General features: G+C 37.2%; 24 protein-coding genes and 1 long non-coding RNA gene across 39 annotated transcripts; 15 read left to right on the top strand and 10 right to left on the bottom strand.

Moving 5' to 3' along the window:
• Nucleotides 1-5,584: 5,584 nt before the first annotated feature.
• LOC121734394 (titin-like) lies at nucleotides 5,585-16,434 on the top strand. 3 transcript variants are annotated; one of them, XM_042124992.1, is made up of 6 exons: nucleotides 5,585-5,643; nucleotides 5,741-6,015; nucleotides 9,510-9,586; nucleotides 9,825-10,004; nucleotides 10,130-10,176; nucleotides 10,265-16,434. In XM_042124992.1, exons 2-6 carry the CDS (start codon nucleotides 5,843-5,845, stop codon nucleotides 15,758-15,760), a joined length of 5,973 nt encoding a protein of 1,990 aa, XP_041980926.1. In that variant the 5' UTR covers nucleotides 5,585-5,643; nucleotides 5,741-5,842; the 3' UTR covers nucleotides 15,761-16,434. The 3 variants fall into 3 exon arrangements, with proteins under 3 accessions (XP_041980926.1, XP_041980927.1, XP_041980928.1); XM_042124993.1 differs by having other exon boundaries at nucleotides 5,593-6,015; nucleotides 10,265-12,398; nucleotides 12,534-16,434; XM_042124994.1 differs by lacking the exons at nucleotides 5,585-5,643; nucleotides 5,741-6,015; nucleotides 9,510-9,586 and having other exon boundaries at nucleotides 9,831-10,003; nucleotides 10,128-10,176.
• Nucleotides 16,435-16,674: 240 nt separating this feature from the next.
• On the bottom strand, nucleotides 16,675-66,137 carry LOC121734395 (synaptic vesicle glycoprotein 2B-like). Of its 3 annotated transcripts, none has more exons than XM_042124995.1 (12): nucleotides 66,025-66,137; nucleotides 37,381-37,498; nucleotides 35,179-35,235; nucleotides 33,793-33,885; nucleotides 31,268-31,401; nucleotides 26,839-27,029; nucleotides 25,262-25,410; nucleotides 24,310-24,712; nucleotides 23,121-23,214; nucleotides 20,875-21,043; nucleotides 19,884-20,043; nucleotides 16,675-17,422 (listed from the first exon to the last, which is right to left on the bottom strand). In XM_042124995.1, the coding sequence occupies exons 2-12, from the start codon at nucleotides 37,415-37,417 to the stop codon at nucleotides 17,239-17,241; spliced, it is 1,671 nt and encodes a 556-aa protein (XP_041980929.1). In that variant the 5' UTR covers nucleotides 37,418-37,498; nucleotides 66,025-66,137; the 3' UTR covers nucleotides 16,675-17,238. The 3 variants fall into 3 exon arrangements, with proteins under 3 accessions (XP_041980929.1, XP_041980931.1, XP_041980930.1); XM_042124997.1 differs by having other exon boundaries at nucleotides 33,793-33,882; XM_042124996.1 differs by lacking the exon at nucleotides 66,025-66,137 and adding an exon at nucleotides 51,398-51,584.
• A 35,720-nt stretch (nucleotides 66,138-101,857) lies between these two features.
• On the bottom strand, nucleotides 101,858-185,827 carry LOC121734094. Of its 3 annotated transcripts, none has more exons than XM_042124507.1 (23): nucleotides 185,724-185,827; nucleotides 185,255-185,334; nucleotides 183,424-183,491; nucleotides 182,626-183,120; nucleotides 131,229-131,405; nucleotides 130,690-130,822; nucleotides 124,671-130,434; nucleotides 124,094-124,281; nucleotides 123,563-123,701; nucleotides 122,787-122,952; nucleotides 122,125-122,281; nucleotides 121,560-121,660; nucleotides 118,284-118,625; nucleotides 117,557-117,872; nucleotides 115,857-116,071; nucleotides 112,082-112,181; nucleotides 111,237-111,394; nucleotides 110,432-110,665; nucleotides 109,805-109,974; nucleotides 109,007-109,109; nucleotides 108,261-108,428; nucleotides 107,697-107,828; nucleotides 101,858-104,918 (listed from the first exon to the last, which is right to left on the bottom strand). In XM_042124507.1, the coding sequence occupies exons 3-23, from the start codon at nucleotides 183,487-183,489 to the stop codon at nucleotides 104,769-104,771; spliced, it is 9,474 nt and encodes a 3,157-aa protein (XP_041980441.1). In that variant the 5' UTR covers nucleotides 183,490-183,491; nucleotides 185,255-185,334; nucleotides 185,724-185,827; the 3' UTR covers nucleotides 101,858-104,768. The 3 variants fall into 3 exon arrangements, with proteins under 3 accessions (XP_041980441.1, XP_041980442.1, XP_041980443.1); XM_042124508.1 differs by having other exon boundaries at nucleotides 107,709-107,828; XM_042124509.1 differs by lacking the exons at nucleotides 182,626-183,120; nucleotides 183,424-183,491; nucleotides 185,255-185,334; nucleotides 185,724-185,827 and adding an exon at nucleotides 169,540-170,331.
• Nucleotides 185,828-190,206: 4,379 nt separating this feature from the next.
• Nucleotides 190,207-191,159, top strand: LOC121734099 (tRNA-uridine aminocarboxypropyltransferase 2). Its single transcript, XM_042124516.1, has 2 exons — nucleotides 190,207-190,387; nucleotides 190,457-191,159. The coding sequence occupies exons 1-2, from the start codon at nucleotides 190,305-190,307 to the stop codon at nucleotides 191,118-191,120; spliced, it is 747 nt and encodes a 248-aa protein (XP_041980450.1). The 5' UTR covers nucleotides 190,207-190,304; the 3' UTR covers nucleotides 191,121-191,159.
• A 505-nt stretch (nucleotides 191,160-191,664) lies between these two features.
• LOC121734102 (40S ribosomal protein S15) lies at nucleotides 191,665-193,287 on the top strand. Its single transcript, XM_042124519.1, has 4 exons — nucleotides 191,665-191,730; nucleotides 191,886-191,971; nucleotides 192,226-192,448; nucleotides 193,095-193,287. Exons 1-4 carry the CDS (start codon nucleotides 191,722-191,724, stop codon nucleotides 193,218-193,220), a joined length of 444 nt encoding a protein of 147 aa, XP_041980453.1. The 5' UTR covers nucleotides 191,665-191,721; the 3' UTR covers nucleotides 193,221-193,287.
• Nucleotides 193,288-203,581: 10,294 nt separating this feature from the next.
• LOC121734095 (bumetanide-sensitive sodium-(potassium)-chloride cotransporter) lies at nucleotides 203,582-253,930 on the top strand. Of its 3 annotated transcripts, XM_042124511.1 has the most exons (22): nucleotides 203,582-203,750; nucleotides 214,891-214,892; nucleotides 218,229-218,349; nucleotides 219,147-219,432; nucleotides 228,112-228,183; nucleotides 228,543-228,723; nucleotides 229,245-229,504; nucleotides 231,312-231,420; nucleotides 233,263-233,402; nucleotides 240,050-240,274; nucleotides 240,651-240,882; nucleotides 241,870-241,991; nucleotides 244,764-244,899; nucleotides 247,053-247,264; nucleotides 247,995-248,236; nucleotides 248,595-248,821; nucleotides 249,205-249,386; nucleotides 249,849-250,006; nucleotides 250,299-250,441; nucleotides 250,989-251,122; nucleotides 251,573-251,688; nucleotides 251,742-253,930. In XM_042124511.1, the coding sequence occupies exons 3-21, from the start codon at nucleotides 218,336-218,338 to the stop codon at nucleotides 251,684-251,686; spliced, it is 3,189 nt and encodes a 1,062-aa protein (XP_041980445.1). In that variant the 5' UTR covers nucleotides 203,582-203,750; nucleotides 214,891-214,892; nucleotides 218,229-218,335; the 3' UTR covers nucleotides 251,687-251,688; nucleotides 251,742-253,930. The 3 variants fall into 3 exon arrangements, with proteins under 3 accessions (XP_041980445.1, XP_041980446.1, XP_041980444.1); XM_042124512.1 differs by lacking the exon at nucleotides 214,891-214,892 and adding an exon at nucleotides 204,366-204,368 and having other exon boundaries at nucleotides 203,582-203,754; nucleotides 251,573-253,930; XM_042124510.1 differs by lacking the exon at nucleotides 214,891-214,892 and having other exon boundaries at nucleotides 251,573-253,930.
• Nucleotides 253,931-253,992: 62 nt separating this feature from the next.
• LOC121734098 (tyrosine-protein phosphatase non-receptor type 9-like) lies at nucleotides 253,993-353,832 on the bottom strand. The gene is made up of 15 exons (XM_042124515.1): nucleotides 353,772-353,832; nucleotides 340,815-341,036; nucleotides 339,083-339,172; nucleotides 337,711-337,851; nucleotides 279,159-279,367; nucleotides 273,650-273,762; nucleotides 270,489-270,603; nucleotides 268,274-268,350; nucleotides 261,586-261,772; nucleotides 261,069-261,232; nucleotides 258,050-258,279; nucleotides 257,584-257,720; nucleotides 257,015-257,091; nucleotides 256,645-256,802; nucleotides 253,993-255,973 (listed from the first exon to the last, which is right to left on the bottom strand). Exons 1-15 carry the CDS (start codon nucleotides 353,802-353,804, stop codon nucleotides 255,902-255,904), a joined length of 2,025 nt encoding a protein of 674 aa, XP_041980449.1. The 5' UTR covers nucleotides 353,805-353,832; the 3' UTR covers nucleotides 253,993-255,901.
• LOC121734104 lies at nucleotides 254,931-274,105 on the top strand. Its single transcript, XR_006036662.1, has 3 exons — nucleotides 254,931-254,988; nucleotides 262,259-262,271; nucleotides 274,095-274,105. It is a non-coding gene; the product is annotated as an uncharacterized LOC121734104 (long non-coding RNA).
• A 2,258-nt stretch (nucleotides 353,833-356,090) lies between the features above and the next one.
• Nucleotides 356,091-356,961, top strand: LOC121734101 (probable 39S ribosomal protein L23, mitochondrial). The gene is made up of 3 exons (XM_042124518.1): nucleotides 356,091-356,161; nucleotides 356,385-356,664; nucleotides 356,744-356,961. The coding sequence occupies exons 1-3, from the start codon at nucleotides 356,148-356,150 to the stop codon at nucleotides 356,900-356,902; spliced, it is 453 nt and encodes a 150-aa protein (XP_041980452.1). The 5' UTR covers nucleotides 356,091-356,147; the 3' UTR covers nucleotides 356,903-356,961.
• Nucleotides 356,962-365,969: 9,008 nt separating this feature from the next.
• LOC121734100 (mitochondrial import inner membrane translocase subunit Tim29) lies at nucleotides 365,970-366,835 on the top strand. Its single transcript, XM_042124517.1, has one exon. The coding sequence runs from the start codon at nucleotides 366,044-366,046 to the stop codon at nucleotides 366,641-366,643; it is 600 nt and encodes a 199-aa protein (XP_041980451.1). The 5' UTR covers nucleotides 365,970-366,043; the 3' UTR covers nucleotides 366,644-366,835.
• An 889-nt stretch (nucleotides 366,836-367,724) lies between these two features.
• On the bottom strand, nucleotides 367,725-383,276 carry LOC121734097. Of its 2 annotated transcripts, none has more exons than XM_042124513.1 (13): nucleotides 383,069-383,276; nucleotides 382,884-382,987; nucleotides 382,650-382,795; nucleotides 381,747-381,922; nucleotides 381,140-381,192; nucleotides 379,580-379,733; nucleotides 378,739-378,929; nucleotides 378,245-378,331; nucleotides 377,519-378,047; nucleotides 374,323-374,528; nucleotides 371,970-372,113; nucleotides 371,199-371,358; nucleotides 367,725-369,707 (listed from the first exon to the last, which is right to left on the bottom strand). In XM_042124513.1, the coding sequence occupies exons 1-13, from the start codon at nucleotides 383,115-383,117 to the stop codon at nucleotides 369,631-369,633; spliced, it is 2,076 nt and encodes a 691-aa protein (XP_041980447.1). In that variant the 5' UTR covers nucleotides 383,118-383,276; the 3' UTR covers nucleotides 367,725-369,630. The 2 variants fall into 2 exon arrangements, with proteins under 2 accessions (XP_041980447.1, XP_041980448.1); XM_042124514.1 differs by having other exon boundaries at nucleotides 371,199-371,355.
• A 21,375-nt stretch (nucleotides 383,277-404,651) lies between these two features.
• LOC121734093 (2-oxoglutarate and iron-dependent oxygenase domain-containing protein 3-like) lies at nucleotides 404,652-406,102 on the top strand. Its single transcript, XM_042124506.1, has 4 exons — nucleotides 404,652-404,787; nucleotides 404,866-405,295; nucleotides 405,386-405,538; nucleotides 405,805-406,102. The coding sequence occupies exons 1-4, from the start codon at nucleotides 404,705-404,707 to the stop codon at nucleotides 406,075-406,077; spliced, it is 939 nt and encodes a 312-aa protein (XP_041980440.1). The 5' UTR covers nucleotides 404,652-404,704; the 3' UTR covers nucleotides 406,078-406,102.
• A 290-nt stretch (nucleotides 406,103-406,392) lies between these two features.
• Nucleotides 406,393-409,008, top strand: LOC121734091. 2 transcript variants are annotated; one of them, XM_042124502.1, is made up of 3 exons: nucleotides 406,393-406,527; nucleotides 406,631-406,759; nucleotides 406,990-409,008. In XM_042124502.1, the coding sequence occupies exons 2-3, from the start codon at nucleotides 406,638-406,640 to the stop codon at nucleotides 408,515-408,517; spliced, it is 1,650 nt and encodes a 549-aa protein (XP_041980436.1). In that variant the 5' UTR covers nucleotides 406,393-406,527; nucleotides 406,631-406,637; the 3' UTR covers nucleotides 408,518-409,008. The 2 variants fall into 2 exon arrangements, with proteins under 2 accessions (XP_041980436.1, XP_041980438.1); XM_042124504.1 differs by lacking the exon at nucleotides 406,393-406,527 and having other exon boundaries at nucleotides 406,539-406,759.
• Nucleotides 409,009-411,135: 2,127 nt separating this feature from the next.
• Nucleotides 411,136-418,363, bottom strand: LOC121734092 (ubiquitin-like protein 7). Its single transcript, XM_042124505.1, has 9 exons — nucleotides 418,295-418,363; nucleotides 417,909-418,101; nucleotides 417,515-417,729; nucleotides 416,428-416,656; nucleotides 415,808-415,941; nucleotides 415,384-415,486; nucleotides 414,802-414,915; nucleotides 412,626-412,745; nucleotides 411,136-411,403 (listed from the first exon to the last, which is right to left on the bottom strand). Exons 2-9 carry the CDS (start codon nucleotides 418,057-418,059, stop codon nucleotides 411,342-411,344), a joined length of 1,128 nt encoding a protein of 375 aa, XP_041980439.1. The 5' UTR covers nucleotides 418,060-418,101; nucleotides 418,295-418,363; the 3' UTR covers nucleotides 411,136-411,341.
• A 5,023-nt stretch (nucleotides 418,364-423,386) lies between these two features.
• Nucleotides 423,387-428,670, top strand: LOC121734498 (protein SMG5). Its single transcript, XM_042125119.1, has 4 exons — nucleotides 423,387-423,701; nucleotides 424,091-426,266; nucleotides 426,658-426,853; nucleotides 427,897-428,670. Exons 1-4 carry the CDS (start codon nucleotides 423,628-423,630, stop codon nucleotides 428,325-428,327), a joined length of 2,877 nt encoding a protein of 958 aa, XP_041981053.1. The 5' UTR covers nucleotides 423,387-423,627; the 3' UTR covers nucleotides 428,328-428,670.
• Nucleotides 428,671-429,223: 553 nt separating this feature from the next.
• Nucleotides 429,224-432,166, bottom strand: LOC121734499 (protein ENL). Of its 2 annotated transcripts, none has more exons than XM_042125121.1 (3): nucleotides 432,027-432,166; nucleotides 431,732-431,922; nucleotides 429,224-431,417 (listed from the first exon to the last, which is right to left on the bottom strand). In XM_042125121.1, the coding sequence occupies exons 2-3, from the start codon at nucleotides 431,913-431,915 to the stop codon at nucleotides 429,388-429,390; spliced, it is 2,214 nt and encodes a 737-aa protein (XP_041981055.1). In that variant the 5' UTR covers nucleotides 431,916-431,922; nucleotides 432,027-432,166; the 3' UTR covers nucleotides 429,224-429,387. The 2 variants fall into 2 exon arrangements, with proteins under 2 accessions (XP_041981055.1, XP_041981056.1); XM_042125122.1 differs by having other exon boundaries at nucleotides 431,732-431,926; nucleotides 432,082-432,160.
• Nucleotides 432,167-432,486: 320 nt separating this feature from the next.
• On the top strand, nucleotides 432,487-433,093 carry LOC121734501 (39S ribosomal protein L34, mitochondrial). Its single transcript, XM_042125124.1, has 2 exons — nucleotides 432,487-432,651; nucleotides 432,794-433,093. Exons 1-2 carry the CDS (start codon nucleotides 432,614-432,616, stop codon nucleotides 433,026-433,028), a joined length of 273 nt encoding a protein of 90 aa, XP_041981058.1. The 5' UTR covers nucleotides 432,487-432,613; the 3' UTR covers nucleotides 433,029-433,093.
• A 436-nt stretch (nucleotides 433,094-433,529) lies between these two features.
• On the bottom strand, nucleotides 433,530-435,756 carry LOC121734500 (solute carrier family 25 member 46-like). Its single transcript, XM_042125123.1, has 7 exons — nucleotides 435,414-435,756; nucleotides 435,200-435,297; nucleotides 434,877-435,055; nucleotides 434,707-434,763; nucleotides 434,411-434,626; nucleotides 434,064-434,274; nucleotides 433,530-433,850 (listed from the first exon to the last, which is right to left on the bottom strand). The coding sequence occupies exons 1-7, from the start codon at nucleotides 435,583-435,585 to the stop codon at nucleotides 433,563-433,565; spliced, it is 1,221 nt and encodes a 406-aa protein (XP_041981057.1). The 5' UTR covers nucleotides 435,586-435,756; the 3' UTR covers nucleotides 433,530-433,562.
• An 827-nt stretch (nucleotides 435,757-436,583) lies between these two features.
• Nucleotides 436,584-439,380, top strand: LOC121734450 (cysteine-rich motor neuron 1 protein-like). The gene is made up of 5 exons (XM_042125063.1): nucleotides 436,584-436,701; nucleotides 436,780-436,937; nucleotides 437,833-438,084; nucleotides 438,771-439,022; nucleotides 439,232-439,380. The coding sequence occupies exons 1-5, from the start codon at nucleotides 436,653-436,655 to the stop codon at nucleotides 439,358-439,360; spliced, it is 840 nt and encodes a 279-aa protein (XP_041980997.1). The 5' UTR covers nucleotides 436,584-436,652; the 3' UTR covers nucleotides 439,361-439,380.
• A 1,537-nt stretch (nucleotides 439,381-440,917) lies between these two features.
• On the top strand, nucleotides 440,918-457,495 carry LOC121734262. 2 transcript variants are annotated; one of them, XM_042124753.1, is made up of 12 exons: nucleotides 440,918-441,131; nucleotides 441,203-441,354; nucleotides 441,864-442,084; nucleotides 442,717-442,863; nucleotides 445,373-445,487; nucleotides 446,331-446,436; nucleotides 447,448-447,559; nucleotides 447,860-448,018; nucleotides 454,380-454,506; nucleotides 455,264-455,364; nucleotides 456,410-456,520; nucleotides 457,082-457,495. In XM_042124753.1, exons 1-12 carry the CDS (start codon nucleotides 441,086-441,088, stop codon nucleotides 457,164-457,166), a joined length of 1,482 nt encoding a protein of 493 aa, XP_041980687.1. In that variant the 5' UTR covers nucleotides 440,918-441,085; the 3' UTR covers nucleotides 457,167-457,495. The 2 variants fall into 2 exon arrangements, with proteins under 2 accessions (XP_041980687.1, XP_041980688.1); XM_042124754.1 differs by having other exon boundaries at nucleotides 455,264-455,372.
• Nucleotides 457,496-463,065: 5,570 nt separating this feature from the next.
• On the bottom strand, nucleotides 463,066-470,781 carry LOC121734449. The gene is made up of 8 exons (XM_042125062.1): nucleotides 470,670-470,781; nucleotides 470,192-470,328; nucleotides 469,433-469,956; nucleotides 466,563-466,679; nucleotides 466,083-466,176; nucleotides 465,187-465,285; nucleotides 463,885-463,944; nucleotides 463,066-463,133 (listed from the first exon to the last, which is right to left on the bottom strand). The coding sequence occupies exons 1-8, from the start codon at nucleotides 470,779-470,781 to the stop codon at nucleotides 463,089-463,091; spliced, it is 1,188 nt and encodes a 395-aa protein (XP_041980996.1). The 3' UTR covers nucleotides 463,066-463,088.
• Nucleotides 470,782-472,237: 1,456 nt separating this feature from the next.
• LOC121734258 (voltage-dependent calcium channel subunit alpha-2/delta-3-like) lies at nucleotides 472,238-514,653 on the bottom strand. Its single transcript, XM_042124744.1, has 28 exons — nucleotides 514,399-514,653; nucleotides 513,599-513,863; nucleotides 513,144-513,309; nucleotides 512,449-512,580; nucleotides 511,642-511,792; nucleotides 510,237-510,375; nucleotides 501,190-501,419; nucleotides 500,811-500,940; nucleotides 499,733-499,825; nucleotides 498,267-498,407; nucleotides 495,924-496,016; nucleotides 494,044-494,067; nucleotides 493,916-493,942; nucleotides 493,456-493,536; nucleotides 493,109-493,183; nucleotides 491,115-491,222; nucleotides 484,071-484,330; nucleotides 483,625-483,779; nucleotides 482,602-482,730; nucleotides 481,471-481,664; nucleotides 479,533-479,667; nucleotides 478,308-478,430; nucleotides 476,392-476,538; nucleotides 475,718-475,814; nucleotides 475,003-475,169; nucleotides 474,591-474,752; nucleotides 472,671-472,805; nucleotides 472,238-472,354 (listed from the first exon to the last, which is right to left on the bottom strand). Exons 1-28 carry the CDS (start codon nucleotides 514,629-514,631, stop codon nucleotides 472,244-472,246), a joined length of 3,903 nt encoding a protein of 1,300 aa, XP_041980678.1. The 5' UTR covers nucleotides 514,632-514,653; the 3' UTR covers nucleotides 472,238-472,243.
• A 700-nt stretch (nucleotides 514,654-515,353) lies between these two features.
• On the top strand, nucleotides 515,354-525,783 carry LOC121734448 (extensin-like). The gene is made up of 3 exons (XM_042125060.1): nucleotides 515,354-515,360; nucleotides 515,414-516,303; nucleotides 525,697-525,783. The coding sequence occupies exons 1-3, from the start codon at nucleotides 515,354-515,356 to the stop codon at nucleotides 525,781-525,783; spliced, it is 984 nt and encodes a 327-aa protein (XP_041980994.1).
• A 6,271-nt stretch (nucleotides 525,784-532,054) lies between these two features.
• Nucleotides 532,055-540,296, top strand: LOC121734163 (mucin-2-like). The gene is made up of 10 exons (XM_042124599.1): nucleotides 532,055-532,170; nucleotides 532,251-532,699; nucleotides 534,802-535,245; nucleotides 535,455-535,898; nucleotides 536,108-536,551; nucleotides 536,761-537,204; nucleotides 537,424-537,867; nucleotides 538,086-538,514; nucleotides 538,993-539,409; nucleotides 540,155-540,296. Exons 1-10 carry the CDS (start codon nucleotides 532,164-532,166, stop codon nucleotides 540,236-540,238), a joined length of 3,606 nt encoding a protein of 1,201 aa, XP_041980533.1. The 5' UTR covers nucleotides 532,055-532,163; the 3' UTR covers nucleotides 540,239-540,296.
• Nucleotides 540,297-547,961: 7,665 nt separating this feature from the next.
• On the bottom strand, nucleotides 547,962-560,859 carry LOC121734108. 3 transcript variants are annotated; one of them, XM_042124525.1, is made up of 4 exons: nucleotides 560,822-560,859; nucleotides 557,453-558,059; nucleotides 557,101-557,122; nucleotides 547,962-556,716 (listed from the first exon to the last, which is right to left on the bottom strand). In XM_042124525.1, exons 1-4 carry the CDS (start codon nucleotides 560,826-560,828, stop codon nucleotides 547,984-547,986), a joined length of 9,369 nt encoding a protein of 3,122 aa, XP_041980459.1. In that variant the 5' UTR covers nucleotides 560,829-560,859; the 3' UTR covers nucleotides 547,962-547,983. The 3 variants fall into 3 exon arrangements, with proteins under 3 accessions (XP_041980459.1, XP_041980458.1, XP_041980457.1); XM_042124524.1 differs by having other exon boundaries at nucleotides 547,962-551,347; nucleotides 551,381-558,059; XM_042124523.1 differs by having other exon boundaries at nucleotides 547,962-558,059.
• Between the last annotated feature and the right edge of the window lie 6,965 nt (nucleotides 560,860-567,824).

Raw genomic sequence — 567,824 nt, 5'->3', positions numbered from 1 at the left:
GACGGTCACTTGTTGCTCCACCGTACCCTTGAGAACAATAGCAAAACAAACCACCTGGGGTTGAGCCTACTAAAAATTTAATAGTATTTTTGTTTTTGTATGAGCTGTAGGTAGCTCTTTGAGACAGGTGATTGCTTGGTTTGTTGATAGGTATTTCAGTAGCATCAATAATTATTCTTGTGCTACTATTTTCTTTTTTAAATAATTTTGGCATATAATAGTTCACTAAATCCCTTTCTGGCCAAATATCAATTAGGGACCACATATCATGCACAAAATGTATCCACGTTACAATTATATTAGAGACTTCTGTTTTGCTTATGTTGAACATAGTCCCTATTTCTATGTCTGGTTTATTTCTCCTTAATTTTATAAGTAACATTAAAAATTGATCTTCAATGGACACACCCACTACCTGACTCCATCTATATTTCAAATTATTAGCCATAGGCAATAGCATGTTTAAGACCAAAATAAATTTTGAATAGTTCTCTAGACCAGTGTAAAACATAACTAATGAATCATCACTTTCTAATAAATCAGTACAAAATATTCTTAAGCTTACACTCGTTTGTGTGCCAAGAGACCTATAGGTACTACTATGAGTAGTACCGCTTTCAATTTCTGAAAAGTTGTTTGTTGCTTCTATTTCTTCTGTTGCTTCAACTTCTATACATATATCATCACACTCAGAATGAAGACTTTCAATTATATTATATTCTTGACCAGATAAACCCGAACTACACTCAGTGGAATCTGTTGTAACACCAGTTTGATGCACTTCAAACAAGTTTTTTCTAATATTTCTATTAATAAGGCGTTGATCTCGTTGTTGAGCTTCTGCTGAGAGTGTTTTATTACTCCACGGAAAGATCGATGGTATAGCCGTCTTCTTCAGGTATCTGTGTTGATTTTTGAGACCTAAAATTATAATTTTATGTTATAAAAACATGTAAGTACATAATATATTGACTGGTGACAGCGAGTTACCCAATTTTTGTAGAATCATCCATATCTAAACAAACTAGGTACGTCTACTTATATATATATGATTTACATACAAAATATAGTTATAATAATAACATACCTGTATAAATACTTATGTTTTGGAAGTCGGAATCATGGAAATGTTTACGACATAATTTTGAATTTCTTTGGGGCTTAAAGTTTTTCCTTCTTATAGCTTTCAGCCACACCTTAGCCATACTAGGATCTTTTGGGAAATTGTGGGCACCTATTTCTTTACAAAACGGGACTTCACACATCTTAGGCATGTTATTTATTTAAAATAATTGAAAATTCCTTGAAATTTCCATACAATAAAACAAAAACAAGGTAAAAGCTATTACAGCGCCACTTTGACAGTTGCCAACCCCATTGGCAAAAAAGGTGACGATTGAAAAGTAGATACACATTTTCGTTTGGAATAATTTTTCAATCGTCATTCGTCGGATATGTTATGACATGAGGTACTTATAGGGGTAAATAATATACACATAACACATTATAAAGTTACTTATTTATTACTCAGGTAAAATCTTTCTGGTAAATCAGCCCTTACATTGAAAGTAAACGTTGAAAGTAAACAACACACATAGTATATTATATTTTATTCTTAAATTAAATACATATTATAAAATATCATAATATTTTTATTACAATTATTTTGAACCGACTTCCAAACAGGAGGAGTCTAGACGTTCGCCTGTGGATATATTTTTTTATGTATGTTCAACGATTACTCCGCCGTTTATGAAACGATTTTCAAATTTTTTCTTTTGTTTGTTTGTATTGTTCCGAGTAGGTATCATGTTCACAAAAGTGGTGGTCTGGTGATGGAAACAATGAGAAATCGAGGTGACTCCTTGATATTCAAATAGGAACATAATAAATGGTCCCAGAAAACGTTCAAAATCTTTCGATTAATAAATTTAAAAAAGTAGTCAAAGAACGTTTTGTGCCAAAGCCAAAATGATTTCATAAACGATGGCACATCTTGTGAGTAGAATGCTGAATGACTGCTTGCAAGGCTACTTCTACATGACTTACAATTATTATGTATCTATCTATGTTTACATTGTATAATTTTTAGTTACAGCATTGTAAATTTTATTTTAAAAGATTATTTTTTTTCTCACTTTTTTTGGTAAAATGTGGGCCCCGTGCGAGTTTCTTAAGCCGGTTCCTCTCGTCGGCTTAGTTCCCGAACCGGTGGTAGGCACCATGTATTCTGAAAATATATTTTATTTTAGATTTGTTCAGAAATAAAGCAATTTTGATTTTGATTTTTTAAAACACCAACTGTAAGTATAGAAAACCTTAAGGACAGCTAAAAGAAGTAAAATTATTATTTTTAAACAAAAAATTAAAACCGACTTGCAAGGTAATGACAATAGTAATATTATACTTAAATGAACTAAAAAGTATTAAATAATTCTTATTCTGTACTCAGTATTAATTCTGTTCTCAATCTTCATTATTTTGCAATCGGTACCAGCTAACCTAATCGCCAGTTCTCTGACAGAATAGGTATAACAGCAACTTATATACTTAGGACTGGTACCGACTTCAAAATTATGAAGATTGAGTACAGAATAAGGATTATTTCATACTTTTTAGTTCATATAAGTATAATCTTAAATTAACTAAAAAGCATTAATTGCTTATAATTGCTTATTTTTAATAATTGCTTCAGTAACAAGTGCAACAGTATGTCAAACTTACTGGCGCAAATAAAGTTGGGGTAGCTCCTTTAACCAAAATAGTATTTATTCTAATTTTTCTTTAAAAATTTTCAATGAAATGTTTGCTACATATTGTTGAATTTTTCTTGGGATTCCAACCAACACGCCCAATTAATTTCAGCCATTTTCCTCTTATTAGAGGATCTTGAGGGAATCTGTAAAACAAATGATTATGATATACAAATATAAAGATTCCTCTAGTTTTAGAGTCACTCTATATTATATTAGTTATATTATATTAGCTATTATATTAGCTATATTATACTATAATATATAATATTAGTTAAAAAAAGATAATATGTCCTTTTTAGTCCGGCCGCACATTTTCCGACTTTCTGATCACAAAAATGCGGACGCCCCGCCCCGCTCATACATTTTGACACGTCAGAAATTCTTTTAGTATGATGGGTCTACAACAAAATGTATGAACAGAGTGCGTTCCGCCGGGCGTCCGAATTTTTCTGTGCGACCGGGCTTAAGGTGATAAATATAAAGGAACTTAAATGATTTTTATTTTAGATTTATGTTATTGTAAAATATCGATAAGCATATCGATAAATTTGATTCAAGCACTAGCGTATATGTAAAAAATTTTGATGAAAAATTTTTCTTCAAAATTTGTGTAATATAGGAACAATAGTACCTTTAGTTACGCAAAATATGAAAGTAAAAGGGAGGATTCACAATATTTTGTTTGAAATAGAGAACTAAAGACAGAATATAGCAAAAATAAACACATCGTAGCAATTAGGACATGAAGATTAATTACGGGTGAAATGTATATTTTTCAGGATTATTCCTATGATTTACACTGCAATCACTCACAGCACAAGTTATTATTGTTATATATAATAGTATTTGTTGAAAATAACATAGGTACGATTTACCGAAAGGACATAAAAACGATTGACGACTTTTGACGACCTGTCAAATAAAAGTTGTTACAATTTTCATTAGACTGCCTCTCTCTTTTCATCTTGTTATAATTCCATAAAGGATTTTCTTCTCTCTCGCACTCTTTGTTGGTCTTTAGCATTATAGGTTTATGTATCTACATGATACATCTCAATTTCATTACTTTTTTATCATGAAAAATTTTATAAGCTATGAAATTGAGCTTTACTCTTTCTCGAAGGTCAGGTTGCCCTTCAGAAATGGATACCTCCTAAATATGGAGGGTAGATGGAGGAGAACTATCTTATATGGGGGATATTTGAAAAAGTGTCCAGCTATACGCAGTAAATAACAGTTGAAAAATCCTTCGAGTGGCGCTAGCTGCAGCAAAGGGTATGGAATGAATGTAGCCGTTGGTGACAAAATATAAATTGAAGTTAGCCGAATAGCCGAGTCACAGAATGGGCATTGTCCAAAAAAAATCACATGTACTTTTTATATTTTTTTTCGTTAAAATAGAGTATTTTAAGAATATAAATTAAATAATTTTGAAATTCATTGGCTAGTTTTTTCTCAATAAATTTTTAAAGTTTCGCTCTGACGTCATCATCGGCCGCCAATTGACCTCTGCATATGTTTTAAATTTCCTTTCAATCTTATTTATAATGGTGGGTTCGTCAAATGCAAGTTCTCATTATGTGAAAGCTGATACGAGAAGCTTACCAAAAGTTCGAAACGTAATGTTGGTCGAATTTATTGCTAATTTAACGCCATTGAAGGTCAAACAAAGGTTTTTTTTTTTCGTTTATATACAGAAAAACGATCACTGACCTTATTCCTCGAAATGTTTTTGTAATGAGCAAAATTAAAAAAAAATGGACAATCCCCATTACTGGGTTAATACCAAGTTAATACCAATATATTTTGAAAAATATAACCTAAAATAGCTGAAATAAAAGCTGCAAATGATTTAAAATTTACCCTGTTGCTACCAAAGAGAATATAATCACTACATGTTGCTACTGTAGCGCCACCCTAATTTAACGCATTTCAGCGGACACTTTTTACATGACAGTTCGACAAGGCTAATTAATTTCAGTTAATGTGCACAGTGCGCTGCTGCCAGCTGGTAAAGGAGAACTGCCAAAAATGACGTTTTTGTATGATAGAAGCGTTAGGTAGTTCTTTTTCTCGCCACGTTCATAAACAGCCTTGTCGAACTCTACAGAGATGTAGTTCTCCTCCATCTACACTCCATACTCCTAAAGTAACCGCGACCGAAACGTCATAGTTGCTGGTCTTTCTTTTATTATATACCTCTGTGAAGGTCACAAACTGCAAGTTAACTTTCAGCTTTTGATATGAGAAAATATTATAGAGTTTTTGGCATCTAGAACTGGCCCGGGGCAGGGCAGGCCAAATGGATATGGAAATAGCCGAACAAAACCGGTGATCCACGAAGCACTTAGATTAATAAATATTAGTACATACTAGCTAGTATTTACGTAGTTTATACTTTATGTAGCAATTTAATTAAACTATGGCTATTTCCGTATCCATTCGGCCCGCCATGCCCCGGGGCAGTTCTAGATGCCAAAAACGCTATTAATTGACAAGAAAATGAATTGGAAATTAATAATAATATCCAACGGTAAATCACCTAGTTGTGGCAAACATCTCTAGAAATATGCTATAAAAAATAAAGTACACTTTTCTGATATGGCAACATTAATTAATTTTTTTAGTTTGGTACTGCGCGCTGACGCTGAACTTATGTGCATTTCCGGTAATCTTGTAATAACTTTTATTGCTGAAATAAAATATTAACTGCATTTTAATAAATATAATGTATTCAGTATTTTCCCCCTTAATTTTGAAAATTAATAATGTTTCAAGTAACTTTTATTTTGTGGTTGAGTATTTCTAATTTGATACAATATTCAGTTCTGCCAACCGTAGTATCTTATGAAATAATTTCCTACGCAGTCGGTGAATTTATTTACAAGTACTATTTTGCAACTTGTTTGACAATAAAGAAACACAATATAACACCTTTATTTCTAGGATCTCTGTTACACAAGTTACTGTAACAATATTGTCAGTTTTTAGGGCGGTCGTCCATGTTATGGTAACAGGCACCAGGCAACCTATAGTGGCTATAGAATAAAATATGGTAGTGCGTGTCGTCTAAGCATACAGTGGTGATGTGTGAAGAAAGCGAAATCACTTATTTGGACGGTGATGTGGTGTGGGTCAAACTCGGGTCTTGCTGGTGGCCCGGGGAGGTCGTGGGTCCGGATAAGTTGCCACCCGACCTCCTGGCATCATTCAAAAAGCCACCTATTGCTGTCGTGAAGTTTTACCAGGAGGACACATAGTAAGTTGTAAACACTATCCCAACTTTTGTTATAAACTAAAGCAGTGCCTAAAATTCTTATGAATAAATTACAGTCTATGTGAAATTAATATTTATTGCCAATGCTCTGTTTAATGTTGGTTTCAATAATGTCGGTCAATCCTTGTTAGATCCAGTCTAGGTCCTAACAAACAGCAATGGTATTACAATACCTATTGTTATCAATTTTATATATCAATGTTCTATTGCTGAATAGCTTTGTTCAGTTCTATTTGGATGGACTATTGTCAATGGAAGAGTAGCTCTTAAGTATAGCTTAGTTTTTAAAGAAGAAATAGTAGAACAAGATGTCATCAAGTTTCTTGGAGGTTTTGTTACTTCTTTTCAATAAGAAAAACAGTATAGTCCTCACAAATACCACCCGGCCATTTAACCCATCAACCCCTAAGCGGCAGACGGCTGCCGCATAACAATTTAAAATCTATTGTGTCTGTGATAGCCACAATGGAGATGTTAATATTTAGCAGAGCCTAATTTTGCCTTTAAATAACAATAGGTACTGATAAGAACCTAATGGGATGAATTATGCAATATTTTATTTTCATGTATTAATAAGTACCATGCTAAATTGAAAAAAATCTTATTTTTTTGTTAGCTAGCGATTTGTGCAAATATAAGTAATATAGATAATCTCAGATTTTTCAGAAGTAAAAGCACTATAATTATGTAAGGACATAATATGGGCCAGGTCCCATAGTGTTTTAAATAAAATAGGTCCAATAGTTTTGGAAAGTAATTCTGCAAACAAAAATATATTTGTTTGAATAGAGCAATGTTATGTTATTACTAGATGACGCCTGCAACTCATTTGTTTATTGCACTGGAATCGTAAATTTTTCATTCAGACAAGGCCACACGCAGTGACTGCTCGTCGTCTCTTGCATACATCAAACTGCTGACACTGGCACATTCACACATACATCGTCCCTACAAATAAAACACCCTATTTACAAAATTGGGAGTTTGTTAACTGAGGGTGTTGCCAGCTTATAATGAAGCGTGGGGAATGGAGCATTATTATCGAGGATAAAAAATGTGAAAGCCTGGTACTGTTGAGAGCATGAAACGCTACAGGAAGTCTTAGCCTTGATGACAATTGTGATAAAAATGGTTCCTTTATCAATATCAATGTATAATACTTTACTACATTTGATCTCTATTCTTGTTGTTAACGCTATGACTGTAAGGCATCTTGCCTCTAAATATTTATATGCACAACAGTTTGAATTTCAATATCACTTCTCACATATGAATCCATTATGTATGAGATAAATTTGCCTCCATTTGATTATGGTGTTAACATGTTGGTTGATTCTGCAAAATAATCATAAAATAATACAGTTTAACCCATCAACTCCCAAGCAGCAACCAGGTGTTGTTGAAAATCTACTGTGTCTGGGATTCTTACGATCGAGGTATTACATCACAGAAAATGCTCTTTTAAAACGAACAGCCAATTTATTTGTGTTCTGATTGGTCAAAATTCTAAAAATAGTTTTTAAGCAAGAGAATATACTATTTCACTTTGTATTACAAGATTAAAGAAGGATCTTAGCTGTAATAATCCTAGATAAAAATATCAGAATTGCAGTAATTGTCAAACATAATTGCTGTGGACACAACGATAATGATGGCAGCGATATTTAGGAAGTTAAATCGCCACATGTACGGTCTCTTTGACTATTATGTTTATAAGTTAAAATAATACGCGAACGAAAAACTTTGTATCCCTTTTTACGAAAAATTGGGAAACGTAGGTGCATGAAATTTTGCACAGTTATAGTTTATATGGTAAAGGAGTGCATCGAGCTAATATTATTTTGAAATTATGCTTGTATCATACATTTTTTTAACAAATAAAACATTACACACACTACAACACACACACATGAGAAATGACAGATTTTTGAGTGACAAGCCTATACATACGAATTATACTCTTTTATTTATGGTTGAAGTCTGTTGACAACAAGTTGACAAATTGAAAATGGATTATAGTTTTATCTATTGAATTTAAGATACTATTAGACAATGCTTTGGAGACAATTATTCTATACGTGGGAGAGCCATGCTTCGGCACGAATGGGCCGGCTCGACCGGACAAATACCACGTTCTCACAGAAAACCGGCGTGAAACAGCGCTTGCGCTGTGTTTCGCCGAGTGAGTGAGTTTACCGGAGGCCCAATCCCCTACCTAATTCCCTTCCCTACCCTCCCCTTTTCTCTTCCCTTCCCATCCCTACCCTCCCCTATTAACCTATTCCCTCTTAAAATGCCGACAACGCACCTGCAGCTCTTCTGATGCTGCGAGTGTCCATGGGCGACGGAAGTTGCTTTCCATCAGGTGACCCATTTGCTTGTTTGCCCCCTAAAAATATTTTCAATGCATTGTCAGAACAATGCATAAGGATATTAATTAGGAACAGATGTTTGTCTAATAAACTAGCTAAATGGAATTTTAGAATCATTATTTTAAATAAGTTAATTTTTGTATATCTAATAACAGAGTTCTTTTAAGCTATTTAGTTACAAAAAATGGTTAGATCATAATTTTAACTTACTAGTCATAAACAGACAATAATTATGTTATTATAAGATAAATTTTAGCCTGGACTAAAAATTATAATACATTTTATTTTGAAATTACAAACTGTATGAGAATTTTGTTTATGTAAGGTCAAATTTGTTGGGAATTTATGCTTTCTTGTTCAATTCCAAGGATTTTTTAATAATAATATCATGCTTAAAAATATTAAAATGCTTTTAATATCTATCATAATATTATCAATCTGGCTCTGTGCTAAATATCAAATAATTTTGACCAAAAAAGTATATTAGTCAATTAGACTAATATAAATTGAAACGCATATTGTATAATATTCCTCTGAAGATTTTGTGACCCTCTTTTTTTTATGAAATATGGGGGCAAACGAGCAAACGGGTCACCTGATGGAAAGCAACAACCGGCGCCCATGGACACTCCCAGCATCAGAAGAGCTGCAGGTGCGTTGCCGGCCTTTTAAGAGGGAATAGGATAATAGAGGAGGGTAGGGGTGGGAAGGGAAGGGAATAGGGGAGGGTAAAGAAGGGGATTGGGCCTCCGGTAAACTCACTCACTCGGCGAAACACAGCGCAAGCGCTGTTTCACGACGGTTTTCTGTGAGAATGTGGTATTTCTCCGGTTGAGCCGGCCCATTCGTGCCGAAGCATGGCTCTCCCACGTATTAAAGCATTGAACCACTTATCTACCATGTCATATCATGTAGTTTTATTTTATTTGAATTTTTGCTAGGGTTTCCTTCCTTGGAAGTTGTATAGACAAAGAAAAGTGTATGAAATTAATATTTAAATCAATATCAATATTGAAAATATTTTAGCTACGAGTGTTTCATTACTTACCGACAGAGCACTGATGATCTAGGTTTTTCCTTAATTTTTTAAAATTTTCTTTTCAGTGAATATGTCAAGAACCATAACTCCATATTTAAGTACAACTGTAGCCGCAAAAATGAATTTATCAAAAAAGGAATGTGTAAGTAGTTTTTTCATTTCAGAATCTTTGATTGAGTTTTAGGATTAGGAAATTGTGAAAATTTGAAAGTAATTTTTACAATAATTATTATAAAAAAGCTTGTGATAAACATTATAATTTTTGTAATAGTAATCATTTGTGACTTGTGCGGCTTGTAACTTACAATACATCAATGTACTTACATTAATCAAATACTATAATTATAACTATGTATATCAAGATTTTTATATTTTTCTAGATATGTATAGAAACAAAAAGGGCAACATGGAGAAGTTTCCTGATGATGTGGTCAGAGCCGAGGTTGCAGTTGACGGAGACAAAGATATATTAACTCGTGAAGAATTTCAAGAAGAGAAGAAAGAAAGCTATGCAGGGCTATTCGGAGATCCTAAGAAAAATTATGACACTGCCAAAAAAGGTAATTGCAAGATACATTGCATTTTATAGAACTATTTGAGCTGTGCGAATATTTTGTTTAAACATTGTTGTTTGCAGTGGCTTTCAACTTTAAAAATTCACACATCATTTTCTTTTTAATTTCAGGAAAAAGCAGTAAAGGACGAGTGTCTGAAACTACACCAATACACAGGGTATGTTTATATGATCATAGTATCCATTTTCTAATATGTATTTGACAAAAACTGTAGTATGCTAATTATAACATCGATATTGTTGCAGCTACGACATAAAAGCGACTACAAAGTACACATTCTGGTGCAAAATACAAAGTCTCCGCGACAATCAACAGAAACAGCTCCATCACCGTCTACAAGTCGCGCCGGCTCTGAACCGTTGGACTCCACACCACAACAAGAGTCCAAACCACAGAGCGAAGAAAAACCTGTTAACAGCACACCCATTGCGTCCACCCCGGGGACGTATGCATGCCACTCCTGCAATTTTATAACAACTAGATTAAATGTCCTGATCATGCATAATAAATCACACAGCTCCACATTCTCAGCATATACTCCATCACCGATGTCTTTTAAAAAGAAGCCTGTAGCCAAATCTCCTAAAGCATCACCGGATCCTACGGCCACGCCTAAATCGCGAAAACCAAAGCAACAAAATGTTGAAAAAGCCACTAAGAAGCAAGCTAAGAAGCGTGTCGCAGAGCCGGCACCAGCCGACCCCGAAGTTAAGAAATCTAAAACAGATGTTGAGATAAAAAGCAGCCTGTTGGCTGATTGGGATGATGCAGAAGAAGAATCTAATGATGAGTCCTCGACAGCTATGGCCGGCTCCCCAGAAATACCAGTTGCTTCAGAATCTCCTGCAATTCCTACTGAAGCTGAACTGCCTAGCGCGCAAGTCCCCGAGGAAGAAGTACCTCCAAAAGCTGAAACCCACGATGAGCAGTCCACTGCACCCGAAAAGCCGGAACTTTCAAACGATGCCAAGTATGATTTTTGTGAAGACGAAGATTGGCCTGTTGAAACAGATGTCGGGCGAAAGATTCCTCGCGTCAAAAATCCTTCAAAACGGAAAGAAGACTCAAAAAGTCTCAGTATTGATGATGATGAAATGGCTAAAGAAGTTGCTGAGCTTTTGAGTAAATCGACCCTACCAGAGCTTCCGGCAATACCGGAAACATTTAAAGAGGAGGAAAATTTTCCCGAGCCTTCGATAGTAAAGTCACCAGATAAACAAGTTGAAAAAGTTCAGCCTCCGATAGCTGAAACAAAAGGTCCAAGTGAAACGCCACCTACAAAAACTATATTCAAAACGAAGACGTTTTTTCGGAGTAGACATTCTCGAAGCCAAGATGCAATAGGAAAGTATGTTGCGGAACAGCTGAATGCAGCAGAAAGATTAGACATGTCAGAAAATGACATTAACGGTGCTGATATCACGTCACTAATTGAACCAAGGATTTCGCCGCCAGTAGAACATGTTAAAGTTGCCCGATTAGCTCCAAAAATACAACTTAAGAAAATGAAAGCTGAGGCTGCGCAATTGCTTGAAAGGGAAAAATATAATAATAGCCACATGATTAAAGAGCAATCAGTCTTAGATAGTTCAATTGTTTTAGAAACTGTAGAAAAACCAAGTCAAGCGGCAGAAGAACCTGCGAAAACAATGAACGAAGAGAATATTTTATGTGAAAATAAAAATACAGTAAACAAAAATGTACAATTGGATACAACTGAAATAATAGAAGACAACAGAAAAGCATGTGAAATTGAGTTTGAGAGTGTTGACAATAAAGTTAAAGATATAACTGAAAAAGAAATTGTAAAAGCAGATAATATTGAAGATAAAAGTGAAAAAGTACTTGAACAGATTACAGATGTACCAGAAAACATTACTAGTAATGATAAAGATAACACTACTTTGGTTACAATAACAGAACCTATGGAAGTAATTAAACCGTTTATGAGTGAGTCTACTGCCTCAGCAGTAGATGCTTTATTGAGTGTATCAAGAGAGACTGATAGAGTAACTAAAGTAATAAGCGATGACCCGCCGGAAGATTTATTTGAAGATGACAATAAAGACAGCAAGCCTTTTTGTGTTTCTAATGGAATAAATGAAAATCATCATGAAAATGATGTACCTGAAAGTATGGATATATGTCCAGAGGTGCATTTAAAGGAAAATATTGCGAATGATAATATAATTAACGTGGAAGACAATAGCAAGGTCAAAAACCTGTCAACAGGAGATGAAGAAATAACAAAAGACACGTCAGTTCCAACATTAGAAGATTCATCCTTTAACAAGGACAAAACAGATACTGTATTAGAAAATAATGATACTATAGCAGCTGAAAAAGATACTGAATTAGAAAATATTGATACAGTAGTAGCAGAAATAGACAACGGTACGATTGAGAATAATTTATCGACTGAAATAGATAAAGACAATGGTACGGTTGAGGATAATTTATCGACTGAAACAGATAAAGACAACGGTACGATTGAGGATAATTTATCGACTGAAACAGATAAAGACAACGGTACGATTGAGAATAATTTATCGACCGAAAATGTGCCATCAGAGTCTGATTTACAAGTCGCACAAGCTTTGATTAATTTACCTTCCACTAATTCTGTTCGCAGTAAACTGGTGATGGACTCTAAAATTATTTCACCAAAAAACAAACCCGAATCGTACACACTTCTTAACACCATTTTAGACGAGGGATTTAAAAGCGCTAAGGATCGTCAAACAATTTTAACGAACACAGTCAGTGCAGTGGTGCTTCCAGACGGTGAAATTTCGCCCAATACTGAAACACTATCTAGTCGTTTTGAAACTGAACAAGAGAAGTCTGAAAATTTAAATGCCGCGCAGTCGTTAGTGCAAATGTCAGAATCTATCGATCATAAAATGAACGTCAAAGAGATCAACATTTTAAAAGATGAAATAATGAAACCAATTTCCACATCACTCGCACAAGTAAAAACGAGTCAAAAAGTAGACCATGTGACGTCAACTACGACTGAAATAACCAGCCAACCTGCTGTAAGTAAAAGCATATTAAGTAACACAAATTCTCCTAAACTACTTAAAATGTTAGAGGAACCGGCTCTCCAAAAAATTGCGCCTGCAAAGAATCCCGTCACTAAGCATGTCATAGTTTCGGGAAATGATAAGATTCTTAATTTTGATATTGGAAAATCGTTAAAAAATAAAACGACCAAACAGAAGATCATAATTCGTCGTGCTGCGCCGTCGAAGACGCTACTCAATAATGTGACAGAAAGTCCTTCGTCACATAAAATAATACTAACACCCAGTAACAAATCACAGGAAGGTAATTCTGTGACATATTCTATTAAACCCGCACCAGTCTCACCCGACTCTAACGCTATTGTATATCAACAAAAAATTCGCAAGATCTCAAAACCGGTATCAAAATTACAAAAAATTAAGCCCCAGGTGCTACCAAAAATTGAACCTAAAATTTTATCATCTCCAATGAAAGATACGAAAGTCGATGCAGACAAAATGAATACAGATGCGATGTTCGATATCAATTCGATGCCAGTCGTGTTATCGGACGATATATTAACGCCCGAATCGATAGAAAAGATGCCAATTGTCATGTCAGATGGAAATATCATATCGACTACGAGCAACCCTACCAAAGTCATCAAAAAGCAAGTAACCAGCGTCCGTGAAAATGTTTACCTCAGTCCCACTCCCAAGACCGAGACGAAAACGCTTCTAGTGAATTCCGTTACCGAAACAAAAGTGACGTCGACACCTAACATACTCTCAAAGTCCTCAAAAATTCGAGGGACGAAGCCCCTGCTGGTGATAGACAAAACGGGAAAACAGAAGCTCGTAATGCCCAAATCTGAGCCCCAAGTGAAAGAAGTAAAGTCGACCACTCTCCTACAACCCGCACCGCAGTCGCCGAAGACAGAGAAATTTATAATATTACCGACGACTAGCGCCCAGCGCCCCGTCGTCCGAACGCAAAAAATCGTTATCGACCCGCAGACTCGAAAAGCTCACGTTTTGGTGGGCAAGGGGCCGGAAGCCGCTCCGAACGTCGTCGACAACAAACCCGTCTCGGCGAAGTTGATATCCTCCGCAGCGGAGACCAACTCCTCCGGCAACACCGTCATGATCATCACCAACGCCCAGGGCGCCCAGTCGAGGATCGTCCTCACGTCGGAGCACGAGAAGATCCTGTTCCCCAACAAGCAGCAGCCGAACGTCACGCAGCTGAAGAAAATAGTTCACCGAATATCCCCCAACAACGGCGCGGCGCCGAAGCAGCCCATTGCCGTCGCGCCGTCCCCGAAAACCGCGCCGAGAATCGTGCAGAAACAGAAGGGCACCGTCATCACTTCGAAGGGCCAACTGATCGCGGGCGGCCGAGCTCCCGCTCCGACGCCGAACATAGCGCCCGCACCCGCGCCGCTACCGGAGATACGTCCGGCGGCGCCGAAGCGAATCATCGCCGCCGAGCCCAAGAAACTCGTTCAGACTATTCAGAAAAATTCATCGGAGCCGCTGATATTCCTGCAGCAGAAGAACGGCTCGGTGATGCAGCTGACGGTGGCGCAGTTCGAGCACCTCCAGAGGACGGGCCAAATCGTGCAGAAGGCCCCGCCTCCACCTCCGCAGGAGAAGATCGTAGTTCAAAAGTCCATAACCATCAAGCCGCCCGACAAGCCGGCGTCGCCGGTTCCGAAGCCGCGGGCCAGGCGGCAGGTCGCCGAGACCGCCCCGGCCGCCAAGAGACCCAAACACGAGCAGCAGCCCATCGCGCCGGGGCGACCCGTCATCACGCAGATGCCCTCCCTGGCGCCGCTCACCGGCACGATAGCCCCGGCCGCCGCGCTCGGGTCGAGCTCGGCGGTCGGCGGGGCGGGCGACAACTTCGGCGAGCTGGACAACTTTGAGGAACTGCTTCCGTCGACCACGATAGCGCGCCAGCCGGAGCTCGTGCCCGCCCCGCCGGTACCGGCTCCCGCCCCCGCCCCCGTCCCCGCCCCCGCCCCCGCGCCCGCGCCCGCCGTGCACGTCGACGGCCAGCTACTGGCGATCCCCGGGGAGAACTTCGGCGGCCCGCCCGGCTCCTTCTACCTGTGCGTCGAGGACAACGGCACCCTCACCCGAATCGACAACCGGCCGCTCGTCCTCGAGGACAACCAGCTGGTGCCGATAGCGGACGCGGTGGCCGCGCCGCAGCCCGAGCGCCGGGACATCCTCGAGGCGGCGCTGGCCAACAGCGACGTGTTCCACGCGGAGCCGCGCGACGAGGCGCCCGACTTCCGCGACCTCAACGCCAACGTGTCGGTGCACTGCCGCGTGTCGGAGACGAGCACGACGCTCAACCAGCCTATAATGACGCCGGTGGAGGTGCCGTCCAAGATCGGGGGCTCGCCGGCGGCGACGGCCAGCCTGGAGGCGGGGCTCGCCGTCATCGGCGTGACGCCGCAGACCGTGCCCACCTCGCTCGAGCTGCCGATCACGGTGACGGACCCGCGGATAGCGCCGCGGACGACGGACCCGCTCGGCAACGGCGGGTACGGCGCGCTACTGGCGTCGCCCACCACGGGCATGACGTTCGTAACGACGGACGAGGTGCAGGTGTCGGCGGCGCCCATCTCCATGCCGCTGCTGACAGACGACGACGAGCTCGGCAAGTCCATGCCCATCCTGACCGACGCGCCGCTGCCCGCAGCCGATCTGGCGCACACCAGTTAAAAGAGGCCCCCTCTCCCCTGAACTATTTATTCGTAAAGCGTATAAGAATATTTATGTCTCCTGATGTGCAATAGGCTAACCGCTAAGGGATCCTTGTGCCAGTGTGTACTTTGAGTACGACGAGGCGAAGCATCCGGAAAGTGAAGTTTTTAATGACAGAGTTTTATGTTATGGAGCGGGCGGCGAGCGTTCAAAACGCTCGATGTGAAAATTGTGTAAATAACTATTTTAAATAGCGTCTACGCGTGTCGAGCGAAGTCGAGGCGCTCACGACACGATTGTATGTACATTTATATATTTTAATTATGATACCGTTGGGTCGTCGATGTAAAATATAAATCTCTAAGTATATTATGATATTTTTATATCTTTAATGAAATTTTTCGATATCACAATTGCGTACGAACACGTTTTGTACTCGAAATTGATTTTGATTGTTATTTAGAGGGTACCGTTTGATTTTCATGTTACTATGTATTATGTTGAACTATTAAGCTATAAGATATGTTGTGTAACTCTCGATAGTCGGTAGTGTTAACGTTAAGCGCAATGTTGGTGTCGAGGCACAGGTCGTTTGTCGGTCTATCTCACAATCTAGCGTGGACCGAGAGAATTGACTTCTAGTAGTGAACGTCTGTGTAGCGTAAGGTTTTTAATAAATTAAAAAAATCTTATTAAATGCTTTTTATTCGTATATCGCTTATAATATTAAGGAAATATATTTTCTTATATGGCAATGCAAAAAATATTTCTAAATTTGCAACAGTTTTAATCGTTTAACAATAAAAGCGGGCGTTTGCGCCCTTACATAATATTCAAATATAAATTCGTGGTAACAACACTATTTGAATTTCAACTAATTTCGCTTAACCTATAATACTTCGGATAAAGTTGGGGTGATTTAAACATTTTCGACTAACGTTCTAGTCTCAATTCAATCGCATTTAAATGTAACTTATCTATAAAAGTATCTTACAAAATTTTATAAACAAAATATCTACAGCGATTCGATTTCCTTCGGCGGACCCCTACAGTCAAAACAGAAATGTATGGCGACAATAAAAATATAGCTTTAATTATTTACAATTGGTTTGTAGTTCAAAATAACATTAGAACACAGAAGCTAATTGACAAAAACTTAAGTTATACATTTTTGGGTCCGCATCAATAAACTGCTCTCACCGCTGGGATTATGTTCAAGATCAACTATTTACTAGCACGCAACTGTGCTGTTTAACTTGAGAGGCTGTTTTTTAAGTTAACTTGATTTATAGTGTTACAAGTTCTTGATATCTAATTAACAATTTATGTCCGCCTGACTGGAAGTGTATTAAAATCGGTTTTGAGTACCATCATCATCACCGAAGTTTGGCGGTCAGCATTTTAAATTTCTTCCGGTCTTGGGCTTTAATTTTGGGTAGCTTAAGTTGAGAGCGGTTTATCAACACGGTTTCGGACTACTCAGGGGCGGATATCGGTTACGTGAGGGCCTGTCGTGTGGTGTTGGGTAACATTAGGCACATTAGGCCACCGCCGGCGAGCAGGGCCGCAACTATGAATGTGGGCGCCGGGCAGTACGTGTCCAGGAGCGTAGCTATCACCACGTTGCCTATGATGCCGCCCAGACGAGCCGCCACCATAGATACTGCGACACCGGTAGCTCTGTAAGTTGAGGTTTAAATGTTAGGATTGAATAAGAAACAACGACTATAACTCCACTTAGATTCATTTTAAAAATAAGGAGAGCTTAGTAGAATACTAGATACCAATTGAAGACGCAGTGGAAACCGTGCGATTTTCAGTTCTAAGGGCCAGGCCACAACAGTGCGTTGCGGCGTCGCAGACGCGATGTAGCAAGATTTCCGATGACATTTTTGCGTTGTGACAACCACTGACCTCCATTATACAAGTACGCTGGACTTATGATACCCTTTGAAATGACAGCAATTTTTTTGTGCCTATTTGAAGCGGAATCAGCGCCCCAATGCGGGGGGAAGAGAACTAAATCTGATGTAAAAATTATGGAGTGTAGATGGAGGAGAACTATCTCTGTATGTAAAAAGTGTCCGCTGAAATGCGTTAAATTAGGGTGGCGCTACAGTAGCAACAGGGTAAATTTTAAATCATTTAGCAGCTTTTATTTCAGCTATTTTAGGTTATATTTTTCAAAATATATTGGTAATAACCCAGTAATTCTGTGACTCGGCTATTCGGCTAACTTCAATTTATATTTTGTCACCAACGGCTACATTCATTCCATACCCTTTGCTGCAGCTAGCGCCACTCTTGGAAGATTTATCAACTGTTATTTACTGCGTACAGCTGGACACTTTCGAATATCCCCCATATAAGATAGTTTTCCTCCATCTATCCTCCATAGTAAAAATGACGTTTGAAAGTCGCCATATTGGCGCTGATAGCAGTAGTGGGAGTACTTGGAGCTAATACTAGTTTCTACAACCAATAGCTATTAAGTGGCCATTTGCAAGTTACGTCAGATTTAGTTCTCTTCCCCCGCATTGGGGGCGCTGATTCCGCTTCAAATAGGCACAAAAAACATTTGAGTATCTATGATACCCAACTGTTTTTTGTTGAGGTAGTCTAGCGTACTTGTATAGGCAATGGAGGTCAGTGGTGACAACGCATCGCATTTCTGTGCCATGTTGTTTTTGCGATGCGACGCCGCAACGCAGTGTTGTGGCCTGTCCCTAACCCTTACGTTTTAACGCACACGTGAAAAAAGTAACATTTAACGTGCAAAGATATTATTCAAAGTTAAAATTAAACTAAACAGCGCGATTTCTGCTGTGAGATGTATTTTTAAGTTTCAATTTAGATAAAAACTAGCGGTGCCCCGCGGTGTTACCCGCGATTTATTAGGTAAACTAAATTGTCTATTAATAGGTAAATAGTTATTGGTAATTAGAGACAAAATGAATTGAGTTTGATCATCGGAAACATCAATTTTTGATGACTGAGGGATGGAAGTTGATTAACTTGTCATATGCTATTGTTTTTAACTGACTTCCAAAACGAAGGAGATAAAAATATATGTTTTATGTTCAGATGTGATTTTTTCATGATTTATGATTAACTTCGCTGTCTGTGAAACGATTTCCAACATTTCGCAGTGTAAAGGACTGTGAAACGAAGGACGGGACGGACGGGCGGCATATCTATACTAATATTATACCTAAACCTGAAGAGTTTGTTGTTTGAGCAGGCGACAGGGTGAAAGCCTATTAATCAATTTAAAAAATGAACATAACACCTGCTCCGTTCCGGAAGTCGGTTAAAAATGTAGACCATGTGTTAATACAGGATATCAGCTAGCGGCTTGTAAATTTTTGTCGAAATCGGCTCAAAAACAGCAGAGTAGTCGTTGAACAAAAAAAAAATCAAATGAAAACGATCATAACATCTTACTTTCGGCTTTATAATATTAGTAGGAAGTAGGATTACTCAGTTTGTTTCTAAAAAGGATAATTAAAACTCAGCACCAATGACGCGATACCATTTCGTCAAAAGCAACAGTTCCAGGAGGGGGGGGGGGGGGGGGAGGTTTGGGGGGGCGCAGCCCCCCCAAGCAGACGACAGGGCGAAAGCCTATTAATCAATTTAAAAAATTAACATAACACCTCCTCCGTTCCGGAAGTCGGTTAAAAATGTAGACCATGTGTTAATCCAGGATATCAGCTAGCGGCTTGTAAATTTTTGTCGAAATCGGCTGAAAAACAGCAGAGTAGTCGCTGAACAAAAAAAAATCAAATGAAAACGATCATAACATCTCCCCCATTTTGAAAGTCGGTTAAAAATGTAGCCTATGTGTTAATCCAGGATGTCAGCTACCTCCTTGTAAAATTTTGTCGAAATCGGTCCAGCCGTTTAAGCGTGAAGAAGTAACAAACATACAAACTCACAAACGCACAAACTCACAAACTCACATACTTTCCGCTTTATAGTATTAGTAGGATAATAGTAGAAATTAGGAGTTTGTACTGCACGATTTGTTGCAGTACGGTACAATCGAAGTATGAATGATAAGACATATACTGCAAAAAACGTGCAGGATTATGCCGTGTGAACTGTATTAGTTACATCATGTTAGTAACATGAAGTTTACCTCAAGTTGGTAGGGAAGACCTCCGTGATGAGACAGTCGAGCGAGGCGTTGCCGCAGGATATGACGGAGCTGAATATGGCGCTGACGATGAGATTGTTCGTCTTGTTGTACACGAAGTACATCGCCGCCGAGCACAGCCCAGCAGAGAATGTCGCGAACACTGGAAAGAACAAAATAAGCAATGTACAACTTGTTAAAAATTGGGCAAAACTATCAAACACTGAAGGTACTGAGTACGCTATGAAAGTAGTAGCACTGAAAGAGTTATTTGGACTTATGGGTATGTTTCTATAAAATTATAAATCTAGCTGTGCCCCGCGGTGTTACCCGCGATTTATTAGGTAAACTAAATTGTGTATTAATAGGTAAATAGTTATTGGTAATTAGAGACAAAATTAATTGAGTTTGATCATCGGAAACATCCATTTTTGATGACTGAGGGGTGGAAGTTGATTAACTTGTCATATGCTTTTGTTTTTAACCGACTTCCAAAACGAAGGAGTTAAAAATATATGTTTTATGTTCAGATGTGATTTTTTTATGATTTATAATTAACTTCGCTGTCTGTGAAACGATTTCCAACATTTCGCAGTGTAAAGGACTGTGAAACGAAGGACGGGACGGACGGGCGGCACATCTATACTAATATTATAAACCTGAAGAGTTTGTTTGTTTGAACGCGCTAATCTCATTAACTACTGATCCAATAAAAAAAAATCTTAACCCATTTTCCCAGGAAAGCTATATTAGAGTGTATCAGGAGTTTCCAATCTTTTTGAGGCTGCAGCGCAGTTACACGTAGGAGACAGGACGAAAGCCTATTATTCAAAAGACACTCAAAATCCGTATCCGGTTTGGGGGGGCGCAGCATTGCTTTGGATAATATAATATCTAAAAAAGCAAGGGCGCAGTTGTAGAAGCTCGCACAGGGCGCAAAAAAGACTGTTTACGGCATTGTTTACAACCCGTCCATACAAACAAGCCAACATACCCAAGAAGAATTTCCTGCCCAGTCTATCCATGCCGAGCACGGCGAAGATGTTGGAAGGTATGGCGGCGGCCACCGTGATGAGCGAGTCCATGAACACGTCGGAGCTGATGTGGGCGTCGCACGCCGACTCCGCGCTGTGCGTACCCAGCTGCGTCACGTAGCGGGTCACCTGGAATTGTCAAAATATTACGTGTAAAGCTCTTTCATATTTTGATACCGCACACGACACCGTCAGGAAACATATTTTTTTTGTTTTTTTACTATAAGGGACTTATAGTAAAAAAACAAAAAAATATGTTATAAAAAAATATGTTAAATGGCGCTACAGTCAATTTAACGTGATGCCATGTAGCACGGGCGTATATATAGCTTTGATAAGGAGGGGGTCCCTAACGTAAAAAAGCGGCCAAGTGCGAGTTGGACTCGCCCATGAAGGGTTCTGCAGCAGCCTAAATACCTACTCTGCCTACGGACACGCTCCACAGTACAATAATTATTATTATACCTATTGTAAATAGAAAAAAAATACATGTACCTCGCCGATGAAAATCTGTGGGTACATTTAATATATTATCGATTGGACAAGTAGCCTATAACCAGCGGACAATCAAGAGGCTTCTAACGACACCTCATATTTTGTCCAAAATAAAAGATAAGTAGTTTTAAAGTTACGAAGAAATGGATGCACATCCATACCCACATACATACAGGTCAACATCATAACCTTCCTTTTTGCTTCGCCGTAGTCGGGTAAAAATACTACCTAGATCACCTAGACGACGATCGCAACTGTTACGCCAACATGGATCATGTTGACGTCCTTACTAAGTATATTATCTAGTACTTTATCTATAAAATTAAAAATTAAGAAAACAAATTCTTGCCATTTGTTTGCAATACAATATTTTTACAACAAAAAATAATTAATTTTGTATTCTTTATAAACACCTAGCTTATAAAAAAAAATCTGATTTGGGGAGGCAAATCAGATTTTTTTTTATAAGCTATGATATTCTACTGTCAAAATAGCTAAAGTATACTAATCGTGCAGTGTCTTCGTCAGAATTTCCCTAATCTTTCTGACTGCATATGCTGCAGAACTGAGTCTATCTGCGAGTTTAGCAATATGAGGACCCCACTGTAATTTACTATCTAGTGTAATACCTAAAAATACAGTAGTGTCCACCAAATTCATTTTCTCATCATTCAATAGTACATTGGTTTGAATTTGCCGTAGGTACATTGGGCAAAGTAAACTTTAAACATTTAGTTTTCGTAGATTTCAAAAGTAAATTATTAACATTAAACCAATGTACTATTTTTGAAAGAGTACTGTTTACCTCGTCGTAATTAGACTATTGTCTCTTCGCTTTAAAAATAAGTGAAGTGTCATCAGCAAAAAGTACTATTTCATTATCATTATCCTTAACTAGATAAGGTAGGTCATTTATGTAGACGAGAAAAAGAAATGGGCCTAAAATAGATCCCTGTGGGACACCTAATTCTATTTTGGTTCCATTTGATCTCTTATTATTGATTTCAACCCTTTGAGTCCTATTTTTGAGGTAAGATGTCAAAAGGTTGAGTGCTGAGTCCCTTATGCCATAGTGGTGTAATTATATACAATATCCAATCGCATTATCAGTTATATCATACTTTTGTTTTTTTAAGCGTTAAGTGACGCGTGACCGTAAAGTTGAATGCCCTTGAATTTTCCATTGTTATCCACATGTTTTCGCCTTATGTTACTGAGCAGGCTACTGACGATTTGTCAGTCGACTGTCTTCATCGACAACCCCAATTTTCAAAATTATCAGATACCAGCCACGTGCTTTCTGATAGCTGAAAGCAGAACTGTGAAGAAATACCTAGAACGTCAAACTTGTCTCTGCGTGGAGCGTGTTATATTATAATACCGGTTTGTACGCCCATGGCAATGATAAGAAAGGGATATAAAACTTTTTTAGGCTTTGTCATAATCGACGCAATTTACCAAAGGCATTATACGTAATGCCAAGTACTCACATACGGTTTTGCTCGATAGTTTTACTCCAAATCGAGTAATAACCACCGTGTGGACCGCAAAACTGACAGCTCGAAGGCTCGCTTCGAACTGGCTCGATGGAATTAAATATATCAAATACGAGTACTTATGTCATTTCCATTCGCAGTAAAACTATCGAGCAAAACCGTATGTGAGTACTTAGCATAAGGTAGTTATCTTAAATCTGGAGAAAACAACTAACCTGACAGACGTCTGCCTCGGCGTTGTCGTGCGCGCGCGCCCACTCGTCGAAGCGGTTGAACATCTCCGGGAACCACATCATCAGACCGTAGTAGCTGGTAAAAGAAGATTATCTTAAGATTAAGGGCCTGTTTCACCACTTTCTGATAAAGTGCCTAATAGGCTATTCACAACTTTTTTGACAGATTCTCCATACTTCTGTCAAGTGAATTGGTGGATAGCCCTATCAGGAAGTGGTGAAACAGGCCCTAAGTCTATTCATAACAAGATCGTTGGTACCATCAAAGAAATTGATTCATAGGCAGTTGACGGACCTTTTTTTAACATGGGGAAATGCTTTACGTATCCCCGGCAAATTTGGGATATCGGCCGGGGTATGTGGGACTCCTGTTGCGGGTACGATGGAACCTACCGCAACTGTACCAGCAGGCAGTTGACGGACCTACGTCATTTTGTCCGGTTGGTTTATTCTTTATGTCAATTTAATATCAGTCGCGATCTGTCGGCTGGGATTGAAATAACGCGACCAAATTACGCGGGTCCGCCATCTGCCTATGATCAACTTCTCTGATAGTAAAATGAACAACGAGGGCCACGCAAATTCGTTGATTCAAGTTTACCATTTAACCAACGAACAACGACGCACCAATACCATTGGTAAAAATTGACGCTCAATGTCTTTCATGAAGTCGATCAAAGCAAGTATGTAAGGTTTAGCCTTATTAACCATTCTTTATTGAAATGTGCTCTGATTGTTGACGCTGGACATATTGATTCACTACTGCATTTTACATATTAATACCTACATCGTAATAAAACGCGATTGACAATTTACTAGGAACATCTGACACTTCATTGTCATCACTGAAATTTGGGGGGGGGGGGGGGCGTTCACTCACTAGTCACTATACTAATATTTTTGTTATCTGCGCCGGACGGTTCTGGGTTGACAGCTGTCTAAGGTCGGACGCAGTGGTGGTAAGGGGATAACTAGCCTTTTATTATTTAGCAAGATTTTGAGATTTTTTAATTTGACCTTCGATTTTGGGGAGGGTCATGTCCCTTGTGACCTTCGGTCCCCCCCTTCGGTCCGCGCCTGTGTCAATCGCGGTTTCCGTAGAAAATGACAAATTTTTGACAGAGAGTCAATGAAATAGTATAGTTTTAGCTAAGTTGCTGCAAGCACTTACCCAATATGGAAAGTGAAGTTGATCGTAATAGAGATGGACGTGAACTTGAGTATGGGCGGCACAAACAGCTGTTTGCTATGCTCTATGATGTCGCTCAGCATCCTCCGGACCTTGGACTTCGGCTCCTTCACATCCTTGATCTCCTTCTCCGGCTTCACGTGAGCCGGTACATCCATCAGGATCTGCTGAACGGGGTACTCCTCTTTGCTCCTGCCGGTATTCATCATGTATATGCCCTTGAACACCTCCAAAGCCTCGTCATGTCGGCCGGTGGATATCAGGAACTTGGGAGACTCCGGTAAAAGGAACAGCAATGCGGCGACCAGGAATGAGGGCAGTGACATCACCAGGAGGAAGATACGCCACGAGTTGTAGACGAAAGCGCCGGTTGTTACGCCGATACCTGAAAGGAATCAGAAATGACGTTAGTGGAAGACGCAAAGTAATAACTAACCTTCGTCTTAACTTACATGTAAGGTTCACTTATCAGAGTAGAATCACATTCTTAAGAATTGTTTAGATCCTAAATTCTTAAGTTTCACATATCACTAACCCTACAGAAGCCGAGTAGTCAGGAAACTCAGGAAGCTATAAATAATTGTAGACCTAGTTTTTAGCGTCTCATTTATGTCGAGAAAAATAGCATCAAGTCTCATTAACCAGGGGTAGTTTTGCATTTGGTATTGCTCTCCATAATGTTTATACCTAAGCATTGTTAATATAATATGTCAAATCTGCCAATGAGCACATGTTTAGCGGGCCTCTAGGGTCTAGACGATCAATATCATTGTGCAATATCACGTATTGTATAATATTATTGACCGTCTAGGGTTGATATTGAACATCGCGCGACTTTGCGCGCGTCACATAAACTGAAAATAGAAGCGTCATATTGAATTATAAAATTGATCGTCTAGGGGCCCGCTTGGATATAAAATCGTAGCCTACTTACCACTAGGTATGATAACCCAGGCGAGCCCGGCGACAAACAGGTTGCCGAGCGTCCAGAAGGCGGCCATGAAACTCAGCATGGCACCGCGCTTCTTCTTCGGCTGAAACTCCGCGAAGTACGACCAGATCACCGGACCGGAACCACCCAGACTGGAAGTGAAAATAAACGTTTGGGATTCAATCATCCAAAGAAATTCATTCAAAGAAAAAAAGAAAGAAAAAGAATTTATCATCGAAATGGCCGGTCAACATTCCACGTCCGTGTTCGTGCTTCTGTTTGGATAGGAGTAGGACATGCTTGTATTCCATGATGTATTTGATATTAGTAGATATAATACCATAGAAGAAATTGATTCGTAGGCAGTTGATTCATAGTAAAGTCAATGTAATTCGTGATTTTGAAAATCACGAATTACACTGAACTCACATAATCCGACCAAATGACGTAGATCCGTCAACTGCCTAGGAATCAATTTCTTTGATGGTACTATAATTAACAAAGTAGGTACGTTTCATTAATACAATTATTTTTCAATTTCAATTAAGTAAGCGATAGAACCCTATTTTCCTGTTCTGAGGATAACCATTTCCAGAACCATTCCCAGCACTAATGTAGGTATCTATAGTTCAAGTTTCTTATAATATAATGTGTCTTTTCCATTCCAATTTTAGTTAATTCTAGTATGAGGTTGGTGACCTACTGATAAAAATTAATTAATGAATGAATAAATGAGTAGCTCATAATATATTTTCATTATTTTTATGTACTTAAGTTAGAATTTAACATACTTAATAGATATTCGGTATATTACATTCTATAACCGGTGGTAGGCACCGTAGCTAATATTAACATTCTGAAAGTATTTTCTTAAAATCTACTCGGAAATAAAACATTTTTTTTTATATAATTTAAATAGATATTTAGGCAAATGTATGTAGATTGTAGATACCTAACACGTTCACTCGTCAGTGCAACTCATATCATCGTTACATTAATAATTATAGTCCTATGAATAATAAAAACTATAGTCTGAACTCTGAATTTATGTATAATTTCTAAGGGTGGTTTAATTTTACTATTTATAAATACAAATACTACTTCACTAAATAAGATAGAGATAGAGCTAGATACAACTATTAATTACCTACTGACTTACATGTGAGACAACAAGGTCTGCACAGAGCTATATATATTACAGAATATAATATATTATTAGTAGTACCAACTATAAGATAAGCCTGACGATGATGAATACATGAAATATCATACTTTGCTGGTACGTCATACTATTTTCATGATTTTTGGACCCTCCCCCTTCTTGTCACATTGATGAGACCCCTGCCTAGTGTGACGTCACAAAATGGCAATTTTACATCTAGAAATTGTTACCATCTCAATATATTAAATTTCACTATTCAATTTATTAAATTTAAAATGTGATGTCACAAAACTAAGGACCTTGTCACACCATGTCACACGTCAACCCCCTCCCCCTTCCCCCCTCATTAGGTGTGAGTGATGACATACTTTATGGAATGACCCATAGGTTTCATTCTTCGTAGCGGCAAGATACTCACGCAGCACCATTGATGAACCGGAACAGCATGAACAGCTCGTAGTTCTGCGTGAAGGAGGAGGCGACGATGGCCAGCGCGTTGACCACCGAGATGGCGATGAGCACGCGCTTGCGGCCCAGCGTGTCCGCGATCGAGCCCCACGCGTACGCGCCGAACATCATACCGATGAAGATTATACTGTTCAGCCATCCCTGGAAGAATAAAGTTTATTCCAGTTAAGGTGACGCCGCGTTAAAGTAAAAAACCGTGTTGGATATGTTTTAGATTGCTTGTGAGAGGCCGGCCCGGCCTCTCATAGAAAACAAGCAATGGAACAGCAAAAAATGGAAAGGGTGTAAGCGACCAAATGGTTTTTGTCTCGTAATTTAAAAACCATAAATATATTCCATATAAGCATATGGGCAAATTAAAGTGTATGCTTGAACCAATCTATGTACAAAGGAAACTTAAATCACTCTCCTCTGTTGGCAAAATAGGAATCCCTTTTTTACAGAGGTCTTTTTGATTGATTATTCTGTGTTATAAAAGTTGACCAATCGTGTCATGCTATGGGTAATTCAAAGACAAAGACATGATGAATACTGACAATGTAAAGTTCATTGTTGTTCTTAGCTTTAATCATTGCTGAGAAAAATCGATATCGCTACCGCCAAATTATCAAGGCGTCGCCTTAAGTTTTAGTTAGAAAGGTTGTCTGGCGGTAACGGCTGTAAGCAATTACACCTATTATTTGATAGAAGTTTTTGATTATTTGTGCATTGTTTTCCTATACACTATTGTGTTTTTAAAGTTGTACAAATAAAGAATTTTCCATTTTATTTCTATTTTTAAATCTTGACAGCTATTTGGGAAGTGATGTCAAAGGATGTACAAATTATGAATTGTCGGCAGTATATTTTCCGGACCAATGTGATCTGCAAACCTTCAAGAAAAGAGCGCATAACGCACTTGCAACTTTGACCCTTTAGCTCGTTTGCCCTCAAATATAAAAAAAAAACAACAGCAGCAGGAGCTGATGAGTGATGATTGCTGCAAGATTTCTAGGCATTGGCCACGCGCCAAATGAACATGTGTTGAGTTGGGTACATTCTTCAATTTTTATCTTTTCAATTTTAAATTTCGTGTTCTGCCCAAACGGTTAGTTCGCTGTAAATATATGCCCTGGAAAGCTTTCCTTCTAAATTTTAGTAGTAGCTAATATACTATACTATTAACTATTTAGACTAGGGTCACATTTTTCATAACTGCTTTAATGTATCTACGTACTTGTAGCACAAAGGCAAACATTTTTTTATGAAAGGATAATCCTGAGGAAAACCGCAATATTTGGACATCACAAAAACATGGTTATATTGGTTAGTTTTGTTTGTACAAGCAGTTAGCTTGTTCCGTCTCAGCTGACTACAGTTTTTGCCGTCCGTATTTTTTACATACAAAAATTCATAGATTCTTTTTTATGCTTTTGTGTGTGCAAATTATAATAAAAACTAATCTACTAGCTTATGAGTTCTGGCCGTAGCGTCGCTTGATTATTATACATACAACATTACTCATTGAGATATAAGTTATTATTCGTAGTAAGTATATAAGACATCACTACACTTTTTCGGTTCGAAAAGTGTCTTGTCATCTTGTGTAATAATCATAAAGTTAATATACTTAGCGGTTAATATACCAATTTCGCTAGGTATATATAACTTTATGGTAATAAGCCACAACCTAATCTACTATCATACCTCATTAAAATCTATTCATCAGTTGCTTGAATAATTTTAAGCGAATTCTTTGCTGCCTGTCTTCATTTCTTAATTTTGACTTGTACCTGATTATATTACTACGTACTTACCATTGAAGAAATTAATTCATAGGGAGTTGTCCGTTGATGGTCTGATGGACCTACGTCGTTTGGTCGGATTATGTCAACTCAATGTAATTAGTGTGACGTGTCTCGTGATATGGCTGGGTTTGACAAAACGCGACTTATTTACGACCAGTGACGGATTAAGACTACTTGATGCCCTAAGCAATCCATGCCTGTGGGCCCCCCTATCCGTATGTCAACCAAAATTGGTCTAAACCTTTACCGCCTAAAAAACATAGTTTTTTTTCTAGAAACTTTTTTCGTGTGAAAGTGAGAGTGATGGACGGACGGATTTTTTTGTGCTTCCTCTGGTTCCACCACAGACGCGATGCCCTAGGCAATTGCTTAATTTGATTAAGGATTAATCCGTCACTGTTTACGACGTAGGTCCGCCCTCTGCCTATGAATCAACTTCTCGTACGTTCAATGTCAACTTTTTTGCTGAAAAGACAAAAAATATACAAAATAATAGATATACTAGGTATGTATATTTGTATATTTTTTGTCCCGTCCTAATAGATACTAGTTCTATAATACAGGAAGGCACCCAAGGCGCTCCACACTGAAGTTCAATCGCACGAACGCAAGGCTAGCGACTTTTAACTACCTCATACTTGGAACGGGCGCACGTGATCCATGACGATTTACGATAGTAAACATATTGTTGGGAAGGCCTATTTTATGAAACGAGCTAACGAATCGCCTATTGTTGCTTAATGCAATAAAACGTTACGTTCTTTAACTACCACAGTTGGTAATATAATTTTGAATGCAAATTAACTACGCGCTGTGAAAGACTATCGTAAGTAGTCGAAAATAATTGTTTTAGCTCGGACAGTTAAAAATTTAGAATACTGAGTCACTCCCAGGCTCTTAAAGAAATTTCTCTATCGCTTCAACAATCGCTTTGCCGATCAAAATTTATGAAATGGACATTAAGTTTGGGTTGCACCAACTAACTTTAACTATAACTGTAACTTTAACTACAATACAAAATGTCAAATCTTTGGTTGAAGTTAAAAATGGACGCCATCAAGACGCCATATTTAACCCAACCTAAGGGTGGGTTGCACCAGAGGCGTAGTTATAGTTAAGGTTAAGGTTGTCGTCAAAATATATGGCGTCCATTATGGACTTACTAGGAATTTGACACTTCATATTTTGACATTTCGTTATGGTTAAAGTTAATGTTATAGTTAAGTAAGTTGGTGCAACCACAGGGTGCAACCCACCCTTAGGGTTGGATTAAGAAGTTAGAAGAGAACATGTTATGGTTAGAGGGTCAATTCTTGTTTAGGTAGCCGTAGGTATATACTATACCATGCAACTTGCAAGTGGTTAAAACATCTTATTTTGTATTAGAAATATAATTATACCAAACTGCTTAAAAATTATCGTATCGACCGAATACCTACTTAATTCTAAGATCATTTTGTTTAGAAACAATTTATATGCAAAACTTTATTAAATGATAATATTACTAACTTGCACCATGGTAAATGTGTATTTTTAACAATGTTACCTTGAATTTAAATTATGAATTCGTTATTTTCGAAATTCGAACACCGATGATGTTATAATGTGGTCCTTCGAGACACTTAAGTAGTTGAGTAATGCGTTGATTATGATGAAATCCGAGCATAGTTCACGTCAAGTTTGTGATAGTAGATTAAGTTAAGCTCGTCATTAATTAATAATATGGATAAGATGTTACCAATAACCCATTTTGCACAGAAATTATAGTATTACATGGCTACCGTTCATTTTGCCAGGAATACTTTTCCTCCTGAACTAAAAAACTTTTCAAGTTGACTTGACCTTTCCCGGGACTAAAAAACTTTTCAAGTATAAAGTAAATTTTATCAAAGACAGTTAGAAAGATTAATATACAAACTTTCCCATTGAAAATATATTAGAATGCATTAATATTATGACCATAATACCTTATTAAAATTTTGATAGAAGTCGGCATACTTTTTATTTCATAGGATGCTAAATTTTTGCACTGTGTTTTATTATTGTAATATTTATTTCGTTTTCCGTCAGTTTTATGTATACCTACCGCAATTTTATTGCACTATAAATAGCAACCCTGAGAGTGACCCGTACCATAAAATCGCGTTGTTCGCAACCGCTCAAAATGCGGGTAGAGACAATGAACTATATCTTCATATTATATCTTTAAACAGCTCACATATTGAGGTATAGTAACTACAGTAAATATGTGGTAACACCTAGACATCCATACTAATATTATAAATGCGAAAGTGTATCTGTCTGTCTGTCTATCTGTCTGTTATTTCTTCGCCCCAAACCGCTAAAGCGATTTTGCTGTTTGGTGTGGAGATATTTTTAGTCCCGGCAAAGGACTTTTTTATGAGTATAGGTATAGGCCAAATTAATGTTGCTGCTAGAACGCTGCCGCCCCGCTAGGACGCCAAAGGACGCTGCCGCCCATAGGCCATGATCTATACTGCCTATACATAAATTCGGTGCTGGTGTATGTCTTATGTGACTGGAAACCGCGCATTTGCCTGCATGGTTAGAGATATTTCGGCCATATCTTACCTTGGTCTGCGTGGTGAGGTCTAGGTCGCACTGCGCGGAGGGCAGGATGAAGGACATGGAGATGACGTCCATCTCCTCCGACGTGCTGACCAGGCCGCACACCGCCAGCAGCAGGTAGTGGAAGCGCCCATAGCCTGATGGACAAAGAGATATGAGTTTTATGATGGAATAATAACCCACACGTCATTTCACGTTTGTTAAAGTAGGATTCTCGTTCGATTGTTTGAGTCTCAAAATGGTTTCGTGGTACGGCCTCAGGCCGCACGAAGGAGTAATTTTATTGTGCCCAAGTGTGTGCGCAGTACACAAAAGCTCTCTCTATTCCTTTACTATCATAACCCAGTGGGACGGATGACCGACAGGACTGGCGAGAGATCAGGCGCGGGAACGACCTTTTACATAAATATAGAGTTCACTGTAAAAGTAGCAGCGCTGAAAGGGCTTTTTTTGTGATTTGTATGAGCAATCCGCGTCATGAATTTTCCATACAAAAGTACACAGTATAATAAACTAGTAATTCAATAGGTACACATCCTAAAGTGTAAAATTGGAGTCACGTTCCACCATTATTATATGAGATAGGCTACTGCCTACTAGGATGTAAACTATAAAGCATTAGTCCGAAATGTCAATGACTCACAAGTCACAACCAAAACATTTACTGGCAAGTGGCTTCCCGTCCTGTGGCGTGATAAACATACCCTTCCCAGAAGCTCGTGTTTACAACGTCACACAGTAATAATGACATACAGTACAGTAACACAGCCGTGTCATTGAAATCAAAATTGCTGCACACAGAGACAAGTTTTATGCGCGTGTGACGTTTCTGCGTTCTCCAGCTACTCATATTTAAGCACAAACCGCGCGGATGTGTGCGTGCGCGTGATTTAAGCGGCGTAGTATGACCATGGTCTACTCTTTACACTTATACTGCGGCAGTTATGCGACAGCAGTTTTCATTCATTGTAATCTGAATACTACGGGTTTGTTTACAAATATAATTACACGTGCCACGCCTTCTACGGAGGCTTCGACGGGAAAACAATGTGAGAAGTACTTAATGTGGCTGTAAAATGAGGAGCCTGGAGCTACTGTTGTGTTTACAAGCTACTATTTTGATTATTTACCTACATAGAGTATGCAGCATATAATATTATCTGTAATTTACAATAAATGCTGAAGTATTATGTTAAAAGGTACGCTCCAAAGCCTAAACGCTGCGCACATGGGAATATAAATTCCCAAAACACATCTGCGGAACATTTGACAAGCGGGCAGTACAAGCTCGCAGTATTTTCAAGTGGAGAATTTTAGCAAAAAGCAATTCGAATTTATACAAAATGTTAGTGTAAATACCGTTACCCTTGAAACCATCACATGAGCCCGTCAAAATGAACAACTTTTTCTATGAGAACAATGCTGGGAATTTAAAAAAAAAGCCGTCTTCATACCCATACGTATGCCCAGATCGGCAATTTGTAACGATGTTTACACGAACACACTATATAATAGTAGGTATAGTGTAATGATACAACATCGATATTTCAATTTTTAACTACCCCTAACCCCGCAGATATTCTGTCATTGGTCTAATGCGGGAGAAACAGATAAGCAGCTCTAGTGGTCTAAGGGTCAATTCAGACCCCTGCGACGCGTAGAATCATTTCTAAATTTGTATTGAATTGACAGACTTCAATAGCATGAGCCGTCTTGCAAATCTGTCAAATCTATACAAAAGAAATGCATCTACATGTCGCGTTGCGGTCCGAATTGACCCTAGAGCTGCTTATCTGTTTCTCCCGCATACAAACTAAGTAAGTATCTCGTTGTCACCAGAAAAAAATCTTCGAGTGTGAAACGAGTCTCCAGAGTCCAGGGTGTAACAAAACTAAGTGATGATATTTAGGGTGTGTATGTGTTCACTGTGAAAGTGGCAGCGCTGAAACAGTATTTTTTTGTCATTTGTATAGACAAGCGCCGCAGCGTCATGAATTTGCAACTACAAATCACAAAAAAAAAATTTCAGCGCTGCTACTTTTACAGAGAACTCTAGATAGAGAACACATAAACACCCTAAAGTAGTTATTATCACTTAGTTTCATTACACCTTGTAATCGCGGTTTTGAGGAAAAACCATGAAATCATCCGTCAACTTTTAAACAGAGGCATAAGCGCCGACAGGGTGGTGCCAGGTGGTGCACTTGCACCCCTTGGGAATCTCGGGATCAACAGGAATTATTGAAATAAAAAGCCGTCCGTAACTCTATTACCATGCCGTACAAAGACAGTTCGTAATGTTTCGACGCTAAATGTATTCTGTTGGCGTACATAGACAGTCACTGTTGTTCGTAAAAAGTAAAAAGAAAAGAATAAAACTAAACTCTGCACCCCTTGGAAATTATTTCTGGCGGCGCCCATGAACAGAGGATCAATGACTGGATCAATGACATCGCCTCTAACTACCGCATAAACTATAGTAATGATAATATTGTATTAAATATGTTAATAATATTATGAAGGCATACCGGTTAGTTCGATCGCCCGCTCGAAGTCAGCTTTCTCGGAGTTGGAGCCTTTCTCAGGGTCGACCTTTGTCTTCAGTGGCGGGACTACGCCTGCTGGGAAATAACATTATTTAAGCTAAAAAATAAACAACAAAATATAATTTTAATCATATTAATATCATAAATGGAAAAGTGTATTTGACACTCTATTATTTCTTCAGTCTTCACTCATCACGCTTGACCTAATTAAGAACTAACTAATTTTAGTGATGAGCAAAATCGGTCTTGCAGCCTTAGTCTTGGTCTTGCAAAAAAGCAATGCCAAGAGTCGAGACCAAGAATCCTAAAACTAAAAAAACCAAATCCAAGACCGAGATCAGGCAGATTTGGCCAAGTCTAAGACCAATATTGTACTGAGGTACCAAAACCAAGACTGTCTGAGTCCTTTTTTGCTCATCACTATTTAAAAATGATTTTATACGTAAAGCTGTCACTTTCAGTTCGTACAAGGACTACAGTCTACATATAATGTAAGAAAAATGCACGGTTTCCGCACTATTTACCAATTTTTGGGTACAAAGTTTTGGGCAACATCTCAAACACTATAACCAATAGTTAAGCCCAATTAAGGCCTAAGGGAAGGAATAACTAAGTCCGAAAAAACAAAATAATTCCGATTCTCGCAATGTATGGACGAAGTTACGTGAAAAATCTTGTATTATACAAGAGACTGAAGGCCGTAATAAATTTATTGGCATGAAAAATTCCGATTAAGATAATACTAAATGGTTTACACCAAGGTTTACATACAAAAGAAAAGTGAAGATAAGGACCCCAATTAGTAGCAAATAATTGCAACAAATTCAGATTAAAAAAGATTTTTATTTAATGGTTATTATGACGTAAATAAATCATGATAGAGTGCGATTATTAATTTCCATGTAAAGAGTTAAATCGGAATATAATTTTATGTTTAAAAAGTCCTGGGAAAAGAAACTCTATATATTTTAAAAGAGGTTATCTCTACGAATATAAGGGTTGACAACTTTTCACTCCTAAAATGATTCAGTCCTTTTATTAAACATTACTCATTAAATAAAATATGAGTAAAAGTTATATAAAAATATTTTAAGTGACTGCCAGAAGAGGAGAAGATTTTATATTCACTAGATGACGCCGGAAATCCGTTGCGCCTAAAATTCGTCTATCGCGCACGAACCGTACATTTTTTCCGGGATAAAAAGTATCCTATGATCTTTCTCGGTACTCAAGTATCTCCATGCCAGATTTCAGCATAATCGGTTCAGCGGTTTGGGCGTGAAGAGTTCACAAGCGGACAGAGAGACACACTTTCGCATTTATAATATTATTAGTATGGATAGATAGTATATATAATTTGCAACGTACCAAGTTCGTAGTTTTTAGCACCAGGGCCGTTTAGGTGTTCAGTTTTTACATCACAATCTGAAATAAAATATTACGTAATGTAATATAAAAACTATCAGAGAAGTTGATTCCTAGGCAGATGGGGGACCTACATAGTTTGGTCGCGTTACGTCAAACCCAGCCAACAGATCACAAATAACATTGAATTGACATGATCCGATCAATAACCGTCAACTGCCTAGGAATCAATTTCCTCGATCGTACTTTAAAAGTTAAATGAAGGTTATCTCTTCTCTATCTCTCTCTAAAATGAGAGGAGACTGGACAAGACTGAAAAGACCTAAGTGGAATAAGTCCTATTAGCTATGTCCACAGTTCCACACTGTGCACTTTTATCTTCAATTTTCGTCATCAACTTTCATATTGACGCATTCAATAATTTAATGCGTCAAGGAACGCAACGCGTTATTGTCATTTTTGAAGTTTTGGATACGATCAGAGGGCATGCTTCGCGGGTATGCCTCACGTTCGCTGTTGACTGCGCTATAACGCATGCCCTTGACGAACAGAAAAAGGCGCAGTGTGGACAAAGCTATTCCCAAATATGTGAAAGTTTGTGTAGGTTGTCTTATCTCATCCCAAAACTATAGCACTGAATAGGTTTTGAATTTTGATGAAATTAGGTACTGTACTAATTAGTATATAATATCTATGGACGCTTCACACCACGTCAGTCTGGCCCCGTGCTAAGTACCTGAAGGACTTGTGTTACAGTTACCAGACAACGGAAATATATTTAAGTAATTATTACTTTTATACTATACATATATTTAATATTTTTATTATATCATACACATATTTAATACACATCCAGACCCGGGAACATTGAAAACTTTTTGTTCCGTCGGCGGGATTCGAACCCGCGACCCCCGGCTTGAGCTACCAACGCGCTCACCACTGAGCCACAGAGGTCGTCAAATGAAATGAATCACGTGGTGTGAAGCGTCCATAGATATTAGTATATTAGCTGGCCCTTATAATGCCACCCGTACATTTTGCTTATTGCTTAGAATTATTAGTATAAAAACCTCTACACTGTAAGTTGGAAAAAAAATCTAGTATATTTAGTATTTACGTTTTAAGTCACAAGTATTATAATCATATTTTTTCAAAATTTAATATTTCCTGACTCCTGTATAAAACATTACAGAATTACGTTGTAATTACGCAATTCTTAAGTATTTTACCTCAAATGTACAAATTCGAGTTCTCTGGCTCTACATTTCCTGGGTCAATAAACTTAATTTATTTTCTTAACCCACATGCATTTGGGAATTGTACCCAAAATTATGATTGATTATAAACTTTTAGCAATAAAATATACATATTACTTAATAAGAATATTTTTATGCTGTGTAATTTGTAAAGGAACGCCCACAATAAGACGAGTCTTTTCCACGCATTTCGATATTCTTATATGCACATAATATATTATTAATAAAAATTAATAAACAGAATAAGGGTGTTTGTGCACTACATGGAATTTTACCGTGCGGCGTTTATAACTTTTATGTTTTCCATATCAAAAGGTTAGAAATCAGCCCCCGTAGACAAGTGACAAAACGCTAACGCTAACGCTAGCGCGAGCGCTACAAAATGTATGGATTTGACATTAGTATTCGCTGGCGAAGCGATGACTTATGTGATATGTCAAATCGCAAACATTTTGTAGCGCTAGCGTTAGCGTTAGCGTTAGCGCTTTGCCACTTGTCTAGAGGCCCAGTAGTGCTAGCACGGCGACCAGCGGAAATGCGAAAGTATGGACAAACTGTGGAAATAAACCTAAGGTGCCGTTCCGATCTTTTTTCGTTCCGAAAAATTGACTTAAAATGTCACTTTATGACAGACTATAGTTCTAAAAATTCAAATAATATCCTACATTATGACATATACTATAGTGTGTCATAAAGTGGCATTTTAATTGAATTTTTCGGAACGAAAAAAGATCGGAACGGCACCTTAGGTTTATTTCCACAGTTTGTCCATACTTTCGCATTTCCGTTGGTCGCCGTGCTACCGCTACAGGACGCCCGCGTCGGGCCGGCTGTTGGTAAATTTCCGTGTAGTGCACAAACGGCCAAAGAACATAAAGCTGATAATAAGAATTAAGAACACTCGATTACGTCAATTTTTCAACTTTAAAAATAATAAGAGTTAACTCACTGTGAGGTCTCTTAGGCCCAGGGTCAGTTTCTACCATCCTATGCGGGCGGGCAGCGGGGGTGTCGGTCTCGCGGACTAGAGTTTACAGGGGGTTCGATTCCGGCGGCACTCGGCTCGTCTGAAACAAACATAATAAATAATTATATTGTATTATTGTTGTTATTTTTAATAACTCAAATACAAGACTACAACATGTTGTATTATTAATCACTATAGCGATACGCCTGATGCCTGATGGTGAAACATTTAATCAAATAATCATTTACTCTGGTGAAACCTGTATGGGTAGCGATAGTTATTATATATAGGGTATGATATTATTATATCATCATACCCTTACAATCACTTAGGGCCTGTTTCACCACATTCTGATATAGTTCCGAATAGGCTATTCACAACTTTTTTGACAGATTCTCCATACTTGATCTGTCAAGTTAATTGGTGGATAGCCTATTCGTCACTTATCAGGAAGTGGTAAAATAGGCCCTTAGTTTTATTATTAGCTTATCCAGAAGTTTCGTTATTCGATAAAAAGTTATATAAGTAACTCAGTCTTTTCCGTAGAGAAAAATATACTTAAGAGGATACAACAGGGGCTAGAGAAATGAAAAAAAAGTACGTGTAATATCTATAGCTGTCTCCCTTGCCTCAAGCCTATACCGCAGAACGCGATAGAGACAACTGCAGAAAATCCAGAAAATCAACGATTCGTTGTCCCCTGATTCCTTCTCCAAAACTTAACCGATTTAAGTACTTAAAGATTAAAAAAAGGCTTGAGCTGTGTTCCTATGTTTTGCTTTTTTTGTATAATCTAGCCAAATCTGTTTTCTGGACGTTTGAACACAGTGGAAAATCTGGCCATTTTTTTTGGGTTTTTGAACGTTCATATCTTATTTAATAATTAAATTATGAAAAAAAAGAAAACATAGGGACATTGTATTAGTGGCCGTAGATATTCAGGAAAAACATTATAACTCTACTAGCATTATCCAGGGAGGAAACAGGGGACAACGTTTGTATGGAAAAAAGGGCGGTGTGGACTCCTCTTAATAAATAATTAATTTAGTGTCCGGAAAGTACATAGGTACGATATTTTTTCCCAAAAAACTGTATAGCTCTCAATATACAACATCTTGCTGATAAGAAAAACCATTTCATTTTATTTATTTACTAGCTGTCCCGGCAAACGTTTCTTTGCCATATAAAGTATTTCGATCGTATTATTTTATTGAAGTGACTAAAATAAGTATGTCACCAATGTCACCATGGCAACGTCCGTCGCTATCCCGTCGCACAAAACAATGGTCGCCGTTAGTCTCGAGTTGTAATAATTTACTATTATATAATCAACAAATGCACTTATCAATATAAAAAGTACCCAGTAGCTGATTCTCAGACCCACTGAATATGCATATAAAATTTGGTTAAAATCAGTAAAGCCGTTTCGGAGGAGTATGCGGCCTAACATTGTGAGTTGTGACACGAGAATTTTATATATAAGATAATTTTTCTTTGCACATACCGTATTAGCTTTGTAATACATCTTGAATACATCTAATAAGTAGTTATTTCATTTATTTTATTTGTGCCTAATACCTAATAATTTATTTATATTATTAATTTATTAGGTACCCAGTACCTACTCATAACTTACATAAATTACATTAGTATTGGCCATGGGGTATACTATAGATAAGGTTGCACTTGTAGTACAAACGAAGGTCCTTATTAATCGTGTGAACGATTAATAATTTGTTTCGTGTTAACATCGAGTAATCGTTAACATCGTAATCGTAACACGAATAGTTAATTATTATAATCTTTATATTCAGCCGTGTAAATGCATGTTAAGTGATTAAAAAGTGTTTTTTTTTTTAATTTATAAACGTTTAGATTGTGATGATTGAGGTTAAGTAAATACAAAAATTAAAATTTTGGCCAAAGTTGCGGTATACTAACAAAGTTTCCGCTAGTATGTTCTAGTAAATTAGTACTACATCTAGTACAAACTAGTAGTATTAGTCATAGTAAGTTTGTATCAGCACATCTCGCCAGCACAATAGTCCCGCGAGATAATATCTACAAGCTATTTGCCTGATACAGGGATCCTGAACTTTTTATACACATTCCTACATATTTATCTACATTCTACATATTTATAAAAAATATTTCCGCAGAGTATCATAATATTTGATTTCCGCTTTCTATGTCCGTCATAATATTTAAATGTTTCCAATATACCAAATTGGATATTCATTCATATGAAAAACGAAATGTATCACATTTCGTTATTCATGACATTTTAACAAGCTGTTAGCACTAACAAAAGTTTGTGAAATTAGGCCTTAGACAAACAGACCTTAAATAGTTATTCAAGATGAAAATGGCAGTTTATGATAAAATAAAATTTGGACGCGCTTAAAGTTGTTTGTTTACATTGCATTGGCAAGGTGATGAAGCAGATGTGAATGAATTTTGCCGCTAAAATAAATGACGTAAATGGAAATTAGCTACTGATATATGACAAAATAGAGAAGTAATAGAGATGAAGTAAGTAAGAACTACTGATAACTGAAACTATTTAAAATGGTAGGCACCTACTATAGAATCTTTGTTCTCTATGAAATGCTCAATTTATTTAATTCAAATCTTATCAAGACGGTAACAGCATGCAATAGTGATGCAAATCAAATTATTACACGCGTTAAGCAGCTAACAAGTGTATTTATAGTTTCTGGGGATTTTTGTTAAGAGTTTATCTCTTCAATGACTTAGTTGATTGGTTAACGGCTTCGACGTTAGCCAATCAAGGAAAGTTGTCAAAAACCTTAGAAACTAGGAATGAGTAATTTTAACCCTCTTCTTTTCCCTGAACTTTGGTTGAAAATCATGATTTCTCCGTCGATCTTCCTATCAATGAAGAGAAAATATATAACAAAAGATTTGTAAAATATATCCACGTTGACGTTAGCAGGCCATGAATCATATTAAATACAAGAATACATTATCTTTTAAAAATTTTATGATGAAAATGATGTACAAAACATTTTTTGGCAATTGTAATCTAAAAATTTCAGACAAAAGGTTAATCACACCTGTCAACACAATCGAGGAAGAACAAAATATATTGAGTGAGGAACAATGGCAGGCGATTTGCTCGACTTCTGTAAATACGATTTGTAATTAAGTATACAATACAGGTGTAGATACTCGGTTTTTCAACATGTTCATGTAAGTGATGCCAAAGCAAGATCATTGGTCGGCTACGCAGCTACAATGGAACCCTTAGAAAGCCTATTTCGATCTTTGAAAACCCGCCTGCGCTACAAAATCTACAAACTCTTCTATGTAAATAATCTTAGCTACACCAGAGACTAGATTTTCCTTAGTCTATGGCTACACTCAAGGTTCTTCTACTTAAAAAATACTTATTCAATTAACAAGTCCAATCAATGGCTTAAATACAGGTCTAATTTAATGCATTGAATCACTTGTTTTGTAAGCCACCAACAATGTTACTCGCACGAGTGGTTTACTGATTCGAGCAAGAGAAATAGTATAGTGTTTAATCTAGTGACATTCGAATTATGAGAATCAGGCCTCCCGCCCTAGGCATACCATGAAAACCAGCTCTTATCAATGCTGTTGAACTATATAATAATATACTATTATAGCTGTCCCTGCAAACGTTGTCTTGCCATATAAAGTATTTCGCCCATATTATATTTTTATTGAAGTGACTAAATATAACGCACATGGCAACGTCCATCGCTATCCCGTCGCACAAACAATGATCGGCGTCAGTCAGCCGATTCTCAGACCTACTGAATATGCATAATATAAAATTTGGTAAAAATCAGTAAAGCCGTCTCGGAGAAGTACGGTAACTAACATTGTGACACGAGAATTTTATATAGGTACAGGTGTAACAAAAATAATACGTGGGAGAGCCATGCTTCGGCACGAATGGGCTGGCTCGACCGGATAAATACCACGTTCTCACAGAAAACCGGCGTGAAACAGCGCTTGCGCTGTGTTTCGCCGAGTGAGTGAGTTTACCGGAGGCCCAATCCCCTAACCCCTACCCCATTCCCTTCCCTACCCTCAACTATTCCCTTCCCTTCCCTTCCCTACCCGCCCTATTACTCTATTCCCTCTTAAAAGGCCGGCAACGCACTTGCAACTCTTCTGATGCTGCGAGTGTCCATGGGCGACGGAAGTTGCTTTCCATCACGTGACCCGTTTGCTCGTTTGCCCCCTTATTTCATAAAAAAAAAAGTGATAATGATAATACTTTAGGGTGTGCACGTGTTCCTTGTAGATACAAGGATAGAGGAGTAACACACTGTATAAGACGTTAGATGAAGCCCGCAACTCCGTTGCGCCAAAATTCGAACAATAATAAAATATATTTTTTTTGGGATATAATATAACTATTCTAAGGTCACCACAGAGTGGGTACCAGAGGACGGACGACATCACCATGAACGGCCTCGAAAAAGATGGCGAGATAAACTGGATGCCTACTAGCCAGGCTGGCCTGCGGTGGCGTTGGAGACAGATGGAAGGAGGGAGGCCTTTGCCCAACAGTATAGGCTAGTAAAAAAAAGTACTGTATGTCCTTTTTTAGGACTCAAAGTATCTCCATACCAAATAGCAGTATCAGTCCAGCGGTTTGGGCTTGAAGAGGTAACAGAGTACGGTACCAACCGACAGACGAGATACACTCAGATTTACAGTAGTAATACGGATGCCGAATATGCCATAATGTCCAAAAACTTACTCAAACTCAATTTTTTTTTATTTCTAGAATAATTTTTTGCAAATGTTCTCTCAAAGTCAACATGATTCCTACCACCGGTTCGGGAACTAACCCTGCGAGAAGAACCGACGTAAGAAACTCATGCAGTTGTTGCGGTCAATTGTTTTGTGCTTAAGTAGTTTGAGCCTATTGCAAAGTTTTGGATCTGGTCGAGCAATAAGCATCAACTTTGTTAACATTCTAGGACAATCACTGCAAAAATGCATTTTTTAATTTACGGCAACGTACGACGGTATATCTGTAACTTACATTCTCTGTTTACATGGCTGACAACTTTTCAGAATTTTCATTTACTGACGTTGGTCATACCCATAGACTTATATACTGTCGTATAGACCACCTGACAACCCGAAAATGCGTGACCATTTTCGATCTGTCAATGTGTGCGTGTGCTAGTGATGTATATTTTACTATCGATAGTATAGTATTTTGCTATCGATAGTATAGTCCGTTCGAGTTATTTTACTTGAGTTTCTATAAGAAATAAATAATATGCAACTTTGACAGATTTGTATTTCAAATTAGGTATCATAAATTTTAGTAAAACTAGTTACATTAAAATGAAGTTTTGTGACTCTTCTAATTTACTGTAAACGATTTATTATCTAGAGAGGTATTGATTGGTATTTAGATGAAAAAATTGGACTATTGGACTAGTTTTCATGAATTCAATTGTCACTGTACATAAAGAGTAGACCACGCGAAGGAGTTAGGCTCCTTTTTTGCTGGAAAATGTACAGTGTTCTCGCGGAATCTTATATCTTTAAACGAGCAATTCTTATATATATATATATATATATATATATATATATATATATATATATATATATATATAAGAATTGCTCGTTTAAAGATATAAGATTCCGCGAGAACATATATATATATATATATATATATATATATATATATATATATATATATATATATATATATATATATATATATATATATATATATATATCGGCTCCAACGATTTTCATGAAATTTAGTATATAGGGGGTTTCGGGGGCGATAAAGCTTGGAATCATTTTCAGAAAATGTCTTTTTATTCGTGTTTTATCGATAATCGATAAACTGAAAGATATGACTCTTCCTGACATCTATTGGCGAATAATAATACTATTTTGTTAGCAACTAATTGTTTTAACGACCAGCAGATGGCGTTATCAAGTAACACGAAGTCAATGAGTGTTTGATATACCGAGCAAAGCAAAGCAAAGCTCGGTCATCCAGTTACTTCTGTACTTAAGCGGGCAGAGCCGCGCGGAACGTCTAGTAAACAAAGAAGTGATATTGGTTATAGCATCAGCTTAATACTTAGGTAAATCAGCCTCCATTCGGTTACTTTATTGGCCGATCGGCCATTGTGAATTGCAGATAACATACTCTGTAGACAATACTGTATGTACCGAGCTATAAACCTTGACTTTATTTTGCATGTCACGCCTCTATGTGTACCTAATCTGTAAGCAAATTTTAAGTTTGCTTTTTTGTTATCAAATTATTCGTCAATTATTAGGTGCTAAGGGTCATTTGTACCATCGAGGAAATTGATTCCTAGGCAGTTCACAGACCAACGTCATTTGGTCGGATCATGTCAATTCAATGTTAATTGTGATCTGTCGGCTGGGTTTGACGTAATGCGACCAAACTACGTAGGTCCCTCATCTGCCTAGGAATCAACTTCTCTGATAGTACAAAGACTCGCAAAATGACGCGTCGCAAAATACATAATCACTGCCGCATTATGTAAAAGACTACCCTAGATGCGATAGCGTAGTAACTATTTAATAATCTATGCTCCAGACCTGATCCTACGTATATTGTATACTTTATGAGTTATGACCTGATTACTCTGAGTAATTTAGGTCTTGAGTTTCAAATTTTACTCGCTCACTTGAAACGTAACATAAAATATTATTATTGTAATACTGTGACATGACGATATACTAAATTATTTATTCTAGAACAGACACAACTGTTTTAAACCATTCGTCTTAACAATATGAAAGTATTAGCTAGTTGTGTTCACAATACACCGAAAGCCAACACCAAAACCCGTTGTGGGATTATGCGTGGTGGCCGAAAAGGAAGATCTTTCGACCGAAGGCGGTGGTATACTCTGAATTATATTTATATTTCTGCTGTGGTAACTGGTAGGTATACAGTGCGTAAAAAACCTACGTTATAATACTTTAGGATGGGCCAATTCGCCGGTCGTGGAGGGAGTCCTGTGTTAGACAAATCCAAGACATCCCTCAGTATACGGCTGAAGGCAAACCGCAGGTGGTTGTCGTGGGTAAGCCCGACGTCGGGAGTCCCACACACTCCCGGGGTGCTTCAGTAACTGAGACACATCCCCCAACCCGGGGCACCTATGATGGGTTTCCCCTGCGCATCAAAAAAAAAAAGAATGAGCCAGTTCATGACGCCGGAGGGCTTGCCCATACAAATCATAAAAATAATTGCTCTTTTAGCGCTACTACTTTCACAGTGAACACTAACTATATTATTAGAAACACACGCATCCTTAAGCACCCTGTATAACCTACACCATAATACTGATGGAAAAAGAGAGCTGAGCTTAACTGGGTTTTAGAGCATCGGAACTGGCTTTAAAAAAAGTAATGACCCATTTTCTGAGTGACCCAATAGTTGTATTAGTTCAACGACTTACTACGCAGTACTGTCGCAAGACTAACGACTCACATCCACCGTGACTCACTGTCAACAGGATTAAATTGTACTTTCATTGCTCCTGATGAAATGCTCAAGGAAAATTACTCTTTGCATATTGATAGGGACACGACAGTCTCAAAAATTTAGTAAGGCGGACTTATGCGACCGCGCGAACGTGAGTTTTGGCCGCTGCACCGTGATGTTAAAGCGGCGCGGTCGCTCTATTATTTAGAGCCTTCGCCCACTGCGACTTTTAGTAGCGATGCAGTTGCGCGACTATGAAGCGCACGAGATACGACTGCATCACTATACTATCGCGCGTTAGTCGCATTTGCAGCTCCATACAAAACACACAGCTAGCGACTGTATTGCGACTGTATCGATGCAATATGCGACAGTATTGCGACTGCATCGCTACAAAAAGTCGCAAAGGGCGCACGGCCTTACATAATAATTATAATAATATTACATTTGCTTGTCGTCTCGCGGTGTAGCCACCAAGCCGCGCGTTTGGGCCGCCGCAAATAAATCCAACCGAAGGAGTAAGGACTAAATCATACTGCAAAGAAACCGTGCGAAAGCTAACTGTTATGTTTTAAAATATTAAGTATATGGACTTGGGGTTAAATTTCACGGCTTTGGAATGACGTATTTATTGCATTGTAATAACTAATAGGTGTAATAGCATGTTCGTTTATAAGGCATTACTTGCCATCTTACTTGTGAAATCGTGCCCCTTACCAAAGCTATATATACGCTCGTGTGTAACAGTAGTTAGTTTGGTAATAATTATTGGAAATAATTGGACTCCAAATTAAATTTTGTGTACTTATAATAAAAGTTATTTGTATTTGCATAAAAATAAAAAAGTATAACACGATTTTACGACGAGTTATAACGCGATAAAATAAAACGTGAGGTGTCCTCAAATGACCCCAATAAGTTTAGTGGCTCACTTAATTTGCACGTTTAGTCGTTAGTCTAAATAGTCAAGTTACGATTATTTTATGGATGTCGTGATTTTTGTACTGTATGTAGTACTTTTCCCACAAAAGTAATTGAATGTAACGCAGTTAAATATTAGTCACCGAAGATAATGAAGGCACTGGGTTTACTATTTTGTACGCCTAGGTTACAAAGTTACAAAAACTAAAAGTGAGTTTCCGATATTTACGCGGCTAGCCGCGACCGACAGAAAGTCAAATAAAAAGACACTTACGGCCGTTCCCAATATTCAATCTATCTCTGGTTTGACATACAACCGATCGCAGCTAACATAGAATTGACATAAAATATATGTCTCTAATGTCTAATGTGAGCTATTCCTATCTCTAGTAGGGCAAAACCAGAGATAGATCAAATATTGGGAACGGCCGTTAATGACATATAGGTATCATTAAGTACTATAGGTATCATTTTCTACTGACATGTGTGTGGCGACCCATCACCCATGCTGCCGCCGCTTGTGGCGTAAAAGCTAGTGGCGCAGGCGTAGAGTAAAATGAAGCCTATGTCATAACACGGCATTTTATTTGAATTTTTGTCGGCGCGGGGGCTCGCAGCAAAAATCGGAAAGTCATCTTGGCTGAATTTATATGCGACGGCGCGAACGCGCGGTCCAGCGGCTACGCCGCGAGATTACAAGCAAATATATTAAGTAAATGAGAGCACAACCGCGCCGTTATTTAAATAAATCGTAAAATACATTTGATTTGATGTAATTTCGCATTTTAGCCGCCAAACCGCGCGTTCGGGCGGACGCATATAAATCCAGCCAGCCCAAGGATTGCATCAAAATCAAATACTTAATTATTTTTTATCTGAAAAAAACTACTTTAAGTGAAGATTTGTTTTAAATAGAACTCAAAATATTATATTAATATATTTTAAAAGGAAGGAATACGTCTTGACGAACAAAAGAAAACATTTCGTAGCACTTCGTAGCAAAGTTCGTAGCTTGAAATTTGACGGTATTCAACTAATTATTTAGACCAAAGTTTAAGTCCTTCGTCTCTCTTGCGATAAAACTAAACTAATATTTGCTTTTAACCGACTTCCAAAATAGGAGTTGTATGTTTGGCTGTACTTTTTTTATCAATTAAAATATTTTAAAAACTTAGTAGGCAAAATAGCATTGAATAGGTAGTCCTAACTAATATTTTGTACTAACATAAGCATGAATTAGTTTTATGAATCATTTCGTCGTTCAAACTAATGTCAGATTACCAATTTTGGGATTTGTTTATGTGACTTGCTTCCTGGTTTGGACCGTGGTTCCTACTGTAAGAAACCATTGTAAGGAGTGAGCATATCAGATTCTATGGAGCGGTGTTGTAAATAAAATAGTTTGTTTACAATAACGTAACGTAAGTGAGTACCGTTGTACCACAGGAAGTAATTAGAGTACAATGTTTTGAAGTGGCCACCTATTTAGTATTTAGAGAACTACTGCTTATAAACAAGTGATTAGAACCTACTAAGATCTACAGAAATAATATTATACCTCTTACCACGGACGTAAAAAAAATACGGACGGATCGCCATTAAGAAATGAGTGAAGCACCCTTAATAAGCCCAGGCGATCATATGTACACATCTTGCACGCACACTCGCACTGAAATAAGCCGATCGTACCGCCATTACGCAATTAGACTGCATCGCGGTGACACATCTTTGTCATTCATAAATAAAAATAAATATGCTATCTTGTGTTGTAAAATGGTGCAAGAACAATACAACCTTACACAAAAAACACCAAGGAATAATATTTCATAGGTAAGATAACATATTTTTAAAGTATTTTGATAAAATAATGTAAATATTAATTCAACTTCAACAGGTCAGTAATGTCCATAACAAAGTGGGGAAATTTTCCCCAAACCGGGGAAAATTTTAAATTATTTTTAGATAATCAAATAATTAATTTTATTGTCTTTTATTAGTGTCATGTAAGTATTTAGCATACTATTGACCAGTAATTAGGCAGGAATACAATAATAGGGGTGTAGACAGTAAACGAAATCTAATACAAATTATTGTTTTTTTGACAGTTTGTATTATAGAATTACCGAAAATGGACATATTTTACTTAATAACTTTATAATATTTTTTATATTTAATAAGTGATTTTTTAAATTGAAATAAGAGTGTATTTATTTTTTATACATATTTTTAGGTGTAACAAAATACTTATGTACTATCAGAGAAGTTGATTCCTATGCAAATCGGGGACATAAGTAGTTTGGTTGCGTTACGTCAAACCCAGCCGACAGATCACAATTAACATTGAATTGACATAAGTATTCGACCAAATAACGTTGGTCTGTCAGTTGCATAGGAATCAACTTCCTTGATGGTCCATCTGTAAAATAAATATATTTCCTAAAAATAGTCTACACCCCTATTAATTTCTTAATTTACAAAAGTGGATATAACTGTTGTTTGACGACCTCTGTGGCTCAGTGGGTGGGCTGTCGGTCGCTCAAGCCGGGGGTCGCGGGTTCGAATCCTGCCGACGGAACAAAAAGTTTTCAAAGGTCCTGGGTCATGGGTGTGTATTAAATATGTGTATCATATAATAAAAATCTTAAATATAATATGTATAGTATATCAGTATTAAATATATATCCGTTGTTTGGTACCCGTAACACAAGTCCTTCAGGTACTTAGCACGGGGTCAGACTGACGTGGTGTGAAGCGTCCATAGATAAAATTGTTGTCTTAGATTTCCTTCAGTAGTAGGGGAGGGAAGGTGCTATTGGTGTAGTCACCCGAGCGTCATTGAGACCTAGTAGGAATGAAAATATTGAATGGACCTCTAGACCAGGAATAAATTTAACACCATGTTAGGTGATTTGATTTGAAGTTAGCGCATGGTAGAACTCTCGATAGTTCTAACAGGCCGTTAACTGATTTAACAAGCCATTATTTATTTAACATTACTTGATTGTTTGAAGATAGGTACGGGTTACGGGACTTAAGTATCTTATATCTTTTCGTATACAGGTTTCTTATATAGGTTTCGGGGGCGATAAATCTGTCTAGCTAGGAATTATTTTTAGAAAATGACATTTTATTCGTGTTTTATCGAATACCGAGCAAAGCTCGGTCAAATAGCTAGTAATAATTTTATTATTGTAAATGTTTGTACATAATCATTATTACTAATAATGTTATGTAAATAATATACTTCTCCGTACGTAATATGTGTTTTTTTTTTCTATCTATAGTGTCATAAAAATAATATTTTCATTATGACATCTTTAACAACCGCTTACATTTCTGAAGCGAAAAAAACATAAAAATATGTATAAGTATAAAAAATACATTTAACTTGTCTGAGTTTACAAAATTTAAAAGTAGGGAAATTTATGATTTATATGGCAACCCTCATATCACGCACACGTCCTACACGGGCGGCCATAACTAGGCTTCACTCGTGATTAGAGAAGGTTACGTCCGTACTTTTTTTACGTCCGTGCCTCTTACTAGTAAAAACATCCACGTTATATTTACGCAAAGTGGCGCGTGCTCTTTGCATGAAATGACCGCATTAGATTTTTTTCACCTTTGGCAAAAATATTTGAAAATAAAACATAACCATAAAGAATTAGATAAAATGCAAACTCGTAAAATGGTGAGGAATATTTCGATTTTATTTGAATAATATTAAAATATTATATCTTATGAAGGAAGTATTCATTTCAATAATATATTATATATTCTTAAGAACAAAGTAATAAGCCATTAGGAGATTTTTAAATATTTCTAGATAAACGACTCACGGCTAATGATGATGCGTAATGATAGTTTGTTAGTAAACAATAGATGTCAGGTTCTTTTATTAACAGCCACATGCAGCTACGTAGTTTTTGTTCAATTAAACAGAGCTAACGCGGTAAATACCCCATTTGCTTATTACCGTATTTATTAAATAATAATTAACGTCCTTTTTTATTTAGACTAGAGATCGCCCAATGGCTATGGCGGATGGCCAAATTTAATTATTATCTTCTTCTTTTGGCTGCCCGTTTAATTTATTGACTATTTCAGATTTAATAAAAAAACAACAATCCATTTTAATTTGACAACAGACTTCAACCATAAACAAAAGAGTATAATTCGTATGCGGTATGTATAGGCTTGTCATTCATAAAGTAATAATATTGTAATAATAATAGTGTGCACATTGTAGTGTGTGTAATGTTTTATTTGTTGAAAAAATGTACCTATGCTAAAAGCATAATTACAAAATAATATTTAAGCTCGATGCATTCCTTCACCATATAAACTATAACTATGCAAAATTTCATTCACCTACGTTTCCGCATTTTTCGTCAAAAGGAATCCAAAGTTTTTCGCTCATAATAACGTTGACGTTAAATAAAAATAACGAAACTTTTTATTTTTATTTTAGATCGTTACTCTTAATATATAAATTACAGGAAAAGAACTGCATTTTTCAATTATTGTTAAAAAAATCGTTTAGCGGGCACTAGACGTTGTAACACAATTCGTGACTTCGTTGCGCGAAAATTATTTTACGTACGAGAACCGTCCTTTCCCGAAACTCAAAACGAAATTTAATAAAATTCGGTCTTTTATCATGAAATTCGTCTAAACTTTTTAGATAAGGAAATTATACCTGCAAATTAAATGTGTTAGACTTCAAATTCTCTATTTGTGTTCGAGTGTAATGTAAATGGTCATTTAGTTGAAAACAAATTTATTGCCTTGGAAACACATTTATTTTTAAAATATTAATTATGTACACTGGTCTAACATTCCAATTTTAAAATTCGATCTTTTGAGGTCATTTTATTTTCGTCGACTAAAATTCTCTCGACAAGGTGATATTATTTTAGAGGTAGTTATTTATTTAATAATATAATCGTTTAAGTTTATAACAATAAATAAAATTATTTTAAAAATTAAGTTAAACAATAGGAAAGCCATTAAATCTTTTAAAATATTCTTAGTTTACAAGAAACTTTGGTTACTCGTAATGAAATTTATATAAGTACATCTGATAATGCATTTTATATATTTTTTGTTTTTGTTCCCTTCCGTGCACTAGCCGTGACGTTTAAATCATAAAAAGAAAATTTCTTTAACTCAACGGAAAATCTGTAATTCACGAAAGAAGGATAAATTACACAATATTTTTCTTAACTTTTTAATTTTAAAATAATCAACTTAAAATTAACTTGTTATTTTACTTGTAAATTACATAAAGTCATTCAATAAAACTAATTAATCATTTCAAGTACACGAACACAACTACTAGTAAAAAATAAACCTGTTCGTAGCGTCATACAAAAAATTGGTAAACGAAGAAAAACGTGGGAAAAACGTTCCCAACTAATTTCAATCCAGTGTATAAAATTAACTAATGATTGCTGTTGTAGGTATATTAACCTACTCTATGTAAGTCAATATCTACTCTACATAAGATAAATACTTAGTATAATATTCTCTAACTGTAGCATTAGAAAGTTAAATTTGAATAAATCTTACCGAAATCTATCACAGATGGGCAACAGCGACCATATCCACAAACAAACAGTCAAAAATAAAGTGAAGATCACAAACCAAAACAAAATCCACGTCAAATATCACTCTCATATAGCATTTTTCTTCGCGAGTCCGTTTAGCGAGCATAGGTTTTTTTAACGTCCAGATATGATTAGGATCTAGGATAACACCTATTTATTTATCTTAGATTTGTTAAGTTTTTGTTTATTCTATAATTGTAATTAAAAAAAATGTAAGCAAACAACTTTGTAATTCGAAACGAAACTTTTTTAATTTTAAATTTCGAACACCGACGTGTTGACAATAGTAAATGGCGCGACTCTGTGGCGTTTAAAAAATACGCGCGCTACGTTTTGCATCTCCCGCGAAACTAACGCGCCCCACCCAGCGCGTATCGTTTTAACCAATTATCCAGTTTTAAGGCTGTTTCGATTTCCACTATCCTATTCGTCTCAGGGAAGTTGACAAATGGAGTTAGCGAAACGAAGGTCTGTTATGAAATTTACGAGATTATAGCGTTGAGAAATAGGCTCTACAATTGTAACTTTTCATAGTTGAAACAAGACTATATATATTATGTAGAGCAGTAAATGGTATGCTTATGAATGAAAATATAGTGTATTACAGTAGCGTGAAAAATGAAAATTGATATATAAGTAGTATAAAATAATGTAGTAGATTTACATATCCCACATTCATAAGAACAAATGTAAAGTAGTGGTATTATATCCGCGTATTAAGTATTACTAGCTATTTGACCGAGCTTTTCTCGGTATTCGATAAAACACGAATAAAATGACATTTTCTAAAAATTATTCCTAGATAGATAGATAGATCTATCGCCCCCGAAACCCCCTATATACTAAATTTCATGAAAATCGTTGGAGCCGATTCCGAGATTCCAATTCTTGTGTATATATACAAGAATTGTTCGTTTAAAGATATAAAATTATATTATGTAGAGCACATTTTGTGTTGCCTAAAAATTAATGTAGGTAATCGTAGATAACACTCAATTTAGTATTAATTAATTCTGAAGAACGAAATACTCAAATAAGTATCTAATAATATGATAAGGTCGCTTCATTTAGTTCTATTTAGCTAAACGTTAAAATATAGAATTCAGACGAATAATGTAATAGACATGGCACATCGTGGCAAAAAGCACAGTTAAAAGAATCATGGAATATAATAGCTTGTGAAAAAAGAGTAGACACTGTACGCAATTTTTAAATCATGTTAAAAATATGAAAACTTTATTTAATCGTATTTATCGTATAAGCGTTCTCTATGGAAATACATAGAGAAAAAAACATCTTTTGAGCGTGATTATCACTGATTACGGTTACAAAATTTTCTACTGCGTCTACACTTTCTTGACAGACTGTAATATTGCCTAACTGGGGTTGGAGCTATTTTGACATTTGAAGAATGACATAATGGCATTTTTTTTCTAATGAAAGAACATTTTTCTAATGTTTCTAATGTTTTTTTTGGTTGGATGTGTGGTTTAGTCTGACTCATCAGATCACCTCTACAATTTACATGTTTACTAAATTGCATTTATAGTTTGTGTATACTCTTTAAATTAACATACTAAAACAAATAAAAGTGATGATGTATGATTGTAGGTCTAGTTTTATTGGAAAAAGAATAAAAAATATTTATATTTATATTTAGTTACTTGCAGTCAGTGTATTTTGTATCTAAAGATGATTTTTTAAGCTTAGGCCAAACCTACGCGAACAGGCGTCTGCGAAGCGGAGCGTCAAGTTGTCAAATGTGTTTTTTGTAAGTATACAAAACACACATTTGACAACTTGACGCTCCGCTTTACCATCAGTAGGTCAAGTTAACACAATTTTTTTTACGTCCGTGTATATGATCAATTAATTAATAATTATTGAGGGTTGACAACTAATGATCAATAAACAACAATATTTCTAACTATATATTGTTATTTTGCGAAGGTAAAGTGAATTAAACTACACATAGTAATAGCACCTAGGTAGAACAGCCCATGCAGTGACGCATTTAAGTAGCACGGGGTACTGTTAGTAAAATAGCATTGGCAGTAATTAAATTAATTGTACTTGCTAAAAATATGATTGCTAATATTATCGTGTATAGCAATAGTCTGCGATCATGATAAAACGTCTGCGCTGTTAGGCATCCATTACACGGTAGGTTTTGCTGTCAGTTTTACCACAGCCATGGCTGTAACTGATGGATAACCTACTGTGTAAAGGTTGCTTTCGGATCTTTGCCGCGAGCGACAATTTCAAACGAAATGCCACTTTATGACATAGGCGGTAGGTTTCATATTACTCTACCTACTAGCTTTTACGCCGCCGCCGGCGGCAGCGTGGGTCGCCACCATAATGTCAGTAGAAAATGACACTTATATTTTATGTCATAAAGTAGTATTTTATTTGAATTTTCACCGATCGCGGTCGCTCGCGGCAAAGATCCGAAAGCCACCTTAAGATGACAGACGGTTACAAGAAGTTGATTGACGAAAATCTGGATATCTTGATTTTTGTTTTAATGCAACCATCAGTCACGAATTTTGAGTGAGTGCTGTCATATCTGACAAAATAGGACAAACATTAGAAACGTATACCTTTGAAAATTTTAGCTTTGACTAACATAAAACTGAAGAGAATTGAGTGACCGTGAAATACCATTCGTCAGTCCATGAGTCACCATCAGTCAAACATAATTCATGATTGACGGAATTGACTGTCGCTTTCATAAGCGTGTAATGAATGCCTTACGCACCGCGGCGCTAACTGTGAATGAATTGCTATTTTTCACTCGATGCGAAATAACACCTACCTCGTCGCGAGCGGTGCGATTCGAACCGATAATTCACAATGCCGCGTTTTTAGCAAATAGTAAAACAATAACACGTAGCATGCTGTGACATTAAAATTAGCATGTTAATGAAATTAATAGAAAATAGCATTAATTCCCATTACTAGCATAGCGCCTGTAGCACATTATGGATTAGGTTCTTTCGATTTTCAAGTTAAAGGGTAAACAGAACCCTAGCTATTTTTTTATATTAGAATTGTAAACACGAAATACCTACCTACAGGGAACGAGCAGTTCACCTTTTTTAGGGTTCCGTACGGCGTACCCAAAGGGTAAAAAAGAAATTACTAAGACTGATGTCTGTCTGTCCGTCTGTCTGTCTCCAGGGTGTAAGTATTTCAAGAACCGCTATAGCTAGACTTCTGAAATTTTCACAGATTATGAAAATCTGTTGCCGCTACTTGCCGCAGTAATAAAAAATACTAAAAAGGAAACAAATTAAATATTTAAGGGCTCTCATACAACAAACTTTTTTTTTTTGCTATTTTTTGCTCGATATCAATAATGGCAATAGGTAGTCATTTGAAATAGTCACAAAATACTCGGTTGTATATTTTATACTTTAAAAATTAATAATAAAATTTAAATAAAATAAATAATTAAGGGGCTCCCATACAAAAAACCACATTTTTTACCTATTTTTGCTCTACAATGGCACGGAACCCTTCGTACGCGAGTCCAACTCGCACTTCGCCGATTATATTAAAAATATATTGACGACGTCAAAACGCAAGGGTCGTAGCAAGTGCTACAGAGATATATAATTATTATGTATTGTAAATCCGGACCTAATTAAATTTCAAACAAATCTATAATCTTTTCATAAAAATAGTTCTAAAAAATAAAAATTATGTTGGTAGAGCCCTTAATATTTATTTTTTTTTATAAAAGGAAAATCGAGAAAATGGTAAACAGTCAATCAATCTTGATCGAATTATTTATTTGGGTCGATCGCTTTTTCCCTGTAATTTTAAACACTATTTTAATTTAGTTATTCAAGGATCCGCAGTGCATTACAAATTGTGACGAGGCTGTAATAAATTATTACAATTAATAATGAAAATTACATCAGATTCATTATGAATAAGAAATATACTGTTTATTGAAATAATTATTTAGTAGGCTGAACTAGTGGACTATGATGTAAACCAACACAATGAATGATAAGTAAGATCTTCTTAAGGCGCTAAGATGTCTCCTTTTAAGATGTCGCAAATGACACAAATGAAAAAACCATGGAAAACGTGTTATTAGTATTTTTTGCAATGCAGGATTTATAAATATTAAATACATAATATCTAATTTATTAAAAAATTAAAATATAAGTATATATTTTTATGAGTGTTGGCCACTTTATTTCCGCTGCCCCATGTACGAATTCTACCGCTCCCCTAGGACGCTGCCGCCCCTAGGCCGCAGCCTATACGGCCTATAAACCTAGGACTGGGTATTTGGTAACTACTAACATCACCATGACGTCACATCGGTGCTAGGGCGCCGGAGGGCGGGCGGCTTGCTTGTGCGTTTTGGGCTGGGGGGAGGCTAATATTACCGACAAATTTGTGGATAAATCTTCTCAATTTAAATTAGGAAAGAAAGTGGGTGAAACAATGGGGGCGCTAAAACATAATATTTTGTTCTCAAAATGGGACAAAATAAGTTTAGGAACCCCTGGTAGACCAGTAGCCCTAGCACGGTGACCAGTGGAAATGCGAAAGTATAGACAAACTGTGGAGATATGGTGGAGATAAACTTAAGGTGTCGTTCCAAACTTTTTTCGTTCCGAAAAATTCAATTAAAATGCCACTTTAAGACAGATTATTATAGTCACAAACTGTGGAGATAAACTTAAGATGACGTTCCGATCTTTTTTCGTTCCGAAAAATTCAGTTCAAATGCCACCTTATGACAGAATATAGTCCTAAAAATTCAAATAACATCTTACTTTATGACATATACTATAGTCTGTCGTAAAGTGGCATTTTAATTGATTTTTTTGTCGGTCGCGATTAGCCGCGGTAAAGATCGGAACGGCACCTTAAGTTTTTATGTCCACAGTTTGTCTATACTTTCGCATTTCTACTTTTCGCCGTGCTAGCACTACTGGGCCTGTAGACAAGTGGCAAAGCGCTAACGCTAACGCTAGCGCTACAAAATGTATGCGATTTGACATATCACATAAGTCATCGCTTCGCCAGTTAATACTAATGTCAAATCCATACATTTTGTAGCGCTAGCGTTAACGTTAGCGTTAGCGTTTTGCCACTTGTCTACGGGGGCTGGTAGACCCGGCCCTACAATTTGCCATACTCTAGAGACTATGGCAACTGTTAGGGCCGGGCCACAACGCTGCGGCTCGCATCGTCAAAATCTACGTCGCTGCAGAACGCATCGTGGAAACTGATGCTACAGCGCATCGTATGCGGGCTGATATCTTGCTTATCGTACACTGTCTATGTGTCATTTTTGCAATGCGACATCACATCGCAATTCTGCGCGAAGTTTGCATGCTTTTGCGACAACACGCCGGGTCGCAGTGTTGCCTGGCCCTTAGTCCTTAGAGCCTACGGCTGTATAGTGTAATATTTTTTATAGCAAATTGATGTGATGATGACATATATTTGAAATGGCGCGTATTTCCGCAAGTTTCTATATAAAATAATTGCAGAGGTGTCATTTCCGTGATCGGTGAATCTCCGAAGACGTTGCAAAATGTATTGATTGATTTTTGTAATGATTGATTAATTATTGTAACTACGACAAATTATGTTTTTTTGTTGCAACTGACAAGATTAAGTGATAAGACCTACAAAGATTCCTAGATGATTGATGCGATATTCAAATTTTAATACATTACCGGCATCTTAACTAATAAAACAGTCTACGAAAATTATTGAATCAATAAATTTCAAAATATCGTATAGCTTCCGCGTGATATTTATAAAGTTAAATTATCCACAAAAGATAAAATTCTTAACTTGGCAATACTTAATTGGCAATTTAAATCATTTCATCAAATTCGTGCATCGAATTAAAAAAAAATGCATCGATATTTTGAATTTCGAAGTGTCGAGTTTAGCAAAGATCATTTACGACGCACAGAGTGAACAAACGGAAACAGGGCGTCAGATGCAAGGTTGTGAGATTAGATAGACTGTATATCATCGGTAAGTTTTATGTTTGCACTTGATTTGACTTCAACCTTTGCCTTGACAGACCGGTCCTGCATAGCACGAGACGAGCCGAGGTCGGGCCATTCAGTCTAACGTATTGTCGCATGGGTTTTTCGATTTGATGCTATACTGGATAAACTAGACTCAAATGACTTTGACTAAAGGTTTTTAAACTTCTTTTGTCATCGCTTGTATTGCAAGAACTGCAGAGGACATTATTTTTAACAGCTTTTTCTACTATAATATTACATTAAGAACCCTCGCATTTAGTACGCACACTTTAACAAAATTAAATGGCTTATGGAATCAAGCAGCAATGCAGAACTATAGGAGATAGGTAGCATAATTTTGTGCATATGCAAATTCGACAGTAATTCACTAAAAACTAAAAAGTTATTTTCATTTTGAAGGACAATGCAACGTAATTACTAAATGTACCTACACTTTAAATAAGTGAGACAGTACTTCAGAAGTTCAGTCCGGAATATTGTTCTCATCTCTGGGTAGGGGCGCCAAAATACCAACTGCTCCCTCTGGATCGTCTCCAACGAAGGGCCGCTCGAATTGTTGACTGCCATGATAGTGTTTCAAACAGCTTGGACCCCTTGGAATAACGCCGAGATGTAGCTTCACCCTTCATCCTCTATCGGTTGTATCACGATCCTCCTCCGGATGTCCGGATGTGACCTCTATCGGATGTCCCACGCGAAAAACATACCATCCTCATCACCTTGATGAGTGGTGCGTTTTTTTAGGTCCACCGTGCGTTTTTCGCGTATTTTCGGACCTATACGACCTGCAAACCTTCAAGAAGAGAGCGTATTCCCCCTTAAAAGGCCGGCAACGCACCTGCAGCTCTTCTGATGTTGCGAGTGTCCATGGGTGACGGTAGTTGCTTACCATCAGGGACCCGTTTGCTCGTTTGTCCCCTTATTTTATAAAAATAATAATTATTATTATTAAATCCTGATATTCGAAATCCATCAACAATTTACGATGTTTGTAAGCTATTGCATTGCTCTTAGCACGGCTCTGAGCTAGGCAACCGAATCAAAACATTCCGTAATGAAAAAACCTGGGAGTGTTAGGTATTTTCGACCCTGTCGGTCGGCACGGAGTTTGTGTGCGTGCGACAAGACGTATGCGAATATCATTTATATTATGTAATACACGAGCGAAAAACTTTGGAACCCTTTCTACGATAAATGGGGAAACGTAAGTGAATGAAATTTCGCACAGTAATTATAGTTTAAGTATATGAAGAAGGCGTGCATAGAGCCAATATTGTTTTAAAATTATGCTTTTATGATACATAATATATATAATAAATAAAACATTACACACATAATAAATAAAAAATTACACACACTACAATGTGCACACTATAGACTATGGTCTACTGCAGCTTTGGTCTACTGTCTATTCTATACGTCAATTTTACTGTCCTAATAAAAATAATTGAATTTCCATTTTTTTTAAAAGGAATCTTTATAGATTCCTTTTAAACCATAAACTACCGACACAGAGTAAAATATTTAAATAATGCTTTGAATTATGATTATAAATTACAAAATTTCGCATCATGAACCGAAGCGAGTCCTTGTCAATATACACTTATTAGTTGACAATTAGAGCAGACAGCTTAATTATAGTGTACTTATTAGTTATTACTCTGGCAACACTCTGTTTTCCTTAAAATAATATTATTTATTGCAATATTATACCTTGAACTAAAAGAATTCGCACTATTTTAAAATTAGCATTAGAGTCATTGAGAAATCTATTTATGGTTAAAAAGAAATTGATTATGATAGAGAATGATAGAAAAATAATTGAAGATTTTTCTTTAAATTTACTTATTAAATTTTGAAAATTAAAAAATTTAAGTAGGTAAAGTATTATTTTTTATTACGATTAATAACTAAATTTCTTTTTAGTATTAAAGAGTGCTAAGAGAAAAATAACCTGCAAGGAACTAATTGGTACTAAAACATAATATGATATTCTAATGCACATGTACTTAAAATAATAATATTAACAGTAATAAGTTGAAAAAAAAATTGCAATTTTACTTGAAATACTCTACGGGTGAAACACAAAATGTTCGTTATATAGAGTTCAGTGTGAAAGCAGCAGCGCTGAGAACGCATTTTTGTGATTTGTATGAGCAAGCGTCCCGGCGTCATGATTTTGCCCATACAGAAGATAAAAAAGTTACTCTTTTTATCTCTGGGGGGTGAGCCAAAATCTTTTCGTTTTCGCTTCGTAATATTTATATACTGAATAGAATCGCCGATGAAAATGTATGGAATTGACATAAGCTTTCGTTAATATTACGTTGACGTTCGACTCGTCTAAATGTCAATTCCATACATTTTGATCGGCGAGTCTATAACGAAGCGAAAACGAAAAAGTTTCGGCTAAATGGCCTGCTTCTTTCCGAATGATCCTATATACAGGACTCATGACACATCCTTATTCCTAAGTAACTAATACTTGCTACACACTGTATAATTATAGTCTCGTAGCAACAGCTACGGTTTTGTTTATTGCATACGGACTCCTTAAAAGGAGAAAGTTAAGCGATATTAGTGACACAGTTACCTTTATTATAATTAATATATCTTACCCTACTTTTATTCGATAGTCTCTAGGAATATGTATTAAACATGTTTTTTCAGTTTTTCAAGGTTTTTTTTCAGTCATCTAAGTAGATTAAGTTCATGCAAAGTTTTTTTGTTTTATGAAATAAGGGGGCAAATGAGCAAACGGGTCACCTGATGGAAAGCAACTTCCGTCGCCCATGGACACTCGCAGCATCAGAAGAGCTGCAGGTGCGTTGCCGGCCTTTTAGAGGGAATAGGGTAATAGGGGAGGGTAGGGATGGGAAGGAAAGGGAATAGGGGAGGGTAGGAAAGGGAATAGGGTAGGGGATTGGGCCTCCGGTAAACTCACTCACTCGGCGAAACACAGCGCAAGTGCTGTTTCACGCCGGTTTTCTGTGAGAACGTGGTATTTCTCCGGTCGAGCCGGCCCATTCGTGCCGAAGCATGGCTCTCCCACGTATCAAGTTATCAAAACACAGGATATTGCAATGTATCAACAAAAATTACAAAAATAGAACGTTAAAATAATATTAATTATGCCAAAAGGCCAAAATGGCCAAATTATGGGTATAATTTAGGTTTTTGTGGCCATTTTGGTGGTGACAGGTGGTCAAAAGAATGGTATTTTCTGCACCCTTTTTGCATAATTTGGCTTGTAGGTTTTGTATACGTGGTATTGTATACGTGGCTACATTCACAGAATACATAATATTAGTACTACATCGCTAAAGTGATTGAAAATATATAATTTTATGAATGCCAACTATTCATATAATGCTATTTCTTAGTCCAAGTCTTATATAATTATATATTAATTTATATCTAAAGTTACATCATTCTATTGATGTATCACCATGATCTAGCGAAACTAGTTCTTAAAAATATGCTTTAGTTTAAAAGAAATCTAATGATGACTGCGAGTTTTGGTCTCTACTTGCGAAAATGTATGGGTTAAAACTTAAAATAAAATAAATATTTAAGGGTCCCATACTACAAACGCATTTTTTTGCCTTTTTCGCTCTATATGAATAATAGCGACATGTAAGCACTTTAAATATTCACGAAATACTCACTTAATTGTATTTGAACTTTAATAATTATTTATAATAAGAATTCAATAAAATAAATATTTAAGGCCTCCAAAAATAGGCAAAAAACACAATATTTTGCCTATTTTTGCTTAGTGGTATCTACTGAACAACAACTTTTTTTACAAAGAGGTTGCTAGGGACATCTAGTATTTTAACATTTGAAAGTAGAGTTTGTTGACTTTTTTAAACCTAACCTTCACGTGGCAGACTCGTGATCGCTTCTAATACCTGTTTCTATTGAGCCAATAATAATAATCAATAAAGATTAGCGCCGTTCGTGTTCAGTAATTAATATACAGTGTAAATGATAAAGTATTTTCCATATTATACAGGTGTAACAAAAATAAGTGATAATACTTTAGGGTGTGTACGTGTTCCTTGTAGAGAGTTCACTGTGAAAGTAGCAGCGCTGAAAGACCAAAAATTTTTTTCACTTTTGTATGGGGAATCTCGTGACACTCGGGCCCTTACCCATACAAAAGTGAAAAAAAAAATGTCGTCTTTTAGCGCTGCTACTTTCACAGTGAACGCTCTACAAGGAACACGTAGACACCCTAAAGTACTATCACTTATTTTTGTTACACCCTGTATAAACTTCCTCGCTAGAAGTCGTTTACGCAAATTGTATGATGATTGTCACGTAGAGAATGGTGATAAATAACTAGGTTGTACATAAATTTTAGATCTATTAGTAGACCTTCAGGAGGCTAGGGGCGCGTACCATCGGAGATTCAGAGGCTGATGGCGAACCTACTTAGGCGACGCGAAGCCTTGATAATTTGGCTGCAGCGATATCGATTTTTCTCAGCAATGACTAAAGCTAAGAAATTAAAGTTCATTGTCAGTATTCATCATGTCTTGGTCTTTGAATTACCCATAGCGTAACACGGTTGGTCAACTTTTATAACACAGAATCAAAAAGACCTCTGTAAAAAAGGGATTCCTATTTTGCCAACAGAGGAGAGTGATTTAAGATCCCAAAATTTGTACATAAATTGGTTCAAACATACACTTTAATTTGCCCATAGCTTATATGAAATGTATTTATGGTTTTTAAATTACGCGACAAAAACCATTTTGTCGCTTACGCCCTTTCCATTTTAAGCAATCTAAAACAGATCCAACACGTTTTTTTTACTTTAACGCGGCGTCACCTTAATTTGGTCGGGTTGTAACAAGCTCATCTGACAGCCAGCCTAGAGTAGGGACAACAGTAGCAGAATTAGTTGTCATTTATCAATAACGATCCCTCTATCCATTTTTGCAGACCGCACAGTGTTGTGTCGTGACTCGTGTCGCTTTAATCCCGCCAATAAAGTCCACCGTAAAGTTTCAACAAGGAAATAATTAAAAAATAAGTATTGAGGACTCATATATTTTGATGTCTAGAATGTTTAGGTTATGTTGTTGATGATTTCGGAAAGCGATTACTTTCTCTAGGAGCCACTTTCGAGACCCAAATACCAGGAAAAATCAAATACTCCTTGTTTAAACTGAGCATTATTATTTCGTGAGTCATTCTACTCTTTGCTCATGATTTTATGCAAACTACTTTTTATTTGCATTTTATTTATGAATTTTGGTATCACCTAATGATAATTTTTATTAAAAGTTCACTGCCTTTTATCTTTAGAGGAATCATTGTCATTTACTTGTTCAGTTTGTGAAGAATAAATTTCTTTAGTTCTAATTTTTGTAAAGCGGGGAATTCACTACCGGGCTGCCCTCGGGCCGCCCGGTCTGGCACAAGTCTGCCGCTTGCCCCTATTGAACACACACAGAACAGGCAAGTCAGTCGAATAGATAGAGGGCTGCAGCTCGGTCGTGGAGACTCATGGACTCAATCTTCTTTGCAACAAATAATAGATCAGCATCGGTATTGATTTCTTTGGATTTTTCAATAAGTTCGCTGTATTAGCGGCATTAGGTAGATCGGTGTTCATGTAATCCTTGCTTTTAACTTTCTACAAACAAGGATACGGTAGACAGGTAAATGGAAATAAACGAATGTCAAAATTGTTTTTGTTCCTTCATCCCTAAGTTTAGTGTTTGTATTTTTTACAATAATATTTTAAGTGCACTCCAATAGTCCAGTCGCTCTCCAAGGTGCGAATGACGGCGGGCCGGCCGTCGCGACCATTCATGTATACAGACTTGCCCGTGCCTGCGCGGGAAAAATGCGATCTCGCGGGCAGGCTGCGGGCACGGGCCAACGGGCATGTATGTGCCCGTACCTAGGAATTGACGAGCAGCCATGCGACAGACCTACCCGTGACGGGCGGCCCGCAGCGGGCGGCCCGGTAGTCAATTCCCCGCTTATACGGTATTTGGTATTATGCTGTTATTACAGCATTTGCCTTCGCGTGCTAACCTTGCACGAAAGAAAGGCGATCAAACTTCGTCCGGTTTCTCTGTTAAGTCTTGACAACATTCATCATGCTAAATAATCGCTCTATATCAGCGTTAGAATGCGGCAAAACGAATAAAGATAATAATAATATAATTAAGTTTCCAGTGTGTGTCTTCAAGAGTTAGAAACATAAAAAAAAGCTAGTGGTTTAAAGTCGAAGCTACCACTAACTTAAATAATCTAATCCACTAGCCACTAAAACCAAATTTTTCCCGCCGAAAGGTACGCCTAAACTACCAAATCTAGTGGAAATTCCACTAAGTTGGCAACACTGACGATTCGATGTTTAAAAATAGAACAGTCTCTTTTATGTAAATGGTTTTTCGTATCTTTTGTTTCACTTATCTGTCAAATTTGTCAAAGTTTGCAATTTTGAATTTGAAAATTGTTCGGAAGAGATTTAAGCCGGAAAATAGTATGGACGTAACATATCTGTATAAGTAGAATATCATTGGACTATAGCATCATTTCACGTGATACAAAGACTCGTTTGAAAAGTTTGTTATAATAATATTACATAAGAATTATTATTGATTATTACGTAAGCTTATTGTCTAGAAGTTTAGGTAAGTAACTATGTTGGTATTTTAATGTTATAAAGTATACAATTTTGTTCTACTTATACGATTTTGCATGGAATATCTTATAAAGTTTACTTAATTTTTTTTATCAATTGATAAAATAATTAAATTAATATATATCAATGATGAAATACTCAAAGCAGATATGTTACTACCGCGCGCGTTGTGAAGATTCAAATACGGCCCAATTGGGCCGTCTGTTGTTTAGTCTGCATCGAGCGCAGTCACGAACGTGCCGCGTCTTGTCTTACCTAAATAAATTGAAAATGACGTCGTGCGCGTTTCGAAAATGTACCAATTATGACTCAAAAAAGAATAAAACATATGGAATCTCTTACCACATGTCTTGATTGCAATAAATACCAAGATTATTTACATTTTCAATAATTTTTTCGAACAATCTGGAAAAAATCGAATTTTCGTCATAGCTCAGGCGAAGAAAGAGACAGCGATACGATTCGACGTTTAAAAATAGAACTGTCTCTTTTATGTAAATGTTTTTTTGTATCTTTTGTTTCACTTATCTGTCCAATTTGTCAATGTTTGCAATTTTGAATTTGAAAATTGTTCGGAAGAGATTTAAGCCGGAAAATAGTATGGACGTAACAGATCTGTATAAGTAGAATATCATTGAAATATATGGTACTTGGTTCATTGAAAAAAAATACAATCACAAAATGGTAAACATTTAAAATTAGAACCTGAAGATTCCCACGAATCCTAATTCTATATTATCCTTAAACAAGTAGGTGTTGTCATACACAAAAACTTTGTTTGTTGAATGACGTGTGTTGTTGACGATTGACGAACTACAGCTACCTGACTTGGTATCACTGGCAAATATTCTCAGCAAACACTTCTAGGAAACATTATATAAGAGCGTTGCAGTTACTCATACAAATTTTAGGAAGACATTATAATTTGCACTGTGGTAATAATAGGTAGATTATACTAGTAAGTGGAAAAGTTTATATTGGTATGTTTGTAAGTTAAGCGTAGGTATACAACTAATTGGCTTAAAGTTTCGTCATTTTTGGTTTTTCCAGAGAATAAGCGCCGTAAGATTTTTTCCTTTTTTCATACGCTTAAATAATATAATTTAAGCTCTATCAAGAATATTTTATCAAGTTATGTTCTTGGACTGTCACTGCATTTATATAAACACCAAATTAGAATAATATTTATGGTAATTTCATCACTAAACTATTCTTATTCCTAAAATTTAGCTAGTAAGCCACTTTGAAAGTTCTGTGAAATTAATTTTAACATAAAATACCCAAAAACAGAACTTACTTTATGCTATATAGTAACGGAAATTTTACAATAATAAATGTACTTGTCACTTTCAAATCTATTATCTAATATACTTAAGTACAAAGTTATAGTGTTTATTTCGTTACTTACTAGATCATGACGCCCGCGACTCCGTTGCGCCAAAATTCGTTTAACTTCGGAACCATACATTTTCCGGAATAAAAACTATTCTATGTCCTTTTCCGGGACTCAAAGTATCTCCATGCCAAGCAAAAGGTTTGAGCGTGAAGAGGTAACCGACAGACAGACGGACAGACACACTTTCGCATTTATAATATTAGTATGGATTGTTACTTGAGTCACTTTGAAACGTCCGTAGAATTTGAATTAATTCGAATTTGTTTTCGCGATTTGGAATGTAGCTTGGGTCACTGATGAGCGTCCGTGTTTCGCAACGGTGTTTGTGATGTGGGGCGCGATAATGTCGTGATAATGTGACTGATCGTGTCAACATATTTAGCACCTGGCTCCTAAATCTGTAGCTAGCACTCCTAGAGATTCTAGCGCTCCTAGCAACTCTGGCACTCCTAGCAAGTATAGCACTTATGTTCACTTACCGGTCGTTGATGTAGATGGGTGTTCGGCCACAGAAGTGGCTATGAACAAAATGGAATGATACACACAAACACTCTCCGAAGAGTGTGATACTGGTGCGGCGGCGGCCTATATATAAAACGGCAGGCCGCGTTCAGTCAACAGAGACAATCGCACGGTAAATACGCCGGGACACGTAAACTATTTGATTATGGATTTCAGACGTCAGTACGTTTTTCCGGGGGAATGGACGAAAGGGTGGGGGCTTTTATGGACTTAAAATTTCGCCAGCAGTATTTTCAATCCATTCCAATCTTACGAGTTACGACTTTCAGACCTCAAAAAAGGATTTGCATTGATTTGACTGACTCCGTTGGGCAATGGACGTTGGTTATATTCTGCTTTTACATTAGGCGATATGTTTGCTTGTTTGCAGACTCCTTCTATTACAATAACCGAAGCTTGTAATATATTGTAGAGTATTATCTCAGCACTGCACTTTATCTACTTTAGATAGGTAGATGCGCATAGCTATAGTTCCAAAACCTTATTTCAAAAGAACGTTTGAATTCTATGATAGAGTATTTATTAAACTAATACAATAAAACTAAATTACAATAAAAACTAGCGTATATAAGTAAAAAAAAAAAAAAGAGAACAGTTTAAATATAAAAAAGGTTGTCATCCAGACTGCTGCCTTTAGGGAGAGTGCCCAGAATACTAGCCACATTGCCCCGCTGTAAGGCCAGGCTTAATCGCTGGCCAAAATACGCTCCAGCCCTCTGGTCACCTGTGCGATCTATGAGGCGGGATGATATAAGATTGAAAAACTTTTTCATATCATCCCCCCATGGGCCTAACGTTTCAAACGCAAGCGGCAAAAATATGTAGTCACGGCTTAAAGATACATATTTTCGCCGCTTACGCGTTTGCGCTTCGGACGCCGCCGCACCAGCGAATTATAATGGAATTTATTATATTCTGTTTGATATATTTTTCTTCTGGTATTTGATCTCATAGCCGACTTCAAAATAAAATAACATTCTAAATGGGAACTCAATCATTTAGAATAGTCTACGACCGCGCCGGTTCGGGAACCAACGAATATGGAAGGTTCTCAAATCATGATAAAGATATATTAGTATCCATGGGCGCCGGCAGAAATAATTTCCAAGGGGTGCAGATTTTATTTTTCTTTCTTTTCTTTTTTACTTTTTATGAACAACAGTGACTTAGTACCGAAACATTACGAACTATCTTTGTACGGCAATCGGCATGGTAATAGGGTTACAAAATATTCCATGTTCCTGTTAATCCCGAGATTCCCAAGGGGTGCAAGTGCACCACCTGGCACCCCCCTTCCGGCGCCCATGTTAGTATCATCAGTATCTCATGCGGCCTTCAGCAATAACATGGACTCATCACAGTGACCACGAGAGAGCAGCGTCCTCCTTATTGTCGTCGATATGATGCATTGTGGTGTGTGATTTGTTTGTTAATATCGCTTTGCTTGCGGTTGTATCGGTATTCCTATTTTTTTCGGTAAAGGATTTCAACCTTTTGTGAATCCAAATGAGAGCAAACGAAAAATAGTGAGCAGGCAGGTAGGTGGGGGGTGAGGGGTGGTGGTAGAATGATGGTGGAACCATGCCTTTGCAAAAATAACGTTAGAGACTTTCACATACTATTGTGCATGAATGACAATCTGGCTGGCCGCATACACACGTTTTCCATATTCGATTTCCCTATTCGTTTTCCGTATTCGGAAATCCGAACGGCACAAGTTCCGCACGTGTACGTTTCGAGTGCTTGGGCGCCGGCAGAAATTTCCGAGGAGTGCAGATTTTAGTTTTATTTATTTTCTTTTCTTTTTACAAACAACAGTGACTGTCTATTTACGTTAACAAAATACATTTAGTGCCGAAACATTACAAACTACCTTTGTACGGCATGGTAATATGCAGGTTACAAAATGTTGATTCCGAGATTCCCAAGGGGTCCAAGTGCACCACCTGGCACCCTCCTGCCGGCGCCCACGTTCGAGTGCAAGCCAGCGCGTTCGCGAGTGAAGAAAAATGAACGTTTGCGCTAGTCTCACGGAATTCCGAATCGAAATTCTACATTAGGGAATTAAATACGGAAAACGTGTGTTTACTGCTTTCCATATACAGGCTATAATAAAAATAAAGTGATAATAATTTAGGGTGTGTACGTGTTCCTTGTAGAGAGTTCGCTGTGAAAGTAACAGCGCTGAAAGAAAAATTTTTTTTTCACTTTTGTATGGGCAAGCGCCCCAGCCTCACGAGTTACGCCACAAAAGTGAAAAATAAATTTGGTCTTTCAGCGCTGCTACTTTCTCAGTGAATTCTCTATAAGGAACACACCCTAAATTATTATCACTTATTTTTGTTACACCTTGTATAATGTAATCACGTGAATAATTTTAGGTTTTGAGATTTTGTGGCAGGAGTTGATTAAATCAAATTACTAGTACTTTTGTTGGCTAACATTAAAATGCTAACCAACCAACAACGCCATTGCAAGATAAACTCCTGTTAAAAATATCTTGGAATCATGCTGAATATACATACATATATATATCATAACATATACATCTGGAGACATATAGGTACACCTACGAGGTAGTTCCTCTACCTCGTAGGTGTACCTATATGTCTCCAGCTTTAGCCTGAGAAAAAATTTGATAAGTAGACGTATTAAAGTTTAGTTATATTTTGTTGTTTATTACATAGCAAGACGGTAGTTTTAGACACGTGTCGTACATTAACAATATTCAAACATTATCATAACACGTTCACAATTCACATCGATTACTGTGGTGTTAGTACTACGCATCGTAAAACCAGGTCGTTAATTATGGTCATAGAAGAAAATGTTTACGAAGAAACATTATAGTCCAAATCACGAGGTTAGGACTATAAATATGTTATACTAGATGTCCCGCGCGGCTTCGCCCGCGTAAATTAGGAATTTTACAGAAATCGTACATTTTCCCATAAAAAATATTTCCCCCGTTTTTCCCACATTTTCCTGAGTTTCTTCGGTCTTATTAGTGTTAGCGTGATAATATTATAATATAACCTATAGTCTTACTCGATAAATGATCTATCTAACACTGAGATAAGTTTTTATATCGGACCTGTAGTTCCTGAGATTGACTCGTTCAAGCAAACATACTCTTAAGGTTTATAATATTAGGTAGGTATAGATTTTTTTTAATTATCGCTTGACAAACTCGAGTCTCGATCTAAAAGACTATGAAATGGTATAATATGGTAGTGATGATGATGATGATGATGAATGAAATTTGCATAGTAGCATATGCTCTCTGTTCTTAAAACAACGCCGAAACTCCCAAACTTGTATCTATAAAGAATCAGGAGTTCTCTCAGCACCTTTCGAACCACGGTATACCAGGTATATCTCGGTGCAAAATCTTGCTTGTTGGTAGCATATGCTTAGAATACTTCTCACGAAACCGAAGTCACCACATGTTTCCCTATAAGTTTTGAGGAGTTCCCTCGATTACTTATGGATCCTTCATCAGATCACCACTTTTGTGAATATAATACCAAATTGGGATGATACCCTATATACCAAAAGAAAAATTTTGAAAATCAGTTAACAAACGGCGGAGTAATTCCCCCCCATTTTTAAAGTCGGTTAAAATTGTAGCCTATGTGTTATTCTGATGTATAAGCTATATTATTGTAAAGTTTCATTAAAATCCGTTCAGTAGTTTTTGCGTGAAAGAGTAACAAACATCCATACATCCACACATCCATACATCCAAACAAACTTTCGCCTTTATAATATTAGTAGGATTAGTAGGATAATAATATAACCCAACGGAAATACCCTCTTCCCGTTGGGTTATATTAGATGGCTATGATTGTCGCAATATTATGTGGATTTTTGATATTACATATTTTGCCACAAGCGGGGTCACATGGTCAAATTTAGCAATTCTTCTCAATCAATTCAGCAAATGAATTGTCAAAACTGTCAAACTAACGAATGTCAAATAATTACGAATTACTAGACATGAATTGCAAGCAGATAGTGACCATTTTGCGAGTTAAAAAAAATTGAATCATAGATCATATTGATTCTCCAAAGCGACCATTTTAGCCCCGCAGGTGCCGCTACGTGTAGCCTTAGGGTACTGAGTACTATTATATTATGTGCTTAGGGTCTATCGAATCAAGTCGCTGTCATATGTCACGATATAGCTGTCATAATATGTTTATTTCACACGAAATATCCTACGGCTACAGCTCCATCTGGAGGCAAATGAATTACCGAAAACCGGCAGCTGTCTACAACAAGCACAAATAATATGTCGCAGCAGTATTCCCGGATCAATACGACCTGTAAACCTTCCTGAAGAGCGTATTCCCTCTTAAAAAGCAGGAATTAGGAAAGGCAGCAAAATTTGATACGACCATGACATGACCCCCCCCCCTGTAGCGTATTGATAATAATTAGAGATGTGCTGAGTAGTCGCCGACTATCCGGCCACTTTTGTAGTCGGCGACTAGTCGACGAATAGTCGGCAAAAAGCCCCGACTAATCGGCTTTTTACTTTTTTGCTATTATTGAAATTACATTAAAGAAAACCCTTGATTATTATTTATAATGTGTTTAAGACACCACACTCGATCCGTGTTACACAATTTAAAATTAAATGAAGTGTTTCTGAAATAACCTGCTAGTAAAGAAATTATTTTTGTAAATATAATCTTAACAACAAAGTAAGTACTTATGTATTATTAAATCGAGATTTCATGTTCATGAAATAGGTATTTAATGAAAATCATCAATCATCATAGAAACAAAATAAAGTAACGCATGTGAAGTACCTAAAGTCCTAAACATAACACGATTTGACACGTTTGCAGGCGGCGTGTGCGACTTACCCGCGACACAGCAGTAAAAAAACGTTACGGAAACTTCCGAAACCACGATCGGCTTGGCCGACTAGTCGGCCGATTAGTCGGCTTCTTTGCAACCGACTAATCGGCTAGTCGGCCAAAGTCATGATCGGCACATCTCATTAATCTATACTAATATTATAAATGCGAAAGTATCTCTGTCTGTCTGTCTGTCTGTCTGTCTGTCTCGCTTTCACGCCAAAACTACTGAACCGATTGCAATGAAATTTTGTACACAGTTATTCTAGAGTCTGAGAAAGGACATAGGCTACATTTTGATGTGGGAAAATATCTTATTTCCATGAAAATATCGATGAAAATTACTTCGCATTGCGCGTGGCCAGCGCTCATCCCGGGGGTCCTGGGTTCGAGTCCCGCAGGCGGAACAAAAAGTTTTCAATGTTCCTGGGTCTTGGATGTGTATTAAAATAATATTTCAAAAATCTTAAATATATTTTATGTATAATATTATAAAAAATCCAGAAATATATCGACGCGATGCAATGAACATTTTAGTTGTAATACGATTCAACAGATGGCGCTTTTTTTTACTTCGTTGTAACATAGAACTAATCATACTTATTAGTTATTAGTTATTATGTTTTTGTTTATAGTTTTTAATACGTTAGAATATTATGTTTAATAATATTATCACTTGCTATAATAATAATCAATCTATCTTATCTTATAGAACTCCTACTGCATTTCTAAGGAGTTCGAGTGTGTTGTGTTGGCCTATATTCCATCCAGAAAATATATCAATGCAATCAACATTTTAATTCTAATATATGAAAACAGATGGCGCTTTATTTTTTACTTCATTATTATAACAGAACTAATCATACCTACTTTATTATATATTATTGTTTTTATTCATAACTAGCTGTTGCCCGCGACTTCGTCCGCGTGGACTTTAGTTTATAGCGCGCGGTGTCAACAAAATTTGTGTCAAATTTAAAAACTTTTTAAAACCCTGGTAAGTGGTACCCCTCTTAGGGCCGCGCAGCGCGCTACACCGGAATGGCAGCGCTGAAAGTGCTCGCCTCGCCGCTGCCATTCCGGTGTAGCGCGGCCCTTAAGAGGATACAACAGCGGCTAGAGAAATGAAAAAAAAGTACGTGTAATATCTATAGCTGTCTCCCTTACCTCAAGCCTATACCGCAGAACGCGATAGAGACAACTGCAGAAAATCCAGAAAATCAACGATTCGTTGTCCCCTGATTCCTTCTCCAAAACTTAACCGATTTAAGTACTTTTTTCATTAAAGATTAAAAAAAGGCTTGAGCTGTGTTCCTATGTTTTGCTTTTTTTTGTATAATCTAGCCAAATCTGTTTTCTGGACGTTTGAACACAGTGGAAAATCTGGCCATTTTTTTGGGTTTTTGAACGTTCATATCTTATTTAATAATTAAATTATGAAAAAAAAATAAAACATAGGGACATTGTATTAGTGGCCGTAGATATTCAGGAAAAAAAATATAACTCTACTAGCATTATCCAGGGAGGAAACAGGGGACAACGTTTGTATGGAAAAAAGGGCGGTGTGGAATCCTCTTAATTAATCAAAATACCCAAAAACAGCTGTGCAGTGTGCACATAATCTGTACTAATATTATGAATGCGAAAGTATCTCTGTCTGTCAGTCTCGCTTTCACGCCAAACGCCAAAACTACCGAACCGATTGTAATGAAATTTTGTATACTGATAGTCTAAAGCCTGAGAAAGGACATAGGCTACTTTTTTACTGGAAAAAAGGGTTGTAAGGGTCGTAAATTTGTTCAAAAAATTCATAATAGATGGCGCCGTGCGTCTTCTACATCGCACTGACGCTTGCTCAAAAGTCTTTCTATAAGAGGTGGTATCATCTTACATTTAAGTCTCGATTTTTTTCGATTGTTATATCTATTCTACGGTATTAAATAACTCAGTACTTTATCTGTGCAGGCAGTGACGTAACCTTAATACCAAATTTCACCAACGACTGTTAAAGTTAATGCTCGAATTAGTATCACGTTAGCTGTTTCGTTTTTCATATGAATGAAAGAGAAGACAGGATATTTTAACAAGCTGTTAACACTAACAGACGTTGGTGAAATTGGGGCTAAACCTATCAATGATAAATAGTTTATGGGTAAAGTTGTGTAATTGGGGGGCTAAATAAGCTTTAAAATTTGGCATAATATATAAAGTTTAACATACAAAAATGAAGTACTTATTGTTTGCACACTGCACAGCTGTATTGATTTAATGGGTACCAGGGTTTTTTTATGTTACGCGCGATGTCAACAAAATTGGTGTCAAAAGCTTTTAGCTTTTGACACCAATTTTGTTGACATCGCGCGCTATAAACTGAAGTCCACGCGGACGAAGTCGCGGGCAACAGCTAGTAATTAATAAACTTAGACACGCCCTCTGGCTGTAGTAGTGGGGTTGTTGATATATAAAAAGATGTCGCTCGACATTCCCCCCTTCTATCAGCTACGAGCCCGAGTGGTAGTGTTGAGTGACATAACAGTGTTTGATTTACTCTCCCTACAAGATTGTACAAATTGTACACCCCCAAATAACAGCGATTTGTTTTTGTGTGACCCCCTCCAAAACTACAGGCTGCGACCGCGCCTGCTGTCCGCAGTATTATGATTTCAGGGGGCAGCCGGTTTAAGATTGGATTGTGGATGGAGGGGATCCGCAGACACATCGTACTTGGTAGAAAGTAGTCACAGATACTTAGTGCATCTACAATCTATAACCAAACCTGAACAGCTATCCATCCTTAACCTAATAATAATAATAATAACGCCCACACCGGTTTCGTTGACGGTGGCCGGTTTCATTGAAACCAGGCCAGTTACACAGGAGTAATTTTATAGTGCCCAAGTGTGTGCGCAGTACACTCTCTATTCCTTTTACTCTTATAACCCACAACATTAAGTGGGACGGAAGACCGACACGACTGACGAGAGGTCAAGCGCAGGACCGACTTTTTACATACCCATCCGACGTATGGATCATCTTACTTGTCAGACAATCAGGTGATCAGTCTGCATTGTCCTAACCAAACTTGGAAATAACATGTTTCCAACGCGGGAATCGAAGCCAAGACTTCCGAGTGAAGAGCCATGCTCGGAACCACTGGACGACAGAGGCGTTATCTATATATTAATACGTGAGCCAAAAACTTTGTATCCCTTTTGACGAAAAATGGGGAAACGTAGGTGAATGAAATTTTGCACAGTTATAGTTTATATGGTGAAGGAGTGCATCGAGCTAATATTATTTTGAAATTATGCTTTTATCATACATTTTTTTAACAATTAAAACATTACACACACTACAACACACACACTAGGAAAATTACAGATTTTTGAGTGACAAGCCTATACATACGAATTATACTCTTTTATTTATGGTTGAAGTCTGTTGACAACAAGGTGACAATTTTTTTTTATTGAATCTTAGATACTATAAGACAATGCTTATTCGGCCAGTCTGAGTCCCAGAGACAATAGATGAAAAAAATGTGATGAAGTCAATATTTTTTTACAAAATATAGGTAGTAGACCTAATGTCGTTGAAACTAAGGTCGAATTTCGACCATTGGGCGATCTCTAGTCCTACCAATATAATGAATGCGAAATTAAATTTTGCACTCAGAGACGAATATTAATTACTTAACTATATTTTATACAATTAAATGAACATTATCTTCATTAAATTGAAACACAACAAACATTAAATTGAAGTTTAATCGTCATTAAAATATGTCTCTGAGTACGGCCGTAATAATTCTAAATGACACATACATTCGATAATTTCATCATTGAATTTAGCAAACTGCAAAACATAATAGGAATTCTAGGCAGTACGCATCACAAGTGCCAATAATATTATGTTATACTTAGCGATGCGATATTATATCAAAATGTTTTTGAGTCTGGACTTTGCTCTAAAAAAACATCGAAAGCAGAATTATAGGGAACTAGATGACGCCCGAAACTCCATGGCGCCAAAATTCGTGTATCGCGCGGGAACCGTACATTTTTCCCGGATAAAAACTATCCTATGTCCTTTCTCGGGACTCAAAGTATCTCCATGCTAAATTTCAGCAAAATCGGTTCAGCGGTTCGCGCGTGAAGAGGTAACAGACAGACGGACAGACAGACAGACACACTTTCGCATTTATAATATTAGTGTGGATGTGGATATTGTTCCGTGCAAAAAGAGGATGTCGATACCGGTGATGGAGTCATTGCGTGTCCTAGAAGAATAGCTTAATTCCTCCAAGTATAAGGAGGAAACAACAGGTAATGGATCTCGTTTGCAACATGCGAGTATGAATATGACCAGGAAGATACTAATAGCCGCACACAAAAAGTTTTACGGTCTTACTACAAAAGATTTAAACACCTGTTTAACAGTTGATTAGAAAAAAATATACTAGTACAAAATGGTCGCAAAACAATAGATGTTTAAATCTCTTGTAATAGACCGTTAATGTTTAGTGTTTACTTAGATGTGCTCCCTCACCGGGAGCATTCGCTTGTAATGTAACGTTACAGAGTTGAGCATTACATTAGTGAGGCAGGAGAGCCGAGCATTATAATGCGCACCTTGTATGATACAACGTGTAATATCTTGATACAACTTGTAACATCAATGCTACGTGACTTACTATGGAATGATTAAAATCGAATCTATAATGTTACATTACAAGCGTATGCTCCCGGTGATACCTTAATGAAGAGTTTGACATAAACTTCATACATTTTCTTCCAGTCTTCATGTAATTAAAGTTAAGTGATTATTAAATGTCCCATATTATGATAGAACAGGGGTTCCCAGTCTTTTTGAGCATGAGGCGCAGTTACATGTCACAATATTTTGTTGTATACTCTACCTAGCTATTAAAAAAAGATACATAACTAAAAACATTTAATGATAGTTAGGCTAAGCAGGTAAATGAGGTAAGTAATAATAAACAAATATTTAATCATCCTCCTGCTTTATATAATTAAAATTATAATGTTATTTTATAAAATTTGTGGTTTCGGAAAATGATGGAGGATCGCCTGACGGCGGCAGCACACACTTTGGGAACACCTGCCATAGAACATATTTAGTCTTTAACATCCTAGAGGTCGCATTTGAACTGGTATGCATCATCACTGAAAAAAGTGAAAACATTTTACGTGTATATCAAATACGTAAACATTTCAATGAAAAGCATTGACGTATACCGTGATAACAATATCAAAGTTACATTATTTAGCAATAATCAGAAAAACCTCGTAATACCTCGTAAACCTAGCATAAATATTTGACAGCAAAGTGATCGTTACGAGTTATATTTCTTAATATTGATGATAACGCGTATTATTACGTTTTCACGCTAGACGGTAGCAGGGCCTGATTAACCCTTAGGCTAATTAGGCTGCAGCCTAGGGCGCGAGGATCGGGGGGGGCGCTGAATTCGTGTCTTCGCAATTCACGTGCACTTATCCAGCATCATTGCATCTACTCTACAAATTTTAACTAGACCGAGACAAAACATTAAAATTAAATGCGCTTGAGAGTCCCAAAGTTCAAAAGTTCAAAAATTGTAACACACCTAGCGGGGGCACGTCTTCATAATTAGCCTAGGGCGGTCAGAACTCTTGACCAGTCGCTGGACGGTAGCACCAGCAGAGATAGTTAACAAAAAGGTTGGTTCGACGTTTGACAACGTTTCCGCCAATATTCCCATAATAATATCCCCCACACCGGTTTCAGTGACGGTGGCCGGTACAAATAAAATGACATTTTCTAAAAATGATTCCTAGCTAGATCGATTTATCGCCTCCGAACCCCCTATATACTAAATTTCATGAAAATCGTTGGAACCGATTCCGAGATCCCAAATATATAAAATATACCTTTATACAAGAATTGCTTGTTTAAAGATATAAGATATAACGTGTATAATATCTCGAATTTTGCTCGGATTATTTACTGCATATAGTAGCACCCTTTGTGTCGACCATTGCATAATTTTCCCCTTATTTTTCTATGGTTAATGAATTCTTTGTTATCATGTCGCCGTGAAGGTGCATAAGAAAAAAATGTACAAACACGAATACTTTGGTCATTTCGACGATGAAAAGAAAAAAAACTGTATAAACAACCATCATACTATTATGTTGTGATTCGTAAACTCGACAAACACTGATATACTTACACTGATACGACTGTTGACGGAATGGAAATAGGTAACTTGTTTATCGCCTACTGTTTGGTAGAGTCTTAGTCATCGCTACTTCGCTACGAACCGCTTTTTATTATAATATGAATCTGAGCCCGTACCACGAAACTCTTTTGAGACTCAAACAATCGTACGAGAATGCCCCGTCCTGCTCTAACAAACGTGAAATAACGTTCTTGGGCATTTTCAAAAAAATGTGTACCCCTGGTTTTTACCTTGTCCCTTGACTTCGCTACAGATTATTTGTAAAAAATTACATACTAACATTTTGTAATTTTAATGTAGGAGCAAAAACAAGTTTTCTTTTATTAAAATACATTCACGTTTGTATAAAATTTTATTTAGTATGAGATTTATAAGGGTTTTTAAGTACGGAAACCTATTAAATTCACCTGTCCCCTTCCCAGAAGTTGTAACAAAATCTTTAATAACTATTTTTTTTCTTAAAGTAAGTTACTTAAAAAACATATGTTAGATTCTTAAATACTTAATGTATCAATTGAATGTCTCGTTATTGAAAAATCTAACATAATTTAACTACAAATTAATTAAAATTATAATCATGAAAAAACAACCCGGCCGGAATGTTCGGTTTAGTGACCGTTTTTTTTAGTTTTATAAACATACTACAAAAATATTTTCGGCACTAAATGATAGCACTATATTTCATTGTACATCGAGAAACTTCAATTTGAATTTAGTAGTTAAAAATCTGCTACAAGACGCGGACGCAGGTTGGATGGTTCTTCAGGAACGGTTTATTTGTTCAGATAAGTGACCATATTTTGTAAGCATTATTATATTTTCTCCAACTGTTTTTACTGTTAACACGTTGCAAAATTAGCTTAGTATTTAGTAAAAAAAATGAAATTGTGATAACTATTATCGGTTATTTACAAACACTTTAAAAGTAAAAGAAAGTAATATTACGTGACTTCCGACTTGTGACTTTTCGTATGGTCACATATAATGGAACGGACAAGTCACAACCGGCGGAAAGCATAAGGCTTAGTTCACATTTATATAAATTATTTTTTTATTCACAGATTTTATTAAGAAAATTGGAGATTTTTAAACTGGTACGATTAACTTACAATTAATATATTTTTTATTACTTATGTGTTAAGGTGACGCCGCGTTAAAGTAAAAAACCGCTTTGGATATGTTTTAGATTGCTAGTTTTCTATGAAAGGCCGGCCCGGCCTCCCACAGAAAACAAGCAATGGAACAGCAAAAAATGGAAAGGGCGTAAGCGACAAAATAGTTTTTGTCGCGTAATTTAAAAACCATAAATACATTTCATATAAGCTATGGTCAAATTAAAGTGTATGCTTGAACCAATCCATGTATAAATTTTGGAAGCTTAAATCACCCTCCTCTGTTGGAAAAATAGGAATCCCTTTTTTTACACAGGTTTTTTTGATTGATTATTCTGTGTTATAAAAGTTGATCAATCGTGTTATGCTATGGGTAAATCAAAGACAAAGACATGATGAATACTGACAATGAACTTTAATTTCTTAGCTTTAGTCATCGCTGAGAAAAATCGATATCGCTACAAGCAAATTATCAAGGCGTCGCCTTTCCTTAACAATAACAAATATACTTACTATTTAAAATTTAAGTAAGTACATAAAAGTTTTATTTTTTTTTAATAATTTTGATTTTATTTCCACTACTTTTCTATCAGTAAAGTTGAAAATCATTTTGTGTCATTGATATTTGCAGATTTATAATAACTAGACATCAGATTATATGCATTTGCATACTTGCATATGCAAATGCATATAATGTCACTTTTTAGGCGATAGTGCATATTTTGGAAATTTTTCGTTGATAGTGCATATTTCGGTAGTTTAACTTCCATGGGTATTAAGATTGCAATCGGAAAATGTTGGTAGAAAATTATTATTGGCGTATAATAAATAAATAAAAAGTCTTTATTTCAAGAAATTAAAAATCCTGGATTTTATGAAATTACAAAAATTGGCGCTTTTATTAATGTCACTACCGGAAAAGTCTTCAAAAAAATAATACATTTTAATATTAAGTGACTTTTTATTGTGCATATTTTGTGCATATTTCGACCATTTTTCGTGCATATTTGCATGGATATTTCGGCACTTTGATCGTGCATATAATCCGATGTCATTAATAACTTAGGAATTCGTAGACATGTGAACACATCTTTATGATTATGAGATGTTCGTCCCTCTAATTATTGAAGTTAAATCTATGAAATCAAAGAATTTTTTACTTTTATAAGTAGTGCAACAACAAAAATGTTTAAATAAAAGGTTTTTGTGTTATATAAACTTCTTTAAATATGTTAAATATTACTTACTCATGTAAAAAAATGAAAAATAACCTAGTGGGTAGGTCACATAGTCACATTATGGATTAAAAATAATTGCTACTATTGTTGATCCTTGAAATTATCTATATTTTTTTTAATAAACAATTAAATATGCATTTAACTAGATTAAATAAACGAAGAAATCCATTTATTGCTGTATTTTTTTGTATTAAATTATATTTTACATTTAGTCGCACAACGGAATCTGATTCGTCGAAAATTCGATTTTGTTTCAATAATATCAGAATAATATAACGTTTTCAGCGTTCTTTTTAACTTATTCCATTAGTTCAATATTTGTACTTGTATATGACATTCAAATAAAGGTAAATAAATGACCTTAAAAAATATAGACATATTTTTGCAAGGGTACACGTTTTTTTGAAAATGCCCTCTTAGAGTAGGACCTCATAGAAATCATGTTCAATCATGCTTGTTGTAAGTGTAAGTGTAGTTGTAAGTACACATATTTTTACACACAGATGTAAACCAATTTCGGTTTCGTTTGACAGCTCGAGATTGTTGCTCTATTCCGCTAGGTATATCAACTTTATGGTTTAACCGCGCTTTATAGAAATACAATGGCACATTAGGTCGAGATTAAAGTTATTATTCACATTTAGATTGTAATAAACAAATTGAATTATAATAGAGTACACGTTTGTCATTTTAATACTGTAGATGCTGGAAATAGGAACTTATTACAGTGATACTATCTACATCTAGCAAGTTACTGTATAGTGTATGAATATAAATCAGTATACAAAATAATATTGTAATTTGTAATCATTATTAAAAGGTAAATTCAAACTATGCCTATGTCCAGCAGTGGACGACTATAGGCTGATATGATGATGATGAAATTCAAACTAAGTTTATCTCAATAAACAAATGAAATAATATAAAATATTGATTTCATAGGCAAACAACTGTTTATAAAACGTTGTGCTACGTTGCGTAGTGCATCGTAGCGAGAAAAATCGGCGTAGCGCGTACGACGTAGCGGCGTAGCACGCGCGTAGCGGAGACAAAATCACTACGTATTTTTTGTTTATTTTTTATTTTTCTACCAAAATTGTGTAAGTAGGAAGCCATTTTTGCAGTTTTCTAGTTTAAAATAAATTTTTTTCACCTTCATTCGTTCAAATGTATTTTTTTGTAAAATTAATGATTGTTGCCCGCGTAACGAATTCTGCCGAAACCTTCAAAAGAGTACGATGTATTGTTATACCTCTACAATTAGTTGCTATCCATTTAACAATAGAACCTAATATCACTTAATGACTACGTATATTTGTAATTTGTATGGTCGGATTCGTCATTTTGGACATAATAGTGGTTAGATGTTTCGTAGTTTATTTTTTCGTTTTTCTTTACAATGGAAATGTAATTCTAATATTATAAAATGGTATTTTTTGTTTGTTTGAATCGAAAAACATCTTTTGATTGCAATTTTCCAAGTGTAGTGTACGTACATCATGCATATAAGAGGATGGACTACAGTTTATCACAGAAAAAGTTGTTGTGATATTACTGTACTCAAATTCTCGTGTCACAATGTTAGGTCGCGTACTAGTCCGAAACGGCTTTACTGATTTTAATCAAATTTTATATGCATATTCAGTGAGTCTGAGAATCAATATAATAAGTACCCAGTAGGGTACTTATTATATTGATAAATGCATTTGTTAATTGCATTCAACAAATTTTGTTCAATAAATAATAGTAAATTATTACAACTCGAGACTGACGACGACCATGGTTTATGTGACGGGATAGCGATGGACGTTGTCATGGTAACATACTTATTTAGTCACTTCAATCCATACTAATATTATAAATGCGAAAGCGTGTCTGTCTGTCTGTCTGTCTGTTACCTATTCACGCCCAAATCGCTGAACCGATTTCGCTGAAATTTGGTATGGAGATACTTTGAGTCCCGAGAAAGGACATAGGATACTTTTTGTCTCGGAAAAATGTACGGTTTCCGCACAGTAAACTTTTATGATTTGCGCGTAAACTATTCGATCGATTTTGATGAAATTTGGTATGGAGACTTTAAGACATAAGAAAGGACAAAGGATACTTTTTGTCCCGGAAAAATGTACGGTTCCCGCACAAAAAACTTTTATGATTTGCACGTAAACTATTCAATCGATTTGGATGAAATTTAGTATGGAGATACTTTGAGTATCGAGAAAGGATATAGGATACTTTTTGTCCCGAAAAAATGTAACGGTTTCCGCACAATAAACTTTTATGATTTGCGCGTAAACTATTCAATCGATTTTAATGAAATTTGGTATGGAGACACTTTGAGTACCGAGAAAGGACGTAGGATACTTTTGTCCCGAAAAAATGTACGGTTTCCGCACAATAAACTTTTATGATTTTCGCGTAAACCATTCAATCGATTTTGATGAATTTTGGTATGGAGATACTTTGGACATAAGAAAGGTCAAGGGATACTTTTTGCCCCGGAAAAATGATACGGTTCCCGCAATATAAACTTTTATGATTAGCGCGTAAACTATTCAATCGATTTTGATGAAATTTGGTATGGAGACACTTTGAGTATCTTAAGACTTATGGTTTGCGCGAAAACTATACAATCGATTCTATTCGATTGTATGATTTTATATTCTGCTGCGCTGGCTGCGCCCCCCCAAATCCTGGGATATCTGCTTACATCATAATGATTTCGCGTCGTTAGCTTTGAGTTTTAATTTTCCCTTTTAAGAACAAAGTTATTAACACAACCAAAACTAAACATACACTTTTCGGCTGTCATCCTACTAATATTATAAAGCCGAAAGTATGTGAGTTTGTGAGTTTGTGCGTTTGTGAGTTTGTGAGTTTGTATGTTTGTTACTTCTTCACGCTTAAACGGCTGGACCGATTTCGATAAAATTTTACAAGGAGGTAGCTGACATCCTGGATTAACACATAGGCTACATTTTTAACCGATTTTCAAAATGGAGGAGATGTTATGATCGTTTTCATTTGATTTTTTTTTTGTTCAACGACTACTCTGCTGTTTTTGAGCCGATTTCGACAAAAAATTACAAGCTCCTAGCTGATATCCTGGATTAACACATGGTCTACTTTTTTAACCGACTTCCGGAACGGAGGAGGTGTTATGATCATTTTTTAAATAGATTAATAGGCTTTCACCCTGTCACCTACGTGTAACTGCGCTGCAGCCTCAAAAAGATTGGAAACTCCTGATACACTCTAATATAGCTTTCCTGGCTAAATGGGTTAAGATTTTTTTTATTGGATCAGTAGTTAATGAGATTAGCGCGTTCAAACAAACTCTTCAGGTTTATAATATTAGTATAGATGTGCCGCCCGTCCGTCCCGTCCTTCGTTTCACAGTCCTTTACACTGCGAAATGTTGGAAATCGTTTCACAAACAGCGAAGTTAATCATAAATCATAAAAAAATCACATCTGAACAAAAAACATATATTTTTATCTCCTTCGTTTTGGAAGTCGGTTAAAAACAAAAGCATATGACAAATTAATCAACTTCCATCCCTCAGTCATCAAAAATTGATGGTTCCGGTGATCAAACTCAATTCATTTTGTCTCTAATTACCAATAACTATTTACCTATTAATACACAATTTAGTTTACCTAATAAATCGCGGGTAACACCGCGGGGCACAGCTTGTAAAATAATATGGGCGAAATACTTGTTTAAGTGTATTATGGCAAAGCAACGTTTGCCGGGACAGCTAGTTATACTGTAAAAAAAATAACTTTTTTTTTCGTAAATAGCGTTTTGCGAAGGCTAATATTTGTCTTTCAAGTCGCAATTTGAGGCCTTGCTTAAGCAAAACAGAAGCAATCTACGCATGAAAAATGAAATCCTCTTATTTGTAAAGGCTTTACCGTAGTTATTGAGATAGCATATCACGTTGAATTATAAATTATCACACCTAAAACCTTTATCTATCTTCGGTAAATAAAATCATTGTAATGGAAAATACAAAAATAAGACACTACAGTCTACAATGTAAAAGCGCGATAAGAGCAGACTGTAGGCGATTCTCATACTGACAACAGACTCTTTTGAGGAAAAGCGTAATTATTTGTAACGATGATTATGAAAGTTTTTAGTCAGCTAATTCTAGTCTGTACTAATATTTTAACAATTTTTAACGCTTAATATTTTCTGTCTGTCTATATTCTACCTATTCAAGCCTAAACTGCAGAACTGATTAAGATGAATTTGCGTGAAATTATGATAGTTCTTTTGTGTCAAAATGTACGGTTTACGCGCGAATTCTGTGTGAATCAAAATCATCGTTTTTCTTGATAAAGACACACAAACACATCAATTAATAATACTCTCAGTATGAAGATAACAATAATGCCTATTGCTTTATTTTACTTATTTTGCCATTCGCTCTCACTGAAAACTTATAGGAAGTTTAACTGCCTGTACCTATAATACTGTTCAGATATATTATGTGTAATTTATGAAGGTGAGACTCATATTATGAAACAGACTATTGGAACTATTTCAGCGAGGCCTTACTTAGGAATTGGATGTATATGATGTCACATTCAAATAACACAATGACAAAAATTTTCAATGTAAATTCAAATTCAGTAAAATATAAACCATTTGTTTCAGGTTTCTTGTATCACACTTACGTAATAAGCGAAAGTGTGTAAGTTTGATTGTTACTTCTTTACTCAACAAGACAACCTTACAAAAACTTTAAGGGGAAAACATTAAGCAAACCGGTCACCTGATGGAAAGCACCTACCGTCAACTATGGACACTCGCAATGATATGTTACAAATGTCACAATTTAACGGCTTAACAACGCATTTTTAGACTGAGAACGCTATTTAATGTTTGGGATATGTTCAATAAAAGTTCCCAAGTTTTTGTTTTTCGGAATAATTGCCACCCTTGTTCCCTGGCTGCCATTGCAATTGTAAAGTGACAACATAGTATATTAAACTATATAACTAAGTAGTATGTAGTTTTATTTGTTGATTACATACAGCATACACACATTATACGAGAATGTAGAGATAGCGACTGATGTTTACCGTCTTTCTGTTATGGTAACTGTCTCTATTAAATTATTATTGCATGTCACTTAAAGTTTCATATAATTTACTGTATAATATTTAAAAAAAAATGATTTGATTTAAATATTGTTTTTAAAGCTCCGAAAATGCTTTGTTTCTATGCCGGGAAAACAAAAGAAGAAAAAACCTCGCGATTTTTTTCGAGGTTTTAAAAGAAGGCAAAGAAAATGCTAGAACTATTTAAATGGAGGGCGCCTTTTCTGCAAGACTTTATTTTGATCTAATTCCAAATGTCATAGATAGTGAAAACACGATAATATTAGTTTATACTTGAAACTACCCGCATTGCAACCTAGAATTACCTAAAGTGTTACTAGTGTTTGCCACCCGTATGTTTGTACAAGGAAGCCGTAATAGCCGCATTATTTCACACTCGGTCTTCGGCTACAATGTCACATTGTCTTCAGTCAGCAATTTATCAATAACGACAGTATCAAGAGTTCCGGCTGCGGTATTTTGGCCATCAGCGCCGCATCCGCTCGAGATACGCCATTACCCGTAACCTTTATGCCGACCGCATAAGGTTCGAAACCATAGACTTTAGAGGTAGTATATCTCTGAACGGTTTGGCGCTACGCAGCGAGTAGCACGGCTCAAAATGCTTTGGTCACGCTACACTACGGGTGTGTATTTGGATAATCTAGTGAACTTATATTTAGATAAAGAACTATATTTATAACTAGACATTCCGCGCGGCTTCGCCCGCGTAAGTAGAAGGAATAGGAATAGGAATTTCACGGTAACCTTACATTTTTCCGCAAAAAAAATGCCTATGTCCCTTCACGTTCTCTGTATCTGTGTAACATAAAAATGGCTCCAGTAGTAGTTTCAAATAATTTTCCCCGTTTTTCTTTTTACATTTTCCTCTGTTTCTGCGCTTCCATTAGTCTTAGCACGATAATATAATATAGCCTATAGCCTTCCTCGATAAATGAGCTATCTAACACTGAAAGATTTTTTCAAATCGGACCAGTAGTTCCTGAGATTAGCGCGTTCAAACAATCAAACAAACAAACTCTTCCGCTTTATAATATTTGTATAGATCTAGATATAGACTAAAATATAAGAGGTTTGTCGATGATGCAGTTAGGTACCTATTTACGTAGTCTAAACTCAAACACTCAACTAAAATATTCAATGGGCTATGTTTAAAAGATAAGGAAACTTGGTTTTTCTCTAGACAAGCTTAAATGAAACAATTTAAAATTAAAATTAACTAACCTCACCAAACTTTAACTACAATACTCAGTTTTTTATTTTATTTATTTTAGGTCGCCCAATTAACAAGGTCATTAGCGACCACACAATACATTTTGTTGCAGTGGGTAATGAAAATTAAAAAATATATCTTACATTTTGAGGTAATGTAGATAAAACGCTCAAAATAGTTTTCTACAAATTCTAATTTTTAGGTCTTGCATTTTTAATTGTTATTAACCTAATTTTAATACTTACGAAGTGAGTAATACAATTGCTCAATGTTGCATAGCAAAAATATAAATACTTTAGACCCTAGAATAATTAGTACTTACTTTAACTAAAATAGTTGATACTATAAAAATACTATCAAATATAACTAGTTAATATTCAGGTACAATAAAACCAATGTTTTTTTAGAAATAACGTAAAAGAAATTAACATTATTTAGTAACATCCTAATTGTTTACAATCACGTGATAAAATTAAGTCAATATTGAAATGTATTCGTACTATCTTTCATTATCAAAATCATAAAATAGTTAATACCTATCTGCTAACTGCCTGATACGCAAAAATTCTACGGCTCTAAGAATAATTGTTTTCCAAGATGGAATTTCTTGATAACAAAAATAGGTGGTTGTTTATTCTACGTAAAAAATATAATCCCATATTTCATTCATTTTTTCGAAATAAAAATTAGCGCATTTTCTTTCCTATGGTCAACTCTATATCTGTGCGGACACATATAACTATGCTCCACTAGAACATTAATTAATCCTGAGAAGAATAGGACGAAGATGTAGTTTTGGTTGCGATTACGTTCTACTAGTATTTAGGAATGGACTGGAATAGCATTGTGTAATGAGGTCCAATTGTGACAAGTAGCTTAACACACGCTGAGCACAGAATACCTAATGTGCTCTGAGTCTTAACCAGGCCACGATCAAAGGTATGATAGGATATAGATATGATATGATAGGATATAGATATGATATGGACGACTACTATAATATTAAAATCTGGTAATAGATGTAAGGCTCGTACTACAAGTGAAAAGCTTTATTGCTGTCAACTTTACCTACAATTCATACATACTTTTCTCATTCATAGAGTATGAATTGTAGTAGGTAAAGTCAACTTGCCCCCCCCCCCCCCTGCGCCATCGGCTGGCGACGCCCTTGGTAAATGCCGACTGAAGATATAAACTAGAGTAAAATGACTAGTGATTGGATAGAACCAGTCATTGGACAAAGCGCAAAAACATAATATTTATAAAGGTTGCTTTAAAAACTGCCTATTTCTAAAGTTATAGAACGCCTGATTTTAAAGAAAAGCAGGTAGATTTTAAAGCAACCTTAATAAATGTGTTTTTGTGCTCAGTCCAATGACTAGTACTGTCCAATCACTAGTCATGTTCACCTTAGTTAGTTAAGTAAATATATCTATGTATGTATGTACCTACATACATACATAGATATATTTACTTAACTATATCTATGTATGTATGTAGGTATATACATACATAGATATATTCGTACCTATGTAACGAAAAAAATATATATATCCGTTGCCCGTGAATTCGTTTGCTAGAAAAATTGTTTATCCCATGCGAACTCTACAAGGTGTAAGAAAAATAAGTGATAATACTGTAGGGTGTGTATGTGTTCATTATAGAGAGTTCACTGTGAAAGTAGCAGCGCTGAAATACCAATATTTTTTTTCACTTTTATATGGGCAAGGGCCCGAGCGTCACGAGTTTCCCCATACAAAAGTGAAAAGAAAAGTGGTATTTCAGCGCTGCTACTTTCACAGTGAACTCTCTACAAGGAACACGTATACACCTTTAACTACTATCACTTATTTTTGTTACACCCTGTATTAATTTAGTCGGGATAGAGCTACTGAATTTCATCTAAATCGATTTAGTGGTTTCAGAATTAAGAGGTTATAGACACAATTTTGCACTGGTAACTAATTAGTATGGAAGGATGGATCACTATTATTGTAAAGGAAGAATAGCTGTTAGAAACGTTTACGACTTATGAAAATCATTTTTATGTCTTACGTAGGTGTCTGGGTCATAAATAAATAAATAAATAAATAAAATAAAATAAATAAACTTTAACTAAATAATACCTATATCCACTACGAAGGCGAAACTTTTTAGTGTATTTGTTTCTTACTACTTAAGTCACAGATTAAACAGTTGACCGTTATTTGAAGCATAATAATTGAGATAGGCACATCCGTTTCCGTAGATTTTACCTCCTTTTCTTTCCTGAATGTTGGTAGCTCTGTCAACCTTGGCGCCATCATCGAGCAGGTAGAGGGAGAATTCCCGCTCGAATATGATCATTGGCGTTTTGTTTTCCGCACCGCACAGTAGTGCTCAGAAGTCATTACGTATTATACCTCCTTATTATATAACTCCTAGTTATATAATTTAAGTAAAAAATTAAATAATTTCAGTGTTGTGTTTTTACCGTTTTTCAAGTGTTTTGGTAATTCACGTAAGTTATATTTTTATACATTTTTTCTTAAGAAAAGATGAACATTTCATATTAATAACGATTTATCGTTCGTATCGTTACTATAACGATTATAAATTTAAATACTACATTTAAATTTTTAAATATTAATTTTCTAGTTAAGTTCTTGTGTTTGTGTTCTTTCCTAGGTTAAGGTAGCTATTAATAATGAATAACGAATGTGAATTTGTTCATGATTCGGTAGTGACACCAGCTAACGTTAGATTTGAAACTACCCACTAATGTGGTTAATAAAAAAGGCCTTGTTCTCGTGCAAGGTCATCTAATAGTAGTAGTTGAACAAATGATTCGAGCTCGTCATCGACTTCTACTTCACACAGCAAACTTCACAAAGCAAAAACCGATCTATTTTTCAAGGTCATGCAGTTGCGTCGACGATAATGTCAGTCGGGAATTGTATAGCAAATCAAATGAAAATGAAATTACCGTTAGCAATTCTTTATAACCGAATCTTGCTTTTGAAATTGAAACAAAACTTAAAGAAACGTCCGTTACGAAAACTTCTCTTTTGGGGGTTTTGGTTATATTAAATAAATATTCAACATACTAACGAATGGTCAGAAGTTCGTTATTCTGAAGTTCAAGAATCTTATAATCATATACTAGTTTTTGTTGATTTAGAGATGAGCTTAAATTTTTAGATCTCACGTGCACAAATCATACGCGGCATTATTATATTGCGTATTTATGCAGCGCGGAGCATTGGAATCTGCTCTTAAGAAATTGTTACAATGGTCACACGCTTCAAGTTTGACCCCTGAAGGTTAAATGAAACCGTTAAGGATTTGTATCACAACGTCAGAGTTACTTCAATTAATTTGTGGTCTGAGCTGAGCTTTGAGATAGAGCTGAGGTTCTCAAATGAGACGAAATGCAATTATCAATTTCGTTCACGACCCAGTTCTTGCAATCATTTTATCTAAGTTAATTCCAAGTTGCTGGTGTCACTACTCGAAAAGACTGAGGGAGCTCGCAAAACCTTTGTTGCGAATAGTCGGAATAATGTTGCTGCCGCTGCGCAAGCGGATTCTAGAGGAACAGTTTGACTCGCCGCCACCCGCAGGGGCAGGCTAAGAGTTGTATATCTGCGCAGGGTATGTCTCATGGATGTTGTGCTAGCTCGCACATTTCTCATGCTGACCAGCCTGCGGCAAGGCTGTTCTTACAATCGTCCCCCGCAGGGACAAACAATTAATTCTGAACCACGGTCAATGCCTAGCAATGCACGAAGTTCTTTTCACTCGAGAGCTTAGCCTACCCCCGCAGGGGTAGAAAAAGTGTTATATACCCGCGCAGGGTATGTCTCAGGGATGTTGTGCTAGCTCGCACATTTCCCATGATCACCAACCTGCGCAAGGCTGTTCTTACAATCGTCCCCCACAGGGACAAAGAAATAACACGGTCAATGCCTGGCAATGCACGAAGTTCCTTTCACTCGATAGGAGCTCGATTGGACAACTGAGGGAACTTCCACGGCAAAAGTACCCGTGAACGTGCCGCTTCTCTTTCGGATCTCGGGAATGCCAAAAAACGTAAGTACTGACAATCAAAAATTCAGAGCGGGTCAAACTTTGAAGTTTTACCGCCGTTTCTCGTTGGCAGCGCCTAGATGCTCCAGGTTATTATTATAAAGATTCTAAAAGGGTACCGCATACCATTCATGGAGAAACCACCTCGGTTCATTCAAAAAATAAACCAAAATCATTTTTTTTTACCACAGAGTCGGAGGATATGTAAGTATCTCCAAATTCGACAAATGATATTCCCAGCATATAGTTGCCAGCCCCTAGCCAAGTTTTATTTCGACAATGTTTCTGGTCCCTAAGGTCGACGGGTCCTGCCGTCCTATTTTCAATCTTTCCACTCTATTCGATTATGTTTTGACTCAGCCATTCGGGCTCATAAATGTTCAACTAATGACAGTTTTGTTTTGCAACCCAAAGATTAGCTTTGCAAAATATACCTGTCCCAAGCTTATTTTACCTGGCAGTCGCTCCATCGCACTGACGGCTCCGACGTCTGTATACAAGGGACAGTTGCTGCAAATTACTTGCTTATTGTCCGGTCACCTGCTTCCCTGACCAATCGGGTTAAACAAACCCTCAGAGAGCAAGTTCTGCCTATCATCGTTTATTAGGACAATTATCTTATTGCTTATTAAAACAAAATAATCCTACAGAAGCATGTCCAGATTTTGCTTCAAAGACGAGAGAAAATGTCTAAAATTCATCAAAAGTTTTGACCATTTTTTTTACCAGTCCTGAGTCCTGACAAAGAGACTGGTAGATCTAAAGACCTTGCAGTTCATCCTCGGTCTCTTGAACTTCGCCAGTTTCATAGTACTGAATGCTACATTACCGAGCTCTCTTGTCTCTTCTCATAGACTTGGATAAGTCCGCATTTCCGTATCGCTGCTCTCTACCGAGACAAGCGTTACGTTTAGCGACGATCTTCGGTGGTGGTTGCAAAGTCATCATCTATCAACTTCCATTCATTGGAGCCCACCATCGCACTGCTTGACAACAGATGCGTCGGACCTAGCTTATGGTGCTCAACTCGACCACCTTTCCTTAACGGGGACATGGTCAGCATAAGAAAATTTCATGCATTACAATCAGAAAGAGCTTCTAGCGCTCTGCTTCTCCGAGGTCAGCACCAGACTCTGCTCGCTCGACAGTTCTTTGGCAGAACGACAATCGAACAGCTATAACCTATATTTGGGACGAAGGTTGCACCAGGTCAGATGCCCTGATGGACATAACCATTCAGATTTTTCGAGTTATAGGATCATTCCCAAATCTGTTAACTTTTTGCACGGAGAAGATAAAAAAATGCGGCTTACTTGTGTGACCGATCTATTTGCTTCCGCCGAAGCTCGTGTAATGACTAATTATGTAACTCTCGACCTGACCGATCAATCAAGTTTATATCACGATACCTTTTCTCATGAGTACCCCCTAGCCTAGGTGTTTAATTAATACCCAAAGTCCTGGCTAACCTAAATCAGGCTCAAAAAATTTATCTCCTAGTGATTCCACGCTGGGAACGAGTATTTTGGCGGGCAGATCTCAAGTTGAGTGCAATAGCAGCACCGTATACGATTCGCGATCTGGAGAAATGCACAATCGACATTTCAACGGTCTCTTACGGTCCCTCTTCCAAAGATCAGGAAATGACCCTGGGAGTATAGAAATGCGGGGGTGGTCGTAAAATTGTAAAATTTCTGAGGCTGAGATGATAACCATATAAAATTATTGTTATTATCATGGCGACCTTCTACTCTCAAAACTTATAAAGTTGCCTGGTATAGATGGTTATCCTGGTGTAAGTTTCACAGATGTGATGCTATAATGCTCACAAGCCGACGGCCACAGTCCTTGCAAAATTCTTAGCTTATCTATTTTTAATAGATTGAGGTCTCTTACTTACACTATTTTCTTACATAAGTAGATAATATCTTTCATGTCTGATACAGAGATTTCTGGCCCTTTAAGTTCTTACGGTTTGGTAAAACATGTTAAAATCTATTGCATTGAAAAAGCTTGTACAACATAAATTAAAAACTTATTGAAGTCTTATACTGTTGACGCCAGTTGACGCAAGTAATTTATTTGTATTTTCTAGACATACAGATATTTTGCTTTTGTTTTCGGCGGGCAGACGTGTACATGATCTTACACACTTTAAGAATACAGTTGTTTAAAATTATTTAATGTGATTAATTTATTTAGTCATAACTAAAACGAACAGTTTGATTCTAGGCAATCTAGCTGGAAGATTTTAAGCAATGCTGTAATCACTTTTTTCATCGCAGGCGTAGCGATTATCGAAGGTAAATGAGCAATTTATTTACGAGTTTGCGAGGAAAACCATCTGTCGCCTTTAGCTGGCGGTATCAAAGCGGTAACGTCCGCTCAGCTATGGCTGAAAGTTGGATAGACAATGTATCCATTCATGAAATACTTTTGGGGCCGTTATTGAAAATCGGTACAAAAAACTAGTACTTTTATCTAATTCTAACGATTTAAGGAATTATTTTGTTCCTTTAGTTGATTTCATTATGTCCATATCAAAGCTTTTACAAGTTGTATTTTTGATTTGTCAATCAGTTTTTAGTGTAATAATTGTGTAAAAAAGTTGTTGAACACTGGATTTTCTATTCCATCACTCTTATATCACCTATATATTCATTTATAAAGTTTTTTAAGTATTCCCACAAGGAATTACTATTTTTATTTTATATTGTTATATTTTCTTTTCACATTGGCGTCTTACTTTTATTTGTCACATTGGCGTACATCATCACCAGGCGATAACAAACACGTCTCAATTATTATGCTTCAAATAACGGTCAAGTGTTTAATAGCAGCGTTTTACCCTGAAATAAAACGCTTATTAAATACTTACCTTATTTGAAGCATAACTTTTTTATTTCTGCCTGGTGTGATTTCGACTCAATGATACATCAACGATCATAGTCTAGCGGGAATTCTCCCTCTACCTGCTCGATGATGGCGCCAAGGTGACAGAGCTACCAATATTCAGGAAAGAAAAGGAGGTAAAATCTGCGTAAAAAGGGAGTGCCTAAATAAATTATTATGCTTCAAATAAGGTAAGTATTTAATAAGCGTTTTATTTCAGGGTAAAACGCTGCTTTTACTAAACAGTTACTACTAAGTATATAGTACTAGCTGTCCTGGCAAACGTTGTTTTGCCATAAAATGATTTTCCCTGTTTTCCTGCTTTTCTCTTGAAGTTTTTTTCTATAGACTTTACGGAGCCCGAGACCTTTACAACGACTGCCAAACCGTGGAAATCGGTTCGTGCGTTCTGGAGTTGTAGTGTCAGAACGGAAAACTCGACTTATTTTTATATATAACATAAATGATACATGTGTGCATTTCTTTCAAATTGGCCTAGAAGTTTTGTATTTACAAGCAGTTTTTTACATCTAAAGTAAAGGTCCAGGGATTTCAAAGTATATTTACTATGTATATTGTATGTACTAGGTATCCATAATCTATACGAATATTATAAAGGGGAAGAGTTTGTTAATTTGTTTTTTTGTTTGAACGCGCTAATCTCAGGAACTACAGGTCCGATTTGAAAAATTATTTTAATGTTAGATAGCTCAGTTATTGAGAAAGGGATAGAGGAAAATGTGGAATAACGGGGGAAATTATTTGACAGGGCTTATCTCACGAACTACTAGAGCATTTTTTCTGTTATTTGGATCAGATAAGCAGTAGACCACGTGAAGGGTCATAGGCTTTTTGTGGACTAATTTTTCTGTGAAATAAGTATCTACTTTACGCGGGCGAAGCCGCGCGGAACGTCTAGTAATTATTAATAATAGAGAAAGTACATAGTAACTAGTAAGTACTGTCAAGAAACTGGACGCTTAACCAGACATACGATGTTTAACGTTTAATTTTTAAATTTTATCACCACCGTCGTCGCTTTTACTTTGGTAGTCACTGTGTAGGTATGCAAGGTATCGTGTGTGTATTTCATGCACATAAACTAATTATTACTTACGCATACATTTACACACGTACTTGAACATGTATCTTGGGAGAATCTTGTGTTTTTGTTCATGCCTCGTTCTGGAACTGTCAATTCACTACGTGGCCTGCGCGTACGGGGCACTGAGCTCGGACTGACAAAATAATGGCACCGATTGTCCACGTCCTGCGGACCGACAGACCCATAATGACTGTTAATTAACCAACAATAAACAACCGGAATCTCAGCCTACTTTGTTGGGCCAATATGACGAGAGCAAAGGAAATAGGGGCGAAAGATTCAGTAAATGTAACTGGAAAACCTTTTGAACGTAAGCCGCCTTCTTGCAACAGAAAGAAAGTGTGTCTGAGTACCTTCATTTAATATTAGTTTCAAATTAGTACTTTTCTTCCATTTCGGAAGCACAGAATAGAAGAATAGATATCCCGAAAGTTTTAATTTAAAACTTTAATATTTGAATAGAGATGTTACCTTTATGCATCCAAACTTCTCGAAACACCGAAAAGTAAAGCCTATTTTAACCTGACTACAGAGAAACTAGTACCTAGTACCATCTAGTACCTAATAGCAGTTAACAGCAAAACTACACTGCTGAAGCTTGAAAGAAAGGGTAGTTATGTAATAATTTGAATTCCAATAAGTGTCTAGTACACTGTTAATGTCCACCCATATTGCATTAATAACAGGCGATTTCCAAAAATCGGACGACTGCAGAAAGACATAGAGATCATCTTTGTCATACGTGATTGTAGAGTCGTAGACACCTGTAATATTCCTTGAACTACAATTTTGTATCTGATGTCATATTTTTTTTATTTTTTTTTTATAAAATAAGGGGGCAAACGAGCAAACGGGTCACCTGATAGAAAGCAACTTCCGTCGCCCATGAACACTAGCAGCATCAGAAGAGCTTATAAGAGGGAATAGGGTAATAGGGGAGGGTAGGGAAGGGAAGGGAAGGGAATAGTTGAGGGTAGGGAAGGGAAGGGAAGGGAAGGGAAGGGAAGGGAAAAGTTGAGGGTAGGGAAGGGAATAGGGTAGGAGTTAGGGGATTGGGCCTCCGGTAAACTCACTCACTCGGCGAAACACAGCGCAAGCGCTGTTTCACGCTGGTTTTCTGTGAGAACGTGGTACATATCCGGTCGAGCCGGCCCATTCGTGCCGAAGCATGGCTCTCCCACGTATAAATAATATGTTGTCAACAAGATCCTTAAGGACTAGGAAGATTTATAAAAGTTGTACCTGTGTTACCAAGGATATAACAAGGACCTACAATGTTCTAAGCGTCAGACTTCGATATCGGAATTTGTAATTTAAAACAGGTTATCCAATTTATTTTATTAGGTGGTCGCAGGAGCGGTGTTCCAACACGCTACCCACTACTCTTCAAACTATCGTGATCTTCTTATCTTGTTTCTTCGTATTACTTTATTTACGTTTAATACGGTGTATACTGTATACTTAAGTATGTTAGTAAATCCATTGGCATAAGGCTGTACAAATAATTCCCTTACAACCTTAGTTAAGCAACAAAACTTTCTTAATTCTTGCAAACAGAAGACTCTACCAGTCTATTATGATAGCCGTCTTTACATACAGTTTATTAGAATTTAAAACATATATACCAATCTAATATAAAGTTAATAAGTATAAAACTAAACTATTTTAGAAATAAACACTAATATACATACACTATAAGTAAATATACTTTACATACATCCATATTTTAAAAAAATCCAAGAGTTTAGTAGAATATTCAGTAATATGTATGTACTATCAGAGAAGTTGATACCTATGCAAATCGGGGACCTAAGTAGTTTGGTTGCGTTACGACTTACGTCAAACCCAGCTGACAGATCACAATTAACATTGAATTGACATATTCGACCAAATAACGTTGGTCTGCCAATTGCATAGGAATCAACTTCCTCGATGGTACCTAGTAATTATTATGACAGTTAGGAAAAGGGATCATATTTATATATCTAATAGCATAAATCTGCTCACACAATCATGACTCCGGCACGAGTGCATTGCAACGTGCGACAAAAAGCGAAATAAATCATAGTAGAATATGTTTTATTGGCAGGGCCCGGCCTCTGACTTCTGAGGCCGTCGCGCTGGGGCCACCTCGTAAACATGAATTGTTCTAGAAGGTCACGTGGATCCTGATTTTACATTGGCCTCTACTGACTGGCTATGGCCTTTAAATGCCTGGTACTAACATAGGTAACCTGCTAGTCATAACTCATAGCCAACTAATATGAACTATGTACTTACAGAGACGTTGTCTGTGGAAAAACCACCATTCGATCGTGATTTCGTTTAGAACATTTTGTTTGCGTCTCTCTTTCTTGACTGTCTGAACTTAATTTATATTCAGGTCGTTTAATTGGAATTTAACATTCAAGCAAAACTTATTTACGGACAATTTTGAAGTTTTACTTGAAGGTGTTTATTAGGCGAGGACTGACACCGAAACCTCGTAGTTCTTTTTTTTTATGAAATAAGGGGCAAACGAGCAAACGGGTCACCTGATGGAAAGCAACTTCCGTCGCCCATAGACACTCGCAGCATCAGAAGAGCTACAGGTGCGTTGCCGGCCTTTTAAGAGGGAATAGGGTAATAGGGGAGGGTACGGAAGGGAATAGGGGAGGGTAGGGAAGGAAATAAAAGAGGGTAGGGAAAGGAAAAGTGTAGGGGATTGGGCCTCCGGTAAACTCACTCACTCGGCGAAACACAGCGCAAGCGCTGTTTCACGCCGGTTTTCTGTGAGAACGTGGTATTTCTCCGGGCGAGCCGACCCATTCGTGCCGAAGCATCTTTTCTCTTGTATCTAGTTTTCTTCAAAAACTACCTAACTGCCTAACTGCAACTGCAGATGGTACCTAGTATCGGTTTAGCGGTTAAAAATAATCATAATATCGAACTAGCTATTTGACAGAGAATTGCTCGTTTAAAGATATAAGATAAAGGTAAATTCCATACAAACAAGATTTTCCATTCAGACAATGTTACTCTTACCACAGAATATAATATATATCTCTTACATAACTGGTAGTTGACGTGGTGCGGTATCAAAAGAACAAACAAATAAAATCGCCTTTATCTAAATAATGAATCCTCCAAAATACTTTTCACGTTCAGTCCATGACTCCACTGTGATTGTTAAGAGGAGTCCACACCGCCCTTTTTTCCATACAAACGTTGTCCCCTGTTTCCTCCCTGGATAATGCTAGTAGAGTTATAATTTTTTTCCTGAATATCTACGGCCACTAATACTATGTCCCTATGTTTTCTTTTGTTTCATAATTTAATTATTAAATAAGATATGAACGTTCAAAAACCCAAAAAAATGGCCAGATTTTCCGCTGTGTTCAAACGTCCAGAAAACAGATTTGGCTAGATTATACAAAAAAAAACAAAACATAGGAACACAGCTCAAGCCTTATTTTAATCTTTAATGAAAAAAGTACTTAAATCGGTTAAGTTTTGGAGAAGGAATCAGAGGACAAACGAATCGTTGATTTTCTGGATTTTCTGCAGTTGTCTCTATCGCGTTCTGCGGTATAGGCTTGAGGTAAGGGAGACAGCTATAGATATTACACGTACTTTTTTTTCATTTCTCTAGCCCCTGGTGTATCCTCTTAAGCGCTCAACTAGTTACGTAGGTTGTTTTTCGGACATACCAAAGATTCCCTTCCCTTCCCTACCCTCCCCTAGGAGGGTAGGGAAGGGAAGGGAATAGGGCCTAGGCCCTATTATATGGATGGCCCTATTCTCTCCTAAAAGGCCGGCAACGCACCTGCAGCTCTTCTGATGCTGCGAGTGTCCATGGGCGACGGAAGCTGCTTTCCATCAGGTGACCCGTTTGCTCGTTTGCCCCCTTATTTCATAAAAAAGAAAAAAATGTTACAAAAATGTCATGCCTGAAATCTAAATTATAAGAATCAAATTTTTAATTATTCTTTTAATTAGGTATTTTATATTTAATTTATTTTTATATGTATATTAAAACTTACACAAGGAAAAAGTTAAAAGTTAATTGGCTGGGCTTACGGACACTATAAATTCTATTAAAACGTATTGATCACTCTGATTTTCTATGAGGTCGTCGTATTTTCTACGGCATAAGTACCAGCCCTGGATTTATAAATACTTAATAGGTAGGCGTAGATCGTTTTAGGCCACGGCGGACGACCTATGGGACGGCAGCGGCGGCGTCCATATAGAATGATAATATAGATTTAAATAGATACAAATCACGTACATAGGGCGGCGGAAATAGTGGCCTACTCTCATAAAAAATATAAATTCGGCACTGCTATAAATGCCAAATATAAAACGAGTAAGGTCAACTTGGGGAAGTCCGTCTGAGGGGTAAGTCCATCAGCGGCAATTACTTCTATATACTTATTTTAAACGACTATAGTTTTATATGGCTTAGTGGGTAAAACAGTATTTGCAGAGTTAGTTTGACCTTAGAAACAGACATGTAACTACTTGTTAAAAAAAAAACGATCGGCAATTTTTTCCCGTTTTGTAATCGCATTCGGAGTGTGTCCAAAAAAATAAAATATAAAGGAAATACGAAGGAGTGATCCTTTTACTTATTACTGGTGTTCAATTCGTTAATATCGCTTTAATTTGTTATTTGGTTATTATCACCTGCAAAATATTTCTAACCTAAAAGTGCAATAGTGGGGAAGTCCGTCTAGCTTGCATAAGGAAAGGCCGTCATATGCCGGTCTTGCCTCCAATCAGATATTGTCAATCTTTTCAAACCTATTAGATAGCATAGTCCAAATTTTACTGCCGAAAACAGTGTACCCCTTATTAAAAAGTCGGCAGCGCACATGTGACTCCCCTGGTGTTACAGGTTTCTAAATTCCAAGGACGACGGTAGTTCACTTACTATCAGATCAGGGGATCCGTTTCCTCATCCACCCCCTGTATCGTAAACAAAAAAACTTGTAAAATTAACCTTTTCATGACATAATTATTACTTATTCGTTTCAGATTTATACACCTCATGAAAAGATACCAGATCTACTAAGTACTTAGATGTAAAAATTTTTACAAAAAAAAATAATTAATAAGTTTGAACCAACAAATTTTAAAGTGGTCTGGTTCACAAGTGCCCTCGATACCTGACCTCCACCACCGAAAATTATGATTTTGGGCTCAGGACCCGATCTAGCCATTTATCCGTTCCAGGCAAAGATCATTTTCGCCGCCCTTTACATATACAGGAAACATGGGCGTACCCAGGTTCTGGGCCGGGGGGGGGGGGGGGGGAAATAACCCAGGTTCTGGTGCCAGAGGGGGGGGGCAAATCACCCAGGTTCTGGGCCAGGGGGGGGGGGCAAATCAGATTTTTCATAAGCTAGGTGTTTATAAAGAATAAAAAAATTATAATTTTTAGTTGTAACAATATTGTATTGCAAACAAATGGCAAAAATTCGTTCTTAATTTTTATAGACAAAAGTACTAGATAATACTATTGTGGGATATGCGCGTGGTTGCCAAAGAGGAAGATCTTCCGACCGAGCGAGGTGGTATGCTCGGTCAGGCCTAAGCCCTCGTGATACATTTCAGCTGTCGTATATATACCGACGCGCTCAGAAAACTTCGATAGCGCGATGCAGGAATGTTAGGCGAATTGTGCGTACCGCCACATCACTCCCCCCGAAGACCGAAGGTCGAATCTTGAAGTCTTGTCGCTTGAGTCGCCAGTGCCAGTGAGTTCCAGTGAGTCGGAACTGATACAGTGAGTCCCAGTGAGTCGGAACTGTAAGCTGCTGCACGGGATCCAGTGAGTCGGATAAGCTGCCGTGCGGGGCCGATGCTACGTGCTGACCAGGAGAGATGTGCTCTGCTTGCTGACCGGTCGGTGTAGTGAGAAAGCCAGATGATGCTGATACGGAGTCGCCCAGGCCGCGGTACATTGCGGCTAGTGGACGAGGTACCCCGATGAGGCGATGCTGGCTGGCGCGGTGCGGAGGGGCGGGGAGTGATGATGATGAAGGAGGCGTGTTCTGTCGAGGGTCACCAATGTGGGATATGAGCGTGGTTGCCAAAGAGGAAGATCTTCCGACCGAGCGAGGTGGTATGCTCGGTCAGGCCTAAGCCCTCGTGATACATTTCAGCTGTCGTATATATACCGACGCGCTCAGAAAACTTCGATAGCGCGATGCAGGAATGTTAGGCGAATTGTGCATACCGCCACACTATACTTAGTAGGGACGTCAACATGATCCAGGGGAGGGGCTGCCCCCCCTTGCCCCCCCCCCCCCCTCGGTACGCCCACGACAGGAAACATATTTGTTGGGGGAAAATGGGAGGAATATTTAAGTAAAATACTCAAATATTTCCACTTGCAAACTTAAGGTAGGTTAGCTGGTAAAATTCTCAAACTTAAGTGGTGGATAGCTAGGTTGGAAGATACGAATAAGTCAATTTCGCCGCCCCTCATTTTTGCCGCTCTGGGCCAATGCCCGGCTCGCCCCCCCCTTAGATCGGGCCCTGTTTGGGCTCATAACTTTATAAGTAAATAATATGTTCTCTAACGTCTGTATTAGGTTTATAAAATATTACTTTGTCATCTACTGTGAACACCGTCTTTCTAGAGTCATTACAAAAGAAATAGGGGCAGCTCAAAGCCAACTTCAAATAAAGATGCCGGTCTTCCCCAAGATGTCCATTAATTAAAAATAAATCTTTTCATCAAAACTCTCAAATCGACGTCCTAGACGTGCATACCAACAATTAACACGACAATTATTTTGCTGTCTCTACGGTAGCCACTAGCCAGCTGGTTTCAGTTGGGTTTTCGCCGGAGGTGTGCAATTTTCGCCCCGAACGAGGAAAACCGGAAAAAGCGATATTACTCGGTGCCTTCGTCATGATGATTACTTGAGAGGCCCACCAGTTTCTTATTATTGCTAACAGATTGCCTTCTCTTTCGTATTTATGTTTGTAAGGGAGGAAAGAGATGACATGATATTAATTCAGCATTTTAATGCGTTGGCCGGGGGTGTGATATATTATTAGTAAAACAATCTAAATTACACCTTTTATTGTATTCAACACATAAAAAATAATCACTCTTAAATCTTAATTACGGACTACGAACTAGTCGAGTCGGTAGCGCGCGGGAATCTGACGGGTGCGTCTCGGACGCGTTTGGGACGCGTCGCCTGTTGGAGCACGCTTGAGCTTTCCGAAATTCCCGGAATGTGCGAGTGAGAGGGCACGCCATGTGTTGCGCTCGTTACAGCATTTTACTAGAGCCTCAGATTACCTAATAGGAAGGCTTACTACGTAACTTGGCTCAAAGATCCAACACATTATGTTGGACAAAGGTACCCAAGTTTTGATTGTCATGTGGTCAGAATGCACAATCTATGTCGATAATAACTTATTATTATACTTGGCTCAAAGATCCAACACATTATGTTGGGCAAAGGTACCCAAGTTTTGACTGCCATGTGGTCAGAATGCACAATCTATGTCGATAATAACTTATTATTATACTTGGCTCAAAGATCCAACACATTATGTTGGACAAAGGTACCAAAGTTTTGACTGCCAAGTGGTCAGAATGCACAATCTATGTCGATAATAACCATAAAGTTAATATACCTCTAGGTATATTAACTTTATGGTAATAACTGACGATCATCATAGACGAACATTCGCCACTACGGCTGTTTACACACACGCCGCGGCGGCGCTGCTGCATACATTTCTATGGGCCCTTTTCACACGGCCCCGCCGCCGTAATCACTTACCGACGTTGCTGCATAAAGGTCAGCGCTGACCCTAAGATTTAAGACTTATCAAATATTAATTATCATAATTCGTTTCATTAACACTTATTCAAAGTAACTTGTGGAATGCAAATAAAATACTGATAGATTTTGATTGTAATTTAATATTAAAACATGAGTTTACAACAAATGGCATGTTAAACAAAATCCTACATACAAATTGTAAAGCTGCGCGATATTATAACAGATGCGTTAAACCATACTACGTGCCCACTTGAATATTATTGGATAGGCTCCGTTCACATTAGTGCAGATAAGCTAAGAGTCATGTGAACGAGACCTTAGACAATATTAAATGCGTTTTGTTACTGCTATTGTTCATACATCGAAGATATTTATATAATAATGTTCAAGTGGACATGACGAATTTTTTTATATTTTACCAAATATGTTAAGAAAATTTTGATCCCAAAACTTGATTTAGCATCCGGGCAGAAACACTAACAGTTACCACACTAGAAAAGCAAATCTGTATCTATAACTATAACTATTGACATCTAGAAATGTTTAAGTACGTTGGAATTTGTATATTATGTGTTTATTAGGCTCGCGGTGCTCTTTGTGCATACAAAATGATTTAGTGTATCCTACTATATCTGTATAATACTTTACAGTAACAAACAATATTATCTATGAATTGTCTAGGATGTCTACTATATTATGTACTCGTTTACAAGCATAGACATGAGAGGAAAAATCGGTGGAGTTTTGTACTAGGTATTGGGATCAACATATCACTCCGGAAAGCTTAAATAATACCGAACCACGATCGACAAACTTACAAATCACTACCAAAATATCAAAAGAGCTAACGGTAATTTACAAATAAATAAGAAACAAAAACAATTTGTTCAGTAGAATCACATCAGCGAAGCAACGAAGAGGGGCAAACGAACACACAAGTATTTCATTCGTGTACAAATAAAATCGCTCGACCACATCCTATATACAACTTATCAAACTAAATGTGTAAAAAAAATAGAGAGATTTTAGTATGTGTAAGGCATGACGGAGTGCAGTCACTCTCGGGTATAAATGACCAGAATTTTAAAGTAATATTTAAATCTACCCTACTGGAAGGTAATTTAAATCTAATAAGTAATACAAACACTATATTAACAAACCTCAAACATCTCCGCTACTAACCATTATAAAAACTTTCAACGCTCAACATTCGCACCACTGGTCGTTAGATTGATTTTTTAGACATATTAATATTTACACTCGCACAGGGAATTAAAAATGGCCGAAAAAATTCATAATATTGTGTATAAACGGAAAATTATTTAAAAATCAAAATAAACGTAAAACATAGTGTCGCTACAGATAAAAATCAATACATCTAAAAAATCAGCCTCCAAATTAATTTCATTACCCTAATGCCTTTCAGCACAATAATAAATAACAATAATAGCCTATAAAAATATATTTATAACTAGAAAATATATCGCCGCTTACGGGCGGCCTTACAACGGAGACACCTACAACTATACTCTTGAGATTGCCGGAGCGTAAACAAAAAGATTTTAGCGGGGCGATGAATTATGCTACTTCAATAAATAACTTAGTCATTGTACCGAACTAACGTTAAAACACTTGATATTTTAAAATTACGCGATTAACCTTAACATCCAAAAATATATTAGTAACAATGACGCTATCATATATACAGTTGGAGATTCATACGATCTGCGCTCGGCTCCGAGGCCAGTTATTGTCTTACATCTCCATACGCCAGGGAATGTATTACTTCTTAAACGTAGCACTTAAAAACTATCTTACACTTAAAAAGCATTTAAAGTAGTCCTACAAACTAAAGAAGTCAAAAATCTTACTTTAATACAAATGATATCGTTAACTGATATAATGTAATAATACTATCTCTGCTGTTTAGTTACAAGTATGATAAAAATATTAATCAACTTTCTAATACAATACGTAAGCGATTCCTGAATAATACTATTTCATACATAGGTACGTTTATTTGCAAACCTACACTAACCCTCATATAATGAAAAAGATCTTTAAGAGAGAAGAGAGTTACACGAATTTGTAACAAAGGAGTATTTCTCGTAAATAAAATATTCGATTTGCATTAACACTCTAATCCCCAGTTTCTTTTCTAACTCGCACGCAGACTTCGTGCGTGTACCAAAACCATACTGCAAATTGAATAAACTTTAATTATGAGAATTACGTTTGCTGTGTCATTTTATTAATTAGCATTTTATCAATAGACGATAAATAATATTATGTATCTATCTTATAACGAAATATTTACAACACTTATAAATAAGCAGATTTTTTATAGAATCAGTACAATAAATAAGGCGGAGATACCAATTCTAGCAACATTAAAATCATAAGCCAGCTATCATATTAAAGTTTTAAAATGTTATTATTTATCATCGTCTATGTGAATAATTGATTTTACAGAATGACTGACAGAAAACTAAGTGTACCAGCACTATTAGCACTATTTTCTACATACAAGTTGCATTTAAGGTGTCTTAATATGAATGATTATGATGTATTACACAGAAAAAACAGACTAAACAGTCTCGTGCAAATTTGGAATTACTTGTACAGTACTAGACCTTACCACACTTAGACAACAATTAGACGAATATTTTACAATAAGCACATCGGTATAGAGTGGATCCACTCAGTTTATGAGCGTAGGAGTTGCACCTGCAGTCACATCTGTTAAGGTCGCACCGTTTGAGTAGTCTTGTGTATTGCGTACACACTTGGGCACCTTTAAAAACGACTGTTCGGTTTTAGCGAAACCGCGCCCGCAACAGTGACGTTATTACATCACCAGTTAAATATTTATGTGCACATACACACCAGGGCACTATAAAAACTGTGATGTTAGTTTTCGCAAAACTGATTGTCCTGTTAGTGCTGGTATTCGCTACAGTGACGTCATCACTGTGTTGCGCACACACCGCACTAGTGTCCGGCGCAGGCGTGCGGGCAGGCGAGGCAGGCACGTCAGGAGGGCGGGGCGCGGCGGCGGCGGCGGTCGGGCGGGGCGAGCAGGTAGGAGGCGTCGAGCGCCCGCCCCCCGCTGCGAGCGAGCAGCCGTCGCGCGATGCCGTTCACGCGCTCCTTTTGCTGCTCGCGTCGCGCTGCGCCGGTTAGCTGGAAATTGATATTAATGATTTAGACACCTTTAAAGTATACAGTTGTGGGATATATGCGTGAAGGCCGCAAAGAAAGATCGCTCGAAGATGTCGGAAGAGATCTTCCGACCACCGAGCCTTCGATTCGAGCGAGGTGTGATACTCGGTCAGGCCCGAATACCGAAGCACTTAGAAAACTTAAATAGCGCGATGCAGGAATGTGACGCTAATTGTGGGTATCGCCACACAGTCATGGCTTTTTGTGTAGATGTCTAATAAAAGTAAACACTTTATTCGAACAAAAAATTAAAACTATTCAGAACTTCAAACTTCAAAATAATTTATTCAAAATAGGTTTACAAAAACACTTTTTGACGTCAAACATAATTACAATTTAGATTTAAAGTACAATTACATTAACCATAATATCAGGGCAACATAATTAATAATATATTAAAAAATTAAAACATTAACATAATTTATATAAAATCACCAATGTATGAGGAGCAATGAGCAGAATTCAGGGAAATATGATACAGATTTACACCCAATTAATATCCTTATCATTTAAGTAATTATCAACCTTGTAATATGCTTTTCCGACTAGCACTCTTTTTAATTTTTTTTTTAATTTTGTTTCTGGCAAACAAACATGGGGTATTTTATTATAAAATCTGATACAGTTGCCCATAAAAGACTTATTTGTTTTAGTTAAGCGAAATTTAGGAACATGCAGTTTATTTTTATTTCTAGTGTTTCTATTATGATAATCACATTTTTGTTTAAAAAGGTCTATATTCTTTCGAGTGTACATAATTATTTCGTATATATATAATGAGGGCAAAGTGATAATTTTAATTTCTTTAAATTTTTCTGTAAGTGAATCTCGACATTTCATTTGATATATAGCACGTACTGCACGTTTTTGCAAAATAAAAATACTGTCCAAGTCGGCTGCTGATCGCCATAATAAAAGCCCATAAGACATTAAACTGTGAAAATACGCAAAGTAAACAAGCCTTGCTGTATCTATCGATATAGAATTTAGTTGGCGTATTCTCCTTACAGCATAAGCAGCAGCACTAAGTTTAGACGAAAGGTGTTCAATGTGACTATTCCATTGTAATTTCGAGTCCAATCGAATGCCTAAAAAAGAAATTGAGTTAGTCAAATTATTTTTTTCGCTCTCTATTATGATTTCGGATTCGATTGTTTTAACATTAGGTACAGAGAATCTAACACAGTTCGTTTTTTTCGCATTAAGAGCAAGATTGTTTGCTTTAAACCACTTAGCCATTTTTTTAGTGTGTTGTTAACATGCAGAAGCTGACTATTTTTCCGATCTACTTTAAAAATCAGTGAGGTATCATCTGCAAACAATACAATGTCATCACATTCGTCAAGTACATAATATGGAAGATCATTAATATAAACTAAAAACAAAAAAGGACCTAGTATAGAGCCCTGAGGCACACCGATCTGAACGAATTACCCTGACGAAATAGCATGTCCAATGCCTACACATTGTTTCCTATTAGACAAATAAGATTTTATCATATCTAATGCTTGGCCACGTATTCCATAATAACTAAGTTTCTTGAGTAGTGTTTGATGATCCACGCAATCAAAGGCTTTGGAGAGATCACAAAATACTCCAATGGCATCCTGTGAGCCCTCCCAAGCCTCCAATATCAATGATATTAGCTTGAATGCAGCGTGAGTTGTTGATCTCCCTTTTGAGAAGCCAAATTGCTGGTTATGAATAATTTTGAATTTAGAAAAATGTGCTAATAACTGGTCAAGCATATTTTTTTCAAAAATCTTGCTTAGTGAGGGTAGTATTGATACCGGCCTGTCATTTGAAGGGTCTTCTCTACAACCATTTTTAAAAAGCGGAATAGTTTTACTAATTTTAAATAAATCAGGGAAGTGCCCTTTTAAAATACTATCGCTAAATGCCACTGCTAATATAGGCGCGATAACATCAATAACCGGCTGCAATACCTTGACGGAAATGCCCCATAAATCTTCAGTACTTTTCAATTTCAGTGTTTTAAAAGCTTTTTTAATATCCGCTTGATTAACTGGTGTAAATTGAAAATTTTCTGGCACATGAATATTAACATTACTTTCCAATAATTCTAGTGCCTGTTTAGATGAACCCTGAAGACCTTCAGTTATTTTTATGGGTATATTTGTGAATTACTCCTCAAAGCATTGTGCCACTTGTAATTCTGGTGAAATAAATGTGGAGTAATTCTGGTTGGCTCTTTAAATACATAATCTAGATTAAAGGACTTAAAAAGTGATAATAGATTGTTCCTATGCGTAGATTCTACTAGAATGTCGATATTAATGTCTCCACACACAACCAGTGATTTGTTACACATAAAAATGTTACTTAATATATCTTCAATTACAGTGAAAAAGTGTATATAGTTAGCTGCTGGCGGTCTGTAAATGCATTAAAATAAAAAGTCATTAATTTCTGCACATGCAACCTCACACACCCTCTCTACAGTATAATTGACAATGTCATTGCGTTCTTTGAATTTAATGTTATCCTTAACAAGTATTAAACAACCACCACCCTCTGATGAAGCTTCTTATTTTCTTCAATGATTAGATTAAGTACTAAAAGAAAACTTCCAAATTTGCGGTCTTATATTTAGAAGCAGTTTCTTTCGGAAATCGTTAAGTATATTATTATTACTCGTATATTGCAGAAAATGATTGTTAATAGTAGTAATAGTAGCTACAAAACTTAAATATAATTTTAGTTTGTTAGTTTAATTACCTTGTTACTTACAGGGGCGGCGACAGCTTGAGTCTGTTTCTTCTTGGTCTCCTGTGTGGTCTTGTTCTTGTCAGCGGGCGCGGCGTTCTTAGCGGCTCTGCCTTTGAGGTACTCCGGTAACACCTCATGCGGCTGTAAATATTTAATGTAATTATTGCAAAATATGTAGTAAAAGTGAAATGAAGTATTGTAATATTACAAAGAACTACCTAAATATTGTAGAGATGAAGAGTAAATATTGCAATATTGTAGAGAACTGGGTATACACTGGACATTATAGTTATGCATTGTTTTATCCTTGTCGTAAAAAACGTACCGTAAAAAAGTCTCTTGACAAACAAGTACATAACATAGTCATTTTATTACAAACATTATATTATTATTATTATATAAGATAATAGATAACGAAGTATCTATGTTATCTAGAGTTATTTTGCAGGTTGTTCAACCTGTAACACTAAAAAGAAACGTGCTTGAACAGCCGCACCGAGCGGTACGCATGCGCATCTCCCGTGTGTGAGCGAGTCAGCATCATCTGGTTATCTCTGTCTGACTAATACGTACCGCGTAAGTCCTGGTGACCTTGAGCCGCTGCGGGAACGTGTCGAAGGCGTAGGGTTTCGTGCAGATGGGGTACTTGGGGCGGGAGACGCGCGTGAACAGCCGCGCCGAGCGGTCCACGCGCAGCTCGCAGATGTACACGTGTGCCTCGGACGAGCCCAAAGGACGACCCTGTAATATTAGTAATAAGTAAGTAAATCACATTTTCCATGTGATGGGGCATTTTATGATAGAAGCCACTGTTAGCACAATGACCATCGAAAATAAACCTTGATAGTTTCCTCCTACTAATATTATCGATTATTGATAAAATGTATCTTTTCGTCTTGCTTACTCAGGCAAACTTCATGGCGTTCAAGTTAAGAGTTGTCCTTGTCATCTAGCAAAGCGAAAAAATTAGAGCTTGGAAAAATGAGGGCTGTCAATTATTTTAATTAGCGTTTCATGAGTTCAACGACATAACAAACTAGCTTTTGCCCGCGGATTCGCCCGCGTGGAATTCTGATAACGACATAATTTCAGGAAAAAAAACCCAACTATTTAATACATAAAATGTAGCCTATATCACTCAGGAACACACTCAGCTTTTTATCGGTGTTAATTTTTTTGCAATCGGTCCAGTAGTTTTAGAGATATAAGAGGTATAGTTTGATTTTTTATTTGTAGGAACAAATAAAAAGTCAAACTATACCTCTTTATTATATTAGTGTAGAAGTGTAGATGAAGACTATAAACAAAACACTAGGTACCTTGCAGAATGTATTGAGGTCCATGACCCAGCACTGCGACATCACCAGCTCGATCGGCACCGCCTCGTACAGCGGCACTCGCATCACCTCGTTGTGGAAGAATCTACAACAGAATACAAGTTAGCAACTTCAAGCAGATATAAGCCGTCATTACACTCCACTTTTTCAGAGACCGTCGGAATTGGCCTTACTCCCTAAATCCTATTACACTGCCCTATATTAGGGTAAGTGTCATAATTTCGTAAAATTAGCAAGTTTAATAACAATTTTAATAATATTTTTGGGCATGCGTGTAAAAAGGTGCGTTACGTTACTAAATTTATACCATCCTCACGTACAATGTGTATTTTGTAGTGAGTTTGAATTTCGGAGAGCATTTTGTGTTTACGAGTACGCGTGTAAGTGTGTACTCTCTGTATGTACACGTTCGTGCCTGTGTACATGCGTATGGGTGTCCGTGAGAGCGTATGGGCGTGCCTGAGTACGTATATGTATACGCGTACGTGTAATTGCGTATTTGCGTGTGTGAGTGCGTTGAGAATTGAGATGCATTTGTGCGTTCATTCGTGCTGGTAAAGGGCTCCCACACAAAACTGTGAATTCGCGTCGCATCGCAAATATCTGCGACAAAATTTATAATAAAATGACATTACGATGCGATACGATGCAAATTTGCAGTTTTGTGTGGAAACACTAAATGCGTATGAGTCCATTTGGCGTGTTAATGAGTATTTGCGTGTGTGAGCGCGTTGAGATTCATTTGTGCGTGTATTCGTACCGGTAAAGTCGCATACTCACTTCCTAGTGGGCTCGTGGAATGTCTCGTGCGGTCGCAGGTAGTGGTGTCCGTACACGTAGCGCTCCTGCGTCTCGCGGTGCTTCCATAGTCGCTCCACGCGGAATATGTCGAGCTCCGACACCGGTACCGCGCCGATCGTCTGATACGTGTGCTTGCGGACGGCTCCATCCTAAGAAAAACAATCAAATGTAAAAATTTAGTTTCAAACCAAAATATCAGAGGTATTAAAACAAATATTTTAACACGTCTTCATCAAATTGTGGACCTACTAGCAGGGATGGCAAAACATTTTCGAATCAACGTGCCCTTTTCTGAAGAAGTCGTGCCATTTAACCCGTCGATCGTAAAAAAACAAAACACAATAGAATTTTTATTGTGTCTCGGTCACCGGTGACCGTATGGGGCTTGATGAATTAATTTTGTTTTTTTGGTGCGTATTTTAAAATTTAAATTCATACATTATGCAGAGGTGGATCTATAACCTTCATTGTTGGTAACATAATTTCGATACTAGTTTTGTGACCAGAAGCGTGCTCCATTATGTCACGTGCCACTGCACTGGTGGTACGCGTGCCATTGGTTCGCCTTCCCTGTACTAGCCTTGTTGAAATTTTATGAAAGTTTACCTTGGTCGTCGAAGTCTCCTCTTTCCCCTTCGTCTTAAGCTTCTTCCTATCTGTCCGCTTAGTCCTGCTCGTCTGTGTGTTAGCACTGAGGTCAGGTCGTCGCTCGTCTATCGGTATATCACGGAGGACGTACACCGTGTCACCCTGACGCACTTGCAGCGAGCCCCGCATAAGAGAGAGATAGAACTGGTGACCCTCTTCCGTGTACTCGTCTAGAGGTATCTCCCGGTCCACCTGAGAGAGAAAAGAAATGTAATAAATAATAATTAATAAGTAATAAATAATATTATAATACATAATATTTTTACAAGTCATCGTCAGTAATTTGAAGTTTACAGTGTTTTGTTAACTCTATAATATTATAGCCTTGAATAATTTGACATCGCTTCTATAAAGTATAGTAATCAAGTTACAAAATAAAATAAAATAATATGTAATTTTAAAGCAGCAATGGGTAGTTTCTTTTGTACATTATAATCTTAAAAGTCTAAGGTGCACCACATAGCACGGACATTCAGGGAAATTTTGTGCGTCGTATCACTCATTTCGTGACTCGTCTCACTATATTATATGTAGTAGTTTAACGAAGTAAGTGGCGGCCGAAAAGGAAGGTTTTCCGACCGAGCGCGAGCGAGATAGCATGCTCAATCAGGCCGAAGCGCACTGACGTCATTTCAGACGTTGTATACATCTTGCCGCGCTCAAAAACTCCGATAGCGAGATGCAGGATTGTTAGGCTAATTATGGGTACCGCTACAGTAGCGTCACTCTTGACCCTCTGGTCTGTAGATAATTCTAGTCTCACCTCAGCGGGCTCACAGTTGTGACAGTGATGCGCGGCGGCCGGGTCGCCGGAGTGGCGCATGCACCGCGCGTGCTGCCACACGCCGCAGCCCGCGCCTCCGCACTGCACCATCAGACCCTCCTCCACGTGCAGACCGCACACGCACATTATCACCTCGTCTGTAACGATACACGTTTTAGTAAAGTCATAGTCCACTTACTGCCGCACTCAGAGTGGAACATAATTTACTTAATTGTAATTAATTCAAAATTTTGACATAAGCCCCATACATTATCTGTCAAACTCTTCATTAAATTCAAGGTTAATCGTAATTAAATGTCTCTGAGTACGGCGGCTAGACTTCAGAGTACTACGAAGTTTTTGACAGAGATCCTTGCATAAATAAAATTAAGAGGACAGACGCACAGGTAAGAACTAAGAAGCACTCAAGACTAGACATTGTGAGAAAAAAGATAAAGTTGGATTAATGATGAGTCTTGTAATGTGTTTCCCTCGCAATACTGGTGTGACATTATGGTGTGCATTGTGACATTAACCTGTTGCTATGGAGTAGTTACGTAGATGGACGGAACGCAACGGAATTTTTCAATAGGAATGTTTCAAGAGATACACATAAAAACCATTCTATACTCCACTCGGGCTAACTGGTCGCTAGCGGTCATTGACTCCCTGTCAAAAACTTGTCATTTTCCATATAAAACCACGATTGACAATATCTGACACTTCATTGTCAATCGCGGTTTAAATGAAAAATGACAAGTTTTTGACAGGGAGAGTCAACGACCGCTAGCGGCAAGTTAGCCCGAGTGGAGTATAGAAAATTTATAACGCTCTCAAGTACTCACCCGACTTAGATTTTTGCATAAATCCAGGTGGTAAGGACTCCGGTGAACCCAGTATCTTACTTAAGTGTTCCGCAAAATCTGGTTTTGTGTTGTTGTACACCTGAAATTACAAACAATTGTTAGCTAATACTTAAATAGGTAGTTTGATTTCAGAAACTTGAATTATAAGGGCGTTCGCTGCGTTGAGCGTGTGCCCGTCGCGGGCGCCCGCGCCGTGCGCTCGCCATAGTAATCGTGCGACGGCTGACCCGCAGCGCTGCTCTATGGGATGACACGAAACAAGCACGCCTCGCGGGTGGCCGCGCCGAGCGCACGCTTAACGCAGCGAACGCCCTAATGGTTGTTGATTACATTTTTTATAATAAAATTTCAATTCTGAAGTTCGATAGATACCCGCTGCCCTAAACTAAACTACGAATATAAATATTGCCAAAACTAAAGTTTTGGCAATATTTATATTCGAAAAAATGAAACGAGTCCAGCCATATTAGTTAAAAATGCCGAGATGCTAAATAAACTAGTTTAATATTTTCACTTTTTGTGGTTTCTATGTATAGTTTCTTTTAATTTTTTGCAGTGATTAAAATATATTACCAAAATGTAAACCGAATAAGAAGTAAGCTTACACAATTTCATCTAAATGTATTAAATAGTAATTATGATGTCATTTGCCTGACGGAAACAAACCTTAACAAAAGTGTATTCGATAGTGAAGTAGTTGATTCTCGCTACAATGTCTTTAGACGCGATCGTATAGATACTCTATCGAAAAAAATCGAAGGTGGAGGAGTCTTACTAGCTATCCACAAAAAGTACCATGTAATCCGTCAGGCATCTTGGGATAGTGATATGGAGGATATCTGGATAACTCTTTTGCCTAACTCACACACTGAATCACGCTTCCATTTATGTGTTTGTTATCTGCCACCTGACCTAAGCCATAATCTTCTAGAAAGTTTCTATAACCACTGTCAAAATTTGCTTATTAATTGCTGCCCTGCTGACAACTTCATGCTTGTGGGCGATTTCAACACCCCCAACTACTACACTGCTTGGTGTAATAATACGCTTAATACAGCGATACCTCATACACACAATAAAAAGCTTTACCTTCTAAGCGAATTTTTGTCTTTTTGTAACTTAAAACAGTACAATAATGTCAAAAACTGCAATAATCGTTTTCTTGATTTAGTTTTGTCAAACATGGAGCAGGTAAGTGTTAACGAAGAGCTCGCATTAATCCAAGTGGATAAGCACCATCCCTCAATTCTTATTAGTGTATCTTTACCTAAAATGTCTAAAGAGCTTCGCCAATGTCTCACTGAACGGCTAAATTTTAAAAAATGCGACGTTTTAAACTTAAAATCTGAGTTAAATCGTGTTAATTGGCAGGATATTTTGCGATCTAATGATATTAACTCGTGTACAGATGCCTTTTATGACACACTGTTTAAAATAATAAAAAACCATACTCCTACCGTATCTAACAAAACTTTATCATACCCTATTTGGTATAGTAGAGCTTTAATAAAATGCAACCAAGAAAAAAATAAATATCATAAACTTTACAAAAAATTTGGAAACCCCCGCGACTATGATGTGTTCTCTATGCTTAGACATAGGTGTAAAGCTCTAACTAAAACATGTTATGACAAATATATTTCCGCGACCGAGAATTCTCTAAAAACTAACATGAAATCATTTTGGCGGTATGTAAATAGCAGAAAAGGTAACGTTTCAATACCGAACACTGTCAAATTTGATGGTAAATCGTCATCAAACGGTCAGGAGATTTGTAATCTTTTTTCCAGTTACTTTGTTTCGGTTTTTGACAGCAATGATGACCTCCAATGTGATTATCACTATTGCACTAGCTCTAACAGCAATTGCATACCTGACACGTTGTCCAATATATTAATTAAACAAAGTGATATAATATTAAAAATAAAAAAACTAGATACTAATAAAGGTGCTGGACCAGATTTGTTACCCCCTTATTTTATAAAGCTGCTTGTTACGGAGTTATCAATACCTCTAACTATCATTTATAATAAATCTGTAGCCAGTGGAGCTTTCCCTGACCGTTGGAAGACAGCACATATTATCCCAATATTTAAAAGTGGCGATAAGACAGATTGCAGAAATTATCGACCTATAAGTATTCTTTCCTGTTTCGCTAAAATATTTGAGTCTTAGTCTATGATCATCTTTATAGTCACATGAAACCACTTCTTTCACACAAGCAACACGGTTTTATAAAGGGTCGATCAACTGTCACAAATTTATTGGAGTATAAAAATTATCTCTGCCAAGCTTTTTCCATTGGTGGCCAAGTAGACGCCGTATATACAGATTTTACGAAGGCCTTTGACAAAGTAAATCATCGCCTACTTTGTCGTAAATTAGCGTCCTATGGTATTCATGGAAACTTGTATAGATGGATATGCTCCTATCTAATGAACAGGAATCAACTAGTAGCGTTGAAGGGTTTCATTTCCTCACCAGCCAATGTTACATCGGGAGTACCTCAAGGTTCCCACCTAGGGCCTCTATTATTCGTGATTTTCATAAACGATTTAATACTTGAACTGTCTTGTAATTGTCTATTGTACGCAGATGACCTTAAGATTTTCAGATTGGTATCTAAAAATGAAGACTGCTTGGCCCTTCAGCGAGACATTGACAAAATATCAGATTGGTGTAAAGCAAATCGTATGTACTTGAACGTTGGTAAGTGCTCTGTTATTTCATTCACTCAAAAACGTAATAAAATTAACTGGATATATAGCATTGATGGTCAAGCACTTACCCGCGTTCAAGTTGTTAAAGATTTGGGTGTCCTTTTTGACGAGAAACTTTCCTTTCGTGCTCATTATGAACACATTATTTGCAAAGCCAATCAAATTCAAGGATTTGTTTTAAGGACAACTAAAGATTTCAAAAAACCTAACAGTTCTCTATATCTATTCTTAACTCTCGTGAGGACTATCTTAGAGTATGGGAGCCCCGTATGGTCTCCTAATTATAAAGTCCACGTAGAGGACATTGAGCGCGTACAAAGGAAATTTGTCAAGGTTCTTTTTTACCGTTATAACCCAGGACGATCTAATTTAAACTATCACGATAGGCTTATTAATCTCAAAATACAGACTCTTGAGAATAGGCGCATCTTCTTTGATCTTCTTTACTTCTATAAAATCATAAATAATTTATTAGACTCACCTAACTTGCTCTCGCATATTAGCTTCAATATTAAATTTAGTGCTCGTAGAGCAAATAACATTAACCTGTTTGCCTTGCAAATATACAAAAATAATATATCCTATTTTAACCCCTTAACACGCCTGGCTCGTCAATACAATAATTATTCAAAACAAAATAAAAATTTAGACATTTTTGATAAGCTTCAATTGTTTATAAAGATTGTTAAAGACATCCTCCATATCACCTTAGAAGGTTCCAAATAACCTATTTTTATTGTTCACCTTTTTTTTTCTTTTTCTTTTTAAATACATAAATTATAAGTATTAGTTAATGAGCTAATGTTATAGTTTAAAAGTATTTTTTTTTAATAGTGTGCACATATGTTACTTTACAATCCAGGTCATAAACTGTATTTATCATGCTATTTCATTTCGATTGTAATGTGTTTTGTGCATTAAAATAAATAAATAAAATAAATAAAAAAAAACTTAAACCATTGGCTTGGACACTTCGAACGTTAGAATGAAGACAATGTTTCTAGTATTTCTATATAATAAAGCGTTGAATTTACCTTCTTCAGTAGCGCAGCGGCGGCACCCAAGCTCGACGTCTTGCTGTGCTCGCGAATAATACTCGAAAATACTCCACTCATGTCGCTGTCAAACTGAGCCACTGTTTCATAAGCGCCGTTGTCGATGTTGCTCAAAATGGACGACAGGCTCTGTGCGTTCTCAGTCTTGGGTTTCAACTTGAGGAGAGGAGTACAGACGAGTTGGTCGTCTTCGTCTATAAATAACAAGAATTATTTTTTTATAAAACGTCATAAGGAATAATGTTAATGTTAATGTTCCGTCGACTTTACCTCGTAAAGTCGACGTTAAATAACCCGCAATTGCATTAAGTTATAGCTTTATGAAGGTAGAATAATTGACCAACCATAAATTTATCACCAACAACGCATAATGAATAAAACATGAGTAGAATGACTGCAATATCAATCATAAAGGGTAGCAAACAACAGTAGCTATAAAACAATTTATTACGACTCCAAGCATATAGAACACTTTAGAAATGTATAATTTATTGATTAAAATACCTAACGAATAACAAATCGCAGCAATACCCATAACAATAGCTACAAACAACAGCAGCTATAAAACTTTTATTGTTCAGTTAGTAAATGACTCTAAGGGCCTGGGCAAAGAGTACGTCAGACTACGAATAATAAAAACTAAGGAAAAGTAACATGTAATAATAATAATAATTTATTGAAAACAACAATACATCTGATACAAAATATTTTTACAGGACGTTTTACTGCCGAGTTTCTTTGATGTCTGCACTAGGCTGAGCCTGTCCTGCAGATCACCAAAATAGTATCTTAATTAAAAACAATTAATTCTGTAAATAAAAACAAAGTAACTAAAATTTATAGAATTTTAAATAGATCATTGCCGCGCTGTGTGTGTGTGTGTGTGTGTATGTTCTACAATACTTGTCAAAAATATATACCTAGGTACACATTTTCAATACATTTGCAATATTTAGGTGGCCTTCAGCGGTATCAGGCTGACGTTACACAACAGTTCGAAAGGAACCAAATTTAACCCGTCGATCGTGGAAAAACGAGACACAATAGAATTTCTATTGTGTCTTGGTCACCGGTGACCGTATAGGGCTTGATGAAATAAAACGGTAATAGTATAGGAGTTAGGAAGTTACGTTTCCTTAGTTTTTATTATTCGTAGATGTCAGACTTATAATTTACTGACACTAATTAAGCAACGAAAACATAACATTTATTTTATTAATTCTATATTTTAAAGTAATATATATTTATACATTGTCACAATATTTTTTAATTTTTCACATGTTTTATTAATTTAAATATCAATGTAATAATTTACGAATTTTATATATTGTCATTTTAGATTTTATTCATTTTAATCATTAATTAGTATACTTTTAACTATTTATATGTTTGATTATATCCTATGTGACTGCTGTTTATTTTATTTTGTGTTTTTTACTATTGAATTGCTATTATAATTTTTGTTTCTTGTAATTAAGTATAAATTAATTTTACTGTTAGTTTTAGTGAAATTAATTTTTGTGATGTTATAATATTCTGCCTGAACTTGCTATTGTAAACGCTGTGTCACCTACTAAGGTACATGCATCAGCTCTTCTTGACTATTTATGATCATTTCTATAAGTTTTTAATGTATGTACTGTTTGGTGTCCTTACAACAATAAACAATAACACAATACCTTTAACAGTAGCCACAGACTCGTACAACGCTCGGAACACTCTCGCCAATCTGCTTTTAGTATCCATAGTCGCATCATCTTCGCCCTTCAACAGTTTCCGCGCGGTCTCTTCTCTCTCCGTTCTTATAGATCGCAGTCTGTTCAGGAACACCTCCGGCTTCATAGTGTCCGGTAACACTAGCGGGTCGACGGTGACCACGGCCGGATTTGGTGCCGGTGCCGGTGCGGGGGACGGCGACGGCGACGGCGATGGTGACGGTAACCGGGGAGCCGGCGGTGAGAGAGGTATCGTCATCTTCTCTCTTATGCGACGCACCTGAAATGTTGACATGTTTGTTGAGGTATGTTTACGCTTTAGTAATTTTTAAAGTTCCTTGAATGGAGTATTATACGTAATATGTTGAAAGATTGACGCATACTGGTAATCTCACAAATATTTCACATTTGTAATGAAATGAATAAAAAAAATATGAGACATGCTTGTAACGACTACTACAATCTAAGTTATAACTTACTATGTTTTTATAACACACAAAATTCATTAATATCAATATACAAAGTAGACCTTGTTTACATTTAAATTATTTTATCTCCCAATTGGTCTACCAAGGTTAAAATTAACCCCCGGTAAGAAGAAAAGATCGAAAGATGTAAGTGATATTTATCCAAGTGCTAACTGTAATACTGTTCCAGTCAATTAAATTGCAATAAAGTATCTAAAACTCACATGCTCCAGATTCCTCAACAAGAAGCATTGCCGCTCCTTGACTATCGTCTTCTCTTTCGGCGTGAGCGCCTTCACTTGCGGCTCCTGCCACAACTTGTTCAGGTGTTGTTGGTACTTCAGAATCGATATGCTCTTGAGATCGCAAGCTATGACCGGTTCGAGCTTCTTGTTGCATTTCACCGCTTTCCTCGGCCGGCCGACTCGAGAGTGCCCGTTGGAACCGGCGGACTGATTGGACGTGTTGGACGGCGTCCGAGACTGCGTTTTAACGGGCAGCTTGGTGATACGCTGCGATTTTCCACCGATGACGCCGCGGCAGTCCTCGGAATCGCACTTGCATGGCTGAAATGTGAGTTTTATTAGGAGAGAACGTAAATATAGAAATTATTAGCACTTAAGAGTCCGTATACGAAATTTTGCCGATTTCGCTGATTTAACAGACGTGATTTAACAGTTAAAATACACTATTTCTATAAGTTTTAATGCACAACATGTAAGATCATTTCAATTATAATCTAATGTTGGAGCTAGTTTTTTTTTAAGTATTTTTAAATAATCCAACTCAAACCCGCGACAGTTTTGTGATTTTTGCTGTAAAAGGTTTAGAATATCACCTGTTTATGGATTGTATTGACGTCTTAACTGACGTTACTGTTGACAGTACATTGTACTTTTTTCATACCGTAATTCCAACCATAGACATAATATAATGCTAAAGACCAACAAAGAGTGCGAGAGAGAAGAAAATCCTTTATGGAATTATAACAAGATGAAAAGAGAGAGGCAGTCTAATGAAAATTGTAACAACTTTTATTTGACAGGTCGTCAAAAGTCGTCAATCGTTTTTATGCCCTTTCGGTATTTGCAATTTATTATTTCAATCGTATGTTATTTTCAACAAATACTATTATATATAACAATAATAACTTGTGCTGTGAGTGATTGCAGTGTAAATCATAGGAATAATCCTGAAAAATATACATTTCACCCGTAATTAATCTTCATGTCCTAATTGCTACGATGTGTTTATTTTTGCTATATTCTGGTCTTTAGTTCTCTATTTCAAATAAAATATTGTGAAACCTTCCCTTTTACTTTCATATTTTGCGTAACTAAAGGTACTATTGTTCCTATATTACACAAATTTTGAAGAAAATTTTTTCATCAAAATTTCTTACATATACGCTAGTGCTTGAATCAAATTTATCGATATACTTATCGATATTTTACAATAACATAAATCTAAAATAAAAATCATTTACCTTTATATTTATCACCTTAAGCCCGGCCGCACATTATCCGAAATTTCTGATCAGAAAAATTCGGACGCCCGGCGGAACGCACTCTGTTCATACATTTTGTTGTAGACCCATCATACTAAAAGAATTTCTGACGTGTCAAAATGTATGAGCGGGGCGGGGCGTCCGAATTTTTGTGATCAGAAATTCGGAAAATGTGCGGCCGGACTAAAAAGGACATATTATCTTATTTAACTAATATAATATAGTATAGTATAATATAGCTAATATAATATAACTACTATAATATAGAGTGACTCTAAAACTAGAGGAAGGTTTATATTTATATATCATAATCATTTGTTTTACAGATTCCCTCAAGATCCTCTAATAAGAGGAAAATGGCTGAAATTAATTGGGCGTGTTGGTTGGAATTCCAAGAAAAATTTAACAATATGTAGCAAACATTTCATTGAAAATTTTTAAAGAAAAATTAGAATAAATACTATTTTGGTTAAAGGAACTATTCCAACTTTGTTTTGAAATAATTTGAAAATCGGTTCATAAACGGCGGAGTAATCGTTGAACATACATAAAAATATATCCACAGGCGAACGTCTAGACTCCTCCTGTTTGGAAGTCGGTTCAAAATAATTGTAATAAAATATTATGATATTTTATAATATGTATTTAATTTAAGAATAAAATATAATATACTATGTGTGTTGTTTACTTTCAACGTTTACTTTCAATGTAAGGACTGATTTACCAGATAGATTTTACCTGAGTAATAAATAAGTAACTTTATAATGTGTTAAGTGTATATTATTTACCCCTAAAAGAACCTCATGTCCGACGATTGAAAAATCATTCCAAAAGAAAATGTGTATCTACTTTTCAATCGTCACCTTTTTTTGCCAATTAAAATTTATGATACCTAATTTGAAATACAAATCTATCAAAGCTGCATATTATTTATTTCTTATAGAAACTCAGGTAAAATAACTCGAACGGACTAAACTATCGATAGCAAAATACTATACTATCGATAGTAAAATATACATCACTAGCACACGCACACATTGACAGATCAAAAATGGTCACGCATTTTCGAGTTGTCAGGTGGTCTTTACGACAGTATATATTATGTCTATGATTCCAACATTGTATAGACGACTTTCTCAAGAAAATGTTGGAATTACTTTTTACCACTTTAATATGAAATAGTTGAGTAAAAAAATATGTAACTCGGCAAAATTTCTATACAATGTTGGAATTACTTTTTACCACTTTAATATGAAGTAGTTGAGTAAAAAAATATGTAACTCGGCAAAATTTCTATACAATGTTGGAATTACTTTTTACCACTTTAATATGAAGTAGTTGAGTAAAAAAATATGTAACTCGGCAAAATTTTAGAGAAAATGGGCAAAGAATTGCTGTTAATTTCGTTAACTTTCGTTAACTTGGAGCTGTAATTCATAAAAAGAAAACGACAGAAATAATCTATAGATAAAATTCTATCCAATTCGAGAAAAAAGAAAAAAAAAAAGAACAGCAAATTGTGCCAAAAAACACGATTCAAATCTCAAGGCTGCCTTGCGGCGAGTAATATAATGTGAGATTTAGGTTGTTTTGAACCGTGTTTTTTGTCACAATTTGTTTTTTCTCTTTATTTTTTTCTCGAATTGGATAGAATTTTATCTATATAGATTATTTCTGTCGTTTTCTTCAAAATTTCGGCAAAATTTCGTATACGGACTCTTAATATTAGAAATAGTGTGTGAAAACTAATCCTACCCAGAAAATATGATTTTGCACGTTGGTGATGCTTACAGTATACAATTTAATACACTTCTCTTGACAGTCTCTATAAGGTTGATCATTATTTTTTATTCCTCATTTACGTGAAATACGTCGAAATTCAAACGACTGACATTTTTAGAGTTTTGGCTATGCTTTAGGCGTAAGTATTTAGTATTTGTGTACAATGGATCTACACAAATACCAAGTAGAAGTACAAGAAATCTATACACACCTGTCCTACAGCGGGATTGAACAGGGAGAAGTTGTAATCGTAAGTCAACTCCTCGCCCGGCTCTATGTCGCGCAGAGCGAACAGCGCCATGCGGAAAGTGCCTGCACAAGTAAACTTTTTAATTTAACTTGTTGCATATAAAAATTACAGCTAGGTTATTTCATTATTTCTATAATAATAATTCTAGTATTCAGCAGCAATGGTTTCTGAATTAAGGAGCTGGCGAACGAAACCGGACAAGTCCACCAGAGTGCGAAATATATTTTTTCGAATCGTCTTCTCTTGACCCATCTGCGTCAATCCCTGTTAATATTTTCAATCAAAATCGGTTAAAAAGGCTTTAGGCCATTTTCAAACAAAACCGGATTAGTTCAGTAGTAGTAGTCTAAGTTGATACTAGTTTTCTAGCCACTGTGTAATTTTTTTTCTCGCGGACTAATCCGGTTCTGTTCGCCAGCTTCTCAATTATTAACCTTTACAATCAACAAGCTATCAAAGGGCTATGGATAAAGAGATTTCCACCAATCTATCCCTTTGCTCATAAGTCATATCGCAGACGACGTACCATTAGCAGTCCACTTCTGCATCTCGCAGTTGGGTCGACAGGAGTGGTTGACGAAGCGGCCGTCGCCGCCCATGCGGTGTCCGTCGATCACGAGCCCGCCGTCCAGGTGTAAGCAGTAATGGTGAGTGTCGCGGGCGTAACGCGTCGCCATGCGCTCCTGTAACACACGATTGTTAAAATCAAATATAGACACACAACACCTAGATATAAGCCTGCAAAAGTCTGTCACCTTTTAACATAAAAACCGCAGAACAGACATTGATAAAATGTTTTTTTTAAAGAAGGCAGGACGCTGTAGGCCTGACGTCACTGCGACCCATTACGATCTATTGTGACTCCTTCGCACTAGACTTCATCCCCAACCCAATACTGCTCATAAGTTGAACGATATGGTTGGGGTTGGTGCCACGAATTTCCTCTGTGGATGAGTATTCGTGGCGACCAAGGTGCCTGTATTTAATATTATGTATTAAAGATAGTTTTTTCAGAATATTGTATGATTCCCACGCGGCATACTAATTCCTTAGCAATTATAGTATAATACGTAATAAAAGTTGTGGGCAACATCACTTACCACAAATACACCTTACATAATCATTAATTGTCATCAGGAAGGACGATCATTTTGTATGATCCATTTATTAAATAATCAAATTTCCCACCTTAAACTCCTTATCGGACACGACCTCCCCAACATACTCCAGTATGAAGTCACCGGATGTGATCTTGTGTTTGGTCCGCACGCCCCACCCCTTGTTTTCAGTCATGAATTTCTCCAGCCCGGATGCCCATTCGTGACGTTGTATGCGTTGATTCTTGCATTTGTCCCTAAAAGAAATATTGAAATAAATTAATAATTACGTATATTATAACTTTAACTTAGGTTTATTATAACTTATTATGTCTTATAACATAGTCGTAGAGTACGGACAATTTAGTATGTTAAAATGATAGACTAGGGACTAAGTAGCTCATTTAAAATTACATCACAATACGGCGGTTGATGCAGTCCTCGGCGCATGGCGTAGTACTAACAGCGTTACAGTCATAAAGTTAATATACCTAGCGGAATAGAGAAACAAAGGACTGAGCAAGAGAGATGTCTCTATCAGTAACACTGCGTGTTAAAAAGAGACGTGTGATACTCATGTATCACTTACTTACTTATGCTTATGCTGTCATCAGCAGCACTCTTTTTTTGACGTCCAGTCGGCACGTGCCGCACGTTGACAATTTAATCTCATAGAATTAATGTTCAATCATGCTTGTTAAGTGTATACGTATTACGTACACATATTTTTCACACAGATGAAAACCAATTTTGGTTACGTTTGACAGCTCGAGATTGTTGCTCTATTCCGCTAGGTATATTAACTTTATGGTTACAGTATATCTGTCTCACTCACACTTAACGTTACAATCTATCCGTCTCACTCACCCGGCGGGGCAGAGCTGCGGGCTGCACTCGGAGTACACGAGGCGGTTGATGCAGTCCTCGGCGCACGCGCTCGCCGCTGCACAGTTGCACGCCACAGACTCGCACTCCTCCGCTGATGGTTTCACATCGTAGTACACATCTGTAATAAAAGATAAGTTAGAAATAATGACGCCGAGTTTTAAAACAAAATAATCAAATCTTACGCTGTGTACACAGACATTATAGTTGATGATAGGGAGATGTACCTCTATATTATACACTTATTACTACCAATTGAAAACCAGCGTTGCGAATCCGTTCGCAACGTTGCTGAATGGGAACCAACTTGGTATTACTTATGTAAATTTTATATAGTTATTTTGTAAAATTTTATAATACCAAATAAATTTATTTTTCTTTCTTTCTTACATTCATATTCAAAAATACACATAATAGGGACAAAAAATTCAAAATATATCGACCATTTAGCGACCATTACGAAATAGTAGCAACACTTCTTTCTCACACGCTTGTCAGCACAAAAACACTCACTTGTCCTAATCTTCTTATAGTTCCACGACGGTACCGGCTGATTATAGTGTTGCTGCCACCAGATGTCGTAAGGCAGGGCGAAGTCTTGCGCGCGGCGCCGCACCCATCGCTCGCAGTAGGGGGGCGGGGCCAGCAAGCCCGGACCGAAATCCGTAGCAACTGCCTTGCTCTTGTTCTCGGGTTTTGGACTGAAATTGAGTAGAGTATTGTAGAAAATTCTAAATTCAAAAAGTGTCCAAAGTATGCATGAAACCAGCAAGTAGAAGATTAAAGAAAGGTGTTAAGCAAGATTTCAAAAAAATATGTTTACAATATTGTCATAACCTTAGTTGATATAATACAAATAAAAAAGATTTTAATATTTATACAAGTGTAACAAAACAACGTGATAATACTTTAGGGTGTCTGTGCTTTTCCAAAAAAATAAATGTGAAAGTAGAAGTGCTGAAAGAATTACTTTTACTTCATTGTTTCTACACACCCTAAACTATTATCACTTAATTTTGTTACATATTGTATAGCTTCTGAAAATACAAGTTATTAATAAAAATATTACAACACTATTAAAAATACTTACTCTTCCTTGTAGTAGTCTGAGAATAGTCCAGCTACTAGGAACTTTTTTCTGAGCCGGGGATTCTTCTTGGACACGGTAGGTTTGTCCCGGTTGTCGACGCTGCTGGCTGGACTCTCATCACGAGAGGACGCGACGCGTTTCTTACAGATGATGCTTTTGGATAGTACGTCGATGCTCTTCTCGAAATCTATCTCTTTCTCGTGCAAAGGAAGCGGCTCATTTTCGTCGTTATCCTGCAAAGTGTCTAGCGAGGGTTCTCGAGATTTAGGTATAAGCCTCTGACTGGTGACCGTGTCTAGAGAACTCTCTCGAGAGCTGGACTGAGCCTCATGTGCTTTTTTGTGCGCTTGACACGACCTGGACTTTCTTCTGGTCGTTATACCTAAAGGTTTAGCGATTTTTTCCTCCTCGACTTCGGACACGAGTTTTTTGGTCTCCGTCTTCCGTCCCTTCGTCTTGCAATCTTCGGAACTCCTCGTCATCCTCCGTTCTCTCGGGTACAATATCGCCAAACTCGACTTAGGTCTCAATCCCACTTTGTTGTTCTTCTCTACGTTCTTTCTCTTGGATAATATCTCCTCTATTTCATTCGAGGGTGACAACGCTCGCGTCTTTCGCTTGAGCCGATCTAGATTATTATCTAAACGACACGCAGGCTTCGAAGCTTTCAGATGTAGCAGACTCAAAGGAATACTATCTTCTGGATCGTTGCCTAACGAGCTCGTCAAAGAAGGAATACTGTCGGTTTCACTTAAAACCTCCCATTTGTTGACGTGATTCTTCAGTTCTTTGTCTGGTTTTGTCTGTTTTAATTGCAAAGATGGAGCTCTTAATATCGAGGAATTTGATTTCTTTTCGGTGCTCTTATCAGATGGAGTCGTTTTGTTATTGTTATCTTTTAACACGTCCTTGCCTTGTAATTTTTCTAGCGACACGACAGTCAATCGTCCTTGTTTAGGCATTTCGTCCTTATTTAAAATAACTTTAAGTTCCGCTTTTTTGCTGGTTGTTCTTTCTAAGAAGCTACTCATCGCCTCACCATCTTTCGGAACTCTTTCAAAAACGGAGTGGTCTGTATCTTCAGATGTGAGCTGGTTATCTGAAACGGCACTCTGATTCGGCTCCACTTTCTTCTTTTTCTTTTTAATGTTCGGGAATCCAGTTCTGTTGATGGCTTTGCGCCGCCTAGGTTTCTTTTTGCTCGAATCTACATTCTTATTTTCATTTGTATCACTTTTTTCGACAGGTTTGTTGAGGTTGCATTTTTTATTTAGCTCTGCCATCGACAGCCTCTCAGTCTGGACCTTAGGCACTAAGATTTTAGGTGGTAATACCAATTTACTCTCTCTTATAATACTATTGCCCGTTTTCTTCTTTTTCTTGTCATTTGTCTCGTCGTTATCGCTGTTTAAGTTTCGTTTTGGCTGGCGCAGATTGTGTCCGCCGGTAGTTTCTTGAATTTTATCGGATATAACGGCCGCAATCGACTCGCTCCTTTTTTGCCTTACGATGGGTTCTGCAATTTCGGATATCAGCGACAGAGGAATTTCCGACTCCACATCCAAAATCTTATTTTTATCCTTATTCGAGTCCATCAAAAGGTTATTTACGCAAATCGAAGACTTAGGAATTTGGTCCTCTAGGTCAACCGAGGGCTCAAAAATCCCAGTCGGCTTTTCTAAATTGATTAGGTCGTTATTTCCTTGATCCTCCGACTTCTGTTTCTTTGATTCGATAACTTTACCTTTTGACACGGGTGATTTGATGACACTCGCTCTAGTGCTGACTTGAGGCGAATCTCTTCCTTTATCATCACTCTTACTAGAGCTACAGCTGTCACTACCACTCTTTTCTTTTTCCAGAATTCTTGATTCTATTGACTTCCGAATATTGTTATTCAAGAGGGTATCCAATACTTTTGTTGCTGCACTCGGATTTATTTTTGATACTAGGTTACTAGTGAGACCTTCCAATCTGTTCTTCTTTCTGGTCATAATTTCAGATTTTTGAGCTGGTAGTATTGAACTTTTGTACAGTGATCGAGCTGACATAGTCTTGAGAGGATCCGCAGTTGTGTTGTTCGATGAAGATACACTGCTTGGTGTCTGGGGTGTTTTTTCTGATTCAGTCGATTCATCTTTCGATGAGGTATCCTTAGCAGAGCTGCTGCTTGAAGTTTTATCCTCTGACAGCTTTTTAGAAAGTGATTGGACGACTTGATCTAAACTGGAGTTGGCGATCACTTTATCGGCTTCGAGCCTGTGACGCTTTTTCGGTGTTACTATTGGCGCCGAATTTCGCACAGGTGAAGCTTTTCTTTCCGACCTGGGGGAGGATGTTTTATGTGTCTCTGATTTCAACGACTCAACCTTGGAATCGCTATCTTTGGATTTCGGCAGTGATTTCTCCAAATCATTAACCATTTTATGAACAGCCTTCAGTTTTTCAGATGTCTCATAAATTTTCTTCGACAATTCGGACTGTTCGGCCGAAGGTTTTTTAATAGTTAGCTCCTCAGTACTTGCAGACTGGTGCGTGGGTGATGTCGCAGCGTTCTCATCTTTACAAGCGGTTGAATCTGAACCAGTCACTTTAGAAGATCTCGGAGATCCCTCGATACGCTGTTCTTTTGAATCGCTTGTATTAGTTTTCAAATTCTCAGAGCTTTTTTTGTTTTTCTCATTTGGTTTTGTTTTGGAGGATCCATCACTGTCGTTTGTTTGTATGTCACCCATGCAATCGGTTTCGGTACACAAAAACTTTTCTGGGCTACCCTCAGTTTTAGAATTTTCATCAAATTCGGCGGTGACTAGACTCAAGCTCAAAGAATTATTTGTGGATGAGTTTATATGATAGTGCCTTTTCTTTAACGGCAGCTTGTGTTCATTTGTGTCCTTGCCTCCTTTATTTTGGGACTCGGTTAACTGTTTTTTATGCCTCCTCTTTGACGTGGGTGTCGTTATTTCTTGATTGTCTGAAGTCTTCCGTTTTTTAGACGCTCTCTTATTTACTTTGGGGGGAGGCAGTTCAGCGGGTTTTTCTTTTTCAATTACTTTTTGATGGCTCGGTGAGGCAGAGGCGATCATTTTTGGGGCAACCTGACATAGCTTTATGAAATTTGAAATCAACGTATCCATGTCTTGTGTAAACTTTTGGTCTATTGATTCTACTGAATTTCTATTTGCACATGAATCCCTGGATCTCGATACCGATCTAGAACGATGTCGGCGTTTGCTTCTGTGTCTATGGTGTTTACTTTCAGTTTTTATTGTAATTCTCGAAGGTCGTTCAGTGGGTTTAAAGTTGATTTTAGGCGGAGCTAGAACCACTGTCCTTCTTTGTTTTTTAATGTTATATGTGGGTTTAATGTTGGGTTTCTTGAAATTCAGAAACACATTTCGCGAAAGCGACTTATTCGGTATATAACTGTTTTTGGCCCTTTCAAAAATACTTGGCAAGGCTTTTAAGGCATTTTCCTTTTTTGAGGATGTTGACGACGTCTTTGCTTGTTTGCGACTTTTCGGAGACGAGGTCCGAGGCAGCTCGCGCAAAACATCTTTTTCTTTTTTAGGTACTGTCTTATTGTTACCACATATAGGTGATGCTCCAAATTTATGAGTAAATGCTGGCTTCAACGAGGGTAGTGAACTATTGACATGACTAGTTTTAGACGGAGGTTTTAGTAGGGTGTTGTTATTGTTATGACTAAGTTTAAAAATGTTGCAAGTAGTGATCGGTCTTTGCAAGCCACTAAACACTGGACCAGGTGCAAATGGGTCAGACGAGTTTAGCCTCAAAATATGCTTTTGGCTTGATTTTGTGAAGCCGTAATTGTGTCTTGATATGAATGGATATTTCGTGCAAACGCTCACATATTTAGGGCTCGCGCTTGGCTTCCTCAAAAACGCTTCACATTCCGAATCACTGGAACTGTGGCCCAATGTTAGGCTACTGAATGTTTTATTCGTCAAGAGTAAAATCTCCTGATCAGATACGAAATGTTTTTGATTTTTGTAGTACGATCTGTTTCTGACGGACCGAGTTTTCTTGAACTTTCTTGTTCTTCTTCTCGTACTTCTCGTGCTATAATCGGTTTTGTATCCCGACTTATCACTTTTGTATCCCGATCTGTGGTCCGTTTTGTATCCCGAGCGGTAGCAATCACTCTTGTAACCCGATCTACAGCCGTAGTCACTTTTGTAACCGGACTCTATCAGTTTACTGCAACTCTTGTATGGTTTGAACTCGTAGTCACTTTTGTATCCTGATAGTATGTCCTTATACTTCGGGTTTAGGTCGATCTCCTTCCACGTCGGATCTAATGGATCGTCAGCCGCCGCTTCGTTCTCGCTTTGGTGTTCCCGCCACGAATTGCTCACTGGCTTGCTTTTGTTACTTTTAGGCAAATTAGAGAGTTTACTGTTTAACTCCTTCCTTTTAGCGTAAACTCCGGAAAGGACAGATCTATTCGATGGTAAAGAATCATCGTCGCTATCAGCAGAGTCATACTGATTTTTATCCTTTAGAGTTTTGGTTGTAGTTTTAGTTGTTCTAGATTTAGTTTGGGGCTTCCGACCTACCTTCTTCCGAGGAGGATATAAGACTCTGTCTGTGGCGTACAACATCCTATCTAATGCGGCTATATCTAGCTTGTGATCATTTTTCTTAGCCTTATCAAATTTTGTGGGTTCCTGTTTTAGAGGAACCGGTGACGGTGCTTCCGTTTTGATTTGTTTAATTTCATTTTCTATTCTCTTTTTTTGGAAGTCGCATTCGCTAGAATCCGATCTGGGGTGGGCCCGACTTCGAGATTTTGAACGCATGCTCTTTCTCTCTACTGTGGTGTTTTCTTTTTGTTGTGATTTTTTACTGTGGCTTCTATGAGTTTCTGCGACATCATGTCTACGCATCGGCGAATGGGTGGGTGAATTGTTATTAGATAAGATTCCTGAGTCCGGAGATACGTTCGGTGGATCGTTATTATTATGGAAATCATTAATAACATTAACAACAGATTTATCCTCTTTCTGAGATTCATTATCTTCAGTTTTCCTAACTTTTCGGGGACGCCCGCGTTTTCTTCTAGACTCGACTACGACATTCTTAACGTCCTCCTGAGATTCTATCGAATTCATACTGCTAGCGTCTAATTTTTGAGAGTCTATTCTATTTAGGGCGTTCACATCACTATTGACGACTGTAATTGGAGAACTTTTCATAAGGTCGCTCGCGCTTCCGATCTCCGAACCGCCCGAGGCTATGTCCAAGTTCATAAAGTCGTTATTATCCACGCAGTCATCCAGACCAGGCGGATTGGGAAGGGACATCTCAACGGAGTCAGCGACGGAAGTGATTTCCTCGAGAGCCTTATTAATTTGGGAAAACTCCTCCGTTTGCTGGGGACTTAGATTTTGGGAGCCGCTCAGATAGTTTGTAGCTATAGGTTGTATTTCTGGGAGGCTGTTTATTTGTCCGAGGACGCAATCACTGATGCCCACGCCTTCTATCGGGTTCGTGTTTATGTTGCACGATAGGGAAGACGACGAGGGTGTATTTATAGAGTTTAGTGGCGTGGTGCTGCTTAGCAGCTGTGTTCGCGCCACAAACTCCTGTAAAAGGCTGGAAGCATAGTGGGACGCGTTTTGGTTCACTATGTCGGAGTTGGAGCACTCGTTTTCCGATCCGGAGGAATCGGCCGTCGCTCTCTGTATAGCGGCCGTCACGAGTTGGGGCGTCAGCTCCATTTCGCTGCTGGACCCGTCGCCTGTAAGGAATGATTATAAATATTATAAATGCGATAATGTGTCTGTCTGTCTGTTACCTCTACTCGTTTAAACGGATGAATCGACTTAGACGAAATTTGGAATGGAGATACTTTAATAGACGGGACAGGATAGGTTAGTTTTTGTTGCTATTTTTGCTAAAGTGGTATTTTGGCACAATAGAGTTGCGGCCGTCATCTAGTTTATTATAAACGTAAGTTCTGAAGTGTTTACAGTGATATGATGATGTATCTCACCGTTGTCCGCCACGGACTTGTCGTCGTTTTCTGGCGCGTTATGCACGGAGAAGGTCGTGAAATTGGGCTGTTGCGCCGGCGCGCTCGGCGTCTGCTCCGGAAATAGTTCTGCGAGGTCCGCGTCGTCGATGACCTGCACATATTAGAATAACACTTCTAAGATTACTTACTACCACTTAATATACCTACATAATATTCTCGTGTCACACTTCCAGCCTCCGAGGTTCAAATTTAAACCTTTAAAAGATATTTGACAAAAACATACGGGATCAATATGTCATCTAAGTTTTATGGGATATTTGCCACATGGGGTATGTGTAAGATCCCAAACTTAAGAGGTACTTGACAGAACTTATACAGGGTGTAACAAAAATAAGTGATAATACTTTAGGGCAGTGCTTTTCAATCTGTGGGTCACGACCGAGACGAGCGACGTATCGTCGACGGATATGCCGGCGGGGACACCTGGCGAGTCCGAGTCCGACGACGAGGACGATGATGACGACGAGGATGTTCTAGTAAGGGGGATTTGACCATACCTGTAAGGGACACGCCGCGACGAGCGACGTATCGTCGACGGAGACGCCAGCGGCGACATCTGGCGAGTCCGAATCCGACGACGACGACGAGGACGACGAGGATGACGATGACGACGACGACGTAGACGAGGATGTACTACTCCCGCACGCGCCGCTCTCAGCCGCCGGCGACGCGAACTGCAACAATTAAGTTTGAAAAAAAATATAAAAAACACGATTTATTATTATTATTATTTTTACAAATTATTTTTGCACTGTCATTGGCTCTTAATATGCAAAGTTTCGAATTAATTAAACTACTGGAGATAGGTAAAAATTGTGCTCAAAGATTCCGTTACATACATACAGCCCATTAGCTAATAAAAACGTTAAAATATATTTTGTTAGTGACCTCAGTTTGATAATAATTAGATACTTTATCAAATAGGCACGGACATGTTACTGAAACTAAACTTAAAAAACTAAATACAATATCTTTTTAAATGTCATGTTGTTTTCTTGATCTTTGTATTTAAGGATAAGCATTTTAGAGTTATTTATGAAGGTGCTTTAAGTACTTATGCCAGAAGTTAATCTTTGGATTAATATCATATTGTCTGAGTTAATGTGAATTGGTTCTCTCTTTCGTTCTTCGTAAATATGAGGATATTTTAAGATACGATTACAATCATTCATGTAAATTATTATAATCTTAAAATAAGCCATTCGCTAATCTAAGCGTATGACGTACAAAGAGACAGGTCTGAAGACACTTCTTGAAATAAATTAACTTTTGACCCTATCAAAACTTTAGTACTCTTTAGTACTACTCTTTACTACTTTTAGGGCACGAAACTCATAATTACTATTATTTATATGCTACTATCACAATATTTCCACGGATAATTAAGTGAGAGGTCTAAGCCTGGCTGAGATTGATCTGTGTCGTAATCCATCGGGCGTACTTCGCTGACCGCAATTCACCCATTCAGTTCTCTAGTAACCCAACATCGGATTTTGCTACCGGCTAAGTGACATGTACCTATTGCAAATCCACTAAATAGTTCTTTAACCTATTGGTCATTGCACTTGGTGCTTTGAAATTGGAATAATTCACACTCGTAAGGCTTTTTTATTTTTAGGGACATCCCTGAGATTAAATTGTGAATCAAAGTATTTTTTAATTTGATTGGTTACCGCTATCGATTCTAGCTTACCGCACTTTCAGTGGTGGATATATTATGTGGTACCTAAGTTTATTAAAGCTATAGCAGTAAAATTTACAATTAATATTTAAATTTATCGACACAAGTATCAATAATCGGCTTATATATTTATTTTATAGACTACTAGCTGTTGCCCGCGACTTCGTCTGCGTGGACTTTAGTTTATAGCGCGCGGTGTCAACAAAATTTGTCAAATTTAAAAACTTTTTAAAACCCTGGCAAGTGGTACCCCTCTTAGGGCCGCGCTACACCGGAATGGCAGCGCTGAAAGTGCTCGCCTCGCCGCTGCTATTCCGGTGTAGCGCGGCCCTTAATTAATCAAAATACCCAAAAACAGCTGTGCAGTGTGCACATAATCTATACTAATATTATAAATGCGAACGTATCTCTGTCTGTCTGTCTGTCTGTCAGTCTCGCTTTCACGCCAAACGCCAAAACTATCTCTGTCTGTCTGTCAGTCTCGCTTTCACGCCAAACGCCAAAACTTCCGAACCGATTGTAATGAAATTTTGTATACAGATAGTCTAAAGCCTGAGAAAGGACATAGGCTACTTTTTTTACTGGAAAAAAGGGTTGTAAGGGGGTGAAAATGCGTAAATTTGTTCAAATTAAGTTAGTTCCAACAATTCATAATAGATGGCGCCGTGAGTCTTCTACATCGCGCTGACGCTTGCTCAAAAGTCTTTCTATAAGACGTGGTATCATCTTACATTTAAGCTTCGATTTTTTTCGATTGTTATATCTATTCTACGGTATTAAATAACTCAGTACTTTATCTGTGTGTGACGTAACCTTAAATCTATCAATGATAAATAGTTTATGGGTAAAGTTGTGTAATTGGAGGGCTAAATAAGCTTTAAAATTTGGCATAAAATATAAAGTTTAATATAAAAAAATGAAATACTTATTGTGTGCACACTGCACAGCTCTATTGATTTAAGGGGTACCAGGGTTTTTTTATAAAAGCTTTTGACACCAATTTTGTTGACATCGCGCGCTATAAACTGAAGTCCACGCGGACGAAGTCGCGGGCAACAGCTAGTACATAAAATATGTTTAAGATTTTTGAAATTTTATTTCAATACACATCCAAGACCCAGGAAAATTGAAAACTTTTTGTTCCGCCTGCGGGACTCGAACCCAGGACCCCCGGGATGAGTGCTGGCCACGCGCAATGCGAATTCATTTTCATCGAAATTTTCATGGAAATAAGATATTTTCCCACATCAAAATGTAGCCTATGTCCTTTCTCAGACTCTAGAATAACTGTATACAAAATTTCATTGCAATCGGTTCAGTAGTTTTGGCGTGAAAGCAAGACAGACAGACAGACAGACAGAGATACTTTCGCATTTATAATATTAGTATGGATTAAACATCATATTCTTACGTATTAAAAACTATAAACAAAAACATACTAACTAATAAGTATGATTAGTTCTATGTTACAATAAAGTAAAAAATAAAACGCCATCTGTTGAATCGTATTAAAACTAAAATGTTCATTCCATCGATATATTTCTGGATTTTTTATAATATTATACATAAAATATGTTTAAGATTTTTGAAATTTTATTTTAATACACATCCGTGACCCAGGAAAATTGAAAACTTTTTGTTCCGCCTGCGGGACTCGAACCCAGGACCCCCGGGATGAGCGCTGGCCACGCGCAATGCGAATTTATTTTCATCGAAATTTTCATGGAAATAAGATATTTTCCCACATCAAAATGTAGCCTATGTCCTTTCTCAGACTCTAGAATAACTGTATACAAAATTTCATTGCAATCGGTTCAGTAGTTTTGGCGTGAAAGCAAGACAGACAGACAGACAGACAGACAGACAGACAGACAGACAGACAGACAGACAGACAGACAGACAGACAGAGATACTTTCGCATTTATAATATTAGTATGGATCACGGTAAGTAATCGCTTGAAAGTGCTCCTCGTAAGTATATAAATGTCGTATGACACCTGGTAATGCTTTCTGTACACGGCAGCTGCTTTTAAGATTTTGTTTCTATGGAGAGAGCAGTCATGTTTTAATTTCTCAAGTCATTTACGATATTAATGATATCAACACACCGGCCTGCATGAACATTTGTTTTATAAGGTGTTAAAATAATTGCAAAATATATTTTTACTTGATACTTGAGTAGATAAAACAACAAGTTAAACAGACCAATTTACCTATTGCGATGGTAAAAGTAGTAGCAATAGTAACTTTATTCGGTCCCTCCACTTTGGCTCATGATGGATCAATACCTACAAACGATTAAGATCGTGCAGATGAGCGTATATGCGTCTATGATTGTCCATGATCAACATCGATTGTATCCTATATATATTTTCACAATCATAGTTATCCATCATGGACCAATGAGGAACCTTAAGAGTTACACTAACGTAGTACCAAAGTCAAAGTAAAACACATAATTCTCATTTATCATCCCACATAGAGCTGGAATTATAACATCGATCGTGACCACCGCCACTACCGGTAGCGGGCAGCGCTGCAGCGGGATAAAACTTAAAATATCTATCAGATATACGGCCCTAGTTAATTTTAACTCCTATTCGGATTAGCTCTTAACCGGCTACCTCACGACTCACGATCCGCCTGACTTAATGCTGAATATAAATATTACAACACGAAACTAATTATAACATACATCTTATTGAGTACGAGCCTAGGTTCAATAAATCTTGTTCAGTTTAAAATTGCTTTGGATCTACAGACTATATTTTAAGGTTGGGTTGCACCAACTAACTTTAACTATAACTTTAACTATAAAGCTGTAACTATAACTTTAACTACAACGCAAAATGTCAAATCTTTGGTTAAAGTTAAAAATGGACGCCATCAAGACGCCATATTTAACCATAACCATAGAGCTCGACAAGGTTTTAAATGCACGTGGCGAAAAAAGGAACTAACGCTGTCATCATACACAAACGCCATTTTTGACAGTTCTTTACCAGCAGCGCCCCGCCCACGTTCATTTATAACCTTGTTGGACCGGCTGTCATCTGTCAATTTCTCCGGTCAAAGTTAAGGTTAAAGTTAAAGCTAAATTTAGCCTTAACTATAACCATAACTTTAACCTTAACTTTAACTTTAACCACGCCTCTGGTGCAACCCAACCTAAGTAACAGTAATACATCTAAAGTTAACGATGCACATTGGTTTTTGAGACATTTCCAGCTTGTTGACTTTAATGGTTAATTTAGAGACGATTAAGCTGAATTTTCTCGAATACTTAAGTTGCCTCAAACCATAATTAATGAGGATATGTAAATAAGACAGATCATATTTTTATTTTTACCTGCGACTCCTTCACGAGCTAAACCATGCTGAATACGCCAAGAACGCTCTACCTTTACAAGATGAAGCTCATGCGTTAATTTCAGAGCCTTAAAACTACTACCATACCTTTAATAAAAATTTGCATCAAATCAAATCATTAGATAGGAAAAGTAGTAAACAAACACCTCACTACGGCTTTTTATAAGTGATAGTACCCATTTTGACTATAAGTACTTTACTAGTCTACCTACTGCAACTTACGCTGGACGCAAACACTTCCTCGCTAGTCAATATTAGCTTGTATGTTAACATTAGTAGGTGTCGGCAATCAATAAGTAGCCGGCAGGCAGGCAGGAGCCAACGAGGGGTTCAAGTGTCGCGTGGTCGCTTATCAGGGCTCACATATCAAACATCCGGACTAACCCCCAGCCCCAGCCGACTCATACAAAAATACCGTCTTTTATACACCTTTTTATTGTTTCAATCACGCGTACCTGTTTATTCTATGCGCAATCAATGATGTTTGCTTAGCATAAACTAACAAACACGAGCGTTTTATTTTAAGCCTAGTGCTCTTCAATGTCCAGAGATCGTCCATTCTAATACAAAATGGTTTTCTTATATTTATAAGACGATTGAAGAGAGATTATAACCTCAAAAGTGTTTTAAATTCCAGATTCAGTCATTAACATAGCATACATGTAAGAAGCTCTATTAATGTAGGATTAGAATAACATAAGCGATATACATACAGAAAGTTATCATATACCTATCATATAATATGTAGTTTCAGTGACGCAATTATAGAAAACCTTCCAAATTCCAATATCATCCAATGCAAATTCAAATAGCACAAAATAAATGCCTAATATTGAAAATAACGTCGAAAATGATAGAACACGGGACAGCATAAACTAATATAGAAACGCCCTAAGCTAAACACGATCGACCGAAATTGTAACTGACCAACCATTCATTGTAGCTAATATAACAACTGACAAATATGAGAATGCTGAAATTGACTCCCATTTAGTCACAATAGGTTAACGGCGCACTACCAAAATGAGACGCTCGCCGACACGAATAACGCATTAGCAACTTGATCTGCTGTGATTTATAACTCCAAATGATCTAGGCAAAATACCGCTCGTTATGACGCCTGCGACGGATGCAACGGAAAGTAAAATTAAAAGCGCTAATATTTATTTAAATTCGTCCATTTGCGCAACAAGTCCAAGCTTTTGAGATTAAAAAAATTGAGAACTCTATAGCTCAATTATGAACATAATAATATTATAGTGTTACATATTGTAACAATGACTGAGATATTTCAGAAGTACTGTCGTCGAGTTTCCGGTCGCTATCACGACACGCTATTCTAGAATCACCCGTAGATGAAATATTATGTGCTTTCTTTTACTTTTTATCCGATTAAAAAAATCGCATGGGTATTGCTCTTAGTGCCCCAATAAGAGACGAATATTAATTACTCAATTGTATACTCGACAAAAATGGAAGACTCTGGGGGAGGCCTTTGCCCAGCAGTGGGACAGCATAGGCAAATTTAAAAAAAATAGTGAAGATTTTGACATAAGCCCCATACATTATCTGTCAAACTCTTTATTAAATTGAAGGTTAATCGTAATTAAATGTCTCTGAGTACGGCGGTAAGTGCGGCCGATAGTTCTTTAACTAAAAGGTAGCCACAACAGACACACACATATTCAATTTTAATCTAAACGTCGCATTTATCCAGTTGCAAAATATTAATCTTCAGCGCAGCTTCGGTGGCATTATCAACTAATTGGCATATGCGATTATAATGTCACGTTAAGACATAATATGCGATGCCCGTCATGCAGACCGCCGTGTCAAAATGATAAATAATAAAGACATTTAAATGTTGCCGTCGACCTGACGGCAGAAATACACCTTCCAAATTATTGTTTATTATCATGATGGACAAATACCTCCTACAGGCGATTACAAACGCAGCATATTGGTTTATGATTGCCCACGATCGTCTTCATTCGTGCATACTGTTGACGTCGTAGCAATCATGATTACCTACTCATTATGGCTTTTAAATATAATAAATCAATCGAATGGTAGCCGTATGAGTCGTTATCACATTTGAGTATTAACTGCAAACGTAACAGCACCTAACAAAACATACCATTAGCAATCTTTAATAATGATAAAACACTATCTATCCTAGACATAAAACATGCCATAAGCCATAAAGTTAAATAAAAAAGAAAAAACGTCGCAACATAAAATACAAAAGCACTTTAAAAATCGAATAAAAAATATATACCTAATAATATACGTGGGAGAGCCATGCTTCGGCACAAATGGGCCGGCTCGACCGGAGAAATACTACGATCTCACAGAAAACCAACGTGAAACAGCGCTTGCGTTGTATTTCGAAGAGTGAGTGAGTTTACCGGAGGCCCAATCCCCTACCCTATTCCCTTCCCTTCCCTACCCTCCCCTATTACCCTATTCCCTCTTAAAAGGCCGGCAACGCACCTGCAGCTCTTCTGATGCTGCGAGTGTCCATGGGCGACGGAAGTTGCTTTCCATCAGGTGACCCGTTTGCTCGTTTGCCCCCTTATTTCATAAAAAAAGACGGAGAATATGGTACATACAAACTTAATCGTGGAGCCTATAAGACAATGAAATCTTAAGAAGAGGCTCGTGACACCACACAACCGGCAGATTGTGGGATCGATGACCCACGCCGAAACAGAACAATACTAGCGATGGCAGCTCATAATGATCTCAATAGATAAACAGTTAGAAAAGTTCGCGAACAAATATAGCCGGAGCACACAATCGCTTTGTTCGTCCAACTGAATTTTGATCTTTAGATTAGATTTGTGTACAATGGATTTACATGTGCCAGAAGATGTAAAATAAATGTTAGTTGAGCCTGAATTCTATACGCTTACCTGAAGAACGATATTTCGAAAACAATCTCATTTTAACGTCTTTTAGATCTATCTTCAACGAACCTCTCTCTCAAAAATACACAAATCATTTATTTTAAATGCGTTTATTTTATTATATTTGAGGATAACGGACAAGTGATAACCTAAAAAACAAACACAAGTGAAAGATGATAATAACCTCCAAGTAAGAATATACAATAGAAGGGTAAACAAACTGCCACGACCGTGAACTTGGCATTGGACGAAAACCGCGGCGACCCGCAATTAATAACCACTTAGGAGGTGTCGCTCCAATATGTTCTTCTGATTATTATATGACGTGGATATGGAGGCATATTGAAACAAATTTATAAATTTGGAAAGCAAATCTACATCAAATAAAAAACAAGATAGCGCACGGCCTTTATTACTGAGGTCGCTACGCTAACACGTGCTTACACACACTAATAATTGTGCATCGAACCGCACTAGTCTGTCAAAAAAGTGAAGAAATTAAAAAGTGGCAACATCGTAGTGTCATCCCTTTTTTCTTAGGCTGGCTTCTCACGGCGTGTGATATCACAAGCCGCGCCGCGCCGAGCCAGCTATTACGAGCGAGCACGAGCCACAGGCGAGCTCGAGCCACCCCTTCTCACGGCGCGTTATATCACAAGCCGCGCCACACTGACAAACATTCAAGTAAAATTAAACTTTATTAACACGAAAATAGATATCATTTTGCTCTAAGTCACTACGTAAAATAAGTAAATTTTAATGAAATGCAACTTTATTCAGTAGGAAACTAGATTGCATTTCAATCTATGCCGCTAATTATATTATATTAAGTTTAATTCCTTTATTTTGATAACAGATGCCGCTGCTTGGCGGCAACATCGCGCTATAGCTAGCACGAAGATATTTGTTATATGTATAAGGTGATTAACTAGTATGATATTATTTCCATTCACACTCACTCTTGTAGCCCTAGCATGGTAACCAGTGGAAATGCCAAAGTATAGACAAACTGTGGAGATATGGTGGAGATAAACTTAAGGTGTCGTTCCAAACTTTTTTAGTTCCGAAAAATTCAATTAAAATGCCACTTTATGACAGACTATAGTAACAAACTGTGGAGATAAACTTAAGGTGCCGTTCCGATCTTTTGTCGTTCCGAAAAATTCAGTTCAAATGCCACTTTATGGCAGGATATAGTCCTAAAAATTCAAATAACGTCTTACTTTATGACATATACTATAGTCTGTCATAAAGTGGCATTTTAATTAAATATTTGTCGGTCGCGATATCGGCTAATCGCGACCGACAAAACGGACGGAACGGCACCTTAAGTTTACGTCCACAGTTTGTCTATACTTTCGCATTTCTAATTTTCGCCGTGCTAGCACTATTGGTGTAGTAGATAAATCATACGGTACAGACGGATTTCGTGATGTTGTGCTCGAACAGAAGCATCATTCTTCCACCAGTTTATACGTGGGAGAGCCATGCTTTGGCACGAAAGGGCTGGCTCGACCGGAGAAATACCACGGAATTTCTCACAGAAAACCGGCGTGAAACAGCGCATGCGCTGTGTTTCGCCGAGTGAGTGAGAATATCAAACGCGCCTGCTCGAGCCAGCCCGAGCCACCCCTTTACACGGCGCGTGGCTCGAGCGGGCGCGACGCGGCATGCGATAATACGCGCCGTGAGAAGGCACCATTAGATTGATTTGAAAGGGATGACACCGCGATGTTGCCACTTTTTAATTTCTTCACTTTTTTGACAGACTATACTTCGCTCTATATTTCGCATGCGACTTGCCGTAAGTAGCGTAGTTTGACCCATGAATTAAAACTTCATTTTCATAGAACTCTCTAGATACTAAAAAATTTATTAATATCGAAGGAACTCAAATAAGATTACTATTAAAATTCTAAAAGCATTCACAAACTAGTAAGATTGCAGATAATACTTTAAATGCAGTAAGCAAATTATAACAAGTTGTGGCTGTTGTGCACTCACAGCGGAGTGCACAATGCACAAACACAACGCAACAAACATCAGAACCTTAAGCGGCAATCGGTTATTCGTACCACGTGCAAAAATATCCACAATCTCTTGCAGAAATCGCCACTCCGGCATCCTCATACCGCGAGGTCGTTCGGCGTAATTGGGAGGGAATAAAGATTATGAGAGGATTTATGCAGTCGACGAGCCATAACTCGAATTAAATTCAATTCAAATCGAAGCGGAGGTATAAGCGTGACATATTTACGGAGCCATTTTAATAATAATATAGTGGGCACATAATTGGCGACTGCCGGCAATCTTCTCATTCACTCGCCTCTCGACCGCCTATAATTCTATACCTGTATACCGGTTAATTATTGATTTTGTGCATTAACATTAAAGGCAAATAAACACTACTTTGTCGGCGAGTATATTCCGAGAAACGCTTCCAATTGCAGGCGAGTTACGACATTCTAGACGTTAAAATTATATTCGAAAGGAGTAGACGTAATTGTTGCATCGATATCGCTTCGTTTGTAGAGTTTATTTATTATTCGTTTATGGGGGTAATTTGTTTTTTACGCGTCTATTATCATATAACACGATGGTAGAGATAAATTCAGGTGGTGTTTCACTCGGAGGAGTTATCTAGATGCATATAATAATGATCGGTTTACATATAGGGATAATCCGCGAGGAGCGCGTCGAACACGACATTAATAGGCCATTCGCGCCCATTTATCTGCGATCGCGACCGACGACAAAAACTGGGACACTTTTTGCCGTCACACTTGCCCACCTATAGCAGGGTTGCAATTGCAACTCGTTATGGTTTAGAACTATTTCATAAAACATAGAGAACACCCCTTAGAAATTTATTGCTCTATCAATTTAAAAAAAAGTTTTTCTTAGAAGAAAACCTGAGAAATATTCGGGATTTTGATGTGACGTCCCAACATTAACCAACCATCAAATCTATTGAATGAATTATTGTCAAAAAACCTTAGACATCGGGCGTTGATAAATGAAACGGAATTTGTTCATTTCAACAATCATTTGCTTGCTCTAGATATTACATACATCTTTATTCTTTACACAATATGTAATTCGTATCATTTAATCTCTACTCAAACACGACCTCCAAAAGTAGTCAACATCACTAGTTTTTGTAACTTGTGAGCTGTTTATCATATACTGGCATGTCTTTGTTCGCGTCAATGCATTAACAAATATTAAAATTTTATCCCGTTCATCCACTTCTTCCACTGACTTTTCGCTCCTTCGCTTCTGACGCGATGTTAAATAAAGCCTTCGATAAATGAACTATTGAACACAATTTTTTTCAAATCATACCAGCCGTTCCTGAGATTATTGCGTTGAAACAAATTATATAGCCTACAGACAACCCTGGACAGGCGTTTATTCAGTGGCGGTTGATTGTACTCATCAAGGATTTCTCGTTCAAGGACGCTAGACGATCGTGGCTCGAACTTATTATTTTTCTTAGACACATCTCGTTTTTTGTATCGACTAATTTGTATTCACGATTCACAGAGGCGGTTAATCTCTATAAATTATCCCGAGTATCTCACGTAGGTATGGCCAATGTCCTCTTGGCATTTTATATTTTAATTTATCAAATCTAGTCGGATATCTACTATCTGGTGTATTCGCTTTGATTTACGGCCAGCAAGTCTCGCATGGCTTATTAGCGACAAAGTGGTACAAGTATTAAGAACGTACACGTAGAGTTGTTTCTAGAATCGAGTAATTTAATTAAACAAATATTGTTTGATGTTAATGCTTATATTATGTAGTTACAAAAAGGGATTTGGCAAATAGAAAAAGAATTAAGTAATTAGAGTTATTTTTTAAGTCAAAGCTTCTTCTGCAGCCAATGTAGATTGTAGAGTATAAAATAATTATCGCACTCAGAGTGACAGTGAGTGAGACACTTGACATACCTAAACCCCTGAACCACAATAGACATAACTACCAGTAGTTCGACTGCAAAGAAACGGACAGGTTTCAATATCTGTCAAATTCGTAGGGTTTCACTAGGATTATGAACGGAATGTGCCTCGCGCTGGCTGATATAATTTATTTTTAAATATTTAAAATAAAGATTTCAAAATTGGATTCGACAATTTTAATCGCATGTGCCAAAACACAAACAACAATACGACCGAAGAGGAACACGTCCAGCGAATATGTCATAGTTTTAAATTTGTAGGTAACAAGTTGACAACCCTAGCGATGTCAACCCTGTCATTATACGTCAAATTTAAAAATTTCAACATCAGTTCTGAGTCGGTATACTCTATAAGTCTGTCTACTCTGCCTAAACCCCATACAATTTATGTTTATGTCTACATTAAACACTATTTAAGTAATCATTAAACGTTCTTAATTTTTTGTACATGTTCCTTTCTCTTTATTTAGTTCACAAAGACTAAATTCACCATTGCAATGAATAAAAATATTATGAAACACAGTTTAATACCTAAAATTAAATAAAGTTTTTCAAATAACATAATGCAGAACATGGTATGTATGAATTTTTATTTTGTAAATGTGTAGATGAGGAGATTATTGGATTCAAACATTATGTAAATCTTATCTAGGTTAATAATCGATTTGTATAATTCGCTCATGAAAATTTAACGAAGAAACACCAAATTCATCACGACAGCGATAAACAAATTAACGTTCATCGGAATATTAATTCCTCGCCGAAAACAGTCTGAAATGGCTCAAATGGGCCGTTTCCGAGCCAAGGTCAGTCGCATGAGCACTCGTTAGGGCTGCCAACAGTCCTGTTTTCTCAGAACATGTCCTAGTTTTTGTAGTGTTATGGGCCGTCCTACATAGTTTCTAAGCAACGTCCTGGGATTACTTTAACCTTACTGTTGAATCGATAAACTTAACAAATTGAAAATAAATTACATACTAAAAAGAATATTTCATCTAGTCCTAACTTGTTATAATGAATTTTACTTAGCAAATTTTCGCTAGATATTATTTTTCTATTGTAACTCGCATGGATTTGCAATAGAAAAATTTAAACGCAATTTTGCCCTGATTTTCCTGGTTTCCTACTTCAAACCAGGCTTTTTGCGGTTGACAGCCCTAGCACTCGTAAAATTCGACATGTGCGAAGAATTAAATATAGGCATTGAATAATCGCTAGTACCTACCTCTCGGTTCTCATTGCTCGGGATCGTTCGGATCGCTTTTTGCTCGTGTCGACAAAAACATCGTCTATGATCATTTGGTGGGGTTCACTGACCCCGCCGCCGGGCTTTAAAGCCAATATTTTCGTCTAGCTTTTGTTCATTGTTATGAGACGCGGTACAGTGGAAACTTTATCTCGTAATTTGTCATACATCCACAGCTGCTGTAATTGCTGAACATTAATCAACATATTTTGTATTGTTTTTATTAGAATTCTAATTTTACGTAGTGATCTTAGTACCTGAGGACCCACGGGAACAATATACTAATTCGGTATAAAAAACAACATATTTGTTTATCTAGAGCCTCTTACTTACATTAATAATTAAGTCCTTAAGCAGAGCTTATCAAGATTTCTAGACTTATGACGTAACCGGTAGCTCCTACTCTACATTCTAAGGATATTAGCGCATTGAACGAATTTGTGGGACCAAACTTGCTCGAATCCTTTTCTATTAGGCGCTGACAGTACAGTGTCTAGTATCGAATATCGGATCATCTCGAGCTCACAATGCGCACGCGCACGCGCTCTCGATCGTATCGCACAATGCAAATACTTTTGACGAGGCGTCCAACGCCTCAAGGATATATGCAAATAAACGCGTTAACAAAGCGCATTGCGGACAGGCCCAAAAAACGGATCAAACACAAGGGCACAGTGACAGATTCGTGGTACAGTTCCAGGGAAAAATAATGCATGAGCTTAAATAGGTATGCTCTATAGTCACAAAATATATAAACCGAGCTATTTAAAGCCAGACTTTTGCTGCTAAGCGATGCAGGCCAGACGACGAACGAATATCAGATACTAGATTCGTCATAAATACATAATCTTTGACAAGCGTCAATAGTCAACTAGGCTCAAGGCTCTAGTTGACTATAATTGACGTTGACGATTTACTAATAAATAATGCACTCTCATAATTCAGCCATTAATTGCAATGTCAACAACAAGCTATTTGCCTCTGGTGCATCAGGTTGATCAATCAAATCAAACATAAAATGATACGTGTCCACTTATCTCGATCGTAATCATTATAAAATAACAGGTTCCAGGACCAGGGGTTCCAGGGGTTCCTAAGTTTTTGAGATATTGAGGGGTAGATACGCTCTAGATCAGGTTAATGCTGACTACTTTGTAAATCACTTGCTAATGCCCGGTGTCTAAGGTTCGACAGAGGTTTGTTGACTACCGCTTTCGATTGGCTAACGTCAAAACATCAACCAACAGGCACACTCGAAAAGGTTAAACTGTAGTCAAAAAACCTCAGAAACTCACATTGGGAGATCTTGCGATCGATTATAGGCTGTGTATACTTTTATAGCGACAATTATGCAGTTACTTCAACATGGACGTAATTTAGCGGTCGGACGAGTCATTACATTGACACGCCACCGGCCGCATCGCCGAGACAGAAATAATCTATTAACGTGTTTGTACAGGTAGGCAAATAAAATTATCTATCCATCACCGTACTGGTCACTCGACTACACATGCCAACATCGCGTATTTAAAAATCGATTTAAATAATTTTCCAATTTAAAGACCCAACCGGAATTTTGACAACAAAATTTTTCGAACATTGCTAATTAATTCGTTAAATTATAGCATTTCTTATTTTTTTAACAGTTCGCATGATTTATACGATGAATCAAATTAACATTTCTGTCAACTTATTCAATATCTTGTTATTTTATCTCTTTAGAGACCGTTAAAATGAATCAAATCTCCATCTGCTTCTTTATTTATTACAGTTTTCAATTGAGAATTTTTGGTAGCAATATATATCTTTAACTATGTTTAATTTAATCGAGATTTACTCATTACTACCATGAATATACATTCATGGTTATGGTATAAAAGGATGATTAAGATTTAAGATGGTAGCATATCCAAACCACACAAAATCTGTTATGTTGAAGAAAATTTAAAAAATCTAGGGGTTGAAGAATTAAACATTTTAAACCCCTAGATTTTCAACCCCCAGCCAACATTGCATATAACCAGGGTTAAAAAGATCAAACATTACTTTGTCCAATGTTTGATCCATTCGAGCTATACTATGCTACCCACAAATGATAAACTGGTTAAGCCGATCCGAGATCATATTAATCTTGGATTTGCACGATAAACATACAGTTAACGAGGTAGCGTATTGACGTCCATCTGCTCGCATAAAACACGTATCGAGTTAAATATAAAACCGACCAGTAACCCATGAGAAACATTTTATATTCGTCGCCTGTTTATTACTAGCTGTCTGGTTATACGACGTAACTACGCAACCCTAAAAACATTGTCATCGTAGTTTTGACTTTATATTCAACTTACATTTGATTTTTATTCAAGGTTGTCGCTAAGAATAGCAGGTAGTCTATTTTTTATATCTTTACATAAGTTTTCTAGTTCTAGTTAGGTACCTATTTCCGTTCTGTTTCCAGGGAAAAAATAGTATAAATCATTTTCCGGGACTCGAATTACTTCTGCCTGAAGGCGACAGACACAAAGACAGACACTGCAGGCATTTATAACATATACAGTAGAATTGTTGACTGCCCCAAAAAAAAGGGGAATCCTAAAAGAAATAACCAGAATCGATAAATCAGGAAAAGCTTGAACTGTGAAAATCCTTGAATTAACATTAATGATCGATTGTACCTACATGGCTTTAATCATTATTTAAATAAAGAGTTACAATTAATTAGCACGTAAGCCGCTGATTATATTATTATTTATATCTAATTTATACAATAATGAATAAATGAATAATTATGTATAAATTAATGATATTATGTAGGTACCTTATGCCTACAACAGAAGATAAAAGTAATGATAACATAAGTGATGAGTTTTTTGACATTGTTGATTTAATTATGAGTTTGTAAATAGTTGTAAATTGATAGTTGATTTGACATTTAAGTTTCAAGGCCGGCTGCTATTTGACTAAACGCAAAAGGAAGATTAGAGAAAACATTGAGTAGGAAGTAGAAACTCTATGATCTCTACATTCTACATTCAGATCCAGATATCCATACTAAGTAATATTATATGTAAATGCAAAAGTCTGACTGTTTGCCCACCCCTTGACTACTCGAATCGCTGAACTTACTTTAACGTAATTTGGTTTGGTTTCTTCCAATTTTCTCCCAGTAAAGTTTCACGATTCCCGTGCCGTTAACGTATTTCTGCTAGACAAGATAGACAAATTGTTCATAAATGCATAATATATAAATAGTTGAGGTAGAGCAAATAATTACTGTAGATTATCTACACAACGATTAACAAATATAAAAACAATCGATTAATCAGCTCAACATTGTTTATTTGTTACATCTAGCTGGTATGACGTAAACTTAACACCAACGTACAGTCGAGGATACCTGTGAGCACATATGAACCTTACCTACCGAATGCAATAAGGTTGGAACATGCAACTCGAGATTGATCGTCGACTGTACAAACCGCAAGATTAGCGCGCACTGAGACGAGAATTTGCATCGCACAAACAGTGGTGTTTATGTAATATTATTATGTATAATGTATATAGAGTATGGACTATAAGGTTAACTATTGACAATATTATATACACAGTCATGAAGATGATCTACGCATACCTAACATCCAAACTTGCAAATCTTCAAGAAAGAAGCCTTAAAACGCCGGCAAAGCACCTACAGCTCTGCCTACAACACCTACAATGTTGCGTGTGTGTTGGTCGAGTTGAAAAACCTTCTCCTTTTTTGGAGTCGGTTAAAAATTACGCAGGATTTCCTGGTTTACCAAAATGAAATGACTGCATGTGTAGTTTACTTATGTGCTAAGTTACATACAAAGCGTAGTCGTTCACAACGCACAAACCTTAGTTTTCAAATAGCACATATTTTCATCCATATTTTGAGGCTAGACTATTAAAAAAATGAATAATTTGCATAGACAATAAAACTTTTTCCGTATACCTACTTACATTAATATTTCAAAGTCTTCAGCAAATACATGCAAAACAGTTGATGAGGAAAATTATAATAAAATCAGACTGCGTAAAGTTTTTCAACAGTAGATCTTAACATAGTCAAAAAAAACATTGTTCACTTTACACTTATAAGGATAATGTTTTAAGCTTTGTCTTAAGTCTCCGATAGGTATATTGTCCATCAAAAACAAATATGACAAAATATACCTGGGTGTTCCAAAACAAAAGGAGTGCATTGCGGTCGCCAAATAACGAGAATGATCAAAACAAACAAACGGACAGTGATTTGTGAAGGTCGATCCTCAGATAATGTGACCTTCAACGACCTTGAAGAACCCTCATCCCTCATCCGGTGCCACAGTATAAATATCACATAGTAGAGTACTTTATAAACAAACTCGCTAAACTTAGAGACAATATTTAGGCACGTACGACGTTAAACTGAATTAATTTTATGCTACTTCATGTTTCTGCAAACCCAATTTGGGAAGTTTTATATATAAAAACCAATAAGAATCTTACAATAGTACTGCAGCATGTAAATTGTAAATATAGAATAAAAACCCCTAAACTAATATTATTTGCAGAATTATTTAGGAATGAAACTCCAACACATAATATAAATAGCTAGACACGATTATTACCCAAATAACGAAATACCAAACTGTTGAGTATAAACCTAAAACCATAAAATTTAGAATTATTATACAAAAACGGCGCAGTGGTAACAAAAAAGGGTTAAGCTTTATAAATAACGATTAATAATTCATTTTCATTACGTGATTAAAATTAGGGGCAATGGATATAAAATTAATTGTTCTGTTTTTAAATAATAAGCACTAATACCCCCTTTTAAACAAATAACTTTTATTACTGTTTGTTCGCGTTTGGAATTTTTGACGATTTTCAATAGTTATTATTTTAGAAAATGTCATTTTATTCGTGTTTATCGAATACCGAGCAAAGCTCGGTCAAAAAGCTAGTTGTTATTATATATGTCGTAGGATGATTTTCGCGAAAATTCGATTTATCAAATCATCCTACGACATCGTAGGATGATTTGATAAATCGAATTTTCGCGAAAATTCTAGGGATTTCGCGAAAACACGGATTTATCAAATCATCCTACGACATATATAATTAAATTTTAAAAGATAGTAAATATCTTTTAAAATTTAATTAGTTTCATAGACCACATTCAGCTAATAATAATAAATCAAAGCTCACAGCATACATGAGAAAACCTGCATTGGAACAGGCAGAGTAAAAACCCACATTAGAATTATGGGCCTGCCAAACTGGTGTCTATTAGCCATTTAAAACATAGCACAAAACATTTGAATTGAATTCGTATTGGTAAACTTGTCTAAATTTTGTCCTTTTATTAAATAATTTAGCAAGTTCTGCGGGGTTAAAATGGTCGCTTTGTAGAATCATAATATGATTCATTTTCTTAAAATTGCAAAATCTCTGCTTGCAATGGGGATTGTCCATTTTTATTTAATTTTGCTCATTACAAAAACATTTCGAGGAATAAGGTCAGTGATCGTTTTTCTGTATATAAACGAAACAATACCCATTAGTTACTTATATTCTTGAACAAATGTGTTTAACCTTAGTTTGACCTTCAATGGCGTTAAATTAGCAATAAATTCGACCAACATTACGTTTCAAACTTTTGGTAAACTTCTCGTATCAGCTTTCACATAATGAGAACTTGCATTTGACGAACCAGCCATTATAAATAAGATTGAAAGGAAATTTAACACTAGAAAGACCGGAATTCTGAACTTCCTAGAAAGACCAAGAGCGGTCAAATGAGCCATCGTATGTTTTTACATTTTTTTGTGTGTCTTACTATTTTGCTTTTGCATTTTATTGATCGTGTAATTATTTATAAATGTAATTAAATTAAATTATAGAACAAATATTCTAGAAAATTATTTAAAAAAGCATTTTATAGACCTGCTACTGATATAATGACATTATAATGACTTCACAAGATTTATTGGTTTTGTTCCTGTATTTGAGCATAAAATACCGTTTTTTCAGATTTTATATTTTCTCATTTTAGCAATAGAATGGTAAAGTTACTCTTATGTACAGTAATTCACGTCTAGAAGCCATGAACAACTTGATGAAAATACCCTATTTGAGGATAAAACTATTATTTTTCGCGTCGCACTTTTGGTCACAATATAAAAATCTTTTATCACTAAAACTAAAAAAGTTCAAAAAATTTGCTTTAGAAATGAAATATACTTAAAATTAGCATAAATATATTTTTTTTTATCATATTTTCATATAGTTCTACAATTTCGCAACCTTTAGTTTGTTATTTGCTTCGTTTGTGTAGGTAAAACAAAAAATAAAATTAACTCAGCATAAATATTTCATTGAAATTCAAACTACTAATAAACCCTGGCTGTGTTAGGTCAACTCAGGCAACAATACTATGAAAATTGACACAGATTTTTGTAGTAACGTTGATAATTTTCAAAAATCAGGATTTTATTAGGCAAAAACCTTGAAATACGTTACAATATCAAAACAGGCAAGGCAAAAGGTTTTATTTGTGTACATACTATATTTATAAATATATTACCATTATTTTTACATATAAAAATGTGAAATTTTAGACCATTTATGTAAGTTAAAGTATTTATTCCACTTTTGTCCTATGAGTCATTGACAAATCTATTTCAGTTTCGAGTTTTTTATAAATTTTAAATGAAATTTTAAATACAACACGCAAACAAAACAATAATAAATAATAATAAAAAAATTGAAAGAAAAATAGAACTTGCAAGAAAAACCCTTTCTTTAGAAATTTTATTCAAGCGGTCAATTGACCGCTGCGGTCTTTCTAGGTAGGTTGTTATTTAAAACTTATAATTATTGAGCAATCATTAAAACGCGTTATCACAATTTAAACAATCGAAAAGTATTAAATGTCACGAGAGGAAAACGAATTTCACGCAACGGTAACAAAAATATCGCAAATTAAAAACGAAAATGCGGTCCGGTCTTTCTAGTGTTAAAACATTGCAGAGGTCAATTGGCCGCCGATTATGACGTCAGAGCGAAACTTTAAAAATTTATTGAGAAAAAACTAGCCAATGAATTTCAAAATTATTTAATTCATATTCTTAAAATACCCTATTTTAGCGGAAAAAAATATAAAAAGTACATGTGATTTTTTTTTGACAATGCCCATTCACGTCTACAGATCGACAAGGCTGCCATTATACAAAAACGTCATTTTAAGACAGTTCTCCTTTACGTGCAGCGCCCCCGCTCACGTTCATAAAAAGCCTTGTCGATCTGTAGTGATTCGTATTTCGTACTAATTTGACATTTGTCAGTTTGACAGTTTTGACAATTCATTAATTGCTGAATTGATTGAAAGGAATTGCTAAATGCGACCATTTTAGCCCTGCTGCATTATATCAGCGATCGATCCGATTGGAATGATCGCAGGCCGAAACTTGATATAATCTGATTAACAAAAGGTAATTTTAATACATTTTGTCATTATATTATCGTTAAACCCTATGATTACACATGGTTTTAAAAATTATTAACATATTATACACCAACATAACATAAATAAGTATTATATACCAATAACAATACAAAAAGCCACGTAATGTAATGAATAAAATATATCTAGTAATAAAAATATAATTTACGACCGAGCAACACTGCGTCGTAGAAATTTATTAATAGTCATAATTAAAACCACATTTCAAAGTTTTATATTTCTTTAAACATTAGACTTACACAACGAGGGTTACCCAGACGCGACGTCGGAACTCGGAATAGTCCCACAATGTTATTCAATTTGTATTTACTTAACATTTTAACTATGCAAATTATTAATTAGCAAATAAGTTTCAACAATCCATGGAGAATGGCAACCGTCAAAGGAGCTTGTTAGTAAGGACTTAATTGCTGCCTTTTAGCAATGATTATAAAGTTATTATGTGATTCTATGGTATAATGTTAAAAAAATCTTATACTTTGTGTGGTTTTAAAAAGGAAAACTAATTCTTTTATAGTCAGAAATCAGAATGTGCCGCCAACCAGTAAGCTGTGCATATACCGAATACATGCATACTTTATGCATGTATTCGGTACACAATTTCATGTAAATATAGTAGTGACAATTAATGTTCGTTTTGAGTGTGTTTTGTTGCTAATGCAATATTTTAATATGCGGAAAGGAACCAAATTCAGAACGGTTGAAGTATGGGAGTAACGTTTCCTTAGTTTTTATTATTCATAGTCATTTTATTTTATTTATTATGAATAGGCGATCCAATTTGTATGACGCCGACCTCCTAACTCCTAAGACACTATTGAAATCTTGGGAGGCTAAATAGCTCATTGTAATGTATGCTTAGGTGGCCGAATATGGACAGTATGGGCAGTCGTTAAGCAAATTGGTCCATTGAGTCATCCACATTCACTGATTCAATTACACGAACAGATAAATTATACGTTATTAAAACGCACGAACACTCGCCCTGTTCAATCTCTTTCATAATTAGGTAGTGTGATTGTCCGTTACTGTACCAATAAGAAACATCGTTGACTGCGAGCATTCAGTTGCAAATATTATGTATGTGTATGTGTATCTGTATTTCTGTCAGTGTCTCTGTTACCTTAACACACTCCCAACGCCTGAACCAATTAACCCATCAATCCCTAAGCGGCACCCGTTAGTACGGGAGCCCTAGAACATTTTTATTATTACTATCAAGCAAATTTTTTGTGAGTACATAGTACATAGCTTCATTTTAATAAGACGAACAACATTTTTATTTGCGAAAAATCTCGAAAGTGATAGCTAACAGAGATAGAAGGAATTTCATACTTTGAATTGATGGTCCTATAATATGGACAGTTTTATTTGTAGGACAATGTTACTCTTATATTATATGACTATTACCCTATCAATATACAAAAAATCAGTTTGTAAGTGTTCCGTTTTAGGGTTCAGTAGTCAACCAAGTTTTGTTGATTACAGAACCCTATAACGGAACCTTAACGAGCTGATTTTTGTATATTGATAGATTAATAGTCATATAATATAAGAGTAACATTGTCCTACATATAAAACTGTCCATATTATAGGACCATCAATTTAAAGTATGAAATTCCTTCTATCTCTGTTAGCTACCACTTTCGAGATTTAAAAATGTTGTTCGTCTTATCAAAATGAAGCTACTCACAAAAAATTAGCTTGATAGTAATAAAAAAAAATTGTTCTAGGGCTCCCGTACTTCGGCTGTCGCATAACAATTGAAAATATATTGTCATATTGTGTCTACGACTCCCACGATCGATGTATTACAATGTATATGGAGATTCTTGGATTTTTCTGGATGGAAAGAATCCTGCCGAAATTCGTTAATTTCCAGCTTAATTATCAAATTTGTAGACAAAGCATTCAAAGCTTTTGCTTAAAGATTTTAGAAGCTTTGGCCCAGCAGTGGGACCAGTAAAAATATGGTTTGCTTCGCAATACTTCAGAGAGAGCGGCAAATATTCTTCGTATCGGTGGCAGTTACGTGTAGAAAAAGTTTATATTAATTCACTACACGGCACACATGCACACAACATAAAGTCATGAACATTCCCCGCCTTCAAAACAAACCCGCCATTACTCATTTCAATTGCCATCTTGTCAAATTGCGTTTAAGCCCTGTTTGTGCTAAAACGTACACATTAACGAGTGCACTCCAGATAATAATACATTTTTGTACGGACAGGACATACACACAATACAAGTTACAGTAGTGTGACTTAGGTTCTTTTTGAAATTTAACTTCATTCAACGTAGAGACAAGTTATTCGCTCGCCACGCGATACTTCATTCTTCTGTGGGGCTAAAATAGTCACATTTAGCAATTCCTCTCAATCAATTCAGCAAATGAATTGTCAAAACTGTCAAACTGACAAATGTCAAATCAGTACAAAAATACAGAAATGAATTGCAAGCTGAGTTGCATTTTGCGATTTTAGAAAAATGAATCATGTTATGATTCCTATCACGATTCTTCAAAGCGACCATTTAAGCCCCGCTGCTCTGAGGTCATTCTTATGTGTGCATTTGCCCGAATCAGACAATCAATTAAGAAGATGATACTGTATTTCCTTTACAATGTGGCACAGGCGTCGTGATGTCACTTGTCACGTAGCCCCGCAAATACAAATGCTAAACGAGTAAAAAACTTCACATCGCATTCATTTTAAACGCTGCACAGAATGAGCACAATGAAGTAATAAAGGGAACATTCAATTCATATACTTGTTAACTTATCAAACACAATCGTGTCGATGATTCAGGAAAATGCCACGAATAACTCTTGCACGACTGCATTTGAAGTCATTTCAATTACCTTCCTCAATACGATATCAGTCGCGAAGTTTTTGTTTGTTTTGATTTTAGATTCCATTTTCATTTGGATAAGAAACTATGGGCCTGTTTCACCACTTTCTGATAAAGTGCCGACTGCCGATTAGGCTATTCACAACTTTTTTTCATACTTTATTTTTTTCTTTCCAGATTCTCCATACTTTATCTGTCAAGTTAATTGGTGGATAGCATATTCGTCACTTATCAGGAAGTGTTGAAACATACATTAGGCTATAAGAAAATTGTCATAGATTCTATTAGATGGAGTTTTAAAACAAAGTGATGTTCCTCAAAGTGAACATCAAAATGTTGCTAATGTTATAACTGGGTCTATGGAAAAAAATGTTAAATGTAGAGCCACTAAAACGTACAAACCATCAATACATGCACAGTGCACATATGGTTCGATATTATATACGAGAAAATGAGATAAATATTACTAAGTTTCATGTTTATGTCAATATCTCCGACTGTACCTACACTTGCTGAGCCGTCTAATGCCGAAGTTTAAACATCACAGTTGCGAAACATGCCAGCAGTTACGTTCCTGACGAGTTACTCAACAATAAATAACCTTTCTTCGGTCGCCGTTCGGAGAAGTTACAACATTAATAGGTAATGAGCGGTTACAGAGTTATTCTAATTAACACGGCTGGTTAAACCCAAATAAATATAATTAGCACCGCTAATAAAAGTAAATTAATGTCGTGTAATTTGTAAAGTAAACGTGATAAAAAACTCACTTATCGCACGGACACTGCGTAATTTTAATACCATTAATGCGGAGTGCGGCGTAGGACGGCGCCGTTGTCAATTTGTCATTAGTTACAAATTGTACCACCGTCTACACACGCAGGACTTATGCCCTTATGCCCAGTTTGTCGTGCTTTTCATTGGCTAACATCAAAACATTATCGACACTGTTGACTGGATGTCAAAGATAACATCAGAAGCCGGACGTATATTATGCAAATGATGTTGGCTTGTCAATCATTTCAGAAAAGATTTGGTCTGTCTATTGCTCTTTTTAACTCTATGTGTAATGTGACCTAAATACACTCACAGGTGTAGAGTTAGACACCAAAATAGATACTTTGTAATACAAAGTTTGTATCGTATAGTTGACTGACTGACGATTAAAACTTGCTTTATAATTATAATTTTTTATACGTCTGCATCTAGAAATAGCGTCATGAAATTACATTATTCCTTATAACGCCATATTTTGAGACAGACGTATAAAAAAAGGACTTTCTACCGCCAACATTGTGCGCTTCGTACTTTCTTAATACGAAATATGCTAATCTGTTGAATATGAAAAAATTAATTGCACTTAATTACGAGTAGTAGATACATAGCATTTTAATTCGACACGGGTTGGCAGTGGGTTCGAGTCGAGGGGTTGTTCCGAGCGGATGAGCAGCGATGCACGTTGCGCCGACGCACGTGACAGATCCCACTAGGCCCACTAGGCTCACTGGGTAACCGGGTGAAACACGCCTATTGATTGCTTCACTTGCATCCCCAACCTTGAGTTTACTTTTTGCGTCAATTTTAAAATTTCTTATATAGCTTCGGCAAAATCTGGCGAGAATTCCTTGGTGAATCGAAAACTTAAAGCTAGGAGGCGGACGAAGGGAGGAGTTGGTGGAGGTTAGAAGAATATGTAGAGTTATTTCATAAAAACCAGCTGAAAGTTTTTTGTATTATGAAAAACTCAAAGCTTCAATGGATCTCTTATCTGAATATCAAGAATAGTCAAAATCAGCCGAGATATCCGAGATTTATCAAGCCTGCTTATGTGTTGAGAATTGAGATCATACAAATAGAGTTAATTTTGTAATTAGCTTTACGAGGGCTGCTATTTATGTATCCGGAATTAAAAAAAGAAACAAACATATATCATTTAATATGGTTTTATTGCTTTTCAAAATATTCGCCGCGATGATCGACACACTTTTGCATACGCTGGAACCAATTTTCATAGCACTTTTTCCATTCTGATTGAGGTATCTCCAAAACGTGCATTTTGAACGCATCAACAGCCACTTCGCGGCTCGAAAAACGTTGACCACGTAATTTGTTCTTCGCGTATGGAAATAAAAAGAAATCGTTAGGTGCCAAATCAGGGCTGTACGGCGGATGACCAGTCAATTCGATCTTTTGACCCTCCAAAAACTGAGTTGTTTCAGCTGAGGTGTGACAGCTAGCATTGTCGTGATGTAATATGATTCTGCGTTGTCGGTTGTCCTTTCTTATTTCTTCAAAGACTTCTGGTAAACAAATGGTCGTATACCATTCAGAATTAACCGTTTTACGATTCTCTAATGGCACTGTAGCCACATGTCCATTAATTCCAAAAAAACAGGCGACCATTTGCTTCAAAGTACTTTTTGCACGAGTAACTTTTGTTGGTTTCGGCTCATCTTGGAACACCCACACCGTTGACTGTTGTTTAGTTTCGGGGCCATATGCATAGATCCAGGATTCATCACCTGTGTAGATATTATAAACGGCTTTTGACGTACCACGGTTGTATTTTTTTATCATTTTTTGCACCAATCGACACGAGCCCGTTTTTGATCGATTGTCAAGTTGTGCGGAATCCAACGCGAACATATTTTTTTTACAGCCAAATGTTCGTGTAATATCTTATGTATGCTCGTCGTACTTATGCCTAAGGACGCCTCTATCTCGCGATATGTAACATGACGATCACGCATTATTAGTTCCCGCACAGCATCTATATTTTGTGGGACAACAGCTGTTTTTGGGCGACCTTCTTTATTTTCATCCGTGAGCATAGACCGCCCACGATTAAACTCACTGTACCAGTGATAAACAGTGGTTTTTGATGGTGCTTCATCTCCAAAAGATGCGGTGAGTTGAATAAAGCACTGTTGTTGATTTAGCCCACGCCGAAAATCGTAGTAAATCATTGCACGAAAATGTTCACGCGTTAAATCCATGGCAAATGAAGACACGCAATTTTCAAAATGACGCCACAATGGAAAAATAATTGACAGTCACATGAAACAAAATGTATTCTTCAACCAAAGAGTTCTATTTTCAAATGTTGTAATTACTTTTTAAATATTGTTCTTGTAAGTGGCCAGTTCCGGATACATAAATAGCAGCCCTCGTACTTAGGTATATTTTAGCGTCTGTAATGCTTTCCAAGTTACAGCCAGAGTAGCATAAAAAAGCGGAAAACATACTGTAGAATGTGCGAATTAATTAGTAAAAGCACCTATAAATAAATGGTTAAAGCAATCGGAACCTCATATTCTGGCTATGTAATGAATTAATATTGGTGTTTTTACCTTATCCACCTATTGATACACGGTAAATACACGTGTGTTTGGGAGTGGGGCGAGTGGCGACCACTGAGTCACGGCCAGCGGTATCGCGCACTCGATCAAACTCCACACTCCGGCTCCTTGCTAATTAAACCATATCACTTAGGGTGAGAAACACCGGCAGCGCTCCCTAATTCTTTAAAATGCATGAAACTCGTTTTCGGCTGCCTTTTTAGTGGTAACATTATAACATTCGTTTCGTTGCTCAGTTCGGGTTTTTATCGTGGGGCAAAAGCGACGGGAAAAATCCAGTAATTAGCAGTCGATTCGTCATTGTTCAGATTAATACATTTGTGATTTTCCTTATTTACAAAACAACATTAAAAGATCATAATATTGATTAACGTGGGAAAGGCATACCTACTTTTTGAACCTACCCACTTTTGACTTCCTGATAATTTTCGTAAATCAATGGATTGAGCACGTAAAAGATCTTTAAATACTTTTTGACTTACCTATTCTTGACTTTAGTAAAATCAATTGACGATGTAAGTAGTTAAGTACACAAGCATTTTTTCAATATAGCAGTGATAACATTTTTGGTAGAGTGTTGGAAGTTTTTTTTTTTTTCGAGGACTAGCAAGACCAAATGATCAGTCTACAACCTTCAAACCGATCAATTTCATAAAAGCGACTTTATTTTACTCCAGACTGGCTGGAGGAGTTCTCAGCGATGACAAGATAGTCCGGGGTTTCCTTATCCGTTACGCGATATAATCGCACTAAGAACCTTGTCTTATTTGAATAACCAACGACTGCTTTTTATATGTGTGCTGGAGTGACACGAGGAATTTTAAACGTATGCATTCCCTATCGTTCGGATACATCTGTAACTACTTTTAAATGAGATAATTAAGCTGTAAATATTATGTAGTTTATTACAGCAACCGAAATTCAACCATAATTTAATTGTGTGTTTGTGGTTTTAATAGAATGCGGTTTATGTGTAATACATTGTAATAAATTTAAGTGGAAAAGATTTAACCGATTTCAGTGGTGTGGTGAAATTCACGTTAGGTATAACTAGTAGTAAAATTATGCCAATTAGCCCAATTACGCATATTCAATATTCCTGAATTCTTTGCAAATGATAATCTTAAATACATATTTCTTCGTGTGTTATTGGTACTTAGTATACAGATGGTACAAATTATCGAGCTGGTTTTACTGGTCGCTATCAACAGGCAACATAATGACCACCGGCTTTATATTTCCATGAAAATATTAGAAGTAATGTAGAGCCGATAATGGGTACACAATCAAATCGCGATTAAGCGAGTGCCATAAATACCATATTTAATTACTAGGGGCGCATTATCGCGCACTCGCAATGTGTGAGCTCGCGATCGTTCAATAAACGTTTATGAAGGTACAGCGAGCGGTATATCAGGGGAAGCCGCCATTAATATCTGTTGCAGCATTTACGTCGGAATTCTGTAGAAACTCTCCCGGGTTCCCGCGAGGTTCAGATCGTGACTGCGCGGAGTCGGCCGCAATTTGCTTAGCCATACAGCGCCGGTGCGCTCTAATCACGTGTAAAATATTACCGTACCTCGTCACCGAGCCACGGAATCGGGACGGCACGTCAAAAGTCACATACAGAACGTTGCGAGATTAATTGACTGCGATAGAGGCCGCACGATTAGCGGCCGTCTGCGCTCCGCGGTCGCCGCAGAACGTGATCGCCTACATGCCGAACTCGCGTCCGACCTGCATAATGCTATTGTAAATATATTTAAACACGAACACCATTCGCGCTCGTTAATAAGCTCGAGAAAGCTTTCGACGGCTTCGAGCGGCACGTCTCCTCTCTGATTAACACGATAGCATCAATCACATTTTATAGTGTAGACTGTAGACTGTAGACTGTAGATAATAATCCGCAGCAAAACGCAGTCGAAGCAGTTAACATAAAATATATCGATGGAGCCGAGATAAACGGCCGACCTCGAGTTATCGAGTAACGAGAGGGTGTTAAGAGGCGCGAGGAAGCCCGGGGCCCATTAAACAATAGTAGCACGCAGAAACGTGCGACCATAAAGTTGCACTCACCAGCAATAAACTTGAAAACGCATGAATACATGACCTGCCTCAACCTAGCGTGCCGTCCGCACCCGCGCCCGCCGCAATCACGGCGATAGTTCGCGGCCACGATCATCTATTTGACGTTTTAACTGGGGTTTCAACTGAATGTGATTCGACTTTAACTGCACAACTCATCAAGTTATTAATTCACGTAGTCGATATAATCACTGCTACAATGAGTAAATAAGTTTTACAAACAAAAGCTAAAACATGAGTAAAAAGATGAGGGGATAAAAAGTTGAAAATACACACAAAGAATCGCTCGCTTCCGTGGTTAAAAAGATTTTATTAAAATTGTTTAAAAGAGTGGAACAACAGGATTCCCACGCAGTCGAATCGCGGATGCTCCGGTCCCTACACCGTCAGCCGCCTTAATTGTGAACAATTTTACCAAGGTCCCAATTTATAACTATAAATAACTGCATGTGTTTGCGTCGTTTTATTGTTCTGCAACGACTGTCTTTACATTTTAAGCCGTATTATGGAGCGAAGACAAAGAAATATTGCGACTCTCAAATTAAAAAGATCTGTTTTTATGTGTCTCTATGTTAAAACATGAATTCCTATATTTTAGATTAGGTATATGATCACAATCACGACACTTTGGAAATGTGTACAGTGCCAAATTTTTAAATAGGATATTTTGTATGTTCGATGTCTGGACTCTGGATAATGTTTGAAAAGACGGGATAAAAAATGTTAAAAGTTTCCTTCCAACAATAACAAGCCAACGTGGGTTATGTACAGCAATTACATTAAATAATAATTGACAAGGTAAGGAGCGTCCACCGTAACGTGTAGGCGATAATCACACGCCTTATCTGCACTAAGCGTCGTCGTCCAATTGATCGCTGTTTGCTTCTTGACGAAACACAGAAAAAGGGTGAAAAGGTTAGTAAATTCAACTATTCATAAAATTATAATGTGCATCAGAAGTGGGATCATAAAATGCGGTTGAGGAAATGGATTAATAAATTTAAAGTCCGACTTTCTATATAAAAATATTATGCGAATGCTTATGGTATCCATTTAATTACGACTTCCCATCAAGAAGAATAAAAAGAAACTTAATAATATACTTACAGAATTAAAATGTGCATCAGAAGTGGGATTGACATGGATTCATATCTATGTTTTATGAGTTAATGTCAGATTTTTCAATGGTAATAGATAATATTATGTATAAGAATGGTTATGGGATTACTACTTCTTATCAAAACAATATACTGCAAGCATATAAGCGTATGCGCATTAACGTAATTAGACCACGATCCTTAATTACATCCTGAGCAACCGTTTAAAACGAAAAATGCCAATGCAATTTGATAATTACCGAGAAATTGTGGCAGCTGTTGTTACTATAAATATCGTAATATCATCGCAACGTTCATCATCATTCATTCTTGCCGTCCGGTCTACGTAACGATTCACGCTTGGAACTTTAAAAACATAAGATTAATTTGCAAACACAAACAGAAAACAACATGTTTTAAGATAGCGTTGGAAACAGACCACCACTTGAATGTCATCGTATCAACTATCACCTCATTAAAAGAACAAATTCCAATGAAACAATTGCAATATTTTATTGAGGCACTTCATGGTGCTCTGTTTGTAAAAATGCTACAAAATGTGATAACATGTTACTGTACAATAAAGATTATGTATCTATTCGAAAATGATTTGAATGTTTATAAATTTCCAAATTAGTATCAGATTACTATACGAAAAACTGGCTTAAAATATTTTATTGAATCATCTGCTTCATAACGTGATAATTGTTTTATTAATTATTGTAATACGGTGTGGTCTAGATATTTCGTCAATTTTAGGATAAAATTTAAAATCAATAGTTGTCATATAAATTCCTGAAGTATTTTATTCTTGGCAACGTTAAACGTTAGTGGAATCAAGTCGACAAAATTTCCTCGTTAGTTGAAAATATACTTTATGCCGTTTACGCGTCGACCGCATAATGGGTAGCGTATAAAATAAGACTTCGTCGTGAAAATAAACAGTGGTCAATTACTGTGGTAGCGCCCGGCTTTGTGGCGTTCAGAAACAATCGAAGCGGTGCGATGCCGAGATATCGGCCCATAATAACTCTAATGGTGAGATAAGGCCGCCACCGAGCGGGCCCCGACCGGCCCGCACTAACATTGTGCGTACACTATAATCAGATGTGGTATCCAGCGCTCGATGTATCGCCTCTACATTAAGTCGTGGGAGTTATTTACTCGGCTGTGTTTGCTTTCACTCGACAATAAACTTTCAGTGTTGACGATGTATTTGTTAGCCGGCGACTTTAGACTCGAACGGTATCTCGACTTACAGGTTACTATCTAAAATTATGTCTAAAGTAGAAAGGAGCATGTGAGTTGGGACTTGTCAGGCAAATAACGTTTATCCCAGATTAACTTAAGATTACATGTTGTTTAGATCTTTCCTATTTCATTTGGAATGGAATCTATTAACATTTTTTAAAATGATGTTTCCAAATCAGCATCGATGACTCCAAAATCTAAATACGAATGAAGCATCTAACATTATCTGGAGGCGACAGTGACGTTGAGCATGAGGAACATCATACATCTAATCCGATCAAAGCCAAGCTGTAGGCAACAACAATGTTTATCCAGGTATTAAAACGATATAATCCGCGATGATGGTACGACTGTAGATGGCCGCAGTCCTACCGATCAACGCGGGCAACAGGGACCAGTTTACGCCGACAAGCATGTAAACGATTTATTCCCGGGCGCGTTTGCATTAACCGATCCAATTGCAGGGCTGTTAAGTGTTAACGTATTCAATTACACTCCATATAATTATAAAGTTGTTCAAAGGATGAAATATAATTTTATGGTCCAGGAATGAGGACCTAAAAGAGTAAAAGATGAAGCGTAAAATAAATTTAAGTTATTGGGAAATGTTGCTTTCACGCTATTCTTTAATATTGATCCTGTTTTGTTTTGTAGTGTCAGATTTTTATGACTTTATGACAATTTGATAATATTTGTTGACCACATCAAAGCTGACGACGATTTTTATGGCATACTTTACACACACAACAGGTCTTCAATCCTGTGCGTTTAAGAAAACAGATTATTTACGTCCACAATGCATTAATCTCCGTCCCATTATTTAATAACAAAACCGCAGCGAAAAACAAAGTCAGCGTGGGAAACGGTTACCAGTGGCATATTTGAATAAACTATGAGGCAGGTTCAAAGATATGATAACGGGCGATTTATATTCAATGGCTATTCATGCCGCTATGCAAACAGGTATATCATGGCTGTCAGCCCTATAGAGGCGTGCAGTTGTCGCCGGGGCTAAACGACGCCCGTTGGACCGGCTCAGGATCCCCGGTCTGTTCTCGACGCGTTCAATACTTAACAGCCCGACTCACTCGCATTCGCTGCATAATGGTAATGATATCATTAGATAACTCCACAATAGTACTGAGAAGTTGATACAATTTTTATTGGAAGGCATAGGTGGGCTGTATTACATCGTGCTACATGACAAAATTGTCGTGATAAAAATCAGTGAACATCGAATTAACATTTGCCTTTACACAATAATAATTAAAAATAAAATCATTTAGATTCAAAATCAATTAAAATAAAAGAATTAAATAAGCAGTTTAAATTAATTAACAAGTTAAACTAGGTAATGAATTCATTATTCATGCGTTCAAAAGTAAATTGACTACTAATTTAATTGTCACTTTGGTAAAAACAAAATAAGCTTAAATGCACAAACAGGTGAAAGAATGCAACGGAGTTTCGGTAAACGATAAACACAGGACGCATCAGGAGAGTACAGAAGAATGGCTCTCATAAATATTTAATTGGCGGAGGCGCATTGAAAGCGTTTATTATAAACCCGTATGGGGGTCGGCGAATTATTTGCAAAGGATTTCAATACAAGTATACGGCAATAGTGCGTAATCGATGTAAGTACGCGGCGAGCTGCAGACGCTCATACAATCAAACTGCATTCCCCCGCAGCTTTTACCTGTCTCACTCCTTACACCAACATTCGTGTAATTTGCATACTAATCGTCGTTTCATCAAACGCGCGACAGATTTCCATAGGAACGAGTACGTCCGAACTCCGAGTGGGAATGCAATGGCAGCGTCTATTATCGCCTAGCCGACCGGTTATTTAGCCGGTATCGGGACGCGTAACGATCAAGTTTAAGATCGTTTGCATCGAGCGCGGTTATCGGCGCATCGATTGAGTATCTCTCGGGAATTTCGCGTGTACTTTTTGCGGATGTCACCGAAGCGGCCGCGTAAGGTGTTCGACCGGTTTGCGTTACCATCTCCGTTCCGTCATAAGTGCGTCTGCAAATTCAACACTCGTCAAATACCGCAACGATACGACCGAATTGCCCTTGCTCGACGACTACTTGCCGATAAATATTACGTATTTATGCAATACTTTATAATATTTTAAAATAGCTACTTATTCATCGAAGGGTTTCTTCTAATTTTTGTTAGCTCCGAATCTTTTTATGGCTTTTACATTATTCGCAATATTATAAAAGCTTTTTAATATGTAATATGACGTTACGCTCTAAAAACTTCCACGTCCAAAAACACCTTTAAAAGTTGCGTAAATACGTCCAATTAATCTTTAAGTTATTTCAACTATTCCAATAGAATTTTTATATTAAAAGCCTAAAGATAAACATGTGTTAAATAACGTTCTTGAATAATAATGACATTAGTTACTTAAAAAGACATACAAAATTTACATAATATAATTTGAGCTTTTTTCCAACGATAAAAGCTTTACTTACTTCAAAACAAATGAAAGCTTTTTTTCGTTTGTAGAAATGAATATTGTGTTGTTCAAACTTCAAAAGAATGAAAAGGGTAGCTGATAAAATAACAACAGACAAGACAATGTTACTGTTAATTTTAGCGGTTGAATATTTGTGAATCATATACCTACCGTTTTAAACACTTGTGTAAATTGATCTTGAAATAACCCAAGCGTTAAGACAAATTTAGCCAAGACTTTTTATGTAAATAACAGAAAAAGTCAATTAGTGTATGTGAATGATATATGAATAAACCTTGATATATTGTAAATAGCTGATATTATATTAGCTGAAAAAAACTATTGTGTTAGCTTATTGTAACAAAAAAAAATTGTAAACAAAGCGTCAAACAACAAAACGTTCGCCCCGTGCACCATTTGTTAAACGATAAAATCAATAATGATCAGGAAGAGATGTAAATAGAACTAGAAAGGTACCGTAATCTCGTTAAAGCTATTAGAAGGGCAAGATAAGATCTGTGGCTCAGCGACGGGCATCAATCAGTAGCCAGAGCCAGTGCTTGCCCACTCGCTCCCGTACCTTCTATAATGATCTAGTTGTGCAACAAAAAATAAACGCACACAGAAGCCGGACCGAACGACTGTCGCAACTCGCAAGCGACTCTATTAACGTCATTATCCAAGTCATATATTTTTAATGACAAGTTATTATCAGTAATGGTCACCTCCAGTTGCTGCGTTTTTACTTCCTCAACCCCGATTAACTCGGTTTCCTCGTCTTAATATCTTTATCGGTGTTTAACATCTTTATTAAGACCCGATGACATCTAGATAAAATCTCGATGACGACCAAATTCCACGGCCACACCTCGCGTCTCCACCTTTCTTTATGATTTTATTATCATAACATATTTGACATTTTTTAAATTTTCTGATTTAATCTTCGAGCCACCTTTTGTTTCTAGCGATAACATTCTCATTATCAACACCATTGCGACTCTACTAGAGTGAAATTTTATGAAATCCAAATGCGAGATTATAATAATACATTAACATTAATTAATACATTTGAACCGAACATTGACACCGGGCGTCCAAACAACAGAGATATTAACGATAACTTTTTTCCTAAGCAGCCTATTACTAGCCGGACTTTATTGTATAAATTGATCGACTGTGTCGCCTGACTCCTCCTGAGTGATCGTTAAATCCATCATCGGCGGTTTCTCAAATCGAATTTTGCACGATGGTTTTGAAAATAAACAGTCATTCATATTAAGTTATTATAATCAATCAGCAATTAGAAGTGAACATCAATTATATACAACGTAACGCGATATAGCGTGTCACTACAAAGGTTAATTACTTAATGCGTCTACGTCGGTCACGGGACAAGATTGAAAAAAAAAACAGTCAAGTGCTGCGTAAATTATTTTCGGATATAAAGCAATGAATAAGGAAACAGATGGAGGCGACATAACTACAAAAAAGTGTGGCCATATTGCCAAGAACTAAACATGGCGGTCTATAGTGATGGGACACTCGGTTGATATTTGTCGAGGACATCGATAAACTAACATGTTATAAGTGAGCGTCCTGTTATATTACATATTATATTGATATCAAAAATGATTTTTTTTATATTATATAAAAAAATATCATTTTTGCCTATTTTGTCTCTATGTACATAGAGACAAAATAGGCAAATGTGGTTTTTTTTTAATATAGGAGCCTCCTTAATTTTAATAAAACTATTTAATTTATTTTAAGTTAAGAATAATTATTATTTAAGTTGCCATTATTGATATCGGGCAAAAATTACCAAAAAATCGGACAAATACTAGTTGTACTCGCGTACGAAGTGTTTACAGTTTATTTTAATTTTACCATCAATTATTATTATTATTAAAGTATGTATACAACTGAGTATTTTGTGAACATTTCAAGTGCCTATTTGTGTGAACATTTCGCGATATATCGAGACCGATATTGATATTTTTTCAAATATCGATGTATCGATATATCGATATTTTCTTTCAATTTCGATATCCCTATAATACGACACTGACAGTTTATGTACCTCGGAGGACCGGAACATAAAATAGCGGACCGGCCACAGTATTTTGATTTGGTAGAGACTATTTTTTTTAAATAATAATATCTATGGACGCTTCACACCACGTCAGTCTGGCCCCGTGCTAAGTACCTAAAGGACTTGTGTTACAGGTACCAGACAACGGAAATATATTTAATACTTTTATACTATACATATATTTAAGATTTTTATTATATCATACACATATTTAATACACATCCAGACCCGGGAACTTTGAAAACTCTTTGTTCCGTCGGCGGGATTCGAACCCGCGACCTCCGGCTTGAGCTACCGACGCGCTCACCACTGAGCCACAGAGGTCGTCCTCGAGAGACCATTATGCCGAGTCCACTTATAAAAGTCAATGATATAAAGACACTGCAAAAAACATTTAACTATAATACTACTTGCATCAATCAGTGCCCTAAATAGTAGTGTTCCCTAAAAGATCAATGAAGACTTTCTACATAATTAAAATATAGTCCTATAGTAAGCGTATTTTATTTATATTAGTGGGTATACTCATATAATATACAAAGTATAAATAGAATAGTAATCAGGACCGCGATTCTACGAAATCTAGCAACGAACCTGAACCGAGCACTAGACTAGAACAATAGTTTCCTTTGGATCAACAAGGCTACGAGATGTATCTGCATCGACGATATATCCACGTCTAAGCACGCGACCGTCACGCTGTACGCGCACAATTTCACGGTCAAATGAAGCAAGTTTGATCTGCCCATTACGCGCCTCATCCCGCCAGCAAATAGGTTCAACGATCAGCGAATGACAATCATAATTGACGAATCGCGGAATGCCGTCAATAAACGTGGCGTGTAAAAAGTTGAATGCTCATTTGCTTCCTCCTATTGGCAAGATTATTTTTCAAGGGAAATGGTTTATTAGTCGTTCTTACCAAAGGTGATTTTAACAGATGCAGGATTGCAAGAGTTGGCAACTTTCGTAGCAAGCACCTACTGAAGCATTTTCTTCGGTTTTATCTTAACAAAGATCAGATAGAACAGTATTCGAATGATTTCAAAAGATAGGATTTTGATTATTATTAGAGAAGGATAATATTAGAAGCAACTGCCTTTTTAGGTTCTACAGGTGAAAGTATAAGATGCCCGAGTTTTAAGAATGAAGGTTTCAATTAACTAGACATAGCTGCTACTACTTTGTTTAAATTAGGTCTGCAAGGTTTAAATTAAGTTCTAACCTAATTATCGATCGCGTGTTTGAATGTGATTAGAATGGAAGTGTAAGAATGATATGTTTCTTCGTAATGATTCCTGGATTATAAAAAGCAATTGCACTTTGTGTTAGCTTTTACGATGCCACAGAAATGATCTGATGAAGAGGAAGGAAGACAATCATGAATCTTTCCTGTGTCTGAAGTGCTTTGAAGCTAACTTTTGTGGAGAGCAAATTTCGGTGTTTTTGATCCAGATAACACTAAAGTTAATGTAAAACATTGATATCACGCGGTACAAATATTTGGTTAAAAATACCATCCAGCTAAGTAAATAAGTATTGACGTCACAAATGAATAATGAGATTGTCGCTACGGCGTAAATTAACTCATAGTAACTTTTAATGCAGGTCGATATTACTATCTGTTATGACTAATGACTCATAATAATATATTACGATTTATTTTGGTAATTTTGGTAAGTACTCCGGTTTCCGTGTCTGGCCAAAGAACAATATAGAAAGCTTGACCTTTAGGATTTAGTGCAAAAACGAGAGAAATTGAAAGCATCAGTTGGTTTGACCTTTGCAACCAATAACGAAAACGAAATAGAAATAGAAAAGCTTTTCAGAGTTTTGCTGTCGGCTGTCGCTTACTTGCTTAGGTGACAGTGACAAAACATTCATGTAAGCTATTTGATTCTTATCACTTGGTTGTTAAACAGGCCCTTAAAATAAAAAATGTTTACCAAGTGATGATGTTATGAAGAATAAACGTTTACTACAAATGTGTAGAGTAAATGTTTATCAGAAGCTAACTGTGAGTTAGTAACGATGGACTAATAACGACAACAAACAATAACATTGTGAAGCAATTACAAATCATTATATTCCTATTTTATTGGAAGATAATTATAGTAAACATGCAAAGCATCAGTGTCTGGTCATACAGGTAGGTTATAATATGTGGCCTGATATAAATAATAAATAACTAAAGGACATTCTTTGCAAACTTGAGGTCTGCGAGGAAAAACTGACATTGATGGTGTACGTACATCAGTCTACTGCAAAACTTACTGACTGAATCTTAAACTCTTATATGATAAGAGTTTTGGATGTCAAAATACATACTTACCTGAAAAACGCCAAATTACTAAATAGAGAAAATAATGTCTAGTTCTCAGATATGGATTTATTTGGTCCAACAGTGAGGGACATCGGGCAAGGCACTTACTAGTTACTTGGTTCGTTTCGTCAAATCATCCATATCTAAGCACATCTTCCACCAAGACGCTAGATACGTCTAAGGGCTAGTATTTACTTCGATTAGTGCGAGTATAGGTAGTTAGTGCAGGTAATTAGTGATTAGGAGAAATGAAAGGACTTGCACTAATCAGTTGCTGTCCACACACGCATTTTCCTGATTATTAATCACCTGGCCATTTAGCCGAAACTTTTTCGTTTGCGCTTCGTTATAGAATCGCCGATCAAAATGTATGGAATTGACATTAGACGAGTCGAACGTCAACGTCATATTAACGAACGCTTATGTCAATTCCATACATTTTCATCGGTGATTCTATAACGAAGCGAAAACGAAAAGATTTTGGCTCACCCCCCAGCACTAATCACCTGAACTTATCACTAATCAAAGTGAATACAGGCCTTAAGAGATCGCTAAGATTAGTATATCTTCACCTGAAAATCATGTTGGTCGTGGTAGGAGTTGACCAACTGCTTGACGTACTCCCACACCTCGCCGGGCGCGCTCCACGCGGATGTGGCCTCGTGCCTCATCATGCCATCACACTCTTCCCCCAGTCTCACCACCTCACCGGCCCACGTTGACGGGCTATTTATATTGTTTTATCCTCAATCACGCGCAACTAGGTCGCGATCCACATAGCACTGCGCTAAAAACTATTCCAGATTGTAAACACTATTATAAATACTCGTTAACACAACGCCCGCCAGGATCGACGCGCACAGAAGCTCGAACGAAGATTTATTAAACGTTGATGCTCCACGAGATAACACTAATCGTAATATTCAAAAATAAAATTGCATCGTTGCGCACAATCACAGAATAAATCCATCGGATCCGCACAGAGGAGACTGATAACGGGCGACCTTGGGCGCGCTCGTCGATTGATAACAGAATTTCGGCGAGCCAAGATGCGCTCGCTCTCGGCTTATGGCCCAAATTAATTTCACGCCGTATTTGTGTCACATTAGCGACACGATACAACAATATCACTATTAATTATCAGATGTGTCTACTAAACTATTGTTATTATTAACTATTAACACTTAAAAACAGATCAATGTCGCATACGATGTCTTCAAATGAGATACTTTAATCCTTTTGTCACTATTCACTCGATCACATCATTCGACGTATCGTACGCAGTCCGCGAGTGGCGCGAAAACGCGTACGCAGTTGAGAACGCGCGCGCGCCTCGCCGCGAGTCAGCTAATGACCGGCGTGCGGCGTATTCGCGACCCCCACTCCGCGCCGTACTCGCTATCAAACCAGTTTACGTGAAAATTTTAATTCCTCGGTGCGGGTGACGACCGGTCGCGCTTTCCTCGCGCCCGGCCTCCCCCGCGAGGAAAAGCACAGCGCCCCCGGGGCCGGAAGTGCACGGCCGGCACGCGAGCCGAGCTCACCCGCCTTAATTAAATGCTGCACGCTGCACCCACCCCCGACCCACCGCCCTATCACTCACGTGCATTGTTCGTGATAACGCAGCGACGGGACGACCCAGTCGCCACCCAGATTCGCATTCCGTCCCGAGTCCCGACTCGCGAACGGTGCTCGATTATGAAATTTGCCGCCCAAATTGTGCGGCCCGAAGGCTCAGAATGTCACCGCAGTAAATCTGTAAGCGGCCAATATGTCAGCGCCGACGATGAGTATTTTATTCGGACGAGATGTGAATGACCGACGCCAGATATCATAAGTGGGTGGTATTTATGTATTTGCTCTTGTCTTGGAGATGAACGAGATACGTATGGTCGAGTATAATTTATGAAAGTTAAATTAGTAGACATTTGCAGTAACGATAATAGTATCTACGTAGAGACTTAATCGTGAGCTTGTAGCTCAGTAAACGATTGTGAGAAGTAAATACCCAATCGGAAGATTTAAATTTGAGGTAAAATAAAAGTTCCAAAAGCAAATTAAAGCAATTACAAATGGAGCTGGGTAAAAAGGTGAGCCCGGTAAACAAAGGCAAATAATTATACTGCAACACAAAAACACAATTCAAGCCGGCACGGCCGTAGCCACTAAACGATAGGCGGTTTAAATACTTGGCAAACAAAATTAGGTTACAAATGAAATTGTAGCGTAGCTTTCTCTGTAGCGCTAAGTGAACAATGCGCTAGTCGCTAGTGAGTCAACGATCAATCATATTGCTATGTTCTCATTTTAATATTATTTATGACTGTGAAATCGAATCACATGCAGCACGAGTCGTGTTATGCTCTCGATTGCTTTCATTACTGCGAGAATGATTTGAGTAATCTAAACATTCCTGTTTAAAATGTCAATGTTTGTTAAATCCGTACACTGATTTATAGCGTTCCAATATTAAAGGTTTTGCGTTCAGTTATCAGAACTTTTTAATATTAAGAGGATACACCAGGGGCTAGAGAAATGAAAAAAAAGTACGTGTAATATCTATAGCTGTCTCCCTTACCTCAAGCCTATACCGCAGAACGCGATAGAGACAACTGCAGAAAATCCAGAAAATCATCCATTCGTTGTCCCCTGATTCCTTCTCCAAAACTTAACCGATTTAAGTAGTTTTTTCATTAAAGATTAAAAAAAGGATTGAGCTGTGTTCCTATGTTTTGCTTTTTTTTGTATAATCTAGCCAAATCTGTTTTCTGGACGTTTGAACACAGCGGAAAATTTGGCCATTTTTTTGGGTTTTTGAACGTTCATATCTTATTTAATAATTAAATTATGAAAAAAAAGAAAACATAGGGACATTGTATTAGTGGCCGTAGATATTCAGGAAAAAAATTATAACTCTACTAGCATTATCCAGGGAGGAAACAGGGGACGTTTGTATGAAAAAAAGGGCGGTGTGGACTCCTCTTAAGTACGTAATTCGTCTAATTCAAAATAATTTTGGAAATTGGACGATCCCAATTCCCTCAGGACCCTATGCGTATAATTTACATAATAATTACATTACACTATTGTATTTTTCATCAAGTCACGATTTCCTTCAAATTGGGGTTTGACATGATTCTCACATTTTCAGTTTCGTTTTTTGGAAAATCCTGCTGGCCTATGTATTTGCTATCAGCAATCTTTTATAATATTAGTCACACGTTGCACGTGTCCGTAGACTAACTGATTAAACGTCATTAATCTATATAAATTACATACTTGGCCAAAGGCTCTAAGCTTGTCTGACTTTTGGACAAATACGCCTTTTAATTGAAGGGGTCCTTAATCCGTAACAAGTGTCTCTGCTAAGTATCCGACTTAGAAGCTTTGTGATTTTTCTTAAGCCTTCCATATCTTTATCAATCCTATTCCCTGTCCAAAAAAAGTAGGTGAGCCTAATAATGCAGTAGAGGTATGCCGTATGCCGTATGTAATCTCTACTCCTTGCCAAAAATCTCGCAACGGTTACTCATTATATTGCAATAGGATTAAGTAACGCGTAGTATTTTCACACTTCACTATATCGACCTTGGCTCGTACGTGACTATTTTATTTATGTCACCTAACATGGATAAAAGTGACCATTAAAATAGCTATAACAGTTGGGTCATCTCTATGTAGGTTCTTGCTTTGCACAACGTTGGTATTGTATCAATTTTTCTAACTTCATCCCCAGGTTTGAGTAAAGGGAACAAAGGCCGAAAGTTTGCCAATGTCTGCTTGATTTTCAAACTCGGCTAAGCCCTATGGGAGGTGCAGCAATAGTCTGTTACTTACTATCCTTTTACACTTTTGATCGATACAAAAACCACATATTATGCTTTTTGGCTAAGAATTCAGCCAATCCGAGGATAGAACCATCGAATTTGTATTCTTCAGTCGTCATATTCTAGAATTCCAATTCAGACGAAACGTTTTTGTATAACAAATCCAATATTACGACAGCATCAGTCTTCGATGTAGTATGACTATTTATAGGCATATTTTAATTAAGGCCAAGATGCTCCTCTGCAACTGATTAGCTCATTGTCGGCAATTAAACACTAGACAACTGCTTGACAAGAATGCATCACCATCAGCCTATGCCCTTATCATTTGACTGGTTTTAGGAGGATAAACTCCCTAGAATCTATGTCGATAATAATAACGGTACCAAACAGGGCCGGATTTATATTTTTTTACTAGGCCACTTTAATTTTGCCGCCTCTATGTACGAACTCTGCCGCCATTCTAGGACGCCTATAGTTTATACTGCCTATACATAAATCCGGCGAGGTACATATATTATTGTCGAAATTGGACAAGTAAGATGGATAGTAATGGGGGGGGTCCGGACCCCCAGGACACCTCCCTTATATACGCCCATGGAGGAATTGCAAAATGCGACCATTTTAGCCCCCCAGCTATGTCTAGTTTTGAGTTCCCCTGATATCATAGAGTTTTCGTGGTTGTCCACTGGTAATTCTGGTGACACAGCGGTACCTATTCCCGTCAAAAAATTATGGCAATAATGAGCCAAATTGCCCGTAATTTTTCTTCAAAATTTTTCTGCAGCAAAAAATCATACCTACTTAGTACGTATAACTGTATTTAGATTTGCGTACTGCACTCGCTTAACTGTCTGACGTCAGCCGTTTGTTTGCGGACTATTATGCTCCAGAATAGCCATTGAGAACAAAAACTGACGCGAATAAACGAGGACGTGGTAAGAAATGGATCTAGACTTCTAGATGTCTGTTTCATGTCTATGACCTGAATTATCATGGGATAATGGGATTATAGTCATGTGTTTTTTATGTATTGTCACTTACAAGGAACATGAGTCATGACATATCACATAATATACTCTATGACATAAAGTAGTATTTTATTTGAATTTTTAGGACTATAGTCTTAGTCTATGTCATAAAGTGGCATTATATTTGATTTTTTGTCGGTTGCGGTTAGCCGCCGTAAAGATCGGAACGACACCTTCAGTTTATCTCCACAGTTTATCTATACTTTCGTATTTCTACTGTGGCCATGCTAGGGCTACTGGATCATTCTGATTCCAGTCTTTTTGGTTATACTAAAAATGTCACCTCATTTATAACAGCAACGGTCGACCAAACACATATCATACATATACACAAACATACAAAGCATAGGTACATGCAAAATATTTCCTTTTCTTTTGGCCGAACTTAGTTACATGGACCTAAATTTTTAGTTAAGTATTGAAATCACACGTGTTTAAAGTATGTAGCACAATACAACTTAAAAAAACATGGGGTACCGAGTCTTATAAACTTGAAAATGTGGCGCAAGAGTGTACTGGATTAAGTCGACGCCTTGATATATTTGGCTGTAGCGATATCGATTTTTCTCAGCAATGACTAAAGCTAAGAAATTAAAGTTCATTGTCAATATTCATCATGTCTTTGTCTTTGAGTTACCCATATTCGCTTCACAAACAAGGATAAAAGATTATTGTAAGGTTAAACATTTTGTAAGTAAGGGAAGTATATGAAGTTATCTAAAGACGACCTTGACAGAAAAATGAAAATAGAATTTATGGATGGAATCGTAATAACTTATGGAACGTACATATAAGTTATTACGACTTATTTTATTCATACCTAGTGTATACTCCTTCCGGTGGATTTTTCCTCGTAGTTGGGTTAGTAAAGTAACTGTTATGTTGTTTTTTTTTTTAAACGTACGTGGGTCCAAAAACCTCTAAATGTTAAGTTACAAAAAATACAGTCAAATAGAATCTCCTCTCTCGTTGGAAAATGGAAGCTATTTAAAAATACAAGTTATGTATCAAATTCTGTGAATTGTGCCTCGTGGCTTGGAGGTTGATTTAACAAAATAAACTGTAACAAACTGGTTTAAAAAAAGTGTAAGTGTTGACTTAATATCACCTAAACAAGATTGCCCTTTATACGGCCGGTGTCATTCACGTTATAACATTATTCAATTTAATGGGGTCTTCCCATGAATAATAATCTAAATACACCACGGTAAACGCGAATAACTACTGTTTAAAATTCAATAAGATTAGTGCGACAAAAGAACTGGGGCACCCTTGAGTGTCGACTGTAGTGTATGTACCCCTTTATTAGTCCCCTCGATAGATAAAGATAAAGGTGAGCTCTCGATGCATGCGCGACTTAAGACCGCGACTAAAAAAACAGCGAATTAAATTCTTTGACCAGTTGTCGCGAGACGTTTTTTTAGAATGTCTCTAGTGTACTCAGTACAAATGTGGTACAGTTAAATTATATTTAGACGTATAATAATTGAAACGCATTTTATGTCTCTGTCTGTGAGGAAACCAGTTTGGTTTCCTTAAAGAGAGATAGTTACAGAAAATGAGGTCCAAACGATTTTTTGCCCACACCGTAAAAATAAATTATAGGTTATCTAGTCATAACGCTGTCTTTTGAAAAGTCAAACATGAAAAAAGAATGCAAAAGAACCAGAATTAACGTGATAAAGAATAAAAATAATGTTTTTTTTTTCTATACAAATGCAACGAAGGTTTAGGCGCGTGCGTCGATGAACTCGATACACTGCATTATTTCGTTACTTTAATTTGTATAATATCACCCATATTAGATAGGAATCCAGATGAGAGACGTAGTATGACAATTGACAATGGTGTATTAAATTATATTCATATTAACCAAAAAGTCACGTGCCAGTCGCTGTCGCGTTCGCGATCGCGGTCGCATATATCGAAGTGCTACCTTTACAATAACATATTGAATAACTTTGTACAATCGCAGTATAAGTTTTGTCTTGTTTATGTAATCGTTGTCGGAATTAGGCAGCTGTTATGTATACCCCAAGTCCCATTAAGTGAAGGCTAAACAAATGCTGCATGCGTTTATTTTATTAGCGTTTCGTACGGCCCCGTTAACATGTAAACAAATAATAATTATTATATACATTTTTGTTTTACATATCAAGGACGCCTTGTACAATGTACGTGAGCTTTTGAATTGAGGAGGAGATCTTGGTTATGATAGCAAACATGGTAGAAAACAAATACTTTAATAGACCCTGAAAAAGAAAAAAAAGGAGGGAAGACTTGATTGATGTGATTTTGACAGCAATGCAATTACAGGTGATAATATTGTACAGTAACATTCAGTGAATGAGGGTTTTCGATATTCTATTTGTCACCAGGTGCCGCTATGTAGTAGCCTAAAGTTGGTTTCAGATTTATAATTTTCAGATTTATAATGAGCTATATACTAAGAGTATGCTATTTATTACATTATAGCGTAATCTGAAACCAGCTTAACCTCTCGAATACCGGGAAGTCAAAATTCTACTGAGCCTCAAATACCGCGTTCTGTGGCGCCATTTAAATTTTTCAAGTTTTACAAAATTGCGCCAATCAGGGACTAATTTATTGCGTTCTTTTTGTAGCCAACTTTATACTTTTAAAAATAATGCATAGAATAAACGAAATTAAATCTTATACACGCTAAAATAAGTAACAAAACAGCGTGAGGTCGAGTGCATCAGGTTGTTCAATATCGAGCCGATGGTACACAGATTGGGTATTTTTACGGGTGGCTAGTTTTGGTGTCGGTGGGGTTCAAGAGGTTAAGGTTCTATTATGTCAAATAGGTATATTATCGTGACCACAGATTTTAGAAGTAAGAGATATGTTATAGAGCTTGTCACATGTCGCCAAATCCTGCCCATATGGGCACAAATTGTCAGTCGTATGTCAATCACTCCACGGCAAACACGTTTTCACTACGCCGTAAATTGCGAACAAAATGCTGACTTGTGCTATAATTACCTACAAAAATTGCAGCGATACTGTGAATTTCAAAAATAGCGGGATCATCTATCACAGCCAACTGTAATTTATACGACTTTTTAATTTAAAAATCAATTATTCTTCACGAAAAATGTTCCGTGAACTATCAAATTAAGGCACTATATAATATTTTTATCGACATTTTTTATGCGGTTGCGTTATTATCTACATTAATATTATAAAGCTGAAGAGTTTGTTTGTTTGAACGCGCTAATCTCAGGAACTACTAGTCCGATTTGAAATTTTGAAGTATTCTTTCAGAGTTAGATAGCTCATAGCCAAGAAACTGAGGAAAAACTATACTTCTATACTAATATTATAAATGGGAAAGTATCTCTGTCTGTCTGTCTGTCTGTCTCGCTTTCACGACAAAACTACTGAACCGATTGTAATGAAATTTTGTACACAGATAGTCTAAAGCCTGAGAAAGAACATAGGCTACTTTTTTACCGGAAATAGGGTTTGTTAGGGGGTGTTTATGCGTAAATTTGTTCAAATTAAGTTAGTTCCAAAACTCATAACAGATGGCGCCAAGAGTCGCCTAGATCACGCTATAGCTTGCTCATATATTATATTTCTATATAAGAGGTGGTACCATGTTGGACTACGTTTTTCAAGTCTTTCGATATTATGCACTAAATCAAATAACTTACCTACCTACCTACCAACATAGATATCAGAAAGTAGAAACAACAGCATACCAATAATAAATACTAAATAGTTTATGGGTAAAGCTAAAGTTGTGTAATGCAGCTAAGTTGTGTAAAGCTATAATAAGCTTTAAAATTTGGTATAAAAAAGTTTAATTTAAAAAATAATAATATTATGTGCACACTACACGGCTGTTTTGGGTATTTTGATTTAAGGGGTACCAGGGTTTTAAAAAGCTTTTGACTAAAATTTTGTTGACACCGCGCGCTATAAACTGAAGTCCACGCGGACGAAGTCGCGGGCAACAGCTAGTGTGGAATAAACGGGGAAAATTATTTGAAAGGACTTATTTCACGCACCATCCAACAATTTTTATGTTGTTTGGCATAAATAAAAAGTAGACCACATGATGTCATAGGCTATTTTTGTGGGCTCATTTGTCTTTGAAATTCCTAATTTACGGGGGTGAAGCCGCTCGGAATGTCTAAATTTATTATAAATATGCGGAAGTTTTATTTTATAGTCGAAAGAAGTGGTGCTTAATGCTTACTCATATAATAACTTACAATAATTAGTGCAACTTTGTAGAATGATTACCTTCATCGCTTTTAGTCCTATTTCAGTTTTCCCAAAGACGCAAAATTCAAAGAGATATGTATGAATAAAATCGGCCAAGTGCGAGTTGGTCTCGCGCACGAAAGGTTCCTTATCATAATAGAGCAAAATTAGGCAAATAATGTTTTTGTACGAATCCTTAATTATTTAGTTTATTTTAATTTTACTATTAATTGTTAAAGTATAAATACAATGGAGTACTTTGTACTTTTCAAGTGCCTATCTAGTACCTGTTCCCATTATTGATATCGAGCAAAAAATAGCAAAAAAATCACGTTGTGTGGGAGCCCCCTTAAATATTAAATTTAATTTGTTTTAGTATCTGTTATTTTATCGGTAACAGACATACACAATCTGTGAAAATTTCAGAAGAGTAGCGGTTATTGAGATATACAGCCGAGACAGACAGACATCGAAGTCTTAGGAATAGGGTCCCTTTTTTCTAAAATAATTTAACTGCAACGAGATGAAACTGCATTGCCGTTTTACGTATGAATCTATACTAATATTATAAATGCAAAAGTATCTGTCTGTCTGTCTGTCTCCCTTTCACGCCAAAACTACCGAACCGATTGTAATGAAATTTTGTATACAGATAGTCTAAAGCCTGAGAAAGGACATAGGCTACTTTTTTACTGGAAAAAAGCGTTGTAAGGGGGTGAAAATGCGTAAATTTGTTCAAATTTAGTTAGTCCCAAAAATTCATAATAGATGGCGCCGTGTGTCTCCTACGTCGCGCTAACGCTTGCCCAAAAGTTTTTCTATAAGAGGTGGTGGTATTATCTTACATCTGATTTTCGATTTTTTTCGATTGTTATTTCAAAAAAAAATCAAAAATCAAAATATTGTTTATTCAGAGTAATTTTTTTACAAAAATATTTCTGAACGTCGATACTAAGGTGCCTACCACCGGTTCGGGGACTAACCCGGCGAGAAGAACCGGCGTAAGAAACTCGCACGGGGCCATCTTTTACTAAAAAGATGGAAAATTACAATTTGAACATATATAGTGCACCAAGCCTTCAAATGAATATGTCAATGGGCGCTGCTGGTAAAGAAGAACTGTCACAAATGACGTTTTTGTATGAAAACAGCGCTAGTTCCCCCTCTCGCCACGTTCATTTACAGCCTCGTCGAACTGTAACAATATTATGACTTAGATCTATTTACAACAGGAATTATAAAGACTATTCAAGTAGCCTGTAAGAACCACCCTACACCACCATTTCATTTTTACGTTATTTAATAAATCAGTACTTTATCTATGCAGTGACGTAATCTTAAACCTATCAATGATAATAGTTAATTAGTTTCTGGGTAAAGTTGTGTAATTGGGGGCTAAATAAGCTTAAAAATTTGGCATAAAATATAAAGTTTAATAAAAAAAATGAAATATTATGTGCACACTGCACAGCTGTTTTGATTTAAGGGGTACCAGGTTTTTTTTTATAAAAGCTTTTGCCACCAATTTTGTTGACATCGCGCGCTATAAACTGAAGTCCATGCGGACGAAGTCGCGGGCAACAGCTAGTATGAATTATACAAAGCAGGCAGAATATAATTAAATATTTGATATTATTATTTACTTGCTTAACCTAACTATAATCATTAATGGTGTTTATTTATGTATATTTTTGTAATAGCGTAGAGTAGGGCGCCGTGACAAAATATTGAGACTTGTTACTGCGCCGCAGGCTGAAAAAGATTGGGAATCCCTGGCTTAAGCTATTAAAACAGTAGAGGGAGACGGAGACGTGGGAGAGCCATGCTTCGGCACGAATGGGCCGGCTTGACCGGAGAAATACCACGTTCTCACAGAAAACCGGCGTGAAACAGCGCTTGCGCTGTGTTTCGCCGAGTGAGTTTACCGGAGGCCCAATCGCCTACCCTATTCCCTTCCCTACCCTCCCCTATTCCCTTCCTTTCCCATCCCTACCCTCCCCTATTACCCTATTCCCTCTTAAAAGGCCGGCAACCTACCTGCAACTCTTCTGATGCTGCGAATGTCCATGGGCGACGGAAGTTGATTTCCATCAGGTGACTCGTTTGCTTGTTTGCCCCCTTATTTCATAAAAAAAGCTTATTGTTGACAGGTAGTACACCAGTATATTTTCTGACGCTTTTGATTTGTGAGAATATGCGTAGTGGCCAAAAAGGAAGATTTTCCGACCTAGCGAGATAGTATGCTCGGTCAGGCCGAAGCCCACTCACGTTATTACAGTTGCTTATGTCTTGACCTTTGCCGTTTTCAGAAATTTCAATAGCACGATGCAGGATTGTGGCGCTAGTTGAGAGTACTGCCACAGATTGGTTAATGTCAAACACGTTAACCAATCAAGAATTCTATAGAATATAGAAGACATTTTTTTTTTCTTTATTTAGAAGCTTTGTCAAACATGACGATGTCGCTTCATTGGACTCAAAGATAGAAGACATATTATAAACCATTGTCAAAAGCCTTAGAAAATAGAAAATTATCGAAGCGAAATATTTGGTCGTTAGAGACATCTGGTATCTATTTTTTTATTCATCAAGCCCCATACGATCACCGTTGACCGAGACACAATAGTCTAGTGCCTCCCCGAGCAGCCCAGCGCTGCATGCCTATCCCGCGAAATTATAAAGGTAACTACTGTATTACTATTACTATTTAATATTTATCTACTACTAGCTGTTGCCCGCGACTTCGTCCGCGTGGACTTCAGTTTGAAGAAAGCTTCAGCTTCAGAAATTGGTGTCAAAAGCTTTTATAAAAGAACCCTGGTACCCTTAAATCAAAACAGCTGTGCAGTGTGCACATAATATTTCATTTTTTAAATTAAATTTTATATTTTATGCCAAATTTTTGAAGCTTATTCAGCGCCCCAATTACACAACTTTACTAACCATAAACTATTTATCATTGATAGGTTTAAGGTTACGTCACTGCATAGATAAAGTACTGAGTTATTAATTAATAACAATCGAAACAATCGAAACTCGAATGTATGATGATACCACCTCTTATAGAAAGACTTTTGAGCAAGCGTCAGCGCGATGTAGGAGACGCACGGCGCCATCTATTATGAATTTTTGGAACTAACTTAATTTGAACAAATTTACGCATTTTCACCCCCTTACAACCTTTTTTTTCCAGTAAAAAAGTAGCATATGTCCTTTCTCATGCTTTAGTCTATCTGTATACAAAATTTCATTACAATGGGTTCGGTAGTTTTGGCGTGAAAGCGAGACAGACAGACAAACAGAGATACTTTCGCATTTATAATATTAGTATAGATTCATACGTAAAACGGCAATGCAGTTTCATCTCGTTGCAGTATGAACTTAGGCATACTGCCACACACATGACTCACGAAAGGAAAATTATTTTACTTAATTACAAAACAAGATTTTGACATAAACCCCAACTGTTTTTACTAACTAATTTATTATAAAACAAATAAAGCAATGGTTACTGAACAAATAAACGTGTTTGTTTTACCTTATTTATAATAAATATAGTACAAAAATTGCAGTGATTGAATTGACGATTCCCATCCCTAGCCTGCATGTTTAGAAACGAATGTTGTCAGCACACCCTGCGCCACGGTCGGAAAAAGACGACCGCTTCTGAAGTCATAAGCGAGTGTCGCCTTCTAGAATTTTCCACTAGTGTTGTGCTTATGATGATGCTATCGATAAATGTGATTGTAGTGGATACTCAAATTAGTAATAAAATTATAATAAATTACAAAGTAACGCTTTCCTATCTGTCTGTCTGCTATGACATTTAGATGAAATTGTATGCTTGTAAAGGGGATGGGATATCAATCTACTATTGAAAATCTATATTTGTAGTAGGTTATATATATAAACAACTCAATTATTTAATCCGTGGAAACTATGAAATTAATATTATTTGAATTAATGTAATAACAAATATCGGGAATTATGTCACTTCACTATTCAAGCTGTTTTTATCTAATGTTTTTGCCAGCGTTATATATTTACTAACAACAACAGGATTCAAATACTAGATATCAGTTTATACTTTATATAAATTATAAATTAAGAAATGAATTATCGACATCGAAAAAGATAAGTATTGCACATCACTATTTGTTGTAGGTATAAATTTTTCGATTTATGGTGCCGGCGCTAGAGGCACGACAATTGATTTTAAGCTCGGCGGTTAAAGGGTTAAAAGAGTTATTTTTGACATTCATGTCTATGTAGCCCTATTATATCTATTATTATTATAGTTATTATAGAATATAGATCATCATGTAAAGCAGCCTTTCCCAAAGTGGGCGATAACGCCCCCTGGTGGGCACTGAAGGTCTGGAGTGGGACCCAAAAAAAATATGGGGGTGTTGTGTAGAGGCTTGGGGGGTGATTTATTTCATCAGGATGCATTTTAAATTGAAACAATGGGGGCACTAAAATATAATTTTTTCTTAAAGTAGGCGGTAAACAAAATGAGTTTGGGAACCTCTGATGTAAAGTATTATCATGCCAAATCACTTACCCGTCTCTGGCGCCCCTGCCCTTTGCTGCCTGAAGATTCTTGACTATCATTGCCTTTCTTCACTCCAGTATTGTTCTTACATCCCTTGTCCTTGCCATTCTTGGAGTCCTTAGCGTCACACTTGTCATCACTGTCACTCTCGATTATATTTCTGCCATTCTTGGACTTCGGTACCAAGGTTTTCTTTACCGCTTTCAATGGCAAATCATCTTCACTGGAAGAATCAGACGAGCACTTGCTACATGACGCCGAACTGGAACTACTCTCAGACAATCTCTTCTTTTTCCCAACTTTTTCTTTTGATTTTGTATCAATTTTCTTTTTCACAGTTGGTTTATTGGGTTTCTTTGATGGTTTAGTTTGTGGTATGGCTGCAATTTTCAACTTCAAGCCGCTGTCTGAGGATGTTACGGAGAAGTGAGGTTTCCTTGCGTTTGTTTGTTTACTTCCCGAACATTCCCACTCACTGGCAGAAGATTCACTGGAGCTGCTGTTCTGTAATATTAATGAAGGAACATTTTATTGTAAGAAACACACATAAGAACATTAATGTATTAAATGTAAACAGCAGATGAAAAGCTGAACATAAATAGAAATTAAAATAATAATGTTTCTTTTAAAATGTCCTAACCTTTTTTACTAAAAAGGTTAGGACATACATTACATACAACCACCAAGTTTGTTCATCTAATGTCAAAATTAGATGAACAAACTTGGTGGTCCATGGCTAGACTAAATTTTGAGCAAATGGCATGTCCATAACTGTAAATTTAAATATTACTTAAATGTAATACTTACATCAGAATCAGTGTTAGAATCTGAGTGCCCACTTGAGTCTTGAGTTTTTGGCACCTCGGTGCCCATTTCTGAAATAACACATACACAACAACATTAATATTGCATGTAAACATAAGGGGCTAAAACATAACATCCATAAAAATATCTCATATTAGGTATATGTATATGTCTGTGTGTATATCTTTGAATGAAGCGACTCATATAATAATGATCAAACTTCACTTGGTAAGTGTTTGATCATCACTACATAATATTATAAAACAAAGTCGTTTTTTTTTCCCTCATGTCCCTTTGTTCCCTTTAATCTTTTTGATGTGGTTTTCTTTTTTAGAAAGAGTGATTAATGATGGAAGGTATATAAGTATAATAACATTCAATAAATAGTGAAGAACGCAGGCTTAACCATACGAGATTTATCAAAATAATATACTTACTAAGTATTGTACACTATGAAAAGGTCTACAGAAAACTCTGTGATGGAATATGTCTATCTCTTATGGATATCCCACAATAAATTTTTTTGTCATTTATTTACTTTTAACTTTAAATAATGGCTAATTTTCGAAGCGATTTTAACCAATACGGCAATAATCCTTGTTCAATTAAATACTTTAAATACATTATTGATTTAATATAGATGTATAAGGGCCTGTACAGCATATGATTTTAATGAATATTTTAGAAGATAATACAGATTTAAAACTTTGCGGGACGTAGCTTTTGCGGCGGTACCTACCAATGCGGGCCACGGGTAGTAATTAAAAACTACTGAATCGATTTTCATCATTTCTTCAGTAAGTGACATTGGCTATAATATAGTTTATACCGGTGCAATGCAGGGGCGGGTCGCTAGTTTATTATACAGACATAATATCTATTTAAAGTCGTCACTGGACCAATTTGAATTTTAGATTTGCAAGTTTCTTTTTATTTTGGAACAAATGTTGACATTTTGAAATACTAAGAATGAAATAATAGAAGCAATTATTAAACACTACACACACTATCATTTGCAGATTATGTAAGTATTTTCATGACAATTTTATAACAATAATTTATTTCACATGATTTGTGAGCAAACCCATAAAACTCAACATCAATCAATCAATGAGTAGTCTCATACTTCAGTTTAAAAAAATATAAGTATACTTTATTGTCTATCAAATCAAAAGCGCTCAAAATAAATTTGTAATTGTGTATTGATGAGAGCTTTTTTGTAACAATTTAACTCAAGATACTTGTTGAGTAAAGACAACTACTCAACTGTGTTCCAAAACCACTTAAGAAGTAGGTACAATTTCTATAAAGCTTTTTCCAAATAACATGAAAGTATTGTCTAACTGTAAAGACTTTGTAGAAATGTAAAATAACACAATGTTATCCCATCAATCCCCAAGGGGCACCACGCTGCCACATAACAATTGAAAATCAATTGTGTCTGCAATTACCACGATCGAGGTATATACAAAAACATTATTATAACGTAACCATGTTTTATTGTTTATTGCAGAATAATTCAAATGTTCATTACCATTTACCTCACAAATGATTAACAAGATTTTTAGGTGTCTTTGACATTCAAGGTATAGTGACTGCATTTAAATTCTTTTAATACTATACTTTTAACTATGTTGTAGATAGTTTCTAATAGCGTGAACCTGCTGTGATATACAGTTGTATTAGAAAACCAGTCTGACAACAATAACAAAACATGTAAAGTACAAGTAGCTTCATAGATTCCATGTAAGTTTAATAAGTTTCAGTTTGTTTCCACGCCCGGAACCGTAATACACCGCATTAACTGTTAAATAATACACGAAATGATACTCACTTCAAGGTTGGTCAAGATGTACCCAAACACAAATCTATCAAATTCTTCATTTCATTTGGAAATCGTAAGCGGAGAGTTTTCTGAAAGGCACAAAAACGACGTTAGCGAGCGATTATATCGCAAGAAACATAGATGTTGGCGAATAAATAATTAGTTACGTTTTCTTTACAAAAATAATTTGTGTCGGAATGACAGATCTGACGACACTCGCAAGACCAGTTTTAATTCAACATGAAGGAAAAACTACGCATATCACAAGAGTTTCACAGGGGTAAATTAGTACTTTTACTCAATATGATACAGTTTTGATGCATAATTTTAGCATAAATGCTGCGTTTAACGGTTTTTTATGACATTGGCGCCAATCATATGCATACGTTTACGTATTAAATCTGAAATAACTCTCTGAAAAGGTTAGAATTGTTTAGCATCGTAGAAGTAATATAATATTGAACACAAAAACACTTACAAAACTCTAAAAATCACACCGAAATAGTATTCAACTATATTTCTCAGATTTGCATTAACATTATTTCTCTTCGGCCACCATGTTTACAAATCTTTCTCATAAAAATTTGGTACCACACTACGTACCGAGAGAAAGCTATAATTTACTTCTTTTATCCTTTTCTTTCAAAGTAATTAATGTTTATGTGTGAAAGAGACATAAAAATAATAAAGTTTTTTTTTGCGGCACAAAAGCGTCGACGCAATAAGCGATTTGGCCAGATTTGACGCACTATACACGGTCAAATTATAATGGGTACCTAGCCGCTAGTCGCTACCAAAGAGGATCTATTATTTAAACTACGTAACAGCCGCTACTCGCTAGCCGGTAGTCGCCAGTCGGGACTCGGGAATCCGGATATAGTTTGGCAAGCCGCAGCCCGCAAGACCATCAATGGGCAATGTCGGGTACTCCGTACTTAGGTTGGGTTGCAACAGCTTGCACCAGAGGCGTGGTTAAAGTTTAAGTTATTTTTATCGTTAAATATGGTGTCCTTTAGCTTTAACTCTAACCTTAACTTTAACCGGAGAAATTCATGTACCGTATGAGCCGAAGTAAGGACGCCATATTTAACTTTAACCAAAAATTTGACATTATGCACTGTAGTTAAAGTTAAAGTTACAGTTAAATTTTAGTTAAAGTTAGTTGGTGCAACCCAGTCTTAGGGGTTAAATTTTATGGGGCCTCTACACGATGGTCCACGATGGACAATCACAAGTGATCACGATCGTGTAGAGGGCATAATCGTTTTCCATGATGGGCGTCGATTGTGCGTAATCGCCGTTGTGTTGATTTTTCGCACAATCATCAAAGGAAGTTCGGCCATGATTGTAAGCGTGTCCACACGATCACCGATTATTAAGTTCGTAATATATTTTGTTTACAGTACACTAACAAAGCTATCGAATTCTCCGGATGGTCCTGTTAAAAGCTCAGCTAGCTGATTATTCATACTTTTTCTGAAAAAGTAAACCCTTAATATTTATAATTATATAACTGTAAATTATTTATAATGTTATTTATTATTCATAATTATTATATTTTTATTTAATTTAAACAATAATTTATTTATTTTATTTTTTATTATTGTTTTATTCTTTAAGAGTAAACATTTATATAATAGACAATGTTTACTCTTTTAGAGTAAACTCTTATATTATAATGGACAATGGTTATAGATGTCGTAGGATTATTTGATAAATCGAATCATCTCAAAAATTCTAGGGATTTCGCGAAAACACGGATAATTAGATAATGCTGTTTATGTTTTTCAATCTTTGCCTTAGTAACTTTGCGCATTCTTAACGCTGATTGGCTTGATTTTTGTTTACTGGCCAACTCTTATTCTGATTGGTTACTATCTTTTTACACCACCACATTGGTATTAGACCATAGAATTATAAAGGGTAACAAATGATAATGCCTTTTCATAGGACTTTACTTTTTATTTAACCTTTTTCTCATCTCAACCATAACGTCAAACTAATTCTAGTTTCTAGTTCTGTTGAACTTTCAGCACTAATTTCACTTGTATCAGTCATTTTTAGATAACTCTCCGCACTATTTTTCAAGTCCCACTGCAATTTTAAAAACATTAAAATATATATCAAAAACTGCTAGCTTGCTTACAAAAACAGCCACAAACAAAACAACGTGAATTGACATTTAAAACGTCAAGTTTTCGTCAACCAATCAGAGAAGATGTTGTTGTGGGGTGCTTAAACCAACCAATCAGTGATTTTTTTCAATAATAACTAACGATTCGTTTCGCAATCTTACTGAGGTGACTCGCGATTTCGCGAAAAGGTAGTGTACCTTTTGTCAGTAAGGTTGAAAAATGTAATCACTATTGTCTAATTATCCGTGTTTTTGCGAAGTCCCTAGAATTTTCGCGATAATTCGAGTAATCAAATCATCCTACGACATAGACACTAAATAAGTAAATAGTAGCAGCTGCTAATGTTTCGACGTCCATTGTTAACCGATGACAATAATTAACAAATGGAGGTGCAGCGATCGTGTAGACAGATCTCCTGGGCGGCAGCAACTGCCCCGGCGGGAGACCCGCCGTGGGAGCTGGTTGCAAGGGTCTTCGCTGAGTTGCACCTCCTCGTTTCAGAGAGGAGGTCGCAGGTCGAAGGCCTGCAATGGGAGGGGCTCCGGCGGGTCCGAAGGCTAGGAGAGCAGTGGCTGCTGAGAAGGTGGGGTGAGCCGCACCGCCACGATCTCGTGGCGGTGCTAGGTGAAGACCTCTCACTTCCGAGAATGGTGCGCTGCATGCTCGAGAGTGACGAGGCTTGGCAGGCGGCGGTCTCTTTCTGTGAAACCGTCCTTTCACAGAAAGAGGCCGCGGAGCGGAACAGAGGAACGCTTTAGTTTGCCTAAGCGTTCTCTAACTTGGTGGAAGTCCGGTCCCTTGTGAGGTAGACCGGCCGGTCGTGGAGGGAGTCCTGTGTTAGAGAGATCCAAGACATCCCTCCGTATACGGCTGAAGGCAACCGCAGGTGGTTTTAGTGAGTAAGAGTCTCACATACCCCCGGGGTGCTTCAGCTTAACTGAGGCACGTACCCGACCCGGGGGACCCATGATGGGTTTCCACTGCGCACCAAAAAAAAAAAAAAGGTTAGGTTAGGTTAGGTTAGGTTAAGTTTGTATATATATATTAACGCACACATTTCATAGAACACACATTTCTATATACATTAATAACTAAGTTAGCGATCAGGGTTGCCAGATTGGGCGACAAGTAGCCAATTGGGCTATTTTGCGGTCCTCCGCGGCTACAAAAAATTTGGAATGGCGACTTATCGCCTGTTGGGCGACACGGTTTTTTACTTATCGCCTATTGGGCTACTGCCTACTATTGTATTTTCGTGAACGCGGCCATAATATCAACGAACGCAGCGATGCGTTGTCTATGCGCGGCCACTTTCACTCATAATCTGTGGTTCGCCACGTGGGTGGCTGTTGAATATCATTCTGTTCAGGAGCAGAGAGAGCTCCGGTAGAGTGTTAGTGTTCTGTGAGAGAGAGGCAGTAGATATCATAGATAATCTATACTAATATTATAAATGCGAAAGTATCTCTGTCTGTCTGTCTGTCTCGCTTTCACGCCAAAACTACCGAACCGATTGTAATGAAATTTTGTATACAGATAGTCTTAAGCCTGAGAAAGGACATAGGCTACTTTTTTACTGGAAAAAAGGGTTGTAAGAGGGTGAAAATACGAAAATTTGTTCAAATTAAGTTAGTTCCAAAAATTCATACTAGATGGCGCCTTACGTCTCTTACATCGCGCTAACGCTTGCCCAACATCTTTCTATAAGAGGTGGTATCATCGTGAATTTGAGTTTTGATTTTTTTCGATTGTTATTTCTTTTTTACATTATTTAATAAGTCAGTACTTTATATTATATTATATATACAGTGACGTAACCTTAAACCTATCAATGATAAATAGTTTATGGGTAAAGTTGTGTAATTGGAGGGCTAAATAAGCTTTAAAATTTGGCATAATATATTATAAAGTTTAATTTAAAAAAATGAAATATTATGTGCACACTGCACAGCTGTTTTGATTTAAGGGGTACCAGGGTTTTTTTTATAAAAGCTTTTGACACCAATTTTGTTGACATCGCGCGCTATAAACTGAAGTCCACGCGGACGAAGTCGCGGGCAACAGCTAGTACATATATATACTGAGTAGATATGTTGGATCGTAATTTGCTCGACACCATCCAACTTTTTGCAGCAGATGACGATTAATATGCATAAAACATTTTTTATTTGTAAATACATAATTTTAAAATAAATACTATGAATTATAGATTTTCATTGCTAAATGTCACTTTTATAGTTGGGAAAAAAACCCCAAAAAATAAAAACAACTCGTTACCACTAATGCAAATTTACAAGTATCCAATTAAACCAAGAATCTTATGTTATATTATATAAGCTTCTTGAATTAAACGAAGCAAGTCTCCTTAAAATATTGATAAAATTACATGTAAATACATAACTCTAATGTAATAGAACAGTAGCATATAATATTATTCATACGTTTTATTGACATTACGTTTAACTACCGTGTTTCTTTTTTATTGGGCTACTTTGGGCTATCTTTTTATCGCGAAGTGGCGATTTGATCGGTCTTTGATCTGGCAACCCTGTTAGCGATGCGGAATCCGAATGCAGTGGACGCTCCCCATCGGCATTTCGTAAATGACGACGCTCCGTGCGCTCCGTACGCTCCGATTCCAATGCAGTGGACGCGCAGCTTAAAGATATAAGATTTAATAAGGCATCGGCATAATAAAAATTGAGTCCACTGGATAGGTAGGTATACGAAGAAGGAAACGAGGAACATTTAAAAATGACATTGACAGTTTTCCTATCGTGAAATGTCAATGTCATCTCATTGACATTTTTACAACTCAAGTAATACTTGTAAATCGCATGTATTATAATTCTTGTAAATAATACATTATATTTTATGAATTTCCTAGTAACGGTAAATAACTACCAAGACATTCTTAGATAAGTATGAATGAAGTAGAAGTATGGGAAGATCTCTCAAATATATCGGCAGAACCACCTGTAATGCGAGCACTGTGCGAAAAGTGCGAGTAAGTACTCAAATATTATGTTGACACACCTGTAACCTTATTGAATATGATTTGGACTTTTATTTACAGGAGACCATCAATAGTGTGCTGGTGTTCAGCTTTACCCTCCGAAAGGCTTCAGCCAAAAAGTAGAATCATCTTGCTACAGCATCCAGCTGAAGAGAAGCGATGTCTACGCACAGCTCCCATGCTACAGCTAGGCTTAGCCGAGAACAAGTGCCTTATTTACAAGGGGAAGAAGTTTCCCCTACCTAAACATGAAAACTTAGAAAATATTTTATTAGAACCTAACACAGTGTTGTTGTATCCAAGTAAAACTGCCGTAGACATAAGACAACTAGATAAGAATGATGATGCCTATAACATTGTGCTCATTGATGGAACATGGCCACAAGCTAAAGCTATTTATGCATCGAGTCCTATTTTAAGTAAAATAAAGCAAGTAAAATTATTAACGAGCACAACAAGCAACTATATTATAAGAACCCAGCCAACGGAGGGATGTTTGAGTACATTGGAAACAGCCGCTGAAGCACTTTCACAATTGGAAAATAATTCAATCTATACGGACCTCTTAATCCAGCCTTTACATGTTTTGTGCAAATTCCAACTTGATAATGGAGCTGTAACACATCAATCTAAAGAGTTTTTAATAAAATCCAATATGTATCCAAAATTAATAGGAAAACGATTGTCCAAATTATTGAAGTCTTCCAATGAATATGTTATGTAGGATACCTGAAATCTGAAAAAGTAAAACATTTTAAAATATAAGCTTTCTTTTTTTTTTATAGTAGTTGATGTTCCCATTTTAGTTAGTTGTTGCATTTCTTTTAGATGCAATGTATTATAACAAAACTTGATAATTTAAAATAAGTAATAACTGAGGTAATTCTTGAGGTAAGACTAAAGGTGTATCCTATATGCAGTACAGAGTACCTAAACATATTTTGTATGCAGCCTGATTTTTTAAGAAATCCATTAGATATAGATTTTTATTGCATAGGGATATATACAGGAAAATATTTAGCTTGCAACTTGGCAAGATACAGTAATATTTCAGTGCCCATCTTACATTGAGTCTTGTGATCAATTTTGTTACTTGCTATTGTAATTATTTGCTGTTATTTTGGAGATTCATATAACCAACTCCTTTTTGAAAGTCGGTTAAAAATGATTTTAAAATTATGGAATTTAGTAGCCTGTATATTTAACGGTTTGTGCACGTGTTTATACAGCCACTTTTAAAAAAAGGTTTAACGTCAATGTCACTTTACGTCAAGTCGTCTTTAAAATTCGAATTCTTTTAGTTCTTTCTGTCAAAAGTGTAAAACATGGCTGAGGTTAGTTTTAAGAAATTTTGTGATTTAATCGTGAAATATCTAAGAAATCTCTATGCCGTATAGATGATTAATAATGTGTCGTAACATGTGTTTCACTCCAAGTCCGCCGATAATCGTATTTGTGCGATGTGTTTACAAAAACTCCTTTTTTGCAGGTCGACGAAACTTTGAAAAAGAAGCGTACCTTCAGGAAGTTTACCTTCCGAGGGGTTGATTTAGATCAGCTTCTAGACATGCCCAAGTAAGTAAACGTATTGTAAACGTAAACAATGTATTTTTTACTCATTACGGTCTTTAGTTTGACGTTTCATACGAACATCTTATGAACCTTATCACCGCGTATTTATGCGATCAAGTCGCTGTTTTAGACGATAACTTAGACTAGTATGTAAACAAGATCATCCAATTTTTTTAGGCACCTACATTTATATGCTATGCTCAAAATACAACTCATTTCCTTGGTCGTCTGACATAAACATAACCTATAAATTACAGTGAGCAACTTATGGAGCTTATGCACGCTCGCGCCCGCCGGCGATTCGCCAGGGGACTGAAGCGCAAGCCGATGGCACTCGTTAAGAAGCTGCGTCGCGCTAAGAAGGAGGCTCCACCAAATGAGAAGCCCGAGATCGTCAAGACCCACCTGCGCAACATGATCATCGTTCCTGAGATGGTCGGATCCATTGTTGGTATTTACAACGGCAAGACATTCAATCAAGTAAGTGCATGTTTTTTTTATATAAAATGCCATATAATGTTACAATTTTCTATTAATTTGGATACGTCATATGTAAACAAAAGTCAGTAGGGGCGGCTAAAACACAATTAATTTAAATGTGATGTGATTGTGCAGTAAAGTTATACACTTATTTCATTATAAATGAATTGAACAAAGTATAAAGACTAGACAAACTGAACAAATTATGTCTCTTACATGGTAACTTGAAATAGTTTTATTTTAATTAATGTTGCTTACCTGTGTAGTAATAATAATATATTGAAAAGTAGTAGTAAAGTGGTTCTACAATATCAAAATCTACAACCTACTAGATTGAAAAAATAAAGATCTTGAGTCACAAATGACTCTGTACTTAAAACCTCTATACCAAATGTGGTGAAATTTGGTACAGGATACGAGTAGCAGGAGATCAACCATCTTGGCGTTTATTGAGAGAGGCCTATATCTTGCAGTGGATAAATATAGGCTGATTTGATTGGTACAGTGATGTTTTTAATTTGGAATTTGAAAATTAGTATTATTTACATACTAACTTTGCACAATTTTGTCACCAATTCATGGTTTGGACAAAATGTGTTCCATGAACATTTTCTTTGTTTTAATATCATGCCTCGTTACTTTCCAGGTGGAAATCAAGCCTGAGATGATCGGACACTACCTGGGCGAGTTCTCCGTCACATACAAGCCCGTCAAGCACGGTCGGCCTGGTATTGGTGCCACGCACAGTTCCAGGTTCATTCCGCTCAAGTAAACCCTCGTTGTTTGCTTAGGTTAAGTGCAAAAATGCTTGCTGAAGTACAATAAATGTATTTTGGTGATATTTGGTATTTTATTGTAATGATCCATGTAGAAATTAGATGTGTAGTTATTGGTGTAGTTTAAGGTAGTTGTGTATTGGTAGTTAATTTGTTAGTAATAAGTGGATTTAAAACTCCATAGTTGCTGGTCGTTGTTACCTCTGTAGAAGTCATATACAAGAAAACTTTCAGTGTTAATAAAGTGACGAAAGTCGTTCTGTCACTGGCTCTTGGACCACATAATACATATAAGTCTTTACTATCCTATTATGTTATCATCGGGCCCTGAATCCATGCTGCTGATACTGCTATATTTATTCCTTTCAAACTATTTATAAATTAAATTTTTTAAAGGGTTACCGTAAGTTCTCTATATTACGTCTCTTGTTCTTCATTAGACACAATGTAAAGGGAATAACTGGTTTCGGTAATGAGTGTTGTATTGAAACCAGTCCAGTTACGCAGGGCAGGAGTAATTTTATAGTGCCCAATATTATTAGTGTGTGCACAGTTCACAAGAGTACTCTCTATTCCTTTACTCTCATAACCCAGTGGGACTAAAGACCGACACGACCGGCCGTAGATCAGACGCAGGAGCGACTTTTTACATGCTCTACACATGGATCATCTTACTTGTCTGACAACCAGGTGATCAGCCTTCATTGTCCATAAACTTGGAAATAACATGTTTCCAACGCGGGAATCGAACCCACAACCTCCCGAGTCAAGAGCCACGCTCTAAAGTCTAAACCACAGCTGGACCACGGAGGTGTTAGTATACTTCTTCTTACAGGATAAGCGCATTAAGTCACTTTTAGAAATTGTTATTATTATAGCCTTTTGTTCAATTCACCACCCAGTAAATATTACAATAAGAGTTGTTTAATTAGCAATAGTTGAATATGGTGAAGTTTGCCCCTTCTCTGTATACCCGAGCCTCCACCAGCCTTCTCTATCCATGGCTTTGTCAATCCAATCTTTTCCAGCTATTTGGACTATATCGTGCGACCAATTTTGTTTTGGTCTGCCTACTTTTCATTTTGCCTGTGGGCCCTTTCCATTTGGTCCTACGTTGAACGAAAAGAGACTACAAACAACTTTTAGAAATGCAGGTAAAACATTACGCATTGTTTATCCTGCGGCCTGTTAAAACTTATGCTTACCTTTAACATCTGTGATGCTTTGTTTGGGTCGTAAGAAACACGTCGAGATGACCATCTGACATTAATAATAATAAACGTGGCGATCTTGAACTAGCTAGACCTAGATATTCGATCTATCTAGCTCAAGGACTGTATCAACAAATCCCACATCAATAATTATTATTATTGTCATCAGGTTTAGAAGTTAGAACGGAAGAAACTCTTATACTCGATTTACACTCGCGCGCGAGCCACGAGCTCGCGGCTCGTCTCGCGGCGCGGCTCGCGTCGGGAGCGGTTTCCAAAGGAGCTCGAGGGGCGCGCGAGCTTTGTGTTTACACTCGCGCTTCAACGCGAGCTGCGACGCTCCACGAGCCGAGCCACGAGACGCGAGTATAAATCTCGTATTAAAATAGGGCTACCTTCACATTAAGTCGCGAGTAGTGCGGCAGCCGCGAGACTTCTATAGTCTATACCCGCTATCCCCAACCAGCGGCCCGCGGGCCGCATGCGGCCCGCCGGACTTTATTTGTGGCCTGCGTGATGTTAAACAATTTTGAAATTCACGCCCACCGGCAAATTAGGTCTACGTGATAGTCGTTAAATTTTTTCCACTTTTCGAAGTCCCGCGGCTGCCGCACTACTCGCGACTTAATGTGAAGGCAGCCCTAAGAACTCACGGCGCGGTTTTTTCCCGCGGCCGCAGCGGTTGCGGGCCCGCAGCCTTTGTTTGCGGCTCCCGCTGCACCGGCGGGCGGCGCACAGTGGAAAATTTGGGTCCGTATCGAATCAAAAATCTGTAACTTCAAGGTTTTTCATCGTATTGTATTGAGATTTGGCACATGTATATAGTGATATATAAAGATTTAAAAAATAATCAATTTTTGTATTTTTTTCAATGTATTACATATTTATTTTAGGTTAAAAAAAAGAAAAGAGAAAAAAGTAATACGAGTAGTATTTATATGTTTCTTTTTTATAAATAAGTACTAATATGAGTAAAATTAAGAAAACTTAAACAATTACTTATCACAATTACAACCATAATAAAATACATAAAATTATAAAATCATATAGTACCTACCTATCTATACCTCACAAACAACAAAAACGACAAATCTTAGAATATTGGTTCTTTTTTTTTTTTTATTATAAAATTGGGACCGTCTATGGACTGTCCGTCCATATCCTTTTTTTGTTATTTTATTATTTAGATAACCGCTCATTTGCGCGGGCCCGCAACCGCGGCGGGCGCGGGAAAAAACCGCGCTGTGAGTTCGCTCCCTTAGAGTTAAGAAGTAAGAATACGGTATTATGTCACGTAATCTCTTAGTGGTCCTTATGTAGTTTGAGGTAAACTGAACTCAAAATAAAAATAACTTACATTTGAATTCTGTGAAAAAGTACCTATCTACTTAATTTTATTTTTTGCTAGGGAAAAAAAAAATGTTGAAGAACATAATATTTTAAGCAAGTAGCTCAATCATAATTTCTGGCTACTACTCATTGATTTGTTTTGTACACACTCTAATACGGAGTAATGATTTTGGTTCATTGATGATTTCATGATGCGAGAATTGACAAAATATTGTCGGTTGATCAGAGGCCAACATGTGCCGATTACTCAGTAACGCCACAGTATACATATACAGAGTATAGTACTTAACTCAACCATGCCTTTGAAATGACACTCGCAAACACAGGACAAGTTTAACGCGCTTGCGACGTGACACTTGTTTTGCTTCTTGAAGTTACCTGAAATTACGCTAACGTTTGCATGACCCCGATTGCACACTAGGATGAACATGATCTACTGTAGGGTTGTTGAGGAAGTGATTATGAGGAAGAGGAGGAGGAAGAGGAATTGTCACGCGCAAATTTTGAGGATGCGGATGAGGAAGAGGATATTTTATGAGGAAGAGGATGCGGATGAGGAAGCGGAAGAGGAAGCGGATGAGGAAGAGGAAGATAAAAAAAAAAAATACTAGCGGACCCAACCCAAACTTTTGTCCTGTCTGTACTTTGTACATAACGTACTAGGTACATACATTACACAAAAATTAATAATTAAAAGGGCATTTTCCAGTAAACCAAACTATGAATCTAAATTCTAAACCATTCTCAAAACACACACAATAAAGAATCATCAAAATCAGTCTAGCAATAAGGGCCGCGCTACATCGGAATGACAGCGGCGAGGCGAGCGCTTTCAGTGTCATATGATTTTAAACTTTATCTTCATTATTGTAATACATAGTACCGCTTGAGAAGTCTACGGCCGCCCGTGGCCGCTGTACTTTGTATTACAAAAATGAAGATAAAGTTTAAAATCTTATGACACTGAAAGTGCTCGCGTCGCCGCTGCCATTCTGGTGTGTTGCGGCCCTTAGAGCTGTTTAGACACACGCCGCAGCGGCGCCGCTGCAATACTCATCTTTGCACTTCTATGGGAGAAGGGAGAAACCACACGGTGCGGTGCGGCACCGCTCCGGCGCCGCGCCGCCGCGCCAGAGCGTGATTGGATACGCGACGCGCATGCGCAGTGTAATTCCTCATAAATTCCTCTTAAATTTTGAGGAAGCGATAGCGGAAGAGGAATTTTTATTTTTATTTATGAGGAATGCGGTAACGGTTGAGGAACCCAAAATATTGCGGAACTTCCTCATTATGAGGAAGCGGAAGAGGAATCCTCAGCAACCCTAATCTACTGTATATGAAAATATTCTGGTGCCTAGTACGGTTTTTTAACAAGAGTTTATGCCAACGACATAAGGTACTTTTCAACAATCTCCGAGGTAAAATAATGATGTACGTTTGTGAATGTAGGTACGTTCTTGAATCAATTTTCTCAGTTCGCGTGGCTCGGTGTCGCATTTCATTCGCAGAATTAATAATTAAGAATTACGACTTTTAAAGTTCAACCAATATCAGATGTTTTCCAAATGACGTCACAGTCTACTACATTACTATCCCAAACATGCTCTAATCATTAAATTAATAAAACTAGTTATCCAATTGTATACAAATATTAAGAAATTTAATTGAAAAAAAAATCGACTTGAATATCCAACTTTGAAGGCGCATAACAAAAAAAATACAAATGCTATCGAGCTGAAATTTTGGGAACACTTATTTTTAACCGTGATTTCTTTATTTTATTAACAAAATTCGCTAATCTTTGACCTTGTCATCATCCCTATTTATAACATCAGAACAAATACACAACACTATTATATTACGTATGACGAGTACACGAATTAGTTAAACAAATAAGTCACATCTAAGTGATGTCCTTTAAAGGGTATCCCAATTAACAAGTCCATAAAGGAAGGAGACGAAAAAGGGATGGCAAGTCCGCGAGCGAAGTCAGATGGAGTAGGTTCGCGGCGGATCACACTGGTTCTGAGCGCTCCTGTAAGCGATATGTCCCTATCGTCTTGGGAAATGCACTCTTGTTAAGCTGAAATGTGTCATTACTCATTACGCACTTCGTTCGCTCGATTGGAGAATGGAGAGTCTTAATTTTTGTCGGACATGATTTCAGGAAACTTTGAAGTCAACGGCCATGCTTTATTTTAACAAGTATCACTAGTAACAACTCTATATGGCAAATGTACTGCAATCAACTGTCCTGTGTTTTACTTACTAGCTAGCGTTTTTGACTAGCTAACGTCTAAAAAGTTAAGAAAACTATTGAAAAGGTAACTCCTACCAAAAGACTTAGAAGAATGGGCATTACACTAGCCGCCCGTGGTTTCTCGACAGTTCAACACAGTGGTTGTTTTTGAATAAATTTGAATTAAATACTTTCAGAAACAGTCCTACGTGTTCACCTACCACCCCACGAACTAACCCCGCGGGAACCAAGAACAGAGTAGCTAAGTTTTGAAATTTCATAGCACATTTTGTATTATTAAGACCTCAATTTAATCATTGGGGTCTTAATTAATGGCATGATGTCATTTAGAAACTTTAGCAGCTATTCAGTTACTTTAAATTGTCTAGAAATATCTAATAACTCTAGTAAGTAGGTACTAGGTGCTATATTTTGTAATAATTAGTTTGCATCCGATTCATTTCTTTGGTCTGAGAAAATACGATCACATATCTAACATGTATGTAGTAATCAGAGCTAAAGTGGCTACCTGTTAAGTTGCGTCGGAATACACATATTCTTCATATTCTTATTAATATTCTATTTAATCCCAAAACTCCTGCTTACCTCAAACAAAACTTTACCTTTCTTGGACATAAGCATCCTACACTTCGCTCAGCCAATAAATTAACTCTTGCCTCCCCTTCCCACAACACTAACTTCTATGACTCTTCCTTCACTGTCTCTGCTATAAGTCCAAATCTATTAATACTTTAAAAAAATACTCAAACAATATTACTTAGATTTAGCTGCAAACTCTTAAACCCTTACGATTTCTCCTCTTCTTCGATTCATATTATTATATATGTAATATGTATTTATTTTATTCGGTATAAAGTATCTATTATATTTATTTGTGTATTATATTTATTTATTTACATTCTTATAGTATCTTATTTTATTTTTTTTATTTTAAATATTTTTAGTTAAGTATATTTTATGGTTGCCTGGAAGAGACTGCTTCCAGCAATAAGGCCGCCAATTCAAAATTTTCTGTTTTTGTAACTTGTGTAAATTGATCTGTTTTGTTTGTTTGAATAAAGAGTTTTTTTTATTATTACGTACTGAGTTTTGTTAGAAACTACTATAGTCAAAACCATAGGATATGTCACGACTCACGGAACATTATAGAAAACGTCTCGGTGTAAAGTTTTTTGCCTTATCCCAATTCCCATGGCTTAGAGAGTCACGCGAAGCTTTATACCTACTTAAAATGAAAATTAGTATTATTATTAGTATTATTTCAACGAAAATTTAAATTATTTCAATTAGATATCCTTGGTGCGAAAAACCTATAAGTATGTACAAAGATAGTAAAAAATGGATATGGGCGAATAGCCCATAGACGGCCCCAAATTACAGGAATAAAAAAATATATATGAAAATGAGTACTTAGGTACTTATAAAAGTTTAAACCGTAACAAGTGTTGTGGTTTGGGCCAAAGAAAGAAAGTAAATTAAAGCTATACCTATTCTGAAAGTTCTTGGTAGAGTTACAAATTAAGGATAATAAGTACTTATAATATTTTATTACTTACTTATTAGACATTCTTTCTTTTTTTCTTAACAGGAGGTAAACGAGCAAACCGATTGCCTGATGGGAAAAGATTACCCGTCGTCCACACACACTCATAACAGAAGTGTATTGCCCGGGCGCGCACGGGCGCGCACTAGCGGCCTGGTCGCGGCGGCCATCGAAAGTATGGTGTGGCCGCTGACCGCGTTGCGGCAAGGTGCGCGTCGTCTATGGCGGTTTCATACTAAGGTAAAATCTCGATGGCCGACGCGGCCTGGCCGCCGCGGCTAGGCCGCTAGTGCGCGCCCGGGCTTAGTCAGACTCAGGTACTATGGAAGTGTTGTTATGACAAGGCAAGTAAATAGCCTTCACCAGGCGGGATCTTAAAAGATTCCTGATTTGAACCTTCCGTGAATTTACTAACTTAGCTCTCAAACCCAGACTCGGTCCGTGTGTTAGTACGAAAACTCCACTAACCTGCAGTTACGTAGACAGCCAACTTGTCCGTTTGTTTGTTATCAGAAAAAGATACGAAAGCTGGATAAAAGTGGTTCTAATCTATTAGGTAACGTGTGAAGAGACGAAGGATGTATTCACGATAAGATTTACTATAAAGGTTACTTTCCTATCAACGCGACAAGCGACCGCGAGGCGCGACCGACAAAAATTTATATTAAATTCCACTTTATGTACTAGTAACTAGGCTATAGGTTAAATTTTCTACCGACATTGGTCTAGCGACCCATGCCGCCGCTGCTATGTAGTGGTGTAAAGGACAATGAAATCTATAGCTTAGGACTTACGTCACAAAGTGTTATTTTATGAAGTGAGCAAACTATGCCGGGCCGCAGCGTCCCGGGGCTCAGCGCAAAAATCCGCCTCCATACAATTTGTATGGAGGCGGATGCGGGTATCGCACTGTGCCGGCTCTTATTAGCGCGGATTTTTGCGCGGCGAATTTCCGTCAATGCGATGTGTCGCATTGACGGATTGGGCTGTGGCCCGGCAAGACCCGCTGCGTCTCGTCAACAGTGTGCTATAGCAAGCGGCGGATTTCCGTCACTGGCACCTCGGCATTCGGCAAGCCTCGGCACACTGAACTCAAAATCCATCAATGCGATGCGCGCCTACCCGCCCCGGCACGCCCCGGCCGGCACTCTCCGGCACAGTGAGCGTTAAAATCCGTCAATACGAAGCGGACCCGTCAATAGGGTGTTGAGCCCCGACCCGCCCCGGCACGCTCCGTCAAAGTGTGCTCCAAGCTTTTTTTTAACTTTGGTCGGTCGCGATCGCTTGCCGCAAGGATCGAAAAGTCACCTTAATATCTACATACTTAAAACAAAGACGTATGACCTAGGAAGCACTATAAACGAGAAACCATTGAAAATTGAAATCACTGAGAAATTTATGACTCACTGAAACAAAGTTATGTGGGATCGTCATGAACGAATCGAGATAGCGTGGACAATAACAGCATCTTTATTCCGATTCATTTTGATCCAAGTGTAAACAGAACTCAGTATGGGCGGCTATAATGCTACTAATTTAAATATCACTGACTCACACAATAACTGCACTCATTCAATATTTACGAATATTTCGCGTGTGAAGCTCTACATTCAGTTTTCGCGAACTCCACCTTAGGAGCTTTTCTCGACTCGACTTAGGTAGCGTAGATATAACATTTAAGGTACGCGCACAGTTTGTCGGCGCGTCCCGGGGCTCGCCGGGGCGGATCGGGGCTCAGCGCAGGGCAAAATGCGCTATAGCACACTATTGCCGGGCCGGGTCGCATCGCATTGACGGATTTTGAGTACTTTGGATAGCTCCAGTGTGACCACTCTTAAATCACTCGTGACTCGATATATCAAAAACGTTGCTATAAGAATATAGTAGAAACTAAAATCTACTGGACCGTGTTTTGAGCCCCGGCACGGCCCGTCTCAATGGACTCACTCCTTTTCAAAGTATTATTCGCCTTTATTAAATTAACTAAAACTCTTATTAAGTACAGTACCTATTATTACTATTTAAAAAAATGATGCGATACGCGTTGTTATAGGATTTGATAAAAAATAAGTAGGTATTATACAAAGTACAAACTGTCAAAAATTAAATTAATACAAACTATTAAAATACATACTTAATTTAATAATATAATAATATATTATGTAAACTTGATTACCCGACTCCGGCGAAAAAATGATAGTAAATAAAGACAATAGTGATAAGCGCAACTCTCCGCCCGCCCATGGACATCATTTCCGGTCCCTGGGCGGCGCCCTCCAACCAGTGGATTATAAGGGCGTTGAATTTTGTCCTTCCCTTTATGTCTCCATTTTTATTTACTATTTATTATTCGTAGGTTGAAGATAATCTTAAATTATATACTTAAAGTGAACATTTAATTAAGTATTTGAAATCTTTCCATTTAACTACATTGTTTTTCCTTTACTCTGGCTGTTTACGATTAAAGTAAGTATAATGTAAATTCCTGGTATAATAATAAATATCACGGCAATGTATTATTTTAAACCAATTGTTTTCGCATCAGTTTTATTGCTATTGATTCGCAATAAATGTTACCAGAAGGCTATTAAAAATTACCTCATCGAGAGCATAATAAAATTATTGTTTGAATATTGTAAAAAGATGACTTCGGACAACTTTGGATAATTTAAAATGTTTTTTTTTTCAAATTAGGTATGCAGTGGTACAAAAATTGCTTCGATTCTGCAGTGCCTATTAAGCATCATTTTTGATGATGATTTCGTGAACAATGGCTGGGGTCTTTAAATTAAATACTTGATGTGCTGAATCACTTTATTGCACGACCAGTTTAAAGTTGGCGACGCGATGGGCAGACGACTGGCTCTCGCAGGAGTTATATCGCCACGATACAAATATAGCTGACTTTACAATACGCAATTACCCACAATTATAACACACACTACAATGGGAAGAAAAGGTTTTAAAAATGTAATTAGGATAAGAATTTAAACTCAAGGATCTTATAGCCTGTCAAGAAAGTGAAGAAATTAAAAAGTGGCAACATCGTAGTGTCATCCCTTTCAAATCAATCTAAGAAAAAAGGGATGACACTACAATGTTGTCACTTTTTAATTTCTTCACTTTCTTTACAGACTATACCTACCCAGGTGGGTAGGTATAGTCTGTAAAGAAAGTGAAGAAGAAATTCCACAACTTTTTGTCTAGGTAGACAAAAAGTTGTGGAATGAAAAAAAATGTACTTAACCCACTTTGACAACCAAAACATACCTTAAACACGAAATGAAAACTGTAATATTATTTAAATACATTTTTGAATAAAAATATTTTCCAATAATACTTATAACTTACGACAATATTAGTACATCTGTAATTTATTAAAATTAAATCTTAAAGGTATGAAATTCATTTGTTTGATAGGGAAATAATGCAAAAACAATTTGATTCGTACATGACACAATAATTGATTTAAATATTTGTGTTTGGTTACAGTTTTCCGGCTCACCAAATGTAACTCGCCAATTTAAACTGTAATTTTTAGATATAAAAGCTAAGCGTATTATTTAAACAAAATAATAAGAAAATAATTCCATATTTTCTAAACCAGTTAACAGTTTACATAGAAAAGAAAAGAAATGAAATCTAGATATTTAGTTTTGTTTTGTGGTAACTGGTACCTACCGTCGCGACTCGTCAAGTTTCGGTTCCTTTAAAATCCGCGATAGTAGCGCACTGGCTCTCAATGCAATATAAAAATCCCTGCGATCATTTTATCGATATATTACCAATTTTACGAGGCACTTTGCGTACCCAATATATGATGGTACAACTAAAAATAAACGCGGTTTCGGGTAACGGACCGCATTATTGAAACTGGAAGTAATCTCGTCGGAACTAGAAAGAATAATTGGAGTAATTAAAAATATTTGTATTGGTCGTGTGGCGGGGTTATAAAGGCGCGCGCGGAGGCTTTGCCGCCTACTGTCTCTGTGGAGCGCGGACGTCGCACGTGCGCGCGTGAAAATTCAGCGCGAAATTAATCAAAAATATCAACATTGGAATTTAGAACCTCTTTGGAAGTTAAAAAAAGTTTCTGGACAATAAAGTGTTTGTGAAAAAACTGTGATGTTCGTTCGAATTTCGAAATAAGTGATTTTATACTGTGAGTATTCAAATATTTGCAAATTCGTCCGATTTCCGCCTCTCTTGTTTGGACGAAAAGGATTATTTTTATCAAATCACCTTCCGAATAAAATAAATATAATTAACGCGATAGCTCATAGTTTTAGCATGACTATAACATCTTTAATTTTAAAAGAACGTAAAAATATTTAAGTAATAAAAATTACTACAGGCTACTTAACTGAAAAAAAAATTTAGACTCATGTAGAGTCGTTACATCACCATAAAACAGCAGACCAGTTTTTTATTATATTAACTGCCGCACTCAGAGTGGAACATTAATTACTTACTTGTAATTATTTCAAAATTTTGACATAAGCCCCATACATTATCTGTCAAACTCTACATTAAATTGAAGTTTAATCGTAATTAAATGTCTCTGAGTACGGTGATTAGTATTAAGTCGGTATACAAAATATATTTTAACTAAGTTTGAGTAAATTGGAAACAAAATCTTCCTATTCTATTATTATTCTACTCGTATAAAAATCTTGGAAAATCTTCGAATTAAATATTAAGTTTTTGACGCACTGACTGCAGTGAAACAAAAGCTTATAAGCCTAGTTAGTAGCCTAGACCCTAGTTATTCGCAAAGTATGTTATTTTAGTCTTAAGTTTATAAGGGGGTGATGTTTAGGAACATAAAACTTTTTTTTAATATATTGTATAGGTATAAATATATGAAATTCTCGTGTCAAAACAGCTCAACCGATTTTAATGAAATTTGTATAAGTATACATTCGTTAGGCCTGAGAATAGGTTTTCAGTTAATTTTTAAATTGATACTAGAAATAATTGATATGGTAAAACAGCGTTTCCCGGGTCAGCTAGTAATAATATAAAAAAAAAACATAAAATAACTTTCCACACAATAGGTACGCAGTAAATACAACTCTAATATCAGTGGAAATGCTAGCGTAAAATTGGTAGAGAATAGTGGAAACCGGTATAATTATACTCGTTTTAAACGTGCTGATGCTGCCGACTGCTTATTATAATTATATTATATTCATATCCTTTGCAAAAATATAGAAATGTTTACTAATGAGTAGAAAAGAAACACCTAACTTATTCTAAATGTAAAGTAAGAAATTTTACGGGTTAATCCAATGTGGGTACCTAATGCGCGCGCAATGGAAAACTCTACATTTTTAGGGTTCCGTGCCCAAAGGGCAAAAACGGGACCCTATTACTAAGACTTCGTTGTCTGTCCGTTTGTCTGTCTGTCTGTCTCCAGGCTGTAACTCAAGAACGGCTATAGCTAGAATTCTGAAATTTTCACAGATTATGTATATCTGTTGCCGCTATAACAACAAAAACTAAAAATAAAATAAAGTTAATATTTAAGAGGATACACCAGGGGCTAGAGAAATGACAAAAAGGTACGTGTAATATCTATAGCTGTCTCCCTTACCTCAAGCCTATACCGCAGAACGCGATAGAGACAATTGCAGAAAATCAACGATTCGTTGTCCTCTGATTCCTTCTCCAAAACTTAACCGATTTAAGTGCTTTTTTCATTAAAGATTAAAAAAAGGCCTGAGCTGTGTTCCTATGTTTTTGTTTTTTTTTTATATAATCTAGCCAAATCTGTTTTCTGGATGTTTGAACACAGTTTTTTTGGGTTTTTGAACGTTCATATCTTATTTCATAATTAAATTATGAAAAAAAAGAAAACATAGGGACATTGTATTAGTGGCCGTAGCTATTCAGGAAAAAAATTATAACTCTACTAGCATTATCCAGGGAGGAAACAGGGGACAACGTTTGTATGGAAAAAAGGGCGGTGTGGACTTCTCTTAAGGAGGGCTTTCATACAAGAAACGTGATTTTTTTGGCCTTTTTAGCTCGTAATCAATAATGGTAACGGCTAGGCACTTGAAATTTTCACAAAGTTCTTAATTATAATTGTAATTTAATAATTAATAATAAAATTAAAATAAAGTATTTACTTTATTTTAATTTCTGGGGGGCTCCCATACAAAAAATTGTATTTTTTGTCTACTTTCGCTCTATACCGGTACGGAATCCTTCATGCGCGAGTCCGACTCGCACTTGGCCGATTATTTTTTTACAGCGGCACATGCATGCTTTTCACTAAGATACTTAGTCATAAGTAACAGATAATATTACAGTTAACAAACTAGGTATACTCGAGAATGTCGTAAACAATAAAACATCCACTTAAAAACGAGTTAAAACTCGGTACATAGAGTGTCCACACTTCTCTGTCCTTCAGGCTTTGGTTTCAGGAAAATAAAGCTAGATCAGTCTTAAGTTCTTAAGTGTAATGCTAAATACTCACATACGGTTCTGCTCGATAGTTTTACTCCAAATCGAGTAATAATTATTACTGTATGGACCGCAAAACTCACAGCTCGAAGGCTCGATGCGAATCGAGCCGCTCGAAGGCTCGAGCCGGTTTGATGGAATGAAATATATCGATTTAGAATAAAACTATCGGGCAATGCTGAATGTGTGGACGAAAGCCCGAGCCGCGGGTTTTGCTCGACGTTATGGCTCGATTGAGCAAAACCGTGATAATGACTATAAAATAAACTAAGTAATATTTATGCTAAAATGTGTCTGTCTGTTACCTTTACACGCCAAAATAGGTAAACCGATTTTGCTGAAATTTGGTATTGAGATACCTGCCTGCCTAGCATACGCCAACGAGATATCTCACTCTCGAGATAATTAAAAACTACTCATCTCATAATGTCAAAATCTCGACATTATCTCGACAAAACTTTATAAATATGTGTTATGTCGATGATAGATCTACGCGAGAAAAAATGTTTGTCATGCTAGGGTCAATAGAGATGAAGAGACGAACCATCAAACATCGAGAAAACATGTAGAGTGAGATATCTCGTTAGCGTATGCTAGGCAGGCTGGAGTCCCGGGAAAAGACATAGGATTTATCCAGAAAAAATGTATTTTGGCGCAAGAAAATTGCGAGCGTCTTCTAGTAGTACCTAGTAGTTGCGAGTGTATGTTTGTGTGTTACCTTTTACTGCTAAACCAATTTAGAGTTAGGATATCGAGATATTTTGAGTCCCAAGTGAGGACTAGGGCAGGAATTTTAATGTAGAAAAATCTGCGCTCGCTAAATACATATATTTTTTTCTGTACGAAGGTACTTAGTCGCGGCCAACATTATTAAATATTCACATAAAATGTAAGAGCGGAAAAAAGCCCAATACCCTTTTTATAATCAGGGTTTTCCCTATGTGACGTGTGGATCAGGTTTCAGATTTTTTTGTTTTATATTACTCTACCTCGTGACCCGCTTAATTATGATCAAATATTTAGTTACAATTTCCAAATGCGAGAGGACATGTAAAAAGGCTTATCAAACTGGTTTCGTTTTTGTTTCTACCGCCATTTGCCAATCGTGATGAATTTGCAAATGCGAGTCGGACTCGCGCACGAAGGGTTCCGTATCGTTATAGAGAAAAATAGGCCAAAAATATACCAAAAATTGTGTTTTTAGTATGGGTGCCCCCTTAATTATTTATTTTATTTAAATATTATTATGAATTATTAAAGAACAAATATATTTAAGGCCTTTGTGAAAATTTCAAGTGCCTACCTCTTATCATTATTGATTACGAGCAAAAAAGGCAAAAAATAATAATCACGTTTGTTGTATGGGAGCCCCCCTTAAATATTAATATTATTTTGTTTTTAGTATTTGTTGTTAAAGCGGCAACAGATATACACAATCTGTGAAAATTTCAGAAGTCTAGCTATAGCGGTTCTTGAGATACAAGCCTGGCGACAGACAGACAGACGGACAGGCAACCTTTTTTTACCTTTTGGGTACGAAACCCTAAAAACGGGATTTTTGTGTTACTAAGGGCCCCATGCACGAGATAGAGTCACGACTTATCGATGTAGTCTGCTAATAAAGCTTGTATCAGGAATTGCCATCAAATGACATTAAGTTTTGGGATCGACATGCGAATTTAATAAAATGTTTACATCACAATATTAGTAGTAGCTCCATCTTGTGTATCGCAGACACAATAGATTTTCAATTGTTATGCGGCAGCCGGCTGCCGCTTGGGGATTGATGGGTTAAGAAATTTTGCCATTGCTTATGTAGGCTGCAGTTACTGAAAAACCTGCGGCTGAAAAACGATTGCAGCTGTAAGAAATAGTCAGCGCGTTGCCTACAGACTACAACCTGAAAGTAATCTAATATTATTGGGTTTAGATAGTTAGATATAGTTATTTAGCCAGGTTATGTGCAATCACAAGACATGTCAAAATGGTCTCTCGGATAGCTTTATAAACCGACAAAATTGCGATGGTGCCTATGAACCAATTTATATTTAAATAGAAATCTATCTCTTTATTTAAATAATCTATCTGACCCTTTAGCTAAGACTTTTTGTTTATCGCTTCTATACAAAATCGCAGATTGAAATGTATGCAATTAAAATAAGAATTTACGTTCGACTCGTCTAATATAATTTCCATACATTAAAACGGCGATTCTATAAAGAAGCGATAAGGAAAAGCCTTGGCTAGGTGCTCTTGGAAGTTTATGTACCATCGCATATCGTCGTCTGGATGTTCCATCAGCTTTCTATTACTTGATTAACCCATGGGGCCGCGCCCCGCTCTCGGTGCTCAACTAATTGCTTTCGCGAGGCCAAATTCAATCTATCGCTACGTACATCCTTGGACTATGGAAATTTTTGGTTTTCTTATCATTCAAAAATTCAAATATTCAAAGAAAGTTTTCAAAAGTTCCTGTAAAAAGGCGATTGATATGCCATAGAGAGAGAGTAGAAATAGAGTTGCAAATGCTTTGCTATAACCTACCTATTTACAAATACTCACAGTTTATTAAAAGAAGGAGTTTTAAAGTTTCCTGAAGAACTTTTGATATGCCATGGTGAGAACGTAGAGATAGAGTCACTAATATAGTTTAGAAACCAGGCCAGCTACGCAGGAGTAATTTTATAGACGCATGGATCATCTTACTTGTCAGACTATCAGGTGATCAGCCTGTATTGTCCTAACCAAACTTAGAAATAACATGTATTCAACGCGGGAATCGAAACCACGACCTCCGAGTCAAGAGCCGCGCTCTATGCCTACCACTAGACCACGGAGGCGTCTTTCCTATACCTAGTCTAACAAGCATACCAAAACGACTTAATTTTTTCTGAAGTTGTTACTTCTCAAGTTTAAATGCGTCAATAAACTAAAATTATACATTACACTAAAAAACTTAAATAACCCTTCTTAGCGCAGTCGAATAAAGGGCAGGGGACCGAGGCTGACACAAAATTCGCACATCGTTGTCAAAGCTATCTCGCGCTAGGGTGACTGGGTAGTGGCTGGTACGATGTCAGCTCACGTCCTTATTGAAGTCATTCAATGAATTTCCGTGAATAATAGACACATAAACTCGTAATTCGTGAATCAAAAGGAAAAGAATAAAGAAAAGCAAGAGTACGGGACTTCACCTTGTCATTAAGTAAAATTACTTAATGACAAGTTACATTTTTTTTAGATAATTGTTGGTCATGATTACAAATTGAACTTGTTTTTAAAGCCTACAAAAATTACATTCATACTTTATTAATTCTGTTACCTACTTAATAATAGTCAACTTAACTTTTTCTGGTTTTACTTGGATTTATGTATTGTTTTAGTTACAAGTTTAACTGTATAGGCGCTGACATAGTGTAGGGAGTATGTTTTCAGGAATACTATGGTGGGACATTAACCTAGTCGGTCTAGGTGTCCCGTGTCCGTTTGGTTGCGCTCTATCTCTATACATTTCGATGGTAGCGCCAGGTTGCGTCGACATTGTGTCCCGCTTTTAAATATTATACCCCTTATTATAATAAAGTAGGTAAGTTCTTTTATTGTATAAAGATTTAGTTCCGATAATTTTACTTTACCAACTTATCGGTAGTAAAAAGGTATCAAGAATTCGCGAGCGAAATTTCCGGGTGGCGAGAATGCGTTTTAACTTGATCTATAAAATAACTCTCTCTCGATTTCTACTTTTATTCAAGAAAGACAAAGAAAAATTAATTCCAGTGTTATCTAGCAAAATTTTCAACGATGCCGTGGCGAAAAAACACGAATACTTAGCCCTAGATGAGGACTCTACGTCGCAAAGACGCCACCGGACCATAAAGGCTGACGACGCACCAGCAGCTAGTAGTAGTTGCTTTCCATCAGGTGACCCGTTTGCTCGTTTGCCCCCCTTATTTTATAAAAAAGGCGCTAACAAAATGCAAAAATCTTCACTCTTTGTTTCGCGCGTATTGAAAGTACTTAGGTACATAAATACCTATACAGAAATTAATTGAACTTTGCTGAGTTTTGCATCAATGGCTCAAAGCAAGAAGCAGCTATACATACAACCACAAAAAGATACACGTTGTAGTCTGTAGGGAATTCCCACAAAAAGTCGATATCGTTTTTGTTCAGTTGACTCGGAAGAAATCATCCAACTGCGTTAAGGTCAACCGAGTCTTTGATGCTTTTATAACCATCAACAGACTTAGGATAGGTAAGCGGTACGGAGACAGTCCTGTGAAAGTCAGATGGTATTTGTGATACCATCTGACCTTATCTCATTATTTATCATAAGATTATCTCTCAGATAACATCAGTATAATTAATATTATGTTATTACTTATTATCCATACTAATATTATAAATGCGAAAGTGTGTCTGTCTGTCTGTCTGTCTGTTACCTCTTCACGCCCAAACCGCTGAATCGATTTCGCTGAAATTTGGTATGGAGATAGTTTGAGTCCCGAGAAAGGATACTTTTTGTCCCGGAAAAATGTACGGTTTCCACACAGTAATCTTTTATGATTTGCGCGTAAACTATTCTATCGATTTTGATGAAATTTGGTATGGAGATACTTTAAGACATAAGAAAGGACAAGGGATACTTTTTGTCCCGGAAAAATGTACGGTTCCCGCACAAAAAACTTTTATGATTTGCACGTAAACTATTCAATTGATTTTAATGAAATTTGGTATGGAGATACTTTGAGTACCGAGAAAGTACATAGGATACTTTTCATCCCGAAAAAATGTACGGTTTCCGCTCAATAAACTTTTATGATTTGCGCGTAAACTATTCAACCGATTTTGATGAAATTTGGTATGGAGACACTTTGAGTACCTTAAGACTTATGGTTTGCGCGAAAACTATACAATCGATTGTATTCGATTGTAAGATTTTATATTACAATCGATTGTATAGTTTTCGCGCTTTTTTTTCATCTATACGTGACATAATTGTAAAAACATACGAGAGTCAATTCTGCACATAGAATATTAAAAAAAAATACTTGGGACCAGACCATTTAGCAGAAACCACGGAAACTTTTTCGTTTTCGCTTCGTTATAGAATCGCCGCTCAAAATGTAGGGAATTGACATAAGACGAGTCGAACGTCAACGTCATATTAACGAACGCTTATGTTAATTCCATACATTTTCATCGGCGATTCTATAATGAAGCGAAAACGAAAAGATTTTGGCTCACCCAACTGATCTACAATCGATATAATGGAAGCCAAAAATGTAGTTTTCATAATTTTCGTCTTATTGTCTGTATATATGTCCGAGATAAACTCAAAAAGATTTACTTCAAATTTTGAATATTACTAAGGTGTCGGGTAAGCACATAGGCTCCATATTATTAAAACGCTGTGCCCCCCCAACCCCCTAACTTGGGATTGCTGCTGACATCAGAATGGTGTCGCGTCGTTACTGTTGGCTTTTAATTTTCCCTTTTAGGAACAAAGTTATTAATACAACCAAAACTAAACATACACTTTTCGGCTGTCATTTGAATAATATGCGGGGGACTTTGCCCTCGGCCCGTACTTGGGGGGACTGCGCCCCCCAAACTTCCCCCTCCTGGGATGTCTGCTTACATCAAAATGATGTCGCGTCGTTAGTTTTGAGTTTTAATTCTCCTTTTAAGGATAAAAGATCTTAATTAAATCTCAATTTATTCCAACCTACACTAAACATACAGTTTTTGAGTGTCATTTCATTAATATGCGGGGGACTTTACCCTTGTCCATACTTGGGGGGGCTGCGCCCTCCCAAACTCAACCTCCTGGGATTGTTGCTTACATAAAAATAGTGTAGCGTCGTTAGTGTTCAGTGTTGATTCTCCTTTGTAGGAATATAGTTATTATTTAAAAGTCAATTTATTCCAACCTAAACATACAGTTTTCGAGTGACTTTTGATCAATATGCAGGGGACTTTTCCGTCGGCAAAAAATTATCCATTTCCGTTATTATACTATGTTAATGCGGACGAACTCGCGGGCAACAGCTATAATGTTATAATAATACGTTTTAACGCGAGCGAAGCTGCGGGTAAAAGCTAGTAAAGAATAATGCTGTAATAATGTGTTAAACGAATGAATATAGAAATGTTATTGTTACAACGTGCCACATTAGCCACTGGAAAATGCTTTTCGTAGTCCTATTAATCTTCTGCGGCCCTAGAAAAACCGGAGATTTCCCTAACAAAAAAGCTGGAGATTCGAAATATTAGGAACGCTCAAAGCTTTAGCGACTTTTATGAGCATGAATTTCATGCCATTAGGAAATCTACCAGCTCGTTTGCTAGTTGCTATAAAATTATTAAAATGGCAGTGCTTTGTGTCGCGGTAGTTCCAGCAAAGGACATCAGATAGCATGTAAATTATTTCAAAATAATACGATTTCAATGTTATCGAAGCAGAACTAAATGCATACTAAACATAACATTTTATCACCTCATACATAAAAAATATAAAAACTACTTTGCAACTTTGCAAAACCTTTTATATCTATAGCGGATAGCCCCGTACGAGCACCGGTGATCGCGACAACAATAGCATTTCCGAGAATCCCCGATCGAAGGATTAAACGGATTGACATGTAAAATTTTTATAAGGGCCTAAGGTCAAGGATATTTAAAAGTTAAAACGTGATCGCCAAAATTTATGGGTCCTTTTAATCAGCTATTTGCTTAAAATTTGCATACCTAATGCTAATTACAATGCCCCCGTTTTTTGGTACAACTAATATATATTTTGTGCCTGTACAAACTATTATCTATATATTAGTTTATATTTCATATTAATATATTAAAGTTTAACCCAAAGCAGCGATTATAATAAACTAGACGTAATTTTGACTAAAGAGAATGTTATGTTGGTAAAAATAACATGTACTATTATAATAAGGAATGTTTTATTCTTTTATCTAAGACTTAAGTATAAATTAAATATAGTAATAAGGTCGTTTTGTTAAGCCTTTACAACTGCCAAATATTGCTACTGCCTCAGTCGTTTACTTTTGTAAAGGCACAGCTATCATAGATTAACTGAATACATACTAAAGAATAACAGCTATTATTTTTATCAGTTGACGGCTTAGAAGCCACGAGACGAGTCACACACCTTCACATTCAACGTAAAATGTATGAAATTATGTGAGTAACTTCGTGGTTTTGGCCATCGAGGGATTTTCAAGTTTACTGTTCGTAATTGGACTTGGATTACGAACTCTACCATTTTTATGAAATAAACCATAAAACAAGCAAGAACTTTATATGATAAGCGATTGCTCATATTGACACTTGTAAAAAAAACTATATTATAGAGTCACTAATAATTATTTTGTCGGGACGCCCCGAAGGATAAGCAATTGCACATATTTACACTTGTAAAAAAAACTATATTATAGAACCACTAATAATTTTTTTGTCGGGATGCCCCATGCGTGCCAAAGCATATCTCTCACAGACAAAAATTACTAGTTGTCTATTTTGAGCCGAATATTCAGAACAGAAGACTCGATAAAATTTACTGAATAAGCTTAGTCAGAATTTGTAATAACAATAATTTCTGATCATTGAAGAATGAATCAAACATCAATTATTCGCTGGGTTATTAAGTAATACGTGGCGTTAAAATCACTTTACAATTGTTAGTAAATAGAAATGGAATTCTCATGAAATAAAACATCGATTTTAGTATTTTTGGCAAACTTCCATATTATGCGTGACATACGAGTAACACTCCACTACAGTTTCAAGAGTCATAAAACTCGTACTATAGCGAGTACAGTATGGTCTTCACTTTTCTTTTTGCTGACCCTGTGGTTGTTTCGCAAACGAAAAAAACGTACAGGTTCGATTCCAGGTGGCGACGTGTATTAATGTGACATTTTCAGATATAAAACACTTAATACGGGCGCTCGTACCTATGGTGATGAAAAAATTCTTAGAAAAACATGCACAATGCACATGGTTTGGAAAAACCCGGGGACCAACGAAAGTTATTCCATTTATTTCATCTACTACCAAAGTGATACAATATTTCTTTAGCGTTGTCCACCACAGCCGGATATCGGGAAAAAGTAGAGTATAATAATTTAGAAGCACCATTTTCGTGCGCGCTATTGAAAAGTGACACGTAGCCAGGCGCAGTCCGAGGGGGGGGGGGGGGCACAGGGGACATGACCCCCCCACCCCCAAATCTAAGGTCCAATTGAAAAATCTCAAAATCTTGCCAAATAATAAAAGGAAATTTCTATTAATCCCGTAACCACCGCTATGCCCGTCCTTAGACAGCTGTCAACCCAGAACCGTTCAAGGGCGCAGATAAAGGCAAAATATTATAGTAGTGTAGTGACTAGTGTAGTGAACCCCCCCAAATTTTAGGCTGCGACCGCGCCTGCACGTAGTGATGGGTCAATGCACGGATTCTACATATTCCGCGACCGTACTTTAGCCTACTACGGGACAGTGTTCCCAACTTAGGGGTTTTCCCCCCAGATTTAGGGGTTAAATAAGTGAGATCGGATTTTTTTAGGGGTCTGAAATTTTTAGGGGTATTTTCAGGGATTTTTTTACTTTTTAATATTTTTAAATTGTTGATATTAATATTAATTATTTCTTGACCTAGCGACTTCTAGCGACATCTATTACGTAATTCTATGACCACTCTGTGGTGACTGGCGGCAATACTGATGGTCCGATTTACATTAAATCGTAATGATGTCACTTGTGCAACATTTAATCCAACAAATAAAATGTTGAATTTATTCAATAATAAGATGTACGACTTCAAAACATCTGAATCTTCAGATGAAGATGAAATATTTAACATATTAAATCAATTATTATAATAGAAATATTTTAAAACATATTTCAGTATATTATTTCTAAACTATTATACATTTATATGTATATATATGCATATTTTAGGGGGAAAACAGAAAAATTAAGGCGATTTTAGGGGTTTTTGACACCAATTTAGGGATAAATATTTTTGAGAGTTGGTAACACTGCTACGGGACTAATATTATATAATATTCTGTGCTACGGGATGGATACACGTGCCCCATACCTCGTAGATTTGTACACGACGTAGTTACGTGGAGTTTGCGGTTGGACAATACATTTTTATGTCCATATAAGATTCATTAGAGCACACAGAACATGCTGGCTTTGTTCGAGTGTTAATTTACATTAAGATAGATGTGCAATGTCTAAGAAATAACAACTACTTTTGATTGAATGTGACATTCGGAGGTTGAGAGCCACTGCAGATACTAAATAGAGTAAATAGTTAGTAGCACAACTAGAAGATAAAATTAATGCTTCATTCAAAACTTTTTGAAGACAATAAACAATCCAAATATATCAAGCCATCTAAAACGGACGGCTCAACGGATTTTAATAACATTTTCAATCTCGTTAATATCTTAAACAAAAGCTTTGAAGATTTTCATTTTCCCATTAGTAAACCGGAAATTACGCATTTACTAGCTTCTTGTCCAATAAAGGCTACAATGTCCTTTTATAATGATATTGACACAACCCAAAATATGTTTCTCATGGTCTTGTACATCTACTAAACATCATACGGAACCTGCGAAGGTTCATAAGAGCAAACAATATCCTTATTAGAAAAATATATTAAATGAAGCAGCTTCTTTTAAGTGACATCTTTAAATCTACAATGTCAGGATCGTAATTCGTAAAAGAATATGAATCCTGATAGCGGGATTTACTTGTTTTGGTTTAGATTTTAAAAGCGTATTTAGTTTATAGTCTCTAGCTTTTAAGTAGTTTTAGATATTGAGCGCCAGTTTAAGTATTACACCTTAAATAGGAAGAATTGTATTTACAAATTGTAAAAATTGTATTTACAAATTGTGTTGTAGTAGATGACTTTTTGTCGGTCTGGTAAGTTAGAACCTCATGTTAGAACTTAGAAGTCGCTTGACAGAAGCTCTCCTGTAAAAACTGTGCATACGAACATACACGCGATCTTTTCGAATAAATATTTATTTAATTGTGATTATTATTCGCATTCATAATGCGAACATATTGCGTAGTACAAAATATAATTAAATTGATAGATATATTGTCCAAGGATTTAATTAATTCATGCATTTAAAAGTGGTAGCGTTTTCTTAGAACTTAGGTGATTTTAATGTGTAATGTTTATGACGTATGTACTATAATGGACTATATAGTATTTCTTGTTTTTAATAGAACTGATATTGTCTCTTATTATATCGCATACATATGTTTTATTCTTAGTTAGGTAGTATCTAATATTACCAGACTTTTTCTTGACAATATTTAAAGTGCGACATAAACCTTTACGAAAATTCCCTAAAGGTCACAATGGTCCATGCTGGTCCACTAAAAGCCATCGCCATTGTGGAGAGTGTAGACATACGATACTGAGACATGACCATCGTCCGCCATCATACACCACTAGCCCGTCTACACAATGGCGATGGCTTGTAGTGGCCCAGCATGGACCATTGTGAAGAGGCACCTTTACATTGAAGAGCTAAAGAACGATTTGCCAAATCTGTCAAGAATCATCATCATCATCAATTTTTATTCGCCTGTTTCACGAGACTTCCGTAATTCCTGAGAGCCATTAGCAACGCCTCTAAGGCCCAATTACACCAACGTCTGTAAGTGTTAAGATGCACGGGCGTAGCCAGGGGGAGGGTTTTGGGGGTGCAAACCTCCCCCGAAAAGTTAAGATATTAACATTCATAAAATTAAAATAAGGACAGGCGTGCGGCATATCTCATTTATTACTACAAACTATTGCACTAAAATAAACATTTTACATCTTTAATATTTTTCTTATGAATATAAGGGTTATTTTATGTACTTTTATTCCTTTTATTTTCTTGAACCCCCCCCCCCCCCGATACTAAAACCTGGCTACGCCCGTGTTAAGATGTCATGTCTACTCTTTTATTCATATGAAAAACGAAAGACGTAGCGTGATACTAATTCGATCATTAACTTTAACAGTCATTGGTGATATTGGGCCGAAATCTTTCATACTAAGTTATTTATGAAACACTTATGGCCGTGATCCAGTGCGGAATTCATACGTTTAATATTCGCGAAGTGTAAGGCCATCGTCCGGCGCGCACTGGTTGCGGCTCATGCTAGCTGGTTGCGGGCGGTGTAACCAGATCGAACCGGTAAAAGCTCCGACTGGTTGCGAACGTCCGCTACCAGCTACCAATACACATGGACTTTTTGCATCATAATTCATATTACATACTTGCGAAATCATTTTGATTCGTATCCTCATATTTTAGGAGTGTAATCATTAATTGTTTTTGTAAGAGATTAAATTAGGAAGATAGCAATGTCAGTTTTCAAGAGATAGGTTTTGTATTGTGGTATTGATGGAAATTAGTTAATGGTGCCACAAATATTACATTTTCCTATACTTATTTAATATTTGGAACGAAATGAAAAACTATTATAGTACTTCATAATATAATAATATGTATTAAGTACCTATTTATCTTGATTAATCACCAGTCTTCAATTAATGTTAACAGTACTTAATCCCGGATTCTCAATGCGACTGCTACTTCGGCCAAGTGCGAGTCGGACTCGTGCACGAAGGGTTCCGTACCGTTATGAGCGGAGCGAAAATAAGGAAAAAAATGTGTTTTTTGTATGGGAGCCCCATTATAGTATTGAGGGTCTTGTGAATAATTCAAGTGCCTATATATCCCATTATTAATTTCAAGTGTCTATATGTTGCCATTATGGATTACAAGCCAAAAAGACCAAAAAAATAACGTTTGTTGTATGGGAGCCCCCCTTCAATATTTACTTTATTTTGTTTTTAGTATTTGTTGTTATAGCGGCACCAGAAATACATAATCTGTGATAAATTTCAAAAGTCTAGATATAGCGGTTCTTGAGTTACAGCCTTGAGACAGACAGACAGACGGACAGACATCCGAGTCTCAGTAATCGGGTCCCGTTTTTACTCTTTGGGTACGGAACCCTAAAAACTAAAGATAATGCACAAAATTATTATGAATTTAAAATTAGAATTAGAATTTTACGTATAAGTTTGATACCTTTTTATATTTTTTCTTTTCAGATATAAGTCGAGCTATGTGGTTGACGCGAAATCGAAGAAGTAACCGCTTTATGATAAACACTTATCATAGTAAAAACAACTAGAACCAGTGACGAAATCTACACAAAATGGAGGAAAACAGGTAACAGTCATTTTACTGCACACATCTATTTAATTATATTATACTAACATTTGAAAAAAATACACGAGAAATTATTTCAAAACTTCAGATTTACTTATTAAAAATAAATGGCCCAAAGCTACCATTTTTTGGCCAATGGCCATTCTTTTGGCCAAGTTTTGCGCTTCGACATACTATGTTTGTACCATATTATTCACTACTTCAAATTAAACTAAGTCCCTCTTATAGCTAATCTATATTCCTCATCAAAGTCCCCATTATGCATACAACAAACTACAAACTTGTAAAGTAAACTTTAGTAAGCTTAAACTTTAGTAAGCTCTAAGTTCTGAAAGGACACTAAAGTTTCAGCCCACTTTGGTTAAAAAGGGTATTGAGACATCTTAGAACATAATTAATATACTTATTGGCAATATAAGCAGGACACACATAATTTAAACTATACGTTTGTGCGTATTATACACGTATGTAGGGTAATTAATTAAATTTAAGTAATTATTTAATGTCTCTGTGTGCGTCCGCAAGTTACGTTGTTTTAAATCTATATAAATAAAAATGTTAGTCTCGCTAAAACTCGATAACAGCTTATATATTTCAGACTTGAAATATTTGAAGGTAAAATTTATATTAGAAGCCAAATGATAAGAAATTCACCGGGTCATTATAACATAAATACTGTACTAAAAAAGCGAACTGATCACTATAAATTATAATATTATACAGAAGCAAAATATACACCGGAGTCGAGACACTCGTATTGCCAAAATAAACTCACCAAACAATTCTTTGTTCACTAGGTTTTCGGTGTCCAAAGTGGACGGAGAATCCAAGAAGAATGGCATCCATATGGGCGCGAGCATCATCACCAGACCCATCAGATCCTCCGCGGAGACAATCGAGAACGGAGACGCGAACCCTCAGGCGGAGACTTGGCTGCATGATGCTGGCTGGAGACGGAAAAGGTCCCTGGCCCAGCTCACCAGGGAAGCTCTGCCTAGGATGGAGAATTATAGGAACTCAAAACGAGCACTCAAGAGACCCAGCTTGGGAGAACTACACGGTGACCATCTGATTGCTGAAGAGGTGAGTTTATTTACTGATTTCGATGTTGTTAAATTGTCTATATCACAGATTCGATAGTAATGATTGAGGCACAGACTAAATAGTTACTATGTAAGTTGAGATATCAACAAAAGATAGATCCTTTGATTAAACTCTAAAGAATGAGCCAAATGTATCCAAAGGTTCCTGAAATATTGTCTATCTTAATTAAGGTGCATTGGGGTAACTTCGGAAGAAAAAAAAATGGGGATATTCCGAAAATGGCAAATAATTACCAAACAGAAAGTAATTTTGAGCTCTGGCTACATTAACCGAGACGCCAATTTAATCACCGCCCCCACTTCCTTTCCCTCGAGCCGTCAGCCGGCAGTGTATGTGCGCTAAGTTCATTTTTTCGCGCCAAGTGCAATTTTATGATTTTTTTGGGATTATCGAAATTATCGAAATTACCCCGTATTGTTTTACACAGAAATTAGGTAAGTTACGTAATATTTTGTTTGTTTTAAAGAAGCTTTGACGTTTTTTGCTTTCCTAAGAATAGGTTACGTTGCTCTAGCTATGATTTTTAATAAACATTCGAAATAACCCCAGTGGGGTAAATATGTTAACGAAATTTCCCCAAAAAATTATTCATAGTCTTTTGCAGGGGTGCGCAACATAATATAATATTCCGATTTGATGGTCCTAAAATATGGATTGTTCTATTTGTAGGACAAGGTTACTCTTGAATTATATAACTATAATAACCTATCATTATACAAAAAAAACAGCTTATTAGGGTACCGTTTTAGTTCACTAATCAACAAAACTTAGTTGACTACGGCACCCTAAAACGCACCCCTAACCAGCTGATTTTCTGTATATTGATAGGTTAATAGTTCTATCTCTGTTAGCTACCACTTTCGTTGGCTTTTTTATTGTTCTTATTCTATTTATTTCTTTGCTCCAAATGTTGAGGACATCTGCATCCCCGATGGGGTAATTTCGAAATTTTTTCGGTACAAAACTTAGTTTGGTGTCTTCTATGGCTTGTATGCACAATGTTTTTGTATGGGGTAAAATAGAATAAAAATAAATATGTGTCTTAAATGTATTTTTACATTAGGTCGTGTTTCGGCTGATATTCGAAATTACCCCTTGAGTATTCGAAATTACCCATGAAAAGTAGAAATAGGGTTATATTTTAAAGGGGTAGTTATATCAGAATCCGTAAATACTTTTGAACTAAAAAATATACAATTCACATGGAAATATGTTTACTATAACTAAAATGTTACAGTTATAGGTAACAATATATACAAATTCGTCTTCTAAACTTGAAACAATGACACAATATACTCACTCTTCCAAAAACTTTACGAGATTGCCCCAATGCACCTTAAACCATATTTATTGTTATTTTGGTCAGCCTGCCTAGTATACGCCAACGACATATCTCACTCTCGAGATAATTAAAAACTACTCGTGTCATAATGTCAAAAACTCGACATTAGGTATCTCGACAAAACTCTAAAAAATGTATTATTTCGATGATAGATCTACGCGAGAAAAAATTGAGATGAAGATACAAACCATCAAACATCGAGAAAACATGTAGAGTGAGATATCTCGTTGGCGTATGCTAGGCAGGCAGGAGTTTCTACTTTCTGATCATTTTGTTGTAACTTATAATATTTTTATGATTTTATTGATTGTAAACACTCTTAATACTATAACTTCCTTCTCGTTATAAATTATGTTTCATGCACATTCATAGCTGCCGAGTATCATCATTTTTGTATCAGTCTCCAAGCTCATCGGGTGTAGTTTTTATTCGTAGTTATGCGAAGTGTTTGTAATTGATATCATCAGCGACCTTTAAAATGTCGTTAAGCCAAATAATTGCCATTTTTGGATAAGTACGTCAAAGTCGCTTACATAACCATTAGCTGTATTGTTGCTACCGTGCTACTATTTAATATAGTATAGTTTGCAAGAATGTTGTAGTTTTGGTTTGTTGTACTGTCGAATTCAAAGAAAATGCACTCCAGAGGGCCTAGACAAGCGGCAAGCGATTATCGTAAACGCGCCAACGCCACAAAATGTATGGGATTTGACATTAGTATTCGCTAGCGAAGCGATGACTTATGTCAAATCGCATACATTTTGTTAGCGTTTAGTGTTTACGATAATCGCTTGCCACTTGTCTACTAGGGCCGATGCAGTTAATTTTATTTACCGCACAGCTGTCACACACTATATCTGTTTTTGAGAATCCATTGCATCCATAAATAAATTCACTGGTATTTTATAATCAAAGATAGAATTTTAAGATAATGTAAATAGTAAATCGGGAGTTGATAAAAAGCCTAAACTGCAATCCTTGCAAGATATAGAAACAAATCTAATAGGGAATATTATACTCGTATTTCTTCGGACATCTTCTAAGGGCCTGTTTCAGCACTTTCTGATAAAGTACCGAAAAGGCTATTCATAGCTTTTAAACAGATTCTCCATACTTCATATGTAAAGATAAGTGGTGGATAGCCTATTTGGCGAGGTAGTGAAACAGGCCCTTAGTCTAGTCTCATGGGCGTACCCAGGTTCTGGGCCAGGGGGGGGCAAATTACCCAGGTTCTGGTGCCAGGGGGGGGCAAATCACCCAGGTTCTGGGCCAGGGGGGGGGGGGGGGCAAATCAGATTTTGCATAAGCTAGGTAGCATAAGCTATATATAAAGAATAAAAAATTTATAATTTTTAGTTGTAAAAATATTGTATTGCAAACAAATGGCAAAAATTCGTTCTTAATTTTTAATTTTTATAGATAAAAGTACTAGATAATATACTTAGTAGGAACGTCAACATGATCCAGATCCCCCCCCTCGGTACGCCCATGTCTGGTCTTTAGTCTTTACTGACTTGAAAATAAAATTAGACATCAGTAATTAATCGGCTAATCAATCCTGTTTTTGTCTCTGAGTGAAACTTAACCTAGGCTCTTTAGTCTTGAGAGGATGCAAAAAGACAAGTAACACATTAACTGTAGATTGTAGATGCAGGAAAAACATCAATTAGGTGCTCTCTCGGAAACCACATGTCGGGGATTAATGGATTATCTCCTGTGAATGCTATCATATAAATAAACATAATATTTCTCTAATGATAACACGCCTAGGCGTGTAGAGGATATAGTGACTTAAACTATATAGTTTATTATTTTAATTATTGGGTAAGCTGGTTGCCAGTTTAAAAAACCACACGCACCAACCAGTTTGGAACTTAGGGTAAAAGAGCCGTATGACCAGTTCTTCAAAACACGCTTTATTAGCTGTAGAAAAAAAATCCTCATTTAAAATAAAAAAACAAAAACCTGGCGTTTTAAAATTGCATCGTAAAAGTCCCACGTGAAATATCGTTGACATATCTAAAACTCTCGATGATGTTACTAATACCAACTAATATGTATTCTGTGCTAATACGTATTTTTTTAAATGAAATAATTAAGGGTGCAAACGAGCTAACGGGTCACCTGATGGAAAGCAACTTCCGTCGCCGATGGACACTCGCAGCATCAGAAGAGCTGCAGATGCGTTGCCGGCCTTTTAAGAGGGAAATGGGTAATAGGGGAGGGTAGGGAAGGGAATAGGGGAGGGGAGAGAAGGAAATAGGAGAGGATAGGGAAGGGAAAAGGGTAGGGGATTGGGCCTCCGGTAAACTCACTCACTCGGCGAAACAGCAAGCGCTGTTTCACGCCGGTTTTCTGTGAGCCCGTGGTATTTCTCCGGTCGAGCCGGCCCATTCGTGCCGAAGCATGGCTCTCCCACGTCAAATTATTTTAAACTACGTTTTCAAAACTGCACCGTGCTAGTCTCTCTGTTCTCTACGGCGCAAACGTTGAGAACCTCTGATCTACTATGCAACATACCCATAACCCATTACCCAGTACAGTAATTTGGATAAGCCAACAGATTATAGCAATTAGAGATACATAAAACAAAAGATTTCGATCGTGGAGCTGAAAGGGCGGAAATGATGAGCGTCATTTTCTCAACCATTATACTCATGACCGTACCAAGCTGGTTGCGACCGGTTCTGGCCGGCAGCAGTAGTTATCGTTGGAGTGCCCACAGTTATTAGGATTAGGTGGAGTGCCCAGATAGTTGTAGAACTAATAATGTTGGTAATGAGGAAACGCCCTTGCTTTGAGATGCTGCTTGAATTGCACTGGAGAGGGAAATCCAGATAATTACTCTACAGTCTACAATACTACTCTGACATAGAGACTACTTAAAGAAAGAGTTTCTTACGCCGGTTCCTCTCGCCGGGTGAGTTCCCGAACCGGTGGTGGAAAAGTGTTAACTTTGTTAACCTACTTAGAAATAAATATTTTTCATTTCATTTCATAGTGTTCTGAAATTAAGAACCTTTTCAATTAGTAATGAGAAAGATTTTAAACCTAACCCAACTCCAGCTTGGCAGTGGGAAAATCATAATTTGGCCGTTTGTATGAAATTATTAATTAAACATTTTCGGTATTGCGTCAAAAATCTTTATTTAAAGAATGTCGATGGCTTTTGTTATCTTTTTAGTTCTATAAAACGGAATTCAGTGCATAGTCTAAAATTATATCACAGATGATAATGGGATAGTTTTTCTACAATGTAACTAGATCTGCGTAATAACACCTAAAACGCGGTAATCGTTTTCATATGACATACATTAAAGTACGGTAACTCGATTTTGTCCACTCTCATGAGTCTCATCACGTGCTACCATTAAAAACTCGTTTGCTTTTAATAGCATAATAATTAATTTCCAACATCCATACTAATATTGTAAATGCGAAAGACTGTCTATCTGTTACCTTTTCAAGCTTCAACTACTGAACCGATTTTGATGAAATTTGGTATGAAGACACTTTGAGTCGCGGGAAAGATATTGTTTATCCCGGAAAATGTACGGTACTCGCGCGATATTCAATTTTGGCGCTTAGGAGTTGCTGGCATTAATATAAGTAATTAAATAAAGGTGCAGATGGTATAAGCCCCTGGGAGGTAGCTATGGAATTAACATGTTTTCGCATTGCCATGGGTCGATATTTGTCGACCTTGACTGAAGTCCGGAACACCTTTTTGTGTCAGGTGTTTTATGCATCCCTAGTGATTGTAAGGATTGGTGCCCAGGGGAGCAGGCAGTCAGGTCCGATTTTAGCACTACCAGCGCCCTGGGCGAGAACTCTTCGGCGCCCAGGGTTCTGATAATGCTGAAAAAAATGGCGCCACTTTGTTTGCCTTCAGCGCCCCCTTTTAATCCGGCGCCCTGGGCGGTCGCCCAGCGTTGCCCCCCCTGACGCCGCTACTGCAGACAGTATGAATTGCGCTGTTATAAGTATTATATAGGAATATATAATTAACAGATTTTATATAAACAATAATGACATAGGTATATATTTCTATGGTAGTCAAAGTATGTACAACGGCTTCTTGATAAGTCCCTTCTCTTCTTCTCTCTTCTTCTTAGGAAATGTTTCTTTCTAGGCTTTGGCCTTACCTTATGCTCCTACTTAGGTTGCTTATTGCTAGCTTTTCACCTGACCCAAACCCTATTCCCTAACCCCTTTGAAACCTCTAAACTCTACATGACTTCTAGAAAGGACATGAAGTGGCCTAAAGTTCATTTTTAGCGCTCGGAAACTTTATTCCAGACACTTAAAGATTAATTACTAATACACTTTTATATTGTAATCGATCAATAAATTATGCAACTACTTAAACGCAAGTTTAAGCAGCAAGTAGTAATTTGTCGGTTGACATGTATGATGTAGCTCTTGTAGTTGGATTGACAATTGACATGATAAGGTTGATTACATAACAAGCGTATTATATTTTAATAATACGCATTAACTCTAGTTTACCCCGTGAATGTTATTATACTATAGCTGTTACACTGCGAAAACATCATACAGCATACTAGTATTAGAATGCGACAGTGTGTCTGTCTGACTGTCTATCTGTTAGGGGGCGTCCACAAATTTCGTGAGGTGTTTTTATTTTTATTTTCTGACCCTCCCTCCCCCATCTCACCAAATCTAACCATTTCGTGAGATTTTATTCAACCCCTACCGCACCCCCCAATCTCACGTGAGATTTTTCAAAATATGGGTTTTTTACGTAAACGCGTTAGATTGTTTGAGAGTCAGTAGATGTTTAACGTCAAAGTATGAATGAAATTATTTTCTTTCGAACGAATTAGCGAATGATCTTAATCGTATATTATACGCTTAAACGATTAAATCTTAATTCTTAAGCATACGTACAATCTGCATACGTATAATCTGGAGGAAATGGATCAAAATAGTATAATTTTTTGTAACAATGAGAAAAAATATGATTTGACTCGACCTTAAATCCTCACGTAATTTGTGGACGCCCTTAGGTACCTCTTCACGCCCAAACCGCTGAACCGATTGTGCTGAAATTTGGCATGGAGATACTTTGAGTACCGGGTAAGGACATAGGATGCATTTTATCTCGGAAAAATATACGGTTCCCGCGCGTTATCAAATTATGCCGCAACAGAGTTGCGGGCGTCCGATTGTCACGATTGTGGAGCTTTTTGTGTTTTTACGCCTAGTTTTCACTTTTCCCGTCTTGGTTTTAAACCACTGCACCGTGCGTGACTGCAGACATCGACTTAGACGTTAATTATTGTGGATACCATCAACGCTGAGCGCATGCATACACACGTTTTTCGTCTTCGATTTCTGAATTCGTTTCCGTATTTTCGTTTTCAGATTTCAGAATAGTAGAAAATATATTACATGAACTGACGCACACGTTCGCTCTTTTCCGAACGGAATTGGTTCCGTTCGGAAAAGAGCGGAATTGGTTCCGCACACTAGGTACGTTTCGAGTGCAAGCGCGTTCGCGCGTGAAGAAAAACGAACGTGTGCGCTAGTCTCACAGAATTCTAAATCGAAATTCCGGTTTAGGAAATCGAATACGAAAAACGTGTGTATGTGGCTAGCCTTGAGACGCTACCTCTACGGAGATGCCGTAATTTACCGTTTATAGAGCCTTATTAACTCATAATTTGAAAGCTACAAAATTATAATAAAAATAGGTATAGCAATTATCTTCAGCATAATATGAACAATTCGTTTCTCCGTCATTAATTTCCTATTTTTGTTTATTATACTCATGATATTAGCTTCCAAAGTAATACCAATTTATTTAAATTCAAGCATACATTCAGCAATCAGCGCCTTCCTATTATTTACAAATTACGGTTATTTGAAACACACGACAATAAATAGACAATTTCATTATTAAGTACATAATATTTGCCGTTTGAATTATTTTTAGGTCAATTTTGAACTTAGATAAGTAAAAAAATAGGTTTTTGTGGCGATCTCGGCAACGCAGCAAATGTACGGTCAAGGTCGTTTGCTCAGGGGATGGCCTTAATCATAGCCCCTACATAACAAACAACTGTCAGTGGCATCTATAGTAACGTATTGAATACCGTATTGAACGTAAATACAACGTAAACAGAAACAATGCCAATCGACCACAGATTCTGACAGACTGCTCAAGGCGTTACAGTCTTCATTGTATACAGTAGTCTATTGATGAGACACAGTGTAGCAACAGTAATTTAATTATGAAAGGAAATAGTTACGTAGGATAATACTGATGTTATCAAAGACTGTTCTAGTGTTATCTACGTGTGATGTATTGTTACGAGTGGTCTTTTTCCTTCGAATTATGTTTAATGGGAATCTTGTTAAGGTCTTGACTCTTGTCTAATATCTGACTGAATAACAGAACTAGAAATCTTTGACTTTTAGTTTTAGTTAACAAATTAAAAGTCTAGGCTTAAGATAAGGTGAAAAACCTTCGATGCCTCGATGTTTAGCAGCCCACATAGATTTTCTCAGTCGTACAAATAAGCATAAATTATATTCCAACTATATTTTATTATATGGGATGTATATTACACATAGAAAACCTACTTAACAGTCATTAGCAATGAGAAATTACGAGCTTCTACAAATTGATATCATTAAGCTATTCCTGTCTTGGTCTCGGAAACCAATAATGTGTAGTGGTTGTACGTCAGTCGTCAGACGTGGGAGTGGGGTGTGCGAGCCACCCCCCCATGTACGTACGTTGGCCAACCCACATGGGTGTTCAAATTTTAAAATCTCGAACAATTTCATCATTAGCATCGCATTCTAAAACTTGACTAAACATTTTAGGTACAGTGGTTTAAAGTCTAAGGTTAATAATATTATTATTATTATTATTATTATTATTAACTTTAACTTTAACTACAATACAAAATGTTAAATCTTTGGTTAAAGTTAAAAATGGACGCCATCAAGACGCCATATTTAACCATAACCATAGAGCTCCTTTACCAGCAGCGCCCCCGCCCACGTTCATTTATAACCTTGTTGGACCAGCTGTCATCTGTCAATTTCTCCGGTCAAAGTTAAAGTTAAATTTGCCTTAACTATAACCATAACTTAAACTTTAACCACGCCTCTTTAACCCAACCTAAAAGCGTTAAGTTTAGAATGAGTTATCAAGTGAAAATGACAAATATTTGAATTAGTTTATGTTAAACGGCTTAATTTTGATAATTATTATACTGATGGTTCCGTTAAAAATACGGTTCAAATATTGATATTCTTTATAAGTTCATATTTTGTTACAGGACGTGAAAAATAACCAAAGAGATACAAAATCACCGACGCCAGCGCACGGAATCAAGCTAGGATGGATTCAAGTAAGCTCTACTAAACTATTGTTTTGATAGCTTAAACTTAATTGCAGCTTATTAAGAGCTGTCCATAAACCCAAATGGCGTGTACGCAATCCCAAAATTTAAATGCCGCACTTTTGATATAGGAAGTTGAAAACTTCATAATATTATAATAATATTTTGCATCTGTAAAGTATCCAATCAAAATGGACGGCTTACCGCTTAGCTTTATATTAAAAGAAATCGACCTGCCGCCAAAGATGATTTAACTTTAATTCATTTTCTGTTAACTTTAATTAAAGTTAATTAACCATTAAATGACTCTCAATGCGGCTTTTACAATGATCTGTATTGGCCTGCAATATTAAGTGCCTAAGTGTTAGGGCGTGCTGATCCCGTGCCTGCTCAACATCTGGGGTGTGATGCTGTTTCTCCGCATCTCGTGGGTGGTCTCCCAGGCCGGTGTGGGGCTCTCCCTGGTCATCATCGCGATATCCGCCATCGTGTGTGTGATCACTACCTTGTCTATGAGCGCGCTGTGTACGAATGGGGAGGTTAAAGGAGGTAAGAATTTTTCAGGGATTAAGGGCCTGTTTCACCACTTCCTGATAAGTGCCGGATAGTCTATCCACAACTTGTCTGACAGATACTCCATACTCTATCTGTAAAATAAGTTGTGGATAGCCTATTCGGCACTTATCAATAAGTGGTGAAATGTGCCCTAAATTTTCTAAATGTTATTTCACTATTGATTAAAGTTATACGGCGTAAAATTATGTGCAAGTACTTACTTCTATATAGAAAATGCATGTTATTAGATACCTTTCCGGTTTTATAGACAGACACAATTGATCTTCTTTGACAAGTATTAAATTATTAATCCTTTTTTGAGATGGAAGGTTTTGTCACATTTTGAATACACCTTATACCTACCTGAGCCTAATACCCATATCAACTATTGGCAACCAATTATGAAAAACTCTTGGCAACTCTACGTCTAAAACACGACTTACCTTTCGAATGAGGTACTATGCTTCTATGCTCTGCAAATGTCTAGTTCATTTATCACAAACATTTTCCATCAGGTGGCATTTACTACATAATCTCACGATCCCTGGGTCCGGAGTTCGGTGCGAGCGTCGGCATAATATTCGCGTTCGCCAATGCCGTAGCGGCCAGTATGAACACCATTGGCTTCTGCGACTCCCTCAACGACCTGCTGAAGTCGCAGGGTGTGCAGATCGTGGACGGGGGAGTCAATGATGTGAGGATTGTCGGCTCCGTGGCGTTGGTGGTGATGTGCATCATATGCGCGGTCGGCATGGACTGGGAGAGTAAGGCGCAGGTAAAGTTTCCCCAAATTCTAACTGTAGAGGCTTGTAATTTGTGAATGGCTTCTTTCTATTTATTTTAATGGCATGTTGTGTAATTGCTTGCTGTAAGCTACTCAAATAGAATAAATAAAATGTGCTCAAGAAAGTCCTAAGGCCGCTTGGGTTAGTCTTGGTTAATCTTTCCTTTTTATAACTGCGAAAAAGTTATTATATATTATACCTACCTAATTAATTTCTGGCTATCAGAAAGTGGGGCCCTGGCATTTCAATTTACTAGCAAAGTCAGTGTGTCATTTTTACAAAAACTAACTTTGGTTTGGTTTTGTGGGCATATCTAGCAATATGTTTTATTATTAAATATTGACTAGTTTCTACATTTCCCACCTACGCCTTATTAAAAGTACATATGGTAAAACTATAGTCACACAAGTTCAAAATATTGTCAACACTTCCAGGATAACTCCGGATTCGTAACCATGTTTTTAACTTTTCCCAGTGTAATTAGAATGTCGAAGTAACATCGAATATGGGAAATTGTCAATTATCGGTCCGATGTTGCTGAAAGCCGGTTGACCTATATCCAGGGCAGCAGGGCCCGGCTCGAGCACTGACCTCGCACAAACAGCCCTGTGACAACAAACAGACAAACAATATTACTGTCAATAATACGTTCGTTAGAACGATTAAAAATGTGTTTGTGTGCTCATTCAAGATGATTTAATATTGTTTAGGGCGGAGCTAAAAGTACGGATAACGATTTTGGCTGTTTTTTTATGAATATTATTTTGTTCTCATAGCGCCTAAACTTGATATTATTTTCATAAATGACGTGTCATGAGTCATGACTCATGAGATTGATAATGAAGGCCCGAGTAACATATAGTCACAATATTATACAGTATCCAGTATTTATTTTCAAGAAATTTTCCTCTAGAATTCTTTATCTGATTTGGATTAAGTTACTGGTTAAGAAGGAAAATGTAGTAGTTATTTCCTTTATGAGGCCAACCGTTATCCTTAGAGTGCAAGACCTCGTGGCTCGTGTGACTTTTTCATTGTCCTTTTTACTCACCTTTTACGCTTCAATGGTGACATGCGTCCGAGGTGTGACATGAGAGGAAGATCAGGTTTCCTGATATAATTGTTGTTTTGACATTATATTACCTACTACCTCCATTTATTACGTAAGAAGCAACCTCATCATCATACATTTTTAAAGAAAGCGGGTAGGTACATGACAAAACTGTAATTAGCATATTTACGTCTTGATATTTCTGTAGATAAGAAAATTTTAATTAGATTTTAAAAAAGAATTCAGCTGGATCCTAAAAGTTTTTAAGAAATTAAAAATAAGTATATTTTTATGCCCTTAAGCTTCAAACTATCTTTGTACTTAAAAATATTTTTAGTAAGTAAGTACAATGACATTATGTAGTTTTGCGTGATAAAAATTTACATAAGTAATAGCCAACAACCTGGAAAACCTTGTGGGAGGCTTTTGCCCAGCAGTGGGACAGCATAGGCTCTTAAAAATAGGGATGCCATAAAAATATTTTTTAAGATTTTATGTAAGTACTTACCTGCAATTTGTCGGCATCATGAATATGTGTGTTCATGCCAAATTGCAGCTTTGTAAGTCCTCTGAGCAAAACCGCGGACAGACAGACAGACAGACAGACAGACAGACAGACAGACAGACAGACAGACAGACAGACGGACAGACCGAAACTATAAGGGTTCCTTGTTGACTACGGAACCCTAAAAAGGGGCTAAGGACTCCACCTGTGACCATGTTCTCATCAATGTGTCTTCTTCCAGAACTTCCTGATCGCAATAATCGTGGGCGCGATGGTGGACTTCGTGGTGGGCACGTTCATGGGCCCGCGCGACGCGACCGAGATCGCGCAGGGCTTCGTCGGCCTCTCCTGTAAGTACAACAATCACGTTCACGTAAAACACTTTCACCAGACTAGAGTTGCCAACATAACAAAAAAGGTAAGGACAATGAAAGAAAAACAGGTTTATAGTTACTTTACAAAAACGAGGACAATTTTGTCCAAAAACAGCACTCAATAGTGGACACAAGACTCGCAAATCACTGCTTAAAATTATCCCCCCAGGACACTAAGAAAACTAGGACATGTCCTGGGAAAACAGGACGGTTAAGGCAACCCTACACCAACCGCCTCTTTGAGGGTACATCGATATTTCCTTCAAGATTTCACTAATTTTTGTGTGTTAGCTGTGTCCTTAGTGCGTAACGACTAAGTTCTTTCAAAACGTGTTTATTGAGATACATGACCCCAAAAGACCGCTAGGGAACACTTGCGTTAGGAGGCGGTTGGACAAAATTCCATTTTCTAGGGGGAAGAAGAAGAGTCCGACCTTAAAAGTTAAAATGCGATGCAAATCTCCACATATCAACCATAACAAAAGGTTAGGCCTTTGGCGGTCACGAGTGTAACGCCCTTTGTATTGGCTACGCTACGAACTAATCAAACCCATAGAATTATATTATCAAACCCTACGCGGCGCCAACATCGTTATTTTAGAGAAATAACTTGTAATAGTCCATTAGTCATTAGCATTAAATAAGTTATAGTCTAAGCGATAAGTTGATAATGGCGAAATATAGAGATAAGGGTCATAAAAATACGTGCGATAGCTCATTAGATTCGGGAAGACGTCTAGAAAAATGTATCGGAAGCGTGTATTAGCACACAAAAAATTGTAAAAGTTATAAGCAAATTAAGTTGCCAAAAAAAAGGTATTACGTTTTTTGTTAAAAACTCCGAAACTATTAACATTTAAGAAGTTAAAAAAAAAGATTCTTAAAGAGGAGGAAATTTCCATAAGAAAACTCCCAACTCCCGGAATTCTATCTCTATTATTTATAATTCTAATTTAACGCTGAAAATAAGCCTCCGCGCGGCATTTTTAGGTAGCGCGCGCGGCTTTAAAACCGAGCACGTCACACTGATTATTTTTTTAAAGGTATTGAATATTAATTTAAAAATTTCAAAAACTTATGGTGTATTCCGAACACTTCAAAGAATTTGCTCTCGTTGGAAATTTAACTTCAAGTTAATTTTTAAACAAATTAGACAAATGTTAACTAACGAAATTTTTTCGAACTTCTGTCCTCACTGTACTTTAAACAAAATCTTAAATAATTTTGGTAAAAATGTTTCACTTCGTGAAGCCCTTGATAGAAACATACTTAACAAGATCACGCCATAAAAGTTTAAAAAAATTTAATACTTTGTTTATAATAATTTTTTAACTTGAACAAAAAACTAGAAATCCAAGTAATATTGTCAAAAAAAATTTTATTTCATTTATTAGCACGTAATTGTTTTCATATTAATGAAGGACATCTATTAAGTAAAAAAAAAATTTTTTTCCGCCATTTGCTAATAAAAAATTTATAAACCAATGGACTATTTCGATGCTTTTAAAATTTTTTTTTCTTACCTTTATTCTCTTGAAAATATTATGATTTTTAGAAACATTTTTTTTTCTTAATAACAATATTTTATTGTTTATAATCATTTTTTTAATATTTTGAAAAGGTGCAATAAAAAATCGAAAAAACATAAATGCGTATCAATGTGTTGATAGTTGATACGCATTTATGTGTTTATCCAATTAATATATCAATAATTATATTCCTCAAAAAATCATAGAAGATACTAAATCCAATTTCAAATAACCGATTCAGAATTTGTAATGTTGGTTTATCAGATTTTATAACTCGTTATGTTGGCAGCGGCGACCCTGACCTCCAACTTCAAGCCGGATTTCCGGTACAGCGAGAAGGTGGACCACAACTTCTTCAGCGTGTTCGCCATCTTCTTCCCGTCTGTCACCGGCATCCAGGCTGGTGCTAATATCTCCGGAGATCTGAAGGTACTGCATCAGACACCTAATACTTAGTAGTGTGTGTTTTTATTATAATAATAACTAGATGTCCCGCGCGGCTTCATACCAGGTACCTATACCTCGGTGCAAAATCTTTCTTGTTGGTTATGCTTAGTTATGCATAGAATACTTCTCACGAAACCGAAGTCACCACATGTTTCCCTGTAAATTTTGAGGAGTTCCCTCGATTACTTATGGATCCTTCATCAGATCACCACTTTTGTGAATATAATACCAAAAGAAAAAATTTTAAAATCGGTTAACAAACTGCGGAGTAATCGTTGAACATTAAAAAAAAAATATAACACCTCCCCCATTTTGAAAGTCGGTTAAAATTGTAGCCTATGTATTATTCTGATGTATAAGTTATGCTATTGTAAAGTTTCATTCAAATCTGTTCAGTAGTTTTTGCGTGAAAGAGTAACAAACATCCATACATCCCTACATCCAAACAAACTTTCACCTTTATAATATTAGTAGGATAGTAGGATTAGTAGGATAGTGTGTTTTTAAGTAATAAGAAGATTTATCGTAAAGGCTTGGGACCTATTGAAGCTTCTAAGGACTTCTAGTTTCGTGAATCGACAAAACACAAAACATATTTTCATCTTTCATCATATATCACTTCCGAGTTCCGGCAATCCCAAGATTTTACGGGATGAGTCAAGACCCAAGATTGAAGAGAAATTGTGATGGAATGAATAATTGTAGATGAATAATGTTTTGGGAAATAGTGAACAAATGAATAATAATCGTAATATGAATAATTAGGAAATACCTGAGTGTCATTGGCAAGGGAATCCATTATTCAAACGCATAGACTCATACTTTGGCATGTGTAAATTACTGTTAGAGCTATAACTCACCGGGACGCCATCGCGACGTAGCCAGTGACGTTACCATGTCGCCTCTACGTCGCCCTATAAGAAAAACAGCGCTTTGCGGCGACGCAGAGACGCCAGACGTTGCAGGTTGAACGTGTCCATGGTAACTTCGCTGGCTACGTCGCGGTGACGTTCCGGTGAGTTATGAACAGAAATGCGAGAATTTCATCAAGATCGGTTCAGTGGTTTGGGCGTGTAGAGGTAACAGACACACATACAGTAGACACACTTTCACATTATTATATTTTTGTATAGATGTTGGAACCTGGTTGGAATAATGTCGCATAGACTAACTACCTAAAGAGTAAAAAGTGACCCAAAGTTGCAAGAAGTTCGCACAGATAGTTTCTTCAGAGCTTCCAAATTTCTATTTACACTTCTCATTTTTGTAGCATAATACCTCCCAGGCTAAAATAGTGAATGGCACCATCTCTTCAGCTATATTTAGTGTTTACAGAATAATTAACTGACATGGACACTCAATTTGCTATTGGTTTTACTGGGCAATGTCACGAACGTACGAAACCGAATATAGTAAACAAGCTTAATTGACTGGGGACTAGCTGTGGCCAAACCAAACTGAATAAAAAGTATTGGGTCAAATATATTAGCCTCACTGCTCACATTTAAAAGGTTTTGAATGATAAATATATCGGTAGGTAAGTATATTTTTAGACGGTGACCGATCATTGCCGTTTTGAAGTGCACAGACAATTTTATTATTATTTATTGGGTTAGGACGATAGTAAATCAAAACTGTAGCTTCTTGTAGGCAGATCTTGCCTAGGGTTGCCCACCCGTACTTTATTATAAACTATTGTACGTTATTTCAGGTAATTGTACTTTGCACTTTACGAAAATAATAAAGTACGCAAAAATACTTTATTTCAAACTAGATCTCCCAATATAAATCCTCCTTTGCCACTGCCCTGCTTGGAAGCCCACTGGCTTCCACGAATGTTTCAAGACCAAAATAAGCCAAAGCGGTTCAGCCGTTATAAGATTGACGTGTCTGTCTGTCTGTCTGTCTGTTTGTCTGTGTGTGTATCTGTCCGTGGCATTGCAGCATCCAAACGGATGGACCGATTTTGATCTAGTTTTTTTTGTTTGAAAGCCGACATGATCGAGAGTGTTCTTAGCTATAATTCATCATCATCAGCCTGCTCAGTGTTGGACAATCAGGGTTTATCTGGTTCATGAAAGGGCGTTAACAACTTGTAGTCGTTTGATTGGTTTTTTATTTCATTCTAGTTCGTGAAATTTGTAAATATATACGTATATACGTATGCACATATTAATGGAAAGTTGACCTGGTGCTGCAGCATCACCTGGTAATCAATAGGATATCCAACTCCTCGCCAACTTAGAGCAGAGGTTTCGTGTTTGGGCTCATTTTAATTGCGACAACCAGTAAGAAGTAGATAGATAGTAAATATTTGTACATGCTGCTGCTGCAGCATCCCCTGGATTCTATAGGAACCGAGCTTCGTATGCGGGTTTCATGTTTGGACTCATATTAACGGCCTCATCGAAAAGGACATTGATAGATGGTAATCATGAGAATATGATTATGTTGATAGGAATTATTATGCACCAACACAAGTTTAAAAAGTATGAAATAAAATTAAATTAAGAAATTTAAAAAACCCCCCCCCAAACTTTAAAAAGTAATGAAATAATATTTACTGCCTTTAAGTTCAAATAATTCCTAACTTGTGTAAAGTAATATTTTAGTCCATAATTGTTGTCAAGGTGTGTCGGGGATAATGTTAAGGATCAGTTCACAGCCAACTGAATGGAGATAATCAGCGACTTGGCGGTTGTAGGTTGTAGTTTACTTGGCGGTCCCCCGGCACACCGTGACAACAATTATGGACTAAAATATTACTTTACACAAGTTAGGAATTATTTGAACTTAAAGGCAGTAAATATTATTTCATTACTTTTTAAAGTTGTTTGGCGGGGGTTTTTTTAAATTTCTTAATTTAATTATTTATACAGATAATTTTATAAATTGTACTTTATTTTTATACTGTGTACGGTTTTTTCTCAACTAAAGTAGCCGATGTAGGTAATTTATTTGCAAAAATAGGTGGCAACCCTAAATTCTTGCCTGAAACTATGTACGCGCTACCTAAGTAAAATCGTTACTGAAATGGTACGTTGTCCTAGTATTTATTCGAATGCTCTACGCTCTACGAAGTATTTATTCCTCATGCTCTACAATCTACGGTATAATATACTTATCTATAAGTTTTATCAAAATCGGTTCAGTATACATATAGTTATAGAGCTTATTCGATCCAAAAAAATAATAATTGGTTTCTTTTATGAACGAAATGCACAGACTTATTTTATTTTTCTTAGACACAGTTCGATATTTCATGCTTCCTGAAACATACAAAAGGTTTTTGACGTATTCGTAGCTAAGTCGTCCGAAACGCCTCATAAAACATCCTTTGCTGCGACTGACACTTGAGTCAATAGGAGCAACACGTGTACAGTTCCACCGTCCACGTGCGTTTTCAAACACTCACAGCGACCTTCGCCTATTTCAATTGAACACTTATATAAGTCACTATACTTACAATTTACAGTATCTACATGAAAATGAAAGTTTCATTTTTTTGGTCATTTGGCGACTACACCTGAAGATTCGCCGCAAAAGCATAAGTATTGTTAGTTGGGTAATACCCTTTGGTCATATAATTTTATTACTTAGACTTAATTCTAAATGTTATGTAGTATGTACCCCTGTCTCGACTATATATACTACGTACTACTTACTATATAATACTTACAAATATTATAAATATGCTAAAGTGTGCTTGTCTGTCTGTCTGTCGGTTACCTGTTTATGCTCATGCAGCTGTACCGGCTTAGACGATATTTGGTATGGAGATATCTACTTTGAGAAAACCATAAAGGATATAACAATTAACAGGGTAGTTTTTGCTGTCGATAAATGTACAGTTTTTGAGCAATAAACTATGCAACGCGGTTGCGGGCGTCTAGTTATATTAAAGGTAAAAGGGGACTTAAAAATAATTGTAGCGGGTAAAAGTAAACAAGCGTAGGTACGTCTAACATCACAACTCACAGATCTGCGTAGGGTGTGTAATGTGTTTTTGTACGAAACACTCAATTAGTTAATTTGTTTTCCCCACAACACGCGGAAATATCATTATCGTGTCCCAATTTCGGTAATCGATGGGTATGAGTTCCGAAATATAACCCAATATAACCCAATAATATAAGCCAGTGCTTATGACGCGTACGTCTAGAACCGACGATGTTGATTCGTTCTAAAATATTCGCTAGTGCCAGTGTAATATAAATACGACCATGTATGATGTCATAATATTACGGGTATTACGTCGGATTTAATGACGTCACGAACACTGAACAGTATACTGGGTAAAATTTCGGAACTTACGCGATGTAAGTGATCTATAGGCGAACGCGGTTCCGAGAACGTGTGTCAATATTGAGGCATGGCGTCAACACCAACAACATGGAAGTGCAGTCATTTCCTTCTCTATAAATAGAATAAAATCTAGCGCTTTTTAGGACTACTGGCTTTTGCGATCTCTCCTATATGGCTTTCTATAGAATAATTTCATGGAATAGCAAAAGCGTTCACTAAGCGCAAAAAAAAATTTTTTTTTTTTTTTAGGTTTAGACTTTAGGACTAAAACGTCACACTAATAAAGATAACACTAATTCAAAATTAAACTTTATTAAATGAACAAAAATTTTCATTATCAGATTTCGGTTCAAGCTTCAAGCTATAGACAAAATTCCTACCAGCTCGGAAATTGATTTTGCACGCGACATTTTCAGTTGTATTCTTAACAAGTAACAACCGACGCTACCACGACATGCTAACATTACAAACTTGGCAAACTCACGCCGTTTCCCGAGAACTGGGAAGTACCGCTGCACCAAAATAAGACGTAAAGCATCAATCACACCTATCCGTTTCACATTACACAAAGCGTTCCGAAGTAGTTCGAATATCGAGTGGAATTCCTAGAATTTCACGTTTTAGAATAGGTGGCCGGTTTCATTGAAACCAGGCCAGGTACACAGGAGTAATTTTATAGTGCTCAAGTGTGTGCGCAGTACACAAGAGCACTCTCTATTCCTTTACTCTCATAACCCAGTGGGACGGAAGACAGACGAGAGGTCAGTCGCAGGACCGACTTTTTACATGCCCATCCGACGCATGGATCACCTTACTTGTCAGACAATCAGGTGATCAGCCTGCATTGTCCTAACCAAACTTGGAAATAACATGTTTCCAACGCGGGAATCGAACTCACGACCTCCGAGTTAAGAGCCACGCTCTTAACCACTGGACCACGGAGGCGTTAATAATATTTATGGACGCTTCACGTCAGTCTGGCCCCGTGCATGGACAAATAGGCATGATGACTATTTTTTTTCTTATCGGTAATTGAAGGACACTTAAAAATAGAAACATCGTTGAAAGAATGACTTTGATAGCTTAAAAATTCACCAAGATATGACAATTCAAATATCCCATAAAAAGACCTGCCCGGAACGCTCCACACAAAGTGCTACGAAAGACTGACGTCAGTCTATAGTTTGTACGCATCGGGAGACAACTTTGTTCGACAGGTATATTAAATATTGCGTTTATGAAAGTGGTTTCATAACAAAAGTTGCTTTAAATTGCATAAGTAATCGAATTGTATACAAATATTAAGAAATTTAATTGAAAAAAAATTCGACTTGAATTTCCAACTTTAAAGGCGTATAACAAAAAAAATACAAATGCTATCAAGCTGAAATTTTGAGAACACTTATTTTTTACCGTGATTTCTTTATTTTATTAACAAAATTAGCTAATCTTTGACCTTGTCATCATCCCTATTATACTTTTTTTTATTTATTAAATAAGGGGGCAAACGAGCAAACGGGTCACCTGATGGTAAGCAACTACCGTCGCCCATGGACACTCGCAACATCAGAAGAGCTGCAGGTGCGTTGCCGGCCTATACATGTATGATTTCTCTAAACCCCATGCTAAGTACCTGAAGGACTTGTGTTACAGTATTTAATAATTTTTATACTTACTATACACATAAATATTTAAGATTTTTATTACTTAATATATTTAATGACACATCCAAGACCCAGGGACTTTGAAAACATTTATTTGTTCCGTCGGCGGGATTCGAACCCGCGACCCCCGGCTCAACGCGCTCACCGAGTCACAGAGGTCGTCAGTATAGTATTACTTATGCGAAAAACCGGAGTCAAAAATCGGAATACCAGACATAAAATATCGTGTAGCACACTCTGGATAACGTTAACATAAATCACATTTTATTAAACGAAGCTCGTAAATCACACAACATAAGCAAATTTTATAATAATAAAATATGTATGAATATCTTTTTAATGGTATCATGAAGTTTTTGAACGTCGTAGGACGAACGTAGAAACTAAGATGCTTACCACCGGTTCGGGAACTTAGGGTGGTTGCACCAACTTACTTTAACTATAACTTTAACTTTAACCATGTCAATACAAAATGTCAAATGAACTGTCAAATCCCTAGTAAAAGTCCATAATGGACGCCATATTTGACTATAACCTTAACCTTAACTATAACTACGCCTCTGGTGCAACCAACCCTTACACGACAAGAAAAATCGGCGTAAGAAACTCGGACGGGACCTTCTTTTACTAAAAAGATGGAAAATTATTCTTTCATTGCAGGATCCCGCGTCTTCGATACCCAAAGGCACGCTGCTGGCGCTCCTCATCTCTATGATCAGCTACGCCCTGATGGTGTTCTTCTCGGGGGGCGGAGCCTTAAGGGACGCCAGCGGGAACCTCACGGACCTCATCATGGTCAACGGCACGGTGATTGACTACTCCGGACTCAACAGTTGCATCAACACCACCGATGGATGCACGTTTGGACTACATAATAGTTATTCTGTAAGTGCTTGAAATTAGCTCTATTTGTAGAGATCTAGGTTTAAGTTATAGGCTAAATACCACCATCTTCATTGATACCATCTCTTTTGATCTTCGCATTTATGATCGAAATAAAGTTATTTAATCCAGGGATAACCATAACCCAGATCTGCGATAAATGCTATTATTTTTCGGTCGAATAAGTAAGTATAAAAAGAGGTTAAATACGCTTATGAACTGTTGAGTGACCAAGATTACCACTATGTCTAGGTACAGTATGCAAAGTCCTAAATAATAGCATGGCAACATCTCTTTTAGAATATTATTACGACTCCTGTAATGACGTACAGTATTAAGTAATAAGTTTAAGCTTTAACACTAACCGCTTCGTCATCAGGTGATGCAGCTAATGTCAGCGTGGGGTCCGTTCATCTACGGCGGCTGCTGGGCGGCGACTCTGTCCACGGCCCTCACCAACCTGCTGTCAGTCCCCCGGCTGATCCAGGCGCTGGGTACGGACAGGATCTATCCTGGCCTGATCTTCTTCTCCAAGCCGTACGGCAAACACGGCGAGCCGTACAGAGGATATGTGCTCACTTTCTTCGTGTCGCTCGTGTTTTTGTTGATTGGTATGCTGTTATTTATATACATATTTTTAACCGACTTTCAAAAAGGAGGAGGTTATATTCAGCTGTGGATATTTTTTAGATATGGTATCTCTTGAAGTCTTTTATGAGAAAGATACTCGAAGCATAGAATTACATTTTTTATTAAGATTGGCAAAGTACCTACTAAAATTATAACTAGGTATAGTAAAGAGAAAAATCTGATTCTAGTAGATTTTGGTCGTTAGGTACTTAACATTTTTCATTGCACGCATTTGAATTGAGAAACTAAAGAGAAATCCCTATAATTTACTATCCAAACCTTTCATAGCAACTTGTACTACATAATATTTATACGTGGCAGAGCCATGCTTCGGCACGAATGGGCCGGCTCGACCGGATAAATACCACGTTCTCACAGAAAACCGGCGTGAAACAGCGCTTGCGCTGTGTTTCGCCGAGTGAGTGAGTTTACCGGAGGCCCAATCCCCTAACCCCTACCCTATTCCCTTCCCTACCCTCAACTATTCCCTTCCCTTCCCTTCCCTACCCTCCTCTATTAACCTATTCCCTCTTAAAAGGCCGGCAACGCACTTGCAGCTCTTCTGATGCTGCGAGTGTCCATGGGCGATGGAAGTTGCTTTCCATCAGGTGACCCGTTTGCTCGTTTGCCCCCTTATTTCATAAAAAAAATATATATATATAATAGTATAAAACAAAGTCTCTTTTATGTGTCTCTAATGTTATAGGTACGCCGCCGGGGCTGTTTCACTAATTCCTGACAAGTGCCATCCGCAACATAAGTTGCGGATGGCACTGTTCTGTCCTGTTCTGTTCTGTTATACGAGTATGAAGTACTGTTCTGTCCTGTTCTGTTCTGTTATACGAGTATGAAGTATCTGTCAGATAAGTTGTGGATAGCCTATCCGGCACTTATCAGGAAGTTGTAAAGTAGGCCCTAAATATTTAAAACTACAGTATGCCTGTTTCATGATAACATTTTTTCCTCAGCGGACCTGAACAAGATCGCGCCGCTGATCTCCAACTTCTACCTGGCGTCGTATGCTCTCATCAACTTTTGCACCTTCCACGCCGCGCTCGTGCGACCGCTCGGCTGGAGACCCACTTTCAAGGTAGGTCTTTACTTCAAGCAGGGCCCGACCTAAGGGCAAGCCGGGACGCCCAGAGCGGCATGAGGGGCGGCGAAATTGACTTATTCCTAACTTCCAACCTAGCTATATTAGCCATCTGAGTTAGCCTTCCATATATTTAGTCATCAACCACCGAGTTTGAGAATTTTACCTTCGAAACTACATATTTAACTTAAATATTCTCCCCATTTCCGACAAAACTAGCAGACTTATATGGTTTTCTGTAAAATAAATAGCTAGATCGGGCCCTGACTTAAAGTTGCCGTGTCGATTACGTTACGCGTATACGATTTTGTAGACGGGTATAGGTACATAATATTATATTGGTCTACAATTGCCCATGTTCGGCGTTGATCTCATGTTTGCAAATAACAAGCGTCTCTGTCCTTTATGACAATAGATGTAGAATTTACTTAAGAAGAGAAATTAGTCATTTCCAGGATAGAAGTAATTTCAAATTACTCCTATCCTGGACAGACGGTCCAGAGTCCAGAGGATGGCGGTGGTGACCAGCCTTAATTTATGGTGTTCTAATTGGTAGTCGTTTGCCTTATTACAGCAAAAAAACTAAATATTATCTATTCTATTATTATTATATCTATATATATATATATATATATATATATATATATATATATATATATATATATATATATATATATATATATATATATATAAAATTCAAAGGTGACAGACTGATTGACATAGTGATCTACGAGGGGAGGTCCAAAAGTTCGCGGAATGGAGGGGATGGAGTGGGGATAGGGTAGCTCGCTTAGTGTCATACTAATTGAGCACTCATAATTAGTATGTATATAAAATCTCAACCCTATAGCGCCATTCGTTTACGAGTACTCGCCTGCTAAACAAGTCAATCCGGAAGCAAACTGCAACTATGGAGAAAATTGAACATCGCGCTGTGATAAAATTCCTTACCAAGCAAGGAAAAAACGTTCAAACCATTTTAGATGAAATGGAAGCCGTTTATGGAGATCAGTGCCCTGGTAAAACAATGGTTTATAAGTGGCATGGACTTTTCAAACATGGTCGATATTCAATTGAAGACGACCCTCGCTCTGGGCGGCCAGTTGAGGCCACCACATCAGACATCGTCGAAAAAGTCGAAAAACTTGTACTGGAAGACACACGGTTAAAGAAAAAACAATTATCTGCATTTGTTGGAGTATCAGATACAACCATTTTGCGGATCCTGCACGACCACTTGGGCATGACTAAAGTCAGTGCAAGATGGGTGCCGAGAATGCTCACGCCGCTTCAAAAACAGCAGCGCATCGACGCGTCTAAGCACTTTTTGGAGGTGTGTGGAGACAACCCTGTGCAGATTTTGGAGCGGATTGTTACTGGAGATGAAACATGGGTTCATCACTTTGAACCTGAATCAAAACAGGAGTCCACGCAATGGCACAAAAAGGGTACACCACCTCCCAAGAAATTCAAAGTGTCAGAATCGGCTGGAAAGTTGATGGGCACTGTTTTTTGGGATTGTGAGGGAATATTACTGATTGATTATAAAGAAAAAGGTACCACTATAACTGGAGAATACTACGCATTAATATTGGAAAAGTTAAAGGAGGCAATTAAAGAAAAACGTCGTGGAAAATTGGCCAAGGGTGTGTTGCTTTTGCAAGACAACGCGCCGGTTCACAAGAGCCGAGTTGCCATGGCTGCTCTTCACACGCATGGATTCGAACCACTTGTTCACCCACCCTACAGTCCAGACCTGGCCCCTAGCGATTTTTATTTGTTTCCAAATTTTAAAAAAGAGCTAAGGGGAAGGAAATTTTCCGACGATAACGAAGTGAAGGAGGCAATTTCGGCGCATTTTGAGGCCAAAGACAAAAAATATTTTTTCGATGGTTTAGAAAAATTAATCCATAGATCAAATAAATGTATTACACTTAAGGGTGATTATATTGAAAAGGAAAAATAAATTTATTGTTATATTTTATTAACAACCCTTTCATTCCGCGAACTTTTGGACCTCCCCTCGTATCAACGCACAGCCCAAACCACTGGACGGATCGGGCTGAAATTTGGCATGCAGATAGATGTTATAACGTAGGCATCCGCTAAGAAAGGATTTTGATAAATTCCAACCCCAAGGGGTTAAAATAAGGGATGAAAGTTTGTACATAATAATACTTCTTAACGCGAGCGAAGCCGCGGCACAGAATATATATTAGTAGTACCAAGCCGCGGGCAAAAGCTCGTACTAATATAAGACTACATCAAAGCAATAATCTCTCTTCCCGTAAACCGAAATGTGAACTGTATGAAGCCAGTAAATATTGTTTTTATTATTCCGCGTAACTCAAACTTTTCCAGATCGTTTATTTAATTTATATTTATTATTAGAAAAACAGTTCATTGAAGATTAAACAAATGTGAAGACTTGAAGGTCAATTTTATTTATATTTTTAACGTGTGATCGGAACTTCAGGAATGTTTAGATTAGTAATAATTTTAAAGGACCTATAAAATACCTACAGATAAGGTTTTTTAATTAACTATATATAAAAATATATAATATTATGTACTATCAGAGAAGTCGACTCCAAGGCAGATGGGGGACCTACGTAGTTTAGTCGCGTTACGTCAAACCCAGCCAACGCCCGACAGATCACAATGAACATTGAATTGACATGATCCGACCAAATGACGTTGGTCTATCAACTGCCTAGGAATTAATTTCCTCCATGGTACTACTATATCACCGCATATCTTCTGCTCCAGTACTACAACGTATGGGTATCGATGCTGGGTTTCCTGATGTGCGTGGCCATCATGCTGCTCATCTCCTGGGAGATGTCCCTCATCACATTCGGCATCTTCTTCACTCTCTACCTGATAGTGCATTACCGGAAACCGGGTGAGTAGGAGAGTACGGTTGACGTGGGAGAGCCATGCACCGGAGAAATACCACGGGCTCACAGAAAACCGGCGTGAAACAGCGCTTGCGCTGTGTTTCGCCGAGTGAGTGAGTTTACCGGAGGCCCAATCCCCTACCCTTTTCCCTTCCCTACCCTCCCCTATTACCCTTTTCCCTCTTAAAAGGCCGGCAACGCACCTGCAGCTCTTCTGTCCATGGGCGACAGAAGTTGCTTTCCATCAGGTGACCCGTCTGCTCGTTTGCCCCTTTATTTCATAAAAAAAAGATACTGGCTTGGAAAGAGACGGAGAGAAAAAGAGAGATAAGGTTTGCGTTAATGGTTTTCCAAGCTTTTGACCTTGTTGACCTTGTGTTTTCTTTGGTAGGTTTACGCCTTAGAATCTAGATTCTAGAAACTATAAATTGACCCATTTAAGAGATAGCTTCAGCCTAAGATATATAAAATAATTTACGAGAATGTTATTTGTTAGAGATAATATTATAATTTATAAGTTATTAAAGATAATTTAATATCATATGAAATTTTCGCGGAACATTGCTACACTATTAAATTTAATGATACGGATTTCTTGAAAATAACGCCTGATACATGATTATTTAACTATTCGAAGTATTTATCTATATATAGAAATGGATTTTTAATTGTGTTAGTAACACTAAAAGACGAAAACGGCTGAACGGATTGGGCTAATTTTAGTCTTCAAATATTCGTAGAAGTCTAGGGAAGGTTTTAAAGTTACACGAAATTCACCGGGACAGCTAGTAATAATATAATATTATGATTCGTCGTTATCCTTAAATCCTAAAATTGGCATTTTGGTTTTATAACAAAAGTTAGTTGATTTTGCAGTCCCTTTACTCAGTTTCCCTCTTGCTATTCGTCATTCTGGCATCACGCAGTCAGATTACCAAACTGAGCATTAAATCTGACTCACGGCTTACAGATGATTGATCAGATCCCAGTAATCCCAACTTCAATAGCGGTACGGGAATAGACCGCTAAATCTGACTTTGAATCATTCCCTAATCATTCCCCTTAATCCGCTCTTACTTCCTATTGCTAAACACGCGTGGCCTTCATAATAAGAACGGTCAAACAGACCTGCCTGGGTACTTTGATATCTTGCATTCGATAATAATTTTGAGAGCGAAGGTAATATCATAAATGTATGAGACTTCACAAGTTCGCGGTGGGTTGATCGTGCCCGGAACTATGCCTAAGCGGGGAGTGGAGCACCATGGGCTTTTTGTGGGTATAGCCTGTCAATAAAGTGAAGAAATTAAAAAGTGGAAACATCGTAGTGTCATCCCTTTCAAATCAGTCTAAGAAAAAAGGGATGACACTACGATGTTGCCACTTTTTAATTTCTTCACTTTCTTGACAGACTATAGATCCCATGCGCTTCCGGGGAGTCCCACATACCTTGGCCGATTTCTCCAATCTGCCGGGGATGCACAGAGCATTTCCCCATGTAAAAAAGATGGCTTCACAAGAGCCATGAGACATAATATGACATGCCCGTTTAATACGTTGATCGTGGGAATCACAGACACATATATTTTTCAATTGTTATGTGACAGCCGGGTACAGCTTGGGGATTGATGGGTTAAACTGCACCAATTTTCATAATCATAAGGTCATCTTGAGGATAATACAATATTAAGGTCAAAGTAGGATGAATCAGTCAATTAAATTGTAACAATATAAAATTAAGACCAATTATCCCATGTTTCAAAATAGCGCTTTGGTTTTTACGTGGGAGAGCCATGCTTCGGCACGAATGGGCCGGCTCGACCGGATAAATACCACGTTCTCACAGAAAACCGGCGTGAAACAGCGCTTGCGCTGTGTTTCGCCGAGTGAGTGAGTTTACCGGAGGCCCAATCCCCTAACCCCTACCCTATTCCCTTCCCTACCCTCAACTATTCCCTTTCCTTCCCTTCCCTACCCTCCCCTATTACCCTATTCCCTCTTAAAAGGCCGGCAACGCACTTGCAGCTCTTCTGATGCTGCGAATGTCCATGGGCGACGGAAGTTGCTTTCCATCAGGTTTGCTCGTTTGCCCCCTTATTTCATAAAAAAAAAAACATCACCAATAGCTTCCAATTGACATATCCATCGTTTCCCGCAGACGTAAACTGGGGTAGCAGCACGCAAGCTCAGATCTACAAGAACGCGCTCTCCAGTGCGCACAGTCTAGCTCGTACTGGCGAGCACGTGAAGAATTACTGGCCGCAATTGCTGGTGTTAGCGGGCAGACCGCACGAGAGACCAGCGTTGGTGGACTTGGGGCATCTCATCACTAAGAATGGCTCCCTCATGCTCATTGGGGATATATCCCAGGTAAAAACTAACTTAACCTAACTTTAGGTAAGGAACCTACAAAGGCACCAAAAAATATAACTTCGTTTTTATCTGTTTGCAATACTATAAATTATAATATAAAACCACAAATTGTTGCCTGGGTTCTGGTCTTAGTAATAAGTTAATAACTTTGTATTGTGTTCGTTTTCCCACATAATGAATACTTAATCATTGGATTTTCATTAATGACGACGCGCGATTATTGAATAACACGTATAGTAGGCCGAATCGACTCATTTCTTTGTATTATATTAATTATTATTACACTGTATGACTTATGTAAGATCTTGGCCTAATTCTTTGATAAAATGTATGTAATAAAAGCCTGTAAAGAAAATTACTATCAAAACTACTCATACAGGGTGTCACAAAAATTTAAACAATTATACGCGTTTGTCTTAAAACCCTCCTCGTTTTTTCGTCGGTAAAAATCTACAGGGTGTAACAAAAACAAGTGATAATACTTTAGGGTGTGTACAGGTTCCTTGTAGAGAGTTCACTGTGAAAGTAGCAGCGCTGAAAGACCAAAATTTATTTTCACTTTTGTATGGGGAAACTCGTGACGCTCGGGCCCTTGCCCATACAAAAGTGAAAAAAATTTTTCGTCTTTCAGCGCTGCTACTTTCACAGTGAACTCTGTACAAGGAACACGTACACACCCTTAAATATTATCACTTATTTTTGTTACACACTATATAATCCATTACAGCAAAAGCTATCCTACCGCGACCGCGCGTCCCGCATCCGCGCGGGCGACGAGTGGCTGCGCGGGCGCAAGGTGCGGGCCTTCTGCGCCTCCGTACACGGGTTCAACTTCGAGACCGGCGCGCGGGCGCTGCTGCAGTCCTGCGGGCTCGGGCGATTGGCGCCCAATGTGTTGCTGATGGGCTATAAAGCGGATTGGACTGTGGCGCCGCCTGCGGATTTGGAAGCGTACTTTAATGTGTTACAGTAAGTATTGATAGTCGTTATCTATATATATAAAACTCAAAGGTGACTGACTGACATGGTGATCTATCAACGCACAGCCCAAACCACTGAACGGATCGGGCTGAAATTTTGCATGCAGGTAGATGTTGTGACGAAGGCATCCGCTAAGAAAGTGTTTTGATAAATTCCAACCCCAAGGGGTTAAAATAGGGGATGAAAGTTTGTATATAATAATACTCCTTAATGCGAGCGAAAGCTCGTTTAACTATAAACTCTGAAACTTTAACACGAACTTTAAAAAAACTATAGACTTAGAAACTATAATAAAAACTCTTTTGAAATATAAACTCACCAACTACATCTCTGTTATCTGCCTCAGCGCGGCGTTCGAGAACCGTCTCGCCGTGGCCATAGTCCGCGTACCGGGTGGGCTGGACTACGGTGTCGTCGCCACAGAGGGAGAAGGTGCAGCCAGCGGCCACACCGGCACGTCTTGCGGCAGCGCCGAGTTGAGAGTGCGACGACAGCCCCTCATCATGCACGCTGACTCTGACCTCGATATAGCCCGTAGTACTGATTCCCAGCCGTCCAGCAGGCATAACCTCAGTGGGTGTTCTGTTATTGATCTTCCTGTGTAGGTACTAGGTACTGGAAAACTTTGCAATGCAACTTGATTGATTAAGCAAATGCAAGATGCATGACACTTGCAATGCTTACCGACTTACGTAAAAAGTCATAATATTTTCAATAATAATTGTAATTTTACTGTCTAATCACTGAAAACCGAATGCAACTTGAACTAAGTATCCAAAATGTTTTGAGGTAGCTACTAAAGTCTGGTTCATTTTCTGGTGTTTAAGAGGAGTGACTGCAAAAAGCCGAGTGATATCAGCATACATGGCGGATCAAAGTTTAATATTACGACTGTAAAAAATCGAATAACCATAGTACTTAAACATGGATAGAGATTAAAGATGTCGACTTTTCAGATCTATTCTCGCTGACGACATCACGGTCCTTCACCATCTCTGAGAAGAGCGACACTAAGGACAGGAAGAAGGAGAAGGAGAAAAAGAAAGACATCCACCGCCAGGTGATCTACAAGACCTCGTCCGGCTTCGAGGTCTCCACCGAGCAGCTCGCACAGATGTCCATATTCAAGAGGAAACAGGTGAGCAGTGAATGTAGTCGGTTCCGGTTTTAGCACTACAGAAATTTCTTTGGCACGCAGGGTGCTCGTAAAGCTTTATGTCTGCCTTCGGCGCCCTTTTTTAAACGGCGCCCTAGGCGGTCGCCTAATGCCCCTCCCCCTCTAACGCCGCTAAAGAACGTAGTCCAAATTTTGTAAAAGAAATGCAACAAGCTGTCATGCGGCATGTCGAGAAAATCTGGTTAAACTTGCCTATGATGTGGTTTTGCCCTTTTAGTTCAAAGAAAGTGAAGTGCGGAGGCCGCTGCTCTGACCTCATAAGCTAGACGGCTATCTAACTTGAGGGCGTGTTCAGACGTGCGCGTTATATAAGCAGCGCACTCGAACACTGTGTCATACTTGCTTACTTCACTGAGCCTTCGTTGGCCAATTTCTTAATAGAACGCAATAGAGAAAAAAAAGATTATAATAACTATTGTTTAGGAGGCGGGCACGCTGGACGTGTGGTGGTTGTACGACGACGGCGGTCTGACGATGCTGCTGCCGTACATCGTGTCGCAGCGCGCGGCGTGGGCCCGCTGCAGGCTGCGCGTCTTCGCGCTAGCTAATAGGAACCACGAGTTGGAGCTGGAGGAGAGAAAGTGAGTTTTAGGAGTTAAAACCCTACGAAATTAGACAATGCTTGTTACGATCGATATATTTGAACCAAGTATTAAGGAAACATGCAATCTCTGTTTATGAACTTCGTCAGATCATTTAAAGTTTACTGTCGCGTTACGATACGTATTCGAGATCTCTTCTGAGTCGGCCTACTCATTAGTCTTTTTACTCTGTTATCGTCATGACAAGTTCTGCACTGGCCGTCTATTTCAAAATCCGTCTTGATCCTAAATGCTTCACGCGATGTCTTTCAACGTCAAATGTCGTCCACAGCATGGCGAACCTGCTGTCGAAGTTCCGCATCGACTACTCGTCGCTGACGATGGTGCAGGACATCACGGACGCGCCGCAGCCCGACACAAGACGCATGTTTGACGACCTCGTACGCAAGTTCACCGAGGAGGCGCAGGGACAAGGTTAACTACCGTTTATTATGCATACTGTACATTTTTAGAGCGTCCGTGGCCTAGTGGGAATTGGGATAACCGTTGGTTCGCACTCGTGAGGGTGGAGGTTCGAACCCGAGTGGAGGCGTGTACCTATGAGACATTTTCAGATCTCAAGTACATAATACGGACGCTTGTACGCTGAAGGAAAACATCATCATCAAACAGGAAACCAGCACATGGTTGGACTCAGACGTATTGACCTGCGTCCTGCTTAATGCTCATTCCTCGAGACTAGGCCGACTATGTTGCGAGAATGCCGTATGTGCTTGGGCAACGGACATTTAAAATCTTGTTCCAGGCACTATATGGTTACTTCGCTGTGCAAATTTACCTTAGTAACACAATATAATTTGTAATTGTGGATACAATGGATGCAAAGGTCTTAGTTTTTTGGTGCAAACCAAAAAACCATAATTTTTGTTGATATTTTGCCACTCCGAATATTCTATGATCTATCATTAGGATCTAAGAGCCCGCTTTGAACCCCTTTATTAAACCAAATTCCCAATTCAAGAGTGCCTGATAAGCTCGACGGAGCTGGCAACCCTGGCGGAGAAGACGAACCGTCAGCTGCGGCTGCGGGAGCTGCTGCTCGCCAACTCCAAAGACGCCAACCTCGTCGTCATGTCGCTGCCCATGCCGAGGAAGGTTAGTGTTCTGTCAGATAAGTTGTGGATAGCCTATTCGACACATATCAGGAAGTGGTGAAACAGGCCCTTAGGCCCGTATAAATAGTCAGTAGATACTTAAGATGCGACCCGGTCTCAAGACGCGATTCGGCTCTATGATTGTCCCAATTTTGACAGCCACCCATGACCCAATCACAGAGCCTGAACCGTGTCTTGAGACCGAGATGCATCTTGAGTAAAGTGCTCCAAAGCTTTAAATTAATATGTCGATGGGCGCTGCTGGTAAAGGAGAACTGTCAAAAATGACGTTTTTATATGAAAACAGCGTTAGTTCCTTTTCTCGCCACGTTCATTTAAAGCCTTGTCGAGCTGTACTGACTATTTATATATTTATAGCGCCCGGGCTTAGAGTAGGAAGTTTTCAAACTCCTCATCAGCCGGACGAACACTATAAAGTCATGTGTTTCAGGGTTCGGTATCGGCACCGCTGTATATGGCGTGGCTGGAGATGCTGAGCCGCGACCTGCCACCCATGATGTTCGTGCGCGGCAACCACACCTCCGTGCTCACCTTCTACTCGTAAACAATGTCGCCCAGGTGACAGCGACACCCAGTTGACAGCGCCGCCCAGTTGACTGTGTCACCCATTTGACAGTGTTACCCAGTTGACAGCGCCACCCAGATGATACTTGTTTAACTCCTGTATCCCCATAAGGCCCACTTGGGCCGCGCTAAATGTCAAACGCCATTATTTGGTTTTTGTAGTTGTAAACGACTGCATTGCTAACACAACCAACCACACTAAGGTTCATATTCCGTCAACCACTCCTTGTTGGATTGTCAAACCTCGCGTTGGTGACACTTTGTCCACCATCCCATTGTTGTAATTTTGTAAATCACCCACTTGCTCTTGTCATCCACTTATCATTGTTAGTGATATTCTAATTTATGGTACTTGTGACGACGAAGCTGTGTGCCAAATTTATTCAAACATATTCAGGTGAAAAGTCCCGAATTCTGAAATACCACCACCTAGACTACCTTTATATTTCGGTCTAGAGAAACAAATCATCCCATAGACAATTACATTAGGCTTTCATAATATACTTATTAACTATAATGTTTGAATTCATCTATTTATTTAATAGTGTCCGTGAGTGGGTGAGTTACCTTTTGTATTTTCGTAATAATAGACAAATACTGTTAAAAATATTCTTAAAGTATTATAGAATAATTCTGTGTTATACAATTAAGTAAGTTAACATTTAATTGGATATTAACATCACATAATTTTTTTTTATGAGTTAACGTCATCTACTTATTATAAAAAAGCTACCTAGAACAAATTGTAAATATTTTAGATTCTATAGTTGATATTTGTGACGTTAAAGTATATAAAGATATTTCATGATTGCCAGATGGCCTAAGGGTGCGTTCAAATTGGCGTGACTGTGACTCGACACAGCCACACAGGGCCTCGGAAAGGGTTTTTCGGAAATTGTATGTCGTGGCATATATAATATGTTTATGAACATTGAACACATCAACAGTACTTACAATGAAATGTCACGTTTATCTGAAATTCTGAACGCACCTTAATACAACTCTCTAAAGGCCCTTAGTTGCCATTTTTAACCCCCGACAAAAAAGAGGGGTGTTATTAATTATTGTACTTAGCATAATATACGCCTACACGCTTGTTAACTACAGTTTTAGTTTCTGAAGAAAGATCTTCTGAAAAATAAGAGCTGTATTTTGCACAAGCGACTTTTTAGTTAATGTTATTTTGGCCAGTGATATGTTAATTTTTATTATTCCTTAGTAGATAGTGAGTGTGTATAGACTTAATAATAGTGACAGAGACGAGGCAAGAAACTTTATATTGTCACAAAAACATCCTTAAAGTGAACAAAATATCCTTGTCTCGAATCCTTGACCTTGATTTATTTCTGTGCCTCCGACTATAGTTACTACTACTATAAATGCCAAACGAACGGGCACCAGTGTATCTTAAATGATGTTAATTTGAATATCGCATTATACAGTCCATATCTTTTAGAGCGAAGCCACATGATTAGTCCATAATTTATGATATGCCACATAATGGCCGATTATGTTGTAGCCAGTGAACACAATCGAATCGGCCATTATGGCCACTCGCCACGTAGCTAATCGTGCGTTTCTTATCGCTTCGTCGCAACGTAGATGCGACATACAAGTTACAACACGCTATTTCGTTCCGAGCAATGTGGCCTCTCTTACTTTATATTGTTCAGAAAATATGTGTTATGTACTTTTGAATATATACTAGCTAAGTTGGCCAATATACGCAGTACTTATTTAGTGATTTTAGTTTATATTGAACAAATGCCAAAGCACAAAGTGAGACCGTATTTTATAACAGTTCAGTCATGAGCACTTACGTAGGTACAACATTTATCAAAATGTATACTATTCGTGACAAAAAGGAGAACTATTTAGCCTGTGTATGTCAGTGCTACTAGCTTTAACCAGCGTTTAAAGTCCCAACTTGGTCACAATTCTGTTATAAATTATAATGTATAATATTAATTTATTTTTATAAGTAGTTATAATGTTTAAAAACTTTTTACTCCTCTGCGAGATGTGACTTAATAATAAAATGTCCAAACATGGTCCAGACAATTTGGTTGAAGAATTTATACGTAGTTTTATATTAAATTATACTATATTTTAAACTTTACATAAAGACGTTGTTATAGTACTAAGAATAGTTTATAAGATATTGTGTAATGATAACATATTTATTAAGAAAGACATTTTTACTAAATAAAATTCTATGAATGTATGATGTCCTTGTTTTAATGCTCTTTATAACTTTATGGGGAAATAATAAATGATAGTCGAAAATCAATATATTACAAGTATCTTTATTTTCACACATATTTTGTCGAGGGTATTTAATTTAGATTTTAAAACAGAAGTCGATAAAATATTTACATATACAAGAATCAACAGACGTATCAGAACATATTATATAACAACTTTCTTAACACTACAAGAAATACAAAACGAGACGCAAACTCAAATTCTATCTTAATCCATCACCAGGGCGAAATCATTCCATAAAACATTATTATTACCATGTTTTCTTAATTCATTTAAACATATTTTTTTTACATTTCATACTTAGAAAACAAAATACGCAAAACGCGTACGTGCACGCAAGCTTATTGCGTACTGCACGCACATTGATATATTAAATTTAATCTATTTGGAAATACAGAAAATATACCAAAGTTTTACTTTTTGTGCTGTGGTACGGGATAAAACAATTATTTTGGAAAATACATTGAATTAATATTGTTTTATGGAATGATATCTCAACCAAGATTAAGATAAGAATTACTCTACTTATAGGATGTGGGTAAGTTACGTAGGCACAAAGATGATATTTTGAAAGTGATAGCGTTACATGATATTTAGAGGGTACATTCAATGGTAAAATATTTTTGTATTGACATAAAGTACTTTGTGCAATCTTTTAAAATAATCTTCAATCTGATTAAAAGTATAAATATGTTTATTTTAATTATTCTTAGTTATCATGTTACGTGATTTTAGGATATTTTATTAGACTGTTATATGATTTGTGTAAATATTTTCTTATCTCATACGCACATACGCTTTTTTGTTTTCATTCATCATACATTTGAATTTTTAATCTTAAATAGTCTATGGCTTAATACATTTATACTCGTTTATTGTTATTTATATTATCTATTTTAAAATGTTATCTTTTAATGTTTGTTTTGCTTGACTGATAATATTCAATCTGAGGGGTTACATTTCATTCTGATCATGATTCAAAGTCAAGCAGTATTTTTATGATAGCAGCATGATTTTGTATGTGTATGTGAGTTTACGTAGAACCAATCAGCAAAATAGACTTACAGCGTATCAATACAGTATGAGATGAATGTCAGGCAAACGGGAGGCGATATGTGGTGGGACGGCGATACGAAATATAACTCTGATATGACACATGTATCGTGGACTATATCTACACTCGTGTTAACTATTACACTATGAGTACATTGGCTATATGCTCCGGTATCACTGCAGTCCGTACGTTCCTATTTCCAAGAAATTAACAGTTATCAGTCTATTCATTACGATAAGTGCATTACATACGTACAGTTACAAAAATGTGAAACGCGCTATAACGCGCCCTATCCTCGACTACCGGCACCTAAACTATACAATTTCCTGTCGCGAGTCCGAATACTACTTTCGATAGATAAAAAAAAAACTTCGCATAGCCATAATTTATAATAAATACAAAATGGAAAACTTAATTAGGGTTTTGGTCACCGAATTCTTTACATGGAAAAATAAATTAACCGTATACCTCACTAGCGTTCACTCGATTATACTACAGGAACGTCAATTTATAATTTTCTCGATACTAGGGTTTAGAGCGGGCTCTAGAGGCGGTGAACCAACTGGGGGGATATCACACTGTTTCGTGTAGGGTTACCACTTGTGGAACGTTCCGTGACGCGTCCGGGATAAACTTGTGCGGTTGGCAACCCTGGGCGCTCACTGACACTGCACACGACACTCACTAGCGACCGCTATCGTCTTTACTCCAGGCGACTCGAGTTTCGGTGAATCATTGACTCACATTAATCTAGGATACACTGAATGTTCCATACTTGTAGCTCACAGTAATCCCTGGTACGCTCGAACCAGCCGCTGCGTACGTGCGTGTGTGCGTGCACGTCTACAGCACGCTGCAAGAGGCTCGCGACAGTCTTCATTCTGACTCGTCGTCGTTGTCGTCGTCGAAGCCGGCGAGGTCAGCAGACTCTAAATATCCGTGCATCACCTGAAACACAATAAGATAATTAATAAGGTTGGAACTTCTACATTTTATAACTAAAGAATATATTGCGTGGTGACACGTGCATGTGCAGAAGTACTCCCGGCTTACTTAGACGATTGTGTCACATTTATTATTGTCAATCGATATACTACTTATGTACTCTTTTATTGACCTCCGTTTAGGCTTTTACTAATAAATATATCAACCAAGCATATTCAAAGTCCGCTGCCTTGGTTATTTGATACTAGATGTTCCGCGCGGCTTCGCCCGCGTAATTTAGGAATTTCACGAAAACCGTACATTTTTCCGCAAAAAATAGCCTATGTCCCTTCACGTGGTCTAATAACATAAAAATTGCTCCAGTAGTTCTTAAGATAATCAAATTAAAAAAAACCGTTTTTTTCCACATTTTCCTCTATTTCTTCGCTCCTATTAGTCTTAGCGTGATAAAATATAGCCTATAGCCTTCCTCGATAAATGGGCTATCTAATACTGAAAGAATTTTTCAAATCGGACCAGTAGTTCTTTAGATTAGCGCGTTCAAACAAACAAACTCTTCCGCTTTATAATATTAAAAGTATAGATTTCCAAATGTACCAACAAAAAGGAAGCGTATAGTTTTTAGCTATAATAATATAATTATTATGTCGACTATTATGTCATATAGCACTCACCGCGTACTCTATGAGCGCCAGGTGACAGAACACGTACTGGTCCGGCATCTGTATGGAGTGCGCCCGCTGCGCGCGTACGCGCTCCACCGTCCCGCGCACGTCCGCCACGCCCTCCGCCGCCAGCCGTGACGTGCACGTGTCTAGGGTTAGGAACGTGCCTGGAATACAGCCAAGTTAAAATTGCATTAAAAATAGGTGTTTTCAATAAAAAAAATACGTTGAGTCACATGGTGCCTCTTGTCAGAAACTTCGAAATAAATTCTTGCCAGAATAGATCCACGTTCGAAAAATGTTTGGAAAGAAGAATCATTTTTTTTTTTTCATCTCAAGAAACGATATTAATGGCTTGTAAAATTACACATTTTATTACCTGTCCTTCCAATTCCGGCGGAACAGTGCACGACGATCGGCGGCCCCCTACTGTGTCCCGCCCACGCGTCACCTAATCTGTAACGCGAAATATTCAATTATTATTCCTCACCATCCCATTTAAAACATTGGCAACGTTGTTTATTAGTATTTTAATGTTTGAGGAGGTGTTACGGTGTAGTTTTAAATAGGTACTATCTGATTTTATGCACGCGTATTATAATTTATACAATACCTATTATGCACGCATGAGTGGTGCAAGTACTATTATAAAATTGAATCCACATATGCGTAAATAAAAAATAAATAAATTAATAAATAAACGTTTATTCAGTAATCTGGACATTACACAAAGTTCTGTACATTTAAATCGGCTACACTTGTGCGTACTTCACGTATGTGTACGCATTATGTGTTTACCTGTGCGTATGTAGTACACTGCACGTTTACGCGCTTACGCTGTGCGTGTAAGTACGCGTTGTATTGCGTGTAAGTATGCGTTGTATTGCGCGTAAGTATGCGTTGTATTGCGTGCACGTTATATCTGCATGAACATGTTTGTTAACGTACTCTGTGCGCGCCTTGGCCTGGGCGCGTCGCACGAGCGCTAGGAACCGTAGCACGGGCGCGGCGCGGCCGCCGCCGGGCACGCCGTAGTCCGGCCACCGCGTGTACTGACCATGCCACACGCGCCGCTTCTGCTCCGTCTGGAAACACGAGATGATATTCTTGTTATTAAAATGGTTCTTCGCGTAGTATAGTGCTACACGATCTCGTGTTTCAGCAAACTTACATATTCTGTATTATGCTAGAAAATAATTCTTTTATTCGCTGTTATCGATCAAATATGTGTTTTGTGATAAACTTCGACGTTCGTCAGTTATTACAGTTGTGTGTAAAAATAATAAAATAGTCTTCACGTGCAACACTTTTCTAGTACGCTTTGTGGCGTTTTATACGCGTGTGCGTGCGGCGATTCAAGCGGCCCAGAATAAAGATATAACTGTAATAATGCGGGACCAAACTATCATCTCACCCGTAGATCAGTGAGCACGAGGTGCGATATAGTATAGTCCTCCTCGTGTTCGACGCTCTCTGTGAGCACGCTGTGTGCAGCGTGCGTGTGCGTCACGCCCGGCGTCGCGGGCCAGTACTGCCCGCACTTTACCCGGCCGCGCTCGACCGTGCGCGTCGTCATCACTATCACCAGACTGCCCTGCTCCCACACCATGCGCCAGAAGTCACCGAAAGTCTTTGGTAGCGGACCTGAAGATGATAAAATTAAATATTTAATTATTAATAGATTAAAAAACTAGAAAAAACGCTCTCTTATTTAACTTTTACAAATTACTGTATTGTCATTAGTTCTTAATACGTATGCGAAGTTTTAAATTATCCCCAGATCCGTTACATACAGCCCAAGCTAAAATATGTATTATTGAAAACGTTCAGTAGCAGCTATCGGTGGCAACTAGATTCTTAAAATTGATTACAAATTTCGGAATGCTGACAATTAAAATCGGCTCTGTACTTTAGTATTTACAATGATGAAAAATATGCCATAATTCTACCAACCCTCATACCTTTCTCTTGGCTTAAAAATAATTCTGTAATCTTTTTGACGTATTTTATAAAGTACCCAAGCAATTAGACTGCGAAAGACGCGGGTTAATCAGACCCTAAATTATTATCGCTTCGATGTTCATATTTGCTAAATTTAAAAATAATTATCTTACTCGAAACATAATTTTCTTTATATAACCGACTTTGCGTCACTCGTGATATTCTTTGGTTTGAATTTAACGTATATTCTTCTGCTTAGACGTCTGTACACACAAGTAATAAATCAACCTAAAATATAGTTATTTGATTTTACCACACTTTGTATATTGGCGCTTATTCTAGCCTCGTAAAGTCGCACCTTGACCGCAATACATCCGGTGACGTCATTGAAAACTTTACCCCGAAACGGAAAGCGTTTATGTGGCGAGGCGCGGCGCGTGGCAGCGAGCCAAGGGAAATGGTCAAAACAATACGTTCCGGGAAACCATTTCAAGTTCACCCCCGCGAATAATGGAGCGCGCTATTTGTAGCGAGCTTCAGCCGTATAACTACTTACTATATTATAAGTTCTTTTCTATGCAGGTTTTTAGTTGAATAAATAACATAGTGCATAGTGAAGTCAGCGTACTGACTTCATCAAAGTTAATCATGTTCTCTAGGTGGTAGTGCTGCCTTTTCACGCGTTTCCCGTAGTCCTACCTTCAGGAGCAGGAGCACCGTTGGGGTTTTAGTGGGTAGTCCCGGGTGCGGATATTACGTCCGCCCCGGGGAGTCCCACATACCTCAGTGGTCCTCCCCAGGCCCCGGGGATGCGTAAATGCATTCCCCCAACGATAAAAAAAAATAGGTGGCAGTGCTGCCTACACTTAGCAAACAATTGAAAGCGGCATTGTTGTGTGGCAAATTGCGCGGCAATGTTGTGGCAACAAGTTACAGCAATGTGTTTGCTCAGCAATGTTGCGAAGCTTTGCTGCAGAGTTCGCGTTAGAACGAGACAAATGGAAGAGCTTGGGGGAGGTCTTTGCCTGGATGGCTGTGGCCGACCGAACCAAAAAAAATTACACGTCGATATTATGAAATCTTTTCATTATATTATGAAGTCGGTAAAAATACACACATTTAACGACATTATTAAAATTCTGTTTACAATATGACAGTACAAAAATGTTTTTATGGATTTCTATATGGCTTGAGTCCAATATTAAAGATAAATAACGTTTTATATGTTGAATGGAAAATTCGAATAATGCCAAGTTCAGGGTGACAGATCTATTTGCTCGAATATTGGATGTATTCGTGGAAAAAGAACTACAACAATCGCTATGAGCACAGATAAAATATTGTGAAAGTAATTTGAATGTTTTATGTTTCGTTTTGTTTGAGATACCGTCGAGTTATTCTCGGTAAAAAAAAGTATTACAATACATTTGCTATTTTCATAGAAGCTCGCTTTCTTTGAAAACATTATAACTTCGTATAAAAATAGTTTGAATAATGCAAAAAGAACTCGTACAAATACGCTAGTTATTTTTTTTTTCTCTTAGTTGCAAATATTTTGTAATACTATCCTATCCGTTTTAGGGTACCGTAGTCAACCAAGTTTTGTTGATTACAGAACCCTTAAAGTTTAAACGGAACCCTAACCAGCAGATTTTTTGTATGTTGGTAGGTTAATTAATAGCTGTTATATAATTTAAGAGTAACATTAACCTACAAATAGAACGCTCCATATTTTAGGACCATCAAATCAAAGTAAAAAATCATTTTTATCTCTACTAGCTACTACTTTCAAGATTTTTCGCACATAAAAATGTTGTTTGTCTTATCAGAATAAAGCTACTCACAAAAAATATGCTTGATAGTAATAAAAAAAAAATCTAGAGCTCTATAAAAGTAAGATTCAAAAGAGGGTATCAATCATTTTGGCTGCAGGCACAAATACCTGAAAAATATCCAGGACTGTGGGGAATTGTGGAAAAAATTCTCATAGCACTTCACACAGTACGTCCGTGTAGTATAGCGGTTCCCGTTGGCTAAAGGCATAAAGTTACGGCCGTTCCCAATATTTGATCTATCTCTGGTTGCCCTACTAGAGATAGGAATAGCTCACATTAGAGACATATATTTTATGTCAATTCAATGTTAGCTGCGATCGGTTGTATGTCAAACCAGAGATAGATTGAATATTGGGAACGGCCGTTAATATACCTAGCGGAATAGAGAAACAAAGGCCTAAGCAAGAGAGATGTCAATATCAGTAACACTGCGTGGTAAAAAGAGACGTGTGATACATGACGGCAGCACTCTTTCTTTGACGTCCAGTCGGTACGTGCCGCACGTTGACAATTTAATCAATTTAATCTCATAGAAATCATGTTATACGTACACATATTTTTACACACAGATGAAACCAATTTCGGTTTCGTTTGACAGCTCGAGATTGTTGCTCTATTCCGCTAGGTATATTAACTTTATGGCTAGAGGTCACTCACCCTGCGTGCATATAAACGCGTTCCGCTGCTTGTAGCCGTCGACGTAGTTGGCGTTGATGTAGTCGGAGGCGGCGTCGTCGGGGTCCGCGCGGGACAGCGGCACTCGCGAGTGGTCGTAGCACAGCACGTCCGTGTAGCGGTTCTTGGGTAGGTTCGCGGGCAACCTGCAACGTGGAAGGGTAATTTAATTAAAAATCTAAAAGAAAGCTATAGACGATAGTAGGCGAAGGCGAGATAGCAAAAAATGCTGAAAGGAATCCCGAGCTTGACGTTGATAAAAGTTGGCGTACCAAGTGCACGCACGAAATGTCTGTCTCGTTCGCACAACAGAAGCTCATCATGTGTGTCCCGCTCACACGTACGTACTTGGCATGGTGGAAGGTGCCGGTGGGCGGCCTCGCTCGTATCTCGTCATACTCTGCTGCTAGACTACGCCGACCGAGCGCGCGCACGCATTTATGCTATCTCGCTCATACAGCAGACATTATGATATGTCTGTCCCGCTCACTATACATACTTGGCATGGTGGAAGGTGCCGGTGGGCGGCCTCGCCCGTATCTCGTCGTACTCGGCGGCGAGCCCGCGGCGGCCGAGCACTCGGACGCGGGCGAGCAGCGCGGCGGGGGACTCACCCGCGCCCCCGCCCCCGCACTCCTCGTCCGACAGGCCCGGCGACGCCTCGCCCGACGACCACGTGCCGCGCGCTGCAACAAACAGGGTAACATACAATGAGAAGTTTAACAATAAACGAAAAACAAATAATAAGTAGTTAAAGCAAACACGCTTTAAAAAATCGAATGGATTAGACATTTTACATATAGCCGTTATAAAGCCGGCCGCCATAAAAGCGTGTAAAAAAGATTTGGGAGGCAGACAGGATAATCTTATATTTTGCTTTAACATGTGAACATTGTACTTTATATTCTGCTGTCAATCAAAACTTCGTATACGAAATCACTCTGCAGCTACGCATATTTTTATTATAAACACCAAAGTGTGTCAGTCTGTTTGAATCTTTCAACGCATAAAGCGCGGAATCGATTTATATTTTTTATGTATCCTACATATATTTTGAACCGGGAGAGTTACAGTACACTGAGCATTCTAAATCCCTTTTCATCCATAGTTACAACTCACACTATTCAAACAAAATAACAGAGAGTTGGTAACAAACTTTTTAATGAAAACAGGTAGAAAATAATAGTAAAAATTGTTCAAAACGTCGACAAATAGAAATTTGATGTTGTAAAATTAACTATAAATAAAAATTTAATTAAAGACATGGAGAAAGTGGATAACTAACATTTTATAATATTTATCATTTTCCCCTAATAATTTGAATAAACCTTGTAACTACCCACTTTATCATCTGGATATCTATATATCTATACATAAAATCACATTTTTTTTATTTCTAATCATTTTCCCGGTCCAAAATCCAGTTATGCAAAAATCATTTTCAAATAGTTATACTCCACTCGGGCTAGCTTGTCGCTAGCGGTCGTTGACTCCCTGTCAAAAACTTGTCATTTTCCATATAAAACCACAATAAACAATATCTGACACTTCATTGTCAATCGCGGATTATATGGAAAATGACAAGTTTTTGACAGGGAGTCAATGACCGCTAGCGACAAGTTAGCCCGAGTGGAGTATAGTTACCCACTCCCTCCACTCACGTCTTCAATTATAAGTAGGTAAAGTAGGGCATGAAATATAAAATCGACCAACTAGATATAATCTAACTTATAAATAATAATTAATTTCAACTTCAGTCGACCAATAGAAATTCGTTGAATACCAATCATATAATAATAGATACGATACGAATTGCTACGTCTATCTGCTTGATTAATTATTAAACTATAAATAGACTAAATTATTATAAACACTTAATCGATATTTACGTTTGCGTAATACAGACATTACATTCAGAATCATATTATTGATCTAAAATCTAAATGTAAACAAAAAATTAAACTGTACCTGCTACCAATAAGATATACTCTCTGTCATCTTTATAATATCCATTTAGTTATGTACATTGAATTTAATCAACACCTACAGCACAAGACTATTAGTGAAGGGGTTGTGCACCTAATTTTTTAGTACCCTATGCCTATCTTTCGTTTTGTTTCATTTTCTTATTATGTATTTATTGAGAGACAATAAACTATTATTATTATACTACTGCAATGTTTTCACGCTAGAGGAAGCACCAGCATGTCAGTATACATTAGTTTTATTCGACGTTTGACAACGTTTCTGTCAATATTCTGGTGACGTCTACGACATATTGTTGGATTCAGGGTCCGTACCACAATAGACATAACTACCAGTAGTTCGACTGCAAAGAAACGGACAGGTTTCAATATCTGTCAAATTCGTAGGGTTTCACTAAGATTATGAACGGAATGCAAAGCCTCGCACTGGCTGATATAATTTATGTTTAAATATTTAAAATAAAGATTTTAAAATTGGATTCTGATAATTTTAATCGCATGTGCCAAAACACAAACAACAATACGACCAAAGAGGAACACGTCCAGCGAATACGAGGGCTGCTATTTATGTATCCGGAATTAAAAAAAGAAACAAACATATATCATTTAATATGGTTTTATTGCTTTTCAAAATATTCGCCGCGATGATCGACACACTTTTGCATACGCTGGAACCAATTTTCATAGCACTTTTTCCATTCTGATTGAGGTATCTCCAAAACGTGCATTTTGAACGCATCAACAGCCTCTTCGCGGCTCGAAAAACGTTGACCACGTAATTTGTTCTTCGCGTATGGAAATATAAAGAAATCGTTAGGTGCCAAATCAGGGCTGTACGGCGGATGACCAGTCAATTCGATCTTTTGACCCTCCAAAAACTGAGTTGTTTCAGCTGAGGTGTGACAGCTAGCATTGTCGTGATGAGTATGATTCTGCGTTGTCGGTTGTCCTTTCTTATTTCTTCAAAGACTTCTGGTAAACAAATGGTCGTATACCATTCAGAATTAACCGTTTTACGATTCTCTAATGGCACTGTAGCCACATGTCCATTAATTCCAAAAAAACAGGCGACCATTTGCTTCAAAGTACTTTTTGCACGAGTAACTTTTGTTGGTTTGGGCTCATCTTGGAACACCCACACCGTTGACTGTTGTTTAGTTTCGGGGTCATATGCATAGATCCAAGATTCATCACCTGTGTAGATATTATAAACGGCTTTTGACGTACCACGGTTGTATTCTTTTATCATTTTTTTGCACCAATCGACACGAGCCCGTTTTTGATCGATTGTCAAGTTGTGCGGAATCCAACACGAACATATTTTTTTACAGCCAAATGTTCGTGTAATATCTTATGTATGCTCGTCATACTTATGCCTAAGGGCGCCTCTATCTCGCGATATGTAACATGACGATCACGCATTATTAGTTCCCGCACAGCATCTATATTTTGTGGGACAACAGCTGTTTTTGGGCGACCTTCTTTATTTTCATCCGTGAGCATAGACCGCCCACGATTAAACTCACTGTACCAGTGATAAACAGTGGTTTTTGATGGTGCTTCATCTCCAAAAGTTGCGGTGAGTTGAATAAAGCACTGTTGTTGATTTAGCCCACGCCGAAAATCGTAGTAAATCATTGCACGAAAATGTTCACGCGTTAAATCCATGGCAAATGAAGACACGCAATTTTCAAAATGACGCCACAATGGAAAAATAATTGACAGTCACATGAAACAAAATGTATTCTTCAACCAAAGAGTTCTATTTTCAAATGTTGTAATTACTTTTTAAATATTGTTCTTGTAAGTGGCCAGTTCCGGATACATAAATAGCAGCCCTCGTATGTCATAGTTTTAAATTCGTAGGTAACAAGTTAACAACCCTAGCGACGATTTTCGTCATAATACGTCAAATTTAAAAATTTCAACATCAGTTCTAAGTCGGCATACTCTATAATTCTGTCTACTCTGACCGTACCACGAAATCGTTTTGAGACTCAAACAATCGTACGAGAATGCCGCGTCCTGCTCTAACAACGTCATTTCACGTTTGTTAGAGCAGGACGCGGCATTCTCGTCCGATTGTTTGAGTCTCAAAATTGTTTCGTAGTAGACCTACTGGTCGGATTATATTTCTGTATGCGCTAGTAGCGCCCTCTGCTAGGATCTTTGCGTAATATTTATTTTTTAATTGTTTGACATTTAAATTAGTAGCATTATGGGCTCCCACACAAAACTGCTAGTTCCCATCGCACCGCAAAAATCTGCAACAAAACTCATACTAAAAATGACATTGCGATACGATGTGAATTCGCAGTTTTGTGTGGGAGCCCTATAGGCATACCAAACCTAGTTTACATTCAGATTTAAATGAATCTTTGTATAGGTCCTTGCCCGGGCAGCTCTGTCGATATGTATAGCACAGACGATGTCCTACTTTCCGCTACGTATTCAATCTAGAATCTAGATTCTAGGACTCTTAATAGTACTCATACATGGTACTGTGTATCGTTCAACCGGCAAGACGATACTTCCTGCAGGCTTACGGCAAACCAGAAACGTCGAGAAAAAGTATGTACTCGTAGTAGCATTAGTACTTAAATAAGTCGCGTTAAGTCCCGATTAAAAAGTTTCAAACCAGAGACATTTAATAACTATTATTACTATAGTTTCGTGAAGAATTTAAAAGAAAATGTGTGATATTTATTATTATAATTTTCATTAACTTAAACTTAAGGCATCATTAAATATCTCTTAGAACGGCCGTTTGCAGTTCGCTCAGTAAACAAAATTCGTAACTCATATTATTATGGCAATTTACGCTACTAGCTAAACAAGCGTGGAGCCCGTGCCAAGTCTTTACTAATGTTACAAATGTGAAAGTGTTTCTATCTGTCTGTCTGTCTGTTACCGCTGTATGTTGTTCATGCTTAAACCGCTGAACCGATTCTGCTGAAATTTGGAAAGGATGGGTATGGATACTTTGAGTCCCGGGAAAGGATATAGGATACTTTTTATCCCGGAAAAATGTACGGTTCTTGCGCGATATACGAATTTTGGCGCAACGGAGTTGCGGGCGTCATAAAATGTTTTTATATAAGTGCAAGCTTCATATGTCTGTATAGCCCGAATATGATATTGATAACTGACAATTCAACTTATCGAAATTAAGATGCTAAATACAGAATCTGGAATCTAGAATGAGCGTGTAATTGGTGCTTTACACATACAATATTACTATTGTCATCCAGCCTTACAAATGCGTGCGACACGATGACCCACATACTGTGCTATGCTAATAAGATATATTCATTTCCATTTATTGCTTACTACCCTACAACTGATATGGATATATTGTGATCTACAGCAGCGTAATACAGCTATGTTATTGAAAACAGAGTCAACTACATATTAAGTACATGTATGCGACGATACTAAATTGTTCTACTGTCCAAAATTTGCCCGTATGAAAATACTGTAACATTTTATTTTTGAATTATACATTTAGAGAAAATAACTTATCGTTTCTTGGCTTTAAAAAGACTCCAAAGAAGAAACACTTTATTTTTTATAATGGTTTTGGCACATATAGAAGAGGCATAGTAACACTAGGCACGTACCGTGGAAAACAAAATAGATTTTGAGCCATAACATTGTTGCACGCAACAATGTTAAAATATAAATCCGAACGCCAAATCGCTCCAAACAAATAAAACTTCTAACGACTGCGTTGCGCCTGTGCATTTCGATAAATGAAAATAGAAAGGTTTCATAGTTGGAATATAAAATACTATGTATTCGGTGTTGGCAAACAAACGCAATTTTAATATTGAAAAAAACGAGCATTTTGATGCTACTAGTTTTTGTCCATGGCTCCACTGGCCGAATGGCCTTAGATCCTACGTAGCTTTACTTTTTAACCGACTTAAAAAAATAAGGAGGTGTCTCAATACGAGGTTTTTTTAAGATAAAAACTAGAATCTGTGTTAATCCAGAACTACTGCCAAACCAAGCTTTATCTATCTATCAGCTTGCCAATCTAAAAGATAATAGATTGGCAGATTGGTTAGCTCTGATAATTACCTAACTAGCTATTTGACCGAGCTTTGCTCGATATTTGATAAAACACGAATTAAATGACATTTTCTAAAAATGATTCCTAGCTAGATCGATTTATCGCCCCCGAAACCCGGTATACTAAATTTCATGAAAATCGTTGGAGCTAAGAATAGAAAATGCATTATAATTTCCAACTCACGCGATGAAACCCTGCTACGCTCTTGCTGTCCCATTACCATCAAATATCAATTGTATAATGATATATCAATGATATATATTTTAGTTCTTACAATAATAATGTATTCAGCCACAACTTTAACGTTTTTTGATAATAATTTATTGTGACATTGAAATGTTTAACGACATGACATATTATTATATTTTTTGTCTTCAAACTAGAAGGCAACGACCGAAACTCTTAGCGGGCTCCTAGACGATCAATTGTATTGTACAATATTATTTACCGTCTAATGTTGATATTGAACGCGCCCGCCTTATTAATCTAATTGTCAAATAAATTGATCAATGATATTGCACAGTGAAATTGACCGTCTAGGGTCCACTTAAACGCTACCATAAAGTATAAAGCAAGAAGAAAATTGTAATGATCTTTTAATATAATATATTATATGAAATGTTTTATCAAATTATCTGTACTTCAGATGTCAAGTGTTTTGTGTAATAAATTTTATTGCGAAAGAAGCAACTAATTCTAAACTCCTTGAAAAAGTAATTTATATCTTTCGCGTGTTTCAGATGAGAAGATAAATACGACGTTTAATATTTTTCTTTTCGCGTTTATTTCATGACACGAAACAAAATGATAAACAGCCTGTCTACCCTATAAATGCCTAGTGAGATATTAAATAACTTTCTGATAAATATTAATATATTTTTAGACTATGCTATCGAAATTAAAATTTTACCAGTATGAATAACTGGCAGTGGTTAGAGGGTTCATTGACTTCACTATGAAGATATTATTATTATATTTTTCCTGAATAAAAGTTTGTAATCAGATGTGTGAGGTTAACGACCTTAGAGCCTCGCTTCGTTTATATGTATTATGTTTACTCTCTCTCATACTATAAACTTAAACATATTGATACATACAAATACTTTACAAAATTATAAAATACTTACTGATTAAGTCTAAGTCATCCTCATCTCCGGAGTTTATGTGGTGGCCCTTCATGTCGCCATTATAGCCGTGCGTGTGCCTGAAACAAACAAATAAACTTCAATAATATTCTAGAAAATACACAAAAATTTGTACAGGCGAACATAGAACCTTCTTCTATTTTTAAGTCAGTTAAACATTTACCTAGTGGATAACTATTGCAAGATTGTTTTTGTCTGTAAGATATTGTGTAATTATTGGTAAACGTTAAAATATAATATGCATTATCATGCTAGGTATAATATAAGAAATTGTCTCTAATATCAGATTTTTTCTCCACAATAGTATTTTATTCGAGTATACATTTTGACATCCCTAATCTAAGCCACATAACTATTAAACCTCTCTCATTCAGATCAATAACATAAGAGCAGGAGGGGTAGTAGAGTTCGCCACACGGGAGACGCACTTGTGACCCCTTCCAAGGTCAATAATAAACTCAGTTCAGGGTTATTCAGCCTCTGAAATGACCTTTATGTAGATGGAATAAAAAGATCGCTCCGAGAAAATCCACGGTAAAATAACTTTGAAGTCACTTTACATAGGTATAGGTGTTTTTATAGGTGTTTAGAGGGTTCTTAGAGTAGATTTTGGATCGATTGAATAGAAAATTATCCTGCCTTTTTCTATATCCGTTCTAATTCTAATCTTAATCATTTGGAGTAAAAGTTAACAAACAATGAACATACAGACAAATCTTTCTATTATATTATATTTAGTGTAGATTCATGTTATAAACTTTATATAATGTATCTTTTACTGAAAATTTAAAATTGCTGTATATGGTATATATTATTATGCTCTTTGTTCAGACACGTCTTACATAGCAAGAAAAGAAACACTTCTCCCTAATATCCCAAGAGTCCATTAAGTTATTACCAACTCTACGCCAAGTTAAGTGGTTGACTGAAAAAAAATACTTTGAATAGAGTGTACCTACTTATTACATACTAGCTTTAACACGAGGTACTGCTTCTTATTTATTTTCTATTTCTTTTTAAGTAAAGAATGTAGATATTGTAGAATTTGTCCTATAATCTATCTATACAGGGTGTAACGAAACTAAGCGATAATACTTTCTGGTGTGTATGTGTTCCTTAGATAGAGTTCACTGTGAAAGTAGCAGCGCAGAAAGAGCAACTTTTTTGGTGATTTGTATGGGAAAATTCTGTACGCTGGGGCGCTTGCCCATACAAATCACAAAAAAGTGCTCTTTTAGCGCTGCTGCTTTCACAGTGAACTCTATCTAAGGAACACATACACACCATAAAGTATTATCGCTTAATTTTGTTACAAGGGGTAGATGAAAATCGCATTCGTTAAGAAGTCTGAACGTTGGGACATAATAGATTGTTACAATTGCCACCATGACTACAAATTCGAAGTTCAAAACTATTTACGGCATGCACAATCGATCGTGGGCAATCACAAAACATCAAAAAACACGAATGTCTTCTAAACTTTAGTATTGCATTGGCCCATTATCGAGGTAAACATTTTTAAAAGATTCATGATACTTTGAGTTCGTAAAGATAAAGTCTAGAAAAGAAACAAGCTCAGTAAAAAGATAAATCGCCGTCATTTTAAGACAGTTTCGAAACTGCTACAATAACTTGTAATTGCCCTGTCTAAAGGATGTTTAAGTTTCGTACAACAAAGAAGCGTATTGTCACCTTCAAATCCCCAGCTTAGAGGGAGTTGAGAATTTTGTAGCATCGATAGAGCTCTTTAAAACTGTTTATTAAAGTTTCACAATTTTGTACAACTTTTTATTTATTGGTCGGTTGTTTTGACAACTTCGTTCTTTTTAGATAATGTTATAACTCTAATATGATGTTATTTGATTGAATAACTATTAATTCTTATTACCAAATATATATTGCCCGGCAATATATATTATTTGTAATATTAATTAATAGTTATAAAATAATAGTTAATACCAAATAACAACGAATTGCGCGCCGATGTTTTAAATACAATATATCTTACGATTTGTCATCGGACACTCCTATGTTTTGGCGGAAAGAAGAGAAGAAAGCAAGAAGAAAAGAACACATTACACAGCGCGACGCGACAAAATTTTCGCGCGTTGCTGCAACGCAGACGTTGTATACACTAATTAGTGCCCTTGCGACGACACAAAGAAGCAATGTGATCTCGGTCTAACTCTGTGCTCACCTGAGACCTGGGTCGCAGGTGTATGGCTGGTCGCTGATGTGCATGATGTCCTTGTCGCCCAGCCGCCCCACGCCCACGCCCGTCATGTCACATGCCGCCTCGTGCTCTATTATACCTGCCAACAAAAAAAAGTTATTTTATTTCCATTAGGCTGCTGCGTTTAACTGGAACTGAGCTACACGTTACGAGGAATGTATTTTTAAGATTCAATAGAATCACTGCGCTAACCGAGATCGGGCAAATGAAGCGATTCTATTAATTCTTACACAGCTTAGCTTAGATAGCAATCCTGAAGCATCATCGTCTAAGATAGAGGATCTTAAACTGAAAACAGAAGGAACGCGGTGCTGAAAGTAAACGTGTAACTTCTTGCAAAGTAAAATTCTGAATCGCTCTTGATGCAGCAAAATTAGTAGGTCCTAAAAAAAAGACTAATTTGACAGGCTTCACCTTGAGCCATGGTGAATAAACATGATTGCGAAGTTCTATAACATGCACGAAATACCCCCCAATAACTTCGTAGTCGCTTGTATTGATCCATTGTTTGCCAACGTGGTGAAACCGCATAACTCTAACAAGTGACCCGATGTGAGCTAATAACAATTTTCCGACCCTTTTCCAAGGTGACTCCATCGTCGCAAGTTCGAAAAAAGGTCCGTAACTTATATGGGCAGTAAAATTTACATATTGCGCAGACCAGGGCACTCAGCCAATAATAGCAATCTATAATTTCAACAGCAAAGATAACAACCAAAATATGACATATCGCATCGCAAGCGCTATGTGACAAGGAGCGTTTGACATTCCATGCATTTTATAAATCTAGCTTCGCTCTCGGAATTGTCGAATGCAATTTGCCTAAGCATACCGAAACTAATTCGAGACGGAATATAGCGATTCGTTTTCAGTTCCCGCAAACAATTTATCATACAAACGTGACTAGATTTTTGGGATAGCGGGATTTTCAGGTCAGCTTCGTAGTGAAAACCGGGAGCAATCTATTTTTAGTGGTATCGACTTTTAAACAATACACGTGTGCCTGCACTGCACACAGCGAAGTGCCGCGTTTGTAAGCATTCGCTGGCTAAAAGGTATACTTTAGTAACATTTTTAAAACAGAGTAATATTTTTGTGAGCTCTTTGTCGCTATTCTTTGCTTGTCTGCTATGACGTTGCTAATGCTATTCTTTCAAGTTCATTGTTGCTTTTCATTGCCATGGAAACCTTTTACCAGATTGCACCAGGACGATTATGTTTTTCAAATTTATTAGAAACCTATTGAAGTCTTGTTATTTTGGAATCTAGGCCGGTATAAATAGTCAGTACTCAAGATGCATCTCGGTCTCAAGACACGGTTCAGGCTTTGTGATTGGTTGACTGTCAAAATTTGGATTGGTCCAAATTTTGACAGTCAACCAATAACCATAGAGCCGAACCGCGTCTTGAGACCGAGATGCATCTTGAGTACTGACTATTTATACAGGCCTAGATTCCAAAAAGGCCCTAGAGCCTCAACAGCTTGTCGCATTCAAATCTAAAGACACATCTTAAACTCAAGTTTAAGAGGTATCTTTAGATTCGCCAGGCGCGAGCGTGAGACTGGTTACTTCAGAGAAGTTAAATGTTTTTTTAATGGATAGGTTATCATGATGATATTCACAATTTGCAGTAATTCCTACAAGAGCTCTGAAACAACACGCGCCGTAGTTGCACTGTGGAAAATGAATTCACAGAACGCCTGAAATACACGCCGCCAACACGGGATCTATATTAAGGCCGTGGAAATTATGCGACTGATTGGATTTCTGCTTAAATCAATAATGCTACATTTCACAATGAATATTGTTGAGTGTAGAGTATAATGATTTTCGTATGAAAGTCGTGAAAGAAATTATTGTAAAATATGTCTCGACATCTTGTTCTGTCGCATCCAGAACAATTACATGTAGTTTCAATACTACCGCATCTGTTCCAGAATTTCTTCCAATCAAAGTTCAAACCAAAAGTTACAGTAAGTTTTTTGAGACTAAAGTTAGCGAAATCAGTCCAGACCTTGTCGAGTTTAAGCGAGACACTCTCAGTGCAATTTATTTTTATGTGGAACATAAATTAACGAGAACATTTGGAATGGAAATGTACTTATTAAATATAAAATAATGATCAAAGCCACCGACAAAATATTGTGAGCATGACCAACAACCGTGGTAAGATTATATAGGTAGCTTATCCTCATTATAGACCAATCCAATCACAGCACAAATAATTGTGATTTCACATAAAAGAGTAAAACAGTGCAATATCACGTCACACGCTCGTGTGGCTTTTAAGTTTTATCTAAGCGAGTTCGATTTAAGGGCACGACTGATTTTCCGTATATTATATTTATATATTGTAGCATAACTATACCTTTTTATAAAGCACAAATAATACAACAGCTAATATTACTAATGGATTAACAAAATGGCTTTTTTCGTAACTGTTAATCTTCGGGACAAAACAAGTGGACATTAATCATTTTCGTACATAAATCTTGTAAGTTAAACACTAACATTGATTTATAAGAGTTTCCATTAGTCTACGCTTAATGATGATTATTTCGGATTTTGGACAGTCAATACGCCTTAACGAGATCGTACAGTGGAATGTTTAACTAAACGTTGGTTGTGTTTGATTAAATCCATCATCGGCAACGCCTCGGGTCCAGTAGTTTAGTGGTTTGCTAGTTTTGGGTCGAATGCCGCGTTGGGACAGCAAAATGTTGTTTTCTAAATTATTGGTGACAATAATCAGTTTTATACCATACGACTGACGCATGGATAGGTGATTTGCGTCGGATATGCATCTAAAAGACCGTTGGAAAGTTGGCGGCCATCGGGTTTTGACTGTCGACTCCTGAGGGGCGTAACCTCCCTCTTCTAGGACTATGTAACTAACCTATCTAACTTTTGACAGTATTAATGAAATCAAAAATGCAACCCTCGTTACTAAACTTAGGTAACTCAAATACTTAGCTTAAGTAACTAGGTAACTTAACTTCAAGCAAAGTTAACTACGGCTCGAAATGTCTTGAAAAATTCAATCATTTGACTATAATAGTACCTGAAGCTCTAGTCAAGATCTTTGAATCTAACTAGAATCTAGGCTATGTATGGTGGACTCACCATTCTGCGGTTTGACGGGCGGTATGTGGTTGGCGATCACATAGTCGCCGATGACGCCGTCCAACTTGGCCGCCTGCAGCGTGCTAGTGTAGCACGTGCGGCAGTACTCCAACCTGGAACGTTAAAGTGAGCTACAGATAATGATATAAACAAGGAAAAAGAAAAGAAATATCATCTGCCACCGTGCGTTTTTCGCGTAACTTTCTAACGCGCACTGTTAAACTCTGGAACGAACTGTCACCAACAGTATTTCCGGACCTATACGACCTGCAAATCTTCAAGAAGAGAGCTTATTCCCTCTTAAAAGGCCGGCAACGCACCTTCAGCTCTTCTGATGTTGCGAGTGTCCATGGGCGACGGTAGTTGCTTTCCATCAGGTGACCCGTTTGCTCGTTTGCCTATATTCATAAAAAAAAAATTAAGATGTCTGTTTACTGTCTACGAGTTATGTGCTTTAAGATTTTGCTTACGTAGTAACTATTTATTTGGTAATTTGTGCTTTTGCGATAGATCTAAGAGCTTATTGACATTGGTACAGTAGACAGTAGACGAGCATTTTCCACTGGATTTATTGGATCAGCTCTTTTAAAACCAAAGCTCTGATAAAATCCCAAATATTTCAACTAAAACAGAGGCTTGGTTCAAAATTATTTACAATAGTCGATGCAACGTTGTCCCACAGGTGTACGTCTACTCAGTGCGATCTTAACCTCATCTACAAATTAGAACAATACAACTAGTATTATCTATACTAATATTATAAATGCGAAAGTATCTCTGTCTGTCTGTCTGTCTGTCTGTCTCGCTTTCACGCCAAAACTACTGAACCGATTGTAATAAAATTTTGTACACAGATAGTCTAAAGCCTGAGAAAGGACATATGCTACTTTTTAACTGGAAAAAGAGGTTGTAAGGGGGTGAAAATGCGTAAATTTGGTCAAATTAAGTTAGTTCCAAAAACTCAAAACAGATGGCGCCAAGAGTCCCCTAGATCGCGCTATTGCTTGCTCATGCGTATTTCTATAAGAGGTGGTACCATGTTGAATTAAATTTTTCGATTCTTTCGATTGTTATACACGTTACTAACTAATAACTCACCTACCAACTTAGGTATCAAATTCAAATACAACAGTGCCAAAACTACTGAACCCATTGTAATGAAATTTTGTACACAGATAGTCTAAAGCCTGAGAAAGGACAAAGGCCACTTTTTAACTGGAAAAAGGGGTTGTAAGGGGGTGAAAATGCGTAAATTTGTTCAAATTAAGTTATTTCCAAAAACTGGAACAGATGGCGCCAAGAGTCGCCTAGATCGCGCTATCGCTTGCTCATATGTATTTCTATAAGAGGTGGTACCATGTTAAGTTAATATTTTGATTCTTTCGATTGTTATACATGTTATCAAATAACTCACGTACCAACATAGATATCTCATATCAGAAACAAGTCTACCAATAATAAATACTAAATAGTATATGGGTATTGGGCAAAGCTAAAGTTGTGTAATGCATTATGCAGTAAGTTGTATAACGCTAAATAAGCTTGGTATAAAAAAGTTTAATAAAAAAAAAACATTATGTGCACACTACACGGCTGTTTTGGGTATTTTGATTTAAGGGGTACCAGGGTTTCGAAAAAGCTTTTGACACCAATTTTATTGACACCGCGCGCTATAAACTGAAGTCCACGCGGACGAAGTCGCGGGCAACAGCTAGTTTATTATATATGTTTACATTTTCATCTGTATGTAAAAGAGTTGTTTCCCCAGCGAACTCTATTTTGGAAAAATGTGTCATTCCTAAATAATTTACTTTTTCAGTCAACTGTTTCAATTTTTTAAAATTTTACGTGTGAAGAGAAGAGCACGGGTAATAAAAAACAAATATTCCTCATCAAAAGAGTGACCAAATAATTGGATTCCATACACAAGGGATAATTAAAAATTAACAACGACAAAAAAGGTTGTGTTGTGGCAGAGTATATTTACACTGGCAAGTGGCAACATTCGCAAAAGGTTCCACACATCTGGGTCCATACCCCATACCATAAAATAAATAATATACAGTAGACCTTTACACGAGACATTATCGCGATTTTGGATAACTTTAGACTGTACGCATTTGTAAAACAAGCAAAATCAAAATTGTTTTATTTCTAAATTAGTTTAAAATAAATATTTCCAGAATGTCTGCGTTGAGCGCATTTGAACGTACCCTAGAGTAGATATACTGACTTGATGGTTGATCAAGGCAGTATCAGCAAATAAAGCAGTAAATCTTTTCTCTATGTTAAACAAGTTTAATTTCAAAGACACGGTTGATTTACTCTACTGATTCATACTGTGTCCATACCGGGAAAAGGGTCTATAAAAAGTTGGATATGTTTTGTCATTGTGCGATATGTTTTTGCGTACCCTCCATTGTTATCGCCTCAAAGGCTATTAGCGGATTGCTTTATGTGGGACATTTTTTGCGATTTACTCACATACGGGACGAACAGACATAATATTAACTTCATTATGTATTGTGATGGAATCGTTCAAGACATTTATAACATTTTATTTAAGAAATTAAATTAAATAATTATAGCCGTCTACGATGCTTGGACACACACACATACACACGCACCCAGACAGACACGAGAAACTTCACATAACACCCCTCTTTCTGGTCGCAGGTTAAAAATGGAAAAAATGACTATTCCTAGCACAATTTTTCTATAGTCTAGCTTCTATTTTCATATTCAGACTAGCTGCTCTTTTGCTCTGAAGATGCGAAACAACTGACTTTTAATGTCCTCGTTATCCTTTGCTTTGGCATAGCGTCCCGGCCGCGATTGCCTCATCCTAGTTACATAAATTTGCTTTTAGTTCGCCAACTGTGAACATCAATCCGGGAGCAGCGCTCGTCATAGACCTTTTTCCTTTTTATTGAAATCATTATAAACAGCGTGCTGTGCCATTTCAACTTTTATAAGCAAAACTACCATACTTTTATAGCAACTTGTAGACTTTTATGAAAATAGCCTAGCAATGCATTAATCAGCTCAGAAGAAGTGCCAATCAATACTGCGGGGCAAAAATTGTCACATTTAGCAATTCCTCTCAATCAATTCAGCAAATGAATTGTCAAAACTGTCAAACTGACAAATTTGTCAAATTAGTACGAATTACTAAATATGAATGGCAAGCAGATTTGCATTTTGCGATTTTAAAAGAATGAATCATAACATGATTCATAATATGATTCTTCAAAGCGACCATTTTAGCCCCGCTGTTCTTTTACTCTCATAACGCAGTAGGACGACGGAACAGGCGCAGGATTCAATTGTTCGTCATGAAAGATGGCATGCGTTGTAAAAAGCAAAGTCTCCAAATCTTTTAAAAACAGCATTTTAGTTACATTTTGAGGTTAGTGCCAAGTGTGAATTTAATCAAGCAAGCTCTAAACCATTAGACCACCGAGGCGCTGAATATTCCAGTAACCGATCCTAAATACAAATCTAACCAATAATGCTATTGATCCGGGTTCTAGCGCGATCCATTGCATCTTTTATAACCTTCAATTATTCACGACTGCACACACTTCCACACACTATCCAATCTGCCAATAGTAGCTTGCTTTCAATTTAATTCCAGTTCCATTTTTTTTATTCCAGCATTAGTTGAGATTTTAGCATTTGGCAGGTAAAAAAAGGAAAAATACAAGAAATTCGCATCGCTATAATCGTTGCCAAACTTTTGAGTCATTCCTAAAAAAATTCAATGTATGGGCAAAGAGCTCATCTAATAAAGTGGAACTATCCTTGGCTACCGTCCAGGAGCTAGGTCGTTCCTTTTTACGGCTTTCACTTGAGGGGTTAAAATGTCACCGAAATAAAAGGAATATAAAATGAACTCAGTCAACGATAATACGGCGCGATGCTTACAGGAGATATTGTAATAAACGAACGTTTGAAAACATTTTTGCTCGAGTGTTTACATTAAAGAATCATGGCTGGGAGGAGACGTAAGGACCACGTGACATTTATTGGCTGTAAGGGCTGGTGCTCGCTCGCTCGTAAATGCCAGACTCCTCGAGGTGGCATTGACCTTGGTATTGACGTTTAGGGAATTTCAGGCCCATCGCTCGAGAAAAGTGATTTCATTAAATTACTTCGGTTGAACGATAAAAGAATCGCTGGAAATGGAAACTGTTTCTTTTACACTCAGGGGAGCAATTTGATATTATCACTTCGAGAGCAAATTATGAGAACGATTTATAATTTTATTTCTCTACTTAGTGTCAATGATAAAAACTCAGCATATTAATTTGCAGTAATTGTAAACATATTATACATTATCCTATTTAGTGGGTACTAAAAGTTTCCATTATTCAACACTGAATAGTTAATTTGTCACTAAACAAACATAATAACCAAGGAAGTGTGTTTTAAAACGCGCAAGGTTGATGTTAAGTAGGAAGGTCAAATGTGTGTTTTTCTGAAGAGTTCAAGACCGTGACGTGGTAGTGAAAAAAGTCTATTTTTTTTCTGCTGAGATTGCAGCTGCAAGCTGAGCAATAGTAAATGGTTCACAGCCTCTCCCTGTTGGCCCAAGCTGGATTAAAGATGATTTAAAAAGTCATATTAGCGATTACATGTACATTCACGATGTCGATTGATAATGCTATACTTAACTTCTCAATCATGAGCAATTCATAATGGCCATCGTAAAGAGTAATTTTAAGGGCGCTCTGAATTCAAGGATATATTCTGCAGGTGTATCGTTCAATTTCCGGCGCCTAATTGTTGATGTACGCCTTGTTAAGTTTCCCTCTTTCTGGGACCTTTGGTACCCTTACTTAGCAATCAACGGAAGCAGTTGTAAGTAGCACACCGGGCTCATAAAATGGAAGCATATTCCTGTGGTGTCATTTAAGGGACGTTTTTCTGTTACGCAAATAACCAGCCACCCGCATGCGGATGCAACTGCTGCGGCCGGTGTTATCCATAATTTGTGTAAAATGTGGACAGAAGGGGGACGTTCTGTCCACATACGGGCTATCCCCTGCAGTATGGCCACTATAGAAAGGTTTATTCGGTAAAGTAGACAAAGTGATGGGTTAACAAACGAAATCAGTCATTTTGTCCGCAAAAACTGTCAGCGTTTCTATTCTTTCGTATTTCTAATGTGGCCATGCTAAGCCTGGATGGAGAAATAGTTTTATAAATAGAGCACCAATTTGATAGAACTGCTTGTATTTTTCAGTCATAAGTCATAACTCATAAGGCCGGTCATAGACGGACCGCATCTTGCTGTCCAAACCGACTGCAAAATGCGGTCGCCGCACGGCGATCTGCAGCTTTCATACTAAATTCATATCCGCAATACACGGACCGCTCGAGCAGTTCCTGAGCGGTCGGTGCCAACGCGACCGCTCTAGAGTCGGTCCCGACTCCCGACTATAACTTGCGATCCGTCTATGGCCAGTCTAATTCATCAAATAGACTCTCTCTTTCTGTCACTCACCAAGCGGCGTGGTCGGGCTCCAGCTGTCCGCCCAGCTGTCGCGGCAGGCTGGCGCGCGGCACGTGCGCGCTGAGCTGCGGCGCACTCACCGTGTGCACGCGCTCTCGCAGCTTCTCCCTCACGAACAGCCGCAGGATACGGAAAGGCGCCTTGAACCACAGCGGCGCCGTCACTATCAACACCTTCTTCAATTTGGCCGGGTAGCCCCCCTGGAACAACGGAAAGAGTACCGTTAGCATACAACATTGGAATAATATCATATTCTCGTTTTATTTTGAAATATTTTCTTAGCGTTAGGCCCCGTCCATACTGCGAATTGTCACCGCGCGATTTTCATTCTCGCGAATTTATTCACATAATATTCAATGTGTGACGGAATCGCGAGAAAGGGACAGGCCCTTAGTGTACTCACCAGTGGCGAAGAGTCCATATAACCCGATTCCCGTCGGCTTCCCTTTTGGAAAATTGAATCTATGGGCCAAATACATTTTTATCTAATAAATATTTTACATACTTAAAAAACTTTGAATTCACTAAACGACTACAAAATTTTATATGCAATAAATTTTTCTCTCACTTGAAATAGTTTGAATTAATAATTAATCGCCTACAAATTTATATAGTGCAGGCCATCTCCGATAGAAGCCGATAAATTAGCGGGTTATTTCTTCATACAACGATATTTCATAGTAAGCATCTGTCCTTTTCATTCGTGTGAACTGATCGTCATGTTCTGTCTCGTTCTACCACGCGCCAATATACTCGGAAATAAGCCGATACTCGGCGAGTTATTACCGAGAAAGGTTAATTAGCAACGCACAAGTGCGAGCGAGGAAGATGAACTTCATGAAGTAAAATTGTTATGAGTCAAATTGCGGATGAGTGTTTGTAAACAACTTGTTTATTTTGTGTTTAAATGTCGAATATTATTTGTTTTAGCGTTAAGAAGAGTGCAGTGTTGCGAATTTAAATTAATTTGTATTGTGATTTGTTAATTGTGACTCGTACAGCTGAGACTGTTGTCTGACAGATTATTTGCTGTCGAAGGAAACTTCGTTTTCCAAACTTAGTTTTGAATGACCGTATGTGCCGTCACGCATACAACTTAACTCAGAAGGCATTTTTCAAAGGCATCATTATCAAACTTTAAACTCGAACATTGTTGAATATCAGTGCTGAGCGTTTTGGTAAGTAGATTTTTTACTCCGGCTTTCCTTCCGAAAATATTCACCCTTCGCCACTGGTACTCACATTACATGGAAAGATATTGCGTGTCGGGCTGACAAAGTACGTGGGTGTCAAAAAGGCAGGGTCAGGTTTAGAGTATGAAATATTTGTCATTTTCTGGGCGAGATTGGTCAATAATTTAAAAATCCAACCTATCCAATAATAAGGTCGATTCCGGTTCATCATTAATTCGCATGTGTAAACGCTCTGAGCGTCAAATAATTCGCTGAATTCCATGCTAGAACAGTAGATCTTATGATCCAGATCGCATTTCAAGAGCACCTGAATAAGATCCACTAAAAGACACAACACAACACAATAATATGCTAGTTTTAGTTTTTGTAATTGGCGTATCTATGTTCTGTGTAGATGTATAATGTGTGACACGGGAATAATAACGCACGCAACTGTTACGTGCGCGTTGCATAAAGTTCCCACAGCCTGCAACACTGTAATAAACTTTTTCGACTAAATTACTTCGACATAACACGCGACATAGGTAATACAATAAATGTTATTCAATCGCACGCTAGGTTCTAGAATGTGGTCAATTTATTATTTAACACTAGACGTTCCGCGCGGCTTCGCCCGCGTAAATTAGATATTTCACAGACAAAGTAGTCCACAAAAAAAACCTATGATCCGAAATAACAGAAAAATTGCTCTAGTAGTTCGTGAGATAAGCCCTTTCAAATAATTTTCTCCGTTTTTTCCACATTTTCCTCTATTTCTTCGCTCGTATTAGTCAGCGTGATAAAATATAGCCTATAGCCTTCCTCGATAAATGGGCTATCTAAAACTGAAATAATTTTTCAAATCGGTTCCTGAGATTAGCGCGTTCAAACAAACAAACAAACAAACTCTTCCGCTTTATAATATTAGTATAGATTATATAAAATATAGACAAAGCAAAAACTCAATACGACAAATGGCAATATCCACAATAAAGACAACAGACAGTCCATCAAAGACTCGTAACGTTTCCATTTATTTTGCCGTCAGCATATCATAATGCGATCAGCGAGATATATCGTGGAGGAAACATTGTTTCTCTGACTGAGTGACTTACAAACGTATCATCTAACCTACTATTACGTTTAAGGAAAATCGTGTTCCATATACGTCACCGCGAGACCATCTCGGATCGCTGAGTGTTTCCGCGAAATTCTCTCCTCGCTACGTCGAATCTCGGAGAAAGGTCAAGTCACGATACTCGTTATACTCATATATTGGTTACGAGAAGCGCTCGCTGTACGTTGGGGGGTGTAATGAGAAATCTTTTATACTGGAAAGAACTCAAGGATACTCATCAACTCTACAAATGCATTTCGAATATCGATATATGCGTTCTTATGCATATCTGCAAATTGCAAAGGGGATGAGCTAAAACCAAAACAATATCATTGAACGCATCTTCTTAAGGTTCGCCTATACTTAATCTACTGTATATTATATACCAATAATTATATTTGGCAGCTTTGAAGCCACTTAACATGATGCATACTATGTTATGAAAAGTTTTATTTTCAAAACCCCTGAACAAGGGAAGAAACATCGCGACGTCTAAACACAGTAATTTCTATGTTCGATCAAACTTATAGACATTATGTGCGACTACGATACGGAATACTAAGTAGATAATAAATATTAAATAGGCGGCAGTTCCCAATGCTGACTACGACTCTCTAGGGACATTAAACTATATGTCTCTCTGAACTTTCACTAATTGACTTATCACATGAATATTTTATTAGAACATAACTTTTATAAGAAAGTCCCTTGAGGAATAATACTTTTGTCAAATAGACTTTTCCCTTAGACTGAAAGGGAAAAAATACCAGAGAAGTTAGAAGCACTCTAAGCCCTATAATAGTATTACGTTAAGGGCTTATCTGATGACCTTTTAAACTGATCTTGATGACAAAATATTATCACATCTTGATATATTGCTATTCTTTCACCTTTATCTTACTTTATCTATAGCTCTAACAATAGACGATATGCACAGACGGCGAGTTAACAATACGGCTAGTAACATAAGCTAGTATCACTTTCGCAGTGAGTGCGGACTACGGTCGTCAACAAAACCGATTCGATCTTATTCCTATTGGAATAAGGTTGAAAAGTACTTCAGGCGCAGAAGGAAGGAAAGGTGAGAACAATACGCGTTATTTAGCCCCGGGCACGACACGCCATAAGCACATGGAATTACTCACGAGTGCACATTCGCCAGGGAAGTAAGGGAACGTGGCAAAATAGGGTACCTACCTAAGGTTCAGAGAACAAGAACTCCTGTAGATAAATGCTTTAAACAAAACACACATTTGACAACTTGACGCTCCGCTTCGCAGACGCCTGTTCGCGTAGGTTTGGCCTAACCTAAGCTTTGTTCACTGAGTCTTAGGTACTATTTAACCTTGAACTCTACATTTTCGCGTGTGCGAAGAAATCATAGTAAATACAAGAAATTGAAATTGGCTAACAGTAGCCCAAGCATGAATATTTGCCAAAGTATCATCATCGAATGAAAATGATAATAAGCCAATGATAATAGCGCCTCAACAACTTTGATTCGTTCACCATACGGACACTTTTTAAAAGAAATTGCTTACGCTTAGCCCACAGGTATGAATGTATTCAAAAAAACTACCAATAATGGATGAATAAATGGAATTATGGATTCTATTGAAAAGCAACGGAGTAAAAATATTTATATGCAACTTGTAATGCATGATCTGCGTATTTTGGATAGTAACTGAAGCCAAATTTGAGTCGTCAAATGAGAGTTAGATACAGCTCTATATCGTATTATGATATTTCGATGCATCTGAAGCAAACAGAAGCCTATAAGATGATATTATGTTATAGCCATACAGTATGATATCATAAGCGGATGCTGTTGCCGGGTAAATTCAATATGATATAAAAGAAGATATCTATTTTAAGCGGCGAGAATTATTCAAGGTTTTCCCTCATTAATATGCAAGAGCCAAGAGCTGATAACTTAGCTTGTGCGGGTCATTAAAATTTTATTAAGGCCGCATTATGCATAATTGGCACGTACTTTGATACGCCAAAATCTATGGAACCGTTATGTTTCTAATTAGCACTTTCCCTTGCATTACGTCACATACGTGAAATTTGGGGCGCGATGGGTAGCCATGATTGCAGAACGCCTCCATGGTCCAGTGGTTTAAATCCAGGCTCTTAGCTCTTAACTGAGGTCATGGGTTCTTTTTTTTTTTTTTTTATTATAAAATTGGGGCCGTCTATGGACTGTTCGTCATATCCTTTTTTTGTTATTTTATTATTTAGATTTTTCGCACCAAGGATAATTGAAATAATATTATAAATTTTAATTAATTGTGGTCCATCACGCCATGGACACTTTTTTTTTTATTTTTTATTTTATTTTTTTTTTAAATATATATGTGTAGATATATATATATTTAATAGAATAGAGTATAATATGTTATACATATAATAAATAAATATATATATTTATTGTTTTATAAATTGCATAATAATAATATTAATGTTTTGAACGGTGAGGTCCCAGTCGGTGTGGCGGCCAGTAGATCCGACATTTTCCGATTTCCTTAGATTTTATGCTGCTCCACCCTTTGCCTTTAGATGTTGTGACATTGGCTTGGTGGAGAGGGGTCACTCAAGCTGGGTGGAGTTTCTAGGTTGTTAAAAAGATATCGTTCTGTGTCGAATCTACCCGCCATGTGGCTTAGGACTTTATCGTTCCTGTCTTTTATAGCCATTTTTTTTTTGAAAATAAAAAAATGAGGTCATGGGTTCGATTCCCGCGTTGGATTAACGTGTTATGTATTTCCAAGTTTGGTCAAAACAATGCAGGCTGATCACCTGATTGTCTGACAAGTAATATGATCCATGCGTCGGATGGGCATGTAAAAAGTCGGTCCTGCGCCTGATCTCTCACCGGTCGTCACCGGTCTTCCATCCCACTGGGTTATGAGAGTAAAGGAATAGAGTGCTCTGGGTTATGAGTGAGTGTGTAGTACACAACACTTGGGCACTATGAAAATTACTCCTGCGTAACTGGCCTGGTTTCAATGAAACCGGCCACTATCACCGAAATCGGTGTGCGAGTTATTTTATGATTGCAGAGCTGCCTTCGCCATCGATGTCAATCATGGCATGGGCAATTAAGGACGAATGACTCTCTACAGTCTACATATTCGTGATTGCTTGTATTTGTCCATCATAGTAAAATGTGATGATCCCTCATTAGATAATACTAGCACATGGCTTATGGCTAGGCAAGTACTTGGCTTTGGGCAACATAGAGTACCTAGTAGAATTGATTTGATTCTTAAGCTTCTACCTAGTATGACGTGTTATGTAGAGTCACATCGATGTCTATAAATTACAACATAAAGCATAAATTCCTTTAAAGTGACGATTTCCTCCGTATTCGTATTGAAATAACAAAAAATTTTATAACATAATACATTAAATCTTATTTTAATCTTACGAGGAACAACTTAACATCTTAATTGAATGTATATTTTTCAATACGCCAATTCATGTATGGTCTAAACTACTAAATCGATAAAAGCCAAAATACTTAATAACATAACTGGTTTTGGAGCAAAATCGGTACTTCTACCAAAGTTATGCTGATTAATAAACAAATAATTTATTAGTAATAATATACACTTTTCATGCACTTTTTCCACTTTTATTAATAACAATTATGTTTTACACGACCGGTTTCGATAAAATCATCATCAGGTAAATAATTTATTATGTAATATGTGGTTACAACCACACGTACACGGCTAATTAACGATGCCCTAATTATAAGTTATGAACATTGATCACAGTTAACAAACTTAATAGGTAGCATTAAATAGGGGTCGTGCCGCCCCTAAGCATTAAATTAATATTTTACTAACTTGAAAGATACTCCTGCATGAAGTATTATGGGATATTATTATACTGTATGTTCCAGTATACTGTATGTCTAATGTCGGTTATGTGATTTTATGTACAGATCATTATTTTTTACATAGAAGTGCAATAATTTTCACAACATCCAGATCAGTAGCAAAATAACCGCTACAGTCTTTTTTACAACATACAGGAATAGGGGATATATTTTATCATTATTTACTAAGTTCATGTTTTTTGTTTAGACGAAACGCATTTTTACAATGCGCGTCGCGCGTCGTTGAATAAACTTGTGTAGAGTTGAAATAAAATATACACCAAACAGACAAACACCTAATATAACCTTTCTAAAATATATTTTAGGAAGGTTAAAAGTAATAAGTAATTACGAATTGACAATGTTTTTGAAATACAATCATTTTCTGACAAATAACTTTTACAAAGAACCCCGTCTATTATGCTTTGAAAGCCTTCCGTTACAGAAATGAAAAGATCCGAAAACGTTTTCCAGGGACGTAGTTTGTATTCGTATTGCAAATCAAAACGTTAAATTTATATTTAATGGCGACGAAACGAAATGCTTCCATTTCCATACCGAAATACAGAATGTCATCATCATTAAAGCCATTGTTGAATTTTTACTAATAAAAATACAGAGATTCTATTATACAGTTATTATCCTTATCCGAAAAGAAAATTGACTAGAAGAACAAGGACAAAACATTGTAAAAATATAACGTTTGTACTACCCACTGTACACGGGGCTTAACAAACAACCACAAACGTTGTATTTTAAATAAAACGTCGAGATCTTTTATTAGTACTACGGGTTAACAAATAGTAACACAAATCCTTATACTCCTCTTCTCGATCTTGGTTAGAGTCCTCTAGACTTGTGAGGACTTACTCGTATTGAATTTGCTAGGAAGCTGAGCGCAAAGTCAAACAATACTGTCGAGTGAAGGTCAATAAAATTGAACGTATCCGCAGTTTGGGGATAGCGGCGCATAGGGTGCGGGTCATTGACCCGGATGTAGCCCTCAGCTTATGACGAGCCCTCGGGAGGTGCGAACTTGAGAGTCGAAATGTCCTAACTCCTAAGGGGTGACTCGTACTAGCGGAGACAGAGGCAATTAAACCACAAAGTAATAATTATACCGAAATAAACATAAAACACGGATTAACGTAACGTACGAACGTAACGCCTCCGTGGTCTAGTGGTATAGAGCGTGGCTCTTGACTCGGAGGTCGTGGGTTCGATTCCCGCGTTGGAAACATGTTATTTCCAAGTTTGGTTAGGACAATGCAGGCTGATCACCTGATTGTCTGACAAGTAAGATGATCCATGCGTCGGATGGGCATGTAAAAAGTCGGTCCTGCGCCTGATCTCTCGCCAGTCGTGTCGGTCGTCCGTCCCACTGGGTTATGAGAGTAAAGGAATAGAGAGTGCTCTTGTGTACTGCGCACACACTTGGGCACTATAAAATTACTCCTGCGTAGCTGGCCTGGTTTCAATGAAACCGGCCACCGTCACCGAAACCGGTGTGGGGAGCTATTATAAAACACGGAATTTGCGAAATTCGTACACACACAAGACGATATTGGCATTCTACCAGCCTCGACTAACATTAAAATAACACGACCAAAAACCGTAGATCCACCGTCTGCCTATGAGTCAATTTCTCTGAAGGCACAAGTTTTAAGATGACGCGTAGATGCTTCGACTCCATAGTATGAGCTGACCCTAAGAGTTGAAAGTCGCACTCGTGTAAGTGCATTGTCCGGGGCCTTCAGTATTACAGCGTCTAGACAGTGTCTTACCCTTACATTAATACGACTGTCTGGCTTCGCTATGTTTATTCATGGGAATGCTTAATAAGCGCCGAATTTGCGGTTTATAATCGGACACCACGTTGTTCCGAAACTCTCGAAAGATTCTGTTTTGCGAAGTTGTGTTTAAGTAGCAGCCTGAGTTTGTAAAGATTTTGTCGAGGCTGGGTTAAGTCGTATCTTTAAATTAGAATAAAGAGAGAAGCTTTATAACTGAACCTGCTAAAACCAGGACCTAAGTTCGAGCTAGTAGATAGTAGCTGTCTACACACAAGGTATTCCTTGACATTTGAGTTAAGACTGTAGAATATGTAGAAGCCCTAAATGTAGAATTTGCCTAAGCAAGGTGGTATAAGCATACCGATGTCAGGTAGAAATCTAGTACTAAGAAAGTTTTCTACGTACAACGTAGAAATCAGGTACACCTACGTACAAAACTTCCGTAGCACTAGCATCGTGGCGTTACTGAGTTCGACATAAGAACCTCTTTGTTTAGGATGTTATTAATGACGTATTTGTCAATAATGGTAATTTAAAATCTGGAAGCAAATCCACTATCATCAAAAAAATTGCGTCGTAAATCTCTTGTTAGATTGCCTGAGCTTAACCAAACACTCAATACAGAACAAACATTGACCAGACGACCTTGTGGAAAATCGATAGAGGTCTCCCCATCCTGTTTTTAAACATAAAATAATTGAATATGAAAACTTTTCTGAACTTTGTTCCTTTGCAATGCCAAGCAAACTCTTTGCATTGAGTTTGGACGCTACATTTTTCATAACTGCGAAACAAACAGCAAAAAGGGTTCTTTTAACAGGAGTTAAAATATTGTTAAAGTTTCATTCATACAGTTTTGCGCTAAAGTTTCGTTTCATAAATATACTAGATGACGCCCGCAACTCCTTTTACGCCAAAATTATTTTATCACATGAGAACCGTACATTTTCTACAACAAAACTATCTTTAGATATCCTTATTCCTCTCCCCAAGTATCCATACCCATTTAAATCGTCTCAACCGTTTAAGCGTAACAGACCGACACATTTAAGCATTTAATATTAGCAAGGACTATATTTGTTTAGGCTAAAAAAGATTTTGAAAGGGATAATCTTTATTTCGGGTCGTGTTGTTGAAACTAGTCCCGAGAGCTCATCGTCACTCGAACGAAAGATCAACACCGGCTCGTCAGGGAAATTCTATTAGGAATCAAAGAAAGGTGAATAAAACAGTCCTCGATCGCGTAACAGCTCCCGTCCGTAACCTACTTTCTGTACTCCGATTCTGTGTAAGGTGACGCCACGTTAAAGTAAAAAATCCTTTTGGATATGTTTTATATCGCTTGTTTTCAATGAAAATGGAACATCAAGAAATAGAAAGGGCGTAAGCGACAACATAGTTTTTGTCGCGTAAATTAAAAACCATAAATATATTTCATTTAAGCTATGGGCAAATTATAGTGTATGCTTGAAATAATCTATGTACAAATTTTGGAAGCTTTAATCACTCTCCTCTGTTGGCAAAATTAGAATCCCTGTTTTTATAGAGGTATTTTTGATTAATTATTCTGTGTTATAAAAGTTGACCAATCGTGTTATGCTATGGGTAATTCAAAGATAAAGACATGATGAATACTGACAATGAACTTTAATTTCTTAGCTTTAGTCATTGTTGAGAAAAATCGATATCGCTGCCGCCAAATTATTAAGGCGTCACCTTAATCCAATATTAACACCGTTTCGATAATATGGTTTCGATGCAGTCTCGGTTTTAATTACAATTCATGTTTGACGTCGGTTTGATACTACAAAATGTTATATTAAACCAACCTCAACACCTCAACTATTCCGTTTGTTCAAAACTTCGACCAAACAGGTTACATGCATCAAGAGAATACTGTTTTACTATTAGTCAAACAGCAGACTGAATCCAAATTGTTAATGTTGGATAAACTAGATAAACATACCAGAATCGGGGTATCTACCGATTGTCGTTGCGCATTATGTCCTCTTTGAGACAATTTTTAACGTTGAAGTTTCTTGAGAAAATCACCTCAACCTCACCTTGATTTAAGAGATTATAGCTGCTATTTCTCCGGTCGAAATGACAGTGGTGTCCCATTTTATTATTGACTGACTTCCAAAAAGGAGGAGGTAATACGTTCGGCTCTATGTATTTTTTTTATGTATGTTCAACGATTACTCAGCCGTTTGTGGTCCGATTTACAAAATTCTTTTTGTGTTGTATAGGGTTTGACTCGAATTTGGTACCATGTTCATAAAAGTGGTGACCTGATGATGGGATCCATGAGTAATCGAGGGAACTCCTCAAAATTTATATGGAAACATATAGTGATTTTGATTTTTTCTGAAGTGTTTCAGGCATATACTACCAAAAAGTAAGATTTTGCACCAGGATGTACTCTGGTTCCGAAGATACCCAACAGAACTTTTGAATCCTTATAGATACAAGATCGAGGATTTTGGCTTTATTTAAACTACTCCAGGCAAAAGCCAATGGATTCTACATTATTTCTGCTGAACATAGGCAACATTTTATTTTGGAAAAAATTGGGTTTCGTAAGATATTTGGGTTTTTCGGACGCCAGGTGTAAAATCAACCAGAAAAGTTACCTATTTTGCGTACGCTGCCGAAACTATAAAAGATAGAACCATAAATGTTATAAGTAATTGTAGATCTTATAAATATCTACAAAAAAGTCCGCGACACACTATACTTATCTATGTCGAGTGAGGTACAATGACCATTTTTTTATTTAAAAATCTTGAAATTTTTTTTAACTACATTTAAACGCGTTTATTTTACTTATGCTATTAATCCTTATGAAAATAAAATATTTCATCACTAAGTACAGTTTATGTACATAACATTTGGTCTTTAAATGATTAAAATTGGACGTTTAGTTTTGAAATTATGGCAAAATTAAAATATAACGACAGTGGGCGTCACCAAGCGGGGGTGCGTGTGCGGGAGGAAGACAATCTGTGCAATGTGCACTATATTTAAATGCATCCCTTCGGATAATGACTGCGTCCGCGTCGTCGATGTCAGTATTGGAGTCTGTGAATTAACCTGGAAATCATTTTGCTGACCGAGTCTTTCCTGGGTAGGCTTTTTGCAGCCGTAACCGACATCCACGCGACCGGAGCCGCGGGCGACCGCTAGTAATAATATGTACAACTCTCGAGCTATAAGTAATATAGCCTTGTGGTCTCATAGGTAACTAAAAAGGGTAAAATTATTATTTTTTAACAAAAAATTTAAACCGACTTCCAAGGTAAAAACAAAAGTACTCGTAATATTCTTAAACATAATCTAAAAAGAATCAAATAATTCTTATTCCTTATTATAGTGCCGTCTTCAGACTTCGCCTAAACCTCAACTATTTCTGTACTCAATCTTCATGCTTTTGAAGTCGGTACCAGCTTACCTTAGCGTAAGTTCTATGTCAAGGATCTCAGAACTTTTCCGGGCTGGTAGCGACTTCAAAAGTACGAAGATTGAGTACAGAAATAGTTAAGGTTTAGGCAAAGTCTGAAGACGGCACTATAATAAGGAATAAGAATTATTTGATTCTTTTTAGATTATGTTTAAGAATATTACGAGTACTTTTGTTTTTACCTTGGAAGTTGGTTTTAATTTTTTCTTATCCATAGTTTGAATTGTCTCCTTATACCTTAGCAAAACAAACGCCCCTTGTAAGCTAACAAATTGTAACCCAAATAGTTTTACACCGCATTTAGATATCGGGGGTATTTGGGGCCAGGTGTCTGGCAGGGGTTGGTGCACATGAATAGCGCAGCTGTTCACCATTGTTACTGGGCCAAGGTCCGCCAATACCGTATTGTGTCGCGTCTCTGCTGTTGTAATGCGCCATTCTTGGGTTATTGGGCTTTTGATTGGTGATGTACTACAATCTTGTATATTAGTTTATCTTTATAATACCGAATTGCCGAGTGTTTCGGCTTTCCATGGTTAGATTACTTTAACAAAACATTGGTGAAAATAATATTTTCACCAATGTTTTGTTAAAGTAATCTACCAGATAATAATTTAAGGTTATAACATATTACGTTATAACCTTAAATTATTATCTGGTACCTAACAAAGCTAATTTAGGATTGTAATCACAGGTGACATAAATTTTTATGTAGGTCCTGTAGTTAGAGCCTATCCAACTCAAACTGAGACCCAAAATATTTGCTCCTCACAATATAACGTGACCAAAGTATAAAATATCAATAAGTAGGCACGTTAGTAATTATGTAACACATTCAAGCAAAGAACCAACAACCATCTTTTACGATAACACTAAAGATTTATAACATTTAAACACTATTTTTCCCGAACACTTTCGCCGAACTCAAAAGATGTTCATGCTCCTTGGATATCCTTTGTAAACGCTTCCTCGAGTTACTCATAACCGCCCGGTACTTTACCGTATGAAAGGGTCAAAGCAGCTCCATTTCAACACAAAATGGAGGCATTCACGACGAAAATGAGAATGTGAGGGCTGGAACACGCCATCTAATACGTAAATAAACCATCGCAATCGCCAATCTTTCTTGAAAGAGGTGCGTTTTAAATAAATATACAGAATGTAACAAAACTAAGTGATAATACTTTAGGGTTTAGTGTCAAAGTAGCAGAGCTTAAGTAGTTTTTTTTAAACTTTTGTATGGGCAAACTCATGACGCCGGGGCGCTTGCCCATACAAATCACAAAAAAATGCTGCTTTCAGCGCTGTAAAGGAGTGAGCACACTGAGACGGGCCGTGCCGGGGCTCAGCGTGCCGGGGCTCATCGCAAAAATCCGCCTCCATACAATTTGTATGGAAGCGGAAATCCACCTCCATACAAATTGTGCTCACTCTTTGCTCACTCCTTTAAGGTACAGTCTCGAATTAGAAATATGTATATCTAAAATATATGTATATTTGTTTCATCGTTTTCATAACTGTAATGAAAGGTCCATTACAGTTTCATATCTATTGTATCATAACAATCTTGTATATTTGTATTTATTTGGTTTTACTGCAGCAGCAGCAAACGTCACTAAGTTTAAGAATTGCAGGCTTAGCATGGCCATCATAGAAAGGTTTATTATTACTGTAAAGTAGATAAAGTGGAATAACAAAGGAAATCTGTCAGTTTGTCCGCAAAAACTGTCAGCGTTTCTATTCTTTCGCATTCCTGTGGCCATGCTAAGCTTGCTGGTGGTGGTGCAAGATTTGGTGGAGAAAAAAAGTCATGCTTAGACTTAAGCCATACTGTAATTAGTATCGACAAGTAGTAAGAGCGATCTACTCTGCAATAGCTTATTAAACTTTCACGTCAACTTCGTTAAATACTTAAGCCGGTGATGATTTCGCAAAGTCCTTGTGGCGTCCAAATTGATGGAGCGATTCCGCCAGCAACACGGAATCCATTGTTAGCACTCCACAATACCTGGCCGAACGCCAGCACGGACTAAGTTAGAACTTACGATTAATAGGCTGTCGCGAAATGCGCTTTGAATATTACAGAGATCGATCCATGCTAATAAAAATGCCAAACCCTGTCTGTCTTTACCTCTTTACGCCCAAACCGCTAAACCGATTTAGCTAAAATTGAGTATGCGGATACTTTATACTTAGAGACCCGGGAAGGTGTCCCACCTAGGATACTTTTCATTCCGGAAAAATGAACGGTTCCCACGCGATAAATCAATTTTTGCGCAACGGAGTTACGGGCGTAATCTAGTGTAAATTGTAATATGATGGCGGACCAACAAACGTCACCTGGAACTGGATCACGCTATCAAAGTTTTCCAAGTGCGACGGTATGTGAAGGGGAGGCACCTGAAAGCAATACATCGGACTACGGCCTGATTGTGCATTCCAGCTCGCTCAGTCGGAATAGGCGCGGGTGTACCAGTGACGAAGGCTAGTTTTTTAGAGAGAAGCTCAAGCCCCTAAGCGTTTTGGCTCTAAACATTTCAGAGGTTGTAAAGAAACCCCAAGCCATATAATCTATGAATAACCTTCTTTTTTTTAAATCGGTTAAAAATAACGAGAATTTTCCAATAAAATCTCTGATGTCCATCAATATCTGACCGACGGATCGCGTCAATCAGAGCGACCGAGTGGCTCGTTATTCAATTAACCTTTACCGTAAATGTCGGATCTTTACACCAGAGCGGGGGCAAGTGTACCCACGTGATTCTATTACAGGTGTCAAACGTGGTGTCGTCGTTAAATGTCAGATATTTTATACACCGTCGGCACTTGCACGGAGAAATTCTTAGAGCATTACGGTATGATATGTATTACATGAAGAATTTCTATTGACGTTAACTTCATAAAATCTTACTACATAGAGTGTATAAGTGAGAGCAGTATAAAATCACAAATGTATACAGTGAAAGATAAATTAATGATAATCCTAATCAAAATGACTGGCCATGAAATTTCATACAAAATTTGACATTACGAGGCGGCCGTTTGGACTTTTAGCTGGGTACACAAGGGCTTATTATTGAAATTTTAATTTTCTAACACAAAGACTGTCTCGAAGGCCGAAGCAATATTAAGAGCTCACCTGACTCTAAAAATCTATCATCGTCCTTCTCTCTTCACACTCACGCCCGTCTTTCATATGCCAGGTGAAAAAGGACGGCGCGGAATCATCGCCGAGTTAGTTTTACTTGAATAAAAGACGATTTACTATAATGATTATGAAAAAAGTGTTTTGAGCAAATTTAGGTTTTATCAATACCTTTTTAGATATTAAGAAATATTAAAGAAAAGACAGCAAACTTCGAAGATCCAAGCAAAAATGTGTCTAAAACAAGGTTTTTTGTAAAAAAGAAACTATCGAGCATTTTTTGAGTAATCGTGTTTTCGTCTTGAGCATTTAATCTTCATGAACTGAAGTTACTTGTGTCAAAAAATCAGTTTTCTAGACCTTACAGATTTTGAGATCTAGGTTAAAGTATGTAGTCAAGTTAGGATCATATGCGCTCTTAATGTTAGATGAAACAGCAAATTCGCAAATTCGAGGTACAGATTCTAGATTGTGTTGTGAAATCGATGCGTGTTACAATTTATTGATATTACGTTCATCTCGGCTAAAGAGCTTATTCGTGTTCCCGCATTCGTGAGTGATACGGTTAATACTGATTACATCTGTGCAGAGTTCTGAGACAAATAACATTCGATGGTTTTGACAGCTAAGTTAGAAACAAAGTTAATACCGCTAGGTATATTAACTTTATGGTTAGAAATCAAGAATGGGATTTGATATAACGCGTCGCTGAGCCTCATTCATGACGAATGAGGCTCGATATAAATATGCGGCCGCGCAAACGTGCGGTTTGGCGGCTACATCGCGAGATCATAAGCAATAATTAATAACAGCGAAACCGCACCGCTAGTGAAATAAATCGTTACATACAATTGCTTGTGATCTCGCGATGTAGCGGCCGAGCGCGTTCTCGCGGACGCATATAAATCCAGCCTAAACGCTAGTTGCGATGCCCTACAAAAAACACTTTTAATTTCTAATTTCGCTGTCGAACGACAAATGAAAGTATTCTAAGTACCCTCTACAAGCTACGTAGATATTAGATGTGACCTCACAAAACGCCAAGTCTTCGAGACTAGCTTTATCCGTTAAGTCCCACTTAATGAAGCTTGTAATACCGGGAAAACGTAGTCACACACACTCAGATTTACTTCGACAAGCAACATCAGCCAAATAAATCCTAACTAAAATGTTGGACGGCAAATTGCTCCGACCGCATCTCTTTGATAAGCCTTTATTAAATAGTATGTTCTGTCTCTTGATTCTACCAACGAGAAACGAGTCATCTAAAATTCTAAATCCATAAAAGGTAACACGTAGAACATATTATACAACGGTCGAATTGAGAAACCTCTTCCTTTTTGGCAGTCGGTTAAAAAGGTTTCTGTGTTAAGTCATAGAATATTTATAGATGATCCTATAGGACCGGTAAATGGACACCGCTTGGCTTGGCAGCGCTTAAGTTAGTTAAAATGGTGGTGAAAATTAAAACGGTCATAAGAACTATGAGGTATTATTTCATTGGGAAAATTGCGTCCATTCGGTGTCGCGCTCGGTTAATTTGGGCGGTCGTAATTTTTGTTCGGCCATACATCAACAGTAATTGCGTGCGGCCCGACGCATACATTGCATAAATAATGACTCCGCACGTATTCGCCGGTCGTTCAGTAGCCGCTACTGCTGCAGAGTGCAGATTGAATACTACCATTCACTTTTTACTTAAGAGGTGTTCCGTTCCTGCGTAAGATTGGTACGTAATATTAAAAATTTACGGGATTTGACGTAAGTCGTAACCATGCCGCAAAGTAACATGGCAATTGGCAACCAACAAGGCCACAAAATACCGTATGTGAAATTCCAAAAATTCTTCATTTCTAAATTAGTTGTTGAAATTATATAATGCCAAACTACCCTGATGTTACGTTTTGCGTAACAATACTCGTCATTAAATCTTTCTTAATATTCAGCTCTTTGTATGCTTGTGTTTCGTCTAACTACTAAATCACCGAATCTCAAAATTATTCCTCCTCTAACATCTCCAGATTGCTATTGTATCAGAAGCCAGTAGCCACGTATAGTCGATACAACGCTAAATTACCTCACATCAACATGTGTGATCGATATCCATCAGTTCAAGGTCACGATTATTACCCAGCTCGACGCAAATGGGGATCTACCACTTGCGGCCGCGGGTTAAGCCGGCTACAGCGTATTAGTAACGTTATCGACTGTTAAATGAGCATTGATATCCATTACTAATCTGTGTAGATTTTACTTCAGGGTAGATAATAATTTAGGGTGTGTATGGGTCCCCTACATGAAGTCCGCAACGAAGTAGCGTTGAAATCGTTTATCGTATTAAACCGAGTCATTTTCCGTGCTTATATCTTAATATGTTCTTTTTTAGCATCCAAAGTATCTTTCTATCATTCTTAAACGATGTAGCGTTACTACTTCGTTGTGGACCACATAATATAGGAATTTTCATAAAATTGTCTTTCGTTGATTTCACAAGTCAACTGCTCCTGCTTGCTCCGGTTTACCAAGATTCTAGAATCTAGGTCATTCTAGTTATCCTAGTTACGCACAGAAATCCTCATATTTTAAACACTCTTTCATTACAATGATGAAAATTGCTAAACAAAGAGCTCTTTATAGCGAGATTTTATAATTTCCGAGGAAAATTGAAAAATTGTTGGTCGGTACTTTGAAGAGAAAGTTCGCACAATTTTCTTCGCTTCAGGATCTTGCAGCATGTTGAAAAGGTATTGATAAACTTAAAAACCGCAGCGAGTGTAAAGACGAGTGTACCAATGGGGATTGACCCGTGCAAATCTCGTGCCTTATTCACTAACTCTCAACTCAATCTGACGAAAAATACTTTATAGACCGGGAGCTGAGTAGAGTTGATTGTGCAAAATATGAGGACCGCATTCTATAAATAGCTTTGAACTCAGAAAAGCTTGCAGATTATGATTCTGAATGTTGCCAGGAGATTATTGTTCCGATTTTTTTTACCCCACCCACCCCCTTGGATATCGAGGAATTGGACGGAACCAAATGCTTTACAACAATTTTAATTGTTGTTTTATTGAAACTATCCAATTGTTTTTAGGGTTCCGTAGTCAACAAGGAACCACTACTACAATTGCTCGTCTAGGGGCCCGCTAAGAGAGATATACTTTAGCACAATTAATAAACACACTGAACTGCACAAATATGAAGGCACATAGGGGTTGGGGATCTTATAGTCTGTGACATGATAATCATATAATTTAGCACTAGCAACTTATGGTTGGTGGTAATATTATTTACAATCAGATGTCTGTCTGCTCGTTGCCTAGCCAATTTCATATAAAACAATATAGATCTTAATCATTCAAAACGTATACAGAGGGACCACTCGAGTTTTATATCTAATATTAATAGATCAAAGTGAACAGTATCAAAGCAAGCCCTCTTTAAATATGAAATAACCTCCGGTCCGGAAAAAAATAGTTTTTCTCAACTAGAAAGTACTCGGAGTTCTTTGTTATTCATGTAAAATGTTATTCGTATAGCTCGTATTTTCGTGAACCGTAAAAGCCCCTCTTCATGTAGGTATGTGCGTAATGGATAACCATGATTACGAAGCTAGATAGGCTTTTTTAGATATATAGGGTGTAACAAAACTAAGTGATAATACTTTAGGGTGTGTATGGGTCCCCTACATAGAGTTCGCTGTGAGAGTAGAAGTGCAAAAAGAGTAATTTTTTTTGCACTTTTGTATGGAAAAATTCATGACGCGTGGGCGCTTGCCCATACAAAATACAAATCATAAAAATGCCCTTTCAGCGCTGCTACCCTGTGAATTCTATATAAGGATCATATACAAGATAAGGTACAAACTACATTAACCGTGGGCAATCATAGACGTATATTTTATTTCTCTACACGTTCTTCATCGCTGCTGATGGACCAATCCCATCATGGGCCAATGCAAGCGTCAAGCAATGGAGGCAGTTTAAGGTGAGAGCTTTACATCATGACAAGGCGCAGTGGGGCGGTCAGGGTGCTCCTTACTTTTATGACCAGGCAGTGTGGGCAAAAAAATACATAAAGCTTATTATGTAAACATGAGAAATCTACAAAATTTAAGTTTCTTTCGCAAAATGCTATCAGTAACGTTCGTCTTTCGGTGGGCGCCATTAACTTTTATCATGATTACGTCGGCGCTCCGGTACCACCTGGAGGGCCTTTTCAAGTAGCAGCCATTTTTCTGCCGCACACAACACGTTTCGCTAATGCTTCCCTTGTTATTTTGTTAAGCGGCAAAATCGTAAAAACCTTATTAGTAAAGAACTTCTTTACTTTTGAGGCGTGATTCGTAGCATGATTCTCTCATAAAGTTAATAAACCTAGCGGAATAGAGAAACAAAGGCCTGAGCAAGAGAGATGTCACTATCAGTAACTATGCGTGGTAAAAAGAGACGTGTGATACATGACAACAGCACTCTTTTTTTGACGTCCAGTCGGCACGTGCCGCACGTTAACAATTTAATCTCATAGAAATCATGTTCAATCATGTTTGTGTAAGTGTATACGTACACATATTTTTACACACAGATGAAACCAATTTCGGTTTCGTTTGACAGCTCGAGATTGTTGCTCTATTCCGCTAGGTATATTAACTTTATGGATTCTCTATTTCTTTGTTAGCTGCTCTATCACTTTTCATCCGACATCCGTACTAATATTATACTAAATGCAAATGTGCTTGTTATTTCTTTATGCTCGAGCCACTCAAACGATTTAGATGAAATGTAATAAAGAGGCACTTTAGAGTCTCAGGAAAGGAGTAAAAGGACCTAATTGTTAATTATTAATGTAAGCTTGTATTCATATTGTTGATATGCCTAATAAATAAATAAACAAAAGGAGAGAGAATAGTTTTCGTCACGAGAAAAGTACAATCGCGAGAAACTTTCTGCGCAAATATCCAGTACATTAACTATTTGATATTACTGGTCACGTTTGTTACTGATTATTATACATCGTACAAATACACATTTCAATAATTGCAATAAATGTTATTCGGTATAATACGTTCATTCGCCTAATTTTGTTATTGGAACAAAATAATAAATAGCCAACATTTCCTTTGCATACAATAAATTTGTCACTTTATGTGTTTTCCGTGCCAAACGATTTTGTACTGTTTTTATTGCGTATATGCTGTAAAATAACCTTTTTACTAAAAGATCCACATTCCACACTGTATACAGAATTTATAGTTATAAAATGTCTCGTACTTGTTTGATACGTTAAAAAAATTGCTTTACAAGCAAGGATAAAACAATGTATAACTATAACGGGATTATTCATATAAATATTTATATGAATTTTCCCGAAAATAGTTGACACGTATCGAGACAAATTACAAATAGGCGGACTGGTAATATTGGCGGTGCTAGGCAAATTTCAAATTGGCGGACTGGTAACATGGCGGGTGCGGGCGTAATTGATTTCCTGAAGTTCCGTAGCAGCGCGCTACGCCGGTGCTACGAAATCCGAACACATATTATGACGTCATAAGGACTACGACACACTACTGACTACGATGATGTTTACCAGAACAGGATGTAGCTTCTTTAAACGAGACTAACTAATAAATTTATACTTAACGAGCTTTTGCCCGCGGCTCCGCTCGCGTTAAGAAGTATTATTATATACAAACTTTCATCTCCTATTTGAACCCCTTGGGGTTGGAATTTATCAAAATCCTTTCTTAGCGGATGCCTACGTCATAACATCTACCTGCATGCCAAATTTCAGCCCGATCCGTCCAGTGATTTGGGTTGTGCGTTGATAGATCACTATGTCAATCAGTCAGTCAGTCACCTTTGAGTTTTATATATATAGATTGGTTTCTCAACAATGGAGAATTCTTTATTTGAATTATGGAGATTTTTTTCTGCCTTTGAACCAATGATATTCTATGTTACTAACGTAACTAGATTGGAAGTTTACGGTAGCAACGCGTTGCCACATCGAAGATGCCTGCAGGCATATCTCACATATATAATGACATAACGAATATATGACTTGACATTGTCTTTTGAACAAAAAAGTGGTTACGCATTTCTGAGAATCTTTTGTAAGACGTTGCTACTCTAGTATTTTAGAAACTCATTGCTTTGAACTTCGAGTAAATTTCGGTATCCCTGCTATAAAATAATAACAAAAATTTTACTTAGCTATCAATCATGAGACCTTGACGACACTGTTTACTCAGCAGTTTAATTTTAGCTCCTTTGAGTAATTAATTTTAATCCAGGCTTTTCTTAAATTAATTATGACTGTGTTTAAGTAGGGCAAGCCTCTTACCTCATTTCTTGCGAAAAACAACTGCCAAAATTTCACTGTAATTAATTTGCTTTCGTTCCTTGATGTTATTCTTTATAAACTCAACGAACTCTCTAAACATTGGTATGGGTTCGTACAAATTGTTTTAATGAGTATGGATAATTTTGCGAAATGCGGTTATAACAACATGTATTACGGCTACAATACATTGACGATACATTTACAATACATTGACATATTATAAGGACGTCACATACGTTATAATATCACAATGCTAAAAATTATTATCATTGCTCAACTCTAGGTAGATAACTCAAGTTTTATATATTTGCTTACTTTGCAGAAAACCAAGATTTAAGATATCAAATCGGAACACTATTCGACCGAAACTAAATAAAACATAAAATCTTGTTTTAATAAACGGTTGTTCATCTAATTTAGACTTTCTATTACTAAAGATGTCTCAAAAAAAACTTGAAAGATCCAAGGCATCCTGCCCCTCTTAGATTTAATTCTCCCGTAGAAATATATCCATAAAATACATTCCACAGACACGTCCATATATGGTACGTCGCTGGATGTATAATAATGCCGACTTTGGCTGTCAATCGCATTATTCCAGCACAACGTTTGAGTTTCGGCTCGGCCGATTATCGGTATAAATCTGAAATTCAGATTCGCCGTCAGCCACATTATTTCCGTGCCAGACGCGATATTACTTCGGTACGGAATACATTATACGTCTCTAATAAACTGTCCAAGCGTCCATCTGTACGTTTACGGAAAATCATTGGCATGGATACAAGGAAGGCTTTACTGGAAGGATGTTTGCCCACAATGGACCACTAGCTTTGTCCACACTGTGCCTTTTTCTGTTCGTCAAGGGCATGCGTTATAGCGCAGTCAACAGCGAACGTGAGGCATGCCCGTGACGCATGCCCTTTGACCATATCCAGAACTTCAAAAATGACAATATTGGCGTTGCGTTCCTTGACACAAGCCTCAGTAGATACATGCCACCGTATCACATAATATTACAATGCTTCTGCATACACCAGTACCAGTGTGTCTAGCATGCGCGTACAACGAGATATCTCACGCTCGAGTGTAGTTATATTGTCGATATCGACATAATGTCAAAATCTCAACAAAACTCGACAAAAATGTGTTGTCATGTTAGGGTTCGTCTATGACGTAGAAATATTCATTGGGGTTCGTAGACAAAAATAGCACAAATTAAAAAACACAATTATGTCAAATTTTGACGACAGATCTACACGAGAAAAAATGTACGTCATGTTAGGGTCAATAGAGATGAAGAGACAAACCATCAAACATCGAGAAAACATATTGCAGAAAAAAATTTTCAATAAAACACATAAACATACCGATATGGACCCTTGGTATCAGCTTTATAACAGCTAACTTTAGAAAGTACTTAAATTTCACATTATGAAATGTATTTTGTTCTCAATATTATGCCTCAGCCTGGCAATAACAAAACACATTCCCACTTACATTCAATTGTAAGTTTTATACGACAAGGTAGTAGTAAAGTAGCGAAATTTATGCGTCAACAATAACATTCTAGCGCGTATAATCTCAATATTATGATATCTACAAATGGCTAAGGCAGGGGATCCCAAACTGTGCGCCGCGGCGCCCTGGTGCGCCGTGGAAAGGCGAGAGGGGCGCCGTGAGTCGATCCTCCGTCATTATCCATATGCACAAATAATATAAAATAAAATTCTAATTGCATAAGCTGCCTGCTTTGTATAATTATGAATAATTATACAAAGCAGGCAGCTGATTAAATATTTGTTTTATTTACCTGCTTAACCTAACTATAAATAATCATTTAAGGCGTTTATTTATGTATATTTTTGTAATTGCTAGGTAGAGCAGGGCGCCGTAACAAAAGATTGACTTGTAACTGCGCCGCAGGCTGAAAAAGATTGGGAACCCCTGGGCTAAGGTATTAAATGTGAGAGTAGTTTTATTGTATACATAATATTACATACCTACTTTAAATGGAATCGTAGTACGTAGTACTATACATACTATGAAAATGAAAACTGTAGTACTATATTAAAAGTATTTACCTACTATTTAGGGACAAAGTTAAATAATATATTTCACTTTGAAATATTTATATTGTGGAACTAAACTACATCATATTTCTATAGCGGTCATTATTCTAATCTAAAATCAAAATGATAATACAGAATTTTTAAGTTCTTATAGTACTACAAATCTTCCCGTGGAGTCTAGGACTAACAATAAACAACATAGAAGGCAATTAAAATAACATAATATAAACGCTGTCATTTTCATAAAACTCTCATCCCTGTCCTGTGAAATAAAGTGCGGATTCCGCTCCATTTGGGACGGCGCATTTTCTCTATTAGAGTTGAAAGAGTTGTTAAAGTTGGCGGAGTCCCAGGCTGTATGTGGGTCAGGAATGGCCGCTACCCACAGACATACATTCGAGGAGATGACACAAATATTGCTTGTTTTAGAGGACTTTTAAATTTTTAAATGTTGGTAAGTGGAGTATGTGGAATCAATACGTAGAGAAAGAGAAATTGTCCCGAACTCTATTTGTTTTTAACTTTCTTTATAGAATAGAATTTGTGAAATGCAGGACAATACACATGCAGGACAATACACATATCGTATGTATATTATATCGATTTCATTAGTTTAAATGGAATTTATTATAATTGGTAGAGATTGAGACTAACCTGTATAGAACTTGAAATTTCGGGTTCGGGATGACCCAAAATGAAAGAAAGCGCAAAATCAGTCTCAAGCCGATATAATTCAAATCATTTTTATAATTTTATTATTAACGTCAAAGCCTGAGATGTGCTCTATTAGCTCTATATTTTCTTGGAAGGCGTTATTCAATACCACTTATTATATAAATAATATATAATAAGTGGAAAAGACCTGAAAAGATTAGCTCGTCCTAAAAAACTTTCCAAAAACTTCCAGGAAACCAATTTTAATCTGAGCGAGAAACTGGAATTTCCCAGTATTTCAATAATAGAGGTCATGTCACTTGGCAAAAGTGTTTTTTAAAAATATTCCGTTCTAAATTATTATTTTTTAACAAAAAATTAAAACCGACTTCCAAGGTAAAAACAAAAGTACTCGTAATATTCTTAAACATAATCTAAAAAGAATCAAATAATTCTTATTCCTTATTATAGTGCCGTCTTCAGACTTCGCCTAAACCTCAACTATTTCTGTACTCAATCTTCATGCTTTTGAAGTCGGTACCAGCTTACCTTAGCGTAAGTTCTATGTTCATGTATATTCTCACTATAATAAGGAATAAGAATTATTTGATTCTTTTTAGATTATGACGTTTAAGAATATTACGAGTACTTTTGTCCTTACGAGTACTTTTGTTATTACGAGTACCTTGGAAGTCGGTTTTAATTTTTTGTTAAAAAATAATAATTTTACCCTTTTTAGTAACCTATGAGACCACAAGGCTATATTACTTATAGCTCGTTGTCTTAGAGTAGTACATATTATTACTAGCGGTCGCCCGCGGCTCCGGTCGCGTGGATGTCGGTTACGGCTGCAAAAAGCCTACCCAGGAAAGACTCGGTCAGCAAAATGATTTCCAGGTTAATTCACAGACTCCAATACTGACATCGACGACGCGGACGCAGTCATTATCCGAAGGGATGCATTTAAATATAGTGCACATTGCACAGATTGTCTTCCTCCCGCACACGCACCCCCGCTTGGTGACGCCCACTGCCGTTATACTTTAATTTTGCCATAATTTCAAAACTAAACGTCCAATTTTAATCATTTAAAGACCAAATGTTATCTACATAAACTGTACTTAGTGATGAAATAATTTATTTTCATAAGGATTAATAGCATAAGTAAAATAAACGCGTTTAAATGTAGTAAAAAAAAATTCAAGATTTTTAAATAAAACAATGGTTATTGTGCCTCACTCGACATAGATAAGTATAGTGTGTCGCGGACTTTTTAGTAGATATTTATAAAATCTACAATTACTTATAACATTTATGGTTCTATCTTTTATAGTTTCGGCAGCGTACGCAAAATAATAACTTTTCTGGTTGATTTTACACCTGGCGTCCGAAAAACCCAAATATCTTACGAAACCCAATTTTTCCTAAATAAAATTTAGCCTATGCTCAGCAGAAATAATGTAGAATCCATTAGCTTTTGCCTGGAGTAGTTTAAATAAAGCCAAAATCCTCGAACTTGTATCTATAAGGATTCAAAAGTTCTGTTGGGTACCTTCGGAACCAGGGTACATCCTGGTGCAAAATCTTACTTTTTGGTAGTATATGCCTGAAACACTTCAGAAAAAATTAAAATCACTATTTGTTTCCATATAAATTTTGAGGAGTTTCCTCGATTACTCATGGATCCCATCATCAGGTCACCACTTTTATGAAATGGTACCAAATTCGAGTCAAACCCTATACAACACAAAAAGAATTTTGTAAATCGGACCACAAACGGCTGAGTAATCGTTGAACATACATAAAAAAAAACATACAGCCGAACGTATTACCTCCTCCTTTTTGGAAGTCGGTCAAAAACAGTTAGTTGGAGTGCAGTGAAACTATGGAGGAGAGCCAATTCCGACCATAGATAATCTAAAATGTGGGTCAACACAAAATGCGACACGTCGATAAACAGAGATACCTATCTGTATTGCTGCAACATCGCCGCTATTAATATTCTATAGGTGATAAAAATAGAAGTGCAGGTGCCACATATTGTTACTTTATTAAACTTCTCTTTGAATAAACGTTGGTTATGATTACAATTACCCAGTTTTCTTATAAAATTGATAACGAAAAAACCGGACACAACCATAAACACTAACAAAAAGTGAATTAGTTACGTTAATTATTAGTTTTGTATCTGTCTCTCAAGCTACGTTTCCTACGCAGTCTATTTATAAATAATGTGATGTTTAAATATTTTTATGAAATCTCGTTCAATTGGAATCGAAATAGTTTTTCTATTTACGTAGACCCGAGTTAATAATAGCTTGGATAAGACGCAAGTACACAACGCCTATGCAATACACAGTAGAAATCTATTTTAAACTAGGTAAGGTGGTCTAAAAATATTTTTGCTTGATCTCATTCTCTTGAAAACTAAATTTTACGTGAATTAAAAATTTCTATTTTTTATCTGTGTTAAAGATAAGTGTCAGTGGTACGATGTTTCGTGTCACATCACTATTAGCCACAGATAAACGCCGGCATTAGTGATGTGGGTGATCTCGATACGGTTAGCATCGGTTCACTTGGTACGACATAGACATGAACGGCAGGAGCGATACTTTTAAATGCATTCCTGGTTTTAAACTTTCTACCATATTGTGTTTAAACTTTGTACGAAAAAGGGTCACTATAAGTTTTTTCATTCTCACTTTCGTCAAGTAAACGCATTCCAGTTGAACCATGTATACTACATAACATACGTTCAGACGCGGTCCAGCCCTGGAACACTGACACTACTGCTTCAATTTTAAAGCATGCACTAATGAACAATCAATTCTTCATATCCGTGGTGTTGTTCACAAACAAATACTACGACAATCCACTGGCTAACGCTCAATCCACTCTCTATATCCACGTTACGAGCGCAGGTCGTGCGATCTCGTTACCGGCGGGCGATGAAAAGCACGCGACCGCAAATAAACGCACGCGATATAGGTCACGCGGCACGCCGACGACAACAGCTGCATCGAGTGGCCGCGTCGTCTGCACCGATATACCTGACGCAGTCATCTGGTTCAATCTGCAATTCGATTCAACTAGCGCGTTTATTGAATGACACCATTAAGGAGGGGTTAGCGTCTTCGCGCTTAAACCGTTTATTGGACCATAAATGTTAAATATTTCAACGCCATTTAGACACACAAAACATACTTTGGGCGAAAGAAAATCCTTTTGTGAATATTTAGGATTTGTACCCTTGCATTTTGGAAGGTACTAAAATGTATGTTCACATTTTGCCTGTTTGCCTTCGAAGTCCTTTAAGATAATTTTATTTCAGTTATTTATTTAAAAGAAAACGCCTTCACAACATTTCCCATATACGAAAAGGCCTTCACTCAAGCCCAAAAGGGCACTTAACCTTAAGTGGCCGAAAATATATCCGCTACTTATGGCTCACCGTGTCCGTGACATTGTAGTTTGACCTCCTTGGTTGAAAATATAATGTAATAATTTAATGATAAGTAATGAATACTTATCATAAAATTATTATAACGTATAATATTTCTAAGTACATATTAATAAAATTTGATTCTTTGTAGGTACACAAAAATACTTATTAAAAATAAACATGGCTTAGGATCACAGTTTTTAAAGCTTTTTTGTACTGCAAAAGTATCTTAATGCATTAAAATTTATTGTTAAAAAACAAACTTTGGCTGACTCTAGCTCAACATTCTTACCTATTGAATGGAGTATTAAAGAATAAGGCAATGTCAAAACTATTTAGTTGTTTTGATTCACCAGTACAGTTGCTGTTTTGAGTTATTCGCCGCACGTACGGCGGAAGTGGATCGCCGGAAGTGACGTAGCGGGCTCCACCCGCGGCCTTCTCGTGGCGGATATTATTCATCGCGTGTCAATTTGTGGCGCTTAGCCCCCGCAGATCAAACAACTATGCCACGTGTACGGCTTTTACATGAAAATTAAAATAAAAATAACGTTAGAAGCCTTAAGGGGTGACTAACCCAACATTTTCGATTTTATAATTCATTTTTATACTTGAAAATAAGCCCTGAATTGTTTCATTTTCTAAAATTAGATACAGCATTATATTTCCAAGAATCCGATCTAAGCAAAAACACGACATCTTAAAATTTTCTCGATAGAAAAAAATCACAAAATGCATCTAATTTTCACGAATTTTTCATTTATTGCCATAACCGTGCATTGAACTAAGTTAATATGACGGACGAATTCAAGCGATTACAAATTCGTCTCGTGATGATCCCATGTTCCCATGATCGTTTTTCGCGCATGCTACAAACTAAAAGCTTTGCAATCGTGGTTACTTTTTGTTGAAGCCTTGCAAGCGAGCAGGCCTTAGCTAAAAAAGTAAAAACACTTATAACTGATGTTAACTTAAACATGCTAAAGAGCAGTCTATCAACATAATGTGACAATATTAACAAGGGAAGCGACTCTACCGCCTTTGTATTTATATCCTACTGTACATTATTAAGACATCAAAGGCGACGTAAATAACGTGAACTAGTTGGCCGATGGCTCAGCGCAAGTAATCAGTCAAGTATTTAGCTCACTTAGCCGCGCGCTGACAGATAGAGCCGATATAGAACATGCAATTAGTATTTAGCCGGTACACTCGGCTAAAGAATTACGTATACATATTACGTGAGCTCATCTATCATTAATCGCTTTGCATTTTATGTATCATGGCAAAGTGAGTCGAAGGAAAAAAAAATCTAGCAAAGCGAAGAGGTATGTTGGGTTAGGCAGAACTCTGAAGTCTTGGTTGCTTCCTTCCTTAGCGCGATTCAGAATAATTGTGATTCTACTTTGTTCTACTTACATTCTACCTACAATATAAGTACAAAAAAACGCAGTTTCTTTTTCTCTCAAACTCTATGAGCCATGATTCTCACAAACTTTATGAGCCTCATTTCTCTCAAACTCTATGAGCCTTACCGCACTGGCGATTTGATTAGAGCGATTGCGCGCCGATCTGACCGACCATTCATCAAATCACCAGAGTGATAAGGCCCTATAACTCAATTTGTCGCTTCACACGCTTATAAACTTTTTGCTGGCTTGCAGTGCGAACATTTAACTTTCGACGTGCAATGTAAAGTTTTAATGTAATTAATTGAAACTACAGCCAACACGTAGAGTTGGAGCCGACAGTTTCGTTCAAACGAATATTTTCCACCTCGTCGCGTCGACTACATTACACCTAAGGGGTCATCCATAAAGTATGTCACACCTAAAGGGGGCGGGAGGGGGTCGTATTGTGTGACATGGTGTGACAAAAAGGGGGGACCCCCCTAAGTTTTGTGACATCACATTTTAAATTTAATAAATTGAATAGTGAAAATATTGAGGTGGTTATAATTTTTTGATGTAAAATTTAAAATTTGTGACGTCACACTAGGGAGGGGAGGAGGCCTCACCCGTGACAAGGAGGTCTAAAATCATGAAAATAGTATGACGTACTTAATGGGTGGTCTCTAACCAGCTGCGATACAATTCAATTCTGTAATTTAATATTCCATATAAGGAAAATGTATTATTCAATTTAATTATAAAAATAGTGAAACCCAGTACGAGGAAAATATAATTATTTTTCCAACGATCGCTCAATTAATTTTTGACAATCGTAACGCGGATACCGAGATTTCCCTTTTCCCTGAAAACACGATGTGGATTTTTGCTTGAATATTATATCGTAACACAATTTATAAGAGCAAGTAAAGCGATGCCATGTTGTAAGTGACTTACGGGTGCGTCAGAATCCCATTGACTGTGACCATGACGGAGATATTATATAAAATGTGTGTCAATTATACAAACATAAAATATCCATAACCGAACATAGACCTCCTACTTTTTTTAAGTCGGTTTTTATAACGACATAACATTCTACTATCACCAACTTATATATTATATTTTATGCTATCAGTTATCACTTATCACATATGAATGTCCTTTGCCTGGTCACAGTAAAATAAACGTAATAATGTACGAGACGACAGAATTTTCAGCCATCAGTCATTACTCATTGCAGAATAACATAGAACCTCCTACTTTTTTGGAAGTGGGTTAAAATATAATCACCAAATACCATTGAATTCTTCTATGGTATTCACAGGTGAATGTCCTTTGTCCGGTCAAACTCACTAGGTACCCACAAATAGACGTAATAATGTACGAGACGTCAGAATTTTCAGTCATTATAGAATAGCATTTTCAGCTGACCACGCTTCATGTTCCGCGCTACATCAGCATTCCAAGCCGATGCTCTGATAGGAGCGCCACGTATAATGGCCATACCACATATCGATTCAACTGACAAGTTTCATTCTTTCATTTCAGAATAGTGCTTTCATTGCGAAAAACTCATAATATTAAGAAATTAAAAAAAAAAACCCGCCAAACAACTTTAAAAAGTAATGAAATAATATATTTTACTGACTTTAAGTTTAAACAATTCTAAGTGTAAAGTGATATTTTAGTCCATAATTGTTGTCACAGTGTGTCGGGGGACCGCCAACAGTGTCTTTTGCATTTTGTATCGCCATGTCACTGATTGTCTCGATTCGGTTCGCTGTGAACTGACCCTTAAACTATAATGTTATGTGAAACCAAACATCTACATTAGCGGTCCCCCGACACACCTTGACAACAATTATGGACTAAAATATCAAAAGTGATATTTTAGTCCATAATTGTTGTAGTATATAGTCTATAAGTGTAAAGACACTGAGGAATTATTTAAACTTAAAGTCAGTAAAATATATTAGGTATTTCATTACTTTTTAAAGTTGTTTGGCGGGGTTTTTTTTTTCTTAATTTAATTTTATGCTTTTTAAACTTGTGTTGGTGCATAATAATTCCTATCAACAGGATCGTATTATATCCCAATGAATACCATCTAGGAATGTCCTTTTGGATGAGGCCGTCAATATGAGTCCAAACATGAAACCTCGACTTTGGGTTCATATGGAGCTCGGCTCCTATAGAATCCAGGTGATGCTGCAGCAGCAGCATGCACAAAATTATTGGTTATCTACGTCTTATTAGTTGTCGCAATTAAAATGAGCCCAAACGCGAAACCATTGCTCTAAGTTGGTGAGGAGTTGGGTGTCCTATTGATTACCAGCTGATGCTGCAGCACCAGGTCAACTTTCCATTAATATGTGTATGTATACGTATATTGTATATTCACAAATGTCATGAACTAGAATGAAATATAAAACCCATCAAACGAATACAAGTTGCTAACGGCCTTTCATGAACCATATAAACCCTGATTGTCCAGTACTGAGCAGACTGATGATGATGAATTATAGCTAAGAACACTCTCGATCATGTCAGCTTTCAAACAAAAAAAACTAGATCAAAATCGGTCCATCCGTTTGGATGCTACAATGGGACGGACAGATACACACACAGACAAACAGACAGACATACATACATACAGACAAAAATTGTAAAAAAGTGCTATTTTGGTATATGTACCGTATGTACATTCATATGCATGTAGTAAAAAATGGTTCTTTCAATATTACAAACAGACACTCCAATTTTATTTATATGTATAGATGTATAGATGTATAGATGAACTAAAAGACCGTATTCATATACACTATTTTCCTGTTTATCTTTCACACTTTAATAAAAACTATAGCAGTTCACAAAATTACTCTTTGCCAATAAAAATTTGGGATTTTAATACGGATTAATCATAAAATTAATCAAAGATATTGGTGGTAATGATGATAAATAATATTTCTAATCCTTTTTACATAAGATTTAATCAAAAACAAGCGATCGTGTAAACGATAAGATATTGTGTAGAAAAACAACTCATCTACGACTTCCTTATAAGATGTTCGAATGGGTAAATAATTATAATTTTTAGAACTTCGATTCTAAAAAAGAGAAGAATTTAATTGTTTGACATTACGACTCCAAGACTTCACGATTCATTTCGATAAAATACGCAGTATAGATACCACGGTCCACGGAGAATATAAAAACAAACAGGTAATATTCGCGCAATTTTTTTTCTGTGGGAAGGACGTCGCGGGAAAAAATAGAGACACAATGTAGTGATTTTAAACTCAGAATATTATGTCCAACATTGATAGCAGAAAAAATGCACAACTTTTTTAACAAACGTCACTGTTAAAATAGCTCCAAATTATAATAAATAGCGGAAAAATTATACAACTTTCTGCTTCGACTTGGCATATCTATTTAACATAATATTCTAATTAACCTATATAGAATACTTCTTTAGTTAAATGTTATCTTATTAACACAGCCTCTCGAACGTGCTAAGATTTGATATTATACTATAGAGTAAATAATAGTCTATACAGCACAATACGCTAACGAAGAGACTATGCCAACTGCCAACTGGGGCGAACTCTGCTTCCATTGTTATGATCCAAATTCGGGAACTACCAACTCGGTTTATTTGTACTGTTTAAATATTAATATAATCATGAGCTTGGGTGCCAATATCAACAACGCCTTTTAGTTATTCGTCAAAATACGGTGCACTTTCATTTAAATACGTATCTGAATAATGACTAATGACTAATTAGACATAGAGATTACTTATGGTGAAATTGAGCTTTAAAATAATTTGAATCTTGGATTTTAAACAATGTATGTTCGATTGAATTAGTATACTAGAAATGTACACTGTACAAGGGTCCAAAATGAGATTTTTGTTAGATTAAATAAGAAATATATTAATAGGTACAATAAATGATATTGAACCTCTATTTTCCTGTTCATAATTGGTGAGAAGTTACTGGACGAACTTCTTCAAAACATTGTATAATTCAAAGTTGACATTTAAGACCCTTCAGATCTGGCAACCGTGTACATCCTGGAAAAACTATGGTCGATTACCATATCTTCGATAATGAACATCGCATTGAAAGTACTACGCAGTATCCGACAGCTGATTCCTCGCTATGATTCACGCGCCAAGGTCAAGATCAGAAGTAAACATGTCGAGATGGCCGCGTAGAGTTACATCATTGTATGACTTATGAGTACCTTCCGCACGCGATCTGGCTATATCCTACTATAATGGAAAATGGAAATTCGTCATCATCATCACTCGTCATTCAGGCTATGTGAGGAACTGGGAAGGTGTAAGGTTTTACCGCTGTAGTCAATTGCCATCTATTATATTGTAATTAAAAATATATATCCACAGGCCCACAGCCGAACATAGAACCTTCTCCTTTTTTGAGAAGTCGGGGAAAAATAAACAAATGTTTTTACTTAAAATCCTATCGAGAAAAAACAAATTTGTCGACATTAGTATTATATCGGGAAACCCCCACTTGCTTGCTTGCACTTATTTTATACAGGTGGAAATTATTTTAAAAGTATTATGTGCATTGTGCATGCAAAACCTTCAAGAAGGAAATTAGGTCAGTTACGAAATAGAAGTGCGTCGTAATTCGTAGTTACGTCGAAATCAAAATAAACAACATTGTTTTCAGTCATTACGTTGACGCAAATTTCAATTATTATCCATTAATCTTTACATATTTACGTTAGTTTTGTAGTACTATTTGTAGGTACTAGGTATGTACCATATTGTACAATGTACTGTCAGAGAAGTTGATTACTAGGCAGATGGGGGACCTACATATCGCGTTACGTCAAACCCAGCCGAAAGATCACAATCAACATTGAATTGACATGATCCAACCAAATGACGTTGGTCTTTCAACTGCCTAGGAATCAATTTCCTCGATGGTACATAATATTATTATGCAGTATTCGGGAGCGTACATAGATCGTACTTCTAGAACTCTCAGAAGTCTCTAGAATTCTAGAAGTACGATCTCCGCCGCTCCCTGCAAACTTACAGTTCAGGAAGCGGGTGTAATTCCATTAGAGTATTGCGGAATTCCGAGATATTGTTCAATTACGTATTCCAGGGAACAATTTGGAGATATTGTATTCAGATGAATTGCTGTGCTATGTTGTACTCTAGCCAGCAGGCTTAGATTACAACATTAGAAACGGGAAAGTATCGACATACAGATTTTAGTGACTAAATGGCGGAGTACCTTTGTAAATCTGTCACTTTGTCTATTCTTTCGTAGAAAGAAACCGCTTCTTTGGAGAGTGGTGACCATGCTAAGCCAGTTGGTTGGTTGGTTTCCCTATCATAGACAATATAAATCCTACACACAGTATAAATCCTGATTCTGCTGTTTAGTTAAGAGGGCGACTAACCCCAAAAATCAAACATCGTCCTTCTCTCTTCACACTCACGCCCGTCTTTCATATGCCAAGTGAAAAAGAACGACGCGGATTCATCGCCAAATTAGTTTTCTCTCAATAACTCGATAAATATACAACATTTTAAAAATCCGCTAGGTCGATCTCTCAGTGACAGAATTTTATACAATGTGTTAAAATATTAACTTACTTCAATGCACGGTTATGGCAATAAATGAAAAATTCGTGAAAATTAGATGCATCTTTGTGATTTTTTTCTATCGAGAAAATTTTAAGATATCGTGTTTTTGCTCAGATTGAATTCTCGGAAATATAATGCAGTATCTAATTTTAGAAAATGAAACAATTCGGGGCTTATTTTCAAGTATAAAAATGAATTATAAAATCGACACTTTAGGGTTAGTCGCCCCTTAAGCAGAATATTAATACTACGTAGTATCTTGGTCTAATTAGAATAATTTGTTGTAGCTTAATTTCAATTCGTGAGAATATAATTTTGATGTTTGATAGGAGACTGACTTGATCTAGAATGAAACGAAGTTGTTTAGATGTTGCTCAAAAAAAGCAGGTAGGTACTGAACATAGAAAAAGTTAAATGAAATAAAATTACATAAGCAATATAGAATACTGTTAAAGTAAATTTTGTACAAGCCGAGACCCTAATAAATTCCTAAGGGCCATTAAACAAACTGTACTTTAAATAATTACTTGTAAGAATGTCCATTTACAAGAAATTATTTTTCACAGAAATTCATGAGTCGTAGCTATTTTATGGCGCCATTACACAATATAAATTTTATACAGTATAATAACTGAGACGAATTCTTGAAATCGAATTCGGTCAACACGGATACACGGATTACGGCGTGATACCGAATCGTTTTGCTACTTGAAGTTAACTGAAGCCACCCAAATAAGAGCGTACATTGTACACCAGATTGTGGCAGTCTAACAAGATACTGTTTAAATGTATGTTAAAACTTACAAATAAAATATATTATGTAATTATTGGCCCCAAAATCATTAATCTACCTACAGAGTAACCTTAACACGCCATATTAGTATAACTTATAAGAAGCTTACCATAATTGGAAACATGCCTCGATTGGGTAATATTTTGATAGCGGCCTACACAATAATTAAGTTGTAATAATGAAACATAGCATATTATAGCTAGCAGTAGCAGAATATTGGAGAAGAAACTAACAGAAACAAATGCTGATACAAGCTGAGATCTGTCTACTACTCGTAATAATTCCCGAAGTGAATTAACCGCTGTACTCGGAGACATTTAATTAAGATTAACCTTCAATTTTAATGAAGAGTTTGACAGATAATGTATGGGGCTTATGTCAAAATTTTGAATTAATTACAATTAAGTAATAAATTATTAATGTTCCACTCTGAGTGCGGCAGTAAGAGTAGTAACGATAAAAGCTCGTGAAAAACGTAAGATACTCAACTCGGTACATCAAAGCATATACCTAGTATGTTAATACTATATTAATAATTAATATCATGACTAAGTTGATTTAGTCATGTCTCATGACGATATGATTCGAGACGATACCTCTTAAACTTACTATCAAACTCAAATGTTTAGGCTCACTCGAAAACCATAACTCGATAATAATATGACATTAAAGCAACCGACTTTATAAAACAGCAAACGCCAAAGCGAAATCGTTTGATTATTATTATTATAGCGACCTTGCTCTTGAATCACCAGTCACGACTGGTTCCCGCGCCCACCACCAATCAAACGCCAAGCAAATCCCAATTTAGCATCATTTCTTACGTGTTGCTTATATTCACTTGAAGCTTATAAACACAAAAATTAACAAATACATTAGAGGGTTTTCCGAGATTTCCTTTATCTTCGCAATACACTAGTCGTCATGTAGAGTTTGCATACAGTAACGAGTAAGACGTTATTAGTATTCCTACACAACAATATGAGCACCGCGCAGGAAATTGAAGGGAATAGGGACAAGTGAAATATTTTATTTAAAAGGAAACTACAACACGATATACCTATTAATAAACGCAATTGACAGTCGTGTTGGAAGCCTTTTTGCGACTGTCACAACTGTTATAAAACTTGGATGTAACTGCATGAAGTTTTGTAATTTATATTAACAGTACTTTAGATTTAACATTTCCTCCTTGTGTAAATGTAGTCATTTACACAAGGTTGCAACGTTGCTTTCAAAACTTGAGGTTTCATTAATAAGTTAATTTAAGCCTAATTTAATGTTAAATTTTGTTACTCGGTATTCATGAAACTACCCAATCGGGTAATCGTAAGCGAGTCCGTAGGAACTCAGGGCGGGCGGAGGCGGACGAGGGCGGGCGGGGGCGGTTATTATGAATAATATATGACTCGATTTGGCGCCTCTAATTGCGAGCGTTGGCCACGCTGGGTAAATTAAAAGTGCGTCGGGGCTACCTGATGTCCATAATAAAAGGTAATTCCTGTTCTCGTTAATTTACCTTCATTTACACTTGGTAACACGTAACCCTCCTCAAAATTTTAATTGCGAAAACTCGTTGAATTCGCTTAATCCTAATAATTATAAACTGTGTTCAGATTTAAGGTTACAGTAAATTCTAAAAGTAATTTAATTACATTTTTACGGGACACAAATCGCGGTAACAGAAAACGAAAACCTTTGGCTTTATAATTTAATTTAGCGGATTCGAATGGAACGAGTTCTGTTCGAAAAGTGTTTTAATTGAAGATTATTTTGCGGAAAAAGGTGCGATTTCTGCGTAGTTCCTTGGTTGCGGAGCACATAACATCTAGTGACTAGATTTTTTATCTTTTATCTAGATTCTAGTCGGAGAAAAACTCTCATCTAAAATCATAAAGTTACGCCTTAATAATATAAGAACTTCCATAATTTAAGTATAATGTCTGACTGCACATAAAAAGTGATGAGCTCGACGTAGAGTCTGTACCTACGCTTAATCGCTTAATGCGTCACCCGTGAAGATCGGGATTTATGTCGGAGACGAGGTTTAAGCGGATCACACAAAATTGGGACAACAATTTCGCCTCCACTAATGGGAAGATTATAACTAAACAAGCAACTTTTATTCCCTATTTGAATCCCTTGGGGTTGGAATTTATCAAAATCCTTTCTTAGCGGATGCCTACGCCATAACATCTACCTGCATGCCAAATTTCAGCCCGATCCGTCCAGTGGTTTGGGCTGTGCATTGATAGATCACTATGTCAATCAGTCAGTCACCTTTGAGTTTTATATATATATAGATTACTCGATGCCTGAGTATTGAATATTAATATTGATAGAAGAATACTTCCTTCTGTCGTTATTCCCGAGGTAGAGGATTCTTTCTAGTTCTTCGACTTTCAGTCATTGCAATTCAAATAGGTCCCAAGACAGCAATGCATGTCCCTTGGGTTGTCGGAGATCATATCATAGGGTCGACCAACTTGGATGAATACCGCTGGCGACACAGGAGATCCGAGATATCCTTGCTTGGTGACTTTCTTAATATGTAGTAATATCAGAGAAATTCGTTCATAAGTAGACGATGGACCTATCCTATTTGATTAGATTATGTTACTCATAATCTATCGGCTGCGCTAGACATACCTGACCGCATACTTTGTAGGTCTGTCTGTCTTCCAATTAATCCATTTCTCTATCGCCGTGACTCGTGAGTCGTGACATTTTAAATATGAAATCCTTTTAATGAGTCTGGCGAGGTCTGGCGGGGAAAATATCAGTAAAAGGTCAATGTTACCACCACAATACCTTTAATCCAGAAAGGCACTTAAAAAGGAAATACAATTAATATTTATTCTGAAAGAACAAAATATAATATAATAAAATTCTTCAATCTGTTGCCCCAAGAACCAATCCTGAAGAAAAGTCAAGGAAGCCTACGTCAGATTTTCTTTTACAAAGGTTTCCATGAATTTTCTATTAGATCATCAAAAAGAAGTTAAAAGTCAAGAACAATTTGATTTAGACCTTTCAGACTTCTAGGCAAGACCGCGTGAGTCTTGATGCTGAGAGAGATTTATTAAAGATTTTAATCGGAAAATACATTTTCTGTAAAATTATTCATTAAATTAAAGTTAATTAATCATTAATTTTCTGCAATTACAGCCGTTGGTATCATTATCGATCATTAGAATGTAAAACTAGTGTAAGTATCGCTAAGCGTAATTACCAGGTCCAGTCGAGCATCTAATAAAGTGGTGAAAAATTGGCAATCTACCGCACTGATTACATCGGCGGGTTTCGTCAGATAACAAATTGCATTAGAGACCCAACTACTTCGTCTTCATTACAACACTACTCCTGCTAAAGACATTTTGGTGTAGTGGCGTCGCCGGGCGCGTACTTACATGTTTCATATTTTCCGGACAGTCTGTGTACTTTGAGTTCATGTTTTTATTATGTTGGCATCATAAATTAATTGCCTACTTGTTTTAATACAACAAATTATTCCGTACATAAAATATACCAAGTCTATTTAAAGGCTAATAATTAATCTAATATATAAAATTCTCGTGTCACAGTGTTTGTGCGCGAACTCCTTCAAAACGACTCAACCGATTTCAATTAAATATTGTATGTACATTCGTTAGGCCTGAGAATAGGTTTTTATCTTCTTATATGTATATTTATATGTAATTGATTATATTATGTATTGATACTAAAAATAACTTATATGGCAAAACAACGTTTGTCTTTTCAGCTAGTGTTTCTATTAAAGTATTCCTGCTCATCATTAATCGTAATTCACATAACACATAAAAAATAATAAATTACCAACTTGCTTGTTTTCATAAAAAATAACTTGGACATAAAATACAAATAAGCAACATTTTAATTACCGAATTAATTGTACTTTTTCCTTAGAAGCCATACAATGTTTCCAGCAAAGTTAGTTAGTTCCCCAAAATAATAAAAATAATTAAATGTTCCGCCAGAGTAATTTTAGGTCGCCCTTCTTGAATCGCAAATTAAAATGGCTGTTTTTATAACAATGCAATTTCCTTAAACTTTTTCGACGAACATTTGTGCTATTACATTATTTTGCGCGTGTTTCTTCGTCGCAAATAAAGGCAATTAATGATTAAAGTCTAATGCTGCCATTTCGTCTATAACTTTCCACTATCGATGTCGATTGACATAGCCAGCTGAACAAATATGGTAGAAATTACGATTGGCCCAACGTGAAGACCAGAGCCAGAAAGGAACTTGGATCAACTTTGACAGCATACAACTTTCGTCTCGGGGCTTAATCCATATGAAACATAAGCCCATGACAAACGACTTACATACAGGATTGTTCTACGATGCTGAAGGTCGTCATTTTAATATGGGAACGGGAGCATGACTTGCCATCTACCGTGACACAATAGCAAGCGTCAGGGACATCTGATTATATCATAAAACGTTATGTAGGACACATAACCCTGTTATTAAATACGTCAGTCTGACTCATGTTTCAGAGGCTTTTGACTGGAGTTTATCCGTTCCATAGCGTTGCTGATTGGGTACGCGTTTTACGATGGCCAATCAAACTCGCCTTGAATAACTGCCCAAAAGATTTAAAAAACAAGATCCATGAAATAAAATATTATTTTCTGGTGGAAATAAGTTAATAGAAATTGTTTTCTGTATAGAGAATAGGCAAAAGAGAGTACCGAAAGGAGTTGTCTTTTTGGAACGGAGTTCCTTATCGCGTGTTCGGCGTAAAGGGGGCTAGACAGAACGATATTTGACCTTCATTTGACCTCGACACTTTAATACCTGCATGGTAGGGGCAGAGGGCGTTGATAGTATTCCTGTGCGTCAACAGATGGTGTTTTTTTGAGAATAAACAGCGACGCGTTGTAAGTATTCCTGGGCGTCAATAGATGGCGTTTTTTTAATATTTTTTTTGAGTGTATAATATGTAATTTATGTATGTATACAGGTTTTTTAAACATAGGAAATAACTTCGTTCCATTCGGGTGTCCTTGACACCTCTCAAGTTTTTTTTCCATTTTTGTTCCATTCTTCACCATCAAACATACTCTCTTCTTGTAATTCCTAAGCATAACACTTCAACGTAATGTCAAGGATACCCAGGGGCCAGACTGCTAAATCTTATAACAAAATTAATCAGAAGTGGGAGGTAGGTCGCTACTCACTTGTCATTTCCGTAGGCAATTAATAACTTGAGAAATGATAAATTCATCGACTCTGATATAGTTAGTAACACGTCAATTTCCCAAGGTCACACCAGCTGTAAATCCGTCGGAAACTCGGTCGGCGACTTCGATTTGATAGTAATTGAACGAACATCGTTGGGAAATTAATCTCCAGCGCGGCAGTCCAGCCGCGCCGCCTACGCTAAAAGTGCATACATACTATGTATAGTATGTGATAGACGAAGAGACTTTAAAGTATCACCAATCACCATACCTATCCAATTCGGTCAAGCTCGAAGAAATAACTGACAGAGAGACAGACACTCTTTCGCAACTAATAATAATAATTCCCACACCGGTTTCGGTGACGGTGGCCGGTTTCATTGAAACCAGGCCAGTTACGCAGGTGTAATTTTATAGTGCCCAAGTGTGTGCGCAATACACAAGAGACCTCTCTATTCCTTTTACTCTCATATACCCAGTGGGACGGAAGAACGACACGACTGGCGAGAGGTCAGGCGCAGGACCAACTTTTTACATGCCCCATCCGACGCATGGATCATCTTACTTGTCAGACAATTAGGTGATCAGCCTGCATTGTCCTAACCAAACTTGGAAATAGCATGTTTCCAACGCGGGAATCGAACCCACGACCTCCGAGTCAAGACCCATGCTCTGAACCACTGGACCACGGAGGCGTTAAATTTTTCGTAAAGGGGCATTTTCAAAAAAACGTGTACCCTTGCAAAAATATGTCTATATTTTTAAGGTCATTTATTTACCTTTATTTGAATCTCATATACAAGGAAAAATATTAAACTAATGGAATAAGTTAAAAAGAACGCCGAAAACGTTATATCATTCTGACATTATTGAAACAAAATCGAATTTTCGACGAAACAGATTCCATTGTGTGACTAAATGTAAAATATAATTTAATCCAAAAAAATACAGCAATAAATGGATTATTTAATCCAAAAAATACAGCAATAAATGGATTTCTTCATTTATCAAAAAAATATAGATAATTTCAAGGATTAACAAGAGTAGCAATTATTTTTAATCCATAGTATGACTCTGTGACCTACCCACTAGGTTATTTTTCAGTTTATTACATGAGTAAGTAATATTTAACATATTTAAAGAAGTTTTTATAACACAAATACCTTTTATTTAAACATTTTTATTGTTGCACTACTTATAAAAGTAAAAAATTATTTGATTTCATAGATTTAACTTCATTAATTAGAGGGACGAACATCTCATAATCATAAAGATGTGTTCACATGTCTACGAATTCCTAAGTTATTATAAATCTGCAAATATCAATGGCACAAAATGATTTTCAACTTCACTGATAGAAAAGTAGTGGAAATAAAATCAAAATTATTTGAAAAATAAAACTTTTAGGTACTTACATTTTAAATAGTATATTTGTTATTGTTAAGGAAAGGCGACGCCTTGATAATTTGGTTGTAGCGATATCAATTTTTCTGAGCAACGACTAAAGCTAAGAAATTAAAGTTCATTGTCAGTATTCATCATGTCTTTGTCTTTGATTTACCCATAGCATAACACGATTGGTCAACTTTTTATAACACAGAATAATCAATCAAAAAGACCTGTGTAAAAAAAGGGATTGCTATTTTTCCAACAGAGGAGGGTGATATAAGCTTCCAAAATTTGTACATGGATTGGTTCCAGCATACACTTTAATTTGACCATAGCTTATATGAAATGTATTTATGGTTTTTAAATTACGCGACAAAAACTATTTTGTCGCTTACGCCCTTTCCATTTTTTGCTGTTCCATTGCTTTTTTTCTGTGAGAGGCCGCGCCGGCCTTTCATAGAAAACTAGCAATCTAAAACATATCCAAAACGGTTTTTTTACTTTAACGCAGCGTCACCTTAACACATAAGCAAGAAAAAATATATTTGTACGTTAATCGTACCAGTTTAAAAATCTCCAATTTTCTTAATAAAATCTGTATATAAAAAAATTATTTATTTAAAATGTGCACTAAGCCTTATGCTTTCCGCCTGTTGTGACTTGTCCGATCCATTATATGTGACCATACGAAAAGTCACTAATCGGAAGTCACGTAATATTACTTTCTTTTACTTTTAAAGTGTTTGTAAGTAACCGAAATTAGGTATCACAATTTCATTTTTATACTAAATAATAATGCAACGTGTCAACAGTAATAACAGTTGGAGAAAGTATAATAATGCTTACAAAATATGGTCACTTATCTGAACAAAGAAACCGTTCCTGAAGAACCGTCCAACCTGCGTCCGCGTCTTGTAGCAGATTTTTAACTACTAAATTCAAATTGGAGTTTCTTGATGTACTATGAAACGAGACCCTATTACTGAGATTTCGATGTCTGTCCGTCTGTTATATCTCAACAAATTACGATTTATTATCTCAACAAACTTTACGGCGCTGGTTCAATTAACAAGAAGCTGCTCAAATACAGAGTTCCAGGCAATATCTACTTTAATTTATTTAAATATTTTGTTAAAAGTATATTCTGGGTAACTCTATAGCGCTTTTCCGACTATTGAGAGCATTAAAGATTCTACGAAACACAAATGAATGTTTTAAGGCTACTGACTGGCTACTGATAAATTCTGATATTTCATCAGTATGTAGTCAGTACCTGGAATCCGTATTAAAATAGTAAGGGATTTACTTTTATTCCAATAATAGTGTATGTAGATTATATTACAATGTGAACCCTTTCTATACACTTTAACACCTGCCTATAAGGTACGACAGTACTTTGTGCTAAGTTAGTACCTTTAAAAATAGTGTAGCTGGACCCCCAGGGGGTCCACAGGTGACTCGACGGTCTACGTTGGATGTGACAAAAATAGGGGGCCAATATTCTAAGCGGGAAGTGCATGAATCATGAAAATTTAATTTGGTTTCAATTTGAGGTACTAAAATATTGTTTTCAAGGTTAAGAAATTGGTAGTAATGCAGCTGCACTGCAGGGGTTCCACCGGATTCAGCGTAATTTTTTAAGTTTGGGAACGTCTGTGCTGATCATTACGCGATACAAATATCCGCGCACCTGCCTTGTAAATTCAATTCCTTGCGGACATTATCTCCCCTCTGTATTAAACGAGGTTACCTTCATTGTATTTTATTATTAAATGGCAAAATGTATTCCCAAATCGAATTTCATTTGTCCTTTAAATTTCACATCAAAAAGAATAGGGGTAGGTACTTAATAGTTTCTTTGATGAGAAAAAATATCCTTATGTTTGGGCTTATCGGAAAATAGTATGCGACAGATCGAGTTTTCGGAGTTCAAAGAAAGATAACTTAAATATGCACGGTGCTCTCGAAATATGACGTAGCAAGATTGAAGAGCTACAGAATTTCATAGATACAGCAGCCGTTACGGAGTAACGATGCTGTATAAAAATGCAAGATTGTCTCGTTTTACCACTCGTTTTAAAATCATTTATATCATTTAAAAACAGAAATACTAATCCGAGCTAACACGGTTGTAAAATCCAATGTAAAATCTTGTCTATTTCTTTATCGCCCGCCGTTTACAGAGGAATTTAATATTCCCACTCCTCGGTCCTTCGAGCGCTCGTCGCGCGGGTAGTTTGGAAAAAATTACTCGAGCGCCGCGCGACACGACAGCTGGGGCTCGATTCTCAAGCATCGAATTTCATTTCAATAGGAAGCTCGCTACATGCTCTTTCACGCGCGAAGGAGCCGGTCTGCGACCAAACGATATTCGAACCTCGAGAGTCGAGAATCGAACCCCCGAACGGGGCCGAGCGCCAAAACGTTTTCAATAAACGAAACGTTCAGCGTAATTGCTGCCCCGATACGTTTCAATTCCGTCATTAATTTGTCGAACTAGATTACTGCCACTTCGCCAACGTACATTTTAAAGCGAAGGACTCTACATTATTTCAACTGCAATACACCTGTAACTTTTTTGATGGGTTCGTTACAAATTGCTTACCTATACTCAGATTGAGTTCTGCACTTCAGTGAGATTAACGCGAAATTAATGAATGCTTGGGCGCACTGGACAGAAAGGGAAGAATGATGTTGTCACGTTGATGGCCAAATTTTTTATACTTAGCTAAGAAGAGGAACCCCGTTGTTTTTAATTTAAGAAACGCAATTTCGAAAATAGAATATCTTTTGTCGTGTCAATCCCTGGTGAAACATTATCATAAGGATTTTCTGGAGCAAATTCTCTTTCAAACTTATTTCTGTTCGCCGCTGACCTTGTTTATGAAGATTCTAGGACTCACCGTATTATGAAATGTGAATACGAATTGTGACCCATTATTATGCCTAAAGTTTGCTGAAACTATTGTGTGGTCCACCGTCCAACAAAGCATAACCCAAAAAAAGGTTCGACAAGACATCTTCATTGTTCAAGAAAAATGATAAGTTAATAAAATCGGCTGAAAAGAACTACAAATAGTCCTCGATTATATTGTTCTGTATTATAATTTATGAGCCACCTTATCAATTAAAATTATAGCCAAATCTATATATATCTTAGTGTCGCCTAGTTTCAAGATACGCTAAGGAACTGTTTTTGATAAAAGATTGAGGTCCTCATTCTTGATGAAGATTATTACTACTGTCCCCAGAAACATTGGAGGAATAGCGTGCCAAGTGCTGATGGTATGTAAATCCAATACTTTTCCATTAGTCAAATCTTCTTGATTCGCGCGAGCTTCCCGTGACGCTATTGGACCACTTCCCGGAGGAAATGAGTCCGCTCGAAGAATTTGTTACGTAAAGGTCAGATGCAAATTACGATGTTATTATTCCATTAACATAGCTTTAACGTTTTACGAGAAACGACCGTAAATGCTCAATGAGAGAACATTAACCTATAATCCATTGAATAGTAATTAGCTGCTCATAGCTCCGTTTACGTCCCTATCGATACGAATATACACTGTAAGAGTCAAGATATTAATAATGCCGATCGTTACCGGTTTTTGATATAAACAGACAAAGAAAACCAGATATCGGAAAGCTTTAAAAATATCAGGTGTGGTATGCGAAATATCCGCATCGTGCGAACTGCGCAGTAGATAATGCTACCTAAAAATTGCGACTTTATCTTGAATTATAGCAATCCGAGGCGTTCGAAGCGTAATGAGTTTGAAAGTTGCGTATTTCGTACGTGACGTCGTCGCTCCTTACAAACGGTGGGCGAATTTTCCCCTGGCGTAGTCGGCTCGGGCGTGACGAGGTGGCCAATTAGCGAGTCATCAGAGACCATCCGGTGGACAGCACGTGATATCGATCGAGTATTGCGATACAGTTTATGTTGATGGACAAATTTGGTGCAGCGTCATAAGGATTTGTCGTTGCTAGCTTTGTTAGTTTCGGCGCCTTTTTCGCACTTACCGTGTTTGGTAGAGCTGTTTACAGATTTCAAGTAGTCAAGACCGGTATTCGTACTTTACTTTGATAATAAAAATGAATCTATAAAACATAATGCCTATATGACAAAATGGGTACATTCGGAAACAATATAACAAAGGTAAAAGAACTGTAGTAAACTGGAATGGACTACTAAAGAATTCTAAGCTTTCAGGCTAAGGATTTCCTTCACCTACGTGGATGTTATTGGAGAGGCGGAGAATGCAGTATGACGTCAAAGTAGATGGTGCTCTCGACTACAACGTTAATGTATTTTGATGCCCATTGACTCTTCCACATTTTACCTTTCTAGAGGTATACCTACACATTAAATGTTCTGTCTGTAGTTTAAGTATAAGGGCGGAAACTCATTTGAGGTGGATTGTTCAGATCAGTCGAAACTCGTAAGTGAAGTTTGAAGTGGTTTCCTAAGAAACCAGCTCTTACCAGTTCTTTTCGACGAATCGTGACGATCTAGCCCAATCGCCCTTGGCTTCTGGTTATATCTATACCTTCAACATGCCAATAAAACTACTTTTACGCGTCTTATCACGTTTTATTTTATGGTTGTAGGATCCCATCATTTGGGATTCTATACAGCAAGTCACGGAAAAGAATCCTCGAATCCTCCTGAAATGGCTCGCAATAAAATCCGTACACGCAGGTTTTATAGCCTACTATATGTATAGTATGTACTATGAACGTTCAGACGGACGTCAGAAATCAATACATACATACAAAATTGCCATGCAAGCTGGCGTTCGTTTTAATCCAATAATCGCACGATATCCATAATCCAACCCGAATCGCTATCCAAATTTCGAACCAAATAACAAAGTATATTCTAGATACAGACTGCTATATTGCTACGACTTTATAAGTTAGAGGTTAATGTTGTTTTTAAGTAATGACCGAATTTGTCTTTAAATTCGGTAAGCAATTAAAATAATACGATGTTGTAAAAACATTCAAAGTCAGCAACAACCGACTATGAACGATAAACAACCAACAATTTAAAAACAATTACTAGGCTTTCAACCACGCAAATTTTATGTTTCATGTAAACAACGGTAATAACTAATAAGGAACCGATAACTGAATAATATACCAATTTAAATTTTTGATAGGTCGTTTTTACTTTTCATAGCATATCCATTTGGAACGAAGTTTCTTATCGCGCATTGCGAAAGGGGGCTAGACAGAAAAAATTAAGACGAACCACACGTGACACAGGCCGCACAGACACGGCCTACAAGTTACAACTATAGCAAAAATGCTATAGTTGTAAGCCGTGCAGTAGCGCGTGTTTCTCTCTCTCTCTTTCGTATACAAGTTTTTGTACATAAGAAATAATAAACTTCGTTCCATCCGGGTGTCCCATGACACCTCTCAATTTTTTTTTCTTAATGCTGTACATTTTAATATCCATAGAACAATACCAAGTTTCTACAGCATAGTTCTAACAGTTTCGAAAAGAAGTGGCTGTGACATATGGACGGACAAAAACACTTAAAGTCAGACAGACGAATATATTATGAGCGCTGTTAAGAATTTGTGTTCTAAGTCCTAAGTGACCTAACCCAAGAAAAAAAATTTGTTGAATTTTGAATGCAGTCTTATTCTAAATGCTCTAAAGAACATATTAACCGCATTCATAACTCAATACGTAATTTTTTGTGGGTTAGTACACGAATGCATATAGGAGTTCCATTTTAATCTATTGAGCAACAGAACCCTAATAAATGAGATAAAATAGGCGCAACCTTGGGGGTATTTTTCCAGGGCAATTTCGCTCTGTCATCAGAAGTGGGATCGTAAAGTTCCAAATTGCGCGTCCATTTACCCACGTAACAATGATTAACGCCGATGTCTATACAAGATGATCGGACGATTACTTTGGCCATTATCACGCGAACATTTATCACCGTCTGTTATGTTTTTATTTTGTGTACGAATTTATGCAAAACACCGTAGATAGAAACGATGAACATTAACATGACGAGAAAAGACAGACATACGAAAATAAAAATGACATTGTAATTGTTTATTGTTAATGACTATTGAGTATTGACTATAACTATTACCTAGTATGTAAAGGTTATTCATGCTTATATAATAGAAACTACATAATATTATGAATATGCAACATCACTAAACGTATGAATTGGTTATTCATTCATTTTATTACCTAGCATATTTTATTGTGTTTACATAATTCTTCAACTTTTATTGCAAGCCATGAAATATAATAAGATTGATAAGTTTAAATTACATGTCTAAGACTAATCTAATATCTATGATATAGCATTACGTTAATAACGAGTTGGAAGTAAACAACCTAGTAGGTAATGAATTCAAAGTCGCAGTTAAAACAACGGAAGTAGTACATTAATAATACCTAGGTACTGTAGGTAGAGTTCTCGATATAATATGAGAATTAGTTAATAACCTGCTTTATGTTTCAGTTAAGATGACGCCTTGATAATTTCGCTGCAGCGATATCGATTTTTCTCAACAATGACTAAAGCTAAGAAATTAAAGTTCATTGTCAGTATTCATCAGGCCTTTATATACTTTGAATTACCCATAGCATAACACGATTGGTCAACTTTTATAACACAGAATAATTAATCAAAAAGACCTCTATATAAACAGGGATTCTAATTTTGACAACAGAATAGAGTGATTTAAGTTTCCAAAATTTGCACATAGATTAGTTCAAGAATACACTACAATTTGCCCATAGCTTATATGAAATATATTTATGGTTTTTAAATTACGCGATCGACCATTTTGTCGCTTACGCCCTTTCCATTTCTTGCTGTTCCATTTCTTGTTTTCTATGAGAGGCCGGGCCGGCCTCTCATAGAAAACAAGCGATCTAAAACATAGCCAAAACGATTTTTTACTTTAACGCGGCGTCACCGTAAGAGTATCTTATATATTTTGTTATCTAAAAACCAGTAACTGAGGATAATTCGCAATGGATCGTAAACATTGGTCACAAATAAGTTACTTCTGTTTTAGATAAGTTTGGGCTGATTTGACATGGCATTAATAAGATAAGTAAGTAGATACGACATTTTCATTTTTCCTCGACCTACAAAATACAAATACAGGGTTATTTTTATGTTATCGAAAATGGTTGAAGAGGGTCAAGGTCAAATTGACATTGCGACGATTACAGCCAAATCGACACTAAGCCAAGAAAGAAGAAGAATCCAGTCTGAATTGGTAGAGTTTCAGTGGAGATAATTTTATAGATCTGGCTGACGTTAGCCCAACTTTTATCGCCTCTTTCTGTTTATCTTCAGTACCTGCTATAAAACTACGAGATACAAGATAAGATACAAGCGAAAATAAACACAATTTTCTTGGCGAAAATACACGGGCTGAGCTAAATTTATATTTACAGACAAAACTAGCTCTGCCAAGGACTGTTTTGATCTCATAATTCGCTCCGGCATAAATAGAGTTCGTTAGTAGTTGACAAACACAAACACGTAAAACCAGAGGTTATTCGACTGACTGTAAAATATAATCGTCTGTTGGTAGGTTGGTAGAAAAAAGTTATTGAGTTGATAACATATAATGCTCTACGATAATTTTGTTTTTAATTTTATTTTGAATCTTCTTAAATGTGGCCTACAAGAAAAAGTGGAAATTAATATTTAATATATTGTGCTACTGAATGACGACACAGGAACCAGCGAAACAAACTCAACAATTTATTACTCTATATGTTTTAGTGTGAAACATTAATACATTAAGAGGAGTATGAGTAATGTGATCAATCTTCTGGATATGAAGGACCATCTAAACATTGTAGCGGCTAATTTACCTGTATCAGATGTTGCTTCGTTTGTTTAGGCTCAGCTCCTATCGATCCGATGTCCACACGGGCAGCCTCACACGAGAACCCTAAGAGTTCTGGCTTCAGACACACTCGTATCCTCTATCCTTGGCACTAGCACAACACCACCACCGAAAAACACCTAATTCAACGCGACGAGCAAATACTATCAGATAATCCACGAAACACTATCAGTAAACTCGTTCTCGATAACGTATTTGGGACAAGAATAGTTGTCGCAATTCGAGTAGTGATTGAGAAAAAACGGCAGCGTACGACACGTCCACTCGCTTGGGGTACGCGGCCTCGACTGACGTAGGCGACTCGCGCCGCAGCCCGCCTCACCGAGCTACGGACTACGAAATCCGCCCACGGCGCTACGGAAAAACTTGGGACTCCTCAGTCGCAACTAGATTTAACTACGAACGAAACGCAAATTAATTACTCAATGGCGCACTCGCTCGAGCGGAACTGCGGGGAATGGGAAACAAAGTACGCAATGTGCCGCGACCCTACGGCGGTGACCCAAATATTACTCCGGGATGGCGGGCAATGTTCGTAGGTTTCCTAGATTCGCACGTCATAGAGTGATTTTCTCGTATCGCTATTGCTACTTTTAGCCTAAAAATAAAAAATAAAAACTTTAAGGTTTTCATTATTTCTGCGCTGAATAAAAAACAAATTGGATAGATCCAAGTGGCATAATAATTTTTTTATTGAATTGTTTATCGAGAGGATCAGCCGCGCGGTTTTATCGGAATTATATATCTGACAATTTCACGCTACGAAGTTGTAGGAAGTACTCCCAAAGTTCGGGGCGACCCCTAAAACTAAAACACTCCACATCCGCCGAGATAATTGGGGTAGAAAATCATTTCATGATCTTATTACTTTTATGAGTTTTACTAATTAAAAATTAAGCAGTAAGACGTTATTTCATTGACCGACATCTAATAATGGAGGACGTATGTTCTTTAATTGTCTACTGAGTCTACGTAGAAGCTTACTACAGGACTGTAGAGCGTAGACCAGGGACGTAACCTTTCCGTATCACCGTACCCTTTTTCCGAAGAAATCTTTCTGAAGAAGTCATAAAAGTGTCATTCAATATTTTGTTGTGATTTGATGCGTATTTCAAAATTTACTTAATTTGGTGCTCACTATGTAGAGGTATGAGCGTCCGTGGCCTGGGTAGACCTTTGGTTCGCACTCGTAGAGGGTGCAGGTTCGATCCCGGGTGGAGGCGTGTACCAATGAGACATTTTCTGATCTCAAGTACACAATACGGACGCTCGTACGGTGAAGGAAAACATCGTGAGGAAACCCGCACATGGTTGGTCCCAGACGTATTGACTAGTTCTTTCCTCTGGACTAGGCCGACTATGTTGCTAGAATGCCGTATGTGCTTGGGCAACCATACAGGCATTTAAAAAATCTTGTAGTGCCTGGCTACAGTATTTGGAGAGTGGTTATTTCGCTCTGAAAATAGTGTATAAAATATCATCCACAACGGATGCAAAGGCCTAGTTTAAAATGCAGAGGTGGTTCTATATTATAGATTTAGAATATAAATCAACCTCCGGATTCTAGATTCTATAACCTTAATTGTTGGTAAAATAATTTTGATCCTAGTTTTGTAACCAGAAGCGTGCTCCAAATTTTATGTGACGGGCCACTGGTGGCACGCGTGCCATTAGTTCGCCATCACTAGCGTAGACTAACAACTAATATTCACTAGGTATATTCTATTTATAAATTATGGTAGCTAGATTATGCTAGGTACCTACTCTTAATAGAAGCTAGAGCTCTGAGCGAAGCCCACCCCCTTTTATGACTCAGCTGGCTCATAGTCTAGACTTTAGTTTAGTGTCTAGACGGATGTCCTAGTGCTTTATTTTGTATAATGCATTTAGTACTTTTCAATTTTATGTAGTGGAATCTATTGATAGTAGTCTATTACTGTTCAGTACGATTCAGTGGGCACAAAAACAAAACTGCGGGAATCGTAAGTTTTGTCGCGATAAAGTAGCCATATCCTTGATATCTGTGTCAATTTCACCAAACTCGTTAATTTTAATAACTAGACATAGAGACAAATATTTTCGCTTTATAATAACTAGAGATCGCCCAATGGTCGAAATTCGACCTTAGTTTCAACGACATTTAGGACTACTACCTATATTTTGTAAAAAATATTGACTTTATCTTTTTTTTTCAACTTTTGTCTCTGGGACTCAGCTGATCTCAGACTGGTTGTGTAAGCATTGTCTAATAATATCTTAGATTCAATAAAAATAAACTATAATCCATTTTAAATTTGTCAACTTGTTGTCAACAGACTTCAACCAGAAATAAAAAGAGTAAGTATACGAGGGCTGCTATTTATGTATCCGGAATTAAAAAAAGAAACAAACATATATCATTTAATATGGTTTTATTGCTTTTCAAAATATTCGCCGCGATGATCGACTCACTTTTGCATACGCTGGAACCAATTTTCATAGCACTTTTTCCATTCTGATTGAGGTATCTCCAAAACGTGCATTTTGAACGCATCAACAGCCTCTTCGCGGCTCGAAAAACGTTGACCACGTAATTTGTTCTTCGCGTATGGAAATAAAAAGAAATCGTTAGGTGCCAAATCAGGGCTGTACGGCGGATGACCAGTCAATTCGATCTTTTGACCCTCCAAAAACTGAGTTGTTTCAGCTGAGGTGTGACAGCTAGCATTGTCGTGATGTAATATGATTCTGCGTTGTCGGTTGTCCTTTCTTATTTCTTCAAAGACTTCTGGTAAATAAATGGTCGTATACCATTCAGAATTAACCGTTTTACGATTCTCTAATGGCACTGTAGCCACATGTCCATTAATTCCAAAAAAACAGGCGACCATTTGCTTCAAAGTACTTTTTGCACGAGTAACTTTTGTTGGTTTCGGCTCATCTTGGAACACCCACACCGTTGACTGTTGTTTAGTTTCGGGGTCATATGCATAGATCCAAGATTCATCACCTGTGTAGATATTATAAACGGCTTTTGACGTACCACGGTTGTATTTTTTTATCATTTTTTTGCACCAATCGACACGAGCCCGTTTTTGATCGATTGTCAAGTTGTGCGGAATCCAACGCGAACATATTTTTTTTACAGCCAAATGTTCGTGTAATATCTTATGTATGCTCGTCATACTTATGCCTAAGGACGCCTCTATCTCGCGATATGTAACATGACGATCACGCATTATTAGTTCCCGCACAGCATCTATATTTTGTGGGACAACAGCTGTTTTTGGGCGACCTTCTTTATTTTCATCCGTGAGCATAGACCGCCCACGATTAAACTCACTGTACCAGTGATAAACAGTGGTTTTTGATGGTGCTTCATCTCCAAAAGTTGCGGTGAGTTGAATAAAGCACTGTTGTTGATTTAGCCCACGCCGAAAATCGTAGTAAATCATTGCACGAAAATGTTCACGCGTTAAATCCATGGCAAATGAAGACACGCAATTTTCAAAATGACGCCACAATGGAAAAATAATTGACAGTCACATGAAACAAAATGTATTCTTCAACCAAAGAGTTCTATTTTCAAATGTTGTAATTACTTTTTAAATATTGTTCTTGTAAGTGGCCAGTTCCGGATACATAAATAGCAGCCCTCGTAATTCGTATGTATAGGCTTGTCACTCAAAAATCTGTCATTTCTCATGTGTGTGTGTTGTAGTGTGTGTAATGTTTTGTTTGTTAAAAAAATTTATGATAAAAGCATAATTTCAAAATAATATTAGTTCGATGCACTCCTTCACCATATAAACTACTAGCTGTTGCCCGCGACTTCGTCCGCGTGGACTTCAGTTTATAGCGCGCGGTGTCAACAAAATTGTTGTTAAAAAAAGCTTTTTAAAACCCTGGTACCCCATAAATCAAAATACCCAAAAACAGCACATAATATTTCATTATTTTAAATTAAACTTTATTTATGCCAAATTTTAAAGCTTATTTAGCCCCTCATTACACAACTTTACCCATAAACAGCTATAATTTATCATTCATAGGTTTAAGGTTACGTCACTGCATACTGCATAAAGTACTGAGTAGTGACTAATAGAAAATCGTGTAAAACAATCTAAAGAATCGAAAAATGTAATTTGGGATGGTATCACATCTTATAGAAACTTTTAAAAGCAAGCGATAGCGCGATGTAAATGACTCTTAGCGCCATCTGTTTTGAATTTTTGGAACTAACTTAATTTGAACAAATTTACGCATTTTCACCCCCTTACAACCCCTTCTTCCAGTTAAAAAGTAGCCTATGTCCTTTCTCAGGCTTTAGACTATATGTGTACAAAATTTCATTACAATCGGTTCAGTAGTTTTGGCGTGAAAGCGAGACAGACAGACAGACAGAGATACTTTCGCATTTATAATATTAAGTATATAATATTAATACGCGAGCGAAAAACTTTGGATCCCTTTTGACGAAAAATGCCGAAACGTAGGTGATTGAAATTTTGCACAGTTATAGTTTATATGGTGAAAGAGTGCATCGAGCTAATATTATTTTGAAATTATGCTTTTATCATACATTTTCTTTTTAAATAAAACATTACACACACTACAACACTGAACACACACACTAGGAGATTTTGATTGACAAGCCTATACACACGAATTGTACTCTATTATTTATGGTTTAAGTCTGTTGTCAAATTGAAAAAGATTTAGTTTTTTTTTATCCAGTTAGGCCAGTCAATCATCATATTTTGACTTTATTAATCTGAGACTGTCGCAGGAATTATGACAAAAAAATAATAAAATCAATATTTTGACAATAGAATATCAATAGCGTTGTTTGAAACTTTTAATTTATTTTTTTATTTGAGGTCGAATTTTGACCATTGGGCGATCTCTAGTTATACTAAAAACGGGACTAGCGACCGCGACCGACAAAAATTCAAACGAAATGCCACTTTATGAACTTTTTTATTAGTACCTGTATGGTAGGGGCAGAGGGCGTTGATGAAATTCCTGTGCGTCAACTAGATAACTAGCGTTTTTTGAGAATAAACAGTGACGCGTTGTTAGTATTCCTGGGCGTCAATAGATGGCGTTTTTTAATAACTTTTTGAGTGCATATGTACCATCGAGGAAGTTGATTCCTATGCAATTGACAGACCAACGTTATTTGGTCGAATATGTCAATTCAATGTTAATTGTGATCTGTCAGCTGGGTGTGACGTAACGCAACCAAACTACTTATATACTGATAGTAGGTACATACAGGTTTTTTGAACATAAGGCCGCGTCCCCATCAGACACGGCGCGGCGCCGGCACCGTGTTACGGCACGACGCCGCCACCGTGATACGGTACGGCGCCGTGCCGTATCACGGTGCCGCGTACGGTGCGTCCCTATTCAGTCGATATTTGCGCTCGAACGAGAGTGCGTATCTGGATATGGATCGCAAAAGAATTATTCTCTTGTTGTTACTAAGACGATAATTGCGTTAAACACTTTAGTTACACTGTAACGGCCACAAAAATAACAAAAAATTGAATTTACCCTTACGTGGTGCCAGTGAACTCACGTGGTGAGTCGATTTAATTTATATTGCAGTGCCGGCGACTGACCTGGTGAGTCCGCCGTACAATGTAGGCGGCATCCGAGAAGACATCATGAAAATCGTAGTGGGAACGAACGTGTTAAAGAAAACCGCATCAAAACCCGTTGTGTAGTTTTAAAGATTAAAGGGAAAGTTATAGATAAAATTTCCTCGGTATATATGACAATATTTGCATTACGCGACTTTGATATGTATTTTCATATGCCTTATTTATGTTTGGACACAATTTTTGTTCGGAAGTTTCACCAGTATAGGGGCGCGCGGTGTACCGTTTACGGCACCGTGTCACGGTCCGGCGACGTACCGTGTCACGGTGGAGGCGTCGCGTCGTGCCGTAACACGGTGCCGGTACCGCGCCGTGTCTGATGGGGACGCGGCCTAAGAAATAACTTTGTTCCATTCGGGTGTCCCTTGACATCTCTCAAGTTTTTTATTTTAATTTTTGTCGGTCGCCATCGCTTGCCGCAAGGATCGGAAAGCCACCTTGAATAGAAATTGTTATTTAGAATTAAACGCGACATAAATTTGAAACCGGTGATAAATCACACTACAGTAATTAATTCAATTAATTAAATTGTATCCATTCGGGGAGTACTTTAATTTCTAACTTTGAGCTAAGTAGACAAATTTTATCCTGGATTCTAATTTAATATTGTTTAGATTCGATTCGCGTTTGTTATGAAACTTGTATTTGTATGGCACAGTGACAGACAAAAACCACGAACCTTGGAATAATTCTTTTAAGGCTGCTTAAACCCAAATTTTTCAGCACTGTTATAAGAACGTTTATAACAGTGCTGAAAAATTGCGTATACGTACGTACGTATTTGCAAAAGCGTTCTGATGCAGGTGATGAACTATTGCTTACAACAGTCTCGAACATCTTAGTTTTCAAACAAAAAAAAAACTAGATCAAAATTGGAATTGAAAGACAGACATACAGATAGACACGTCAAACTTACTTACACTTTTTTGACGGGGGTTTTAAAAATAGGTATGTTTACGTCAATTTTCAGTAAATATCAAATCGACTTAAATTACAATTTAGCTACGAGTAATCAATTCGTAGGAATTTAGCAGGTTAAGTTAGCAGTATATCAAGGCTGGCGATACTGAAAACTAAACATATCCTTTGACTAGCGCAATAAAACAAAATACAACATGCAAACATCAAACAATGCGATCCCGTTAACGCCGTAACGTAATATGTGGTTTAAATTGCGTTCAGGTTTTTATGTCAGTGTTACCAGCTCGCTATAATACTCCCTTACCTTGCATAAAGTCCCAAAAACCTCCTAAAATTGCAACTTAAAAAAGAAAATATGAATTTTCGTATGTATTTAGAATATTATTAACGACGAAATACATTAGATCAGTCATCAGAATCATCAAAGCTATCTTATTAGATATTTCCGCTACGTTAAATCTCGATTTATATTTTTAATAGATACCTTATACTTTAGGGGGTTTCACCGTAAATTTATATTACAATGAAAACCCATAAGGTATTTAGGGCAGTATGGTCAAACCCTATAATTTTCAAATTTTTCCATTTACGTTCAATATACAATAGACTCAATAGACTATAGACTATAGAGTATAGACCCAAAAACCGGTACAAACTTTCCCTTTATTTGGGGAAAACGCTAGAGGTAATATCACTGCATTTGAGTTTTTGTGAGCAAACATCCCCGAGCATACTGTGAGCGGGAAATCACTTTTGTATCTACGTTCGATATACGTTATATACGTTTTGTACGTGTTATATTGAATATTCAGAATAGGTTCGCGATTACATTTCACCGTCATAAATTCATTTTTGGTGATGTATATTTTAACACTTACATATTGTCGATAATACCACGTCGGTTTGAGCCTAAGATTTTTGAGCTGCCTTTTGGAAGAGAGAGAGGGAGTTTCGATGGGTCATTATGCTCAGTTTGCTCACATACTTCGCGACTGGATTATTACAAGTTACAACCACTAAAATTCAGTGGTCTTCGGCCTGACCGAATCAGAAAGATGTCTTTGGGGCCTTATCATTTCCACAATGTCTTTTATCCTAATAGTTTGTAAAAATAAATGTGTTTTGTAGAGAAGTAAGAGAGAATACGAATTGTTTAAATACACACTCGTACCTATATTGGATTTATTTCATCATGCACATGGAAAAAATTAAATAAATATTTTGTATAGACAACTTGATGGAAAATCTAGTTCATCTACATCTTATGCGGTAGGAAAGTGTAGGTATATTAAACACATCTTCAGTTTAACCCACTTCTAGTTCCCAAGTTGTCTACCGAACTCAGAGTAAAATAATTCGCGAGCTAAACGTTCAACCAAAGTTTGGCTGGAGCCATTTCAGGCTTTTATTGAGTTTACCGGCGCTAACTAGCTGACTAGCGGCCATTTTACTAAGTGCTCTATCAATTTTAACTTTTACAAAGTTTTAATTAAATGCATGCATGCAATGTAACTGTCACGTAACTGTTAAGTGAACTATCAGATAAATTATTGAATAAATTGAATCATAGGATTCATAGGCAAGAACTACGCAATTTAGTCAGGTTATGTCATGGTGGTCACATTATGTGGGAGAGCCATGCTTGGGCACGAATGGGCCGGCTCGACCGGAGAAATACCACGTTCTCACAGAAAACCGGCGTGAAACAGCGCTTGCACTGTGTTTCGCCGAGTGAGTGAGTTTACCGGAGGCCCAATTCCCTTTCCTATCCTCCCCTATTCCCTTCCCTTCCCATCCCTACCCTCCCTTATTACCCTATTCCCTCTTAAAAGCCCGGCAACGTACCTGCAGCTCTTCTGATGCTGCGAGTGTCCATGGGCGACGGAAGTTGCTTTCCATCAGGTGACCCGTTTGCACGTTTGCCCCCTTATTTCATAAAAAAAAAATTAGGGTACAGAAATGTATTGCATCATTTTTACCGCCCTGATCGATAGATGACGCTGCCTTTATTTAGTTTGTAACAAAATATGTTTTCTATATTCTAAGAAATTAACGTTTTTACTTGCTAGCAGCCCTGGATTTATAAATATGCCGTATAGGCCGCGGCCTAGGGGGCACCGGGCACACGCTCAACGCAGCGAACGCCCTTAGTTGCTAGTAAGATGCTGACACTAGCCAATATCTCAAAGGTATCACTAGCCAATATCTAAATTAAATATGTGTATCATATAATAAAAATCTTAAATATATGTATAGTATAAAAGTATTAAATATATTTCCGTTGTCTGGTACCTGTAACACAAGTCCTTCAGGTACTTACCACAGGGCCAGACTGACGTGGTGTGAAGCGTCAATAGATATTATTATAATATCGCAACAACGAGCCGATAGTTCATAATATTCGTATTGCTCCTTTCTTTTTAAACCTACAGACGGCGAAATTTATATCCGCCACTGGTGTTACCGTTGTATCAATATTATTCAGCAATTGCCTTCAGGTGACAAAAATCCTCCACTGGTATTAATCAGTGTATCATTAATATAAGGACTGACCTTGAGCATGGTGAGTATCTTCTGCGACAGGTCGTAGTCGAAGTTGGTGTATTTGGAGTCGGTCATGTCGTAGATGAACACCAGCCCGTGACGCTGCGTCTCCGCCGACTGCAACGCCACGTCCAGTTGGTACACCACGCCCTGGGGGGCGGGGACACATTAGCTTAGGTCACACTGGAGTCGAACGGCCGTTTACATTCAGCCAGTGTCGCTACTCCTCGCGCTGCCGGCACTATTGCCCTGAATACTTCTGCGGCAGTAACGACGCGACGGAGCGTTTAAACTCAGCCCTCTACATACTCGCCGCGTCGGGCAGCGGGAGCAGCATGGCGAGTGGCAGCACCAGTGACTATTTACATTCTCGAGCTGCCCACTTGCCTGCCCAACAGGGCTGAATAAACGACGCTTAAGAACATGCTGTTGCTGCATGCTACTAACTTGACGCAAATTCATTGCGATTCACGACATAAAGAAGTAAGAGCCAGTCCACACGTCGCGTTGCGTTGTTTTACATACAAATAACCAAGGTGTTCATATGGCGCGCTGCGTCATCGCAACGCACACGTGACGGACAGCTGCCAGCCCCCGAGGCGAAGTGGTTGGGGGTGTTGACGTTAAGACTGCTTCGTAATAACGCTACGATGGCGCAGCGCCCGTGTGGCCGGCTATGTGTCAAACGGCAGCGCTGCATCGACGCAACGCTGACAAAACGCGCCGTGTGGACTGGCTCTAAGGCTCACAAGCCACAGCATACATATTATATCAAGTATCAACTCGGAAAGAGATTGTAACCGTATCGCCTTTAGCCGTTTTCACAAAACGAGTACATGAAAACGAGTTACATATTGGGAATATCTCGTTTCCACGCACACGTTATGCGATCCCAATTCCCAATACCAATATTTTTCGGTGCGTTTAAAAAAAGCAGCTAAAGCTATCCGGTCTCTGGCAAGCGGACTTCAGCATATTTTTTTACTAGCAGAGAAATTGATTCACATGCAGTTAGCGGACCTATGGGGTCAGGTCACTCAGGGTATGTCAAGTTAACATTTTAACAACCAAATTACGTAGGACCGTCATTCGCCTGTAAATCAATTTCTCTGATGGTACATGGTAGGTACATCGAACCGTAACCAAGATGATTACGTCAAAATGCACCTAAACGAAGTCCGGAGATAACAGATGGCGCCACCAGTTTGTACCATCGAGGAAATTGATACCTAGGCAGTTGACGAACCTACGTCGTTTGGTCGGCTTATATCAATTCAATGTTAGCTGTGATCGGTCGGATGAATTTGACATAGCGCGACCAAATTACTTAGGTCCGCCATCTGCCTAAGTATCAACTTCTCTAATCTCTGATAGCACTAACCTGCAAGGTAGTCTGATGTGTGGTCTGGGCGGGGTAGTGCTTGTTGGCCGTAAACACCGCGATCGCCGCGCCCATCGCGTCGCGGGTTGGCTGAAACACACAACATACAGGTGAAACAATATGCCAAACAATCGGGTAATTATTGTATTATTAACTATATGACGCAAAAATTCTTTTATTATGCAAAAACGGTCCTTTTCCGGGACTCAAGGTATCTCCATACCAAATTCCAGCAAAATCGGTTCAGGGGTTTGGGCGCTAACTCTTTCTGGAAAGTCTACGATGCCTACTACCGGTTCGGGAACTAGCCCGTCGAAAATAAATAATAATAACGTTTCTAGTTATAAAAACCGAATAAGACTTTCTGGCAGCTTCGAGTTAAATTGGATGTACTATCAGAGAAGTTGATTCCTATGCAAATCGGGGACCTAAGAAGTTTGGTTGCGTTACGTCAAACCCAGCTGACAGATCACAATTAACATTGAATTGACATATTCGACCAAATAACGTTGGTCTGTCAATTGCATAGGAATTAACTTCCTCGATGGTACATAACATGTAGGTCGTACAGCACGGTCATAGCAGACAGCTGCAGTGTTCTAGCGAAAGCTGCAATGACGTCAACGAGTATGTGTGCATACAGCTAGACGTGGGAGAGCCATGCTTCGGCACGAATGGGCCGGCTCGACCGGAGAAATACCACGTTCTCACAGAAAACCGGCGTGAAACAGCGCTTGCGCTGTGTTTCGCCGAGTGAGTGAGTTTACCGGAGGCCCAATCACCTACCCTATTCCCTTACCTTCCCATCCCTACCCTCCCCTATTACCCTATTCTCTCTTAAAAGGCCAGCAACGCACGAAGTACTGTCTCGCTCTATTAAGAACACCAAGCTTCTTCGAGGCTAATTTGGCCTTACCCTCTTACTAAGTTTATTGATTTATCTTAGGTTGGTTTTGCTTTTAATAAAAAATTGAGTATGTTCCAACTTCTCTACGTCAGCACTCTGCAGACTATGGCAGCCTCATAGCAGGATCGTCTTATGTGATGAGTTAAAAAATAAGTTCTCAACCTTTTCAACCTCAGCCTAAAACCTTTAAGTTGCTTTTCCTAAGTCAGAGCTTCATGCCTGTTTTCACTAATCAAGTACCAACCCCTAACGCTAAGTATCCCCTAGCGCACATTAAGTGTATCTATCCTATAAGATTTCACCAACATTTTTGTCACCTACATCTTTAGGATCTAAGAACTTTAGTGAAACAAAAATTTGAGAGATGTCAAGGGACACCCGGATGAAATGAAGTTATAAAAAAACTCCCCAAAAAAAAAAGAGAGAGAAAGACAGACAGAGAGAGAAACACGCGCTACCGCACGCGGCACGGCTCTAATTGTAATATACCGACACTTTTGTGTCATGTCGTTACAACTTTTTCCCTCTAGCCCCCTTTCGCAACGCGCGATAAGCGACTTCGTTCCAATAAAATATGTTGTCAAAAACGAATGTGTTGGTTTTATCAGATGCATGAAAGACTGCGAGGGAACACTTAGCATCGGCTCTGGATTTATGTATCATCAGTCCTAGAGTGGCGGCAGAGTTCGTGCATAGGGGTGGCAAAATTAAAATGGTCTTTACTCATAAAAATATAAATCTGGCCCTGCTTAGCATTAGGGGACGGTTGGTAAAAAGGCCATCAGACTAAATTCTAACATTTCGGTATTAATACGAGATACCTACCAGTATAGTGAACTTCCCCGTCTCGAGCTCGCTCTTGAGCGGCTCCTCGAAGGGCTCGAACTTGACGAGGCCCTCCCGGCGGCGCGTCGCCTCATGCTGCCGCCACAGCGCGTGCGCGCGCGCCACATCGAACTTGCGCGCCAACAGGAACTTGATGGCCGTAGCGCGCGACACGCACGCCGCGCCCGTCTCGCTCAGTGCCTCCAGGAACGCCTTTGTCGCCTGCAACACGTTTGGAACAGGTTAATAATGGCCATGGCCTATGGCCGGCAGCGTCCTATGGCGTCCTAGGGGGCGGCAGCGTCATAGGATGGGGGCAGACTAGGTATATAGGGGCGGCAACATTAAAGTGGCCTATAGGTACTCATAAAAAATATAAATCCGACCCTGTTGGCTAATATTCTAAATTGGAGCAGACAAACTTGTAAAGACATTAGGGGAACTAAGGAAGAGACGGATCCAAGATTGTCCATATACTCCAAAGCACCACCATGACCAGTTCTTGGCTCCGTTATAATAATTTACGAGTTTTAGGCATAGCTACAAGAAGACCAAGAATTCCTCTTAGTAAAGATTCAAAATTACCTTTAAAATGAGAAGTAAATGTCGAACGAACGCCGCGTCCATTTTCATAACGACCGCGGGCCTGACCTAAGCAATTTTCTAATTTCTATTACGTGGATTTTTCCGTTGCGTTTTCACAATTCCGTCACACTTTCGGGGCGTAGAGCCGTGTTTAATCCTGATTAACTGCATCGATTCGTTTTGTGACCTTTTTCACGGCCGAGCGAACGATTTGTATTGTCCTACATCTAGATCTATGTAAACAACAATAGATTATATAAAGAACCTTTGAAAAAATATTCTTATCTGTTTGAACTAGTTAAAAGGATATCCCGAAACTTGGGCCCAGTTACACACGCATAGAAAGTTAACACATTTGCATCAGCATGAAGACTCACAGAAAAATGCTATCTCTGACATAAATGTGGTTTTCCCTGGTTATCCCTACAACACCTGTAACCACTTTAAACTTGCTTGAATAGCCTATAGCTCAGCGAATCTCAAACTTTTTGGTTACGGAACCGTTTTAAGAACTCAACTTTAGCGGACTCAACTTTAGCGGACCCAAGAAAAATTAAATGTTTTGTCTTTGAATGTATTGTCCCAATGCTGGTGTCTGATGACATTCCTAAAAACTGTTTTAATGTGTCGCTCGCGGAGGCCTTGTAGGAGTACAAGGCCTTTGCCCCAGGGAAGCACGGAGCAGTGAGCGCACTTTGAGAAAGGCTGCAATAAATAATAATATTGAAAGGGAAATCTATTAAAAATTCATTTTCTTTACATGCAGTTTTAATGTACAAGGTGTTACAAAATAAATGATTATACTTCAGGGTGTGTCCCATAGGCCATATTATAGAGTTCACAGTAAAAGTAGCTCCGTCGAAAAGTAACTTTCGTGCATGGGCAAATTCACTAATCCAAGAAGTCAACAGTTACTCTTTCAGCTCTGCTATTTCACAGTGAACTCTATAGGGACACATACACAATGATCATGATCAACGGGCATGGATCCCGGAATTCCGAGATTTCGTAACTTTCTCATTAAGATTTGATTAAATAAAACATTTTGAATTCTGATTTATTGTTTTTTTTTTGTAGTATTCTCTATATTTTCCGGAACTGATTCCGGAATTCCGGAATTGAACCTGTAGTATCGTAACTCAGTTCCGGAATCGAACATCATCCGATATTACATGCCCTATACACAATTACACACCTAAAGCGTTATCACTATTATCACTTTGTTTTGTTAGGTACACCTTTTTATATAGAATTTTTTGTGTATTCGTGTTATAGAGCGGACTAATTCTTCCGGGATGTATATCCTGTGGGACACAGCAGGGGAGCGCATTGGTATTGACGGGCACGCGCGGTTCTGTCACCACACATGTATGATCCAATTCGCGAGACGTGTCATACTTAACTTTAAATTCATATTTATTTTAAGTTTTTAATGACTAGATGACGCCCGCAACTCTGTCGCACCGAAATTCGAATGTAACGCGGAAACCCATAATTTTTCCGGAACCTTACTCCTTAGTGCCTACAACAGGATCACTTTACATTCGTTATTAATCTATTATCATGAGACCTAACATGTAACTAGTCATATTTCGTGAATCGTGATTGTTGTCAAAAATCCTTTTATTATGCACTAGATGTCCCGCGCGGCTTCGCCCGCGTAAATTAGGAATTTCACAGAAACCGTACATTTTCGAATAAAAATAGCTATAAATACTACTTTCACGTGGTCTACTCTATTAAGTGCCAAATATTGCTCCAGTAGTTCGTGAGATAAACCCTTTCTAATAGGTATTTTCCCCATTTTTACCACATTTTCCTGAGTTTCTTCGGTTCTATTAGTCTTAGCGTGATAATATAATATAATAAAGCCTATAGCCTTACTCGATAAATGAGATATCTAACACTGAAATAAGTTTTTAAATCGCACCTGTAGTTCCTGAGAATTGCGCATTCAAGCAAACATACTCTTCAGGTTTATAATATTAAGTATAGATTTTTTTAAATTATCGCTTGACAAACTCGAGCCTCGATCTAAAAGACTATGAAAAGGCTCATAATCATGGGACGATGCATGGTATAATATTATGGTAGTGATGATGATGATGATGAATGTAATTTGCATAGTAGCATATTCTTTCCGTTCTTAAAACAACGCCGAAACTCCCAAACTTATATCTATAAAGAATCAGGAGTTCTCTCAGCACCTTCCGAACCACGGTATACCAGGTATACCTCGGTGCAAAATCTTACTTGTTTGTAGCATATGCTTAGAATACTTCTCATGAAACCGAAGTCACCACATGTTTCCCCATAAATTTTGAGGAGTTCCCTCGATTACTAATATTATAAAGGCGAAAGTTTGTTTGGATGTATGGATGTATGGATGTGTGGATGTATGGATGTTTGTTACTCTTTCACGCAAAAACTACTGAACGGATTTTAATGAAACTTTACAATAATATAGCTTATACATCAGAATACCACATAGGCTACAATTTTAACCGACTTTCAAAATGGGGGAGGTGTTATGTTCGTTTTCTTATATTTAACGATTACTCCGCTGTTTGTTAACCGATTTTCAAAATTTTTCTTTTGGTATATAGGGTATCATCCCAATTTGGTATTATATTCACAAAAGTGGTGATCTGATGAAGGATCCATAAATAATCGAGGGAACACCTCAAAACTTATAGGGAAACATGTGGTGACTTCGGTTTCGTGAGAAGTATTCTAAGCATATGCTACCAACAAGTAAGATTTTGCACCGAGATACACCTGGAATACCGTGGTTCGGAAGGTGCTGAGAGAACTCCTGATTCTTTATAGATACAAGTTTGGGAGTTTCGGCGTTGTTTTAAGAACGGAAAGCTTATGCTACAATGCAAATTACATTCATCATCATCATCATCACTACCATGTTATACCATTTCATAGTCTTTTAGATCGAGACTCAAGTTTGTCAAGCGATAATTAAAAAAATCTATACTTACCTACCTAATATTATAAACCTGAAGAGTATGTTTGCTTGAACGCGTCAATCTCAGGAACTACAGGTCCGATTTAAAAACTTATCTCAGTGTTAGATAGATCATTTATCGAGTAAGACTATAGGCTATATTAGGTATATTATCACGCTAAGACTAATACGACCGAAGAAACTCAGGAAAATGTGGGAAAAACGGGGGAAATATTTTTTATGGGAAAATGTACGGTTTCTGTAAAATTCTAATGTAAAAATCTATACATCCATACATCCAAACAAACTTTCGCCTTTATAATATTAGTAGGATATTAGTAGGAAGTAGGATTCAAGCAAGTAACAAACGACTGATTATCAAAATATAGAATTGCTCTACATTTTTTTTTTAATTTCACCTTTAAAAAGTAAAAACTAGTGTTTATAAACATTTTACGGTTAGAATGAGACATTATCGCAACAACTAATTTTCAGTCATATCATATTCCGATAAGGATGACGGGGAAAAGTTTATAAATCATTTATTTACTAAAGTCAACTCTCTACGGTAGAGATGTTATTAGATAGTCAAAATAAGTAAATGATTCATCTCTTCATATCTACACATAGCCCGTATAAAGAATCTTTCGTTCTAATCTCTAGCTTTTATAACTTGCAAAAAACCTAAAAGAAAAGTTTTGCGTCGCGAATTTTGAATTTGGAACACCGGTGTCACGCACTGTGAAAACACAACTGTCACTTGTCACAGCTGTCAAACGTTTCCGAACGCGACCGCCACACGCCCGCACCGCCAGTACACTGACCTCACGAATCACGATAGCTATGGGGAGTATTATGGACCCCCAAGTATTATTTAAAGCACGAGCCAATGCATAATATTATAATGCAACAGCTATGGTCCATACCACGAGAAGTCACTAAATTACATACTTTTGACATTTTGATATGAAGTTTCTTGACTCGTCTCGTGATTTGGCCTATGGTATTATTGAGAACGCCGTTGGAATGGAAATATGTAGTGCAATTTTTGTGTTCTTTAATTATATTTACAAGGCTCTACGAGGGCTGCTATTTATGTATCCGGAATTAAAAAAAGAAACAAACATATATCATTTAATATGGTTTTATTGCTTTTCAAAATATTCGCCGCGATGATCGACACACTTTTGCATACGCTGGAACCAATTTTCATAGCACTTTTTCCATTCTGATTGAGGTATCTCCAAAACGTGCATTTTGAACGCATCAACAGCCTCTTCGCGGCTCGAAAAACGTTGACCACGTAATTTGTTCTTCGCGTATGGAAATAAAAAGAAATCGTTAGGTGCCAAATCAGGGCTGTACGGCGGATGACCAGTCAATTCGATCTTTTGACCCTCCAAAAACTGAGTTGTTTCAGCTGAGGTGTGACAGCTAGCATTGTCGTGATGTAATATGATTCTGCGTTGTCGGTTGTCCTTTCTTATTTCTTCAAAGACTTCTGGTAAACAAATGGTCGTATACCATTCAGAATTAACCGTTTTACGATTCTCTAATGGCACTGTAGCCACATGTCCATTAATTCCAAAAAAACAGGCGACCATTTGCTTCAAAGTACTTTTTGCACGAGTAACTTTTGTTGGTTTCGGCTCATCTTGGAACACCCACACCGTTGACTGTTGTTTAGTTTCGGGGTCATATGCATAGATCCAAGATTCATCACCTGTGTAGATATTATAAACGGCTTTTGACGTACCACGGTTGTATTTTTTTATCATTTTTTTGCACCAATCGACACGAGCCCGTTTTTGATCGATTGTCAAGTTGTGCGGAATCCAACGCGAACATATTTTTTTTACAGCCAAATGTTCGTGTAATATCTTATGTATGCTCGTCATACTTATGCCTAAGGACGCCTCTATCTCGCGATATGTAACATGACGATCACGCATTATTAGTTCCCGCACAGCATCTATATTTTGTGGGACAACAGCTGTTTTTGGGCGACCTTCTTTATTTTCATCCGTGAGCATAGACCGCCCACGATTAAACTCACTGTACCAGTGATAAACAGTGGTTTTTGATGGTGCTTCATCTCCAAAAGTTGCGGTGAGTTGAATAAAGCACTGTTGTTGATTTAGCCCACGCCGAAAATCGTAGTAAATCATTGCACGAAAATGTTCACGCGTTAAATCCATGGCAAATGAAGACACGCAATTTTCAAAATGACGCCACAATGGAAAAATAATTGACAGTCACATATGAAACAAAATGTATTCTTCAACCAAAGAGTTCTATTTTCAAATGTTGTAATTACTTTTTAAATATTGTTCTTGTAAGTGGCCAGTTCCGGATACATAAATAGCAGCCCTCGTACTACTTAATTTGATATAGGTATTTAATGAACATTTTGACATAAAATCTATATATTTCCTGATACTCTTCATTAAATTAAAGTTAAGTAATCATTAAATCAGTATGACCATAAGTGAATGATCTCGTAGAAACGATGCCGGTCGGATCGACATGTGGCAATTTTTTCAACACGAGTTTTTGCACAAAGCGGCATTTAGCGAAGCTGAAGGTGTGGCATTTTTTGCCGAGTGGGTGACCCTTTATATTGGCGCAGGCAGAAAAAAAATACTTGAGCATAGATTAGTCACCACTCACCATCTACTACACGATATTATGTCTACAGTCTAATATAATCATCGCCATAACATACTCGTAATATTAGAGCTATCAACGTATTAGCTTAAGCATAGGTACACTGAAACTTGAAAGAAATGGTTGCGACTTTTGGGCTCTGATTAACTGGCTAGTCCTATAGCAAACAGATTAATATTGGACTGGTGGTGTAACAGATAGAGATAATATTATAATTTACGTCTTTAGTGTATAATTATTGTTTTTGTCTCTTCTGCATCCAAGGGCGTCGCCAGCCGATGGCGCAGGGGGGGGCAAGTTGACTTTACCTACTACAGTCTACAATTCATACTTTACTCACTCTCTATAAATGACAAAAGTAGGTATGAATTGTAGGTAAAGTCGACAGCACATGAAGCTTTTCACTTGTACTACGAGCCTTACATCTATTACCATATTTTAATATTATAGTGGTCGTTGTTTGTAATATATTTGGCAACTTTTTTAGGGTCTCTGGGGGGGGGGCAGCTGCCCCTCCCTGCCCCCCCTTGGCGATGCCCTTGTCTGCATCGCCCAGCACCCTACACCTTTAATTTTTTTAAACGGGCAACAAACATGTTTTAATCTTGTTGTCGCGGGCCGCAACCAAAATTATTTAGGAATAAAGTCCCGAGGGTTCGCAGGTTGAGTTTCGCTGATCTAGCAATGTAGCAACTAGCAACCCTACTCACAAGTACGTATGTCAACTCTCCGCACCCTCAGACGCGTCTCGAGAGTGGGCGGGCCGAGTGGGCAGATTTAGTAGATCAAACGGATATATGTAACATAGTACCATCATAGTACGATATCACTGTACATATTATCCCATGAAATTGTATTGGTGGATCTGTTAACTTTACTTTTATAACATGAATATATGACGCCCGAAATAAGTTTATCGCGCGAGAGCCGTACATTTTTCTGCAACAAAAACTATCCTATGTGCTTTCCCGTTTCTCAAAGGACCATGCCAAATGTTATCTTTTATAGATATTTGGTATGGCGATACTGATATAAGCTTACGAATGTAACAGACAGATGGGCAGACAGGCACACTTTCGCATAAATATAATATGAATGCATGCATGGGCGTATATAAGGGGGGGGGGGGGGGCCTGGGCGTCCGGACCCCCTCCCATTACTATCCATCTTACTTGTGAAAATAATGAAGTATTATTATACTGTGGAGCGTATTACTTTTTTTAAATAAATAAGAAATACATTCCGATATTCAAATTTTAAAAAATACTTTTGATTGTAATATGTAGGACGTGGACGTTGTTGTGTTTTCTATTTATAAATAGTAAATACTATGCAATCGAGGTTCGTTTAGGTGCTTGTGTAGAATTTTTCCTACTAATCGTGTATAAGACGCAAATACGTACAATGAGCTATTAACGTGAGTTTTCTACGAATTGTTCGCGGCGTGCCGACTGCCGACTGCCTGCCGGTCAGTACTTTGCGGAAAAATGACGCAACCGTTCCTACTGGCACTATTAAGGGCTCACTTACATTAGGAATGTTATTTTTGTATGCTTCTGCGAAATTCATAAGAGAATTTTAGATTAGGACAACCCAACACGAATCCCAAAAACTGCGGATTACTTTATCTGTGCCTCGTCATATCACGATAATCTTTCTCCTCGTTTCTCGAATAAATAGACTATCATTGATGGGATCTTATCTAGCTAGCAATAAATTAACACGAAGCAATAAACAACGGTATTCATAAGTTAAATATATGAGGTTAAATTCCAATAGCAGAGGAAACGGGCAACTGGCCGTAAAGTCGCGCGCTCCGGAAACTGCGGCGGAGAGGAAATATACTTCCTCCTATTTACGCTCGAATGTATCGACTCGTAATTGAGATGGGGCCGATCGAACTTATTTACGCAAAGTTCGAATTAGCTAACCTCTAATAAAAATCTAACCCACCTCTGTAACTTCTGAGAGCCAGGATCAGCAAGTGACCATTTTTTTTATATAAAATATAGTGACAAACGAGCAAACGGGTCACCTGATGGAAAGCAACTACCGTCGTCCATGGACACACGCAACATTAGAAGAGCTGCAGCTGCGTTGCCGGCCTGGCCATAACCACTGAAGTATGAAGGGACTTGTTAAACCACCTTAAACCTTTGTACTTCTGTGAGCCAGGGTCAGCAAGTGGCCTTGAACGAGCTTTTACATTACAGCGTTTTTGTGACAGGCTTCAGATGCCACTGAGATATATATCAAGAGACAATTGCTAAGTACTCACATACGGTTTTGCTCGATAGTTTTACTCCAAATCGAGCAATAACAAAACTGACAGCTCGAAGGCTCGCTTCGAGCCGGCTCGGTGGTATTAAACATGTCAAATATGTCATTTCCTTCGATTTGGAGTAAAACTATCGAGCAAAACCGTATGTGAGTACTTAGCATTATACTAAGTACTCACATACGGTTTTGCTCGATAGTTCTACTCCAAATCGAGTAATAATTACTGTCTGGACCGCAAAACTCACAGCTAGAAGGCTCGCATCGAGCCGGCTCGATGGAATTAAATATATAGATTTAGAATAAAACCATCGAGCAATGCTGAATGTGTGGACGAAATCTCGAGCCGCGGGTTTTGCTCGATGTTATTGCTCGATCGAGCAAAACCGTATGTGAGTACTTAGCATTAAAAATGTCTGTAGACTTGACTACGTCATGTCATTTCTACTCATAATCATCTCTTAGCACATTCGCGTTAACGTATATCAGCAGAGTCTACAGAGATGTTGACTGTGAAAGCTACAAACTCATTGGTATCTCAGTAAAGAGAACACAGGCTGTATAAACAAGGCCGCAGCCTGTCGATCTGCCCATTGAGTCGAGAGTTTGAGACGACCAGTCGAGTGTCGCCCTCGGCGTCACTCACAGTTAAACAAACCGATTTATAACGACTTCCGTTCCCACACAATCTCAATTTCAATCTGCAAATTACCTTATAAAGAGAAATTATAGATAATTTAACTTTATTTATTGATACTGCCCATCTTATGAGTGTTGCTTACTGAGATTTCTTTCATGTTAGTGTTGATTTACATCATTGGACACGCGCGTCACTAGACTACAGCATAGATTAAAATTGCATCAAAGTATAGTGGATACTGGACAGTGGACACTGAATTGGATTTAAACATGTTCATATTCAATTTTATTCATTCCTGATGCTCTGGATTCTAGAACGACTTGCATTATCCAGGCACTTGCTACTGCGTTTGTTTGCCTTTACACTTGATTTTAAGTATTTATGTATGGTGCCTAGTAAAAGAAATTGTGTTCTACAGGCTACAAGCCAAATGCATTTTGTAGTTCATGCAATTTAAATACAAATAGAGGAAAATACACAACTCAGAATTATCTTTTAATCCATAGCTGCAGACGTTGTAGTCATGATGCAAGTAAATATTGGTCTAACAATTTACATTATTATTGGAGAACCTAATTATCTATAATAAGTACTTAATATAATTTGTTTGTTTGTTTGAACGCACTAATCTCAGGAACCACTGGTCCGATTTGAAAAATTCTTTCAGTGTTAGATAATCCACTTATTAAGGAAGGCTATAGGCTATATTTTATCACGCTAAGACTAATAGGAGCGAACAAATAAAGGAAAATGTGAAAAAAACGGGGCAATATTTTGAAAGGGCTTATCTCACGAACTACTGGAGCAATTTTTCTGTTATTTGGCACAGATTTAAAGAAGTAGACCACGTGAAGGATCATAGGCTATTTTTTGTAGACTAATTTGTCTGTAAAATATCTAATTTACGCGGGCGAAGCCGCGCGGAACGTCTATAAGTAGTAACTATTCATTCGATTAGACTCGATTTTTCTCTCGATTCGATTTGAGTCTCGGGAAATGGACAAGGGATACTTTTTGTCCCGGAAAATGTACCGTTCCCGCACAAAATACTTTTATGATTTGCGCGTAAAATATTCAATCGATGTAGGTACGCGGAACAAGTCAACTATAAATTAGTATTTAAGGCCCTATATTCCCAGAAACGGACGATTTTCAAGATGTAAAAGTGACATTAGACATAAAAATATAACGACGATCAAAAAACTATAAAATTGCAGGCGCAAAGTGTGTGACTGAAAGCGTACCAGCCGAACCTTTGAGCCTGCAATTTTATAGTTTTTTGATCGTCGTTTTTTTTTCATCAATTAAATCGAGTCAAAAATTATCTGAAAATTCCAAATTATTTGGACATAGTATGGCAATTTCGTTAAAAGAAGAGGTAACTTTGGGATTTTTTTCTATCGAGTGAAAATCATGATATTGTGTTTTAACGTTGTTAGTGGCGGCCGAAAAGGAAGATCTTCCGACCGAGCGAGATAGCATGCTCGGTCAGGCCGAAGCCCACTGAAGTCATTTCAGACGTTGTATATATCTTGCCGTTCTCCGAAACTTCGATAGCGCGATGCAGGAATGTTAGGCGAATTGTGGGTACCGCCACATCACCTCCCCCCCGAAGACCTGTGGTATTCTTCGATGCGCTTGTGTTGTCAGGTGTGGGCCGAAGCTACGCGTGCAATGACCAGGAGAGGGACCCCGTGCTCTGCTTGCTGACCGGTCGTTGTAGCCTATGGCTGCCCCGTTCAAGCCAGACGCGGGTTCGACCGGCGCGGACCTCCAACGCGGCTTATGGTCGAGGCGACCCGGTTATGCTTGATGTCTGCTGACGTGGTGCGGAGGGGCGGGGAGTGTTGATGATGATTAATGTCCAGAAGGATGCGTATTCTTGTCGGGGTCACCAATTTATCGTTGTTAGTGGCGGCCGAAAAGGAAGATCTTCCGACCGAGCGAGATAGCATGCTCGGTCAGGCCGAAGCCCACTGACGTCATTTCAGACGTTGTATATATCTTGCCGTTCTCCGAAACTTCGATAGCGCGATGCAGGAATGTTAAGCGAATTGTGGGTACCGCCACAGTGTAATGGAATATAAATTCCACTGTGTTAGATCCTTAACTAACATAATATATATTTTTTTCACTTTTAAATCTTGAAAATCGTCCGTTTTTGGGAATACAGGGCCTTAAACTAATGTCTACGCGGATGAAGTCGCGGGCAACAGCTAGTTCATAATATTGTGATTTGTGGCAGAGGAACGTTTCTCTAAGGCAGCCCCTAAACCTACAATGATATTAAACATTATTTTATTGTTGTTTATGGATTTGTTTTAGTTTGCGCGGTGCGTCCGGTCTGATTTTTAAAAAAATGTCCAGGTGAAATCCGGATATTTTTGTTGAGAAAAATCCAACTTTTTAGCAAATTCTTGTAGGAAAAGCAAAAATTGGCAAGAAGTTATCGTATATTATACTGTTTAAAAGAGGTGTCCGGGGAAATAACAACATTTCAGCCAAATGTCTGGGAATTTTATCATGCCTGGCCGGCGAAGGCAATTTGGGTGATGGCAGCTCTATATTTCTATTTTGTAAGACAATGTTACTCTTAAATTATATGGTGCAGATTACACGCATCAGTATATATCATGATTAGAGTATCACGCGAATCCACTCGAATCACAAGTACTGAAGCGCCCTTTTATACGGTCAATATTATCACCAAAAGTACACAGTTGAAATCGCTAGAGGAAGGTCGTCTTATACAAGATTTTTTTTTTATAAGAGAAAAGCAGCAAAAGCAATAATACTCACATGCACGTTAAAAACTAAATGCATGCAAAACAAGATGGATTATTGTTTATTATTATTATTTATCTTATATTATATTTAAACATCTTTCAGATTCCATAAAAATGGGCATGTTTCTTACAAAAGAATAAACTCCTTGAGGTCATCAGGCTCTAATTATAATAATAAGAATTCTTTATCTAATTATTAAGTATTTTTATTATCAAAATTATATTAAATTTACGAATTCTGTATATAAAAAGGCTAAAAAACATATTCTGCTATATTTGCAAGTGAGCACAGATTAAATACGAGATCGCATAATCTGTGGAAGCCACGCCCCCCAGTATCAATTTCAAGAATTTTTAAAATCGCTGTGATATTATCACGATTCTGCAATTCACGATAATATTGATACGTGTAATATAAGCCAATAACTATTAACCTATGAATATACAAAAAATCTGCTGGTCAGGGTTCCGTTTTAGAGTACCGTAGTCAACCAAGTTTTGTTGATTAGTGATTAAAGAACGCTAAAACGGAACGGATGGCAATACACAAACACCTACTCAGTATAAAACTAAAAACCGATCGGACGCATTTGAACAGTTTTTTTTTAATTATGCCTCGTTAATTACATTTTTGGTATTACAAATGTTTACAAAAGCTCCAATAAGTACGGTAAGTGACTCGTAATAATTCTTTGGCAAACCTACAATCTACCATAATAAAGTATTTTCCAAAGTTTACTTTTAAAAAATTCGCTAAATACAATTTCTACTCATTTGTATTCGATACATATCATCGATATTTCTTAATTTCTTTGCAAGTTTGTATAAACAATACATTAAAATCACTAATGTAAGCCGCAAGTGCTTGAAATCAAAACAAACACTGATGACATGGAAAAGAAAACGACCGAAATTAATATTCAAATATAGCTAAATGTGCAAATTTTATACACAAAATCATTATAAACATTTTAAATTTTCTAATTATAACATTTTTGTGTGAAATGGTTTACAGTAATAATAAATATTTAATTTAAACTCACCGATTCTTGGTCTGGTGACAAGGCCACCGCCATTTTTCACAACAAACTGTCAATGTCACTGTCAAAGTCGCAAATCCCAGAAATCAATTTTTTAAATTTAATCATATTGACCAATGGGCAATGACCAAAGCAAAGTTCGGTACAACGGGCCGTACCGGCCGACGGCCGTACGTCGTACACACAGATAATAGAAGTTGAAACACAGAAGAAAATCGCTCTGCAAAGAACGTACGTTCGCAATGACGAGAGAAACTGTCCGTGTAATAATACCGGACATGATTCGGCCTTGAAAAAGGCATTTTTCTAATAAGAATTCTTCGCAACAACACTACGCGTCTTCACATCGCGGCTACGTCGAGCGAGGGATCTTCGCAGCGTGGCTACGGTCTTCATGGCGTTTGCAGAGCTTCCATCTTCACAAAATGGCGGCACTACTATACCTAATTATTACCGGCACGGCGGCGACCGGCAGAGAGACGTCGTCGGTATGGAATGCGCGCGCGGACTGAATTCGCGGCCCGCGAGAGCCCATATTTATACTCGGGCGATGCCAGCGCCGCGAGCCGCGGTGCGTCCAGTTTCCCGCGCGGCAATCGTAAAACCTTGTAAATATTTCTTATTCAATTTTTTTCCCTTTCTAATTTTTGTAAATGTTTTTATCCCTTTCTGTACATCTCTTTCTAATTGTAATAGCCAATCACAATCAATCTTTTAACCTTTGTACATTTTGTAATAATAATAATTAACTCATTTTTTTGTATATAAGCAGCGCATTTTTGTAAATAAATCACTTCAGTTCACCACAGTAAATCGAGTTTTACTCTTTACTCCTCCGACCTCTAGTGAACTCTTAGAGAGACCAACCGGTCCTCTAAAGCTGTTTATGAACGTGGCGAGAAAAGGAAATAAAAGGGCCCATTCACGGCAGGACTGTACGGAGGACTGCCGTAGATGGGGTGCCGGTGTTGCCGGCCGGAAACACCGAGTGTGAACCAATCAGTGAGGCCCATTCACTGCAGGACTGCCGTGCAGTCCTGCCGTGAATGGGCCCTTTAACGCTTCTATCATACAAAAACGCTTCTATCATTTTTGACAGTTCTCCTTTACCAGCAGCGCCCATTGACATATTCAAATAAAGCCTTGGTAAAAATACAAAAAAAAAATACACCTTTTAAGCGTGTTTACAACATGGAACTAATAAGTACTACCGTACAAATGTCAGTAAATGTGCGCTGCTGGTAAAGGAGAACTGTCAAAAATGACGTTTTTGTATGATAGAAGCGTTAGTTCCTTTTCTCGCCACGTTCATAAACAGCCTTGTCGAACTCTAGTCTAATTACGCTTAGAAAATTTTCCCGCCTGTCATGACTTTCTTACTGCAAGTTCGAGATCTACAGTTCGACAAGGCTTTTTATGAACGTGGCAAGAAAAGGAATATTACGCTGCTATCATACAAAAACGTAATTTTTGACAGTTCTTATATACCAGCAGCGCCCAATTGACACATTCATTTAAAGCCAATCACCAAAAATCAGAGGCCACAGACAGGAGCGATATTATCGATATAACGCGCGATATATGTTTTCCGCGATTAATGCATATAATACAGCCGCGATTTTATCGAGTTATAATATCGCTCGATAAAATCGCGCGACATATATGCATTGATCGCGGCGTTATTATCGCAGCAGTGAGTAAAGTTCTACATGAGCGTCATCATACAAAATGTACTGAAAACATATATCGCGCGTTATTATCGACCGATAATATCGCTCCTGTCTGCGGGAGGAATAAAATGATTTATGGATTTAAGATTATTTTTTTATGTTAGGCTTTAAATCATCTGCTTTTTGTTAAACTATTAACTAAGAAGAAGGAAAAGGGAGTTTGTGGAAGAATGTGAAAGAGTGATGTTGTGTTTTTATAATATTTTCCTAAAATTGTGTTATCTGGGTTTTTAATGTGTAATATTGGTAGGATATTAACCATTAAATATTCGTTATCGTGCACAAGTGTAGGAAAGTGATGTAATAACCAGAAACGTGCTCTTTTGTGTTCCCTCCAAAACTCCATCAAAAGTTTCAGTAAAGCGTCCTACCACTTTACTGAATCGACCGACTTGACTTCTTGACTGTATTGACTTTATACTTAGACTTTAGACCTGACTGACCTGACGATAATAAAGAAAAAATTGTATTAAGAATATTGTTTTCCCGCCATTATATTATACTCGACACTGGCCATGGTTATAGCCGAAGTGCCATTATATGAAAAAAAAAAAAAAAAGAAGAAGGAAAGAATCCTAACCTACAGAAATTTAACATCAAATTTTTGTAAAAAGTAATAAATAAATAATTTTATGAAGAAATAAATACAATGTCCACTCGCTGGTAATATTTCTATAACAACAAATATTATACAATTCTTATTCCATCAAAATGATAAATATAATAATTTAATCTTTTGTTATGTCGCTAGGTATTTACATAAAATGTTAAAACACTAATAAATTTCTACACCTAAATAGTTTAGTTAGAATGTTATAATTTGTAAAAATTGTTTTCTTTCTGCACCTTGAAACTTTTAACAATAACAACAAAATTGTTATTTTAGGTATCCAATTTATCAAAGAGGTAACCCGCAGTTAAGGGTATTCCTCCCAAACTTTTGGATGAAATTAGTACGTCCACATGAAAAACAGCTGCCCAACGTTGTTCACTTCCAATGCTCCATGGAAATGACAAAGTTTGATGTTAAAAATTACTTAGAGAAGATTTACAATGTACCGGTTGTAGATGTGCGAACCAAAATTGCCCTGGGCAAGTTCCGAAAAGATGTTGGCAGAGGTTACGTTGTAAAGGACGATGACATCAAATATGCTTATGTTGTACTGGTAAGGGTTCTTTCTCAAGTCAATTTTCAATAATTACAATAATTATTTAAGAAAATTTATATACTTGTTTTTGTTATAGCCAAAAACAATGAAATTTGAATTTCCTGATATTTTTGAAAAGAAAAAGGGTGATCTCGATGATGACATGAAATCACTAGATGAAGCAAAGAAATCATTTAAAACTTATCTTCGCCGAAACAAAGACAGATCAGATGTACCAAGCTGGTTCTCTATATAATAGTTTAGTCTCTGATTATTATTTTAGTAATTAGTACAAATAGATTATAATTATTATTATTTTAAAAGCATTATTAATTTCATCATTGTAATCAAAAATTATTAGAAGTCGCTGGCAACTTTTTTTTACACAGTAGTCACACTAATACCACAGATTCCTTAATAGTGATGATGCCTACGCTGATGCTGAACATTGTACATGTCACAATAAGAACTATTTATATTCTATTTCTGGCGCTCCCATACTATAACAGGGGTTCCCAAACTTATTTTGTCTACTGCCCACTTTGAGAAAAGATTGTTTAGCACCCCCCTTGTTTCAATTTAAAATGCATCCAGATGAAATAAATCACCCTCCAAGCCTCTACACCACGCCTGTATTTTTTTTCTGGGTCCCACACCTAGACCTTCAGCACCCACAACTCACAAGGGGGTGTTATCGCCCACTTTGGGAAAGGATAATATAAGATTGAGGTATCTATATGGAATTTCATTTCTGAATTTGACCTGACTGTGTTTATAAGACAAATCACTATATAATAATAATATAAGTCTAAATGCCACATTCTTCAAACATGCTGTATGTAAAATTACTAGGTATCTAATAACTTGACAGCAATGGATTAAAAAAATAATAATATTCTGTTTACTGCTATGATGGGCCGTAAAAAATAAAACACCTAAGATTTGTATAAAATGTTGCATTTATTAACTATACAAGTTATAATAATCAAATAGGAACTTTAGTTATGAACATTTTTGGCTTCTAACATCTAACAATAATAATTATCATTGCCAAATACATTACGAAACTTATTTACTAAATAATACACATTTTTATCATAAAAATAGTATTATTTGAGTTTGGTCAAGCATGGTTTGCATTTGACAATAATTAATCATATAATTGTAGTAACCACTAACCAGTAAAAAATCAGTACTCTGCTGTTATGCAATACAGCCTTGTGAAATGAAGTCATTGAGTCTGGCCTTTAAATATTTTGACCAGATAGTCATGTAAACTCTAAAGTACTAACTTAGATAAACTAACTTATTAGTAATAAACAACCAAAAAATAAACCTCAGTAAAAAATAACAAAATTAAAGTTGAAGCTAAGTTTTTACTAACAAGTCATAATTTTGTTAAAAACAAAAACTTTAACTTCTTTAAATCTTATAAAAAGAAAAAATAAACAAATAACATGAAGCTTAGTCTCCAAGTTCATCCAGGTGCACAGCCGATAGGCATCTTGGACACTCAGTCAAATCAAACAAAAATGTTACCTGCAGAATAAAAAAAGAATGTTAGCAAAAAAAAAAGTAAATTAAAATGCATTTTATATACAATCAAAAAATAAAGCCCTGCAAAATATAATAAACTGAAGTACACAGGTAACAGATAGACTAGCCGACTACAGACATAGCTTTTGAACCACTATTGATTGCTGTGGCCATGGTGTAACAATAGGGTGGCAGGGCAATATGCCACAGGCCCCGGACCCAAGAAGGCCCTGAGCAACCTGAGCTAAGAGGCAGCCAGCTCAGAAATACATATTTTAACCTTTCGATCTCAGAAAACGAGACACAACTGCTTATCTATTGTTATCGCGGCCGGTGTGGCCGCTTGGGGCTTCATGAATTAATTGTACCTGTCTCTTTATTAACATAGCGATTTTTACTGATAAGGCACCATCAAAAGAATTTGCCATTAGCCCCAGATGGTATAGTTACACCACTGGCCCATTTCATGTATCATTTTTAAATACTTAAACAACTACAGACTACTAGACCAATTTAGATATTATATGATCAGACCAAATAAAAAGTATTTTTATTTGGTCTGAGGACATAATTATGTGGTACCTACTACCTACTACCTCTAACATGTAACAGGAATTCATCCATGGCAGTAAGAAGAATCGAATTGGAAATACTTACGATGATTTTTGTCACCTTCGTGTCAGGTAAGTAAATCGCAGTGTTTGTGTGGTATTTTACAATTCCTCAACAATTAATAGTAACAGACAGAGAACTGCGGGTAAACTTTCAACAATTAAAACTTTTACTTACTCGTGGATGTTTTGCGCAGGAGAGCCGTATGCGTCCATGGCAGTAATAGCCACAAGATCTACAAAATACTAGTGTTTTTTCACGTCTGCATATACATCTTTTGCTCTGAATTTCAGTTACCAACGGGATTCCTCGACCGACTCTCTTGGGGCATTTGTAAGACTTTCCAGTAGATGCTAGTACAATTGGAGTCTCCATCGTTCTTGATATCTCTATTGTTTTGACGAAACGTTTAAAAATTTTAAAAAGTTTCTAGATGAAATTAAAATTGCAAGTACCGTACCTATTGTAATAGTAGGAAGCAATTTTCTGCAACGGTTTCAAAAATGTAACTGATTCGGGAAATGATTCTGTCATTTGCGGGTAAAATGTAAATAAACAAAATATTCTTCTATTGGTAGGTCTGCCAGTTTGATGAGTCTGATTGGTCTGATAGGATATTGGTTTGATGATTCGCGGTTAATTTTAAGCGCGAAATTCAAATATAATATAAGTTCTTTTTTATTTAATTTTTTACTTGGGTTGAAAATTTAAGAAAACATTATATTTTGCTGACTCCAATTCGTAAATAGCTGCTAACTTACTTAATACAATATGTTATGATATGTGTAGTGTTTAAATTTTAAAATATTAATTAATTCTTCAATCTTCAATCGTGGAATGTTGCGGTGGCTTGATGGGGTAAATGGTTAAATGAAACATAAGATTCTGTTGCTTGCAAATCAAGATAATAATATATTTTTAATGCTATTTTAAAACAAAACAATATCGAAAGCCATGGTGAATCAAATAATATCGGTCTAGGTATCATTCATAGCGGTATCCGCTTTATCCCTTTTTTGTAGGCAACGATCCCCCTTTTGCCTCTCTTCGTTCGCGCGTGATACCGAACTTCGGCATCTCTGGTGGTTTTGGCATCTCTGGAGCTCCTGGTGGAGCGGGCATATCTGGCGGTGTCGGCATTTGTCGTGCGACCTAAAAGAATTTCAATAATATGTAAAAGTTATTTATATTATACATACTAGCTGTTTGACAGTATTCAATAAAACACGACTATAAATTAAGAAATTTAAAAAACCCCCGCCAAACAACTTTAAAAAGTAATGAAATAATATACTTATTTTACTGACTTTAAGTTATAATAATTCCTAAGTGTAAAGTGATATTTTAGTCCATAATTGTTAATAATAATAATAATAATAAAATCCTTTATTGAAGAATTCCACAAAAAAACTTAATCTAATTACCCGCCAAACAACATATTGCGGTTTGTCGGCGGGCTTCACGCTCTTTACTTTCTATAACTAATATGAAATATGTTTAATTCTAATATTGTAACTAAAATTAGATGACCTGAAAGCAGCCAAGTAAGTACCCTGAGAATACAGCCCAACAAACAATAATTATTATTGACATACCTACGAGTACTTATTTGATAAAGTACACTGTACTGAACAAGTTTTACATTATAAATTAACATTTATGAAAGACCCTTATATTATGTAGGTACTTATATAATGTGTTGTCACGGTGTGTCGGGGGACCGCCAACAGTTTTGCATTTTCATTATTTTGCATTTTGTATCGCCATGTCACTGATTGTCTCGATTCGGTTCGCTGTGAACTGACCCTCAAACTATAATGTTATGTAAAATCAAACATCTACATTAGCGGTCCCCCGACACACCTTGACAACAATTATGGACTAAAATATTACTTTACACTTAGGAATTATTTAAACTTAAAGTCAGTAAAATATATTATTTCATTACTTTTTAAAGTTGTTTGGCGGGGGTTTTTTAAATTTCTTAATTTCATTTTATTTCATGCTTTTTAAACTTGTGTTGTATAGTGCAGAATAATTCCTATCAACAGGATCATATTATATCCCAATGAATACCATCTACGAATGTCCTTTTGGATGAGGCCGTCAATATGAGTCCAAACATGAAACCTCCACACTTTGGGTTCATATGGAGCTCGGCTCCTATAGAATCCAGGTGATGCTGCAGCAGCAGAATGCAAAAAATTATTGGTTATCTACGTCTTACTAGTTGTCGCAATTAAAATGAGCCCAAACACGAAACCGTTGCTCTAAGTTGGTGAGGAGTTGGGTATCCTATTGATTACCAGGTGATGCTGCAGCACCAGGTCAACTTTCCATTAATGTGTAAATATTCATAAATATTTACACATAAATTCACGAACTAGGATGCAATAAAGCCCACCAAACGACTGCAAGTTGCTAATCGGCCCTTCACGAACCAGATGAACCGCGATTTTTCAGCACGGAGCAGGCTGATGATGATGAACTATAGCTAAGAACACTCTCAATGAAGTCAGCTTTCAAACAAAAAAAACTAGATCGAAATCGGTCCACCCGTTTGGATGCTACGATGCCACAGACAGACAGACAGACAGACAGACCGACAGACAGACACGTCAAACTTATAACACCCCTCTTTTTTGTCGGGGGTTAAAAATGACATTTTCTAAAAATGATTCCTAGCTAGATCGATTTATCGCCCCCGCAACCCCCTGTATACTAAATTTCTTCATAAAAATCCAACGATTTTCATGAAATTTAGTATTGCTCGTTTAAAGATAATTATAACTAAATTATTCTATAAATAGAAAACGCCAAAATGAAAGCCTTTGAAACAGCCCAGATTTATAAATAGGCCGTGTTTAGGGGGGTATTACATTATCATTTATATTGGATCATTTCTATGATCATATATAGGATCCAATATAATATAGAGGCTATGTGGTCGCTGAATATATATGATCATTTGATCATATCTGCATATTACACTATCATATATCATTGATCCTATTTTACGTCATATTATGTGGTTTCAATAGCCAATGGAGAGCGCTAACGCTGACAGGTATTGACGTCAGGGTTACTAGATCTCAGAGAATTCGATTTGTCAAAAGACATCGTAATTTTTAATATGGCTTGTTTTTTGTTATTTCAGCAAGATTATCAAAGTATATAATTAGAAAAATAATTACATTACATTATTTGAAACATATTAACCATATATATTATGTCTATGATATTTACGGATGAAATAACTGGCAACACCTATTTCTATGACCGTATTGGATCTCTCAGTAAATGTCAAAAATCCATGATCAAGGAAGAAATGAATCATAGTCTATACTTATTACATTATCCAATATCATTGACTTAAAGATCTCGGATCCAATATATATGATAATCTAATAGAGGCGGCAGCGTTCTAGGATAATAATTATTGGCGTATAATTACTTTTTGCTCGGTATTCGACAAAACACGAATAAAGTTACATTTTCTAAAAATGATTCGTAGCTAGATCGATTTATCGCCCCCGAAACCCCATAGGTACATATACTTAATATAAGTACTAAATTTCTTGAAAATCGTTGAAGCCGATTTCGAGACCTTAGGAAGTAGAAACTAGAAACGTTACGTTTACGTATTACGTTTTAATGGGACTTTTAAAAAATTACTTACGCGTTTCAATAGCCGCAATTCTTCGTTATTGTTTGCATTTTCATTTGGTGTATCAAAAGCGTAGCAGCAAACCAGGAATACTGTTACAAGTACAATGAAGTGTGAAGCTGCCATGATACCCTGAATAAAACACGGTTGATAGGTTGCTATCGACGTCTTTATATTGTTATTTGGCTTGCATGCATTGCATGTCGTTGACAATGCATTTCACACTTCCTGCGTTTTACAAGGTAGATTGGAGATAACTTGCTGTAATTGATGTTAAATACATCAACCACGTGTCGCTGCTATTCTGCACAAGGCCCAAAAGCGCAGATCAAGATAAACCTCTCATTACTTGCCACGACGGAATGCAACATAATTATTGTATTCGTACGAGATATAATCTCGAAAATATGTTATGAGTTGTCGATAAAGATAATCGCCGGGAATCACGATAGGTGACTGTTGCATACTGGTGAGTTTTAAATCATACCAACGAGTTCATCTAGAGTTCCGCTGACCGCACCAAAACCAGAACGAGGGCCCCCATAAGGGCTACAGGCGCGCCTGTGTGAGGGTCAAAAAGGATTTTGGCGCTCCATTAGGCAAATTTTTTGGGACCTTAGAGGATGGCGCCCGTGTCGCATTGCACACATTGCACATACGGTAGCGGGGGCCCTGGCCAGAACGTCCTTCATAATTATTAATGCAGACAATGTAGTTAAATCGGGCTATACGTTTACCTACTTTACTTAGTACATTCTAGCTCATAAATTATTTCATATTTTAATGAGGTTTCTGTATTATACTGTTAAAAACCCTTCTAGTTTTTATAAAAAAAATACTATTTTATATGTTTCAAAGAAAAATAATATAAAAAATCGAAAAGTGTAAACCAAAGTCGACTGTTTGCAGGATACGTTTATATATAGGAAGTGCCTCCGCAGCCGGCGCCGGCTACCAAAAATATCAGTAATCGGAACCGGCGCGGCGGTAAGTATACTGCCGGCAGCCGAGATATAAAACAACGGCGCTGGCACTCAAAATGGGAACTGGTGAAAATGCGTAAAACGCTAGGTTCCAGTGCCGGTCAACTTTTAAAAAGAAATAATTATAATCTCAAATATTCGACTTCATAACCGACTTCCAAAGGTTGGGGTTGTATGTCCGGCTGTGGATATTTTAGTTTTTTGTGATTCATTTTCATCTACTTGCCGCTTTACTACCTTTTTTCAGCTACCAAAAAGTAAAATTTTGCGCCACAGTATACCCCGTGATATACTTCCGAAGGTACTGAACAGAACTTCAGACTCCTTATACATTTTAGAGAGTTTCGACGTTGTTTAAAGAAGCAAAGGTACTTAGATTATGCTACTATGAATATCACATTTATCATCATCATCATCTCTATCATTAAAATATGCATCCTCATTCCTCACATTTGTACTTTTCATGGTCCTTTAGCCAGGGCCGTCTCTAGCCCATGTGGCGCCTGTGTGCAAAATATATTACCCTAGCGCCCCCTAGCAAGCGCGCGGTCAAAATCAAATGGGTACAGAGTATAAGTACAGTTTGTCCGGCCGCTTAAGGGTGACCAGTGCCGGTCCTAGTCAAATTTTCAGGTGGTGCAAAAAGCAAAAATGGCGCCCTTCTAAATAAAAAATAGAAAGGTGCCACTTTTGGTTCGGCCAATCGGCAATCGGCCAAGTGCGAGTCGGACCCCCGTGGAAGTATCACTGCGCATCGCAGAGATGTGGAGGAGAGTGTGCCGATCGGCGCTGAAATGCAGTGGTTTGGTCCTTGATTCTGAATGGATCCTTAATAAATAAATAAATAAAATATGTTTATTTCAGGCTTCATCAACCCATAAAAATATTAGTAGATGTGTTAGTAACAATGCATGACTTAACCTATGTTAGTATTGTTAGTAACAATATTATAATGTTTATTTTAGGCCCAGTGCTACCTCCACCCAGTGCCTTTGAATAGGGCAATTGCAATCATTTTTAGGATGCTGTTCCGAGAGCTGCGAACACGTTGCAGCAGGGAGACGGCTTTTTTGCGCATGATAGCGTGAAAACCATCAGTACGGGCCTCCGCAAACATCCCTGATGCGCTACAGCGCCACGGCAGTCGCAACAGCATCCTAAAAGCGTTGTTATACTGAACGCGCAGAACGTTGTAGGCTCGACTCGTGTATGACACCCACAGGCCGCTCGTATAAAAAGACTGACAGAACGCCTTAAATAGATTAGAAATAGAACTAATACCCCTCATTTTCGTCGATTTGCACTTAAACTGAAGAAGATGGCCGTGGCCCTGAATTGCCTTCAGCCAAAATCAGTGGTCCAGGGCCCACCTGCAGACAGCTTTATACAGGGGACCTGCAGTCCTGTTTGGATGGAATACATAAGCGCCCGGAATAGACAGCTGCTCAGATGCCCGCAGCATGCTTTAGCGCTGCGTATACGTAGACTAACACCGCGCTGCTATCGAACCATTAGTTGGTGAAGCGGCGTTGGCGCCGACAGAGTCCCCTTGTGGGATCTGGAGGCAAGCGTGTTGTCGGAGGGTGTATCAACACACAGCCGAGTTTAAAAAGCGAGGAGAGCGGGTGCAGACCTGGTGCCACCAGGCGGTCCCCAACTGCCGGCCGCCGAATTGTGAAAGCGATCCGGTCGATACTACAACAGTGGATGGCACATTCAAGGGGAGCCCTTACCTTCGGCCATTACCTGGACCATACGGACAGGAGGAAACCATAGCCTAGGTGCCACCACAGCCTGAGAAAGACGATACAACGCAGCATGCAGCAGCATACGCTTATTGAACGCTTTGCTTGGGCTGAGCAACAGGCTGGGTTTTGCGCTGTCATTGGATTGGACCTTACTACTTATTGGGAGGTAGCTGTTGCTTATACCCTCTGCGAAACTGTTATATTGCAAAGGGAGGCTGCACAAAGAGAGCGGGAAGCAAATTAATACGCAGATCTCATGAGAAGGAGGCACGGAGGGCGTAGTCTGCACGGCGCCCGGTGCGATCGCAAGGGCGCCGTCAAGAGTACATTTTTTTAATGTGTAATATTGGTAGGATAATAACTATTAGATATTTGTTATCGTGCACAAGTGTAAGAAAGTAATGCAATATCCAGAAACGTGCTATTTTGTGTTCCCTCCAAAACTCCATCGAAAGTTTCAGTAAAGCGTCAAGCACTTTACTGAATCGACCAACTTGACTTCTTGACTTTTACTTAGACTTGACTAGACTTTAGACCTGACCACGACCTGACATTGTTTTCCCGCCATAATATATATATTCGACACTGGCCATGGTTAAATAGCCGAAGTGCCATAATAAGAAAAAAAACGTCAGTTGTCACTTGTCGTAGTCACCTGTCAGTTGATTCTGATTTTTGTCATCTGCTGAGTGCTGTCATCTGTTTTGAACAAGTTTTTAAGAAAATAGTAGGTAATTAGTACCTACAACGTTTTTATCTTTAAATAAATTAATTAAATGCGTATTGTTTGAAATAACTACGCAATTTTCGAAATGAAATTTTGATAATAAATTCGTAACCACTTACCATTCATGATACTTGATATCTCTTTAAAAATGTTAAGAAGAGTATCGAAAGCGACTTACACAATAAATAACCTACAAAATAAAGTAAAATTGCCTGATAGGTTTAAAGGCACGATAATTGAAACATGGGCAAAATATTGGAAAAACTTGTTCATTGACTATCGACAAATGTTGCAAGATTTACGCACAGATATCCAAGATGACCCTAGAAAGGCACTGAAATGGACCACTATTATAATTACTGTAGCGGCGTTGACCAAAAACACTCCAAACGAGTTCGATTTCCGAGATGACATGAAAAAAATCACCAATGAAGTGATCCTAGTGAGCGAAGATTGTAGAAACCCAAAATCTATTGAACATTTAAGGTTATTGCAACAATGTTATAATGAAGGTAACATCCACTACAGAAATTTGGGAATTATAGCGTTCATGTATACTTCAGATTTAAACGCGTCATGTGATTTGTATAAAGGCCAGTGCTCATATTTACAACCCACATACTTAAATAGTTTATCCAGGATTGTGGATGTGGGTTTTATGGGGCGCTGGTGGAACATCTACATTAAAACTACAAACTATGATGTTAACCCAGAAACAAAATAACATTAGCAGAGTGACTCTCTCTTTATAGTTCAGTGTTTTGGTTGTTTATCTTAGTTTTTAATAAATGAAAAGACTTTTAGTTGCAAAAAATTATTATTTTCCTTCATACTAGTGTGTTAAAACAATAAATGTATAAATCTATGAGCTTTTTACATTTCTCATGCAAGAGAACTCTGTGTTTATTTTCTAAAATGCACATCTAAAAACAATAACAACCAGTAGTGAATCCTAACAGTAACTTGATTAAACAGTTCTTCAATCACATTCATCACCAAACAGAAGTTTTAAAAAAAGCGTCTGACATGAATACCAATGTAGGATGATAATATAGGACTAGCATTGAAAATTGTGTACATATAACAAATAATCCAGTTCCTCTTAAAACTTTTGTAATAACCCAGACTAATTGTTTATGTTTTGAAATATTAAGATATTTCAAAGTAAATAAAATATCCCTACTAAAATAAAACACTCAATAACAGAGCTATAAACAAAAATAATGAAATTCTTGTATGTGTGATAGATATGAGTACAGTGTAAACTCTATATAACGACACTGAAGGGACCGTGCATTTTATGGAGTTGTTGTTAAATGGAGAGAAGAAAAATCAATACTTTTTCGTCATTATACATTGATTTTCTTTTACTAACCATATTTACAGTTCAAAACTTTATGTATAACAGAATATTATGATAACGAATAAATATTAATAATAATCCATGACTCCTTATTATCAGTAATTAGGGACTAGGGTCTAAAACAGCATACACGTGCAAATCAATCTCAATTTGTAAACAAAAGGACTAATTTCTTAGAAATGCCGAAAGTCGAGTTTATTGCGGTCTAGGATAACAATGCGACAAAAAAATGTACACAGCTGCGCAGTTTTTACTAATTTTAGTAATTTAAATGGTACTTTTTATTGTTCAATTGTTGTAATGCTGACGTTATTGAGAGTGGGTGTGATGCTATGTAGAGTGTACCATTGTATGGTAGACAAGCTATACCAACCAAAGTCAATTGATTTCGACGCTTTAGAGAGTTTGTTGTTAAATAGAGAGACGTTACATGGAGTTTACACTGTATTTAGAAACATCCAAGTATATTATGAAATTCTGCTTGTGTGAATATTCAACAAGTCAATGTGCGTTTCGATCATACATGACTATGACTGTAAAGTTTCAGGAGTTATACTATAGTTGTACAGAGACATTTGTCACAACTCACATCATACAATTTCCGAGCAATCCATACTAAGATTGTATGTCCAGTCATAATCATGATAATCATGATGCACCTATGAAAGAATATAAATTTAAGTAACTTTCTTTATGGGTCAGAGGAATTAACACAACTCAAAACCTCACCATGCCAGCCTGACATATAAGTTGTATAAACTAAAAACTATTCCATTAAAAATGTGTATAAAAAATATAAATTACATTGATTCATTGACTTCAAGTAAATTCTTATCAAACAGAAATTACTGATTTATAATAAGTGCAAATCACTTGAAATAAAAATATGTATCCATTCTTAATTATCACTGCTCTATTCGTTACGTTGAGCTTTACTTCTGTCCTCAACTTTCTTCAATTGATAAAATATATTTCTGTTTATAAAAAAAGGGGTAAAAGAAAATTGTTTAGTTGTCCCAACTTTGACAAGTCCTGTGAAAGTCAATAATTGTTGATTAGATATCAAATTAATAATCTTACTTTTTATAGTAACAAATGAAAAGTCATGACAAGAACAATAACAATCACAGGCATTGATTCGAAATTAAGACTTGATAATAATCAAATTTAAAAATATATATATTATTAAATATTAATATGTACAATGAAACAAAAACATGAGATGACCTTTCTGAAAAGTTAAAAGAATAGAATTATTCTATGGATTTTTAGGAATATAATTATTGTATAGATTTTTAGGAATAAAAGTGTGGCTTTGGACATTTAACTTAACTCTTCACAACCCAGAAGAAATTAATGCTACCTCACAAAATGTTTTCTTTTGATGGGCTTACAGATTTCGTGCTACTTTAAACAAAAAGTGTTAGCTAGCTATCCAAAAATAGATAATTTTCCTACAATCCATATTTTGAATGTGAATTGAAATGCGAACCAACAACACAAGCACCTAGTTCAACATTGACTACAGTCTAAACCGTGAGACAAGGCAAAAAACTTCAAATGGACACAAGGTTTGTATGATTCCCTTTCGTTTCGCTTTCCTGCATTCGCTTGCCTAAAGGTCGTGACTATAGTCGTATTTAGAAACAGCAATTAATATTCTATCTCGTAGTTATCACAATATTTCAGACTTGTTTAATCTATTATTATTATTAACAAATATGTAACAGTAGCAGTATTAATACACTCGTGGAATCCAATGAATATAATGCAAATATATTATGATCACAGATATTATAACTTGTTTTAAATTGCTCATGAACTTCTAAGTCTATACAGTATAACTTATTTTCATCACAGATGATTGAAACACATCGGTTAAGACTTTTAAACAAATATTTTTCCTCTATGAGACAAGAAACAGCAAAAAAAGTATTGATATGACACGATTATTTGGAGAATCAACTCAAAATACAAGTAAATTCAATCAGTATTATTGACCACCGTAAAATTTAACGTAATTATGTTATTAATTAACTTGTAAATTTACTGTGTTTAAGAAATTGTAATAAATAATAAATTTAAATACTGTGGATTAAGTAAAGCAAACAGTGACACAATTTATGAGCGTTCAAAATAATAGATACAGTTTGTGTTTATATCAGGTAAAAACAAAGAGACATAGGTAACTAAAATGTATATACATACAAAGCTTTAACAGTAAGTTCACTAAAATGTTCGAAAAACAAATAAAAATACAGACATTCTTTTGATCACACTTCACCTATACTGAAGTAATAATTTTAAGGAAGCTAACGTAGCAAAACTGTTACATATATAATGCATATTTAGGGAAGAAAAACAAAGTTAGGCATGTGATACTCGAATTGTTCCAGGATGTCTAATTCGTCTTCGAAGTCGTCATCTGCCAAGAGAAGAAAAATATTATTGAAACAATTTAAAACTTAAGGGCCTGTTTCACCACTTCCTGATAAGAGCCGGATAGGCTTTCTACCGCTTAGCATGAGAGATAAGAGTATGGAGAACCTGTCAAATAAGTTCGGCGTCGGTTGGCTATTCTGGCTGGCAGGTTGCCTATCCGGCACTTTATCAGGAAGTTGTATAACTAAATGATAACCTAGTCGTTTCTTTGTCTCTACTGTTTTTCTAAAAGTTACATGTTTTCGCGATAAAAACTACTCATACTCCATTCTAGGGATTCCTTAAAGCATCTCCAAGCCAAATTTCATCTAAATCGATGTAGCAGAAGGCGAAGAGATAGAAAGGATATTTTCTTAATTCTTTTTCATATTTTATCCACGACTTACAAAGGGGTGACAGACGTGCGAGTAAGTACGCGGACTTATGGCTCAACGATCTTAATCGCCTGTGTCAGCAAAGAGCCGCGAGCCGCGAGCCTGGGGTCATGGTAATCCAGTGTGAGCGATTCTCGTGTATCACCGACGCGAGCCGAGTAAGTTCGCGAACTTAAAACCCGCGTGCTTTAAGTTCGTACGTCTATCAGGCCTTTTAAACAGTTTGAACATGACGCTGCGAACCGCGAAGCAGCGGCTTAGTGCTTACATCTGGCCAAGCCGTCTCACAGGTCAAAAAGTGATGTGTTAAGCTGCATCTCGCTTTTAGAGGCGTCAGTGTACTTACAATAATAGCAATATCGCACCACGAAAAGGTGGCAAAACATCCCGCGTATATAACGCACGTAGAAGGACTCACCCGAGTAGAAGGGATCGACGATATATGCTTTTAGATCGGGATCGAAGTCGTAGCTGTCGTCGGAGCACTCGCTCTTGGCAAAAGGTGGCAAAACACCTTGCGGATGTGTATACCGCAAGAAGGAGAAGAACTCACCCGAGTACGACGACTTCGATCCCGACCTATCACCTAGAAGCTTACATGTATCGGGATCGAAGTCGTCGGAGCACTCGTTGTTACACCGCACAAAGGTGACAAAATACCTCGTATATATTATTGTGTCAGAAGGATAAGAACTCACCCGAGTAGAAGGGATCGGCGATATAAGCTTCTAGATCGGGATCCAAGTCGTAGATGTCGTCGGAGCACTCGCTCTTGGCAAAAGGTGGCGAAACACCCCGTGGATGTGTATACCGCAAGAAGGGGAAGAACTCACCCGAGTAGAAGGGATCGGCGATATAAGCTTCTAGATCGGGATCGAAGTCGTAGTTGTCGTCGGAGCACTCGCTCTTGGCAAAAGGTGGCGAAACACCCCGCGGGTGTGTATACCGCAAGAAGGAGAAGAACTCACCCGAGTAGAAGGGATCGGCGATGTAAGCTTCTAGATCGAAATTGTAGCTGTCGTCGGAACACTCGTTCTCGGCAATAGGTGGCAAAACACACCCCGGCGTATATGCATACCGCAAGAAGGAGAAGAACTCACCCGAGTAGAAGGGATCGGCGATGTAAGCTTCTAGATCGGGATCGAAGTCGTAGCTGTCATCGGAGCACTCGCTGTCGCCGAGGCTGGGGCCGAGGTGCGGCTCGCTGCGGTCCTCGTACAGCTCCACCGTCAGCAGCCGGTGAGTCGGCAGCGGCTCCTGCTGGAGATACACGAATTTGAATAAGAGCGTTTAAAATTCTATTTCCCACCAGGTGCCGCTATTAGCCTTAGGCCTAACGCTAAAACACCCATCGCGTGCGCCTATCTCATTTAACACTGCTAGACGCTAGCATAATTTTGATCTCGAGCGTGTACAGTTGTGTCGTTAGATTACCATGAATTATTCACTAATTTATTATTTGGCCGGTACCTATAATTTATTATTTGGTCAACCGAAACAACGTCGATTGCGAAAAGCGTGCGCCCGCGCCGTGTGCCGCGCGTGTGACAGTACATCGTCCGCGTCCGCGCTCCGTCACACGCGCCTGCACTGCCCATACTTTTTTTCACTATACACACGCGGGGCGAGCGCCCGCGCGAGTCCTTATCACCCGTTCGTCGTAAAGAAGACTAGACAGAACAATATTTGACCTCGACACTTGTTTATTAGTACCTGCATGGTAGGGGCAGAGGGCGTTGATAGTATTCCTGTGCGGTTTTTTAAAATAATTTTGGAGTGTATATGTATACAGGTTTTTTGAACATAAGAAATAACTTCGTTCCGTCCGGTAGTCCCTTGACACCTCTCAAGTTTTTTATTTATTTAGTTACCTTGTCGTCGTCGTAATCGTCGTGGATGGCGGCCGCGGTACCGGCGAGCCACAGGGTGAGCAGTCGCGGGCGGTCGTTCAGCGCAGCCACCGCCGCTTCGATCAGCCGCTCCGACACACCGCCGCTGCCGCTCGCGTCCACCTCCTACACGGGTTATTTAAAAATTAAAATCATTTATTTGCAGATACTACCGTTATAATAAGTGTAACGCTGCGTTTCTATGCTTGCTAAGGCTTGACCAGCGTCCACAAGCACAAGCGTGTAAACAGAGTATCTGGCTTGGCTTGCGTGAGCTTGTGGACGCTCGTATCCGATCCGGAGTAGTGTCGGTTTTTGGACACAGATCAAAGGGCGCTTGTGGCAAGCGCTTGCGACGCGTTCACACGTTGGCGCGCGCTTAGTAGTCGCTGTGAAATGTTAAACCAAACGTAAGAGCCAACACAAGTTCGGTGTACGCCATGTTTGGATGTACACGTAATATACTGACGCATTCACAAGCTTGTAAACGACTTCCAAATGCCAAGCGAGATTTGTGGACGCTTGTGCCTTGTGGATGCTTGCCAAGACTTGGCAAGCATGGAAACGCAGCATTATAATAATCATACAGGGTTGCAATACATGCAAAAATATGTATAATGATTGTGGACACAAAATAATTGGAATAAAATACGAGGGCTGCTATTTATGTATCCGGAACTGGCCACTTACAAGAACAATATTTAAAAAGTAATTACAACATTTGAAAATAGAACTCTTTGGTTGAAGAATACATTTTGTTTCATGTGACTGTCAATTATTTTTCCATGTGGCGTCATTTTGAAAATTGCGTGTCTTCATTTGCCATGGATTTAACGCGTGAACATTTTCGTGCAATGATTTACTACGATTTTCGGCGTGGGCTAAATCAACAACAGTGCTTTATTCAACTCACCGCAACTTTTGGAGATGAAGCACCATCAAAAACCACTGTTTATCACTGGTACAGTGAGTTTAATCGTGGGCGGTCTATGCTAACGGATGAAAATAAAGAAGGTCGCCCAAAAACAGCTGTTGTCCCACAAAATATAGATGCTGTGCGGGAACTAATAATGCGTGATCGTCATGTTACATATCGCGAGATAGAGGCGTCCTTAGGCATAAGTATGACGAGCATACATAAGATATTACACGAACATTTGGCTGTAAAAAAAATATGATCGCGTTGGATTCCGCACAACTTGACAATCGATCAAAAACGGGCTCGTGTCGATTGGTGCAAAAAAATGATAAAAAAATACAACCGTGGTACGTCAAAAGCCGTTTATAATATCTACACAGGTGATGAATCTTGGATCTATGCATATGACCCCGAAACTAAACAACAGTCAACGGCCCACACCGTTGACTGTTGTTTAGTTTCGGGGTCATATGTTCCAAGATGAGCCGAAACCAACAAAAGTTACTCGTGCAAAAAGTACTTTGAAGCAAATGGTCGCCTGTTTTTTTGGAATTAATGGACATGTGGCTACAGTGCCATTAGAGAATCGTAAAACGGTTAATTCTGAATGGTATACGACCATTTGTTTACCAGAAGTCTTTGAAGAAATAAGAAAGGACAACCGACAACGCAGAATCATATTACATCACGACAATGCTAGCTGTCACACCTCAGCTGAAACAACTCAGTTTTTGGAGGGTCAAAAGATCGAATTGACTGGTCATCCGCCGTACAGCCCTGATTTGGCACCTAACGATTTCTTTTTATTTCCATACGCGAAGAACAAATTACGTGGTCAACGTTTTTCGAGCCGCGAAGAGGCTGTTGATGCTTTCAAAATGCACGTTTTGGAGATACCTCAATCAGAATGGAAAAAGTGCTATGAAAATTGGTTCCAGCGTATGCAAAAGTGTGTCGATCATCGCGGCGAATATTTTGAAAAGCAATAAAACCATATTAAATGATATATGTTTGTTTCTTTTTTTAATTCCGGATACATAAATAGCAGCCCTCGTATAAAACATAATTAAAATAAAATTAATAGAAAGTTTGGATGAAAATTATATAATTAAATATAAAAAAAAACTGAATATAACTTAAATAGGATAACAATCAACTTAACAGGCACTACATACAACGAAATCGGAACGAATCAACCTAACGCGTCGATTCTTTACGACTTACGTCATTCGTCAGTATACTGGGTTATATTTCGGAACATTCAACAATGGAGAATGTTACCTTATTATGATTATTAGCAGTCCATATTCTCTGTCAAAAATAATAAATACTAGTGAAAAAATTACTTGGATACGTTAATTTACATCATGAGCTGTTCAGTACACTGGGTTATATTTCGGAACGTTCAAAACTTACCTCAAGCAGCGGGCAGCGCTGCACAGCGGTGACTAAAGGGGCTGCGGTGAGCGCCGGGCAGTTGCAGACAGCGAGATTTCGGAGACGCGGTAAACGGGGCAGCGCCGCCAATCCAGCGTCAGTCAGCGCTGCCAGATACGACACGTCTAAACTAGTCAGCGCTGAGCACCCGCCGCATACAGCTAGTATACCCTCGTCGCTGATACCTGTGGTTAAAGGCAGAACAGGAGGCTTAACCCTAATTTCACCAACATCTGTTAGTGTTAACAGCTTGTTATAATGTCATGTCTTCTCTTTCATTCATAAGAATGCGAAAGAGGTAACGTGGTACTAATTCAAGCGTTAACTTTAAAAATCATTGGTGACATTGGATGTTAGCATAATAACATTAGAAACGGGAGATAATGGACATACTGACAGATTTTAGTGACAAAATGACGGATTTCCTTTGTTAATCTGCCACTTTGTCTATTCTTTTGTAGAAAGAAAACATTTTTTTCATGCTACACTTCGGTCTCATTTCGATTTTCAATAAAAGAAATCAAAGTATTAGATTATTCGCACTGCGTGCGTAGCTGCGTATGCGCGTAAACAAAACAACGCTTGCTATGTCAATAAAATTAAAACAAACGTCAAACAAGAAAGGAACAGCGCGGGTGGCAAGAGGGGAGGTCTCGCTCGCCCGTTCGGTCCGGCATCGCACTCTGGCGTGTGATTGGATACGGGACGCGCATGCGCAGTGAAATTCCTCATAAATTCCTCTTAAATTTTGAGGAAGCGATAGCGGAAGAGGATTTTTTATTTTTATTTATGAGGATGCGGTAACGGCACAGTATAGCAATATGACATATTATCCCTACAGTTGTGAAACGAATACTTACGCAGAGCAACGGAGGGGTACCCGCGGGGAAGCGGGCGGCGCGGGCCCGCGTACACAAACTCGCGGAGTTTGTGTACCTGCGCGCACAGGGGTGACGTTGGCGCGTTGTCTATGAATTTTGTGTTGTAAAACGATAACTCATCTTATAAACAATGGGATATTATAATTAATGTTCAGTGTACGGATGTAAATCTGATTCAAAAAACAAAAAGGATTTAAATTTTCATACATATCGGCTCACAGTTTACACTAATATTATTGTGTTGGCCTTGGCGGCATTTATTTGCATCTCTGTTTTTTTAGACGACCTCCGTGGCTCAATGGTTAGAGTGTGTGGCAACTCAAGCCGGGGGTCGCGGGTTCGAATCCCGCCAATGGAACAAAAAGTTTTTCAATGTTCCTGGGTCATGGATGTGTATTAAATATGTGTATGATATAATAAAAATCTTAAATATATGTATAGTATAAAAGTATTAAATATATTTCCGTTGTCTGGTACCTGTAACACAAGTCCTTCAGGTACTTAGCACGGGGCCAGACTGACGTGGTGTGAAGCGTCCATTGATATTATTATTATTATAAGTTTAACGTGTCTGTCTGTCGGTCTGTCTGTCTGTGGCATCGTAGCATCCAAACGGGTGGACTGATTTTGATCTAGTTTTTTTTGTTTGAAAGCTGACATGATCGAGAGTGTTCTTAGCTATAGTTCATCATCATCAGCCTGCTCATTGCTGAAATATCACGGTTTATCTGGTTCGTGATAGGCCGATTAGCAACTTGCATTCGTTTGATGGGTTTTATATTTTGCATTCTGGTTCGTGACACTTATGAATATATACACATTATTGGAAAGTTGACCTGGTGCTGCAGCGTCACCTGGTAATCAATAGGATACCCAGCTCCTCACCAACTTAGAGCAGAGATTTCGTGTTTGGGCTCATTTTAATTGCGACAACCAGTTAGACGTTGATAAACAGTAAATATTTGCATGCTGCTGCTGCAGCATCACCTGGATTTGTGGAGGTTTCATGTTTGGGCTCATATTGAGGGCCTCATCCAAGAAGACATATTTTATAGATGGTAGGTATTGTTCCTGTTGATATGAATTATTCTGCACAAGTTTAAAAAGCATAAAATTAAATTAAATTAAGAAATTTAAAAAAATCCCCGCCAAAAAACTTTAAAAAGTAATGAAATAATATTTGTTGACTTTAAGTTTAAATAATTCCTAAGAGTAAAGTAATATTTTAGTCCATAATTGTTGTCAAGGTGTGTCGGGGAACCGCTAATGTAGATGTTTGATTTCACATAACATTACAGTTTAAGGGTCAGTTCACAGCGACCCGAATCGAAAGAATCAGCGACTATTATGCCATTATGGTGACACAAAATGCAAGTCACTGTTGTCGTAGTTTACTTGGCGGGTCTCCGACACACCATGATAACAATTATGGACTAAAATATTGCTTTACTCTTAGGAATTATTTAAACTTAAAGTCAATAAATATTATTTCATTACTTTTTAAAGTTTTTTGGCAGGATTTTTTTTTTACATTCTTAATTTAATTTTATTGTTTACGTTGTAAGAAGTGTAACAAGGAGAGAAACAATATAGAATAAATTAAAAATCTGTCAAATACCCTGTTACATACTAATTAGTACCTACGTAGCTAGGTACACACACCAAGTGTAACATTTTGTCCTTTGGACCGCCCTTACCGCGCACGTAATAAGAGTTTTGAAGTGCTTCTGTTACACCTGACGTGTGATTAATTATTGGATATTTTATATATTCGAAATTTCGAATGCGTCTTCATTATTTTAATCCTTCGATCGTGATTCGTGGATCCTTGGAAATCTATTGTTATTCTATTGTGTCTCGCTCACCGGTGGCTTGGTGGGTTAATTAAATTTTTAAATAGAGAACTAAAATCATCTAAAAATAAAGTTTCACGTAAATATCTGGCATTACGACATAATATGTAAATAGAACACGCTGATTAAACAGATTAAATGATAACATTTGCATTACAAGCACAATATTTTATTTTTATTTTATTTCCCGTTTCGTGGCAACCCTGGCATATCTGCTCGGTACCTGTCATCGGTGGCGGCATCGTGCGACATCAAAGGCGTTTCGTTACTGTAGGGACTAATATTGCTATACTGTGGTAACGGTTGAGGAACCCAAATTATTGCGGAACTTCCGCATTATGAGGAAGCGGAAGAGGAATCCTCAGCAACCCTACCATACACCACATGTACTTTAAGAATGAAGTGTATTAACCATTATAAGTTCCGAACTTTTTTATTTACCTGTTGTGCCGTATCTTTGTTGAGAATTGCAAGCAGATACATTCAAGGATTGTAACGCCTGACAGGACTGTGCTACTTGTTTCAACACACTGTTTGTAATGTAAATATTTCTGCTTAGATTGAGCACTTTCAATTTCTTCAGATTGCTTATAGCTTTACAGAAGGCTTCGTCTCCTATGGGATTTGAACGTGCATTTTCATCTGTGGGCAAGCCACACAGGGCCATAACATATTGACTCAAGGACAGCTCTTCTAAATTCGGTAGCTTCTCTAGTATGAGCGGCACAATTTTCCACATGGTGGTCGGACAAACATCCAACTTTAGTGTAGTTATGTTTGGCAATGTGTCAATGGCTGCACACAGCACCGCGCCCTGGAGATTGTAGCAGTTGTAGAAAGCCAACGACGTGAGTTTGCTAGGGTTCGAGCTTGTGAGAAATAGCCCGGTCACATTGTTGTTGTTTGCCACTGTTAAACTCTCCAAGCACGAGTCGTTTTTCACCAAATGAACTAGGCTGGAATCTGTTATCTGTAAAGAAGAAACTAGGTTTTCAATACATTCTTAGGAAATATTTTGATTTGTCTGTAACTTGTCATTATCAGGAAGTACAGACGGTCAAATAGGACTTGTCTCAGTTTTGAATAGCAATAAATACATTGTAAAATAAGGACATATTACATGAATCCTATTATTTAATTAATACGAAAAATGCAATTTTTCTTTACCTTATTACAAGAAATAAATGAGAGATTCTTAAGCTGTTTGCAACCATACAACAAGGGATTCCAGTTCTTTGTGTGCATTCCAACAACCTGAAAACAAATTACAATATCACATGCTGCTAGTTTTAGAAATTAATATGTACTATCAAATAAATTAGTTCAAACAAAGCGGCTAATAGAGCTTCTGTCTCCTTTGCTTTTTGACATGCAAAAGGTTAACGCATTGGCGTTAACCCCTGGCCTAGACGATCAATTTTATTGCACAATATCACACACAATATTATTTATTGAACAACTTATTTCATAACAAGATTGAAAGACGGGCACGCTCAATATTAACCCTAGGCAGTCAAATATAATACGGTCAATGAAATTGCTCCTCTAGGAGCTCGCTAATAGAGCACGTTAAAAGGCAATGCGTTATGTTGCATCTCGCTCTATCTCGAGTGCAACGTCAGTGTGCAGACAGCGTAGACTTTGACGACGTAGTTACTCACCTTAATCTCATCGAGGTTCGGACAGAACTTGCCCACGGTGTGAGCTGTGCGGTCGTTGAGCGCAGACCAGTGGTGGTCTATGTGCAGCTTGTGCAGGCCGGCACCGAGTCGCGACAGCACGCGACGCAGCACCGCAGTCGTCAGCGGCAGTGTGCTCTGCTGCCACCACGATGTTTTGAACACGCGTACACCTATATTACAAGTTATTTTAGTTGCTACAGTTTAGGGTTCCCACACAAGACTGCGAATTCGCATGGCATCGCAAATATCTGCGACAAAACTCATACTAAAAATGACATTGCGATACGAATTCACGCGAATTCGCAGTTATGTGTGGGAGTCCTAAAGACTGATCGGCCGACATCAAAGCAATAGCAAAAAAGTATTACGTACAACAACATTAGGGTCAGTATTGCCTCCACAAAAATCCAGGAACTATTTATGCATTCAAATCGTTCAATATTTTCGTTACTGTACTTATATACTACTTTGCACCTGTAGACTGTAGTACACCAGTACAGATGTTTACTATGAGAAACAAGGCCGTAAAGTGAAAAATAATGGTAACTAAAGTTTGTGCGTTTTATGATGATATGCATGACACATTATAATTGACAATAGTAGGTAAGTTACCTAACAAAAATTAATCGATAATTTAAAAATATCGAATCACTTCGTAAAGGAATTGCAATCGAAATTATCGATTTCGTACTGACTTCATTTTATTGTATACTGATTCTTCATTTTATTGTATACCACAAGCTGGTCATTAAAATGTTTCAATAACCATATAACAAAATGTAGTTATTTAGTAAGCATAATATTTTGTATGCTAACTAACCATCTAAATATTCTTGCACCATACTCTGCCATCTTTTGCTGACCCTCTCTGACCTGATGATGTCTCTTATAGACACATAAGTCAGAATGTGATTCAAGCAATCTCTGTTTAATATGTCCAAGATATTGTAGCCTTGTTCACTATCACTCTGCGCCTGAAATTAAAAATTGTGAAATACTGAGTACTATTGAGTCACTCTTAAGTTATATTGCTTTAATTATATTATCTTTTATTGACATTTTTTTGGGTGCACAAAGAACAAAACAGACTTTTCCAGGCTATCTCTCCATGATGGCTGGACTTTGGCAAAAAATGTTAACTGTTGCCATTATGAAAACAAATGTAATAAGAAACATAATGTAATAAATATTTTAAAACTAGCTGTTGCCCGCGACTTCGTCCGCGTGGACTTCAGTTTATAGCGCGCGATGTCAACAAAATTGGTGTCAAAAGCTTTTATAAAAAAAACCTCGTACCCCTTAAATCAAAACAGCTGTGCAGTGTGCACATAATATTTCAATTTTTTAATTAAACTTTATATTTTATGCCAAATTTTTAAGCTTATTTTTAGCCCCCCAATTACACAACTTTTCCCATAAACTATTTATCATTGATAGGTTTAAGGTTACGTCACTGCATAGATAAAGTACTGATTTATTAATTTATAACATAAAAAAGAAATAACAATCGAAAAAATCGAAAATCAGCTGTAAAATATTACCACCTCTTATAGAAAGACTTTTGGGCAAGCGTTAGCGCGATGGAGGAGACGCACGGCGCCATCTATTATGAATTTTTGGAACTAACTTAATTTGAACAAATTTACGCATTTTCACCCCCTTACAACGCTTTTTCAAGTAAAAAAGTAGCCTATGTCCTTTCTCAGGCTTTAGACTATCTGTATACAAAATTTCATTACAATCGGTTCGGTAGTTTTGGCGTGAAAGCGAGACAGACAGACAGAGATACTTTCGCATTTATAATATTAGTATAGATTTGTTCCTTTTAGCCTTAAATATTCATACACAAAAACTACTTCATTTTTTGTTGTTCTGTCAGGAATGTTTTATTTAAGAGTCTGGCTGGTACTTGTATGATTTTTAGGGCTCCGTACCCAAAGGGCGAAAACGGGACCCTTTTACTGAGACTTCGATGTCTGTCCGTCTCTCTGTCCATCTCCAGGCTGTATCTCAAGAACCGCTATAGCTAGACTTCTGAAATTTTCAAAGATTGTTTAGTTATGTTGCCACTACAACAACAAATATTAAAAACTAATAAAAAAAATGTATTAAAAGGGGGGCTCCCACACAACAAACATGATTTTTTGACTTTTTTTACTCAATATTAATAATGGCAACAGATAGAGAATTTAAATTTTCACAAAGTCCGTTATTATATAATATGTACTTTAATAATTAATAATATAAAAAAAAAAAATTAAGGCTCTGATACAAAAAACATAATTTTTGGCCTAATTTTGCCCTATAACGGTACGGAACCCTTCTTTCGCGAGTCCGGCTCGCACTTGGCTGATTTTTTTATTAATTTAGTTGAACTTACATCTTCTGTTTCTAGTTGAGATGACTGTTGGGAGGTTTCAGGCAAACTGGTTGCTGAGGAAAATCAATGAAAACGAATCAGAAACCACGATACGACAATTTCTGTTGTACAATATATATATATATATATATATATATCCCTTTCAACATCTGCGTTCGTCTAGTTATAACCATAGAAGTCACAAAATTACGAGATACCTTAAATTAATTTAAATATATTTTTTTAAATATCTATGGACGCTTCACACAACGTCAGTCTGGCCCCGTGGTAAGTACCTGAAGGACTTGTGTTACGGGTACCAGACAACGGAAATATATTTAATACTCTTATACTCTTATACTATACATATATTTAAAAAATTTATTATATGATACACATCCATGACCCAGGAACTTTTGAAAACTTTTTGTTCCGTCGGCGGGATTCGAACCCGCGACCCCCGGCTTGAGCTACCACCAGCCCACCAACTGAGCCACAGAGGTCATCAAATTTAATTAATGTGGATCTATAATTTAAACATTTCTGATTAATAAGTTAAAGTAAAGTTTAAGTTTAAAGCTAAATATTAACAATTTATTTTTTACACAAATTAGAATTGAGTATTTACCATTATCTGAATTATTTGCATTTTCTGGTGTACTTCCGTCTTCATTGTTTTGACCTCTTGGCTTCCAACGCACCTTGCCATTAGCATCTTCTACAGGCTGGTGCCAGCTGTCGGCCGGTGATATTTTTAGGCGTCTCCCACGTAACGTCTTCTCGTGGACCGGTGCCACTAATGCCCTGATTAAAAAGCAAATAACAATGTAAAATTATACGTTCCGCATGGCTTCGCCTGCGTAAATTAGATATTTTACAGACAAATTAGTCCACAAAAAATAGCCTATGATCCTTCATGTGGTCTACTTCTTATCTGTGTCAAATAACAGAAGAATTGCTCCAGTAGTTGAGATAAGCCCTTTCAAATAATTTCCCTCGTTTTTTTCCACATTATCCTTTATTTCTTCGCTCCTATAAGTCTTAGCGTGATAAAATATAGCCTATAGCCTTCCTTGATAAATGGGCTATCTAACACTGAAATAATTTTTCAAATCGGACCAGTAGTTCCTGAGATTTGCATGTTCAAACAAACAAACAAACTCATCCGCGTTATAATATTAGTATGGATATCTAGTGCCTATAATACACTTTAAGAGACAACAAATATAGGATGATAAATAATATAGTCTGATATTGTAAATAAAACACCTGCAGCTGGTGTTAGTTGTTTGAGACAATATCATCTCTTGGTTTCTACAAAAAACATGAAAGGTACCAATCAATCTCCAAAAGCGGCACCCGGATGCCGCATAACAATTGAAAATCTATTGTGTCTGCGATACCCACAATGGAGGTGTTAAACACCTCCATCGTGGGTATCGCAGGAGCAGACACAATAAATTTGGGTTAACAAGTGTTAGTAATGGTACTCAAAACTAATTAAAGACTAGTAGGCAAATAAAGGTCTTACTTGTGTGCATCAGCTGGGTTACTAAATGTGACAAATGCATATGTTGAAACTGGCTCACGGTTTGGGCCTTTGTCTTCCATTCTTAGCCAACAACTTTTGATAAAACCGTACGGAGCAAAAAGGCCGAAGAGCTCCGTGCGAGTTGTCTGCAATATATTTTTAGTACTTATTGGTAATGTTTACAAAAAAAATGAAATATTAATATTAATTTGTCATAATAAATATACAACTTACTTTCGGAGGTAAATTGGAAACATATAACTTTCTGATAGGTATACCATCTTCAGTGTGTGTGGGTACACTTACTTCGAACGTGTCGCGATTCGGTCTCAGTGCATCTATAAAGAAAAGGAAAAGATTAGAAAGATTTCGTAAGATCATATGTTATGAATCTAATAAATATTGAAATGTATACAAACATAAAACTTCTGGATTGATGAAGACGTCCTCATCATTGGCAAAAAACATTGTAGATTTTCTATAGGCACTTGACTATATTGTGGTGGATTTTGTAAGTAATAGATACGAAATAAAGATTCCTATTAAAACACTACGAATTTGAACTTCAAGTAAAAGAAATGAAATTATTGTAGATTCGAATAGACAAATTATCAAGATCTTCGGAAAACGTTGTAACTTGTTTTTTTTTTTTGGCAAGCGAGCAGACTTCTGAGTTCTGACTTTAGTGACCACCACAGATTAGGGTGAGGCCACCATTTTTTGCTGATTTCATCTTCTATCACTAATATACAAGATACACAGTCCCATATATCCTAAGATCCGACCGTAAAATTCTGCAGAAATCGTTTTTTTCGATCAAATATATTTTAAAATAATCTTTAGAACGTATAGAATGGATCAATGTTGGGTTGCCTTGTTAAAAGTAGCCGCAAGTACTTCTAATTGAGCAAAATGAAATTCAATAGAAAAGTAAGAACTAGGAAGGAATGACCACAGATTACTAGTATATATTTGTAGGGAATGACATTGAGGATTGAGGAATGACAGGACACTGCTCATAAAAATAAAAACGCCTGTTAAATAAAAATAGCAATCCTGCGGGTTCTCGACGTCCTCAAATCCAGCTAGGCATAATAATTGTAGGCCTGAACATTTGTCATATACAAAAGTGATGGCAACCCCAGTTTGCGGCTATCGTGCAACTGGCAACCATGGATATGTACAAAATGCGTAAAACTTTAATTTTGTACCAAAATTATTAAAAAAATCGATGCTTCAATTTTGATGAAGAATTATGTCTGTTTACGGGCTGGCAACCCTAGGTTGCGGCCGACTTAGAGCTGGCAACCATTTATACCTTATTTTGTCACGTCATTTTCTTTCAAATGATGTAAAATTTACTGAAAAAAAAGATACATGCAAAATGCATTTATCTCATGAACATTAAACTTAATTAAAGGTACTTGCGGCTACTTTTGACAAGGCAACCCAACATTAATCCATTCTATACGTTCTAAAGATTATTTTAAAATATATTTGATCGAAAAAAACGATTCCTGCAGGATTTTACGGTCGGATTCAATACTAATAGAAAACCTCTTGAAAATCTGTCGCCGAGTAATAGAGTTTAAAAAAGTATACATTTATCTAAAATCAACTTTAATCATAGTTATTAAAGATCTTTTTTATAAAACAATGTACATGCGTGTTTACAAAGCAATAAATTTTTACGAACGACGCACGCTTCAAACTAAATTCAACCATCCGCGTATATGTTTAAAGTTTAAATTATTACAGTGCCAAAAAAAATCACTTCAATTTTACGGCCGCACTTCGCCGTTGGAACAGGGCGAAGTGAAGTATGAGTGGAGACGAACTGCTCAATATTTTTTTGTTGATTGTAATAATTTTAATACTCCATTTTTTTATTTTTCCGAAGTTTAATGTATATAGTGTGGAGTAATTATTTTGTACTTGAAATATTATGTTGTTCTAATATGTTTAACTTTATAATTAACTAAAATATACGTGTATACATTGAATATAACGCTGGCTAAAGTGGGCTTGATATAACTGTTATCCAATCTCCACATCTAACTGGATCTCGATGAAACCTAAAAAAAAATATCCTCGATAAAATAAATATTAAATAGTGACTCCACCAAATGGAACAGAAACACAGTGTGTAACCCGAACATTTCAAGTGGGCATGATAAACTACGATAAGTAGCTTTAGTATGAGTATTCGCAATTGAGATGGTTTATACCTCGTGTTGATTTATTTACAACTTAATTTTAAAACTTTTTTGTTGATCTCTTAACAAAATACCAATATTTACGATACAATTTGTATGAAATATATTAGGATAAAATTAATACTTACCGGAAATATGAAATTCCATCCTGTTTTTGCGTTTTAAACGTATGATTTTTACAATTGTTGAATGAGCACTGGGGCATTTTTCCCAGCGGAGCGTTCGAGCACTACCTACTAAATCATTCACCACTCCACCAGAATGTTGCGTTTGGTGCTCTTTTAGTGAGGTCGTTTTTTGCCGCGGACTGTGTATCTTGTATATTAGTCATCGAAGGATTTCATAAAAAAACTCTCCGCCTTCGATATTTTCAAAAGTGTTGCAGTTATCAAATTTTTGACTATAATGTAATCTGTGCTATAATGTAATTCAGCAACAAAATGACTCGGAATACACAATGATTCAGTTTAAAATTTTAAATTATAAACCAATTATAAACCCAAAAGATTTTTCGGAAAAGCCTTGCGAGAGATGCTGAAATGGCCCAAAAATGGAAATCCGCCGAAGTAAAGGTGCACTTTGAGTGTCGCTGTAGCAAAAGCTATATAAGAGCTATTATAAAAAAAAATTGTCGGCTGTACACTCTCGCCGAGACACAGCGAGGCGGTCCGAGTGCGAGAGTCTAAATGGGTGCGCTCGCACTCCGTGAGTAATTTGTATTCCATGCGCTCGCTTGTCTCGGACCCTCTCGGTCCGGTGTCGGTATTTTGCGCCCGAGACAAAGGGTCTCTTTTTTTTTTCAGGATTTGAAAATGCTTCAAAATAGACGACGAACAGAAATATTTAGACGCAAGTTTCATGCAAGTTTTTAATTCTTACTCCCTTATGAAGGCATCACAATATTGGGGTAATCATTTCAAACGTAAGTTTGAAACAATGATTTTATTGAAATAATAAAGTTCTAACGGAGAGTAAAATGATCAACAGCTCTTACACCTCCCCCCTGTAAGTACTCAAATCGTTACTTGGATTTACTTTTTGAAAATTTATGCTGGCATTACTCTTTTTTAATAAATACCAGACACAATAGATACACAGTTGTTATGCGGCACCTGGGTTCCGCTTGGGGCTTGATGTATGAAGTATGGAAAACATACTTAAAGCATATTGCCCCGTAAACAATATTATATATACAGTATATCTTTTATAGTATTAAGTACATTTAATGACTATTTTTTTAGGTTTTTGGAATGCTTCTAAAGAAGAGTTCAATATGATGGTGATGAAGGAGAGACCTATAATAGGGTTGCTGAGGATTCCTCTTCCGCTCCTTCATAATGAGGAAGTTCCGCAATATTTCGGGTTCCTCAACCGTTACCGCATCCTCATAAATAAAAATATCCTCTTCCGCTATCGCTTCCTCAAAATTTAAGAGGAATTTATGAGGAATTTCACTGCGCATGCGCGTCGCGTATCCAATCATGGCAACGCACACGCCAGATCCAGAGAATTGTATCATTCACTCATCTATTTTTTGTGTTCGTGTGTTGTGTACATTAAGCTAATGTCGGCTGTACACTCTCGCCGAGACACAGCGAGGCGGTCCGAGTGCGAAAGTGTAAATGGGTGCGCTCGCCTCGTCTCGCCTGTCTCGGACCCTCTCGGTCTCGAGCTCGTGCTCGTAGCTTTACACATTGGACTCTGTACTGTCACAGAATATTTATATAGTACTAAGATACTGTTTTTACAATCGCTGTAGATGTAAGGCTCGGAGTACAAGTGAAAACCTTCATGTGCTGTAGAGAATGAGAAAAGTATGAATTGTAGTAGGTAAAGTCAACTTGCCCCCCCCACTGCGCCATCGGCTGGCGACGCCCTTGTTTTCCAATTTTTATTTTATATAAATAACTTTTGAATTATTGCGAAAAAAATAAAACAAAAATGTTTTGTTATAAAACTTATATAATAATATTATGATCTTTCCATTTATCAAAAAAAAATTTTTGTTGAAATACTCAATTGCTGGACCGATTTTGATGATTATTGTGTGTGTTTTGAGAATGGTTTATATTCATAGTTTGGTCCACTGGAAAATGCCCTTTTAATTAAATTTTGTGTAATGTATGTACCTAGTTATGTACAGAAAGGACAAAGACTTTTGGGTTGGGTCCGCTAGTATTTATAATTTACTATCATCCTCTTCCTCGTCCGCTTCCTCTTCCGCTTCCTCATCCGCTTCCTCTTACTCAAAAAATATCCTCTTCCTCATCCGCATCCTCTAAATTTGCGCGTGACAATTCCTCTTCCTCCTCCTCTTCCTCATAATCACTTCCTCAACAACCCTAACCTATAATGAAGATAATATTATTTTAGAAGATGGTTTAAGTGAAGAAAATCCCCCTTATCACTACCACCCTCAGGAGACCACCCCCCCGTTAAGGAGACTGTTGTCAACTGTTTTCAGTGTAATTTTCGAGGCATACTAACTTTAGTAAACCATATTTAAAAATTGCTAATTTCATATTTTTTCATTTAAATCTTGACATGTCCAAATTTTGTAATGTGATATATTTTGTTATTGATACTAAACAAAATATTTTTTAGGTTAAAGAAATGCTCCTAGAGAAGAGGTCAATGTGATGATGAAGACAATTGAGAACCTATATGGAAGTTAACATTATATTTACTTCATAAGCTGCGGCTAAGAACATAATATTCATTAAAACCTTATGTTTGAATATTTTTCATTTTCATTTAATTTCTAATTGTTAAAATGTGTGTACTGTGTAATATTATACAATGTGTCCTAACACCGTTACATGCTTGTTTTTTTTTTCTTCTATTTTGGCAACTTGACACAAATTGACTGAAGGATCGGACACTGGTGTTGGGACAGTGGACACATTATATCATAGACATAATATATTATGTCTATGCATTATATTATTATGTGTCCCGTCACCAGTATCCAATGCTTTAACGTATTTATTTCTTCGATAATACTAATTATTGTTATTTTACAAATTTGTTGTTTAATAGTAATTAAGTATAATAAAGTATTTTTGTTCTACTGTTGTTTTTTTATAAAAACTGTTGATTTTATTGATTACACTCCGGACAAGCCTTCGTGGCTTATAGAGTATACATAATAATCTTAATATATATATTTCTTGTGTGCGTGTGTATGTGACTGAACTCCTCCTAAACGACTGGACCAATTTTGATGAAATTTTTTGTGTGTGTTCGTGGAGATTCGAGAATGGTTTAGATTTACAGTTTGGTCTACTGGAAAATGTTTTTTCAATTAATTTCTTATTTATAAGGAGTTGTTGATTTTGGAATGTTTTACATTAGATCCGGCGGACGGCGCTATCATCGCATTCAATATTATTCTATTTCAATTTTAGTTTGTCCTGACAGATGGTGCTACGATTAATTTGAAAAAAATTTTGTTATTCAATTCATGTGCTGATTAAAATATTAAATAAATAACACATAGGCTACAATTTTAACCGACTTTCAAAATGGGGGAGGTGTTATGTTCGTTTTCTTATATTCAACGATTACTCCGCCGTTTGTTAACCGATTTTCAAAATTTTTCTTTTGGTATATAGGCTATCATCCCAATTTGGTATTATATTCAGAAAAGTGGTGATCTGATGAAGGATCCATAAGTAATCGAGGGAACTCCTCAAAACTTATAGGGAAACATATGGTGACTTCGATTTCGTGAGAAGTATTCTAAGCATATGCTACCAACAAGTAAGATTTTGCACCGAGATATACCTGGTATACCGTGGTTCGGAAGGTGCTGAGAGAATTCCTGATTCTTTATAGATACAAGTTTGGGAGTTTCGGCGTTGTTTTAAGAACAGAAAGCATATGCTACTATGCAAATTACATTCTTCATCATCATCATCATCATCATCACTACCATATTATACCATTTCATAGTCTTTTAGATCGAGACTCGAGTTTGTCAAGCGATAATTAAAAAAAATCTATATCTACCTAATATTATAAACCTGAAGAGTATATTTGCTTGAACGCGTCAATCTCAGAAACTACAGGTCCGATTTAAAAACTTATTTCAGTGTTAGATAGATCATTTATCGAGTAAGACTCATCATTTATCGAGAAGGTTATATTATATTATTAAACACTTGACCGTTATTTGAAGCATAATAATTGAGATAGGCACTTCCGTTTCCGCAGATTTTACCTCCTTTTCTTTCCTGAATGTTGGTAGCTCTGTCAACCTTGGCGCCATCATCGAGCAGGTAGAGGGAGAATACCCGCTCGACTATGATCATTGGCGTTTTGTTTTCCGCACTCAGAAGTCATTACGTATTATACCTCCTTATTATATAACTCCCAGTTATATAATTGAAGGGATTTTTACAAAAATTACATAACTTTTACTTTCATTATTTTTCAGGAAATATAAAAAACTTATGCTGATGCAAAATAATGTTTTCTGAAATACCATATTCTGATATATTGCCACCACAGAGATATTTAAACATATGTTATAATAATTGTACATATAACTTTAGCCAGTTTTAAAAAAAATGAAAATTTATGGGTTGTACATATGTTGTTTATGTAAAAAATGAACAGTTTAGTTGTTTTTGTAACAAAACAAAATAGTTAACCTGTTTTTGCTAAAAGTTCTACATACATAATATTATTATATAATATTCTTTCAACACCAATATTATAAAGGGGAAAGTTTTGTATTTTCACATGTGTGTATGTTTATAATGAATAAACTAAATTTGATGCTATATGCTAGGCACAGATAACACTAGCTAACACTTGAAATAAATTAGGGAAAGAAGCAATACTTTTATTTCTTTAATGCAAACAACATTACAAAGACTTTATTCTTCTCCACTACTATTGTCTTCATTTTCAATTTCAACATAACTGGAGCTTGGAGTTTCTTCAGCTTCACTTCCTGCTAAAATTTGATTATAGAAATCCAATTTCGAAGAATCACTAAGAAATGTTTTTAATCTTTTTAAATCAGCAGCCTTGTTTGGGTTGAGTGGTATTTTATTTTTGTATAATGGTTCAAGGATAGCATCATTAGGAAGCGCACGTTTTGTACGGATATGGATTTTTGTCCATTCACCAGTAAAGTTGTATTTAACAAATACAAAAGGACTTTCTTTTTTTAATTTTTAACATTCGTACTTCTTTTATTCTCATGGCAGGTTTACTTTGCTTCAGGAAAAATGGCTCTAAAAATTTTTTCTTAACATAGAACGATGTTCGTTTGACAGCTATCAGTGACGTTATTTTTTTACAAAAACTGCTAAAATGCGTTCACATAAATTGTTTTTGTGAAAATCTAAAAAAGATTTGTAGTTCTTGCAAAAGTAGTCGTTTTTTAAAAGGCTATGACTTGTAAGATTGGTTGTTTTTTTAAAAACGACATACACTTTGTTATTCCATTTTTTTTAAGGAATCCAGTGTTGTCAAAATCTCGAAATCACAAAAAATGCTAGTTATGTAGTTTTTGTAAAAAACCCTTCAATTTAAGTATAAAGTGAAATAATTTCAGTGTTGTGTTTTTACCGTTTTTCAAGTGTTTTGGTAATTCACGTAAGTTATATTTTTATACATTTTTTCTTTAGAAAAGATGAACATTTCATATTAATAACGATTTTATCGTTCGTATCGTTACTTTAATAACGAATATAAATTTAAATACTACATTTAAATTTTTAAATATTAATTTTCTAGTTAAGTTCTTGTGTTTGTGTTCTTTCCTAGGTTAAGGTAGCTATTAATAATGAATAACGAATGTGAATTTGTTCATGATTCGGTAGTGACACCAGCTAACGTTAGATTTGAAACTACCCACTAATGTGGTTAATAAAAAATTGCACATTGTTCTCGTGCAAGGTCATCTAGTAGTAGTAGTTGAACAAATGATTCGAGCTCGTCATCGACTTCTACTTCACACAGCAAACGTAAATCGAGGCGCCGCCGCCACAAAAAGGGGGGGAGCAAATACAGACTGCGCTATAACCACCCTTTAGCTAAATTAACTCAAGAGGTTAATGAACTTAACAAAAAGGTTAATTATTTTTACGAAAACCGATCTATTTTTCAAAATCATGCAATTGCATCGACGATAATGTCAGTCGGGAATTGTATAGCAAATCAAATGAAAATGAAACGACCGTTAGAAATTCTTTATAACCGAATCTTGTTTCTGAAATTGAAACAAAACTTAAAGAAACGTCCGTTACGAAAACTTCTCTTTCGGAGGTTTTGGCTATATTAAATAAATATTCAACATAATAACGAATGGTCAGAAGTTCGTTATTCTGAAGTTCAAGAATTTTATAATCATATACTAGTTTTTGTTGATTTAGAGGTCAATGATGAGCTTAAATATTTAGATTTAAAAAAAAAAAAAAGCTCACGTGCACAAATCATACGCGGCATTATTATATTGCGTACTTATGCAGCGCGGAGCATTGAAATCTGCTCTTGAGAAATTGTTACAATGGTCACACGCTTCAAGCTTGACCCCTGAAGGTTTAATGAAACCGTTAAGGATTTGTATCACAACGTCAGAGTTACTTCAATTAATTTGTGGTCTGAGCTGGGCTTTGAGATCAATGAGGTTTTCAAATGAGACGCAATGCAATTATCAATTTCGTTCATGACCCAGTTCTGGCAATCATTTTATCTAAGTTAATTCCGAGTTGCTGGTGTCACTACTCGAAAAGACTGAGGGAGCTCGCAAAACCTTTGTTGCGAATAGTCAGAACAATGTTGCTGCCGCTGCGCAAGCGGGTTCTAGAGCAACAGATTGACTCGCCGCCCCCCGCAGGGGCAGGCTAAGAGTTATATATCCGCGCAGGGTATGTCTCATGGATGTTGTGCTAGCTCGCACATTTCCCATGCTCACCAGTCTGCGCAAGGCTGTTCTTACAATCGTCCCCCGCAGGGACAAACAATAAATTTTGAACCACGGTCAATGCCTAGCAATGCACGAAGTTCTTTTCACTCGAGAGCTTAGCCTACCCCCGCAGAGGCAGACTAAGAATTATATACCCGCGCAGGGTATGTCTCATGGATGTTGTGCTAGCTCGCACATTTCCCATGCTCACCAGTCTGCGCAAGGCTGTTCTTACAATCGTCCCCCGCAGGGACAAACAATAAATTTTGAACCACGGTCAATGCCTAGCAATGCACGAAGTTTTTTTCACTCGAGAGCTTAGCCTACCCCCGCAGAGGCAGACTAAGAATTATATACCCGCGCAGGGTATGTCTCATGGATGTTGTGCTAGCTCGCACATTTCCCATGCTCACCAGTCTGCGCAAGGCTGTTCTTACAATCGTCCCCCGCAGGGACAAACAATAAATTTTGAACCACGGTCAATGCCTAGCAATGCACGAAGTTCTTTTCACTCGAGAGCTTAGCCTACCCCCGCAGAGGCAGACTAAGAATTATATACCCGCGCAGGGTATGTATCATGGATGTTGTGCTAGCTCGCACATTTCCCATGATCACCAGCCTGCGCAAGGCTGTTCATACAATCGTACCCCACGGGGACAAAGAAATAATTTTGAACCACGGTCAATGCCTGGCAATGCACGAAGTTCCTTTCACTCGAGAGGAGCTCGATTGGACAACTGAGGGAACTTCCACGGCAAAAGTACCCGTGAATATGCCGCTTCTCTTTCGGATCTCGGGAATCTCTGGGATGTCGGGAATGCCAAAAAACGTAACTGACAATCAAAAATTCAGAGCGGGTCAAACTTTGAAGTTTTACCACCGTTTCTCGTTGGCAGCGCCTAGATGCTCCAGGTTATTATTATAAAGATTCTAAAAGGGTACCGCATACCATTCATGGAGAAACCACCTCGGTTCATTCCAAAATTAAACCAAAATCATTTTTCTACCACAGAGTCTGACGATATGTATCTCCAAATTCGACAAATGATATTCCAGGGTGTCTTAGAAGTTGCCAGCCCCTTGCCAAGTTTTATTTCGACAATGTTTCTGGTCCCTAAGGTCGACGGGTCCTGCCGTCCTATTTTCAATCTTTCCACTCTATTCGATTATGTTTTGACTCAGCCTTTCGGGCTCATAAATGTTCAACTAATGACAGTTTCGTTTTGCAACCCGACGATTGGCTTTGCAAAATATACCTGTCCCAAGCTTATTTTACCTGGCAGTCGCTCCATCGCACTGACGGCTCCTACGTCTGTATACAAGGGAAAGTTGCTGCAAATTACTTGCTTATTGTCCGGTCACCTGCTTCCCTGACCAATTGGGTTAAACAAACCCTCAGAGAGCAAGTTCTGCGTATCATCGTTTATTAGGACGATTATCTTATTGCTTATTAAAACAAAATCATCCTACAGAAGCATGTCCACATTTTGCTTCAAAGGCTTTACTTACGCCTCAACAAGACCTGGTATTTCTAGGTGTTCGTTGGAACACGTTTCAAAACGAAAAGCTACTTCCAGGCGAGAAAATGTCTAAAATTCATCAAAAGATTTTACCAGTCCTGCCTTTTTTGACTGCCATAGTGTTTCAAACAGCTTGGACCCCCTGGAATTACGCCGAGATGTTGCTTCACTCTGCATCCTCTATGGGTTGTATCACGGGGAGTGCTCTGAGGAATTGTTCGGAATCATACCACCTGCAACTTTTCGCTATCGTCCCACGCGAAAAACATACCAACCTCATCATCTTGATGAGTGGCAGTCTTCCACAGTGCGTTTTTCGCGTAACTTTCTGCCGCGCACTGTAAAACTCTGGAATGAACTGTCACCAGCAGTATTTCCGGACCGATACGACCTGCAAAACTTCAAGAAAAGAGCGTATACCCTCTTAAAAGGCCGGCAACGCACCTGCAGCTCTTCTGATGTTGCGAGTGTCCATGGGCGACGGTAGTTGCTTACCATCAGGTGACCCGTTTGCTCGTTTGCCCCCTTATTTAATAAAAAAAAAAAAAAAAAAAAGTCCTGAGTCCTGACAAAGAGTCTGGTAGATCTAAAGACCTTACAGAGCATCCTCGGTCTCCTGAACTTCGCCAGTTTCATAGTACCGAAGGCTACATTACCGAGCTCTCTTGTCTCTTCTCATAGACTTGGATAAGTCCGCATTTCCGAATCGCTGCTCTCTACCGAGACAAGCGTTACGTTTAGCGACGATCTTCGGTGGTGGTTGCAAAGTCATCATCTATCAACTTCCATTCATTGGGGTCCACCATCGCACTGCTTGGCAACAGATGCGTCGGACCTAGCTTGGGGTGCTCAATTCGACCACCTTTCCTTAACGGGGACATGGTCAGCATGAGAATTTCATGCATTACAATCAGAAAGAGCTTCTAGCGCTCTGCTTCTCCGAGGTCAGCAGTCAGCACCAGACTCTCACTCGCTCGACAGTTCTTTGGCAGAGCGACAATCGAACAGCTATAACCTATATTTGGGACGAAGGTCGCACCAGGTCAGATGCCCTGATGGACATAACCATTCAGATTTTTCGAGTTATTGGATCATTCCCAAATCTGTTAACTTCTTGCACGGAGAAGATCAGAAAATGCGGCTTACTTGTGTGACCGATCTATTTGCTTCCGCCGAAGCTCATGTAGTGACTAATTATGTAACTCTCGACTTGACCGATCAAGCAGGTTTATATCACGATGCTATGATGCTCACAAGCCGACGGCCACAGTCCTTGCAAAATTCTTAGCTTATCTATTTTTAATAGATTAAGCTCTCTTATAACACTATTTTCTTACTTATGTAGATATCTTCCATGTCTGATACAGAGATTTCTGGCCCTTTAAGTTCTTACGGTTTGGTAAAACATGTTAAAATCTATTGCATTGAAAAAGCTTGTACAACATAAATTAAAAACTTATTGAAGTCTTATACTGTTGACGCCAGTTGACGCAAGTCATTTGTATTTTTTAGACATACAGATATTTTGCTTTTGTTTTCGTCGGGCAGACGTGTACATGATCTTACACACTGTAAGAAAACAGTGGTTTAAAATTCTTAATGTGATTAATTTATTTAGTCATAACTAAAACGAACAGTTCTGATTCTAGGCAATCTAGCTGGAAGATTTTAAGCAATCCCAGTAATAAGCAACCTTGCTGTTTACTGGTTGCTTGTCTGAGACAACTGCACCACCAGGTAACGTCCGCTCAGCTATGGCTGAAAGTTGGATAGACAATGTATCCATTCATGAAATACTTTTGGGGCCGTTATTGAAAATCGGTACAAAAACTAGTACTTTAATCTAATTCTAACGATTTAAGAAATTATTTTGTTCCTTTAGTTGATTTCATTATGTCCATATCAAAGCTTTTACAAGTTGTATTTTTGATTTGTCAATGAGTTTTTGGTGTAGTAATTGTGTAAAAAAGTGTTTGAACACTGGATTTTCTATTCCATCACTCTTATATCACCTATATATTCATTTATAAAGTTTTAGAAGTATTCCCACAAGGAATTACTATTTTTATTTTATATTGTTATATTTTTTTTTCACATTGGCGTCTTACTTTTATTTTGTCACATTGGCGTAGGGTCGGATGTCTCACATTGAACCAGGCAGCTACATTTAACCACCATTTTATTTCCAAAATGCGACGTTGCCAATTTCTGCAAAAATGGCTGAAAGAGAGGTATTTACTATCTCTGTCTGCCCACTAGTTTGCGTGGCGCCAGCGCGCGAAGAGGTTGTGTGAGAAGCATTTTTACGAAAATGAACTCGAAAAGTAAGTATTCTTTACAAATTTCTTTCTTTTTTCACTTTTTTACAATCAATGATATTGGTCTCTTTATATTAAAACTGTATACTGTAGTTATCCAGCTTGAAAATGCACCTTAATTCGTTACTGTGCGAGATTATTTTCTGGCTAAAATTTTGAGATTAGTTGCCAAAATGTGGTCTGTCCCACAATGAGCCACTTGTAGGTGGTACACATTGAACCATGGCTCAATGTGCACCACCCCACAGGTTAAATGTGTACTAATACCATAATTATTTATTTTGTTACAGTATGGCGCGAAATAAGGTGTTAGTAAGAAAAAGAGGTGGACATTCAGCTGCCAATAATTGCATAGATCAGGCGAAAGTATTAGAAAACTTATGACATTGCGTTCCCAACTTTACGACGTTACGTAGAAAAATACTTGCACGTCAACGTAGAGGACCTTGCTAGGAAGAGATTGCTACCGAATTATGACAATCATCTCATTTTTACCAGCGAACAAGAAGATGTTTATAAACAGTACATTTTAGAATGCACTTTAAAATTTTATGGACTGACCCCAAAAGACTGTCGTAAAGTAGCGTACCAAATGGCGATGGTAAATAACATAACTATCCCTTATAGTTGGCAGCGAGAAAAAATGGTCTAATAATTGAACGAAAAGTTTAAGAAAAATGTTTTGTTATGCTTAAAGTAGGTCTAGGTTATAAGATTTAGAGCTTTTATTAATTATTTTGTGATAAAAATCATGTTGCTCAAGTACAAATGAACAGTGACGTTGTAAACTTTAGTTTTATGGTAAAATAATAAATATAATACTATCGATATTTAGCTTTTTATTACATTACAAAGCAATTTAAATACAAATTAGTCTAAATGTAAATGATTTATAAGGCGGTTCAATGTGGAAAATACCCCGGTTAAATGTGTACCTCCCAAAGGACACATTTAACCAAATCTAATTTTTTATAATTTATTTTTTATTGCTAAAACCAAACAGAATTTTAAATAAAATTGTTGGCCTTATTGAAGTTAAATAAATTTTCAAACTATATTTAAAAAAATTTGGGGAATTAATTTAGAAACAAGCATTCTACGAGACTTTGAAATTTACCCGATTCAATGTGAGACAACCTACCCTACATCATCACCAGGCGATAACAAACACGTCTCAATTATTATGCTTCAAATAACGGTCAAGTGTTTAATAGCAGCGTTTTACCCTGAAATAAAACGCTTATTAAATACTTACCTTATTTGAAGCATAACTTTATTTCTGCCTGGTGTAATTTCGACTCAATGATCATAGTCGAGCGGGAATTCTCCCTCTACCTGCTCGATGATGGCGCCAAGGTTGACAGAGCTACCAACATTCAGGAAAGAAAAGGAAAACGGAACGGAAACGGAACGGAAACGGAAGTGACTGTCTCAATTATTATGCTTCAAATAAGGTAAGTATTTAATAAGCGTTTTATTTCAGGGTAAAACGCTGCTATTACTCTAAGACTAATCCGACAGAAGAAACTCAGGAAAATGTGGGAAAAACGGGGGAAATATTTTTTATGGGAAAATGTAGCTACGGATTCTGTAAAATTTCTAATTTACGCGGGCGAAGCCGCGCGGGACATCTAGTTATTATGTATATTTTAAACTATTTGTGTAAATATTTTATTTATATAAAAGTATTTTCATATACTTTTGAACATACGGGTCGAATTAATAACATCATTTTTTTGATGTTGGAAAAATCTATATTAACGTGATAAAAATCTATAAATTTAAATCTATAACATATTGGTCGATAGCTGTAGTCTAATTTTATGTTTTTATCGATATACGCCCATCCCTACAATCACACTACGGCAATTGCACACAAGCATAAAATGACCACACGCTGGCGAGCTAATGGCGGCTCTCGACATAGGCGAACGCGTTGGCCAACGCGTCTGCAGACGCGTTGGCCCAATGTGTAGAACGGGCGTTCGCGCGTTGGCCGTAGGTATTTAGACGTTGGCCAACGCGCGAACGCCCGTTCTACACATTGGGCCAACGCGTCTGCAGACGCGTTGGCCAACGCGTTCGCCTATGTCGAGAGCCGGCATAAGAAGCTATCTACTTATAGCCCGTCAAAAAAGTCACGACATTAATAGAGTCGCCACTTGTTTCCGGTGTGGCCTCTTATGGCCACACTGTATCCAGTCACTATAAAAGATTTTGATACTTTAAATTAAATAAAAAAACACGTTGTAAATATAATTTATATAATATATTATGTAGTTAAGAAAATTTAAAATAATTATGATGTAGTTGTAGTGTGTGTTTAATTTACGACATTACAACTTACAAGAAACAATCTAATCTATGTAAAATATTATAATCTTTGTATATGTCATAGTCTGTCTCTGTCAAGAAAGTGAAGAATTTAAAAAGTGGCATCATCCCTTTCAAATCAATCTAAGAAAAACCGGCCAAGTGCGAGTTGGACTCGCCCATGAAGGGTTGCGCAGCAGCAATAAGGTATATTTCTATGAAATTAAGAGGTTTTTGATTTATTTTCATATTTCAGTTATTTTAATGAAAGTTAAATTAAGGTTTACCATTTATGACGTATAAAAAAACTACTGGCTAAATCTCGTTCGAACCAATTTTCGTTGGTAGTTTTTGTAGTAATGTACATCATATATTTTTTTAGACTTATCATGCCCCTACATTTTTTAAAGACCTATTCATAGATACCCCACACGCATAGGTTAGATGATTTTTTTTTTGTTTCAGTTGTATAATATGATACAACTGAAACAAAAAAAAAATCACAATTTTTTAATTTTTGTATCAAAATCTTAAAGCGGTTCACAGACTACATCTACTTACCAAGTTTCTATAGTTATATTATACTCTTATAGTTTCGGAGAAAAGTGGCTGTGACATACGGACGGACAGACAGACAGACAGACAGACCGGCAGACAGACAGACAGACAGTCATGACGAATCTATAAGGGTTTCGTTTTTTGCCATTTGGCTACGGAACTAGGGAATGCAATCTCGTTCTCGCGAGATCTCGGCCTTTTTTAGCGAGATTGATCTCGGACGAAAAAAAGGCGAGATCTCGCGAGTTTGACGAGATTGCACTTGAGCATAAAAACGTCTTATTTGAAGCGCAGACTGACACGGACGGAGTTGCGATCACGAAGTTAAAACAAAGAGGAGCTGGCCTAAGCAACTGGGCACTGTGATTCTCAACTAGGTCCTGAATTTTAACTTCTCTTTGATTTTTTTGTTATAAAATAACTTTTTTATTACTAAAAGATTTGTGTTTGATAGTGCGCTTTTATAATTCTGGACATCACGTTTTCGTGGACGCCGGCTTCCACGATAAAACGTTGGGTAATGGGATACGTTAAATGCCCTTTTGATTTTAGGCACCGCGGACTTTTTGTGCGGTTCAGAAGTGTAAACGTTGTGATGTCCTCTAACGTGCACGTTAAAAAGTTATCGTCGACGGAAATTTAAAAGCGTTTCCATATATTTCCATTTACTTTACTTCCCTATCGTTTTACCGCGGATGTCCACTATATTACCCCACGTCTAAAATTATAAAAGTGCATTAGAAGAGAAGACTGGCTGTTTCTTTAATTTGTAATTTGATAGATAGTAGATACGTATGTCAAAGTTTACTACTTAAAAATTATAGAGAGATACATCAAACAATGTTTGATGCATAAAATTCTATTGAAAAAAATCGTGAAAATGAATGTTAATCTTATAATACTTATAATATTCATTACTTTTTTTTCGTAACTTATTCAAATATTGTGATTATTGGCAAAAAAACACCACCAAACTGCTAATCTCGCGAGATCTCGAAATTGGCGAGATCTCGCGGTATTGTATTCATAAACTCGCGGGATCTCGCTTGAGCCCCGATCTCGCGAGATTTGCTTTCCCTATACGGAACCCTAAAAAGGGATGACACTACGATGTTGCCACTTTTTAATTTCTTCACTTTCTTGATGGACTATATAAAAAATGCAATAACTCGATTAAACGGTTGAACCGGTGTGGCTAATTTTAGTCTTAAAATATTCCTGGAAGTCCAGGGAAGGTTTATAAGTGACACGAAGTTCACCGGGACATCTAGTCACTAGTGTTACATATTATGAATTTATAACACTTGCTATTTACGTACCCTCTCCCTGAGAGCTGCAGAGCTACTTTGATGACCAGTGAGAGCTGAGAGAAGCACACTCCTTTTTTATTAAAGAACTACTTACCTATTTAAGAAAATAATAAAAATAATAAATGAAAAACAGGATTTTTTTATTTTAATAAAATATGAGCATCCAAATAATATTCCACAATGCAGTCGGAAATAGAATCATCGCCACTTTCTAGGTCCATGTAGTTACAGCAGTGGTGTCACAGTGAAGAGGCAGTTTCATCTTCATTAATCAGCTCTTCAATATCCTAATAAAGGGTTAATTCCCACTCCTTGTATTTATTTTCCACTGAAAATTACACTGAAAAAAAAAACACTTTTTTTTTTTTCAAAATGATAGCATAAATTCTCCCAGTCATTTCGGTTATTTCATTAAACGCTTTTTCTGCTATCTGTAAACATAAAACGTAATAATTATAATATTATATAACGCTGCATCAAAGTGTTAAAGGAGTTAAGCACATACACTGTGACACGAGAATTTTACCATCTTGTTCCATCACCATCTTTAATCCATGTTTAAGTTAATTTATAAATATGTAATTAGAATAAGTTGTTCTGAATAAAAGGCTATATTATTATTATTACTTATATTATTAAGGTACATAATTACGCAAAGGCCAAAGCACCTAAGTCAAAGTATCAATCATTGTTAGGCGCGTTATATGATAGATTTCTTTGACAGTTCATTGTTTATGTAAACATAAGGTTTATGTAAAATTGTTGTTTTATTATAGATAATACTTAGTCAGGCTAATTAAAATTGCAATTAACAATAAAATGTATAAATCAAACGCATAATTACCTGCTACTAGGGCGATTGAGCGATCAGAATAGGAAATGTGGACGCGAGAATTTCAGTGATATTTTCGCGGTTTACTATTTTTCTTCAATGAAAATCTTCAAATTTTCAGCACTATGACACGTCTTTTACTTTGATTATTAATAATAATCACAGTAACATGTAGTTTTCACATTGTAAAACTAAATTTAAGGAAGTTGAAAATCTTTGTTTTGTAAATTTTATGTCATAGAGTATTGATACAACAAAGGGACAAATATCAAAAGAGTGTTGCTATTACTATAAAAAAAAGTTTCGCCTCCTAGACATTCTTGACGCACTCATGGAATTAATAAGTAGTACTACGTACAGCTGTACAGTACTGTACGTAGCATAGACATAATATAATGCTAAAGACCAACAAAGAGTGCGAGAGAGAAGAAAATCCTTTATGGAATTATAACAAGATGAAAAGAGAGAGGCAGTCTAATGAAAATTGTAACAACTTTTATTTGACAGGTCGTCAAAAGTCGTCAATCGTTTTTATGCACTTTCGGTATTTGCAATTTATTATTTAAATCGTATGTTATTTTCAACAAATACTATTATATATAACAATAATAACTTGTGCTGTGAGTGATTGCAGTGTAAATCATAGGAATAATCCTGAAAAATATACATTTCACCCGTAATTAATCTTCATGTCCTAATTGCTACGATGTGTTTATTTTTGCTGTATTCTGGTCTTTAGTTCTCTATTTCAAATAAAATATTGTGAATCCTCCCTTTTACTTTCATATTTTGCGTAACTAAAGGTACTATTGTTCCTATATTACACAAATTTTGAAGAAAAATTTTTCATCAAAATTTCTTACATATACGCTAGTGCTTGAATCAAATTTATCGATATGCTTATCGATATTTTACAATAACATAAATCTAAAATAAAAATCATTTACCTTTATATTTATCACCTTAAGCCCGGCCGCACATTATCCGAAATTTCTGATCAGAAAAATTCGGACGCCCGGCGGAACGCACTCTGTTCATACATTTTGTTGTAGACCCATCATACTAAAAGAATTTCTGACGTGTCAAAATGTATGAGCGGGGCGGGGCGTCCGAATTTTTGTGATCAGAAATTCGGAAAATGTGCGGCCGGACTAAAAAGGACATATTATCTTATTTTAACTAATATAATATAGTATAGTATAATATAGCTAATATAATATAACTACTATAATATAGAGTGACTCTAAAACTAGAGGAAGGTTTATATTTATATATCATAATCATTTGTTTTACAGATTCCCTCAAGATCCTCTAATAAGAGTAAAATGGCTGAAATTAATTGGGCGTGTTGGTTGGAATCCCAAGAAAAATTCAACAATATGTAGGCAAACATTTCATTGAAAATTTTTAAAGAAAAATTAGAATAAATACTATTTTGGTTAAAGGAGCTATCCCAACTTTATTTGTGCCAGTAAGTTTGACATACTGTTGCACTTGTTACTGAAGCAATTATTAAAAATAAGCAATTATAAGCAATTAATGCTTTTTAGTTCATTTAAGATTATACTTATATGAACTAAAAAGTATTAAATAATCCTTATTCTGTACTCAATCTTCATAATTTTGAAGTCGGTACCAGTCCTAAGTATATAAGTTGCTGTTATACCTATTCTGTCAGAGAACTGGCGATTAGGTTAGCTGGTACCGATTGCAAAATAATGAAGATTGAGAACAGAATTAATACTGAGTACAGAATAAGAATTATTTAATACTTTTTAGTTCATTTAAGTATAATATTACTATTGTCATTGCCTTGGAAGTCGGTTTTAATTTTTTGTTTAAAAATAATAATTTTACTCATTTTAGCTGTCCTTAACGTTTTCTATACTTACAGTTGGTGTTTTAAAAAATCTAAATCAAAATTGCTTTATTTCTGAACAAATCTAAAATAAAATATATTTTCAGAATACATGGTGCCTACCACCGGTTCGGTAACTAAGCCGACGAGAAGAACCGGCGCGGCGTAAGAAACTCGCACGCCCACTTTTTACCAAAAAAAGTGAGAAAAAAAAATAATCTTTTAAAACAAAATTTACAATGCTGTAACTAAAAATTATACAATGTAAATATAGATAGATACATAATAATTGTAAGTCATGTAGAAGTAGCCTTGCAAGCAGTCATTCAGCATTCTACTGTGCGAGTTTCTTACGCCGGTTCTTCTCGCCGGGGTAGTTCCCGAACCGGTGGTAGGCATCAGGTAGACATTCTGAAAAAATTTGATTCAAATTTACCACGAAATAAAACATTTTTTATTATTTATTTTTTATTATTTTATTACTCCCAAGATGTGCCATCAATTATGAAATCATTTTGGCTTTGGCACAAAACGTTCTTTGACTACTTTTTTAAATTTATTAATCGAAAGATTTTGAACGTTTTCTGGGACCATATGTTCCCATTTGAATATCAAGGAGTCACTTCGATTTCTCATTGTTTCCATCACCAGATCACCACTTTTGTGATCATGATACCTACTCGGAACAATACAATGTACAGCAAAAGAAAAAAATTGAAAATCGGTTCATAAACGGCGGAGTAATCGTTGAACATACATAAAAATATATCCACAGGCGAACGTCTAGACTCCTCCTGTTTGGAAGTCGGTTCAAAATAATTGTAATAAAATATTATGATATTTTATAATATGTATTTAATTTAAGAATAAAATATAATATACTATGTGTGTTGTTTACTTTCAACGTTTACTTTCAATGTAAGGACTGATTTACCAGATAGATTTTACCTGAGTAATAAATAAGTAACTTTATAATGTGTTAAGTGTAAATTATTTACCCTTATAAGAACCTCATGTCATAACATATCCGACGATTGAAAAATCATTCCAAAAGAAAATGTGTATCTACTTTTCAATCGTCACCTTTTTTTGCCAATTAAAATTTATGATATCTAATTTGAAATACAAATCTATCAAAGTTGCATATTATTTATTTGTTATAGACACTCAGGTAAAATAACTCGAACGGACTAAACTATCGATAGCAAAATACTATACTATCGATAGTAAAATATACATCACTAGCACACGCACACATTGACAGATCAAAAAAAACCGGCCAAGTGCGAGTCGGACTCGCGCACCGAGGGTTCCGACAGCTTAAAGGTATTATAGACCTGAGTATTTGGTATGAATTTCAATTTAATACCTCTACGCGTTTATGAGGAAATGGGTAGTAAGTTTAAAATTATTAAAAAAATATATATTATGTGATGTAACTAAAAATTTATGGTTTTCGTAATTTTTCCTTTATCTATGCTATAAGACGTTGCTTCGTACCAAATTTCAAGATTCTGAGTTCACGGGAAGCACCCTGTAGGTTTTGATTCCCTTGCAAGTGTCGAAAATTTGCGGCATAAACGGCTGTATCTTTTGATTGCGTTGGCTTAGAAGTTTGATTTTTTCACAGCTTCAAGGGACAGTAGACCTGAGTAATTGATATGCTTCATACCTCCACGCGTTCCTGAGAAAAAGGGTCTTGACAGACGGACGGACGGACAGACGGACAACAAAGTGATCCTATAAGGGTTCCGTTTTTTCCTTTTGAGGTACGGAACCCTAAAAATGGAAAAGATATTTTAAAATATCTTTGAAAAATGGTCACGCATTTTCGAGTTGTCAGGTGGTCTTTACGACAGTATATATTATGTCTATGGTACGTAGTACACTTGTAGTACTTAATTACATGGACGCACTATATATCCTTATTCTATGATTATACCATAGACATAATATATATATATATTATGTCTATGGATTATACCCTATTTGTGACTGTCAAAAACAACATGTCAAAAATCCATTCCGTGATCGAGCTTGATTTGTGTACGCTTCACAGATTACTAGTATAGTTTAATATATTTGTAGAGCCCGCTTGCCCCGTGTATTATTTTCCTCTATGGCTAAAATCACAGATTACTAGTATATATTTGCTAAAATACCTAATTAAAAGTGATTTTATAATTATACGATTAAGTTTTATCAATAATGACTAGTGTAAGGAACAGGAACAAATATAATGAGCTACAAAAAAGTAAAGAGCAGCGCGAAGTAAAGAGTAAAGGAACATCGTAAGTTTTGATAACAATTAGCAAAAAAATAATTACAAATTTACAATTGTACTGATGAAGCAGTTTATTTTTTTACAGATCTCCCAATAGAAGTTTACCTTTAAGAGTTCTATCTAGATCAGTAGTAATTTTCTCACTTCTAATTATTGTGTACTTCTCATCCAAAAATGAGAAGTTTATCACTTTTGCTAGGCAAAGCGATCTTTTAGCTGGAAAAGGCTTAACAGTGGAATGCTCTGCGGAATACTCGAAAGAAGTAGACAAGTATGAAGGATGCGCACCTAAAGAATGCAGAAGATATATCACTGATAAGATTATTTCAGTGAGAGAAGCAGAAGAGTTGTTACAAATTGCCATAAAGGGTTTAAAGCTTGGTGGCTCTAGTGGTGGTGCATCAATTTTAGATCTCCACAGTGGTGCTTTGTCAAAAGGGCAACAGTTTGTAAATATTTATAAATTAAACAGTATGAAAAATTTATTTACCCAAAGCGATTTTAACACATACAGGGTAAGTTGCAACTATTCTTGAACAATAATTTCAAATTGTTTTAAATCTTATATTATGCACCACTATAAACAAATATCTTTTATTTTGCAGGTGATTAAAGATAAAATAAAATTTGCAATTGCACATCACTTTGATGTAGATCCTACAAAAATTTACCTTACACATCCAACATTTTTTTCGGAAATTACACCCAAGAAAGCTATCACTATACATGATGAATACTGGCATCCTCATGTGGATAAGGTATATTATTTTCTTTTTTTTTTTGAAATAAGAATAATCAAAAGTTGGAAATTAATGTATAGACTTCTCTAATTATTTTATCCTTAGATATAAGCAGGTGCACTGCTTTATTAAGCTCAGCAAAGGTACTGAAATTAAATGAACAAATAAACTGCCAGAAGTATTTTCATTTTAGCTTTGTTTCAGTTTCTTAAAAAACTTTACAAGTTTTTTTTAGTACATAATATGAAAACTAATTATAATTTACTTTAAAATATTTGTTTCAGGAAACATACAAGTCATTCCATTATACTAGTCTCTTGTATCTTAGTGATTATAATCTGGACTTCAAAGGTGGACGGTTTGTGTTTATGGATGAAAAGCAGAATAGCACAATAGAGCCAAAAAAAGCTAGACTCAGTGTTTTTACTAGTGGTGGTGAAAATCTGCACTATGTAGAAAAAGTAACATCTGGAGTGCGATATGCTGTAACCATTTCATTTACTTGTGATAAAAATTTTGCTGTCGAAGACCCAAGTACTGAAAAATACAATATGTAATTAAGAAAATGTGGTGTTTAGATTTCGTTCCGTTGTTTAAATGGGAAGCAATTTATGTTCTAAATGTTGTCTGTTGGTAGGTACTTGATTTTTAAAGTGTAGTTAGTGGTAGTTGATAAGTGCTAGGTGTCACCTGTGTTTTCAATATAAAATTAATATACCTAGCGAAGCGTTAATATACCTAGGTATATTAAAATGGTATTTCCATAAAATTGGACTACTGTACTAGTAAATTAAAAGGTTCGTTGCATTATTACCATAGACTAGGGGAGAACCTAAACAAAAAAAAAATTGTCATCTGGTATGACATCTGTCATGTACGTCAAAATGAAAAGGAACACAATCATTTTGCAAAACGCAATGCCATTGTTTTGTTTACATTAATAATTTGCCGTAATTTCATATAATATTTTTAGATTTCAAAATTCTTGTGAAATATACACATAACAGGTAATCACAGAAATACTGAATCTCCGAGTAACCTAAAATGAAGAACGTTCTCGGTTACTGCGCAATTTAAGAATTTTTCACTTTATTTTTAATTCACTTTTAGTCAAAATATGGAAAGTCCTATTTCTGACCATAGTGATTCCGATTCCGGGGAGAGTTGGACTTTGTTAGATAATGAAACAGCACGTAACGCCGATTCCCCTTCATTTGAGTCACAAAAACTTCACACAAGGTAAATATAGGTTTATTACTAACATATGGGGTGGTTATTTTAACGAGAAAGGTACATGGTCAATTTTGCATGCTCCTCTTCTCCATGCTGGCTTTATAGCAGTATTTCATTTACTACAAAACATTCAATTGCAATGGCCATTATCACTGAGATTGATTAAAAGTATTTAGTTATAACTTATAATTAATGTCGTTACTTACAAAAATGTCTCAATGAAACTGTTTTTGCAGTGTGATTGAAGATGTGTGTGAAAAAGATGAAGACACAGACGGTATATCCATAATCAGTGATAGTGAAACTGAATCTCCTTACTGCCTAGAATCATCGGTCATTATGAATTCAAGCCCAGAGAGGCAGGCCATAAGAGAGGAGATACCCATTTATAGTTCACAGGATGTTGATTTAGAAACAAATGTAACATGCGGAGAAAGTGACAAGGAACCTCTAGTTGAAGATGATGAAACTGGCGATAGTATGAAGCATAAAATTTATGTGCACCGGAGAAATAATAGGCTGAGCACAGTACTAAATATCATAATGCTGGTGAGTGTCATGACCGCTGCAGGGGTAGCCATAGGCCACATGTGGGGCGTCAAACACGACTGCCCGGCACAGACGATGCCAGCATTCAACAAAATTATGTCAGACTTGTATAAATTGCAAGCAGAAACTGCCAACTACAGAAATAAACTGAGAGAGTTGTCACTCATAATTGAAGATAATCTTCATTATGAATGTGAGAGAGAATCAGAGGTATCCCTCAACAAGCAACAAACGGCTGAGTGTCGCCAGCAAAAAATTCATAACATCCAGAAATATTTGAAAAACAATGCAGAAGAGGGGAAAAAATACAAAAGATCAGTAAATTCCTATCCACAGAAACAGGATGAAAATAAAATTAAAAAACCTAATCACAATCAACTGCCATTACAGAATATATCTAAAATTAAACCTATAAATAAACAAGAGATAGATAAGATGTCAATTCCAGAAATAATTGTTACTGATGAATCTATAGCTATAGAACCCGATAAATATGAAGGAGCAATGCCTTCATTAAAAGAAGAAAAAGATACTATTTGGAAAGAAACTAAAATTAGCTATGCAGATTCTCTCAAGAGTCATAATATCAACATAAATATTAGAGATGAAAATGTGTACCAAAATAATGGAAAAAATGAAAAACATTATAAAAAAGTTGAAGTTGCTAAAGATGAACTAATTGAACCTTTTAGTAGTGAAGAAGAATTTGTGAAAGACAAACATACACCCAAGCGTAAACTGAAACAAAAATCGCAAGACCGTAAAAAACCATTCAAAAATACTAAAAGGAAGAATAAACACGAAAGTTGGGACATAAAAGAAGGAATTCAGAGGTATTATGACGACATGTCCAATAAACTAGTTAACAATTATGATTTTGTAAACAACAAAATGAATCAAGATGTTACTGATGACAATAAACCACATATTATAAGGGAGGGTAGTGAAAGGGAAATGCACCTTTATAGCGATTATTTTAAGCAGGAAGAACCGCAGAAAAAGAATAGTAAAATCTCAAATTGGTTTGATAATCGCGCCCAATATCGTAAGGAGGCAAGGAAGAGGCAAAAAGAACTACTCAATGTGTCCACTACAAATTCTGGAGATTGGTATTTCAAACGTATGCACAAAAGGGAGGAATGCCGAGACAAAGAAAATTCCACATGCAAGGGAAATAATAAGAGGAAGAATTTTAAGACAAAGCCATATAAATAAGTCTATATATTTAGTGCTGTTTAAATGTTTGCTTTATTTTATCTATCTTTAGACATATTAAATGTGACTCAATTTATACTACATATATGCAAACAGCACTACGCTATGGCCTATGGGCCATAGCATATTTGTGATATCATTGTTTATTTTAATGTGACTAGCCTTTAAATAGCTTTAATTTATATTACTTTGTGTATTATGTTTGTACATATTTTGTTACACAAGTATTTTCCTATGAAAATTACAAGAAAGGTATATTTTTATATTCTAAAAAGTCAATAAGAATATTGAACTCGTATTTTTTTTACCAAATTGATAATAAATAATAATAATGTAGTATTTTTCAAACCATAGGGGTACAAAATGTTGAAGTGATGAAGATTGCAACACAACTTGTTTACACAAAAACTGTGACACTATTTTTATATTGTTGACATAAAATTGTAAAAAGTATTAATTTATAAATTACGATAAAATTGTTGTAGCTGAAAGTTGACAACTTTTTAAGTCCATATCAGGTAAACTAGCATTTTTTATATATACCTGTCTACTTATGCACAATGCTGGGTTTTGTGAATATCGGTAGAGCTCCATGATTATTTCATCATGAAAATAAAATTGTATGGGTTCTAAACATACATTGTTGAAAGGCAGCACTATTTGCCTACTACTTATAGTAATATGAATGTTAGTTGTAAATTATATTGTTGTATATCATATGGATTAGGACTTTTACTGTCACTCCACACACTTAGTTCACTTGTAAAAATGTGAAATTAAGTCTGGTTGCCTATAAATAATAAAAACTAAGGAAGAGTAACTGTGTCAAAAAATTTGTTCATTAGTCTACAAAATGTGACCCGAATACATGCCTACTATATGCAGTTATTCGGTACACAATTCTGTGTAAATATAGAAGTGACAAGTCAACGGCTTTATTTCGTAAAGAAGAAGGGGCATTTTTTGTATGGGACCCGTACCCAAGCTGTAGCACGTTGAAACATAATATATCAAATGAAAGGGCTTGAAAAGTTGTACATTTTCTTGTATGACATAAAATCTCTAAACCATGGGAGAAAAAAGTTAATGAGGGTAGAAGGTAAGAAAAAATCACAAAAAAACTCGCTGTATTATTGCATCAATTTGTAGTGTTACTGATAAGGAATCATTTCTAGAAAGTAATTGTATATGGCAAACTTGAGGAAAGTGTTGTATTTTAGTATATTCTTTCATATTTTAATGAAATGTATGAGAAAACAATAAAACCTTAAAAATCTAACCTTTCCTGGATTTTATCGTATATTATAATCGCTTTGGGGAAATGTTTTATAATTAGCAACAGGAAAGGTTTTTTAAGGTTTTATTGTTTTCCCATATATTTCTTTAAAATATGAAAGAATATACTAAAATATAACACTTTCCTTAAGTTTGTCATATATGATTACTTTCTAGAAATGATTCCTTACCAGCAACCACCAGCAACTTTATAAATTGATGCAATAATACAGGGTGTTTTTTTCTTACCTTCTACCCTCATTAGCTTTTTTCTTTCATGGTTTAGAGATTTTTCGTCATACAATAAAATGTTCAACTTTTCAAGCCCTTTTATTTGGTATATGTCTCAATGTGCTACATTGGTGGGTACGAAGTGCCCATCCTTCTTTGAGTGTTAGTGTTTTGTTGCTATTGCCATATTTTAGTGTGCGAAAAGGAACCAAAAAACGGTTGAAGTATGGAAGTTACGTTTCCAAGTGTTTATTATTTGTAGCTGGTTGCACACAGATGTCGCTAACCGCAGAAAAGAGCGAGCTACGAGATGCAATATAATAAGGTAGGGTACCTATGTGGGTACTGAGGCGTACTAACGTTTCGAGGTGTAATGCAACTTATTACACAGCGAGCATTCGTGCAGTCAGTACGTCATGCTCGCTGTGTAATCAGTTACACACCTCGTTACGTTGGTCAGTAAGTAGTAACTCAGTACCCACCTACATGGTACATACATGCATTGCCGTTTGTGTTCAATACCACTTTAACGCGACTTGTGGCGTCTGTGTGTAGTCTTATAATGAAAACGCACTGGGCGGAACTATATTGCAACGAAGCGACGCGGCGCTTCTGACTGTGTGCTATGGTATACTGAAGTGTGTCGCGTAGTTTCGCTGCCGCGTTGGGGTCTTCGCAGATATACAATTTTAAGTTGGCCGACTATCGTACAAACCACAAACTTTAAGTTGGCCGACTATCGTACAAACCACAGAAATAGATCAAGATAGAAGTAGGTATGAAAAAAGTGACACGCTCGTGTTCATACAAATTGGAGCGAAATTGCGCTTCTATCTTGATCTATTTCTGTGGTTTGTACGATAGTCGGCCAACTTGAAATTGTAAGTCTGCGGGGACCCTTATGCAGTTATCTCGTACAAAGAATATTAGAATGTGTAGTGTCGTTTCGCTGCAGTGCAGTTAGGTCTACTGCAGTTTCTTCTTGATTAATGTATGTTAAACATGAGTCTAATTTTCGTACGTCGATTCTTGGTTCTTTTAATCGCATACTAGCGAGACTTCATTAAGATTCGAGGTACAAAAATTAGGGCCCAGGTAAATAAGAGACGTTAAATGTTTAATACTTTATTTTCAATGTGCTCACTACTTGCCATTATGCAATTAAATATTTAATATTTGGATTAGAATTTTCAAGTATTAATAAACAAACTTAAACAAAATGATATTTCATTAATATATTCTAAGTACTAAACATATTTTTTTAAAGATTATTATAGGATTGAGCTTTTTTTAACATTTAGGTCATTCGTAATAATTATTATATTGAGTCATCGCCAATGGCCCCGCTGAAGACTAAATTGATTGCAGCATTAACGTCACCTGGAAGGAAACATCGTTTAGTAATGTTAACATACAGCTTCTTTGACAAAATCAAATCGCCGTTTTTAATGATGGCTGAGATACCTAGGCAACATTCGCTACCTGTTTTACTTGTGTTGTAGAAAGTTGCGCTGACCAAATTGCACTTGCCTCATACGCAATGGTCAGTGCAGTGCCTACTTAAACATTTATTGGGCACCCAGTCCGATTGACTATTATTTTCTCATTGCAAATAATAATTTGTGTTTTAGACGAGATGCTTGAGACAGGTATTTGATGTGTAGTGTGTACTAAAACATCCTGTCTTGTCACACCTATGCTTTATAATACCATAGAGGAGCTAATATCTTTGCCAGTGATTAGCAAGTAGCGGCGTTAGGGGACGGGCGACACTGGACGACCGCCCAGGTGAACATAATGGCTTCTACAGACGGACGGACCCGGTCCAGAGAGAAGTTAGGCGTTGATAGGCGTGGATGAATTTGACAGCTGTCAAATTGGTTCATAGCTATATTAACTCTGTACACTTTGACAGTTTTGATGGTCCACCTCGGACCATCAAAGACACGTGGGTTAAGTGCTGCCAAATAAACAAATATCTGCCTGTAATTAAGGAAACATTTACTGTAATAAATTTAACGCAACTAAGCATTGCTTACGAGTTACGACTCCTGTCTTTACTTTTAAAATAATTGGGGCTTTAGAATAGAACAGTTTTTTTTATTTGTACAAAAACTAAACTACAATATGAAGAAAAACTCTCACAGATTAATTTTTATAAAACCTTAATCTATGAGAGTTTTTCTGTACGTTGTCAAAAAAAAATACAAATTCGAAATCGAATCGAAATCATATGTTCTATTTCATAGCAAAAACATTTTGTATCCAGCCCAGAGCTATGCAAACAATTTTACAAATGTCATTCTGGTTTGACATTTATTTGGATGGACTAGGTTCGTTCGTGTGTAGAGAACGACGAACCATCAAAACTGTCAAATTTGTACAACCTGAACACGAGGCAGGTATTACATTTGCGAAAACCAACTTCAGCATGGACCGGGTCCGCCCAATCTGTAGAGGCCTTAAAGGGGCGCCTTAACAAAGTCGATTTTCGGAATATTAAAATTCCAGTAAGGGGGCACCGAAGAAATGTCGCCCAGGTCGTTGGCAGTGCTAAAGCCTGCACTGATTAGCAATATCATTTATTGAAGTTTGTAATTACCTCCACATATGATGAGGGCGCGCACGTTGAGCGCCACATCGGTCAGGCCCATCTCCTGCATGTGTCGGAGCTGCGTGGAGTAATCCTCCTCGTTGGCAGCGGGGCTCTGAGATGACGACGCTGAAATTGACAATCCATACCATATTATTATAAAGTAATAAATATACACTTTCATGCACTTATTCCACTTCATTTTGTTTGAATTTTTATGTTTTACATGTTAAAATCATCCTCATAATATTATAAATGCGAAAGTGTGTCTGTCTGTTTGCTCTTCACGCCAACTTCACGCTCATTGCGGCTCTTTACGATGGGCCAGTGTAGTGGGCCATCACGATGGCCACGCGATCAGCGTGGGGAGGACGTAGTGGCGTAGGATGGTCGATGGCGCCAGCGCTGGCCGTGGAATGGCGGCGGTGTCGGTTTTTCGGCCGCACATCAAAGGATGATGGCCCAGCGATGGCGGTACGCCTCTACACGTTGGCGATACGACAGTCGATGCCCAAGCCGCGGTCGAGCGAGGACGTCGTAATTCGTATTACAATTTACTAATTTCATTCAAAATGACGAGTACGTGGTCTCATAATGAATGTAGCTATATTAATATGATAAAGGCGAAAGTTTGTATGGATGTATGGATGTTTGTTACTCTTTTACTCAAAAAATACTGAACGAATTTTAATGAAACTTTACCTACAATAATAATAGCTTATACAATACATAACTCCTGACTTTTTAAAGATCCAAGTTTGGGAGTTTCAGCGTTGTTTTAAGAACGGAAAGTACATTATGCTATTATTACATTCATCATTATCATCATCATCACTACCATAAACCATTAATTTTAAGCTCGAAATAATTATTCGTATTTCGAGCTTAAAATTAATGATATTAGGAGGGAAGGTCATTAGAAGTTCACCGGGTCATCTGGTGAAGTCAAAAAATTATTAAAAATGCACGTTTTGCATTGCCACAATGGCTAATGCTTACACGTCCATCTTGAACGACGTTTAGATCACAACTGAACACGGCCATCATGTAGAGGCGTTGCGACCATTGCATAGCCATTGCATGCGCCATTCGATCGCCCAGCGCTGGCCCATCTTGAAGAGGGGCCATCAAACCATTTAGGGGGGTATTACATTATCATTTATATATGATCATTTCTATGATCATATATAGGATCCAATATATATGATCATTTGATCATATGTGCATATTACATTATCATATTTCATTGATCCTATTTTACGTCATATGTGGTTTCAATAGCCAATGGAGAGCGCTAACGCTGACAGGTATTGACGTCAGGGTTACTAGATCTCAGAGAATTCGATTTGTCAAAAGACATTGTCATTTTCAATATGGCTTGTTTTTTGTTATTTCAGCAAGATTATCCAAGTATATAATAAGAAAAATAATTACATTACATTATTTGAAACATATTAACGAACAAGAAATTAAAAACTCTTTTTTATATTAAATAACTGGCAACACCTATTTCTATGACCGTATTGGATCCAATCTCTCAGCAAATGTCAAAAATCTATGATCAAGGAAGAAATGAATCATATGTCTATATTACATTATCCAATATCATTGACTCAATGATCTCGGATCCAATATATATGATAATCTAATATCCCCCTTATAGGTTTACGGCAATTTTGACAGCAGATTTTCAAAAAATATCGTTGATCATTGGATAAATTTTTATATTTGCATGTTTCACACACAAAATAAATATATAAAAAAGGATGAAAATGTTTTATTCCTATTACCCCGGCATTGCTAGAGTCAAATTATTTTCTCACTTTTTGCCATCAGATTCTGGTAGACCTATAACCGAGTTTGCTGGGCATGGAGATACTAGAGATAGACAGATTATAATGTAATCTCAAAAATGTCACACACACACAATGCCTTATTTCAAGACGTGAGTACAAGAACATGATAACTAACATTTTGTAACATTTACTACATTTACTAATTTTTACAACATTTACAAATTTTTTTCCGTAGGACAAACCTTGTAACTTATCTACTATATCACCTGGCCAATATGACTACACAATATAAAATGCACGGTTTTTTTATTTCAAATTAATTTTCACGTCTTCATTTGTGAATAAGTGATCTCGATTCTGGATCTTGATTCTTGATTGACTGTACTCACCGTTGGCGCTCTGGTCCATGGGCGCGGGCGCCTGGCTGAGCGCGGCGCTGATGGCCTCGCTGAACATCTCCGGCGTGATGGCCGCGCGCGCTCCGCCGCCCGAACTACTTGCACCTGTATAAAACAATACCATCAGCATTGTAATGTCTTAGATGTCTTGTATAAGACATAATAATTGAAGATGTGAGTGGAAGAACCATGTAAGTAACATGGATAAATTGCCGTTATTTTGCATAAATGGAGGCTTTAGAGTCGGAAAAATTTAAATAATATTAGCCAGGTGATGAAGTAGATTATTTACAAGGTTTGTAAAAATAATAAGGGATAAAAATGAGCAATTGTCGGTATGTTATGAAATGTTACTTATTTGATTCTTCCACTCAGACCTCAGTAGACACAGACACTCGGAACTAATAAAATTTAATATTTTTCGAAAAAAATCACTATAAATGGTGTCTTGATTAATTTATGAAAAAATATAACAATATAATGTTTCCTGGGGAGATAATTGTGTAATTAACAGTTTCAGATGATAGTCGTGCTTTTAGTCAAGGGTCAATTGACAAAACCACTGAATGGTACCTGGTGCGGCGGGCGTGAGGGGCGTGGCGGGGGAGGCGGCGGCGGGGGTCTGCAGCGCCTCCGAGCCGCGCACGTTCGACGATATAGCCGCTTCTGTCGCCGCCTAAAACATACACGATGTAAAAATTTGATAATAATAATAATTAAATAAAAGAAGCAATGGGATAAATAATAATTATTATTAATACTGTGTAAGCGAAGTGAATACATAATAGTAATCGCCACATCTAGCTGAATATTTTGGCAAAAATCCCCACCTCTTCCCTTTTGTGCTCCATTATCCACAGTGAATACACAAACCCTGAGAGCAGTCCTGGATTTACCGCGGCCTATGGGCGGGAGCATCCTAGGGGCCGATTTCATACAAGGGGCGGTGGGAATAAAGTGGCCTACGCCCTACACTCATAAAAAATCCGTCACTGACCCTGAGCGCGGCGGCGAGCAGCTCCTGCGTGATGGTGTTGCGCGCCTCCCCCTCCTCCCCCTCGGCCTCTTCCTCGTCCCCCTCCTCGTCTTCCGACAGTGCCTCCAGTGAGTAGGCGAAGCCCGAAGTTGGAGCTACAACAAAATAAGATCTATACTTAATATTATAAATGCGAAAGTGTGTCTGTTACCTTTTCACACCTAATTCCCAAACCACTGCACCGATTTTGCTAAAAATGTTTCGTATGGAAATACTTTGAGTTCCGTGAATGGGTTCCTAATAAAACACTTAAATGGCTGAACCAATTTAGATGTTGACATGGAGATACTTTTCAAGACGGGACAGACATATGAGTTGTTTTAGCGAAACAATTTACGGTTTCCGCGTGATAGACGAATTTTGGTGCAGCAGAGTTGCGGGCGTCATTTAGTTTTGTTTTTGCGAAATGATCTTCATTTTGTGTACGGCCTAACAATATCTTATTAATTAAATATCTAATCTAATAAATTAACTATGAACAGTTTGGGCATGTGGTCTACTACTTACGTAAAGGTAAGTAGTAGACTTGAAAATAAAATGTTTTTTTAACAATAATGTTGCTAAGTAGTGTGTAATATTACCATTATCGGTGGTGCCACTGGTTGAACGTGATCTCACAAGCCGTAATAGCATTCGGAGGGCATTTGGGAGGTCCGGATAGGCCTCTGCCCCCCGTCTCATGGTCTGTACATTAGCTCCCAGGGCTGCTAGTAGCTCCACTTCATGTAGTATTGAAGAAGTCATGCAATCATCCGCCAGCGATGGTATTTGCTCTATTATCTCTGCCATTGCAGATTCATCATTTAAAAGCTTCAAAAAAAAGTTTAAAATAATATTAATGATACACATTTTGTCTGAAATCTGAATAATAACTAACTTTTCACATGTATACTGTATAGTATACTAGCTGTTGCCCGCGACTTCGTCTGCGTGGACTTCAACAACAAAATTGGTGTCAAAAGCTTTTATAAAAAAAAACCCTGGTACCCCTTAAATCAGCTATGCAGTGTGCACATAATATTTCATTTTTTTAAATTAAACTTTATATTTTATGCCAAATTTTAAAGCTTATTTAGCCCCCCAATTACACAACTTTACCCATAATACTATTTATGATAGATAGGTTACACTTACGTCACTGCATAGATAAAGAACTGAGTTATTTAATAACGTAAAAAAGAAATAACAATCGAAAAAATCGAAAGACGAATATAAGATGATACCACCTCTTATAGAAAGACGTCTGAGCAAGCGTCAGCGCGATGTAGGAGACGCACGGCGCCATCTATTATGAATTTTTGGAACTTACTTAATTTGAACAAATTTACGCATTTTCACCCCCTTACAACCCTTTTTTCCAGTAAAAAAAAGTAGCCTGTGTCCTCTCTCAGGCTTTAGACTATCTGTATACAAAATTTCATTACAATTGGTTGGGTAGTTTTGGCGTGAAAGCAAGACAGACAGAGATACTTTCGCATTTATAATATTATAGTATAGAAGTATACATTTGATTTGCTTGGATGTGTTTTTAAATTTTGAACTTGTTTGTAACATGTTGCTTTTAGTGCTCAGGTACGTCATAGCTCTTACACATTATGTTACTTCCATAAAAAAGGTATGCCACTAAGCTATTTGCTATAAAGCTTTTAGGTTTTAATGGTATTTTACCTGCATAGCTCTTGTCCAACCGGGTGCATTTGGTGTGCACCCTAAGGTCCGTAGCTCGGAGTTCAGCTGCTGCAGCTGGGCATCTGTGTATGTCGGAGGTGGAGGGGGTGGGTTTGGTAACTTTTTCTTCAAAACATGTACCATTTCACCATTTTTGACACCACTGTTGTTTAAAGTGTCATTGTCCTTTAATATTTTTCCATGATGCACTAGTTCTAAAAATATGTTAAAACTACTTTTATTATTGAGTAAAATATATTTTATGTTGAGTCATGCTACAGAACAATATTTGTTTGAAAGGTTATATTGAAGACAGCAGAATTTACTTTTACATTTTAAAATATTAATGAGATTGTATTGATATTTATTTACTTTTACAGCTTATTTAACTTACCTAAAGAGGAAGCTGGAAGATTTGCTTTTGTTTCGGCCTCGTTTTTCAATTTTAAAACACTATTCTCTAAGGAGAAATTTTCAAGTTTATGTCTTTCTATTGGCCCAGGCTTCACTTTGATTCCAAGGAATAAGAACTGCTGATTTTCCATAGTTGAACTGTTGAGTTCTTTTTTTTTCCCTTGTTGTAAATTCTATAAACAAGCGCAAAGCGATGAAAATATTGACTGGCTAAATTGGTTACTTTATTTGAAACGCAATACTAATACTTTTCTAAAGTATTATACCGAAAGCCGTATGTAAACGTTTCATTCATAGATTAATATTAATTAAGTTTATTAAATGCTATTTTGATCAAAACAAAATAAACAGTACTTAAGTACCCACCAAAACCTTTGACCAAAACCCAAGTACCTAGTATATAAAGTAGCACTCTGTGACCCAAGTATTTTTATATTTTTTGTTGACAAAAAATGACTTATGACATGCCCAGTGTTGCCAACTATTCAAAACGTTTTCCCCCTAAAGCTGCGCGTTCACTGCATCGGAATCGGAGCGTAGGTCGTCGTCGTTATGGAGCGTCGTCATTTACGAAATGCCGATGGGGTGCGTCCACTGCATTCAGATTCCGCATCGGCAATTTAGCTATTAATGTATATATGAAATGTGTGCGTTAACGCTTTAGAGTTAAGGTTGGATTTGCTATGTTCAGTTTTGATACTAAATATATAAATTGACCCATAGACGCGGCTGCGGATGACGTCATCGGCATAAATTCCGGTCTCAGGCGCAGAAATGCCGATCCAGTGCACGCAGTACCATACAGCCGCGTCTCCACTAGGCAACATTTAGCGCGCGACACGTGACGCTCAACATGTACGGCAACGCTGCACAACAGCGCGCGATGTTGCCAGCTGACGCGCAACATGACACGCGGCTTGTTGTTTGTTTAAAGAGAATTGCATCGTCGTCAAGTGGAGACGCGCGCAACAATGTCCGTAGTGTGGTCTTACGAACAAATGCTCAAATTAAGCGAACTGTACCAAAACTATGAACGTCTATGGGATACTGCTCACAGATACTATAAAAAAAATTATAACCACTGCCACTAAAATCAACACAAGTTCCTCTGGCGACATGTTGGCGACGACTGACGTAAAGTAGATGCGTAGACAGACAACGTTGTTCATCAAAAGTCCCGCGCTGACTTTCAACATGCTGGGCAACTTGTTGTTCAGCATGTTGCGCGTGAATTGTTGCTTAGTGGAAACGAGGCTTACAAATCAATACAAAGCAACAAATCCGTACGCTCCGATTCCGATCCAGTGCACGCGCAGCTTAAAGCAACTTCAAAACCCACTAAATTTAACAAAAGCTCCCCAAAAAATCAAAATATTTAAAATTTCTTGCGGTATGTTCTACTAAGCGCTCAAAACGCTGATAAATAAAAAATACACTTTCAATGCAACAGGCCAAACCATAGACATAATATATATATATATTATGTCTATGGGCCAAACAAACAAACAGGCCGGCAGTTTTACTTCAATCTTTCTTTTTTTCAGTACATACAATGACAACAAATATAATAATCTGTCAGCCTACTGTCAGCTGGTACGACTCAAAAGACTATAGGGACCGTGCAGAAACTATAGAGGGCGTCGTAATTCGACAGCAGCGACACGATGCGAGTAAAACAAGTAACTTGTGAGTTGTGAGTGACTTTGGCTTCGCATTCTCTTTGACCCCGGCTAGTTCATAAGTGATTTTTTTATGTTTTAGACTATAAAATGATTTAAAGTAAAAGACTAGATGACTCCCGCAACTCCGTTGCGCCAAAAATCATTTATCGCGCGAGAACCGTACATTTTCCCGGAATAAAAAGTATCCTATGTCCTTTCCCGGGGCTCAAAGTAAATCCATACCAAATTTCAGCAAAATTGGTTTAGCGGTTTGGGTGTGAAGTGCTAACGGACGTCTACACTTTCGCATTTATAATATTGAGTATGGATGAGTTTCTAACCGTAAACAAAGAACGAAAGCGTGAATAAAAATGTTTAAAGCTTATCTAGTTATCTAAGAAAATATCTGAAAAAGTAATAATTACTGAAAATGCTTGTGCATTAATAAAATAAAACAAGTTCACTAAAATAAATGCTTTTATTTTATCAACCTTTTGTGATTCGCTCGATACCATCTTTACAACTTTTGTCTGTCACTATTTTTGACTAGTGTACCTCATCAGTGCAAACACTATATAAGTATTCTTTTTAAATAACACACAAAGACTGCACTATTAATAGTTTTCCTACTTGAAGAATCATCCTTTTGAGAACCAACACTTTGACAAGGTGGTTCAAGATAAACACTATTATGGAGTACTATTATATTATATTCTGTGCCTCAGTGTTGAATTCCTGGCAGGACTTCTCCAAATTATCCTTACTTTTGATGCAACTTGTTGCATTCTAGTCTACGAATAATAAAAACTATTTATTATTCGTAGATTCTAGTGGATGTCTTTGAAATTCTTTTTTAAAAGAGTTTTTTTTATTTTCTTCTCCAGGAAAAATTGTAGGTTTTGGTAGGTAAAAATTATATGCCGGGTGTACAGGATTTTCCGATCTTGGCCAATTAAATGAGCGGTGCATAGGTATGTAAAATTTAGATGGAACTTGGAAGCCAGTTTGGATGTTTACTGAAAGAAGCAACGGTTATAGGTTAGGTTAGGTTATACGTGGGAGAGCCATGCTTCGGCACGAATGGGCCGGCTCGACCGGATAAATACCACGTTCTCACAGAAAACCGGCGTGAAACAGCGCTTGCGCTGTGTTTCGCCGAGTGAGTGAGTTTACCGGAGGCCCAATCCCCTAACCCCCTACCCTCAACTATTCCCTTCCCTTCCCTTCCCTACCCTCCCGTATTACCCTATTCCCTCTTAAAAGGCCGGCAACGCACTTGCAGCTCTTCTGATGCTGCGAGTGTCCATGGGCGACGGAAGTTGCTTTCCATCAGGTGACCCGTTTGCTCATTTGCCCCCTTATTTTATAAAAAAAAAAAAAAAAAAAAAAGGTTCATATTGTGTTCTTTTAAATGAATTTACGGTTATAATCTACAAAATTCAGTGTTTTTACGAGTCTACACATAACATTCATGGAACTTTTTAAGTACTTACGTATGTTTTACCGGCTTTTATCCATTTCTTTCGTTTTTCAATAAGCCATGGCATGTAAATACTTTTGGCAGGAAAATAGTAAAATTTTAGATCTTTCGATTTGCCTTTATTTTTCTTGTATTGACTGAGCTTGACTTGAGCACAATAGACATAACGACTTGAGCTTGTCAATAAAATTTTCTTAAAAGTTTCGGCTATTCGTCACTAGTGGCAGTGTCATCGCTCTGCACGGTCCCTTATAGCATAGTAAAAGGAGGGGAAGTAAGTTATCTTCATACAGAGGCACCGCGCGCGGCTTGTATGTGTGCGCCATTATGCCATAGTGTCAATGCGTCGCCACACGGCACACAACAAAATCTCGGACAATATTTCGGCATAACCAGTCGGGGGTAACACTTTACGCTGCACGCTCGCACCGCGCCGCGCCACGGCTAACGAATCAAAAATGTCCGATCATAATCGCAGGAGTAATAGATATTGCTGTGTGTATGGGTGTTTTAATAGTAATGCAACAATTCCAGAATTGTCTTTGTTTAAATTACCTGTTGAACAGGAAAGGTCAGTACTACTCACTTATTCTAGCATAATATAATAATTTTTACTTGATGATCAGATACCTACTTACTTCTTTTTTATTGTATTAGTTTTCTATCACACAGAGGAAGTAGGTAGGTAGGTAGATCTACTTTCCCACTAGAACATAGTATAAATAAGATAATGTTTGCCGCTATTGCTTTGTTTACGTAATAGTAATTTGCCGATTTCTCTGTGTTGTAGTCTGTAGACTGTATATTAACTAACTACTTACAGTCAATTACTTATTTTAAATCGTAATTAAAAATAAGTAATTGACTAATTGTAAATCACAATACACATAAAGCAAAGTTCGAATCATAACAACAGATTTGTTTATAGTATAAGAGACAGGCGTTAGTTTTTAATCTTGTTTTACAGGGTATTTTTATAATTTTATTTAGACTTCGGATTATATGCACGATCAAAGTGCCGAAATATGCATGCAAATATGCACGAAAAATGGCCGAAATATGCACAATAAAGATTTACTTTTTTGCCGCTGTTCATGCGGTTGCGCGAACGGTCGCTTCCACACCAACCCGCCGCGCCTCCGCGCCGCCTAAAATTGACAACCCTAACGGCCGTTCCCAATATTTGATCTATCTCTGGTTTTGCCCTACTTGAGATAGGAATAGCTCACATTAGACATATTTAAGTCAATTGTGAGCTATTCCTATCTCTAGTAGGGCAAAACCAGAGATAGATCAAATATTGGGAACGGCCGTAAGACAGTAGGTAATTATATTGCGGATTGGGCCGGCGTTATCCTACTTCCCCTCCTTTTACTAAGCTTCCCTATAAGCTGTACTTAATATAAAGTATCAAAATCTTTTATAGTGACTGGATACAGTGTGGCCATAAGAGGCCACACCGGAAACAAGTGGCGACTCTATTAATGTCGTGACTTTTTTGACGGGCTATATGTTTTACTAGCTTTTATCCATTTCTTTCGTTTTTCAATATGCCAAGGGGTGTGAATACCTTTGGCAGAAAAATAGTAAAATGTTACTCCATTCGATTTGCCTTTATTTTTCTTGTATGTATTAGAACATCGGGGAATACAACAATGCATTTTAAGTCTTCAAAATTCCCAAATTTCTCAAGAAATCTTATAATTTTCCGTAGCTTGACTAGAGCTTGACAATAAAATTTTCGTAAAAGTTTCAGCAACTCGTCACTAGTGGCGGTGTCATCGCTCTGCACGGTCCCTATAGCAAACACTCATTGACTTCGTGTTACTTAATAACGCCATCTACTGGTCGTTAAAACAATTAGTTGCCAACAAAATAGTATTATTATTCGCCAATAGATGTCAGGAAGAGTCATATTTTTCAGTTTATCGATTATCGATAAAACACGAATAAAAAGACATTTTCTGAAAATGATTCCTAGCTAGATTGATTTATCGGCCCCGAAACTCCCTATATACTAAATTTCATGAATATATATAATATATATATATATATATATATATATATATATATATATATATATATATATATATATATATATATCTGTATGGTCTAACAATCGAAAGTCATGGTCCTGATACGTGGACGGGAGGTTACTAACCGCCCGTCATGACTTTCTTGACAGGCTATAGCTTCGTAGACCGTTTTAAAAAACTATGTAGATGTCAATGTCAATTGTCAATTTGTCGTGCCAAAAACAAACAAAAAAAAAAAAAAAAAAAAAAAACGTCACTAAATTTCACAAATGTCAAAATCGCAATTCGCATTTCGCAATTTCATATTCACAAGTATTTTTCGAGGCGCTTTTGCATTTCGTGTAAAAACTACTGCTGTTCGTAATTATTTTATTCTTATTTTCACATTTTCTGTGTTACAAGTTTCATAACATACAATGGTGTTATAAAAATGATCTATTTTTATCACAAAATTGACGTTCAAGGAACGAGGAAAGTGTATGTAAAAGCGATATCCTGACAAGTGGGTAAAATGACTTGAAGATGAACGGATGCAATGAAGACTTTGTGGAATCAAAAATAGTTGAGCGCAACGATCGCGCTAAAAAGATCTATCGGTAAATAAAGTGACCCAATACTTTATAAACAAATCATTATTCCTTTCAGTGATGAGGTTAACTACGTCATAACAAAGTGACGTAAACATTATTGTTAATAAATCCAAAATAAAATGCTTTACTAGAGGGTTTCTTTTTCCTGTACCAAAATCAAAATTAACAATCAAATACATCTTTTTCTGGCATGGTTTAAAATAATACTATTTTGACTTTAGTATGTTGTAATTTCTGTGTAACAGCAGTTGGTAGTTCTAGTGCAGTCCAGTGTGTTGAATACTTCAAAAACATTATGGATTTAGGCTTAATCAAAGCAGCATATATAAGTAATATTATTATGATCTAGCAAAATTGTAATTGTTATAAGTAATTAAATTATCTCTTTATTCCAGATATGTGACTGATATAGCGAGGAGACTAGGTGATGCTACATCTAGTGTCCGCGGAGTAGCAGATCTGTTCACACTGGCCATAGAGTTACAGCGACAAAAATTAAGAGATAACTGTGAAAAACTTTTCTTTCTTGATCCTGAAAACTATGGTAAAAAATCATTGGAACTCCTCTGGCGTAAAGTTTATTACGATACTATCAGTGCTGCTAAAAAGCATCGGGAAAATGACAATAAATATGACAACCACCTCTTCACCCTCATCACCAGTGGTATCGGGCAATTTAATAACATGCTCCTTAGGATACAATCAGATTTACATATTGACATGAAGGAATTGGATTTCGTGTCCTCATATGATGATGAAGAAACTGAGGAGCAAACCCCTAATAATGTTTCTGATGAGGACATTGAGATAGGCAAAACATCCATCTACTCCTGTCTTATATATCTGGGGGACTTGAGTCGCTATCAAGTAGAAATCTTTAACCTTTTTGAACATTCATTAGCAGCCAGGTACTATCTGCAAGCTTCTCAGATAGACTGTCAACTAAAAAACCCCTCTGGAATGCCATTCAATCAACTAGGAAATTTATACTTGGGAAAAAATTTTAATTTGGATTCTGCTTGCTTTTATATTCACTGTCTCAGTTTTATTTCACCTTTTGAGGGAGCAGCTGGTAATTTGACAAAAATATTTGAGAAGAATGCACAGTTTTGTGACCTACTCAGTGATTCTGAATCCTTAACGCAAACTGAGCATATGCAAGTGACAATCGCAAATTTTCTTTCCCTAATAGAAATATGGTATCTCGATAAAGAGGACAGTGACATATCTAAAATGTGTAGCGTCATAGTTCAGCAATTTAAAATAGCAATGAACTTCAATAAACCTACATTGCCAGATAAAAATAAAAATTACACTGAGTATACCCAAGCCTTAGAAGAGGAAAATATTAATCCTTCCTACATGAATTCTATCATTATTTACAACATTGTAAAAATTTGTCTCTTTACAATATCAAAACTCAATGAAAATAATGAGGCCAAAGCTTTTGCATGCAAAGCATTTACACTAGCTTTACTGTCCCAAATCCTACAAAAGTTACTTGCACAAGTACAATCAATAGGTCTCAAAAATCCAGCTTGCAAGTACAATCCCAAGTATTTACCAAAAACTGAACATGATAAGGCTAAAGAAGAAGAGCTGCCACTGGAAGATATAATCGTCAATGGGAAGAAGAGTGACAATGAAACAATAGATGAAGAAAATGTATCAGATGAAGATAATAAGGTTCATGTTAATGGTGACTCCAAGAACAACAAAAAGACAATAATCAAAAGACGCCGAAGACGCCGTATTGATTCATCAGATAGCTCTGATGTAAGTGACGCGGACAGTGACAGTAGAAATGATAATAACTCATCAGATTCTGATGATGACCTTTCTGATTCCACTTATAAATCAGATGACGAATCGAAAAGTGACAGGTCTGCTAGTGATGATGACGAAGAAGCTGAGTATACTGCGGAAACAAATGGTATAGCAGAAGAAGAACCAATAAAAGATATCAAAGTTGTACAAAATGACGTAAATAATTCCAACAAAGAAAATGGAGATCCTAATGCATTAAACATTACAGAATTGCAAAACTTTTTGATGGGCGATAACTTTTTAGCGAGCATAAAGCTACTAATAGACTGGGTTCTGAACGAAAAAGACTTAATTGTTTCATGTGGCCAAAGTGGGGAAGCACTGTTCCAATGTGTTGTTGATTTACTCAATACGTTTACACATTACTTTACCCCTCAAGCAGATGTATATTCTGATGAAAAAGTAGTGGCCTATGTCAGAAATGTTGCAAAAAAATATCATTTGGAATACAAATCCATTCCTTTAACAGAAGATATCAATTTACGAGGTACAAACATATGCAAATTCGATAAAGATGCTGCAGAATGGCAAACCATGCAGAAAATAAAGCCTCTAGAAGTAGAAGAAAATGTAATAAGAATCCTACACTTCATTGATTTTGGCTACAATGTTTCCAAAATAATACCAAGGATCAGATACAATAAAATAATGAAAATATATTACTTCAAGAAGATCCCTCAACCAAAGGTACACACAAAACTAAACCATAAACGGAGCCGAGAGTGGCATAATACAAAGAAACAGGTAATGATATTATATTGTACCTTGTATGTACTAGATCAGTGGTACTGGTACTCAACCCTTTTTTTTATGAGCCACAAACACGTTTAGGTCTTCATTTTAGGGTTAAAAAAATAATGATCTCCAAAATTTGCGATTTAAAAGTGGAAAAATTGACACACGACTCTTACGGCGACTTTGGCTTAGCTTCACGCGGGCCACTGATAAGGTCCCGGCGCGGGGCGGGCCGGTTGAGTATAGTTGTACTAGATATTTCCCGCAACATCATTGCGCCGATATTCGATAATAGAAGTTGCAATTTGTTAACCAAGACATAATTATTGAGGATTGAGGTTCAGTCGAGGGGAGTAAATCTCGAGAAAACGACTAGGGATACTGACTTTAATCTTTGCAGGAGAACACTGACGGTGGGCTGCTGCGGCGCTTGGGTAGGCTGTGGCTGACGTCACAAGTGCACGAGCTGGAGCGGTCGGAACAGGTCGACATACCAACACTGCTGGCGGTCGACACGGCCGCGCTCCACGAACATCTGAGACGCGTCAAGCAGCTGCTGCGGACTAAGAACTTCATATTCCTTGTGCCGTCTGTTGGTACGTACCGCTTGTATTGTAATTCCAACATATGTACGTGTTCCTTGTAGAGAGTTCATTGTGAAAGTTCACAGCTCTGAAAGACGAACAAATTTTTTCACTTTTGTATGGGCAAAGGCCGGAGCGTCACGAGTTTCCCCAAACAAAAGTGAAAAAAATGTTTGGTCTTTCGGCGCTGCCACTTTCACAGTGAACTCTCTACAAGGAACACAGACACACCCTAAAGTATTATCACTTATTTTTGTTACACCCTGTATACATGTATATTATTTTATTTGTAGTTGACTGAATTTGACTAAGGGAGAAGCCACAAGGGTGCGGTGCTTTATATGCAGGACGCCGCAGCGGCAACGCTCCGGCGCCACGCCGCCGCCGCGCCGCACCTGTGTGGCTTCTCCCTAATAGATGGTCTTAGGGGGGTATTACATTATCATTTATATTGGATCATTTCTATGATCATATATAGGATCCAATATCATTTGATCATATCTGCATATTACATTATCATATTTCATTGATCCTATTTTACGTCATATTATGTGGTTTCAATAGCCAATGGAGAGCGCTAACGCTGACAGGTATTGACGTCAGGGTTACTAGATCTCAGAGAATTCGATTTGTCAAAAGACATCGTCATTTTTATTATGGCTTGTTTTTTGTTATCTCAGCAAGATTATCCAAGTATATAATTAGAAAAATAATTACATTACATTATTTCAAACATATTAAGGAACAAGAATTTAAAAACTCTTTTTTATATTAAATAACATTAAATAACTGGCAACACCTATTTCTATGACCGTATTGGATCCAATACGGTCATAGAAATAAATAAATGATAATGTAATACCCTCCTTTGACACAATGCAGATAAACCATAAACTACCATCCATCCTAATGCTGCCGCCGCACATGCATAGTGCTTCTTGCTTAAAACGATACCATTGGACAATCTGCGTGTATCATCCAATGGTATCACGAATAGTAATGTTTATGGTAATATTTAATGTAATAAATAATAATGATCCCTTTGTTTTTTTCAGTTCTGCAGGAGTTGGATGAATTGAAACGCGATCGAAGTACGGCCCGCGACGCCATACGCTGGCTCGAGATGCAACTCAAGAGCGGATCGAGATTTCTGAGAACACAAAAACCGGGGCAGTCGAAGCCGCTGCCGCTTCTGAAGTATCCGCGGAAAGCCCCACAGAATATACTCAATTTCGTGCAAATTCTAGAATTTTGCAACCACTTTATCGCCGACGAGAAACAGATGCACGGTACTGGTGATGCTGACCAAATACAAAAATCGCCGCTACTGATACTACTAGTTGGAAACGAATTGGGTAAAGGTGAGGAATACAAGGACTTCAGCCTGAAGGGTGCTGCTAAATCTGCGGGCATCTCGGTGGAGAACATAAGTGACTATTACACTAAGTGGCGTCAAGCGGCACAGAGATCCGGGAAAAAGAGGTGAACCAACATGAACCAATCTCGGATCTCAGACGATAAGAAAGGAACAAGTTTCCAAGGGCCAGTTCATTCAATTGGAACGAAAAAACAGAGAAAATTCCAAGTGAGCACACTAAGCTCAATTGAAGGAAAGAAGTTAACATAAGTTTGAATTTAATACTTCTTCATTTTACTTTCACCATCCATCATTTCATTCCCATCACTAGAGATAAAAGTTTCCTAATTTCTTGACAGTTATTAGACATCCAAAACGAATATATTCATTGTTTCGTAATATCCAAGTTATTTCTCATGTTAATTTTATTCATCTGCCATGGGTAATAAATATATTTAAACCACAGATGTCGTCTTTCATTATATACTTTCAAAAAATCACAAAGGAACATAAAAAGTAAATTTCAACATACACAATTTATTATAAATACATTACTAGGTATATAAATAAAATAAGTTACAAGTAAACATAAATTATAAGCTACCCATTATAATTATTTTTTTGTATTAAAACAAAATCACGTTAGTTACAATAACTTTAATAATAAGTAGATGTAAATTGTAAATACTAAAAGTATTTCATTGAAAGTTTGTTTAATAAAAATGTTAAAAATAATAATTGTAACTTATAATAGCTAGTAGGCAAAATGTTGCATTGAAAAACTGGTGTAGCTTATGAAATATATTATTTTTCTAGTTTAACTCTAAAAAGCTAATAAAAACTGTGATTTCTTACAATATAATAACTCCGAAACTATAATATGTAAAATGTACAATATATACAATGGTTTAACAATCTTTATAACAGTCTTATAACATTATACCTATGCCATATTGCACTTACAGTTTTAATATATATTTATATTTATTATTATTAAAATAATAACTAGCATAGGTCTGAGATTATATGTTTTACTTTGATTATTATTTTCTTATTGCATTCAGTAGCAAACTGTAGGATAAAGGTATAAATTTGATTAAATTAAATACAAAATAATATAATGTGCAGTTAGTGAGTTTCATAAAACAAAACCATTATTTACATTTATATTTATACACATGGGTGTTAGCTAGCAACCGACAAGTTGAATCAATTGCTGCACAGTGGACCGATCCAACAAACACAAATCAAAATCGAAAGTCTGCGTGGTCACCTCATACCGGCCGGTTTCAGCAATAAGATTAACGACTCTCTCCAAATCTTCATTATTTTTTATCATCATTATGCGTTGTTGCAAGCCCCTGAGTTGTACCATGTAATCAGGGGACAAATCGCCGGATTCGCCGTCCTCGCCTAGGCTACTCGAGACTCCGTTGTCTTGGACTTTAGTTTCTATAGAAATAGAGCCACTGCTTTCGCCATGCTCGTTATCGTGATTGGTAGGCCCGGGATCTGCAGCTTTAGCGATTTTGCGGTTTTCGGCATCTTCTTCTTCTGCGGCCTTTCTCTTTCGACGTTTTTCTTCGCGTTTTGATTTATCCTTATGTTTTTTAGATTTCTCTTTCTGTTGTACAGGTGGGGGCTCGGGAACAGGCTCTATCTCCAGTTCTGGCTCCGGTTCGGGCTCTGGTTCAGGTTCAGGCTCTGGAGTTGGCTCTCTTTTGACAGGTTCTGGTGAATGTGTCTCCACTTTAACTTTAACATCTTCATCATCAGCAATTACGGAATCTTCAGATTCTGAGTGGCTGCTGTTGTCTTCCACTTTAATTGAGGGTTTTGTTAGACCACTCTTAGATTCACTTGATTGTGATGCAGAATCTACTGAAATGGGTGATGCAGTTTCTGTTATTAAATGCTCTTTAGGCACTGGAGTATCTCTCAGCTCTATATGTTCTGGCTTATCCTGAGGTACTTCACGTACTTTGTCGTGTTTACGCTTCTTTTCTTTGCTAGATTCTTTATGTTTCTCTCTTGACTCATCTCGTTTTTTATCTTTTTTCTTATGTTTGTGTTTTCTTTCTGATTCAGTTTTCTCTTTTACTTTATGACTCTCTAGTCGCTCCTCATTAGCTGATGGTGGTGTCTTCTTTAAGTTTTCTATTGAAAATTTATTGACAGGCTTATCAGGTTTAGGTGGTTTTTCTTTAGGTTGAGAGTCCTTAATGGGTTCCCTCTCTTTAATGCTGTCTTTTGAAGTATTAACAATTTTACTTGCATCTTTTGGTGACTCCTTATTTTTATGACTTTCTTTTTTATGCTCTTTTTTATCTTTTCTGTCCTTATCACGGTCATGGCTTTTCTTATCTTTCTTTTTCTTTTCTTTTTCAACTTTTACTTCTGTAGGTCTGTCTTCAACCTTTACTTTCTTTTGATCAAAACTTTCTACATTATTCTTTGATGATGATCTGTACTCTTCTTTAATGGAGGCATTGGACATTTGTACAGGACTAGGAGGTTTCCTGACAGGACTCACACACTTTTTTTTAATTAAATCAGGGGATGGTGGTCTTTCACTTGGCCTCTTGTTTGATTTTTCCTTTACCTTTTCAGAATCTTTACTAATACTTTTTACTTTTTCTGATTTTTGTTTCTCCCTTTCTTCTTTGACTTTGATTTTTTCTGTTTTTATTTCTTTATGTTCATGTTTAGACTTTTTCTCTGAACTCCTGTCTTTTTCTTTCTTTTCAGTTTTGATAACACTCTTTTCAATTCGTTTAGGATCTGGGGATACTTTAGGAGGTTTTTGGATGGGAGCTCCAAATAAGTTTTCAAAACTGTTTGTTTTGTGTGGTACTTCATCTTTAATTTTCTCTTTGGTTTTATGTTTCTTTATATTTTCAGATGACAATTTTGGTTTACTTACAAGTTGTGGTTTTTCATTAGTAAATGAGTCTCTACTTCTACTTTCTTGGTCAGGGTTTGTATAAAATGAGTCATTGTTAACAATTATCCCTCCACCTTTCAAAAGTTTTCTTCTAAACTCATCATTAGGATTTTGAAAAATATATCTGTCCCTCAGTGAGCCGCACGGTTGAAAAGTCAAATTATAATGAAACTGTATTTTCTTTGGTTCATTTTTATTTTTTAAATGTATTTCAATAGGGAAACTGAACCCCGCATAGCCTGATTCCTTTACTGAAAAAGGTGGCTCCTTGACAACTGAAATCAGAAATCTTATCTATAATAGCTGTGATTAAAAGGAATGAATTAATTTTTGTTTTTGAAATTAATTTGGACTAACTGGACTGATAGTTTGATGAAAAATCTGCACACCATTTTGGTCTAAACATTATATGAATTATGTATCATTGGTGGTGGTGATTTCATGAAAAATAACTTAGAATAAGATGTAAACATTATTATGTGACATTGAATTAAATATTGTTATGTTTCCTTGAGAAGATTGTATAGGCTATCACAATGTAAACAAATTGCTGCATTAATATATAGTTAAATATAAAACATAGGAATACCTCGTCGCGGCTTGGGGAAACTGTTGTGAAGGTTGAAGACCACTTTATCCACAAAGTGACTGATATCAGCACCCTCTTGCCCGCGCACCACTACTTCCCAGTCATGAGTGAAACCCTCTGGAGTGTCCTTCGATCTCCTTGTAGCCTCGTGAGATATCTCGAAATTAACTTTGATCGAGGACATAACGCCACTAAAACGAGGATAATCTATTAATGTAAACACTTTTCGACGTAAAAAGTAAGAAAAATAACGTTAAGAAATCAACACTTTATATCGTTTGTTTCTATAACTTACAATGTGAAAGACTATTCTACACAGGTAGTAATAACTTATTTAGTTTCACACATGAGAATTGTACACGATAGACAATTTAAAAATATCTTCAGTAACGAAAATAATCTTTTAGCGCTCTGTTATTTTTGTCCGCCATATTCGACTATTGTTTTTTTTTTCTATAAAAATAGATCTCTTGAGTCTTGAGTCTTGACTTGAAAGTTATCAGATAAATTATATTTTTTAAGAGTTTTGGAGAAAACCGGCATCAGACGAAAACAGAAAATCAGAGACGATAAGATTTAAAACATAATATATACTCTGATCACTGATGAGTATATTATTAAAATTTAAATCATAACTAAATTTAAGGCTGTATACGTTACAATTTTACATCTACTTTATAGGACGCAATAAAAAGTATTGTTGACAATGTCTTCTTGTGTCACTCGACACTCAAACGTCACTTGTCAGTTTCTTCACAAGTGACAATACGTCAGTTGTCAAAATTTTGATCAAAATACATTCCTGGAAAATTTATAAAATCAACGAAATATCTATATAGACAAAAAGGAATCAGAAAGGAACTTGCATTTAAAGTCTCAAAAATGTCTAGATTATTATCTGCAGTTATGCAGCCACTGCGGTAAGATATAATGCAGTAGACACCAGAGGTTAGGTTATGCATCTCATTATATTAATTTTGTTACACGAATGTTTGTTAGACGAATAATAATTAACTGACGATATTATACTATGTTATCTAAGAAATATGTTAATATTTACAGGAAAATTACTCAGTCACTACAATCCCCCAACCACATAGCCCCAAGCACAAGTTTGGTTAAACCAGAACTGTCTTTATTTACATCAATAAGAACAAAAATAAGATGTTACTTCCCAAGACCTAACGAGGTGCGCAGGGTCCGTCGCCACGGCTGGGCCACTAGAATGTCAACTCCCAATGGACGAAGAACTATTATGAGAAGAATTTTGAAAGGGCGTTATGTATTGAGTCACTAACTTCAGTCAAAAGATGCATAATATAATTATAGCTTAGTATTATAAATTAAATATTTACATTTTGCTCAATGACTTTTATTTAAACCACAAATAAACAAAATTGTATTCTTACATGCTAAGCAAATTACAAATAACTTATTAGAACCCCATTGATATTTGGAAACAATGATAAGAATTTCAATTTTAATAACATTTTTACATTATTTGGTAACATTTTTTGGCAACATTCAACCTAAGAAAAACACTGTTGGGATGACTTTAGATTTAATTCATCAAGTTCCATACGCTCACCTGTTCTACTTATTGTTTGTTTAGGCATACAGCAATGTATCTTGTATATTTAGAAGCAATGGAACAAAATGAAACAATGACAAAACAGCACATCACCATTTGACATACATATGGGGATAATATGATGGATCGGTCAGCTTTACATTGTCAGTTTGCAAACAGCTCTAAGAAAATAATCGTCTCAAGTTATTGCTCCCACAGTGTACTCCCATTTGGTCAAATGTGCCATAAGTTTTAAAACAATTAGTTGAATAAATACTTCTGCTGTGAATGAACTGAATCGTCAGAGTTAGTTGGTGTGTTGGCTGGTTTCAGAAGATTTGACATTTCTGTAACCACCAATGTAGTCAGCTTGATAATTGCCAAGTGAGCTGCCAGCTGCAAAACTAGGGCTCCGAAGCCTTTATATAAGCCACCTACACCCTCCTTAGCTATAGTAGTATTGTAACAATCCATAAAACCTTCGTAGCCTGTGAGGATTGGAGTAACCGATGTCCCTGTGTCTAGGTTATCTATTATTGTTCTTGTTCCCTGGAAAGAAAGTAACTATAAAATTTACTTTGCTCACATTTTTTAAACTTTATTTTTGATTTATTTGAAACAGAACTTGTTTAAAGGCTTAGAAAAAGAAACCATGCTACCAATTAAAATGTAAAGGTTTAACCGCACAATGAAGATTGAGTAGTCTTGTTTTATGATATAAACGAGTATTAGCTAGGATATTGTCAAGCAAGTATTATTTACCTGTATGTGCAGTCTATGTATAATTGTCTCAACAGGATAGAATAGCACTTCCATTGTAATAAATGAAAATATATTAGCCTTCAAATTGATGTCTTCTAGAAGAGGATTCTCTGCACTCTTTTTAAATTTAGAATTGTAAGAGTCGCTCAACTCATGTCTGTGCCTCTGTTGAAAACGCATCACCTTTACTGTAATGCATTTTAGCAGTGAACTGTAAAAAAAAAGAAAAATTAGGGTCAATAAAAAAATAAACACTTGGTACATCATTGATATAATGCTCTTGGCAGTGTTTATTAACCCTGACCAAATATTTTAGATACATATTTAAATAAAAAAAATATATTTACTGAGCAAGATATTTAGAGATTCCCAGAGCTGCTGTTGGTAGTACTATGGCCCAAATTGGTAACATCCGCCCACGACTTGGGGTTCCCCACTCCAATATTCGTACAAAGCCTTCTCTGAACACATCGAGGAGGGCTGGTTTGTCACTAGCTATATCACTCTGCACAGTTTCCACCAAACTAGCAGAGTAGAATGGTGTTATTATTGCTAGGCTTACACTGCAACCAAAAACATTCTTAAACACTTGAAAATATCCTCCATTTCCTACAGGCATATTTTTAGTTAGTACCGTACTCACCATTTTAATGTTATGTGTTGGAAAAATTGTAATACTGAATGACACTTCCCCATATCCCTGCAAAAAGAACATTACATTAAATATCTTGAATAACTTGATATAGATTTTTCTTTGCTTTCTTTTTTATTTATTTAAATAATTAGAAATTGTTTAAATAAAAAAAAACTAACTTTGGCCATCCTGTTCCCTTGGACATAACATCTTCTACAGCCAAGTTTAGCCCTTTAACAATACAGGTGGATCCTATGCCCTTCCATAGAGTTGTCACCTCCTGTCGTCTGTGGAGTCTGGCCACAACTGGCAACAGTGTGTACGGCACAATGTGATAGTTCCTCAATGAGTTGTGCACCTGAAATTAAAAAAAGAATAACTTTTAAAGCGAATTTTTTAGTATAAGAGACAATATTAATTGTAATTGAAACTAATAAATTCAACCAAAATCATTTCATTTCATTTGTTACACACACTGAATATTGTTACAATCATTTTATACCTGACACTGACGTCTCAAAACAATGAATGGATGGCTTAATAGGTTCTCTGTGATAAGACTTGCAAAACTTATTGCTGTTGTCACATATGTATTGCTCTCTGTAAATAAATTATGAATGTTTGCATTGATTAAAAATGACAATCTGTTTACAAGTTCAATAATTTACATGCTGTAAAATACATAAATACTTGTGTAATAAACTTTTTTGCAATACCTTCTTCAGGAATATCATCCATAACCAAAGGCGGACCTTGATATTCTTCTGTTAATGGTGTATGATATCCATAAATCTGCTGATAACGAGTATCGTACAAATCATTAGTTTCTCTGTTAGGATCTAGCCCGTAAGGTCGATTATAATGACTATAGTCACCAAAACCAGCCATGATTTATATTATCTAATACACTACCGACAAAATCAAATTTTTTATTTCTACAATTTACGCAGTAGTTGGGGTCAACGAATTCCTATTATTGTTATTATAATATACATAGTAATATTTGGTAAAGTGCCCAAAAATTCATAAATTCTAAACAAATGGGCTGAGTGGTACTTTTTAATAAATTCGTGACATTTGACAACGTCAAATCGATAATAATTTGACAAGTGCTTTTTTACAAAGTAGTATGCGGTCAAGGAGATATTAATAGCATTAATGGAATATGGATGCAAAAAATAATTTTGATAACAGAAATCTTAAGACTTTAGAGCAGTGGTACTCAACCTTTTTAGAGTTCTTTAATACCCAAATGGCAAAAAACGGAACTCTTATAAATTCGTCATGTCTGTCTGTCTGTCTGTCCGTCCCTATGTCACAGCCACTTTTCTCCGAAACTATAAGAGCTATACTATTGAAACTTGGTAATTAGATGTAGTTTGTAAACCACATTAAGATTTTGTTACAAAATATTAAAAAAATTAGGGGTAGGTAGGGGTACAACTGAAACAAAAAAAAATCTAACCTATGCGTGTGGGGTATCTATGGATAGGTCTTCAAAAAACATAATAAAACTTACCAAGATTCAATAGTATAGCCCTGTATAGCTCTTAAATAGTTTCTAAGAAAAGTGGCTGTGACATACGGACGGACAGACCGACAGACAGACATGATGAATCAAAGGGTTCCGTTTTTTGCCATTTGGCTACGGAACCCTAAAAAGGAAGAATTTTCACGACTTTCATGAAGACTGTGCACTTTTTTGTCTGTGGGTTAATAACTGCATGCGGGCCACTGATAAAGCCGCGGCGGGCCGCAGGTTGATTGTAGCTGGTTTAGAGGTTATCATCAAGATAAGGGAGGTTATAATATAGCTATTGTTATATTATTATATACAAAGAGAATATAATCACTACGTTTTAATTATATAGGCTAAAAGTTTCAAAGCCGGTAAACGTGTTGCCCTGTAGTCTGTAACACGTCTGCCGTCTGTAAATAAAGGTTAAGTGGAGATAATGTTGCATAACATAGTGTTGTTATGCTTGTGGATCCTACATTTTCATAGTAAGAAGTAGTGCATGAACCTTGACATATAGAATGTACAGGCATAAGGTGGAGCGTAAAGTTTATTGTTGATTGTAGATGTAAGGGCTAAAACTTGGGAAGGCTGCACGGATCTCCGCGGGCGCGTGATTTCTCACGGCCTTCATTATGTGCCCGGCCCGGATATCTGCACACTTTGTGTCTGCGACAGTGGACTGCCCAAAGTGTGCAAGTCAGTCATGTGCTCACCACCGAAGGCGGGTATATACACATTTCGTACTGGACCTTAAAAATTACTAGCTCTTTATAAATTATTAAATCTAATCTTGTGTCACGGTGTGCGTAATTGAACTCCTCTAAAACGGCTCGCTAGGGGCAACCGCAACACAGCGTTAGGAGGTGGTTGGTGAAAACAGGCATTAAGGGGGCGACTAACCCAAAATTTTCGATTTTATAATTCATTTTTATACTTGAAAATAAGCCCCGAATTGATTCATTTTCTAAAGTTAGATACTACATTATATTTCCAAGAATTCAATCTGAGCAAAAACACGATATTGTAAAATTTTCTCGATAGAAAAAAATTACAAAGATGCATCTAATTTTCAAGAATTTTTAATTTATTGCCATAACCGTGCATTGAACTAAGTTAATATTTTAACACATTGTATAAAATTCTATCATTGAGAAACCGACCTAGCGTATTTTAAAAATGTTGTATATTTATCGAGTTATTGAGAAAAAACTAATTTAGCGATGAATCCGCGTCGTCCTTTTTCACCTGGCATATGAAAGACGGGCTTGAGTGTGAAGAGAGGAGGATGATGTTTGATTTTATGGGTTAGTCGCTCTCTTAAGTAGATGCTTAAGGGCTTGTTTCATCACTTCCTGACAATAGGCTATTCACAACTTAACTTGACATTATGGAGCATCTGTCAAATAAGTTGTGGATAACCTATCCGGCACCTTATCAGTGGTGAAAAAGGCCCTAAACATAATTTTAAAAATAAGAGCCTCTTATTTATAGCAATACAATTTTAAATTAAAAGTTTTGTGTTAAAAGATTATTTTTGTAAAGTTTGGTCACAAATGATCTAAAAAAAAAACAGGTTTAGTTGTTTAAACAAATTTATCAACATGTTACACTTGTAGGACTGTAAGTCTTTTCGGATGGGCGACACATGCTGTGAGTTCATATGCCTGGATGACATAATGAAGCCTGTAGACAGTACGGCGGCTAACATCAGTGTGACAGATACGAGGGCTCGAGGTTGCACGGATCTTCGTGGGCGCGTGATTTCTCACGGTCTACATTACGTGCCCGGCCCTGATATCTGCAAAATATGCGTCTGCGACAATGGGATGCCCAAAGTGTGTAAGTCGGCCCTGTGCTCACCACCAAAGGCGAGTATTATGTGTACGGTCTACTACCTTTCGCCTTTGACCTTTAAAGAAACTGGTTATAATTCATACTAATATTATAAATGCGAAAGTGTGTCTGTCGACTCGAAGTTATCTTAAAGTGCGTCGGTATAATATAATATATATACGACAGCTGAAATCAATCACGTGGGCTTCGGCCTGACTGAGCATAGTTACCTTTTTTTTTTTTATGAAATAAGGGGGCAAACGAGCAAACGGGTCACCTGATGGAAAGCAACTTCCGTCGCCCGTGGACACTCGCAGCATCAGAAAGCTGCAGGTGCGTTGCCGGCCTTTTAAGAGGGAATAGGGTAATAGGGGAGGATAGGGAAGGGAAGGGAAGGGAATAGGGTAGGGTAGGGAAGGGAATAGGGTAATAGGGGAGGATAGGGAAGGGAAGGGAAGGGAATAGGGTAGGGTAGGGAAGGGAATAGGGTAGGGATTGGGCCTCCGGTAAACTCACTCACTCGGCGAAACACAGCGCAAGCGCTGTTTCACGCCGGTTTCCTGTGAGAACGTGGTATTTCTCCGGTCGAGCCGGCCCATTCGTGCCGAAGCATGGCTCTCCCACTTATAACGTTATTTTTGTAAAGTTTGGTCACAAATAATCAAAAAAGAAAAACAGGTTTAGTTGTTTAAACACATTTATCAACATGTTACACTTGTAGGACTGTAAGTCTTTTCGGATGGGCGACACATGCTGTGAGTTCATATGCCTGGATGACATAGTGAAGCCTATAGACAGTACGGAGGCTAACATCAGGGTGGCAGATGCGAGGGCTCAAGGTTGCACGGATCTCCGCGGGCACGTGATTTCTCACGGTCTGCATTACGTGCCCGGCCCAGATATTTGCACAAAATGCGTCTGCGACAGTGGAAGGCCCAAATTGTGTTATTCGGACCTGTGCACACTACCAAAGGCGAGTATTATGTACCTTTCGTACCTGAACTTTAAAAAAACTTATGATAAAATGGTAACCAAGGATTTTGTAGACTGTAAAAAGATTAGGATTTTGGTGAAATTGGTGAAAATTTATTTATTAATACAAACACTAGGTTTAGTTGTAAAACGTAAATATACATTACCAAATTACATTAATTAATTATTATCAACATGTTATACTTGTAGGATTGTAAGACTTTTCGGATGGGTGACACATGCTGTGAGTTCATATGCCTGGATGACATAGTGAAGTCTGTAGACAGTACGGAGGCTAACATCAGGGTGGCAGCCGGAGGAGCGGCCTCTGTCAACTAAAAAAGAAGAATGAAAGTCAATAGGGAAGATACGATATTTTTATTTTTGTGTTTATTTTAAAGAACTCCATGTAGAATAGATCACAAGTATATTAAAAAAATTAAAACACTGGAATTTACTTCTAGTTCTTTCTCCTTTACCAGCAGCGCCCATTGACATCATTGACATATTCATTTTAAGCCTTGTTGAACTGTATGTTAAGAAGCGCTTACACGGGCAACAATTGCGGCAATAATTACCCGGTGACACGAATGGAGCAATTAGTGGAGCAATATGGAGCAATTTCAATAAATTGCGGCAATTATTTCGGCGATATTGCTCCTGATATTTCATATCGCTCCATGTCGCCGATACGAATTGACATTGACCAACATCCGATGGGCTTGTGTATGACAGTATTGTCTAGTAACTATACTCCTCTCGGGCTAACTTGTCGCTAGCGGTTATTGACTCCCTGTCAAAAACTTGTCATTTTCCATATAAACGGCGATTGATAATGAATGTGTCAGATATTGTTTATCGTGATTTTATATGGAAAATTACAAGTTTTTGACAGGGAGTCAATGACCGCTAGTGACAAGTTAGCCCGAGTGGAGTATAGTTGATGAAGTTGCGCCATATCGCCCAATTGTATTGTGATGGCTGTTTGTTGCCGAAAATTGCTTGATGTAGTCGTGACGTCAAAGTTGAGGGTATTAACCACAGGTATTAACCGATAGTTGTCTACCCATTAGATCTACTAAAATGAAAGCTGTTTGACAATCAAATTAAAAAAATAAGAAAATGCCTCCAGTTTTGCTGGGAATACGAAAGAGTGACGTTGTGTTTTTGTATTATTTTCCTAAAATTGTGTTATTTCGGTTTTTAATGTGTAATGTTGGAAGATTATTAACCATTAAATATTCGATATCGTGCACAAGTGTAGGCAAGTGATACAACTTCAAGAAACTTTGTCATTTTGTGTTCCCTCCAAAACTCCATTGAAAGTTTTAGTAAAGGGTCTACCACTTTACTAAAACAAATGGCTTGACGACTACCTACTACATTATTTATTTCCAACAACCTTAAATAACATTTTCTCTATTAACTAATTAACTACAATTATATAATAATTAATAAATAATCTAATACAATAAAACTAATCTAGTAAAACTAAATTACATTAAGAACTATGTTAATAATTAAAAAAAACAGTTTAAATATAATAAAAATTAAAAAAAAAAATCTCCACAGCCGAACATATAACCTCCTCCTTTTTGGAAGTCGGTTAAAAAAGGTTGTCATCCAGACTCAGTATATATTAAGTCTATGCATGAAGGTAGACTTTTACTAGACTTTCGACTTGCCGATCTTCTGGAAAAACGACAAACGTTTTGTAAACTTTTCACGAAAAAAATTTTTTACCCGCCATATTTTACTTGACACTGGCCATGGTTAAAAAGCCGAGCGCCCTATTATTAAAAAAAACTGCCTCATTGACGTATGGGACTGACGACTGTTAGTGTCAAGTTATTTGTCATTGTCACGAAACATGAAAAATACGTCAGTCCATTGTAATACAAAATTTCGCGAAAACAGAAGTTCTAGGACGAGGCCTAAGACGCATGATCAATTTTCTTTCATTCTCTGTCAGCTAGTGAATATCGATTTTAAAATAAATAGGACAAAAGTTTCATAGCCAGTAAACATGTTACGGGTCTGATAAATAAACGTTTCGTGGAGATAATGTTGCATATAGCGCTGCTAAGCTTGTGGATCCTACATTTTCACAGTAAGAAGTAGTTAATGAACCTTGGCATATAAAATCTACGGGTGGAGCGTAAAGTTTATTGTTGGTTGTAGATGCGAGAGCTCAAGGTGACTGCACGGATCTTCGCGGGCGCGTGATTTCTCACGGTCTGCATTACGTGCCCGGCCCGGATACCTGCACACTTTGCGTCTGCGACAATGGACTGCCTAAAGTGTGTAAGTCGGTCCTGTGCTCACCACCACAGGCGAGTATCGTGTACCTTTCACACTTGACCTTTAAAATAAACTGGTTATAATGTGATATAATTGTAACAAAAGACTAATGCCTGTTTTCACCAAATGTCTCCTAATGCTAAGTGTTCCCTAGCGATCTTTGTGGGTCAAATATCTCTTAAAACAAACATTTAAAAAAAGTAATGTTTTGCAAAAGTACTTACGCCCTAAGGATGAATGTGACACACAAAAATTTGTGAAATCTTGAAGGATATGTACCCTTAATGGCCCACTTAGCGTTAGGAGGCGGTTGGTGAAAATAGGCATAAGTCTAGTCTATTAGATATGTCTTATCTAATTTTAAAATAAATGTCAATTTTAGTCAATAGATTTTTATTAACTACAAGTTTTGTGTAAAAGGATTATGATTGTAAACTGGTCACAATTATTAATGGAATAAGAAAAATAGATTTAGTTTTAATCAAGTTGTAAATGTAGGTACCTACATTACATTACAAATATCAACATGTTATACTTGTAGGACTGTCAGTCATTTCGGATGGGTGACATATGCTGTGAGTTCATATGCCTGGATGACATAGTGAAGCCTGTAGACAGTACGGAGGCTAACATCAGGGTGGCAGCCGGAGGAGCGGCTGCTGTCTTTCTCCTCTCTCTCGCACTGATAGTTTACAGAATCAGAAGACAAAAGAGAAGAAGACCCTTGCATGCTGAAGATCAGAGGAGCTTGACAAGCATAGGGTAAGTTCAATTATACTATCCTTATGAAATTGAAATCTATACTTAGATATAATGATATAAGAAATGTCTTACAATAATTTACCACTCTGTAAAAATTATCATTCCATAAAGTAATGTTAAGAAAATATGTAAATTACAACACATTATGAGTTTTTAATTATTTCACTAAGATTGGTTTACTTGAATTTGTTTATGAATGCATTTTTATCTTAATGAGATAAATTATTTTTCAAGTCCTTATTAGCCTTTTTCCTTTCTATTTTATATAATATTATGTTATTGTTATAAATAGGGCAAACAGACCAAGTCTATGATACTACTGACCCGCTAGAGTCTGTGGGTTAAGCCAAAACGAAAAATCAAGAAAGTCTGAAAATAAAGGCTATAAATAAATAAATAAATATTGTTATTTAGAGGTTATTGTTTTTTTCATTGGTAGTTTTTAGACTTTATATTAACAGCAAAATTTGTATTTTAGTAATTTGTATAGTGCCATGCAAGAGTTTCAAAAAAGTCACTCTTTCATTGTTGCTACTTTCACATTAAACTGTATCAAGTGACAAATACACACCCTTAAGTATTGTCACTTAGTTTTGTTACACCCTTTATAATAATATCATCTTTTAAAACAGGTACATAAGTGGTAGCATGGGATATATGGGGGGAACATGTGAAACGGCTTTGGGAGCTTGGAAACCATCCGGAAATTATCTGCCAAGGGGGGAAGCTCCACCACCTTATGATGAGGTTGTTGCTCAATGCCGTGGAGATCAGATACGGTAAGAACATAGTTATGCAGTTGGAATTCATCTTTTAACCATATAAAAACCCCAATAGCTTATTAATTTTCCATAAAATTACCTAGTTATAGAAAAACATTTTTAATTTGTGTTGTTCTACATACAGCTTTTATTGGTTAATACGTAAGTATTTTGTTTTTAAAGTTGCATTAACAATGAAGAATCCTATGTTGAATTATAATAAAAATGTGGTGTAGAAACAGCAACATATACAGATGATACAGCCTGCCTGGCGAGTGATAATAATCCAAATAAGGCCTCAGACATACTGCAAGGTCATTTAGAAAAAATACAAAAATGGATGGAAAAGTGGCGAATCAAGGCCACCAAATCTACCCATGTTACCTTTACTTTCGTAAAGAAAACTGTAAGCCAATTACACTAGATGGAGATATCCTACCACACAAAACAGCTGTCAAATATCTGTGTCTGGATAGGAGACTTACCTGGGCTATACACCTAAAAACAAAGAAAAATGAGGCAAATTTCCAGCTTAGCAACATGAACTGGCTTATAGGACGATCATTGCAGCTATCTGTACACAATAAAATACTAGTGTATAAAAGTATTGTGAAACCAATCTGGTCCTATGGAATAGAGTTATGGGGCTCAGCAAGTAACTCGAACCTTGAAATACTGCAAAGATTTCAAAACAAGGCCTTAAGAACCATTACCAATGCACCTTGGTTCACACGCAACACAGAAATTCACGAACATCTTAACATTCTAAGTGTTAAAGAGGAAGCAAAACGACACAGCACCAAATACTTAGACACTTTACAGACACAGTCAATGAAGAACTAAATGACAAAAAATATGTTTTAGCCTTATTTATTGATTTTTCCCGGGCATTCGATACTCTCGATCATAGTACGCTCATTGAACAACTTGATTGTTGTGGAATTAGAGGTAATTTACTTGAATGGTGCAAAAATTATTTAAGGAATAGGAAATTTAAGGTTAAGGTTGAAAAAACCACTAGTTCCTTTGTAAACGTCACAAATGGCACAGCTCAGGGATCGGTGTTGGGACCCCTATTCTTTCTGACCTATGTTAACTCAATGCACCGGTGCATTAAACATTGCATGTGTTACCAATTTGCAGATGACACATGTCTATTGGCAGCAGCTAAAGACCTTAAAACAGCAATAGCTAAGCTTCAATCGGACTTTAATGAACTGTTAAAATGGTGTCATGACGCAGGGCTGGTAATCAATACGGACAAAACTAAATTGTTAATTATAAAATCTCCTTACCTTAAAAAAGACCCCACCCCCGTCAATCTCATAGCCCATAATCACTCTTGTATCCATATCTCAATCACCTTACGAACTTGTGCTTGCCCAAAAATTTATATCGTCAGTAGTCAAAAATACCTTGGACTCATTATTGATACCAAATTCTGTTGGTCATCCCATATCGAACACGTATTAAAAAAATTAAGACAATTTTTGGCTAACATTACTATTTTGAAAAACCGTATCCCGCTTAAAACTAAGATACTCCTATATCACTCGCTGGCTGAATCGTATGTGCAATATGGTCTTAGTAGCTACGGGAGAACTTATACAACTTATCTTAACCAAATCTATAAATTGCAAGTCAAAATCCTCAAAACAATATTACCTCTAAAATCTAAATCAAACGACGGCTGCTTGGAATTATTGTTCAAACAGTGTAAAGTTTTACCTGTACACGATATGATAAAATATAATTTACTAAAGGAATACTTTTTTGATGATGACTTAAAACATCCTATTGAACATCCAGTGTGCACGCGGGCCGTCACTCATAACCGGCTCCGTACACTGCGCGCGAGCAATGTGTACGGTGAGAGGACGGCGAGATACCTAATACCGCGCTTATTAAATCAATTACCTCCTGAATTAATAACTACCATAACTCATTCTAACATAAAAAATAAATTAAAATCTTACTTTCTTTCGGAACATTGATATTAATCTTCAAAATTTGTAATACCATTGGAATGCACTCATCTTACTTCTAAAAATTTCGTAAACGTAAACTGATAACTTGTACTACGTCATTAAACCTACGTGGTTTTTCTGTTAGTACTAAATTATAATTTTTTTCATCTTGTATTAATAAATAAATAAATAAATAAATACAAAAAGAGATTACAGGAACATGTAAACACACTAGCAAGAGCCCTCATTACTAGTAATACGCATAAGTCACGACTAAAAAAGTGGAATATACTGGACATTGACAAAAGATAGGGCCATAGGATAATGGCCAATACAGCAAACTTGGACTTACTTAATGGAGTTTGGACAAATAAAACCCAATTTAATAATGGATAAGATCTGATTATGGTTATAACTAGCCGATTGCAGATGTTGAAAGAAAAAAAACATTATAATATTAATAAATATTATAATAGTCATGATACAGTACATCAGTATTTGACTCATAAACATGGTACCGACTTTTCCTAATTTTTCTTATTTTGTTTTACAATTTACAGAATAAATGGTGATGGATCTTATCATAGGAGTTTTGCGAGTGTAGTGGAGCCTTTACAACGAGCTGAAGATATACAGTGCGGTAACCATGGATACAGTCAAAGATCTGTGGCACAGGTAAAGAATAGATTATACTATAAACATAGTATAGATCAGTAGATTGCCTTTTGCAAACATGCCATGATTGGTTTAACCGCGCCGGATGCCTATTCGTACAGATGCACCCATTTTAAGGCGACGCCTTGTTAATTTGGCTGTAGCGATATCGATTTTTCTCAGCAATGACTAAAACTAAGAAATTAAAGTTCATTGTCAGTATTCATCATGTATTTGTCTTTGAATTACCCATAGCATAACACGACTGGTCAACTTTCTTCATAACACAGAATAATCAATCAAAAAGGCCTCTGTAAAAAAAGGGATTTCTATTTTGCCAACAAAGGAGAGCGATTTAAGCTTCCAAAATTTGTACATATATTGGTTCAAGCATAAACTTTAATTTGCCCATAGCTTATATGAAATGTATTTATGGTTTTGAAATTACGCGACAAAAACCATTTTGTCGCTTACGCCCTTTCCATTTTTTGCCAACATGGTTTTTTACTTTAATGCGGCGTCACCTTAACCGTTGCGTTGTGTTTAAATGAATAATATGATGTACTGTTCTTTACTTTGCCTAAACCATGTCCATACTTCCATATTAATATTATAAATGCGAAAGTCTGCCTGTCTGTTCTCTTCACGCCCAAACCGCTGAACCGATTGTGCTGAAATTTGTTATGGAGATACATTGAGTCCCGTTAAAGGATATAGGACATTTTTTTCCTGGAAAAATGTATGGTTCGAGTGATAAACAAATTTTGTCGCAACGGAGTTGCGGGCGTCATCTAGTATCTTTATATTTAAATTTTTTGTTGATAATATTAATCTCAATTTAATTTTTTTATTAACAAATAACAGATAGCTAACACTCAGAATTGCTACAACGCTCCACTTCTACAACCTGTGCATCAACCGGAGACGAGAGAAGCCACCATTATAACACACCACCCTCTGACAGCTAACGGTAAGATGACATAAAGATAAAAAAGGCTTCCTAATTTTAGGAAGCCTTTGTTATCTTAGTAGTAGTAGTAGTAGGTGCCCTATTACTAAGACTTTGATGTCTGTCCGTCTGTATGTCACCAGGCTGTAACTCAAGAACGGTAATAGCTAGAAAGTTGAAATTTTAACAGATTGTGTATATCCGTTGCCGCTATAACAACAAATACTAAAAATAAAATTAACATTTAAGGGAGGTTCCCAAGGCCCATACAACAAACGTGATTTTTTTGGCCTTTTTTGCTCTACATCAATAATAGCAACAGGTAGGTACTTGAATTTTTCACATAATCTTTAGTTTTATGAGAACTTTAATATTAAATAATAATGAAAAAAATTACATACAAAAAATATTAAATTAATTTAATTTCGCCCTAATTTTGCTCTATAATGGTACGGAACCCTTCGTGCGCGAGTCCGACTCGCACTTGGCTGATTATTCTTGACCCGCGAACGCGCCAGCTTGCACTGCATAGTTTTTTTAACCGAACTTGATGGACTCTTTTCAGTAATTATTATAAACAACAATTACACGCGGCTGTTACTAGAATATTATTGTAAGTTGAAAGTCTTATTCTTTATTTTTTTCAATTTATCAACAATTCTTTTAAAATTTTAAAATATTTTTTGTTTCAACAAATTGTAACGCGATAACCACGTACGTATACGCGATACGTAGTATCCCTTAGTAGTCTGTGGCGATAACACACTACACGAATGATAGCTGTCAAGTTCCGCACACCACTACACTGCAGGCGTGCGAGACGCGGGTTGCGGTCGGCGGGGGGATTGCCCCCGCCCTTCGTCTCAGGCCCCAACCGCATTTAACTGGCGCGCTAACAATATGTATTCGGTACTCAATTTGTAGACTCGTGGAACAAATTGTTTGACACAGTAATTACTCTTCCTTAGTTTTTATTATTCGTACAATGTAATCTAGTTGTTTCACTCTAACTGTTTGTCCGTCTCGCTCCAGTGCCGCTGGCGGCGCGTCTGACGGGCTCGCTCGGCGCTATCAGCGTCCGCGAGCCTCGCCCGCACAACGTGCCGGGCTTCTACGCGCCCGCACCAACGCAACTCCTTACTTTGTAAGTGTTGTTTTTTTCCTCTTTATTAATAAATAAAATATGTACTACATTGTCTACATGCCTTTACACAAGTATACAGTTGAATCTATTTTATCCTTGTCTATCAAGAAACTTTTCTAACGTTTTATGATAAAGTATAAGTGTTAATACTTTATACATTGCTATAGTCACAATGTCATAACGCCTGTAGTCTCTAGTCTGTACAGTGTACACTTCGTGGGTTTTTTTTTATGTCAGACACAGACATCGAAATTGCATTATTTTATTAGGTTTGGTTTGACTATATTCCGCTGTTTTCAGGCACCGCACCATCCCTCGCATATCTACGGACAGCGGCGTGGAGTGGACGGTGGCGGGTGAGGCGCGGCGTTCGTTCCACCGGCCGCGCGCCGCCGGCCGCAGCGTGCCGCGCAACCTCGACATCGCATCCGCCGCCCCCGCGCCCCCCGCACCCCACGAGTGAGTGCGACAGAGACGGCGCATACAGCCCTCTCTCTCTATTGTAGCGCGCTCGTTCCACCGGCCGCGCGCCGCCGGCCGCAGCGTACCGCGCAACCTAGACATCGCCTCCGCCGCCCCCGCGTCCCCCGCACCCTACGAGTGAGTGCGACAGGGACGGCGCATATAGCCCTCTCTTTCTGCTGTAGCGCGAGAGAAAGAACGGCTTGTAACACTCTTTTGTAGGGCACGAGAAATGGCTAGCGAGTAGCGGTAACAAGTTCCTCGTGGTAAAAGTTGTGTAAGTCTTTTATTAAATTATTTGTTTATTAACCTCTTGAACCCCACCGACACCTTAACGAGCCACCCGTGAAAATACCTCTGTGTACCACCTCACGCTGTTTTCTAACTTATTTCAGTGTATTTAAAATTTAATTTCGTTTGTTCTATGCGTTATTTTTAAGATTATAAAGTTGGCTACAAAAAGAACGCACTAAATTAGTTCCTGATTGGCGCAATTTTGTAAAACTTAAAAAAAAAAAACGAAAAATTTAAATGGCGCCATAGAACGCGGTATTTGAGGCTCAATAGAATTTTGATATTCCGGTATTCCAGAGGTTAAGGCTATGATTACAAATAAATCTAAATTACCATTAATTGCTAAACTATGAGAAATTTAAACGATACGTTTGTGAAGTAACAGTCGCGATCACAAAACTATAATGACTAATGGTAACTAATACACAACAATATCTAATGGGGTAAATTGCAATCTGGGTATAGAAACTTTGTCAGTTAGCATTTATAATTGCGACCAAGTAGAAAATATAGTATCAATATATTGTCCTCCATCTATACAAACGAGTCAGACGGATTGGGACTTGATTTTTTCAAATTTACCGAACAAAACTTTAGTGCTCGGTGACTTTAATGGCCACCACAATTATTGGTCCAGCAAAAATGATAATCGTGATTATCAAATTTTTAATGCGATATCAGATAGCAATCTTATTGTATTGAACAATGGCCAATCCACTCGTATCGACTTGTTACATAACAACATTATGCAGTATTCGTCCCCAGATCTATCTCTAGCCACTAGTGATTTAAGCCTGAAACTCGAATGGTCGATATTGAATGAAATGCTAGGTAGTGATCATTGTATAATTAAAATTACTACTTATCAAAAAATAAATAAATTTTTAAAATATAGAAGAAACTATAAAAAAGCCGATTGGATTTCATATAAAAAAATATTACACAAACTTTACAACAATTACATTTTTCAAAACAATTTGCAAGCATCGTACGATCTTTTTATTGACTATATGAACATAGCAGCGGATTTATATATTCCTAATATTAAAATAAACGAAAACATCGAAAGCAGGTTTTCTTGTAAGCCATACTGGAATGCATCTCTCTCTAAAGTGGTAGCAGAACGCCGTTTGGCCCTTTCTAAATTTCGACGCAACCCCACACCCAATAATTATAATATTCTTCAGGATAAAATCAGGGAATCTAAAAGGCTCATTAGGAATGCTAGAAACACATCATGGCAAAACTTTTGTTCTTCCCTCGACCAAGTATCTAATCAAAATGAGCTGTGGCAGAAGATGAGATGGGCCAAGTAGAAAATTCAAAATATGTGTTTGAGAACAATAGGTGGATTTCTTAGAAATACTGCGATCCATGTGATGGAATGTGAGCTTTCTCTCCCTCCGTTACATATCAGGAGACACTATCTAGCTGGAAAATTTTTATTAAAATTAAAATCTGTTTCTAATTATGACACTTTTTCCATAGTTGATAAATTGTCCGATCTTTGCCAAAGTCCATTCTGGAGACGAAATAAAAAGCCCTTATTGGTCCGCTTACACGACTCATATAAGACGATACCTATTGAATCTAGCAGTATTTAGGAAGATTTTCACTCATTACATGGGTAAGTAATGTGATCCTATCTCATGTGGTAAAATTATACATTGAAAATGCCCCCGAACCCAAGAAAACATTAAAAATGATTTGAAAACAAAATGTAATAACTATATTGTAAATTATTTTTCACAGTTTCATAAAATATTTACAGACGGATCCAAATACCAAGATAAAGTGGGCGCAGCTTTTCTGGATCCACAATTAAATAAGACCGGTAGATTTAAAATTAATTCATATACATCTATTATGGGAGCAGAACTATTTACTATTTACAATGCATTATTATATGTACAATCTAAACACACCGGCAAAATTAGAGGAACATAACAAAATTTTCAATTTTTTTTTAATTGTTCACTGATTTTTATATATTTATTTATTTATTTACTAATTGATTATTAAAGAATAAATTTTATATAAATTTAGGGCATAAAAACGTGAAAAATAGAAAAAAATCAGCAAAAATCAAAAAATTAAGAAAATCTTTGAAATTTCAGTAGTAAGTTTTTAAGATAAATTCTCCATTTTATTAAAGAAATGCCATGTTAAAAGCGTGTAATGCCTTCTATGGATCTCAAGAGGGCCTGGATACGCCATTCCATGCTTGCATTTTAATTGTCAATCATTTCCTGTGGGATATTCTCCTACTCCTCCACTAGCGCCAACTCGAGCTCCTGGACACATTTTGGAGCTGGAGTTTCAACTCGTACCGTTCACCCATTGATGTGCCACACGTCTTCAATCGGATCCACATCCGTAGACCACGCTGGCCTCTCCACCTGGGCTACGCCAGCATCGTTTAGGTAATAATACCCGATTTTCTTACTCTATGGACGCACATAAAATTGAAATTACTACCTAAAACTGTGTAAAAGGCACACCATGCAGTTCCAGGATGTCGGTGCTATAGCACTGTACTGTCAAAGTACCATCATCTATAATCATCAGCTCCATGCGGGCTCCAAATCATATGCAACTCCAAACCATTACGAAGCCTGCATCATAGGCCACTGTTTCCGGTAAGTTTGATGGCCTGTAGCTTTCCTTATGATTTATCCACATTCTTTATCGCCTGTCAATACAATGTACACAGAATTTGCTCCCATCACTGTACAGCACAAGATTTCATTCACTTGTGTAATTTTGATGTTCACGTGCAAATCTTAGCCTGGCTCTTCGGTGTCCTGTCTCAGGTTTTGGTGCCTTTGCTGGCATTTTTGAGTTTAATTTAACTTCTTTGAGTCTTCTTCTTACTGTACAATCACTTACACGTTCATCTTGGACATGTTCCGACAGGTTTCGTGTCTGCATAGCAGTTTGAGGTTGATTTATTAAGTTTTGTTTCCTTACAAAATGGTCATCCTGAACCATTGTCACCCGATATCTGCCTTGTTCTCGTCTCCGAACGTAAGATCCAGTCTCTCTGAAGCGTTGAAAGTTACGATGAACCACGGAAGCCGAGACACCTAAGGCCTGACTGACCGAACGGTAGGTATGACCTTTCTCTATCGTGGTTACAGCTCTAGCTGTCGCAGATGCTGGGAAATCACTAATTTTGTATCTAAGCAATGTGTTCTTCCAAAAACCAAACAATCAAATGAGCTGAGCATACCTTTCACCCCGCTAAAACGCCATTCTTATCAGGAACACTTACAACGTCAATAATCGAAAAACACTTATTAGGGCATAATTGCTATAAAAACCTATTAACTTGCCAGTTTTGTTCAATATTTTATTTCTTGAATGAGCTTAGAAGCTATAAAAAAGGCTTTCAGACAGCCCGACTCACTTGAGTTCAAGTTTTGGCCCTTTTTACCTATGTTCCGCTAATTTTGCCAGTGTGTGTATTAATGTTAAAAAAAATGTGATTTTTTGTGACTCCAAGAGTGCTCTTCAGCACGTATTAAAGTGTTCTTCTAATGATCGATGTACGCAGTTAGCTTATGATATCGTGGCATGTATTTTAAGTTTGATTAGGTCTGGCAAAGAGATTATATTATAGTGGATACCTGCTCATATCGGCATCATAGACAACGAAAGGGTAGATGGTTTAGCGAAAGAAGCAACCACGCAGGGCGATATAGTTGGGCGTCTTCCTGACTATACTAATATTTTAACTAACGTAAAATCTCAAGGATACCGGTTATGGAAAGAATATTTTGATGAACGGTCATTATCAAAAGGAGTGTGGTATAGAAGTATGCAAGTGACTATACCAAAAAGACCTTGGTTCGATGATGCCGATATGAGCAGGCGTTCCGGACATCTTCCTTTAAATAGTTTCGCTTCATTGATGGGAAAAATCACATCACCAAATTGTTCAGAATGCGGCGTGGTGGAAGACGTGTACCATATTTTAATCGAATGTATCCGGAACGAAGTCGAGAGACGTAGAATTCTATACGAGTATAATATTGATGTACGTCAGATAGGAGTATGTAATAGTTTTCTTTCTTTCCCAAAATCAAAAGAGGCTAGCATGTTATATAAATTAGTTAAGTTAGGCATTAAGTTTAGAACATAAATTATTATGTATGTTCCTATGAGGGTGACATGCTCGCAAAGCGAACAAACCCTCTTTAATAAATAAAGAAAAAAAAATATATCTAATGGGGACTTACAAGTTACTACTAATAATTAAAATTTAGATAACTCGCTAACTTGTTTCTTATAATTGCACAACTTTGAGGAGAAAATGTCTACTTTGCATAATTTTTTATTATAATGTGTGCAAGAAAGCTTGAGAAATGTATTTTAAATTATGGACCTTAGTCGATGCAAATAAATTTTATTTTATTTTATTAAGGCAAAAACAGTTTTTTACAAAAATTATTACAAATATGATTACAAATAAACCTAAATTACCATTAATTGCTAAACTATGAAAGATTTAAAGGATGCCTTTGTTAAGTAACAGTCGCGATCACAAACTAGACTAAAGGGTTACTATAATACACAACAATAATGTGCACTTAAGTTACTACTAATACAAAATATAATGATATTAAAATTCAGATAATTCGCGTATTTGTTTCTTGTAATCGCGCAGCTTTGAGGAGAAGATATCTACTATGCATAGATTTTTATTATAATGTATACAAGAACGCCTGAGAAAAGTATTTTTTGCATAATTTCTATGACAAAAAGGAATGTGGAAAGTGTCTTTAGAACGTGAGGAAAAAGATCGAGTAACTTTAAAGTGTACCAAACTTAATAAGTCTGGGGAGCTGGTATAATTGTTGACAATTTTATAAAGGAAAATAGCATCTAGGTGGTCACGTCTGGAGCACAAAGAATGCATGTGATGTAGTTTCATGCTTTCCTTGTAATCTGTGTGTGTGTGTTCGGAGTGGTAATTAAGGTATTTTACAAACTTTTTTTGTACTTTTTCTAATCTCTGAACGTGGACGTCATAACTAGGACTCCAGACCACGCTACCAAATTCGAGAACACTACGCACATAGGACATGTAAAGTGTTTTCAAAGTGTTACCCCTACGTAAAGGCTTGCTGAGACGGATTATAAGACCCAATGCTTTAAATGCCTTCGTCACTATTCTATCAATATGTGAATTGAAATGTAATTTAGCATCTAAATAAATGCCGAGATCACGGTCTTCCTAACATCCCGTACTCGAAAGATACCGGGTAATGCTTCCTTGTAAAAGTTATATACTCGTAACAACACTTATCGGTATTTAGGTGAAGTTGATTATTTTTGCAGTACAATTCAAATGACCTTAAATCTTCTTGAAATAGTTCACAGTCATCGTTGGAATCTATAATTTTGAAAATTTTAGTGTCATCTGCATAGAGCAAGTGACGAGAATTTTGGAAGCAAATCCCGATATCGTACAAGTACAAATTGAAGAGGAACGGACCGAGATGCGAACCCTGAGGGATTCCAGACGTGATCATAATGAAGCTGGAAATACAGGCTCTCAATGCCACTGCCTGGCTGCGATTACTGATATAGGAGCAGATCCATCTCCACAGATCACTGTGTATACCGATTCTAGCGAGCTTCTTTAAAAGTGTGGAATGATTAATTCTATCGAACGCTTTCGAGAAATCCGTATACACGGCATCTACTTGGTGGCCGGCATCCAAAGCATTGATCAGGTAGTCAGTATATTGCACAAGATTCGTACTTACTCCGCGTCCATGGAAGAACCCGTGTTGTTCGGTAGGTACAACATGACGCATTTGTGTTGTAAGTGATTCGGTTACAATTTTCTCTAAGACTTTACCGAGAATATTTAACTTAGAAATGGGTCTGTATTGAGAGATATCACGTTTGTCCCCTCCTTTTGAGATTGGTGTGATAAAGTGTTGGGATAAAGAAACAAACATATTTCCGGTATTGATAATACATACTGTAGTTCAAGATCAACGCATTAAACACCACTCTTTCCACAATAATAATATGGTGTAACCTATTACAGTGGCGTAGTGCGTGCGGGCAGCGGGCGGTCGCGCGCCCACAGCGCGGAGGAGGGCGACAGGCCGCCCCCGCCGCCGCCCCCTCTCACACCCCCGCCTAATGCGTCCCTGCCGCTTACCGTTGACAAGGTATTTACATTTTACAATAACAGTTGCACTCAAAACTATTTGGGATGCTTTGCGAAAAATGTGTTTTTGAGTTAGAAGAAACTTTATTTGGTAAAATATTACAATTTACAAAGTTAGTAATATAATCGTTTCATTTGCTTGTTTAAAAGTAAATAGTGAAGGTTTAGACACAAAGTTTCCTGTCAAAGACTTAATTTAAGGGGAATCTAAGGGGGCTCGAATCAAAAATCTCTTCAAGCCTGATTGTTAGATACAAATTTTCCGTGATGATAAACGCTTTGACGTCGCAACGTACCGCTACGCCCCGGATCAGTGAGTTACTATTTTGAAACGGAGTGCCGCCACGAGATTAGTATAATGCGCAATAAGGTTGATTTTTAATCCCAGACAAAAAAAAAAGAAGAGACTTGTCCATTTGCGGCAGATAGTCTGCTTGTCTGTCTGTCGTTGTATGGCATTTTGGGTTTATCTTCTAGCACTATGAGCCTCGAATGATTTGATCGGTTTAATATTTTGAAATCATTCGAATACTTGAAACTCACTACAGTTTTAAATGGGATATTGTTTTTAACAGTGCCGGTCTTCGCACTACTCTGGGTGAATTCTTTCGGCGCCCAGGGTTCTGGTAGTACTAAAAAAGGAGGTGCGGCGCCTCTTATTATTTGCCTTCGCCGCATTTTATCCGGCGCCCTGGGCAGTCGCCTTGCGTCGCCCCCCTAACGCCGCTACTGGTTTTTAATTAAGTTATCGTTTGCAGCCGTCGTGCGTGTGCAGCTACTCGGGCGGCGGCGGCGGCGCGGACGGCGGGGAGGACGACTACCGCAGCGAGTGCGAGAACTGCAAGACCACCGACACCGGGTACGAGTGTACGTCTACTTGTGTAGTAGTGATGGAACTGACGAATTTTTTCTCCCTAGATGTTTGTTACCTTAGGGACCTATCAGACAGAGAGCGGTCCCGCGGTCAAGCGTTCAAGCGGTCAGTTTTGCGTTTCTCGTGTTATTTTTTTTTTGAGGGTAGGGGATTGGGCCTCCCGTAAACTCACTCACTCGGCGAAACACAGCGCAAGTGCTGTTTCACACCGGTTTTCTGTGAGAACGTGGTATTTCTCCGGTCGAGCCGGCCCATTCGTGTCGAAGCATGGCTCTCCCACGTGTATGTTAAATGACGTTATAACTCATATAACACGACGCCTCTCTACTCAGGGGCGTAGCTACGGCCCGGCTATCAATTATGCGGGGCCCGGAGCCATGAGTATGCAAAAATGAATAAAAACTTTCCTAATACCATTTTTTTAAATTCACAAATTGACAAATTAAAAAACAGCAATTCCTTTGTTACCCGAGTTAAGCGTGAGCTCAAAAGTTGGCAACACCCTATGTGATTTTTTCTTTTCTGAGAAGTTTTATCTTTCCTAAGGGCCTCCAATTTTTTTTATACGGGGTCCCGCCAAGCTACGCTACGCTTCTGCGTTATATACTTAGATATACTCACACAGGGGGCGTCCTGATTGACCGCTCGAATAAAAGCGAACTCAGAATGCCTTAACGCGGGACGACTCGTTGTCTGATAGATCACTTAGTAGTAGTAGTGATATTAAAAGCATAGTCGCTTTCGCATACTAGATGTTGCCCGCGACCTTATCGTGCTGACATTTTGTTGATCGCACGGATAATGTCTCAAATCACCATGCTCGATTTCAAGCGGTAAAAAGGAAACAGAGAAAGACATGTACAGATTTTACCTACTATGGTCAAGGTCAGTTAGGGCTCCCACACATAACTGCGAATTCGCATCGCATCGCAAATATCTGCGAGAAAATTCATAATAAAAATGACATTACGATGCGATGCGAATTCGCAGTTTTGTGTGGGAGTCCTACATAGGACTTTATAATTTGTAGGTGGGAGGAGAACGGCGAGTGGTCTGAGGGCACGCAGACACTACAGCGGCGTGCGCCCCCGCCCCCAGCGCCGCCACCCGCCACCGCCACTCTGCCACAGCCCGTCACCAGGTACACACACTTATACGCACACCTATACGCACGCAAATACGCGCGCCCGCCCCCCGCGCCGCCTCCCGCCACCGCCACACTGCCGCAGTCCGGCACCAGGTACACACACGCATACGCACGCTTACACGCAAATACGCACGCACACAGCGGCGCCTGCCACCGCCACTCTGTCGCAGCCCGTCACCAGGTACGCACATTTATACGCACGCACACGTTACTCGTAATACGCACGCACACAGCGGCGCGCGTCTCATAACTATACTGCAGCAACCCGTCACCAGGGGCCGTACCACGAAACCGTTTTGAGACTCAAAAAATCGTACAAGAATGCCGCGGCCTACTCTAACAAACGAGAAATTACGTTTGTATACGCATACAAGGACGCATACAGCAGCTTGCATATCCGTACTCAACATAATATATAGTACCGCAGCCCCGGCCCGTCACCTTACATGTGCGTACGAGTGTCATGTACATGGTATGCACATAATGTATGCTATAACGGTGGACACAGATTGACATAAGTCTTTATGTTACTAAATAAATAAATGCATTTTTCAGGCGTACTGTAATGGGACCCCCGTCTAACTGGGAGAACTGGTTCAACACGATACCGGACTCCGACTCCGAGTCGGAGGAGGAGTGAACCGGACATGTCCGCACCGGACAAGTTCGACCCGCCCTCATTCCCGGACATGTCCGATACCATTAAGCGTAAGTCGAATCTCAGAAGACGAGTACAGGCGTATGTGAAACTTCTTTTATCCAAAAGCAAAATTTTATAACGCGCTTAAAATTGCATTCTCAACGGCCAATGAAGTTTTACTTCAAAACAATCATGTGTGTTAATGTAGGAGGTATGTAAAGTAAAACGTAAGGTACTCTTTAGCTAACACGATACCACTTTTCGGCTTAATTTTTTTTATATTCTTCCCAGCGGCAATGAATTATGTCTTTACAAGTATCGAAGATCCCTTTTGTTAGTATTTATATTCTTCCCAGCGGCAATGAATTATGTCTTTACAAGTATCGAAGATCCCTTTTGTTAGTATTTGAATAATATTATGAATAATTCAATTTTGGTTTGTAATGTTAGTCCAAAGTGATGGTGTCCAAATTATCATATTATGTGACTGTTTATGGCTAATAAAAAAAAAGCAACGGATGGGAAAAATGGTTCATGGCTGAAGACAAATTACATTATACAAGAATATAATACAAAGTGTACCAAAACTAAGTGTTTTTTTAACTAAGTGAACTTTAGAGTCTTAATGTGTTCCTTATATAAAGTTCACTGTGAAAGTAGCAGCGCTGAAAGAGCAAGTTTTTGTGATTTGTATGGGCAAGCGCTGGAGCGTCATAAAAATTTCCTTTACAAAAGTAAAAGAAAAAGTTACTCTTTCAAGACTGATACTTTCACAGCGAACTCTATACAGGAAACTCATACACACCCTCAAGTATTATCACTTAGTTTTGTTACACCCTGTAGAATCAATCCTGTTGCGTGTCTGCATAAACGGGATAGCAATATGCGAGAGTGAAAGAGAGGAAAGATGCGTTATTCGACTTTCTAGGTAGAGTAGGCCTACTACAAAATTGTTTTGAGACTCAAACAATCGGAGGAAAATGCCGCGTCCTGCTCTAACAACGTCATTTCACGTTTGTTAGAGTGTGTCTCGTACGTTTGTTTGAGTCCCAAAACGGTTTCGTGGTACGGCCCCTGTATTGTACTGAATTGTTATTTTAGGATTGCCAACTTTTATTACAAGAAATGAAGTGTATTCGGATCTGTAAAGTATTTTAGAGACATGAACAGTATTAATTGCGTACGTATGCGTCTATTTTAGAGCTTCTCGTACATTTTACTGAAAATAAAAATAAATTTGTCTGAGTGTCGTCGTAAGTATAACACGTCATAATAAAGTGTTTGCATTTTGATGCTGAGGAATTCTGTTTAAATACTGTTTAAAACTGTATAGTTGGCAATCCCATCTAATTTGTAACTTGTAAGTGCAATATAAGTGTCTAAACACACCATGCCGCCACGATACGCGGCCGAAGTTCGGCAAGATTACGCCTGCAATGTATTTTAAACCGATGACACACCATGCCGAATAGATATTAATAGTATATAATAATAATAATACTCCCCCACACCGATTTCGGTGACGGTGGCCAGTTTCATTGAAACCAGGCCAGGTACGCAGGAGTAATTTTATAGTGCTCAAGTGTGTGCGCAGTACACAAGAGCACTCTCTATTCCTTTACTCTCATAACCCAGTGGGACGGAAGACCGACACGACTGGCGAGAGATCAGGCGCAGGACCGACTTTTTACATGCCCATCCGACGCATGGATCATCTTACTTGTCAGACAATCAGGTGATCAGCCTGCATTGTCCTAACCAAACTTGGAAATAACATGTTTCCAACGCGGGAATCGAACCCACGACCTCCGAGTCGAGAGCCACGCTCTTAACCACTAGACCACGGAGGCGTTATTATTCTTATTATTATTATTTTATTATTAGTATATAAATAAATAGCGTACAGCCGAACTTCGGTCGAGCGTAAGTTCGGCGTCAATTCGGCGGCGTTCGAAACACTGAATACCTACTCGGACAAAGTTACGCAACTGAATTTCCGCCCCGTAATTTCGGCTCTTATCGTGTGTCATATCAGCCTAATGCGGCGGAACGTAATATCGGCCACGGAACTTCGGCCGCGTATCTTCGGCATGGTGTGTTTAGACACTAAAACATTCCTGGGAAGGAAAAGCAAGTATCTGCCCGTCAAACTGCTACCATTGTTCTGTATACGACTGTCAAAACAAGTAATAAGTTTCGTACAGCCGCTATAATATTAAAATGATCTTAGAATTTATTGTAAAGTATAATAATTATGTATTTCACTTCTGCACATTCTGTCACTGCCATTCCAGAATCTTACAAACTTATATCTGCCTTATAATGTTGCTTGTCTGTATGTCAAGATTGGTTTTGAAATTCTTTACATAATAAAATAAGAGTTTTATTATATATTTTATCTGGTACTCTTTACACGGTTATAAAAGAGCATATTACTCCCAAATTAATAATGCGCATGGAAATCTTCGCTAATTGTCGTAATCACGAAAACACTCGAATCTATGAAACTTGCATTTTGCACCTTGTTCAAAAGAAATAGAAGTAAATATCATAAAGCCGGTGGCTGTCCGCTGTCGCCTGTCGCTAACTCACCGGGAAGCCATAGCGGCGTTACCATGGTAACGTCCAAGCAACGTCAGGCGCCTCTACGTCGCTGCAAAGCGCTGTTTTGCTTATATTAAGTTTAAAACAGCGCTTCCGACGCTCGGGAAATACGACCGTTGCCGAAAAATTACGAAAATTTCTATGCGCATTATCACATTGGGAGCACTGTAATTATTATTCTCTCTATGCACATTTTTGCTTCGTATTAGTTACCTTTACTTATATTGCCAAAGATTTTAATATAGTTTTGCTTTTGCACACTATTTTTATAAAATATATTTTGCATATTGCTTTATAATATTATAAAATATATTTTATTAAGTGTTTCTTTATAAGAATAAAGTTTATTTGTTTGATTCTTTGTATATAGGGTATTTTCAAGTATATGATATCATCACAATTGAATTAGGATATTCGGTGCCAAATAGAAAATGTTTGTGAAAATTCAATCCAACTTTTTACTGAGTAGCTAGGTAGGTTCATGAATTTAAATCTTTCGAATAGAATAGAATTTATGTAAACACACATTCGTCAGATTTTTAATTTTTTCCTTTTTTTTCTTTATAAGATACAGTTATAGCGTTGAAAAATACTTTGAAAATAACTAATAACAATAAAAACCAGGTAAAACTAAAAAATAATACATAGAAAAATATGTACACATCAAATAAAAAAAATTCATCATACAAGTCCATTGTATTGACTACGCTGCGTAAAAATATTTATAAGTAAAGGGAAAAATAAACTACCAAGTTTGACGAATGTGTGCCCATAATATAAAGTCATAGTTTGAAATAAAATATAACAGTGTAATGTAGATGAGATAAATATTTTTGATTGTTTAAACTAAACTCGCTAGGGGCAGCTCAAAGATGAATATTTTAATAAACCATTCCGTTTCTAAAATATAATGTAGATTGTTAAAGTATTTTTGATTAAAGAAACGTAGATTTAAGAAATCATTAGATTTAAGCCTGAATTATTTTTTGTTATGTTTTTGTTGTGTTGCACCAAGTTTTGTTTATTTATTTATATTTTACTTTTTGTTGTATAAATCGTAACGGCAACCATGGTATTTAGGTGGTATTTCAGTTATTTTATTTTATAATACACTGGTACGTTGTTCGTATGGAAGATGAGTATTGGCAACATTTTTTTAATAATAACGTTATCATTATAATTTTGTGGTGGAGTAATAGTTAATTTATTGATTTAATTCTTAACATGTAAATATTAAATTCAAATGTAACGCAAGTATATTGATCGTCGGTGTTAATCGTTTGTCTATTATTCTTTTCCATCAAACGTATATTATTGAAAAGATAAATAACAAGAGATATAACATAAATTGGGACTTGAGTATTTAAAAATTACTTAATAAAAAAACGGTTAAAGTTAAGGATTTTTTTTCTATATCAGAGCGTGATCTTCTTTGCACAACGACTACAACGTACCATTAAGTGTAACACTTTCGATAGTTTTTTCGTTTAGTCTTGCTAGATCTAGGTTAAGCATAATGATGTACTTAATTAGTATAGTTATTTATTCTAAATTGTTCACAAAATTAACCCACCGTATATTTGCTGAAATTATATGTATCTTTGTTTTCTGTGTACTAAATCTGGACATCTTCATAGTCCAAGCACTTACAATCTGCGAAAAAGTATTCGTAACTTTATTAAATGAATAAGTAATAGACAATGCAATAATCTGTAATATTTTTTTTTTCAAAAACGTAACAGATTATTGCATTATCATTGGCTCTTAATACGTATTAATTAGACTACTGGAGAGAGGCTAAAATCGTGCTCAAAGATTCCCTTACATACATAAAGTCTAAGATTATTAAAGCGTGTTAAAAGTAATGTGTTAAAAATAGTGATAGTTTTGACCGATTTTAACAAAACTTTCATATTTTGATAAAGTTAAGGATACTTTTTCATATATTTTTCGTGCTCTCTTTGTAACAGGTTAAGAAATTTTTTTTCGTTATTTCTCGTTCTGTGTCGAAATCGAGACACTCAAAACAAAAATGATTAAATAAATCGATGGATTAAACTAATTGTTTTATTTCTTAACCCTTTACTGCATATGAAACCATTTCTGGCTCTTCAGATTAAACATTTTTTTCTGCCTTAATTATAATGAGAATGGATTATATATTTTCACTCCTATATCAACTACTTTTCCGTGGATCGAAACGTATTTTTTTGCTGATGGCAAAATGTCATCTGCGAATGTAATTTCACTTTTTAGCGGCGTAGGCGCATGAAACAGACGAAGTGAAATTTTATGCTACTTTGACGATGTATAATATTGAAAAAAAGTACGATATTCGTGTGTTAAAAAATCTGATTATAATGATCAAAAGTTCTTTTTACTTTCCGTAATATTTGTTTTACTATAGATTTGGTTTTTCTGCTATATTTTCTGAATTTTCCGCGGGAGCCACTTCTGGCTTCGTATGCATTCACCGATCTTACTTGCACGCTTTTAAGGTATCAATAAGTTTACAAAAACTATCCCTGATGATGATTTTATTAGTGATAAATTAGGATCTGACTCGAATGGGGATAATTACCGTTCTTTAACTTTCTCTTATTCCAATACAATAAAAGCATGGTTATTGTGGCGATATGTGGAGGTCCAACTAGTACTACAATTCTGTATGGCACTATCGAAGTTTTCTAAACGTGTCGGTTAATATATTCTTACATAATTCATAAATGTACCACTTCGGCCTGACCGAAAAAACACCCTTGACCTGTTGGAAGGTCTTCCTTTGCGGCCTCCACCATTTGATCACATTAGTAACCCTCGACAAAATACTCCTACTTCATTAAAATTAATAAGTATGTTTCAATCACGTATAAAATGTGAAAATTGTTACGTTTTCTTATGCCTAAACGAGAAAAGAAACTGCTTCAAAGACTTTTACAAACCTAAATTCTGTTCTTGTTACGCATACGAAGCCATTAATGGCTTCGTATTATTTTCTAAAATAAAGTACAAATTTTTTTTTCCTAATAATCTTATTAATTACTCCTTATGGAGCAATATTAACCAGCAAAACATTTTTTATCTTCATTCTATCATAATTCATGTAATAGAGGGTTAAGAATGTGATTTATGAAACATTAGTTTAAAGTTGTAGCTAAATAAGATACGTATTATAATTGCTATAAGAAGAATTGAGTTCACTTAAAACTGTAGGTAGGTACCACAGTAGGTACCTAACCTACTGTGGCACCTACAGTTTTAAGTGAAAGAGCGAGCAACCACATCTTCAGAATATAGCGTGTCCCAAAACGTTTTGTTTTATGAACATAGTAAAGTGTAAATGGAGTAAGCCGATTTCAATATCTGCAACAGAAATATTATAGTATTACGTAGGTACATACAATATACATATAATGATGTTTACAAGTTACAACATTTTGAACGCACATAGTACTATCAGAGAAGTTGATTGCTAATTTGCTAGGTAGACGGCGGACCTAATGGTCGCGTCTCGCGTGGCAAACCCATCCGACCGATGACAAATCACAGCTAATATTGAATTGACATAAGCCGACCTGATGACGTAGTCCGTCAACTGCCGTATGCCTATAAATCAATTTCCACGATGGTACATAATATTGCCTCCCCCACACACAAGCCTTTTGCAGTGAGTCATACTCGTAACTCATAAGTAATGTCAAAACGGTTACTTTAATCACGTACCGTATTTTAACTTTTGTATTTTTGTCTCACTGCAAAACGCAACGCGTTGGTTTAGCGTGGCTGTGCAAAAAGTCAATTTTTTCAACATTACTGTAATGGGACGTTTACATTCAGCTCCGTCGGGCAGGGTTCCCACTTGGTAGGGAAGTGAACAGGCAAGTGGGCAGCTCGAGAATGTAAATAGTCACTGGCGCTGCCACTCGCCATGCCGCTGCCGCTGCCCGACGCGGCGAGTATGTAGGGGGCTGAGTGTAAACGCTCCCTCGCATCGTTACTGCCGCAGAACTCAGAAGTATTGCCGGCAGCGGGGCAATATTGCCGGCAGCGGGAGCTGTGTAGCGACACTGGCTGAATGTAAACGTCCCATAAAGGCGCTGTTATGGGTACTCACAGAAACAAAAAGGTCCATATTAAACGGTATCCAGTTGAAACCTTTTATCTCAATAGGAATCTGAAACAGAGGTCACTCACATTATGTCTTCATAATATATTACACAATTTAATTACTACAAAATACACAATTTAATTAACGCCTCCGTGGTCTAGTGGTTAGAGCGTCGCTCTTGACTCCGGAGGTCGTGGGTTGGAATCCCGCGTTGGAAACATGTTATTTCCAAGTTTGGTTAGGACAATGCAGGCTGATCACCGGATTGTCTGACAAGTTAAAGATGATCCATGCGTCGGATGGGCATGAAAAAAGTCGGTCCTGCGCCTGATCTCTCGCCCACTCGTCCCACTGGGTTATGAGAGTAAAGGAATAGAGAGTGCTCTTGTGTACTGCGCACACACTTGGGTACTATAAAAAAAAAACTACTCCTGCGTTGTTACGCAGGCCTGTTGGCCTGGTTTCAATGAAACTGGCCACCGTCACCGAAACCGGTGTGGGGGGTATTATTATTATTAACACAATTTATCATTTTTAGGGTTCCGTACCCAAAGGGTAAAAACGGGACCCGATCCGCTCGATATCAATAACTGCAACACATAGGCACTTGAAATATTGACGAAATACTCAGTTATATTTGCACTTTAATAATCAATAATGAAATTTAAATAAATTAAATAATTAAGGGCGGATCCATACTAAAACAAAACCACAATTTTCAGCCTATATTTGCTCGATTGAGGTAAGGAACCCTTCGTGCGCGAGTTTAACTCGCACTTGGCCGATTTTATTTAAGAAAAAGTTTGCGCAAATTCATCGGTAATAATAATATACTATATTTTAACAGAATCATATGTAAAGTAACGGTCCTCTAACTAGCTAGTTTTTCATTACGGGTTCACCACTTCCTGATAAGTGCCGAATAGGCTATTCACCACTTAACTTGACAGATCAAGTATGGAGAATCTGTCAAAAAAATTGTGAATAGCCTATTCGGCACTTTATCAGAACGTGGTGAAACAAACCCTAAGTTTCAATATTCGCGCTGATAACTCGCTGCAGAATATTTTGTCTGTCAGATGTATCATGTGCTACTTATCAGAGAAGTTTATTCCTAGGCAGATGGCGGACGTACGTAATTTGGTCGCGTTAAGTCAAACCCATCCGACCGATCACAGCTAACATTGAATTGACTTAAGCCGACCACATGACGTTGGTCTGTCCACTGCCTAGGAATCAATTTCCTCGATGGTACATACGTAAGAGCCTAATATCTTTGTTTAGTAATCATAGTATGTTCGGTACTACCTGAGCTCTGGTGATCACGAACAGCACGGTTCGCCTGGTGCTGACACAGTGGATGTCCTCCCAGCCGCCGCAGTAGAATCTCACTGCAGACTCCTCTGACTGAAACGACAAGTAGTGTGGTGGTGTCTTAATTTAAATCCATACTTGTATTATAAATGCGAAAGTGTGTCTGTCTGTTACCTCTTCACGCCCAAACCCCTGAACCGATTTTGCTGTTTGGTATGGTGATACTTTGAGTCCCGGGAAAGGACATAGGATATTTTTAACCTGGAAAAATGTACGTTTCCCGCACAATAAACGAATTTTGACGCAACGGAGTTGCGGGCGTCACCCATAGATATGTTGTCCAATTATTTATTACTTTAGTAAGCACACTTTTGAAATATAATACATTTGCTTAGCTGTCTCATAAGTCATAACTCGTTGTATTTCTTTTAGATTAATAGTTAAATGGATTAGGATTTATACAATCGCAGGCACCCGTACTCGTAAAAGAGTACCCGAGTTGTCCTGTACACACGTCTATAGTAGAAACTTTAATATCTGTTAAAATCTGGACTGACGACAACTAATAAAAAACATACTTTAAAAATCACAACACGACGGAAAATTTTATCAAAAACACATGAATAGAAGATTTATATACAGGATGTAATAAAACTAAGTGATAATACTTAGGGGTTAAGGGTGTGTATAGGTTCCCTATATAGTGTTCACTGTGAGTGTAGCAGCGCTAAAAGAGATTTTTTTTTCACCTTTGTATGGAACACTTCATGACGCTGGGGCGCGCTTGCCCATACATATTCAAAAAAAAATTTGCTCTTTCAGCGCTGCGACTTTCACAGTGAACTCTATGTAAGGGACACATACACACCTAATGTATTTGTTATACCGACCGCAAACCTGAGTTTGGTTGCGAAGGCGCAGGGGTAGAAGATGCAGCAGATGGTGCCCCACCCCATCATCACGTACTGGATCTCGAACTCCTCGCTCTGAAATGTCACAATTGTGGGATATACGTGGAGATGCTAATAGTTCAAGACAATTAAATTCAAATGTATGGAAAATTTGGCAAAAATAAAGTACGACTTTTTTCCCCGTGTGCGTCACCCCCCCCCCCCCCCCCCCCCCTTCTCATCATACACACTATTTTTGCTAATCGTTCAGTTGAATATTTAAAAAAATATATACTTGGGACGTGATCTATCTACAGCTAGTAGCGTCGCGGGCAACAGCTAGTATATTAATATTATGAAGAACTTATAGGCACCTCATTCAATAATAATCAACTTAGCCGCGACAGTCAAATGAACACACGCTGTCAGCAAAAATCTACCCTGCCTTGTGGCTTTGTTGTAATATAATAGAGTCAAAACATGATAAAACTACTTACCTCTTTAACATGGTACAGACATGTGCCGATTTGAATAAGGGCAGCAAACAGAATCACGCCGAGATAGATGTTGAAGAATCCTTGAATTTTTTCAACGTATCTACAATGATAAACTTTATTTTTATGTAATTTTCTATGTTCACTTGTGTGTTGTAAGTCATAAATTAAGAAGTTTTTAATGAACTTAGCACTGAGTTATTAACTTTATTTTAGAAGGAGGATCAAAATTATTATATTGGACACCGTCAGAAAAATCGTTAGCAGCCTACGCCCTACGTCGTAGCAGCCTACGCCCTACGTCGTAGCAGCCTACGCCCTTCGTCGTAGCAGCCTACGCCCTACGTCGTAGCAGCCTACGCCCTACGTCGTAACAGCCTACGCCCTACGTCGTAGCAGCCTACGCCCTTCGTCGTAGCAGCCTACGCCCTACGTCGTAGCAGCCTACGCCCTACGTCGTAGCAGCCTACGCCCTACGTCGAAGCAGCCTGCGCCCTACGTCATAGCAGCCTACGCCCTACGTCATACCAGCCTAGGCCTTACGCCGTAGCAGCTTATGCCCTACGCCGTAGCAGCCTTTTTGTTTATGACAAGGTCAAAGATTAGCGAATTTTGTTAATAAAATAAAGAAATAAGACTTAATCTTTAAGATGTTTGGCCTATATAAATTAAGAATAAAAAAAAACGGTAAAAAATAAGTGTTCCCAAAATTTCAGCTCCATAGCATTTGTATTTTTTTGTTATGCGCCTTCAAAGTTGGATAATTAAGTCGATTTTTTTTTTCAATTATATTTCTTAATATTTGTATACCATTCGATAACTTATGCAATTAAAAACAACTTTCATAAACGCAATATTTAAAATACCTATCGAACAAAGTTCTCTCCCGATGCATACAAACTACGAAAGAGTGAAGTCAGTCTTTCGTAGCACTTTGTATGGAGCGTTTCGGGCAGGTCTATTTTATGATGTGGCGGTACCCACAATTCGCCTAACATTCCTGCATCGCGCTATCGAAGTTACGGAGAACGGCAAGATATATACAACGTCTGAAATGACGTCAGTGGGCTTCGGCCTGACCATAGACTTAACATTATAGGTTTATGGGCCTGACCGAGCATGCTATCTCGCTCGGTCGGAAGATCTTCCTTTTCGGCCGCCACTAACAACGTTAAAATGAGATGTTTGAATTGTCATATCTTGGTTAATTTTTAAGCTATCAGAGACATTCCTTCAGCGATGTTTCTATTTTTTAAGGGTCGTTCAATTACCAATAAGAAAAAAAAAATAGTCATCAAGCCTATTACATACTAGCATGTTTAAGTTTATCAGATAAAAGATAGCGAAGCTAACTCGTTGTATAACAAGCCAAATAATTATAGATCTTAATTATAATAATCTTAATATATATATTTCTTGTGTGCGTGTGTATGTGACTGAACTCCTCCTAAACGACTGGACCAATTTTGATGAAATTTTTTGTGTGTGTTCGTGGAGATTCGAGAATGGTTTAGATTTACAGTTTGGTCTACTGGAAAATGTTTTTTCAATTAATTTCTTATTTATAAGGAGTTGTTGATTTTGGAATGTTTTACATTAGATCCGGCGGACGGCGCTATCATCGCATTCAATATTATTCTATTTCAATTTTAGTTTGTCCTGACAGATGGTGCTACGATTAATTTGAAAAAAATTTTGTTATTCAATTCATGTGCTGATTAAAATATTAAATAAATAACACATAGGCTACAATTTTAACCGACTTTCAAAATGGGGGAGGTGTTATGTTCGTTTTCTTATATTCAACGATTACTCCGCCGTTTGTTAACCGATTTTCAAAATTTTTCTTTTAGTATATAGGGTATCACCCCAATTTGGTATTATATTCAGAAAAGTGGTGATCTGATGAAGGATCCATAAGTAATCGAGGGAACTCCTCAAAACTTATAGGGAAACATATGGTGACTTCGGTTTCGTGAGAAGTATTCTAAGCATATGCTACCAACAAGTAAGATTTTGCACCGAGATATACCTGGTATACCGTGGTTCGGAAGGTGCTGAGAGAATTCCTGATTCTTTATAGATACAAGTTTGGGAGTTTCGGCGTTGTTTTAAGAACAGAAAGCATATGCTACTATGCAAATTACATTCATCATCATCATCATCATCATCATCATCATCATCACTACCATATTATACCATTTCATAGTCTTTTAGATCGAGACTCGAGTTTGTCAAGCGATAATTAAAAAAAATCTATATCTACCTAATATTATAAACCTGAAGAGTATGTTTGCTTGAACGCGTCAATCTCAGAAACTACAGGTCCGATTTAAAAACTTATCTCAGTGTTAGATAGATCATTTATCGAGTAAGACTCATCATTTATCGAGAAGGTTATATTATATTATTACTATAAGACTAATACGACAGAAGAAACTCAGGAAAATGTGGGAAAAACGGGGGAAATATTTTTTATGGGAAAATGTACCTACGGATTCTGTAAAATTTCTAATTTACGCGGGCGAAGCCGCGCGGGACATCTAGTAATAATATAATAATAATATCTATGGACGCTTCACACCACGTCAGTCCGTGCTAAGTACCTAAAGGACTTGTGTTACAGGTACCAGACAACGGAAATATATTTAATACTTTTATACTATACATATATTTAAGATTTTTATTATATCATACACATATTTAATACACATCCAGACCCGGGAACATTGAAAACTTTTTGTTCCGTCGGCGGGATTCGAACCCGCGACCTCCGGCTTGAGCTACCGATGCGCTCACCACTGAGCCACAGAGGTCGTCGAGATTATACAATTTACTGTTTATTTTTATACTTACTCATACAATCGCAACTGTTCTTTCACCACACGACCCAACTTTCTGCACCTTTCACTATTATCTTTACATTTCAACGCGTCTTCAAACGCCAAACAGTACATATCGATCTTCAAACACGCGTGATTCAAACTGATCGCAAAGAAAGCATCATAACCGATATAGTATATCATGATCAGGAAAGTTATATACACCATAACGGCAAACACGATTTCGTACGCGGGAGTTTCGAATCTGTACTCCAGATCCGTGAGTGGTATCACCACGTCGTGTACCATGTGCCGCTGGGGTTTCTCATCGAAGAAGGCGCCTTTCAGGTTGAGTACCATCGCCATACCGGGGAAGGTGGCGACGGATAGCAACACTACCCAGAACCAGCATTTCTCGCAGTACTTCCAAGAATTGATGATCACGGCTCGGGCTAGCCTCTTGTAGGACTCGGGCATGGTGTTCAGCAAGCGATAGTCTCGATCGATTTCATTGATCAGTTCGTCGCCGAGTTTGGACATGTACAGTGATGCGGCTATCTAGTAAGGAGACATTATAATATTTTAGGTTCTGATAACGAATCTGTTTCATAAGTTGTTGCTCATAGTTTTTGTACTTTCACTTTTGGCTCTTATAACGTACCTACATATTATATATTATGAGTATATGAGTATATGAATATCAATTCTAGATGTATCACAATAATTTAGATTGTTCACGTTATTGCTTTTATTAATTATCCTCTATTATATTGAAGTTAATTGAAGCACTTACCTTCGTCACACCCCCCAAGTACGGCCCAACAACAGTGGAATGATATACAAGATTGAGAAGGTCTTTCCTCATGAAACTGTTGTAACTGTCGATCAGCACGAATATAACTACTGGCAGAGCGACCAGCGTCATTAACACTGCGAGAAAATATATATTTTAAATAACAGAAACTATAAAATGTAAAAAGAAAACGCGTGGGCACTACCTAATAATCCGTCATAAAAATTATCCTACCCCTTTCCCAAGGTAATAATAATAATAATAAATAAGTTTATTGGTGACACCAAATTGTCTAAAAAATTTCCACATTATCCTAATTAGATGACATTTTTACTTACTTTGAGTCCCGGGAAAGGTTAGAATAACAGTTTTAATTGCAAAAAAAAACACGGTTATCGATTGACAAACTAATTATTTATACACAATGAATTTGCGTCCAACTTAATCTATAGTTGTTATTATAGGAACTCACTTGCGCCCAAAAAACGTCGTTTTATGGTTTTCGGGTGTGGATACATCATTGAAATCAACAGTGTAAAGCTGGTCAGTTGATATGTTGAACGAAAGGTGCCAAAAGTTTCCAACACCATGTTGTAGATTATTATTACATTAAAACTGTATTAAATACTCGTAGTGCCTGCTGCGAAAGATTCAAGTACCTTTGTACTAATCCTTACGCAAGTCCTTTAGGTACGGTATATTAAAAGGCTAATCAAGTAGACTCATTCACAGGATGTATTTCAAAAATAGGGAGTGCCTCCGCTGCCGGCGCCGGCTACCAAAAATATCAGTAATTGGAACCGGCGGTAGTAACTGCCGGCAGCCGAGATATAAAACAAAGGCTGCCGGCGCTGGCTCTCAAAATGGGAACCGGAGAAAATTGTGTATTATGCTACCATGCAGATCATATGATAAAATATATATTTTATCATCATCATCATCACTACTATATAAAATATAAACTATATACTATATAAATATAAAAAATATAAACTATATACTATATAAATATAAAATATGAATTCTCACATTATGATCTTATTATATTTTGTAATTTTCATAGCTCAAGACTGATGTTTTTGATCATTATTCTGTCATTTGACAAGCGATGTTTCCCGAATAGGTGCCGGCAGCCTATTCGGCAAACATTGCGTGACTTCGGCGAACTTCGGAAAACGGCGCCGGCAGCCATTTCGGTAATCGGCGCCGGCAGCGGAGGCACTCCCTAAAAATATAATTGTATTCACAGTTGCAACTTGTAATTCAAAAACTTAAAAACGTAAAGTTTTGATGTCAGTAATTGGGCTTGATGGCATGAGGAAGTCACAGTAACATTCGAGGGAATATGAGAATCAGTCCCTTAATTGTGTTGTAGCTGTATTCTGTAAATACTAAATGCTACTTTGGCTCAACATTTTTAACGTTTTGAATAAGGTTTTAACCTAAGTGCGTGATAAACGATCACTCGACCTTGCGTAAAATAAATAAGTAATAGTTAAAAAATCAAACGTCCTGTATTTTACAGAAGTAGAATTGCCCGTGGCGTTGATTAAGAATTCTACTGAGCTTTATATTCACCATACTAGGTACATCAATTATAGATTACTAAACAGTTAACTCTAATGCCTTAACAAGTCGTCAAATTATTCAAAGCCTGATTGACTTCGTAATAATAGTCATAATTACAGATCAAAAAGAATTGTCTTCCATTACTATCTATTTAGTAATCAAAGCTTAATTTAATTAGCTTGTTAGATAATTAGGCTGTTATTCGAGACAGCAGCTACTTATAAATTATTCCCTATTTTATTTTATTTCTTATTAACTTTGATTAAACACGAGAACTGAGGAGTAGGAGACAGAAAATCTTCTAGTATACAATTATTTTATTGGAGGGATTTACATTATCATATTGTCTATCATATTGTTACGTACACAACACACAGTTCTCGAACCGGTGGTAGGCAACATGTAGTTCAACATTCTGAAAATATTTGATTCAAATTTATTCAGAAATAAAACAATTTTTATTTATTTTATTTTATTCAACGATCAAGCATTAACAAGTAGTAACATAGTCAGTAGGTGTGCGACGGACAGGTGATGAATACTAGCTGCATCCTTGTCTGGCAGCCACGGCCCGCACTGCCTGTACCCCTCCTCCTACAACAAAAAATTTTACTATAGGTACGTATAATATCAAGAACTAAGAAATGAGTCATGAATTATAATAAACTCAATTCATAATAAACGCACTATAAACTTTTTAAGTTGAAGCTTGTTCTGATTAAAAGTTGTTTTATTTATGACGTTATTTATTCGTTATACGACTGACATTATATTAAAAAAAGTATTAAAAATCCTCTTAAGATTTGCTGAAGCGGGCTCGCAATAATGTGACCTTATAACATTAGAGAATTTTCACATTTTAGTTACTACTCTCAGCATTACAAACCCACATTTTTCCGCGAGGGCTCACCTGTGCATACTGGTGGGGGTAGCAGGCGGCGTGCGGCGCGCGCGCCGGCAGCGGCACGCGGTTGCGCCAGCACGCCAGCTTTGCCGCAGACCCGCCGCGCCCCGCCGCACCCTGCTCTAGTTCGGCCATAGACACCTGTATAATTAACAAGGGTTTTCTATTTAAAGGCTTAAGAAGGACAAGGACTTTAGTCCTAGATGGAATTTGGGATAGTTTCGTATCGTTTTGGCAAAGATAAGTAGATAAGTTGGCACTCCAGTCTCCAACTTATGTTAAGTTGGAGTGCCAACTAATTATTATCTACGCTGTACATAATTTCGGAGACTAGAGGCAGATAAAGCAAGAAAACTAATATATACTTAAATAATCTCCAGTGTAGGGATGCAGTTAAATTTTAGCGTAAGCTGAGGAGCTATACAAGGTATAAGTTCCGTAAGACCGAGAAAAAATAAGCTCACTTCGCTAGAAGCCTTTCGCTAGTCAGCCCCGGATCTTATATTTTTTTTAGGCGGGGCAAAAACTGAAAAATGCCGCCCCCCCTACCTACTTATGTTTATTTTCACCTTTATCATCCATATAATTTCAGCTATCAATATGTAGGAACGGTAGGGTTTAAAAGCGAGCGGGAGCCGGGCGCATATTTTGAACTACGCCTACGCGCCTCGCGAATAAAAAAGACGGGTTGCACTCCGGGAGTGCTGGCAGGAGTGAAAACTTGATTATTAACGTTGTGCATTATTTTTTTTAACCCATTTTTTATGAAAATCGATTTTTTTAATTAATCGAAACCCTTACAATCGATTAAATTTTTAACCCATTTATTATGAAAATCGATTTTTAAAAAATCGATTTTTTTAATTAATCGAAACCCTTACAATTTTTTTTACCCATTTTTTATGAAAATCGATTTTTTAAATTAATCGAAACCCTTACAATCGATTAAAAAATATCGACAATCGAAAAAAAACAATCGATTGTTCGATTAATCGATTTCGATGTTACAACACTACTCTTCAACCGTCTTACGGTTTTTCGATCAGCACGAGAATCTGACGCGAGTTTCACAGTTTTTACCCATCCCACAAAAGTGCTCAATGCCGCTAAAGAAGTTTTCACTTCAACCAATGATTTTCTACTTATACAGATATGTTACGTCCATACTATTTTCCGGCTTAAATCTCTTCCGAACAATTTTCGAATTCAAAATTGCAAACATTGACAAATTTGACAGATAAGTGAAAGAAAAGATACGAAAAACCATTTACATAAAAGAGACAGTTCTATTTTTAAACGTCGAATCGTATCGCTGTCTCTTTCTTCGCCTGAGCTATGACGAAAATTCAATTTTTTCCAGATTATTCGAAAAAATAATTAAAAATGTAAATAATTGAGGTATTTATTGCAATCAAGACATGTGGTAAGAGAAATCTCTTACCACATGTCTGTGTGTTTTGTTTACTTTCGAGTCATAATTGGTACATTTTCGATACACGCACGACGTCATTTTCAATTTATTTAGGTAAGACAAGACGCAGCACGTTCGTGACTGCGCTCGATGCAGACTAAAAAACAGACGACCCAATTGGGCCGTATTTGAATCTTCACAACGCGCGCGGTAGTATAATATCTGCTTTGAGTTTTTCATCATTGACTTCTACAAATTGTTCGTGCAGCACGTCTCACTCCGCGCTCAGGGTATCGGTCAAGTTGATATTATGGCCATGAAATTGCTGTACTTGTGCTATTATTTATTCCGTGGTCAAAGTTAAATAAATGATGAGTTGTCCATTGGTCCGTGAAGTGTGAATTTGGCCGCCCCCTGAATTTGCCGCCCGGGGCATAGGCCCCGGCTTGCCCCCCCCTGGATCCGGGGCTGTCGCTAGTAGTAAGCCACTTGTTGAGCTAGTAAAAGCTACTTACTGGTTCGTTAACTAGCGGGTCGTTGATGGGTCTGCCGGTGTAGGGGCAGCCCTTGTACACGGCAAGCAGTATGAGATTGGTATCCGGGACCAGTGCGCCCACGAGCGGCCATTTGCACACGTGGGCCGGTTGACGGAGCGCCTCCAGCGATTTGTTTGTGTGCTGAAATTGTTTGTGTGTGTAAATCTATAAGGTATGTAATGTGTAAAAGAGCCTATTGGATGTGACATTCATTAATTCACATTAGAGAGGGTGTAATATTTTAATGTTTTTACGGTATGGGCATGACTACGATACACCCGCGTCCCGCGGGTTGAACAAGCTCACGAACTTCTTGCGCTCATAGTCCTTCTTCAGGCGCCGGCGACGCGTGTCTTGTATGCACGCTATCTAAGCATTCTACTCTAATCACCTGGAACTCATAGATGGCTCTGGAGCGGTCGCAGGCGGCGAACCGGGTGCGGTTGACGAGCACCCGCGGGTTGAACAGGCTCTCGAACTTCTCGCGCTCGTAGTCCTTCTTCAGGCGCCGGCGACGCTTCTCTTTTTCATACTCTGTGTCGCTTCGCACTGGAAGCGCTGGAGAAAAACAGCAAAACAATGAAGGCATGGAAAATGCAAGATGAGCTAGTGGGACACGATCCCTCTATATAGACATATAACACTTTGCAGATACACCAGACTCATGTCACGAGTTCAATTACAGGTATGTATTTCAAAATATGCATAACGGATCTAACTGAATTTTCAATTAAAATCACTCTGTCTTTGCTATGCGGCTGGCCGCATACGCACGTTTTCCGTATTTTTCCATAGTGAAATCCTAATACATGGAATCATTAACTATCATTATTAATTAACATTAGCTGGCGCACAAGTTCGCTTTTTTCCGATCGGGACGAATTCCGCACGTATACATTTCGTAGTGCAAGCCGGCACGGAATTTCGAATACGGAAAACGAATTCGGAAATCGCATACACAAAACGTACGTATGCGGCCGGCTTGACGCGATTTGTAAAATGATAATATATTGACTTTACAAATAATACATATCTGACAAATCTGAAACGACTTATTGTTTAGGTTTTATAAATATTAAATATATTTTAATTAACGCTCTACTAACCAGAAGCTAAAACAGTAATCAACGTAAGCATTTCCTTGGTCACATGCAGCATCAGTCTTATGGATCCCCACACAGCTCGTAATATGGTTGGCAGCCTCTGAAAAGAACAAAAGGAATAGTCATTTTATTTTCATTTCAATTTTAAAGCTATCGTTTACCGATAGTTTACAAAAACATTATTTAAAAAGCATTTAAAACTCCTATTTAAACGTGGAAACTTCACGTCATCTTTATCCGCACGATTTACGCCGCACGGCGAAAATCGACTGTCTAAAATTAATGGCAATGCGTCATGCGGCGTATTGCCATTTAGACAGCTATAGTCACCCGTGTAAACCCCGCATTAGCAAGCCTGTAAGATCATTTGGTAATCATACATTCTCATTTAGGAATTTAAAAAATGCTTAGTTTTATTATATTTTTTCGTATGTACCATCGAAGAAATTGATTCATAGGCCGTTGAAGGACCCACGACATTTGGTCGGATTGTGTCAATTCAATATAAGTCGTAATCTGTTTGCTGGGTTTGACATGGCGCGACCAAATTACGTAGGTCCGTTATTTGCTTACTCCATCAACTTCTCTGATAGTACATAAGGAAGGCGGCTATTAATTATTATAGCAACTATCTGAGACAAATCTATTTTTTTATCTCAATTCCATAATTAACTTACTGGTGCCGCAGCATTGCTGTCCTCGTCCTCCGGCGGGAAGCAGACCGCTTGGTAGTCGTGGATCCATTTCAAGTGGAACACGCTGGCGTTCAGCAGCGCGGCCATGGCGGTAGGGTAGGAGGTGGCTAGGTGCTCCCGAACCAGAGCCTATAGCCAAGACGTCTTCTTTACACAGCATGACTGGTGAGACATGTTAAATACTCGAGGTCGTGATACGAGGGCTGCTATTTATGTATCCGGAACTGGCCACTTACAAGAACAATATTTAAAAAGTAATTACAACATTTGAAAATATAACTCTTTGGTTGAAGAATACATTTTGTTTCATGTGACTGTCAATTATTTTTCCATTGTGGCGTCATTTTGAAAATTGCGTGTCTTCATTTGCCATGGATTTAACGCGTGAACATTTTCGTGCAATGATTTACTACGATTTTCGGCGTGGGCTAAATCAACAACAGTGCTTTATTCAACTCACCGCAACTTTTGGAGATGAAGCACCATCAAAAACCACTGTTTATCACTGGTACAGTGAGTTTAATTGTGGGCGGTCTATGCTCACGGATGAAAATAAAGAAGGTCGCCCAAAAACAGCTGCTGTCCCACAAAATATAGATGCTGTGCGGGAACTAATAATGCGTGATCGTCATGTTACATATCGCGAGATAGAGGCGTCCTTAGGCATAAGTATGACGAGCATACATAAGATATTACACGAACATTTGGCTGTAAAAAAAATATGTTCGCGTTGGATTCCGCACAACTTGACAATCGATCAAAAACGGGCTCGTGTCGATTGGTGCAAAAAAAATGATAAAAAAATACAACCGTGGTACGTCAAAAGCCGTTTATAATATCTACACAGGTGATGAATCTTGGATCTATGCATATGACCCCGAAACTAAACAACAGTCAACGGTGTGGGTGTTCCAAGATGAGCCGAAACCAACAAAAGTTACTCGTGCAAAAAGTACTTTGAAGCAAATGGTCGCCTGTTTTTTTGGAATTAATGGACATGTGGCTACAGTGCCATTAGAGAATCGTAAAACGATTAATTCTGAATGGTATACGACCATTTGTTTACCAGAAGTCTTTGAAGAAATAAGAAAGGACAACCGACAACGCAGAATCATATTACATCACGACAATGCTAGCTGTCACACCTCAGCTGAAACAACTCAGTTTTTGGAGGGTCAAAAGATCGAATTGACTGGTCATCCGCCGTACAGCCCTGATTTGGCACCTAACGATTTCTTTTTATTTCCATACGCGAAGAACAAATTACGTGGTCAACGTTTTTCGAGCCGCGAAGAGGCTGTTGATGCGTTCAAAATGCACGTTTTGGAGATACCTCAATCAGAATGGAAAAAGTGCTATGAAAATTGGTTCCAGCGTATGCAAAAGTGTGTCGATCATCGCGGCGAATATTTTGAAAAGCAATAAAACCATATTAAATGATATATGTTTGTTTCTTTTTTTAATTCCGGATACATAAGTAGCAGCCCTCGTATTTGGCTATTATATTAGTTAAAAAAATATAATACAAAAAAATAATATCAATTGATCACTGAGTAAATGTAGCTTATAGTTAAATAATTATTTACCCAAAGCATTGACACCGCGCGCGGGAAAGGTAGCGGCGTGGTGTTTCTTTGATGGCACACACAGCCGCGCCGGCCGCATACTTGCCTAACCGCCCGCGTAATTTACTAAAGGGTCCATGATTCATCTCGGTTAAAAATTAAGTAGCTAATTTTATTACATAATTTTAATGTTAATCGAGTATTAAGTATTGCACATGTCTCACCAATCACCAGTCATGCTGTAGAATCAAATGTCAACTTCATTTCAGTTCCATACATTTTGATCGGCGATTCTATAAAGAAGCGATAAAGATAACGTCTTGGCTAAAAGACCTGGTCATCTTCTTCCTTCTTGTTCTCGTCCGGCATGTTGGCTACGATCCACCCATCTTCGTCGATGAGGACGCAGGCCCAGGCCTCGTTGTCGCAGCGCGGCTCACAATCTTCTTCCTCGCACTGGAGTATTTTTTAATGATTTGATTTATTGACAAATATTGTTTGTATTAGCAACTTAATAAGCAACTCTTCAAATGGTTCATCAAATAACTTTTCCATATTTTCGTTAACCCATCAATTCCCAAGCGGCAGCCGGCTGCCGCATAGCAATTGAAAATCTATTGTGTCTGCGATACTCACAATGGAGGTGCTACATTTCATTTAAATTGCACTTTTTCAGAAAATTCTGTGTCCAAAATATAATTTTGTTTTACAATACACATATTGTAAGTTGTAACGTGTTGCAAATCGTTAGCCTTCTTACGATCTTTTTTATTTTATTTAGTTCCTCCCATATATTCGTAACATTATCAGGGCTTGTTAATTTACATAATACAATTTTTCCCAAATACATTTCCTGTTTACGACCTACTTATGAATAATTTAAAATTGCCAATTTATTACAATGTGCAAATTAATACTCAATTACAAATAAAATTTCTAAAATTAATACAATATCAATAGTAAAAACTCAATAAAACAGTGACCTATCAATAGAACCTAATTAGTATCACAGATTATAATATTGCTATTTCTCTTATAAACTACACCCACGATCGTCCTGCAAAAAGCTAGGAAGATGTCCCGCTTTTTCCCCCCCAGGATGGATGGCAGATTCTCACCCGTTATCGATGTGCCCAATTTTTGTTCAATATCGTATCTATTGCTAGCAAAAATTGGACACTCGAGTAGCAGGTGAGGAACCGTTTCCTCGACTCCGGGCTGACACAGACACGACGGATCCTCCTTCAGCTTGAATCTGTTCAAGTAGAAGGCCTTCTAACGATTACGAATACGGATTGCGCAAACATTCGTTTATCGCGCGGGAACCGTACATTTCTCCAGAATAAAAAGTATCCTATGTCCTTTCCCGGGACTCAAAGTATCTCCATGCCAAATTTCAGCGAAATCGGTTCAGTGGTTTGAGCGTGAAGAGGTAACAGACAAACAGATACACTTTCGCATTAAGAATATTAGTAGTACTGTTAGTTATGAAAATCGCTACTTGAAGAGCTTGATGTCTTATGAATACATTATAAAACGAAGTCGGAATATAACTTACAGGGAAATTGGTGACTTTATCCAACAGGTCCTCGAGATGCTGCGGATGGAAGTGGTACCCGGTGACGCCGATGCCCGCCTTGCTGGGCAGTGCCAGAGCCCGCGCCGCAGTCAACCATCTCCACTTTTCACCCAACTGCAACAATAATCGTTTTAGCCCGGCCATAGACGACCCACAAGTTGCAGACTGCAGTCGAAACCTGCTCTAGAGCGGTCGCGTAGGTACCGACCGCTCAAGAGGTCCGTACTGTTTGGCGGCTATAAATTTAGTATGAAAACTGCAGATCGCTGTGTGGCGACCGCATCTTGCAGTCGGTGCTCGACTGCAGGATGCAGTCCGTCTATAGCCGGCCTTAGAGTAACTATAAACTTTATATTGCAAACCTTCAAGAGGAGAGTGTATTCCCTCTTAAAAGGCAACAAATGTTGCGAGTGCCCGTGTGCGACGGTAGTTGCTTTCCATAAAGTGACCCGTTTACTTTGTGACATATTGAATCACAGTATAGTTCCGTGCCATGTATCATAGTTTTCCGTAAATCCGTAATTGCGTGACACCTTAGGGCGTTTGTGCACTACACGGAATTTTACCGTCCGGCGTTCATAATTTTCACGTTTGCCATATAAATAAGGTAGGAAATCGAGATGCCGCACCGCGACGGATGGTAAAATTCCGTGTAGTGCACAAACGCCCTTAGAGGATTTTTTCACACTTTTGGTAAGATAATAATCATAACAAAAATTACTTATGTTTTTTCAGGGGCACTCGGCTACAAATAAGTATAACTGCTCAAGAAATCTAACACGTCATTTTTATCTAAAGCTACTCTCATTTAATGCAGTAGAGACGTGAAAAGTGTATTTCTAAAGAAGCTAATCTTTCAATCTCATTTAAATTTAGTATAACAAAGTTTTGAATACGCAATTGGCACAACTTTATACTACACTATATAGAAGAAACTATTATGAGCTGCGTGCAATAAATCACGCAGATATAAAAGTCTTATCGGTAATTCAAGGAATCAAGGTAATAGGGATGATGACAAAGTCAAAGATTAGCGAATTTTGTTAATAAAATAAAGAAATCACGGTAAAAAATAAGTGTTCCCAAAATTTCAGCTTGATAGCATTTGTATTTTTTTTGTTATGCGCCTTTAAAGTTGGATATTCAAGTCGAATTTTTTTTCAATTAAATTTCTTAATATTTGTATACAATTCGTTAATTTATGCAATTAAAAGCAACTTTTGTTACGAAACCACTTTCATAAACGCAATATTTAATATACCTGTCGAACAAAGTTGTCTCCCGATGCATACAAACTACGAAAGACTGACGTCATACTTTCGTAGCACTTTGTATGGAGCGTTTCGGGCAGGTCTTTTTTATGAGATATTTGAATTGCCATATCTTGGTGAATTTTTAAGCTATCAGAGTCATTCTTTCAACGATGTTTCTATTTTTTAAGTGTCTTTCAATTACCGATAAGAAAAAAAAATAGTCATCATGCCTATTGTAAACAATATCAATATATTATGGATTAGCAATTACTAGCTTTTTTCTGCGGCTTCTGCGCGTGATAGTTTAGTAAGTATTCCATAACTTCGATTCCCTTATGAACCCCCCAAAGCATGTATAGATTTTGAGTTGATGCGACTTATGTAGGAGCAGCGTCGAAGCGCATCGAAGCGTCTTACCAAAAACTGAACATAACAAATTCAACCTGATCTCCAGAGATAACGATTCTGCGCGGGACCAATCAGCGTCTTTGTCAAATTAACCCTGACGGGCCTGGCGGTGTTGCGACCCATGATGCGCGGCGGCGCGGGCGTGGGCACGACGAGGAGTGACGCGTTGGCGTGAGCGTGCGCGCGCGCGTAGTACGTCTCTTCGGCGCCGCGCGCACACAAGCGGTGAGGGGAGACTAGTGTTGATGCGACTCACGGGCTTGGGGCGCCTAGCGGTGTTGCGCAGCATAATGCGCGGCGGCGCGGGCGCGTGCACGACGAGGCGCGGCGCGTGGGCGTGCGCGCGCGCGTAGTACGTCTCCTCGGGGCCACGCGCCCACTCGCGTCCCTCTGGCGGCTCGGCGTGCGGGCTCGTCGCGTGGTACAGCTGCCACCGCGTCAGACCGCTCTCTAAAACACATCACAGGTACATAACAAACAGCCTTATCACATTAATTGCAGTTTACATCTCAAACGATTGCACGGTTGCCACTGGACCAGGGGTCACCAATTAGTTTCGCTCGCGGTCCGGTGCGCGCGGTAAGATATGAAATGACCTTCGCGGTCATACATTTTATATAAAAAAATATATTATTAAACAAAGGTAATTACGGAAATTACATAGGTATTTATTTAGATTAGATATCAATGAGAAAAGTAACCATTTTTTCATGACATTAAATCCTGGAGATGTTGAAGTCCTAAGACGAACGAAGACCATCTTCGAATATGCTTGGTCCGCACACAATGGGTCGGCGGTCCGGATGCGGAAAAGGTCCGCCATTTGGTGACCCCTGCACTAGACCATATGCGGTTTGATCGTGAATGTTTGAAATTCTATTTCCCACCGTGTCAAACTGCTGTCATATGTCAGATGTAGCTCATGTGTCACGATAATATGCCTTTTTGAAACGATGGGCTACATAGCGGCACCTGGTGGCAAATAGAATTTGAAACACCGTCATTCGCGACGGACTTGGAGCATTCGCCAAATGTATCGGTGTAGCGCAATCGTTCCGCCCGCGAATCGCTGGAGTGATAAGTCTTTTACTGAAGTGGACCACTTTGGTTTTCTGAAAGATCCTTCGATCAAATATTTCTGTTTGATCGAAGGATAGACCATTTAAACAAATAGATATCTTTGCATTCATTGTGGTAATAGCTAATACCCACTGCTCATTTGAAAAATGGGCCCTAAAATGCCAGCCGAATGGTTTATTACATATATCGCTTGATTGCAAAGTAATAGTTGGGATGTAGGATGATATATGCGTAGTGTAAACAGATGAATCGTCGCCACGATGCATCTCTCTACATATTTATGGTCTATCATTGCATCAAGGTATACCACTGGCGAAAAAGGCAGTCACGGAGCCGAGCTCGCAGGTCTTGCAGTCGTGGTCGGCCGGCTCGTTCTTGGCCCAGTCCGCCGACATCACCGCCTCCTCGCACAGACGGGCCATCAACTCCTCGTTACCTGGAGGCAATAAATCCTTATTTTGTAGAATAGATTTACCTTATATTTAAATTTAATGTAAATTTAAATTCACTGATTACGGTGAAGAAAATGAAGGATAATTATTTTGTCAGTCCAAAAATCTTGAGTTATGGAGTTTTTTATTAGTAGTTAATAAGTACTCTGTATTTCCTAAGGAGTTTTTTCACAACACACGCCAGTCTAGTATGAGTCTAGTGACTTGTATTTGTGTGGGGAAAACTTTTCTTCGTTTTCCAAAACGTCGTTATGTCCTAATCCCATTGTGATCGTAGTTCGTATCTAGAGTCGTACGTTAAAGCAATCGCACTGTTCTTTTTTTTATATGAAATAAGGGGGCAATCGAGCAAACGGGTCACCTGATGGAAAGCAACTTCTGTCGCCCATGGACACTCGCAGCATCAGAAAAGGTGCAAGTGCGTTGCCGGCCTTTTAAGAGGGAATAGGGTAATAGGAGAGGGTAAGGAAAGGAAGGAAAGGGAATAGGGGAGTGTAGGGAAGGGAAGGGAATAGGAGGGGGGTAGGGAAGGAAATAGGGTAGGGGATTGGGCCTCCGGTAAACTCACTCACTCGGCGAAACACAGCGCAAGCGCTGTTTCACGCCGGTTTTCTGTGAGTCCGTGGTATTTCACCGGTCGAGCCGGCCCATTCGTGCCGAAGCATGGCTCGCCCACGTATAATGTTCACAGTTGTGTGTATGTATGTTTCTTTTGGAACTCCTATATTACAGACCTTTATTATTATTATGATATTATATTATGAATCATTGATTCGTAATAGCCAAAGAACATTTTAGTCAGGCAGTTTTTAACTAAGAAAACTCTATAGATATCCGTATAACTACGTACTTATTACTTGATTCAAGCTCATACGTACACTGGTAAGTTTTTTCAAGTAGCGCAGGTGCGATGGGTGTAAAAAGGTAGTTGAGTTTTTGCATCAGAAACTTCGGCTCGTCGCGTCTTCGTCTGATGAAGTGGAGTACTTCGGCCTCGCGGTCGAAGTGTGGGTCAACGTGCTGACAATACAACCTGCAGTTGAAATTAGCAATATCATCTATACAGGGTGTAACAAAACCAAGCGATAATACTTTAGGGTGTGCTCGTGTCTATTGTAAAGAGCTCACCGTGAAAATATCAACGCTGAAGCCTGAAAGACGTTTTTTTTTTCATTTTGCATGGGAAAACTCGTGCCGCGGATGCTCTTGCCCATACACAAGTGAAAAAAAAACGTCTTTCAGCGCTGCTTCTTTCACAGTGAACCCTCTACAAGGTCGATGGAGGTGTATTAAAATGGTCTAAACAATAAAACCTCAAACTTACCATTCCGGATGTACGGAAAACTCAGTGCCGGACAGCGCCTCTAGCGCCTTCTCCGCCAGCCCCTGGGAGAAGGTAGACCCGGGGACGACATGTCGCTGTCCGTACGGCGGTAGAGCGACCACGACGGTGTAGTGGTCCATGACACGTCGCCAGCTGTACTGCCTCATCTCGAACAACGCTCTCATCCCGCCGTCTAGAATGTTCTTGGCGTAGAGCATTCTGGTCCCACTCGGCGCTTTTACTACTAGCGTGTTGCGGAACTGAAAGTAACGAAAGTTATAAATTCGTGCCGAAGCGTGGGAGAGCCATGCTTCGGCACGAATGGGCCGGCTCAACCGGAGAAATACCAGGTTCTCAGAGAAAACCAGCGTGAAACAGCGCTTGCGCTGTGTTTCGCCGAGTGAGTGTGTTTACCGGAGGCCCAATTCCCTACCCTATTCCCTTCCCTATCCTCCCCTATTCCCTTCCCATCCCTACCCTCCCCTATTACCCTATTCCCTCTTAAAAGGCCGGCAACGCACCTGCAGCTCTTCTTATGCTGCGGGTGTCCATGGGCGATGGAAGTTGCTTTCCATCAGGTGACCCGTTTGCTCGTTTGCCCCCTTATTTCATTAAAAAAAAAATCTTATGTTCAAAATTATATGGGGGTATGTACCAGAGATCTATGGTTATTCATTACAAATGGGATTTTTGATTTTAGCTGCGTTGAAAAATAAGAGAATCTTCCGAAATTTCATCTATTTTAACTGGAAATCGCATGCCATTGTATTATATGAATTTGTTGGGATGTCATTACCATACGTGACTATACGCCACATCTTGGTCCTTAACGGCCGTTCCCAATATTTGATCTATCTCTGGTTTTGCCCTACTAGAGATAGGAATAGCTCACAATTAACATTCTAATGTCTAATGTGAGCTATTCCTATCTCTAGTAGGGCAAAACTAGAGATAGATCAAATATTGGACACGGCCGTAAGTCTAACCAGTCGCGTCCTAAACTACTGTCTACTACTAGCCTATTGTGTTTTATTTTAGAACCCAGACAGAGACTGCCATCATAATCCTTTCTTTTGACTGTTAAAAAAATGTTTGGAAGAATGAAAAAAAAACCGACCAAGTGCGTGTCACGCGCAATATAGGGTTCCGTAGTACCGTGAGTTTTTGATAAATGATATTTTTTGTATGGACAATGAATGTTACATTTATAACGTGTTTTACAATACTAACAACATCATCTCAGTTACGTTCAAAGGAATTTGAACGAAAATTTCCTTTATACTTCGCCAAATACATTCTTTAGTTGATCGACAGTCGATCAACTAAAAAAAATGTATTCGGCGAAGTATACATGATACTCGTATTACTCAAAAACTTATGAAGTCTTCTTAGGGTTGATTCAGACCGCAACGCGATGCGTAGATGCATTTCTAAATTAGTATGGATTTGACAGATTCGCAAGACGTCTCACGCTGACGACATCTGTCAAATCCATACAAATTTAGGTCGCATCGCGTCGCGCCTCGCCTCGTCACGTTGCAGTCTGAATTGACCCTTAGCCGCGATAGTTTTTCTTTTAAATTTAGCATATTTCCTACTCCCGTGAATCCCGTGAAAACTGGACTCTAACGATTTTTTCTACTTTAAAACTTCCTATTTCATAAATGGATCCCTAAATCGGAAAATGATCTATAAATACTCGTAATATTTTTTTAAAACCGATCTAATTACACCCCACACGGTCGGGTGGATGCGAAAAAAAATCATCCCCGCTTGATGTGAAGGGATTAGGGAAGGTACCATAAAAAAAAAAAGAATTTATATGCCATTTTGTCGGCATCATTAATATCTGTATTCATGCCGAATTACAGCTTTGTAGGTCCTATAGTCTGAGCAAAACCGCGGACAGACAGACGGACGGACAGACCGAAACTATAAGGGTTCCTTGTTGACTACGGAACCCTAAAAAAGATGTAAGTAAGTTCTACGAAAACCTATTATATGAAGATTCACTTGATATATTTCTGTTTTTTGCTGTCGCCTGTCTGTGTGCGCATCTTAAAAGATAGACGGAAATCTTTAGAGTGTTATCTTATCTTTTAAGACAAGTATTTTGCAGACACAAAATTTCCTGTAGGTAGGAAAGTACAGGAAATGTATCGTCCACGTTATCAAAACATACATTCAGGTGCCTGTCATAGTATTGTTTTGTGGGTTTTTATCAGTAATAGAATGTATTAAATGGAATAGGTATAATATAATTCATTGACGTATTTATCTATAATCTATATTATTAATTACTTTATTTTGTTACGTCTGACCTGAGTAAATAATTTAAGGTCTAGACACAAACAGTTTAAAAAAGTGAAAGTGTGAAAAAGTGGCTGTAAACATACAGAAGGATAATAGTCTGGCTTTTCTAAATTACAGGAACAATTTATTGAAATTTGTTATCATATCTTGTACGCTCAATACTAGCCAGCTTTAAAAACGTGTTTCTAATGCTACTGAAATGTCTTCCTTGTTCGCAAGTACTAGTAAGTATAGATCTACCAGGATCTGATGGCAAAGAGTGAGAAAAGAAATTGACTCTAGCAACACCAGGGTAATTGGAATAAAACATTTTGATCCTTTTATTTTTTTCCTTATAGTGGCTGATTCCATGTGTGAAACATGCAATAGGGATGACGACAAGGTCAAAGATTAGTTGATTTTTAAATAAAATAAAGACATAGCGGTAAAAAATTAGTATTCCCAAAATTTCAGTTTCATAACTTATGTAAGTATTTTTTTTGTTATGAGCCTTCAAAGTTGGATAGTCAAGTCGTTTTTTTTAATACAATTCCTTAATTTTTGTATACCATTGGATAAGTAAATTATAACATCTTCTCTTATGAAACCACTTTCATAAACGCAATATTTAACATAGCTATCGAACAAACTAGCTAGGCGTGACGTCACAGTTAGCTGACATAGTATGGAGCGTTTTGGGAAGGTCTATTTTATGTGAGTTTTGAATTATTGTGATATCTTGGAGAGTTTTTAAGCTATCAGAGTTATTTTTTTCACCGATCTATTTTTGAATGGTCCTTCACTTACCAACAAGAAAAAAAAAAATCATCATACCTATTATAAAAATTTATCCAATGATCAATGAATTTTTTTGAAAATCTGATATCCAAATTTTCTATCAGATCCTGGTAGAGGTGTGTTAAAACACTGCTTTATCGACCACTCGTAGTATAAGAGACAACAGTCGTCGGCACGGCCTGTGAACACGATAGCAATCTAATCTAAATCGATCTATAGATACGATCGACATTTTAATGGTTTGCTACTTAATCTAATATTCATCGTAAATAATGATTAAAATCTTCCGTCTTCTGTGCTACGTTGAAGTTATGTAGTGCGGTAAACATTTACATTCTAGTGCGCAGGTTGTATTAAAATAAATGATTTAGATAACAAAACCCACGTTATTATTATCAACACGAAAGATTGTATGTCTGCCTGTCTGTTGGTTACTTCTTCACTTTTCATTTAATTTTGTGTTGCCCTTTAATGTAACATCATCCAATCTCAGTCTCTAAATTTTAAGGTTTTCATTTATCTCATTTCATTTAATCACCCTGCGGGAACCAGACTTCATACATGAATATACTACCAAACAATGATATTCTACTTATACAGATATGTTACGTCCATAGTCCATACTATATTCCGGCTTAAATCTCTTCTGAACAATTTTCAAATTCAAAATTGCAAACATTGACAAATTTGACAGATAAGTGAAACAAAAGATACGAAAAACCATAGACTTATTATATACTGTCGTAAAGACCACCTGACAACTCGAAAATGCGTGACCATTTTTGATCTGTCAATGTGTGCGTGTGCTAGTGATGTATATTTTACTATCGATAGTATAGTATTTTGCTATCGATAGTTTAGTCCGTTCGAGTTATTTTACCTGAGTTTCTATAAGAAATAAATAATATGCAACTTTGATAGATTGTTAGGTATCATAAATTTTAATTGGCAAAAAAAGGTGACGATTGAAAAGTAGATACACATTTTCTTTTGGAATGATTTTTCAATCGTCGGATATGTTATGACATGAGGTTCTTATAGGGGTAAATAATTTACACTTAACACATTATAAAGTTACTTATTTATTACTCAGGTAAAATCTATCTGGTAAATCAGTCCTTACATTGAAAGTAAACGTTGAAAGTAAACAACACACATAGTATATTATATTTTATTCTTAAATTAAATACATATTATAAAATATCATAATATTTTATTACAATTATTTTGAACCGACTTCCAAACAGGAGGAGTCTAGGCGTTCACCTGTGGATATATTTTTATGTATGTTCAACGATTACTCCGCCGTTTATGAACCGATTTTCAAATTTTTTCTTATGCTGTACATTGTATTGTTCCGAGTAGGTATCATGTTCACAAAAGTGGTGGTCTGGTGATGGAAACAATGAGAAATCGAAGTGACTCCTTGATATTCAAATGGGAACTTATGGTCCCAGAAAACGTTCAAAATCTTTCGATTAATAAATTTAAAAAAGTAGTCACAGAACGTTTTGTGCCAAAGCCAAAATGATTTCATAATTGATGGCACATCTTGGGAGTAGAATGCTGAATGACTGCTTGCAAGGCTACTTCTACATGACTTACAATTATTATGTATCTATCTATGTTTACATTGTATAATTTTTAGTTACAGCATTGTAAATTTTGTTTTAAAAGATTATTTTTTTTCTCACTTTTTTTTGGTAAAAAGTGGGCGTGCGAGTTTCTTACGCCGGTTCTTCTCGTCGGCTTAGTTACCGAACCGGTGGTAGGCACCATGTATTCTGAAAATATATTTTATTTTAGATTTGTTCAGAAATAAACCAATTTTGATTTTGATTTTTTAAAACACCAACTGTAAGTATAGAAAACGTTAAGGACAGCTAAAATGAGTAAAATTATTATTTTTAAACAAAAAATTAAAACCGACTTCCAAGGCAATGACAATAGTAATATTATACTTAAATGAACTAAAAAGTATTAAATAATTCTTATTCTGTACTCAGTATTAATTCTGTTCTCAATCTTCATTATTTTGCAATCGGTACCAGCTAACCTAATCGCCAGTTCTCTGACAGAATAGGTATAACAGCAACTTATATACTTAGGACTGGTACCGACTTCAAAATTATGAAGATTGAGTACAGAATAAGGATTATTTAATACTTTTTAGTTCATATAAGTATAATCTTAAATGAACTAAAAAGCATTAATTGCTTATAATTGCTTATTTTTAATAATTGCTTCAGTAACAAGTGCAACAGTATGTCAAACTTACTGGCACAAATAAAGTTGGGATAGCTCCTTTAACCAAAATAGTATTTATTCTAATTTTTCTTTAAAAATTTTCAATGAAATGTTTGCCTACATATTGTTGAATTTTTCTTGGGATTCCAACCAACACGCCCAATTAAATCGTAAAACAAATGATTATGATATATAAATATAAACCTTCCTCTAGTTTTAGAGTCACTCTATATTATAGTAGTTATATTATATTAGCTATATTATACTATACTATATTATATTAGTTAAAATAAGATAATATGTCCTTTTTAGTCCGGCCGCACATTTTCCGAATTTCTGATCACAAAAATTCGGACGCCCCGTCCCGCTCATACATTTTGACACGTCAGAAATTCTTTTAGTATGATGGGTCTACAACAAAATGTATGAACAGAGTGCGTTCCGCCGGGCGTCCGAATTTTTCTGATCAGAAATTTCGGATAATGTGCGGCCGGGCTTAAGGTGATAAAATATATAAAGGTAAATGATTTTTATTTTAGATTTATGTTATTGTAAAATATCGATAAGCATATCGATAAATTTGATTCAAGCACTAGCGTATATGTAAGAAATTTTGATGAAAAATTTTTCTTCAAAATTTGTGTAATATAGGAACAATAGTACCTTTAGTTACGCAAAATATGAAAGTAAAAGGGAGGATTCACAATATTTTATTTGAAATAGAGAAGTAAAGACCAGAATATAGCAAAAATAAACACATCGTAGCAATTAGGACATGAAGATTAATTACGGGTGAAATGTATATTTTTCAGGATTATTCCTATGATTTACACTGCAATCACTCACAGCACAAGTTATTATTGTTATATATAATAGTATTTGTTGAAAATAACATACGATTTAAATAATAAATTGCAAATACCGAAAGGGCATAAAAACGATTGACGACTTTTGACGACCTGTCAAATAAAAGTTGTTACAATTTTCATTAGACTGCCTCTCTCTTTTCATCTTGTTATAATTCCATAAAGGATTTTCTTCTCTCTCGCACTCTTTGTTGGTCTTTAGCATTATATTATGTCTATGCGAAAAACCATTTACATAAAAGAGACAGTTCTATTTTTAAACGTCGAATCGTATCGTTGTCTCTTTCTTCGTCTGAGCTATGACGAAAATTCGATTTTTTCCAGATTGTTCGAAAAAATAACTGAAAATGTAAATATTTATTGCAATCAAGACATGTGGTAAGAGATTTCATGTGTTTTGTTTACTTTCGAGTCATACGAGTAATTGGTACATTTTCGATACACGCACGACGTCATTTCCAATTTATTTAGGTAAGACTCGATGCAGACTAAACAACAGACGGCCCAATAGGGCCGTATTTGAAGCTTCATAACGCGCGCGGTAGTAACATATCTGGTTTGAGTATTTCATCATTGGGCCGTAATTGAATCTTCACAACGCGCGCGGTAGTAACGTACTCGTATCTGCTTTGAGTTTTTCATCATTGCTACCAAAACATTTCGATTTTATCTATAGTCGGGTTTAAGGGCTCTTTAACGTAGTAAGTGGCGGCCGAAAAGGTAGCTCCCACTCAAAACTGCGAATTCGCATCGCATCGTAATATCATTTTTAGTATGAGTTTTGTCGCAGATTTTTGCGATGCGAATTCGCAGTTATATTATGTGGGAGCCCTTAGTGTACCTCAAACCAGTCTTCAGGGTAGTGTCGCGGCAGGTGGTCCGCAGCGGGCTGCTCCACGTCCATGAAGTCCACCGTCCGGTACCCCGGCTTCAGGATGTCGCTGTCGAACTGCGAACACAAAACTCTATATCTATACTAATATTATATATCGGAAAGTGTGACTTTTTTTTTTAATGAAAGAAGGGGGCAAACGAGCAAACGGGTCACCTGATGGAAAGCAACTTCCGTCGCCCATGGACACTCGCAGCATCAGAAGAGCTGCAGGTGCGTTGCCGGCCTTTTAAGAGGGAATAGGGTTATAGGGGAGGGTAGGGATGGGAAGGGAAGGGAATAGGGGAGGATAGGGAAGGTAATTGGGCCTCCGGTAAACTCACTCACTCGGCGAAACACAGCGCAAGCGCTGTTTCACGCCGGTTTTCTGTGAGAACGTGGTATTTCTCCGGTCGAGCCGGCCCATTCGTGCCGAAGCATGGCTCTCCCACGTATAGACGAGGTAACAGACAGACGTGAATGTCTGTCTGTTACCTCGTCACGCTCAAACCGGCAACTGCTGAACCGGTTTTGACGAAATTTGGTAAGGGGACATTTTGAGTTCCAGGAATGGACATAGGACACTTTTTATCCTGAAAAAAAAATTATGTTTCCCCAGCGAATTTTGGCGCATTGGAGTAGCGGGCGTAAACTAGTCTACTATTTTTGGCAGATTAAAATCCCCGTGGTTCATCTGCTAACGGCCGTTCCCAATATTTGATCTATCTCTGGTTTTGCCCTACTAGAGATAGGAATAGCTCACAATTGACATAAAATATATGTCGCTAATGTCTAATGTGAGCTATTCCTATCTCTAGTAGGGCAAAACCAGAGATAGATCAAATATTGGGAACGGCCGTAAGTGAGCCAAGAAAAAGTTTTTTAATAGATACTCAACTAACTACTAGCCTAAATGGCAAAAGCAGCTGGGTCTACCCAGACCCAGCTGCTTTTGCCATTTAGGCTGCTGCACTGCACTGCCCTAAGTTTGGTACTACTAATATATATATTCTGTGCCTAAATATGGGTGACTAGTGAGTCTAATGATAACGCAACATCGTATGCGTCGAAATCCTCAATAGCGGATACGGGATAGTTCTAATGGCGATAACAGTAAATTGCTGCCATAAAAACTATCCAATTTCTACGCAATATTTTCATCCACATATAAGTATAAACCTTAGTAGTTTATATTTTGATGCAGTTAATAACAATCAGTCTATCATCTCTAAAACATAACGAAACAAATGATAATATGAGGTCTCCGCTATATTTCTGTCCATCAAAATCAAATACCTAACTATCAATCTTTTCATATTTTAAACCGATTTTAACATAATGGAACAGATGTTATTTTAATAATGAATACTTACCTAGAAAAATTTACAAGCTATCATTTTGATAATCGCGTTAACATGCATTGATAATGAAAAACGGAACGTCATGAGATTATGCCTGAGGATTATACGGACATAATCTTTTTCTTGTAAAATTTGCATTATTTACAACAGTGCAGTTGATTTGATTAAACAAATATTTATGAATTTGTTGTTCAATGTGCAGGAAATATACTAATTTAACAATAATTTATCGATGTACGAGGTAAATTTAAATAAGCGCAGTAGGCAAAATTTGAAACAATAACAAACAAAAGGAAAAAAACTTGAGAGGTGTCAAGGGACATACCCGGATGGAACAAAGTTATAAAAAAAGAGAAAAAGAGAGAGAGAGATAGACAGAGAGAGAAACACGCGCTACCGCACGGCTTAGAACTTTAGCATTTTTGCTCTAGTTGTAATATACCGACACTGTTGTGTCATGTCGACTGTCGTTACACAACTTTTTCCGTCTAGCCCCGATTCGCAACGCGCGATAAGATACTTCATTCCAAAGCGAAACTAATAATGTTAATAATAACGACTTTTCCAAGTCTTAAAAGGGATCATACTCGTAAGGTTACAAACCACAGGCTCGATGTCGTCATGTATCACGATGTTGCCGCGATGGTCCACTATGAACAGAGAGCCGCCAGCCCCAACCTATAAGAACATGGAATTTGCTCATCAAACTTTAGAAGATCTAACTTCAATGATTTATGTTGATTGAAATAAAAGTTAAGGTAGATTTTAGCTTGAGAATTGTTGTTAGATTCGTATAATACATGGATAACGAAAACTTATTTTTTTTGTTTAGACACAAATATTTTCGTTAACTGGTACCCGCAACACAATATTACTTATTATATTTAAAAATAAATATTGTTCTTACCACAGACATAGATAAAGATCTTGATCTATGCTGTGGTTCTTACCAAATAATATGGGAGCACCAACTTCAGATGGGCAATCGGTATGTCAATGCCGACTACTCCCAGCAGACGGTTCACAGGATACTGAGAACAATATATTTATTTTGCTGTTAAATACGAATAAATATTTCATGAATCAAAATTATGAAGACATGAGTGGAAGAAGCAGTTAAAAGTGAAAGTTAAAAAATTGCCTTTTTTTTTTAATAAAAAAAAAAGGCTTCAGGGCCGGGAAAATGATTTGGATTAAAAAGATGTGGATTTTATGCATAGCCAGATGATGAAATAGGTAAGTTACAAGGTTTCTTTAAATATAAGGGAAAATAATATGTAATTGTTCTTCTTTTATTCTGCGTACACCATACAAATTACAAACTAAATAGCGTTTAAAATTGTAAGGTTAATATTACGTTGAGTATTTTGTTACATACTTACCAAATATACTTTTAAATCTTATATTTACCGTTCTCGTAGCATTCCTTTGTTTTTCCTGAAATTGAACATGTTTTATTACCTTTCTTGTTAATAATAATTTAAGGATAAGCTTTTAAAACTTTCCGTTATTTTTATTATACAAAACGACAAACTTACCTCACCCAGCACTTTAGTGATATTCTGCAAAAAAAAAAAACAAAAGTATTTTTATATTATTCATTAACGAAGCAATAAATTAACCAAATTAGACACAAAATTATTGGAATCCATTCACTTTGTTGGCTTAGGGCCTGTTTCACCACTTCCTGATAAGGCTATCCACCAATTAACTTGACAGATCAAGTAAGTATGGAGAATCTGTCAAAAAAGTTGTGAATAGCCTATTAGGCACTTTATCAGAAAGTGGTGAAACAGGCCCTTAGATAAACGATTTTCATATTCTGTAGGCCCTCTACGAGCGTGCTACGGCGCGGCGTAGCGCGCTACAACATTCGTAGCCCGAAGTTTACAATATTATGCTGCTGCAATAACTGATCCGGCACACATTGTTTTGCCATATACGCAATATCACGTATTGTGCAATATTATTGACCGTCTTTAGGGTTAATATTGCATGCGCCTGCCTTTCAATCTTATTGTAAAAGAAGATTGAAAGACGGGCTCTCAATCTTGTTGCACAATAAAATTGATCGTCTAGGTGCTCGCTAAAAATATTTTGAGACCATAATATACTTATTGATTTCAGATGCTGTCCTGCCTACCTAGCATACGCCAACGAGATATCTCACTCTCGAGATAATTAAAAACTACTCGTCTGCCAATGTCAAAATCTCGACATTATCTCGACAAAACTTTTTAAAAATGTGTCATTTCGATAATAGATCTACGCGAGATTTTTTTTTCTCATGTTAGGGTCAATAGAGATGAAGAGACAAGCCATCAAACACGTAGAGTGAGATATCTCGTTGGCGTATGCTAGGCAGGATGGAAACGTCGTTATGTCTTTCTATTCGGAAAAGTTTACTAACAAACACCGCGACACGAAAATTTAATTTGCAATATTTAAAAATCTTAATTAACACTTATTCGATTTACAGAGGCACCTTAATTACCCATTTACTATTAAATTAAAGGCATGTTTCACTACTTCCTGATAAAATACCGAATAATCTATTCACAACTTTTTTGACAGATTCTCCATACTTGATCTGCCAAGTTAATTGGTGGATAGCCTATTTGTTACTTATCAAGAAGTGGTGAAATAGGCCCTTAATCTTTAGATTAATCTATCAGATTATTAGATAACTTTGCTGATATTGGGTATAGAAACAGACGTTTTATCTAGTTAATGTGGCTTACCCATAAAGTTAATATACCTAGCGGAATAGAGCAACAATCTCGAGCTGTCAAACGTAACCGAAATTGGTTTTCATCTGTGTGAAAAATATGTGTACGTATATACTTACACAAGTATGATTGAACATGAATTCTATGACATTAAATTGTCAACGTGCGGCACGTGCCGACTGGACGTCAAAAAAGAGTGCTGCTGTCATGTATCACACGCCTCTTTTTACCATGCAGTGTTACTGATAGTGACATCTCGCTTGCTCAGGCCTTTGTTTCTCTATTCCGCTAGGTATATATATTTTTTTTATGAAATAAGGGGGCAAACGAGCAAACGGGTCACCTGATGGAAAGCAACTTCCATCGCCCATGGACACTCGCAGCATCAGAAGAGCTGCAGGTGCGTTGCCGGCCTTTTAAGAGGGAATAGGGTAATAGGGGAGGGTAGGGAAGGGAAGGGAAGGGAAGGGAATGGAATAGTTGAGGGTAGGGAAAGGAATAGGGTAGGGGATTGGGCCTCCGGTAAACTCACTCACTCGGCGAAACACAGCGCAAGCGCTGTTTCACGCCGGTTTTCTGTGAGGACGTGGTATTTCTCCGGTCGAGCCGGCCCATTCGTGCCGAAGCATGGCTCTCCCACGTCAAATATATTAACTTTATGGGCAAGTATATTAACTTTATGGGCTTACCTCTGACGTAGTGTGGTCGAACACGGGCACGGATACTGTGATCTGGTATCTGTATTTCACGTCTTCTCCTTCGTAGTACTGTCCTTTATTGTCCTGGTAGAAAATAGACAATTATAAGTGTAAGTCTTTTTTTCACAAGTAGCTTTTTAGCAGTGCCGTAAATAGCCTTTTTTGCGCCCTGTGCGAGCTTATATAACTGCACCCTTGTTTTTTAACTGACTTCCAAAAAGGGGAAAGTTATATGTTCGGCTGTGGATATTTTTTTCTACATTGGAAAACATCTCAGCGGCGCAGCGGGAAGTACTTATCGGGAGCAATAAGGGTCTGCCTGGTCTGGCCATTCTTGCGCCCCCCCAGAATCTACGCCCTGGGCACCGGTGGCACCGCCCTATTTACGGCACTGCTTTTTAGTGATATATAGCTTGTAAATTTTCTGTCATTGCCCAAACCCTCTTTTCTGTTGCTAAGGCTTTAGTAGTCGTACCTATAAATATATCCATGCTATTCATAAAAATATTGTGCTAAGTGTGTCTGTCTATCTATCTGGTCTGATAATCTTCAACCTCTGCACGGTTTTGCCGCTAAATCGATTTTGACTTTTGACATGGTTATTACTTTGAATCCCGGAAAATAATTATAAGCTAGTTTTAGTTTTACTTTTTGACGTGGGAGAGCCATGCTTCGGCACGAATGGGCCGGCTCGACCGGAGAAATACCACGTCCTCACAGAAAACCGGCGTGAAACAGCGCTTGCGCTGTGTTTCGCCGAGTGAGTGAGTTTACCGGAGGCCCAATCCCCTACCCTATTCCCTTCCCTACCCTCCCTTATTCCGTTCCCTTTCCATCCCTACTCCCCTATTACCCTATTCCCTCTTAAAAGGCCGGCAACGCACCTGCAGCTCTCCTGATGCTGCGAGTGTCCATGGGCGACGGAAGTTGCTTTCCATCAGGTGACCCGTTTGCTCGTTTGCCCCCTTATTTCATAAAAAAAAAAAAAGTTTTGTTACGGTAAAATGTACAGCTAACGAAGACATCTAGTGAATAATACTTCCTCATATTATAGCCCTTAGAGCCAGTCCACACCGCGCGTTGCGTCAGCGTTGCGTCGACGCAGAGCTGCCGTTGCGTTGTTTTACATACAAATAACCAAGGCGTTCACACGGCCCACTGCGCCGTCGCAACGCACACAAGCCCCCGCGACGAAGCGGGTGGGGGTGTTGCGCTTGCCGGGGCGGATCGGGGCTCAGAGCAGCGCAAAATGCGCTATAGCACACTATTGCCGGGCCAGGCCGCATCGCATTGACGGATTTTGAGTACTTTGGATGGCTCCAGTGTTAACTCTTAAATCACTCGTGACTCGATATATCAAAAACGTTGCTATATTCTACTAAAATCTACTAGATCGTGTTTTAGATTCTACGGAAAATCTACCTTTATTAATCAATGTATTCTACGTGGTTGAAACTAAAATAAAACTAAAATGTTTATATGGACTGTCTTCATTATGCATATTATTTTTTTATATTATTTGTTATATAATATCGATTTTCTATTAAAATTTACAAAAAATTTTGGACTACTAACGGCCATTCCCAATATTTGATCTATCTCTGGTTTTGCCCTACTAGAGATAGGAATAGCTCACATTAGACATTAGAGACATATATTTTATGGTAACGGCCGCAAATCGTCATTTATTTGACCTCAAATCTACCAGAAAGTGGAAATCTATGTGAAGTGTGGTCACACTGTTGCAGGGGCGCAGCGGGTTTGTCGGGTCTTGCCGGGCCTTGTCGAATTGACGGAAATCCGCTGCGTCCCGACACAGTGTGCGATACGCGCATCCGCTTCCATACAAATTGTATGAAGGCGGATTTTTGCGATGAGCCCCGGCACCCTGAGCCCCGGCACCCTGAGCCCCGGCACGGCCCGTCTCAATGGGCTCACTCCTTAATAACGCTGCGGTAACGCAGCGCCCGTGTGGCCGGCTATGCAGCGATAAACGGCAGCGCATCGACGCAACGCTGACGCAACTCGTTACGCGCCGTGTGGACTGACTTACTGCAATAGCATTAGGTACCAGATTATAGAGGCGGCCATCTAGTGAAGTACCATCGAAAAAATTGATTCGTAGGCAGATGGCGGACGTACGTAATTTGGTTGCGTTACGTCAAACCCAGCCGTCAGATATTGCTGACCAATGGGTCAGGCTATGTCAATTCAATATTAATCGTGATCGTAATCGTGATCGTGATCGTGACGTAGGTCCGTCAACTGCCTATGAATCAATTTTTTCGATGATACATTCTTGTGAATCGCCATTATTTCAATGATAATAAGTACCAGATTATACAGGTGCTTGAGGTCGCTGTACTGTCGGTCGTGGTGTAGAAAGCCCTTCTTGTTTTTTCGCAGCTGCATATATCGGTATGATTGCTCCTCATCCTCCTTCTGGCCCCAGTAGAATTCGCTTCTTCGCGGCTCCTGCACACATTTCATAGACATACATTAGCCCTGTGTTGCCAAGATCGACGGTTCCAATTATGACAACCATAAAACATTCAGTAGAAAGTGTTCTACATATTTGTAGAACACTTATGATACATGAATATTATTATAATCATGTAGATTAGATTTTGATCACGTACTGTTTACAGTTCACAGATTAGGATACTATGCTACCGTTTGAATTTTTGCCATAAGGATCATGTGGTTGTCTTCTTAAACAGCTTGTTCACTTGTACAAGAAAATGAATGATGTTTGTTACGTATGCTATAACGCTAAATATAATTTTAAATAAATTATAATATACATGATCCAGCAAACGTTCTTAGGCATAAAAACGGCACGGCTCCTTCTTAAACAGGTAACCGAAACGTGGCATAAATATTATGACAATAGTTTTGTATATTATCGTATATTATTATATACAAAATTATTTATTATTATTATGTTTAGCGGATGCGGGAAAATACGCGATTCCAAGAAATGTAATTTAAAACTTTGATTATTTGGATATTATTTACATATTATCTTATCGCAAAAAGATTTAACTTGTAATGCTGTTTATCATCAGTCTAAAATGTGGATGCGATTTAGGCCTATCGAGTGAGATCAAATCGATTTATCGTTGGCTACGATTTAAATACAAAAGCAATGCCTTGTAGGCTGTAGCTATAATTGGCAGTAAATTTAAGAGCCATACCTCACCGGGATGCCATGGTGACGTGGCCATTGACGTTACCATGGCTACGTCTGGCGTCTCTACATCGCCGCAAAGCGGTGTTAATCTTTATAGAATTTAAGAATTCTACAAAGATTTCAGAAAATCCACTGAAAAAGTGTTCAAATATCTGAGGATATAACTAAAATCAGTGACTGATTGAGTGTCGGAGCATAATTAAAGACGTGCAAACAACTGGCAACGTCGCCAATCGCCGCATGCGGAGCGGTCGACTCTGGCTACGCTGGCTTGGCAACATCGCGAGTCGGTTGCCAGGTGAGTTACCCGTCATACATCTAATAGAATCTAGTTGGCGACATCGCTGGCCATATCGCCTTGGCGTCCCGGTGAGGTATGGCCCTTACGGTGATACACAGAAGGTAGAATGGGCGAATATTTAATACCAATAGCACATATTTTAATAAAAGAAAACTGACTTATAATGATATAGAATAACATATACGAAAACTGGACAGTTCTGGAAACATTACATACATGCGGGTCGAATTGATAACCTCCTTTTTTGCAGTTGGTTAAAAATAATAATAACTTAGCAACTATTTGTTTCTTGAACAAAGACCATACCTCGATATTAGCATACAGATCGCTGTACACCCTCAGCCGCTTCTCTCTCTGCAGCACCAGCGGGCGCTCCAGCACTCGGAGGATGTTCATCACCTGTATGTAGATTATACTGTCGGTTCTTGGCGGAAATTCACCAATTTTACACTACACAGTATACACCTGATAATGATTTATTTCGAAACCAGTCCTGTAATTTGTTAAAATTAAAGGCGCCATTCCACCGCGGCGCATGCTGCGCAGCGTGCGCCACGGTGAATTATATTGTTTGACTAGTCAAACAATATAAATCGTGGCCGCCGTGCACAGCGTGTGCCGCGGTCGAATGGCGCCTTTATGGTAATCCATACTAATGTGTGTCTGTCTGTCTTTCTGTCTGTTACCTCTTCACGCCCAAACCGCTGAACCGATTTTGCTAAAATTTGGCATAGAGATACTTTGTGTCCCGAGAAAGGACATAGGATACTTTTTCTCCCGGAAAAATGTACGGTTCCCACGCGATAAACGAGTGTTGGCGCAACAGAGTTGCGGGCGTCATCTAGTTTCCTAATATAGTGGAAAAAGTGCACGAAAAACTGAAGACATAAGTTGAAGAGAACACGATAACTTACATTTTGTAACATACGAACATTTACAAATTTTTTCCCTACGAATAATAAAAACTAAGGAATCGTAACTCTCATACTATTACCGTTTTAAATTTGGTTCCTTTTGATCTGTCATGTAACGTCAGCCTAGTACCGCTCAAGGTCACCTAAATATTATTGCAAATGTATTGAAATGTGTACCTAAGGTACACTTTTTTGACAAGTATTGTGGAGCATGTTTTTTGACGGAGTTACTTTTCCTTAGTTTTTATTATTCGTAGTTTTTTCCCTTATAATTTGAACAAACCTTGTAACAAACCTTATATCTAATTCATCGCCTGGTTAGTTATATTATTATATCTGGCTATACGATGCAAAATCTTTTTGTTTCATATAATTTTTCCGGCTCTAAAACCTCCATGCAAAAAAACGGCAATCTGTTATTTATCGTGTTCATCCAGTCACACCTTCAATTAAGTTTTAGTGTTCATCACCTGCTCGGTGATGTCGGAGTCTGTGATCAGCTCGGCGAAGTAGCCGTCGCGGTCGCAGGAGATCTGCTCAGAGTACAGCTGCGTGGAGTCCCGGAGACCTTGCGGATCGTGGAGCCACATCACGAATAGCCTGTCAATAAATAAATGGTTATATACAGGGTGTAACAAAACTAAGCGATAATACTTAATGTATGTGACATCCTGTGTCCCTTGTATAGAGTTCACTCTGAAAGTAGCAGCCCTGAAAGAATAATTTTTCTTTGTGATTTGTATAGGCAAACGCCCCGGCGTCATGAATATGACAATACAAAATGTCACAAAAAAATACTTTTGCCATTGCCATGTAGGTCTCGTTGATACTTGAATTGAAAATGCTCACCGAATATTGCCCTCCGGATCCAGATATTCCATTAAGCTGGTGAAGTTCTCGTCTAGACTGTCAGTGAGCAGCACTATCGCCTGCTGGCATGACGGTGGCTTGTCCGTCGCCTTCTGCCGCTGGTGCAGCATCTTGACGGCGTACTTGAGCACCAGCTCCATGTTGGTCTCGTTGATCAGCCGCTGGTGTTTCATTGCCGCCATCATGGCTGCAGAGTTCACGTGATTCGCCTGTGTGGGTTTATGAATTATTTAGTTAATAATTTGAAGCCAGCGTTAGAAATGGTAACAAATCTGTGGGGTTTTGATATGCAGAATTATTAAAGTCAGATTTTTTTTAGTACCTACACCTGCACTTAAGATTTGTTTAAGTCATACTGTAAAAATAGCAGACTTTCAACAAATATCTAAATGTAATGAATGGCTCTTCTTCAAGATGGGCCATCGTAGTTGGCCATCGCGATGGCCCAGCGTGGGGAGGACGTAGTGGCGCAGGATGGCTTATGGCGCCAGCGATGGTTGTGGGGTGGCGGCAGCGTATCGCCTCTACAAGATGGGCCAGCGTAGTTGGCCATCACGATGGCCCAGCGTGGGGAGGACGTAGTGGCGTAGGATGGCTTATGGCGCCAGCGATGGTTGTGGGATGGCGGCGGTGTCGGTTTTTCGGCCGCACATCAAAGGGACCCAGCGACATTGATATACAAAAAACCCAAGATACACATTACACAGTCAACGTCTCAAAACTGTCCGCATAAAAATATAAGCACACAATCTAAAATTGTGCGCTTATTTCAAATAGTCTCGCGTCGCCCGCGTCATTGCAACGTCGTCAAAAATGCCGAAGTGTTCTATGCGAAACTGTAAAATATTACGTCAAGAACGTTAAAAAAATCCTTTATACTTATAGGGATATCGTATTTTCGGTATGTTAAAGTATTTATTTATTTATTTTTGTGGTTCTTATAACTTAAAACACGTCTTAATAAGTGATTTTGATTTAATTTGTTTCAAAACTTCACTCACCGGACGTCATGATACGGCAAATTTCAATCACCGCATTGTCATTGTAAGAACGATGCTTATCGGTCTCCCTATAATTTAGTCGTGTTATGCAAACGACTGAGTTCTTACTTGATGGAGTCTATATTTTTTTTATTATGAATTTTTTTTATTAATATGATTGACCTTTTTTCTATTACAGTTTTTACAAGTTAAACGACAACTTTATAATTAACTATTCCAAGGAAATTGATGTGTTTCTTAGTGTTACATAATATAATTATGACCATGACTGTTAAAAAATAATTATAGATTTAAGTTTTAAGTTTAATTGTAATATTTGAAAAAAAATAACAGTTTATCTAATAAATATTTGTTTCGTTCATTTATACATATTTATATCATACGTAAAACATATACATATTTATTTATTTAACATAAAGTCTTAGATGAAAGTTGTGAAATCTAAGTATCTTTGTATTGTGAATTGTGATTTGTGTTTAGAACACAATTTAATTAACTCTTACAACCTAATTATTTCATTGAATAAAATATATATATATATATATATATATATATATATATATATATATATATATATATATATATATATATATATATATATATATATATATATATATATATATATAATATTTCCTTATTTAAAATTGGCGCCCATTCATAGTGGCAAAAATTAATTGTGCCACAATTTGACAAATATCAAGAGGAGAAGCCGAAGGAGTTTTATCTGTGACAACTGACAAGCATTACCGAGCAAGTTTTCTCAATTTTCAAGAGTTTTCATATTTTAAGGTTAATAGTAAAAAATAGTTTAGAATAAACTTTAATTGTCGTTTTTCTTATTTCAGGTATGGTATAATTATGTTATGTTATAGAATTATAGTATTATGTTGTAGTATAATAATATATAATAGAGAATAATAATAAAACTTCTTATTTCAGAACAACACAACGTTTATTCTAATTTCAAAAACAAATTGTAATAAAAACGTATTACAAAACGACAATTTGTTTATAAAAAACAATGGAAAAACTTCAATTCGAATTTACTTTGTTGCCTAGTAGTGATGGAAAATCTAATATTTTATGTATAACCTCAATTGGCACACCGGACAGCAAAGTATATGCTATACCAGAAGAATTACAAGGAGTTAGTCATCATAAGACCTTATGTTCTACTACATCCTTTACTAAAGTAAAAAAATAGCTTAAAGAAACGATACCAAAAAAGAAGAATATGGATAACCTTGTCAAAAGAACTGTCCGAAACTTATCTAGATGCAGATAATAATATTCAATTTAATGACCAGTATTTGGAGGAAATAAGTATAGAGAAATCCCTTACTGGTAATACATTGCCAACGGAAACAGAAAGATTAGAAAAATATTTGTGAGGTTCCTGGAAAATACTCAAACTAGCAGCAATAAGCAACAGAATTTGAAAAATATAACAGAAAAATTTGTGATAGAAAAATTTACAACAAGAAATCCAAATGCAAGTCAATGGATTGAGATGTTTGAGAAAGAGTGCATTCGATGTTGATGATGATGTGATGTCACAACCGATGAAAGTAAAATTGAAGTACTCCGATTATTTTTGGACAAAAGTTGTTTAGACTGGTACAATTCAATGATTATAAAATTATCAATGAATTCAGATTGGTCGCAATGGAAAGATAAGTTTTGTCATTCATTTGTTAATAAAGGTTGGAATCCAGTGATATATGCATTATCTTTTAAATATAAAGAGGGTTTACTAGTGGATTATGCAATGAGAAAGGAGAAACTATTATTGGAGATGAGAAAATCAATAGATACAGATACTTTAATTGATATCATTGCGGCTGGTTTACCAGAATTCATATTAAACAAGATTGACAGGGAATCCTTAAAAGACACAGTAGATTTATTTAACGAACTCGGTAAATATGAACACCTGATGAACAGAAGAAGTAATATCTTACTTCTTCTGTTCATCAGGTGTTCATATTTACCGAGTTCGTTAAATAAATCTACTGTGTCTTCTGGATATAACTGTGTCTTCTGGATATAACTTCTGGTTTTCATGTTTCCTTGGAGCTATCGCTCCAAGGAAACATGAAAACCAGAAGTATGTGAGTAAAAATGAAGAGAAAAGTCCATGTAAAATATGTGACAAGTTAAATAAAGGTACCCGTTACCATCCGGAAGCTACTTGCTGGTTTCGGTCAAATGAAAATGGACAAGTTAAAAAAAGGGACTATAAACATGTTAACAACTCTGTGATTGAAGCTGAATTGATAACTGACCAAAAAAACGAGTTGTAACACCATTAATATATGTCAAGCTACAATTGGATGATAAACTTGAACTATATGGAGTGTATGACTCTGGTTCAAATGTTTCATTAATAAATTCAAGATTCCTTAAATTAAAAGGAAAAGGTATTGGCAAGAATGAAACAAATTTAAAAACAATTAGTGGTGTTACGGAAACAAGTGGCTTGGTGAAATTGAAAATTAAAATGTTTGCATTAGAAAAAAATGTTGATATTTATGGTATGGATGAGGAAAAAATGCATCATGATTTCTTAATTGGATTGGACCTGATAAAAGAGTATAAACTGATTCAAAATGAAAATTTAATAGTTTCACAAAATCTGAACATCCATAAATCTATACCTACATGTGAAAGATCCCAGAAAATAACAAAAAATGATAAGAGACAAATACAGAACATGATTAATTTTAATGAACATATTATAAAAGAAGATTTTGATATAAAGATAAAGCATTTAAAGGAAGAACAACAGCATGAAATAATTAAATTAATTTCTAAATATAAAAATGTTTTTGCAAAGGACAAATACGATATTGGTACAGTTAATGGTTATGAATCAAGGATAGATTTGATAATGGATAAATATTGTAGTAAGAGACCATATAAATGCACAGTAGAGGACAAGAAAGAAATAGAGGCACAAGTAGCTAAGTTACTGGAAAATAAACTTATTGAAGAGTCGTACAGCCCATTTGCTGCACCCGTTACCCTAGCGTTTAAAAAAGAAGACAACAAAAAGTCAAGACTCTGTATAGATTTCAGGGAATTAAATAAATTAGTGGTACCACAGGCCCAACCATTTCCTCTTATTGAAGATCTGATGATAAAAACGAGAAACTGTCGATTTTTTTCAACCCTAGATATAAATTCTGCGTTTTGGGCAATCCCGCTACGTATCGAAGACAGAAAGAAAACAACTTTTGTTACCCAAGAAGGGCACTACCAGTGGACGTATTTGCCATTTGGACTCAAAACGTCACCAGCTATTTTCCAAAGGATATTGAGTACAATTTTAAGAAAATATCATCTAAACGGCTTTGCTGTTAATTATATCGATGATATATTGATATATTCAAAAACATTTGAAGTCCACATTAGCCATCTAACACAATTACTGGAAGCAATTACAAGGGAAGGTTTCAGATTAAAATTTACCAAATGCATATTCGCATCTGACTCGGTAAAATATTTGGGACATATAATCCAAGACAATTCTATTCGGCCAATCAATGATAACTTAATTTCAATAATGGAATTTCCAGTCCCTAAAACTCAAAAAAACGTACGACAGTTTTTAGGGAAAATAATTTTTTACCATGGATTTATACCAAACAGTGCTAAAATATTGGACCCTTTGCATAATTTGCTTCGGAAAAATGAAAAATTTATTTGGTCTGAAAAATGTCAAGAAGCATTTAATACTATAAAAAAGTTACTGTGTTCAAAACCTATACTAGAAATTTATGATAGGAATTTACCCATAAATATATATACAGATGCCTCATTGGAAGGCATTGGTGCCATTTTGAAACAGGTACAACCAAATGGCGAAGAAAAGCCATTGGCTTATTTCTCAAAGAAACTTAATAATGCACAGAAGAAGAAAAAAGCAATATACCTTGAATGTCTAGCCATCAAAGAAGCAGTTAGGTATTGGCAATTTTGGCTGATAGGAAGATCATTCACTGTCTACACTGATCATAAGCCACTAGAAAACTTAAATTTAAAAGCTCGACCAGATGAAGACTTAGGTGATTTAACTTACTATCTGTCACAGTACGATTTCAAAATAAAATATGCACCTAGAAAACAAAACATAGAAGCTGACTGTCTAAGCAGGAATCCGGTATTAGAACCAGATAATAATATAGAAGAAAAACTAAAAACTGTTAACTTAATTACATTGGAAGATATTATATTAGATCAAAATAAAAATGTTCATATTCAAAATAACAAAAGTAAATTGATTGAAAAGTGCAATATTTACTTTAAGAAAAGTAGAGAAAAGGAAAAAGTTATTATATCAGAAGAATTTAGCATGAAGTTTTTAAAGAAATTGCACAATAACCTGGGTCATATTGGAATGAAACAGATGCAAAATACTGTAAGTCCATATTATATAACAAAGAATTTATTAGAAAATATTAAGAAAATTTGCAAAAACTGTGATACATGTGTAAAAAATAAATCAAGAGGTCAATATAAATATGGTATGATGTCACAATTGGGCCCAGCAAAGAAACCTTTCGACATTGTCTCCATAGACACTATTGGGGGCTTTGGAGGTTCGAGATCTACAAAAAGATATCTTCATTTGTTAGTCGACCATTTCACAAGACATGCATTTATTCTCACCTCCAAAACACAGAGTGCTAATGATTTCATCAGTTTAGTATCAAAAATACCTGAAACTTTCAATATTGGTATGATACTATCGGACCAATACCCAGGGATAAATTCAAAAGATTTCAAGAAATATTTAGATGAAAAACAAATACCTCTAGTATTCACAGCGGTTAATGCTCCATTTTCCAATGGCTTAAATGAGAGGCTAAATCAAACCCTAGTGAATAAAATTAGATGTAAAATTAACGAACAGGGAAATACAAGAGCCTGGACAACCATAGCCCAAGAATGTGTCAAGCTATACAATGATACCCCACATACAGTCACTGGCTATACACCGAGCTACCTATTATTTGGAAGAGACGTTGCTATTTTACCGAAAGAGTTGAAGCAAAATAAAATATCTGAAAATGATTGGATTCGAGACAAAAATAGAGCATTGGAAAATACTATTAAATCACATGATTATAATAAGAAAATATTTGACAAAAACAGGAAATTTCATGAATATAAAGTAGGTGAATATGTATACATAGAAAATGGGAATAAGCTAAACAGAAAGAAATTAGACGAACTAAGAATTGGACCATATAAAATTATAGAAAAACTATCTAGTACTATATTTAGAGTAGATACTGGACATAAAAAGACAGAATCTAATATTTTTCACATCACAAAGCTGATCCCCGTTCCTGAATTGGAGAAAACATTCGACAGCTGCAGTGCCTAGTGGATTTGGCTGAAAAATCTTTATGATTTTTTTTTCTGAGGGGGGGAGATATAAGGGAAATAATATTTCCTTATTTAAAATTGGCGCCCATTCATAGTGGCAAAAATTAATTGTGCCACAATTTGACAAATATCAAGAGGAGAAGCCGAAGGAGTTTTATCTGTGACAACTGACAAGCATTACCGAGCAAGTTTTCTCAATTTTCAAGAGTTTTCATATTTTAAGGTTAATAGTAAAAAATAGTTTAGAATAAACTTTAATTGTCGTTTTTCTTATTTCAGGTATGGTATAATTATGTTATGTTATAGAATTATAGTATTATGTTGTAGTATAATAATATAATTATAATAGAGAATAATAATAAAACTTCTTATTTCAGAACAACACAACGTTTATTCTAATTTCAAAAACAAATTGTAATAAAAACGTATTACATATATATATATATATATATATATATATATATATATATATATATATATATATATGAAAAATACGTCTCACCACCATGCCTTGTCCTACCGGCGAAGTTCGGTCATAAAATTTTATTGCTTTTTGTGGACTCCTTTGTAAAAAAACTGTTTATAGTTTGATTACAAGTACCTATTATAGTAAAGACGAGTATTTAGAGACAGTTTTGAGTCTTACTTTTGTTCGCAACTGTGTATCTTGGGTTTGTATATCAATGCCCAGCGAGCGGTCGAAATTTTGTATGTACATTCGTTAGAATCCTGAGAATAGGTTTCTATCTGATTTTTATATTATTTCTATTGCCTATTAGAAATAATTTATGTGGTAAACCAACGTTTGCCGGGTCGGTTAGTGAAGTTACAAAATTGAAAATTGTACGTGCTGTATAAATATATTGACCATAGATTGTCCATAGATATTATTATACTAGCTGTTGCCCGCGACTCCGTCTGCGACAGTATAGTATGTATAATAACAAACATAGATACACACACACATTGTGCAGTGTGCACATTAATGAAATGATGGTATGTGCTGTACAGATATTGCCGCAGCGGCTAATGCTTCCACGTCCATCTTGAACGACGTTTAGATCACAAGTCACAACTGAACACGGCCATCATGTAGAGACGTTGCGACCATTGTATAGCTATAGCTAGGGAATGCAATACCGGGATCCCGACATACCGGGATCCCGCATGTATTTTGCGGGACTAATTCAGGTCGAAAATTTAGCGGGATCCCGCGGGACTGGCGGGATTACAAAGAAGCGTGATTCATACGTGCTCTGCGCGCGGGGGTGCGTGAACTGGCTACAGGCAGCCCACTAAACAATTTACATTCAGTTCACCTATAATAATTCACTTTAAATGACAATGATTGTATCAACCAGCGTGGAGGCTAAGCCAACTTTTTCAGCTGCTGGCTAGTGGCTACCTTGTGTCGAATGTCGTCTTATGTCGTTGTGCCGTTTGGCAGAGACAACTAATACCTTAACTTTTTTAACATAATTTTATAAGCTTGGGCTGTACCTATAAATGTAACGTAATCTTTTAGCACAACTTTCTCTATACGTATTTCGAAAAAATAAATAATTTTAATAATAGATGAAAATAAATAGGCGTGTTTTTTATTTTTTTAACTATTATTATAAATAAAATGTTTAGTTTTTTTTTATATCTAAGGTATGAAGTAGGTATTAATAAGCCCTTGTAAAAAAAAGTGACCGAGTTTATTTGAGTTTCTAAGAATAAAACGGTTTCTATCAATTAGTATCAGCGTTGCCAGATTTTTTTTGTGCCAAGTCGGGACTTTGAAACTTTTTGAGAAAAAAAGCGGGATTCCTCAGTCTAAAGCGGGGGACAATGTAAGAAAAAGTATAAAATCAAAAGTTTTTTTTTTAATTTTTATCTTTTTATTTGCGTTAGAATAACGTTTACGTGACAAAAGATAGCTAAAGAAGCCAAAGAAAATCCACAACTCTACCTCTTTTATGTTCATTACGCACCTTTCTTTCTCAGCACGCTGCACGTACCTACGTTCGGGCTTTTCCCGAAAAGCGGGACTGTGCCTGTCCCGCACGGGACATTTAATTTTGATGAAAAAATGGGGTCGTCCCGCCAAAATCGGGACGTCTGGCAACGCTGATTAGTATAGTCTTTATGACGATTTATTTTAAAAGTTTAAGTCCACCCTGCGGGATCCCGCAAATACCGGGATCCAGCGGGATTTTTTTGTTTATTTATTTATTTATTAAACATTCTTACAACTATCATTACAGACTAATATCCAATTGTTGATTGATTGTGATGGTTCAATCCCACAAAAACCGGGATTGAAATTATCTTGCAGGATTGCATTCCCTAGCCTATATATAGCCACTGCATGCGCCATTTGATGGGCCAGCGCTGGGCCATCTTATAGAGGCGCCACACCGCCATTTGATGGGCTAGCGCTGGGCCATCTTGTAGAGGCGCCATAAAAAATTCGAATGCGTGGAGTCAAACCAACAAACTTTGAAGTTTCTCGATATATTTGAAGGGAATCATCAGTGCATCAATGTATCAGTGCATCAAAGTATTAAAATATGCCACTCAATCAGCACAGATTGTCATCTTGCTGGTGATAAGCTACTATTAAAGAGGTATATATCAATTACTTACAGAAACCATCTTCTCATTAAAGCAGGGTATCGGCGACTCGATCTTGATGTTGAACCGCAGCACGTTGACTTGGTCGTCGTCGGTGAGCGCGCTCAGCAGGGCCAGGGTGAAGTGTTCCCCCACTACTGAGTTGATGGACCTGATTGTTACATGGAAAAATTAGGCTTAAAACGCGAAAATTCTAGCAATGTACTATCTGAGAAGTTGATTCCTAGCCACATGGGGGACCTACGTAGTTTGGTCGCGTTACGTCAAACCCAGCCGACAGATCACAATTAATATTGAATTGACATGATCCGACCAAATGACGTTGGTTCGTCAACTGCCTAGGAATCAATTTCCTCGATGGTACTTACTACTTACACATGCTGGTGAACTTATTGTACCTATTGTTAATTGTAATTTAAGTTAAATGTTAGTTACAGTTGTCTTTTGTTTACAAAGTGTAGACGTGAATAATGAACATATCGGCAACATTATTACTACGTAGTAAATTGCTACTTATATCTATTAGGGAATCATAGGCCTAAACGATTGTACACTAACCTATTCATGAAACCAGAGGCATCTAGCAGTATCAGCACGTCGCGTCGCGCGGGGCTCCGCTGGCGCTGACGTACCAGGGGCGCTGGCGGCAATCGTATAGCTCTTCGCCCTCGGGCTTCAAGTCTTCTATATTGTAGTTACTACCAGGCAACCATAGATTACTATTGTAGAGCTAACCTGTTCATGGAGCCAGACGCATCTAGCAGTATCAGCACGTCGCGCGGGGCTCCGCTGGCGCTGACGTACCAGGGGCGCAGGCGGCAATCGTATAGCTCTTCGCCCTCGGGCTTCAAGTCTTCTATTTTGTAGTTACTACGCAACCATAGATTACTATTGTAGAGCTAACCTGTTCATGGAGCCAGACGCATCTAGCAGTATCAGCACGTCGCGCGGGGCTCCGCTGGCGCTGACGTACCAGGGGCGCAGGCGGCAATCGTATAGCTCTTCGCCCTCGGGCTTCAAGTCTTCTATATTGTAGTTACTACCAGGCAACCATAGATCACTATTGTAGAGCTAACCTGTTCATAGAGCCAGACGCATCTAGCAGTATCAGCACGTCGCGCGGGGCTCCGCTGGCGCTGACGTACCCGGGGCGCAGGCGGCAATCGTATAGCTCTTCGCCCTCGGGCTTCAAGTCTTCTATATTGTAGTTACTACCAGGCAACCATAGATTACTATTGTAGAGCTAACCTGTTCATGGAGCCAGACGCATCTAGCAGTATCAGCACGTCGCGCGGGGCTCCGCTGGCGCTGACGTACCAGGGGCGCAGGCGGCAATCGTATAGCTCTTCGCCCTCGGGCTTCAAGTCTTCTATTTTGTAGTTACTACGCAACCATAGATTACTATTGTAGAGCTAACCTGTTCATGGAGCCAGACGCATCTAGCAGTATCAGCACGTCGCGCGGCGCTCCGCTGGCGCTGACGTACCAGGGGCGCAGGCGGCAGTCGTATAGCTCTTCGCCCTCGGGCTCTAAGTCCTCTATCTTGTAGAAGCTCTTCCATAGAGCCGCTGATTTTTTTTAAAGATATAATAATTATATTATCTCGGGCCTAGACAAGCGGCAAGCGATTATCGTAAACGCGAACACCAACGCCAACGCCACAAAATGTATGGGATTTGACATTCGTTTTCGCTAGCGAAGCGATGACTTATGTCTTATGTCAAATCGCATACATTTTGTTAGCGTTTACGATAATCGCTTGCCACTTGTCTACTAAGGCTGTTCCCGTTTGGACCATAGTTCTAAATGCGTTTTGTCTACAAAACGTTGATGATAGATTTATTAATTGCTTAGTCTATACGTAATACTTTCGATGCTGGTCATACTAACCCAATCGTAACTTGAACACTCTAATCTCAACATATTACAATTTTATAATAAAAACAACGTTTTCTTTGGATTACGAAGAAATACTGCTTTTAATTTATTTCTATGATTTGCATAAAATCTCTGGAATGATTTCCGGACCAACACGACCTGCAGGCTGCAAACTTTCAAGAGAAGAACGTATTCCCTCTTAAAAAGCCGGCAACGCACCTGCAGCTCTTCTAATGTTGCGAGTGTCCATGGGCGACGGTAGTCGCTTTCCATCAGGGGCTCCGTTTGCTCGTTTGCGCTCTTTAAATAAATACAATACGAAAAATTCATAAAGCCATACGCTTACCTGGATAATGTCTAAGGAAGCCTCTAGCGCTGCAGAAGTACTGGAAGTCTAATGTGGCATCCTGAGCGTAGTTGTCCTGAAACGTGCGGAGCAGACCCTCCGACCAATAGATGTGATCTAGGGCTCGAGGATCTGCATTTTAGAAGGTTGTCCAAATTTAGTTGTAAAGGATCAGCATTTAATAAACATAAAAAAGGGTATAATACTTGGCGTATAACTGTGTACGAGTCCCCTGTATAGAGTTGATTGAAAGTAGAGCTGCGATGAAAGAGTAACTCTTTAAAAAAAATTTGCTCTTTTAGCGCTGCTCCTTTCAAATTGAATTCAATATGAGGGACACATATACACCCTAAAGTATCATCACTTTGTTTGGTACATCTTGTCAAACAACCAAGAAAAACAGTCACAGATTCCGCATTGGAAAATAATTTAGCTAGAAGTAAATGTAATCATTGATCTATATCTTATCTTATATCTTTAAACGAGCAATTCTTGTATATTGTATATAATTGGAATCTCGGAATCGGCTCCAACGATTTTCAATATAGGGGGTTTGGGGGTTTCGGGGGCAATAAATCGATGTAGCTAGGAATCATTTTTAGAAAATGTCATTTTATTCGTGTTTATCGAATACCGAGCAAAGCTCGGTCAAATAGCTAGTCAACTTTTTAATTGAAGAAAATCTGGAAACTTACCACAATCGAAAACTTCTAATGCGACATGAACGCTGCTCTTCTCTAAGGACACTTGAGCATCAAAATGTGCATTCTTGTGCAGATGGACCTTACTGATGCTTCTGCACGTCAAAAGTTTCTCATACTCATTGTCAGGTTCTTCTATGGTTTTCAATTCATCTAATCTCTAAAAAAAGTACTCAATGTTTTTTGCAATTTCTTCTCGATTAATAAAATAACTTTTTTTTTCTTGAACTTATTTCGTGTAATTTCACAAAACATAAAGCAAATATAGGTTTACAAATAATAAATAAACAGATCGGTAATGATTATTATATCAACCAATAAACAACATCGGAAGCGAATAACAACATATAAAATTTGTAAATTGAATTAATTGAAGTAATAACTAAACAACTCATTTAAATAAATGAATAATAAGTTGTCAGCCATAATGATATATTTACAAATCTTACCACACTGTAGTCAAAGACATAATCGTCAGGTGGAGTCGGTTTGGCTGCCGCCAGTTCCTCTGCCTTCCTCATTATAGCCTCTGCTGCTTGGCCCCGTCTCTCTAGAAGCTTTTCCAGGTCTTTCGCCGCCTTATCCACAATTGCGGTTCCATTGCGTGTCTCCACCTTTGCATCGGAGAACCCCTGCTGCAGCACCCCTCGATGGACAACGAGGTTTTCAGTCCTCAGTAGCACATCCGATATCTCTTTAGCCCACGCTTGGACACTTGAAAATGGCGATAATTTGCAAAATTACGTTAAAATAAGATATTAATTTTATTAAGAAGATTCAGGTTAACGTCTGACTCAATTATGTCCAATAACTTTATCTTTAGGGAAATACTTATCAGATAGAAAAGAACACCGCAATAGTAGTATTTTATGTACTGACTTTGTACACTAGCTATTACTGCGACTTTGGTCGCGTAAGACAAGACGTATAAACGCAAATAGGAACTTTCAACTATTTACAACACCTGTAATATCCATACTTCCATACTAATATTATAAATGCGAAAGTGTGTTTGTCTGTCTGTCTGTCTGTTACCTCTTCACGCTCAAACCGCTGAACCGATTTTGCTGAAATTTGGCATGGAGATACTTTGAGTCCCGGGAAAGGACATAGGATACTTTTTATCCCGGAAAATGAACGGTTCTCGCGCGATAAACGAATTTTGGCGCAACAGAGTTGCGGGCGTCATCTAGTATTTAATATGTAAATTATTTAAAGGTTAACCAAATGAAAATAAACAAACGTTTACCTTTTAGGCTTAATCAGCTCCTCAGATTTCTTTTTCTGCTTCGGCACCTTCTTATTGATAGTAACTTTCGTCACATTCTCGATTTTCAACGGCACAGTTTTCGTTTTACTTTTATTCACAATCAGCCGTCCCTGGTGTTCCTCTAGGGACTTTTTGATGTCCACATTCCGGTTAGCACCTTGGATAATATTAGGAGTACAACAAATAATGATACAGATACATAATATTTTCATTTTGTTACATGGATGAAGTCAGGATGTGAAGTGATCCGGTTGTGAGTTGCGCAAGGGAGGGGAATCTCCCGCCTTGCTGGCGCCATATCCCGCTCGCCAATACGACCGACCTACATTATGATTTGCCGAATATTCGGTATACGCATTATTGCTTTATAAATACGGAAAAATTTAGCAATAGATATGTAGGTGGATATTCCATTGTGAAACGAAAAGAATAATAAAAAAGTAAGTATATCTATAAATTATATAAAAAAATTGACTTCAAAATTTCATATCCTTAAGTTAAACAATTTCTGGTGCAACAAAATAAGGACTTACTGAAATCAGAATTGTAGTTCCTGAAATATGTGAAAACAGACCATAATACATATGTACACTTTCGAAAGGCACATTTGTTAACACGCTGATTTAGACTAACATAGTTATGCGAAAACTGGACAGTTCTGGAAATATTACGTCCATTATAGTAAAAACTGAATTATGAAGACTCAGACAATTAATATCTTCGGTCTTGTTTCATTAAATATTTTTGGCTTTTACAAATAGTGCTTATTACATGATTTTGAATGTATTAAGCGATTAGCCGGATTAGCTATCAGAATTAAAATCAGATTTGATACTTAGGAAGTGATTCATTATCGAAAAGATAAGAGCATGTACCTGTCAAATATATAAAGTATTTGCACGCAAAAAAAAATTAATACCCAAAAACAACTAACATGAGAGGTACAGCGCAAAAATAAATGGATTTCGAGTTCTTTGTTTTTTTTAATTTCTAGATGATAATAAAAACTTCTCTGTTCAAGGTATCACATTATTGTACACCCTGCTCGCTTGCACGGCGGCAGCACTCGCGTTTCTGAACGAATGTCCGCCAGAACAGGAGTCCAACTGGCAAATTGAGCAGCTCCTACGCCACGAGGATTGCAACAAGTTCTACAAGTGCACGTTCGGTCAACCAGTTGAATACAAATGCTACGGTGATCTCTACTTCAACTTGGAAACTTGGCAGTGCGATTGGCCCCAGAATGTCGATTGCGAGGGCAGAAATATCCCGGACCCGACGACCACCGCCGCGCCGAGCACATTAGAGCCAACAACGGTGAAACCGACAACGCCACAACCGACCACACCGGAACCCACGACACCGGAGCCAACTACTCCAAAGCCGACAACACCAGAACCAACAACCCCTGAGCCTACAACGCCAGAACCTACTACCCCTAAACCTACAACACCAGAACCCACTACCCCCGAGCCTACAACTCCCAAACCGACTACTCCAGAACCCACGACCCCTGAACCAACAACACCAGAACCAACAACCCCTGAACCTACAACACCAGAACCTACTACCCCTGAGCCTACAACTCCCAAACCAACTACTCCAGAACCCACTACCCCTGAGCCAACAACCCCTAAACCAACTACTCCCAAACCAACAACCCCAGAACCTACCACCCCAGAACCAACTACTCCAAAACCGACCACCCCAGAACCGACTATCCCAGAAATGGAATTTTTACCAAACGGATGTCCTGTAGATCCCCACATCCATTGGCTACTTCCTCACGAGACAGACTGTGAGCTGTTCTACTACTGCGTCTGGGGCGAGCTAGTTCTCAGGGAATGTGCGCCAGGAGGTCTCCACTTCAACAGAGTACTACAGGTAAGCACATTGTCGTTTAGAATATGCTGTCCACAAGTACAGTGTGTTAGTGTAAAGACCGTTATCCTTGAAACCATCAAATGAGCCCGTCAAAATGAACAACTTTTTCTATGAGAACAATGCTGGGAACTAAAAAAATCCGTCGTCATGCCCATACAGATTGCCGATCCGGGCATCCGTATGAGTATGAAGACGGTATTTTAATTTAACGGTGTTTACACTAACATTTTGTATATCATGATGAATGTGTCTTGTTTAAATCCGATATAAAACCTAAATAACACATTAAATAAGTTTTCCGCCAATTTCTAAGGTATGTCTATATAATTAAAATCTGTTCAACGGTTTAAGTGTAAACAAATAATAGACAGAGAGTAGAGACGGCTAGAGACACTTAAACATAATTTATTCGATAAATATGACTAGTCTAAGAAAATTAGTTTCAAAATCGTCGATCAGACCAAATAATTCATGCAGTGTTGAAGGTTGGTACAGTTGTTCCTAAAGGTGTCCAGATGAATATACTAAAAGTATATTCATCTGGACACGAGCCGGCGGTGGGAGAGGGGGGAAAAGTCTCTTTTTCAGGGTTTTTGCTTGTGACTCGATTTTTTTTTTAATGAAATAAGGGGATTGGCAAACGAGCAAACGGGTCACCTGATGGAAAGCAACTTCCGTCGCCCATGGACACTCGCAGCATCAGAAGAGCTGCAAGTGCGTTGCCGGCCTTTTAAGAGGGAATAGGGTAATAGGGGAGGGTAGGGAAGGGAAGGGAATAGTTGAGGGTAGGGAAAGGAATAGGGTAGGGTAGCTGGAAAAGGAATAGGCTTTGGGCCTCCGGTAAACTCACTCACTCGGCGAAACAAAGCGCAAGCGCTGTTTCACGCCGGTTTTCTGTGGGAACGTGGTATTTATCCGGTCGAGCCGGCCCATTCGTACCGAAGCATGGCTCTCCCAAGTTTAATTTAAATTATTTATAATATCTCTTTAGTGACTTCTACACTAATTATCTACATTAAATTTCCTATTAATTGTTTAGAAAGAATAAATTTAGATAGGATCAACTTTGAAGGAGGATCACGGGAATATTATGTTACTTCAATTTACTGTATCTAGAGACAGATACAGTAAATCGAGGTAACGTAGTCCCCTGATTCCTCCTTCAAAATAGAGTCTTATTTAATTTTATTTATTTTTAATATTTTCAGGAAGAGTGAGTCTATACAATATCTACGTTTTTATTTTATCTTAAAGATCTTTTAAATTTATTTGTTTTATAGCCGGTCGATTAGCGGGGTACGGGGCCCCCTAATTTTTTGCGATATTTTCATATTTTTTTATTTACTAGTAAATTTAGAAAAAATCGAACCTAGCTTTAACAGATCATAATATTGTATTAAAACCATTTGTCTATGCGCATTGTCCAGGGAGTAATTTGGGGTATTCCCCGATTTACTCCCTGGACAATGCGTTTGTATGGAAAAGCTGTGCGAGCGTACCCTTTTAATACTTTGTATTTCCTAAAGTAATGATCGTACAGTAAAAATGTTTAGACGTAATTTATAGTAAATTTAATGTAGATAATTAATGTAGAAGTTACTAAAGAGATATTGTAAATAATTTTCGAGTCACAAGCAAAAACCTTGAAAAAGAGACCTTTTCCCGCTCCCCCACCGCCGGCTCGTGTCCCACCCTCGGGGACTTTTAGTATATTCATCTGGACACCTTTAGGAACAACTGTACCAACTTTCAAAACTACATGAATTATTCGGTCTGAATTCCTTAATTTTCCCAGGCTAGACATGTTAATCGGTTTTTGGAAGTTTTAGAGTTCGAGTAAATAGTGATATTATTTACAATTAATAAATAAATACTACAACTCGGGCGAATTAACATGACACCTGGTTCAATTGACGTTTCTCTTAAGTACTGAGTGCAAAAAAAGTTTTTTTATTTTAAGTTATTTCAAAAAAAAAATTACGTTACCGGAACTAGTTATTTTTATAGGGCTACACTAACCACAGTATTAACCAAGTACGAGTTGGACTCGCCCAAGGGTTCCCCAGCAGGAATACGAGGTTTATAGATGCGTCCGATAATTTGTATCTAGCTTCATATTAATATATTCCGTGAGTAGCTAATTCATACCACAGACGCACGGCAATGTTCAAACGTTAATACGAATAACAAAAACTTAACAAATTTAACGTTCAAATGTAACAACTAACAAATAACACAACAAAACTCAACAAAAATCCAAAAACAATAACCATTAACTACTAACAAATAACTCCGAAACGCAAACTCAATAACACACGTGTAACGGTAACAGATATAATATGCTAACGCTACTGGACGCGTACGACGAGAGCGGGGTGCTGCGCGGGGAAGCGAGGGAGGGGTAAAATTTAAGCCAGGTGTCAAGTTAACTCGCCCGAGTAGTACACATAATAAATAAATAACGCAGAATTGTGTTTGGTAGAAAACATAATATGTATGAGCAAAATGTGACGTGAAGTTTCAGCTTGAGCCTAGAAATTGAACAATTAAGCTAAACCAAGGCCTTAGGGCTATAATAGTTAACAAAATATAAACATCACACAGTAGAGTAACTCAGCCATGTACTTGCTATATTTGCTCTACACAATTTACAGATACAAGTTTTACGTGCGTGCGATGTTAATAGGTCGTGCACAAATTTAAGACCACTGTGAACCTAACTAGGCACGTCATGTGTATAGTATTTACCAATAACGTTAGGCATTACGATCCGTCTGATTATTAAGCTACCAATCATAAAATGCCCCGTACGCGTGCACGCGCTACGCATGGTTCTCGACCTGGCTGAAAATCAATTTTCAAAAAAATATTCGGAACGATCTTAATAAAAGTTTCTTAAGATACTTGCGTTTGCCTGTTCGTATAGTCTCATATTATAAGTTATTAGCTTTGTCCACACTGTGCCTTTTTTGTTCATCAAGGGCATGCGTTATAGCGCAGTCAACATCGCACGTGAGGCATGCCCGCGACGCTATGACACTTTTCTTTCCAACGCGGATGGATTTTGACGCATTCAATTGTTGAATATGCCAAACGAAAGTTGAATAAAAAGATGATGACGAAAATTGAAGACGAAATTGCATAGTGTGGACATAGCTATTACAATGTTATGTACATGCTTTACTGTACGACATTTATATTTTTTATCTGACGCAGATTAAAAATGTAATTAAGTATACTTATAATTGTTATGAAAAATCTAATTCAACGACTAATGGATTAAGATTATAAAAATGTAAAAATAGATAGGTTATCTACGTAAGCGGCTCAATTTTATCATGTTGTGATTGCAATAGTTGTAGTGATAAATAATATCATGTCATAGTTCAAAGAAAATTCCGTCTAAAATCCGAGTTTATTCATTTGTGGGTTAATATAAACCATAAAACAATCAGAAGCATATCTGATTGTTTTATGCTTAGCATTTAACAAACATTGCATAGTTTCTCCCTGCGAACACCCACTGGTAGAAGAAGACCCACACCATAAATCATTACTAGTAACCACCGATGTAAATGTTCCAACATCACTAAAATCGACTAAAAGCATTTTGATTAAGACTATTTTGATTCTATAAGGGCAGCCTTTTTCCTGTTGATTGGGAAGACAAGCTTTCTAGCCTCACTGACGTCGAGAGTATGGTGCGCTTTTTTTTGCAAATTCTTAAATGAAATCATTAACAAACATATACCCAAATGTAACGTCCACACACAACACACACAAATAAAAATTTCCACCTTGGTATTCTGTACCTCTCATAAAACTATATAAGGAAAAAGAGAAATTTCACAAAAAATGGAAACAATACGGTAGCCACGGAGATTATCAAACGTTCTCCATGTTAAGTTCAAGATTTAAATGAATGTCTAATAGTTGCTATAAGAAATTCATCGCGCTCTCCCAGAACAATGTAAAACGAATCCAAAACTATTTTGGTCATTTGTTAAATCAAAGAACGCGACAGGCAATTTTCCAGCTAAAATGATGGATAAAAATAAAACTCTGTCAACAGGCCCTGAGATCTGTGATGCTTTTAATGATTATTTCCATTCCGTTTTTGTTTCAAATGATATCGATTCTCAACAGTCACCTATTACAGTCTCCCATTCAACACTGGATTTCGGCAACATCTTCATAACTCCATCTCGGGTTCTAAATGAACTTAAAAAAAGTGAATATCTACAAAGGTGCAGGTACAGACAACATTCATCCTATTCTCATACGTAATTGCGCGGAAGAACTAGCGAAACCTATAACGATAATTTACCAAAAATCCTTAGAAACCGGAGTATTCCCTGCAGTTTGGAAGGCAGCCTTGGTTACCCCAATCCCAAAAAATAACCTAAAGCATCTTATCACCGAATATCGACCCATTTCAAAATTATGTGTACTAGGTAAAATTCTCGAAAAAATGGTTACATCTGACATTGCACAGGCGGCTGGTAGTTTTATTTCCCCCAACCAACATGGATTCTACAATTCTACAAACATAGAAGTGTTGAAAGTAACTTGATTAGTGATTACCCTTACCGAGTTCCTAGCAGAAGCAATGGAAAAAATTGCTCACGTTGATGTCGTGTACACCGACTTTTCCAAAGCATTCGATAAAATCAACCATAGCATACTCATAGATAAACTTTCTGCAGCCGGTGTACACGGCAGCCTACTAAGATGGATTCAGTCCTACATTCTTAAAAGAAGTCAAGCTGTGTGCGTAAAAGGATTCTCCTCACAGTTTCTTCCTGTGCCGTCCGGTGTTCCACAGGGCTCACATTTGGGTCCTCTTTTATTTCTATTTTAACGCTATTGGTCAAGTCTTTAAACATAGTCATCATCTAGTTTACGCGGATGACACAAAATTCTACAAAATTGTGAAATCTCAAGGTGATCTTAATAAACTTCAACTTAATTTAAATGCGTTGCGTGATTACTGCTCAAAAAATCAACTTTATCTTAACGTTAACAAATGTAACGTTATATCTTACACTCGGAAAAAGAATCCTCTCTGCTTTAATTATCACATAGGTCATAGACAACACAACTCTCAAAAGGGTAACTCACATAAGAGATTTAGGAGTTGTGATGGACTCTCAGCTCTCATTTAATCACCACATAGATCATATCACAAGCTCTGCCTGATTTATACTTAGAATAAGTAAACCCTTTAAAGATTTTAATACATTAAAAATTCTTTACTTTTCTTACGTTCGATCCATCCTTAATTTTTGCACAACTGTCTGGAATCCTTGTTACGACATTCATATTAAGAGACTTGAAAAAATCCAAAAAAAATTATCAAATCACTTAGTTACCGAAATAACGCAGTAGCCACTACATATAATGAAGCCTTGCCGAGTTTCTTACGCCGGTTCTTCTCGGCGGGGTAGTTCCCGAACCGGTGGTAGGCAACGTAGTTTCTTCGTTCGACTTTCAAAAAGTGTATCATGACACCCATTTTGAATAAAAAGATATTTTATTTTATTTTATTTATTTACTTGCGTAAATACAATTTACTTACTCTATCCGACCGGCGTAAATCATTTGATATTACTTATCTCTTTAAAATTATAAATTCCCTAATTGATTCTTCAGTGCTTCTTGGCTGTTTAGAATTTTCTTGTCCATCTCGTATTCGCGTGCGCTCCTTACGTAAAATACCTTTGTTTGTTCCACCTCGTCGCAATAAAAATTATACTAGAAATTCATTCTTTTATCGTTCCACCAATACTTATAACAAAGAATTTTTAGATCTAGATTTATTTCATGTATCCCTTAACACACTAAAGAATAAGCTTAAAGTTATGTTAACTTCCTAATTCCTATGTATAAGTAGTCCTCACCTTTATTTGATCTCATAATATCTCACTGTATACACTTCACATATTATGTAATTTTGTTTTCTTTGAGTACCAATAACTTCTTCTCTAATGTATTTGTATAATTCTTGGGCACTGTAACGTGGGTCTTTAACCTTAATTATTGTAAACTCAATGTAAGTTTTTATGTATACATGACTGTTTGTTGCCATAATAAAAAAAAAAAAAGATAATTAAAAGGATCGCAAATCATCGCCCATTTTGATACTTGCAACTCTTGACTTCATTTTCTCAATTCAAAATTTCATCAAAATCGGTTAAACAGGCTGATATGACATTCAAAACTTAACTTAAAACGATGCGACATAGAATATAGATTGCTTTACAAAATGTAACAAAACTAATTGATAATACTTAAGAGGAGTCCACACCGCCGTTTTTCCATACAAACGTTGTCCCCTGTTTCCTCCCTGGATAATGCCAGTAGAGTTATGATTTTTTTCCTGAATATATCTATGACCACTATTAGCATGTCCTTAAGTTTTCTTTTTTTCATATTTTATTATTAAAAAAGATAAGAACGTCCAAAAACCCAAAAAAAAAAATAGCCAGATTTTCCTCTGTGTTCAAAGACCCAGAAAACAAAACTGGCTAAAATATACAAAAAATTAAACATAGGAACACAGCTCAATCCTTGCTTTAATTCTTAATGAAAAAAGTACTTAAATCGGTTAAATCCGCGGACAACGAATCGAAGATTTTCTGTTCTTTTATTAGAACTTTTGTCGTGTTGTCTCTATCGCGCGGTGGGAGACTTGAGGTTGGTGAGACAGCAATACATTTTCAAATACCTATTTTCAATTTTTCTCGCCCTGGTGTATCCTCTTAAGGGTGTGTATGAAAGATAGATAGCTAGAGTTGATTGCATTAAGAGCGTACGCGGGTGCAGTATAATTTAAAAAATAGGTATTTAAAGAAACTACTGCCATCGCGCTTCACACTGCGCCGGTCCGTGTATTGTGATAGAGACAGATGCAGCTCCGCCCATTTTCCGATAAAGAAATATGAAGATTTTTATATATGGAGCCTGGCCGACCTACTGTCGGCCATTTTGTTTTTTTCTTGGAATCGCGTTCACGAATAATTCTTTCAAAAATGCGTAGCTAACATCAATACAAACAAAAAATAAACTTGGACAAAACCGCGTAAAGTTTCACATTTCGAAGATATGAGCTGCCAAAGTTTTATTATTGAAAATAAATAATTTAAGATATTGCAACTTTAAAAGCCGTATCACACCGGAATGGCAGCGCAGCGGCGAGCATTTTCAGTGTCATATGATTTTGAACTTTATCTTCATTATTGTAATACATAGTATCGCTTGAGAAATCGCGGCCGCCAGACTTTCCAAGTTTTTCAAGCGACACTATGTATTATAATAATGAAGATAGAAGATAATGAAGGTGATCTCTTGGCATACCTGACTCATCGTTGGGCTCAGGCAATTGAGTCGAAGGGAGAGGCATAGGCTGTTAGTTTGGACATTGCGAAAAAGGCCTTTGATCGGGTTTGGCATAAAGCGCTGCTATCAAAGCTTCCATCATACGGGCTGCCCGAGAAATTATGTAAGTGGGTCACTAGTTTCTTACCAGACAGAAGCATAAAAGTCGTAGTTGACGGCGAATGCTCGGAAACTCAGTCTGTTAATGCTGGTGTCCCTCAGGGCTGTGTTCTATCGCCTACTCTATTCATACTGCATATCAATGACATGTTACAAACCAATGGCATTCATTGCTATGCGGATGATAGTACAGGTGATGCTGTATATACCGGCTCCCCTAATATTTCTCGGCAAAATGTCACTGAGAGTGGAAACAAACTTGTGTCTAAGGTGGAGAATTCATTGGAGAAGGTCTCTGAATGGGGTAGACGTAACTTAGTCCAACTCAACCCCGCCAAGATACAAGTCTTCGCGTTCACCACTAAAAAGTCACCAATGGTCGTTTATCCTCGTTTCGATGGCACATCTTTAACTATCTCCCCTAGCATTGAGATACTTGGCGTCAACATATCGAGCGAAGTCCAGTTCAGATATCATCTTGAGGGTAAGGCCAAATTAGCCTCGAAGAAGCTTGGCGTTCTTAACAGAGCGAGACAGTACTTCAGTCCGGACCAACGCCTAAAACTCTACAAGGCGCAGGTTCGGCCTCATATGAAATATTGTTCTCATCTCTGGGCAGGGGCGCCAAAATACCAACTGCTCCCTCTGGATCGTATTCAACGAAGGGCTGCTCGAATTGTTGACTGCCATAGTGTTTCAAACAGCTTGGACCTCCTGGAATTACGCCGAGATGTAGCTTCACTCTGCATACTCTATCGGTTGTATCACGGGGAGTGCTCTGAGGAATTGTTCGGAATCATACCACCTGCAACTTTTCGCTATCGTCCCACGCGAAAAACATTCCATCCTCATCACCTTGATGAGTGGCAGTCTTCCACAGTGCGTTTTTCGCGTAACTTTCTGCCGCGCAGTGTAAAACTCTGGAATGAACTGTCACCAGCAGTATTTCCGGACCGATACGACCTGCAAACCTTCAAGAAAAGAGCGTATTCCCTCTTAAAAGGCCGGCAACGCACCTGTAGCTCTTCTGATGTTGCGAGTGTCCATGGGCGACGGTAGTTGCTTACCATCAGGTGACCCGTTTGCTCGTTTGCCCCCTTATTTAATAAAAAAAAAGATAAAGTTTAAAATCATATGACACTGAAAATGCTCGCCGCTGCGCTGCCATTCCGGTGTAAATCAGCCCTAAGGCATGGTTATTCCAAGTGGTTTTTCGTGTGTGAAATTAAATTATTATTTATTTCCAATAGTAAAACTTTGGCAGCTCTTCTTCAAAATGTGACACTTTAGGCGGTTTTGTCCAAGATATTTTTTTTGTTTGTATTGATGGTAGCTATTTATTTTTGAAAGAATTATTAATTGTAAACGCGTTTTAAAAAAAAAAACAAATGGCGGACAAGTAGGTTGGCCAAAATCTTAATACCCATAACGTATTCCTCTGATTCCTCCTTCAAAATAGAGCCTATCTTTTTTTTAATATATTCAGGAAGAGTGAGTCTATGTCTCTACGTTTTTATTTCATCTTACATATCTTTCAAATTTGTTTTATGGTCGGTCGATTGGCGGGGTATTGGGCAATAATTTTTTGCAATTTTTGAAGGGTCATATATTTTTATTTATTAGTAAAAAATCGAATGTAGAGGCATAGCTTTAACAGATCCCAACATTGTTACATAAAAATCATTTGTCTAGACGCATTGTCCAGGGAGTAAATTGGTGAATATTAATACGTTTGTATTGAAAAACAATGCTAGCGTACCCTCTTAATAAACACAATAATAATAAGTTCTTTCTTGACACAGGTGCTCGTAGGGTAGACCTTTGTCCAACGTAAACGATGTAATGTATTGTTTAAATTAAAATTATATATTTTAAAATATTTGTTTTTTTTTTCAGGTATGCGACTGGCCCCAAAATGCCGGTTGCACGACCGCCCTCAACAAGCACTTGGACGCGAGACGCACTTTTCTCTCTCTAATATAATCCCTTCACAATGATCTATTTATTTATCAGTATTTTGTCTGGTCTTTAAATAAAAAATAATTTTTGATAACAATTTACAAATAAACAATGTTAAGTGGTGTTTTGTACATTTTTTGGTCATATTTTATCTTGCGTACAAGGATGCTACCGACTTCAAAATTATGAAGATTGAGTACAGAAATAGTTGAGGCTTCGCCGAATACGGAAAAAGGCACTATTAGTTAGGAAAAATTATTTAATACTTTTTAGTTCATATTATAAGGATGTTATTATTGTTTTTACCTTGGAAGTCGGTTTTAATTTTTTGTTAAAAATAATAATTTCACTCTTTTTAGTTACCTAGTAATTAGTAAACCATCGCGTATACTCTATGTATCTTATTACAATTTCTTAAGAGTAGCTTATGAGTCACACTCACAATTAATGTCAGGTACCTAGATAAATTTAAACAATACTAAAAAAAATCAAAGTGAACACGTGCTAGGTAATTTAGCAAAGGAATTCGATCTGTATATATATGGAAATAAGGAGCAAAATCGTGTAAATAAATAAAAATACATTAAAGTACGAAGTATTTTTTACTCATAAATGCGATTGTGTTTCTTATTCCTATTACGATGTAGATTGTTTTGATACTAGGTCTCCATGACGCTCGAGTGATTACACGAATAGCACCCCGGGCTCCCCTACTGTTATTTATTTATTTATTCTCTTTATAACATAACATATGTGCAAATAATCATTTTTAGGGTCGTAGTCAACAAAGTCTGTCCGTCTGTCTGTCTGTCGGTCCGTCTGTTTGCTCAGAGACTATTTAGGACCTACAAAGCTATAATTTGGCATGAATGTACATATTAATAATGCCGACAAAATGGTACTTACATCAAATCTTTCAAGAAAAAAATTATGGTACCTTCCCTACACATTAAGCGGGGATGAATTTTTTTTCGCGTCCAACCCATCGTGTGGGGTGTCGTTGGATAGGTAAAAATATTATGAGTATTCATAGATCATTTTCCAATTTAGGGATCCGGTAGCCAACCCACGTATCCTTAAGAGGGTTTATTGCTCTTTGTCAATCCGTCAAAAAGAGCGTCCGTGGCCTAATGGGCAGACCTTCGGTTCGCAGTTCGCACTCCTAGAGGGTGCAGGTTCGAACCCGGGTGGAGGCGTGTACCTATGAGACATTTTCTGATCTCAAGTACATAATACGGACGCTCGTACGGTGAAGAAAAACACATCGTGAGGAAACCCGCACATAGTTGGTCCCAGATGTATTGACTAGTTCTTTCCTCTGGACTAGGCCGACTATGATGCGAGAATGCCGTATGCGCTTGGGCCACCATACGGACATTTAAAAATCTTGTCCCAGGCACTACAGTATTTGAGGAGTGGTTACTTCGCTCTGAAAAATACTGTATAAATCATCCACAATGGATGTAAAGGCCTAGTTGTCAATCGACCCTAACCTATTGCATCTCCTCTTGGGGTGGAGCACCTAAATCTCAACTTCTAAAGCTCAAACTCGCCCAAAGAGCAATACTGAAGGTTGGCACGTTTAGAAATTACACCTTGTTCTATGCAAAATTTTTGTTGAAAAAATTCAGTGCAAAAAAAGAGTAGACCTACTCAAAAAGTTTGACAACTTTAATCAAAGTAAAAACTAGATCAAAATTCGTCCACCCGTTTTGATGGTATGATACAGCGGATAGACACATAGAGGAAACTCTCCCTCTATGAGCCTGTCCGCGGCATCATAGCATCAAAGTATTCATTGTTTTTAAATAAATATAACGTTGCTATTTTATTCACTAAGGAAGTAATTTATATTCTATTTCATTAATTCGCATTTTATTATTCATACATTCCTAATTTTTGACATAGAGGATTGCGGCAAATTTTTAATGCAAAGCTGAATTATGTAGAATTGTATTATACAAACTACAAATCATTACTTATCGTAGCATTAAATTCCTACATAATCATGTGAACATGTATAATGTACCCAACTCATATTAAGTATGTATAATTAATTATAATTTAAACTGCATTTGATTTAAATGTCAACGCATAATGCATATCGACTATCGCAGGAACACACATAAATAAAGTGCATATTGAAAAGTATCATCATCATCATCATAATATTAATACGCGAACGAAAAACTTTGTAACCCTTATTACGAAAAATGGGGAAACGTAGGTGCATGAAATTTTGCACAGTTATAGTTTATATGGTGAAGGAGTGCATCGAACTAATATTATTTTGAAATTATGCTTTTATCATACATTTTTTTAACAAATAAAACATTACACACACTAGAACACACACACATTAGAAATGACAGATTTTTGAGTGACAAGCCTATACATACGAAATAAACTTTTTTATTTATGGTTGAAGTCTGTTGACAACAAGTTGACAAATTGAAAATGGATTATAGTTTTTTTTATTGAATCTAAGATACTATTAGACAATGCTTACACGGCCAGTCTGTAAAATCAGCTAAGTCCCAGAGACAAGAGTTGAAAAAAAAATATGATAAAGTCAATATTTTTTACAAAATATAGCCGTAGTAGTCCTAATGTCGTTGAAACTAAGGTCGAATTTCGACCATTGGGCGATCTCTAGTACTTTTAATCTGCCAATGCGTTGAACGAGACGGTTTTTAGAATATTGACGGGCTTGATTATACCTACCGAGTAGAATGGCGAGACAGTGCCCTCGGCCGAGCATTCGCATGTTTATTACTATATTATATTGACTTTTCTCTCGGTAATAGTGTGTCTATGCATATTGAGTGCTCGGTTGAGGGCGCTGTGAGCTGTCTCACCACTCTAATCGGTAGGCGTATTCCGGCTCTTAGCAAGATTCTACTCTTTCATGTCCTGGCGACCCACGCATTCATTCATATGAATGCGTGGCTCCCCATGCGTGGGGCCCATATAAAATAGGCCAATAGACTCTCTAGGGCGTACAGGTTGAATTGTGGTGAGACAGGGGGGATTATCGTCTCCTAAGCTATTCAATCTCATAGTGGAGCTCAGCAATATGTGTGTCGGATGCAAGGTTGGTGGTGTTAGCGTTAACAACATTAGCTACGCGGACGACATGGTATTGCTGAGTCCCACTGCCAGAGGAATTCGAGAGATGCTGAAGGTGTGCGAGAGATACGCTGATTCGCATGGCCTGACGTATAATGTCAACAAAAGTGAAATTATGATTTTTAAGGCCGTCCCCCGAGCAAACGACCTTGGCCATACATTTGCCGCGTTGCCGAGATCGCACCAAAACCCTATTTTTTTACTTAACTTAGTTAAGAATTTTTCCTAAAAAAATTTAAAACGGGGAATATGTACCTAGTATATGATATTGTCGATCTATTGGTGTGTGTTCCAAATAAAAGTAATTTGTAAATCCTAAGGAGATGCTGAATGTATGCTTGAATTTTGATAAATTGGTTTTACTTTGGAAGCTGATATGGTGATATAATAAACAAAATTAGAAAATTTAAAACGGGGAAAGAACTGTTGATATACTTAAGATTAATGCTGTATTTTTATTATATCTTTGTAGCTTTCAAATTCTGAGTTTTATAAGGCTTACTATAAGGCTTAATACGGTAAATTACGGAATCTCTGTAGGGAAGGCCCTTAAGGCCGCCGGTAAGTATCCCGAATCCATACCTCCAATATACCTCGGCGGAAAGGAACTGAACAGGGTTTTCAATTTTAAATATCTCGGCCATATACTTATCGACGACCTTAAAGATGATCTAGATAGGAGCGGAAACTTTGGCGGTTCGAGGTAATACGAGGGCTGCTATTTATGTATCCGGAATTAAAAAAAGAAACAAACATATATCATTTAATATGGTTTTATTGCTTTTCAAAATATTCGCCGCGATGATCGACACACTTTTGCATACGCTGGAACCAATTTTCATAGCACTTTTTCCATTCTGATTGAGGTATCTCCAAAACGTGCATTTTGAACGCATCAACAGCCTCTTCGCGGCTCGAAAAACGTTGACCACGTAATTTGTTCTTCGCGTATGGAAATAAAAAGAATAACGATTTCTTTGTGGTGCCAAATCAGGGCTGTACGGCGGATGACCAGTCAATTCGATCTTTTGACCCTCCAAAAACTGAGTTGTTTCAGCTGAGGTGTGACAGCTAGCATTGTCGTGATGTAATATGATTCTGCGTTGTCGGTTGTCCTTTCTTATTTCTTCAAAGACTTCTGGTAAACAAATGGTCGTATACCATTCAGAATTAACCGTTTTACGATTCTCTAATGGCACTGTAGCCACATGTCCATTAATTCCAAAAAAACAGGCGACCATTTGCTTCAAAGTACTTTTTGCACGAGTAACTTTTGTTGGTTTCGGCTCATCTTGGAACACCCACACCGTTGACTGTTGTTTAGTTTCGGGGTCATATGCATAGATCCAAGATTCATCACCTGTGTAGATATTATAAACGGCTTTTGACGTACCACGGTTGTATTTTTTTATCATTTTTTTGCACCAATCGACACGAGCCCGTTTTTGATCGATTGTCAAGTTGTGCGGAATCCAACGCGAACATATTTTTTTTACAGCCAAATGTTCGTGTAATATCTTATGTATGCTCGTCATACTTATGCCTAAGGACGCCTCTATCTCGCGATATGTAACATGACGATCACGCATTATTAGTTCCCGCACAGCATCTATATTTTGTGGGACAACAGCTGTTTTTGGGCGACCTTCTTTATTTTCATCCGTGAGCATAGACCGCCCACGATTAAACTCACTGTACCAGTGATAAACAGTGGTTTTTGATGGTGCTTCATCTCCAAAAGTTGCGGTGAGTTGAATAAAGCACTGTTGTTGATTTAGCCCACGCCGAAAATCGTAGTAAATCATTGCACGAAAATGTTCACGCGTTAAATCCATGGCAAATGAAGACACGCAATTTTCAAAATGACGCCACAATGGAAAAATAATTGACAGTCACATGAAACAAAATGTATTCTTCAACCAAAGAGTTCTATTTTCAAATGTTGTAATTACTTTTTAAATATTGTTCTTTTAAGTGGCCAGTTCCGGATACATAAATAGCAGCCCTCGTATGCTGGCCCGCAGGTTCGCACGTTGTACGGATAAAGTGAAGATCACACTCTTTAAAGCGTTCTGTCAGAATCTGTACACGGGCGGCCTGTGGCTCATCTATACCAAAGCATCTCTAAACACTCTTTGCATCCAATAAAACAATATCTTCAGGATGATGCTCAAACTTCCCCGATTTTGTAGTGCGTCGGAGATGTTTGCACAAGCAAGGACGGATGGCTTCCGGGCACTCATGCGCAAGAAAGCTGCATCTCTAATAAATCGCGTAAGGGGAAGTGACAACAGCATCCTGAAGATTGTGGCAGATGATCCGCATGTATTGAGGAACTATGTGCGGATAATGAACGAATTCGAGAGCATACGTGGGAGAGCCATGCTTCGGCACGAATGGGCCGGCTCGACCGGATAAATACCACGTTCTCACAGAAAACCGGCGTGAAACAGCGCTTGCGCTGTGTTTCGCCGAGTGAGTGAGTTTACCGGAGGCCCAATCCCCTAACCCCTACCCTATTCCCTTCCCTACCCTCAACTATTTCCTTCCCTTCCCTTCCCTACCCTCCCCTATTACCCTATTCCCTCTTAAAATTCTTCTGATGCTGCGAGTGTCCATGGGCGACGAAAGTTGCTTTCCATCAGGTGACCCGTTTGCTCGTTTGCCCCCTTATTTCATAAAAAAAGCTGACTTCTAGGATACATCCGCTCATAGTTCTAATTGTGGTGCATGATTTAGTTTAGTTTTAATTATTTACTTTAAGATATGTTTTGTTCTTTTTAACCAACCCTATTTTTTTAATTTATGTAAAACTAACCAATGGACCACAGTAGTCTGCAATAAAGATATTTGTATTTGTATTTGTTTGTATTCATATTATGGTTCAACTCGAGCGGATCCTATCAAACAGCAAAATAATTTATATATTATTCAAAAAATCAGTACGCAAACTTTGTTTGACTGTTGTTTCAAGCTTGAGTTAAGACACAAAAATACTGTACATATAATAATATGAGGAAGCACTAACATGAATCGAATACAATAACAAGAACATGGACATCGAAAGTTCCCCGAGACACTTAACAGTACTCGAGATTACATCAGAATTAACACTTAGGAAGACATTCGCTACTACTATAAACACGATAGCTGCTCGCATAATCAAAACATATAAACTATTTTAACGCGAAATCAGTTTCACATCAGAATTTCAGCCGAGGACGTTCCCAACATTACATGGCAGAAAGAAACACATAAATGAAAAAGCAACTGACATGAGAGGTACATAATCTCAGTGAATACGAATAATCGAATAATTAAATTGTTTTTCCTTTGTATTTATACTAATTTAACATTTTAAGGTGTAGCATTTTTATATACTCTCCTCGCTTGCTCGGTGGCGATATTTGGGGATGTGAACGTGTGCTCCGATAAAGAAAACGAGGCTCTACTTCGGCATGAGGATTGCAACAAGTTCTACAAGTGCACGGGCGGCCAAGCGGTGGAGTACAGATGCAACGGTGATCTCTTGTTCAATTCGGAAACACTGCAGTGTGAATCACCTCAAAATGTTAATTGTGATGGAAGAAGTATACCAACAGACGATTCAAGGGCACCGAAACTGAGAGCGGCTAGATCAGTACAACAGAAAACAAGAAAACCGGGATTTTTGCCGAACGGATGCCCAGAGACTCACATACATTGGCTGCTTCCACATGAAACAAACTGTTCTTTGTTCTATTACTGCGTTTGGGGAAACTTGGTGCTTAGGGAATGTTCTGCCGGTACTCATTTCAACAGATTTATACAGGTAAGTTGAAATTTACTGAACTGTCTTAATAAAATTATACTTCTCATACTGTCTTAATAAAATTATAACAAACTAGATGACGCCCGCAACTCCGTTGCGCCAAAATTCGTTTATTACGCGGGAACCGTACACTTTTCTGGGATAAAACTATCCTATGTCCTTTCTCGGGACTCACAGTATCTCCATGCTAAATTTCAGCAAAATCGGTTGAGCGGTTTGAGCGTGAAGAGGTAACAGACAGACAGACAGACACATTTTCGCATTTATAATATTAGTATGGATTATTGTAATTATGAGCTTATACGGGCAACTAAAATTGCTCAACTCCAGTCAATTCTCGTCAACTTTGACGTCATGACTACATCAAGCAATTTGCGGCAGCAAGCAGCAATATTGCGCAATACAATATTGAGTGATGTGGCCATCAAATATTAAGTAAGTATTAGTAACTTAGTAGTGCATTATTGAAAAATTAATTAATTACTAGAGATCGCCCAATGGTCGAAATTCGACCTCAGATAAAAAAATATATTAAAAGTTTCAAATTTCGACGCTTTCCTATTGATATTCATTTATTTTATTACCGACTTTCAAAAAGGAGGAGGTTATACGTTCGGCTGTATGTATCTTTTTTTTTGTATGTTCAACGATAACTCAGCCGTTTGTAATCCGATTTTCAAAATTCTTGTTGTGTTGTATAGGGTTTAACTCGAATTTGGTACCATGTTCACAAAAGTGGTGCTTTGATGATGGGATCCTGTAGGAATCGAGGGGACTCCTTGAAATTTGTATGGAAACATATAATGATTTTAATTTTTTCTGAAGCATTCAAGGTAAATGCTACCAAAAAGTAAGATTTCGCACCAGGTATAGGTATGTACAGAAATAGTTGAGATTTAGACGAATTCCGAAAAAGGCACTAATAAAGAGTAATAGTTATTTAATACTTTTTAGTTCATATTATTATTGTTTTTACCTTGGAAGTCGGTTTTATTTTTTTGTTAAAAATAATAATTATTTTTAGAAATAATTTCTGCGACAGTCTCATTTTAATAAAGTCAAATGATGACAGACTGGATGGCCGTGTAATAAATAATAATTGTCTAACAGTATTTTCATATGTATAGGCTTCCTAGTGTGTGTGTTGTGTGTAATGTTTTATTTGTTAAAAAAATGTATGATAAAAGCATAATTTCAAAATAATATTAGCTGCACCCTACGAATAATAAAAACTAGCTGCACCATATAAACTATAACTGTGCGAAATTTCATGCACGTTTCCCCATTTTTCGTAAAAAGGGTTACAGAGTTTTTCGCTCGCGTATTAATTACTAGCTATTTGACCGAGCTTTGCTCAGTATTCGAAAAAACACGAATAAAATGTCATTTTCTAAAAATGATTCCTAGCTAGATCGATTTATCGCCCCCAAAACCCCCTATATACCAAATTTCATGAAAATCATTGGAGCCGATTCCGAGATTCCAATTATATATACTTATACAAGAATTGCTTGTTTAAAGATATAAGATAAGATAGGTAAATAATGACATTGTCTTCTTGTTTGTAATTCTTCAGAATTGTGACTGGCCACAAAACGCAAAATGTACTTCAGTTTCACAAGCGACTTCAAATCCAACGATACCTACACTAACTACACTAACGACAACTACAACAGAACTAACAACTCCTAAACCTACAACTCCAGAACTAGCTACTCCCGCACCAACTAAACCGGAATTTCTACCGAATGGATGTCCAGTTAACCCTCACATTCATTGGCTACTTCCACATGAAACAGATTGCACTTTGTTCTATTACTGTGTTTGGGGAGAACTGGTCCTCAGACAATGTGCGCCAGGCACTCATTTTAACAGCATTTTACAGGTGAGTGATTATACATTTAATAAGGTGGGAAAATTGATCGCAATAAAAAAATTATACACGTATTTTAGTACATATTTATGTAAAATCACTGAAAGTTTAAGAAATATATAAAATAATATGAAACGTATTATAATATTATACAATTATTGTACGATATTAGGTTACACATTGTATGTACAAAGTAAGTAGCCTACAAATTGTCATTATTTATTTTAAGGTATGTGACTGGCCACAAAACGCCAACTGTTCAACTTCGACTCCATCTACTATAGCACCAACAACTTCCCAATCAACAACTCTAGAACCAACTACTCCGCAACCAACAACACCAGAACCAACTACACTAGAACCCACAACTGCAGAACAAACTACGCCAGAACCAACCACCTCAGAAGCAAGTTCGGCTGGACCAACTACATCAGAGCCAATAACTCCCGAAATTACTACCCTGGCACCTTCAACCCCAGAACCACCTACCACAGAACCAACAACTTCCGCAACAACTAAACCGGAATTTCTACCAAATGGATGTCCAGTTAACCCTCACATTCACTGGCTACTTCCACATGAAACAGATTGCACTTTGTTCTATTACTGTGTTTGGGGAGAACTGGTCCTTAGACAATGTGCGCCAGGCACTCATTTTAACAGCATTTTACAGGTGAGTGATTATACATTTAATAAGGTGGGAAAATTGATCACAATAAAAAAAAATTATACACGTATTTTAGTACATATTTATGTAAAATCACTGAAAGTTTAAGAAATATATAAAATGTATTATAATATTATACAATTATTGTACGATATTAGGATACATACTGTATGTACAAAGTAAGTAGCCTACAAATTGTCATTATTTATTTTAAGGTGTGTGACTGGCCACAAAACGCCAACTGTTTAACTTCGACTCCATCTACTATAGCACCAACTACTTCCCAATCAACAACTCTAGAACCAACTACTCCGCAACCAACAACACCAGAACTAACTACACTAGAACCCACAACTGCAGAACAAACTACGCCAGAACCAACCACCTCAGAAGCAAGTTCGGCTGGACCAACTACATCAGAGCCAATAACTCCCGAAATTACTACCCTGGCACCTACAACCCCAGAACCACCTATCACAGAACCAACAACTTCCGCAACAACTAAACCGGAATTTCTACCAAATGGATGTCCAGTTAACCCTCACATTCACTGGCTACTTCCACATGAAACAGATTGCACTTTGTTCTATTACTGTGTTTGGGGAGAACTGGTCCTCAGACAATGTGCGCCAGGCACTCATTTTAACAGCATTTTACAGGTGAGTGATTATACATATTTAATTAAGGTGGGAAAATTGATGCAATAAAAAAATTATACACGTATTTTAGTACATATTTATGTAAAATCGCTGAAAGTTTAAGAAATATATAAAATGTATTATAATATTATACAATTATTGTACGATATTAGGATACATACTGTATGTACAAAGTAAGTAGCCTACAAATTGTCATTATTTATTTTAAGGTGTGTGACTGGCCACAAAACGCCAACTGTTTAACTTCGACTCCATCTACTATAGCACCAACTACTTCCCAATCAACAACTCTAGAACCAACTACTCCGCAACCAACAACACCAGAACCAACTACACTAGAACCCACAACTGCAGAACAAACTACGCCAGAACCAACTACCTCAGAAGCAAGTTCGGCTGGACCAACTACATCAGAGCCAATAACTCCCGAAATTACTACCCTGGCACCTACAACCCCAGAACCACCTACCACAGAACCAACAACTTCCGCAACAACTAAACCGGAATTTCTACCAAATGGATGTCCAGTTAACCCTCACATTCACTGGCTACTTCCACATGAAACAGATTGCACTTTGTTCTATTACTGTGTTTGGGGAGAACTGGTCCTCAGACAATGTGCGCCAGGCACTCATTTTAACAGCATTTTACAGGTGAGTGATTATACATATTTAATTAAGGTGGGAAAATTGATGCAATAAAAAAATTATACACGTATTTTAGTACATATTTATGTAAAATCGCTGAAAGTTTAAGAAATATATAAAATGTATTATAATATTATACAATTATTGTACGATATTAGGATACATACTGTATGTACAAAGTAAGTAGCCTACAAATTGTCATTATTTATTTTAAGGTGTGTGACTGGCCACAAAACGCCAACTGTTTAACTTCGACTCCATCTACTATAGCACCAACTACTTCCCAATCAACAACTCTAGAACCAACTACTCCGCAACCAACAACACCAGAACCAACTACACTAGAACCCACAACTGCAGAACAAACTACGCCAGAACCAACCACCTCAGAAGCAAGTTCGGCTGGACCAACTACATCAGAGCCAATAACTCCCGAAATTACTACCCTGGCACCTACAACCCCAGAACCACCTACCACAGAACCAACAACTTCCGCAACAACTAAACCGGAATTTCTACCAAATGGATGTCCAGTTAACCCTCACATTCACTGGCTACTTCCACATGAAACAGATTGCACTTTGTTCTATTACTGTGTTTGGGGAGAACTGGTCCTCAGACAATGTGCGCCAGGCACTCATTTTAACAGCATTTTACAGGTGAGTGATTATACATATTTAATTAAGGTGGGAAAATTGATGCAATAAAAAAATTATACACGTATTTTAGTACATATTTATGTAAAATCGCTGAAAGTTTAAGAAATATATAAAATAATATAAAATGTATTATAATATTATACAATTATTGTACGATATTAGGATACATATTGTATGTACAAAGTAAGTAGCCTACAAATTGTTATTATTTATTTTAAGGTGTGTGACTGGCCACAAAACGCCAACTGTTCAACTTCGACTCCATCTACTATAGCACCAACTACTTCCCAATCAACAACTCTAGAACCAACTACTCCGCAACCAACAACACCAGAACCAACTACACTAGAACCCACAACTGCAGAACAAACTACGCCAGAACCAACCACCTCAGAAGCAAGTTCGGCTGGACCAACTACATCAGAGCCAATAACTCCCGAAATTACTACCCTGGCACCTTCAACCCCAGAACCACCTACCACAGAACCAACAACTTCCGCAACAACTAAACCGGAATTTCTACCAAATGGATGTCCAGTTAACCCTCACATTCATTGGCTACTTCCACATGAAACAGATTGCACTTTGTTCTATTACTGTGTTTGGGGAGAACTGGTCCTCAGACAATGTGCGCCAGGCACTCATTTTAACAGCATTTTACAGGTGAGTGATTATACATATTTAATTAAGGTGGGAAAATTGATCGCAATAAAAAAAATACACGTATTTTGGTACATATTTATGTAAAATCGCTGAAAGTTTAAGAAATATATAAAATAATATAAAATGTATTATAATATTATACAATTATTGTACGATATTAGGTTACACATTGTATGTACAAAGTAAGCAGCCTACAAATTGTCATTATTTATTTTAAGGTGTGTGACTGGCCACAAAACGCCAACTGTTCAACTTCGACACCAACCACTCCGCAACCAACGACTTTGCAACCAACTACGCTAGAACCAACTACTCCGCAACCAACAACACTAGAACCCACAACTGCAGAACAAACTACGCTAGAACCAACCACCTCAGAAGCAAGTTCGGCTGGATCAACTACATCAGAGCCAATAACTCCCGAAATTACTACCCTGGCACCTACAACCCCAGAACCACCTACCACAGAACCAACAACTTCCGCAACAACTAAACCGGAATTTCTACCGAATGGATGTCCAGTTAACCCTCACATTCATTGGCTACTTCCACATGAAACAGATTGCACTTTGTTCTATTACTGTGTTTGGGGAGAACTGGTCCTCAGACAATGTGCGCCAGGCACTCATTTCAACACAGTTTTACAGGTGAGTGATTCTAAAGTGATTTAGATGGGAGAGTTAAAAACTCGTTTCTTATATTATATACACTAGCTTTTGCCCGCGACTTCGCCCGCGTGTAATTCTGAGAACGACATAATTTCGGAAAAAAAAATAAACATACTAAATAGTATACATATAAAAATAAAGTCTATATCACTCAAGAACATACCAGCGTTCTATCGGTGTTAAATTTTTTAATTGACATAATTTCAGAAAAAAAAAACATACAAAATAGTATACATATAAAAATAAAGTCTATATCACTCAGGAACATACCAGCGTTCTATCGGTGTTAAATTTTTTGCAGACGGACAACTACTTTCAGAGATAAAAATAAAACAGACTAATGACAAAAACCAAACTTTACCTCTTTAGTGTAGATTATGTATTTTGTCACATAATAGGTATATGTATTTTCTATTTCAGTACATATTTAAATTAAATGTAATTTCTATCTTTTTAGATTTGTGATTGGCCACAGAACGCCAACTGTACAACTTCTAGTCCATCCACTCCAAAACCAACTACTTCGCAACCAATAACTCCAGGACCAACTACGCAAGGATCAACTACAGCTAGTGAAGCAGATTCTACTGGACCAACTACATCGGAGTCAATCAGTCCCGAAATTACTGCCCCTCCATCTACAACCCCAGAACAAACTACGCCAGGGCTAACTACATCAGTACCAATAACTACAGAAATTATTACTCAAGAACCTACGACGACAGAATTGTTGCCGAACGGATGTCCCGCCAATCCGCACATACATTGTTTACTTCCGCATGAAACTGATTGCACGCTATTCTATCAATGCGTATGGGGTCATCTGGTCCTCATGCATTGCGGACCAGGCACATACTTTAACAGAACATTGCAGGTAAGTTATTTTTTATAAATCAAAAAATATATTTTAAGTTGTTTCTAATTTTTATGGTTGGGTAGATAACGCCAAGTTAAGTTTGGCGAAAAAAAAAATCACTCCTTTGCAGTGGTATGGCGGCCATTGGGAACTGTCGGAAAAGTATGGCAAGGTGATTTTCGTGAATGGCTACTCGACGATGATTAGCTATGCAAAAATTAGCCTGGTACAAATGGTTGAATTGTTTTATTTAAATTAATGTATTCGCGTCGGTATGGCGGGCTGTAAGCCACACCCGAGAAGTATGGCTACCGCCTACTTCTTTTTTTTCGACTATCTGAAAATACAAGCATTTTTGTGGAACAAATCGTTCGGCACTCGTTATTTATCCGACGCGTTCGATTAACGCCCACGCGCTTGGGCCGCCAGTATCATCATTTTTCTTTTTGCCTTTACGTAATTAGACTCCTGAATTGCTCCTGAAGAACCGCCATACTGGTACTAATGACCAAGAATTTTGTGTCATCATCTTCCGGTCTAAAAGTATAAACATTATTAAAATATACTGTATCCTGCAGTCAAACTGCGTAAGCATGTTGTAATATAAGAATAAATAAATAACAATACATTTTGTAAAAAAACACATGTGTGCCGACAATCACTTTTCTGTTTTTATTATTAAACAATCACACAATTTGTAATTTTGTATTACATGCGCATTTCATTTACAAGTGTTTATAATTTTTTTTTTGTTTTTTTTTAGGTGTGTGACTGGCCGCACAACGCCGGCTGCACTGCCGCCCTTAACAATCACCTGGACGAACGAATCGCGCTGCTCTCTCTATAAATCTATACCTTTCATAATGATCTATTTATTCACTAATAAAAAGGTTTTCAGAATTTAATATATTTGTCTTTCCTTTATTACTGTCGCCTACTTGACTATTTTTAATTAACCACTTACTGGGTGAATTTCCCAAACGGCTTTTTTTTGTCTTCGTTGAAATTACTATTAAAAAAAGGGAATATTGTTGTAAATTATTTGTTTTAGTATTCAATGGGTAGCTATAGGATTGTGGCAAAAATATAATATGCCTAGGACTATTACAAAGGTAGAAATAAATAACTTAAAGATCTATTTTTATCAAATCGGTGCTGTCCCTCTACTTTTTTTACAAACAAAAACGCTTACATACTAGCAAATATGAATAATTTAAGGGTATAACTTATATTATTTCATAGAATATTAGTTTATCTATTATTATATACCATATTTTAATATATAATTAACGATTATAGTTACTTAGAGGCACAAATGTACTTGTCCTGAGAATTTTTCTCATATCGCTGGATAAAAGAAATTGAAGCATTACTTTTCATCAACGAGTCGGACAGTCTCCCCACCCCAATTTGACTTTACTCCTTAGTGTGTGCTTCCACGCAGTCAAGACGGATTTGTGTCAAAGCGCTGCATTTTCCCGCCAACAACATAAGTATGCCATTAAATATGCTCTCGGACAATTATTTTATAATATCGGTGATCGATTTTTTTAATGTAATGAATAGTTTTAAAATTGTTGTTTGGTTCTAATGAATTTAGTAAGTGATTAAGCTTCATTATCTGTAACCAAATTTATCTTAGATATAATGCATTTTTTATAATTTCCTAAAAAGTGCGTTTTTTCTCACGTCGCTGCTCTCATATCGGTGTAATCGGTGGTCATTTTAACCACCGATATGATAATTTACACCGAAATTATAAGAAAAAACGAATCGGTGTCTTAAATCTAATAACGGTGTTTGGAATCATGACAAACGCACAGTTTTGTCACATCGGTGGATTGTTTTATCATATCGGTTGATAATTTTACCATATCGGTGAATTGTTTTATATCGGTTGGTCTAGTGGCATTTCGTTAAGTACAGACAAAGAAATTACAAATGCGCAAGATAGTAAAAAACTGGCCAAGTGCGAGTTGGACTCGCCCATGAAGGGTTCCGCAGCATCAATAAGGTTTATTTTTATGAAATTAAAAGGTTTTTGATTTATTTTTATATTTCAGTTGATTTAATGAAAGTTAAATTAAGGTTTATGATGTATAAAAATCTACTTGCTAGATCTCGTTCAAACCAATTTTCGTTGGTAGTTTTTATTGTAATGTACATCTTATATATTTTTTAGACTTATCATGCACCTACTTGAGAAGTGAGAGGGGGGGGGGGCGACACACTTTTTATCACTTTGGAAGAGTCTCTTTCGCAAACTTAGGTTAGAAAAAATCATGTTAGAAACCTCAATATGATTTTTGAAGACGTTTCCATAGATACCCCACACGCATAGGTTAGATGAATTTTTTTTTTGTTTAAGTTGAATAAAAAATTTTGGGGTCCTATGGGGACCCCAAAATTTTTTAATAATTTTTCCATTTTTGTAATTTGTTTGTCTTAATGCAGTTCACAGACTACATCTACTTACCAATTTTCAATAGTATAGCTCTTATAGTTTCGGAGAAAAGTGGCTGTGACATACGGACGGACAGACAGACAGACAGACATACAGACAGAGATGACGAATCTATAAGGGTTCCGTTTTTTTGCCATTTGGCTACGGAACTCTAAAAATGAATGGATGTAAGAATGTATTGGGCAATTTAAAGTTTTTACTTCATTTTTCTTTTCACATCTAGTTCATTTTAATAAAGACAACGATGATTTTTTTTTTCATTCTAAGTCCCTACATCAAATAGTGTAAAACATTTTTAAAATATTTTAATTTTATTTTAAGAACTCTGTTCTTCATCAAAATAATTAAATACTTACATGAATATAATATTACGAAGATAATATTATCATATCGCTGGATTAGTGTGTCATTTCGGTGCTCAAACTTATCATATCGGTGCACAGAAATAAAAATCGGTGTCGGTTTATCATATAGGTGTAAACCAGAATTCAAACTGAATTTTCTCCTTAGTCTTAAACGATACGTTAATGATATTAAATTTGGGAACATTTTGTGTCCTAAAGAATACATAAAACCTAAAAAATATATAAAATATGTATAAATAAAAAAGTTCACCGATATGATAAAAAAAGGTCAATAGTTGAAATTCACCCATTTATGATGTTCATTATAAAATACTAGATGTCCCGCGCGGCTTCGCCCGCGTAAATTAGGAATTTTACAGAAACCGTACATTTTCCCAAAAAAAATATTTCCCCCGTTTTTCCCACATTTTCCTGAGTTTCTTCGGTCGTATTAGTCTTAGCGTATAATATAATATAGCCTATAGTCTTACTCGATAAATGATCTACCTAACACTGAGATAAGTTCTTAAATCGGACCTGTAGTTCCTGAGATTGACGCGTTCATGCAAACATACTCTTCAGGTTTATAATATTAGGTAGGTATAGATTTTTTTAAATTATCGCTTGACAAACTCGAGTCTCGATCTAGAAGACTATGAAATGGTATAATATGGTAGTGATGATGATGATGATGAATGTAATTTGCAAAGTAGCATATGCTTTCAGTTCTTAAAACAACGCCGAAACTCCCAAACTTGTATCTATAAAGAATCAGGAGTTCTCTCAGCACCTTCCGAACCACGGTATACCAGGTATATCTCGGTGCAAAATCTTACTTGTTGGTAGCATATGCTTAGAATACTTCTCACGAAACCGAAGTCACCACATATTTCCCTATAAGTTTTGAGGAGTTCCCTCGATTACTTATGGATCCTTCATCAGATCACCACTTTTGTGAATATAATACTCGTACCAAATTGGGATGATACCCTATATATACCAAAAGAAAAATTTTGAAAATCGGTTAACAAACGGCGGAGTAATCGTTGAATATAATAAAACGAACATAACACCTCCCCCATTTTGAAAGTCGGTTAAAATTGTAGCCTATGTGTTATTCTGATGTATAAGCTATATTATTGTAAAGTTTCATTAAAATCCGTTCAGTAGTTTTTGCGTGAAAGAGTAACAAACATCCATACATCCACACATCCACACATCCACACATCCATACATCCATACATCCATACATCCATACATCCATACATCCATACATCCATACATCCATACATCCATACATCCATACATCCATACATCCAAACTTTCGCGTTTATAATATTAGTAGGATGATTTTTGACATATTTTAATAAAATTAATATCATTTGTTTTCGATTTATTGATGAGTAAGGGCGCAATGGATACAAAGAAGCTTTTTTTGAATATCTTTCATGTACAGAATTTTCATTTCTACAGTTTTGTTACGAGGGTCAAACTGAGAGTTTTTAGAAAATCAAAAACTAATTAAATTAGAAAGTTTTTACCTTTATTTTATTATCTTTTCAAAATAGTGTCTATACACGTGAATATATCGCTGCATCCGATAGAACCGCTGAGAAAAGCACTCAAACTCAAACTTTTTTATTCAGAATAAATTTTTGCAAATATTCTCTGAACGTCTACATGATGCCTACCACTGGTTCGGGAACTAGCCCGGCGAGAAGAACCGGCGTAAGAAACTCGCACGGGGCCCTCTCACTATTCCCACTCGTCCTTAGGGGTCTCTTCGACGGCCTTTTGAAACGTATCCACAGCTTCCTCGGCGTCCATAAAACGTTTTCCTCGAAGTTCTTCTTTTATTTTTTGGAATAAATAAAAATCGCAAGGTGCGAGGTCAAGGCTATAAGGCGGATGACCCAGTAGGTCGCTAAATAATCAATCGTTTGCCTGACGGTGTGCGACGAAGCATTGTCGTGGTGAAGGAGGATCCTATTGCGAGGTCGTTTCTCACGCACTTTTTCCAAAACACGTGACAAACTATTGTTACTGTAACACTCTACAGCAGGGGTCACCAATTAGTTTCGCTCGGGGTCCGTTTTAAGAAATAAATTGACCTTGGCGGTCCGCACATTAAAAAAAATTGAACAAATATAATTACGGAAATTACAAAGGTATTTGTATCAATGAGAAAAGTGACAATTTTTGTTGCTACATGTTCATCAGTATGTCGAGACCGAAATTAATTTTCAACGAAGTACATCTTCGAACATGCTTGTTCCGCACACAATAGGTCGGCGGTCCGGATGCGGACCCCGGTCCGCCATTTGGTGACCCCTGCTCTACAGTAACTGTTTTTCGATCCTCTAAAACAATTGTCGCGTATTGACCTCCTTCCGAAGAACGAGTCCGCCATCTTTTTTCCCACACTTCGACCTCTCCTCACTTTATAGAGATTTTATAGAGATTACTAGATATATTTGTGACGCCTCCGCACTCCCGTCCTACGCCGCGCCGGCGGAGCGGAAGAGAGGACCTGTCATTCTCTCTATTCCGCTCCGCGGTCTCTTTCTGCAAGATGACATACTCGCAGAAAGAGACCGCCGCCTGCTAGGCCTCAACGGTACCTTTTTTTTTGGTGAGCAGGGGAAACCCATCATGGGTGCCCCGGGTTGGGGATGTGCCTCAGTTAAGCTGAAGCACCCTGGGGGTATGTGGTACTCTTACCCACTAAAACCACCTGTGGTTTGCCTTCAGACGTATACGGAGGGGTGTCCTGGATCTGTCTAACACAGGACTCCCTCCACGACCGGCCGGTCTACTAACAATCCTTATTATTGTTATTAATATAAGGAGCATAATATCACATAGTATTTAAAACAAAGTCCCTTTTTTCCCTCATGTCCCTTTGTTCCCTTTAATCTTTAAAACTACGCAACGGATTTTGATGCGGTTTTATTTAATAGATCTGGGGGCACGGCAGTGCTCAAGCCAAGTCGAGCAAAAAAGCGGCACGGCCGTACAATCCTTTTCTCGAAGCAATTCAGGCTCTTTTTGACCCCCCTATAACTTCGTTGTGGATAAAACAACAAGCCTGAATTTTCAGTTGCTAAGCAAGCATTGTATAAACACGGTATATTTAGAGTTGTAGGCGTTGGTCCTTATTACATATTTTTATTTTGTTACCAACGGCTTATTTATAGTTTGTTACCATTCATTTCATACCCTTTGCTGCAGCTAGCGCCACTCTTGGAGGATTTTTTAACTGTTATTTACTGCGTACAGCAGCTACAGATGGACACTTTTTCAAATATCCCTCATATATAAGATAGTTCTCCTCCATCTACCCTCCATATTTTAAATACATACTTCAATCTTTTTTTTCATTACATGTATACAACGACAACAAATATAATAATTTGTCAGCCTACTGTCAGCTGGTACGACTCAAAAGACTATAGCGACATGTGCTTTGTGCGGCAGTTCCATCTTAAAAGGTGGCTTTCGGATCTATGCGACCGCGACCGGTAAAAATTCAAATAAAATGCTACTTTATGGCATAGAATATAGGTATCATTTTCTACTGACATATTTTGCGTGGCGACCCATGCTGCCGCCGGCGGCGCGGCGGCGTATAAGCTAGTGGTTGAGTAAAATGAAACCTATAGCCTTTGTCATAAAGTGGCATTTCGTCTGAATTTTCGTCCGTCACGGTCGCTCGCGGCAGAGTTTCGAGCCACTTTAAGGTTGTTATTAAAAAATTATTCCATTCTTCAAAATTTTTATCCCCAAAATATTTTACCCCCTAAAAAACCCACTAAATTTATTTTTTCCCACTAAATTTAGTGGGAAATCCCTATAGTTGGCAACACTGGTCTAAATAGTTCGGTTTATTCTTCAACAGCATCGGTTATTTTATAGTAGAGAACATAACACGAAAGTTAATCGGCTATAGCAAACATCTTCGCGTCAACGATAGTGCAATGTAGGTGCCCAACAGCGACATCTCTTGTCGACTAGAGTGCATTAACAACTATATTAAACTTATTGAGCAAGCCATACCGCGATGTAGACGACTAGCAACATAATATATCAGTGTCTAATACGGTTAAGAGAATTTAAATTTTAAACCAACTTACAAAAAGATATGAAATCCCACCAAAAACATTTTCATCATAGAATTAGAACGTTAGAAAAGGCATTCCATACAATCGTCAGCGCGAAAATGTGTCGCCCTCGAAATGAGTGAGCTCACTCATCTGAAAGCAGTGTGCCTTAGAATGCGGTAACCGCCGGACGTGTTTAATTCATTAATTACCGCGTTGTTTTTTGCTACATTTCGCTCCAGAATGCCGTCATGTGCCTTCCGACAGTGCAGTAACAAAACGAGGAATACAAATAAAGCCAAAGGTGTGATATTTCACACGTAATTACTAAGATTTTATTAATATTTAAATTATTGTCTTCCATTTTAAGAGAAAAATCAAAGCGAAGCGTAAAATGAGCGAAAGAGAAAGTAGTATATGATATTACTATAAGACAAAAAAGGACGACAATATTTTCTCGATTCGATTAAAGCGTCAAATGAGCGAAAGAGAAAGTAGTATATGCTATTACTGTTAGACAAAAAATTTGACGGCATACGTCGTATCTAAGTATTTTGATATCGTTGATTTTCATGTAAAACTCACTCTACTCATTAGCCAAAATCGGTGGCCTGGCCATTTTTTAGGGTTTCGTAGTCAACAAGGAATCCTTATAGTTTCGGTCTGTCCGTCCGTCTGTCCGTTTGTCCGTCTATCCGTCTGTCCGCCGACGGACATTAATGATGCCGACAAAATGGTACATAAAATCTTAAAAATATATATTTTTTATGGTACCTCCCCTAAACATCAAGCGGGGATGAATTTTTTTATACGCACACCCCATCGTGTGGGATGTCGTTGGATAGGTTTTTTAAAAATATGATGGGTATTCATAGATCATTTTCTGATTTAGGGATCCATTTGTGAAATATTAAGTTTTAAAGTGGAAAAAATCGTTAGAGTCCAGTATCCCCCACCTCTACCAGCTAAACGGTTGTTTCTGGAAATGTGAAAAAATTTACAAGAGTAGCAAATATACTGAATTTAAAAGGAAAACTATCACGGCTAAGAATACTTCACAAGTTATTGAGTAGTGTTTAAAACACTTTATAAATGTACATTCATTGAACATACAAAAAATTTCAAAAACTAGCGGTACTACGGAATCCTATATTGCGCGTGGCCCGACAGGCACTTGGCCGGTTTTTTTTTTTATTTGTTACTAAATAACTTAAAAAATATTAGTATAAAAGTTATTAAGTACAACATAAAAGTAATATATTAAGTTCAAAGCCCATAGAATGACGAATAAAAAAATGGCCAAGCCATCCATTTTGACGAATGTTGTTTTCAGATTCTTCTCGTGCGGCTGACACATTATATCAAGTATTTTGCCGCGACGAGTAAAAATAAGGTTTTTAGATAGGGCTGAGTATAATATAAGGTTAGAAACTTGGCTCTACATGAGATCTCACTATTTTTTGATACCACGAACTATATGTTCTCGTCTTGGCAACATTTTTACATGAAAATGTTTTTGGTGGGATACATAATTGTTCAGGATAGGCTTTTAAACGGGGTTTAAAAATGTTAATTAAACAACCATTAATTTCAAGCGAATAATATATTTACAAAAATCTTCTAAATTACAAATAATAAATAATCGCATAATTTGGAAAATAATATAAAATTATATGTTAAAATTCTAAGCTATAGAATTTTGTAATTTTCTTCCATTTAAATGCTTATTCATTGAGGTGAAATGGGATAAACTTCTACCGTCGCAATCAACGTTTTCAGGCCAGTCGCAAACTTGTTTGTATGGGTTGTAGAGTAGAGTAGCTGTACAGTTAAAAGTAACCGGTACGCCATTAGAACACTTATAGAATTGGTCGCAATTTTCATGAGCGATAAGCTCTCCATTGGAACCTTCGTGTGCGCATAATGCCGGTGCTTGCAGAGGGTTGCAGTTGCAGCTACCGTTGTCCTCGATTTGAATGATATTTCTATCATCACAGTCTACCAAGGCGGGCCACTCACATCTACGACTTACAACATCATAGAGCAAGATTCCTGGGCAATCCAGGACAGTTGCTTGTTTATCAGAGCAAACATAGAACTGATGACAATTTTCATGAGGAACAAATGCTCCATCCGAGCCCTCGTTTTTACAAACTTCTGGGATTTCAATTTCATCGCATTCTTCTTCTGTTTTGATATTGCTGTCGTTATTTTCATTTTCTGTCTCATCTTTCTTATCATCAATATCAACAGGTGTTGCTCTTTCACCACAGTCAACTCTGTCTGGCCAATCGCATTGCTCGGTATATGGATTATACAGCAAGTCTCCGTAACAACTCATTGCTACAGGGATACCATGAGAGCATTTATAAAATTGGTTGCAATTTTCGTGAGCAATGAGTGCACCCTCTGATCCACTACCAGCGCAAATTGTAGGAGCCTCACCAGGGTTGCAATTGCAAGAGCCGGTTCCATTCTCGTTACCATTGTCGCTGTCACCATTTCCACCATTGTTGTTACCGCCAGAATCACTTTCCCCGTTGTTATTATCTCCAGAACCATTTTCACCGTTGTTGTTACCTTCAGAAACATTTTCTTCGTCATCACGTTCTGGGATGACTCGGTCACCACAATTAACGTTGTTTGGCCAATCACATCTCTCTGTATATGGATTGTATAATAAGTCTCCGTAGCAGCTCATTGCAACATTAACGCCGTGAGAACATAAGTAAAATTGGTTACAATTTTCGTGAGCTATTAACGTACCTTCTGATCCACTACCAGCGCAAATTGTGGGAGCCTCACCAGGGTTACAATTACATGAGCCTGTTTCGTTCTCGTTACCATTGTCACTATCTCCATTGCCACCGGTATTGTTGTCACCACTTGAATCACTTTCCCCGTTGTTATTATCTCCAGAACCATTTTCACCGTTGTTGTTACCTCCAGAAGTATTTTCTTCATCATCACATTCTGGGATGACTCGGTCACCACATTCAACGTTGTTTGGCCAATCACATCTCTCTGTATATGGATTGTATAGTAAGTCTCCGTAGCAGCTCATTGCAACATTAACGCCGTTAGAACATAAGTAAAATTGGTTACAATTTTCGTGAGCTATTAATGTACCTTCTGACCCACTACCAGCGCAAATTTTGGGAGCCTCACCAGGGTTACAATTACATGAGCCTGTTCCGTTCTCATTGCCATTGTCACTATCTCCATTGCCATCGGTATTGTTGTCACCATCAGAATCACTTTCCCCGTTGTTATTATCTCCAGAACCATTTTCACCGTTGTTGTTACCTTCAGAAACATTTTCTTCATCATCACGTTCTGGGATGACTCGGTCACCACAGTTAACGTTGTTTGGCCAATCACATCTCTCTGTATATGGATTGTATAGTAAGTCTCCGTAGCAGCTCATTGCAACATTAACACCGTGAGAACATAAGTAAAATTGATTACAATTTTCGTGAGCTATTAATGTACCTTCTGACCCACTACCAGCACAAATTGTGGGAGCCTCACCAGGGTTACAATTACATGAGCCTGTTCCGTTCTCGTTGCCATTGTCACTATCTCCATTGCCACCGGTATTGTTGTCACCATCAGAATCACTTTCCCCGTTGTTATTATCTCCAGAACCATTTTCACCGTTGTTGTTACCTTCAGAAACATTTTCTTCATCATCACGTTCTGGGATGACTCGGTCTCCACAATTAACGTTGTTTGGCCAATCACATCTCTCTGTATATGGATTGTATAATAAGTCTCCGTAGCAGCTCATTGCAACATTAACGCCGTGAGAACATAAGTAAAATTGGTTACAATTTTCGTGAGCTATTAACGTACCTTCTGATCCACTACCAGCGCAAATTGTGGGAGCCTCACCAGGGTTACAATTACATGAGCCTGTTTCGTTCTCGTTACCATTGTCACTATCTCCATTGCCACCGGTATTGTTGTCACCACTTGAATCACTTTCCCCGTTGTTATTATCTCCAGAACCATTTTCACCGTTGTTGTTACCTCCAGAAGTATTTTCTTCATCATCACGTTCTGGGATGACTCGGTCACCACATTCAACGTTGTTTGGCCAATCACATCTCTCTGTATATGGATTGTATAGTAAGTCTCCGTAGCAGCTCATTGCAACATTAACGCCGTTAGAACATAAGTAAAATTGGTTACAATTTTCGTGAGCTATTAATGTACCTTCTGACCCACTACCAGCGCAAATTGTGGGAGCCTCACCAGGGTTACAATTACATGAGCCTGTTCCGTTCTCATTGCCATTGTCACTATCTCCATTGCCACCGGTATTGTTGTCACCATCAGAATCACTTTCCCCGTTGTTATTATCTCCAGAACCATTTTCACCGTTGTTGTTACCTTCAGAAACATTTTCTTCATCATCACGTTCTGGGATGACTCGGTCACCACAGTTAACGTTGTTTGGCCAATCACATCTCTCTGTATATGGATTGTATAGTAAGTCTCCGTAGCAGCTCATTGCAACATTAACACCGTGAGAACATAAGTAAAATTGATTACAATTTTCGTGAGCTATTAATATACCTTCTGACCCACTACCAGCACAAATTGTGGGAGCCTCACCAGGGTTACAATTACATGAGCCTGTTCCGTTCTCGTTGCCATTGTCACTATCTCCATTGCCACCGGTATTGTTGTCACCATCAGAATCACTTTCCCCGTTGTTATTATCTCCAGAACCATTTTCACCGTTGTTGTTACCTTCAGAAACATTTTCTTCATCATCACGTTCTGGGATGACTCGGTCACCACAGTTAACGTTGTTTGGCCAATCACATCTCTCTGTATATGGATTGTATAGTAAGTCTCCGTAGCAGCTCATTGCAACATTAACACCGTGAGAACATAAGTAAAATTGATTACAATTTTCGTGAGCTATTAATGTACCTTCTGACCCACTACCAGCACAAATTGTGGGAGCCTCACCAGGGTTACAATTACATGAGCCTGTTCCGTTCTCGTTGCCATTGTCACTATCTCCATTGCCACCGGTATTGTTGTCACCATCAGAATCACTTTCCCCGTTGTTATTATCTCCAGAACCATTTTCACCGTTGTTGGTACCTTCAGAAACATTTTCTTCATCATCACGTTCTGGGATGACTCGGTCACCACAATTAACGTTGTTTGGCCAATCACATCTCTCTGTATATGGATTGTATAGTAAGTCTCCGTAACAGCTCATTGCAACATTAACACCGTGAGTACATAAGTAAAATTGATTACAATTTTCGTGAGCTATTAATGTACCTTCTGACCCACTACCAGCGCAAATTTTGGGAGCCTCACCAGGGTTACAATTACATGAGCCTGTTCCGTTCTCATTGCCATTGTCACTATCTCCATTGCCACCGGTATTGTTGTCACCATCAGAATCACTTTCCCCGTTGTTATTATCTCCAGAACCATTTTCACCGTTGTTGTTACCTTCAGAAACATTTTCTTCATCATCACGTTCTGGGATGACTCGGTCACCACAGTTAACGTTGTTTGGCCAATCACATCTCTCTGTATATGGATTGTATAGTAAGTCTCCGTAGCAGCTCATTGCAACATTAACACCGTGAGAACATAAGTAAAATTGATTACAATTTTCGTGAGCTATTAATGTACCTTCTGACCCACTACCAGCACAAATTGTGGGAGCCTCACCAGGGTTACAATTACATGAGCCTGTTCCGTTCTCGTTGCCATTGTCACTATCTCCATTGCCACCGGTATTGTTGTCACCATCAGAATCACTTTCCCCGTTGTTATTATCTCCAGAACCATTTTCACCGTTGTTGTTACCTTCAGAAACATTTTCTTCATCATCACGTTCTGGGATGACTCGGTCACCACAGTTAACGTTGTTTGGCCAATCACATCTCTCTGTATATGGATTGTATAGTAAGTCTCCGTAGCAGCTCATTGCAACATTAACACCGTGAGAACATAAGTAAAATTGATTACAATTTTCGTGAGCTATTAATGTACCTTCTGACCCACTACCAGCACAAATTGTGGGAGCCTCACCAGGGTTACAATTACATGAGCCTGTTCCGTTCTCATTGCCATTGTCACTATCTCCATTGCCACCGGTATTGTTGTCACCATCAGAATCACTTTCCCCGTTGTTATTATCTCCAGAACCATTTTCACCGTTGTTGTTACCTTCAGAAACATTTTCTTCATCATCACGTTCTGGGATGACTCGGTCACCACAGTTAACGTTGTTTGGCCAATCACATCTCTCTGTATATGGATTGTATAGTAAGTCTCCGTAGCAGCTCATTGCAACATTGACACCGTGAGAACATAAGTAAAATTGATTACAATTTTCGTGAGCTATTAATGTACCTTCTGACCCACTACCAGCACAAATTGTGGGAGCCTCACCAGGGTTACAATTACATGAGCCTGTTCCGTTCTCGTTGCCATTGTCACTATCTCCATTGCCACCGGTATTGTTGTCACCATCAGAATCACTTTCCCCGTTGTTATTATCTCCAGAACCATTTTCACCGTTGTTGTTACCTTCAGAAACATTTTCTTCATCATCACGTTCTGGGATGACTCGGTCACCACAGTTAACGTTGTTTGGCCAATCACATCTCTCTGTATATGGATTGTATAGTAAGTCTCCGTAGCAGCTCATCGCAACATTAACACCGTGAGAACATAAGTAAAATTGGTTACAATTTTCGTGAGCTATTAATGTACCTTCTGACCCACTACCAGCGCAAATTGTGGGAGCCTCACCAGGGTTACAATTACATGAGCCTGGTCCGTTCTCGTTACTATTGTTGCTATCTCCATTGCCACCGGTATTGTTGTCACCACCAGAATCACTTTCACCGTTGTTATTATCTCCAGAACCATTTTCACCGTTGTTGTTACCTTCAGAAACATTTTCTTCATCATCACGTTCTGGGATGACTCGGTCACCACATTCAACATTGTTTGGCCAATCACATCTCTCTGTATATGGATTGTATTGTAAGTCTCCATGGCAGCTCATTGCAACAGGAACACCGTGAGAACATATGTAAAATTGGTTACAATTTTCATGAGCTATTAATGTACCTTCTGACCCACTACCAGCGCAAATTGTGGGAGCCTCACCAGGGTTACAATTACATGAGCCTGTTCCGTTCTCGTTACCATTGTTGCTATCTCCATTGCCACCGGTATTGTTGTCACCACCAGAATCATTTTCCCCGTTGTTGTTACCTCCGGAAGTATTTTCTTCATCATCACGTTCTGGGATGACTCGGTCACCACATTCAACATTGTTTGGCCAATCACATCTCTCTGTATATGGATTGTATTGTAAGTCTCCATGGCAGCTCATTGCAACTGGAACACCGTGAGAACATATGTAAAATTGGTTACAATTTTCATGAGCTATTAATGTACCTTCTGACCCACTACCAGCACAAATTGTGGGAGCTTCACCAGGATTACAATTACATGAGCCTGTTCCGTTCTCGTTACCATTGTTGCTATCTCCATTGCCACCGGTATTGTTGTCACCACCAGACTCATTTTCCTCGTTGTTATTATCTCCAGCACCATTTTCACCGTTGTTGTTACCTCCGGAAGTGTTATCTTCATCATCACCTTCTGGGATGACTCGGTCACCACATTCAACATTGTTTGGCCAATCACATCTCTCTGTATATGGATTGTATTGTAAGTCTCCATGACAGCTCATTGCAACAGGAACACCGTGAGAACATATGTAAAATTGGTTACAATTTTCATGAGCTATTAATGTACCTTCTGACCCACTACCAGCGCAAATTGTGGGAGCCTCACCAGGGTTACAATTACATGAGCCTGTTCCGTTCTCGTTCCCATTGTTGCTATCTCCATTGCCACCGGTATTGTTGTCACCACCAGCATCACTTTCCCCGTTGTTATTATCTCCAGAACCATTTTCACCGTTGTTGTTACCTCCAGAAGTATTTTCTTCATCATCACGTTCTGGGATGACTCGGTCACCACATTCAACGTGGTGTGGCCAATCACATCTCTCTGTATATGGATTATATAGTAAGTCTCCATGGCAGCTCATTGCAACAGGAACGCCGTGAGAACATATGTAAAATTGGTTACAATTTTCATGAGCTATTAATGTACCTTCTGACCCACTACCAGCGCAAATTGTGGGAGCCTCACCAGGGTTACAATTACATGAGCCTGTTCCGTTCTCGTTACCATTGTTGCTATCTCCATTGTCACCGGTATTGTTGTCACCACCAGAATCATTTTCCCCGTTGTTATTATCTCCAGCACCATTTTCACCGTTGTTGTTACCTCCGGAAGTGTTATCTTCATCATCACCTTCTGGGATGACTCGGTCACCACATTCAACAATGTTTGGCCAATCACATCTCTCTGTATATGGATTGTATTGTAAGTCTCCATGACAGCTCATTGCAACAGGAACACCGTGAGAACATATGTAAAATTGGTTACAATTTTCATGAGCTATTAATGTACCTTCTGACCCACTACCAGCGCAAATTGTGGGAGCCTCACCAGGGTTACAATTACATGAGCCTGTTCCGTTCTCGTTCCCATTGTTGCTATCTCCATTGCCACCGGTATTGTTGTCACCACCAGAATCACTTTCCCCGTTGTTATTATCTCCAGAACCATTTTCACCGTTGTTGTTACCTCCAGAACCATTTTCTTCATCATCACGTTCTGGGATGACTCGGTCACCACATTCAACGTTGTTTGGCCAATCACATCTCTCTGTATATGGATTATATAGTAAGTCTCCATGGCAGCTCATTGCAACAGGAACGCCGTGAGAACATATGTAAAATTGGTTACAATTTTCATGAGCTATTAATGTACCTTCTGACCCACTACCAGCGCAAATTGTGGGAGCCTCACCAGGGTTACAATTACATGAGCCTGTTCCGTTCTCGTTACCATTGTTGCTATCTCCATTGTCACCGGTATTGTTGTCACCACCAGAATCATTTTCCCCGTTGTTATTATCTCCAGCACCATTTTCACCGTTGTTGTTACCTCCGGAAGTATTTTCTTCATCATCACGTTCTGGGATGACTCGGTCACCACATTCAACGTTGTTTGGCCAATCACATCTCTCTGTATATGGATTGTATAGTAAGTCTCCATAGCAGCTCATTACAACAGGAACACCGTGAGAACAGCAGTAAAATTGGTTACAATTTTCATGAGCTATTAATGTACCTTCTGATCCATTACTAGCACAAATTGTGGGAGCCTCACCAGGGTTACAATTACATGAGCCTGTTTCGTTCTCGTTACCATTGTTGCTATCTCCATTGCCACCGGTATTGTTGTCACCGCCAGAATCACTTTCCCCGTTGTTATTATCTCCAGAACCATTTTCACCGTTGTTGTTACCTCCAGAAGCATTTTCTTCATCATCACGTTCTGGGATGACTCGGTCACCACATTCAACGTTGTTTGGCCAATCACATCTCTCTGTATATGGATTGTATAGTAAGTCTCCATGACAGCTCATTGCAACAGGAACACCGTGAGAACATATGTAAAATTGGTTACAATTTTCATGAGCTATTAATGTACCTTCTGACCCACTACCAGCGCAAATTGTGGGAGCCTCACCAGGGTTACAATTACATGAGCCTGTTCCGTTCTCGTTACCATTGTTGCTATCTCCATTGCCACCGGTATTGTTGTCACCACCAGAATCATTTTCCCCGTTGTTATTATCTCCAGCACCATTTTCACCGTTGTTGTTACCTCCGGAAGTATTTTCTTCATCATCACGTTCTGGGATGACTCGGTCACCACATTCAACATTGTTTGGCCAATCACATCTCTCTGTATATGGATTGTATAGTAAGTCTCCGTAGCAGCTCATTACAACAGGAACACCGTGAGAACAGCAGTAAAATTGATTACAATTTTCGTGAGCTATGAATGTACCTTCTGATCCATTACTAGCGCAAATTGTGGGAGCCTCACCAGGATTACAATTACATGAGCCTGTTTCGTTCTCGTTACCATTGTTGCTATCTCCATTGCCACCGGTATTGTTGTCGCCACCAGAATCACTTTCCCCGTTGTTATTATCTCCAGAACCATTTTCACCGTTGTTGTTACCTCCAGAAGTATTTTCTTCATCATCACATTCTGGGATGACTCGGTCACCACATTCAACGTTGTTTGGCCAATCACATCTCTCTGTATATGGGTTGTATAGTAAGTCTCCGTAGCAGCTCATTGCAACAGGAACACCGTGAGAACATAAGTAGAATTGGTTACAATTTTCGTGAGCTATTAATGTACCTTCTGATCCACTACCAGCGCAAATTGCGGGAGCCTCACCAGGGTTGCAATTACATGAGCCAGTTCCGTTCTCATTACCATCATCACTATCACCATTACCACCATTGTTGTCACCACCATTTTCGCCATTGTTATTATCTCCAGAGCCGTTCTCTCCGTTATTGTTATCTCCAGAACCGTTATCACCATTACTATTGTCATCTTCACACTCTGGAATCACTCGAGTACCGCAATCTACGTTTTGTGGCCAATCACATTGCTCAGTGTATGGATTATATAGCAAGTCTCCATAACAACTCATTGCTACAGGAACACCATTAGAGCATTTATAAAATTGGTTGCAATTTTCGTGAGCTATGAGTACACCCTCTGATCCACTACCAGCGCAAATTGTGGGAGCCTCACCAGGATTGCAGTTACATGAGCCAGTTCCGTTCTCATTACCATTTTCACTTTCACCATTTCCACCATTTTCACCATTGTTATTATCTCCAGAATCGTTGTCGCTATTATTACTATTATCTTCTTCACTCTCTGGGATCACTCGGGTACCGCACTCGACGTTTTGTGGCCAATCACATTGCTCAGTGTATGGATTATATAATAAGTCTCCATAACAGCTCATAGCTACTGGTACACCCTGAGAGCATTTATAAAATTGGTTGCAATTTTCGTGAGCAATAAGCACGCCTTCTGATTCACTCCCAGCACAGATAGATGGTGCTTCACCAGGATTGCAATTGCAAGTGGTATTATTATCTCCATTTCCATTACCGTTATCACCTGAGCCATTATCTCCATTGTTATTATCTCCAGAGGCATTATTATCTTCATCACAATCTGGGATAACTCTTTCTCCACAGTCAACGTTATGTGGCCAGTCACACACCTCGGTATATGGATTATATAGTAAATCCCCGTAACAACTTATAGCAACGGGAAAGCCACCAGAGCACTTATAAAATTGGTTACAATTTTCATGCGCTATAAGTATTCCCTCTGAACCAGTCCCAGCGCAGATCGATGGTGCTTCTCCGGGATTACAGTTGCATGTCGTGTTATTGTCTCCGTTGCCATTGTTATCCCCACCACCTTCTTGACTGGAATTGTCTTCTTTGCTCGCTTCTTTTTCACTTTCCTCTGATTCGGCACCAGGAATCACTCTATGCCCGCAATCGGTGTCGTGAGGCCAATCGCATTCTTGTTTCTCGACATTGAACAGAAGGTCGCCAGCACACGTGTGTTCGACTAGCTCTCCATGTGTGCACTGTAAAAACTTGTTGCATATTTCGTGAGCGTACAAAAGTTCGTATGTGTAGTCTATCGGGCAACCATTACCGTTGAGCTCTACATCTTGTCCGCGAGCTAACGAGATTGCGCACAATAGTAGTGCGGCCGCAACTGAAAATTTATAAAATTAAGTAATTAGTATTTTATAGTGGCTTTTGTTTAAAAATAATAATATTTTGTAACGTAGATGGACAGTGTTATCTTATTACCTAAGAAAATAAAGTCTGAATGGATCGGCCGTATAAATAACTCCGACCGAACATAAAACTAAAATCAAAGCATACGGTGCGCTTTTAGAGTAAGCGTAGTTACATGTTATAGTCAAAACTAAAAACCGAAGTAAAACTGTTATAATCTTCTATACTTATAAAATTACATGTCCTGACTGACTGACTGATTCATCATCGCTGAGCAAAAACTGTAACAGTTACAGCCACGAAATTTGGTGAGTAGGGTTGTTTTATTAAGTAGACACCCACTAAGGAAGGAATTTTGAAAATTTTACCCCGAAGGGGGTGAAATAAAGGTTGAAAGTTTTAATTAAAGTCCGTCATTTCTTGAGTTAGAAACATGAAACTTTATTTTTGGGTTACTGATTAAAAATGAATGGATACGTATTTAAGCGTTTTTGGAAATTCTACCCCCAAGGGGGTGAAATTGGGGTTGAAAGTTTGAATGAAACTCCGTTATTTCTTGAGTTAGAAATATGAAATTTTATGTTTGGGTTACTGATTAAAAATGATTGGATACGTATTTAAGCGTTTCTGAAAATTCTACCCCCAAGGGGGTGAAATAGTAGTTGAAAGTTTAAATGAAAGTCCGTCATTTCTTAAGTTAGAAACATGAAAGTTTATTTTTGGACTGCTGATTAAAAATTAATGGATAGGTATTTAAGCGTTTTTAGAAATTCTACCCCCAAGGGGGTGAAATTGGAGTTGAAAGTTTGAATGAAAGTCCGTCATTTCTTGAGTTAGAAACATGAAACTTTATTTTTGTGCTACTGATTAAAAATGAATGGATACGTATTTTAGTGTTTCTGGTAATTCTACCCCCAAGGGGGTGAAAATGGGGTAGGAAGTTTCAATGAAAGTCCGTCATTTCTTGAGTTAGAAACATGAAAGCTTATTGACATTTGCGTTTGACGTTTGCTTAAATAGGGTCCGTTTTTACCCTTTGTATAAGGAACCACAAAAACAAAAAGGAGAAAACTATCCATCTTTGTATAATAACAAAGTTTGTTATTATGACTATGTTAACGCGGATGAAGTCGCGGGCAACAGCTAGTAATAATATAAAATTCGCGTGTTACAATGTTAGGCCGCGTACTCCTCCGAAACGGCTTTACTGATTTTAACCAAATTTTATACGCATATTCAGTGGGTCTGAGAATCGGCTACTGGGTACTTTTTATATTGTTAAGTGCATTTGTTGAATAAATAATAGTAAATTATTACAACTCGAGACTGACGACGACCATTGTTCGTGCGACGGGATAGCGATGGACGTTGCCATGGTGATATACTTATTTAGTCACTTCAATAAAATAATACGGGCGAAATACTTTATATTATGGCAAAGAAACGTTTGCCGAGACAGCTAGTAATAATATATAATATCTAAGTAACTGGATTAACAAGAAATTGCTTTGTTTAAAAAAAATACTTATATAGATCGAATGCTACAATAATATAAATTATTTGAAGTACACACTTAAGACTTTGTAGAATTATCAATTTAAATAATAAGAAAATAAAATTAACATAATCCAGTGATCTTAAAGCAATACTTTGTACCAGAAAATCCGTTAAAAAGGCATAGTTATGTTTTCGTATAAATATTTCAGCGATTAACTAATTAAGTAAATTAGAAATATATTATTATATGGATGTACTGCAACGTAAAATATACATGAAAATTTGTTAAGTCTGAGAAAACAGACAAAGCATTTTTTATCTGCAGAATGTAACAAAGCAGTGATAATAATAATTTAGGGTGTGCATGTGTCATAAATAGAGTTCTCTTTTAGTATATCGGCACTGAAGGACTTACTTAATTTTACTTATATGTTTCTATGTTACTGTAAAAGCTCGAACTGCAGTAAATCCTAAGATTTTCTAGTAAAATCTAAGATCTACCAATTCCTAGTGGTAAATGTCCGAAAAGGTTTGCAATTCGAACTTTTACCACCATATAGTTGGTAAATCTTAGGATTTACGTTAATGGTATATGTTAAAAAAAACGGCCAAGTGAGAGTCAAACTCGCGCACGAAGGGTTCCATACCGTTATAGAGCAAAAACAGGCCAGAAATTGTGTTTTTGTTATGGAAGGCTCCCTTCAATCTTTATTTTAATATTATTATAAATTATAATATTATCATAAAATGTTGACTGTTTTGTCTAATAGTTCATTATGGTAAATAATTAATAATTACTCATTGTTTAATTCCTAAAACCAACATTTACCAGTTGACAGTAGTAAAACCTAGCATATACCGAATTGTAATGGTAAATGTTCGAAAAAATCGTCGTATTATTAGAAATACTTACATTTACCAACAAATCCTAAGATTTACACTTAAATCTTAAGATTTACCGAAGTTCGAGCTTTTACAGTAACTTCTATAAGAAATGCCCGAACAACGCTCATGAATTAGCCCAGACAATTATGGGAAAATTTCTCTTTTAGCGCTGTTAATTTCACAGTAAACTTTATATTGGGTACATACATTTATACACACCCTTAAGTATTATTACTTTCTTCTGTTACATCCTGTACAAATTAACTTCACCGACTTAAATGTTGAAAAACACTTTGGCACTTTTATTATACACACACTATTTTATTTTAAAACTAAGTATTGAAATAAGATTACCTTTCATAATCTGTTCGCAATTTTTTTGTGTTAACTTGATGCACTGACACCAACAATATTATTGATAAAACTAGAGGATTCGCATATATTTATACGATTACTTATTTTATATATTATGTATAGTCAGTGATTAATTTGTTGATTACAGATGATTCCCAAGAAATTAGCGAAACGATAAGGCAAACGATCGATAAACAAAAAACTTGATTTTAAGATAAGATTATTTATTCAAAATATATTCGTGCACAACGAATAATTTTTTTAACGGCCAAAAAGGCAAAAAATCTTAATCATTCTGCCCCTTCATTTAGCTACATCCCTTATAAGAAATAACTAGCTGTTTGACCGAGCTTTGCTCGGTATTCGATAAAACACGAATAAAATGACATTTTCTAAATATGATTCCTAGCTAGATCGATTTATCGCCCCCGAAACCTATATACAAAATTTCATGAAAATCGTTGGAGCCGATTCCGAGATTCCAATTATATATATAATACAAGAATTGCTCGTTTAAAGATATAAGATACTAGATGTCCCGCGCGGCTTCGCCCGCGTAAATTAGGAATTTTACAGAAACCGTACATTTTCCCATAAAAAATAGCTATGTATACTTCCTTCACGTGGTCTACTCTATATCTGTGCCAAAATATATTGCTACAAAAATTGTTCCAGTAGTTCGTGAGATAAACCCTTTCAAATATTTCCCCCGATTTTCCCACATTTTCCTGAGTTTCCTCGGTCGTATTAGTCTTAGCGTGATAATAGCCTTAATCGCCTCGATAAATGAGCTATCTAACACTGAAATAAGTTTTTAAATCGGATCTGTAGTTCCTGAGATTAGCGCGTTCAAGCAAACATACTCTTCAGGTTTATAATATTATTATTTATTAAGTATAGATTTTTTTTAAATTATCGCTTGACAAACTCGAGTCTCGATCTAAAAGACTATGAAAAGTACCAATAACAGGCTCATAATAGGCCCATAATCATGGGACGATGCATGGTATAATATGGTAGTGATGATGATGATGATATACCTCGTATACCTCGGTGCAAAATCTTACTTGTTGGTAGCATATGCTTAGAATACTTCTCACGAAACCGAAGTCACCACATCTTTCCCTATAAATTTTGAGGAGTTCCATCGATTTCTTATGGATCCTTCATCAGATCACCACTTTTGTGAATATAATACCAAATTAGGATGATACCCTATGTACCAAAAGAAAAATTTTGAAAATCGGTTAATAACAAACGGCGGAATAATCGTTGAACATAGAACATTTTGTAAGTCGGTTAAAATTGTAGCCTATGTGTTATTCTGATGTATGCCCTATATTATTGTAAAGTTTCATTAAAATCCGTTCAGTAGCTTTTGCGTAAAAGAGTAACAAACATCCATACATCCAAACAAACTCTCGCCTTTATAATATTAGTAGGACTAACCACAAAACAAAAAACTATATATATTGGATTAAATATTATTGGTAACAATTTACGATTTTGCATGATCACACATATTACTAATAAAGTATAATATTTAAATACTATCAGTAACAAAAATAAAAGAGTCCTCTAAAAATCCCTAAAAAATCAGGTGCCCCTGCATCTGTTTTAACAATTTCATTCATATAATATGACTCTGTAAATTTTATCATTAAACCACAATAAAAATACTTATTTTTTTTCCCGCGGAAATAATGAAATAATGTGCCTAGCTTTACAAGCTTTACAAATTTTTAACACATAATATTATTAATTGTAATAACTCCTAACCTCCTCCTTTTTGAAAGTCGGTTAAAAAGTTAAAAAACTTGCTCTTTCAGTGATGCTACTTTCACAGTCAACTCTATACGAGAGACACAAACACACCCTAAAGTAAGGATCTCTATTGATAATAATCTCTTTATTTTGGATTTGGTTTAGAGGGGTAAACACTGCATTATCTGATTGGCGAGTTCCGCTGCGGCTAAAACAAAAGAAAGCAGATAACACGAGTTATTGTGAAATGATCATAATTGCGTTTTGTGATAACAAGTCATGTTTGTTGTACGGTAGTTCAGTAGCTTTGCTTTAGGGCCTTTCCACACGACGTATTTTTTGCGCACTGACGACGCGCGTTTCTGATGCGCCCGTCTTCTGCGCGCTTTCATCGTTTTTTTTATTATTTCCTTTTTTTATTATTTTGGAAAACCAACAGCTTTAACTTACAATACCATAGAATCGACATTGTAGGAAAAGAAAGCCAATGACATGTTTTCAGGATTTCAGGTTTTGGCAGACTAAACGTCGGCTTCCTTCCGTTTGCTGAGCGTTCAACTTGCGTTTGTATCGATACAAATGAGCGTAAAAAACGTCGTGTGGAAGGGCCCTTGATGCGTCGCGTCGAAATAAAAATAAATAGATCTTTTATAGCTATGTCTACTGCTACTACTCAATTAACATGAACATTGAACAGTTAGCTTGTCTCCGGCACCCCTGAGATCATGGGCGTATATAAGAAGCGTATATAAGGGCCAAGATGCCTGAATTAAATAAATAAATAAAAATAAAATAAGGGGGGTCCTGGGGGTCCGGACCCCCCCCCCCCCCCCCTTTACTATCCAATCATGTTACTTGTCCAATCGACAGTATATTATGTACCGCACCGATTTAATCGGCGAGATACATGTATTTTTTTTTTATTTCCTAAACACGTTACCTTTTTGCTGCTGCGGAACCCTTCATAGGCGAGTCCAACTCGCACTTGGCCGCCTTTTTACGTTAGGGACTCCCCCCTTATCAAAGCTATATATACGCCCGTGCCTGAGATCAAAGGGTCTTCGTGGTTGGACCACTGTTGATCCTGGCGACACAGAAGTTACAGCAATGAAAAAGTGCGGTGGGCCACTTGCACATTAAAAAGAAAAGCTATGGCTACTGCAATATTTTTATGAGCCTTTATGGCTGAACAAAGGCCTCCCACGATTTCCAATGTATTATTAGGGAAGTTGATTCCTAGGCAGATGTGAGACCTACGTAGTTTGGTCGCGATACGTCAAACCCAGCCGAAAGATCACAATTAACATTAAAGGCTGATTCTCCAAACCGCAAAATTTAGTTGTCCGGACGTATAAACTACCCGCAGAGTTACAAATGTAGACCTTTGTATTTTTTATAGTAATATAAGGTGTGATCTAACTGGGCCACTTAGGTTCTGTAGAAAAACTTAATTGTAAATATAATTAAAATTAATTTAAAGGTCGAAAAATTGATTCCCTGGACGTGTCCTGTCCCCAGAATTCACTATAAATTCCCAAAAAAATCCCACAAATACGCTGAAATTCTAATTTCAAAGTAAATAAATCGTAAGAGTATAAACAAAATATTTATAAAACAATTGTATATAAACGTATATATCGTTATATAAATAGAAAAAGTCATTTTAAGGTTTGCCCTGGCTCACATAGTGATTCCCTATACGCTTCACTTGGAGGCTCGTACCTCCCTAGTTATAAGCACGTGGTTGAGGGTGCGCAGGGCGGGAGGTTCAGTAGCCCTCTAAACATCATGGAAGGAGGTCACACAATTCGTTGCTCCGTTTCCGAGTTACAAAGGAAAATATCTGATTCCCTCAACCTTGGTTCCTTACACAATTGATTCCCTATTTGCTAATTACAATGTCATTTCCAAAGTTAAGCATGCTTAGACACGATGTAAACGACGATAATGGGTATGGTTTTTAGTTAGACTATTTATTGTTTAACCTACATGCACAGTTTTTGTACTCCTCAGGAAAAACTAACTTTTTATTGATTCCCTCTACATACATTTTGATGATTCCCTGGGTATTTTAAGTAGGGAATCAAAATATTTTACATTTATTTATATAATTGGTACATATCTGTTTATAATTTATTAAAATAAATTAAATTATCTTCATATACTGATGCAAATAAATGACAACAATAAGTAAAATACATAAAAAAAAATTTCTTAAAGTAAAAATATTTCAAATAAATTCATTTTCCATTCATTGTATTTGGTTTTAACGAACAAGTTTAGTTTGTAGACAATTTTATACATGTTTATATTTAAATTGAACATGTTTATTTAGCTGAAAAAGCTTTTTTCTATTAGCTTTGTTGATTCCCTAGGTTAGAAAAGTTTTAATCAAAATATCTTCTAAAATTGTGAAGTGAAAAAGGGCCCAAATAGATAATTATTTTTATAATTCTATTAAGAATAATATGCGATTATTGATTTTAAAAAATATGCAAAAATAAAAATGTACCAGGGAATCAACTAAATAATCCAAATCCGGAGAAATGCCCTAAATTGACATGACCCGACCAAATGACGTTGGCCTGTCAACTGCCTAGGAATCAATTTCCTCGATGGTACTTGCACTTTGCCAACTATGTGCTAATGGTTGGTACTTGGTATGCCTCGCCGATTCATCTTCAGGTATGTACTCTTATTTGCCCAAAGCGGTTAAACGCCTGCGCAATCTTGCTTCAGGTCTATTGCCTGGACTCAGTGCCAGATTTATGTGTTTACTTGCTGTCCCGATGAACTTCGTGTCACTTTAAAACCTTCCCTGGACTTCAAGGATTATTTTAAGACTAAAATTAACCAAATCGGTTCAGCCGTTATCGAGTTATAGCGTTACTAACACAATTAAAGATCCATTTATATATACAGGGTGTAACAAAAACAAGTAATAATACTTTAGGGTGTGTATGTGTTCCTTATAGAGAGTTCACTGTGAAAGTAGCAGCGCTGAAAGACCAAAAAATTTTTTCACTTTTGTATGGGCAAGCGCCCGAACGTCACGAGTTTCCCCATACAAAAGTGAAAAAGAAATTTGGTCTTTCAGCGCTGCTACTTTCACAGTGAACTCTCTACAAGGAACACATACACACCCTAAAGTATTATCACTTGTTTTTGTTACACCTTGTATATATATATATATATATATATATATATATATATATATATATATATATATATATATATATATATATTAATTAAGTAACCATGCTAATATTAATAATAATATATAATACGATCTATCTCTTATCTAATATATAAAATTCTTGTGTCACAATGTAGCGTACTCCTCCGAAACGGCTTTACTGATTTTAACCAAATTTTATATGCATATTCAGTGGGTCTGAGAATCGGCTACTGGGTACTTTTTATATTGAACAAATGCACTTACATTTGTTGAATAAATAATACTAAATTATTACAACTCGAGACTGACAGCGACCATTGTTTGTGCGACGGGATAGCGATGGACGTTGCCATGGTGCTATACTTATTTAGTCACTTCAATAAAATAATACGGGCGAAATACTTTATACGGCAAAACAACGTTTGCCGATACAGTTAGTCTAATATATAAAAATAAGTCGGGGTTTCCTTCCTGACGCTATAACTCCAGAATGCCCGAACCGATTTCCACGGTTTTGCATTCGTTGGAAAGGTCTCGGGCTCAGGTCTGTAGGTCTGAGCTGTAGAAAAAAAATCAGACAAACTTCAAGAGAAAAGCAGGAAAACAGGGAAAATCATTTTTCACATACATCTCTGATACATAGTATGTACTACAACGGCGCCAGTACGTGGTGTGTGAGTATCCCTCACGAAAACGTTATATAACGCGCTTCAAAATGAAACGTTTCATTTTGAAGCGCGATATAACCGATATCCATGCGGACGGACCGCGGGCAGAAAGCTAGTGTATTTATAAATCCTGGGCTGCCTGGACTTAATCGTCTTGACTGCCGGTTGTGAGTGCTGTACGAACTTTCTATTATCCCCAATTTTTTTAAGATATTGTCATTTTAATCATAATCATCATGATGGACGTCATCGCGGGCGACCACCCACGTTGACGTGGACAGATGCGCCATATTGCATTTTGTTTATGGACGGCGGAGGGGCTATGAAAACTGTACTTACTATACCAACGCAAAATAAATTGCGGGTGTTTTATTCCCTAAACTACCTGCCGGTGATAGTTTTTTGTAAGATGTAATTCAACTGTTTATTGCGTTTTTGTGTTAAATAGTAACAACTAACAAACATCCACCCATACTTAAACCTTAGGTACCTACATTTATCCTATGTAATATTATAATTATTATGTAAAGTATGCAGGATTTATTCTTTAGGATTACAATAACTAGTTAGGGTCGTCCATATTCTTTGATTGTTTCATTTACATAATTTTGTCGCGTACCAAAATTACCAATTTTTTAGGAATTAGGATTATGAATTGTATAAACTATAAAGATTTTGTTTATTACATACACACATACCTACATAATATGTATATGTGTACTCTATATTATAGAGTAGTAGGCTGGCCTCACACAGCCGGAATTTCATAATCGCAAATTCATATTCTTACAGATCGATCTATGAAGTTCATAATCTGAGAAAATCAGAATGTGTGTGGAGCTTACTGATATTGTATGGTATTCCGGTCTTTCTGAATTAATAATATAAATTTCTGATTATGAAATTCCGGCTGTGTGAGGCCAGCCTTAATAGCACAGCTGCATGTACGTTAAACAGATATTACACACTCCGTTTTACGAATACTAGCTACAATTATAGACCTTGAGTTTGTAGGGTTCCGTACCCAAAGGGTAAAAACGGGACCCTATTACTAAGACTTCGATGTCTGTCCGTCTGTGTGTCTTCAGGCTGCATATGGAACATAATTTTAGCGTGCTACAATTATAGCTTTTAATAAATTTGCTACTAAGTGCACAAACATAGTCATTGCTATAATTTATGAAATATGTATATATATCATATCAGTACATAATATATTTATATCTACAATCATAATATGATAAAAGTGCAAAGATGTTATCTTTAAATTGGTTCTTTTATTAGGTAATTAATATCCTTTGTTACTTAATAATAATTTGTAAAGGTGCTCCCACACCGGGAGCATTCGCTTGTAATGTAACGTTACAGAGTCGAGCATTGCAATGCGCTCCTT

The sequence above is a fragment of the Aricia agestis genome, chromosome 15 (assembly GCF_905147365.1).
Source record: "Aricia agestis chromosome 15, ilAriAges1.1, whole genome shotgun sequence".
NCBI lineage: Eukaryota > Metazoa > Arthropoda > Insecta > Lepidoptera > Lycaenidae > Aricia > Aricia agestis.
This window is presented reverse-complemented; position numbering and strand designations above follow the sequence as displayed.

Excerpts from the sequence above, each read along its gene's own strand:
- LOC121734394 (XM_042124992.1), top strand. The coding sequence starts at position 5,843 with ATGTGTGAAGAAAGCGAAATCACTTATTTGGACGGTGATGTGGTGTGG. Across the intron at positions 10,005-10,129 it reads TTATGACACTGCCAAAAAAG|GAAAAAGCAGTAAAGGACGA; the intron begins GTAATTGCAAGA and ends TTTTAATTTCAG. Across the intron at positions 10,177-10,264 it reads AAACTACACCAATACACAGG|CTACGACATAAAAGCGACTA; the intron begins GTATGTTTATAT and ends ATATTGTTGCAG.
- LOC121734395 (XM_042124995.1), bottom strand. The coding sequence starts at position 37,417 with ATGGTAGAAACTGACCCTGGGCCTAAGAGACCTCACA. Across the intron at positions 25,411-26,838 it reads CGGTTCATCAATGGTGCTGC|TCTGGGTGGTTCCGGTCCGG; the intron begins GTGAGTATCTTG and ends TTTCACTTCCAG. Across the intron at positions 21,044-23,120 it reads CCGAGGCAGACGTCTGTCAG|GTGACCCGCTACGTGACGCA; the intron begins GTTAGTTGTTTT and ends TGACAATTCCAG.
- LOC121734094 (XM_042124507.1), bottom strand. The coding sequence starts at position 183,489 with ATGGGCACCGAGGTGCCAAAAACTCAAGACTCAAGTGGGCACTCAGAT. Across the intron at positions 122,953-123,562 it reads CCGCAGCTCTGCCCCGCCGG|GGACAAATGCAAGAATCAAC; the intron begins GTGAGTGAGACG and ends TATTTCTTTTAG. Across the intron at positions 109,975-110,431 it reads AGGAGACTTCGACGACCAAG|GATGGAGCCGTCCGCAAGCA; the intron begins GTAAACTTTCAT and ends TGTTTTTCTTAG.
- LOC121734099 (XM_042124516.1), top strand. The coding sequence starts at position 190,305 with ATGAATGAAGTAGAAGTATGGGAAGATCTCTCAAATATATCGGCAGAA. Across the intron at positions 190,388-190,456 it reads GCACTGTGCGAAAAGTGCGA|GAGACCATCAATAGTGTGCT; the intron begins GTAAGTACTCAA and ends TTTTATTTACAG.
- LOC121734102 (XM_042124519.1), top strand. Across the intron at positions 191,972-192,225 it reads CAGCTTCTAGACATGCCCAA|TGAGCAACTTATGGAGCTTA; the intron begins GTAAGTAAACGT and ends TATAAATTACAG. Across the intron at positions 192,449-193,094 it reads ACGGCAAGACATTCAATCAA|GTGGAAATCAAGCCTGAGAT; the intron begins GTAAGTGCATGT and ends GTTACTTTCCAG.
- LOC121734095 (XM_042124510.1), top strand. Across the intron at positions 248,237-248,594 it reads GCGTACTTTAATGTGTTACA|CGCGGCGTTCGAGAACCGTC; the intron begins GTAAGTATTGAT and ends TATCTGCCTCAG. Across the intron at positions 248,822-249,204 it reads GTCCAGCAGGCATAACCTCA|ATCTATTCTCGCTGACGACA; the intron begins GTGGGTGTTCTG and ends TCGACTTTTCAG.
- LOC121734098 (XM_042124515.1), bottom strand. The coding sequence starts at position 353,804 with ATGGCGGTGGCCTTGTCACCAGACCAAGAATCG. Across the intron at positions 341,037-353,771 it reads TGTCACCAGACCAAGAATCG|GCGACAAAGGCGTTCCTGGA; the intron begins GTGAGTTTAAAT and ends AACGTGTTGCAG. Across the intron at positions 255,974-256,644 it reads TGGCGCTCATAGAGTACGCG|GTGATGCACGGATATTTAGA; the intron begins GTGAGTGCTATA and ends ATTGTGTTTCAG.
- LOC121734101 (XM_042124518.1), top strand. Across the intron at positions 356,665-356,743 it reads AATATGCTTATGTTGTACTG|CCAAAAACAATGAAATTTGA; the intron begins GTAAGGGTTCTT and ends TTTTTGTTATAG.
- LOC121734100 (XM_042124517.1), top strand. The coding sequence starts at position 366,044 with ATGATACTTGATATCTCTTTAAAAATGTTAAGAAGAGTATCGAAAGCG.
- LOC121734097 (XM_042124513.1), bottom strand. The coding sequence starts at position 383,117 with ATGTTTTTTGCCAATGATGAGGACGTCTTCATCAATCCAGAAGTTTTA. Across the intron at positions 379,734-381,139 it reads CTCAACTAGAAACAGAAGAT|GCGCAGAGTGATAGTGAACA; the intron begins GTAAGTTCAACT and ends TTTTAATTTCAG. Across the intron at positions 378,930-379,579 it reads GGTGCAAGAATATTTAGATG|GTGTACGCGTGTTCAAAACA; the intron begins GTTAGTTAGCAT and ends CTTGTAATATAG.
- LOC121734093 (XM_042124506.1), top strand. The coding sequence starts at position 404,705 with ATGACTAGTGTAAGGAACAGGAACAAATATAATGAGCTACAAAAAAGT. Across the intron at positions 404,788-404,865 it reads GTAAAGAGTAAAGGAACATC|ATCTCCCAATAGAAGTTTAC; the intron begins GTAAGTTTTGAT and ends ATTTTTTTACAG. Across the intron at positions 405,539-405,804 it reads GGCATCCTCATGTGGATAAG|GAAACATACAAGTCATTCCA; the intron begins GTATATTATTTT and ends TATTTGTTTCAG.
- LOC121734091 (XM_042124502.1), top strand. The coding sequence starts at position 406,638 with ATGGAAAGTCCTATTTCTGACCATAGTGATTCCGATTCCGGGGAGAGT. Across the intron at positions 406,760-406,989 it reads TCACAAAAACTTCACACAAG|TGTGATTGAAGATGTGTGTG; the intron begins GTAAATATAGGT and ends CTGTTTTTGCAG.
- LOC121734092 (XM_042124505.1), bottom strand. The coding sequence starts at position 418,059 with ATGGAAAATCAGCAGTTCTTATTCCTTGGAATCAAAGTGAAGCCTGGG. Across the intron at positions 416,657-417,514 it reads GTTGGACAAGAGCTATGCAG|CTTTTAAATGATGAATCTGC; the intron begins GTAAAATACCAT and ends TTTTTTTTGAAG. Across the intron at positions 414,916-415,383 it reads CCTCACGCCCGCCGCACCAG|GTGCAAGTAGTTCGGGCGGC; the intron begins GTACCATTCAGT and ends TGTTTTATACAG.
- LOC121734498 (XM_042125119.1), top strand. The coding sequence starts at position 423,628 with ATGAACGGATGCAATGAAGACTTTGTGGAATCAAAAATAGTTGAGCGC. Across the intron at positions 426,267-426,657 it reads GGCATAATACAAAGAAACAG|GAGAACACTGACGGTGGGCT; the intron begins GTAATGATATTA and ends TAATCTTTGCAG. Across the intron at positions 426,854-427,896 it reads ATTCCTTGTGCCGTCTGTTG|TTCTGCAGGAGTTGGATGAA; the intron begins GTACGTACCGCT and ends TGTTTTTTTCAG.
- LOC121734499 (XM_042125121.1), bottom strand. The coding sequence starts at position 431,915 with ATGTCCTCGATCAAAGTTAATTTCGAGATATCTCACGAGGCTACAAGG. Across the intron at positions 431,418-431,731 it reads TTTCCCCAAGCCGCGACGAG|TTGTCAAGGAGCCACCTTTT; the intron begins GTATTCCTATGT and ends TTCTGATTTCAG.
- LOC121734501 (XM_042125124.1), top strand. The coding sequence starts at position 432,614 with ATGTCTAGATTATTATCTGCAGTTATGCAGCCACTGCG. Across the intron at positions 432,652-432,793 it reads GCAGTTATGCAGCCACTGCG|GAAAATTACTCAGTCACTAC; the intron begins GTAAGATATAAT and ends TAATATTTACAG.
- LOC121734500 (XM_042125123.1), bottom strand. The coding sequence starts at position 435,585 with ATGGCTGGTTTTGGTGACTATAGTCATTATAATCGACCTTACGGGCTA. Across the intron at positions 435,298-435,413 it reads GGATGATATTCCTGAAGAAG|AGAGCAATACATATGTGACA; the intron begins GTATTGCAAAAA and ends ATTTATTTACAG. Across the intron at positions 434,627-434,706 it reads CAACACATAACATTAAAATG|TGTAAGCCTAGCAATAATAA; the intron begins GTGAGTACGGTA and ends TTTTGGTTGCAG.
- LOC121734450 (XM_042125063.1), top strand. The coding sequence starts at position 436,653 with ATGTTGCATAACATAGTGTTGTTATGCTTGTGGATCCTACATTTTCAT. Across the intron at positions 436,702-436,779 it reads GTGGATCCTACATTTTCATA|ATGTAAGGGCTAAAACTTGG; the intron begins GTAAGAAGTAGT and ends TGTTGATTGTAG. Across the intron at positions 439,023-439,231 it reads ACCTGTGCACACTACCAAAG|GATTGTAAGACTTTTCGGAT; the intron begins GCGAGTATTATG and ends TTATACTTGTAG.
- LOC121734262 (XM_042124753.1), top strand. The coding sequence starts at position 441,086 with ATGTTGCATATAGCGCTGCTAAGCTTGTGGATCCTACATTTTCACA. Across the intron at positions 446,437-447,447 it reads CCACCCTCTGACAGCTAACG|TGCCGCTGGCGGCGCGTCTG; the intron begins GTAAGATGACAT and ends GTCTCGCTCCAG. Across the intron at positions 454,507-455,263 it reads TGCCGCTTACCGTTGACAAG|CCGTCGTGCGTGTGCAGCTA; the intron begins GTATTTACATTT and ends TATCGTTTGCAG.
- LOC121734449 (XM_042125062.1), bottom strand. The coding sequence starts at position 470,781 with ATGGTGTTGGAAACTTTTGGCACCTTTCGTTCAACATATCAACTGACC. Across the intron at positions 466,680-469,432 it reads GAACAGTTGCGATTGTATGA|ATACGTTGAAAAAATTCAAG; the intron begins GTAAGTATAAAA and ends TTATCATTGTAG. Across the intron at positions 466,177-466,562 it reads GAGGTAAGTAGTTTTATCAT|CGAGGAGTTCGAGATCCAGT; the intron begins GTTTTGACTCTA and ends GACATTTCAGAG.
- LOC121734258 (XM_042124744.1), bottom strand. The coding sequence starts at position 514,631 with ATGAAAATATTATGTATCTGTATCATTATTTGTTGTACTCCTAATATT. Across the intron at positions 499,826-500,810 it reads ACTCCGACATCACCGAGCAG|GTGATGAACATCCTCCGAGT; the intron begins GTGATGAACACT and ends ATCTACATACAG. Across the intron at positions 498,408-499,732 it reads ATCTGTATGCTAATATCGAG|GAGCCGCGAAGAAGCGAATT; the intron begins GTATGGTCTTTG and ends AAATGTGTGCAG.
- LOC121734448 (XM_042125060.1), top strand. Across the intron at positions 516,304-525,696 it reads ACTTCAACAGAGTACTACAG|GTATGCGACTGGCCCCAAAA; the intron begins GTAAGCACATTG and ends TTTTTTTTTCAG.
- LOC121734163 (XM_042124599.1), top strand. Across the intron at positions 535,899-536,107 it reads ATTTTAACAGCATTTTACAG|GTGTGTGACTGGCCACAAAA; the intron begins GTGAGTGATTAT and ends ATTTATTTTAAG. Across the intron at positions 537,868-538,085 it reads ATTTTAACAGCATTTTACAG|GTGTGTGACTGGCCACAAAA; the intron begins GTGAGTGATTAT and ends ATTTATTTTAAG.